The sequence below is a fragment of the Thermobia domestica genome, chromosome 1 (assembly GCF_964235325.1).
Source record: "Thermobia domestica chromosome 1, izTheDome1.hap1.1, whole genome shotgun sequence".
Classification (NCBI taxonomy): Eukaryota; Metazoa; Arthropoda; class Insecta; order Zygentoma; family Lepismatidae; genus Thermobia; species Thermobia domestica.
In genome coordinates this window covers 123786022-124362737 of record NC_137454.1, presented here as the reverse complement: position 1 = coordinate 124362737, position 576716 = coordinate 123786022, and the positions used below count along the sequence as shown (strand labels likewise).

General features: G+C 35.7%; 3 protein-coding genes and 2 pseudogenes across 4 annotated transcripts; all 5 read right to left on the bottom strand.

Moving 5' to 3' along the window:
* Positions 1 to 26492: 26492 nt before the first annotated feature.
* Rpi (Ribose-5-phosphate isomerase) lies at positions 26493 to 62497 on the bottom strand. Its single transcript, XM_081763031.1, has 7 exons — positions 62235 to 62497; positions 59388 to 59448; positions 56428 to 56543; positions 45406 to 45539; positions 43127 to 43268; positions 37767 to 37866; positions 26493 to 30663 (listed from the first exon to the last, which is right to left on the bottom strand). The coding sequence occupies exons 1-7, from the start codon at positions 62469 to 62471 to the stop codon at positions 30575 to 30577; spliced, it is 879 nt and encodes a 292-aa protein (XP_081619157.1). The 5' UTR covers positions 62472 to 62497; the 3' UTR covers positions 26493 to 30574.
* A 30914-nt stretch (positions 62498 to 93411) lies between these two features.
* LOC145688851 (proteasome activator complex subunit 4A pseudogene) lies at positions 93412 to 99269 on the bottom strand (annotated as a pseudogene).
* Positions 99270 to 163184: 63915 nt separating this feature from the next.
* On the bottom strand, positions 163185 to 168722 carry LOC145661847 (proteasome activator complex subunit 4A pseudogene; annotated as a pseudogene).
* A 23758-nt stretch (positions 168723 to 192480) lies between these two features.
* LOC145688841 (MAP kinase-interacting serine/threonine-protein kinase 1-like) lies at positions 192481 to 202107 on the bottom strand. Its single transcript, XM_081763011.1, has 4 exons — positions 202048 to 202107; positions 198627 to 198829; positions 194243 to 195032; positions 192481 to 192945 (listed from the first exon to the last, which is right to left on the bottom strand). Exons 1-4 carry the CDS (start codon positions 202050 to 202052, stop codon positions 192510 to 192512), a joined length of 1434 nt encoding a protein of 477 aa, XP_081619137.1. The 5' UTR covers positions 202053 to 202107; the 3' UTR covers positions 192481 to 192509.
* A 1757-nt stretch (positions 202108 to 203864) lies between these two features.
* LOC145688825 (uncharacterized) lies at positions 203865 to 450123 on the bottom strand. 2 transcript variants are annotated; one of them, XM_081762997.1, is made up of 14 exons: positions 448975 to 450123; positions 268258 to 268513; positions 249814 to 250694; positions 241460 to 241635; positions 237295 to 237516; positions 236616 to 236820; positions 230237 to 230290; positions 228962 to 229087; positions 226321 to 226532; positions 222815 to 222937; positions 221211 to 221351; positions 216011 to 216143; positions 209099 to 209274; positions 203865 to 208806 (listed from the first exon to the last, which is right to left on the bottom strand). In XM_081762997.1, exons 1-14 carry the CDS (start codon positions 449882 to 449884, stop codon positions 208588 to 208590), a joined length of 3834 nt encoding a protein of 1277 aa, XP_081619123.1. In that variant the 5' UTR covers positions 449885 to 450123; the 3' UTR covers positions 203865 to 208587. The 2 variants fall into 2 exon arrangements, with proteins under 2 accessions (XP_081619123.1, XP_081619131.1); XM_081763005.1 differs by lacking the exon at positions 230237 to 230290.
* Between the last annotated feature and the right edge of the window lie 126593 nt (positions 450124 to 576716).

Below are 576716 nucleotides of genomic sequence, written 5' to 3'. Positions count from 1 at the left end.
CCCTTAAGAAGTTTTCAAGATTATTGTGTAACAATTCATGAATAAATAGAACGCCACTGAATGTTCTACGTTTTTTTTTTTTTTTTTTTAATGATTACACTCTATAGATAGCTAATAGAGTGGAAAAGGGTTCAAATTTTGATACAAAAATGTTCGTCTTTATGTCAGAAATTTATTTTGAAATCGTTCTCAAGTTCTTAATTTTTTGAGTATGCGGAATTGAACGAGTGAGTTGAAAAAGGTACACATTCCAAAAAATAGGCAAGCTAAACTGGGATGGTTATATTCATTTTATATGTACCTACACCACTTGAGAGGAACAAGGAACCCATTCATTAATTTTAGGTCATCTTTACTGAAGTCTACGGGAACGTATGTGTGAAAAATCGAAGATATTTCTGGAATTTTTTCATGTTTCCACCCAGTGTTTGGAAGTTGAGGTTTTTGGAATATGTTCCTTTTTCAACTCACCCATTCAATTCACACCGTTGAACCATATTCTAATTTTGTCCTGATAAATGAAAAATATATCTTAAAGGTATGAACCGTGTTAAAATTCTTTCTTTTAATACTAATAAATCCTAGTGCTTAGTAATTTTCTCTTACTATTTGTTCGAAGTGGTGATCAAAATGTAGTTAGCAGTCAAGAACAACGCCGAAATTTTGCACTCTTTCTGTTCTATGTATAATACCTCCGCTTATGGAATAAATATTATTTATATCTGGTCAAGTTCATCGATTTATATTTTTTGAGGTTAATGTCAAGTTTGTTTGCTTGGCATCAGTTTAGTACGTTACGTAAATATTCTTTGCAGTAAATTGCAATTTGAAAATGGAGTACAGTAATTCTTTTATGTAGCTTAAGACCACTCACATAAAGTACCTTCTGAGAGTTAATGACGTTTGAGAGATCATTGATGAACAGATTAAACAATAAAGACCCAAGATTAGATCCTTGCGGGATTCCATAAGTCATGATATAACTATTTGAAATACAAGGAAATATATGAACAAACAATAATAGCAATGGGGAAAAGAAATCCAGGAGAGTCGGTCAGATCTATTTATTTATGTATTCATTTATGCGTATTGTTCCAGATACAACACGTTGGCTATTTTACACTGAAACAAATAACAACAATTCGAGAAAAAAAAAAAGAATCCAACAAAAAAAATAACGACAGTAATAATAATAATAAAAAAGAATAATAGTATATCAAGAAAAAAGGTTGACAAACATTTACAAATTAATTTTGCTCAAAGCGCATTAGAAATTTCTTTCAGAGTTAAGGATATATAAGGTAGGTGGGAAGGCTGTTGAAATCAGTAGGAACTTGCAAATAAGCGACCTTTGGACTATTGCAAGTCTAGATTTCTGGACATAGAATAGATTCGTATTCCATATTGTGCAAATAGGTACTCTAAAATTATGTCTGGGATATAGAGATCGACAGTTTAATTTTCCATTTAGTGTTTTATGTAGAAAGAGAATATGAGCTTTTTTATGACGAAAAATGAAATGAAATCTTTGAGTTTTACGTCCCACAGTTATGCCGGTTAGGCTTAAGGAGACGGTGATTATGAGAGATGAGTGAAATGGTGGAATGAAGAAAGTGTGAGGAAACGGGAGAACCCCGAGAAAACCCACGAGCACGGTGTTTGTCCATCACAAAGTTCACTTGGCGGGGGCTGGGATCGAACCCGGGACCCCAAGCACCAGAGGCAAACGCTCTACCACTGAGCCACCGCGCCTCCTTTTTATGACGAGTAATGTACGATGCAATATTTAGTGTTCTCATGGTATCATTCCTTCACCTACGTAACTCTGACACTCTGGGACGAAAAATGGCTAAAGAAATGAGAAAAGGGTTTAGCTTAAAAATAAGTGTAGGACAAGCCATAGACCAAACAGGAGAACTGTATTCTACTATAGGAGAAATCAAAACCTTGTTATAAGTAGTTAGTACCATCAAATTTAGAAAATCTGTAAATCTGAACAGCATTCCTTACATTCGAATATTTATTAGTACTATCCCAGAATTCGTCTGTGAAACTGTACGGAAAAAATCCTGGGAAACACTCAATGTCATATCCTTTCAGGACAATAATGACTTCTGAATTTGTATCTTAATATAGTAAATACTTATTTTCCCATAATCTCTCAAACTACAAAGCACTCCCTTTGCGTACGCCACTAAAGTACAGTATACTCTCTCGCTTATCCAGACTTCAAAATGGATTGTTTTCTTTCTTTTCATTTCTGTTTTACACAAGGGTGCCCATCAGGGGGGGGGGGGCAAGGTGGGGCGCTCGCCCCCCCCTAGAGGAAATTATACTTCAGACGATCGAACACCCAATAGAATTTTTAGAATAGTTACCGCAAAATTTGAAACTATATTTGAAATGTCGCTTATACTTGCCCCCCTCTGGAAATCACAACATGGGCGCCCTTGCTGCCGTTACCACTAAAACAGTGTTGTGACTTCCCGCTAAAACTATGGCAAATTTTAAATAAATTTAAGATTTTGAAGCTCAGAAAAGAAAAACAGCACAGATTGTTGGGAATTGGTGTTTAGTTTGTTCAAAAAAATCTTGAATAATTAAAAAGGATTACTCAGAAATCCATTCACACTGAGTACAACATACGATGTAATGCATATATGAAGCGTTCTCAGCAATCCGACACTTCGGCCAATTCGGCATGCCTCTGTGCAAGAAATGGTCGGATTAGCAAGAGTGTAGTGCGGATTTTATAATAATCAATTATGCTTCTTGTGCAGATGATATTTCTGATAAAATCTTCTTTTATTAACCTTCATACGCTTATCTTACGATTCTCGATTCAGAAATGTTCATCTACAGTAGAGCTTAAAAAAAATCACGATAGATTAAAACACTTTCGACATTAAAAGTGAAAATGCTTTAACAAACACTGCTAACTTAAATTACTGTAAATAACTATCATAGATTTAACATTCAGGGGCGTCGTTAAGGGGAGGTAAAGGGGGGAAGCCTCCCCCTCCAAAGTTACCAATTTCTTGACAAGTTGGCAAATTAAAACACATAGTTGGAAATTTGAAGAATGACGTTGTGTTCAATTGACTTATTCGGTTTAACATTTTCTTAGCTACCCAGTTACTGCAAAGTATTATCAGTTCTTCTATACACTTGGCATAAATTGTGTGTAGTTTCCTATCTTGAAATAAATTGATATATTCGTTTAAAGTTTCTTTAGTTGTTGCAAGTGATCACACTTCACTTTTGTTCATTTGATATTCCTAAGGATTTTGAAGAATCTTTAATGAAAAATCGGGAATTGTACTACTGACAAAAGCAGAATAGAGTTGGCATGAAAGCATTTGACACAGGAGCGTATAGAAGGCAACAAGTAGTAACTGGCAGAATTGATATAATTAAACAAGAACAAGGATGTGACTGGTTAGTATTAAGCCTGCCATACGTCCCGTAAAAAACGGGACAGTCCCGATTTTGGGCCCGAGTGTCCCGCGTCCCCGTAAATTTAGTTGGGACAGGAAAATATTCCATATTTTAATTCCATCCCATTTCTGCTATCAATATAAGCTTATTCGACAAGTGAAAAAAAAAAATCCTGACATTGGCTGGGATAATGTGAATGAACAATAAAGTGTAGCATGTAACAGTTTTGAGCAAGTTATCACAATACCCTGCCCGACTTGATAGCGAGCGAAATTTGCAATGCTACTTTTTCCATTGTACCTGATGGAAACTCGGACACTCTCCAACTTAAAAAAAAAAAAAAAAAAAAAAAAAAAAGTAATGGCTTTGAGTGTTTCTACATGTACTGTACAAGCACAGGAAAGATAAGTGACTTTTTTTCAGAGAGACATTAAATAAAGTAACAAGAATTATAATATTTTTGAGAGGCTATGGGCACAGAATTGTGCTTGGTCCAGGGCTTATAAATATGTAAATCTGCTCCTGACAATTATATACGACACAAAGAGAAAAATCACCTTTTCATCAGATTAAACTGACAAACGTAATTTTGGCAAATACTACCATGTAAATAAATATTGCTAAACTCGCGAAGAATATTTAATGTAGATTGTATCACTGATTTAAACCATTTGCATATTGTTTTTCTGTAAAGCATTTTTATAAGACATTATCTAAAGTTTTTAAGATGAATCTTTGGTAGTTGGATTGTAAACATCTTCAGTCTGTAAAGTTAATTGCAGGGAAAGACAAGATAAAAGTAGCTGCAACTTAGGGAACTTCTGCCTATTATATTGTTGAAAAAATAAATGTCGGCTAGGCTAAAGGAGACGGTGATGATGAGAAATGAATGAAATGGTGGAATGATGAAAGTGGGAGGAAACGGAAGAACCCCGAGAAAACCCACGCACACGGTGTTTTCCCACTACAAAGCTCACTTGAAGAGAGCTGGGATCGAACCAAGGACCCCATATACCAGAAGTGAACGTTATACCACTGAGCCACCGCGGCCTATTATACTGTTGTTCATAACCAGAGGTACAGTTTATTTATTGGATTGTGTTCGAAAGTTTGCGGGGGAAGGGGATCTAAGGTGCCATGTATTATCATGAAGAAAATATGGCATGTTTACTGAACAAAAGTGTCTTTTGGGAATGGTATCACCAGTGCCTTGCATAACGGGGGGCGATAGCCCCGGGAGCTGAAGAAAGGGGGCGAAAAATTGAGGAGAAAAATTAAAAGACAATGAAAGAAAAAGAGAGAAAGGAAAAATTACTTTGAATATTGCTAGTATGTACTTACATCCTCTTTCTGCTTTAGGAAGTGGTCCTATAATGTTACTCATGTTAAGAAAATATATGTGCACATATATAAAATGGAAGGACAAAAGTAATAAAAGGTGTTCAAAATAAAGGAAAAGCAGGGTTTATTTTTGAAAATTTTCTTACGCTTCGCGCCAACCATGGTGGCGTTTCGCGCCTGATCTGTCGCCCTAACTCATATGTACGAAGCTACCGTCGTATACTCTCGCCCCGGGTGCTGATTTTCCACGGCACGACACAGGAGGGCACAGTAGGTTTCTGGGAATGTTGTTCGATGGAGGAAAGCTACAATGGATGTCAAGTCATTCTGTCACTTCCGCTATGAACCTAAGTACATGATTCCAAAAGTCATATTTTTTTGGGGGTGGGGGGGCAAACAATACGTCTGCTGGGTGAAAGCATAGACCGGTGTGTGTTTCACTTCATTTTCATACACATGTGATGCCTTTGCTACTTTAATTTTAATCCCGTAGTTGCTTCTTTCGGAAAGTAAAACTAAAATTGCAATTCTTCCTTTCTTTATAGTATTTATTAATCAAAGCATTACGTAACCATTGTATGTTATTTATGTAGCTCATGGGGGAGAAATCGAGGTACGTGCCCCGGGCTTGTGGTTGGAGGGGCGAATAAAATGGAGTTTATATATTAGTAATTTTTTGACCGGTATTTAATACTTTTCATCAGAGTGCGAAATTATGAAATCGAAGTGGGAGGAGACTGGAGGACAGAAGAGAAAGAAAAAACTCTGCGCACTTCTGATGAGGATTGGCTGGCGGGGATTACCTAAACTAGCCATAAGTTGTCAAATTAACAGTTGTGCATCGTGGGAGATGATAATGATTCTGAGTTGAGGTGTGAAATTTTACTTGAAACCGGGGCTGTTCGTATTCGTATCTCAGACGGGGCACGGAATGGGACGAATATGAAAATAAGGTTGGTGTAAAGTTTTCCGCAGGGTTGGTAAAAGTGAGACTAAGATTTTCGAAACACTTGGTAATTTTTTATCAAGACTTGGCATTTTTTAAATCAAGACTTGGCAATTTCAAGTTTCATCCCCCCCAATCTTGTAATGCTCGCTACGCCGCTGTTAACATTCCTTGGTGCCAACTGCAAAACGGGGCGGAGAAGCTCAACTCCATTTACAAGCGGCGAACTTCTTGAGCTCCATATTCTTCAATGAATAAGGTCCAGAACAAATTAAATAAAAGGAAAATTCCCTTGCTTCAAAGCCGTACAGTAGAACTGCACTAATTCCACCACTAAACAGATCTTTCTGTTTTTCGTTTCCATGAGATAAATCAGTTATGCTATATGCTATATGCTTAATGTAATCTATAATACGAATGTGCTAACGTTCTAGCCCCACTTGAACACCGCTTCTAGAGAGATTAGCGAAGCCAATTATTGCTGTATCTGATCAGAGGAAAGATGGAGGACCGTTCATATTTGCCAAATAGTTATTTGCATTGGGGTGTCCATACCCAGTGTCGTGAGGCCCATTGGGGGGCTACTTGAAAGAGTATCGAACTTGGGTCTAGAAACCCAGTATTAATTATGAATGGGTGTCGATGCACTGAACACGCGTCATCCCAAAAGCACGAGGGCCTCCCTCAAGCTGGCTAGTAGGTCCTCATCACCTACAGGCTGTTGCGACAGGAGTTTATTTTATATATGTGTCTAATACTAACCTTCGACTAGTTGGGGACTTCGATCCCAGACCCCCGTATTTGCTCGGCCTCCCGCCTCGCACCTCTTATTTCAGCTTGTGTAAAGTCTAAATACCAAAATTCGAAACTAACTTTAAAGAATTTCAAGATATCTTATTTTAGCAATTGCAACTTCCACTCTTTATCTTCCCTTCTAGGGAAAATATCTAAAAACGCGGGAACACGTCTTTTATTAGGTCTATTTTAAATGAAAAGTCTAAATATCAAATTTCATGTCTCTAAATCTTCAGAGTGCACTGGCATTCCGGTGCAATCGTCGTATCTTTGACCTTTATGAACTAAGCGTTCTTATATTATCGACAGAAATCACGGATCATATGCACGTAACAACAACAATATACACAAGCACATTTTAGATTTTGAACTTGAACCTTAAACGATACAAACGAGTAAAATCACGTTATCTTTTAACGCGTCTTCACTGTTTGCCTTTTCCCGTTTTGCCTTATGATTGTTATTCCAGGAAATGTCAATCAAAAATTGGTCTTAATGATTTGTTATCGTTTTGCCTTACAACAATTTTCATATATTGGTTTTGCTTTACAATTTTCATGTATTGGCAGCCCTGCTTGAGCAAATATAAATGTAATAAAAATGTTCAACAGAAGGATACTGATAAACTGAAAACAGGTTCCACTGTAAAAAGAAGGTGACAATGTAATGAATTGGAATTCAGGACTTAGAATTAATGACCAGAAAGCAGGGGTGAATTGGTGAACTTTGGCCCACCATCAAAATTTTGAGCTACGAATCCGACCATCATGGCTCACGAATCCAAATTTTCGACGCCCTACTGCAATTCACGCAGGGCCGGATTTAGCATTTTGGCGCCCCTAGGCCCAATAATTTTTTCCGCCCCCTAGTCTGGTTAAAGTTACTTTCCTAAAAACCTTTATTAAAAATTATATCAATCCTATATGTTAAGTTATGGCTATTTATTTTTATTTCTAGATATTTTTAATTTTTTCTCTCGGCCGTGCGCCCCCTGGGAGCTTGCGCCCATAGGCCCGGGCCTACCGGGCCTATTGGGAAGTCCGGCCCTGAACTCACGGGAACAAAGTTATACCTAATCACTAGAAAGGAAAGAAAAGGAGAAAGAAAGAAACGGCATAATCATAATCCTACAAGTTCTGGTGTGCGTAAGAGTCTGTTTCTCTACGTATAATTTACATGCAGATAATTATAGCATGAAATTTTCCTGCTTTGACAAAATCTTTATTCAGAATCATATTTTGGTCGATCGGCGACGACATGAGGCACAGATATTCCCTTCTTGCTTCGACTTGCAGGGTCAAGCAAACGTGTTTGCTTCGAATCTGCTGCCACTCTTTCAAAATCACGTTGTCATTCATTTCTCTTTATCGGTTTTTTCTTTCATTATATATAAAACAGTAGAATCACTTTCAACACTATCCTCTTTTTTAATCTTAATTGGTAAAGTTAACATTTAAAAAATGGAAGTAACAAGAAACTTACAACAGGCGTAATAAAATTTTTAAAAGTAAACTCTGGTTTTCCTTGATTTTGAGCACTTTTTCTCGAATTTTGCGCCCCCTTACTTCGGCGCCCGGAACCGCTCCCCCAAAGCATGGTATAGCACAAAAAATACATTGACGTAGTTGCCGGCTTACCGGGCTAACTTGTTTACTAGTGACGTCATATTGACGAATATAAAAATACCCCAACATTTCTGCGTTTTAGAGATCTATATCGACGCGTTGTAACAAGCTTTATGTATAGGCCTAAAGTTAGCTGAGGGATGATCATACGTGGGCAAAAATATTTTACTTTTTGACAAAAAATGAATTCAGCCCTTTTTGTTTAAATTTGGTACTATTTTTCAGCCCACTCCAGAGCTAGGACTGTGGCAACACTGATTCATTATGGAGTTAGAGGTTGAAGAGTGCGCTCGTGTGTTGGACCACCGTCACAACAATGGAAGCACGTAATATTGAGCAGCGCTACGCAATCTCCTTCTGTATGAAACTTGGTGAGGCTGCCGCAGTAACGTACCGGAAGCTTCAGCAGGCCTTTGGAAATGAAGTAGGGATAGCCAATTCTGGAATTTTTACTTTCCGGAATCCGGAAAGTAAAATCGGAAAAATTCCGGGTTTCGGGAAAAAAATCCTTTTTGTATCCTAAGAATTTTGTTCTAATACAAACGAACAAATTTTCTTTTTGTAATCCTAAGAATGTATGATGCAAGTTAAGCTGAAACTTACATCCTAAAGTATACACTACTCAATCTTTCCATGGTAAATAAGATGCAGCCAAAAAAAAAAAAAACTTTGAGTTTTACGTCCCACGATTATACCGGTTAGGCTAAAGGAGACGGTGATGATGAGTAATGAATGAAATGGTGGAATGAAGAACGTGGGAGGAAACGGGAGAACCCCTTGAAAACCCACGCACACGGTGTTTGTTCACCACAAGGTTTACTTGGCGGGGGCTGAGATCGAACCCGCGACTCCAAGCACCAGAGGTGAACGCTCTACCACTGAGCCACCGCAGCCCCTAAGATGTAGCCCAAAGTATGATATACTCCTAATATTTAATTTTTATTTTACTGTGATATTATCCAGAGATAAGACATATATATCACACCGAGATAAACAAAATGACACAAATAAGGTAAGTTATCATGCGTAGTTTACGAGAAAATCGTGAGAAACGATAAAACGAATTTTTATGAAGTTAAAATATGCGTCGCTTGTTGCCAATGTGACGCAATTGATAACTTTTATGCTGGATTATTATTATTATTATTATTATTATTATTATTATTATTATTAGTAGTAGTAGTAGTAGTAGTTTATGTACTGTAAAATAAAAATATGAACCGTTAAGTAGCAAGTTTTATCTATAGTTTTTTTTTATATATATATATTCTAACGGTAATGCACATACTACTTGTAAATACGCAATGACTATCAAGGGCAAGGGCATATTAATGTAAGGAATACTTTGCAGACTAGCAATAAATAACAGATAAACAATAGTTGCAACAAAGTAACTAACTTGGGCATGTCAGGCAGCACATCCACATTGCGCATTATGTTCGCGAAAATTGAGGGACGCATTGAGACTCTAACAAAGAGCGTGGTGTTATCATGTTCGTTTGGCTAATTTTAATAAGGTGAGCCTGATGTATAAAGTTGTTAAAGTCATATTATTACTCCAAGAGCTGTACGATGGAGGCATTAACGTTAATATTAATGGCACTAATGAGCACCTACATTGTTCTAATGGTTAACCTCATTTTTGAGAAGATTCTTAGATGTGGGCCTATTGGCATGCAGTTACAAGACCCATACTCATAATTTAAAAGGTACACGTTATCTGTGGAGTACTAACGATTTGCGTCACTCATGAAAACTAACGTAGCATAGCGACGTGTAAAGTCGAAATTGGGGTCTAACGTAAGTGGCTTGTCAACTTCATGGTCATTATATTTTCCTTATTCATAGGTTTATGTCACCGGGGCAAACATGAAATTCGGCGCCTCCTAACCTATTTATTGCCCTTTTAGGCGACCCTCCAACCACACGTCCAGGGCACGTTCCTTCCTCCTTAGTAGCAACCTGTATTCATATATATCTCTATATTTGAAAGAAGTCCTGACTGAGTGAGTGTCTGACTGACTGATCAACGTTCATGCCAAACAGCTTAAGCTAGAAACTTGAAATTTGGACAAGGCATACAGTAGGTACAGTGGCGTATTTACGATTTTGTTTCGGGAGGGGCTTTGCTAACTTTCGGGGGGGGGGCTTTGCCTGAAAATGTGAAAATTCTGCAAGATATTTCATATACTTTACTACAGTAAGTAAGATTTCGGGGGGGGGGCTTAAGCCCGGAAGCCCCCCCCTTAAATACGCCACTGAGTAGGTACCACTACAGTGGGTAGGAAAGGATTTTTGGAGATTCGATGGGGCAGTAGCAGAAGAGGGATGGCAATTACTTTCTTAAAATGCCCATATTAGTGTTACCCACGAAACGAGACGAGACGAGACAAGTATTATTGTCTCGTCTTTTTTTTTTTTAAGTATCGCCTCGATTCCCAAACGGTTCTCTCTCGTCTTAAATCGATTCTAGGCAAGTCTTTTTCGTCTCCGAAAATTTCTCATCTCGTGTGTCGTAAATACAGTAGACTACCAACTATCCAGTCTAATGTTGCAGAAGGGCAAGTCGGATAACAAAAGTGACGGGTACATTGAAGTACTATGATCGTAGCTTCACACATACCATTAAAGACACACTTTCTACATCACATTCCGTCTTATTAATATTACATGAATACTTAGTACAGATAAGTAATTTATAAATATTTGTTAATATTGTAACATAAGTTTAAGCGATATTACACGAAAAGAAAGTCAAAAGGGCAGAATAAATTTAATATCTAATTTAGTTGCAAGAAACTTGAAAAAAAAAAAAAAGTAAATCAGGAGTTCTCAACTTTTGCACGGACGTACTGCCGTAAGTAGTACGGATCACCCTTAGCGCCTCGCGATCAAAGTTAACTAGGCCTAAAAGAGTCAAAATATATACTTGTTAATATATTTTATATACTTGTCAAAATATATGTATAATAGTTTTTGAAAATGTCCTTGATCGATTACTGTATCTTCTTGGCACAGTCGCGTTTTTATGAAAGCGTTACAAGTTTAATAGATCATTTACAAAACATTTCTCATTTTATTACGAGTTTTCTCTCTTCCTTTCTTTGGGGGCCGCGGTGGCTCAGTGGTAGAGCGTTCACCTCTGGTGCTTGGGGTCCCGGGTTCGATCCCAGCCCCCGCCAAGTGAACTTTGTGGTGGACAAACACCGTGTGCGTGGGTTTTCTCGGGGTTTTCCCGTTTCCTCCCACTTTCTTCATTCCACCATTTCATTCATTACTCATCATCACCGTCTCCTTTAGCCTGACCGGCATAACCGTGGGACGTAAAACTCAAAGATTTCATTTCATTTCTCTTCCTTTCTTTTTCTGTCTCTTAACTAGGCCGGATAGTGCTGAGTCTACTGTACTTGCCTTTTGGAAATAACGCAAACAGTAGTCTTTGTGGAATTATTTATTAATAGGACCAGTGTCGGCTCATTTCTGAACCCAGCATGATATGCGCAAAATGAAGTAGCAATTTGCTTTGAAGTTATCTGGATACAATATTCTGATGGACTGTAGGATTTCTCTGTGTCCTATTCGCTTGGTTTGCACAAAATTAACGTAAGAATTCGGGAACTTTTATTCTGACAGATATTAGTAATAATAAAATATGCTTTGGTCCCGTGTGGCGTAGTCGCTGACACTCTCGTCTTTGGTGCGAGCGGTCCCGGGTTCGATTCCCGGTGGGGACACTCGATGGAAAATGTATAACGGCTTTTTCAGGCCAGTCATTTTGAGTGAGGTTTTTCCTGTTTCCCTCATTCACACTAGGGAAATGCCGGGATGGTTCCTAACATACAGGTCCCAGGCCGCTTCCTTGTTTCCCTTTCCTCGGATAGTGTGCTCGCCGAAGGACATCATCCTCATACGTAACGGGCTAAATGGCCATAGATACCGACAGCTCAGAAATTTAATCCCTAATAAAATATACTGGTTGTATTCCTTGTTAATATAGTCTGAAAGTTCATGTTTAGCAGATTGTAGAAATATATGTCATAGGAAATTATTTTCTATTCATCTATTTTCATGCCTGAGACGATAGGAAGCCAAAATATTATATAATTTTCCAAACTCTAATGCAGCCTAACTTTAAATTCGGTCGCAGAGGACCCAAAACAATTTGAAACATTAATGAAAGCGAGATATAAACTATGGTAATGTAAGTGAACATACAATAGAAGGTTGGTTCTAGAAATTCTGTCGTTGTGATTTACTCTTGGAGGATAAGGAAGATCACTAACGTCGTTCGGTTGTTGGACACTACGAATTGAAGCTGGTCCCCGAAGCAGTTCTGCGGAAAACAACACGAGAAGTTGCAAAGAAACTAGGCGTTGATCATTCGATTGCAGTATGGCATTTTGAGAAACTAGGAAAGGTGAAAAGATTAATGAATTGACCAAGAACCAAAGAGATCGATGATTTACATCTGCTTTACGTTGCTGCTACTTATGAGCGACGAAAGCGATACATTTTCCGAACATATTCACAAAGGCAAGGAAACCTAAATATTGTACGGTAAACAACATCTCCTAGTCAACCTTCACCTGGGCGTTGTTAAAATTCAGCATATATCAATAGTTAAAATAAGTCACAGCTAGGCTTAAACAATACATACACATCAAACCTACTTGACTCACAACAGGTCAAGTAATCAAACCTATACTACTTGACTCGTGTTTTAATACTATCCATCAACTGTAGCCTCTTTCGCCGCTCCCTGTTTCTCCTGCCACCATATGTACTAGCACGTTCTTCATGACTCAGTTCTTTCAAGGTAATTTTCCAACCAGTTTCTCTTCCTCGTTTTTATTACACCTAAAATTGTTCTTTTCTTTCCTACTATTTCTAACACTTTCTCATTTGTTTCCCGCTTGATCCAGCTAATTCTCTACATTCTTTAAAAAGCACATATTTTTTAAAGCGGAAAATGCTCCCTAAATACCTAGGCTCATGTAAACCATCAAATAGTTCTTGAGACTGTTTCCCTGTCGGACAGAATGAATATAGGGCTATAGTTTTGGTAAATTAAATTCATTAATGAGTGATGATAGAAGAAATACAAGAAAGGGAACCAAGAAAACCACAGGAAAATTTACAAACAATATTACCCATCGAAAACCTACATGACCTGGGTTAGAATACCATAGATAGAAACTCTACCACTGAGCCATCAATCACCCGGTTATTAGTTTTATGAATTATTATATAAATTAATGAATGCCTGCTTATGTTAATTATTGAACAATTACATTGTATACTTCGTAAAGTCAAAAATTATAAATTTGTATCTACTGTACATAGATATGTTGACAACAAGCGAATGTAATCAGAACGGTTGTTGAGATTTCTTTTCCTTCATTGCCTTTCGTCTGGTTAAAAAGTAGTTTGCAGTGTTTTGGAGCAGCTGCAGGTGGGAACACGATAATGTTTGAGACATACTGGCGACTTTTTTGTGTGTGAAAATAACACCTTCCTCATAAAGCAGTAAATAACTGCAGTAGCAATTCTCTACTTAAGTGATAAGACGACATCAACTTTAAGAAACTAATACAAGTTACAGTATAAATTCATTATAGTGTATTTTTTAAATTATTATTTTAACAGCTACTAGCTAGGGATGGCCAATTCCAGAATTTTTACCTTCCAGAATCCGGAAAGTAAAATCGGAAAAATTCTGATTTCGGGAAAATTCCGGAATTCGGAAATAATCCGAATTTCGGAAAAAATCCGTATTTTTTTCCGAATTTCGTAATTTTTCCGAAATCCGGAAAGTAAAATTTCCGATTCCGGAAAATTTTGGCCAACCCTAAAATGAAGTGTGATCAATGGCACAGTTGTATCGTTGGCACAAAATGTTTGAGGAAGGCAGAACAAAAATCGAACACCGCAGTGTGCGACCCACAATACGAACAGAAAAAAGAACAGACACGGTGAGGGAATTTGTGTGAGCGGATAGACGATTAACCGTGAAAATGATTGCGAATGAACTGAACATGAATCGAGAGATAGTGAGTCCGATATTAACTGAAAATTTGGGAATGCGAAAAGTGTGTGCCAAACTGGTTCCGAAAAATCTCACACAGCAAGAAAAAGATGACCGGAGGACTGTGGCGGCTGATTTGTTGGACCAAGTGGAATCTAATCTGGATTTATCGAACAGAATTATCGCTGGTGATGAACATTGGTGTTTTCAATATGACCCCGAAATGAAACGTCAAAGTGTGCAATGGTGTTCGAAAGATTCGCCACTCCCAAAGAAAACCCACATGTCGAAGTCCAAGGTGAAATGCATGTTTCTTGTGTGCTTTTTTTTTGACTCCAGGGGAATTGTCCATAAATAGTGGGTACCTCCAGGGCAGACAGTAAATCAACATTTCTACATAGAAATTCTCGAAAGACTTCGAAAACGTACCCTTCGTGTTCGTCCAGATTGCTGACACCTGGATCCTCCATCACGATAATGCACCAGCCCATTCTGCATTGTCCGTTCGGCAGTATTTGGCATGAAAATCCATTACAGTGCTACCCCATCCTCCTTATTCACCGGACATCGCCCCGTGAGATTTTTTATGTTCCCAAAATGAAAGCAGTCCTTAAAGGACACCATTTTGAAGAAACAGACATTCAAACAGCTGTAACACGGGCTTTGGCAGGCATCCCAAATGATGACTTCCAGAGATGCTACCAACAATGGAAACGCCGATGGAGCAGTGTTGGGCAAATTTCAATTGAATTAACAATTAACAATTAATCTGTAAATTTAATTTAGATAAAAAAATTTACTTCTCTGCCCTATAAAGTATTTTATGCTTTACCCTATAAAGTATAAAGTATTTACATAAGTTACACTTATCAAAGTAACCAATCAAATATGCATTTTCATTTAGTTTGTCTAGACTCATTAATAATAGACTCATTAATAGACTCATTAGAAATAAGTAATGGTTAATTGTTAATTGCAGTTGGCCATTAAAAAAGGAGAATCAATTGCAATTGATCAATTGATTGAAAGTAATTGCAGTGGAAAGTAATTGCAATTGAATTCTGTAATTCAATTGCAATCGAAATTAATTGGCAATTGATTCAGTTGCAATTGATTTCCACAGCAATTACTTTCAATTGATTGATCAATTGCAATTGATTTTCACTGATTAATTTTCAACACTGTAGTTCAGAGAGGGTGTGGGGCAATGAAAACTTTAGCCACGACCAATTGACTCACCACCCGTCGTGACCCACGACCCACCGTGACCCACTCTGACCCACCACCCACCATAAATCACTCTTACCCACTGTGACCCACAGACCCGCCAAAACCCATTGTCATCAACTCTGACCCATGATTCACGCCCTCTTCTCTACTGACTAAAGAGTTTAAACTTGTAATAAAACAAGCCTATAAAATTATCACTAATCGGAGTTTTATCACTAATTATCACTAATCGCAATCGCTCAAGAATCGCACTAATACAATAACGGCGGATCTGACCTTTCTAATATAAATAAAATAGTTTGTTCGTGTGTCCGTGTGTCTATCTTTGTGCGGCCTGTGGACGAGACGAGTGGACCGAAACTTTTCAAAATTTGGTCACGGGTAGCTTGGTCTACGCCCCAGACCAAGACGAAGAGTTTTTTTTTTTAATTCCTTACTAGGGGGTCTCCAGGAGACGTTTACCGGGACCGGCCTGGGGACCAGACAAGTCGACCGAGAGTTACCAAATTTTGGTCAAACATACCTTGGTCCAGGTCCCACACCAAGGCAAAGCTTTTTCGAAAAAATTCGAACCAGGGGGTCTCAGGGGGGCGTTTACCGGGACATGTAAAAGTAGTAGAAAATGACCGATATCAGTGTCGATTTCATAGTTTTTGCGGTCACTGAGATCAATGGTGAAACTCCGATCGCATTAACTTCCAAATTCACCGTATTCTGCTACGGGCCGTGGGTCAATGGGGGGGGGGGGATACCGAAACGTACAAGTAATCCAAAATGACCGATATTAGTGTCAAATCCATAGTTTTCGCGGTTGCTGATATCAATGGTGACACTACCATTAGCGGACTTTCAAATTCATCCATCGTTGTATGCGGGCCTTGGGTCACCAGAGGGGGGAATTCCGAGACATGTAAAAAAATAATCGAAAATGACCGATATTAATGTCAAATTCATAGTTTTCGGGGTAGCTGAGCTCATTGGTGAAACTCAAGACCGCGTTTACTTTCACATTTAGCCCCCATCAGATAAGAAACGGGGGCATTATGAAGGGGATCACGAGACATGTAAAAATAATCCACAGTGACCGATGTCAAATCCGTAGTTTTCGCGGTGGCTGAGATCAATGGTGATACTTTCATTAGCGATGATTTTCAAATTTAGCCACCATTGTATGCGGCCCGGGAGTCACCGGGGGTGGGGAATTGCGAGACATGTAAAACTAATGGAAAGTGACCGATATTAGTGTCAAATCCATAGTTTTCGCTGTCGCTGAGATGAATGGTGATACTTCCACAGGCGTTGACTTCCAAATACAGCCCCCATCGGCTGCGGACCAGAGGCATTGTTTTTTTCAAAATTGGAACCAGAGGATTATAGGGATTTTTACCGCCATATGTAAAAAGTAGTAGAAAATGGCAGATGTTAGTGTCACATTCATAGTTTCCGTGGTATTAGTTGGGGGTTGGTGGGGGCCAGAGGAGATTGTTTCACAATACGAACCAAGGGGGTCTGAGGGGGCGTTCACCGGGACATGTAAAAGTAGTAGAATTTGTGTCGAATCCATATTTATCGGGGTTGCTCAGACGTATAGTGACACCCCCGATCTGCCGTGTCGTGACAAAACGCTGTAACTTTGGCGGAGCAGTTTTGCGAAAAAGGGCCGTAAAGTTTTCATCAGAAAATGTGATCTGTATCGTGTAGATCCAGTGTATCTTGACTTTGGAAACACGTGGTTACATGTAATGTTAAGTAAATGCATGTTGTGTGATTAAATTTGGTGAAAATTGATTGGTTGACCATTATTGCCTAGGTACACTGGTTCTACACGATACAGATCACATTTTCGGATGAAAACTTTACGGCTCATTTTCGCATAACTTCTCCGCCAAAGTTACAGCGTTTTGTCACGACACGGCAGCGATAGTGTTTACGTTCAAATTCAGCCCCATCGGCCTTCCCAATGAAAACACATGTACGTTGTTGGATATATATTCACACAAAATATATCCAATGTTAGAAATGTTTCTTAATTGTTCTCCCGTTGTTCAGTTTGTTTACATTGATATTTTATCTGATCCGTGCGAAGAACGGGCATAACAGCTAGTACGAAATGGTAAAGTGTTTGTTATGGACCAAATTACAATGAATTCAATTATATAGATAATTATTATAATTATAACTAATAAATATTTCCTTGTTGAATCATAGAGCTCATCCGTGGCTAAGCGGTTAGCGTACGCGCCTTTGGCGTGGGAAACCCGGGTTCGATTCCCGGCGGGAGCTCATGTGGTTCGGATTCCACGTTAATCAGTAGGTCCATGTCTCATATAGCCTCGCTGCTGACCGGGACGTTAAACCCCAAAAGCAAATCAAATCAACTTGTTGAATTATACATATTTTTCAGTGGAAAAATGAATACAATTTAAAAGTCCCAAATCAACGTAAAGTAGACCAACGTAAAGGAAAAATGTATATAATTTTCCATATAATTAAGCTTACAAACTTAAAATTTCCTTGTAATTAAGCTAAATTTCCATTTTTGTGTCGTTTTGTGCGCCTATTTCCTCGTTTTCTGCGTCACCGGGAATGGGTCAATGTTATCCTACAAATATGGCGGAACAAGTTAATGCTGTTCCGTCAGGAACGATTTTGAGGTCGTTTCCTTCACATCGTCTTGTGCGTGTTTTCTACCGTTTTGTAAGCCTATTTCCACGTTTTGTGAATCAATGGTAGTGGGTCAAAATGGGCATTCAATGTGGGAAGAAAACTGATCCACTCTCCCACCAGTATCGAATTTCAAGGTCGCTTTTTTCGCATTGTTTAGTGCATATTTATACCGTTTCTGCGCATACTTTTCACGTTTTGTAGGCCAACGAAAGTGGGTCAAAGGTGACCTACAAATATGGCAGAAAAAGACATATTCATTCCACTTTCAAGATCCATTTTGACCCTCTTTCACTGATGCACAAAGCGACACAAATCATGTATAAAAAGTGTGAAGGAAACGACCTCATTTGATGGTGACGAAACAGCATTAAGTTATTCCGCTATACTTGTAGGCCATTTTGACCCATTTTTGTTGTCGCACTAAAGTGGAAATAGAAGCACTAAAGTGGAAATAGGAGCACAAAACGGTACAAACGGTACTATACGATGCGAAAGAAACGACCCCCCAAATTCGATAGTGGCGGAACAATGGCTCTATTTTCTCACACATTGATGGACCATTTTGGCGCATTTCTGGTGATGCTCAAAACGTGGAAGTAGGCGAACAGAACGGTACAAAATACACACTAAACGATGCGAAAGAACCAACCCCGAAATTCGATAGTGGCGGAATAGTGAGCCATTTAACTCCCACTTTAAAGACCCGTTTAACTCACTTCCGGTGACGCACAAGACGAGGAAGTAGGCACAGAAAACTTTTTAAAAAATAATCACTAAACGATGCGAAAGAAACGACCTAGAAATACGATAGTGTCGGAACAATGGATCATTTTGGTCACACTTTGGACGTCCATTTTCACACACTTCTGGTGACGCGCAAAACGTGAAAATAAGAGCACGAAACGGCACGAAATTCACTACTTGACGCGAAAGGAAGGACCACGAAATTCGGTAGGTATAGTGGCGGAGCAGTGGGTCATTTTCGTCCCACCTTCGAGGCCCATTTTGACCGTCTTCCAGTGACGCACAAAACGTCGAAATACGCGCACAAAAGGGTATGCAATGTGAAATTAACGACCTCGAAATTCGATAGTAGCGGAACTCTCGGTCATTTTCGTCCCATCTTGGAAGCCCATTTTGACCCATTTACGGTGACGCACAAAACGTGGAAATAAGGGCACGAAACGGCACGAAAATCCACTAGTTGATGCAAAAGGAAGGATATCGAAATTCAGTAGTGGCGGAACTCTCGGTCATTTTCATCCCACCTTCGAGGCCCATTTTGACCATCTTCCAGTGACGTACAAAACGTCGAAATAGGCGCACAAAAGGGTACGCGATGTGAAATTAACGACCTCGAAATTCGATAGTGGCGGAACAGTGTGTCATTTTCGTCCTACCTTGGAAGCCCATTTTGACCCATTTCTGGTGACGCACGAAACGTGGAAATGGGGGCACGAAACAGCACGAAAATTCAGTAGTAGATGCGAAAGGAAGGATATCGAAATTCGGTAGTGGAGGAGCAGTGGGTCATTTTCGTCCCACCTTCGAGGCCCATTTTGACCGTCTTCCAGTGACGCACAAAACGTCGAAATAGACGTACAAAAGGGTCCACCTTGGGGACTCATTTTAACCCACTTCCCACGACGTACAAAACGGAAGTAGACGCACAAAACGATGTGAAGGAAACAATCTCATTGGTGGCGGAAGAGCAATAACTTGTTCCGCCATATTTGTAGGTCCATTTTGACCCACTTCCGGTGATGCACAAAATGTGGGAATAGGCGCATAAAGCGACACAAAACACGCACAAAAGTTGCAAAACAAAGTACCTTGAAATTCGTTGGTGGCGGAACAAGTTAATGACGCCGTGAACACCAATATAAGTATATACTGTAGTTCTTACCAGTTGGCGCGGTGGGTCAGTGGTAGAGCGTTCACCTCCGGTGCTTGAGGTCCCTGGTTCGATCCCAGCTCGCGCAGTTTGTACGTTGTGGTGGACAAACACCGTGCTCGTGGATTTTCTCGGGGTTCTCCCGTTTCCTCCCACTTTCTTCATTTCATTCATTTCCTATCATCACCGTCTCCTTTAGCCTATCCGGCATAAGCGTGAGACGTAAAACTAAAGATTTCTTATCATTTTTTGTAGTTCTTACCATCAAGGCTGAGAACTGCACGGTCCAATTTTTTAGCCAAAGTAGAAGCCCAACCGGAATAGTGATGTCAACCGACTCGGCTTGGTTCAACTGAGCGTACAGCTTGAGCTGACTTGGTTGGGATTACCCATCGACTGGGCTCAATTGAGCCAATGGCTTGAACCGGCTCGGTAAAGACGAGTCATCGGCTCGGCTCGATTGGAGCCAATGGCTCGAACCAGCTCCGTTGAAACGAATCCATAGGCTGGGTTCGAGTCAGCTCAACTGAGCCGATGGCTAGAACGGGCTCGGTTGGGGTAAGCAATCAGCTCAATTCGGCTCGGCTCGTGTGAGCCATCGGCTGGAGCTGGCTCGGTTGGATGAGCTGTTGGCTCGGCTCACTTCTCGGTTCGGCTCGATAAGTGAATAAGCTGTGAGCGAGCCGCTTGAGCTATTGACAACCCTAAACCTGGGTCGGGCAGTTTTGAACATGTTTGGCTGAAGTCCCATAACTTCTAACAATTTTTGGCTCGAGCCCGAATACTTGCTCCTCCTGAACTCAAACCAAGAACCTCGTGACCGATGTCCTTGCTTCCTGAAGATTTCTTGACGACCGAGATCGACAGTCAACTAATTTTTAGTATTCAGATACAAACCGCCTATATTCCATGTTTATACAGGTACACGGTGTTATAATGATAATTAATTATAGTAGTAGTAGTAGTATCATTGATTATTATATTGTCTATGTAGGATACTTGAAGATAGTAGTACTTGGAACTGCACAAAGGATTTAGCTCGAATTGGCTCGACTCGACTGGAAACTCGATCCGAATTCGAGTCGAGTTGGGGGAAATTTTTCGAGCCGAGATCTCAAGTCGAGCTCAAAGATGTGTGCTTCGAGTCGAGTCGAGTTTTAAAGAAAACTCGCTCGAACTCGCTGGTGCCCATTCCTATTGTATTCATGACGGGCATATAGAGTTCTTTCGAGGGGGATAGAACCATAAACATATTTTAAAAAATACTTAGTTTCCTGGCTTTCTTCCCAGGGGGGGGGGAAGGGATGGTAGGTATCCAGCATTTCTTATAAGTACCTTATTTGAAATATGTAAAACAGTAACAAGTGGACAACACAATACACACACATCTTCTTATCTTCAGTTTTAATTGCTGATTTCAATTGCAATTAACAATTACAATTAACAATTACAATTAACAATTACAAGTTTCAATTGTCAATTGCAATTAACAATTAAATGTTTCAATTGCACCCTTTGCAATTGACAATTAACAATTAAAAGTTTCAATTGCCTGGTGACCAATTAACAATTAACAATTGAAGAAAATTTAATTGCAAATTTTATGATTGAATTCAATTGCAATTGAAATTAATTGTCAATTACAAATTGAAATCAATTGCAATTGATTTTCAGAGCAATTACTTTCAATTGATTGATCAATTGCAATTGATTTCAATTGATTTTGCCCAACACTGCGATGGAGTAAGTGTGTGCAGGCACAAGGGGAGTACTTGGAAGGTGATCACATTGTGGTTGGTTAAAAATGGAAGTTTTTTTTCAACAATTTTCATTACTTTATTGTCAGACTTTATTACAATTATTCTATAGCAAAAGAACAATTTAACTATGAAAACACACAAATAGACTTTAAAACTTTTAGGCCTCTATTTATTTAAAACGTTTACAGTCCCTGCATATTTTGGAAGTGTATATAGCTTATATTGTCAACTGTATTAAGAGATTTGCTATAGGCACATGTAATAGCTGGCGACTTTTCAGTCAATATCTGAGGTCCTGTTCTATTGAGAAAAGTTAAACCTTTATATCCAGAAACCCATTTGTACATTTTTCCTGCCATTGCACAGTTTTCTTTTATAAATAGTTTATGTCCATTTAGGATAAGAAGACGAAAAACATTCTATTTTACATCAACATCGAAGTAGTTTTTCAGCTGTAATGTAGGTATCTACATAGGTATGTCATAAATGTTCACAGAGACATCCAATTTAGTAGACCTTAAACAGAGTTCCAATAAGCACTGGTTTGATATGTTTTCTTCTTCAAATTTTATATTCTTGCTAAAAGAGAACCCTGTCAGAATTGTTCTTTTTTTTTCTATTGCTATAACTGCCCACCATAGTATAACAAAATGGGGCGATTATAGAAGCCTTGGTAAATCATGTTTATTGCACCAACTAAAGTGATTTTTTTAAAAAGAATACTTTGGAACATGGTAAAACTACTTACATTACTAACAAGGGACGTATCGTGACAGCTAGATATTTATGAAAATTGGTACCTTGACTAAGTGTGGATCGCTAGGAAATGCCTTGTTTACCCGCTACGCATATAATATATACACCACGCAGTGACCGAGTGAGGCTGTGACGAGTTACCCTAAAAACGCCAGAAAATTGAAAATGTCTGCAGGTAACCTGAAACCTATGGGAGAGGGACACATTCCCAATAACATGGCAGTAGTGTCACACAAGCAGTGCTGCCACCCCAATACAAACTTATAGTTCTTTAAGTAGAGCGTATACAGTTTTATGGCATTAACACAATTGGCATAAAATGTGAAAGAAAATAAGCACACGAAGAGTTATCAGTGTTCTCAAATAAAGGAGATACGAGGCTCCTAAATTTTAGTTGAGAAATTATGGGACCCGTACGGAGAAACGAACAAATGTACAACAACAAGACCGCGTAAGGAACAAATGTACAGTAGGGAGTAAACCATAACATCCAGTGACTAACGGGCTTAGTGCTTCATATCGAGTGTGCGGCTAGGGCGAGAAATATACGTATTTTACGATACTATCTATAGTTTTTATGTCGTGTGTATTGGTGTATTATGTTAAAATATTTTACGCCTGTATATTACTATTAGCCTGAATGCAGTGTGTGTTGTCTTCATCATTGTCTCACATGTTAACGTTTCCTATACTCTTCACTAACACCTATCACAGGTCATTAATCTTTGCGAATCGATTCTGAATTACTTTCCTGTCACAAGTTTGTTACCTTTCGTGCCACAGCTTTTCTGTAATATTTCCAGGCGCTAAGCCGTAGTTTCTATGTTTTGGAAGGCACGCAGGATTTTATGTAGTGTTGCAATCCCAAGACAGTTCGTTTTATAGCTTTAGGAAACGGCTTGAGATATCGATTCCTCATAGACGCCATTGGAATTCCTGCACTACAGGAAGGAAGACTTCCTATTTACATTTCCGCATTCTGTCACATGGAACTTCTTTCTGCGGCTACTCTAACACGCACCCTTTTCTAGGTGAATCCTGTATCAAGCATGTTAGTCACTGGACGCTGTGGTTTACTCCTTACTGTACAGTTGTTCTTTCTGCAGTCTTCTTGTACGTTTGTTCGTTTCACTGTATTGGTCCCATAATTTCTCAACTTTAGAGCATCATATCTCCCTTATTTGACAACACTGATAGCCTACCGTTTGCTTTTCACGTTTTATGTCAATTGTTTTAATGCCTCAAAATTGTATATGTTCTATTTGAAAAACTATAAGTTTGTGTTGGGGTGGCAACACTGCTTGTGCGACACTATTGCCGTGTTATTGGACACGTGTCCCCCTCCCGTATGTATCACGTTAGTTGTAAACATTTTTCATTTTATGCCTTTTTAGGTTATAATTTGGCACGACTTCACCCGGTCACTGGGTGATATATTTTTTATATGTAGTGGGTAAACAAGGTATTTCCGCACAGAGTGACTATCACCACGATGATTAGCGATCCACAATTAGTAAGGGTACCAATTTTCATAAATATCTAGCTGTCACGATTTGCATACGTCCCTTGTAAGAACTTTTAAAATGGTTTGCTTAAAATTAATGCCAGGCAAAATTTTATCAAATTTCTGTGCGGCTGATGCAATGTTTTATTGCTTACGCGTGTAACAGCTACAATTATGCCTGCCTTGTGTAAGTGTTATGCAAAATATGTATTATACTGAATTGAGCCATAAAACTGAAATACATAGAAGTTATAAGTCCTTGTCATTATTGTCTCACGTCACACGTCACCATATATATATATATATATATATATATATATATATATATATATCGCATGTCCTGATATTTAGTGCTTGAATCCCCACCACCACCGATCCTGTTTAATTCTAACCATTTTGAATCATCTACTGTAACCTTTTTGAACTTAAGTTTTAAGATAAATTATTTGAACAATTTGTTCCTTAAGAAGTGGTTTGATGAGATTGAGACAACAATATACTGTACCTGTGATAAGAACGCTATGGAATTACTTTCTCTTTTGATTCAAACTAACAGTGTCAAGTGACGACTCACACATCAATAGCGCCAATCGAATGAAATATGTTTGAGAAATGATTTTTACACAAGGAAGTCAATCTGTAGGTTTGATAGTAAAAATTAACGTTCCACTCTTATTTCCTTTAGGCTAAAAGAAAAGGACGATTAATGAATGCGATCATGAAAAAATGGAATGAAAATGTGGAAAGAAACAGTCAAATCAGCAAAAAATAGACGCGATGTTGTTCACTACAAACTCACAGAGCTTAGAATTGAACCGTACTAATATCAGAAGTAAGCGCTTTACCACTGAGCTACTGCTTAGACTAAAATTTGATAAGACATTAAAAGCATTTCACAAATATAAATCTCGAAATACTTTCCCCTATATGTAATGGACCACTTGTTAATCGCTGTTTCTCAGTTCTCGTTCTTTCTTCTTAGGTTTTTCTTGTCCTTCTAGATCTAAGATGATTATGTATGTATTGTGCAGTATATGAAAGTCTATTGTACAATCCTTTATATTTGGAATATCCACATATTGTTAGAATAGAATATTCAGTGTGATCGAAAAAAAAAAAAAAAAAAAAAACTTTGTTAAATGAATAATGGTCTGTGTAGATGCACAAATGCATCATTTCGGAGGTACAGCCCACCGAAAACAGCTCAAGAGTCGTAAGTTCAGCAATGAAATGTCGATTGAAGGTCGAGTAAAGAACAGTAATTTTACGTCTAGATTCCATTAATAAGCCAATATATATTGAAAGTATGGTTTTCAGTTCCTTCTCATCCATACAAGACTTTATAAATTTACTTTTACTAACAACCTTCGTCACCCCTGTTTCACATCCACTAGTGGATAAATTGAATCTAGATTCAAAATAATTACTGTTCTTTCATTCGACCTTGATCTGCCATCGTTCTCGAGTTATTGCCCTTTATTTTATAGTTCCTTTTAATTTTCTGCAGGCTATAGCTCCGAGATGACGCATTTTCGCACCAAGGTTGACGTAATACTTTTTCATGTTTTGGTGTAAGCATTCATTATTTAAAGTCATTTGTTGTTTTTGCATTTCTCTATGGATAAATATGGCGAACATACTCAAATTTCTATATTGTAAGCTGTAATAAAGCATACTCTGTCGACTTTAAACAATTATCGATTAAAAAAATATATAGATGAATATCAAGATAGGACATTTGTACTAGTTTTAAAGATATGTGAATATCAGAAATATGAACATATATTTTGCGTGGCAACCAAGAAATTACGAAATAACACTTGCAAAATCTTAGTGAAATTTTATTCCACAGGTATTATAGATAATGTGCGTTTATTAATGCTGATACCTAGTGACAGAGTTATTTTTATTTCTGTCAACTAAGATCTCTTGCAGCTTAAGTTCGTAATTAATAGTTTGATCTAATATTAATAGTTGACATATATTTTGCTCAATGTTGTACCGACATTAAGTCTTCCTATGCACACAAGATTTTAACTGACCGCAGCACGGATCTAGAGCGATGTTGGGCCTTATGCTGTAGCAGGCATGTCAACATCCAGATGAAGTCTTTTACAACATATTTTTACGAGAAATTAGCACATAAAATTACTTTTTCTCTTAGTTCTGTTTAATATAATATTATTCAGCCATTTGTAAGAAACACTTAGAATTTGTAAGTTTTGTGGAACGAACACTTGTACTGGAGGTAAGGTTACATATTGACTGCAAACTGATAAATACAGACATGCAGAGATAAAGCGTTGAATGAAATAACATTAAAAAGGTGGTATCATATGTCAGTAGTTTTGTGAGAGCGTTCCTTTTATTCAACTGAAAAAACAGTACCTAATAAATAAATTAATTAAAATTTCTTGTCCTCTAGGTATCCAGTATAAAATGGCCTCTGAGCTCCATCTGGTGATTGTTAAATAAATAAATGATATTCATCTTATGAATAAATCCTTGAAATGTTTTCTCCACACCGATTTATTTTCCTCTTTGACAAAAATATACATATCTACATATTTCTCTTTAATAAAATGCATAAAAATAATAAATGATATGGCAATCAATTGAAAATATTCAAATAACCTTTTCCTGTACACCATGTCAAACAATATTGAGTATCTTCCGTTCAACAACATCGGATACATATTTCCTAACATTCCACATTTCGAGCTGGCGCGGCAGAGGATGATACTGAAGTTTAGTAACATTATTGAGACTGACAAGTCATAGGTGAATCGCTAAAGATATGGCCAGGACAGCATTGCTAATAAGAAAAGTTCCGATGTTTCTGAATAGAGATTACTCAAACAACACACACATAAACTGCTACCGCAAAGAAAAAAATTCATTCATGATTACAATAATCAACATGATTTTTTAAAAAAATCACATTTTTGACAAGTTCCTTATTATGTGTATATAACTAAAAATACAGTTACACAAAAATAGGTTAATACAAAATACATACGAGTAACTTGCGGTGGGATATATATAAACAAGAAACTAGTAATAAGATTTTGATCTGAAAATTTAATTTTGTTCTTAAGGGTACTCAACTATTGGACTTTCTGAAAAATATATTTAACCATATCAACAAGAACTTCGTCGGCACTATGAGGGGAGGTCAGAAAGATCTTACCCTAACCATGATAGTAATGTAAAAACCTGCACATTGATAGGTTGGCATTTTACTAATGTGTGTCCTAATGATTGATGTATAACAGCCAGAAAACTAGGCAGCAGCAGCAGCACGTTGAACAAAACCGAATACTGAGATGTGATTAGGTTTCTCAATCTTCAAAGAAAATCGGCACGAACGATACAAGAGAGAGCGAATGCACACAGTAAGGGATGCAAATCTTACGACACAATGTAACATTGGAAGATAGGACTCAAAAATGATCGTACAAATTTACATGATGTTCATGACCCACGAGAAGGTCGTCCCTCAACGGCTACAGACAAGCATGATAGCAAAAGTTGAGCAGTTAGTGCTTGAAGGTAGACGTGTAACTATTAGTTTTTCAGCTAGGGAGAGAACATTATAGGACACATTATATTACGACACATTCTGCAAACGACCAAAATGGCACCAAGGGTTCCCCGATCATTGATATCTAAAAAAAAAAAAAAAAAAAAAGCAACAAAATTTCTGTATTAAATGAAAGAAGTTTAAGACTACTTGTTTCTAAATTACATCCATTGTGAAAGTTTATCACTACTGCCTGCAATTTCACGACTTTTTCTCTCACCTCTTTTCCTCTCTGTTTGTGAATACTAAAATAAATGAGTACTTTGATACCAAGAAATACCATGCATCACGTGGATTTCAACATGGATTTTACTCTTACGCGGCATTTATTATTAACACATATTTACAAATTGGGAATATAATTGCAAATTCAAATTTTTAAAAATAATCACAGCAGTAACTAGGACATATGTGAGTTCTTATAATGCTAGTTTCCTAATCTGGAAATGTTTAAGCCAACTGAGTAGTTGAAATAAGTCAAGCTTGTTAGAATAAAAGTATATTTGAGCATAATATCTGAGCTTATACTTGAGTATATTTAAGTAAACAGAGTGATTGGTATTACTAACGTTCATTGCATGGAATTTCACAGCGAGGAGTATTCTATTTAACCATTTTTATTTAAATACCAATGGGGCTACTTACTTACACAGTTAGCACCTACAAATCACACCGAAGTATTCTGTATTCTCTACATATTCTTCCATTTCCTCCAACATTCTCATTCTATCAATTGCTTTCATAAATCATTCGTCTCCTTTAGAGAGAATAACAGTGGGAGGTAAACTGAAATATTTTACTTTTCATTTATTTATTTATTTATTTTTTCAACTTGTATATGATTAAAAGAGTTTTCTACATTATTTATTTACATATTAATTTTAAAACTTGTTATCCTACATTTTCATAACGGACAAATTCAACTTCAATTCATTGGAAAACCACATTGTTCGAGGTATATCTAAATAGTGCAAACGCTTTTTAGAACCAATTAACCACATTATGACAGGTATTTCTGTATTAAAGTAACAATAAAAGAACACGAACACATTTTCAGGTTAATCAAAACACCAACTTAAGAGTACGCCTGAAGTTAGCACAGTGAACATCTACGTCTGAAAATCAGGAAGTAATACCTAAGAAACAAGAAAGCCGAAACTCAATTCGGATCCTGACAATCTCAACAAACCTTGGCCTAATGCTATTGAATCACAATAAAAAGGAATCAAATTTTTAAATTAAACAATTAATTATAATTTTCACACATATGACAGCAACACTGATAAAGCAAGAGTGACATAAGCTTCAATTAAAAACACGAATTAAAAAGGACATTTTAACATTGGTATTAATGAGATTTTATTTGAGATGGGTAAATTATACTTTTTTTTTTCTTTACTGACTACCAATTTAACCATAACTCACATACGTCGCAAAAAACGAACTCTGTTGACCGGCACACCAGCAGCTCACGATACAAACACTTCGGAAGAAGTTTATTGATACAATATATATAAGTACAATCTTAACATATTCTTGCCCTTATATATCGATAAGTAAATAAATAAGAGCATTATTACCGCCAGTATTACTCGCATGGGTATTTTTATTTAATACCAATTTATATATTCGTTGTACATTTTACCCTACAATCACTTATTAAGTATCAATAATGAGGCAAATATGTAATAAAAAAAATAAAAAACGAGTAAATAACATCTCAAATTCTAACAGTGTAAACTTGCCTTTAAATTCATAGGAAAGCTATTTATATTATCTCATGTATGCATACATTACTTTCAGTAGAGTTAAAAGATCATTTCTGACGTCATGGTTGAATAAGGAAAAAAAATAACGGAAATCCTATTTACATTTACATCCTTAATTGAATTCATAAAATATGCTTAAAAGAAATGGTACGTTCACACAAAAGACACAAATTGGAATAACCAACGTTTAAGTACAGTTAACTGACGAAACAACTTCTGGTATTTCAACAACGCACACCAACAATATTAAATACGTCACAAAAAATATTCTCGTACTTAGCTTTATTTTAAATTTAACAACTGCAGTCTTAAACAGAGATGAATCAACTACCACCTTAAGTCATGAGAGTACAGAAAACTCTTAACAAATCATTTATTACATAATGTACATTGATCTTAAAAGTATGTACTTTTTATAGTAAGAGGTAACTACAAAAAATACTGCGTATAATGGCAATTATGAAAACGCTGAACAAAATATAGGGAATCCTCGTGGGTAAAGATAAAAGCAAATCAGTGATTATATATATGAAAGCACTGACTTCGGGCGTGTTAAAGGATCAGATTAATACCTTGCTGTTGACACTGGTGAGAGACGATGATATACGAGATTTTGTATCGCCAAAATGCAAAGGTGTAATAAGGCCTGAATAACACAGAAAAAACATCCAACAACTCTTCTACGCAGGATTTAGAGCAATTTTGAACTTTACTCCAAGTAATTTTATCATATAGCAAACTGCTGTATACCACTTACGAGTCATTTTGTGCGGACTGGAAACCCAATCTTCCGCTTGTCACAGAGCAACTGCCCGGCTACAAATGGGGAATTGATGTTTCGAGTTCATATAGCTACCTGAATCTAGTTTGCAGTTTTTCGACCCTTCTATTATGATTCCCGAATTCGAAATGAACTACTGATGATAAAATCCGTACATTGAAATCCATCCTTTATATCAGTGACTTATGCATAATTTCCTTGCTTTTATCTCTACGCAGTTGGAGCACTCTATCAAGTACCGATAACTACCAACTATTGTTCTCACGGCAAAAACATATACCAAAAATATAACTTGCGTATAAAACTCTACAAACCACCGTACGATCACTATTTTACTCTAGCATATACTACATAAAAATCTTATTAAACCTATGTCAATCATATCATATTGTGTAAAAACAGTCTTATAAAAAATAATTATCACCATTAGATTCCACTATTCATTAGCATTATTAATACTTCAAGGTGTCCTCTCTCTTACACTTCCATCTTCCATACCAAAGTAAGCTTTTGTTACCATATTGACGAACAGACCGGTTTCCACTACACCTACACAAAGTAAATATAACTGTTATATTCAAGGAAGTGTTTACTGTGTCATTTCAGTCATCATATGTACATGAAATCCGTACCAAAACATAATGGAAATATATACATTAAAAAAATATATACCAAGGGTTTTCAAACTGTGCGGCGCAAGAACTTTTGAAAAAAGATCCTACAAAGGAAAATATTTATAGTGCAACAGTAATACTTAAGTCTGCACCCTTTTTTAGTAATACATAGTGGACTAGCCTTCGTATCAAATCTTTTCCACATACGATCAGGGATGACCCTTTTACCTTTGGTTGAAACGTTTATAATGCTTGTTAGATGGCCACCAACGATCTACTTTATCTCTGTAGAATAGTATGTCTTCTTAAGTGTCTTTGGAATTTCGCGTGAAACCATGTTAGTGGTTGTTCGAAACTGTGGACAAGTTCATGAAAGAAAACAACCTGGACTGGAGAAAATGTATGGAAATCCACAGATGGTGCTCGCTCTATGTCAGGACTTTATCAAGGATTACAAGCTTTCATACGTAAGAAAGCCCCTAATGTATCTGGACTCACTGCAATCTATACAGTGTATCCCTTATTTCCAAGAATCTCACTAGTGACTTAAACTCAGTAGTGTCATTAGTAATAGAAGTTGTGAACTATGTGAAAAGTCGCCCCAAAAAAAGCTTTTTTTTTTTTTTTTTTTTTTAATGTGTGAGATATGGGAGTTGTGCATACTTCTCTCCTGTATTATTGCAACTCACGTTGGTTGTCCCGTGCAATTAATTTTCGTGTTTTTGAACTGAAACAAGAACTGTACTTATATCTTGTGGATGAAAATCATCCCAGTGCTGAAAATTTCATCGATTCTCTCTTTCTTCAGAAACTAGCATACCTTTGTGATATTTCTGAGAAACTAAATGTTTTGAATGTGTATTTATAAGGGGACGATACACACTTTTGCAGTTGTCAATCAAGGTGTCAGGCTTCAAAAGGAAGTTGTTGCTTTGGAAGAGAAGCATTGAAGACGGGAACATTAGTAACTGCTTTCCTACACTAAGCAAGTTGTTAGAAGAAATCGGGGACCAGCTAAATGAAGAAATCAAATCAGTGTTTGAGGAATACTTAACACAACTATATGTCCAATTCGAGAAGTACTTTCCAGAGGACACACAGCACAACTGGGTCGTGAATTCATTCAACGCAGAGAATCCACCAAATTTCACCACCCGAGAAGAGGAGCAGCTTATTGATCTCTCTTCAGATAGCACATTGAAGACCAAGTTTCTCTGCATCGTTGCCTGAATTTTGGAGCTCAGTGAAGAATGAGTATCCGGAATTAAGTAAGAAGGCCTTGCGAGTGCTACTTCCTTTTGCAACTTCCTATATCTGCGAAACCGGATTTTCAGCCATGGCGGTGATCAAATCCAAATATAGATCAAATATAAATCTCCAGAAAGAGATGCGTCATGTCATTTCGAAATATGTGCGAGACTTAATAAATTGTGTGACTCTAAACAAACTCATACATCCCATTGACTTTGCTCAAAATTTAAATGTGCCAGTTTTTATTATTCAAATTCCCCCTCTGCTCGTATTTTTCAATTTTAACATAAATAACTGACATACCACAATTTATAATTATTAACACCGGCTAATAGCATTAAAAGGTGTAAGTCGGTGTGTACAACGTAGATCACCTGTGTTAGTGAGATATTTCCATTAATGATTAATAAATGAAACAGTTTATCATAGTGATAGTCTTTCTTTTAAGGACACATGTATTTATGTTGTTGATACATTTCATTTTTAACAGGGGAAGCGCGTTCAGATTTTGGTGGTTGAGGGAAGCCTCAACTGCAAAAAGTTTGAAAATGAAATGAAATTTTTGAGTTTTACGTCCCACGGTTATGCCGGTTAGGCTAAAGGAGACGGTGATTATGAGAAATGAATGAAATGGTGGAATGAAGAAAGTGGGAGAACCCCGAGGAAACCCACGCACACGGTGTTTGTCCACCACAAAGTTCACTTGGCGAGAGCAGGGTTTGAATCCGGAACTCCATGCACCAGAGGTGAACACTCTACCACTGAGCCACCGTAGTCCCCTCTAAAAAGTTTGAAAACCCCTGATATATACTACACCTTCTTAATGCTAAACGCTTCATCGGATAGGGAGGGAAGAAAAGAGAAAAATTACAGAAAAAAAAGATAAGGAATGCTCAGCAGGATGGGGCAAACTTGGAATGCTGGGATTCTGAATAACATAGGCCAGGGTTTCTCAACCTGGAGTCGCGAGAGGGTTTCATGAGGATCGCGAAGATAAGCGGAAGAGATAAATATAATTAGAATCTAATACTGGAAAATATTTTTAAATATTATTTTGAATTTTTTTTTGATAGGCATATTTTTTATACATACTGTTAAGAACAACTAAATAACGTCTACTAAATATTTTCAACAGGTTTCTTTTTTTCTATTTTATTTTATTTTTTATTATTATTGTATAACCCAAAATTAAGGGAGTTATGAAGTTTTAAAAATTTTCAAACGGCCTTCATTCTGAAACAGTATGTAATATAAATGTACTGACCCAATTTGGTTTTAATTCATTCGCTTTTAAGGAAGTTAGTGTATTCACTGTATACAAGAAATGGATTCTACTATTATAGAAATAGATGGATATCGTAAGATTTCCGCAATAGGTATATTAAAAATCCCACACAAGCTTATTACAAACAAGAAATTATAAGGAAGTCACTGGCAAGAGTATATGATAAAATGGGGGTCGTGATAGGAATTAGGTTGAGAACCACTGTCCTAAGCACTTCATATCTGCCTTTTCTGATCTTCATTTTTCCCCATTACTTCTTTTTGTCTTTTTATCTGATGATGAAGTATTTAACGAAAGAACTTACAAAGTATATTCTTTTCAGTATGTGATTAAGTTTTCACCATTTACTGGTAAAGAATTTATTTTCCGTGCTTCGGAAAGCTTTTGTTCCAATGATAACTTTTAAACTTAATACTTATATAATGAATTACCTGCAGGAAATAATGAAAACAATCATACAGGATCGAAAGCAGATTAAGTTTAATAGAGATAAAATTAATGGAACGGGTAGGTAAGGAAGAGTCCAGCAGAATAAACGAATTATATTTTTTTAATGTATAAATATAGGGAAAGCCAAGTGAAAAATAAAAACTAATGACAAAATTAACAAATTATATTATGCCAGGGGCTGCCCTAAGGCATTAAATAAAAGGAAAATTGCAATTAAATAAATACTTCTAAATATAATCTCCCTCGAGTGCAGGGCCTAAAATTCAACGAAATCACAGCTCCACACTGGTAAAAATTTTATACAGTATAGAAAAACTAGTTTAGTCAGCATTTGTTTTGACATAATCAAGTGTTCTGTCCAGTACATCATGTTTACCTGCGACAAAAAAATATTATTATTATTGTTATTATTATGTAGGAACATTTTGGCATATTTAATTGTATTGTATTAAACCACAAAATACAGGAAACAAACTGATAAGAAAAATAGTCACACTGGAAGAAAAAAGTCACTTTTTCTTACATAAGAATTTCACTGTCATTTTTCCGTGATCATCACGCTGTCTGTCTGTTTTCTGCCGAGGCAAATACACCGTTATACCAGGGCTGTTCCTTTGACTTCCTACCAACTTTAAAACGCCTTTCCTTTCTGGCCAGCCATTTCATAACAGCAGAGGTTGGGCTAAAATCTTCCAACGGACTCATATTTATATTAACGTGAAGGTAATTTTTCACAGTAGTGGGAGCCAAAGGGAGTATGTTATCTATTTTCAATATGTTGTAGTCACTTATAAGTCTTTCAAAATCGGAAGAAAATGGTTTCGAAGCAACAACTCGGGCTAGACTTGTTGACAGAGCATGAAATGACTGATTTCCACAGATTTTCATGAGAAGGCTTTTAGCGTCCAGACCTTTCAACATACTGCACGATGATGCCTCTCTATATTGCATTGCAAACTGCAAAAGATCTGTATCAGGACAAATAACTTTGTGGCGACTTAGGAATGGGTTTTCAGATTTGACAGGCATTATACTGTTTGCGATTGTATGTTGTAGTCAAAAATTCAGATTTGTAACTGTTTATCATATAGATTTTAGTAATTTTGCACTTAGTGTTTTTGCACTCACATTGACATATGTTGTTTTTAGCCTGTAAAAACACAGTAAGTGGCATTTCTTGAAGTAAAACCATTAAAAAACACGTAACAATATTTAACAACACTTGTAAACTATACATGGGCCTATAATTTTGAAAAAAAATTAAAAATAAAAAAAAAAAAAAATAAAAATAAAAATAAAAAAAATGAAATATATAAAATAGGTTTATAAAAGCGATACGGGGAGGTCTAGTCTACAGCATTCTACTTACTCCCCATTATCACTGTAGCATACACAAAACGATGGAAAGTAATGACGAAGAAACAGAAACAGATGTTACGTTTCTTATATTAGTAGGCGTACCTATTTTCAGGGATCCCTCCACGTGGGGCGTCGTTTTCCGCACTTAACATCGCCGGGACGCCGCCCCGCACCTTACCCACACTTAAAATTTCCGCGTTAATACGTGAAAAGAATAAAAAATACTCCGAGTTGGTGAAGTACTTCTCCACTGACAAGACCATGTACTCTTTTCCCCAACATGCCCAACTTGGCTCAAATTTACTGCGTTATAGGCTACTGCCTTCTGTACCTGTTCATACTGCTAACTGTGAGCGCGATTTCTCAAAACCGGGTAATATTTAGTCAGTAGTGGGTGCCCACACTAAGAAATTCCTGGAGGGATCCCTGTATAATTTTACTGAGGCTTTGAATTTCAATGTTCCATATAAACATAAATAGACCTAATGTCCAACGCCCAGCAACATGGAAAATTGAATACCCTATGCTGCTCGTAGGCACAAAGTACCGGTAAATCAACTAGATGAGAACCATGTGTCAGGTGTCGTGTCTGCAGGCATAAAGACGAGGAACATTGGCTTACTTTTTGTTTCTTTATTCCCTTCCTCTGTTCCATTTTCGTTATTGTTTCTAAAGTAATGAAATTACTTTACCGAAGACAATAATGCATCGTCACCAAACAGCGAACACTGATCTATAGACAAAAGAATTAACCCGGGCCGGCTAGCGAGATTATTTCCCCATGCAACTTACGAACGGATAATATTTCCTGTGTTATGATTGGTTGTTGAGAGTCTACGGTGCTTCGGCTAAATTTTTGGCGGTTATTGATGTATGTTATCTCTGGTAGTGCATATTTCTATAACGGATTCAAAGGATCGTGTAATTTTTATCTACAAAACAACATATTTCATTATATCGGAAAAGTGTAATGTCCTATTGAAACAACAGATAAACGTGCAGTTAGTTGCATATTTTAAAACTATATGAATGTAACCGAAAACGTTTGAAAACTAAATATAGTTAAAAAGTTCCTTCAACTCAAAATTGGCAATGGTTTTCCCTGCCATCTAGGAGACACCTATACGTATTAACTCTGGGTTAATGTCATATACTAGCAGTTATATGGAATTGAGTAACCCATTGCATAATGAATGTATTGAATCAGTAAGACTTAGTTTGACACACTAAACGCGTTTAAAAACATAATCCAAGAAAAGTAAGGTACTCACATTAATACCACTCCACACTTTAAGAATTATAGTTCCACACTCCTTTCCTACAGTTCCATAAAGTGTGGAGTACTCCACTCAATTTTTGGCCCTGCTCGAGTGAAATGCATTTTTCACGTTGAGCATACAGTGCTTTAATACTACCGAAAATAAATAAATAAGTAAATATATATATATATATATATATATATATATATATATATATATATATATATATATATAAAACTTTTCTTTCGCTTTCAAAATGGTCTCATATGACCGCCTTAATTTCATTATCTTCAAATCTCTGGTCTTTTTTTTTTCAGATTGAAAAAAAGAAAGTAATTGCTCGGGCCAAGTTTGGGCTGTAGAGTGAGTGGTCTATCTGTAAAATCTGTATCTTTTAAGGTCTGTCTCGAAACTCGAGCCGTGTTAACATTGCACTTCGCACGTGAGTTTCTCACGACGCTTTTTTAAGTCTGCCACACGAACCTGAGCCAATAAATCTGCGTAATACTGACCATTCATCGTAGTGTCCTTTGGCGGATAATCGACCACCAAAACACCTTCACAGTCCCAGAAAACAGTCGCCATATAACTTTCAAAGCCGACTTTTCCACCCTGAATTTCTTTGGCCACCTTTTTCCTTTTCCAATCCGCTGCTTAAGACTCCTGTCTATTCTGGATCATATTGGAGAATCCAAGTCTCATCTACAGTTACGATTTGGGCGCAAATTTCGTCGAGATTGTCTCCGGCTCATTCAAAAAAATCTTTACAACTGTCCTGTTGTCCTTGCTTGTCATGCGGCAAGAGTATTTTCAGTACCCAGTCAAATGCTCGTGCAAAATTTCTCCGACCCGTTGTTTTACTAATCATCAACTCTTCCACTATCTGCCACAATTTTATTCTTCGGTCAGCCAGAACTAATTTTTCGACTTTTGCGATGTTTTCTTCAGTGATTACTACCACAAAACGCTATGCGGGGGGTCATCTTCACAGCATTCTAGCCATCCAAGTAAGCGATCTTAGATAAAGCTAAATTTCTAATGTTTCAATCTATTTGTTTAACGAATACTTAGATACATCATTCACAATTAACAAATTTACTACAGCCTGTCTATAATAGGGTAAATTCGATTACAGATCAAACTATGTACGCATCCTTCGATATTTCTAGTTCCCTGACCGAAAAAGGGAATTATTTTTCTTGGAATTCAATGTTTCTTTTCACAGAGTCACAACTTCCTTAGGACACGAACATGTGCTCCAGATATGGATCAAACATAGTACACACGTTACCTATTTTCTTCCAGAAATAAAGTCTACATGACTTAAATGTCCCGTCGTGAGTGTAACAGTTATAACAAAATAAATAAAAGTACTTAATTGCCACTCTACAAGGACTACCAATAATCTTACTAGGGAATCTAATATACATTTACCTGGAATCATTTTTATGTCTGCATTCACTACACTCCAGTCCATCGGTGTCGGAAACCTCCAATCAAGAATGAAATTTCCATTATCAGTGATCAAGGGTCCCTGAAATGGCACGCAATATTAATATGGCTAAAAGTAACAATCTTTTTGTTTCTTTGCCGAAAATATGAGGGTTGTTACAAAAGTTCGAAGTCTAACAAAGAAATATACATACACATGTAATATTTTAGGGCATATTTATTGAATCTTCAGAGGATGTATACCAAATTTTATGTTAATATCTTTGTGGTTTTGCGGTGAAGGAAACCAAAGGTGAGCGAATTTTAATTAAATGGAGAACCTGAAGTTTAGAGTGTTATTGAATATCTCCGTAAAAAGTGTAACGCAGCGCGAGAGCCACGGACACATTGTTTCTACATTACGCGGTAGTGCCACAGTGAAGAACTGAGCAGTTGAATTTAGGAAGGGGAAAATTAGCATTGAAGATGACCTCAGCCAGGAAGGCCCTCTGAAACACTATCTCAAAAAACATTGTCAAAGTCCATGAAAATGCCATAAATGATCGTCAACTAACGATCAGACAGATTGCTGAGACAGTGAGTTACTGCAAGCGTTGACAGAATTATCATCCAGCATTTGGAAATGAGAAGTTTCAGCACGATGGGTATCCAAACTATTAGTCCCTGACCGAAAGATAAACAGGTGTACATTTTAAGGGATAATCTTCAGCTTTTCTGGGCAAATAGAAATTCCTTTCTGACTCGGTTCGTTAACAGTAGATGGAAAGTGGGACCACCATTACAATCCGTGTTAAAACAAAATTCCAAGTGAAAACACCCATCTCTACCTCCAAAAAAGACCAAGTTAGTGATCTTTACGGGAAAAATTATGGCTATTTCTGGGATTCGGGTTATGATGATATTATTTTTCAAAGGGGCGAAAAGTAACCGGGAATAACTATGTAAGTTTCCAACGAAAGCTACGTGTTCGACAGGATAATCGTGCGAAATTGACAAAAGGCGTCCTTTTCAATCACAATATTGCTACCAGATACAATCAGTTCTCGCCATGGCATCAATTAAGGATTATGAATTCGAATTGGTACCTCATCTACCTAATTCGCGAGATCTGGCACTTCTAACTCATTTCTTCCAAAATTTCAAAATAAAACTGGAAATTATTCATTTTTGACATCAATGATGGTACCATGCATCTAGTAGATGACATACTCTACGACTTCGACTAAATCTTTATTACTAGCGGTATAAGTGCATTTGAGCATCGGTAGATAACGTGCTTGGAGTTTCCAGATGCTCCTTCCATAATTAGGCTTAGAAATTTTGTAACAACTCACTTAGCTCTTGTTCTGCAACAAAATCATAAAGGCTACTTTGTCAATGATATGGAATATGAAATCTAATCATACTGATTTTATTACGGAATATATATATATATATATATATATATATATATATATATATATATATATATATATATATATATATATATATATATATATATATAGTCTAAGTATTGAGCCTTTTGCGCACGAGATGGTCAGATGATAACTAGACGTAAAGTATTGCGCCGCAATGAATGAACTTTCCGCAAAACTGTGCTATATTTTAGTTTTATGTCGCAAATGCTGTGTAAATCCGTGACGAAATTTGTGCTGCTTATGGGCAAAATACATTATAAACAGCAACAAACAGTCAATGTGGTTCAATCACATTTGTTCTGGAAATTTCGATGTCTAAAATGCTCCTCGCAGTGGGTGACTAATGACAGCAAAAGTGGATGATATTCTGTCAAAAGTCGAGCAAGACATGAAGCAAACAGTCATGTCATCGCCTATGACTTCACCGTCCATCACTAAACAGTGTTAACCCATTTGGAGAACGCTGACTACAAAAAGAATTTTGATATTTCAATAAATAGCTAGAGCGATATCTCGGCAAAAATCCTTAACGAAGTCAATGGTGACTTTACAACTTGACTGGAAATGGTGACTTTAAGGGTGAATATATATGGAAATGTGCTGAGGTTAATTTTTTGAGGTTGCAACCTTACATATTTAAGGTATGAGTGAGTATATGAAGTTTAGTGTATTGTTGCTATTTACTAAATTACACAGAAGAATTATTACTAACTGCTTCAACCACCAGTATAAACCCATTTATAAATGCAGGTTTTAGCGTGATCCTCTTTGTAGTCTTTACCAGAGTTAGTTTCTTTTTTTCACCTCGAAACGACAGGTGTAGGAAGAAAGTGCAGTGTCATCTTTATAAAATAAACTATATAATAAAAAGCTTCTATGACAATAGCGAGGTATTCAATAGTTTTCTTTCCTGGACTTCGTTACATGAACACACAATGAATTACTGACATTCTATATAGTCACTTTATAAAAATAACTTCCCATCTTTAATAATCACCCCCATGAGATACGATGAAACCACCGATATTTCGGAAACTAAAATATCAGAACGGATAACTTACAATGTTTTAGATCTATTGGACAATGTTTCAGGTCTACTGGAAAGGTTTAGCAACAGAATTGGTAGTATTTTACTAATTTAAGTCAAGCTTACTCTTCTGAAACGAAGTGTTTTCACAGTTGATTACATAAAAAGGAATTAATATAATGCACTTTCAAATCAGGAATAACTACAAGTGTTAGAATATACAATCAAGCAATAAATGAAGTCAGTTACTTACAGACACATTTTCAGTGCTTATATAAAGCTCAAAATGCATCCAACTAAATTCCAAACGCAAACAGTATGAACTTGCATATAAATAAGTTATTCTACACTAAATGGACGTACACTTCACATAGATTTTCTTTTCAGAAAATAGTTCTTGTCCTTTAAACAAACACCTAAAGGCTATGAAATGGAGGAAATAAAGGATTTCATCCCACACCATATTCTCTATAGGCACGCATTCAATTCCATTCAATTAAATTCAAAGAGAGAAAAATGTGTGACTGGTCAAGGAATCGAACTCTACCTAATATTGCCCGTGCTCACACCATTATGCTATCCGGTCCGTTTCCTAACCTCCCACATATCCTTATTCTTGAAGTTGGTGTTCAGACATTCCTTTTTCATATAAAGGAATTATGCTTTTAAATGTAGCTTATTGTTCGTTTGTTGAAGTTTAGTGTACCTTTTATCACCGAAGTCATCTGGGACGTGGACCGATTAATTTAACGTGGAATTCAAACCACCGTAATGCATTCAAATTTTAATATTCTCTCCATCGGGGACTGAACCCAGGATTCAATACAAAAGGTACTTGCGCTAGCCACTACACCAGCAGACAACTTTTAAAAACCAGATATGTATCTATCTATCTATTATATATATATATTATAATTTGTAAGGTTTACTTCCATTTATATAATTACTGAAGTTATAACTGAAGTGAAGATATAGCTAGCTACGACTTTCGTTATATATATTAAAAAAAAAAAAAAAAAAAAAGTTTGCTTTGGTTAACAATGTAAATCTACTAGTCACTCATCTGTAATATTCTTCATCAACTTTTGCTCCGATATTTTGAGTGAGACCTTTGATCACTCTTGTGCATATTTCATTGACACAACGCAATATTCATAATTATCACTGTTGAGACAAAAACAATGCGAAGATCGTGCTAAAAAAAACATTGTGTAACCCTGAAGAAGGCTGACCGACGGTTTCGCTCGAAATATCGGAGGAAATATTAATGAGAAACATTACAGGTGAGTGATCTAAAAGTATTACAATGTATCTCATACGCTCGACAAGTAACTACTTGAATGAATTTGACGAAACATACTGTTTTTTTTTTCTTTCTTCTGAAATAGTTAACACAGTTAACCCTTGCATTTGTACTGTATCTTGTTTGCTAAGAACACAATATCTTATTCCTCCCACTTCCTCTGACGAAAGTGACTGCTAGCGAATTGCTGAAATATATAGAACGTTCAAGTTAAGAAGCATCTGAACATTTGTAAATTTTATACATATGAGGAGCAGTCAAATGAGAACCGAACACGCTCCATAAAACACATTCCTCGCAAAACTTGGCAACACTGCTATTACTTATCGATATTGCCATCTCTCGGAAGGAGAAATGCGTAGTGACAACTCACAGGTTTACACAGTTGTTCGTTTATTGTTCTATAGGTGAGCGTAGTGAAAAGTGTGTTCGTACAGCATTAGAAATGGAAGCAAGCAAAAAAGCGGAAAGGTAATTAAGGATGTTTGAACACGCAAAACTTATCGTGGCATAAGAGATTCCGAGAAAGACGATTCGCGCCCAGGACAAGCCTACTGAGCTATTACCCCTGATGTGATTGCGCGGATCAATATTCTTATCCGGGAAAAACGACGTATCACAGAGGAAGAAATTCGTGTTCAGGTCGGAATTAGCCATGACTCCGCGCATGCCATTATCAAAGAACACCTGCAGTTGTGAAAAATTTGCGCGAACAGGGTTCCGCATCAATTGACGGAGGAACAAAAGATTGACAGAGTGGCTTTACGTCTGATGCATCTGCAGCGATACCACGACGAAAAGTATGCGTTTCGTTCCGTATCGTTACCATTTTGAATCCAAGAGCAAACGGCAAAATCAACCATGGAAACACCTCAATTCTTCCCCGCCAAAGAAATCCAAAGCTTGTTCACACACGTTCCGGTAAAGTCATGATAAACTTCTTCGACTGCAGGGGCCCTCTGCTTGTTGACTTCCTTGCGCGTGGGGTCACAATAAATGCAAAGCGCTATGAAGACTCTTTGCAGATGTGAGACGCGTCATAAAGTCAAAGCGATGTGAGATGCGTCAGACGGAATCATTCTTTTGCATGATAATGCCCGTTTCCATACTGCCAATTTGATGAGGAATACGCTTCAGAGCTTTGCTTGGGGAACACTTCAACATCATCTACAGCCCAGATCTTTCCCCTTTTGATTTTAATATTTTTGGCGACCTGAAGGAAGACATTCATGGACGTCGGTTTCAGTCGGACGCGGAAGTGCAAGAGTGGGTGAGGTTATGGATCCGTCAGCGACTCAACTTCTACAAGACTAGAATTGATCGTCTCGTCTCCCAGTAGGATAAATGTGTTAACGCGAATGGCAATTACTTTTGAATAAAAAACATTTCATGGGTATTTTTTCGCTTTCGGTTTTCATTTGATCGCCTCTCATACTTATATGTGTCATTCATGTATTATAACCAATTACAACTAATTTACCTTCAGTGTAGTGAACTGTCATACAGACTTTATAGATAAAGGGAATATTTAGTCTTCAAATTCATACAAATCATGTCAACGTGAAACATCTATGAGACAGCTCAATATACTTACAGCTTTCATCTTGCCCATTCGAAGCTCCGCCTCCCCTCCGAACAAAGATTCAATTTTCTTCTTAATAGGAACATATGCCATAGGAATAACTTCAATAGGAATTCCTTTCTTGTACTTTTCTCCTAGAACACTGGAATCTTTCCTACAATTGACAATAATAATAATAATTAATATTACATAAATAGCTTTTTATTTCTAACATGTTTAAATTATTTTAACTACAGTTTCTCAATCTAATCACTGCTTTACGAAAGAAAGAAAAACTAGTATACCACTAAAGTTATATTTTTACAGGAAAATTGCAAATTCAACAATGCGGACTTTATATTTAAACTTTATTACAAATTCCTAGTCATTAGTCCTGGTAGTTTTAACTTTTCATTTAATACAAATACTATACCAGATTCGCAAAAGAAGTAAATGATTAAATTAAATTTGATGCTAGTGTATAATTCTCCGAAAGTAATTGTAATTAGCACTTCCTACATTTCGAATAATGAACTGCTCGAAATATAGGAAGTATTAATTATGACCACTTCCCAGGGTCATGTCAAATTTCATTTTTAGTATGTCCCATTTGCTTGATTTTAAGTCAAACTTTAAAACTACCTCTTGGGAAAGAGGAAAGGCATAGAAGGTGAAATTTCCAATAGTGTACTTATTAAATAAAGTACTAGTTACTTTATTTATTTTTCTTCACGTACTTGTATATTAATGCATAATAATAAAGTAAACTAAAAACTTTACTTTTAGTACATCTACTTTTTTGTTTTACTCGAGTCTTTGGCAACTCTTACCTGTTATTTTTGACTAAAGACGAAAAATTTGACTAAAAATGAGATTCCACTTTGCTACATTCCTATTGTTCATATTGTTTCCCGAATTTCTTCATTTCTTATTTTTTCTTTCAAAGATTTTTCAATTGGGTGCACATCCGACTTCTTTCCTATAATACGACACAAATAATGAAAAACAAGCTAAAAATAGCTCAAGTTTATAATATATTTTTAGCTTTTTTAAAATTATTTGTGTCATATATAGAAAACAACTTGAAGAACTCAGAGGTATATCTAAGAAAAAATCTAAAAGAACAAGATAACAAACCAAGATAATCTCGTTTTGCGACTAAATTTTTCATCCCTAGTATAAAGCAATATGCAAGAGTTACCGGGAATTTGAGCAAAAACAAAAAAGATTAGGTACTAAGGTAGTTTTTATTTTGCTATACTATTACACATCAGTTATTGGTTAGTTACATACTAAATTTCGAACAGCGGGGTAGTATTAAAAATATTTCAATAAATAGTACTTCAGTTTTCTTAAAATCATTTGGATTAAGATTTAGATTTCTGGTCTTTCGGCATCTAAGGCAATTTAGCTCGTCAAGTATGAGGAATGACGTCCCTCGGCGAGCAGACTATCCGGGGAAAGGGAAGGAAGGAAGCGGCCTGGGACTTGTAAGTTAGGTACCACCCCGGCATTTGCCTGGTGTGAATGAGGAAAACCCAGGAAAACCTAATTCAAGATGGCTGGTTTGAAAAAGATTTTTAGACTTTTTCGACCGAGTGCCCCTACCGGGAATCGAACCCGGGATCGCTCGCACCGAAAGCGAGCGCATTAGCGACTACGCTACGCGGGGCCACTAAAATTATTTGGAGTGTATATTGGGTGTAGATCTATGCTATACTTAAAACTAGTTACTGTTTTTAAGAAGTTCATTATTTGAGCAATATTTCTGAAAGCTTTTGTAATCTCAAACGCTTTGCTGACGCCCTATACAACAATGAACTCACGAGAATAACTGAATCACTTCGTAAATAAGGAAGTTGTTATTATTATTTCAGTACTTTGGATAACATTAAAATACAGTTGTAAAAAGGAAAGGAAATTATAAAATAATAATAATAATAATAATAATAATAATAATAATAATAAGACATTAAAAACAAAAACTAGTACCAAATTTAACTTCAAATTTCAGATAAACTTAGCGATAAAAAAGGCAAGAAAAATAAATAACTCTACAAATTTAAGTGGTACAAAATGCTAGATTAACGGTATTTAAGCACTCATCTATGGTCTACGAAACCAACTGCTTCATTCATAAATACATGAACTGAAACATTGCTAAACAGAATAGTAGCAAAGTTTGTCCATTTTGTTGCAGGCAACAGAAAAGCACACAAGAGCTGATATATTCTTAGCCAGTTAGGCGATAAACGTACCGCAGAATTTTTTTTCTAACAAAATCTTTCTGAAACTATTTAAAAGAAACTTACGTGTAGTCTGCTATCACAATAAATTCTTTGGCACACGACGCGACAATCTTTTCCTGAGTAAGGCACGCACCTCCTCCCTTGATGAGGGTGAGATTGGCATCTGCTTCGTCAGCACCATCAATCGCACAGTCTAACTAGAAAAATAAAATATAACCTCAATAAGATATTAATGACCTAAACTTAGGGCAGTAAATAATTAACCCTGAACTACAAACAAAAATTTTATACCTGTAAATACCAACTGGGTCCAATGGACTCATAGGGGTGCTTTTTTTTTCCTAGCCAATAATGTACACTTTTTGAAGAGACGAGCAATTAAACAGTACATTACTACCTTCTCACTTATAATTAACTAGAACATCAATGAAATATACTTACGCTTAATGTTTTCTCTTTTTCAAGGAAAATAAAATATCATTTTACTCATGAAGTAACAAATATTAAGATACATAATATTGAAATGTAGACGTCAGTAATGTATTCCTATGTAACATAAACTGAAATTATATATAATTTCCCAAAGAGTTTTCACAAACTCACGGTGGTTCTTTCATTTTATTTTAGTGTGACAAATGAAAGTCACAAGGACTCATGTTCGGTGTGTGCTCCAAAACCTCCCACCACCATCGTGCAAACAGGTTCCTCACAGGAAGTGCATTGTAACAACGGGTGTTGTCATGCAAAACAATGGGTGGATCCCTTATGAAGTTGGGTCGTTTTCTGCGCAGTGCAGGATGATGATGATGTTCCACATACCTGCGGTAGTACACTGTATTTACGGTCTGGTTCGGACGCACTGCATGCCGTAATATGACACCACGTATATCGTATGCCACTGTCACCATCACCTTTATATTACCTTGAGGTTACACTTACTTTCATGCTGATGCAGATTCTTGAGTCTGGGAGATGATGAGTGGCACAACTCATTGAATTGGTGCTAAAGTTCTGGCTCATAGGAATGCGCCCATATTTCGTCAACTGCGATAATCCTGTCCCGGAACACGCTACCTTCCCGTCTGTAAGGTGGTACGGTACCCACCAGAATGCAATTTTTCGATAACTAAGGAAATTGTGCAACACATTCAATACTGTAGTGTGGGATGTCACTACCTCGTTAGCCAATTCTCTGAGAGTCCACCTCCTGCCCACATGCAGCAGAGATTGAATCAATTCAATGACTGTTTCCGAGTCCATGTGAACCTCTACCTGGTACCTGTTGCACACTATCACGTCCTGCACGAAAAAATGCAACCCAAAGTATCACAGTCCGATACCGCAATGCGTCATTATCGCATTTTTCACGTAGTCCAGAGTGACATTTTGTGACGTTTTTTCCACGGGCCACTTCGATCTTTATCCGTGCACGTTGTTCTAACTGGAAAACATTGCCTTTACAGCCGTGTGATTTGACAAACTACATTCAACACACTCCACTACTATCACTACAGCACCTACACTAGCGCCGCCACCCGCGTTGTATAGCTCCACACACCCTCTACATGTGTTACAAACAGTGGTACGAACAAAACTCCTTACGCGGGGATAAAACAATGTTGCTATATATTTCTTTCCAGCCCTCGCGTTTATTTCTAGCTTCACCATGATAGCTAGAAGAACATTAAAATGCTAATGCTGGCATCTACAATGTAAAATTTCAACCGAAGCTGAAGTTTGACAAATATGTTTGCACTCAATAAGGTCAGGGTTCACTGGACCCGCTTGGGACTTAATGTTATAAATTTGTAAAACTACCACATGATTTACAAAAATAAAATAAAACATAAGTAATTTAAAACAAGAATACAAACAGGAAAAAGTCAAAGAATATCAATGCCTGGAAACGCACAGTATCATTGTAATTACTGACAAAAGAATCCGTATGGGACCAATGGACCCACCTCTTAATTGTAGGGTTACATATGCATAGTAACGCAATGACAAGATAAATATGCATAAAAATACTTAAGTAACCACATAAAGGGAATTAACTTCACGACTGAACACATCAGAGAGTTGATACTAGATTAAATAGGACGCATATTAAATATTTATTAAAACTGACTTCCTAAAAACGCCCTATAATTTATTTAACTGTTTATGTTACGAAGAGGAAGTTGTATATAGGACTCAAACGTTCAGAGTAATTAGTAAAGATGCCGAACGATCGAAACAAAGACCCAAGGATACAGAAATATAAGCTGGGACCCAGATCGAAAAAAAAAAGTTTTGTTAAAGGATACAATAAAGTAGTTGTTCAGTAATCAAAAGTCTGGTAAAGCTCCACCAGCTTCATCGATACTTAGTATAAATTTCATAGATCCATTCGTTGTCTACAACCTAAAAAATACAACCTTTATCCAACACAGGAAGAGTTTGGATAAAGGAGAAAGTGCAGGATTTTCAACAAAAATTAATTTCCTTGGCTTATTACGTATACATTATCCAACGAGGGAAGTAATCAACGAGAACTAGAACTTTTGTAAATTTGTATTTCAGAAAACTAAAATCAGATCCAAACAGTATAATACTGATATGATGACAAGTAGTTATAGCACATGTGTATTTTTGTTGTAAGGAAAGAATAAACCTCAATGGTGATATGGTAATGTTTGGTATATGGTGATACATTTGCAAAAAATTATATCGTGAAAGTATTGAGTTTTGTATTCCGAGGTTCACAAGTAAATAAGTAAGTGATTAAGTATAAAAAACTGAAGAGTTCAGCCTTTTGTTAAGTTTTGTTCATGTAGATTGATTTGTTTTATATTGCTTCACTCACTGGAACAGAACATTTGTGTTTATTATTCGTCATGACATATCACATTCATTATCAAAGGATACAGCGCTCACTTCTAGTGTGAGGCGTCCCCAGCCATATGAGTCTGTGGTGGACAGCATTGTGTCTAAGTTTTCTCGCGATTCTGATGTTTCCTCACACATGACCATTCCACCGATTCTTTATTGATCATTCACTCTCATTAGTCATCCGTTTGCCTACAGGGTATATTCGTGGAACATAAAAGTAGTAATTTTATTTTATTTTATTGAGTAACAAGCCAAGTGTAACTAGTTAGTTATCATTACTTTGTTTTGTATCTTTTTTTATTATTAATTTAAATGTTAACGCGTGTGTTCAAAACACTTCAGTCGATCTGTAAATGTTCACATGGACTAATATAAACAATTTACGAGTATGGTCCATGGGATAAAGAAAACGACAATACGACGAAAATATTATGATGAAATAATATTGCTAATGTGTAAAGTAGTTCGATAATAGCACTGGTGAATTCTCAGAATGCTTATGAACATGATTATAATTTTCAGTTTGTGCGTCGTTGTGTTGAACTCAGTAAAGAATTTACGTTGTTTTCACTTGGGAAATGTTTTTTCATGTATTAATTTCCTTGGGCATCCTCCTGAACGCATACTATCGAATCCACGACGAACTTGCATACAAGAAATTAACACTACTATCAAATAACTATGCTCTTATATTATTGATTTTTTTCTTAAGAATGAATAAAATTCACTTCGTAAGGTCGGTCGGTGATCCAAACATATCAGTACACTAAAACTTTGTCCTACGATATTCACATATATTCAAGTAATAAATAAATAGCTTTTTCGTTTTTAAAAGCGCCTTAAATGCTGTTACTTTTCTTATTCTTTGTGTTATTAGCAACGTCATACACATTTGAAAAACATGCATCGTATCTTTTACTAGTGAGCGGAGAGCCACTTTTTCCTTGTACCGACGTATGACGTACAAACATGGTGGTCGTTGTTTTAAGCACACGAGCGAAAGGAAGTGTTCTCCGTAATCAGCTGGCTCTGAATTTTTTTTTTTATAGTATTAAAAAAATGGAAATTCCCACTCTGTCCGGGGAGGAGGGGACTGCATTGACACACTAGTTGCTAAAGAACGTATCCTACACAAGAGTCACATGTAATCAGTTGTATTTACCTTAGCTCCGGCAGAAGGAGAGTATATAAAGGGGGTCATTTCAGATTTCGCTTGTGAGTGTGTGTGTGTGTAAGGGGGGGGGGGGCGACAGCACCACCGACATAACTCACGTTTTGTGCTAGTATATTAGTATACAATCGATTATACCTTGGCCGGTGAATGATGATTTCTGACAGCTCGGCACAAGGCCACGGCGAGTGAGCAGAAGACAGCAGGTCAACCAACCTTAGGCTCAGAACCTGTCGCGTCTCCATGGTAACCACTGCACATTGCCAAACTTTCACTCACCCCCTCTCACCTTCAACGAGGAAGCAGACGATTCTCCCCTTGTGCGAGAAGCACATGGCAACCACACTACTCAGTCGTCCTCGTGAGCTGAGCTGTCAGAAATCATCATTCGCCGGCCAGGGTATAAAGTATAAGTATTCCTCAAACTCTTGGGGGGGGGGCAATTGACCCCTCCTACCCTCCCTAAATAACGCCCCTCAGTATATATTGTATGGAATCGATCGAACTCATCTTGTTTTGACCAAAATAGGAATAGTGATAGAACTTCACGAGCTTAGTACACATATGAAGTATTTTGGTGTGCAGCCCTTTCAGATCCTGAGTTAAGGCCATCAAATCCGGAGTTCGACTTAGTGAAAAGTTATTATATTTGATATGCTATTGATGATACCAATCTGATCCTGACAAAATTTGGTATGATTGTAGATCTCTTGTAGCTTAGTATGTGTGTGTGAAATATCATGGTGTATAGATCGTTGGTTCTGGAGTTATTGACCAAGGAATTTGGGTCTGGACTGTGAAATGAAATTTCACTAAATCACGACCGAAAAAACCCATCTGATCTTTATCAAACTTGATATGCTGATAAAGGTTGACAAGCTTTGTATACATTCCAGCATAGTATGAATATTACTGAAACGTAAATGATGGAAACTCTTTTTATATATATATATATATATATATATATATATATATATATATATATATATATATATATACAGGGTGAGTCAAAAGTTCTTGGACACCTGCATAAGTTTGAAAATCGACGGAAAAAGTAAAAAGTGATTATGGGAACAGAGGTTTGATGAGGGGCCGCAACTTTCGGAGTGTATGTCATTCATGGCCGTCATCTTGAAATCCGCCATTTTGGATTCAAGTCTTTTTTTTTAAAATGGGAAGGGGGTGTATGATACATCAAATAACACTAGCTTGAGCTTAGGAATTTAATGATGTATTTTTTTTCTATCTTGTACAGTTTAGAATTTATTAATGTTCAAAGGTGGGAAATTAACCTTGATACTGACCCAGTTCTCTCTTTGTTCCAGGTGTTCTAAAATAGGTCTGACACGTAAATAGAAGATCGAAATCATCCTTATATAAGGGGAACGCAGCTGACTACAAAAGACGACAACCAGACAGAGAACCGGTATCGCACAGCACGGTGGCTCACGTGATCATCAATTTCCGGGAGACGGGCTCTGTTCAAGATAGGGCATGTAGTGGGCGACCAAAGACTGCCAACGATGAGGAAACTGCAACGGCTGTTGTTGCGTCGTTTGTGAAAAGTCCTAAACGAAGTACCCGTCGTGTGTCCCTAGCATGTGCAATAAGCCAATCCTCCGTTGGCCGGATATTGCACGCCAATGAGTGGCATCATTACAAGCTGCACTGCAACATAAACTGAACGAGGATGACCCTGATCGCCGGTTGGAGTTCTGCATGTGGGCTACTGAACAACACGAACTGGATCCTGCGTTTGCCAAGTGCATACTGTTCAGCGACGAGGCGTATTTCACTTTGAACGGGGAGGTTAATCGACATAATTGTCGATACTGGTATGACGCAAATCCGAACTGGGTTGACCCGAGTCGAGAACATAGTCCAGCGAAGGTGATGGTGTGGCATATGGAACACCCGCATCAGTGGGCCATTTTTCATTTACAACACCTTAACTGCACCACAGTATCTGATGCTGCTGCAGGACCTTGTGTTCCCTGCCACACTAAAGCTGACGGCATTTTCCCATCTTATTTTCAGCACGATGGAACCCCTCCATACTATGGACTTGGTGTCCGTGAATGGTTGGATGAACAACTGCCAGGGAAGTGGATTGGTCGCCGTGGTCCCGTGGAGTGGCCGCCCAGATCCCCTGACTTAACGCCCCTTGATTTTTATCTATGGGGACATCTTAAGCAGATAAGTGTATGCTGAGACAATCCGTGATTTGATACACCTGGAGGAACGCATCCAACAAGCCTGTGACCAAATTTCAGGAGGCATTCTCCTCTGAGAGCAGTCAGAGTGGTTGCGGCGACTACAGTTGTGCATTGCACGGGATGGACAACACGTAGAACATGTATTGTAGCATTCAGTATCAAGGTAATTTCCCACCTTTGAACATTAATAACTTCTAAACTGTACAAGATAGAAAAAAAATAAATAAATACACCATTCAATTCCTAAGCTCAAGCTAGTGTTATTTGATGTGTCATATACCTCATTCCCATTAAAAAAAAAATGACTTGAATCCAAAATGGGGGCCATGAATGACATACACTCCAAAAGTTGCGGCACCTCATCAAACCTTTGTTCCCATCATCACTTTTTACTTTCCCCGTCGATTTTCAAACTTATGCAGGCGTCCAAGGACTTTTGACTCACCGTATGTGTATATATATATGTATATGTATATGTATATAAAGAGTTCCTATCAATATATATATAAAAATAACGCTCAAGAATAAACTTTTTGTTCATGTAAGTGAAACAACCCTTCATATACATTATAAACTTTAAACATAATAATATAAATAATAAAAATATATGTGTCTACATATCACGCTAAGAACACGAGATTGGGACAAATATTAATTCCAGAAATTCCTTAATGTTTCTTGACTTGTATGTCCTAACTTGGCATTAGTATCACTCTAAAGAGTATTTATTTAAAAACAAACTTAAATTATACGCGTTATTAAACTGACAGTTGTTCTTAAAGTGACTCAGATTTAAAAAATAAAAGTCATTATTCGATAATTTTAATCGAAAACTTTTCCAAACAGATAAATTTCCTAATGTGGTACCAGCATCTTACCTCTTCACACATATACACACACAAAAGAAAAATAAAATAAATAAATAAAAATAAAAAAATATAAAATTTTAAAAAATTACAAGAACAACTTGGTATTAGATTAAGATTTTGGATATAAATTTATGAACACTGAGTTTCAAATGCAGGATTCCTTAATGAACCCCTTCTACTACAAATACGATACTGCTGAATGTAGAACATAAACTTTTTATAAAAACATTAACAATCTTTAAATAGGCACTAAAATGTTACTATTAACAATAAAAAATGTAGTCGGTACCAACCAAAACAAATTATAGTTTTAATAGTCGGGCTGCGGTTATAACAATACGTTTTCAGGGTATTGAAAAAAAAATCAAGGTTATATTAGATTTAATGTTCAGGTTGCATTAGCTTTAGCAAAAGAAAAGGAAAACACAACGATAAAGCTATTATTTATCATCAGAAGTTTCGGATTCTTGTTTTGTGGCCAACCAAGAATAAGAGTCAACATTGTTCAGCTTAATTAGTACTTTTAAGAAAAAAAAAACTTCATAAATTCTAATTGTATAGATTATATTTGAAATTATAGAGCTAAATTTTTATGACTATTTATTCGTGCCAATTTATTAACAATTTACATCATAACAGATTGAAAGAGAAAAAAAAAAAAAAAAAAATTAAACATTTGCCTCCATTGTGGTATCTCTAAGATACTTTATCAACATTTTATAAAATGATATTGTTATATTGTTTTAACATATCCAGTCTCCAACATGATTCTCAAACATATCTCATTAATACATATAAAACTCATTATCAATCAAAGAATTGGCGATCCATCCCCTCTACTTATGTAGTTACAGAAGATTCTTTTACTTGGGCGTTCATTGCTTATAATGTCCCTGTCATTCATCAAACAATATGCAAGTTATGCAGACATAGGCAGTATCATCGCTACTACAATTCAATTCCATTTTTCAATTAAATAAAAAAAAAATACGAGTAGCATCATGTATTACTTTACGTTAGCCTATGCATCATTCGCATAATACATCTACTATGAAAGCACTACTATTAATGAAAATGATATATATATACAAATGTCTAGCGAGAACGAAAGAAAAGAAAGAAAAAAAAAAATCTACATATGCTCGACAGGGTCCAATTACTGAAACGCCTCTTTAAAGAATTATTATTATTTTTAACTTATTATCTCTGTTTACAACTAATTAAACTTATAGAGGGATGGATACGCTCTACTGGAGAATAGCAAGTTGAAAAACATTCCAACGTTATTGGTTTCCAACGAGGCAAATATCAATGTAGGCACGAACATTTAATTCCGCACTGTAATTATGGCACGTTCAAAGTAAATATTTACCTAACTGAAAATAAACATAGCACGAAATAGTATTTTGTAAATAGTAATGAACTCCGGAGGTATGTCCAGAGTAAAGTTCTCCCACATCGGCACAGATCTATTACTCGCACTCATCAAGATACGATATTAACATCGGAGGATATGTTATATTCAATTTTTCCTAACCTACAAAACTAAATATATGGTGCAACGAAATGAGATCATACATACGAAATAAGATTTTAAACCACTAATGTATTAAGAGATACTATAAAAGGGCACACGACAAAATAATAATAATAGACACGTTTGAAATGCAATTTTATCAACATTACACGTCTTGAATATGCACATGACAAAATATGGCAAACACGGATACAAAAATACATTACAAATTAATATCAAAGGGACACACGACAAAATATAGGAAAGCACGCTCAAATCACAATTGTTACCGGTTCTACACGTAAGAAATGGAAATTTTATCTAATCTACATGCATGTATTACAAATACGATTAAAAGACACGTTAATATATATATCAGAACACTCTCAAAGAAATTTCATCTTAATGTTTACGACTGACATACATCATGAAGCAATATTGAAGCGAATGAAATGAATTAAGAAATACTTAAATTTCTCAGACACGGAATATTCGTATGTGCGTTCATGATAAAGATTTCCCAACAAAATAGCATATATCACATTGCAATATATAAAAGACACGTATTAAATTTGGAAACACGGGTAAAAGCGAATCTAACCTAACCTACATAGATATTATGGATCACACATTTGCAAAATTAGACCTAACCTAACCTACAGCAAATATTTCACAAAATAAGGCATTATCACGGGACATAATTCAGTAATGTATTTAACATAACCGATCTAATCTAAATATTCAAAATTTTCAAGGTACATTGCCATCGAAAGGTACGTACAAAGTAAAATATTACCCTAATATCAACATACATATTTTTCAAATTTACGTAGAGGCACACATAAGATTTAATAATTCAATTATACATGCTTGTAGCATAAGTGGATAATGACGATTGACAAGTTCAGAGACGCGTAACGCCCGTTTACTTAGTTACACATCCTGTTTCTTAAAGACGCCATTTGCTGAACTGCTATATTGTTTATAAGAAAAATAAGAAAAGATGTTACCAGATTATCCGCAGGTTTCACAGAATAAGAGTCCTCAGATTGAGCTGGGCGATCAAACTTCGCAAAGTAGGTTTCATCTACTTGCTTATTTAAAATCGAGAGATGACTCCTTCGGTACACCGGCTACACACTCCACGAACGTAGAATATCTTTCCGGTCCGCCGCAGCAATCAGCTTCGATAAATTACATCTCCCATTCCATTACTGCATATGTCTAGTAATGGCGGAGATGACATTCGATGGCTTGTGGCCGAAAAAGGTTTCACTAAATTTTGACTTTTGTTAGACTCCTCCGTATCTATTTCTTCCTAAATAACATCTTAGGTTAGTCTAAACCACGATTTTTACTAGATTACAGGCCGAATTACACTTTTGGTTACAGAATTTCTAAATTTTTGGAGGAGCTAACAAGCCATCGTTTTTCCACACTGATATCTATTAATCCACTACGTCATCTTACACTCGTAGCCAGGCCTCTATAAACGCGGTTTCTACTATTATATCTTTGATTATAATTCGCATAATTTTACCATAAATACATATCAACACAAGAATCTAACTGTAAAAATCATGAATTTCTATATCTATTTTAATATCTAACTTACCGAAAACTCTATTCAATAAATAAATACTTAAAAGATTATTCTCTCCCGGCAATTATTTAGAAATTGCCATAGTAACGGAGAACTTCCTTTCACCGCCGAGCCGCCATCTTTTACACTGTTATTTCCACGTATAGCGATTCGAACGCCCTCTTGCGGCAATAACCAAAGAAATCGCCATGTTAGCAGTAATATAGTGTAACAAGTGACCGTCGAGCTAATTCACAAACGAATGAAATCTAATAATAAGACTATATCAAAATATTCGGTAAGCTTTAGTTGTATCTAGTCTTACTTATACTAATTGTTCTAAAATACTATATCAACTGTAAAGAAGCAGTCACCGGTAAGAGTTAGATTTAGAAGATTTCCGAATGTGTTTATATACGTATATCATATCAAAAATTGAGTGCGTGTATTCTTTTGGTGCCATTCCTTGCACTAACAATACAAAACAAATTAACATTAAATTAGTGTAAACTTACACGTAACGAAACTGGGCACAGTAATATTATGCGGGAACCAACTTCGACTTCAACCGGTACACATAACAATACGGATCCAATGTAAACAAACCGGTAAACATTAAAATACGGGAACCAACTTAAACAGAAATGTAACCGGTAATCGGTCGGTTACACGGTTGCTACCTGTGTGCTGCCAACCGGAAGAGTTTGTTTCCAACTATAGCTGTTTCCATTAAATTAATAAGTATACAGTATATATAAACAAACTGAATTGAGAACGTACTTTTTTTGTTTGATTAAGTAGCTAATACTATATATAGGAAATGTAGTGCTTGAGAAAAAAAAAAAAAAAAAATCTGTTACCTGGGGCGTGGTTTCCAAATCTCCTAAAGGTAACTTGTGCTCTAGAATCAGCTGCCGGGCCTGGAAGGACGTTGGGATGCAAACAACATTTAAACGCTCTTCTTTTACCCTCTCAGCTACGAAAGAAGAATATATTTCAAACCATCAAGCTTACAAATCTGCTACTCCATTAAATAAAAAGGCAAATTTTTACTTTGACTCCAACTGTGACTTCAACCGATTCATGTGATCCGGTTCCCGGAGCAGTTTAGGAATCATTCCTAAACTGCTCCCGGAACCGGATCACATGAATCGATTACAATTACTAACACAGTGAAAGTAATGTACGATGTTAAGAATTATACTATAAGTACAAGGGCCACAATGTTACTATACGATGTTAAGAATTATACTATAAGTACAAGGGCCACAATGTTACTATACGAAGTTAAGAATTATACTATAAGTACAAGGGCCACAATGTTACTAAACATCAATTCAGGTGAAGCGGTGACTATGAATTTTGAGACCTAAATGGGGGGCTACCGCCCCCCAAACCCCCCGCCCAAGTACCATAAAAACATCCAAAATAATAATAAATAATCACACCACTACTATAAAGCTAAGATAATTAGGGAAAAATTAAAAAAAAAACACTCGTCTCTAATCATAAATCAGTGCATGACAAAAAAAAATTACATCTCAACAAGACAATAGGACAAGCAGCAGCAAACCAAATACTTTGCCTAATACTCAAATGCAAAACAAATCAAGAATAAAAATAAGGGTTAAATTACAAAGTTGGGCGTCCGTTTCCAGCGATTTTTTTAAAATTTACAGGAAATATATGGATAATTTGATCGTTTGTGTGCTTGATAATATATAAGAGTCTCGAAAAATATGTTTATTTGTTATATATAAGCGGTTATAAACATGGGACTATATGGCGAGCGGAGGGAACTACTTGGCGCAAGGTAACCGAACAGTTGCATTGTGGGAAAGAAACTAGCATTTATGTTACCAACATGGCGAATGTGCAAGGGCAATGAACTAGCAATTTTAACATTTGTGAAGGAATACATTGATAACGAGCAAAATCTTTTAAAAGTTTGTGAAGAGCACGGATTAATGAACCTAATAACAAATTGCAGAAAGTGTGGAAAGGAGATAACAGTGAAAAAACTTGACGAAGGCGGACGCCCAACTTCGGAATATATGCCAAAAATAATATGAATTAAAAAAAGAAAACACTCACCATTTCGCCATAGCAGAACACTCATAAATAATGAACTCATAACTGCTGATTCCACACACGAAAAAATAAGATACCAAGAACACATGCACAATACTCAACATTACTGAAAAATGTTCCTTTCCGCACACACGTCGTTTTATTAAACCGAGCACACTTGCTATTATTACAAACAAGAAACCAATAAACGTCCACTTTTACAATACGTCGAAAATATCTTCACTTTAGACCACAACTATGATAGGTTTTCTCTAACTCAATTCAACCAATTCAATTACGCGCTTCTCGCATGCCACAAACAACAGCACACACATACATGCACACAGAACATGTGACTACTAACCAACTACCATATGACTACACAGACACCTAGTGGGAAAAATATGAACTAAGACGTCACCAAAGGCACACAACATTCTAACAAGTGATTCACGCACAAACAGTTCCAGGAAGTAACTGAACCTATAAGAACCGATTAAAGTCACAGTTGGAGTCAAAGTAAAGACTTACCAATAAAAATAAAGCGGACCTTACACAAGAAAATACAGTTATGTATTGATCAATCATCTTACTTTATACTCTTTTAATGGAAGTAATTTGCTTTTCTTTGCGACATAAAATTAATAAAAGACAATCACACTAAACTTTCTCACTTGAATTTCTTAAACTAAATCACGTTGTGCTGCAGTTATACATCGAGGCTACGGGAGACAGTGATAATGAGATGCATAATAATAGTGGAATCAAATAAGGGGACTCCAGCGGCCTAAACCTGGAATTGTAACAGATTCCTACAACTACCGTCTTAGTAGAGAAATCACAGTGAAGATGGAGTATATACTCGGACGTTTAACTGATTGGAGAAAACGGCTTCTTGCTATCTACTATAGATTTTATTCTATAGAATCAACGTTAAAACCGGAAATGGTTGATTTCTGCAACTTCCGATTTGAACAGAAGGTTAGAAGAGGAGTACTTATTTTACAGTGCTTATTGTTTTTGCTCTATGTAGAAGCAGGAAGTTCTGGTGGATTTCTATCTCTACCAGATTTAACAGAGTTAAGTATGGAGATGAAATGTATTCTTGGGACCTTAATCGATCGCAGGACATGGCTTCTTGTTATCTGTCATTGTTTTCGCCCTATAGTTGTCAACGTTAAACCGGAAATGGTTGACTTCTACCACTTTCAGTTTCAACATTATCTCCAGCCACGAACCCGAATCTTAAATTTTGACCCTGTACACCCTGGCCAAAATTGATGGTGATCCATCAAGTAGTTTTTAAGATTTTTTTCCCCTGTCCCGGACGGACGAACACACACGAAGAGAAAGGGGAAATATATAAAGGAGGTTTGGTAAACCACTTTCCTTAAAAACGAAAACTCTTGAAGAAGTCTTTACCAACAGAAAACTGTTGTAAATTCCAATATCTTTATTAATAAATCACACAGACTTTTGCCCCAAATGAACTTAAGAATTCAGAAAAAAAAAGGACCCACATGAGTTGGGTTTTTCAAATAAACCCGGTATTTTTCAAACCCAGGCCCTAAAACGTACGAATTTGTTGAAATCTTGAATTAGATTTTTTTGCACGGTCGCCATACTTTATTCTCTCCTAACGTCGCTCGGAAGCAAGAATGGATAAATTTAGATAATAATGAGAGAGAGAGAAATACTTAGCAATAAATTAAATCAGATAAAATTAACTACTAATTCAATTGACACTTACCTAACTTTTCCACTGCATATACTATAGTCGAACCGCTACCAATACCAACAACAGCGTTGTCCTATAAAAATAAAGTAAAATACAATCAGCAACATGTAATGGAATATTTGAATAAACGAACAGGTAATACGATAAGTACTTACTGCTAGGACTAATACGTTGAAATAATAATAAGGAGTACAAGAGACCTATATAATATCCAAGCTTTAAAACACCTCTTTATAGCCATTATTAGAAGTAAGTTGGAATACTGTTGTGCTCTTTGGGACCCTATTCACAAATTACAAGCAAATAACATAGAACGAGTCCAATTTGAATTTTTGAAACATCTTTATTTCAAATTGTATCATATATCAGCAACTAAAAATAAGATCTCTTATTCTTCTCTTTTACTTAAATTTGATATGCATTCTCTTTACAGTAGACGTTTCCTTATTCAGCAAACATATTTGTACAAGACAGTAAACTCAGTAACAGATAATTGTAATTTGCTCCAATATACTAATTTCAATATACCAAAACGACCATTGCGTAAGAATTTAATATTTAACATAACGAGATCTCATATTACAATTCACCAGGACTCATTCATCGTTAGAGCTTGTAAGAATTTTGATCAGCTGGTTTCATCAGATTTGGATCTTGACTTCTCTTATTCTACCGCTGTATATTTGCGTATACTCAAAAATAATATTTTGAATAGACATTATGTATGGATTAATTAAATAATTAAGAAGTGTTATCTCTATGAGTTGAACCTATGCTGAAGACTTTTTTATTTTTCATATTATTCATTTTTTTTTCATATTTTTCATTTTCTTACATTTATACTATTAATATTTTAATTTGTTTTTAGTATTTAACTTGTATTTTTCCTTGTTTACATGTATTTTTTTTATTTCTTTCAGTATATAGATATATATATTTCATATGTAATTATGTGTGTATACGTATGTTCCTCTGTAAATGGAGTTTGGCTCTGTAGAGGACTATTATAAATAAATAAATATTATATTTATGTTGAAATTAATGTGTAGATAGCTCTAAAATGGGTGGACCTTCTTAGAATCTCATATGTGCTCCTCATAGAAATTTGGTGTTGCATTTCATCATGTCAAGGTACGAGCAATTAAATTTACGCCCGAATAAGAGTCATGATTAATATTGTATGTAAATTCAGTTAATTTTCTTTCTTCCAGTATTAAATTTACCAATAGATGCCACTTTCGGTCAATGTTCCGTTAAGGGGGTCCAGTAATTTCTTCCACATGAAATTTGCAATTTCTGCACTTCTTTCCATTGATTTTTCGTTTGATTACATAATATAACGTTATATTAGGTTAGGTTAGATTAGTTTTGGACACCCTTAACGGAACATGGACCATAATTTCTACTATACACTTAAATATGATTGTATTATTTTGTAAGCAGTTACATTTTAAAACATTATACACCAACGTTATGCAAAATATATTAATATTTACGCGCTGCTATTACTAACTTGTTATGTAGAAGATTGAGATGTGAGAATATCCTTAAGTAGCAATAGAATACGATCTTTGGTTCTAAATGAAGATTCACTTTTTGACACATTCATGGCCATTATATATGTCTCACTATTTATTAATCTGCACATAGCATTGCATATCACAGCCGAAATTTTCTAAATTTGAGACGAACAATCAGCCTTGCACTTTACACATCAATCTCAATCACGATCCTACTTCCTGGGGATTGACTTAGCAATCATAATACTTATCCCAATCTGTAAACATCGATTACTTTGTTTTGTTTAGAATTTCATTACCGTCAAGTAATATTCTATGCCATTCCGCATTTTCTATGTTCTACAGTGTTATTTTCTAGGCACATGGAATAATAGCTATGTACAGACTGATAATATGCCGACAAACTAATATGCCATGAAAACTGTTGTTCATGCAAAAATATAACCGTAATTTATTCCGTTAACTTCGCCAGTTTTTCAGGATAAATTAAAAAGGATTGAGTATAGCCCGCTCCCCCCAGTGATTTTTAACGAATCATAGTGATTATAACGATTCATATTAGTTCATAAGTAGTAGTAGTAGTAGCGATAGTAGTAGTAGTAGTAGTAGCAGTAGCAGTGGTAGTTAGTAGCAATAGTAGTAGTAGTACTAGTAGTAGGAACGGGTTAGAAGCCCCGCAGGGGTTGGTTGGGTTCTGTTCTCGATATAAGTAGTAGTAGTAGTAGTAAAGTAGTAGTAGTAGTGACTCTTCCAGTTCCGGTGACAAAGAACTGGGGGGAGCGGGCTATACACAAGCCATTAAAAATAAGCAAAAGCAAACCAACTTGTGCTAGGTTGCCACTAAAAGGCACGAGCGCTATTAGTTCGAAAGGTGATACGTTATTATATGTTAAGTCACTATTACTCCACAGATATTAAGTAGTTCTTCAGGTTAGGACAACTAGTTAAACACTTAATAAAAATAGTTTTGTTAAAATAAATCATGTATAAATAACATACTAGAGTTAATAATATTACTAAATACGTAAGTTGTATGCTTTGTTTACTACTACAATATCACGATGACAGAGCTAACTTCACAATGTTCTTTTACTGTTAATTTTTGTCTTAGAGGTTGGTCACTTACATATACGAATTCCTTAAATATAATTCCTCTTTTGTGAACTAACACATTTTAACTGTAAAATTTTCAAAAAGCGGCTCTCATATTCTCCATTTGCTTCGCTGTTTAAAGCACGAGTATCTTGTATCATACAGTACATAGTCTACATATTTACTCTAGTGTTGTACCTTACTTCTAAATGAATTCCATGCAATTTGTATTCAAAAGTTCACCAACCTTGACATAATTATTCACTGCACAATGTGCGGCTCCCTTCTTTGCTATATCAATACAACTCATGACTTTTTGATGAACCTGTCTTGTCGGGCACAAATTATTTATCTTTGGTCGTGGTAACTTCACCGAACAAAACTCAAATGTTGGAAGCCAACAGCCCCGAAATATTTCTGCATGACGACCAGACACTTTCCACTTTTTAACCCTCCACATGCACCATGACGACACCGCTGACATTCCGTCCTGCCCCCTGGTGTACACCATTGAAATCAAAAATAAATTGTTTCAAATGACTAGCACACAGCGTTAAACAATGAAGTAAACTACAGAAATAACATTGAGAGAGCTTCTTGAAAATTAACTCGATGCACTAGGTATAATTTTCTTTGTTCTTTACAGCAGCTTCAATTCTTCGAATTCAACCACTTAACGAATCTTTGCTCGTAGCTATAGTCTTACTCATTTCGATGTGTTATTACTGACCCGTTCTCTCGCTCTGTTACGTGATGTTCATCAAAATTCAACAAGACACCTTTATTGCCGTACCTCACCTGCATAATCGCTGAAGCAGCTCTTCTTCCAGGTGATCCATAACGATACAAGAGCATAGTGTATGAAACAACTCAGTTTGTAGTGTAATTTTGTAGTAAACATATTTACGTCCAAGAAGTAATAAATTTAGCCAGCGAATGTTTACTTTCAAGTTGAGTGATTTTTCGTATCAAAGGGATCATCGGCGCTTCTCTCGTAGGCATTTAATACACATACAAAATACAGGGTAATATTATTGTGATGCTTAAAGTAAATAAAATTATTTGGTTAAACTTGATTGGAATATAGGCTAAAGGAGACGGTGTTGTATTTCATTCAAATTATTTATATTTCTTTATAACAGTGGATTGAAGAGAACGACTCGAAGGTCGTGGTATTACCTTTCTCCTTTGTAAATAGGTAACTGGGTGATCTCAAAAGCCACGAACATTCTAATCTTATTTTTCCTATTTTTTTTCTAGTTACACCAAATAATTTACTAGGTTTAACTTATACAAACCAAGAAAGAAATTAACGTTATCACGTACAATATTTGTGCGTCACTCTCATCTGCCTCTTATGCAATGAATTATGAAGTGAATAATGCGACAAAAACCTCCGTATATCAATTGTAGTAGTGGAAATTCATTACATTCATTTTTTTTTTCTCTACATGTGGTATGAAATATGCAAATTAATGTGTGCGTAGACGTCGCTACTGGTCTAGTGGCAAGCGTACACAGCTGTGGTGTACATAGCCTCAGTCCGACTCCCAGTAGGATATCAATGAAATTTAAACGCATTACGGTAATTAGGATTCCACTTTGAACTGCAGGTCTAAGCTGAAAAGGAATGCTAAACTTCAACAATCAAACTAAAAATTTGTGCAGGAACATAGTGACTTATTGATACAGCCATGCAGACACGTACGCAGCAATTTATTTCGGGGGGGGGGGGGATAGAGCTTTTGGGTGATCCAAATTCAATATGAGGACAGATTACATTAAAATTTATAAAATTAGACCACTAAAATTAGACAAAATTTACAGAAAAGTTGAAATTATAGGGGGTCCGAACCCTCAGGACTTACCCCTTGCGTAGACTATGCCCTTCTGTAGAATGTTACCTTCTGGTATGAGGAAGTCTCTGGTTCGACCCTAGGCTATGAGATTTTGCACTGGACAACATCGTGTCTGAGTTTTTCCGAGTTTCTCTTGTTTCCTCCCACGTTCTCATCCTATCAATTCATTTCATAATCATTCACTTTCGTTATTCATCTGTTCCTTTTAGAATAAAAGGCATAACCGTCGGATGTAAAATTAGATTATTTCATTTTCAAATTTCGTGTCTGTCTGCCCAACAATTCAGAAGAAGCATTCAATAAGGGTGAAATCTTAATTTCCCCTCACCTCGTCGAGGTTATCATCATTATCATTAACATAACTATTTTGCCATCATTGACAGTTCGTTGCAGCAAATTGAGGCTCGATTCCCGGCGGAAGCTCATGTGGTTTGGGTCCCACATGAAGCTGTAGGATCACGTCTTAAACAGCCTCGCTGCTGAAAGGGACGCTAAACACAAAATCAAATTAAATAAACCTTGCTGCAATTTGCAAATTTTCTATAAACTATTGCAAAAGAAGTTGTTTGGCCACTCTCCAGTCTAATATTATTCGTTACACATTTTTGTTTATTCCCCTTCTATATTTTTTCTTAATAAATTCATACTGGGTCCCCTTATATCCAAAGTTCCTAAAAATATGATCGCTCTTTACCTTTGTATCAGCTGTGCTAAATTCGCCTCTCATTTCCTTTGAAGTGGAATTTCTTAATTCATATGAGCTAACGTAGTATTCGTATATCCAGAGGCGGCTCGTGAGGGAAGTCCCACCGGTAAAATTTGAATTATTGTTCCCTTAGTTTGAAGTTATAAAAGTTAATTTTTAAAAGCCTTCACAAGTCACTTCTGGATATTCTGGAAAACCATCGTATACCACATTTCTTCCATGTTTTTAAAAATCTTTCTGCGTTCTCCATAAATAATTTGTCTAGGCTGGAAATACCAACATTAGATGAAGTGAATAAGAAATAGTATATTCTGTGCGTATATGTTACCAAATTGCCCTGGGCACAAAATGGCTAGTTTCGTTACTGGTTGTGCTACCATATTTTTAGAGCGTGAAATTGGGACATTTTTTCTGAAATATTAAGAATAAAGACAATTATTGGCAATTTACTTTAAGGTGAAACTTAAGCTTCAAGAGAAAGGATTAAAATTTAAAGTGAGCTGGGACGGTAAATCAGTGTTCTATTAGAGTCCAGTTCCTGTTTTTGTGCGCCTTTGTCTCTTAAGAACATTTGTCCTTGCCCATCACTTTTTACATTATTATTATTATTATTATTATTATTATTATTATTATTATTATTATTATTATTATTATTATTATTATTATTATTATTATTATTATTTATAGTTTATCTACCAAACAACTACTTTTATTATTATGCGGTATTAAACCAAATCTGGAACTTGTGATATTTATTTACTTCTATAATTCCATCTGGCAAATTAGTGTGATCTGTACAAGAGGAAATATTTTCGGGTTGGTTAAATTTGAGATGACTGCTGCCATGCTATAACTTTGAGCTTCGTCTTATCTCAAGTAGATGCAGACATGTCGGAAGATTTGTTTCTAATAGATTTACTAGTTCAAAAGCTGTTGAGGATGAGATCTGGAGAATATGACTCTCAACGAACTACATTCGAACAAATTTATCAAGAATGTTTGAAGATGTGTCAAGAAAATGGTCTTGAAATTTCCGGAGCCGGAAACAGATATACAGTGAAACCTCTGTAAAGCGGACAGCCGTGGGGAATCAAAAATTGTCCGCTATAGAGAGGTGTCCGCCTTAAAGAGGTTTCAATATTTTCTTATGTAAATTAGTAATCAAGGTGATATGTAATTAGAAAATAAAATATTTTTGTATGAATCGTGTATTTACGAATATTACTAAAATGTTACGATACCTGCATTATCTTCCGCCATCCAATGTTCGAGGCACAACATTGAAATAAGATGCTACAGTTCTCTGCACTTTACACTTATCACTACTTACTACGTTTTCAGTATGTCGCTTTAATTTGTGGGTTAATTGCAGTCCAGAAGTGTCTTTTTTGAAACAATATGCCTACCCGCGGGCAAAAAATACCAAACTTGTCTTCTGCTTGGTCAGAGATTCCAGAGGGACAGTAGCATAACATGTCATCCCAAACGTCGGGCAACTGTCAATCACTTTTGTGTCTAAAATAGCTTGGGTGGGAGTGGGATGCATGCAAAGACATGAAACTGTTACTAAACAGAGACACTTCATTTGGGTTGCTGAGCAGACAGTTGGGGAAACTAAATGTCACATTGCTTCCTTGGTGACACATATATGAAAACATGAATTTCTACTATACTTTTAAACTTGTTTCTAGAGAAAGTGTCCGTAATACGGAGGTAAATAATACCTATAAAAGACAGAAAAGACTGTCCGTGTCCGTACTAGAGAGTGTCCGCTTTAGAGAGGTTTGCCAATATGTTTTTTCCTATTGCAGTGTTTGGGGATTACAAAATATGTCCGTTACGGGAGGTGTCCGCTTTATAGAGGTGTCCGTTAGTAGAGGTTTCACTGTGTATATATATATATATATATATATATATATATATATATATATATATATATATATATATATATATATATATATATATACAGTACTATAGAGATTCCTCGCGGAAACGAACTAGACATTCGCCATCGAAATAACACAAATTCATTTTGGATGAATCTCTTCCTTCATTGGAGGCAGAAAACGAATTTTCTAAAGGTAATATACTAATAGACATTTTTCTGCCTACTATTGATAAGGCAATCACTGAGATGGAAAACCGCTCTGGATCATGTAGCAAAATCATTACAGCAATCACTGCTCTCCATCCAAAAAGTGAAAACTTTCTAAATTCAATATTATTGAGCCTATGGCTCAGTATTTTGGAAGTAATCTGGAAATATTCAAATGTGTACTCAAAATCCTCCCAAACACAATTAAGTTATATGAAGACGAGAGAAAATCAAAGTTGATTTCTTAAAGTGAATTTCATTGATCTTTTTTGTGTCTACAAAAACGCATTCCTAGAAACCTACAAGATAGATATAATCTCTGTGACTATACCAGTTTCTAGTGCTACATGTGAAAGGTCATTCTCATATTTAAAAGGATTAAAGACAAATACACAATACGCAATTCAATGACTGATAATAGGTTGAAAAACTTAGTATTACTTTATATTGAAGAAAATTGCTAAATCGTTAGATCTCGAAGTTGATAAGTTTGCTGCTGCCCACAAGAATAGAAAGATCCTCTTTTAAGCGGGGATGTGCATGTTTTGAGTCAAAATTGTCGATTTTTGAAAAGTATTATTTTCAGAATCTACGGTCTTTGAAGTTTCATGTTCGTACGATATCAGGTTTACTTCGAGAAATGCAAATTATTGTGTACTTCCATTAAATTTTCAGCTTAAATATTTCCAGGTTGTTTGATCATCCCACTATTCTGTAATGATGTAGTCAGTGGCGTATTTAGGGGGACTTCCGGGCTTAAGCCCTGCCAAAATCTTACTTACTATAGTAAAGTATATGAACTATCTTGCAGAATTTTCACATTTTCAGGCAAAGCCCCCCGAAATTTAGCAAATCCCCTCCCCAAAACAAAATCGTAAATACGCCACTGGATGTAGTAAATATATTTTTGCTTTGTTGTTTCGAAAAGAATACACACACGAGTTTGCTTACTGTTATTTACTGTTCTGCTTTCACAGTTCTTTGTTTCCCTTACTAGTCTGTTAGTAAACTTAGCGCGCGAGAGAATTGTTGAATACGCACCAGAATTGAGTGGAAGGAAACAGCCAAATAAGTAAGAACGGTTTTATGTCAACAATATATTTTTTAATGGGAAGATGCAAAGGTGTTTTCAAAAAGCGTACGTTCCATGGCAATAGATATTAAAGTTTGACAACTGATAATGTCCTAAGGAAAAACAGGTTGCGTATGAAACTTCAGTGGGATGTGAGTGCTGGTAACATAAGCATTCTTTGCCTGCTGCAGTGATGGATGTTATCATACCTCGACACAGCCGAAGACGAAGAATATAGTCATGATGCTTCCTGAATGTTGTGATCCGCCTTATTGATGAAAATCCATTGTAAATTTTAAACTTTTAATTCCTCAAAATTGCATTTTTTGGCATTCATGTAGAGGAAAGGATGCAAATGTGGAAACGTGAGGGTAATGTGGAAACGTAACTTATGTTGACTGCAGAGAGTTTTATCTTAGCGGCGATTGCCGTAAACAATCACCCTCGTCCCCATTCGTCACATCACAACGCTATGAAGCAGTCGGCCAGTGCAGTTAATGGTGGTGCGTTGATTGTTGTTTACACATTTTCGTAAAGTTTTTGGAGGTAAGTGTGTAGTATTATTAAGTCTAAAGTATCATGGATGTAGTGTAATACATATCAAAGTATTGTGAAAGGGAGTTATTGGAATGGTATTGGTGACTTTCAATCAATCACAAGCAAACGTGTTTTGAACTTAACTCGTACAATCCAGTTTAACTACAGTGCGGGTAACTTGGAAACATGTGGATGAGGGAAATGTGGAAACGTTTCCACATTTCCCTCATCCTAAAGTCCATTGCATTGCTTTATTATTACTAAATAATTTATTGAAGATAACACACATTTGAATCATACAAGTATATGTTAGATACTTTTTATTCATGGTCTAAGTGAGGGATAGGGCAGAGGGGTAAAGCTTAGGAGTAAAGCAAAGTGGAAACTGACAAAGAGGTGGGAAAAGGCAAATAATTGTCACTATTTTTATTACAGGGTTCCAGCGTACCGAGTACCTCTTCAGAGGATCCCAGCGTACCGAGCTCCTCTTCAGAGGATTCCAACGTTCCGAGCACCTCTTCAAAAGTTTGTGTGTCACCATATGAAATCATGAAAATGCCCCTTTGAAGAGGAAGACTTCGAATAGAGGTCATAAGCCGAGTTCTTGCGCTGTTTTCACATAGTCTCCGCCCAAAACCAGCTCGAACAATCCTTATCTAAGAGTACGACTAGACCTAAACAGAAGCCGCCTGCAGGCGGTAAGAAAACTAGAAAAATGCCCAAAGTTCTCCTCCAGAAAAAAATGTAGTCTCTCTTCCAGTTGGAGTAGAAGAGCCCACCGAAAAAGACGCCCTGTGTATATTTTATGGGAATCCATTTTCGAAAGATATGTGTGGTGAACTATGGATTAATTGACAATTATGTTAGAAATGGAGTCACTCTGAATGTACCGGTGTGGAAACAGACATTTGTATTTGTGATTTCTGAAAATAAAACTTACGTACAGAACATCTTTGTCTGTTGACAACAAAACCTTGAATGAAATTTGTTTACTTTGCAACTTTCAGCTTTTTAAACTTTGTAATTATTTCAAATCTTTTGTTGTCTTTGTTTCGTCTACAGCAGCGTTTCCCAACCTTCTTTAACTTGCGGCACACTACGGGTATAACTTGAATGTTCGCGGCACACTTACAGATATTATTATTTGTAAACATAAAACACAGTTGTATTTTTTTCTGTGATTACTGATCTTCTCACAGAGAAGAAAGCTCGACCACTAGTTTCCCCCAGTGTAAATCGTTATGCTTATTCTTCATTCTAATTTAAAAATAGAAAACCATTGCAATGAAATAATGGACTCAGGTTTTTTAAAAATACGCTTTCTTTTTCGAAAACTGTATCCAACCTTTCACTAAGAAGGAAGATCACTAAATAACGAACGAAAAAACAAATCTCTTTTACTTTTAAAACACAAATGTACGTAATTTGTATGCATGTTTGCTTTGTCGAAGAGATTGAATGATATTTTAAATTTTCAAGTTACGAAATAGTCTGCAACAGTAAGGAAACAATAATGGTCATAACAATGATAAATACTTTTTTCAACATTAAAAATGTACGAAAAGTAACACGGTATGAAATTTAAAATTGTAGATTCATAGTAGTGTGAAATAGAAATGTATATTTTTCCTACGTTTTGTAATTTGATTGCTATAGAATTAATAATTATGTTTCGATTTCCTCGCGGCACACCAGCGGTCCATTCACGGCACACCAGTGTGCCGCGGCACACCGGTTGGGAAACGTTGGTCTACAGGTTAAAAACATACTGGGCCTTATGCAGAGTCGTTTTGAAGCGCGATTAGTGTCATACTAAAGAGTTCGACTAACATAAGTCTCCTGCAGTAGTCAGTAGTTTAGTATGACGCTAATCACACGTCGAAACGACTCTGCATAAGGCGGACTATGATTAGAAAACCTACTATGATCCAACAATTTTATGTGTTTACACATTGATTTACTGTAATTTTAGCGTGTTTCCACATTACCCTCAGTTTTTTTTAAAAAATCGAAATATGCTAGTACATGTGCCAAACATTTTTTTATTTTTTACACACATGGTTTTTGCACTTGCGAATTATGGTCTCATATTTCTAACATTCTAAGGCATTTTGAGGCAATTTTCCACGTTAAATTAACGATTCATTGCTTTTTTACAAATTAAATACAAACTGGGTTTCCACATTTGCACCCTCTCCTTTACCATTGTCCCAGAAACTATTCACGCTAAAGTAGTCAAATTTCGCACAAATCTTACTTACATCTACCTCTATTTATTAAACTAGACCTATAGCATAGATCCTTTATTTCTCTCAATTAGTCTTTGGTGAACATAAAAAAATGACATTATTAAAATTCTTCGAATTAAAAAAAATAATTATTGGCTTTGTATGTAACCTAGAAAAATAATCCTAGTTCAGTACCATTACCAGCTAGTGTAGAGTGCGTCGTATGAAAGTTAAACGAATCTCTTCAGTAGTTTCCAAGAAAAAGGTACAAACACTTCTAGAGCTGTGCTAAAAATTTAAGCCCATGACATATGCGTGAAAGGCGAGATAGAGGGTACAAAATTAACACAGAGATGCTGAACTTCTATACACATCTACCGACCAAAAATTAAACTTCTGCAAGCAACCGCAAACCGTGGGTTGGAAAATTTCTTGTAAGTGGCCAAAACACGGATATCCCTCCTTAAGTAGAGTCATGAACCTGTACGTTATTTTCTTTACCTGTATACGTGTATTTCTCTGCTTCCACTTAAATCAACCAGCCACACATATTTTAAAAACCGTGATTAACCCTTTCCGGATCCTGGCTTTTTAGGCTATTTTTTAGACTTTCAGTCAAGCAGGTACTGTATCGTCACTCTTTATCCTAGGATCATGGTTCATACCTCATTCTCTTCAGAATGGAGCTGGCTTTCAAATGGTACCACTTGCATGCTCATACCATATACCAGAAGCGGGGAAAAATGTCAAAGTGAAAATTTTGGAGGGAAAATTTTTTTCTCGAAATTTGGCCCCCTCTGGATCCCCCCCTGTGTGATCGTAGCCATCTAAAAGAAAATCTGAGAAATAGTACTTGGTATACTGAATGTGTGTGCCAAATTTCAAGTTTCTATCTTGAATAGTAAGGGCGGGAGAATTTTTATCAAAAATTCCCACAATGCCCCAAATTACCATAAAACACTATGATCTCAGGGAAAAAAAATTCTGAGACATCCCTAATTACCCTAGGACTATAATCCGCCAATCATTCTCTTCAGAATAGATCTGTCTTTCAGGCGGTACCATTCACATGTCTCCATCATGTATCTAAGGCGGGAAATTCTTGAAAAAGGGATTTTTTGGTGCTAAATTTCCCTTTTTTCAACTTTTAGCCCCTCTGGACCCCCCCTGTTTTAACGCAGAAATCTGAAAAAAAATCTGTTAAATACTACTCGGTGGACTGAATGTTTGTGCACAATTTCAATCTTCTAGGTGCAAAAATAAGCCCGCCAAAAAATCAGAAAATTCCCCCATGTTACCCTATACAGAAGTATATTTTGAAACAAATTCACTGAGACGTCCCTAATTACCCTAGAATAATAATTCAACCGTCATTCTCTTCAGAATGGAACTGCCTTTCAGACGGTATGACTCACGTGTCCCCATCATGTATGTAAGGTGGGAAAATGACGAAAAACGGGATTTTGGGGGTAAAAAATCCCTCTTTTACCCCTTTGCCCCTCTGGTTCCCCCCCTGTTTTAGCACTGACATCGGAACAAAAAATCTGGTAAATACTACTCGGTGGACTGAATGTTTGTGCATAATTTCAATCTTCTAGGTGCAAAAGTAAGCCCGCCAAAAAAAAATATACCCATCATGTCCCATTTTTCCCTATATAGAAGTATATTTTTCAAAAAATCCCTGAGACGTCCCTAATTACCCTAGAATAATAATTCAACCGCCATTCTCTTCAGAATGGAACTGCCTTTCAGACGGAATGACTCACGTGTCTCCATCATGTATGTAAGGCGGGAAAATGACGAAAAACGGGATTTTGGGGGTAAAAAATCCCTTTTTTTTTTTTACCCCTTTGCCCCTCTGGTTCCCCCCTGTTTTAGCACTGACATCGGAACAAAAAATCTGGTAAATACTACTCGGTGGATTGAATGTTTGTGCAAAATTTCAATCTTCTATGTAGAAAAATAAGCCCGCCAAAAAATATTGAACATAGGCTTAGAAAATGAGAAAAGAAATTTTTGACTTATGACGTCATCACGTCCTATGTCTGGACGCAGGACGGTCTGAAACCATACGTAATGTCTTCTACAAGGCCTCTGGACTTGAAAAAAAAACCGGACGAAAAAGCTCAAATAGAAGAGAAATAACGCAATGTACCATGAAAAACGCGTATGGTACAAAATTGTACCATGGGATCCTAAAGGGTTAAATAACTACTTACTTATATTAGAAATCAATTGTATTAATGTATCCTAGTTGTTTGAGGTAGTATATTCTTACATTTTCAACGTAAAAGAGTAAAATCATGACAACAAGGATGAAAAAATTAAAGAAAAACAGACACACACACACATTATATATATGGTGTCTCAAAAGTCCCCTGACATAGGATCAAAGTTATAGCCAAATGTAAAGTCTCCAAATATAATGTTTTCGATCTAAAGTGAAGGAATTTTTTTTTAATCGGACGAGCCATTTGGGCTGTACACTCTTCATGCGCCCAATGTTAAATGAAAATGCAACGTTGCCAATTACCTGAACCACAACATAAGTGAATGAAGTTACTGTTTTTTACGCTAAGATATCAATGGCCAGCCCTCATTTCAATGAATAACTTCATTCATCTGTGTTCTGGAGCCACGTAAATGGCAACGTTACATTTTCATTTAACATTGGGCGCATAGGAGTCTAAAGAGTGTACAGTCCAAACGGCTCGTCCGATTTAAAAACATTCCTTCACTTTAGATTGAAAAAATCATATTTGTAGACGGTTTCTCCTCTTACATTTTGTTGTAACTCTGCGAATAACAGAGTTACCCTATATCAGGGCACTTTTAAGACACTATATATATATATATATATATATATAATATGTATGTATGTATGTGAATAAAATTTGTCATTCATTGGAGATGGCCCCCTCAAAATTTTCTTGGACTCTTCATTGCCCTTCCCCCCTGAAAAAATTCTAGCTACGCTACTGGCAACGACTCAACAAAGGCGTCGACTTTCCAAAATTTATCTGGGTGTATATCAATGGCGGGACGTGTTATATGTTTTCAGGGAAGTCTCGATATTTGATTATTTATTTTAAGTTAAAATCTTCTATGAACACTGGCATAAAGGGATACTTACCAACCTTAGGATCTTATCCATAGAGCGTAAGTTAGCTTCAAAGCTACTTTTTTTTTTTTTTTTTTTTTTTTTAGGACATTGTAAAAATCTTTGCAGCCAAAAGAGACCACAGAGCTAAGAATTAATTCCAGCTCTTTGTGTTTTCATTTAATTTACATCAATTAAAGAGATTTGCAAAATGTCCGAGTATAATACTCGAGACAACAGCTTCACTATTTGTCATAATTAAATATTCTATTCTAAACAGACACCGCCTTATGCAGAGTCGTTTTGAGGTCGTGATTAGCGTCATACTAAAGGCCTGACTACTACAGGAACCTTATGTTAGTCGAACTCTTTAGTATGGCACTAATCACACGTCAAAATGACTGCATACGGCCCACAGACTCTAGGTTGATTCTACATATATGCACATCTACATATAATTCCAAAAACATTGTGATTTGCAGTTATTATGATAAGACTATAAGAAAATGTCAAGTATTGTACTTTCAGATTATTTGGCAAGTAAATACTAATTAGTTTGTTTTTTTATCTTGTAGTAAAACTTAAATTATGTACTGCAATTTTGAAATCAAACTTTACCACTTGAAGAAAAAATGAAATAGAAGAATTATTGTGTGATGCCAATATTACTGTGTAATAGCAGGGGTAGTCGGGGAGCGTTTTGGTTTGGTCGGTCACGGGGAGGGAGGGGGACGAGTTCTTGCTCCGGGCGACAACTGGTCTTGTTGCATCTCTGAGAATATGGAGAGATTGCCACTACTTTAAGAATCAGAATACGTTTCGTTTAATGAAAATTTATTCATACTTACAAAAGTAATTAGCAATATTCAATAGCTTCTTAATTCCACTGACCCTGTACGTTGTTGTTTCTTCAGCAGGGCCGGATTAAGGGGGGGGGCTTAGGAGAACAATAGCCCCGGGCCTCCAGGTGGACAGGGGCGTCCACTCTGATCAAAATCTTAACTGGCTATCTAAAAAGAATTAAGAAGATACAATCATCTTAAAATAAAATACGACCAAAAATATGAAACATATTCCCTTAACTTTCCTAATGTACTTTCACAAAAATGTATTAGGTGAAGCAGGGACGTACGCAGCGGGTGGGTCCTGGGGGTCCGTACCCCCCGAAATTTCGACTTTTGTGTAAATTTAGCCTAATTTTAGGGGCATTATAGGAAATTTAATATAAAATACCCTCATATTGAGTTTGGACCCGCCGAAATAAATTCCTGCGTACGTCCCTGAGGTGAAGTCAGCAGGGGCTACATATTTTTTCTAGCCTCAGGTCTCTAGATGGGTTAATCCAGCCCTGTTCTTCAGTCCCTCTTTAATGTGAGTACAAATATCAATTTCTTGCTCCAATACATCCACATATGCTAAATCAAATCTTTACTTTCGACTTATTAAAATTTATTTTCATTTAACATTTTTTCTATTAACGTATCAATCCTATTATTTTAAAAATTTTTACACGCTCATCTATTCGAGAAACAATTTTTCACTTAAACTATTCTGTTTCTTTACAAAGCTTCCCTCATGTACTGTAGATTGAGTAAACAACATGACTTCTTGGAAGACACGTTAGCTCATTGGTAGAGCGTTTACCTTTGGTGTGAGAGGTTTCTGATTCGATCCTAGACATATACATGTGTGGTGGACAACATCGTGTTTGTGGATTTTTTCGACTTTCTCCCTTTCCCTCCCACATTATCATTCCACCAATTTTATATAATCATTTATTTTCATTAATCGTTCTTCTCTTTTAGCCTATGGGGGATGATCGTAGAACATTAAATTAAAGATTAAACTCTTTACTATCAATTCTGAACATCTACAGTATATAATCTCTCTCCTTGCAATACTTCCCTGATTATCTATTTTCAATTCCATCTTCATTAAATTGCCCTTTCGATTCCGAAAACTTCAATCTGCTATTCAGTATAAGATCTTTAAAATTTACTGCCATCACTGTCATCTTACCCCAATAATAATGAAGTGTCCTCTCAAAACAACAAAAATTGGTTTACAATATTTATTTATTTGTCATCAACACAACAGGCATAAGCCCAATTATAGTGTTTGTGTATTACAAAATAAATTTACAATAGTTTTCTTTATAGGTGTCAATTTCTTTGTGTTCGAAATATAATTTGTTATAAGAAGAGCATATTCTTCAGATGGGTGACTTCAATAATATATTGGTCCTTGCCTTTTTGCAATAGAGTTATCAGCAAGAGGTTTAAGTATCGGGCCATGAAAATTTATTGTCGATATCAGATCCCAGTTCTCTTGTATGCCAAGTATTTGATAAATTTAAATTGGAATTTTTCCAGTTGATGTCGGTATTGATGTTGCGATGATGAGTTCTAGATCACAGTAGCATAGTCCAGTTTTGATCGGAATAATACATTTTTGTTAGTGGTATAATATTGTTAAACTCTTTTCCAGCTCTAATTATAAACCCTAACATTTTGAGAGATTCATTAACCATGTTCACTATATGGTTATTAAATGTTAGTTTTGTATCAAATGTAAGTTTGAAATTTTTGAAGTTAATTTATTTAGTAAGGCCTGATAATTCAACAATTCAACTCTATTTGATTTTTGATTCTAGTAAACGAAAGCCTGGGCGCCATCTACGCGGTTGCTCCGGGGCTCCAGCACCCACAAGATTTTTAGTTTGATAGAAACAAAATAAAATAAATATTTCTAACTTACCATTATCAAAAAATAATAAGCAATTAAAAATTGGGATGGAAGTCAAAATTTCTAACCTCTAAAACACAATATTTTGTTTCAAATGTGTCTATGAAAAGGCAACCAAGCAACATCTTGCCCTTTTCTTTGCCTGTCTCTGGCCTAGTCAGAGGCAGCCCCCACAATAATAATAATAATAATAATAATAATAATAATAATAATAATAATAATAATAATAATAATAATAATAATAATAATAATAATAATAATAATAATAATAAACTATATTGTGAATATAATCGAGTACAGCTCTTTATGACAGTGTTCATAAAAGATTTTAACTAAAAGGAAAACAATCAAAAAATATCGATACTCCCCTGAAAGCATATAACATGCCCCACCATTGATATGTACCCACATAAATTTTTGAAAGTCGGCGGCGTTCAACGATAGAGTGTGTGTTATTAGGCGGAAGGGATTGAGCCATAGAATACTTACATCTAAGTAAGCACTCTTTACCACATAGAGCAAAGACGTATTTATTTATTCACTATATACAAACGCTATTTTGAATAGTTATAAATATCAGATCTGTATTCGTACAACTAAAATAACAGTAATAATAATATAAAATGTTTCAGAGTATTTACAGTGTATTGGACAGGTGCTATGGCAGATGGACCTGTTCATTGAATATGCAAATCTAGGCTATAACAGCTGGTAATTTCAGAAGGCATAACAAAGATTTCCCATTATATTTCACGAACAAAAAAGGAATGTAGTAAGACAGATGATACAAAGGAAGCTATTGTATGTTACATTTTCTCGTATATTATGCATCGTTATAGAGTTACGGCCATTGAGCCGCTTGACGGTGTAAAATAGTTACATTTTGGTCACCCCTTACAGTGCTTCAATTTAAACCTCAATAACTCAGCCCATAATTAAGCTAGGAAAATAATTTTGGTATCAATGTGTTTCTGAAGGATGAAGCTTTCGGCCGATATGTATTTGATATATGTAGGGGTACCACGGCGGACGGGGGAAGGTAACTACGTGTTTTCTTTCTTTCTTTCTTCTTCTTTCTTTCTTTTCTTTTTTCTTTTTTTGCATCAGGGTTTTGCGAATGGCATTCCTTTCCCCTTTGCACTCATAACAATTGGTATGTGAAGCAATGAAGTAGTCCAGGTAATACTCTGTATGTGTGCTTCTTGCTTATATGGGGAGGATGGGAAGGGCAATGTTGTTCAAGTTTTTGAGTCTCAGTTTTTGATATAAATTACTTTTTTTTTTCAGGGCGGCTCCATACAGGGACGTAGCTAAGGGGGGCACGGAGGGCACCGGCTCCCCAAATCTTGGCTTGCCCCCCAAATATTTATTTTAAATTATATGTTACATTTTTTATTCGACAATAAATGAAAAAACAAAATCCAAAGTAAACTGAAATTATTCATACTTCTAAGAAAAGGAATTCTTTAAAATCCATTTAGAGGCTATTTCTTAAACGTTAAGTGAACGGTAATAAGAGTATAAGATCAGTTCGTTAACATTACAAGATTCTTCCAGCTTTAGAGTTATCCCAGCCTTATAGTCGCTTTGAGGTACTAAGGGCTAAAAATCTATGCGAATGCACTTTTTATAACCGACTACCCCTACTCCTCTTCCCTAAAAAAAAAAACTATTAATTAAATAATACACTGAATATCTTTTGAGCCAAAATTCTGCACATCGATTCCATTTAAAGTTAATAAATTTGTAATGAAGAAAGGGTGTTCGCAATTCAAGGTTATAATTCTCTATTGGTCATTAAATGTTTGGTTTTATAGTCCAAATTAAATTGATTTAAATACAGTGAATTCCACTCCTGATTAGGGCTGTTAAGATAATCGAGTAATCGATAACAATTCGATAAAATTTCAAAACCGTTTCATCGATAAAGACTTTTAATTTTATCGAATTATCGAACTTTCGAGACTCCCGAAATGTTCGAGACACTCGAAATGATCGAGACTCCCGAAATGTTCGAGATTCCCGAAATGTTTGAGACTCTCGAAATGTTCGAGACTCCCGAAATGTTCGGGACTCTCGAAGTGTTCGAGGTACTCGAAATGTAAGAAACATTAGACAACTTCGAGACACTCGAACTGTTCGAGAGTCTCGAATTGTTTGAAAGCAGCAAATACAGAAATATATCAATATGATCGCATTTGTCGAGTCGCTTGAAAATTTTGAAAAGTTCGGGATTATCGGAGTGTTCGGAAGAAACAATGTATTCGAAGTCATCATAGTTGTATATAATATGTATACATATATGCAGGGTGTTCATTTTAAAACTTCTCTCCTTAGCAATGAAGTGAAGGAAAAGTTTTTCCCCACAGATCTCTACAAGGTTTAAGTAGTCTGTCAGAAGAGAGAAAAAGGAAGAGAAAACATGCATCACCTAAATGGAATTGGAATCCAAGACACCATTAGTCTACTAATAGTCACTTTGCCGATTGCGCCAATAACGGGACAGGCAGAAAAATAATTTTACATATGATTTCGAGAGTTTAATTTAAAGTTCTGTATATAGAGAGCTACTGATATAGGTAGAGGTAAGGAAATTCGATAAGTCTGAAGACTTATCAAACTGCCGTTTCGAAAATTTACTATCCGGCGCTTGGATGCCTTCGAGTATTTGAGATTCTCGTGAAACTAACCTTGAGAATTTTGGGTACAAAGCTCCCTATTACAGGCCGTCCTGTCTGTCTGTCTGTCTGTCTGTTTGTATGTGGCATCCGACGATAACTTTGGGTTGCCATATTTAGAAATTAGAAAAGTGGGGGATTCTAAACCGTAAGTACTGATGTGAACTTGTGTATTACAAATACTGACGATCCTTCTGACAATTTTTTTAGTCATTTCTTTGTTAAGTGACACTTCCAATGTACTTTTCTAACAAAACTAAAGTAAAGTAAATTTAGTTTTTGCCTTTAATGTTTTATTAAGTTTAACAAATGTGAGTCTCGAATTGTAAAGTAAGTATCTTTAATAATAAGGATAAGTAAGTAATAAGGATATCTTTAAGACAAGTTGTTTTTCAAAAAAAAAAAAAAAAAAACCAAGCGATATATATATATAAGCGGTATATCATACGGTTTTCTCTCTAAGAAATACAAAATAATTTCTAAACTTTTATCGTAAGAAAACTAAAACATATTTAGAAGTCTTGGTCCATCTCTTATAGAATTTCTAATCATTTTCAAAGATTGCTACTTGAAATCATACTAACATACGAAATTACCACAGTTTCACAATATATGAAATACAGTATAAACATTTTAAAAGAAAAAAATACTAATAATGAATCTAATCTAAACAAAATGCTAAGGATACCGTAGTTCAATTTGCAATCATTTCTGAATATATAGACTAGTTGAACATATAGATTACGTAACAACATAGACTTGTTCAGTTGAACTGGACAGAATATCATCAAAGAAATACGCACCCATGAGATCATATATGGGTTGAACCAAAATGTGTATGATTATGCCAAATGTTTTTACATTTTTCATTCCCTTTAACTTTAAAAAAAATCGATTGCATAAAATCTTATCATAAAATTCTACGCATGATACGTCTTTCATATTGTACAAAACCAGTAGTAATAATTTGGCAGTTTCTACGTTCATCTTGTTTCTGTCATCTGTCCATTCGCGATTGAGATAGACAAAGAAATGTAGCAGTTTACGTTGAATATAACAACACTTTATCAACAAAGTCGTCTTAGATTTTTCTCCAATCCAAAAAAGCGGTTGTTTTACGTGATTAAGAGATAATTAAGCGGGAGACGAACATAAGACCTGAAAATCTGGTGGTATCCGCTAAAATCAGGTAATATGGTAACCCTATGTCAGGAATCGCCTCCCAAACGTTGACGGTGTTGTTTTGAAACACTCTGTATAAAATAATGCACCACGTTATTCTGAATTGATGCAAAACTCTTACGTTTTTAAAATCTACATTATTCGTCCAGGAAGTAATCTGCCTCCACCAAACGACGCTTCTGGATCCGTTAGTGTGTGGATTCATCATAATGTATATACAAACCGACTGTATAGAACATATGCTACACTGTATATTCACTGTCGAGGAAATATTAAATTTATTTTCGTTTTTCATCTTCATTAAATTTAGTGATGATTTTAAGGTTTCCCCCGGTAGGCTTACCATACGTCCTAGATTCAAGTCTGTGTCCGGAAAATTGTCTGAGAATAACTAATGCCCGAAATTTTAGGGAAAATGGAAGACTGGGAAATTTCGCTGTCTTTGGTCAAGTGCTTGGCTTGCAACTCTGTCTTGTGTTGATGTTTATGAAAAAATCAATAGCGATAAGGTGTTCTTCGCAAGAATACTTTACTCAGGGAAATAATTAAGACAATAATATAAAAATATATTTTAAGTATAGAAAACGAGCAGAAGCATTTTTGGAATTTAAGATTAGACTTTTCTTAACTTCTCAATAAACACACACCATTCTTAAAAATATCCAGAAATTATGGTAATTCTACCCCGGGGGATTTTGAATACACGGAGAGTGAAAGTAGCAAAAATACTGGTAAGCCACGGTTAACATGATCAGAGATATGTTTGTGGGGGGAATATTCCTCCTGAACAACCCCCTGAAATCGCCACTGATTTGACTAACATTTATTTTACTGAAAGGCTAAAGGGGGAGTTTGCGCCCGAATCATCATCATATATGATTGCGGCAATGTGTGAACTAGTGGCCATTAACGGAAAGCAAACACGACAGAAATAACACATTTGGCTTAAAAATAAAATTTTGCTACAACATTTTAGCAACACCGTACGCGATTAATATGGTTGAGGTGTTGGGCGTATACTATATCGTATGAAGAGCAAATTACCCTATTTGTACGTTTAAGACGTATGTCTGACAACACTGATACAATATCTGTCAGCAAATAAACAAGAGATAAAATTCAGGAAGAAATTTAATTTCCTGTGTGTGTGTGTGTGTGTGTGTGTGTGTGTGTGTGTGTGTGTGTGTGTGTGTGTGTGTGTGTTGGACGAAAACGCAATCCCTTTTTGTACGCGGATAGGTGCTGACTGCCACGGGTGCTGACTGCCACAGCCAATTATTGGTGCTGACTGCCACGACTGTCGCTGATTGCAGATATGAAGGTGCTGACTGCCACGACAGCGTGCTGACTGCCACGAGCCTGGGAGGAACTGTATTTGGAAAGAGAGGAATTAATCCCTCATACTAAATTTATGATTATTAATTAATTTAGTAGGGATTAATTTAGTAATCATCACAGCAAATCTATGTGGCATCCTATAAATTACAAAGTTGCTCACTAAGTGGAACGACATACACTTGGATGTTTATAAAGGGATTGTCTTTTCTGTTATATATACAATTTGTACATTTCATTGTTTATATTAATTGTTTTATTGTATTATTTAATGGATATGATGGTCTGAAGCCAGCTGACAAGGGAACTTGGGGAGAAGCACTCGCCTGCAGAGAAATAAGCATGTCATTTGAAGGACCAATTCATGCTGATTACAACAGGTAATAAAACTCCTGTACGTTGAGAACTGTTCGAGATATTCAGCTTGGAAATTTATATGAGAAAATGAGTGGATGCACGTTTCAATACGTTAAGTATTCTCACCCATGGCGAAGCCTGGTGGTTTGAAATTGCTATTGCTTGATCACTGGGGTCCATTCACAGACAAATTGTCCATTACAAGTTGCATGACGGATGGCAAAGACCTAATGGTTGAAAAGATACCAAAAAATTGCACACGATTTGTGCAACCATTTGATGTGTTTTGATTCCGATCAATCAAAGATTATAGCAGGAGATTTGTACATAATATGAATCTTCTTCATCTGGACGTTATAATGTACCAACGAAACAATCAAATAAAGTTCGTGTCCATACGAATCACTTCCGATCACCGCGATACATAGGATTGTTTCAGTTTGCGTTCTGCAAGGCAGGTTACGAACAAATTATAGGCCTATAACTTTTGAATCACTTGTCGAATTTGCTTTTTGCTTTAGTTCTGCGAACTGTTCTCTTGCCGGATGCAACACAATTGCACATATAAAATGTTCATGGTGCAAGGGAGTATTTTGCCTGCGTCATTTATTCATAAAACAGAAGAACAACAGTGATCAATTTTCATCTCTAACCTATGATTATTGTGAACAATGTAATGACTAATTGTATCTAACAAACCCGTTAGTTATTGCGAAACACTTTTTTTCTGTTACTTCCGATAGCTTTCAATTCGTATGTCAATATTCGTTACTAATTATGTTGTACTTAACGCGTATAAATGCGTATATCCTCATTTTCTCATATAAACTTCCAAGTTGAATATCTCGAACCGTTCTCAACCGTACAGGAATTTTATTAGCTTGTTATAATCAGCATAAATTGGGACTTCAAATGGCATGCTTAGTTTCTCTGCAGGCGAGTGCTTTCTCCTGAACTTCCCTTGTGAGGTACAGCCAGCAGTGCTTTCTTGATAGAACTTTCAAGAGCTGCTCGAAACAACTTGCGCAGCTGTACACAGTTCATTCTGACATAGGGAGTTCAAGTGAGAATACATAAATCGTACCAATTTTGTACGCACCGCTCCCTGACAAAACTGAAAGTACACTCATGTCCAAAATTATTGTCGCATATCTATAACTATCTTCTTGTAAGAATATAATTTGATAATTTTGCAGAGTACTTTTAAAACATATTATGTGTATAATCAGGAAATTTATATTTGTGATAAATTTCATAGGAAAAGAATTATAAATACGAAAATCATAATGAGTAAAATAAAATGTAACTAAATGGACAAGAAAATTTTATTTTCGTTTTATTGTTCTTATTTACTGCTCTTTTGACATGAAATTTACCACATACATGTCTTTGCTGATTATACACATACTAACATTATAAGAAATACCGGGCGAATTCGTTATCAAATTATATTACTAGAACAACATATTTATAATCGTGTGACAATAATTTTGGACATGAGTGTACATACAGAGACCTGTTTACCTTTGTTAGGTGTTGGTCTGAACAACACGATCCTAAGGATCTGGTTTCTTTCACGCTTCTTGGCGTCCGGTAATGTTACGCCTAGCAACTTTCTCTCGGGCTCGTGGCAGTCAGCACGCCATCGTGACAGTCAGCACCTTGATATTGGCAATTAGCGCCAGTCGTGGCAATCAGCACCAATAATTGGCTGTGGCAGTCAGCACCCGTGGCAGTCAGCACCCCACCCTGTACGCTTTCCTCCTCATAAATACAACTTTGCAATAACTTATCAGGTGAAAAAAAAAAGTTGTTTGACTAGTTTGGCTGCAAGAAGGAATCAATGGAAAGGTGAAGAAACCGAACTGCCATCACTACTTTTGATAATACCCGAAACTTCGATAATACTCAAAATTTCGATACTACCCGAAACTTCGATAATACTCGAACTTTCGATACTACCCGAAACTTTGATAATACTCGAAATGTCGATAATACCCGAACTTTCGATAATACCCATACTTCGATAATACTCGAAATTTCGATAATACCCGAAACTCTCGACATTTCGATAATACTCGAAATTTCGATAATTTCAAATACTCGAACGGTTTCGAGTAACCGATGACAATTCGATAAATTTTCTCTCTCGAAGTTCGATAGGTCCTCAGCCTTATCGAACACCCCTACTCCTGATACTATATAAAAGCGTTGAAAGAACAGTAATTGTTAGCTATTGTTATTGTTTGTCTATTGTATATTTAATTGTATATTGTACCTTAAATCTAAAATTTTTTCAAGCTAAATAAAACTGTCCCAAAAATTTAATTTATCTGTTTAATTGCTATGTTTCGTGCATTCATCAACTAGTTTCTTTTTTTTTAATTGTATGAACGAGAGAGAGTGGAGTGCTATAAGATTAAATATTTGCCTTTCATTTTTTTTGGGGGGGGGGAGGCTTTCAGGTACGCTGCTGCTGTAAATTTTCACTGGTTCAGAGTCACTGGCGATTACTTTTGTTTTTTTTTATTATTATTTTTCTCAAGCCATATAGTGTTTGCGAGATTTTTTTTTTTTAATTGAGATGCTATTTCAATTCCGAACCAGCGGTTATATGGGATTATAAATTGGATCATTCGAGATATTTATTAATGTTTCAGTGAAGTACTCAATGCTACACTGTGTATAAAGCTGAAATTGTTCCATAAGAGAACTGCAATACTGCGTCGTGGGATTCCGTTGAAGTTAGATTTTACTGTATTTCATGACTTGCTTAAGTATTAAAATCTCTTTGTTACAGTAAAAAGAGAAGGACGTTCTGAAACAACCATATTGGTAATTTTGTGGTTGATAACCCACGAAATCGCCTTCAACCACATGAACAAATCTTTTCTTTGCAGTGGAACTGAGAACCCATATTAACCAATGTCCTAGAAGGCAAATTATATGCGAATTTTACGGCTGAGCGGCGCTACTATATGGAAAGTGAAAGTATTGTGGGTCTACGTGTATTTATTCTGAAATGCTGCACTAAATGTTCTCTTCAAACGACCACTTACAAACGCAAGAAACGGTGATTATGTATCGTATACTGCTGAAATTAATAACAGACTTCTCGTACTAGTACTTTAATCGGTACTTCCAGTGATGCCAACCCGAATATTAGAAAATTCCACCTCGTCAAGCAAAAAATCCTATTTTGCAGTTGAATTTCCCACGTTATAGTGATTTAAAAATTTATAAAACATAAAATCTGAAAAATGAAACTACTGTGTGTCAATCAGTTCCCTTGATATAAGAGTGAATTGTCCATAAATCTCAATCGTCTACGTTCACTACAAATAGCTTATGAACAATTATTTTCCCTAATTGAGAGTCAATTGAAAGTTTTGACGAAAACAAATACATTTTGCTGTCAGGATGTACTATTTTCATCGCCTTTGTGCCATTATCTTCTACTAAACTTAACGATTCCAGACAAACTTCAGTCATTTTACGAGGAACGTTTCGAAAGTTGGTTGTTTTCGGTTTGGTATTTTACTTGTTTCCGTTAATTATTTTCTTTTTCTTTTCCTAAATACCATAGCACAGTTTAAATTCCTTGATGCTTATTTTTTTGGCAATCATAATATGATTTTTTTAGAAAGTTTGTCCCTTGCGGTAGCGAGATTATGTGAGATGTGGACCTACAGCTTAACGTGAGATCCGAAGCACAAGAACTCCTGCCGGGAATCGAGCCCAAATCTTCCACGCCAAAAGTGCATACGCTAACTATTTAGCCACAAGAAAGTTCGAGAATCATATATCAGTTCCGTATTTACATCCACTTTCCGATCACAACAACAAATAATAATAATTGACAATTAACTGATTTCACCGGTCTCATTAGTTTGCTTCTCTTCCCGCGCTTAAAGTTCTTCTTTTTTTTTTTCAGAGATAAAATATGCATATGAAAAATTCTATATATGATGTCGATTTCGAGGAAAATTCCCTTTATTCTTATTTGGAGTAATTAATGTTGAAACAAATGGGATTTTTCACGTGAGTTGGAATTACTGGGTACTTCATCAACAGACCACATAGTTTAGATGCATTGAAAAAAAAAGAGGAAAATGCAGACAAAGATGTGCATCAGACGCAACAAACACAGAAGAAACGCAACATCTTATAGCTATTCATGTTCGTCTTCTTTCAAAAATGTAATTTGTCCATTTTGTTTCCACTGGAGGGAGAGCCTATAAAGACACAAAGCTGAGGAACTGTTCACTTTAGGCCTATATGTTACATTGCCTATAGTCTATTCTCTCGGTCAAGTTATTAATAAAATTAAGAACATATTTAGCACCTTATTAAAGAATTGATAGTTTCACCAACGGTTGTTACTATTGATCATAATGGGATTTTAGCTTAATGAGTCTTTAACGGTGTTCAATAGCTACCTGTTTTAGCCCATTGATTTCTATGAGAAATCATTTTTCTGTTTCGTTTGAAATTTTAGGCCTAATGGTGTGATTTTACTGACTTCTTCAAAATCGTTTAAATTTTCCTCTCTTCGTGAAAATTAAACTTGGTTATCTACAATTTTAGTATTTAAGAAGTAGAAGTGAACCGAATTCAATCACAAGCTTCCAGCGTGCAAAGCAGTTGAACCAGACACGTAGCCAGGATTTCGTAATGGTGGGGGTCCGTGACATGAAGTACTATGGTTTCACACCAGGGGCTCGATCATTCTAAACTATTTTACTGGCAACATTTATATTGGTTCGTTTAGCCAGCATATTGTAATGCGCGGGGGGATGCAATATTGTGGTTATCATCTAGGGGCTCAATCAATCTAAACTATTTTACTGGCAACATTTATATTGGTTTGTTAGGAGAATAAAATGAGGATAAGTTAGTAAGTATTTTAATAACAAACTATGAAGAAATCTCGAGTAAAAGAATATAAAAAAGTATTGAAAAAGATTTTACAATATCTACGTTCCTTCCTCTGTTCATTCGGATATAACAATTTTCTTTTCATTATAAAAAGTACATATCCAATGATGTCTTGTAAAATCTTTTACAATATTTACGTGCCTTTCTCTGTTGAATCAAATGTTAAGACAACTTTCTTTACGCACAACTTTTTGTTTTTATTATTCCGTCAACTACTGTCTGTTCCAAATGACAAGTTAAAGGAGCAGTAGAAAATTGTTTCTGAAATAACATGTTTGATACTGCAGAGAAGTGATGACTAAAAGTTATAGTAAAATATGGTCACACTATTACAGAACAGCATTATGTTTTCAAAAGCTTCAAGTTTCCCTGACAAGTAGCAGAAATTCTGAGAATTCCGTAACTTTTCTAGAAATTTCAAATTCCCTGACTTTTCCAGGATACCCCGCTCATTCGCCACCATGTATTGCAAGTAATTCGGTTAATGCGTTCCTCGTAAGGCTGGAGTGGATAGGACACAATAAAGAGGGCATATACAAACAACGCTGTGCTCAAGTTTGCGTATCGTTGGCTACTGCTTATTTAACTTGTTATTTGGAACAGACAGCAAAACACACGCTAATAACTTTCTCATTCTGTCTCTAACAAATATTTACAAAAGCAACACTCCACCCACCGTTTCCTCCACACAAAGCTTCTCATAAGAAAGAGTAACAAAACGCTTGTTGTATCTTTTCATTTTTAACGTTGATTCTTATTTTTCTCATTTCTTTTTGTTTCATCCTTCGTTAATATTTTTTACTTCTGGTTTTGAAGAGGGGGGGGGGGTCCGGATCGCTCCCTTGGCCACTCGCCTAAGTTGAACACATCCTTTGGCTTCGGTCATGGGACTACCCTGTTCTTGCCAGAAGTCCGTCACCAAATACAGCGATCTTTTTTTCTTAAATCATGGACTATTTGGTCATCAAATTTAATTGAAATCCATCAGTAGTTACCACACACAGACACATACACTTTCACTGAAACTATAAGCTCCTATATGCTTACAACGGCAGCTAACAATCAAATTTAATTAAAATAATATTTAATGCTAATTTACTTTGAAAAAGCAAGAGACATGTAACTAGAGTTGTTAAAGAAACCAGTAACATCAAACACATTAACATTCCAGCTCGTTTCAAAGAAAAAATATTTTCTTTACCAATCAATGGACCAAAAAGCAAATATGTCTCAGGAATTCAGCAACATTAAAGACTCGTTAAGCTAAATTAGTTACCCTATTATGATTATAACAAACGTTGATAAAACTATCAATTCTTTAATTGGCACTTAATACTCTTTAACAACGTTAAGCAATAATGTAAAAAAAAAAAAAAAAAAAAAAACTTACAGTTATTTAACGATTTTTGATGAGACATATTTTTAATAGACCCATAAGGTATTTCCAAAATCTAGTGTTAGTTTCATTCAAAACTATGACATTTGAACAGAAATTCGAACTCCGACTAAGTCTCTTCTAAACTAACTAACTAACTCTATGGCCTATGGAACCCGGAGGTTCAATGCCGCGTTCACAAAAGCTCTCCACTGACTTCTATCCTTAGCTAATTGGACCCAGTTCCTACCTTGTATTCCTATCTCTGCGAGATCCATCTTAATATTGTCCTCCCATCTGCGCCTAGGTCTTCCTAATGGTCGTTTTCCGATTGGTCTTCCGGTCAAGACTTTGAAAGCGTTTCTACTTTCTTCCATTCTAGCTACATGACCCGCCCATCTGAGCCTCCTAGACTTGACGACCCTAACAATGTTGGGTAAACCGTATAAACTATGTAGTTCCTCGTTATGAAGTCTCTTCTTACGTGACAAAATGTAACTGTAAACGCAACCTCAAACTCAGACTTCAAACCCTCAACGCCGATTCTTAAAGGTGGAAATGAGTCTTTAACGACTGAAATGCAGCTTGAAACAGATGGAAAGAATATATTGAGTTATATGACAGAAACGATAAACTGTGTATTTTGGAGGGAAAAAGTAAACAAGGATGGGAAAGAAAATTCTATAACTTGCTAACGGATAAGTTCAAGAAAGAAAAAAGCAATATGAAAAATAAAAAGATAGATAATATACCTATTGCTTTATTTTTATAAAAAATACAGAAGAGAGTAGGAAAGGGGATTTTGTAATTTGTAATCTAATGAGAAGGGAATCGTTATAAGACTTCTTACAAAGAGATTAAAATTTCAATATCCGAAAACTCAAAAACGCATTTGGGAACACACAATAGGAATTCACGAATTGGCCCAAAGTTGGTTCACAATCAAAAGGCAATGGTAAAATGTGTTTTACCAAACGTGCCATCATGACACATTCTGAACTTCTTATAAAACATACCTACAGTACTTGTTTTAATAGAATGTATTAACTACTTCAGGAAGGCACACAACTACTCGCACGTAGTAGAAACTGTAGGCAATGTTTGTCTGGGAGATAATCGTTGTCGAAACCGGCTGGTGGTTAGATGTCGTCTCACCATGCTCCATATGTGTTAGAAAAGACAGGTTCGGATACTTACGTAGGCTGGAGTGGAAGAGATATACCGGTTAGAGCACACTGAATTCACCTTGTAGAGATGTATGATATTCTGCTAAAAGATAGGGTCCCGGAAAGTTTGTTGGTTGCTTAGATTAGAGATTAACCACATGAGCCCCTACCGGGAAATGAACCCAGGTTTCCCGCACCAAAGGCACGTAAGCTAACTATATAGCTAGAAGGGTGCCCAGCAAAGAAAAACCGCGCAAAAGGGATCAAACTTTTTCTAACTTCTAAATTTCTTGTGTAAATAATATAAGAAAGAAACCATTTTTCGCGTTAACTTGGATTAATGACTCAATTATGATGTAATGTGGCGTATCTATCTATCTATCTATCTATCTATCTATCTATCTATCTATCTATCTATCTATCTATCTATCTATCTATCTATCTATCTATCTATCTATCTATATCATTGCATGAAGTTTAAATCAGTAAAGAACGAAAGGTTGAATAACTCACGCTTTGATATTCTAAAAAGGAATTTCGTGAGTTTTTCTTCAAGCTTCATTCATTAAAAAAAAAAAAAAAAAATGATGTATATATTGTATGATATTTGCATCTTATCCATAACTTAACTTCTTGGGATTAAAATCAATTAGGTTAAATACTTGGGGTTAAAATCCCTCTCGATTAAAAAAAAAAATGTCTCTTTCCAAATAAAGAATGTTCAACTACATTACTTCTTAGTCCATATCTACCTTATTTAAGAATAAAGATTTGAAGCTAAGACACTGGTTGAAAAACATTTTAGATCACTTAGCAGTGTTCGAAGTGAAAAAAAGCAGAGACGGCATGTTTTATTACGATTTTGACAACATACTACCTATCTAAATGTTAAAATACAGTGAGGGTATGTTGCCTAAAAAATTGCATTTCTATTTACATGACTGAAAACCATTGGAGAGCTTCTCTGTAGTTACGGGGGAGGAGGATATGCAGAGACGTTGACCCCCCCGCCAACAAGTTTTTGAAAAAATCTCCGTATGTTGTATTATAGAGAATTATACACGAAAATTCTTAAAAATCGAGTTTTTATATCAACAAATTCCTGCGGGAAAACTCCCGGATCCCCTCCACTCGACTAAGCGATATTCCAAGCCCCCGATTGTCCCCACAGCAGACAACCCTAAATCCGCCCATACTTAAAACACCATATTTATATGTATTAAGGCAAAAATACACATACACTAATAAGAAAGAAACAATTCAATATGGCACATCAAAATATAAATTAGATGAACTTCTTTGAGGAAACCTAATTTTAAAAACAAAAGGTAGAAATAAGATAACAAAACGTCGGTGTTGTCAACTTAGAAATTATTTTTACATTAGAAATAAAATCTTTTTACGTGCAAAGCTATTCGTAAATTACTGTGTACAAAAATGGATTTATTAAATGTATTTAGGATCTACTCTCCAGTGATGGTATGTCATGATCACTGAAAAACCAGAGGCGGTGTGCTTTCATCACTGAAAAGCCACAGGCGATATGGCATACCATCGCATATTGTCTCACTTTGACCACTATCACTTAGTATACGTACACTAATGTCCAGAACTGTTGTCACATGTCTATAAATATGTTGTTGTAGGAATATAATTTCATAACAAATTCGCCCGGTATTTCTTATAATATTAATATGTGTATAATCGGCAAAGACATGTATGTGGTAAATTTCATGTCAAAAGAACAGTAAATAAGAACAATAAAATGAAAATAAAACTTTCTTGTCCATTTAGCAACATTTTGTTTTACTCATTCTAATTTTCGCATTTATAATTCTTTTCCTATGAAATTTACCACAAATATACATTTCCCGAATATACACATAGTATCAGTATTAAAAGTACCCCGAAAAAATCATTATCAAGTTTTATTCTTACAAGAAGAAAGTTATAGATATGCGACAATCATTTTGGACATGAGTGTACATTACCTGATTTGAAAGAAATTCGTGCCACAGAATGTCCCTATAGATTTCATGCTGCTACTAGCATGAAGGTTGTGAAACAACAGAACGAGTGTAGTTAAGTGTTGATCACATTGTGTATACAATCGCAGGACGACGCCAGCGAATGTCGTGTACAATTGTCTTCAAGCTTTGCGTACCGAGAGGTCGGATGATCATTCCGTTGAATTGCAGCTCGCGTGTTACGTCGTGACAGCGATCCATTAGTGGTATACATGATGTGAAGCAGAGGATTCACATACTCAACCTCTCTTCTTTATGATTTATTGAAGTGGTCGTGGAAAGAAGGACCATTCGGGTCGCCTTAACAGCAGGTCGGTGATGGCAATGCGATGAAACCCGACATGGATCACCAAGTATCGAACTCAGTGAACTAACGAACAATAAACAATCGATTGATGATTATTGATCTACCATCCTGTATTCATTTTGCAATACTACTCCCATCACCTGCTCATTGCTAAGAACATTTTTGGTGGTATCGGGAGGAACTGGGTGGCTACGTGAATAGAGAGATATGATATTCAGCGACGAGAGTAGTTTCTGCATTGCACAGTGACGGCCATTTGCATGTATGTAAACTTACAAATGAGAGGAAAAGTGTAACAAGTTCTCATTCGTAATATACGATACACACTTGACTTTCTGGTTTGACAAGAAAAGGGGAAAAAGCTATATATCACGCTCGGTTCTGGTCTTCATTTAGGTGAGTATGAGTAATGCGTCGTGTATTCGTGATCTCGTAAGTTCTGTCCTCCGACCTTATCTGAATAGTTTCCGGGACAAGAGCTCCCTCTTGGCTCGTATCTGAGCCGTAGTTACCGTATATGCGTGTGGCGCGGGAAAGGCGGGTTCAGTTCCCAGTGGGAGCTCGTGTGGTTTGCACGGACGTTAAGCTATATGTCCACGTCTCGCATAGCCTTGCTGATGAAAGGGACGCTAACCTCTAATCCAACCAATCACAAGCTTTCTGGGACCCCATCTTTCAGTAGAATATCACGAATCTCTACCAAGTGAATGCAGCTCGCTCTTCCCGGTGTATGCCTTCTACTTTTGGCTAGTAGGCATCCGAACCTGAGCCTATTCCGACACGTATGGAGCATTGTGGGAAGACACCTGATCACTTGTTCATCTGTAGCCTTTCTTCATTCCTTTTGTTTTTTTCCACCATACCATGACACTTAGAAAGAAGTTTCATGCAAGAAAATACACAATGTAATACTACTACTAAACTACAGCCATAACACTCATTTGTCTTCCTATTTCTATACTTGTTCTACATAAACGTCCAGCTTTCACCCATTTTCTCTTCTACATAAAATTTGGGGGTGTTGTGTCCCTCTGTTCTCTCTCTACAAATGCCCGTGAAACTGCCTATCATTAGTACATACCCTTCTCACATTTCTTTCCACACGCATGCTGACAGGAATGCCAATTTGATGCGAATCTAACACACTCACGATTTCATAAAACTTTCTAACTATTTGATACTCATTCACATTTTGTTGTTTCTGTTTGAATTTTCTTGTAAACAATCTTTGATAGTGATTTGCGATTTAAATTATGCAATATAACACACACACTATGTTACGCCTAAACACCATTTTCTAGTCTGACGTAAGATGGTGTGAGAGTACGATCGTCCGTAAATTGATCACAGGACAGGAGAGTCACACCGAGGGTCGGTACTGTGAGGTATGCAACACAACCTCGTACCACATACCCACTCGAGTACCTCTTTGACAAAGGCCACTCAAAATTGAACTAAAAACTCATCAATGCGTTCAGGCCTGCCTTTTCATACCCTCTCCTGCCTCCTTCTGCGTCGACTTGGTTGGCGTTCCTCTACTCAATATGCACCCAGACTAATGTATGTAGGTATTGTTATAGGCATAAAGCTAAGAGCCTTAAATATTCTTTCAACTGTTTTGATCAAAGTTTTTGTGCTACAGCCAGTTGAAATCAGAAAAGACCTCACGAACAATATATTAACCTATTTACTGTTAAACTAGTCATTTACAGGTTGATATATGTTTCTATTAACATTAGGTTCAAAAAATTTTCAATATGCAAAAAATAGTTTGACAGATACAAATAATTATTAAACTATGTACGAAGGAGGAACAACAAAATTAGTGAAAACAGCTAACTGGTCCTCGGTAAATTTTTCTTTTTGTTCTTCCCAGCCACTATGATGTGTACGTTTGAAGTCACCTATAGTCTTCCTTATCGTTGAAAAGATTGGTTGAGGATCATTAAGGTGACTTTCAAGATCTAAGAAAATGTCCGGTAAAAAATCTGGAACATCATATGGATACGCATTTATAAAAGCGCACAAACCTAGAACTCCTGAATGTCGCTTAATTAAAGTTCTAATACTAGCAGCATCTGATCGGACGTTTCCTAACAACATCGTCTTACATTTTGTTTTAAATATTTGTAGTAATTCCATTGGGGTTGGTATAAAATCACAATGTAGCAACCCGGATAATACTTCTGCTGCCTTTTCTCGAACTTCCACCCTTTCATCTTCTAATAATTTAAGAACAATATCTGTGACTTGCTTCGTCCATTTGTCATCATTTAAAATGGAGGGCATGTTATAGAAAACGAAGACTTGAAGAAAGCTTAGACTCGTCGCTCTGGCCAACCAGGATTCGTTATTGACCACTGTATCAATTGATGATAAAACATCAGGAATAAATTTGGGCAGAGTGAAGGCTTGTGCCAGCTTCCCTAGCATTAGTTTACAGTTTTGACCAACTTCCTCATCTCCTTTGTAACTTTCAAGTTTACAAGCAATTAAGAAGAATTTATAGAAGTCAGGAACTGTACCGTAAGGTGCTCTATCAATATTTTCAGAAATCCAATTACAAATAGTTTTTAGTAATCTCAAAGCCACTTCTAGCTGATCCGTAGAGAATTGCTCGTTTTCTTGTTTGTTTGTGTCATTTTCTGGCATTTTTTCGTCTTCTTCTGGAAGAACTACTGTAGATGTGACTTCACTACTAACTTGATACAATACTTCTAGCCTAGGGGAAATCTGAGATACAAAATCTGATATATGAGGAGACTTTGCATGAATACTGTCAGCAAATGAAAAATCTGAAAGAAAAGTTGTTGCAAGTGTACTTCCTACGTATTTTCTTATATTTTGGAATGCATGTGTCAAATACGGTATTAGATAATTCAATAATCTATGCAAAAGTTCTGTAACCTTCCATTGTTGCTCCCTCAAAGTAGATTGAAGTGATAGCAACCGTCCACAATCTATGAAAGAAGCTTCGTTTCTTAATGGATCCTCCATTAGAATTTCCAACAACCAGTGATTGCGTTTCGGATCTCTGTTATTAGAAGCAGAAGCAAAACATAAGGACCAATCAGGTATCGTTTCGACTGTCATGTTGCTCAATGCTGTCCTAATTATCGGTCCCAAAAATTCCCACAGAGAATGGACTTTGTCAAATGGCCAAAGCTTGGATCCATGAATTAATCCTGCAATTAACTCAGCTGCACATCTTTGTCCACTTTCTTCTTTCTCAGAAACCAATCTTTCTATGTGAGGTTTCAAGTATATGAGATAACTATCTCCATAATTGCGAAACAAATATTTAAATAGTAGAAATTTGAAAACGTTGAATTTATCGACTCCTTTGTTTTCCTCTAAAGAAAAATATTCAATAAGTTTATTCACTTTTTGCTGATTAGTAAAGAAATAATTTATTTCCTTTTCTACATCGTTTAGTTCTTCAAAAGTACGATCAAGGTTTGGTTGTTCGCTGGAAGGAGCATAAACTTCTAACTCTTGAGGCCAACAATAGTAACCGTAAAAACTTTTATGTACGTAATTTGTATTATCCCATTCTTCCGGAGTTTTGGGACAACAATTACTGTCATATTGTATCCAGGCGTTATCTGATCGATCTCCAGAATGCATTGTTTCAGTTGTTTCTTGGAAGGGGGTTATTTTAATCTTCTTACGACGTCTCTTTTGCTGTTTTAAAATAAAAATTATAACGAGTATAGCGATTTTTCTCAGCTCTAAACTATCATCAATCAGTGTATTTAGAAAATACCTTGCAATATTTGAAGGATAGTAAACCTCGGGACGGACAAGATTCCGTATGAAATATATAGCTATTTCACGTTGACGCCAATGTAAGTTTCCATTTTCAATTATGTATAGCAATGAATCTAATATCGTGAAATAATAATTTTTGTTTCTATTGTTTCTCTGTTGAAGTTTGCTGAATGCAGCTTCAATATCCGATTCAGGTACCATTGGCAAACATGGATAAGGAGAGGAATTCTCATTCCACAACACTTTAGCAGCCTCCAAACATTTTTCAGGTATCCCAACCTCTATAGTTATAGTTAAAAAATTGATATAAACAATAATTTGTACATTCCGCAATAAATTAATTACAGATAATTTGTCTGAGGGTTTGGTTTGAACTATTGCTGGCCACAACGTTGCAATTGTTTCCCAATCAGATGTAGCTATCGGGTTTTGTCGTGGTCCCAATAAAATATATAGGGCACCTTTACGTTCATGATGTTCGGACCCCTGTTCCAAACTTTTAATTATATTTGGTATAAACATCCGATATGAATATGGAAAATAACAGAAGGACATGAACAAAACTTTCTGAGCCGCTGCTCTTACTTCACTGTAACGACTTGTTCCAAGTTTATAAAGATTCAAGATTATTTGCCTGTGAGTTGGAGTAAAGTTTATATTGCAAATTTGTCCTAATCTGATTATATGTTGTATCATAACTCTATGTATATATAATGATCTTAAACTTCTTTTCTTACCAATTAGTTTGTCTTCTATAAATTGTTTCCTAAAATAGTATGCTTGTATATATAAGGATTTTATGTTTATTTTTGTATCAATTATATTTTCCTCTATAGATTTTTTGTTCCAATAATATTCATCCTTATCACCATCAAGACATCCAATATAATTACGAAATAATATCTCTTCATAGACGTGGATTACTTTGCAGAGAACTTTTGTGTCATCCTCCCTACAAGTAAGTAACTTATTCAGGAGCCTGTCCATACAATTCGACAGTTCTTTACGAATATTGTTCCCATTTGGCATTGTTATGGATTTACTCTCGGCTTCTGCACTATAGTAAACACATCCTACGGATACACAACTGTCTATTAAAGTTATAGGTTCTTCTTCCCAAAATGGAAGTATATTTTCACATCCAAATAAGTTCCATATTAAAAATAAACTTTGCTGAAGTTCTTCGCTTGATAAACTTTCTTCGTCACGCACGAATTTCAAGATGCGATCAATTTCAGGAACAAGATATCGGTTTACAATATCTTGCACGCACACTATTTCTTCATTGTTAGGAACATGCCATTCAATTTTCAAATCACTAAATTTAATGAAATGTCCCCACTCTCTAATAGGCAAGTATTCACTTATTGGTCTATTGAAACCATTACAAAAAGAACGATCTTCAATAGGGCTAATTGCTGTAAGAGCGCTCAGCAAATTGTATAAAACTTTTCCTGCTAGTTCGTATCCTCTTTTACATTTTAACCGCAGAGCACGATCAAGTATTTCAACAATTTGAGGTACATATCTTATTAAATACTTTCCGTGACCGGTTACACATTTTGATAATATAAGTAAGTTGAAAAGCAACTCTTTACTCAAATTGTCTTCACTTAATATTTCTTCAGGTTCCAGCAGAGAGCGAATAGTTCTACATATTTGGGGAAGTAGAAGTTGAAAGGCTTCTTCTGGGTTTACTTGTACGAAACATCCACACAGAGAAGCTAGTAGACTAGCAGCACAGTTTTGTTCTAAAATAGAACGAGTGATAAACGACTGGAATTTTCTCAGCGCTGACTGATATATTGAGGGAGAGGATTGGAAAAGAATAGTTAAACCTATGCTTAAAATCGAAGCTTCGAATTCGCATTTATTATTTTCGTCAGCACCTAATGCTATATCTTCTATATTGATGATGTCAATTACGACGAAAATGCGATCGAAGAACTCTAAGACAAATTCTTCAAAGTTTTCTGTTTGCAAGCATAAAGTCTGTTCTTCTTCAGTTAAATCAAACCAGTAATCACTTGCATTTGAAGAGTCTACAATAGGAATCATGCTAGTTAATATGTAAATAAGCAGGCAAGTAAACTTCAATTTTTGAGGGTCGTTGGGGTCAATTCCTGGTAGTATTCTCATAAGTAACGGTATAACTTGTGTTCGTCCTCCTTCGAAATTAACCAGTGGTCTCGCAACCGCTACGATGCACTGTATAGTAGCTGTTAATTTTAGAGGCTCTGTTAATGATTCAAGACTAGAATCTATCTTCTCCAGAACTGATGGAATGATCACCTGAGGTCGTAAAGTGGCAAGATGTAGCAGTGCTTGGTTTGTTCCAACACAACCCATATGAGAAAGCAAATTTTGAATCGCCACAAATTTTACACTTTCAACAAATCTTGTGATATCATCCTCTGTTAGTTTATGGGTTTCAGGAATCGATGTGGTCCACGATGATGTCTCATATCGTTCCCTGTGTACTCTATTAATGAAAAACAAAGGCAATTTTTCCACCAGTCTGTCTAGTTTGCTCATCCATGACCCAGAATTTGCAGGGTAAAAGTACGATTCTAAGGATTTCAATAATTTGTCTAAATACGTTTGAGTAGAGCTCTGTCCTCCTAGAGCGGACACTATCCACAATGCAACAGATGACACATCAAGACAGCATTGTGAAGATCTTCCGATTTCTTTGTACGTTACTGGCAGATCAAGGCTACGAAGGAACCTTGTAAACATAATAGGAACATAGGGTTCCCAATCAATGTAACCAATATTATAATGTGCCAATCGGGCCATCAACCACATTAATTCTTTCTCCCAGCTAGCATTATTGTGAAATACTTCCCATATTTTCATCATTTCATCAAACCACAGCTTATAGCCAGCACGGCTTTTCTCTGGTGGAAGGGAAACAGGTAAGAATAATTCAAAGTTCTTCATTATAGTACGCATTGAATTTGAAAACGGGCACATCATAGGCCTCCATTCATCAAGCATTTCTTTTGTCGCCGACAAGGGAAAGTAATGTCGTGCTGTGCGAATCAAATCGTTAAGAACGCTATACAATGTTTTATCTACAGCATGCATCAAACCATCATAAAAATGATGTGCTGGAGATTGTGATTCAAGAAATAATAAATTTAGGATGTAGAATGGTAAATATTTGATCATTCCTAGTTTCACATACGACGAATTTGTAAACCTTTCGTATAAATCGAACAAAGGTCTCCAAGGTAGAGTTAAATCATTTGGAGACAGGACATCCTTTTTCTCTAAGAGCAACACTAAAACGTACCCAAATTCCTGTACCAACTTTGGTTCCAGGTCCGGTATTGTCACGAGCTCAAACATCAAATGAATAAATTTAATATGATCATCTTTAGAAAACTTCAATCCATAAAGTTTGATATAACTCACTAATCTATAAGCCCAGAGTTCACATCCTGGCACCAGTTCTCTCATTAGGACTGCTTTCCCTAGATTTGCTTTGATTGAAGCAAGGAATCTCATCGACTCATCGTCCAATTTATCAGCATACGGCAACAAAGAGTTGTAAGGATTTTCTTTCTGTGGTTTAAAACCAAGCATTTCGATGCGGCTTCTGGCAGCATCTTCGTTTTCTTCGTCCATTGATTACTTTAAATGCGGTTAAGTAATGAGATGATTATAATATGACGTAGTAAATTTTCATAGATTGTGCTGGAATCATTATCGTAGTGACTGCATGACATAAGTAAGTTGTATTTTCACAGGAAATTTTAAAATAAATAAATAAGTAAATAATACCACAAAATTACCTTTGCTTTGTTGTTGTCACTAGGAATTGTCAATTTTTAACAATGACTGATCACTTTCCTGATGTTTTACGAAAAGTAATTAAGAAAATTCTCGCGGAAATATTACTAAAATAAGAATAGTTTATTGTGTCTATTCGCTATATGACACATAATAGAGGTTTTATTATCTTATTTTTGTTATTGACTAGCATATATTACCCGCTTCGCTGGGTTGAAATGAAAATTTAAATGCACAACTCCATATCTCATGTGTTTAATACCCGTGAAATATGCTTGCAGTAAATGTTAATATTATATCGCCTGTCATTTATGTTAACCCGCCGAGTGACACGGTCATGCGGGTTGCATATAAATACGTTTATTTTTACCTATGATGAACTAACAAAGGATTTGTACGTTATGGACACTTGAATGGTCAATTATCTCAAGACACTGGTAATTAAAAATTAAAGTGATATGATAAAAACCATCTAGGGTCCAAATCCTAATAACCCCCCAAAAATGAAAGAAATTGGTTCAGCCGTATTAGCGTGATGAGGGAACAAAGGATTTGTACGTTCTCTTTTATATATAAGATAGAAGTAAATGGATACATGAGACAAACATGGTTGTTTGTTTGCTATTTAATGCACTCTACCCTGTAGACTGTAGCTGAAATAAATAAATAAAGTTTGAAGGATGTTTTTAGGAGAAGATATAACGTGAAAGATTTTTATTATATTGTTGTTGTTGTTATGTGTATACAGAGCCGTAGAGAGAAATTTCGGCGCCCGGGGCGAAGTAGAATTTGGCGCTCTCTACACTTACCATATCAAGCTATTTCTTCCTTTTTCTTTCTTTTTTTTGCATATAATAGAAGCAGCATTTGCTGTTATGCTAGAAAAAAAAAACCCTTAGACCAACCAAAATTGTTATACCCCCATAATAGAAATGCAACACTTCCTCGAAGGAAGGGCACAATCCTTTAAACGGGTAGACCATAAAAAAAGAAAATGTTATGCTATGTTGATTTTTTTTTTATCATGCTGCTTGGACAGACCATTGTAAGGCTAGTTTTAGACGAAAGCATTTATCGTAGCATTTCTCGTAGCAGATATGCTGCCAAATATCTCATATAATATTCTATGGCATCAAAAGTATATTGTGCTTTTACACGGTAGCATTTTGTCGTGACGTAGCAAACAAATCACTGGAGAAGAGCGCAATTATGGCTCAAAAACTAAAAGCAGATATTTCAGTCACTATTTCTTCTAAAGCCCTTTTTCGCATATGTTTATTATGATACAAAGGACTTTTAACGGTGCAGTTATAGTATACAGATCCATATATTTTAAAAGTTACAGAATAAATTTCTAATATTTTAATAGAGTAGTGTATAAGTAATGGAAATAAGGTGTGCACTTACATCTGAAATGCGTATTTACGTGGAAATATAGAAATTAAAGTCGATCCTGAAATGCACGTAATCTTCAATAAGCTGCCATAAAATTTTGCAAATCTGTAATTTCCACATTTTCTATCGAGAACAGAACCCAACCAACCCCTTCGGGGCTTCTAACCCGTTCCCACTACTGCTGCTACTACTACTACTACCCGTTCCTACTCCTACTCCTATTCCTATTACTACTACTACTCCTCCTCTTACTACAATTACTGCTACTGTTACTATTACTAAGTACTCCTACTTCTACTCTTACTACTACTTACTCCTCCTACTCCTACTTACTTCTACTGCTGTTACTCTTACTACTATTATTACTTCTCCTCCTCCTCCTCCTCCTCCTACTACTACTACTACTTATACTATGGATCCGTATAGTAAAACTACACGTTGCCACCTGTTAAAGTGAACCTGCACCGGAGAATGCAATAGCACACCTCAGAAATGATTGCTGAAGGTACAATAAATAAAACGAGAATTTTTAAATGAATTTCTGTGTGGATCCGTATAGTGAAACTGCACGCTTTTAACTTTGTACAAACAAGGATGTTTCTCATATTTTTTAATCATCATAATAATAGTATCCCTACTCCAACTCATTTTTCTTTACTACAATTCAATTTCCCACACAAAACAAAGAGCATGGATATTTGACAAAAAGTCTTTCGCTTCCTTTTAACACACCACGGCGCTGCAATCGGAGCAGAAATGCTGGGGAAAATGCTACGAAATAGAGCAGGTTCTATCGACAAGAAATGCCATAGGATATGCCATGGCATGGGAAATGCTATAGCATTTGCTACTTTACACGGTAGGATATCGATGATACGATTTTTGCTACGAGAAATGCTACGATAAATGTTTCCGTCTAAAACTAGCCTAACAGCTAAAAGCGATCATTACGTATTCTTCTACAAATAAGAACTGTTTTCAAGAGGCGTATTTTGGACTTTCACTTAAACTTGACAAAACTAAATTTGGTTGGTATACAAATCCACTTGGAGATCAGTTATGGAAATTTACAGTACAACTATTTGTAACGTTTCATACTATCGATAAGAAATGAAAGTGCAAAACATTAGAAACTATTCCAAATGGATGACAGCATTAATTTCCAGTAATAAGTGTAAACTTTTGTAATTTTATTTTCTATGTGACCACACAAATAGCATTTTAATTTCGATTCTTTTAATATCAGCAATTAAACGGATTGAATTTGTTAATGATAGATTTATTACTCTTATGTGTCGGTGGTGTGATATTTTTGTTTTAAATGTACACCTAACTACAAAAGTATCTCCCCCCTAAGCGATCTAATTCCATTACTTGGGGTCCAGGTCATTTGTAGTTGTGAGAACGCCTAGACAGATGCAACCCAACTTACACGTAACTTTTCTCGGCTCTGACAGCAGTTGGTAGACCTGATCCAGATATTTATGCAGGTAAAATTGTAAAATAGGTGACTAACGAAACAGTTCTCCATTCTAAGATGAATTTCTATGGTTCGGATCGTTTTTTCCAAAGAACACTATATATTAATATCAATATTACTAGGTATGTAAAGTATTATACTGTATGTTTAGAGAAATAAATATACTGACCACGCATTTATCAGGAAATGCTTGAAAGTAGCTGAAAATATCAAATCTAGAACTGCTGGATGTAAGTTTGCAAATTATTGCCTCCATTGAGACACCTTCTTCAATTCTCCTCATTCCAACATCTTTTTCTTTCTGGAGGTGAGATCTTTCTTGTCACACTGAGTATGTATTGAAATTGAAATTGAAACATTCGAAAAAGTTTCAACCTGGCAGAGGATTCGAACCCGGGCCCGCCTAACAGAAGTTAAATACGCTAACCACTTACCTACTAGTTTTTATTGTTCATGTGATTATCTTTATACAAATAGTGTACAAGAACCGGACTTACGCCTAGTGTAATACAATACAATAGTTCTTACATACAAGAAAAGGAAAAATGTAATGTACAACAATAATTGCTAAAAATAAAAGAAAAACGAAACAATAAACCTACATCAAGAGTTGTTACTATTTTTTTACGAGAAGGAAGGAGCTTACTGCAATCACCACTTCTAAAAACCCACTAAAATACAGCCTGTCCAATTCGGGGGAAAAGAGCTTTCAGCGAGTCCGTTTTGAAAAATCCAAGTAGGGCGAGCATCCAGCAAAGGCATATGGCGATTGATATAAACAAGTGTACACGCAACAAGAAAAAGCACAGCTTGGTGTTTGGTCTGTGGAAATAACGAAAATCCGGAAACAGAACATATGATACTGTGAACTGGTGTGGGGGTCGTTGACAAATTCGTCCTAATAAGGACGTGAGACAGCTCCAGATAGCTGGAGCACCCACACACTGATCGAACCGATGGGATAGTGTATCCTAATTGGCGCATCGAGAAGACAGTGGGTCAGGAACACGTTTCAGCTCAAATAAACGAGCACGCGTTGGGACCAACTGATGCACCACTTGAAACCAGTCAACCTTAGATATGAAGGTAATACCGGGGTGGAGATATTAGCCCATACCTGTGACCACATAGTCTGAGGATATCGGTGAGGAATTCGGAGAATAATCTGATCGTTGGGCAACGAAAGAAGCAAGTTATACAGTGTACGAGAATTGTGTCCCGTAGGGCAGAGAACCACACCGGCGTATGTTCAATAACGTATTAGTGAAGTAATGTACGCCGGACAACAATAAGCAAACTTAATAAACGGGAGCCCACGCACGGGGAATTCATAACTAGGCCAAAAACATCGTATCCATTGCTGTGTGAAGGATTCGTTAATAGCAACTCCAGTACAGAAATCGAGCATAAATAGAGTTTGAGATTTCAATCTGAGATTTACGAGACCCAACCATCCCTGTGAACGGAGAAGATAGAATCCTGCACGTAGAATACGAAAATAGAAGCCACGCCAAATATTCTATTGGAATAAAGAGTCAAACCGCTTAGCGAACAATTCCGGTTATAGGAAAATTCGAATCCGGTACCATAGTTTGGGTGCAATGTAAATATTGATAAAGTGGATACGATGAATTAAATGAAGGCAACGGAAACGCTGGGAAAACATAAGCAGGCGAATTTGTAACAACAACGTGGACCAAATCTTCTCGAAAAGGGGAGTAGGTTGAGACGTAAACGGCATACCTAGGATCTTCAATGAAGTGACGTGAGGTACACACGGCACCCTAGGCTTGTTATCAGGTAAATGGGAACCATTGAACTGTAATAAGTTAGTTCTCTGTACATTATACTGTAATCCGGAACAAAGTGCGAAACATTGCAACACTGGTAAAACCCGCGCCATAAGAACAGGATCCACTCCGGTGATCGTGACGTCATCCGCATACCCAAATATATTTTGAGTCAAGAATCGGGAGGGTCCAGGGGGATGCAGGGTTGTCAACTGGACAAGTAAAGGATCTGAGTAAAGGATCTAATGCGAGTGCAAAAAGTGTCGTCGACAGAGAACATCCTTGCCTTAATCCACGTTTCAGCGGAATAAGAGGGGACAGGTGTCCGTTAATCTGGATGCGGAAATTGGCCGTGTTATATAAATTGTTAATTGTGCGGAAGGCTAAAGGAAACCTCCAGGCTTCCAGCACCTGCAACAAAAACCGTGATCTAAACTGTCGTACGCTTTTCCTAAATCTACAGCTAATGCACCCGCGGGCACCTGCCGAATATGAAAATAAGGAAAAATATCGCTCAAAGAGTATATGAAAGATTATCCATAGCATGGAGTGCTGCCTGATCAGGAATGATGTAGTGACGGATGATTGATCAAAGTTGGGCTGTAAACTTAAGATCGACAGGCAATAAAGAAATAGGTCGATAGTCCTGAACCTAATGCGTGGCGCGGGATTTCGGAATGAGGACTATGATGGCGTAATTACGACCCACTGCTTCGCCTCGTAACAAAGCATTGAATAAAGCGGTAAGAGAGGGACTGAGGTGAAACCAATACTGTTTATGAAACTGGATATTTAATCCATCTTCTCCGGGGGCACTCAGGCCCTTTGTCCGCCTGAGGACTGCGAAAATTTTCTCCTCACTAATGTGATTGATCAATGTCTGACACTCCTTATCTGTGAGATGGTGAGATAACGTGGACAAAAACTCCGGAGCATATGTGTAGTCTATGGGAACTCGTGTACAATCTGCGAACAATTAGTAGTGGTAGTGCCACCTCCCAGAATGAGAGAGTGAATGGCTGTGGAACGCCGTTGTCGCAAAATTCAATCTACATGATAAATAGTTATAGTCTCCGCCGGAAAACGATGATAAAAGTCTTCCGACAAATACGCACTAATCGAAGTATGGGAGTAAATAGTTTTCAATCGGTGTTTGATATCGTTAATGCAAGCCAGGTTCTGCAAAGAAGGCGGAGTATTCCAAAATTCACAGAGAACTTGATATAAAAATTCATGTAAATGGTGGTCGTCTTCCCTCGCGGCCCACCCTTGCCATTGAAAAAACTGCGTAATTTAGGATTACAATAGAAATTATACCAGGAAATCACAGAGGGTAGTACCGCTGCATGCTGCACCAATAAAGTAATCGACGCGAGAATTCCGCTACAACCTGCGGGCGAGACATGATTTCATTATTAATCTTTCAACGGTAAAAAATTCCAAATATGTAAGGAGAGAACTGTTAACATTATAAAAGCACTCAAAAATAAAACAAAAAGAAAAAGAAAGTACTTACAAAGATGAAAGGGATTCTTTCTTATGAACACTAGTAAAGTGACGCATTTTGAAACTAATATAAAACAAACTGTGTGAACTCTCCTTTATGAACACAAAACAAACACTGCCATATACAACATCATAACATACAATGTGGACGACACCCTGGAAAGCAGGTGTGAAGATCAATAGCGAAGAGTAAACACACCACACATCAGGGCAGTTCTGAGTCTGATATAGTCCGATGTTGTGATCATAATTCGCGTGTTTCAGCTTGGTCTATCCCTCGTGTAACCTCAAGGGCACACTGTTCCTTCTTTCTTGTAGACGTCCGAGTGTCTTTCCTTCTTTTTTGTTGGGAAGAAAAATCAGCTTGCACAGAAGTAACAGTATGTTCAGCTGAAGACGGGGCATTATTGTCCTGTACTTCAGACGAAGTACCAGGCAGCACTGTTAACACTTCCTGCTCCGACGAACGAGACGAGTCAAGATCCATGACATCCACAGGCGTATCCTGTAAAGGCTGGGATCTCAGTTTCACTTCAGAATCTTCCATAACTAGGGCATTATTTGTTAGAGATGAATTCACTTGGGGGGTTCGTACTAACACTGAAAACTCGTTGTTATCAGTCAATGAAGGCAAGCCTGAGGAACTCTGAACGGTGATCCAGGGGGCAGTGACAAAGAGCGAAGGCAAGCCAGAAGAGGGAAAAGAGCGATGCACTTTGCCAATCTCCGTCATGCGTAGAGGTGGCTGTTCAGGGGCGGTCGTAGCTTGATTTGCGTTCTTCAACGGGCACGTGGCAATCGTGTGAAAATTGTTTTGATATCTAAAACAAGTAATAGGCTGCCCTTCATAAGACACACTCACCTTAGTACTAAATTTGACCTAACCCTCAGAAACATTTTCCAAACTTTGGTTCACAACCTGACGCTTGCCTCCCGAATGGTACCATTGCCTCCTAGAACTTTGTCATCGAGACAACAAAAACTCCATTCCTTGTAACAAAAATCTAACCTTATTGATTTTTAGCATAAAGTGAAGATGGCAATATTGTTTAGGGACAGGCAAAACATTCCCACCCCTTCTTTTTATATTTTGAGTTCAGTCAAGATCAAGGCCATAGCTCAATTTACCGCATAATGCCTGCAATTCTCTATAGTGAAAGTGGAGCCGCTAAGCAAGCATTAAGTGTAAATAGCTATTGCATTCTTTGTAACATTTTTCACGGACACACTTCTTCAACGTTTGGCTTTATTCCAATTATCGTTTAACGAAAGTCAATAATTATTAAAGAATTGCAATTGATCGGCCCCAGCCGGTCCCGACCTCAAGAGAAATCAGTGTCGGCCAGCCCAAGCCCGGCCCGGCCCAAAGAAATAACAGTGTCGCCCCGCCCAAGCCCGGCCCGGCCCAAAGAAATAACAGTCGGCCCGCCCAAGCCCGGCCCGTGCAGGTCTCTAAGTACGCCACTGCCTATGCCAGGGGAAAAAGGGGCACTCCATAGTTGTAGTTCTACTTTGCGCACTTTACCATAAGTTTTGAAATGTTCTTCTAGTAATGATAACGGTAATTCAAGACGAAAGTCATATATACGCACCAACCGAATGGGGTCATCAGCGGGGACTATCCGGACTGTGCTTTTTATCCCAGACAAATGCGTGAATTCTACAGACGAAGGAGCTTTTGCTGCGAAATGTTCATAGGATTGTAAATCTTTAAACTTAATATATATGCTGTATGATTCCGTATGTAACTGGAGCGCACAAATGTTGGCGAAGATACGAGGAAACTTATTTTCCAACCAGTGATATACTTGGCTGGCATTAGGTTTGACATTTCTATATCTTCGGTCAAATATAAATTGAAATTGCAAGTCCTTGTTATACTCCATAGTAGTATAAACTATTAAACCGCAAAACACTGTACACACAGGGCTCTATTCACCAAGCACACAAAAGCACTAAACTTGGGAAACAAGCACGAGTCTTGCCAACTAACGAATGAGTAGTGATATCAGATACTCTAATGGGACCAACACTACTCACGATGTGAACATCTCGAGACCACGAGCTCAACTGAACCTACCGTGTCACTTAACCTTTTATCTAAACTTTTAGCTAGTTAAAATCGTTGCATGTAAGACTATATAAAAAACTAATGCTCGTATGAGAAGACGTTCCTTATGAGTGTAACAATGACTTACTCGAGATTTCCTTCTTTAACTCAAAAGCAAGTTATATAGACCTTCGTCAATGAGAAAAATAACACGAAACGTTCTTCAAGTTGAGGCTACCTCATCGTTTATAACTGCTCCCGATTTACATTACTACTATTCTTCCTCATTGTAACTTCCAATTTCCAAAGAAGAAGAGCCGGCAGCATTTACGCCGATCCCAGGAGTTTCAGTATTCGCGCGCTACCCTTGCCAGCTGTTTGAAGTTGATCATGTAAAATGTACAGAAAAATATGGGCAAGAGAACAGAACCTAACCAACCCCTGCGGGGCTTCTAACCCGTTCCTACTACTACTACTACTACCACTACTACTACTACTACTACTACAACTGCTATTATTATTATTATTATTATTATTATTATTATTATTATTATTATTATTATTATTATTATTATTACTTTTACTATGGATCTGTATAGTAAAACTGCAAGTTTATTTTAATGAAAAAAAAAAGTTATGAAAATTTAAAAAATTCTTCGACAAGGTTCGTTGCCCTAGAACGCTCGGCCACGAGGGTCGACAGCAGTTGGCCTTAATTTCCGCTATATGTAGGTCATGATACTTGATGTCCTATCTGTATCGGCCAATAAGATCAGAGGATATCTTAAATTCTTGGAATCTCCCGCACACCAAGGTCTGCGGGGTCGTTAGTTACGCCTCTGGGCCCGTTCCATACACGACAAATTAATTAAGGGGACAATATTGATAAATCTGACAATAATATACGAATATATATTATTTCTAGGGCCCGTAATATTAAACATTTTTTACTGAAATGGGCCCACGAATCATTATTGTTTTATTTACCTTTCGTGCGCTGTCCTATTTACGTAGTGTAGAGAACCTGTTTGATGCTTCACTTATAATTTCATTTTCGTATCGTATATGGCATAAGACAATTTTGTCTTAACATGGGAACCCTTCGAAGGCGGGGAGCTTCCCTGGGAGGCAGTGCCCCCCTGCATCCACAACTTACGGCCCTGCGTCGTGGCAATCATTTTCTTAATTGGAAGGTATTGTTTAAGTAATTGATTTTGCAATTCTGTTATTCCTTTATTATTATTATTATTATTATTATTATTATTATTATTATTATTATTATTATTATTATTATTATTATTATTATTATTGCAAAGTCGAGACTTGGCTATATATTTTACATTTTATGAATTTTCTGATGGGATTTCAAGTCTTTTTGTTGAATAATCAACACACTCCACTTTAGGAGGTTTGGGGGAGGGAAATATTATGCTGTTGCTTTTCATTTGTTTACTTGCACGCTACAGGAAGCCTGGATACTACATTTCATCTTTCTATATCTACGGGAAGCACCCTAAAGGTTGTGATGATCATAAAAGAAAAGGCGAATAAGTGATGAGATCAATGAACTTTGAGTATTAACAACATTTAAAGTATCAGGTTGTCAGAAAAGTCATGACGTATTTCGGTAAAATAAAACAAATGTTGGTTTGTGGATATATTAGAGTTATTCGGATCATGCAATAGTTTGTCATGAATAGATAAGATGTAGAGCGTTTTGTGTATTAATATTGCTGTTTGTTTGGTTTGGTTTTACAGATTTGATCAGAGATGGCGTGGGTCAATGAAAACTTGCTCCACTCTAACCCATGATCCACCACCCATTTTGGCCCACTCTGACTCACTACCCACCATGACCCACTCCGACATGATCTACGGCCTCTTTTCTACAGACTAAATAGTTTATACTTGTAATAAAGCCAGGATGTCAAATTCTAACTAATCATAGTGTGAATTTCTACGGTCAATCGCTCAAGCACCGCCCTGTTACAATAATGATGGATCTTAAATGCTTAAATTGGAGAATTTCCAAAATTTAAGGGGTGGACCAAGGTACCCTTCCCAAAATTTTAAAGAGGTGCATCAATATACCTATGTTTTATGATAGGGAATGGACGCTTATACATGACCATATAACTATATAAGGTAATAGGACCTCATCAAAGGGGATAAGTTGGGCCAAAAACCAAACACGTGGTTGTACTAAAATTTGGCAATTTTGTACCCCTAAAAGGAACAAGGTGGACCACCCAAATTAATAGTGATTTATAATAGGGTCCTATACTATAATACCAAATGTTTAGATTGGGCAATTTCCAAAATTAAAGGGGTGGGCCGAGGTACCTCTCCCAAAAATTTAAAGGGGTGCACCAATGTACCTATGTCTTATGATAGGGAATGGACATCTATACATGACCATATAACCATATAAGGTAATAGGACCTCATCCAAGGGGATAAAATGGGCAAAAAACCAAACACGTGGTACAACGTATTGCTTACGTTTATATTTTTGGCAATTTTGTACCCCTAAAAGGGAACGAGGTGGACCACCCAAATTTATAGTGATCTATATTAGGGTTCTATACTACTATACCAAATGTTTAATTTTGACAATTTCCAAAATTAAAGGGGTGGGTCAAGGCACCCCTCCCAAAGTTTTAAAGGGGTGCATCAATATATCCATGTCTTATGAAAGGGAATGGACCCCTGTATACGCCCATATAACTATATAAGACAATAACATCTCACCAAAGGGGATAAATTAGGTCAAAAAACCCCAAAATTTAACTTTTTGGCAATTTTTTACCCATGAAAGGGAATGAGGTGGACCCCCAATACTGATAGAGATACATACTATGGTCCTAGGCTACCATAGCCAATTTTTAGATTTGGCAATTTCCAAAATTTAAGTGGGGTGGTCCTATGTACCCCTGCCAAAATTTAGGAGGTGGGCTAAGGTACCCCTGCGAAAATCTAGAGGGGGTGGTCTTAATAACCTCTAGGTCATTGACCCTCGGCGAAGGTAATTGACCTTTGACCTATGACGTTACTAAGAATTTTGCTGACTAGGCGAGATATAGAGAGAGGGACCACTACTACTTTCACATATAAGAAGCAATGCTTATCGCCTTTTCTGTACAGGATCTACAGGTAGTTTCATAGTTTTTTGGTAATTATCGGTAATTATTCTTCCTATCTTGAGTCAGTGGCGCAAATTTTACAAGGAATCCAATTGAACTTAATGGCAGCAAAGTCTCATACCAATGAGTTGATTGGTATATTTAGAAATCACAGAGTAAACGCAGAAGAAATTTTTCAAACGATTTTCCAAAAGCGCAATAATGTATCGAAAGAACTTGATATTCATTTAACAGTTCCAAGAAATTCGTCTCGACAAGTTCATCTTGCTAATCCCCGTTCTACTTGCACAGAAGAATATATCGCAGAGCAATTTTTGTCCCATACATCGATTCTCTTTTACAGTCACTAAATAACAGTTTTTTTTGAGGATAATAGTCCAGGTTTCTCTCTGTTTGCATTACATCCATCCGAGATGAGAAATCTTTCTAAGTCTCAGTTCTTGCAGAAGATGGAAGAAGTAAGCCGAACGTACAAGATAGAAAATTTCATTTCTCAGGCAGAATGCTGGTTTGATTTGTGGAGACATAGAAATCTGGATTCTGCCAATTTAGAAAAACACACTTTTCAACTTGATGGACCAATCTACATTTTACTCAGCAATAAAAGAGGCAATTCAAATTTCTATTACACTTCCTGTTACAACTTGTACCGTTGAAAGAAGTTTTAGTATGTTAAGGCGTGTTAAAACTTGATTAAGATCTACCATATCTGAAGAACGATTAACAGGATTATGCATGATAAGTCTCCATCGAGAAACTGTACAAAAGAATAAAACAGAATGTATATCTACTGTGTTGGATGCCTTCGGAAAAGAGCCAAAACGTGTACAATTTTTGTTCAAAAAGTAACACATATAAAGTATTGATTGGTTATTATTCGTGTGCTATGTGAATCTTATTTTAATATTAATTAGAGTAATTTAGATGAAGCAAATTTAGTGTTTTTTAATTAGCCACGTGACTTTGAAAAGAGCCATTATCAAACAAACTTCCCAGATACAGGCACGTAGCCAGGATTGCGTGAAGAGGGGGGGGGGTCCGTAACATGAAATGCTGTTGTCATCACACCAGGGGCTCGATCATTCTAAACAATTTTACTGGAACATATATTGGTTCGTTTAGCAAGGATTTCGTAACGGGGGGGGAGGGGTGACATGAAATTCTGAAGGCTCAGGAGCTCGATCAATCTAAACTATTATACTATCAACATATATTGGTTTGTGAAGATATAGTGGGAAATATTTTAATAAACTATGAAGAAATCTCGAGTAAAAAAAAAAAGTATTGAAAAAGATTATACAATATTTACATCCTTCCTCTGTTTATTCAAATATAACAATTTTCCTTTCATTATGATCTCAACTATTATAAAATACATATTCACTATTAGAAAAAGTACATACTCAATAATGTCTTGTAAAATATTTTGCAATATCTGCGTTCCTTTTTCTGTTGAATCAAATGTTAAGAGAACTTTCTTTCCACATAAATTTTTGTTTTTATTATTCTGTCAACTACTGTCTGTTTCAAATGACAGGTTAAAGGAGCAGTAGAAAATTGTTTTGAAATAACATGTTTGATATTGTTAGGATGCGATGACGAAAAATTATGATAAAAAATGTATACGCTCTTATACAACAGCACTATGCTTTCAGAAGCTTGAAATCTCCCTGACTAGTAGCAGAAATTCTGAGAATTCCGCTACTTTTCTAGAAATTTCAAATTCCCTGCCTCTTCCAGGATATATCGCTCAGCTCGCAACCATGTATTGCAAGTAATACAAATTTCCTCATAAGAAAGAGTAACGAAAAGCTTCCTGTAGTTAATTTTTAACGCTGATCCTTCTTTTTCTCATTTCATATTGTTTCATCCTTCCTTATTTTTTTTTTCAATTTCTGGTCTCGAAGGGGGGGGGGGCGGACCCCCATTGGCTACGTACCTACCAGATATGCAACATTTCGGCATTAGTAGTACTTCATTAACTGCGATTCGTATAATGAATAATAAAGGATAGAAATTCGTACTTCAAATCAAACTTAGTAAACAATTTAGTTGTGTGAGTGAAATCTGAAATGGCTTTAGTTAATAGAAACTGGTTAATAGAATGGCAGACTGATAGTGATCTTTATTGTGATAATCCTGAATGTGGTCTCTCCTGCTATTGGTAAGTAAGGGTCTACTTTTTTCTTTTAAATTTTCTGTTCAGCGTTGATAAAAGTTCATGTTGAATAAAACGTATTTCCATTTGACTCGAAGTGCATATGTCATATTGACTTGTTAAATAAACAGAGAAAGAAATATATATTTTAAAAGAGGACTCTGGGAAAGGTTGTGCTACAAAAATTTTGAAGTAGTCTGTACAATCTTGATGTGCAATGTATATAGATTAATTTTATGAATTCCATTTTGTCATCTAATTTCATTTCGTATTTCTTAGTTTTACAATAATAATAGTATCATCAAAATAAATAATATTTTCATGTTTTGTAGTAATAGAAAAGGGATAATACTACTAAAAAGAAGCAGAGGTGTCATTTTAGATCATTTCAGATTTGGCTTGGGGAAAGGGGAAGGCCCCCACCGACATAAGATTTTTACGGGTTTTACTAGTATATTAGTAGAGAGTTGAGTAAAGTATATTGTTTCTCAAACTCAGGGAGGGGAAATTGCCCTCTGCCCCCTAAACGACGCCCCTGAAAAGAGGTCGTGACTTCTTTTTTCGAAAATACGGGAGCGCATTAAATGGTTAAATATCTTTCTCAATCCTCCAGACCACAATTACTTCGATTTTTATCTTTCTCATAATCAGTGGCGGCGGTTGGACGTTAAAAGTGGGGGGCAAAACATGATCTGAATATTTAATATCAATGTTAGTTTTCCTGGTTGCTTGTAACACTTTGTTTGACGAAAGGTTGTATAACTATCAGGATACTGTCTGTTTCACTTATACCGTATATCTTGTTTCATATTTCATTAAGTAAACTGACAAGAGAAACGTAAGTAGACATTAGCCCTTTGTACTCTTAAACAACGAAGGTGTAAGAAGAGATTTGATTCCTTGCTCATGAATATCTGTCTGGAAAATTGTGTGATCAAATTAGGGACCTATTTAATAACAAATTTGCAAAACAAATAAACAGAAAGGATAATATTAATCAAATAATCATAGTAATGAATAATGAGGCTTGTTTTGCAAAAGTTATATTGAAACTGGAAATTAATTAACAACTTATATTTTTAATTCCACGAATGCTATGATAATATATGTGTTATTACTCTTAGAATGACAGTGATTACTATAAGCATATGCTACGACATTTAAAGAAATACTTTTGCAGCTTCCCGAAACATGTTCGCTGCCATTAAGTAGTTTTCACTTTTTTGAAATATATCAAAACTCAGCAATACTTAGAGTCACTCCACGTTTCAGTTATACAAAATAATCCTAAAACCTAGAATTATGCTGAATTCACTAAATTTAATTGTATATACAAAACTGTATATGTATACCCCTAAACTCGTATATTGCACTGCAAAATTAATATTCCTTACTGAACTACTTCGTGGCTAAGCGGTTAGCGTACGCGCCTTAGATGGGAGACCCGAGCTCGATTCCTGGGGGGAGCTCACGTGGTTCGGACTCCACGTTGATCATTAAGTCCACGTCTCATATAACTTCGCTGCTGAACAGGATGTTAAACTGAAAAAATCAAATCAAAATATTATTATTAGAAAGAAGAAAATACATTTTAGGAACTTTCGACTTTTGTACTATTAAAGAATAACTTGTAAAGGACTTCTTTTCTTGCGAAATGTTATCTCAATTAGTTCCAGAGCGGCTGACTAACATATCGAGCCCTTGGAAGAAGAAATGAAAGTACGCTGGAATTGTGGCGCTCCAATAGGTTAATTTTTAGGCTATTTTTAGTGGCAGTTCAAACGCAATTCCTGTAGCTTTCTTAATTCCACGGGAAGACAACCAATACGTACAAATATTTTATGGCACCATTTTTATTCTATGAACCAATAATACCTACAAAACTTTATATTTCCAAATGAAACTATATACATTAATGGATAATTTCAAAAAAGTGGGGGGCAACTGCCCCCCTTTGCCCCCCCCGAATCGCCGCCCATGCTCATAATACTAATACTAATACTAATACTCTACTACTACTACTACTAATAATAATAATAATAATAATTCTATTAGGGAATTTCAATGCGAAGGTAGGACGAGAGGATATTTTCAAACCCGATTATAGGGAACGAGAGTCTGCATAAGGAAAGTAATGAGAACGGTGTTAGACTCGTGAATTTTGCAACATCCAAAAACCTAATCGTGAAGAGTACAAAATTCCCACATCGCGACGTTCATAAATACACTTGGACATCACCAGACGGAAAAACACATAATAAAATTGATCACATTTTAGTAGATAGAAGAAGACAATCTAGCATAATTGATGTCCGGTCATTTAGAGGGGCTGATTGTGACACTGATCACTACCTGGTAGCAGCGATAATACAAGAGAGATTATTGTTGAATAAAGGTAATATTCAATGTCCGAAAACTGAGAGATTCAATTTAAAGAAATTAGAAGAGAGCCAGGTAAGAGAGGAATACCAGATTCAAGTTTCGAATACATTCTCGGCTTTAGAAGATTCGGAGTGCACTAGTGTTGAGGATACCTGGATTGAAATTAGAGATAACATTAAAATTTCAGCAAAAGTACAATTGGGACACGCGGAAATACGTAGGAACAAACCATGGTTCGACCAGGAATGTATAAAACTAGCAGAGAAGAGAAAACAGGCAAAATTATGCTGGCTACAAAATCCGAATGAAATAACTACACAAAATTTCGCAGATATCAGGCGGGAAACTTCCAAAACTTTTAGAACAAAGAAATGCGATTTTCTGAAAGTTAAAATTAAGGAACTTGAAGATAATTGTAAAAATAAAAAACATACGGGACATGTATAAGGGAATCAACAAATTAAGAAAGGCTATCAACCTCGTGCTTATATATTAAAGAAATCTAACGGTACAGTTCTTACTGATACGGATAGCATCTAAAATAGATGGAAAGATTTCTTTGACGACTTGCTTAGCACGCAACCAAAAACTAGTATGTGTGCAGAAAAGGAGATACACACCGCAGAACCGTATATTCCAGAACCCAACCGAATAGAAGTAGAAACCGCTATAAAGAAATTAAAGAAACACAAATCTCCGGGTGTAGATGAAATTCCGGCTGAGTTAATTTTAGCTGGAGGCTAAAAATTGTGGAACAAAATACACAAACTCATTCTCCTTATCTGGAACAAGGAAGAGTTGCCTCAACAGTGGAAAGAATCAATCATTGTTCCAATTCACAAGAAAGGCGACAAAACTGACTGTAATAATTATCGAGGCATTTCTCTTCTGTCAACATCCTATAAAATCCTTTCAAATATTCTATTAGCAAGATTGATCCCGTACGCAGATGAAATTATTTTAGATTATTAGTGCGGAATTAGACGAAATCGATCAACTATCGACCAAATATTTACCATTTGCCAAATACTCGAAAAAAAGTGGGAATACAATACCCCGGTACATCAACTATTTATTGATTTTAGAAAGGCGTACGACTCTGTTAGGAGAGACACATTATACAACGTTCTTACAGAACTTGGAATACCGAGAAAGCTAATTAGATTAATTAAGATATGTTTAAATGAATCCCAAAGTAAAGTCCGGGTAGGAAAATTTTTGTCCACGAGCTTTCACGTCGAAAATTGCCTGAAACAAGGAGATGCGTTGTCACCATTATTATTTAACTTTGTTGTAGAACACGCTATAAGGAAAATCAAAGATAGCAACTAGGGCCTAGAGTTGAACCGTGTTCATCAGGTAATGGCGTACGCTGATGATGTAAATTTAACAGGGAATGATAGGAGAACAGTAGAAAGAAATGCAGAGATCTTATTAAATGCTTGCAGGGACATGGGTTTAGAAGTAAATGTAGAGAAAACTAAATACATCGAAGTGCGTCAGGACCGTAATACAGCAAATTATGGATGCGTTAAAATATTAAATAATACTTTTGATAAAGTGGATAGTTTCAAATATCTAGGATCAATATTAACAGAGGAAAATCATATTCACGAAGAAATTAAATGTCGACTAAAAGCAGGAAATTCGTGTTACTATTCGGTTCAAACTCTCTTGTCGTCGCGAATTCTATCGAGGAATTTGAAGCTTAAAATATACAAAACGATAATCATGCCTGTTGTTCTGTATGGTTGCGAAACATGGTCGCTTACTCTGAGGGAAGAACATAGACTGAAAGTATTTGAGAACAAGATCCTGAGATGAATATTCGGACTCAAGAGAAACGGGAATGGGGAATGGCGGAAACTTCATAACGAGGAACTACATAATTTATACGGTTTACCCAACATTGTTAGGGTCGTCAAGTCTAGGAGGCTTAGGTGGGCAGATCATGTAGTTAGAATGGAAAAAAATAGAAACGCTTTCAAAGTCTTGACTGGAGTCGGAAAACGGAAAACAATCGGAAAACGACCATTAGGAAGACCTAGGCGCAGATGGGAGGATAATATTAAGACTGATCTCGCAGAGACTGGAATACAAAGTAGAAACTAGATTCAGTTAGCTAAGGATAGAAGTTAGTGGAGAGCTTTTGTGAACGCGGCATTGAACCTCTGGGTTCCATAGGCCATAGAGTTAGTTAGTTTAGTTTAATAATAATAATAATAATAATAATAATAATAATAATAATAATAATAATAATAATAATAATAATCATCTCCTGGAATGTATGCAACATATTAATCTTTATAGGACTTGGAGTTTGTGTAATCTGAATTCCAACAAGACAAAAAAATCATATACTAGCAAGCTAATCTTTTTGACCCCCCTGCGAAATTTTCTACGGACGCCTCTGATTGCATTTATTGTTGGCACAAGCAAGTGGTTGAAGAAAGAAGCTACCTTCACTTGGTTAGTGGTTATGTGCATAAAAACAACAGCACGTTTTCCATACCTTCGTAATTATTCCTTGAAGCAGCAAACAGTTTTTCTCCACCTTGTGCGAATGAAAGGAACATTCCTTTTTGTAACACAAGAGAATTTTTGGAAGCATTAAGTTCATCTATGTTTGTCTTCCTCTCTTTGCTTTAATGTCTTGTTACAGTATGCATTTGTATAACGTATCGTAGTCCTGACTTATGGAAGAAGCTATATAAGTTTTACCATAAGGTTTATTTAGTCTAAAAATGATCTTTCTAAATCTTTGATTGGATTGTTCCTTTTGCTGTAAATAATCTTACAAAATTCTTATTTTGTTAATTGTAGTATACTAGTTAGAGTGTTATATCATTTACGTGCATTACTGTTATTATTAATAATATTCTAGATTTTGTGTATTTCGCCGTAAATATTAGGATATTGTGCTAGACATGTGCGCCGACTATGTGGGTGCTCCGGAACCCCGGCACCCACGAGATTTTAAGTTTTGACCCGGGTTCGCATTCGTTTCTCTTGCGTTTAAGTCAGCCGTGTAACCGACTGAGCAACTGCAGCCCCAACTTATCCTTATAGTACCGGTATATTTTACTTTATCCAGCACAGCCCTTTATGACAGTGTTCATAAAAGATTTTAACTAAAAATAAATCGATCAAACATCGAGACTTCCATGAAAAGATATAGGCTAACACGTCTGTCCATTGATATGCACCCACATAAATTTTGGAAAGTTGGCGCCGTTGCTGCTAGATAAGAGTGTATTTCGTAATTTTCTATTGTTTCTGTGCTGCTTTTGTGTTAATTTTGATGTAGAAAGTTTTCCTAAGAAAACTGAAGATTTATTTTCGAAATTTCTTCTACAATTTAATTTTCAAAAATTCAGCCATGTCATCTTAATGGTCAAACTCCTTTGTTTCGGCAAAATTATTGTGATTGAGGGATAAAAATCACAGTTAAGTCGAGATTCATCCTAGATTGTATAATTGAATCGCCATCTTTTCATCTTACGAGATTTGGGAGCATCTGCTCATTGTGACGTCAGAGATGAGCCAATTAGGGATTTTCTCTTACCCAGTCTTTGTATTTTACCATCGAAAAAATGAAATGAAATTTTTGAGTTTTTGTCCCACGCATATGCCGGTTAGGCTAAAGGAGACGGTGATTATGAGAAATGAATGAAATTGTGGAATGAAGAAAGTGGGAGGAAACGGGAGAACCCCGAGAAAACCCACGCACATGGTGTTTGTCCACCACAAAGTTCACTTGGCGGGAGCAGGGTTTGAACCCGGGACCCCATGCACCAGAGGTGAACGCTCAACCACTGAGCCACCGCGGCCCCTTTTACCATCGAAACTTGCTTGGTTGTGGATGGTGTTTTATTTGTGCTCGTCCAAAGAAATTATTATACAGTTAATTATTGCTAAAAAGTAATTAAATAATTGTGGTGAACTGCAATGGAATGTGGAATCCGGTGTAGAAATTGGAAACAAGCGTTGTCTAATGCACAACGGTGGTTTAAACAAATCATTCGGACAAAAAGGAATGTAGAGACGGAGAGTGAGTTGTTGGTAGTCATCTGGATGAAGAATGTGCTGTTCCTTTTTTATTATTTTTAAGTACCTACATGTATCTCAGGTATAGTAATTTTGAGACAAATTCTAATATCTATGTTTGGCCTGGAAACCTCGGAGGCTCTGAAGATACCTTTATTTCTGCCGTTAGGTAAGTAACAATCTTAAAGTCTGCAGAGAGATATGCTTTTTGGCCAGTTGCAAAGGAAGGGAACTTAGCAGTTACTATAGTGAGTGAAGATCAGTCTTTTTGTTTGAATCTGTTTTCGTGAATATGTGGTTTTGTGATTGGTGTATGTTTGGAGATATAACAATAAAATTTTAAAACACCAGTTTTTCTTAGGAACAGCTTTCATATTTAAACAACATGTGACCTGAGCATGCATACTCCGAATGGAGACCAGCTCCGTAGCCAGACCAAAAATGTTGGAGAGGGGCGATAGAAGTTAGGGGAGCCCGACCCAACCATATCATACTTCATCACTATGTTATAGTTCATTTGCTAGCCTATCTTGAAAATTTTAGGGGGCCAATAACAATTTAGGGGTAGCCGGCCCTCCTAGACCCCCGGTGGATACGGGCCTGATGAGACAGAAATTGGTTGTCACAATACATAAACTTACGAGCCTCGTGTACCTAAGTTTCCAAAAAAATAAGTGATCATGTAAACTGTAGAGAATTTTCTCGTCAGTGATTTACCTTTTTTCTGAACAAAAGGGGTACTGCTCCTACCTTGCACACAAAACTTTCAGTTTGGATTTATTTTATATTTGACTAACCTATACAAATTTTTTATCATGATTCCCACTAGTTAAGGTAGTTTGATTTAAGGCAGCATAAGTATAAAATATTGGTTCATAATATATCACTGGAAACAAAGAACGTTTCTAATTCTAATTAACATTTATTTGGCTCTGGTAAAGTCGATAGTATTTTATCTCATTTTATTTTATAGTTTAGAAAATATACAGTAAAGAAAGACCAGACTTACTTTGAAAATATAAATGATATGTCAGATTCCAATTAGTAAGCATTATGCGGTAGCAGCCGTTTGCACTTTGTACACGTCTCTACAGTAAAGACAGACTGTGTGTGTGGGCTAAGTAGTTGTGTGTATAAAGAAATGTCATTCTCTTATTAGATTAGATAGATTAGTTTAGGTTAAGTGTAGGTTAAGATATTGTTTTTATTTTACATGTGCCTGTAAAAATTATGAGTGAATGTTTCTATCAGTGTTGGGTAAGTTACTTGTAAGAATGTAAAGTGTTACAAGTTACTTTACTTTCTCTTAAAATGTAACGCGTTACTTGCCTCCAAAAGTAACTGTTACCCTACTTCGAAAGTAACGCGTTACTTTTAGGTCCGAAACTTTGATGGGCACGAGCGAGTTTTCTTTGAAACTCGACTCAACTCGAAACAAACATCTTTGAGCTCGACTTGAGAACTCAGCTCAAAAAATTTTCTCCAACTCGACTCGAGTTCGGGTCGGGTTTCGAGTGGAGCCAAGCTAAATCGAGCCAAATCCTGTGTGTAGTTTCAAGTAATCTCTTCAAGTATCCTACTACTACTACTACTACTACTACTACTACTACTACTTATTATTATTATTATCATTATTATTATTATTATTATTATTATTATTATTATTATTATTATTATTATTATTATTATTATTATTATTATTATTATTATTATTATTCTTTATAACAACACTGTGTATAAACATGAAAGACAGACGGTTTGTGCCTGAATACTAAAAAACTAGTTGATTGCCAACCTCGGTAGTCGTGAAGTTTAGGAGTCAATGACATTGTTTATATGAGTTTCTGAGGGACTAGGTTGTTGAGTATTCGGGCTCGAGCTAAACATGGTTAAAAGTTATAAGGCGCTGGTTAAGTATTTTCAAAACTGCTCGGCCCGGGTTTAGAATTGTTAACGACTCGAGCAGCTCGACTCGCAGCTCATTCACTATCGAGCCGAACCAAGAAGTAAGCCGAGCCAACGGCTCACCTAACCGAGCCGGCTAGAGCCCTCGGCTTAGTTGAGCCGAACCGAGCAGATGGCTCATCCTAACCAAGCCTGTTAGAACCGATGGTTCGCCCCAAGGGAGCTGGCTCGAGCCATCGGATCAGTTGAGCCGAGCCGAACTGACCTCGTTATAAAAATATCTTGTGGTCTCGTTATCGAGACGAGACGAGATGCGAGCAGTGTCCCCTCCCCTCCCCGTGAGCAACACTAAAACTATTCCATATTACTGCTTATATTTCTCATGGCTTTCGCTTTCTAGTGTAATCAGACTATGATTTCAACACGAGTTAAAACGATCTGAACGAACGAGCCATTTATCGAACTCGACTCTACTCGAAACTGGACGTCAAAAACAGTGAATCGGCTTGGAACTCGACTCGGGAAAATCACCTTTGACTCGGGTCGAAACCAGTGGCGGATTACCAAATAGGTTCACTAGGCACGTGCCTAGGGACAGCAACTCTTGGGAGCGGCAAATCTTTTGTCCAGAATATTAAAAAAAAAATGTCTTACGTACACAGTAACAATTTAGACATTCGAAACCAATGTTTCAAATTAATGGTTTGCAATACTTTTGCTTCCTACAAACGAAACCTTGGTGTATCGTATTTATGTGTTATCGAGAAATGTTTCGTCTGCTCTGCCTGCTTCAGATTCGGATTGAGGCGTCAATCACTTTTTTTTAACCCTTGCTGTGACATCGCGTACAATGGCAATAATGCAAGCCACCCACCCAACCTTGCTGGTTTGTTTTTGTAAATAAACCGTCGATCTCTCACCACCCTTTCGAAACCAATAGTCAGGCGACAAAGAAGACTGATTGACACTCGCATAGTTATATTGCCAGTACAATGTCAGTTAAAAAAAAAAGACAAATCGAAAGAAAATACAGTCGGTCATTTTTTAGACTGCTGCTAAGTGATTCAGTGCATCTTTCGCATGGGCCGCAAAAGTGATTGTTTTTGAACCTATTATTAATCTACTCGGAGCTACTTCTGTTATACACAGATGAGTATTTGCACTTTGCAATAAATAATTACGCAGACATCTAGTTCGATGCAAGTAGTTTTCGTCTTACTGTATTGTCTGTTGCATTTAGTTGGTTGCTGGTGCGTTTGCGATTTTTTTTTTTTATCCAGCAGCATGAAGCGAACAAAATTAAGTGGGGCGGCTTATCGTAAACTTGCAAACGAAAAGCGTGAAAAAGAAGCAACCTTACAGAAAAAGCTTAGTACAATTCATACATTTTTAGGCGAAAGGAACAAGTGATTTCCAAGAGCAATTCAGTAGCGGAAGTGGGAACGGTTACATCGGGTGAACTCGGTGACAGGCCCGTAGCCAGCCCGAAAATGTAGGGGGGCCCGGTGGAAGTTAGGGGGGCCCGATCCAAAAATATTAGTTCATTCCATATTATAGTTCATTTGCAAACCTACCGTGAAAATTTTAGAGGGGGCCAGTAAAAATTTAGGGGGGGCCCTAGATCTCCCCTGGAAACGGGCCTGCTCGGTGAAATGAAAAATGCTGACAATATTGTGGGTTTAGTGGACGAAGAAAGTGCATTTAGTGTCTCCTTAGTTCGTAGGAGTTAGTGACTGTGACAGTGCAAATTTCGTTAGAGACGATCGTGCCGAGTGGTGCCTGAATGAGTCTACAATAGACATTCTTCTAAGACGTGGAATTAATCAGAATACTGAAAACGATTTTTCTAAATCGCAAAGATTCATAACAGGTAAGACAAGATTTTTAAATAGGGAGTACATTTTTTTTCCGTAAACTTGTAAATGGCGAATCGATTTTGCGGAATTATTTGGTATATTAGTGTAGCACTGGCGCTGTTTATTGTGCATCATGTAGGTTGTTCTAAGGCAAGACAAAGATTGCAACTCATGGCATTTCAGACTGGAAAAAACATTTCAAATATTCTAACATCACAAGAAAATCCTGAAGAACACAAAAACTGCGAGTTGGCACTCTTAACAAGAGAGAAATCTGTTGGGACCTTGGAGAGCCATTTTCAATCACATATTCTGACAGAACATACGTATTGGGCCACTGTCTTAAGAAGAGTTTTTCTGTCGTAAAGAAGTTGACAAGTCGCGGGCTTCCCTTACGTGGTCACGAAGAAAAATTCAATTCTCTGCACAACGGGCAATACATGATGTCTTTAAAGTTTATTGCCGAGTTTGAGCCATTTCTTGTGGAACACATTGAACGGTATGTAAATCCGGGGAAAAGTCATACAAACTACTAGTCTTCTACAATTTGTGACGAAGTTATTGAACTACTTGCTGACAGAGGAGAAAAGAAATTATTAATGGCATAAAACAAAGCAAATATTTCTCCATAATAGTTGACTCAGTTCCAGATATTTCGCATACTGATCAGTTAGCTTTTGTGTTAAGATATGTGAATGAAGAGGGTAAACCTGTTGAAAGGTTTCTTTCGGTTCTGTCAAATCCAGTCCACAAGTCTGAAAATCAAGCCGAAGCTGTAATAGATATTTTAACCAGACATTCTATTGACCTTACTAATTGCAGTGGTCAGTTGTACGACAATGCCAGCAATATGTCGGGGGCATATACAGGTTTACAGGCTCGAATTAAAAGAATAAATTCTAAAACGTATTATGTGCCCTGCGCAGCTCATTCTTTGAATTTGGTCGGAAGCAGTGCAGCAAGCTGTTGTAGGGAAGCATGTTCTTTTTTCACTATGCTTCAAAATATTTACAATTTTTTCCATCTCAACAAAACGCTGGAACTTACTTGTTTCTTTCATGTATCCAGAAACGAAAAAACTAAAATCTTTATCACAGACACGTTGGTCAGCACGAGAGAAGGCTTGTAAATGTATATATGAAAACTGGGATAGTGTAATTCAGACCCTTCTCATGTAAGCGATGATTCTTTTGAGGAACCTCTAGTTCGAAATGAGGCCTTATCCCTCTAAACAGGCTGGAAACAGCTTTCATGATCACATTTTGGAATGATATACTGTAGAGATTTCAGAGTGTCACCGTGAAATTATAGTGTCAACATAGATTTATCAATAGTAGATGATTTAGTTGAATCACTTGTGAATTTTATAACTTCTCTTCGTGACATGTTCGACTCTTGTGAGCAAAAATCCATGGAGAAAACTGACATGGATTACGAGTGTAGTTATAAAAGGTTTAGAAAACGCAGCATTCAAGTAGGGGTGTTCGATAAGGCTGAGGACCTATCGAACTTCGGGACTGAAAATTTATCGAGTTGTCATCGGTTACTCGAAACCTTTCGAGTATTTGAAATTATCGAAGTTTCGGGTATTATCGATATTTCGAGTATTATCGAAGTTTCGGGTATTATCGGAATTTCGAGTATTATCGAAGTTTCGGGTATTATCGACATTTCGAGTATTATCGAAGTTTCGGGTATTATCGAAATTTTGAATATTATCGAAGTTTCGGGTATTATCGAAATTTCGAGTATTATCGAAGTTTCGGGTATTATCGAAATTTCGAGTATTATCGAAGTTTCGGGTATTATCGAAATTTCGAGTATTGTCGAAGTTTCGGGTATTATCGAAATTTCGAGTATTATCGAAGTTTCGGGTATTATCAAAAGTAGTGATGGACAGTTCGGTTCCTTCACCTCTCCAATGATTCCTTCTTGCAGCCAAACTAATCAAACAACTTTTTTTATCTGATAAGTTATTGCAAAGTTGTACTTGTGAGGAGAAAGGAAAGCGTGCACAAAGGGATTACTTTTTTCGTCCCCTCTCCCTCCCCACACACAGAAAGCGTTCATTTTTCACTGAATTTTATCTCTTGTTTGTTATTTGCTAACAGCTAGTGTAGTAGTGTTGACAGAGATACGGTCTTAAACGTACAAATAGGGTAATTTGCTCTTCATACGATATAGTATACTCCCAACACCTCAACCATATTAATCACGCACGGTGTTGCTAAAATGTTATAGCAAAATTTTATTTTAAAGCCAAATGTATTATCTTCTGTCGTGTTTGCTTTCTCTTAATGGCCACTAGTTCACACATTGCCGCAATCAGATATGATGATGTTTTGGGCGCAAACTCCCCCTTTAGCCTTTCAGTAAAATAAATGTTAGTCAAATCAGCGGTGATTTCAGAGGTTGTTTAGGAGGAATATTTCTCCACAAACATGATCTCTGATCATGTTTACCGTGGTTTACCAGTATTTTTCCTACTTTCACTCTCCGTGTATTCAAAATCTCCCGGGGTAGGATTACCATAATTTCTGGATATTTTTAAGAATGGTGTGTGTGTTTATTGAGAAGTTAAGAAAAGTCTAATCTTAACTTCCTAAAATGCTTATGCTCATTTTCTATACTTAAAATATATTTTTTATATTATTGTCTTAATTATTTTCCTGAGTAAAGTATTCTTGCGAAGAACACCTTATCGTTATTGATTTTTTTCATAAATATCAGCACAAGACAGAATTGCAAGCCAAGCACTTGACCAAACACAGCGAAATTTCCCAGTCTTCCATTTTCCCTAAAATTTCGGGCATTAGTTAATCCCAGACAATTTTCCGGATTCCAGATTGAATCTAGGACGTATGATAAGACTACGCGGGGGAAACCTTGAAATCATCACTAAGTCTAATGAAGGTGAAAAACGGAAATAAATCTATTTCCTCGACAGTGAATATACAGTGTAGCATATGTTCTATACAGTTGGTTTGTATATACATTATGATGAATCCACACACTAGCGGATCCAGAAGCGTCGTTTGGTGGAGGCAGATTGCTTCCTGGACGAATAATGTAGGTTTTAAAAACGTAAGAGTTTTGCATCAATTTAGAATAACGTGGTGCATTATTTTATATAGAGTGTTTCAAAACAACACCGCCAACGTTTGGGTTACCACATTACCTAATTTTAGCGGATACCACCAGATTTTCAGGTCTTATATTCGTCCCCCGCTTAATCATCTCTTAATCACGAAAAACCACCCGCTTTTTCGGATTGGAGAAAAATCTAAAACGACTTTGTTGATAAAGTGTTGTTATATTCAACTTAAACCGCTACATTTCTGTGTCAATCTCAATCGCGAATGGACAGATGACAGAAACAAGATGAACGCAAAAACTGTCAAATTATTTCTACTGGTTTTGTACAATATGAAAGATGTATCATGCGTAGAATTTTATGATAAGATTTTATGCCATCGAGATTTTTTAAGGGAAGTTAAAGGGAATGAAAAATGTAAAAAATTTGGCATAATCATAAACATTTTGGTTCAACGCATGAATACTAATGTATGATCTCATGGGTGCGAATTTCTTTGATAACATTCTGTCCAGTTCAACTGAACACGTCTATGTTGTTACGTAATCTATATGTTCAACTAGTCTTTATATATTCAGAAATGATTGCAAATTGAACCTACGGATCCTTAGCATATTGTTTAGATTAGATTCATTATTAGTATTTTTTCTTTTAAAATGTTTACCGGTATACTGTATTTCATATATTGTGAAACTGTGGTATTTTCGTATGATTTCAAGTAGAAATCTTTGAAAATGATCAAAAATTTTATAAGAGATGGACCTAGACTCCTAAATATGTTTTAGCTTTCTTACGATAAAAGTTTAGAAATTATTTTGTATTCCTTAAAGAGAAAACCGTATGAACATCTGCCATATATCGCTTGCTTTTTTTTTTTTTTTTTTTTTGAAAACTTGTCTTAGAGAAATCCTTATTAGAGATATTTTACTGTAATACTTATTTAATACTTACTTTACAATTCGAGACTCACATTTGTTGAACTTAATAAAACATTAAAGGCAAAAACTAAATTTTCTTTACTTTAGTTTTGTTAGAAAAGTACACTGGAAGTGTCAGAAGGATCGTCAGTATTTCTAATACACAAATTCACATCAGTACTTACGGTTTAGAATCCCCCGCTTTTCTAATTTCAAAATATGGCAACCCTATTCTGAGACCAAGATAAAACAAAAAAAATATAGACCAACCTGGGTGCACAAATGCTTCCTTTTGGAGTTATAGGATGCCGAAAACATGAATAAATGAACTTTATAGGTCCATAGCTCCAATACTTTAGGATCTACCGTAGTCCGGTCAAGATTTTATTTAGGAACTAGTATGTGCCCTATCCAAATATCCAAGTTTCAGAATGATCCAAATATCCCATATGATCTTTTCGCTGACATTTTCACTTCAGTAACTTGAACACACTTTCCAGTACCGTTTCAGCTTGAATTAGCAGTATAACCTTGTTTCCCATAGAAAAATCTGATTACAACCGAAGTGCAATGTAATCGCAATCGATTTCAAAGACATTGGCTTCTTGTTTCGGAAAAGAAAGAAATATTGATAAGCAGTCTATTGTATGCAGAACACAACAGGAGAGATAGGGTCTAATCTTTCTTTCAACAACTGCAAAGCAAGTAACTGCACGACCATCTTTCTTTGAAAGTCTGTATGCAACAATATACGAAGCAGCTAAAAGAACTCTTGAGGAAATAATGTTTTCTATTTTTCCTTAAGAAGTGATCGGAAGTTATTTTAATTTGATATGGAAATTGAATCAGAGTCATTGAAATGTAAGTCAGAGGATGTGTGTTTTTCTCCTTTCCCCTTCATCCCTTTTGTCCCTCCCTGGTTCGATCCCCGACCAAGTAAGTTTTTGGTGGACAACATCGTGTCCGTGGGTTTTCTCGGTGTACTCCCGTTTCCTTCCACAGTCCCATTCCACCAATTATTCCATCATCATTCATTCACTTGCCTTAATCATACTTCTCCCTTAGCCTAACAGACATAATAGTAGGTCATTAAACTGGAAGATTTCACTTCATTTCATTTTCCTTTAGTCTTCGTTCTGTCATATGTAAAGTTCTCCCTTGTGCATAGCACCATGACATGAGGGCATGTAGGGAGTGTGCCCTCAGTCGTAGATGAATGTGGTGTTGTCGGCACCACGCTTTGGCCGCATCCCCCCTCCCAGGTACGCATTGAATCTGAGGTTGGTAATGCCCAGAGCCGCACGGCATCTTATACACAAAACCAAATATCGTAAAGTAACCAAGAGCAACAGATACCTGCCATATGCATTTAGACCAATCCTCTTTAAAATCAGATAATTCATTCGAAAGTTATCGTAGCTTTCACACGCCTACGCCCAAAGTAAGAACAAATACTTCAATTCGGAAAAAATCCCCTTGTGGTATGGCCAAATCCCCTAACCAAAACAATAGGTGTCTGGTAAAAGCAAAAGAGAGCATTTTAAAATGAGTTCCATCAAAATCGGACAATCCGTTCGAAAGTTATCGTCGGACGCCACATGCAAACAGACAGACAGGACGCCCTTTAAATGGTGAGCTTCGCACCCAAAATTGTCAAGGTTTGTTTCACGACAATCTCAAATACTCGAAGGCATTCGAGCGCCGGAGAGTAAATTTTCGAAACGGAAGTTTGATAAGTCTTCAATCGACTTTCCTTACTCTACCTATCTCTATACAGAACTTTAAATTAAACCCTCGAAATCATATTAAAATTATTTTTCTGCCTGCCCCGTTATTGGCGCAATCGGCAAAAGACTATTAGTAGACTAATGGTGTCTTGGATTCCAATTCGATTCAGGTGATGCATGTTTTCTCTTCCTCTTTCTCTCTTCTGACAGACTGCTTAAATCTTATACAGATCTGTGGGGAAAAAACTTTTCCTTCACTTCATTGCTAAAGAGAGAAGTTTTAAAATAAACACTCTGCATATATGTAATACATATTATATACAACTACGATAATCTCAAATTCATTGTTTCTTCCGAACACTCCGATAATCCCGAACTTTTCAAAATATTCGAAATTTCTCGACAAATGCGATCATATTGATATATTTCTGTATTTGCTGCTTTCAAACAATTCGAGACTCTCGAAGAGTTCGAGTGTCTCGAAGTTGTCTAATGTTTCTTACATTTCGAGTGCCTCGAACACTTCGAGAGTCTCGAACATTTTGGGAGTCCCGAACATTTCAGGAGTGTTGAACATTTCAAGAGTCTCGAACATTTTGGGAGTCCCGAACATTTCGGGAGTCTCGATCATTTCGAGAGTCTCGAACATTTCGAGAGTCTCGAACATTTCGGGAGTCTCGAACATTTCGGGAGTCTCGATCATTTCGAGAGTCTCGAACATTTCGGGAGTCTCGAAAGTTCGATAATTCGATAAAATTAAAATTCTTTATCGATGAAACGGTTTTGAAATTTTATCGAATTGTTATCGATTACTCGATTATCGGAACAGCCCTACATTCAAGCCGAAGTAAGAGACAAGAGGTTGTTCCAACACCAAGAGAAAAGTTTAAAGTTGAGATGTTTCTTCCTATTCTTGATAAATTGCACGTTGTATTATTTAAAAGTAGTCTTGGGAAGTAACGTAACGCAAGTAACGCGTTACATTTTTCCCAAAGTAACTGTAACGGTAACGCGTTACACATTTTTAAGTAACGTACCTAGTTTGCGTTTCTTTTTCGCGTTACATTTCGGATGAATAACTACAATACATATATACTTTTTTCGGAAACAAATTTTTCTTTCCTGTAAGTGAATTTCTCAGATTGGAACAATGGAGCATGAACTACGTATGTCAGTGACCAATAGTCGGTCACTGACACACACAAAAACAGATAAGATCATAATGCCACTTGCTGTTTTTGGAAGATGAGGACAGCCTCAGGGAAATCATGTGTACTGATTGCAAGCACCTGGGAGATTTTGTCGTAGATTTTGACAGCTCCAAATCAATACAATCAGTGAGTGAACTACGAGTGCAATGGTACCGGTAGTCTATTTTACTTTGATTGGTGTTGTTTTTATAAAGATGGAGAACGAAAATATTTTATCGTTCGAACATTTGAAAGAACACTTTTTCTTAAAAGCTGAAGATGATGGTGGACAGAATTTAAAAGTAAAGTGGTGTCCCGGTGGGAAATATGTATCAACAACTAGGGTGCCATAATTAACAATATACAGTAAGGGGTTAACCCTATATTGCGCAGCGTTAATCCAAATTAACAAACCATGTTGAGTGTGATACTTTGAAAGTCATACCGTAGATGGTGCCACTTCTGTTTCAGATGGTATCCTTTATGCCGTGCCATCTGTTATGAACACTCATAATTGCATCTCTTTCGGAAGGAGAGGTTTTCCAGCAGTTTCTATTGCGAGGGCGGATACAGCGTGGGTGAAATGCATTGCTTTGTTTATTTTTGAAGCAAGAGGAGTCGAAAACAGGGAAATTTTTCTTTGAAAAAATATTTTTCTAGAAGGTATGTGTCTGTTGTTTATTTTAAGTGCTTGTAACTTATCACACTAATTTCGTTTTGTATTTGATCGTCCAAAATATGTTTGTATATTCTGATTAACATTGAGCAACTACGAACCTCTTTTACTAAGAATCAAACATTTCTTTGATAGGCCTAATGGAAAGTTTTAAAGGTTGGTTTCTTACCTTCTTTTCTTTGACTTTTGTTGGAATTTTTATTGGCTCATGGAAAGCATTGTTGCGTAATAGTGTATGCTTTCAGTGTTACCAACTTATGAATAACAATAATATGAAGTTGAACACGAAAAAAAAATACTAAACGTAACGTCATTTCAGACATCTTTCTCTATTTTTTTTTCGATTTTGTGTTACTTTGAAAACCTCAGTTACTCTTTCTCTTTCTTTCCTTTCTGTTACTCTTTAGTATTATTTACAGATTTATTGCCCGATAAAGATTCTTGTAGACTGTAAAAGCTTATATTACTTTAACAGATGAGCAAGAATATATTTCGGAAAAACGACTCGTTCAGCCATACATACCTTCTGACATCAGTGAGGATGAGCAGCTCCAGGTAAGCAATAGAGTTAGGAGTTCTAGATTCAGACGATGAAGAATGGCGTCATAAATTTGAAACTTCAAATGGATCAGAAGATATGTTCAAAACTATTGTACTCTAGTATTTTACATTGATTTCATTGAAATAGATACTTTTAGATTAGTAAATTGAAAGAATCATTTGCTTTTTTTTCTTTCTTCAGATGAAATAGTAAATGCCAATTCCAGTCAGGCTACAACTGCTGCCAATCGTCAGCCCCAATGGAAAAGAATAACAAGAAATTATCCACCTCTTCAGTCACCACAATAGAAATCGCGTTTGTCTTCTCCAAATAAAATCAGATCTCCAATTGAATATTTCCAAATGTTTTTAGTGCTGATATTCTGGATTTAATCGTTCGTGAAAGTATTTTATATTCTAACCAGAAGGATCCCAATAAACCTTTGGAACTAACTAAGTTAGAATTAGAAATATTTAGGAACCGTAATGTTCATGTCCATTTTCGCATACCAAGGACAAGATTGTATTGGAGTTCGTCCTATAGAATTCGCCAAGTTGCTAATAACATGTCTTACGGCATTGTGTTTCACTTCAAAGAAAAATTATTTACTGTTATTCTATACATAATAGGTGTGATCCATGAAAGATATGTTAGTAATTTCAGATTAAAGATACTATGTTTCAGCATACCTTAGAATACATATTATTTACTAAAGCATGTTATGAAAATCTGCGCAATACTATGTGTAAAGAAAGTCTGTAACGTCTAAAAAAAATCTGTATTGGATATCAATGAAAAATTAAACAAATAAGGTTCATAATTGCGCAATGTTAATTCAAATACACAATTCTCCTGACGTCATATGGTAAATGTGAAAGTCAAAATTTATTATTAGTTCGGTTTAGATACGCGAATGCAGTAAGAAAAAACATCTAAATATTTTTTTCTCGAAACAATTAATAAATTGCGCAATATAGGGTTAATATGAATAAACTTTGTTCTGATGATCAGGTCTACTTTATTGATGTAATGTTAATAGTATGTAATATTAGAGTTCTTTTAGATCAGTTTGCGTATCCTCAAATCCCGTTGATTATAGAGTTTGGAACAACTAGCTTTAAAAAGTATGTGTCGATTTTAGAGTTACTGGCAAGTTTTGATTCACCCCCAGTTCATATGTTCTCATTTCATTAATTGTAATGTAATGTTTCTCTATATTTTGTATTTTAAATTTTTCATAACAACATTGTTATTATTATATAATTAGTTTAGCAGAATAATAATAAGCAATAATTTTTTCTAACGCACGAGTCAAGTTAAAAATCGACTCGAATTCAAGTTGAGTTTCAAGTCGAGTCAAAGGTTATATTCTCAAGTCGAGTTCCGAGCCGATTCACTGTTTTTGGCGTCGAGTTTCGAGTCGATTTCTCTCTCCTCTTCTCCTCCCATACTAAAATTAACTAACACCATGAGCGCAATTCTAATTTCAAACTACACATGTATTAGTTTCGATAAAATGAAATGACAAAACCGAGACGAAACAAGATTCATAAGTTGGTGTACTGAGAAACTGAAACACACAAAATGAAAAATTGAAACCAATGGATGTCTATTACACAGAGACTCAGAAATGAGGCAGAGATAGATAGATAGAGAGATAGAGAGAGAGAGAGGGAGAAAGTGGAGGAGGAGAGAAGAAGGAAATGACGATGGAGAACAGATAAAAGTGTGGAATTCAAACGTAGTAAAAAAAAAAAAAAAAAAAGAACCTAACATTATAAAGTTCCGTTTCCAGAAATCCAACACTAATATAGAAATAACGTTTGCTTTTACATATTTTTCTTTCAGAAATATTCGAATATAATTATAGAGGATGCTTTAAACATTCATTAAGTCACTTTCATAGAGGATAACATACTCAATTTCCAGTAGAACTGTAGATCTTCGAGCTACATCTAGGATAATATCAAAAGTTTAACACGTGCTTTGTTTCCGCATGGTTCGGTTGCAAATTCGGTAGGTAGCGTAGGTCATTCACTCCCTTTCAGACTGAACGAAAACAGAAACGAGAGGAAAGGAAAAAGAAAGGAAAAGAGAAAATTGAATGAACATCCTATTTTACTGCTAAATTTATATCAGAAATATCCTATATGAAAAGTCCAAACTGTATCGTAATGAAAACTTACAAATGTTCCAAAGGAAAATTGGATGTTCCTTATAGATGTAATATGTTTCAAATTTCAACGTGAATGAAACACGTTGAATTGTAGGAAAGAAAAAAAATTGTCGAACTAGTATAAATAAAATTTTGTTTTCAAATAATCAGAGTTTACTATTTTCTAGTCTTCTCCAAAGTTTTATCTGTTCTGAACATCCACCATAGATTTAATCTCTAGCGGATATAACGTAATTTGCACAGATAGAATTAACACGCTAGAGCTCAAACGGGTCATCGCGTGTCGAGGATTTAAACCCGTAGTGACCCGGTAATTCGACTGAGTCTCGGTAACCCAGAGGATAAACAACAAATTTCACTTATTCCCTTGCATTAAACAGTATTTCTGTCAGATGTGACCAGGACTGGAGATGTTACCTCCAGAGCACTACAAACACGACTCCTAAGTCCCCAGTTAGATTTTCTTGCTCCGTTTTAACTTTGAAACACGCACATAAGTGCGTGTGTGTGGGGGTGAGAGAGGAGAGAAGTGGAAGATGCAAAGACGATAGGGAAACGTCAAGAAAGAGAGAGAGGGGGGAACAAATATAAATATGAAACATACTTATCATTACAGTGTATGATATAGAACGCACACAATGTTTACTCAAACTATCGCGTGATGCCTTGTAAGTTCTTCAACAGAAGATAAATCTCTGTTTGCAGCCATTATTTTATGCGAAAAAATCACACTACCTGATGGGGTATCGAACCAATATTTTCCATTTGGAAGTCTAGCACTTTACCACTACACCACCGATTGCTTTAACCAAACTTTGTTTAACAAATTGTGTAGTGTTTCTTTCTGAGAGCGATAACACAAAAAGTGTATATCATAGATCAATGATGTGTTTGGAATGTCCTGGTAATTCTCTTGCCCTTTCCCAACTAACATTGGAAATCGTCTCTACCATGAACACAGACGATTGTTTCCACATTCTTACGTATTGCTCATCCAGTATGATAAGTCGATTCTTTACAATCACTTTGTAAAAAAATCAAGTTTGGTATGAACAGAATTTGAAGCTATGTTAGATAGTTGTTTTTTTTCTAATTAGGCCATTACATTACCCCTACACCATCATGCCATCTGAAATTACAAACCAGATATTACTTACTTTAGCCCTGATCTTTGGAACGAACCGGCTTCTTCCTGTAAGGTTATTTGCACCAAAGTGCGCAACGAAATTCATTTATTCGACGACCTAGAGATAATTTAGTGCCCACAAATAAAGGAAAACATACAATCCAAAAAAAAGTACAGAAATAAAACATATTTTGCAGTAATTTCGCAGTGCAAGTTCAAAAGTACGCAAATAATAATAATAATAATAATAATAATAATAATAATAATAATAATAATAATAATAATAATAATAATAATAATAATAATAATAAAAATAATAATAATAATAATAAATGTTCACATTCACAATGTAGTTGTGGATTATTATTATTATTATTATTATTATTATTATTATTATTATTATTATTATTATTATTATTATTATTATTTTGGAAGAATCTTCTACGTAGAATTATATATGTTGCGTGGCCACAACATACATAATTCGGAGACTTTTTTTGAAAGGAGAATCACTTAGTTAACACGGAAATGCAAGTTTACTTTCACTCAGTGCTCAATGTAGTAAACTGATACTTTCCATACATTTTCGAAAAAAATTCCATTCAATTTAAATATATAACCTTAAAGTGAATATAGTCCTTTCTTTTTTTTAAGTGAATACCAAAATTGTGGGAAAGAATCTAAACTACCTTGCTCTGAAATGCTAAATCCCAAAATTCCCAGGCAGTTAACAATTTATTATAACGAAATGGATCTCGCAGCGATAGGAATACAAAGTGGAAACTGGATGCAGTTAGCTAAGGATAGAAGTCAGTGGAGAGCTTTTGTGAACGCGGCATTGAACTATAACCATCTAGAGGTCGTGGTCCATGTTCGGGCAGCTATTTGTAACCGGCGTGGTTCTGTTCGCTGTCCTTGGCTCGTGGTATTACCAATAAGTATACTCCTGATACTTTCACTTACCTGGACAGGACGACGAAGACCTCTCCAAAGATGATTACAAACTGTTTCCCAAAAAGCTCGTCGGTCTCAATAATGAGATGAGCATTAGGCGCCGAGAGGTTCGGGTGTCTCGTCTCGAAAACCTCACGGACGATCAGACGGTCATCCAGACCATAACGCACACAAATATCACTCATACAAACAACGAAAACACACTGGATTAATTGACACTATACTTATTTATTAGAACACTATTTTGAAAAAAAAATAACGAAGAGAAATGAATACAACACTGGACACTAATAAATTTTGCCGCTGAAATTATGCTTTGCCCTTTTCGGGAAATATAGCCCTTTATATATATATGATTATAATTCAGATATCACTATAAATACTTTGCTCACACCATTAACACACTTGGGGGATTCGCACTGGGGAAAAGTTGTCTGGATCGTCCCACGATGAACCCAATTGTTACGCTGAACAGTCCTGCAGCGTAAAAGTAAATCTTGAGTAAATAAACGAAAAGAAGGTCTTCACAGTTGAATTCTGATATTGGAGGGCGCGAATATAACTTTTGAAACGCACAAGGTCTGCGGACCTGGGATTTCACTGATTGGGGCTAGCCGTAAGAAATCGTCCTTCACCGGCTAAATAGCTTGTGCCCCTTAACACAACTTATGTTTGAAGTTCAACGCGAGATGCGTGGTTGCATCTTCCAGACCTGGAGTCAAACTCCTCGAGCGTCCAAGCTCAAGCTACGGGTTGCAATGGTCAACAGAAAAGTGTTGGCAGTTCATTTCAAAAATTACTCAGTTACTCACCTGTATGCACATACAAACAGAATACGGAAAACAATTTATGTTAATTTTAGTCAACTGCCCATAATGCACTAGACACGGCGATAACACTGGCGTGAGAAAGTACAGATAACGGGCTACGAAACAACACAGTTGGTGCCACTTTGGTTACTGAAACATCTGGTCAGTCCGTATTTCTCCAATCTATTATAATGTTTCCATAAGCGATTAAAGAAAACACTTAATTCAGTTCCCATTAACTATAGAATATATACTATGCATATAATGAGTCAGGGAGAAACACTGAAATGGTTAGTCACTAACTGAAATGTTCTCAGCAAAAGCAATGTTTTAAATATATATATGAAAAAACGATGAAAGACTTCTTTGTCCAATTGTGTGGGAAAGAAGCAATTCCCACCAAAGAAAGAACTTATGTGCGTTGCAGAATAAAGTATAAATCGAAAATAATAATCACAGTCTTTACGAAATATACAGAGTGTCCACAAAAATACTTCTATAACCTGGTAGCGGTTATATATGGCGTCTGAAACGTGGAACGACCTGTCAAGTGCACACGTAGACAGGTTGAGAACCCTTGGCCGTCTGACGAAGTATGAATAAAATTAGGTTTTTCACCTGAAAATTTAAAATAAGTTAGTTGGCAACACTGTCATATGGTGTGAGACTTACGTGCATAAACGATGAATGGTTTTTCACCTGAAAAGGGCTATTTAAAATAAGTAACTTGTTCACTCACTACAACATGATGAGGTTCCTGCATGAGCAATGTCCAATCCAAATGTTCCATAAAGTAATAAGATCCTCTTGAACAATTGGTGCAGTTGGGTTTCCTTATCTTCCGTTTCCTCACATGTTGAAACCATGCTGTCTTCCTGTGTGAGTATCCTCCATGATTCTCCAACGATGAGTTGATGAGGGGAGAAGGTTTTTTTTTTTTTTTTTTTTTTTTTACACTGGTGTGAGAAACGAAGTACGGTTACAACACCTGTATGATAACCTTTTTTTTTTTTTTTTTTTAAGTTCGCAGAAAGCGTTTATAGGGCTATTAAAATTCTTATTTAAAAAAAAAACACAAATACTTTTTGTAAAATGTTTAAGTGTTCCGTTTCGATCACTTTATTTGATATAATATGAAGTAAATACGTTATAGGGCTATTTAAATTTTTTTTTTTTTTTTTTTTTTAACACTAATAAATTCTTTTCGTAAAATGTTGAAGTGTTCCGTTTCGATCACTTTATTTGATATAATATGAAGTAAATATACACACACGATAACTATTCATGAAAACATCGACTTAAAGAATTATCTAATATCTCAATAAAATTAGTAAATATACTGATATCTGTATTTAAAATATAATAATATGAATGAATAAGCAAATAGCAAAACATGTTAAAGGTACTAAAATATTAAAATTATTGTTAAAGTTTCGATATCACTCTAATATATTTGAAAAATATGAAAATCATTGAAAAAGTAAAATGAATGGAAATGTAAACACATGATAAACTGACAATATGTAAACAAAACAAGATTTTCACCTGTATGTCCCTTTTTTTTTTTTTTTTTTTTTTAACTGTGCCTCGTGTTGTTTGGCAGAAAAGAACGAAAAATCGTTTTTCAAAATAAAAAAAATAAACTTAAGTGTCAAAATTGACGTTTATAGTAATTCCAAGAAATAAGCATGATTCTGCATATCAAAGAAAAAGATCGTGATTTCGTTGACATGTATGAAGGAAATTCGGCACGCCATAAGATCAAATGCCATCTGCTCGTCGAGACTTTAGTTCGATAATGCTCAATACAACAAATGATTTTATTCTGAAACAAAGTTATTATTAGCTTAGGTCTAGAATAATGGTTGTTGTTCACTTCCAAAAACGTAAACATTGTAGGGTTACCAGAACATATGGGTATTATCTGCAAGAGAACTTATTAATGCAGCGTTGAAAACTATACGGTGTTGATCCAAGTTTCTCAAAGGTCTGAATCAAGGAAGTTGACTCACTAGTCCAAACATTCCTGAAAATAAATGGTCATTACACCATGAATTGACCAAAATCATAGGTGGGAAAAATGTGTAATACTACACGTACTTACACACAAAATATGCCATCGACACCTGCGAGGCAAAAAAACTAGAAACGAGGAAGGCCTGCAACCATAGGCACTTACAAAATATTTCTATACATAACTGAAATATCAACACTAATATTCAGTAAAATACACGTATGTTCCCTGGAACATAACGTACATCATCCACCTGGAAAAAGATGTGTAAACACACGAAATACGAATGCTCTCCTAGCATCGTAAAATATGTCTCCGCAAGACAAGATACATGAGACCTATTACAAGAAAAACATGGGATACAAACAAAAATATAGTCAACGACATTACAACTTTCTGGTCAGTCTGAAACATCAAGATTAAATTCCCTACAAAACAGCTGTAATAAGCTTCCTTAGGCATCTTCGCTACAAAATATTTAAAATGGTATTATTAATGCATTAAAATTCAGTCATCGAGCATACGAAATAATTGACAAAGTAATTTTTCATAAAACATTATGGCTTCATGCTGTTGGAAATAAATAAAATAAGTTTATTTTTCAAGATCTATTTCAATATTTCTGAGACGGCTGAAACCCCATAAATAATGGGCCATGTCGATTTTTGAAGAAAATCATCCGTCGTTGGTAGTATGGCTGAAACCTAAAGGTTTGTATTCCAAAACCTTTGGCCATGTTGATTTCTGAAGGAAATACTCCATAACAAAACAATTTTACTGATAAATTCCAAATAGTTTTGGGACATACTGTGGCTAAAATATAACTTTCTCAGAATTAACATGTAAAATAAACATTACAACTCATTAGCATACAAGTACACAATATAGTTACGATTCATAAACATTAAAATATTCACTAGAATATTACTAGACAATAAAATATACTCAAAATATTTAACCTAAGAATACGCATACTTAGTTATGGGTTACTATAAAAGTAGAAGAGAAATGAAAAACTATATTTTGCGATTGATGGCGAAAACACAGTTAGCTATGGAATATCCAATGGATTAGCCACATCCATTTTTGCAATAGATCTGCAATTCCAGGAAAAATTGCCTCCCTGAAAAAAAAATATTTATCCCCATAAAATATCCTACCCGAAGAAGTTCCCCTACGGTCGTTCAGTGGTCTAGAGAAGACGAAAAAAAAATGTTAATTAGAAATTACAAGAAAATATAGAAGTTAAACATATTTCCGCATACATATTAATATGAGGGGAAAAACGACCGTTCACCATTAGAATATCTGTTCATATAGTTCCTTCTACAATAAAAAGATTACTGCTTTCGTTCGGAGAATTATACTATTCACACGACATTCCTGCACACCCTATTAGCTAACAAGGAAATGTCTGTTTCACTCGTTTAAGGCTTAGCCTACTTTCCGTTCTAAACTTTTCTCTTCGAACAAAATATATCATGTCACATCCTGGAAATTCAAATAAGTCAAAATCGGGTAAATGACGTAAATGAGGTTCAATCAAATTACAGTAAACACTTCAAAATGAAAACGAAAATCTAAGATTAACACTGAAAAGAAATTTGAGATTGATTATAAATGTAAAGTTTCATATTCTACGCATGAGATTACGTACTAAATTTTAATTATAAACATACACTAATGTATCTGTAATTAACAACTAAAATTTTTCTTATCCTTGGCATCTCGATACATTCCTTTTTTAATAAATTCTAAAAGAAAATCAAACATTAATTCTAAATAACATGTAATAACATATTTAAGAATTTCGAAAGTGGGAAAGGATCCTAAAAAGGGATTTAAAATTTAAAACATTTAATAAAAATATGTTATAAGGCCAAAATATCTTCCCACTAGCTGAGGGTACGGAAATCTCGCCAAGATTTCAAATTGCTTTTAAAATGCAATTCCCCTACGTATGTGATTACGTTAATTATTTACTAAAAGATCTAAATTCAAACATCTGGAATGAAAACAAGAAAAAATTAATAACATTAAACTAATAGTAAGTCAGTGATAAGGTTTGCAACACTCATACACAGCTGACTGAGGTGTGAAGTGCTACACGGAGCAAAGACAGAAAAAAGAAAAGAATTAATCAGCTGTATATCACCCGTTATTCGTAACCATAAACACAAGTGGTTCTACAGTCTGGCGACTGCCTTATCGAAACAAGAAAAAGAAAGAAAAACATGTTATCTACTCTTTGCCGAACAGTTAAAAGCTGGAAGCAAAAATGAGTTTAAAAGAAATGCGTAGTTCTTCTTTTCGTGTCCAGGTGTTTTATCCACAACTAAAAGCAAAAAAGAAGAAAATGAATGAATGTCTATCACCTAACAGTTAAAAGAAAAATTGAAAGAAATGCGTTGCTTTCCTAAAAGAAAATTCGTATCAGTGTAAAAAGTTTTTTTTTTTTTTTTTTTTTTTTTTTTTTTATGAAGTTAACCTCACTTAACATCTGTTTTAATTTCTGCTCTCTGTATAACTTCTACGTAATTGTAGTCCACCTGTAAGGTTAGGGGCGATTAATGGGATACACGTAGGCGCCCAATATGTTGAATTGAAGTAATAATGTAACCAAGGATCTCCTAAATAAAGAGATAACAAACGGGTGGTTGATAAGTTATTAACCTGTAAAGGAGTTGAATTATTCTCATCGGACTTGTTTTCGGAATTTGACAAGTTGACTTCTCCACTAGGGGAAAAAGAGATTGGTTCTTGAGTTTCATTAACAGGTGACAAATTAAGGTCATGCAAAAGATCTTCTGGTAGTTGGCGACGTGCCAAGGCCATCCAAATTTCACGGGTTTCAGGGGTAGGTTCCCATAACTTAGTCCTGTCTATCGAATGAAGTCCTAAATATTCACCTGTGGAAGGGTCAACAAGTTCAACAACACGGTCATTAATGACCTTAACACATAAAAGGGGTCCTCGGTACAAATCAAAAAATTTTGATATTTCACCTTTCAATAGACTACTGATATTACGTTGCTTGAGAAAAATCAAACTTCCTTGTTTTAAACGTCGTCGCTGTTGCTGACTGTCGTTCCATCGTGCGTTCCTTTTTTCAATGATGGCTTTTCGTCGGTGGTCTGCCATAAGTAATTTATTCGACCAACTAATCCCGTCTTCCTTATCAAAATCTTCAGATACCTGTAAACCAAAATGCTTAAAAATGGGACGAGAAAAATGAATATTAAGATACAAACTTGCTGGTGAAACACCAAGACTTTCAACGATGGAGTAATTATGTAACAGAACTGCTTGCGTCAGGTTCTCGGCCCATTTATTATGTGACTGACAACATAATAACCTAAGAGTAGATACAAGAATTTTATTAGAGTGTTCTGTGATGTTACTCATTGGGTGATACGGTGTTGTATGATGGACTTTAATATTGTACTCTTGCATTTTAGATAGAAACTTTTTGCTATGAAACACTGCAGCGTTATCTGTCAGCACCGCCTGAACGATACCTAAATGTAGCATGTATATATCAAATAAACACTTGATGACTGAAGTAGCAGTGGCGTTCTTCAAGGGGTAAGCTGTACAATATTGAGTAAATACATCAACAGTAACTAGTGCGAAACGCGCACCATTTTTGCCTGATGGGTATGGGCCTAAAAAATCAAGGGCTAATAAAGCTCTAGGTTCTGAATAAGGATTAGTGGACAAGAAACGAGCTGGTGGGTGGTGATCGGATTTAAATTGCATACATTTCACGCAATCCTTTAAATGTTTCTTCACATCTGATCTCATTTTGCTCCAATAAAATGATTTTGAAATGATCCGAAGCGTTCTGTCTACTCCTGGGTGATCTAAATCGTCATGGTAAGCTGTAAGAACGTTATTCACTAATGACCTGGGAATGCAAATTTTATATGAGTCTGGGAAATGAAAATCTCTGTACAAAAGAATACCATTATCGAGTTTGAAAAATTTTTCCCAATTGCGTGAATTCCTTGGGAGCTCTTCTATCTTCTCGCCTGCTAAGAAGGAAATAATGGGGAGATAATCAGGATCTTCCTTTTGTGCGTTCTGTAACTCATCAACTGAAATATTTTTGATTTTGTCTTGAATAGCCTGTAAAAGATGAACACGTTTAGTTGGTAATTCTTTGGAAGGGAAGAGACGTGAAAGCGCATCTGCACAAAGGTTCTCGGAACCTTTCTGGAAACGTATTTCGTACTCCAGCTGTTGTAATTCCAGGGACCATCTAAGAAGACGAGTGTTCCAAGGCTTGGCCTTATCTAACCAACTGAGATTTTTATGATCTGTAATAAAAATAACATGGTGACCAATTAGCAATTGACGCCATTTTCGGACCGCAAATACGATTGCAAGACATTCGATCTCACTCACACTATAGCGAGACTCAGCAGGCGTTAAAGTCCGGCTAGCGAACTGGATTACCTTTTTCTGTCCATCACTGTACTGATATAGGACTGCACTGACTCCCAAGCGGGATGCATCCGATTCTAAGTAATAAGGTAAATTCAAGTCAGGGTGCGACAAGAGAACATCTTTACAAATATCGTCTTTAACTTGTTGAAAAGATTGTTCATGTTCTTCAAGCCATTGCCACCGTTTTCCCTTTTTGAGAAGCTGAAAAAGAGGTTGCATTTTTTCTGAGAAATGAGGAATAAAATTTCGTGACCAATTAAAAAGACCAATTACAGATTGTAAAGATTTAATATTGGTGGGTCTGGGTAAGTTACGAACCGCTTCTATGGTTTTTGGATCTTTTTTGATGCCTTCGGGAGTAATCACGAAACCTAAAAAAGATATGGAATTAGTGCAAAACGAACATTTTTCAATGTTAAGAGTAAGATTGTATTCTCTAAACTTTTCAAAGATTTGTCTCAGCAATGCAAGATGTTCTTCGAAACTATCTGTAAAGCAAGCCAAATCGTCAATGTATCGTAAGATTTTAGCATGTAACTCTGGTCCCAATACTTTTTGGAGCATACTGTTTAAAACACTGCTACCATTTTTGTAACCGAAACATGTGACTCGATATTGGTAATGCTGGCCTTCAAAATTGAATGCTGTATATTCCTGGGACTTAGGAGTAAGCAAAGCTTGATTATAGCTACTTACAAGATCCAGGGAGCTAAGGAAAGGTTTACATTTTACTTTTAATAATAAGTCCTGTATGCCCTCAGATTTTGTTTGGCGAAGTTCCACAAACCGGTTCGGCAAGCGAAGATCAACACATATTCTTGGTTTCCCGTTTTTCTTGGGAACTACAAGGATAGGATTGCTGTGAACAGAATTTGAATGACAAATTAATCCTAATTCTAATAACTTATGAATCTCATCTCGTACGTCTTGGAGATACTTATGAGGGATGGGATATTGTTTACGTACTAGTGGCTTGTCAGTTTTCACCTCCATCTCATAAACGAAGTCTTTACAGAGACCTGGAAAATTCGTAAAAATATCCCTATATTGTGACAAAAGAGAGTATAATTGCTTTTTCTGTTGGTTGTTTAAATTAAAAGTGCGGTTAACAGCATCTCTAATCTGTTCGTCTGTAGCGCATTGTTTTACGAAAGTGGCAGCTGAAATAGAAAAATTGTTGTCTATCGTATCTCTCTCTTCATCTTCGGAGATTTCCTGAAAGTCAAAATTTTCTGGTAAAAGATTAATAATGGTTTTCAAATTATTATATTCCATGGAAATCGTACCATCCGAAAGATTAATTTGGCTTCTCAAAGCAGTAAGTGCATCAAGTCCTAAAATAAGATCTTGATTAAGAGATTCTGTAACATAAACTTTTACATAAACAGAAATGTTATCAATTTGAATAGTGACTAATGTGTAACCTCTTACTTTTCTTCTGGTTGACCCACTGAAATCCACTAAAAGTACATCATCAGCTGGAGTGAGTTTGGGTGACGTCACATCTGCGCTAATGCGTTTCCAAAGCGCTAAAGACATGAGGCATGTATCGGAGCCTGTATCCGCCAGACATTCAACTTCAGTATTACAAACTAAAACTTTAAGTTTAGCAGAGATAGGGTTGGGTTGCGCATTAATATAATGGTCTAGACAATCTGTGTCCGATTCGCAATCACTTCTAGCTAAATCAGGATTATTTACACTACAAATGTGAGTATGCAATACCAGAAAATGCTTAGTTGGACCTACAGTGGGATAGTATGTATTGGCCGGTACCCGGTCCTCAGTACCGCCTTTTAATTGTTTTCCGAGTGGCCAGAATTCCATTCATTACGTCGGTTTGACCGGTTTGAGTTGTTCCTATTGTTATGATTTTGCCTATTGTTGTTATTTCTACTATTATTATTCCTCCTTTCATTATTGGTACTATTGTTTCGCCGATCCCTAGAATTATTGTTCTTTCGTTCAGGTCTAGTCTTAGAATTATCGCGCGAGTTGCGATTCCTGTTCCGTTCCTCACTATTTCTCTGATCACGTGATCTCGAGGATCGGTTTCTATTATTTCTACTATGGTCACGTCGCGTACGACCTCGGTTCTGATTCCTATCAATTCTCATATTATTTACACGCTGATCCTGGTACCTTTGATTATTATTCTTATCATACGAAAAATTTCGTTGGTTACTTTGGAAACCGAAATTTTGATTACCATTATAATTATTACCCTGCTTGTATCTTTCTTCTCTACGACTTTGCTGAGCCTGTAAAGTTTCTAATTTTTGAATTGCGGCCAAAAACTCCCTAATATTATTACATGAATGGAGAAAGAGTTCAGTTTTAAATCTATTAGGCAAAGTCTGTATTACATCTGTAAGTATGAGAAATTCAGGCAATTGCGGTGTCAATTCACGAAGTTTATTGAATTGATCTAGCGCGAAATCATGTACGGAACTATGTACCTTGGGATCGAACCTAGTACTCTTACAGGTTGATAGCCTGTGTTGTACTGTGGCTTTTCCCGCGAAAGCTTCAATAAGTGCTTGTTTGATTTGCTCATAGTTAGTAAAATCGTCTTTCCTGATATTGTACCAACTTAACGAAACTCCTTGCAACAAATGTGGAATGAGTTTAAACAGAGCTTTATCAGAAAGGTTGGCTAATTGAGCTGTAAGCTCTAGCTTTTGCAAATAATTGTGAATTGATTCACTGGAAGGATCACCCTGAAATTTAGGGAAACACTGAATTTCCTTAAGCATGACATCGTCTTTTAATTTCGTATTTTTTCTCTGGCGATTAGTGAAAGTAACATTTTTGTCGCGCTTGCGCCTTCGGTCACATACAACCTTGATTTCTGAATCATCACTTGTACTATCACTACTACTGGTGTTCTTACACTCCGAATAAGCCGAATCACTATAATGCCTAACTTGTCTAGGAGTATCTGTTTCTACTCGGGGTTCGAATTCTGACGCTCTATTTTCGGTACTTTCTACTCTCTGGGCGAGCTCTACCATATCACGTCTAATTTCTTTTATGTTCTTATCTATTGCCCGTATTTCGGCGCGACATTCTGCGTTAGATTCATTTTTTACCTTCATATTGTAATCTATCAGTTTCGCCTCTTCATATACCATTTTAATGTCTTTACCTTGCCTTTCTACGCGTTCAGAAATTTCCTCAATACGGTCATGCATCTCATCTAATTTATCGATTGTGTCTATATGTAAACTAACGCAGCGTTCCTTATTAGCCTGACACACATCTCGGGCTGATTCCAACTGCCCTTGGAGGGATTGTGTGTAATCGTGCAAGCCTCCTAAATGATTCTGAATTTTACAAACTTTTGTTTCTATTTGTTCTACACGATGGCATGTTTCTTCAGTCTGTTGCCTAACTTCGACGCTGGTCTGTGTGGCGAGTTCGATTGCCTGTTTAGTACTATGACTGACTTCGTGAAGCTGGTCATGAATCTTCAGTGTTATGCCATCGTATTTTTGTTCGAGGATTTCGTTCCTACGTTTACTTTCAGCCTCTACAGTCCTAATACTTTGTTCTAATCTTTGGTTATTTTCGCGACATTCCCTTTGTACAGCGTCTAACTTCTGACCTAACTCACTCTTTAGTTCTTTTTCTAATCTAGCTAGGTTTTCTTTATTTTCCTTTTTTAAATCTTCAATATTCTCTTTATTGTCCTTTTTTAAATCTTCGAAAAGTGAATTCATCCTAGTAATCATATCTACTTCCTGGTGTTCCATTATGGACAAGAATAAAACTTAAAACGTAGGATTAGAATAAAATATACTATCACAAAACGATATGATTAGGATCACCTGAAAGAGATTTTTTTTTTTTTTTAAAGTTCCTGGTGCTAAGCTGAAAGAGAAATGGTATATTAAAATATTGATTTTATATGTATTCGAGCACCAACGGTCTCGATTCGGGTCCCTGTTCGGGCGCCATTTATTTATAACCATCTAGAGGTCGTGGTCCATGTTCGGGCAGCTATTTGTAACCGGCGTGGTTCTGTTCGCTGTCCTTGGCTCGTGGTATTACCAATAAGTATACTCCTGATACTTTCACTTACCTGGACAGGACGACGAAGACCTCTCCAAAGATGATTACAAACTGTTTCCCAAAAAGCTCGTCGGTCTCAATAATGAGATGAGCATTAGGCGCCGAGAGGTTCGGGTGTCTCGTCTCGAAAACCTCACGGACGATCAGACGGTCATCCAGACCATAACGCACACAAATATCACTCATACAAACAACGAAAACACACTGGATTAATTGACACTATACTTATTTATTAGAACACTATTTTGAAAAAAAAATAACGAAGAGAAATGAATACAACACTGGACACTAATAAATTTTGCCGCTGAAATTATGCTTTGCCCTTTTCGGGAAATATAGCCCTTTATATATATATGATTATAATTCAGATATCACTATAAATACTTTGCTCACACCATTAACACACTTGGGGGATTCGCACTGGGGAAAAGTTGTCTGGATCGTCCCACGATGAACCCAATTGTTACGCTGAACAGTCCTGCAGCGTAAAAGTAAATCTTGAGTAAATAAACGAAAAGAAGGTCTTCACAGTTGAATTCTGATATTGGAGGGCGCGAATATAACTTTTGAAACGCACAAGGTCTGCGGACCTGGGATTTCACTGATTGGGGCTAGCCGTAAGAAATCGTCCTTCACCGGCTAAATAGCTTGTGCCCCTTAACACAACTTATGTTTGAAGTTCAACGCGAGATGCGTGGTTGCATCTTCCAGACCTGGAGTCAAACTCCTCGAGCGTCCAAGCTCAAGCTACGGGTTGCAATGGTCAACAGAAAAGTGTTGGCAGTTCATTTCAAAAATTACTCAGTTACTCACCTGTATGCACATACAAACAGAATACGGAAAACAATTTATGTTAATTTTAGTCAACTGCCCATAATGCACTAGACACGGCGATAACACTGGCGTGAGAAAGTACAGATAACGGGCTACGAAACAACACAGTTGGTGCCACTTTGGTTACTGAAACATCTGGTCAGTCCGTATTTCTCCAATCTATTATAATGTTTCCATAAGCGATTAAAGAAAACACTTAATTCAGTTCCCATTAACTATAGAATATATACTATGCATATAATGAGTCAGGGAGAAACACTGAAATGGTTAGTCACTAACTGAAATGTTCTCAGCAAAAGCAATGTTTTAAATATATATATGAAAAAACGATGAAAGACTTCTTTGTCCAATTGTGTGGGAAAGAAGCAATTCCCACCAAAGAAAGAACTTATGTGCGTTGCAGAATAAAGTATAAATCGAAAATAATAATCACAGTCTTTACGAAATATACAGAGTGTCCACAAAAATACTTCTATAACCTGGTAGCGGTTATAGAACCTCCGGGTTCCATAGGAAATAGAGTTAGTAGTTATGTATATATATACAGTAAACCCACGTTAACACGAATTCCAAGGGACTGAAAAATGAGGAGTTCGTGTTAAAAAAATTCGTGTTAACAGGGGACCCAAATTTTATTGTTCGAATACGTTTTCTCCATACATACGCACTACAGTATACAGACTATACATACCACTACAGAACATTATGTATGTCATAGAAAACACTAGAGAGGGGGCGCGGTGGCTCAGTGGTAGAGTGTTCACCTCCGGTGCTTGGGGTCCCTGGTTCGATCCCAGCTCGCGCCGTGTGGACTTTGAGGTGGACAAACACCGTGCTCGTGGGTTTTCTCGGGGTTCTTCCACTTTCCTCATTCCACCATTTCACTCATTTCTCATAATCACCGTCTCCTTTAGCCTAACCGGCATAACCGTGGGACGTAAAACCCAAAGATTTCATTTCATTTTTTTCAAAACACTAGAGATGGTATCGAGACGAAACTGAGTAGTCTCGGTCTCGTCTCGGTTCCAAATTCGAGACGAGACCAAGACTATTCTCCGCCTTGATACCATCCACAGAATTGTATCGAGGCGAGACAGAAATTCGGTCTCGTCTCGATTTCGAAAAGCACGGCTCGGTCTCAAATTCGAGTTAAGATCGAGATCGAGACTAGTTTCGGTCTCGGTACCGTCCTCTGAAAAGTGAAAACACTACAGTAAGGTTATCCTATCTTCGAAAATAAAAAAAAAAAAAAAGTTTCCACGCAGAAAATCCAGGTCAAGTTATAAAATTGATAACCGCTAGCATTTTGGGTACCGCTAGTAACGGAAAGGTATTTATAACTGCTGTCACCAGTTTGGAGTTACAGGGGAGAGAAGAGGTTTTGTCTCGAGCTGTCGCCAGCAGCTCGTCTGCCAAGCACCTGCATATTCAGCGCTTGACGGAGGACAGAATCAACACCTCATAAGGGAGGAAAGATACCTGTTTCTGGTTTCTCTCTTATTTACAAGGCAATTTCCGTCTGTATAAATACTGTATGGCAAAAACTGATCTGGAGGCAAATCTGAAATAAGAAAAATGATCTGAAAAAAAACAACAACAAAGGATTGAAAGTTCATGTTAAATGAAAACCTTTACTGACTCAAGGGACTAAAAATTAGTTCGTAATTCGTGCTAACCGAAATTCGTGTTAACCGATAAAACTTCCTATAAGATAACGTACAGCGATGCCGGGACCGAAATTTTGTTCGTCCTAACCGAGTGTTCGGCTTAAGCGAGTTCGTGTTAACGGGGTTATACTGTATAACAATAAACATATCTTTTCACAAAAGTAATAATGATTTAAGGAGAAAATTTTTTTGAACATGAAAAGAAACCTTTTAAATACTTCAAAACACTCGAAGACATTCTTGATACGGAACCTGTTTTTTCCTTCAACCAAACATGGATTATGTCTAATATTTTTTTCACAAGAATTTTTGACAGAAATCTTTCAATATGAAATCCCCATTCAAGTTCCCAATGGGAAGGTTTAGGACAGGACTTAAAGTGAGATTACTTCCTTTACTCTTATTTTCACTTTTTTCTTCTTTTACTAAATTTAATGAGGACCCCAAATAAGAGAGGACTAGCTCAGGAGAGTAATGCTCCCGGAAGTAGGAACGAAAAACACAGTTCTGATTGGTTGGCGTTATCTATGTCTTGCACACGTTGCATTCAAATAGCAAAATTCAGATCAGAATTCAGATTATTCTGGTGGGCTAGCGCTATATGCTAGTAACGAAAGTCTCTTTTGGCGTGAGTTCAAACCCGGCCCGAGGAATTTTTTTTACATTTTTATAACACTTTTTAAATTAAAATAATACGAAAATAATACTCAAAAATGTGATTTACTTACTTTTGTGCAGATAAGTAGTGGTAGTAGTAGGAACGGGTTAGAAGCCCCTCAGGGCTCGTTTTGTTGCCCTTGTACTCCATGATATAAGGCTTGGTTTGTTCCCCTTGTACTAAATGATATAGATTTTGTGACCAACTTAAAACAACTGACTAGGATAGTGCGTAAAACAGCTGGCTAGTGTAGCGCGCGAAAAAACGTACTTCCGGGAGTATTACTCTCCCGAGCGGATCGTAATAAGAGCGGGTTTTCCCAAGGGAAAAGTAAACCTTTATTAATGACTGGTTTCTCTACGACTTTAGAAACCAAAAATTCCAAGAGACGTTTATAGAGAAAACTTTCATTAAATATAGCTCACTTCAAAACCTTGGATCACACACACACAATGTTGAATGTTAAGCAACCCCTCCAGAACACAGCTAATTACGCTTATTTTTACACCTAAATACCTGTTATCACAATATTACTTATATTCACATCCATTTGCTTTCAATCCCTCTTCAAAAGCCAAGAATTCTCACTAAATTAATCTCAGACTGGACTTTCCATTAGAATATATGCACTATCGGCGGGCGTCCCATATTCCTTATCAAGGTCCGCAATTTTCCCCTACATTGCACTTCTTCCAGCAAACCAGTGTTGCCAGACGAGTCAGTTGGAAAATCTGGAGATTCGAAGATAAAAAAAAAAAAAAACAGGAGAAAGCAGTAGACACATACAGTGGTGGCATTTGAATGTAAATCCGGGGGAGCAATAAAATTTGCCATTATTAAGGGGGTAGTAGTCAAAACAAGCAGTCCAGAATTCATTGCCGATGGACTACGTTGAGCAAATGAAAGGGAAAAGTCCCGATTTATATTAATATTATTTCATACACACGTGTGTGAAGTAAAACATAGTGAAAGAGCAAAGTGGAGTGGGAAAATGTCTTTTCAAGCACGTAGCGATAACGTAGCTATGTGGTACAGTCACACGTGATCGTGGCGTAAGACGGTAGGGGATATTAGGAGTAACTACTTTTATTTGTTTTTTTTAAAAAAAAAACCTGAAAAATATTATAGATGTGGAAAACCTGAAGAAAGCTGAAATTTAAAAACATCTAGTTAGACACCCTGCACGGGCACATAAAAGAGAGAAATACAGAATGAATAACTAGTAGCTGTATTTCCAATAAACAAGTAGAAGCTATAGATCCTAAAAATGCTATTTCTTTCAGCATATTGGAAATCTGATTTTTTATATTTTTTATAGTGTTTTATTATTTTATACATACATACAAGGTGGACAATTTATCTTGATCATCCACTATAATGGACAAATCAAAAGAGACAGAAAAGCGAAAATTTGCACGAAGCAACTATAAGGAGGTGGACATCTTTGTATGTATTAAACAGAGACCCAACAGTGTTGCCAACTCAATATAAAGTTATATTTTTCAAATGGCACTACGTACGATTATTACATATTTCAAATCAACGTGTCAAACGTAAACTTAAAATACCACTTTTATTATTCAGTGCTGCAAACTAAGGATGTTATAGTACCACAAACATCCAAAGTTCGGAAGCCTCTAACACATATACAGCACAACGGAGATGCACAGAATAACGTACAGCGAAAACACTTTAGTGTTGGATACCATGGTCATGATATGACTTGTTTCGAATGAATAGGAACGAATTTACTAGGGCTTGAAACTTTTAATTTTTTAAAAGCGTTTGTTTTTCGGAAAAAATCTCGAGATAAGTATCATATCTAGTTACTTTTATGGTTTGGAATGAATGTGTAAATTATTTTTGCCGTTTACGTACTTCGATATCTCTAACCGTTTCGGAGATATGATAAACATTGATGAAGTTCGCAATACTGCTGAGATGACGTATTTGTGGAAAGTATTTAAAATGATTGTTGTTTCCCTTCCCTTTTCAATACAACAATAGCTTTTAGTAGCTGTAATTACAAGCTCTCGCAATTACATCATTAAAGCAGTGTTGCAAACTTCAGCAATATATATGTCTGTTCAATTGTGTTATTTTGTAGATGATTCTCGTAATTTGTTGCTTTGAGTACGTTGTTTAAGTGTTTTATGTTAACATATCTTTTTATATTACTTTTTAAAGTATATATATATATATATATATATATATATATATATATATATATATATATATAGATAGATAGATAGATAGATAGATAGATAGATAGATAGATAGATAGCGTGGGATATTTAAACCTTTAATGATAGTAGCAAGAAGGACTAATATATCAACTGAAAGATAGTATCTTAGGAAGGAATCTTTTGTACGGGAACAAGCAGTCATACGTTGAATATACAAATTTTATCTCATTTGGTAACGACCAAAAAATTGCTACTATTTTTCTGCAAAACTAACATTTCATTTGATTTGGTTTTTGTCTTTTGATTCAAGTTTCAGCAGCGAGGTCACATAGATGTGATGCTATAGTTTTACGGTGAGTCCGAAGTATATGAGCTTGCGGCAGAAATCAAATTATAAATCTTCCGCGCCATAAGGGGTGTGCCTCATACGTTGGGTACTTAATGTATATAATTAAAAGGTTGTTATGAATTCCTTTTTTATTTTCAATTTTCTCACGCGTCAAAATAAATGATCATAACAATATAATCCGATTATTCAATTATGAGCAGATTACGTATTGTAAAGTTTGGGATTGTTCTTTTGAGAAATACTATTTAATGTTGATAAATAGTTGCCATAATCCGTTAATGTCGCACAATTTATTTGGGCCGTAACGAAAAATATATGCTGAAGAAATACATATGTCGTATTGCAAGCATAAGTGTGGGAGATCGGACTTACCGAAACAAGTTTATTTCTTAATGTAAAGTTGCGTATAGCTGCAATTCTAATGAATGAAAGAACAGTTTTTTTTACTGGTGTTCAATAAAAGAATTTTACACTTAAACCTTCACTGCGAAGACTGCGCAAAGGTAATCGGGGATGTTTCATATTATAGGGATCTCAGTATAATTATTATTTGTTAATAACGTATTCATGACAATAAGATTAGTCGTATTTTGGATTAAGATAATTATTGTAAAATTCAACGGAAATCATTACACAATTTCGTATCATATCGAAATTTAAGAGTAACTAGAATGCAAGTAAAAAAAAAAAAAAATAAATTTTAATAATCAAAGCATTTGCTTCTGCTGTCCAAGTGAATGCACTAAAAAGTGACTTTTTGATTGGGTCAAGGGCCTTGAAATTCCTCACGATGTTTAATGAACAAATCGAAAAGTAACTCTTTTTGTTCCCCAGACAAGGTTTCCGTAGAACGAACCTTTTCACGAATTTCCTGCTCTGAAGCGTAGTGACTTTTATTAGTGAAGCTGTTTTCCACCTGTATGTGCCTAACTGGAGTTTCTTTTACTTTAATTTTACAATGGGAACGAGATATTTCAACATCAATTTCATTTAGTTGCATACCATAAAAGTCAAATAGAAATTGTTCCTCACCAGCTTGTTTTAAATTTAGATTTTCTAATGTATGTTGCGCAAAATTTAACTGGTATGCTTCTGTTCTCAAATTGTCAAACATATCTTCCATAATTGAAAGTTCTTTTAACCATTCGCGTTGCAGAGAATTACGTTCACGAACTAAGTTATTAATGATGGGACATACTCTATCTGAACATGAAACCTCTGATAAATAAACATCATCACCTTCAAAATTTTCAATAACAGGATTAGGTACCACCGAAACTTTACATACATTTTGTTTTTCATGTACAGCTTCTCTACGTGACATAATTTTTACAGGCTTGCTAGCATTAGAACCAGAATTATCCTCATTAGAACCTAACATTGGGAGTACAACAACTTTTTCATTTTCTCCACGTTTACGGTACCATGACGAAAATCTAATTTTGCGTCAGCAAGAGACAAAAAGTTTCTCCCTAAAAGGCATTCTGTGCTAAGGTCTGGAACCACTAAGACCCTCACATCAAATAATAGCTCACCCAATTCAATGCATAAATTAATTTCGCCTTTAACCTGCCTTTTACGCTTGCCTGAGCAATTGCGGTGCGGGTTTCAACTGTGGGTCCGGAGTTTCATCATTTTCTACTCCATCAAATTTTCCAAACTTATCGAGGTCGGCTAACGTAACCTTAATTCTCACCTTATTTTGTTGCTTTCTGTACGTAGAACGTTCGTTACCTAAATATTTCTTTAATTTCGTCTCTCTCTCACTATCAATACTTTCAGATGTGTTACTATGTGAATAAAGCTTATGGCCCCTATTATCTTTATCTGAACCGTAAAGATTCAGTCTACTACCGTCGGGTTCTTGTGTACTTACTACACCTGTTTGATCATTCTTAATCTGTGCAGTAGACTCATTTATTTCTTTAATTTCATTTTTTGTTTGTTGAAGTTCTCTTTCAAAATACTCATTTACCCTATGTATAACACATGTATTTTCATAACTCTTATTAATAGATTTTCTAGTTTCGTCTTGAACTTCCATTAACTTACCGTTAATTTGATCGCACTTTTGATCTGCTTTACTTACATTATCCGTATTTACTTAAACTCTATTGGCTAAAATAGTGGCACTTAAATTCATTCTGTCAATTTCTTATGTTAAAGTCTGTATTTGCACTATTTGTTTCAGCCACTTTGTTTACTTCATTAATTTCGTCGCAGCAGCTACGAACCTGTTCGGTAATAATACCTATCTTACCTTCAGTATCACTTATTTTATTACCAATTACCTCTATTTTAGCTTGCATATTACCTAGCTATTCACACACCTTTTCTTGTGCTTGTTTACATTAAGAATTAGTTTCAGCAATTTCAGTTTTTAAATCTTCGTTATATTTATCAATTTTGCTATTTACTTCGTTTTTGGTTTCTTCAATATTTTGATTACACTTGTTTATTGCTTCTTACAATTGCTCCATTGTCACGTTACCTTCTGCCATGATTATTAATTTCTTTTAGAACACTTAAGGCACTTTGTGATTAAAAATATGTTGCACAATTGTCCGTGCACTACAATACCTACACCACGGTTCCTGTATCGAGTGCCAGATTTGATTGGGTCAAGGGTTGTGCGAAGCTGGGTGCTGTAGGAATGTTTGGAAGATGGATGACTAATGCAGTATGGTATGAAAATCATAGGCAAAGTCGGTATTTGGTTAGTGAGCTCCACTCACGTTTTTAAGAGAAACGCGTCGTCTCTAAACCGTAGTGTAGTACCATATTGCAACGTTTTGAGAAAACAGATAATATTTAATTATATTAATGATTCCGGTCGTCCACAATACAATTGTGTGCTTAATAATTACCTGTAGTTTTATCCGTGATATTGTGCAATTCAGAATACAAAGATGCATTGACAGTAACAACTCAATTTATTACATTACGTATACGTACATAAAAAAAGACAAAATAAATACAGACAACCTATATTTGTATAACCCTTATATCAGTGCACTTTTCTTTTCTTTGTTTGTTTTAATATATATATATATATATATATATATATATATATATATATATATATATATATATATATATATATATATATATATATATATATATATATATATATATATATATATATATTATGCCCTTGCCGTAAATATATTAAATAAAGTAATTTTTATGGTTATGGCACCGAAGTTTGGAATACTGCGCACTTCTATATACTAATCCACTTTGGCATTTATTCCGAAGTTGGGCGTCCGCTTTCGCCACGTTTTTTCGCTGTTATCTCCTTTCCACACTTTCTGCAATTTGTTATTAGGTTCATTAATCCGTGCTCTTCAAAAACCTTTAAAAGATTTTGCTCGTTATCAACGTATTGCTTCACAAATGTTAAAACTGTTAGTTCATTGCCCTTGTACATTCGCCATGTTGATAACATAAATGCTCGTTTCTTCCCCACACTGCAACTGTTCGGTTAATTTGCGCCAAGTAGTTCCCTCCGCTCGCCGTATAGTCCCATGTTTATAACCGCTTACATATAACAAATAAACAGATTTTTCGAGACTCTTATACATTATCAAGCACACAAACGATCAAATTATCCATATCTTTCCTGTAAATTTTAAAAATTTTGCTGGAAACGGACGCCAAACTTTGGAATTTAACCCATCACTTTTTACTTTAGTAATACAAGTGCATTCCTGTGGCTGACTAATTGTGTTATGATTTTTTTTATATCTCTGAGACCTTTATTTTCAGATATTTATGAGTTTTGTACTGCAACTAATAATTCTGAAGCATCTCGAACTGAATACAGAAGTTTTGTCGCCATTCCTTCCACTTTCCGCCGGTACCCTCTTGTTCCTTCTTCTTCTTCTTCAATAATGATCCGAAAGTTTCTGTCCTCTTGCTGTTCGGATAGACAAATAACAGGGGACAAAATACGGCTATTTGGATCGGTCATAACATAATAGGCTTTTTTCTTCAATGAAGGTGTATATGTGAAATGTAAGATGAGTAAATATATAGAAAATAAAGAGAACTTGCAACTATTCAAATGAAATTATATCTTTCAGTTTCATGTCTCACGATTATGCACCGAGGCTAAGATATACAGTAGAGCGTCGATTATCTGAAGTAATTGGGGGACATGGGTGTTCGGAAAACTGGTTTGTTCGGATAATCGAACTGTACATGTTTATTTGCCAAAAAGAAGTACTATACAGTAAATTTATTCATAAAAACAGGCATCTCTTTAAGTATTACAAAGTAACGTACAAAGGCAACTTTAGTAGGAATATATAGTATGTGGTACAATTTATTAAACAAAAATATGTACATATTACATACGCATTTTGCATGAACAATACAGACAGTACACAAAATTAACGTTTAAAAATCCTTAAGCGAGCGAGTACACAGTTCGGTTAAGCGGTCGTTCGGTTGACCGACGTTCGGATAATCGACGCTCTACCGTACGTAATGATGATGCTAGTGATGTGAATGATATTGATAGAATGAAAATGTGCAAAGAATACCCCGAAAAAGTCACATGCTCTCAAACATACTACTCGACCGGAGAGTTACCCCAACGCAGCAGATGTAGCCGCTCTACAACTGAGTCACCTTGCTCCTACATTGGGAAAGGTGAAATCACATAGATCAGAGTATAATTAAACTTTCGTTAAGAATGAGGAGAGAGCTTCAAATTAACACGGGACATTAATGCTTGTCATTGTCTGGGTATCCAAGTTCTTATTCTCACTAAGGCTAGAGGGACTCGTGCCCATGGTGTAATATTCGAAAATCGAGCTTGAAATAGGCGTGTGGTAAGTGGAAAAATACACGCTATTCATGAGAGAGAATTTTAAGGGACTTATATACTGAAATCAATGTTAGTCCACAGCGTGACCGAGTTATCTACTTACGACGCTACCTGCGGTAGAATGAGCTCAGACTATTGTTCGCCAACGTAAAAACTATAATGTTTCGTCTTCTGCCAGTTTTTATGTGATGCGATTTTCAGTTTAACGTACCTCTCTCAAGGTTATATCAGACGTAGACCTACAGCTTAACGTGTGATCGCAAGAAATTGTCTTCCATTGGGAATCAATGTGTGAAAGGCACAACCGATAACCGACTACCGACGAGGTCCGTTGAAATATTTTGTTGATGAAATAATGTTACAACAAATGCTTAAATGTTTCGGGATGAGATATTCTTTGCAAAGAATTTAAATGAGAAGCGATAAGATATAAATGTATACATTCTATTTACTTGATATCAATTTCTATGGAATTCGTATTATTCCCAATATAAAAATATCTATTTAGATTGCTGCATAAATAATTCTCATCCAATGATTGATTTTACTTCTTGTCCTGATTAACACCAACGGTATATGTATCGGAGACCGTCAATTTAATACTTTATGCTAAAATGGCGAAGCATATAAACATTGACGCTGCTTTCGCATTGGAAAGACGACACTCTATTTATTTAGTCAGAAACTTAATTTCACGTTTGCATAATGTACGGTTGCACTTTCGTTTGAAGTATCTTGAAATTATCTATGATGTGTTGTTGCTTTTATTATTATTCCCTCTACAGTGTGTTGTCCTCAAACAAAAAGGAAGTACCAAATAATTTTGGAAAATAATTTTGTATATTTTAAACATCAAAATTATCAACTTGTGGAATATAAATTGCGATTATTTATTTTTCCTGTGTTCTTAGTTGGTGAAATTGATTCGTTGCAAGTAGGTGTTAAAAGGAAAATGATGTATAAGTAAAATAACATTATCTCGAAATCCTACAGGTAGCATTAGTTGTATGAAAATACATTGGATGTAAGATTTATTCACATCTAAGAATTCATGTTTCCTTTTTGTTGGTATTTAGTACAACGTAACCATGTGTACAGTATTTATCAGATTTGTCAATTACATGCAATTAGTCATTTTCTTCCAAGGGTCACACCGTTTTAGTTCCGAACCTTGAATCTCAATATAGTCCTGTATTTAAAGAAATTTTATTGTTGAAAAACCGATCAGGACTAATTAACAAAATTAACTACTCCCTCTGGCCTTCGTATATGTGAGAGAAAGGGGGAGGATGTACCACAATTGTTATTTTTTTATATTTGTGTACGATATCTTCTATTTATAGGTGATCATCTTTTACTTTTGAATATTACTATACAAAGTTTAGCGGTCCTCTATTACTCATAGCTTATACTTCTTTAGGTTTATAACTAACGCAACGTAGATCTCAGTAGTATTGTTTACTAGAACGTAAAACGAACCTATAATACACTAAATTATATTATTTTTGTATATATGTATGTACGTTTAAGCATGCATACAATACAGATTGTATGTGTTTCTTTCGATAACCTTGCAAATTGTCATCTGAAAGTAAAATTAATTACTTCTCTGTATATGAATGTGTTCCTTTGGTTTAATATCGCTTTGTATATTTTTACATTAAAATGTTTAGCTGACTACACTGTATATAAATTGTGACTAATATATTTATTAACTATGTATAATATAGATATGTATTTAAATAGTACAGTATGTCTTGAACTTCCCATAATTAACATCTAAGACTGTTAGTAAACATATTCTTCAAAGGTACTAGTTTACCTTGTTTAGGATGTATTATGAGCAACGGTTATGATTTTTTATATCATGATGAGGGATGAAAAATAGTACCTTGTGTTGACTGCTATTACTAAACAATGTTCACCTTCATTTCACCGAGTATAGTATATTTTCATTAAACATGATTTTCACATTTAAAGATTTTAAACTTAATTAAATAATTTTAAAATTTATCTTCCGACCGAGGTAAAAGCACGGCATTAACTAACTTTCTAATCTATTGAATAGCAAAGTTTATCATTGCAATCACAAATGTTCTTCAATGATTTCACTTGTCCTTATTCAACAGTATTACATGTTTACAATGTATGACTAAGTATACATCTTCGTCAGAAATGTGTATTTAATTTAAGAAAATATTGTTTCTTTCATAATATTTGTGTTGTGGTTTCACAATATGTACTTTATACGCCTTTTATCGTAATACTTAACACTTCTAGTACTTTCCTATCATTTGAATATTTTCTTTAATGTATGGTCTTCACATTTATATCTTGTATTTCCCATTGCGGAATTTTGTCTTACGAAATTTAATTTTCGTGTAATCTATAAATGTAACCTAATCTCTGCCAATGTTTTTCGATATACTCGTTTATCCATGATTCTTAACTAATGTATGTAATACATTATGTATTTCAAATATTTATTTACGAAATTTCATTGTTCTCATACTGTAAACTGTTGTGTATAGTGTTTCATTCCTACTTTCTGTTATCGTACAGTATTCTAATATGCGTAAATCGTCATACTTATATCACTACTAATACTAATAGTAATACTATTATTAGTTGTACTCTTACTGAGCCTACTTTAAATACTTAATTGGACCTCCTTCGTAGCTAAGCTGTTAGCGTACGCGCCTGTGACATTGGAGACCCGGGTTCGATTCCCGGACGGAGCTCATGCGGTTCGTATTCCACGTTAATCAGAGGGACGTTAAAATCAAATATTTAATTTTATCCATTTGAACTTTTTAACGTGTTCATAGACGGAGACTATTCTCCAGAGTTTGCAAAGCAATATTAATATATTCACAGTAACACTGTTATGCACAGTTTAAAGTTTGTCTTTATATGACTGATTTATTAGCAGTTTTAAAGATATTATAAATACAGTTTCTCCATTTGACCTATTTAACGTGCTCACAGTTAAAGATTGTTCTTATGAGTTTGCATAACATACGTCGAATAAAATAATCACAGCATAGTTGTTTTAGAGCATGAAAAATTAAAAACGATATTCTTATTTTTTCTTTGTGTCGCTATTCTAGCCTTCTTCTTCTTGTTCCTCTTCTTCAAATTGTTTCTAGTAGAATTATACCTATTGTTATTATAAATTATTTTTAAAAAATCCTTCTGTGAATATATGCTTCATATGCTAGCACAGTTACTTTCTTTGCTACTAGTATTACTCTTTTTCCTTCTGTTATTATCCACTTTTCTTCAATACTTTGTTGGGTAATGAATTATTCAATTTTTTTTATGAATATTAGGCGAAGTTATTATCATTTTGTAGTGTACAATATATGACCTCTCCTTTTTCATTACCGTAATAAATAATAGTAGTTTAATAATAATAATAACAATCAATAATATTATTAACAATAATATAAATAATAATAATAGTATAAATAGTAATAGCAATTTATTTATGGCATACTTGAAGCATGCAATGGAGAAGCTCATTTTGTATGATTTTTGACGTATCCTTAAAAATTGTTATGATTTCTAAATGGTTAGGTTTTTTTGTTATGCTTTTTATTGTTATTGAGAGCACTGTGAAGTTCAGCACTGAAATTAATTAATAAGCCTGGATTTGAAGAAGAGTCTCTTTCACCATGTACTTTTAAAGCCAGTTCGAAGGTGCCACAAACCAGAATGCAATTGATGATTAAATTGAGAACGTATTTGTTTTGCGTCACTTTTTGATTGTGATTCTCAATTGGCCGCCTATCAACAGCATCTACTTGAGCAGCAATATTCACATTTCCCAACACAATGAGATTAAGAACGTGTTTTATATGAGCTGACGAATTTTCATGTGTTTTGATTTTGTCGTGCAGATGCTGCACACCCACAACTCTTTTTTTTTTTTTACCCCATCCATCTACCTCCGCCCCGAACAACAAACACGGAAAACAAAACAAAGCATTTTTAATTTCACATCCTCATAACCACTTATACTGTCCATACAAGTTGAGATTAAACTTCTTTGTAAATGTTCGTTTCTAACTTCTAATTACTTGCGTTATATTGGGATTCGGAATTGGCTTTCCAATGTTCCTCACAAGTAATAGTGGAGATTGTGAATAATAATTCGATCGTGAATATATTCTCGTCCGACTTCAAATACATGTTTTTTTACGATGTGATTTATTTTGCGCCAAAAGAAACCATCCAAATACTCCTCTTCAAGGACCTTTTAGTAAGAGAGGTGTTAGCCCCTATTTAAGTACCCAAAGGTATGAGTGATAGTAGGCGGAAGAGGAAAGGAAGGAAGACAAGTGTTTCGTCCCGTATGTTCTCCTACATTGCCTTTGCGAGGACATTGGTCAGTCGGGTTGAGAACAGGACTTGCAGTCTGTTTTGAAATCTCATCTCTTCCCCAATTAACGCTCTTTTTTAAGAAGTGCTCTCCAATTCTCTCACTCACCCATACACATATGGAAAAGAAGACATTCTATCTATGCTGCCAAATTTCTACTCATTCAGACACTAGCATATATAATATTGACACCCTCAATCTGTCTTCACTCTTAACGGGATCACCTTTACTGTCTCCATAGCTGTCTTGACCTTACTTGATTGACAGAACCAATTGTTATGACCATTTGGCAATCTCACATTTAGGTAAGGCGCAAGGATTTTCTTTTCCTCTGTGTGCGATTTGGTTACGGTACGCAACATTGTCACAAAGGAGCAGACTATTCCCCTTTAGGCGAGACCAGTGTCAACGAATACTGCAGTGGGATGTATGGTGGAGGATTTCCAGTTCCAAAGCGTTTTTTTTTTGGGGGGGGGAGTTGTTTTTGTTTGGTAGACTTGCTTGCAAAAGATCTGTAGACATATGGATCCTTATGAGGCAGTGATAATCCCCGCACCACGCAAACTTCCGCAGTGACCCAGAAGCTGTTAAGCTGGGGAATAAGTCAAACTCCCAGGCAAATAGCAACTAGCCAGCCTCGTTTCAAACTCACTTAATTAAAAAAAATATGGTGTTGCAATAAAACGAAAATTGATTTAGCACAAAAATTTAAAATATTGAAAGGAGGTTTGCACAAACAAGGGAACACCAGGAGAAACCGCCACTGCTATCCATTAATTGTAGCCTTTCTCTATCCCTTTTCTTTTACTTTCATCATACCATGGCATTTAGAAGACAAGTTTCACATAAGAAAACTTGCAATGTACTACTACTACTACTACTACTAAACAATAGCTATAACACTCACTTGTTCTTCCTATTTCTTTACTTCCTTTCGTATAAGCTACTAGCCTTCAACCATTTCCTCTCCTACATAAAATTTGGGATTCGCGTTCCCCTGTCCTCTCACGAGAGGCGCCCATTACTAATATAGGCCATTCCCACACTCATGCTGACAGGCCTGCATCCAGCATAATGTATACAAGTATTTCAAGAAATGAAATATAATTTTTGAGTTTTACGTCCCGCGGTTATGACGGCTAGGCTAAAGGAGATTGTGATGATGCGTAATGAATGAAATGGTGGAATGAAGAAAGTGGGAGAACTCCGAGGAAACTCACGCACACGGTGCTTGTCCACTACAAAGTTCACTTGGCGGGAGCAGGGTTTGAACCCGGGACCATATGCACTAGAGGTGAACGCTCTACCACTGAGCTACCGCGGCCCCAACTATTTCAACAGGCAGAAAGCTAAGGAGCTTAGATATTCTTTCAAGTGCTTTGATTTAAGTTTTGATGCAACAGGTGTTTGAAATCAGGGAAGATTTCAGGAACAAATATTAATCTATTTATAAACTATTCATTTACAGATTGATATATATGTATTTTATTAACATTCGTTTTTAAATATATTTTAATGTAAAAAACTAGTTTTAATAGATACAAATAATTATTAAACTACGTACGAAGGAGGAACAACAAAATTAGTGAAAACAGCTAACTGGTCCTCGGTAAACTTTTCTTTTTGTTCTTCCCAGCCACTATGATGTGTACGTTTGAAGTCACCTAAAGTTTTTCTTATCGTTGAAGGGATTGGTTGAGGATCATTAAGGTGACTTTCAAGATCTAAGAAAATGTCCGGTAAAAAATCTGGAACATCATATGGATACGCATTTATAAAAGCGCACAAACCTAGAACTCCTGAATGTCGCTTAATTAAAGTTCTAATACTAGCAGCATCTGATCGGACGTTTCCTAACAACATCGTCTTACATTTTGTTTTAAATTTTTGTAGTAGTTCCATTGGGGTTGGTATAAAATCACAATGTAGTAACCCGGATAATACTTCTGCTGCCTTTTCTCGAACTTCCACCCTTTCATCTTCTAATAATTTAAGAACAATATCTGTGACTTGCTTCGTCCATTTATCATCATTTAAAATGGAGGGCATGTTATAGAAAACGAAGACTTGAAGAAAGCTTAAACTCGTCGCTCTGGCCAACCAGGATTCGTTATTGACCACTGTATCAATTGATGATAAAACATCAGGAATAAATTTGGGCAGAGTGAAGGCTTGTGCCAGCTTCCCTAGCATTAGTTTACAGTTTTGACCAACTTCCTCATCTCCTTTGTAACCTTCCAGTATACAAGCAATTAAGAAGAATTTATAGAAGTCAGGAACTGTACCGTAAAGTGCTCTATCAATATTTTCAGAAATCCAATTACAAATAGTTTTCAGTAATTTCAAAGCCACTTCTAGCTGATCCGTAGAGAATTGCTCGTTTTCTTGTTTGTTTGTGTCATTTTCTGGCATTTTTTCGTCTTCTTCTGGAAGAACTACTGTAGACGTGACAACTTCACTACTAACTTGATACAATACTTCTAGCCTAGGGGAAATTTGAGATACAAAATCTGATATATGAGGAGACTTTGAATGAATACTGTCAGCAAATGAAAAATCTGAAAGAAAAGTTGTTGCAAATGTACTTCCTACGTATTTTCTTATATTTTGGAATGCATGTGTTAAATACGGTGTTAGATAATTGAACAATCTATGCAAAAGTTCTGCAACCCTCCATTGTTGCTCCCTCAAAGCATATTGAAGTAACCGCAACCGTCCACAGTCCATGAAAGAAGCATCGTCTCTTAATGGATCTTCCATTAGAATTTCCAACAACCAGTGATTACGTTTTGGATCTCTGTTATATGAAGCAGAAGCAAAACATAAGGACCAATCAGGTATCGTTTCGACTGTCATGTTGCTCAATGCTGTCCTAATTATCGGTCCCAAAAATTCCCACAGAGAATGGACTTTGTCAAATGGCCAAAGCTTGGATCCATGAATTAATCCTGCAATTAACTCAGCTGCACATCTTTGTCCACTTTCTTCTTTCTCAGAAACCAATCTTTCTATGTGAGGTTTCAAGTATATGAGATAACTATCTCCATAATTGCGAAATAAATATTTAAATAGTAGAAATTTGAAAACGTTGAATTTATCGACTCCTTTGTTTTCCTCTAAAGAAAAATATTCAATAAGTTTATTCACTTTTTGCTGATTAGTAAAGAAATAATTTATTTCCTTTTCTACATCATTTAGTTCTTCAAAAGTACGGTCAAGGTTTGGTTGTTCGCTGGAAGGAGCATAAACTTCTAACTCTTGAGGCCAACAATAGTAACCGTAAAAACTTTTATGTACGTAATTTGTATTATCCCATTCTTCCGGAGTTTTGGGACAACAATTACTATCATATTGTAACCAGGCGTTATCTGATCGATCTCCAGGATGCATTGTTTCGGTTGTTTCTTGGTAGGGAGTTATTTTGATCTTCTTATGAGATCTCTTTTGCTGTTTTAAAATAAAAATTATAACACGTATAGCGATTTTTCTCAGCTCTAAACTATCATCAATCAGTGTATTTAGAAAATACCTTGCAATATTTGAAGGATAGTATACCTCGGGACGGACAAGATTCCGTATGAAACTTATAGCTATTTTACGATGACGCCAATGTAAATTTCCATTTTCAATTATGTATAGCAATGAATCTAATATGGTAAAATAAGAATTTTTGTTTCTACTGTTTCTCTGTTGAAGTTTGCTGAACCCAGCTTCAATGTCTGACTCAGGTAGCATTGGCAAACATGGATAAGGAGTGGAATTGTCATTCCACAACACTTTAGCAGCCTCCAAGCATTTTTCAGGGATACCAACCTCGATAGTTATAGTTGAAAAGTGGGTATAAACAATATGTTGTACATTATGTAATAAATTAATTACAGATAATTTGTCTGAAGGTTCGGTTTGAATTACTGCTGGCCACAACGTTGCAATTGTTTCCCAATCAGACGTAGCTATCGGGTCTTGTCGCGGTCCCAATAATATATAGAGGGCACCTTTACGTTCATGATGTTCGGACCCCTGTTCCAAACTTTTAACTATATTTGGTATAAGTATTCGGTACGAATATGGGAAATAACAGAACGACATGAACAAAACTTTCTGAGCCACTGCTCTTACTTCACTGTAATGACTTGTTCCAAGTTTATAAAGATTCAAGATTATTTTTCTATGGGTTGGAGTGAAATTTGTATTGGAAATTTCTCCTAATCTGATTCTATGTTGTAAAAGAACTCTATGTATATATAATGATCTTAGACTTCTTTTCTTACCAATTAGTTTGTCCTCTATAAATTGTTTGTTCCAATAGTATTCATCCTTGTCACCATCAAGATATCCAATATAATTACGAAATAATATCTCTTCATAGACGTGGATTACTTTGCAGAGAACTTTTGTGTCATCCTCTCTACAAGTAAGTAACTTATTCAGGAGCATGTCCATACAATTCGACAATGCTTTACGGATGTTGTTTCCATTTCGCATTGTTATGGATTTACTTTCGACTTCTACAGTGTGATAAACAGATCCTACGGATACACAACTGTCTATTAAAGTTATAGGTTCTTCTTCCCAAAATGGAAGTATCGTTTCACATCCAAATAAGTTCCATATTAAAAATAAACTTTGCTGAAGTTCTTCGCTTGATAAACTTTCTTCGTCACGCACGAATTTCAAGATGCGATCAATTTCAGGAACGAGATATCGGTTTACAATATCTTGCACACACACTATTTCTTCATCGCCAGGAACATGCCATTCAATTTCCAAATCACTAAATTTAATGAAATGTCCCCACTCTCTAATAGGCAAGTATTCACTTATTGGTCTATTAAAACCATTACAAAAAGAACGATCTTCAATAGGCCTAGTTGCTGTAAGAGCGCTCAGCAAATTGTATAAAACTTTTCCTGCTAGTTCGTATCCTCTTTTACATTTTAACCGCAGAGCACGATCAAGTATTTCAACAATTTGAGGTACATATCTTATTAAATACTTTCCGTGACCGGTTACACATTTTGATAATATAAGTAAGTTGAAAAGCAACTCTTTACTCAAATTGTCTTCACTTAATATTTCTTCAGGTTCCAGCAGAGAGTGAATAGTTCTACATATTTGTGGAAGTAGAAGTTGAAAGGCTTCTTCTGGGTTTACTTGTACGAAACATCCACACAGAGAAGCTAGTAGACTAGCAGCACAGTTTTGTTCTAAAATAGAACGAGCGATAAACGACTGGAATTTTGTCAGTGCCGATTGATATATTGAGGGAGATGATTGGAAAAGAATAGTTAAACTTATGTCTAGAATCATATCTTCGAATTCGCATTTGTTATTTTCGTCAGCACCTAACGCTATATCTTCTGTATTGATGCTGTCAATTACGGCGAAAATGCGATCGAAAAACTCTAACACAAATTCTTCAAAGTTTTCTGTTTGCAAGCATAAAGTCTGTTCTTCATCAGTTAAATCAAACCAGTAATCACTTGCATTTGAAGAGTCTACAATAGGAATCATGCTAGTTAATATGTAAATAAGCAGGCAAGTAAAAATTAATTTTTCAGAGTCATTGGGGTCAATTCCTGGTAGTATTCTCGTAAGTAACGGTATAACTTGCGTTCGTCCTCCTTTGAAATTAACCAGGGGCCTTGCAACCGCTACGATGCACTGTATAGTAGCTGTTAATTTTAGAGGCTCTGTTAATGATTCAAGACTAGAATCTATCTTCTCCAGAACTGATGGAATGATCACCTGAGGTCGTAAAGTAGCAAGATGTAGCAGTGCTTGGTTTGTTCCAACACAACCCATATGAGAAAGCAAATTTTGAATTGCCACAAATTTTACACTTTCAACAAATCTTGTGATATCATCCTCTGTTAGTTTATGGGTTTCAGGAATCGATGTGGTCCACGATGATGTCTCATATCGTTCCCTGTGTACTCTATTAATGAAAAACAAAGGCAATTTTTCCACCAGTCTGTCTAGTTTGATCATCCAAAACCCAGAATTTGCAGGGTAAAAGTACGATTCTAAAGATTTCAATAATTTGTCTAAATACGTTTGAGTACAGCTCTGTCCTCCTAGAGCGGACACTATCCACAATGCAACAGATGACACATCAAGACAGCATTGTGAAGATCTTCCGATTTCTTTGTACGTTACTGGCAGATCAAGGCTACGAAGGAACCTTGTAAACATAATAGGAACATAGGGTTCCCAATCAATGTAACCAATATTATAATGTGCCAATCGGGCCATCAACCACATTAATTCTTTCTCCCAGCTAGCATCATTGTGAAATACTTCCCATATTTTCATCATTTCATCAAACCACAGCTTATAGCCAGCATGGCTTTTCTCTGGCGGAAGGGAAACAGGTAAGAATAATTCAAAGTTCTTCATTATAGTACGCATTGAATTTGAGAACGGGCACATCATAGGCCTCCATTCATCAAGCATTTCTTTTGTCGCCGACAAGGGAAAGTAATGTCGTGCTGTGCGAATCAAATCGTTAAGAACACTGTGCAATGTTTTATCTACAGCATGCATCAAACCGTCGTAAAAATGATGTGCTGGAGATTGTAATTCAAGAAGTAATGAGTCTACTATGTAGAATGGGAAATATCTTAACATTCCTAGTTTCACATACGACGAATTTGTAAACCTTTCGTATAAATCGAACAAAGGTCTCCAAGGTAGAGTTAAATCGTTTGGAGAAAGCACATCCTTTTTCTCTAAGAGCAACACTAAAACGTAACCGAATTCGTGTACCAACTCTGGCTCCAGATCCGGTATTGTCACGAGCTCAAACATCAAATGAATAAATTTAATATGATCATCTTTAGAAAACTTCAATCCATAAAGTTTGATATAACTCACTAATCTATAAGCCCAGAGTTCACATCCTGGCACCAGTTCTCTCATTAGGACTGCTTTCCCTAGATTTGCTTTGATTGAAGCAAGGAATCTCATCGACTCATCGTCCAATTTATCTGCATACGGCAACAAAGAGTTGTAAGGATTTTCTTTCTGTGGTTTAAAACCAAGCATTTCGATGCGACATCTGGCAGCATCTTCGTTTTCCTCGTCCATTAATTACTTTATATATGCCGTTAAGTTGTGAGGTGATTAGAATATCAACTAGGAAATCTAGGTTGTGCTATAGAATCAGAAGCGTAGTGACTGTATGACACAAGTTAGTTGTAGTTTGAAAATAAATTTAAAAATAAATAAATAATACAATAAAAAATAACTTTGCTTTGTTATTGTCACCAGGCACCGTTAATCTTAAACAATGACTGATCACTTTCATGATTTTTCAAGAAGACTAATCAGAAGAGGCCCGGGGAAATTTTACTGGAAACTAATGGAGATGCAAAACACTATCCTACAGAAAAAAACGTAAAAAAACAAGGGAAATCTTAAACTATTGCCTTATTCAGATTACAACTTAATAGAGCTCCGATAATGTTAAACATTATTTTAAAGAATGAAGAAATTGGATCTAATTAAATCATATTATTTCCCAGAGAAACTATTTCGACAGAAACACTCAGAATTTTTATAACTGTTATCAGTAAATCTAGGGCCTCCAGATTTTCAGAGTGAAAATCTAGGTCTCCTTATAAAAGTTTAAGTAAAACCCGGAGCACGTTATGAAAATGTACAGTAAGTTCAAAGTTATGTACTTGATTTTGCAGAAACATCAATATTATTTAAATAATAGGTCAATACTTATTAACAGTGAGTGGTAGAGAGTACATTATTCATGTTAGTTAAGTATCAATATTTTTTAAATATCGCGCGAATGTTATCAACTTAGGTTTTGGAGGAAAACTGGAACACTTGAAGTTTTAATGAGCACTTTTTCTGGGTGAATGGATAATGTAAATCCAGGACTGTTCCAGCAAACCGGAGGTCTGGGAACCCTAGGTATACTTTGGTTTTGGATTATTGTCTATAAACCAAATATTGGATATGATTACACAATTAATTGATGACACACACAAACATTGTATTCTACTTTTTAAAAAAGCTAACAAGAATCGCACATCAAAATGATTATATAATACTTATTATTTCAAAGATAGTAATAACTTCCAACTCAATGAATTTTAATCTTCAGATTTCGTGTTAACAATATTTAAACCTTTACCTGAAAACCATATTGGAGGCGCCTTGTATGAAAAGCCGCCAAATCCACTTTTTACCGAAATTGAGTTATATATCGCTTGTTATATGTTTGATCTAAAGGAAATCCATGGAAACAGATTTTTGTTTAAAACTTTAATATTTCATACTAAAAAGCCGGTTCAAATATGGGACTTTGTACACGTGTATATGGAGCTTCAATGCAAGTTTTGCGAGATTACTCGAGACTAAGCGAAATGGATATGGCGTACTTTGATACTAGGCGCCTCATTTAACACATAGTTTCCGTCACCTTCTTTCATTAATAATAATCGACATCAATACTAACAATTTAGGAGATGATTGACTAACGTTTCCGCTTTATTTATTAAATATTTTACGTACTATTTACTGGAGGTTTCAGAAGAAGAATTTAAGGTTCAGAATTTAGGTAATGGTTGTAGACTATGTTATGTTTTCAAGAGCTTTAACATTGGATGTATAACTTGTATTGTACGAAGTATATATGTTGATAAAATAAAATTAAGAATGTAGATTAATGTTCCACAGATATGCCTATTAGCATGACTAGAATATTTTGCTAAGGGGTACCATGATCCCTTAGTTGGAGCAGACCTTTAGTTCAGAATTGAATGAACGTAAACAACCACATGGCATTCCAATCGCATTCTAGAAGCCAATTGTGTTATGGAAGGGAGTGGCTCCTCTAGTTTCACCTACAGATATACCTTAAAAAGACTTTTGTGTAGACCAAAAAAAAAAAAAAAAAAGATAATGTAAAGCACAGTCTTGATGAGGTAAGGAACAACAAACCTGACTGGTTTGGTTTGGTATGGAATAGACTTCAATGAAAAGTTCTGTTTCTGCAACAAAGAATTTCCAGGTCTCTTAAACCTTAGGTATATATAGTTATATGTATTGATTGAGGACTATCTACACGTTTTATTATTGAATATTTTATACACAAGGCGAGATTATTTCGTAATTATATCACAAGAAATGTTTTGGAGAAGTCACTAATGATTGGCGTTATTTCAATTACAGTTGGGGTAGTAGATGGCCATCTGTGACAACATCAGTATAGTAGCAGTCTATATCAGTGCCGTGTTGTCTTCCTCAAGACAATTCGAACAATAGTTTTTGATTTGGTTTGGTTTGAGTTTAATGTCTCCTTTCAGCTTTGCTTGAGCTTGTATGGGATTCGAACCACACGATCTCCTACCGGAAATCGAATCCTAGTCTCCAGTATGTCTAATTCCACACAAAAATAACCTGATATTTAGTACGATTTTATTCTATTATACAGATTTCCTGTTGCACTATACGTTTATTCATTATTTTGGAAAATCATAATCGTTTTATGAGTCTGTTCATCATATTGTGTGTGCTTCCTGTTTTACTTAATATTGTCATTATCCATTTGAGTTTATCACCCCATTATCATTTTGCTATCTATAAGCATGCAGCTTTAAATGAAGAATTTATTTTATTTATTATAAAAGTATGGTTTATATACAAGCGTACGCAAGCTCGTGAAATAACTTTACCCCTTTTAGCATAACACTAAAATAGAGATAAGTTAGCCCAGGAAGAAATTCACACTTTACTAAATATACCCAGACCAAGAATATACTATTAGCTCTTCCGAAAAATGCTAAAATTTTACATTGATTCGAGAATATTTTTGTGATAATTCCAACAACAACAACGACAACAAAAATTAGAATAGTGTGTATTTGGCACTTGTTTACGAGTGTTACAATCTTCAGAAAGTTCCCGATAATAAAATGACTTTAAAATCAACTTCTGAGTTTTACTTCTTTTTATGAAACTGAAGAGCTCCCACTCTTGAATTCAACTCTATTTCCCTCTTCGTAAGGTCTATTTTAAAGTGGAAGCAGGGATGGTAACTACAATCCTAAGAAAAATTATGAAAGGGAAGAAAGTCACTCTTGACAAAAGAAGGTCGTGTAAAAGTAACAGAGATGTTATCAGTAATCATGCTTTGTAGAAGAGATTTTTGAGTGGGACTGTGGAAGTTAAAAGGGTCTGAATAATGAGAAAGTTTCACTCGACATTCTATCGGTACGGTACGTATTCATGAAATCTTTTGATTCTACCTCCTGCCTTTCGGAAAAAGTATCGTTATTCACTTCAATGTTGTTTATGAGATAGCATTACTTACGAATTATCTGATATCCACTATCATACTTTCTTAAAATAAAGTACTTCAAACAGCGCCGTAATTTAGATTTTTTTCTGGGAGGTAAGCATTAATACGTGTATTTGGGCCCTCTAGAAAAAGTTGATTTTCTAATTCTTGGGCCCACTTGGGCTCAAGCCCACTTGGCAGAAGCTAGGAGCAAACCAGGAACTCCACACACTAGGGGTTACCGCTCTACCACTAAGCTAGCGCAAACTTGCATAAATTAGTTTCGTTTCACATTCTGAAACCGTACTAGACTTCCATACTATGTACAGTCAGCGACAAAAATTATTTCCGTTTGATGAAATTAATTTCGTACATAACTTTAGAATGGAAGGACAATTTGGGTACAGTTTTCACTATATTAAAAATTATGTAATTTTCTGTACGTTTTCACTATTAAAAAGTATGTAATTTTCTATACTACCGTTATTCCCTAAATAAATTTTACCAAACGGAAAGAACTTTTGTCGCTGACATTCAATACTGAAACCAGAAGTAATAGACCTATATAACTTCCGGTTACAATAAAGAGATCATAGATGGAATCTCTTTCTCGGACATTCAATCAATATCTAAAACAGTTTCTCGTTAACTCTTACAATTATTACTAACCAAGTTTTCACTACTCCTGGTTTCATTAAATAATATGAGCTGAGGGAAATCTATCCCAGTTCCTCCTATTACCGTTTACGCTCTATGCGAATCAATATTGAAATGGTAGTTGATTTCTATCATTTCTCGTTGCAATAGACGAATAAAGTCAGATATAGTTGTCGAAACCGGAAATGGTAGATTTTTAGGATTCTGCAATTGGAATAGAGAATAAAGATTGAGACAAAACTTATTCATGACTGTTGGATTGCTGAAACATATCAATAAGCCATTTCTTGCTATGTCTTATCGTTTTTGCTCTATGGATATTAATGCTGAAAGAGGATGTAGAACTAAGTTTCTACAGCTTACGAGTTTAGTAGAGAGATAAGGGTGAAATAGACACGCAGAATAGATTCCATAAAAATTCTACTCATCTATTGCAATGCTCTACTCAACTCGTGTTTGATTTCCTTCAAGCATTACATTTCATTTTAATTATTTCATATTTATTTCTGTTTGCTGACCATGTCATCTCTTATATATATATCTTGTGTATGATTAATCGAAGTGGCAGCTACTGTATACCACATTCTTTTGGTGGAAAGGAAAACAAATTGAAGACCGTAACAAACGAATAGATTTTGAACATGAAAAAGACTTGCTGTAAGAAGTAATTTATCAATTTTTCAGGAAACCTTTAGGAACACTCATCCTACTAGAAGTTCGGATTTGTAAAACACGGTCCATAATTATGGGTAAAAATATACCCATATAATAAGATAAGAATTGGGGAAAATAAACACTTATACTAGGGAAGTACTAAAAATGGTACGCGGGGATCTGCACGTGTTATATATCGTTGGAAAGATCACACCGAGTATACCTCACATGTGAAATATCTCTCTTGAATGGGGCCTATAGGGGGCGTCGCGACCAATTGAAGTTCAGAACAAGGCACGCTCCGAAACATCAGAAAACTTGGACAAAATAACAAGCTATGACGTAATTGTTTTGATACCTGGTATATATAGGTTTGAAAGGTACCTGAATACAAATTTGACATGAAATGTTTACAAATCAAAATGGCGCATCCAACATGGCGGACACAAATTACAAAGAAACATGCTATGGATCTGAAATTAGGTACATAGAGATATTCGATGTCGCTATGTATGAATAGGATACCAAAAGTGTAAAATTCAAAATGGCGTATCCAATATGGCAGACGAAGTGCAAAACTCTGCTATGGAACTGAAAGCGGGTAGGTAGAGGTTTTCGTTTTCGCTGAATACGAATTCAATGTTAAAAATACAAAACGTAATATGATGAATCCAATGTGACGGACGAAAAATAAGAAAAATATGTAAGGAACGGGCATATGTTATTGTTACGTATGTAGTAGAAAAATACCTATAGTGCATAAGGGGGCAAGTAGGGGCATGTGATGTTTTACAATAAACAGGGAACGTGTTTTGCTGTACAATTATGCCAAAATTATGGCATAGAATGCAGGACAGGTTTTGTAGCGCACATGAAAATTTTAAGATACGAACAGATTGCAATCATCGACAATAATTATTTTGCTATCAACTCCCTACCCCACCTCCAAAGAGATACGCGGAGATCGGCATATGTCATATATCTTTGAAAAGCTGCATTGACTACACTTTACATCTGTAGCATCTTGCTTGAATGGCGTCTGTACGGTACGTTGCGGTTATTTGTGAATACTATCTGGAGATCCGAACAATAACAATGAAAAGTGCGCGTTTAAAACGTCGTTATGCGTGCATAATTGTCTTTCGAGTTTCACATTATGTCATATACACTTATGAGCAATATATATGACAAATGTCCACTCTCCGTAGTAGGGATGGTACTGACACCGAGAGTAGTTTCGATCTTGTCTCGGTCTCGTCTCTAATATGCTTTTCCAAATCGAGACGAGAATGAAACGGAGCCCAGGCTCATCTCGATACGAATACGTCCATTCTATACTTTTGTACATTTTGTCTACCATGTTGGATGCGTCATATTGCATTTTGCACTTTTGACATTGAATTCATACACCGCGACCACGAAAACCTGTACCTACCTGCTTTCAGTTCCAGTAGTGTTTTGCATTTTGTCCGCCATATTGGATTCGCTATTTTGAATTTTAAATTTTGGTATCCTATTCATACATAGCGAGTCGAGTGTCTTTATATATCCAATTTCAGATCCATAGCTTATTTTTTTTTGTAATTTGTGTCCGCCATGTTGGATGCGCCATTTTGATTTGTAAACATTTGATGTCAGCGTAATAATATTCTAATGTCTGTTTAGTCTCGCGCTTAATTTCCTTTTCGTGCCATTGGAAAAAACGTTTTATGTTGGGTTTAACGTAAGAAGTCCATTATCGAGAGATATTCGAAAAATAACGTCGTTGATGTACCCAAAATTGCCAACCCGTTGACGAAAATCATTCCTAATCGTAGCTGGATGCAGAAGTTGAACATTTAATTTCCAGTAACTTCTACCATGCGTATGCGAGACACCTGTCGGAATTTTAAGAACACAAAAAACTGCTGCATGGTCGCTAAATGAAACTGGATGTATGTCCGTTTCAACTATATTTGAACACTGAGAAGACGTTATGTAAAATCTATCTAACCTGGACATCATATGACTATTCTTAAAACTAAATTTAGGGACCGTCCAAAGTTGCCACCACACATCCCTGAGCCGCAACTGTTGGATAAGGCGGATAAAAGTGACACTAGGGTGTAAGATGCCAGTGGTATAGATTTGTCGTTCAAATACATTAAATCACCAGCCATAATAATAGGAGCACAATTATCTGGTAAAATCTGCACCATTTTCTTGTTATAAATGACCACGAGAACGCCTGTTAACTGTTCCAGAAATACCATAAACGTTCACAATATTAAATTAATCACAAAATAAACTGATGCCACGGCCAGAGGGAAGCCGCTTAATGCTTTTTACGACAATACCCTTTCTGATTAAGATAGCAGTACCCTGATTGTTGGTCCGATATTCACAATTTCATTGTACATAGGCAGAAATTCAAAAAATTCAAATTGGACCTCTTGCAGAAGAATGATGTCGTAACTACTTTGCATAACAAAAGTTTAAAACTACTTCGTTTCGCTGGATAGTGAATGCCAGCGATATTGATTGTACATAGCGGCGCACGTTAGGTCTAGTAGGAGACGGAGAACCTGCCATCAAGTAAATAAATAAATAAAATAAGAAAACAATGTGAAAAAATAACACCAAAAACTGGATAATTTGTGCAATACACCTCACTACAGAGGGGGGAGGGGAAAAAATTGCTTCCATCTGGAACACAATTTCCACCAATCTTCCTGAAGTTTGAAAATTAGAAAAAAAAAAAACGTAACTAGAAACAGTCCGGTAAACATCACGTGAGAACTGCACGGCAGGAAAAGTAGAAAATAAAGCATAGGGCATAACAAACCGAAGGCTCGTGAACTGGGCCATCGCCGGCTACGATCTCTTAGCGCCTTACCATATCTCGCTCATAACATGAGATTTAGCGTACAGGGGATAGTTGACCTTTCGGCCGTTGTGGCGCTACTAACGTGCACTAAACAGAAGGACAGGTTGTCTGTCACATAAGTCTGAGTGGATTTAGACAAGTGTTGTGTGGTCAGGATTGCCAAATAAAGATAGTCTAAAAAGAGATGGGTTGACTAGTTTCAATGAGTATTAACGGGAAGGGTTTTAATAAACATAATCTAGTGGTAGAAAATAAGCTAGGCATCAAATAAAAAAGTAATCATTTTAGATTGAAAGGAATACAAAAGTATGAACTAACACAAAGAGCTAATATAGATCTAAGAAAAAATAGGCAAATCTTACTTTTAAAACATTGAATTTACGTAATCTAAACTATTTCAAAAATCCTACTTCACGTTTGACTTAACTGTACTGATAAAATTTTTCAAGTTTGGATTTTTCTTTAGGCTGTTGAAAAACTCAGCTGTCATCAACTGGGCAGAAACACATATTTTTGTGTCAGTCCATTTCAAATTCATATATGAGAAAACTCTTTTCACAAATGAATTTGACGGTGGGATCCTTAGGCAAAAGGGGACGACTTTAAATAAATTTGGCAACTCGGAGCTTTTCTGAAATAGCATTTGCCATTTACTTGCCAGGCTCATGACGATTCATTAAAATTTGCGGGCTTTAAAGTCGTTGTCTGAAGTAAATTTGTTATTTGGGCAAAATACGGGACTTTCGCTGCCCCGTATCGAAGCTCCCTGTGATGCAGGACAAAATCATAAAATAAGGGACTGTCCCTTAAAATCCGGGACATATGGGAACCCTGAGTGTTGTGTTTTACGTAATTTTTCTCCTTGCTGAAAAAAAAAGTTGGGTGGCGTATGTAGGCACTATAGTTGCATAATACTTGCAGTAACTTTATGTACTAAAATTAACAGCACAAAAAGTATTCTTTTATTGTTTTAACTATAGTATATTGTTGTGTATCATTTTGTCTGGGAGCAATGATATGTAGGTTAGCAGAGCCATTGTGTACAATAAATCGAATTTTAAAAACTTGATTACTATCTCCGCCTTCCACCGCAAATTCTACTAATATTTCTAAGGAAAATACATATTCCTAGTCACTTTCCTGATTCTGAAGCATATATTCCCATACCAGATACAGTTACAGAATTGTTGACTGGTCTTCATATTGATCCTAGTAAGTGTTGTTTCTTGCTTGTGTAATTAATTTTATTTATTTATGTTTCTGAGTAGTAATGGAATCTATGCGTAGGTTGGTTCTTTTCTAAAGAAAAAATAGATCTAAAACCTTTAGCTTATGGGCAAGAGTGCCGATTTCTGTGTAACTTTGGGGGAGCCCTATGGCAGATACGCTTTAGTAGAACAGGAAAACGAATTACCATGTACTGTAGAAATTGAAGAACCTACTTCAACTTAGCATTCCTCCCCCCTTAATTAGGGGAGCCAATTTGAACTTCGGGGGGCCCGGCCTCCAAAGCTTCCCAAGATTGATGCCCTTGCTAATGGAATACAAGAACCCAGAGCCTTTATTTCAGATACTATCCCAGTATTTGGTGTGCCAGTGGTAATCCAAAATTTCCGTAATATTTATCTAGATAAAATGATTTTATTTACTTTTGTGAAATATCGTAGTAATATATTAGTAGACTCCTATTTACATCTTACTAAAACAGATAATATACAAAGATCCCATGTTGTAGAAATATATTTATGTATTTCTGTCAATCTACCATATGAAACCTACTAATACGATAATGTCAGGGAAAAAAAATATAACCATTTTGCACTAGGAGAAAAATAGACACATTCATTAAAGTGTAAACTAAAAGTGAAATTCAGTTAAATCATAACGCAAATGAAATCCAATCCTTAACAATTCAGTCTGTATACACTGTATGCACAATAAGAAATTAGTCAACTCATAACATTTTTAAGAAATTAGTCAATTCATAACATTTTAGCCTATTGTTCACTACTATTGTCACAATTTGTATAATTCTTTAATGTTCCCATTTATGGTTTTCTTTTCAGACATTTTATCAGGAACAGTGAAATTAGCTTCTACTGCTTTCTTACGAAGTTTTGTAGATCGGAAAATTATTCAAAGTATAGATTGTGCCTCATGTCACAAACTTATGTCAGAACAAATATATTCTAATTCCACGCTTATGAATTTGATATATAAACAAGACGATAGAAACGTAATGTGCTATCCTACAAAAGAACTAGTGTGGATGATTCACGTTGTTGAAAAGGCCCATCGGTTTGTGAATACTCGAATTTCGGAAACTCTTTCCGCCTATATTGTTTCCTTTCTGCAACACTTTAGTGCTTACAGTGCCTCTTTTCGGACAATCATTCATTCAAATTAAGTGTAAAAATTTGCGATGTAGTAGTTCCAGTGTTGCTGAAGAACATAGCAGATGTTGAAACAGGATATTTTGAACATACAAAATTTCTAAATGCCAAGCCATTATCTGGGAAAGTGCCTCGTTTGTAATTTGTAAAGGATTTCTTGCCGGTGTGTTTGTATTATCTTTTATTCTTAATTATTCGATACTAATTGTATTCGATTTTAAAAACAGTTTAGTTTTTGTGATACTATATGGGGGGGGGGGGCTTAATAATTCTTTTCCTGTTATAGCTAGCCGTTTCATTTGCCTGCTACACACAGAAAAATGGTGCACGTAACTAGCGCCACAGCGGCTCCTAAAGGAACTAGGCCGTGTTCGCTTGTCCCTGCTATTTGGGAAGGCGCTAAGGGATCGTAGCCGGCGATGACTGGGCAGACAAGAAGCTATAGACACAGTAACTTACGAAGCAGCAGGTTCTATATCACCACCCTTCTCACGAGACTCGACTGGAGCAGAGAAGTTCGTACAAACCATGTCAGAGTCAAAGTCACCACCGCCGAAATGTGTTTACGGGTCACTCACACTATCTTGAATTCCTTGGCTAACACTGACTATTTTATTTAAGAGCACTTTCCGTTTTTACGTAACGATCGCCGTAGTTGATTTCCGTCATTACTAAATTCACACGGTAATTCAAAAATACAGACTTTAGTATAGTTAGTAGTAGCATCCAAAATATTTACCACAGAGGAAACACCAGTCTAATGACGGAAGGGAACAGAGTCTGGCAGTGTACGTAAAGCTTGTTCAAAATTCAGAGCTGTATCCAGTATAACATATACACAGAAGTCTTCGTTGTGTAATTGAATTACAATCATTTTGTTCATCAGATCAGAAAAATGTTCACTTAACCATATGTGTATTTCAGCCGGTGACGGTCATAATTGTCTGAAATTTTTGTCAAACTCAAATTTTAACGTGTTTTGTCGAATTGTATTCATAACGTCGTACCACTTCACACAATTTCCAGTAATTAAGACCACTACACAGTCCTAAGCACAGGACAAAAAAGAAATAGACTACAGAAAATACAAATGAAACTCAGGACATGCTTGCACGAAGCGCGCAAAATCACCTCCACACACCATCAGAACTCACGGTGAACTGCCCGCTCGGCCACGCAGAACGACAGTAGTAGGTGGTTCATTTCTGTTATATTTATGGTACGTGGCGAGAAACGGATAACTTCAACTAATCAGAACGGCGTCCCTAGCTCCTATTACTAGGGTCGAGCGTCCTTTAAAATATGCTCCTGAACACTGGTGAATTTGTCCATTTTTTACTTTCAAGGCCTCCATTACCATTCCTTTTTCATTTGTTTCTGTTTACTTACCTGAGATGAGTATCTCTAAGTGAAAAAAGAACTTCAGGCATTTTTGGATATTGATATTTGTAATTGCAATAATAGCAAAAGGACTTATACTACTACTTGCCTTTCAAGACACACAGCCTATGAGTTTTTAGACGAGCTAACTACTGGAAACAATACATTCTTGAATCACTATAATATATAAAAATCTATGTAATTTTGTGTGCCTGATCATCACGGCAAAATTGCAAAGTCAAATGAAATGACTTTTGGTATATAGTAAGGCCTTAATTCAAAATGGGACGTTATCATATCACTTTAATTATAATAATATCTTAAGAGGGTAGTTTGGATCCGAATTTTTGCGAAAAAATTGAGTATCTCACAAGCTGTTAAACTTACCGAGCTGAAATTCACTATATTAACTGTCAGTTGAAAATGAACAGAACGTCTTATAGCATTTTTTAAAATTCTTCTTTATGAGAGGAGCGGCCCTTTCTATATATGCGAAGTTGGTAGTGGATTGGTTTGTAAAAATAATCGAAAACGATCGATATTAGTTGAGAAACGAATTCACAAACAAATTGAGAAACAGAAACCATGCACTTTCTACTATAATAATTCCTGAAGCTTATCTTTATTATATGGAGTGCTTAGGGCACAGGACAATCAAGCAATCAAGTTGTGAGAAAAATAGACAAAATTTGTAATGTACGCTTAATTACAAGGAAATTTTAAGTTTGGACTGTACGTTGGTCTACTTTCCTTGATTTGGGGCTTTCAAATTTCATGCGTTTTTCCACTAAAAATTCAACATGGAAATAATTATATCATGATAATTTAATTGAAATTCATCGAAATTTGGCCCATGACAAAGAACACTTTAAAATTTTATATCTTAAACTCAGATCCACCGTTATTGTAACAGACTGGTGTTGGAGCGAGTGACCGTAAAAATTCAAACTTCGATTAGTTAGAATTTCACAACCTGGTTTTATTACAAGTATAAACTTTAGTCAATGGAGAAGAGGCTGTATATCATGTGTCAGAGTTGATAACGATATTTTGGTAGGTGGTAGGTGGGTGCGGATCGGTGGGTGGTGGGTCCGAGTGGGTCACGGTGGGTGGTGGGTCAGTTCTCCCAGTCCCGTGTTCAATTCCCGGTAGGAGATGTTTTGAAATTGTGTCCTCGATGTATCTGTGTTCGTGTCCCTGTCATTCAAGGTTACTGGAAATGACTATAAAACGAGTATTACTAAGTATAATAAAGACAAGTTACTTAGTTTCAGTGAAGCAAAAAAGAAAGTTGTCTGAGGCACTATATGTCTATTTTGTTTTCTAATTTAAATTTGCAGTTTCTCGACTATAGTATTTTATCATGACCGAAATCAGTGTGTTTCGTCGTTACCGTAAACGTGTGCAATTTGCTATATACAAGAATGTTTTTTGACTCTTACTTAACAGGCAGTCTTAGCGTAGTAAGGTGAGAATTCGTTTCGTAATTCAGGGGTCCTGTGTTCGATTCTCGCTGTGGTAAGTTGTTTTTATCAACTACAATATTCATACTTCTGATGTGTAATAAAATGAAAAATACTCAATTTCTTTTGGTCTTACAGGTTAGAGTGGGGACGGCTTTCTTCACAGGAAAATTACTAGCAAAATGACGTCACATGTCTGTCTACAACCTTGATTCGTGCTGTGTGAAAACGTAAGATGTTTAGCAAACAATTCATGAATACGACCCCTAAGGGCCATGCTTAGGGCCTAGTAAGAGTCATAAATGTGTCTGAAACGATATTGTTTCCGAGCAATTATTCCGAACGTTTTCCACTATTACTCGTACTGCTAGAAATAATAATATTTTCGTTCGCAATTTCCAACACGTTTCACATATCTGTTCAGCCAAAATTTCTAACTAGGAACTATTCTTTTTTATATTGGTATGTATATTTTGTTAAAATATCGATATAACGCATACATACTCCAAAGTCTTTTATCCAAAGAAAGCGTGTTTTATGTATCGTGATGAAGGCAGATCCTACTTAGTTTCTATTTAGGCATCCGAAGTTTCGATATTAATACTGTCCAGGAGCTAACACCTTCTTTCTCCCCTCTCGTTTCGTTTCAACACTAATCCCTCGAAAGTATCTCTTATCCTTTTCCTATCAACTTCAGTATGCTTATTTACATTGCAATAGGACGTAATGTTGAGGTCTTAAATTTTCAGTAATAATAATAATAATAATAATAATAATAATAATAATAATAATAATAATAATAATAATAATAATAATAATAATAATAATAAGAAGAAGAAGAAGAAGAAGAAGAAGAATATTGGTATTAACATTTTAAAAGTTGCCCTAGAATTAGGCAAAACTTACAGATATATCGGGGTTTCGGGAGGGTGTCTGGACCTCCAAGACACATCTCTGCAACTACCAAAATTTTAAACGAAAGAGTTCCACTGAAGTTTAATGTAGAAAATATTCTACTGTAGTAAATAATTGTAATAACTGTAATAAAAATAACTGAATATCACTGAACAGTAAGGCATATAATAAACTAACTTTTAGGATATGCAGAATTAATTATAAAAGCTTTGCTACAAAAAACCTACACAGACCACAATAAATTCAATAAGCCTCGAAATAGCGTATAAGATTCAGTCTCCAAAGCAATTGTTACTTAAGGAATGGACATACACTATTTCGAGAATCGAGATAAAACGAGAAATGTTTACGATACTTTTCGTCTCGTCTCGATTTCCATAGAGATACGCAGTAATTGATTCGTCTTTAGTTTGTTTACGAGTATAATACCCGTGCCGTATTTGATTCAAAATAAAGGAGTTTTGTATTTTGTTTTTAAAAATCTGTAATGTTAATAATTTAGTGAATACATTGATATAATGCCCTTCGAGTCCTCAATTACATATTCATGTGTTTTGCCAATCAATCTATTAACAAGCTACTGTTTTGAGCGAACAGAAAAGGCTCTTTATTTAGGCGAACCGGAAGAAGTAACGCTTTCAATGAGTGGTTAGCGTTGTAGTTTCGTAATCCGGCGTTCCGTGTCCGATTCTCCCCTTCGCCGTTTACATTTTTAAAAAGTTTCATTTACAAGGCTGAGCTCCAGTTGGATGCTGCTAATGAAACAATCTTCAGTGGAGAAATTCAGCGATGATTTAATCCTGAAAATAAAGGAAGAAAATGAATGGAGAAAACCAGCTACAGAGTTATTTCTGTTAATGGTTCTATATTTGATATTAACCGTTAATTTCGTACATTTTTAAATTGTTGTTTATTGACACTATATTCACCTCTTTTCTCCTGGTGTCTCAATTAGTGATGAGCAAATACAAGACCAAGACCAAGACCCGGGTGGTCTTGGTCTTGGTCTTGCACATGCGGTCTTGGTCTTGGTCTTGCACTGGAACCCTCGGTCTTGGTCTTGGTCTTGGTCTTGCACACCCAGTCTTGGTCTTGCTTGCAAGAGTCTTGCAAGTTTTGCTTTTAAGAAATCTATGATTTTCATAAGTAAATTTTACTCTGGATATAAGGGATAATAAATCCTACATTGCGTCAATAGTGAGGGAAATACAATGTATGTTTCTAAATGTAATATATTTTACCTTCGTGTAAGTGTGATGATACTGTACAACATAAGCGATGATCTTTACTTTTTTTTCAATGGGTGATCACGCTTCACTACTTATAAGATAAATCACAACATTTCGTAATATTTTTATATGTTTTAACAGATCCAATACTCCACTGGTTCCTAAACTGGGGAGGCTACCCCTGACAGTGAGACGCATGAAAGAAAACCAAGACGGCACAGATTACTGAAATACCATAAATTGCAAAATTATTTTTACACTCTAAAGGCGTCAGATTTTTTTTCTTTCTAACCACGATTAGCTCATCTTTGTATTGAACAAACTCCCAATTAAATATTGAAATTTAGTTTTACTGATTCTAATATGTACTGTATGGGGCAGAAACAAGGACATTACGCAAAAACGATGAAACAGTTTACAGCGATACATTCCTATTATAATTAATCTGTACCCATTTTACCAACACTGATCAGAGGCGCAATAATTAAGCATATAGCTTAGATGTAATTAAAAAGAAAGAACGCTGTTATTGACAGGACATGTTGTCATGGGAAAAGACTATGACAAAAACTATCAGTTTGTTATTGACAAGATTATTAGTTGTTATGGGAAAGATCATTACTGAGTTATACACACGAAATTGGAAGATATGTACAAAAGCTATGGTTGCTGTTGATATTTCATGTACGTATAAAACAGAAGAATAAATCGACGATATCTGGACACAATTCATGTTTATGGTTAGTAATTAGTAGTAGATATATTTATTATAATAACGTAGTGATTTAAAGGTACATAAACGAATCAGGGCTAAAGCGAAGTGTTTTTATAATATATTTCGTTTTATCTGGTGCCGAAGACACGGGACTATACTATACTATTTAGTTCCGAAGAATAGTAAGAACTGAGTTTATGTGTATACGTATTTTATGAGTTTCACTACTTTGAGAAGTGGGAAGAGAATCCAAAGAATTAGCAATATGCAGGATTCCGAGATTGAAGAAGTACCCAGTATTTCAAATGAAACCATATCTGGAAATGCCGTAACTGTGTCTGAACATTTCTATTCTAATCTTGTTGATACGATTAGTCAATTACTAGATGCTAAATTTGATCAACAACAAAAATTGTACGAAGAAAAGCTAGATAAAAAGCTAGAACAGATACTAGATGCTAAATTCGAACAATACAATAAAAAGCTAGAACAGATACTAGATGCTAAATTCGAACAACACAATGAAAAGCTAAAACAGAAATTTGATCGACAACAAAAATTGTACGATGAAAAGCTAGATGAAAAGCTAGATGAAGATGGACGAAACGAAAATAGTGAAGAACAAGATGGTAATGAAACCATAGAACCTGTGACGAATGATGATACGGAAGATGCTACAATTGAAGAAGAACCGTCATCTCCGGTCAAGAAAACCTCCACTACTACTACAGGCGTATTCAAAATTGAAGTGAAAGGTCTGCCGAGATTATACCGGTTAGGGAAATTGAAGAAATTGTTGACTGATAATTTGAAGTTGGGAAGCCATACTATTAAGTCGCCGAAAAGAGCGAGTTCTTGGATTTATTTGATCTTCAAAACTGAAGAAGACCAACAGATGGCAGTAAAGATTTTGAATGGATACAGTTGGAAGAAGCGAGTTCTTTCAGCCGAAGTTGTCGAAGCTGATCAACGTAAGCGAAAATTGGAAAACTCTGTTGATAAGGATTATAAAAAGGCGAAAGTTCAGTTATCCGTAGAAGACAGAATAAAACAGGCTACAATACCTTTGTGGGATGTTAATTATAGAGAACAGTTGAAGAAGAATACTGAAGAAATAAAATCTTCACTCACGCGACTAATGGATTTGTTGCCGAGAAGGAATTTAGATTTAACAAATTGGGCAGAAGAAAGAAAAGAGAAGAATGAAGGACTTGCTGACTTTCTGAAGCATTCGTCTATAGAGAAGATTACGGATGATTTGAAAGATTATGTCCAAAACAGAGAAAGAAACTGCTTGAACGTAACATCGCTCTATTTCCAGATCTTCAATGAAAAGGAAGAAGGTGAGAAACCTCCACCACTACAGCTGTTGTTCAAGAAAGAATATGTGAAAGAAACTATATGTGACATGAATTTTCGAGTATCTCCAGATTATTATTTTCAAGTGAATACTTTGATGCTGTATACTTCCATCGCAGAAATGGTTGAAGTTGACGAAGAAACTTCCTTGGTAGATGTGTGTTGTGCCATTGGAGGAATTGGATTTATTTTTGCTAAGAGTTGTGCTCAAATTCTTAGCATAGATGTAGTTGAAGATGGCTGTATTCCCGTTTGTGACTTATCGTTTAGCTTGATTGAATCTTTTGGCCATGTAACTTAGATTTGAGTTACGGATGGATAACAATTCCTAATTTATTCTCTCAGATGTTATGAGTTGTGTTATGTATACTTCATTTGGACTTTATATTTGAGCAACATGTTATGATGTGATTAATTTATCTTATCTTTGTATTAACTTTGAATGTTATGTTTACCTTTATTTTACTTTACATGTTCAAAAGAGATTTGATTGTGTTAACTTGAAATCCATGACAGTGAACTTAAATTGAAGCTTTTAAATGTAATTATTACCTTCTGATCTTGTTGTTGACGTGTGATATGATGGCAATCTTAATTGTAAATAATGTTGTTTGTATATGAATGTTATCGCTCAATGTAAAAGAGGAACAATTAACTAGTAACTCTGTGTAAGTCATCAGTTACTTATAATTTTGAATAGACCCACAAATAATATTTTTTAATGAATCGACGCTTTATGATATGTGATTAGTAATAAAAGAAAAATGTTGTTATAAATGAATTGATATATATATGGAGAAAGAAGAGAAGAGAAAACTACTTATATTGATGTAATAATAATAATTAATAGGAGAGTTGATTTAGTAATAATTAGTACGAGGGCTATTCAAAAAGTGAATGTTTTGAAAATATACAGGGTTCTTTCCTTCACTATAATACTGTTACGGAATTCCCGTTCTGGGCGACATTCATACAGCGATACATTCCTATTATAATTAATCTGTACCCATTTTACCAACACTGATCAGAGGCGCAATAATTAAGCATATAGCTTAGATGTAATTAAAAAGAAAGAACGCTGTTATTGACAGGACATGTTGTCATGGGAAAAGACTATGACAAAAACTATCAGTTTGTTATTGACAAGATTATTAGTTGTTATGGGAAAGATCATTACTGAGTTATACACACGAAATTGGAAGATATGTACAAAAGCTATGGTTGCTGTTGATATTTCATGTACGTATAAAACAGAAGAATAAATCGACGATATCTGGACACAATTCATGTTTATGGTTAGTAATTAGTAGTAGATATATTTATTATAATAACGTAGTGATTTAAAGGTACATAAACGAATCAGGGCTAAAGCGAAGTGTTTTTATAATATATTTCGTTTTAAGTTAGACTTTCGAAATGTGTGCACGGAGAAAAAAAGGAGAGAATCAGCTGGGTTGAACGGAAAACGAATGCGAAGGTTTTAGAAATAGTAGCAGTAAGGGAGAAAAGAAGAATTTTAGATGTAATAAAGAGGAGGACATTGGCTGAGGAGGAACTGTATTATGAGGGACGTGCTAGAGGGAGAGGGCGAAGGAGATTGTAGTTGAAGAAAGATATTAAGACAGAAAATTGCTACGTTAAGACGAAGAGACTAGCTGAGGACCACAGTCATCGAAGCTTCTCAGCTGCAGCAAGTGACCTGCCAATAATGGCAGAATAGCTATTATTATGACGATGATGATATGTTTTGCAATATTGACCAAAATAGAGAGAAAAAATTAAAATAATAATAATTAAACCTCTTAATATTTTAGAATATGGAATGAAATTAAATTTGTGAGTTTTACGTCCCACGGTTATGCCGGTTAGGCTAAAGGAGACGGTGATAATGAAAATGAATGAAAATGGTGGAAAGAAGAAAGTGGGAGGAAACGGGAGAACCCCGAGGAAACCCACGCACACGGTGTTTGTCCACCACAAAGTTCACTTGGCGGGGGCTGGAATCGAACGCGGGAGCCCAAACACCAAAGCTGAACGCTCTACCATTGAGCCACCGCGGCCCCAATATTTTAAAATAATTTGAGTGAAAACTGAAAACGACTCAACTGTCTATGTCTTTTGTGTAAACTCAATTTATATCAATACTTTTGACCTACATTAAAAATACATAATAACGGCATCAAACTTAAAGTTATTTGAAACTAGCAGCGTTCACCCCGCTTCGCTGCGGTCACCCCGGAACGCAATAAACTTTGTTACTTAGATAATTTTTACTTTTTCGCTTTCAAGTGATATGATAAAAACCATAGAAGATTGCAGTAAATGTTAACATTATATCGCCTGTCATTTATGTTAACCCGCCCCGCTTCGCTGCGGTCACCCCCGAACGCAATAAACTTTGTTACTTAGATAATTTTTACTTTTTCGCTTTCAAGTGATATGATAAAAACCATTATAACGCCTGTCATGTATGTTAACCCGCCGAGTGACACGGTCATGCGGGTTGCATATAAATACGTTTATTTTTATACTTATGATGAACTAACAAAGGATTTGTACGTAATGGACACCTGAATGGTCAATTATCTCAAGACACTGGTAATTGAAAATTAAAGTGATATGATAAAAACCATCTAGGGTCCAAATCCTAATAACCCCCCAAAAATAAAAGAAATTGGTTCAGCCGTATTAGCGTGATGAGCGGACAAAGGATTTGTACGTTCTCTTTTATATATATAGATAAGTACGAAATCACTCTCAGTTGTGAATATAGATTATTTATTGTTGTATAATGTTATATCGTTGAATCCTAGATATGCCGTATACCTAAGGGGGCTATAAGTTATATTGATAAACAATTATTCAACGTATAAGCATCCACCTATGAAATCAAACTTGCGGTCACATGCGCTAAGTTTTTGTCAATGTCATGAAAATGTTATTTCAATATTAATTTTATAAGTACACATTAAAAATTTCCAACGGATGCTTGAACCTCAGAGCCAATGCCATACCCATGTAGTCGACATCTATGGTGTACGGAATTGCCGATGTTCAATACTACATTTCTTTAGTTTTGGAAGAAGAACACCATTAATATGTTTTGAAATGAAATGAAATATTACTTTAACGTCCCACGATTATTACACTGAGGCTAAGGGAAACAGTGATGATGAGAGATGGTGGAATGAGGAAAGCAGTGGCAGCGATTGGACGTTAAAAGTGGGGGGGGGCAAGACATGATCTGAATATTTCTATATCAATCTTAGTTTTCCTGGTTGTTTCTAACACTTTGTTTCACTAAAGGTTGTATAACTAATAGGATACTATATTTTTAAGTTAAAATACTGTATATCGTATTTCATATTTTAAGTAAATTGACAAAACCAACGCAAGTAAGTACTAGACCTTTGTACTCTGAAATAACGAAAATGTAAGAAGGGATTTGATCCCTTGCTCATGAACACCTTAAAATTCTGTCTGGAAAATTGTGTAATCAGATTATTTAATAACAAATTTGAAAACCAAATAAATAGAAATAATAATCATAGTAATGAATAAGGAATCTTGCTTTGTAGATGCTATACTGAAACTGGGGATAATTGAACAACTTAATTTTTAATTCCACACATGCTATTAAATGCATGTTATTACTCTTAGAAAATGAAAGACAGTAAATACTACAAGCCATTAAAAGCAATATTTGCTTCTGCAGCTTCCCGAAACATGTTCGTTGCCACTAGGTGCAGTTTTCACTTTCTTGGAACACATCAAAAGACAACAATACTTAGAATCACTCTACACTCCAGCTATACAAAATAATTCTAAAACGTAGAATTATGTTGAATTCACTAAATTTAACTGTATATACAGTTACACTCCTAAACACACACCACTTCACTCGTATATTACATTACAAAACAATGGAAAAGATAGAAGCTGTTTCTTATAACCCTCTTTTTAATCAATATTCCTTACTTTAGAAAGAAGATAAGACATTTTGGGAATTGTCAATTTTTGTGCAATTAAAGAATAACTTGTGAAATACTTTTTTTTTTTTTTTTTTTTTTTTGCGAAATGTTCTCTCAATTAGTTTCAAAGCGGCTGACTAACATATCGAGCCCTTGTAAGAAGGGGGTATAGAAGCAAAACCTGCTAAATCCATTTTTGAATTTTGTCTGGGAACCAAGAAAAAGTGACGCCCTCATGTTTTCAGAATTGTTGAACAACTTATTTTGTTTAATGGTTGATTTCACTCATTTGTATTAAGTAGGGACCTCTAAACAAGAAAATTGTTAAACAATTCTGAAACATAAGGACATCACTTCTTCGTTTCCTGACAAAACTGAAAATGGATTTAGCAGGTTTGGCTTCTATACCTCTGGATTGAAAGTATGCTCGAATTGTTGTGCTCCAATAGGTTAATTTTTGGGTTGTTCTCCGTCGCACTTAAAACGCAATTCCTGTAGCTTTCTTAACTTCAAGGGAAGACAACCAATACGTACTCACTCAACGGCAAATGTTACATAACACCATTTTCCTTATGAAACAGTAATACATACATAAACTTTATATTTCCAAATGAAACTACGGTATATACATTATTTGGTTGCTGCAAAAAAGTGGGGGGCAACCGCACCCCTTTGCCCCCCCTCCTAATCGCCGCCCATGGAAGAAAGTACGAGGAAACGGGAAAACCTACGCACAGGGTGTTTGTTCACCAAAGAAGCTCACATAGCGCAAGCTGCGATCGAACCAGGGCCCCATGTACCAGAGGTGCACGCTCTGCCACTGAGCTACCGTGTCCATAACATGCTCTAGTTTATTTTTGCTTATCCACTTCTTATGGACACAACTATTCTTCGTATGATTTCCCAAAATCCAATCATGGGCCGTCGTGAATGATCAAATGATGACCAAAGTAAATCAGACACTGAAGTTATTATAGCTTGTAACAATTCATAGAATTATGCTATCGGTCGTCTCGTGAACAACCGATTCAAAAAAACGACATACTGTAGCTATATGTTACAGGAGCAGATCGACTCACACGGATTGCATAAACTACTGGGAATACATTCACTCCGGCGGTATTTTTACTGGAGCCAAGAAGTTCACGTGAAAGATGTAATGATTTTTCCCCTTCCTTTTTACATTCTATGAAAAATCAAGTAGTACCATACTTGTGCAAGACTCTTGCGCAAGAGTCTTGGTCTTGGTCTTGGTCTTGCAGGTATGGTCTTGGTCTTGGTCTTGGTTTTGCAGGTATGGTCTTGGTCTTGGTCTTGCTCGGGATTCCTGGTCTTGGTCTTGGTCTTGGTCTTGCATGCAAGACTCTTGCAAAAACTGCAAGACCAAGACTCTTGCGCTCATCACTAGTCTCAATATGTAAATGTACACAAATATTAAACAAATCACGAACCCGCTGTTATATTTGCAACCTAAGGAGAAATACGCTTAGTACGGGTAAGTTCTCCAACTCGTTTAAGTGTTATCGAATTTTATAATTTTAATATTTACAAATAAATTACTGCATGCCAATATTTAGTATTTTCAAAAGTCATTTAACGAATAATGAAATCAGACAAGTTCTTTCAAAATAACATTGCGCATCAATCAGTGGCGCCGGAACCTAGGAGTTCAGGCCCTGTGTGACCCCCAAAATTTTCATTATGTGCTGGTTCTTCCCCTGAATGATCCATCCATACTTTAATTGATTTGCAGGGCCGCGGTGGCTCAGTGGTAGAGCGTTCACCTCTGGTGCTTGGGGTCCCGGGGTCGATCCCAGCCTTCGCCATGTGAACTTTATGGTGGACAAACACCGTGTGCGTAGGTTTTCTCGTGGTTCTCCCGTTTCCTCCCACTTTCTTCATTCCACCATTTCATTCATTACTCATCATCACCGTTTCCTTTAGCCTAACCGGCATAATCGTGGAACGTAAAACTCAAAGATTTCATTTCGTTTTTTAAAAAATTGATTTGCAGGTAGAACTACTGTTAATAGTTTTGAACTCAGCGCAAGGCTGGGTTTTTGCTTTAAAAAAATAAACTAATACATGTACCGCATAATCTATCCGTATATTATTTGATTCCCCCGGCTGTTATCTTCTCTTCGACGCCTCTGGTGTCCGTATATTTTTTTTTTCTGGTACTGTGCTGTGTACTGTGAGTACAAGTATGCAAATACTCCCTTTTGTCATTTCATCAGCCAGCGTTTTTCCTCACTCCTCCACAAAACACTCCTTACGATTTGTTCTTTTAATAGGTGGGAGCAACTTCATGCTGCTCTTCTAGCTGCTCTATCAGGCGTAATTAATCTTGGAGCGGGCGTTAGTTGGGTTGCCTAACTCACGGATTTTATACCTCAAGAATTTATGTAGTCCACTGTACACATTAAATGTTTTAGTTATTCAGTACTTAAAGAGTTTAAAGTATTTGAGGACCGGACTTCGTACCCACCCTGTGCGGTCAAATGGTATTTATTCTGGATATACTAAGTCAAGACCCTAGTTGAACAATCCCTCCAAAGGTGACAGCTTAAAGAAACATGTCAATTTATTTGCAGAACGATTATGACAAATTGAGTTAATATGCAGAGAACAATAAGATAAAGATTTGAGATTTGAAAATATTCACTTGTACAAGTTTAGCTTCGCCACTGGGATAGATACTTCTGGAAACCTCACAATAAATTAGTAACGGCCCTCCAGAGGAAGGAACAATCAAATTGGAACATAATTAGTTAAATAACGTACCCTGCATAAGAATCGGCGCCAAGATATGTAAACGCAGTTTATCTTGGCTCTGGGGTGGTGATCCCGCAACTTCTGGGAGACAAATACTTCGCTGAAGTATGCCTGAAAAAAACACTGTGCAGACCAAAAATCTAGTAAAATTAATATATAAAACCAAATCATTTTATGCAAATATTTTATTTTTTATTTTTTATTTGAAGCTAGTGTTAGCACTTTTCTGTCGAAGCAAATATGAAACAAAATTAGAATCTACAGAAATGAATTCTCTTAAGGTCTCAGGGCAGGTATAACGAGTTGTCACTGATTCTTTATTTCTTGCAGACGGTTTCAACCAAGGATGTGTGATAGCGTCTCTCGAGGTTAGTCGTATGGAAGGATCTCTCTGCAGCAAGCATTTCACAAATTCTCTGAGTTCCCACGATACCTCATTCCATTGTGGCTCAGATAGACAGATAGGCTTTTTCTCAATTGCTTTACACAGCTCTTCGATGCAGGCTTCACAGTTGCCATCAGCGTCTACTTCACATATTTCATTACCACAGTCGGCTACAAAGAGGGGTTCTCCAGTGATCATTCCGTATACCATTACTCCGAGACTCCACATGTCTGTCCTATGGTCATAATATCTGCAACATTAGTAATGAAATAAAAATTTTACTTCATTCCCAATTCCTATAGTGAAAATGAGCAAATTTGAATATTTTATCATCATGGTTAAAGTTTTATACTATTTTGTTGTTGTTGTTGGTCTCACTAGAAAAAATCTAGATTATGCGCTTAAATAGAAGTTCTGACCTATATGATTATTTGCATTTTTAAAACGTCTATTTCCAATACTGAAACTTACTGAATGTGCACATAAGCATAATGTGGGAATTAGACCACATGCATTGCCACCGACAATGATTCTTCTAGGTACTACCTATTTAGGCTTGTTTCTTCATCTGAAAGCTCTGTTCTGGGACTCTAGATTAGGATTCAGATTTCTGGGCTAAAGAATATTCGAAAAGGATATTGCAAAATGGCAACTACTAACTGAATAGGGGAACTGATTGAGAATTAGGAATACCACATACACAAAACCGCATAATTATGGATTCATTATACAAGCAGTCAACCACGTGTATATGTCAATTAATATTCCTCCGATATAAAGCACTCTGACTTCCTACCCGTGTCAAGGAGCCAGAATCTCCTAAGAGGGTTGTGTTTAAGTCATAAGATATAAGGAAGAAATCGATAGGAAAACTTCGTTGTACTAGTAGTCTTACCTCTAAGTTGCACAGATTTAATAGTACAAGTTCTTAATGAAACAGATCTAGAAATCGTAAAGTCACGAATTAAAATATCCGAATCCTTTATTGTCGACGTAAGCAATACTTAAACGTAAATATGGTTCTGTGTGATCAGTGATAGAATTTGACCGGTATGAGCCGATATGGCATATTGGTAGTAAACTAAAATACAAAAAGAAAAAAAGAAAGAAAAAAGAAAGAAAGAAAGAAAGAAAGAAAAGAAAAGAAAAAAGAAAAAAAGATCACACTAACTGGAAAATCTAAAAATAAGCTGTACTATATTGAAGCATACTTAAATATGAAACACATATGAGCATACCAGCAGTAATTTATTTCCAATTCGACCACTGTATGCTACCGATTTTCCTTAGGGGAAATCGATATACGAAACGAAGCTGCTATATGAAACGTGGACCTGCAGACTAATGTGGGATCCGAACCACACGTGCACCCACCAGAACAAATTGAGAAAGAAATCAGATCTGATTGATACAGCGATACATCTGCTATCATCGAAGATACTGAGGCAGGCTATATCGACAAACATAACTGCAAAAATTTTATGCAAAAGGCAATTTAAAATATAAAGAATAGAATAATGTGTAGAATAAAATGATTTTTAGTATACCTGTATCGGTGTCGATTAGCGACGACTTCAGGTGACATAAAAGGGTAAGTCCCAATGACACGATCTCCTCGAGGTTTTGGATTCCAAAAGTGGAATTCGCGCCACTGCCTCGTCATCGCCAGTCCAAAGTCACACAGTTGAATTCTTCTAGTTTCACTATCAAAAAGAACATTTTCATATTTGATATCACGATGTATAACATTTTTACTGTGGATGAAATGCAATGCTTTACAGATCTCTCGTGTAATCTTCCTTGTTTCATCTTCAGGAAGTCGACCGCATTCATTCATATGGTTTAACAAGCAACCACCAGATATCTTTTCCAGCATTATGTAGTAGACGTTTTTAACGCGCGTGTACTGAAGTAACTTGATAATATTTTCATGACCTTGGCACCGTTTTAAGAGACAAATTTCATTTTCTGCACCTGCTGCTTTTTCTTTGTTGGTAGCTTCAACGATCTTTATTGCGTATTCTTGACCATTATTAATATTTTTGCACACCCTCACTATTCCTTCAGAGCCTGAGCCCAGTTCTTCGTCTGTCCATTTGTAACAATTACCAAAAGGCACTTGTGCAGGTAGTTGGTAGGTGGATTCTCTCTCATCGCCCTGTCCTTTTTTTACACAGTGTGTTGTTACTATTGCTATGGGTGATGAAAGAAGTGGTGAGAATGATACTTCCTTGTTTAATTTTGCTTCGACAGTGTATGCTTTGTTTTCCGTTTTGTTCTCTACAGTGCTTTTAGATGTTTTGTCAGCACAATTTAGCAAGCTATCTCTGGAGAGGTCTGAAAAGTAAATGTTACATGATTAACATAGATTTTTTTCCTCAGACAGCTATTGATATAAAACTGTAAACACTGTAGGCTAATATTTAGCAGAAGGGGTCCAGCAATTGTTTCTTAAAAATGTTACAATTTCGGTCATTTCTGTTCACATTAGGTTAGTTTGGTTAGGTTAGGTTAGTTTAGTTTCGGTTACATTACGTTAGTGTAGGTGAGCATAATTTTCCAAAAAAAAAGATACAATTTCGCATATTTCTACTAATATTAGGTTAGGTTAGATTTTTTTTACGTTATGTTAGGTCTAAGTACTTGCATCACCCATTTCTCCTGTTAAATTTTGTGTTATTTTACGTGCTTCTGGAACCCTTCTGCTAAACATAAGCCAAACCTTATTTCATTTTTCAGCAGTCACACTGCCTGAGTCCAGAAAGCACATTAAGCCAAAATTTAATAACTAACGTGTGTAAAAAAAAAAAAAAAAAAAAAAATCTTGCGGAATCTGAAAACAAGATTAATAAAATAGAAAACTTAAGGAAGGGCTGTTAATAATATGGGATGAAAATAAAAAAAACCGAGGTGATTCGAACGAAGCGGTTGGTATCAAATATAGAAATAGGAGGGGAGAAAATACAATAGGTGACTAGTTTTCGACACCTAGGTAGTGCTGAGATGATGTGCAAACTGAAATAAAAGCTAGGATAGTAATAACGAAAAGTCTATTTTCTGTATCCTTGAATAATGAGTTGAGAAACTGACTCATAAAATGCTTCGTGTGGAATATTGTATTCAATGGGACAGAAATATGGACATTACGCAAAAGCGATGAAAGGGTTTCGAAACGTAGGTGTGAAAAAGAATGGAGAGAAAAAGCTGTGTCAAATGGAAAACGATTGAAAGGGTGCGAGAGAAAGGAACAATCTTAGATGTAATTGAAAAGAGATAAGCTGATAGAGGTTGGCTGAAAAGAAACTGTACCATAAAGGACGTCTTAGAGAGTACGATGGCAGAAAAAAATAAGAGGGAAAGAGTAAAAGAGGCTACAGTTCATGGACGGTGTTAAAACAGTGAAATCGTACGTGTAGTCGAAGAAGTTAACAGAAAACTGTGGTGCATGGAAACTTTTCATTTGCAGCAAGTGACCGGCCAATATGGCAAAACGTTATACGATAAAGGTATTTTTTTATTTATTAAAATAGTATACGTGTTACTATCAGGAGCAATAGTGGTGTACGCAGAGTTTCGTCAAGGTGGTAGGTTCAAGCACTGAACCTCATATTTTTTCTGGAGTGTGATTTTTGTGTGACTAAGAGGTTAGCGTATGCGCCTTTGGTGTGGAATACCCAGGTTCGATTTTCGCCATGAGCTCATGTGGTTCGGATCCTACGTTAAGCTGTAGGCCCACGTCCCATATAGCTTCGCTGCTGAAAGGAACGCTAAACTAAAATCGAAGAAATCATTTTTTTGTATATACACACCAGTCCAGTTTAACTGAATTCTGATTTCTGGGTTATAAGATGAAAACAAAGAAATCTACTCGTGCGTTATCGGTACTTTATTTAGTTATGTAATGAAATATTCCAGTTTAACATCACACAGTTATGCCCTTTACACTAAGGAAGACGATGAATAAAGCAAGTGAATGATGATGGAAGAATTGAAGGAATGAGAAAGTGGGAGGAAAAGGAGTACTCTGATAAAATCCACGGACACGATGTTGTCCACCACATACTTACTTGGCCTGGGATGGAACCAGTGATCCCATGCGCTAGAGGTAAGCGCTCTACCACTGAGCCTCCGTACAGTCCACGACTCTTATTAAAAAGCACCAACAATGAGTCAATTCTTTACCAAAAAAAAAGTTGATTGTTGCGATGTGTTAGCTGTACTCAGCCATTTTTCTTACCCTGTCTATTTTTGGCATACCAGTTTAACCGAATTCTCGTTGAACCGAAGCACCGAAAGTCCCATCAAATTTGGTTAAACGTGATTCTAGAGTATATCTTAATAGATCTATAGTATTTTTAAAAAAAAATATTTTTCCATAAGATCTTGCTCAAGGAGGGAGATTAAAACTACAAACACCCTTGCATACGTTACTGGTTAGAGTATGTATGTTACCGTTAGGAGCAGATAAACAATAGACACATATTTTTATACATATGCAGTGCATAAATAAGCAAGCAATTTGTTCCAGTAGAATAAAAGCTATGAGTTTCATGTGCAGCAAACGACAGACTTTTTAACACCATAAAAATTCATTGTTATCGATTTTGTAAATATATATGTGGCGGGTTGGCCGGCAGCAAGGGCGCCGATCCTAGGGGGTCGGGGGGCCCGGGCTCCCCAGAGCTCATGTAGACCCCCCTATTGTATTTATGAATATACATTATTTGGCATAATTTGAATGCAATTTGTCTCAAAATCCTCATATATGTACCTTCTGCATCTGAATGGACCCCCTTAATTTACAGAGAAATCGGCGCCCTTGGCCCGCAGTGCCTTAGAGATCCTGAGCTACCATAATAACTGTAGTTGTAGCCAGATTTTTGATGTGTTTGTCCACAATATGGGAGTATCATATCATGACAATTCAAGTTATGGGAGGAGCATTTGTAAGTCTGAAAATTCCACGCTGCGCAGATTGTCGGCCGAGATAGGTTAATGCTACATGCAAAGGAAACTTACCGAGTTCATGAAAGTCAACAAGCAATGCCGATTCATACCCTTAAGTTGAGCCAGGCACATGCGCAAAAACAGGTTGATGCATGTCATCATCTGTTCAAACAGACCTTTGTTAACCAAGACATCAAACTAATTGTTACGTATGATCTGCAATCCTAACTGCAGAAATCAATAGTTAACAAATCCCAAGAAGCCTTCAGAGCCGGTGGTCAAACAGATGTTTCAACGCAATGTGATATTGTGTGTATGGTGGAACTTTCAAACTGTCATCCGCTTTGAATTAGTTATAGATGGTCGGATCATCAACGTCGACCTCAATTCGCAACAACTCGGTCGAATGTACCTATGAAATTCTAGCCCGAAACTACCAGGGTAAGTGAACTGAAGTCAGTCCTCCTTGAGTTGTGCTGAGCCGGAATCGAGAATTTAGCTTTAGATGGCTAAATATCATAGAACAGAATAAACTGTACTTTTAAATTAAATCTACGTATTTCTCTTGATTTAATCTGAGTGGTTTCATTTTCGTTTATTAAGAAGTCACGATCATATGTAACAGCCTTGTAATACTAAGTACAAAACCCATAATCATTGTAACTTTCTTACGTTGCACAGTCATTGGTAAATATATACAAATATGTATATACACACAAGTTTCGGAATAAATGCGTAATGCGAGGATATTATTATATTTTGTCTCACATTATGCATTTATTCTGAAACTACGTTGCCAATAGATCCAGCAGTGGACATGTCAAGGCGGATACTACTCGAAGTAGAAATTATTTGAAGTACGAGGTAGTGAGTAGTATTGACTGAGTTGGACAGTTGTTGTAACTGGAATTATTAAAACGAGATATACTCGTAGAACAGCTACTATTATTTGAAGTTACTGCACTACAGTTAACTAGTATTTACCTGCATAGAGTTTTAGCAGTTCGAATGTTCTTACGATGGACTCCTTGGCAGATGCTATTAGAGGCCTGTTCTTCAGCATCTGCCTTTGAGAGTCTGTGCTGCTGGTGATTTCGGAGAGGAGCCATTTGGTACGTGTTATCACCTCCTCATTAAGCTTCTCCTTGCAGCTCACAACTCTCCAGAGAACTTGGCCTAGGCCTCTTCTAAAAAACGAAACATAAAAACAATAATACGTATTTCTCTCCTGCTTATTCCAAAGATTGCTGTTGATATTTAACACTAACAAACAATATGATCTATAGAGCCGAAGGTTCAACGCTGCACTCACAAAAGCTCTCCATTGACTTCTGTCTTTAGCCAACTAGATCCAATTTCTTTAGTTTTCTATTCCTGCGACATCCATCTTAATATTCTTTTCCCATTACTCCTTTGTCTTCCTAATGGTGCTTTTGGACTGAGTTTCCACGTATAATTTTGAAAGCGTTCCTATTTCTTTCTTTGTGGCTATATGAACTGTTCACCTGAATCCCCTAGACTTAATAACCCTAACAATGTTACGTAAACGATATAAATTACGCAGTTCCTCGTTATAAAGTTTCCGCCATTCCCAGTTCTCGTTCATCTTGAATTGGAAAATTTCAATCTTATTTTCTTATAAAGTTATTAACTATAGTTTGCAATCATACAGCACGACGTGCGTAGATATCGTTTTATGTATTTGAAGCCTCAAATTCTTCGACAAAATCCGCGACAGCAAAAGAATTTGCACTGAAAAATAACACGAATTCCCTAATTTCAGTCAACATCTATGGTAATTCGTGGATGTGCTTTTGATTTGTTAATGTTAAACATAGATATTTCAAAGTCTTCACTTTATCAAAAGTATTATTTAATATTTTAACGTACTTATAGTTTGAGGTATTACGGTCACGGCAGAAGTTCCATGTATTTAGTTTTCTCTGCATTTACTTCTAAACTTATGTCCCTACAAGCGTTAACATAAGCCATAACCTAGTGAGCTTCATCCAGCTCTAAACCTTGGTTTCTATCTAATTTTTCTTATAGAGTATTAAAGAAAACTGAATAATAATGACGATCACGCATCTCTTTGTTTCAGGCCATTTTTTAGTTGAAAGCTTCCCCTACTCGGACTTTACTTTGGCTTTTATTTAAACGCATCTTTGTTAATCTAACTAGGTGTGTTGGTATACCAAATTGAGAACAGATGTACAATGTTTCCTCTCCTAACGGAGTCGTAAGCCTTCTTGAAATAAATAAATAAATAATTGATGTATCGAAGTGTTGTGTTCTGACTTCTTTTCGAGTACTTGACGAATGGCAAATATCTGGTCGATAGTTGATTGATTTTGCTTAAATTCGCGCCAATAAATCTCCAGCAATTTCATTTGCGCATGGTATCAACCTTTGCTAACAAAGTTTGAGAGAACTTTATAGGAGGTTGACGGAAGACGGATACCTCGTTGCAATTTGCTTTGTCACCGTTCTTGTGAATTGGAATAATGATTGTTTTTTACTACCTTTGTGACAATACTTCTTTGTTCCAGATGAGAAGAATGAGTTAATATATCTCGTTTCACAATTTTACCCCATTCATCTACACTCGGAGATTTGTGTTTCTTTAACTTCTTGACAACAATTTGTATTTCTGTTTGGTTAGATTTTGAAATTTCTGTTTGGTTCTGCTGTATACATTTCACTTTCTCCACGAACATATTTAGTAGTTCCACGGTAGTTAACAGAGATAGTTAACACTGAAATACCTACAACTAAATATCATTAACAAAAACAACAACGGGGATAAAGTAGAAAATCGGACAAGGCATGTGTTCACACGTAACATTTACTTGATGGAACTGAAATAAACAGAATGAGGTGTTAAGGAATCGAACTAAGAACCTCCTGATTGCGAAGCAAAAACATCTACCACTTTTTAAAATGTAAAACTGAAGTTATTAATTTTATTTTCTGTTTTTTAATCCTATGTCTTACATTATATTTTTCTTATTACTTTAGTTTCTTTTCTCTTTTAGTCATCTTTGATCTAAATTTGACCCAAAACCAGTCTGACAGAGCAAAAGACACAGAAACTTCGAGGATAGTTAAAATCAACCATTTTCGAACCCGCGGTGTGCTTCATCTTGCAATTGTTAGGCTAATGCTTCAGTTTGTATTATTCCTTTTTCTTATATTCTTTTTTTTTTTTTTTTTTTCAATTCGCCGCATCAGGACATTTGCCTCCGTGGTCTTCTAACGATTCGTAATCATATTTTTACTTAATCCAATACAATAGGGACACAAACAGAAATTTTGAGGATAAAAATGCTTATACCCTTCAGGACTTGAAGCCACGGTGGATTCAGCCTTAGATCCTCAACTGCACCATACCGGAAGAAATATTTTTTAAAAAAAAATACAATTACATAACCTTACCGACTACACCCACAAAGGGGGCCGCGGTGGCTCAGTGGTAGAGTGTTCACCTCTGGTGCATGGAGTTCTTGGTTCGATCTCAGCTCGCACCAAGTGAGCTTTGTGGTGAACAAACACCGTGTGCGTAGGTTTTCTCGGGGCTCTCCCGTTTCTTCCCACTTTCTTCATTCTACTCATAATCACTGTCTCCTTTAGTTTAACCGGCATAGCCGTGGGATGTAAAACTTAAAGATTTCATTTCATTTTCGATTGTAAGATATAAACAAGAAATAGATTATTTTAAAGCTATTGCAGTCTATTTCTATTGTGATGTTAAGTACATCTATACGTAATTCTCATCTAATATAACTACACCATACATTACAATACATATTACAAAAATGACACTAAAGAGTTCGCCATTCACTGCAGAGCCCATACTTTACAAGTTGGAAAAGAAGCGGATATTATTCTGCCTTTTAAAAAAATAACCTAAGTTTGCATCAAATATAAATTTATTCAGTAAGATAATATCTTCGGAATATATATTTGTCCCTTTTTGACTAGAATTTAAATACTAGTAGAAAAGAACTACCGAAAAGGATAAACTGAAACTTCTTTTCGATTTAGGTGCTATTGCTCAGAAAAAATAATAGATAAAACCCTAAATAGTGTTTGATTTAAGGTCTAAAATCAAATCAATCAAATCTTTACCCGCATGTTTTTTAACTATTTTTTAGTCATCAGCTTTTAAAAAACTATGTTCTTGTATAATCTTATAAGGATTTATAAACTCACAAGTGAAAAGAAACTATTAATACTGTAGAAAGTTCGTGAGTTAAGAAGTTGCTCTCTAAAAGCATTGTGACAGTTGTAAAGGAAACGTAACTGAGTTAATTATAACTCACATACAGTAGATGTAAGACAAGCCTAAAATAATTATATTATTCATAACACAATTACTATGTAATTTATAAATAAATATACTTACATCATGGTAGAGCGGAAAACACCTAGCCCGGCGCCATAGATAAGCGTTGCTAGGCATGTTTGTAATTTATATTAGTTCATGTTAAGAGAAAAAATATGGGCATTGTTGAAGTAGTACCATAAAAATCTATTTCTTCTTAATGATATGTAATAGTTCGAGTAATTATACCTCACCATTTGATCGGAATATTTTCAGTTTATGATAAGTACTCTAGATTTTGTGAGTTATGCCCGTAAAAATATTTCTTTAGTTGTAATACAATTTCAGTTAATTTAATTTAAAAGGATTTCAATAATGAATAAGAAAAATTAAAGATAATAATGATGATTGCATATTCAAAATTTTAGACATATGGTTCTAGTTTGTGAAAATCAAGAGATCGTCATCATATCATGGCCAATGTGTTACTTTACTCGTGTCTGTAAGTTAAGGGATTTGCTTTTTCTTTCTTCAAAACCTCGAGATACCATGGCACATAATACTCGAAAATACGACGTCAGTATCATACAAATGATGTAAACGTCAACCACATGAGCGACACAAATGCTCGCTCTCTATGATTCTGATTAATCATCGGGTTGGTACATGCAACATTAGGTTGGTAGTGAAGTGTTACCTTCGGCTTGTTTCAATGAGTGTCTTCTATACAATGGCAGAAAAAGCATCTGATTCATATTGTGCGTGACTGTATCATCGGAATATTATAAATGCGGCGAAGTCAACAGATATGGGTACAGTAGTGTGATTTTGCGACTGTGGGCAAAGCTCCGGAAGAGCGAAAACATTCAAAGGTAATTAAGGAAAGCTGCCCCGCATCACAATCCAAAACGAGGACTGTTATCTGATGTTAAATGCCCTACGACGTTAAACCATCATTTCCAGCAAGCTCTAAAGCCCATGTTCCCCGGCAAGCTGTTACCATAGCTATACGGTGTCCCTTTATGCAAGGTGTTCTGCTCATACCACGACATCAGGACCACTAAACATGATGTCTAACTCACCGTGAGCAGACCTAAGAGCAGTGGAGTGGAGTACTTTTCACCGATGAGTCCCAATTCAGTCTGTAGATTCATTCTCGAGGTCCATACATCTGGCTGAAATGGGGACTCGTCATGACTGCCAATTTTGTGGAGTGAGGTAGATATGGAGGTTCCGAAGTTATCATTTGAGGTGACATCATGTTAGGGTCAGGGACGTTCCTGTATGTATTCCAGTAGAGTTTTGTGGCAGGTTTAATCCACAAGGATCTTTTCCTACAACAATATGTGCAGCTGTTCCATGGTGCATATAATTTCGTCTAATAGAAGATAAGCCCGTCAACACAGAGGCGGAGGATTACCTGGAACACAAAGGTATCACGCGTTTGAAGTAGTCGCTACTTCTCTTGGATTTTAATCCTATGGAACATACCTGGAACACCCTTGGACGACGGATTGCAACTCGAAATCTACCACCCTGGACTCTGGATGATGACCGAAGGGTGCTTGTGAAAAGTTGGATGAATTACCACAGTAGCTGCTGGATAGTATGAAAATAAACTGTGCAACATGTATAGCCGTCCAGGATGATACTGAACGTTGCTGGCAATGTTAAAACGGGACCGAAGGTAGATGATTTATGGTCTCCATTTCTTGTGTTTCTACATCAGTTGACCTTAAGTGTGGTCCCTGGGTGTCCTTCCTACGCATCCAATTTAGCAGATCGCATCAGTACCCTGTCTTTATTCGTGTCTTACTCTCCCATAATGTCCCTTAACTTCTGGATATGGCTGTGCAAAAGAATATGTCAAATGAACAAGAAAAGAAATCAAGTACGTTATAACACTTCTTTATTTACAATAATAATTGACACATTTACAAACTACTTCGTTCATTTTATATGGTCTATGTATGCATGTTATTCAGAATACATCACAAAATGGCTTTATGTTAATGTCACTCTATTATATAACTATTCCGCAAATGTATTTGTATATGGATGTAAGTAAACAAAAAGAAAAGTTTTACGACATTATTATGAACAGTAACGGTTCATAGAAATATGCTATTAGCTACTGTATACAACAAAAGGAACAAAATGTATACTGCGTTTATGATTTGTTTATAAATATATATTTATATTATGAAATGTACATATATAAAGTTCTAATGGCACTTCCAGTTAAATAGTGTATTGTTTGAGGAATAAAAAAAAGAACTTTCTTGATAATATTATATACAGGATATTCTACGACTTATTCAACAAGCTTTACGGATGGATTTGTCACATCAAAATGATAAAAAAAAAAAAAAAATGTAGATTCTGACTAGGAGCTAAAATAAAAATTTCTCCAATAAAAAATCCGTAAATTATACATTAACAAGTCTGCAAATTTAGTGCACAAGATTTCTGCCAAATTCCTCACTTTTAAATGTTACTCTTACAGTACACTTACAAATATGATGTTTTTAAACAGTTGATCATTCAGTGCTTGTAAAATGTTATTGGAAATATAGTGTCAGTTCTATTGAAGATATTTTACATAGTCCAGAACTTTGAAAACGTTGTAATTATACCTAAGCAGTGGCGTATTTAGGGGGTTCTTCCGGGCTTAAGCTCCCCCGAAATCTTACTTACTATAGTAAAGTATATGAAATATCTTTCAGAATTTTCACATTTTCAGGCAAAGCCCCCTCCCGAAAGTTAGCAGAGCCTTCCCCGAAACAAAATCGTAAATACGCCACTGTACCTAAGTAACATAATAAACTTTGCCTCACATTTGTAGATTGTGAGAAAACACTTGGAACTATTAGGTTACTTAACTCATAGATAGCAAACTGAATTCTGTAGATAGGCAATTGTTTAATTTCAAAATTTACGACATGTCTCGTTATCTTTGCGTTTTATTGTTCCTTATGAAGTGTCACCTATAAGAATTATTTTAAAAAGTCTGAACCTATCAAATGCTTGACAACGCTGTACATTATCATTAGTACATTTAACCAATCAAAGAAAATTATTATTTTAATCAAGAAGATGGATCATAGCTACTTTTAAGGACCAACTTCTATGATTTTTTAAATTAAACTTCTGAATGTTTACACAGAGACATGTATTGGAGATCATTTGGTGGCAACATCGGGTATGAATCTTTGGTAGTTTTATCTGTCAGTTATAAAAGCCTACTATGTAGTGGAAGATCGTAGATCTCGCCCGAACGAACTTCTTCTTCTTTTTTTGATCACTATAGGACATTACGAAAAAAAATATTTCAATTACAAATATTTATATCAATATCATGCGCAGAAATGGAAGTTTTAACGAGCAACTTTTTGAAAGAAAAATTATTCCACATGCTGAAGTAAAATGTGAATTTCTTGTTCGATAAATGACCCCAACAATAACATCAATTTTTCAAGTATTGGAAGAGCCTAAGTTGCTCTTCAGGATAGAGGATTCCCCTATAATAATACCATGATTCAATGTAGCTTCAAGCATCAGTTATGAGCTAGATGTCTTATCAGAAGATATGGCAGGGGTCATCATTACATTTAAGATTTCAGGTTATAATTGTTGCACAAGGTGATTGTATGTCTGTTCTGCACAAATAATGTTAATATTTGCACCAAATAATCGAAAGTTTATTATCTATATTTGTTTGTTAAATTGATTGATTCATCACATGTTTAATGAAAACTTTAGTGTTATTTGTGCCTATCATTGCTTGTTAAAAGTAATTTTAGTTTTGATTTAGTTAGAGCACAGCATACTATATTTATTGATGAGGGCTGTAATATCTACTTCCGTCTATTTGGCTTTTAAAATCATTTTGGGTAGTTTGTTTCTCTATTTAGATTTTAACATCTTCAACGTCGAAAAAACACTCACAACTGTAGATATCAAAGTCCTTTGTTTCAAGCAAAACAATGAAACATGTATCAGGCACCAAAATTGTTCACAATTTAATTTGTAATTTTGTTAATTTTGCTTGTTAAAAATGAAATGATAATAATTGGAGAACAGCATTTTATCTTCAGTCCAATCTTATTTCCTCGCGCACTCTTTGAAATATGTTATCTTAGCATTGGTGGACCAAAATTTTATAATAACATTCGTGTATTCTTAGAACAATGTAATACGTTATTCACAAATAAAAGCTGGAAACTTAAAACAGAGGATTGGCGTCCGACAATTGGACTGTATTTCCGTAACCAATCATCACTGAGGAGATTACAAAACATTTTTAGTTCATTCTGATATGAAGATCTTACTGCAAAGCTTTTTGAAAGCCTGGAAGACTCTTTTATTTGAAGATGAAAATTACATATATTGTACTATTTCAAAGTTCCATTTACACATTATATAATAATCATATGTTATTTACTCGTATGTAAGTAAATTATAATATTAACTTTGCATTCTAGTCAGATAAAAATAAAATGCAATATACATTTGCAATATACAAGTGCTTTTAATCACGGAATGAAATACAGTAGAACCTCTCTCGTCCACCCTCGGCTGGTCCGCCACTTCGGATGATCCGACCGTGCTCGGGACGAATTTGTCTCGAGTCGTCGATCACTCATTAGGCCCATTGTCGTTTACTGTTGCAGACAAACTCAGAGATATCTTGCCCCAACCACTACTCATTCTCCCCCACACAACTCTCGGTGATCTTAGGCAGCAAGTGCACTGTCATTCTCTTCAATGTTGCCGTACTTCCGCAACACTTGTATAGACCCTATCGAAATTCAGCATTTAAAAAAAAAAAGCAATGAATGGAATATAAAAGGAAAGAACAATAGAAGGATGTGGAAACGTTGGTTTTTAGGTAACAGGGGTCATAAATCTTTAACAAATATCGTCAAGAACAGCAGGGAGAATTTTGAGAACTTTCCAGATTTCAGGAAAAAAAGTATCTCTAATCGTGTCTGCTAGTATACTGCCGTCGCGGCATTATTGTTTACTTGCTGTTACCGCATATCTGCTTTAGTGCTCCGTCATCTCTTATAACGTTTCTTTCATTGTGCGTGTTTTCTGTACTGTACTGTGCAATTTTTAGTGCTTCCTGTTCGTTTGTTTCTACTGTAGAGAACAATACAGTCATTTTTGAGTCTAGAGATTGTTTATTTTTACTGTAAATCCGTATTTTTTCTGTATTTTCTGATAATCCAACCTTTTTTGCGTTCCGACCATATACCCAGTCCCAAAGGTAGGGATTACAGAGGTTCTACTGTACTTTCAATGTAACGAAATAATTTCTGTAGCTTTACAGTTTCTTTAAATAAAAAAAATGATTATGACAAAAAGCAAGCGAAAATTTTGTTTGTGTGTTTCTCGTAATTTTCTGGATTATGGATTATTTCCTACATCAATCATTAATTTATAAAGAAATAAAATTGTCTTTTCTTAAGTATGTAAGTCTTTAAAATATATAAGTAAAACGAACTTATTCTAATTTACAACAACTAAAGTTTTAAAGAGATATAAATTTCCTATTTTAAATATTGTGACGTATACAGTATACACAATACTGAAAAGGAGCATACATATGGCATCTGCAGAAGTGATTCTTGTATGTACGAATGAAACCTTTTAAAAGCAACATATAAACATATTTAGCAACAGAATATATACATGTGTACATGTTAATACGAGAATTTGAAAACGTTAGTTCGTATACTAAATATCTGAAAATATTAGTTCACATTTCAGCCTTATTTTTAGGAGGATGGTTGGTACGTATCGTATGGCTCTTAATTGGCTCTTAACTATATTAAACTTCATTCTAATCTCAATAGAAACGCAACTTCAAAGAAGAGAAGATTCTGTGTAACAAAGTTCGAAATTTTCACCTCAAAGTGCGCAGTAATGCTGTTAAAAATTGGAACTTCTTGATATTCAATTTTCGAACAAATTGTTTGGAACCTTCCTCCAAAAAATATTTTTTGAAACATCGTTTTGGATAACTTATTCAAATAAACATTTCTTCAATTAATCACTCCAATAACAAATATTTGCATAATTTTAAAACAACTTTAAAAGCAATAGTGTACAAGAAAGTTATGCATACGAAAGAAATGAAATTATAATCAGTCCATAAAAATAAAATTTCAAAGCAAGTTACGACGCATAGAATAAAGTAAACCTCAGATGATGAGAAAATGGCGATGCTGGTTAATATCCGGAAGAGACTGGTATTTTGTCTTTCTACAATCTAATTAAAATGCCGAACTTGACGCAAACGAATTATTTCTATTTTTGATACATTATATAAAACAACGTATTTAATGTTTTTTTTTGTTACGTAACGCTTGTTACAACATATTTAATTCTAGTATCTTATTCTACCAAGGACTAAGTCATCAAGTTGACTATATCTGCTTACATGTTTATACATCAGCTTTGAACATGACTGTGGGCATTAAAGGAATATTGACTTGGTGTAGTCTGTGTGCTGAATGCATTCCATTCGTCGTAGAGGAATTACCTTATATACGAATTTAATAATAATAATAATAATAAAAGAAAGATTCTTTGCCACTTTGTGGTTTGAAATTTCTATTGATTTAAGAAGTCTATATCAACTCGAACACACTTTCCTGAAGCGACATCTAGTGCACTGGCCTTGATCTCCGTATCACCGAAAACCATTCGTGTTTGAATCTCTCTTCGTGTTGATGAAACAGGATTCTCATGTGATGACTGTGTGTGACTTTCATCATCTGTCAAATCCAAATGTAAGGTTCCACATTGAGATACTCCAGGATCAGTGACAAACTGAAAAAAAAAAGAATGCGTATTTATCATTACATCAGAGTATAATGATGTTACTTCTCCTATTACAGTTCGATTAGCAAAGTTGTATGCAAGGCAAGGAAAAGACCTGGGAATACTATGGAACTTATTTATCATTAGAAATCTTTTATAAAATAAATAAATAATTAGGAAACTCTTAAAAATAAAAAAAAAAACTACAGAAGGAAGCAAAATAATTTTTCACATTTTAAGAATGTTTTATGACTCTTATAAACCAAACTATTTATTAATAAGCATATAATAATAAAATTACCTGAGCCTCATCATTGTCACTGCTGTAAATATTGATAACAATAGATGTCTGAGATGTGTGAGTAGGCGTATAGCTTCGGACTACTGCTTCTCCTAAACCAACAGATTGGTCAGCCAATACGAATTTGTCAAATACATCAGCACACCATTCCATGCCATCCTTTTCAATTCGTTTCTCTGTTTGGAAAAGATAAAATAAGTAGCATAATTACCACAGGAACAACTTTGGTGGTATATAGACGAATAAGATAACTCCGTAGTAAAGAAGAATAAGTACCTTGTCTTACGAAGTTATATAATCTTATCTAACCATTTCTTATATTTTTAATTCGCTTATCAGTTATAGAGCTTACGGAATACATTTTTGAATACTAAGGATTTTTCCTCTATAAGCGTCTTCTACATCGTTGTAATTTTCAGCAACTAGAGAAACTACTTTCATCTCAACTTTTGCTATTATGGATTTAGAAATCTGGACGTCTACAACAAGAAAGCTAAAATAATTTGTTACTGAATATGAAAGTTACTAAATCTGTTCTGTTGTGTGACGTACTTCTTCTCTTCTTACGACCATTATTACAAGTCATGCAGTGTCGCCACATCATGAAGGTTTACATACTGTGAATCTAATCTCACTGTATGGTCTATGTGTTGAATTTGGTTAACAAGTAAAAATACTTATATTTTTCTCCATAAATTCATATTTACTCGTCTGAAATATATGAATTGGTTGGATGTTATTGGTTAAACGATAAATTCCCCCTCTATGATCCGTCCTCCCCGATAAACACCACCTTTACGAAGACACTTATGTGTCGGGTGGGGAGGATTGCGTGCTACAGTGAAATTTAGAGCTGTGTCGGTGGTAGTTCACTACCAGAAGGGCCACCCCTGCCGAATTGGTCTAAATGGAGTAGCCAGACAAAGAGTGTTCTGGGAGAAGGCAGCAGTTCTCCAGTAGCCAAGTTGGCGGAAATCATAGTGATTGGTACGGCAACTTGGACATTAGTCCCAGGCGTGGTCAAAGTGACTTTAACGGCTGGGATACTGCGGGGTGGAAGGCAACGGGAAACCACCACTCTATTTTCCCTAGTTTGCTGGCAGCAAAAATATAGCATATGAACAATGGTCTTTCGCAGGTCAAAATGTAGTTCAGGAGGTAAAATATCCCCCCATTCGGATCTCTGGGAGGGGGATGGCTTGGGAAGGACTATTGGACGAGAAAATAATAATGGGGGGAAGACAGACAGAGAAAGAATGACAAGGAAGAGCAAAAGGTTTAGGATAAGGATATGGAACGTACGTACTATGTTACAGGGAGGAAAATTAGAAAATCTTAAAAAAGAAATGAAACAAAATAATTTAGATTTGATAGGCGTTTGTGAAGTTAGATGGGAAGATAATGGGGTATTGAACTGCGAAGGATATAGAATGTTTTACTCAGGTAATGAAAAGGGCGGGCACAATGGCGTAGGAATAATTCTTGGAAAGTGCTTAAAGGAGAAGGTAGTGAAAGTAGAATTTATTGATGATAAAGTTATGATGTTAAGACTTAAAGCGAAAACGAAGGATCTAGTGGTGATACAGACATATGCACCGACGACTTCGCATGCAACTGAAGAAGTAGAGGAAAATTATGAGAAAATAGAAGAAATTATAGATAGGGAGAAGAAGGGTGCATGCATAATTCTAATGGATGATTTCAATGCAGTTGTGGGAGAAAAACAGGAAGGTAGTATCGTAGGCAAATATGGTTTAGGCGAAAGAAATGAAAGGGGAGAGGGACTGGTGAATTTCTGTAGACAGAATTCACTAGTAAATGGGAACACTTGGTTCAATCAGCACAAGAGAAGAAGATATACATGGAAATCACCAATAGACGGCGGAAGATATCAGATAGACTATGTTATGATTCAGGACAGGTATCGGAATAGCTTAAAGAACGCGTAGACCCTTCCCGGGGCTGATATTTTCTCTGATCATAATCTTGTGCTGGCCGAAGTAGATATTCAACTGAAAAATGTAGGCAGAAGAAATGTAGGTAACAAAGTGTTGAATACTGAAAAGTTGAAAAACGAAGAAATAAGAAATCTTTTCGTTGAAAAATTCGAAGAAAAATGTTCAAACGAGGAAAGGATAGCCGCAGGTAGTAACGCACGGTGGGAACATATTAAACGTTGCTAATAGCAGGCTGCAGAAGAAGCAGTAGGTTACCGCGAACACAAACTGCTAAAAAAAAAAAAAAAAAAAAAGGTTACAGAGCACATGTTGCAGAAAATGAGGGAGAGGAAGATGTGGAAACAGGTTGATACAGAAGAGGGCAAAAAGATGTACACAAAGTTAAATAATGAATTACGAAGAGAAACGGACAGAGCGAGGGAAGAGTTTTACAAAAGAAAATGCGAGGACATAAAAGAATTAGAAAAAGTTGGGAAATATGAGGAAATGTACAAGGAGGTGAAGTCTAAGGAATTTCGGAGGAAACAATGGGGTATTATGATGGCAGTAGAAAATAAGAATGGGAAAGTAGTCAGCGAGAGAAATGAGGTCATAGGAAGGTGGAAAGAATACGTTGAATACTTATATGAGAGTAGGGATAGACCGTGTAGCCTAAATGTTGAAGTAGAAAATGAAGTAGGCGAGGATGATAAAGGATTTAGTATTCTTCGGGATGAGTTTGAAAAGGCTATATCTGAGATTAGGAATGGAAAGGCAACCGGAATAGATAACATACCAATCGAATTCATTAAAAATATAGGAGACAAGGGAAAGAAAGAATTGTTCCGACTATGCAATGGAATATATGAAACATGAGAATGGCCAAAAGACTTTCTGAAAACGATCATAATACCGATGGTTAAGAAATCGAACCCAAAGAGATGTGAGGATTATAGAACTTCACATATCTCATGCAGCTAAAATTCTGCTCCGAATACTCAACAGAAGGTTATATGGAAGAACAAATAAAGATGTTGAGGAAGAGCAGTTCGGGTTCAGAACAGGCAAGGGCACAAGAGATTCTATTGGATTATTAAGGGTGACCGGTGAAAGATTTATAGAAAAAGGGAAAGAGGTGTATGTTGTATTTATTGATCTAGAAAAGGCTTTTGACCGCGTGAATTGGGAATTGTTGTTGGGAGTTCTAACAAAGATAGGGTTGGAATGGAAAGATAGAAGACTCATAAGAAACTTATACATGTAAGTGTTAGGATAGGGGAAGAACTGACGGAAGAGAGTGCAATTGGAAGGGGAGTTTGACAAGGATGCTGTCTCTCGCCAACACTATTTAATGTCTATCTAGAAGATATAGTGAAAAAGAGCCAACATGATGATGATGGCATTTAGGTAGAATGATTAGATGCATAAGATTTGCAGACGATATGGCGCTTCTTGCAGAATCTGAAAAGAAAATCAATAAAATGTTAGAAAAAATGAGAAAGGGTTTTGAAGAATATGGGATGAAAATAAATGTTAGAAAGACAAAAGCCATGGTGATTGGAACGAAGGGGTCTGTGTCAAATATAAAAGTAGGAGGGGAGAAAATAGAGCAAGTGAATAGTTTTCGATACCTGGGTAGTATTCTTAGTAATGACATGAAGTACGAACGTAAAATAAAAGCAAGGATAGGAATGGCGAAAGGAGCCTTTAGGAGGAAGAAAAGTCTGTTTTGTGGGACCTTGAATAATAAAGAGTTGAGAAAAAGACTCATAAAATGCTTCGTATCGAGTGTTATACTGCATGGGGCGGAAACGTGGACATTACGTAAAGGTGACGAAAATCGACTGGAAGCCTTCGAAATGTGGGTGTGGAGAAGAATTGAAAGAATTAGTTGGGTAGAGCGGAAAACGAATGAGAGAGTGTTAGAAATGGTGGATGCGAAAAGAACACTTTTAGATATTATTAGGAAGAGGAACAGAAACTGGTTGGGATATTGCCTAAGAAGAAATTGTATCATGAGGGACGTCCTAGAGGGTATGGTGGCGGGAAAGAGAGGGAGGGGGCGAAGGAGACTACAATTAATGAATGGTATTAAAACAGAAAGATCATACGCGAAGACGAAAAGGTTAGCGGAGGACCGTGGAGCATGGAAGCTTCTCAGCTGCGGCAAGTGACCTGCCAATAAAGGCAGAATACCTATGATGATGATGATGATGACTATGATCCGTGATTCTACTTTTTAAAATTCTTTTCGTTATACGAACCAATAAAATGCTTTTACATATACATCTAACTTGAGAAACTGCGGATTGTATTCTGCTAATGACTTCTTCACATTTATTATTGTTTTCAAGTTTAAGTAAAAATTAAATCTGACTTAAATTAACGCTTATTATCACTATTCTGTGTCACAGTTTCGACAATATATCGTTTGGCTTCATCATATACATTGATATCAAATGATAATGTGTCTCGTGAAGGAAATGATATGTTGCCGAAAGTATAGTACAGATTAGTAATAATAAGTTTTTACCCTGATCAAATTTCGTTTTTATTTAAATTATACGCATTTCTAAGACTAAAATGTGCATGTTTCAAATTGTATTTTAAAACAATCGTTTTTAATCTATAATACTTTTTTTTTTAATTTGACGGAGTATGTTTACTGAAAACTATTTGGTTGTAGTCTTGAATATGGTAAAAATTTATTTGTTTTTACCACAATGTTAGTATGATATCCATTGGGGTATCCCATGTAATAAGAATTAAATATTTTCATATTTAGATGTAAATGGTAAAATTACATATTATCAAAACGATTCACAAGTACAACATAGTTCCTTTTACACAAATTAAATAATATTTCGTAAAAAATTTAAAAATGTTAAAAAATCACGATTGAGAAAACAATGATTGACAGTCTAAATTACTTAAATTCGCCACCAAATTTTGCCTTATTTCATCAGCTAACAGTCCATACTATCATAAGGAAAATGATTTTTTTTTTCGGTTTAACGTCCTATTTGTTATTTAGACTATAGGAGACGGATGATTAAGGGAAGTTAATGATGATAGAAGAATTGGTGGAATGTGAATATGTGAGAGAACCGGAGTACCCCAAGAAAACTCACGAACACGATGTTCTCCAACACAAATTTACTTGGCCGAAGATCGAACCAGGGACCCCGTGCGCCGGAGGTAAACGCTCTACCACTGAGCCACTGTGCACCCCGTACACAATGTAATAAGATTTGGACACACTTCTATGTAACTTAAACTTATGTATGAAAAAGAAATAAGAGCCAGTATACTAACTACTCTCGAAGAGAATTTCAAAATAAACGTAAAGAGATGACATTATGATAGGAAACAGTTACATATACATTTCATTCGAATCAATATTGCTTTTCTTTTCTTTTCTTATCTTTTTTAGCTGAGACAAAGATGTACCAATAAATGTAATTATCTTATTAACCATATTTACAGATGATGATCATAAAAATGGAAACACCTGTAGTTGGCAACACGTCAGATGTATGGGTTGGCAGTGGTGTCATGGCGCCTGCAGCGCCGGACCACTAGTGGTGGTGTGTTAGGTCGGACTCCATACTACGTCAGGCGCAGTGGAACAGCAGTGTCCAGTGGCTGCAGCAGACGGAGGTAGTGTAAAATGGGAGACCTCTCAGATTTTCAAAGAGGGCAAATTGTTGGTGCGCGGTTATGTGGAGTGAGTGTGACGGCAATGGCTACTGTGTTAGTTGTCGCGTGGGACAGTGTCGAAGGTGATGACGGCCTACACAACACACGGGAAAACCACATCGGGGAAGCGGAACAGTGGGCGGAAGAAAATCATGAGTGACAGGTCACGCCGGGTATTAAACCGCATTGTCACGCAGAACCGTCGTGCCACTGCGGAGCAAGTGACGGAGGAACTCAAACAGCACCTCCCCCACCCTGTTTCGACAATCACAGTCCGTCCGGAATTACATGACATAAACTTACGGGGTCGTGTTGCACGGGCCAAACCGCTCATCAGGGATCATAACGCTTTCGCACGCCGCAAATGGTGTCGCGACCATGCAACTTGGACCGTTGACGACTGGAAACGTGTGATATGGTCGGATGAGTCATCCTTCACCCTATTCCCAACCACGGGCCGTGTTTGTGTGTGGAGAACGCCCAAAGAAGCTTATGATCTGCAGTGTCTCCACCCAACTGTGAAACATGGCGGCGGCACGGTGATGCTGTAGGCCGCCATATCATGGTTTTCATTGGGTCCTGTGGTCACACTTAGCGGACGAATCACTGCCAATGATTATGTCGCAATTTTCAGAGACCGCTTGCATCCTATGGTCCGGATGTTGTTCCCGGACAATAACGCCATCTTCCAGAATGATAATGCACCCATTCACACAGCTGGCGTTGTTGCAACGTGGTTTGAGGATCATCGGGATGAAGTTCAATACCTCCCCTGGCCCGCCCAATACCCAGATCTCAACATAATTGAACATCTGTGGTCCGTCTTGGAAATACGACTCCAGCGACGATTTCCACCTCCATCCTCTCTCACAGAACTGGCCGACGCCCTGCACAAGGAATGGTGTAAAATTCCACTTGCTACCATTCACGACCTCTATGCCTCCATCCCACGTCGTATCAAGGCGTTCTGAAGGCGAAAGGTGGCCCGACAACATATTAATCTGGTAAGTTGCAATTTCGTTTAGGTGTTTCCATTTTTTTGATCACCATCTGTATATTCATGATTAATATAATTATCATTCTCAAAAATGACTATACCTCTTACACATGGAAGCGCAATTATCTATTTAGAAGATAGAAATAAATATATAAAAGTACAAATAATATATAAAATATATAAAATATAAAATGTATATTTAATATTTTTAAGTTCTAAAGTCGGTAAGTTGCTTTTTTTAAAGTCTACTGTGAAACTTATAATTAAAGAAACACTAACCTGCCGGATGTACTCCTTTCATGAACCGCTTGAGAACACCAACACCATACGTATACTTCGTTCGTCGTACGTTGATGACACTGGGATCTAATCCGAAAAGGACAGCACCTCTGAGAATAGTCAAACTCACTCCCTATTGACACAAAAGGCAAACAAACATTAGAGTCAGTAGAATTGCTGATTTTCTCCACTATTTACAGTTTCAAAACAAGTTTTCATTCTAAACAAAGAAAGAATTGTTACTAGTAGAGTTCGCAAAATTTATTTATTTATTTATAATGTTCGATTTGCAATTAGAAGGTCATTTGCACTGAAATCTTTGCCAGTAAAAGAAAACAAATTTTTGAAAGATATATAGTAAGGGTCTATATAGTGAAAGTACCATCTCAAAATTCCCTAAAGAAAGTAAACAGATCACTTGTGAAATTTCAGTGAGGATACTAGTCGCGTGATTCAAATCCGAAATCACCATGTTAACAATGACTCTATAACTGTTCATCTACGCTCTCTACAATTTGTTCTGACCAAATTATGCGCAAAATACAAAGCTGTTTATAATATGTCGTAATCTAAGTACTGTGCAAGAGGGATTGCCAATGGACAAGACGTTTCATCCATGTTGTCGTCCAGTGATCATTAAGCTGATTGATTTGATTGTTGGATGTTTAATAGGGATGTCAGTAGCGAGGCTATTTGTTCCCGTCACGCGCTAAGCTAGTGTTTAACACATTGCATTAGAAAACTAACAAGTACTTGCATAATAAGTAGCAGTAAATTTACTTAAATATTCAATATTTTGGGTGTGAAACCGAACTTGTTTAAAAGAAAGAGAATACCTCTAGGTCAAATCATGTTTGTTGCGTGTAATTAAACTTCAATGTGTAAAAGCTGAAACACCATGGTTTTCCAAAGCATAGGATGATTCTAAGCTGATTTCTAAATTGTAATAATTACTTAATAACTTATGCTTCTAATAGTTTTTAAAAATTATCTTAAATTCGATTTAAACTACTCGGTGGGCAAAACAACACGTTTATTGTACGAGCAATTATTCACGTAACAATTCTCGTAACAATTATTCACGTGTAACAGTTTCGCGAACTATCCACTTGACTTCATCAGACAATATCTCTCTGATGAAGCCAAAGTGAAAGTGTTACATCTTACACGTTAATAATTTTTTACAATAAACGAATTGTTTTGCTCACCAAGTAGTTTAAATCAATTTTAAGTCAACTAAAAGCAAAGCTTATATAATAGAAAATATTAAAATTTATACAGATAATGAAAATATATGTAACACAACGTTCATATTGAATGAATAATGTGACGTAATATTCATGAATCAGTTTGCATTACTAAATTAAATAGTCTCATTTGAAGCTTAACTAACGTAGATGGAAGTCGTAATAGTCTTGGTATATAATGGTATATAATATATTACGTGTTATATTCTGGATATCAGTTACATAAATAATTACTTAACTTTCCTTTACAACCATACAGTATATCTGATTTATTACTTTGGTTTAAGAACCTGTCCATCCCAACCTTTTCGGTTGTCTTTTGCATTATAACTATGAATGAAACAATAATAACAAAATTCATTAACTTATTTGGTTGATGGTCTCAATTTAGTAGTTATATAAGATACACTCAACGAATTTCAATTTTTTAACCTCCAAATTATTTAAAACCTAGAGGTAAACATTACTTAACAGATCTTGGACATTACTGTACAATATTACAGCAATATATATTAAATGGTAAATTTATTTAGAATTGATATTATTTCTATATTGCTACAATTAAGAATGTAGATTATGTATCGTATGTGTATTAGAATTATCTATTGTATAGGATCCGACAGGAAAACCTAAGGGTTAAAAAGTTTGATAAACACATAAGTTTTGAAAAGTCCAATTTTTACTTTATAAATATACTAAACAAAGTCATGTGTAAATGAAATGAAATGAAATTTCTAGCTTTAAATCTCACGTTGATGCCCTTTAGACTAAAGAAGATAGACGATTAATTAAAATGAATGATTATGAAATAACTGGTGGAATGAGCATGTGGAAAAATCCTGAGATAACCGAGGGACACAATGTCCGACACACGATGTCCATCATAAACTCGCGTGGTCGTGGATCGAACCAAGAATTCCTTGCATATGAAGTGATCTTTCTCTAGTCATTTGTAAAATTCACAATAAACTTTAATTCACAATAATTCACTTAGTTGTAAATGGGATGTCATCTAAATACCTCTCATTTGTTTGCAAGCATTTCTGAAGGGTCACATGGAAGTTCTATATTATGTGTTATATCATGCCTAGTGATGGGTGGTGGGAATATTCCCGGTGGGAAGGAAAATAAAAAGTTCGAGTATTCCCGGTTTTTCCCTTGCATATAAATTCCCGGGAATGAATTTATTTCCATTTCTTAACTTTATTTTCTAAATTATAAGAACCACATGACTAATCATAAATACCTAGGAAATTATTTTCACTTATTATCATTTACCTCTAGGTTTTAAATAATTGAAATTCGTTGAGTGTATCTTATATAACTACTAAATAAAATGATTATTTTTTAATTTCCTTTTCCATTTGCACTAGAAAGTAGCAAAATACTAATTTATAAATGATAAAAAGAAACCAGTTTGTAAAGTAATTCTGTAGAGGTAGAGGGGAAGTACTATCAATAGACCCCGAACCACCGTCAGTAATAGATGTCGGTCTGTCTGTTGTCTCTGATTCGAATTTTGCTCTCTGAGAAAGAATCATATATTGAATAAAGAAGTCTCTGTACTCGTAAATACATATACTTTTAAAATGTAATGTTTACATATCAAAATTAGGGTTGCTTCTCAGGATGTTTCATTAGTATCGCTGTTTCCGAACCTGTGTTAGGATTTGTTTGCTTCCTTTTACGTGTGTATTCATGTACCAAGATTTGTTGGCGAATTTTTGTAACACCATATATATTGTTCGACATAGCCTATATTATTAGAGATTTAATAGTACACAGTAAGAACACAGTAACAAAGCACAGTGTACCTCAAATCAACTTTCTGTACATGTGCCATCCCATACACTGGCAACTTTACGAATTTTCCGAGAAATTGCGTATGTTTTCTGGTAGTTACCAACCTAATTTGTTTATAACATTTAAAAATTTAATATGATTATAATATTAGTAGTAGGGTCAAGATCCACTTACACATAAATTTAAACTGATTAGCCGTGTAAAGGTATGTGGACTTTCTATAACAAATGTTTTTCCTACATATTTACTCGCATAAAACATATTGCAAGTAAACATACATACATGCGTAGTCTCTAAATACAACAAAATAATAACATAACATAATACCGTACAGAATATACATTTTAAAGAATCCTGTGGAGACAACAGTAATAAGTATACTGTGATAAAGACGAATTTTATTATGAAATCATAGTATAGCGATAGAACGCAATTTTCTTTCTGTTTGTACATAAATTCCCGGAATATTTCCATTTTGGGGAATCTTCCAGGGAATATTCCCGAAAAATATTTTCCCGGGAATTTACCCATCACTAATCATGCCTCAATCTACTGCCGAAAGCAACTTGTAGTTATTCACCCGAGCGCAAGTTGTTGGCGAAAACTTTTCGTTTAAGGTACTTTAGAAGAAATTATCGAAGACGAAGATCAGGTCAAGACGAGTCACCAAGTTAGGAAGTGACACATCGAGGAAAACATCTTTAACAACGTTTAGGCCCTATAGAGGCTCTACACAATAGGCTATTGCACCGTCTTGTTAGAGCCACCATGACATACATCAATACCAAATGTATTCACTTCTGGTACAAGGAAGTTGTGTAATATGAACATATATCATTTAGAGTTCACTGTTAGTGAATCCCTGTCCTCTTGAAAGAAAAATGACCTTATTACGTCAATGTGTACTACTTACATTACATAAAAATAATACAATCAGAGTGGCGTTGACGTGGATTGTGGACGGCCAATATCATTTACGCAACCATTCACATATTACTTATGCCTTATCACTCATTAGGAAAACCACAGCATTTGTGAAAGTTGCAAGCATGCTTTCTACAAAAATGCACAATTTCTTTTCAAGTATATTGGTTTGATTCTTGACATAATCTTATAGTGATATAAATTCAATCCAAGTGTGATATCTTTGAATACTGCGATCTGGAATGACTAGTAATATTATGTGGTGTGACAAGGACTGCTTACCACTGTCACCCAACAGCCTTAATATTCTGTGGAATTTGAACAGTTCGCCAACATACATTTGGTGTTCTTTTCATGAATATCAAACTTTCCCACCACAGGAATATTGAATTCCAACAATCATTATTCATCATAACTTCCCCCTTTTTTTCTGTGTTTGAGTACAGCAAAATGTAAAACATTTCACTGCTCCATTCTACTAAAAGTGGCACTACTATAAGAACCATCTTCATAATAAAGATGGTCTTGATAATGCTGTTCATGATGTCAAGAGCGTGATCATCTAATGATAATTGTTAGTCACTGCCAGGACCGTATTTTTGTATGGGTTAACGTGAACCATGGTCCAGGTCATTAAGTTTTGAGAGACAGCAAATTTTTTCAGATCATTTTTTTCATACTTCAGTTCTGGAATTTAAAAGAAAATATATTATGCATGTAAATACCCAAGTAACAAAAATACCTTTGGCTAGAAAGAAGTAATTAACAATTTAGTTATGAATTTATATTCATTATCTCTTTTCTTCCATTGCTGACACCTGACTATTTTACCACAATTTTAAATTTTGTTTTCTGTTGTTGATTAACTACCAAAATTACCTATAGTTTTGCGAGCTTATCAATCCAGTCGCAGCGAAAGAAATTTAAGAGTATTTTATTGTTGTGACAAACTTGTAACTGTTATTATCCTTAAACTTGGGTAATCTCATCAGCTTAGTACCATAATAATCCACTTTCTCAAATTTTCTATACTGGTATTTATTAATATTAAAGAGATACTAGTTTTATAATGGGCCGGGGCAGCAATAATGTTAAATACGCCCCTAGCGAAAGTGCAACTAAAACAAATCTGCCAAGTCTCCCACAAAATCCTATATTGAGGAAAATTCTAAATTTTAAACTAGTGAGTAAGTAGTGATAGATAGCTATTATTCAATGGTACGTACCTGCGGAATTATAACTTTTACTTTGCTGCTAAATTCTTTTCTGATTTCGTGTTGAAGAATTTGTGATTCTGCGAATCCTCCAACTAGGAACAAATACTTTACTCCACTCACAGCGGGACTGTTCAGAACTTCTGCGATGTGCTACAAATTTTAAGAACGATACATTGTAATTGATCACACTGAAATACATAATATATCATAATAACTATCGGTAAACTTTTTCTAAGGGCGCACAATGGCCTGAGTACATTTTTCAATAAACATATCAAAAAATATATACTGCAAGAGTAACATATACAATATACTATCTATCTCCAGTGTAAGTTACACTTAATCAAGATTTATACAAGGTAATATAATATAAATATATCCTGCATCTATCTCCTGTGTAAGTTACATTTAATCAAGATTTATACAAGGTAATATAATATAAATATACAATTCGTTTACGTTTTGGCACCTCACTAGTGCTATAGAGAAGGATAAACAGTCTAAGTGAAATTATTTTGCAGTGCAGAAAGGTAACAAGATTGATTATCATCACTATATCTACCTTACAGAAGAATTGATTTATGGAATCTTACACGGAAATGACATAATAATATTCTAATTTAGAAGCATGCATTTTTGCAATGTACTGAATCAATGCAATCATAATTGACATGAATCATATTCTTAAAGATTGATAATAATAAAAATAATGTTTAAAATATTGAGTTATATCGAATAGCCGTTTCAAAGCAGTAATAAAATGCATAACGGAATTTATGATTATATATTCATCTCTCTCTCTCTCTCTCTCTCTCTCTATATATATATATATATATATATATATATATATATATATATATATATATATATATATATATATATATATATTTCTGAAAATAAGGTATATTCAAAATGTAAAAAGCTAGAGAGAGGCCTGTAACATCACTAATAAAACACATAAATATGGTCAGAAATACAGTCATCATAATCTTATCTATTTGTTTACGTGGATTCTACTATAGATTTGTTTTTATTACAGGCGATAAATCAATATATTAGTATCTTATAACATGAAATTAGCAAAGGAAAATAATTTACTTACTAAATGTTTGACTGATCTGAATTCTACTCACCACTATCTTATCGGATTTCTACTATAGATTTGTTTTTATTACAGGCGATAAATCAATATATTAGTATCTTATAACATGAAATTAGCAAAGGAAGATAATTTACTTACTAAATGTGTTGACTGATTTGAATCTTACTGTCTGTTTTGTCGAACTAAAAAATAATCACAACATATACAAATAACTCTAATGATCATACTAGAACTGGAATAACAATTTACATGTATAATACACAAAAATTACAAATATACCATGAAAGTAAAAAAATACATTAAATTTGACATTATATTGAACGAAAATATATAACTTCCAAAGAAATTTTCAAATATTGATTTTTTAAAGTTATGAATCATGACTTGTTATTTCAAGATTGTCGAACATTTATCATCATTTGTCATCATTTTGATTCATAATTTGGACGACTTATGCTTATGAAAGTTCGTTTTGATACTCTTAATGAGCTAATACTGTGCAATACTCAACCTGTTTTATTTTGTTAATAGTCGGCCTGAAGAGTTCCAACATAACTTCTGGTTGCAGTCTAAGCATTCCTTGAGTTGACCAAGAAATATCTTTACGACTTAATTTTTTCACAGCGTATTCCACCTGCAAATATTAATAAGAAAACATACAGAATTTATCCATTGCTGCCGTTGCATTTTACAGTATATTGTTATTAATTTTTCAATTTATCAAGTAAAAGATAATTTTTATTTATTTTCAATGTGTAGTAGCATGGCAATTACAAAATGCTATAATTTAAAATAATCAATGTTTTCAAGAGGTTCTTGGTTCTTAAACAGCAGTTTCTCTGTAAGTATATTGTGACTTTATACGTTGTAAAATGGACTACTTGGAAACTACGATTTTCTCATTTCGTAGAACGAAATTATTTATATACTTATTATAAGTTAACAATCAAATGAAAATACTATCACTGAAAACTATCTGTCGAAGTGCACGGAGTTTCTTGCATGAAATATAGAAAGTTATATAGCTATTTAATAGGGTAGTTCATATCTTAGTTTCGTTCAATGGAACGTTTTTGAAATTACCACCAGTTCGATTTGTTAAAATCGTTTAATTAATCTTCATTTAGGGTGGATCACCACTCGGAAATCAGTACATATTTTAGCTCATTAACTTAACTACTGAAACGTTACATATTAATGAAACGTTACATATTATTAATATTGTACTAGAAGATAGAGTTATGTTTCAGCTACAACACAAGACACTGATTCATTTGGTTATGTCTTCAGATATCGAAAAAGGTATCAAATAAAAGAAAATATTTGATGTTTTTACAATGAGCACACAAGATGGCACTTGCTGTTAGATTTTACTAGAAGTGCTCAGTTTTATGAAATGTTTGTGCGGGTAAAGTATTTTAAGGTAACGACCTTATTACGAAATAGATATATCGTTTGACAGTTTTTCGTGTTAAGTTTCACATTTTATTTAAATATTAATTTACATTTAAGGAAGTAGATTTTGAGAAGAAACTTGCGCAGAACGCCATAATGCGTTGTTGCCAAATTTGTACGTTTCCTGTGGTAGTCACAATAACAAAATTCCTGGATTCTAGCGTTGCAGCTCGAGAAGCGGAACTGAATTGCGGTAAGGGTCGAAAACTAATTTCTCCAGTAAGCATCGAAGCACAATTTCATGATTACTTCCTTGATGATTTATCTTGCATCAGTAAACACTTGACACTATCTGGCAACACCGCACTATTTATCATAGCACCGAGAACACCTAATGATCCACCTTAAAAAAATTAAATACACTAGTATAAATTGCTTAAATTCACTCTATTTTTCAATAATTAGCAATTTTACATTACAATGATGCATTACGCATCAACATGATACGGGACCTGTTGTGTTATATATATATAAACAATTACCTAGTAACCGTACTTGTGACCTTAGCGATGAGATTGTTAAATAAACATTCCCAAAATCAACATTATTCACGACATTAATTTTCTTCTTCTTCTTCTCACACAAAGCTAGTCCATACGTTAAAGTACTACTCTGAATACAAAAAAAATAAATAAATAAATAAAATAAAATAAAATAAAATAAAATAAATAAAAAAAATAAAAAAATAAAAAATAAACGATGCAAATACATATTATCGTTACAGTTGGGACTGTCACCAATCAGCTTAGTGATCCTAAAAACTATGGATTCGGTACCAATATCAGTCATTTTGGAGATCTTATTTCTCATGGCATCCAACCTCCATGACGATGGGGGCTAAGGTGGACTTGAATGGTGTCGGGAGTGTTATTATTCATCTCAGCGACCCCAGAAAACTATACATTTTGCACTAATATCCGGTGTCCAGGGTATTTATCATCTTCATTTATGCATATATTTGACCCTCGTAATTTCCTTTTTCCCGTGCAGAAATTCGATAAAATGGATTGATATGCATTTAGATCTGGTAAAGATCCGTCCATGTACGGAATTTAGTACCTCTAGAATACTCATTTCTAGGCAAAAAGGTGATGGAAGACAGATTCTTTTATTATTATTAAAGATGAACATTTCATGAACCGAGTTTTATCTTCTTAACTTGAAAGACTCTTATGATGTACTATTTTTTACATTGAGTTTGAAGCTTCTCCTCTTTAGGAGATAAATTTTAACCGAAATGATAATTAAAACCCAGTTCAAGGCACGCACTATGTTTTAAAATTTATTATAAACTATTCAACGGTGTGTTTGTACAGCGGGCAAACAATGAACATTCAGCTTCTTCTTTAAAAGCGGGACTTTAGAAAGTCGTGGACAATTCTGAGGCACCGTGCATGAAACCCGTAATCCAGACAAAAAAGTTCACAGAAAATAAAGACTAAATGCATGGAAATTTCTTTATTAAAGATTTCTAGACTATGCTACTATCTCTGTTGTTTTTATAAGGGTGTTTGAAAAAGAACTCCCAAGTTTTAAGTATAAATTTAATTGGGAAATGAATGAAAACTTACATCAATGAGTACATATCATGAAAGAGAATTCCTTCAAGTTTTGTTTAATGTTGGTAGACTTCAATGTGGGATCCATTTGTGGCCCTGCACACGTCGAGACGATATTCCACTTCTCGCCACGTATTCACTAACATTTCAGAAGATTTTAGCCAATGATGGATAGTTTTTGATGTAGGTGGTTCACCACCATACTGACGTCTAAAATTACGTTGCACTGTTATAACTGACTCAGTTTTCACAAGCCAAATAACACACTACGGAGTGCCATTGTTGCTGAGTTGATCTGCACTGCACGCTTGCCTGGACTGAACTGAGGAAACAGAGGAAGAAAACAGCACTTGTGCCGTCTCAAGGTCAAGCAGACCTACCAACTGCAGGGGAGCCAAACTTGGAGAGTTGATGAATCAAACACCACAAACTAGAATAGTGTATATCACTTTGTACAGATTCTAGGACACATTAAAACTAGGGAGTTCTTTTTCAAACACACTGCATATGCAGCATTAACGATTGGAGGGATGGTGTGTTAAAGGTCTAGCACTGTAGGGGTACCATAATCTCTATGTTCAAAATTTTGTGGGTTATGGGTTTCATGCTAGGTGTCATAGAATTGTTTTTTTAAAAATAAGTTTATATATCGAGTTTCGTCTCAATAACTTGAGGGGCTCCTTTGATACTAATTTGAGGAACTTCTAAGATACTATATTTTTGGCATAAATTTTGAATCCCTTTAGGAGACATTTTTAATCAGTGTTATAATACAAAAAAAAACTGTTCGAAATAGGTACTAACTATGTTGCAAAATTAAGAAAAACAAACATATAAAATAACATATTCTAAAGGAGTAAGCAATTAATGAAAAGAGGATATTTACACACCAATTCCATGTATCCATCTAAACTACATTACTTAATGCTGATTGGATATTTACATAGGGAAAGTGTAAATAAATGAATATACAGTATTCACAATTGAAAATCCACGTGTTTACCTCTTTTCCTTTGAACTTTCTGTAGTAGTCAATGAATGCGAATGGAGGGAAAATGTTTAGAGGATTGTCTTTGAAAGGACTGGCACTTCTTTTGCGACCCTCGAAGCTTATCATAAGTTCTACATACGCTGCTGGTCGCTTTTGTTTAAATTGAGTAAGAAAATCAGCACCAAATATTTCCTCCAGTAGTTTCTCGAACTCTCTGTCCACGCCTGAAATGATATAAAAAAGAAAGGTTAGTCTTTGTAGTTAAAATAGTTGAAAACCGAATCATTCACACGAAAACAATTACTTCAAATTTGAAATGTTCAATACTGTCTGAGTACTTAAACTGTTTAAGACTGACGGTATATATGAAGAATAATTCTACCCGGTCCGATTTCTTTAAGAAATGTTCCAAAACGAAAAAACAAACACCATAAGTAGTAAAACGTGCCCAAAGGGTAAGTACACATACGTACGTCGTAAAAATTGCCTGTCAGAAACGAATATATTACCGAATTTTCTCAAGTTGTTGAAAAATACCCGTCATTTAATGCGCTTGCACCATATATCTACAAGACAGACATATGAAATATGAGCCTAACCCATATACAATATATATATGTATATAAGCTGAATCTAACCAGATGTCTTAATATTGTCTTCTGCTCGGTATGTTGATTTCAATTGTACCATAATATTCTTCGTGATTTGGATATCTAACTCTAACGCATATTATATTTCTGCTTTTAGAGCCACCCTGCTGAGAACAATTACCATTACAGAATCAAACTGAAAAAGATTGAGATTTAGAATGTGGTTTGTTACGTATAATAATATACATGCAATGCTGATTTTCTGTACTAGTAATCTAGCACGGTCAATAAATCAAACCTTTACATAAACCTTTGTGCAAATGAAATACTATCTTTTATTTAACATCGCCTTCAAAGTAATGGCTTTGAGCAGTAACACATTTCTTTCATCATTCGTACCGTTTGTTAAAACGTTTTGAAGTAGTCCATCTTTCGGTTACCTCCTTCAGAGTACCACTGTGGGAGCAAATCTTGAGCAAATGTTTTATCTTCGAAAAAAAAAGGCACTAAACATGTATCACCTGACTTCTTAATTAATTCTGGCGATCATTTCAGTTCTTGCCAATCTGGTATTTGATGGGGTTTCACTGAAAACAGCCAGGAATGAATCATTTGATTTACTCATAAGTTTGAAATCGTAATATTGCTTCCTTCTCGTACTTTCGCGTAGAATAGTGCATAGCTCAGTAAATGTCTCATCTAGTTTAGCACAAAATTTGACGATCACTAGTTGCTCTAGCATCATCTGACTAGTCCGACAAACTGCCTTCACAGCTCCGAAACATCTTGACTGTGAAGTCTTCATTTGAGAGCTGCGGTTAATTAATGTTATCTAATGTGCAAAAACTCACATGAACTATTATCTGTACTATATACCAACATGAAGTAGAATCTCTCTCCCTCTACCTTAGTGGCAGGGTTGAGGGATGTCAGATTGGGAAAAAATATCACTACAAGCTAAAGAAAGAAAGGTAACGTGATATATTGTTTCTTGTACTGAAACTATATGAAGATTTCCCTCCTTAGTTTTAAGCGATAAAGTTTAATGTTTCTTTTATGCAACTTCCCTCTACCTTATAATTGTTAAGCGAATGCTGCTTCCTATACTAACTATACACCATTAGCCACTCAGTCTCAGGGTAATCATTACAAATACAACAGATGCAGCACCAACAAAAGTTCAAACTTTACATTGATCAGAACTGCTTACGCTAACTAGTAATGGCGTAGCATGACCATACACCTTTAGGACAGTGTTTCTATGTAAATGATCATCCGAAACTCCCCCACAGTTTTCGAACAATGTTTGTCTAATGAAAAACATGAAGAACATCTTCAGTTTAAAGTTGCACAATTATATTCTTGAGCTTAAAAGAGACGAATGGTTAATGAAAGAAATAAGTATGGAAAATAGGCGAAATGACAATGTGTTATGAAATGGGATAACCCACGAATACAGTATTGTTCACCACAAATTTATATGTATCTGGATCGAACCAGGGATCTGCTCAATAGAGGTGAGCGCTTTAATACTAGGTCATTGTGCCTCCCATTGTCCAAAGGAATTCGCCATGAAACGTTGAAGAAGCATGTGTTCCCTAATGCTTCTTCTCCAATGTGACATCTTTCTTACTATAAGAAACCTAATTCCAACTGAAGTGCTGTCTTCTCCTATAAGACTTCCTACCGTCTCATTCTGTGTCCACATAGATCAATTAAAGTGATTTTGTTCAATTTGCTGTTATGAATATCTCTGAAGTTTATCAATAACCTTTTGTAACATCTAAAGTTATTATGTTTCAAACCATCGTTAAAATTTCACTTGTTATTTATACTAATCTTGAATTCTTAGAAGCAACATCTAATAAATCAAAACTTCAATTAACATAAAATAAACAAAATAACGTACCTAGAAATTTATCTCTCTTTTTAAAGTTCGCGTTATTTGGACAATATACTACAAAAATATAAGGAACAATATATAATCACAAAGTTCTTTGGTCTTACGATTTCATAAAATTATTAATTACAAAAGAATTAAAGTATTTCTTTAGATTATTTACCGACAGATCCGTAAGGTCCACCAGTGGCTTTATGAAGTTCTCGTAGTGAACCATTCCTGTCACTCAATTCATGAACTGTTATATCGACAGTGCCACCTCCGCAATCTACTACAACATACCTCGTTCCTGTAAAGAAATGGAAGGATTTAATTTTGAACTATTACATCCGCTACACACTTAAAAATTCATCATTGGAATAAAAGCTACCTAAAACTCTTATACTTATGATATACTCTAGTATTTAACCACCTAACATAATTCATACATAACTTACATAGTTCTAATATGTACAGTATATATAATCCATAGATAGCTTAACACCTTTTAAATTGACACTTTTGTAGGAAAAGCCCTTTGAATGACAATGACTTATATGTGCGGTGACATTATTTTCCAAGTAAGGTGAATGCAATATTTAATGCAGTATAAATGTTGTATAAGAATTTCGTATGTGAAATTATCATTTAAAGTGCAAAAATAAGTATGAACTATGTATACTGTATTTGGTCTATATACAACAAGAAGTAAAATTTGTCTTTACATTTAATTGTTGTGCGAATGCAGGATCACTGAGCTAATGCGAAACCCTACAGAGATATACGTATTTATTTTCCGTACATATTATTTGAAAGCTCAAGTAGAAAGTTAACTCTTAGAGTGGCTCCATCGTTTTATGGAGATTGGTGAGTCAACTATTCTCTTCTAAATGTGCACTTTCTAACGAATTGCCAATTAAAAGAATTTTTCGAAATTTACATTGTATTCAAAGACGATATTCATTTTTTCATTTTTATCATTACATATAGTTGAAAAATACATAACTCAAAAGTATATTACTTATCTAAATGTACTACGAAAATCAAGCTTAATGAACTTGTGATTTCTAACAAATTATGTATCTATTCCTGGTGTTCGTTATTTAAGGACTAAAGTAATTATGCTAGAATAATTTACATTACAACATAGTTGCATATTATGGAAAAATACATTAAAACAATTACTGTGGAGCCTCGAAGTCGCCATTATAATGACATGTGATTGGGATTTTAGTCACTACCATTTGAAGTGTTTGAAATTAATCATAAAACTCCAGACTCCAGAAAAAGAAACAGTCGAAGTCGCCAAGAAATCACGAACGTAGAATGGTTAGTCTGAATTGATCACTTCCAGTTCTCATTATAAAACAAGTGTAAGATGTTACTGACTAGGAGGCTCACAAAAGTTAAATATAAATGGTAAAGAACATAATTAATTCCTTTAAATATTTGTTTTTACCTTCACAGAAATTTTCATCCACACAATCATTGACATAGGAACTTTGTGAAGCATCTGTAAGACATAACAATGCAAACACATGAACATACACACAGGAACATTGCAAATAAATACAAGATTACGAACAAAAGATTTATTTTATACAACAATAAGTATAACGTGCATAACAAACAATATAGATACATACAAGAAGATATGGATACCTACAAAGGGGAAGCGGGACAATCCAAGGTGAATTTCTTTCCATACATTTTACGGAATGGATTTGAATGAAGTACAAATTATAATTGTTCTATTACTTACAGTGCATGTATTTATTACTTGTCATTTTGTGTAAGATAATGATTTCTAGTTCTGTTATTGTCAACATTAACACACAAGTGAAGGGAAATTAGTTTATATTTGAATTTGTTTCAAATCAATTACAAAGCAATGAGGTGTGAGATTAATAAAACTAATTGAAGATTCAATTCTTTCAAAATGCAGTTGTTACAATAAGAAAAGTTCTATTGTTTACGGTAGTGATCCAGTGCTCAACCTTCTTATTAGCTTTTTTCTACTCATGCTTTTATTTTAGATAATTTATTTGTTTTTACAAAATGATTGTTATTTCAGAGGTTTGATATTAAGTTTATACATATATACGACCTGTCTATATATATGACGTTTATACCTACATATAAGTATATAGGTATTCATTTCCTAGAATAAAAAAGTATAAAAATAACGATAGCCATTTCATAGTGCTCTCTCTCTCTCTTTCTTTTCTTTTTCTTTTTCTTTTCTTTTTGTACCTGTTAAATAACGATCAATTTGATATTTGTTTTAATATATTTCTTTGAAGTTTATCACCAAAGTGATCTGTAGTTCCAAAGCGAGTTTTCTTTGAGGAAAAAATTCCATGGGCATATATGCAAGAAGAAATCCACAATATTTACTTTGGCTTTAAAGAAATACTAAATTTTATTTGCATTTTATTTTATTTTATTTGTATTTGGTGCTTGTTTGTTTTGACACAAAATCGTACAAAGAGTTGAGTCATGGAATGAAAAGATATATATCACCCTGAAATACCTGTGGGAAGCACAACAAAACTCTAAAGCGAATAAATGAAAGGTCACTCACAAAACACTTAACACATTTAGAAATTATTTAGTACATTGATGATAATCTTACGCGCACATTTTGTACGTGGAATACTATTATCTTTAAGAGTGTGGTAAAAAGCTCATGCAAAACAAATCTCTAGATAAAATGTTTTATTTTATGTGTCTCCAGCATTAATACAATAAACTCATTTAGCGTGCATATTAATTGATTAATTAGAGTTGGTTAGATTTATCTTGACTGAATTCCTACAAATGATTTGCTTGGCCTAGTAAACCGTTTTCCCTGGAACACTAGTAAATGCTGATTCAATAACCTTGTGACAACTGAATAGTTAGATGATACCGATTGATGATCGCAAATCAAATGGAAGTATTGTCATTTAGTGGAAATTTTCAGTGAGTTTGCTTTGATAGAAATTAAAGAATTTGCAACACTTTAAACTGAGTCAGGGTAAATCTTGGAAACCTTACTATAAAAGTGCTTTACATACTACTGTTATATAATTTACATAAGCATAACACCGAAGTCATATTTCTTGCCTCGTGTTTTGAGAGGTAAAGTGAAATAGATCTATATAGAAATAATTTTAAATGATGTACTGAGAATTTTACTTAAAAGACATATACGAAAGAAAAAAACGAATGTAATAAAATACAATGTTAAAATATTATATATATATATAAAGTGTCACAGCATTACAAAATCCATCTTAAGCGAACTTCTGAACTTCACATCTATAAATGTATACAAATGCGAAATACCACTAAATTCCGATTGATCAATATATTTTTAGATTATTTTCTGGTGACCTGAAATTCGAAAGAATTGTTTCTAATCCCAAGATGGTCTCTAACAAAAAAATTTAGAAACTTCATTTGCTGTAGAGTTGAATGAGAGTTAAGTTTTAGGAAGTAATATGATGGATTCTCTCATATACAGACTTACTAGGGAGGCAATATTAGGCACGTTTGTTGCCCAGAAGAACATATGGAAACCTATGTAGGAACTATTTCGAGTAGTAATTCAAAGGTTGTTAAATAGCGACTATTTCGCATAACAACCCAAAATAATGTTATAGAGTTTAACTCCTACATGCTTCTAGTAATGGGTTTTAAAAACTTAATCGCTAAGACGTTCAAAATAGGTTAAACTAAAATTAATATCCTAAGCAGACCTAAGCAGAAATTGTTTTGCGTATGACCTCACAAGGGTATTTAAATGTTTCAATCATAAACTTACAAGTTCTAATCCTTCTACTTTCCTGTTTTCAATTGATGGAGCAACACACACTAACTGCTTGATTAATTACAAAAACTTTTAGCTTGCTGATAGGACTATACTAATGGACATTATTATTATTATTATTATTATTATTATTATTATTATTATTATTATTATTATTATTATTATTATTATTATTATTATTATTATTATTATAGTGGATGTAAGAACTTCATTGTCAAGTGAAAGTTTTAATAAGGGTACATGTTTCCTTTCAATTGAAGAATATAGCTAAAGACACGATATAGATGGTGAATAGGTCGAGGGTGTGCAGAATATTGACCGCACTGCAATATGGATGCATTAGCTAGATTATAATATAAAGTTGATAGATGAAGTAAAATATAGTAAATTGTGTTGTACGGTCCATTAACGCAATAATTTAAATTAATGACATATATGTAAAATGTATAGTATAATTTGAATGATGTAACTTTATTAATTGATTAATTTTCTTGAATATCATAAGATAGATAACTGAGTTGATAATTAAATTATGAATAAAGTATGAATGTGTGCCGTCCATTTCTCTTTTGTGTTCCTGATCACTTGCTATTCACAAAATCTACGTGTTTATATACATCGCTATACATTCATTACATTATGTTTATTTTATTGTTATTACTAGAAACCAGATGTTAGGCAAAATGTCTATACTTTAATATTAGAGATATGACCAAAAATAATGTTTCAAAGTTTATATGGGGGATTATAGTTTCAATTTAACCCAGTTTATTTTGCCTATTTTGCCCATTTCTGCCTAAATAATTGCTTTAGTGCCTAATGTTGCCTATTCTATGTATTTTCCTCAAAAATAAGATGTCGTAAAACTTTCGACTATCATGTGCTGATAAAGTGCTGTAAAACTTTGGATTGCTGTGTGTACTGATAAGTGATAAAATTTGAACTGTTTTGTATAAAAAGTGATAAAGTGCTGTAGAGAATGTATTTATCAAATATACATGGGGTCGTTTCGTTTATATATATATATATATATATATATATATATATATATATATATATATATATATATATATATATATATATATATATATACAGTAAAAGAAGATATTAACAAACAGGTATGTTTCTATATTCTTTGAACATTATCTATGACTTGAATTTATTTTTTAATTGTATTGAGTATTGATCTTCATTATTTCGAGTTACATTTTAGTGCCTATTTTACTGCCTATTTTTTAAAAATTTTAAGTGCCTATTTGCCTGCCTATTTTTCCAGGTTTTTAATCCTTAAACATTCATTCTCTAGTCACTACCTTTTCATGATGTAGTTATCATATAAATAGATAAATACTTTTTTTCTTTACAGAAGATATTAATTTATGTCAAAGGAAATACATCTTTCTTCGTTGGAGATAAATCAAGAAGTTAATGAAGTAATCAATTACGTAATAATAAGTTAGTGTACAGACTGTAAGTAATTCCACAGTATTATTGACGTTTAAAGGAAAATACTGTTCAAGTACGATATATATATATATATCAATAGATCTCGTTAAGTTGAATAAAATGAGGTGGGCGAGTATAAAATCTCATGCGCAATTTTCGAGAAAATAAAGAAAAACTGATTTGTTTTTAACTCTAAAAATGCATGCTATACAAGACTTGTGCAGAAGCATACTATCATCAAGTTTCAAACTTTTCATTTTGACCCAAGCAAGACGGCAGTAGATGGTAGACCTACAGCTAATGAGATATAACCCAAAATTATTACTAACTCTTAAATTTTACTTAATTTCTGTTTAACTAAAATAGTGCCCAAGGTTGATAAATATATCGATCGATAAATGATATCAGGCTAAAGAAAATTACATGTTTGTGATTAATATCCCGTGAATATTTTTCATGAAAACCTAAAAATATATTGTTCGTTGCCAGTATTAATTTGTCCGTTATTCACAATCATGTAGAAAATATAGCTTACGTTCATCCCGACTAACGATTATTACGGCCTTGTACTTTTTTTTATACTGGTGACTATTGAATACTATGGTAGAATGTGATAATTGTAGCATAGTAGTTGACTCATGAATTGAAAACCTATGTGCGAAAAGAGTACTCTTAAAAAGACTAAACCATGAAATTAACAATTTTCTGCTGAAGTTAGTAATTTATTTTATTTTTTAGATCCTCTAATTTTGTTTTTAATCACCTTTGGTATTAGAAACAAGTTTCACTCAGATCTTGAATGAATATATAAAAACAAAATGTTTATAGCGAAACGGTGTTTGCGAAAATTTAATTATTTCTACTTAACTGACAATGATGTTTCATTTTAATTTGATTGGTTACAAGATTGATGTGTGATAGACGGCATATCTAAGCAGATAAAGGTTAGAATTAGGAATTCGATTTCTGGGCTTTCGGCATCTATGGTGAGGTTAGCCCATCACGTATGAGAAGTGACGTCCTTGGACTATTACACTGATCGGGGAATTAGGGACAAAGAAAGGAAGGAAGGAAGTGGTCTTGGACCATTATGTGAGGTAAAATCCCAGCATTTGCCTGGTGTGACTGAGACAAACCGAGGAAAATTTCAATCAGGATGGCTGGCTTGATTTTTTTTTTTTTTTTTTTTTTTTACACTTTTTCGATCGAGTGTACTCACCGGAAATCTAACATCTCATAGCAATGAATCGCCTCTTTAGAGTGCTTGCGAGTAAAGTATGATAATTTTTAAAAGCGCTCTTATATGTTAGTAGCATTTAAAGGAAATTTAGAGTTGCCTTCAAATATACCCTTCAAGATAGTATCGAAGTTAAGATATTATTTAGGGATGGCCATATCAAGATTATTGTTTAAGTGGATATTTGGATAACAAAATCGGATATCTGATAATATTCTGGCAGCTTATTATATCTGAATACTTTCTGTCATTTTGATAGCATCCATCATTCCATATTCATATTAAAAGAAATTATTAGTTTAACATCCCAAGATGTGTCCCATATGCAAGAGATAACGAATGACAAATTGCAAATGAACGATTACGGAAAAATTGGTGGAAGGACAATTTATTTATTTATTAAGTTTTTCGTTTCACGGTTGACGGGAGAAAGTTAGAAATTAATGATGAAATGATAATGAAAAGACAATACATACGGTTCATGCTAAGAGCGGAACTTGATTCGACGACAGATAATTTTTTTCCAATCACCAGCCTAATATTTTAGATTAGGAGTTCTCAACCTTTCCACTGGCGTATCAATATATGTCGTACATACCAGCCAGCAGTGGCTCATGCACCATCAGTAGTTCGCGTACCATGCGTTGAGAGCGCCTGCCGTAGACTGTTCGGTCATACTTGCTGCCGTGTGACCGAACAGCTAACTGCAAGAAGATCCAGGGTTACAATATATAGAACGACCATATTCTCAAATGCCAAAATGCAGTCATACGTATTTCTGTCTGGCTAAATCATTATATAAAAATTAACTTTCGGGAAAACGATGGAAAGTTTTATCTTTTACGTTCAAATTTGCTTTTAAAACATTATGAGAAAATACATTGAATTGTAGATAACTACTATATCAGGCCTTCTTTCCGTGACAACGCACTGAGCAAGACTATGTGATAAAAAATATATAAAAATACAAACACGTAACAGTTTCAACACACTAACTATGTCTTCATCAGACTTTCACTCCTCTAAATTTGAGCTTGGTAAATGCGAACAAATCCGCGAGTTTCTATATACGTATGCAGACAAAAACTTCTACACTCAGAATGCGGACATGCGTAGGATCAAACTGAACTGTTTGCGCCAGATGTGACTCCTCTACTATTGAATCAAATATCCGTTACCGATGTATTGACTGTCATCAGGATATCATCGCCTTCCCATAACCATTCATATTATATTTTGGTCATTCTTAACGTAATTTGTAACCCTTCTTTAAAAAAGAAATTGTCACACCAATTTTGTAGCTTTTAAAAAATGTATAGAAAAAGCCCTAGGAATTCTTACCCGCTTCAGTTTCGTTCAAAACCATTTGACCATTCTCACCAGATGACGCTTCTTCACTATACAAGGAACACACGGATGCTCGACCGTCTATTGGCCGTTCTGGAACTAATTGATTTAGTCTCAACTTCCGGCAATATATAGAAGCTGCTTCAGGTTCTAACGCTATAAGCAGCTGATCTGGGTTTTCTGAAGAACCAATTCCAGCCTTTGAAGAAAGAGAAATAACAAAACGATTAAGTCTTACTATGTAAATTACTAGTACTACTATTATTAAAAATAACAAAATGGGGAAGATATATTACTAGAATCAACTATGGTCGTGTTAGCATGTCCGTAGATTCAATCATCCATGATTCATTTTCTCTATCCTTTGTTATGTACAGTATCTTCATTATTTTATCATTTCTTGAAGATTATACTAAAAGGTCAAAATTCATTTCCTTACGTACAGTATATAACAAAGAGGTAAGTATTATTGATATCAGGAATAGAATCCGAGGTAACTTTTATATAAAAGCTTTGTATTTTTAAACGTGGCGGAGTTCGACAAATATATTCTGAATTACGGACATGTAGCACTTCATCACATGTCTAAAGAATAGTTGGTTCGGACACCTACGCATTCAATCTCTCTCTCAGCTAAAGATTTATACCTATATTATATTTTATTAAAACTTACCTCGTAAGCGGCTTCTCTCATAAATTGCTTAGCTGGTTGGCGCCAAATGGCAGGAACTGTAATCACCCAACGGACATCTTCATTCAATATCCTAGTCCCTGACTGGTCTGACAGCTCCCGAAGTGCGTGGTCCTTAAAGTATCGTAACGAATGGGCAAATATTGTCAGTGCAGGAAGAGTCTTTCCATTAGACGCTTGCAACAGAGATTCACGGCTTAAGTTCTAGAAGTACCAAAAAGATAATAAATGTTAAATATATGGACAAATTTAGTATATCTCACAGTCTTAAGATTATTCAGAATCTTTTTGATTTATATTTCGTGCTCTTTCTGAACTAGCTTTAAAAAGTACCACGAGGAAGCATAACAGAACAAATTTTACAGTATGTTAGTTAAGTAAAATTAGTACTAGTTAGATAAAATTAGGGTGTTTCAATTCGGATACCCTGTATAAGCTAAATATTAATAAGCATAGTTAAATATTAAATATTAAGCATAATTATATGTTCAATAATTAAGCATACAATTAAAATGCACAACTAATATATACAATTAGTAGTACCTTAAAACTAAGCTCTAAAATGAAGTCTGAATTTAGTTTCTACGCAGGTAATCTGCGCATGTATGTGTTTGTTATAAATATTTTTCTTAATATGACAAGAAAATTTTGCTGTTACACACTAAGACAAGCCCTTCTATAGCTTAATAATAATAATAATAATAATAATAATAATAATAATAATAATAATAATAATAATAATAATAATAATAATAATAATAATAATAATAATAATGTTTAAATACAAACAAAACAATTATAAATTTTATTTATGTGATTTTCTCTCAGAAATGTCAGAAGTAAATAATCTCTATGACTTACGGAATCCGAATTTTCAATACCGTATCGATGAGAGCTTTCCATTGACTTCTGCTCTTAGCAAACTGGATCCAGTTTCTACTTTGGACTCCTATTTCTGCTAGGTTCATCTTAATATTATCCTCCCACCTACGTCTAGGTCTTACTAATGGTCTTTTTCCGACTGGATTTTCAGTTAAAATTTTCAAGAGTTCATATTTTCTACCATTCTGACTACATGACTTTCCTACCTGAGCCTCCTACAGTTAATAGCCGAACAATATGAGATAAAGGGTACAAACTATGCAGTTTCTCGTTACAGAGTTTCCACCAATCCGCATCCTTGTCCCTCTTGAGTCCGAATATTAGCCTCAGGATTTTATCCTCAAATACTTTCAGTTCGCGTTCTTCCCTCAAACAGGTGAGGGTGTTTCGCAACAATAAAACACAATAGGTATAATTATCATTTTATATATTTTAAGCTCCAAATTCTTCGACAAAATTCGCTAAGACAAATAAGTTTGGAGTCAATAATAATACGAATTCCCAGCTTTCAGTCGACACTTACCTTTCTTTTCCTGGATATGATTTTGGTCTGTTAACATATTGATTTTACGGTTAGACATTGAAAATGCCCACTTTCGACCGAAAGTACCACCTGATATTTTAACTATACATAGTTTGCAATATTGTGAACACAGCGAATTTCTGTGTATTTTTTTTTTCGCATTTACTTTTAAATCTATGTTCCTTGAAGAGTTTGATAAAGCCTCTGCATTTCTTTCTATTGTCCTCATATCATCTCCTATCAGAATGACATCATTAGCATAAGTCATAATCTGGAGAATGTCATTCAGCTTTAGGCTTCTTGGTTGTTATCTTTCTGTCAGCGTATTCCAGAACAAAATTGATTAATAACGGCGACAATGCATCTCCTTTTCAGGCCACTTTCGACTTCAATGTTCGTGAACAAGTATTTCTCTGCTTGAACTTTGCTGTGGGTTTCATTTAAACGCACCTTTGTTAATCTAACTAGCTTGTTATATGCCAAATTCGGAAAGAATTTTGTACAATATTTCCTTCCTAACAGAGTCGTACGCCTTTCTGAAATAATAAATAATTGATATACTGGGGCATTGTATTTCCATTTCTTTTAGAGTATTTGGCGAATGGTAAATAGGCCCTATATGGTTCATATTTGATCAACTTATAGATCCGCACTGATAATTTCCAATAATTTCATTTGCGTATGGAGTGAATTTTGCTAAGAGAATCATCAAGAATATTTTATAGGATGTTGACAAAGAGATGTACCTCGATAATTATTCATGATGCACGATACCCTTAGAATCGTAAAATACCACCAACATTGTCTTCACATTCGACCGACTTTGTCGTGTTTTATTTGGTCTTGGTGAATCTGGGCTGTTCCACTGAGAAGATTAGGCCTTTGTTTCTGGGTCATACCCATAAACCCATGATTCATCACCTGAGTCTGTGTTGTTTCTGCTCGCGTGACAACACTTTTGAAGTGAATTTCGATGCATGTTCAAATCATCAGTTAAAATTTACTGAACATTCATACATCTCCCTAATTATAAGTCTACGGTTCGAGCGCACTAAATCGCCAAGTTTCGCAATGTTTTTGTTAGTTTTTGATGTTCAAGGCCGGCCAGACCAGGATCATCCTCTACTGACTCGCGGCCATCTTTGAATCTGTGAAACCAGATAAACAAGTTTGACCGGCTCAGACATATGTCTCCAAAAGCTGTTTTTAAAAGTTCGTAAGTCTCCAAAGCAGATTTCCCAGTTTTAAAACAAAATTTCACACAAACGCGTTGTTCCAATTTTTCATCCATTTTGCGCACTTAAAAATTCGCCAACACACACACACACGCCCGCACTCAACTGGTTGCTACGCCGTACTGAATAAAGATATCTCGGTCAGCGTTGCCAGACTACAGAAACAAATTTATTGTCACAATAACTAAAAATTATCGAATATCGGAAGATATTATCGTATTTCTGGTACACAGACAAAATGTATAATATATAATGAGAGGGAAAATTGGAAAAGCAGTTAGGATCGTCGATTTGCAATATTTGATGTACCGCTATTCGGTTAGATTTGCTGGAAAACACCTGTTCTCTGTTTCTTGTGTAGAGGTACAGACAGGGAAGAACAATGCTACACTTGTTCCCTTCACCCACCAAAAAGAGAACCAAGTTCCATTGTGATTTTATGGTCATCCGGGGCCGCGGTGGCTCAGTGGTAGAGCGTTCACCTCTGGTGCTTGGGGTTACGGGTTCAATCCCAGCCCCCGCCAAGTGAACTTTGTGGTGGACAAACACCGTGTACGTGGGTTTTCTCGAGGTTCTCCCGTTTCCTCCCACTTTCTTCATTCCGCCATTTCATTCATTACTCATCATCACCGTCTCCTTTAGCCTAACCGGCATAACCGAGGAACGTAAAACAAAGATTTTTTTTTCATTTTTATGGTCATCTTCTTGACCTGAGTTTTGTCCGCTGAAGCTGTTAGGGATTTAAAAAGAAAAGTGTCATTTTGTTTGCTCTTTCGTTCTACAGGTTTTTTTTTCCTGACTATTTTGTTTGCTCTTTCGTTCTACAGGTTTTTTTTTTCCTGACTATCTCCGCACAAAGAGCTGTTGTTCCTTATGCACAAAGGAAATACCAGTGGAAAATGTACATTCTATCTAATCCTAAAATTATCGTATGTTTTATAATTATTATTTTCTATCAACCGGAGCACAAAATTATCGTATGTTTTGATAATTATCGTACACTCTGGCAACGCTGATCTCGGTGCATGTTTCAACATGTCTCAAGGACACACCAAGCCACCGCTTCCATGCTAACGGGCGTTTAGATCTACTCCTCTTGAACAGTGTTGCCAACTGTCTTGAAACTTTCCAATCACACCACGTATTAACCTCTACCTTATCTCCAGCTGTGATTGAGAGTGTATTCATAATACATTAACAACCAGTTGAAGTTGCCTAGAAATAAAAAAGTGACGCAAAAAAATTCTAAATAGTCTACAGTATCTTCTCTACAGTTACCTAGTACGTCAAACCAACGGTATGGATTTGTTTAGCAGCTAAACACAAGGGACCCTTGAGAGAATCACATCGGTAAAAGTTATAGCTAAGGGAAAAAAAGCTTACCTAATGTTCTAATTCTGAATATATTTTTGAAGCTCCTTTCCTTAACGTCCATCACAAGCCGCCACTGGTAAGATTAGATGTAATGTCTTTTTATCTTTTCAATAAAATATATATCTGTACTTACTTTGTCATGGTGTAATGCCATCTTAAATTTGTCGAAGTAAAGCCATTTCTTAGCCTCTTGTGGTTCCAAATCATGAAAATAATCTCTGGCTGAAAACCCGAAAGAATGGAAGTCCCCACTAGGTGTCAGAAGTAAAGTTGTCGGGGTTTTCTGATTGTTGATACCAGGATCTCCGCCTTAAAAGACATTAAAACAACAGTGAATACGAATGAAGATTTATAATTTTTAAAATTTTGAAAGCAGAAAAAAATAACTGTTGTTTAAAGTAGTGCATAAATCTAGATTCATAAACAGTTTATAATGGAACAAGTGAAAACGCAAACATGGATACATGATTCCAGTAAATTTTGATGAAGTGATATTGTACACAGTGCAAACGTCATTTTCTGTTATAGTTTATCTTCCTTTACTTCCTTCAAGTTAACAATAATTCTACGATTCTAGAAACAAGCTTTGTGCTTGATTTATACAATACTAGCAGCGTTCACCCCGCTTCGCTGCGGTCACCCCGGAACGCAATAAACTTTGTTACTTAGATAATTTTTACTTTTTCGCTTTCAAGTGATATGATAAAAACCATAGAAGATTGCAGTAAATGTTAACATTATATCGCCTGTCATTTATGTTAACCCGCCGAGTGACACGGTCATGCGGGTTGCATATAAATACGTTTATTTTTACCTATGATGAACTAACAAAGGATTTGTACGTTATGGACACTTGAATGGTCAATTATCTCAAGACACTGGTAATTAAAAATTAAAGTGATATGATAAAAACCATCTAGGGTCCAAATCCTAATAACCCCCCAAAAATGAAAGAAATTGGTTCAGCCGTATTAGCGTGATGAGGGAACAAAGGATTTGTGCGTTCTCTTTTATATATAAGACTAGCAGCGTTCACCCCGCTTCGCTGCGGTCACCCCGGAACGCAATAAACGTTGTTACTTAGATAATTTTTACTTTTTCGCTTTCAAGTGATATGATAAAAACCATAGAAGATTGCAGTAAATGTTAACATTATATCGCCTGTCATTTATGTTAACCCGCCCCGCTTCGCTGCGGTCACCCCGGAACGCAATAAACTTTGTTACTTAGATAATTTTTACTTTTTCGCTTTCAAATTGCAGTAAATGTTAACATTATAGCGCCTGTCATTTATGTTAACCCGCCGAGTGACACGGTCATGCGGGTTGCATATAAATACGTTTATTTTTACCTATGATGAACTAATAACAAAGGATTTGTACGTTATGGACACTTGAATGGTCAATTATCTCAAGACACTGGTAATTAAAAATTAAAGTGATATGATAAAAACCATCTAGGGTCCAAATCCTAATAACCCCCCAAAAATAAAAGAAATTGGTTCAGCCGTATTAGCGTGATGAGGGAACAAAGGATTTGTACGTTCTCTTTTATAATATAGATTAATAGGTATTTATATCTGTCCTTATCAAGGATCTTATAAAATAGAGGATCTACCCTTACAACAAAATCTTGAAGCCATACGTCACAGTTTCGCCACCCCTCTCTGCCCACTCCGCCCAATAGGATCGTAATGTTTTGAGCCAACAATCATGGCGGAAACGAAAGTAGCCAATCAGACGATGGCAGAAACGAGAGTGGCCAATCAAACGTGCTGATGCTCGGTTGTTTTTTGGCTTCATCGATTTAATACAATGAAGATGCATATGGGCGGATCCTCTATTTATAACATCCTTGGTCCTTATGAAATCGTCCTTTTTCTCTTATATCATTCAACGACCAAATAGTTAAATTATAAAATTAATTTAAGGTTGTTCATAACAAAAATATCAGAGGTTCAGATTTTTGCACTATTCCTATATTTGTTATGGACTATTGTACAGTATGTTTACATAGTAAATCACTTTTCAATTAACACGCATATCTACGTGTAAGCCAACAAACATCATCAGTTGTATCTTTACTATTCTCCTATTTACTGTTTATATTTAATCTCTTAAATACTATCCTAACTATGGCCCCATTTACTGTCCCCCCAAACTGATTATTCCTACAACATTTAATTGATTTTTGATAACACACATTCCACTATAAGTTTCCGTCAAAACACTATATCAGGACTGACCCCTTTTGCAGCTCCTAGGCCCAAGACAGCTTCCACCATACTGCTTTAAAATACTAAATTACTATTTTTACTGCAATTTTAGCGTGGTAATAGCTCATTCTATTAGCGGCATATTGTATAATTAAGGATAAAAAAAATAAACAAAAATGAGTTCAAAACGATGTATCATTTATTGCTCTGCAATTATTGTTATATAAAGAAGGAGTTTCGTAAAAACACGCAACTATTTGAGAAAAACCATACTTATCTTGTAATAGTTAACATATATCTTTAAAAAGAAGGTAACTGAGCACAATAAATATTATTTGAATTGATGGAAAGTGTAACGAATAAAATGCTTCTTCAGAAGTCCCACCTTATACCTAGATTTATGGGCTTTTTTGGAGAATCAGGAGCTGTACAGTCAGTGACAAAAGTTCTTTCCATTTGGTAAAATTTATTTTAGGAATAACGGTGGTATGTTTGGAACATACAACGGTGATATGGCTAAAACGTACAGATAATTAAATTTTTTAAAAGAATTACTCAAATTGTCCTTCTATTCTGAAGATATTTACGGAACTAATTTCATCAAATGGAAATAACTTTTGTCGCTGATCGTACAATACTACGTACGTATGTTGATATACCTTGCGTTGTCAATAAAATCGTACAAGTTTTGACATAGTGAGAATGGTATCAAGGAGAGATACTGTACTCACATCAACAACAAACTTGAGCTTCAAACTTAAGGTTACCATACGGAGAAAATATTCGTTCTTTTAGATGGAACAAACAATTTAGTATTTGGAAAGAAAAAACAAATTAAATTGTGATTTAGTACTCTAACTCGAATTACTAAACCCTAAAAATTGTACTAGAAACAGTCATCATATTTACATTTGAAGTCATTTACAAAAAAATTATTTACATTGAAACAGCATACGATATTTGAAATGCTGTGGTTATGTGAAAAGGACCTTTGATTAGTTGCAGAAACACAAATCATATTTAGAAATACTTTTACCACTGGAAAAGCGATGTAAATAAACGAATTATTCTATTTAACTTTTGTCTGTTGTGAGAATTAGGAGTTGCTTGGGTAGAAAAGAATGATTAAAAAAATGAAAGATTTGTAAAAATTAATAAAAACTATTGGATGCACTTTAATTATTGATATATGTTGTTTGTTGATTCCATAATATATTTGGGATCAGCCATTTGTAGTACTATGTTTTGTATGTAATTTTATAGAAGATTCGATGACCAGTGTGTGATAGTCAGAGCTCTGGATATGACATTAACTAACGTAAGTTAATACTAAGAGAGAGTTTCAAGAACAATCCTTAATTAAGAGTGGCATAGTCAAAATCATGACTACATGGATTATATGAAGATGTAATACGTATCGTAAAGTTGTGAGTAGAATCCAGTAATGGACACCAGAGGTTTATTTTGTAGAATGAAAAAGACAGCAAACCCGTTGAGTAGTCGGCACTTTAGAATTGACATAAGTAAAGTAAAGTTTCTGAGAGATCGATCATGGCTCATTTATATACTAATGCAGTGACTATAGGTTTCTTGAAAACATAGAAACTCATGTTATATCTTATCTCAACCATATATAAAACTATATGAGCTGACATAAAGGGGAACTTCCAGTTGACGTGGAAAGTTGAAATTTGGCATGATTGTAGCTTTCCGAGACTAACCGACAGGAAAATTGCCAAAAGTGAATATTTTTAATTTTTAGGGGGTCTAAAGGAGGGATGAAGACTTTCTCCATGTTATTTAAATGGGTGTTTCTTTGACCTATAATCTCATGTTTTGGTACTTGGAATTTGAATAAAAACTTGAAATTCGGTATGCTTGTTTGTTTTCGTTAGCGTTAACTAAGTAAATAAGTAAAAGTAAAAATTTCTAACCGTAGAGTAGTTTTATGGAGAACTGAAAATCTTCCCTATGTTATTTATATGGAGCACCTTTTACACCCCCAAAGTATTGGGCACTTCCTGTAGGGCAACAAGATTAAATCTGACAAGATTGTAGCTTTTTGTTATTAACCGACAGAAAAATTGCCAAAAGTGAATATTTTAATTTTTAGGGGGTCTAAAGGGGAGATGAAGAAATTCCCCATGTTATTTAAATGGGCCTTTTTTCGAGCTATAATCTAATATTTTAGGTACTTGGAATTGGAATAAAAACTTGAAATTCTGTATTCTTATACGTTTTCGTTAGTGTTAAATAATTAAATCGCTAAAAATAAAAATTTTCAAGTGTAGACTGGTTTTATGGGGAGCTGAAAAATCTTTCCCATGTTATTTACATGGGACATGTTCTACATCCCAAAATGTTTAGGCACTTCCGGCAGAATTAGAATGATGAAATTTCGCATTATGGTAGCCTTCCGGGCCTAACTTACAGAAAAATTGCCAAAAGTGAATATTTTTAGTTTTTAAGGTGTCTAAAGGGGGATGAAGAAATTTCCATGTTATTTAAATAGGCGTTTCCTTGGGATACAAAATCTTATCTTTTAGATAGTTGAAATAGGAAAAAAACTTAAAATTTGGTAGAATTATGGATCTAAGAGGTGCAAGGCCGTAGGCCGAGTAGACGTGAGGGTCAGGGGGCGAAGGCTCCAGCTGTGCCAAATTCAGAAAATGTAATTAAAGAGCAAATGCATAAAATTCACTCTTGATGCAAAGGATGATACCTAAGAGATGCGAGGCTGTAGGCCGAGCAAACGAGGGGTCTGGGGGCAGAGGCCCCAGCTAGCCAAAGGCTAGTCTCTTCATATAGCACGTTCAAAAAGTAACGTAAACTTACTAGGAATATCATGAATTGTTTGCGTTTCGTTATATGTGCTGAATAATTAAGCATCCATCCATGGGCAACAGCGAATATTCATTATGATATACTAGTACATCCGCACTAGGAGTTATGGATAGACCCAAAGGACCTACACCAAACAAATCCTCCGTCAAGAGACTGTGCAAGAAGTTCCAGGAGACAGGTAATGTAGTGGACGCATCGAGAAATGGTCGACCAAGATTGTTAACAGAAGAACAGTTGATCAATGTGTAAGTTGCATATGTTACGTCAAAAATAAAAAAAAAGAAAAAGAAAGAAAGAGAAAAGAAAAAAGAAAGAAATCAATGCGACGAATTGCGTGACGGTTCGGGTTCTCCATTGTCAGTGCATCTACGGCCTTACGCAAATGTTTGAAATTGTATCCCTATAAAGTTAGGGTGCTCCAGCAACTGCTGCCTGGAGACATGAATGCCTGAAAAGACTATTGTCGTTGTTTAATGGAATATATAACTCCAGAAGGAAAGGAACTTGATAATACCCAAAATTGTCGATGGATACATTAATGCCCAAAATTCTTGGGCATGAGCCAATGACCACCCACATATGCTGAAGGAGTTGTCTTTTCATTTACAGAAAATTGTTTTTTTGATATACTATAACACTTAATCGCGTGTAGAACAAAATGTCAGTCACTTCCAGGACATAATATAGAAAATTTAAACAGTAATAAGAAAAAAGGTTTATCCATAAGGTTGCTGAATTTTTTGATCACTCTATAGTATGATTCTATTTTATAATATGGAATAATTCTAAATTGTCTATAATATGTTGCTGGCTACAACATTTTATAATATCAATTAGAGCCCTTTTGAGTACTACATTATATCGTGACACAAAGATAAGGCATGGAAGTCAAGAAGTATTTTTAAGAAGAAACATCTGTAAAGATGATTTAATCATGACATGATGTTCCTATTGCTAATTTAATACATAACGTGAAATATTTTAAATCTCTTAACCCCTTTTCGCTTTGGAGAAAATGAAAAGAAACCTACATCAAGAGCTTAACAATTAACATGTAATTAAATTAAACAATATATTATTAATACATAGTGCGTTCCACGAATAACACTAAGGCCCATCTCCTGAAGAAACCAAGGCAGATAGAAACATGAAAATTTTTGTAACCTTTAAGGGACATAAAAGGCAACATTATGCCGATAAGGAGAATCCCCCATGAGGGGGCTGAAGTGGGTTACAGGGGAATAACTCCAAAATTTTAAATAGCAACCGCTTCATGTTGTACCTCGTTTGAGAGATAATCACGTGTAGAGACCAATTCTGGAAACTGCATGCCGCTAGCGTGTCCCTAGCCAAGATGGCCATCCGTAAAGTATGGTCGAAGAAACATTGCAAAGCTGTAATCAGAGAGAAACATAATACCTATTATTTGGGACATACCAATTAATGCAGGAGATGTTCGAAGTGTGCACCGCCCCCCTCTTGGCAGTAATGTAAACGTTGGACGAACTCCTCTCGAACACGAGCAAAAGTCATTACCGGTATGGAATGACAGGCACCAACTACCATTGGCGCAACTCCGCAATGCTGTTGGGCTGTGTACGAACACCATAGTCTTCAAATTGCCCCATAGAAAGAAGTCGGATGGAGCAGGATCTGCCGAACGTGCTGGCTATTCAATGGTGTCACGACGACCGATCCATCGTCGCGGAAACACACAGTCTGAATAGTCACGTACAAGGCAGTGAAAATGGGCAAGACAGTCGTCATGCTGAAAAACAGGCAGAATCTCTCAAAATTCTTGCGGATTCTCTTCCACTGCCTCCACAATCAAAGGTACAATCAAGTCTTGCAGGATCGCCCCGTACTTCTTACCTGTTAATATTCCATCCATGAAGAGGGGCCCGATTATGTGATTACTGATGATACCCGCTAAGACATTCAGCGACTGTGAGTATTGCGTGTTGCCCTCACGAAATACATGAGGATTTGTGTCATACCAATATAAGCAGTTATGTTTGTTGACCTTGCCATTCAAGTCAAACGTACTCTCATCGCTGAAACAAACGTTTGCCAGCACAATGGTCCCACGCGTCAATTCCTCACATATCTGCTCAAAAATCTAAATACGCATATAAAATTTATATTCACTTAACTCCTGAACCATGCGTAGTTTGTATGGATGGAAGGTATGCTTTTTAAAGATTCTGTGTGTCGTTATGCGTGACACACCGCACGTTTCAGAGACCGTTGTTATGGACAGTTGAGGATGCACAGTCAGCTCCAACAACGCTTGTATATCTGTCTCCTCCGCCAACACTAGGGTTTTGAGGCTTTGGGGCATTGGTCACACAGCCTGTCGTAAAGAATTTGATTAATAAATGGCGTACAGAAGAAATACTAATTGGGTTGCGCACATTTTTTTCATTGAACAACCGTGCTGTTGCACTTACGAACGATTCGTAGCACCAAAGAGTAACACAATTTCAGTTCTCTGTTCAAGAGACCACATTATTTCTGCAATGTAGGAGGGTCAAACGCGCCAGCACAAACACATGTGTACGACCTTCAGACCTACTGCTACGGGTTCTATTGTAGCGCACTGTTGGTCGGAAAATCACATCTGATAGTGGTGCACGAGTAAACAGAGTAACTCTTGGGTTCAAACCCTGCTCACGCCAAGTGAACTTTGTGATGGACAAACAATGTGTGCGTGGGTTTCCTCGGGGTTCTCCAGTTTCCTCCCACTTTTTCATTCCACAATTTCATTCATTTCTCATCATCACCGTCTCATTTAGCCTAGCTGCCATTACCGTGGGACGTAAAACTCAAAATTTCATTTCATATCATTTTAAATAGAGTAACTTTGCTCAAATACTTATGTCCAACAACAAAGCGTCACCACGGGCAACTCATCCTCATGAACTACATCTCGCCCGCAATAGTAGCAGTTCGACAGTAGCGCAGTGGTAACGTATGCGTTCAGTACACGTGCGGTTCGGGCCTCGAGCCTCGGAGGGTTCGTTTTTTGTTAATATATTATGGTACTTCCTTTTTTATCCATTTCTGTTCAATTTACTTATTTTGTATTTGCAATACTGTTACAGTACTAAACGTGTGGTACGTGTATTTTGCATTCGTTCTGAACTAGGCCTACGTTAGATTTTAGAGTTAGTTGGAACGTGGTCTGGTCTCTACACGTGATTACCATTTAAACGAGATACAACACGATGGGGGTTGCTTTTTAAAATTTTGGAGTTGCTCCCCGTAACACCCTTAAGCCCCCCTTATGAGGGATTCTCCTTATTAGCATAATGTTGTCTTTTATGTCCCTTGAAGGTTACAAAAGGTTTCATGTCTCTATCTGCCTTGGTTTCTTCAGGAGACGAGTCTTAGTGTTATTCATGGAACGCACTGTATATATGACCTACCTTCCCATTTCCTCATCATGTGAATACTTTCCGGATCACGAATAAAGCAGAATGCATAGCCGCTATAAGTCGTTCCAAAATCAATAGCAACAACTACAAAATGTTGACTTTGTTGCTGAGAATCTACACCAGAGTCCGCTGAACCTGTGCTCATAGATGTCAATCTAAGCGTGTTAGAAGTGGCCACTTCAGTATCTGACAATACGTCATGCTGTTGCGGTTGATGATTTTGAACATGATTATGATTATGATGATCATTATCGCTGCCCGTTATCGGCCTATCCGGAAGTGAGTCTAATGAAGGTGGTGTGAATGAGACGTACGTATTGTCTGTTTTACCATCAGTAATACACTGCGGCAACACTGGGGTGTTTCTTGGACTCGCATTACCACTATCAGCACCACTGTCATGGAGATCCTCTTTCGAATTCGAGTCACTGACAAATTTTACACTAGAAACATTTACAAGCACACTAGATTCCGCTTTGGTTTTTCGCAACTTTTCGGGTTGTTTTTTAGTCTTTTTCACTTTAGTACTTCCTTGCTTTTTACCACTGGCACGAATAATATTAAATCCATTGACAAGTTGGCCACCAATTCCACATCCTCCACCACCACTTCCGGCAGCAGAATCGCCATCCACCATTTTGCACCCTTTTACATACACTTCCTCTATCAAGTTGAAGCACTCTGACACCATACTGCCTCGATGTCCTGGTTTTAGCAGCGTTGATGAAGTTGAAGATCTTCCTCGGTCTTCTATGGCGCTGGAGGGAACATAATGCTGATTAACCGCTTCTTCCAAAGACTTGTCCAAATCTTCTATTACCTCCATGACTTCAGTCTCGGCGTAACAGTCCCGAGAGGGAAATCCTGGTAACCTATTAAGGAGAAAAAGATTTATTTTGCATTTCAATAAAATTTCGACTTATAACTGTTCCAAGGCAAAAGCGGTGTTTCTAATTGCTTATATGGGAAGTAAATGACAAAGAGATAATCTACTTTTTGTCAAACTTGGTTCTGTGACTTTAGTAATTAGATTTTCATATATTGTATACATTACATGGATAAGTGAATACAGGTAAATGAATACCATATATTGATCTATCAGGAGTATCAAATGATGTCACCATGCAAGTGCAAACACTCTTAGATGCTAGTAGAGACTCTTAACCGTAGTGTACTAACATGTTTTAATACTCTATAGATACAGGTGAATTTTCACCCACATAATTTTTTGGTCCATAATTTTAAAGTAAGCTAAGATTTTCAACATGTGACAAATTTGTAAGACAATATAGTTCTTACGACATATTTTTATCGTGAAAAGTAAATTTTGCATTAAACATTTTCTTGACAAAATAAGATTTTTTTCTTTTGATGCGTTCCAATGTCAATTTTTTGAAAAAAAAATTTCTAAATAAGTACTTTAATCCAAAACTGCATACAATACTATTGAAAATATAATAAAGATACTAAAGATACTATATAAAAGTTTTTAGCATAATAAGTGTACAATAATATATAAAAATTATATGTGAGATGTGAGAGATTGTAAAAAGTAAATTTTACATTCAATGTTTTCTTGGCAAAATAAGATTTTTATTTTGATGCGGTCCAATGTAAATGTTTTTGATTTTTTTTAAAAAAAAATCTAAATAAATACTTTAATACAAAATTGCATACCATACCAAGATAGAAAATTCACTTAACGCACTAGTTAACTAATCACATTTAGAACTTCGGTCAATACTAAGACGGTGCATTTTCACCCACATCGCTTATATACACAGAATAGCAGGTGCATAGAACGCGGCCGGTACGCATGTCAACACAAATCACACTAAATCAGGGGAGCATACCTGAAGTTCAGACACCAGCGACGCTTACGCCATATACTGACAATGATTTGAAATTTTCCATAGATGAATTTTCATCCATGTTAGTAATCTACGGTTAATATTGAGTGTTTATTAAACATGCTAAAGAAGTTTTACATATTTGACAAATTGAAATGTCTCTTTCTTTGTATTCTGAAAATAAAAAGGAATACAATTTATTAAAAAATCTGTGGATTGAAACAAAAATAAGTTTTTCAATGACTCATGCATCATCAATGCAACAAAATAATAGGCATTTTAAAGATGCAAATTAACAAAGAAACTGCATAAAATATTAATGTTGATCTTGGCTGCATAAAAATACTTCTGTTAATTTGTATTTTATAAAACACCTGATGTTTTGATGCATATCTGTGGAACCGTATGAACGTGCGTTTATCGTAATTTTGTTTCAACCTACATATTTCATTAAGTGAAATTACGGTGTGTTCAGTGCACAAGGGAATCAAGTCAATTTTTAAAAGCCATTTTGGACACATTACATTTTCATAATCTCTATCTTAAGATCCTTCCAGAGCTTAAAAAATCAACAGGGTGGCTCAAAAGTAGGTATACACTCCTGCATTGATCAAGTATAACATTCCAGTTTATTGGTTTATTTGCTTCGGCTCTTCCAAGCTTAAGATGTAAGTAACAACACATTACGAAAAAATCATAAAGAAATGAAATCTACCTGATGGATAACAATAGGAAATGATATAAAATGTAATGAGCTGATCAGTACGGTTCTGTATACCTACTTTTGGGCCACCCTGTATATCCAGATATTGTAAATATCTCTTATAATGTTAAAAAAAATAACTTCTCTATACTTTGCCCTTTTTTTTAACAACTTTGGTAATTGCAATAGATTCCCTCGTGCTCTAAACATATTTCCCTCATCTATCTTGTTTATCTATAACTTATATCTTTTTTTAGCATTTCAACATCACATTAAATACTTGTGAATGCTACTGAATAAAGCCGTCGAAACAGAGGCCTCCTGATCAACAATCCAGCATATTTTTTTCACTGTATGCAATGTGAGACTAATAGTTCTGCAGTCTATCATCTTTCTGATATCTTAACCGATGGTATCGTTGTCATCGTCAAGAAATATTTTGGCTATTATTCCATTTCATATATATATATAGTCAGAGCAATTCCTTCTTATCCCTTTTCCAGATATCCTTTTCTATTACCGTATTATCTATGCCGGTTGTCATACCACTTTTAACCTCGGATATTACTTTTCTAAATGTCTGGAAATACATTAAGCCTTTTGTCATCCTTGCTTACTCTGTTTTCTCCTTCAAGATCTTTATTACGCAATCTATCCTTTCTCTAACTATATTTCTTCTTTCTTCCCAAGACTTCATTTTGTTCACTAACTAATTTCCTGTTCTTAGTTTAAACTGACATCGTAATACCCCCTTGTTTCCTCCAAATGTCAATAGATTTGAAGTTGTACATTTTTTATCTTACTTTTTCTATTTTGTTCTATGTCCAAACACTTTTCTTTTTTTTAATTCTCCTTTCTCTGTCTGTTTTCCTCTTTAATTCGTTACTCCGATTCCTGCGCATTATTTTGCCGATCTCTATATTATTCTGTCCGAAAGACTTCTTTTCTCCCTTTTTCTAAACAAATTGTTCGATATTACATGCTTTTTTTTTTTTTTGCAGTACCCTATTATGTCTTCTGAAGTTTAAAGCATGCAAAATTTAATGTTTTTATCACCCATTAGTCAGTGGACGTATCCTTCCCATGTTATGTTACTTTGTGTATGAAGTAATTTCTGAATTCTTTACATTTAAACTTTTATGTATCAAACTTCTTGTTCCCTACTTTCTTTTGACTACATTTTTCATTTGGATATCCACTTCGGTCTAAACAAAATTATGATTAGAGATCACTTTTCGGGAGGATCTTAGCTTTCTTTCAGTTATTCCAATACCTTCTTTCAATCATATCATAAACTAATTTTTTATCTCTGGCCATCTGTTGACGATTTTCATCTATATATTCTCCTCTCATGCTGATTGATCAAAATATTTTCGACTAGCAGTGATTGCTATCTTTAGAAATCGACCAGTTCATCTTCTCCTTGATTTCATTTCGCTAAACCATATTCACCTACGGCACTACCTTCTTATTCTTTTCCACAATAAAACCACAATAAAATCTTTCAATACAATTACCCTCTTTTCCCTGTATACAATTTTGTCATAATTTTTCTCTATTCCTTCAAGTGTTTGCGTACTGGTCGATATGTCTGTATCACTACTAGATCTTTCACTTTTAAGCATTAACATCATATTCCTATCATCAAAAAATCTACTCACTTTGACTACTTTTCTTTCAGGCGTTTATTCAGAATTGCTCAAATGTCATTACGAGGTTCTTCTCATTACCTGGATAGAAAATTCTATATCCTTTGTTTCTAAATTCCCCAATTCCTTCTCAAAAAGAATCTTCACATACTCCTATCAAATCTAGATCAATTTATTTCATTTCTTACTTAAGATATTTTCGTTTTCCTCCCTGAAATGTACGTACGTTCTACATCCTTATCCTTTCACTCTTGATTGTACTTTTCCCTCCAGCCATTTCTCTTATATTGCTACTCTCTCATCTAATAGTTTTTCCCAAGACATTACAGTGAACACCACCTTTACGAAGACACTTATGTGTCGGGTGGGTAGGATTGCGTGCTACAATGAAATTTAGGGCTGTGTCGGTGGTAGTTCACTACCAGAAGGGCCACCCCTACCGAATTGGTCTAAATGGAGTAGCCAGACGAAGAGTGTTCTGGGAGAAGGCAGCAGTTCTCCAGTAGCCAAGTTGGCGGAAATCATAGTGATTGGTACGGCAACTTGGACATTAGTCCCAGGCGTGGTCAGAGTGACTTTAACGGCTGGGATACTGCGGGGTGGAAGGCAACGGGAAACCACCACTCTATTTTCCCTAGTTTGCTGGCAGCAAAAAGAGAACATATGAACAATGGTCTTTCGCAGGTCAAAATGTAGTTCCGGAGGTAAAATATCCCCCATTCGGATCTCCGGGAGGGGGATGGCTTGGGAAGGACTATTGGACGAGAAAGTAATAATGGGGAGAAGACAGACAAAGAAAGAAAGACAAGGAAGAGCAAAAGGTTTAGGATAGGGACATAGAACTACGTACTATGTTACAGGGAGGAAAATTAGAAAATCTTAAAGAAGAAATGAAACAAAGTAATTTAGATTTGGTAGGCGTTTGTGAAGTTAGATGGGAGGGTAATGGGGTATTGAACAGCGAATAATATAGAATGTTTTATTCAGGTAATGAAAAGGGTGGTCATAATGGCGTAGGAATAATTCTTGGAAAGCGCTTAAAAGAGAAGGTAGTGAAAGTAGAATTTATTGATGATAGAGTTATGATGTTAGGACTTAAAGGAAAAACGAAGGATCTAGTGGTGATACAGACATATACACCGACGACTTCACATGCAAATGAAGAAGTAGAGGAAAATTATGAGAAAATAGAAGAAATTATAGATAGGAAGAAGAAAGGTGCATGCATAATTCTAATGGGAGATTTCAATACAGTTGTGGGAGAAAAACAGGAAGGTAGTATCGTAGGCAAATATGGTTTAGGCGAAAGAAATGAAAGGGGAGAGGGACTGGTGAATTTCTGTAGACAGAATTCACTAGTAATTGGGAACATTTGGTTCAATCAGCACAAGAGAAGAAGATATACATGGAAATCACCAATAGACGGCGGAAGATATCAGATAGACTATGTTATGATTCAGGGCAGGTATCGGAATAGATTAAAGAACGCGAAGACCCTTCCCGGGGCTGATATTTTCTCTGATCATAATCTTGTGCTGGCCGAAGTAGATATTCAACTGAAAAATGTAGGCAGAAGAAAAGTATGTAACAAAGTGTTGAATACTGAAAAGTTGAAAAATGAGGAAATAAGAAATCTTTTCGTTAAAAAATTCGAAGAAAAATGTTCAAACGAGGAAAGAATAGGTGTAGGTAGTAACGCACGGTGGGAACATATTAAACGTTGCTTACAGCAAACCGCAGAAGAAGCAGTAGGTTACCGCGAACACAAAACGGCTAAGAAACCATGGGTTACAGAGCAGATGTTACAAAAAATGAGGGACAGGAAGATGTGGAAACAGGTTGATACAGAAGAGGTCAGAAAGATGTACAGAAAGTTAAATAATGAATTACGAAGAGAAACAGACAGAGCGAGGGAAGAGTTTTACAAAAGAAAATGCGAGGACATAGAACAATTAGAAAGAGTTGGGAAATATAAGGAAATGTACAAGGAGGTGAAATCTATGGAATTTCGAAGGAAACAAGGGGGTATTATGATGGCAGTAGAAAATAAGAATGGGAAGGTAGTCAGCGAGAGAAATGAGGTCATAGGAAGGTGGAAAGAATAAATTGAAGACTTATATGAGAGTAGGGATAGACCGTGTAGCCTAAATGTTGAAGTAGAAAATGAAGTAGGCGAGGATGATGAAGGATTTAGTATTCTTAGGGATGAGTTTGAAAAGGCTATATCCGAGATTAGGAATGGAAAGGCAACCGGAATAGATAACATACCAATCGAATTCATTAAAAATATAGGAGACAAGGGAAAGAAAGAATTGTTGCGACTATGCAATGAAATATATGAAACAGGAGAATGGCCAAAAGACTTTCTGAAAACGATCATGATACCGATGGCTAAGAAATCGAACCAAAAAAGATGTGAGGATTATAGAACTATTAGCCTCATATCTCATTCAGCTAAAATTCTGCTCCGAATACTGAACAGAAGGTTATATGGAAGAACAAATAAAGAAGTTGAGGAGGAGCAGTTCGGGTTCAGAAGAGGCAAGGGCACAAGAGATGCAATTGGATTATTAAGGGCGATCGGTGAAAGATTTATAGAAAAAGGGAAAGAGGTGTATGTTATATTTATTGATCTAGAAAAGGCTTTTGACCGCGTGAATTGGGAATTGTTGTTGGGAGTTCTAACGAAGATAGGGTTGGGATGGAAAGATAGAAGACTTATAAGAAACTTATACATGAACCAACAAGTAAGTGTTAGGATAGGGGAAGAACTGACGGAAGAGAGTGAGTGCAATTGGAAGGGGAGCTCGACAAGGATGCTTCCTCTCTCCAACACTATTTAACGTCTATCTAGAAGAGATAATGAAAAAGAGTTTACATGATGATGATGGTATTTCGGTAGGAGGTAGAATGATTAGATGCATAAGATCTGCAGATGATATGGCGCTTGTTGCAGAATCTGAAAAGAAAATCAATAAAATGTTAGAAAAAATGAGAAAGGGCTTTGAAGAATATGGGATGAAAATAAATGTTAGAAAGACAAAAGCCATGGTGATTGGAACGAAGGGGTCTGTTTCAAATATAAAAGTAGGAGGGGAGAAAATAGAACAAGTGAATAGTTTTCGATATCTGGGTAGTATTCTTAGTAATAACATGAAGTGCGAACGTGAAATAAAAGCAAGGATAGGAATGGCGAAAGAAGCATTTAGGAGGAAGAAAAGTCTGTTTTGTGGGACCTTGAATAAAGAGTTGAGAAAAAGACTCATAAAATGTTTCGTGTGGAGTGTTGTACTGTATGGGGCAGAAACGTGGACATTACGTAAAGGTGATGAAAATCGACTGGAAGCCTTCGAATGTGGGTGTGGAGAAGAATGGAAAGAATTCGTTGGGTCGAGCGCAAAACGAATGAGAGAGTGTTAGAAATGGTGGGTGAGAAAATAACACTTTTAGATATTATTAGGAAGAGGAAGAGAAACTGGTTGGGACATTGCCTAAGAAGAAATTGTATCATGAGGGACGTCCTAGAGGGTATGGTGTCGGGAAAGAGAAGGAGGGGGCGTAGGAGACTACAATTAATGGATGATATAAAAACAGAAAGATCATACGCGAAGACGAAGAAGTTAGCGGAGGATCGTGGAGCATGGAAGCTTCTCAGCTGCGGCAAGTGACCTGCCAATAAAGGCAGAATACCTATGATGATGATGAGTTTCCAATGTTTACGCCCTCAGTATTCTAGCCATTAAAGTCACTCTGACCACATTTGGGACTAATGACAAAGTTGGCGTACTAATCACTACGATTGCCGTCAATTTTGACTATTGAAGAACTCCCAATACACTGTTCGTCTGGTTACTTTAGACTAATTCAAAGGGATACCCCTCTGGTAGTGAATTACCGACGACATAGATCTAAATTCCACTGTAGCACGCAATTCTACACAACCAATACATAAGTGTGTAACGAGGAGGGTCATTTTATAGTTTTTTTAAAATCTATTTTCATTTTATTTTAAAAGTTATAGCTTTTGTGTTATCCATATAACGGAGCCATAATTCATTTAAGTATCAAGTACTTATAACTTCGGAAGGATAATGGCTCAATATAATTTTGCTAACAACAATAATGCTCAACATTCAATTTATTACACTCAAATAAAAAAGACAAAAACAGCATTCTACAATATTGACTGCAGTTCATCTTGAGAAATTATACCGTCCTATAAAACAGATCTTTTACTAATATTTAGGGCTGTTTGTTAGTACTGATTAATCTTCTAATGATTATAAGTTTTGGAGAACGATTGATTTAATGCTCAATTACAATACCTAAAAGCCAAACATGTCCTAAAACCTCACCCATGGTAGAGAGCGAAACCCTCACAAGGAAGTTGGCAAAAAATAGAGCTGTAACAATCTGCGGTCTAAGTGGTGCAAAGTACCTGGTACCTGTTTGAAGAAGCTCCATACTGGCTGTTTAAAATTCATATTACTTGTTACCGAATACTTAAATAACCCTATCATACATTTTGTCTACACGATTTGTATTTCAGATTAGTGTAAACTTCTGTTGACCTCTCCCCCTCCTTACTTGCTAAAACACAAGTAAAATGTTCAGAAAGTAAAAAGTCATTTAAATATGAAAACTATTAAAACAGTTTGCATTGCACAATGCACAAAATCTTGCAGATAGACAGCTTGGGTTCGGCCTTGAATTCAGAATAGTAAGAGTCATTAAAATGACTCATAAATATATATTTTTTATGATAATTATCAAAACATTATACGTAACATGCCTTTGTTGAGATCGAAAGATCTAAAATGTTGACCTGATTTGTTTTAATTGTGTTAGCCATCCTGGCTTCCAGAAGGACAGGTTTAGCCATTGGTACAGTAAGGGGCCCCGAGAAGAGAAAATTCCACAAATCCTGCAGGGGGATCATACATATATAAATCAATTGAAGCAGGGTGTTGTTATGGCTTCTAGCTTAAACTGTTACGTCTTCAAAATAACTCGCTGGTTGGAGGGCCTCACAAGTAGTTCCTGGATCGGGGCCCCGCAGAAATTTCTTAAGGCACTGTTCTTTAAATCAGACTATTTTAATTATACTTGTACTAAATAATATGTTACCTTGTTAATTTTTAATATTATTATTATTATTTTTGCAATATTTTGAAAAATCTGAAATACAGCATAAAATTCAGCTAAGCCTTAACTTCTATAAAGTTATTTCTTTCAGTTTTAAAGTGAATGACTTACTAGAACTAGTCCAACAGTTTAGAATTTTGTTTAAGTATATATGTAAATTGCATCCTATATTTATAAATATGGAATCAATATATTACTGAAAATCAACTCATATTTATATTTATCATAATTACAGTTACACTTATTTAATAAGAACACACCACTTTTACAAAACTTTCTTCAGAGAAATTCTAAGCTTAAACTTGTACTATTTTATAACCTAGTAAGTCATTTTAATGATGAAAAAGTTTTTGCAATAACGGTCAATTTGCATTTGCAACGTTTATATAAAGGGCAGAAAAGAAGATAAATGTAAAATGATACATAACACCTACGCAATAACGTTACGTTGTGAAGAAAAAGAAGAAAGGAGAAACAGGTTCATTTTGCGTTGTGAAAGAAACGTGATGCAACGGTCATATTGTCAGATTATCTTTACATTCTAAAATATTAATTTCTCTCTGTGTTGTCATTATAAATATTACTTTATCTTGCCAAATGCTTACATCTGTTTATGAGAAAAAAAATTACAATAGCTGATAACGTTATCAAGTAAATCTCAGAAGTTCAGAGAAAGGAATCAAGTGAAGTAACACACGAGTACATAATATGTCGGTACTATATTACGAAGAAATAATGAGGGTTGAATTACTTCTTATACTTAAATCTTACTTCTAAACCAATCTGGAATCTAATTCCCTTAGATATAATATTAATATGGCATAAGAAAAATTCAATTCATATTACAATGGAGAATTGTTGAACATCAAGTTTTCCCACTCAATAACAATGTAATTCTCTTGTTACGATATTATGTTTTTTTTTCTTCGTTTTGGTCCTTCTTACTTAAGAGCATGTACGTATTGTATATACAATGTATGGTGTAGGGCATAAAGAACTAAATATTTTAATCTAATCAATGGAAAGATTGCTGATCGATGTGTACAGTTCAGCTGCAGAGCAAAATGGATTCTGGGAGAAAAAGGACAATTTTTAAAAATAGCAACAGTACAAAGATAAGAGTGGGAACATGATACTACGCGCCATGTTATAGAATGGGAAAAGGCTACGTTTGGAGGTGCCTCTCTAGTTTCAAACCTACAATAAAGCATTTATAACATTAAAAATTGTCAGGTTAGGTTAGTTTAGGTTAGGTTTGGTTAGTTTAGGTTTCCCAGTACGGCTTTAGTTACACTAGAACAGTGACTGAAGCCGGTTCTCATAGAAGCTTCAATTATCACTTAAATTCAGTAATCCGTGGTTCTCACAAAAATGTAATAGATTCCCTTCATTATGCTCCTAGTGTTAAAGCTCAAATTCGGAAATATCAAATTCAACGCACCGATTCGCCATCCTTTAGACTACAATGCTGCTGAATCATCGAAACCTTCCGCGTCTTGAAAATAATACTCACTTCTACATATCTTTTCTCGTATTAAATATAAAATATTATTGTCGAATTTATATACCTAAACATCACATAATAGCTCCAAATCATCACTCCTTATCTCATTTCTCCTGTAAATCTTCCTAATTTCTATATATAAAAAAACGAAGGTACAATTCTAAACAACCCGGGGAAATTAAAAAAAATAAAGAAGGAATAAGATCAAATAACCTAATTTGGTAGGATGGGAAAGCTAATGGTACAGGAAGTTAGTCTATAAAGAAAGGAACTAATTTTTTTTATATATAACGAAATAAAAGATACGGGCCAGCAGACTGAACTTTCTGGCTCTAACTTCTTACACTAAATCATGTTATGATGTAATTATTCCTGAAACATTTATTTATAAAATACAAACAAAAATTACGTTTTCGAGCAAATTCGTTCTAAGAAAAATCAGCCCCAAAAGTAACCTACTCCTGATTTCTTTCATAAGAAATTACTTATGCCATATATTAGGGTCATTAATGAAATATTAGATAAAAACAAATATTTCAAAATCACATGAATTTGAGGAAATTGTAAAAAAAAAAAAAAAAATCGGGTCAACGCACTAAACTTTTTCGCTCCAATTCTTTAAACTAAATCACGTTGTGCTGCACTTACCAACGAAACATTTTCCTATGAAGTACGAATAAAATTAGCTTACCCCCCCCAAAAAAAAACTCCCCCACAAAAGTAAACTCCCTTTTGTAGATTTTTCCATACGTAAATGGTTTATGCAATATGTTAGGGTTATAATGAAATATTTGTATATAAAATAGCAAAGGATGCATTGTGGCTCACTGGTAGAGTGCTTATCTCTGGTGCGTGTGGTCTTGATTTGATTCCCGATCAAGTGAATTTGTGGTGGACCACATCGTATCCATGGGTTTTCTTGAGGTACTTTCGTTTCCTCCCACATTCTCATCCCACCAATTCTTCCATCATCATTCACTTGCCTTAATATTCATCTTTTTTAGCCTGAAGAACATATTCAGGGGACGTTAAACTGAAAGATTTCATTTTTAAAATAACAAAATTGCAGATGTCGTATTTCACAAAACTTTTTTTTTAAATCTCACTTCATGAATAAATTAACCCTTGTGAATATTTTCATAGAAGTTATTTAGGCAACATTATAGGAATATTAATGAAATCGTTATTTATGAAATACTAACAAAATCGCCTGAGATAATTTCAAGAAACTCACCTCAAGGGTAGACTACCCATATTGTAAACAAAATTGCCTGAATTGTTATTGAGAAAATTGTCCAAAAATAACTAACAAGCCCTAAGAATAGACTACCGCTCGCAGATTTTTCAGGACAAATGAGTTATTTCATATTGTTTATTGGGTCATTAATGGTCATGTATGTGATATCGTTATCACAAATCGTCTATCTGCTTTCGATTTTCAACTGTAGATAGATTGCGCATTTTTGGGGGGGGGGGGTAGTCTGTAAATAGCGGCATACCAAAAGCAGATAGGTAAATTGCGGTAAAGGTATCATATGCAAAATCGTATTGTCTAGTTCAGTACGTTTCTGCTTTTCGAATATTTTTATTTGTTTTGAAGATATTACAGAAAAAACTCTAAAATAAGCAGTAGTTTAATTTCGCTGTAGTGAAGACCCTTATGAAATATGAACAAAATCACCAGAGTCATTTTTAAGAAAATTTTTCGAAACCTCACCCCAAAAGTAAACTACCCCTTCTCAGTTTTTTCAAGAAACATGGCTTAAATCACAGTATAGAGTTGTTATTGAAAAATCGATTTACGAAATATAAACAAAATCGTTAGAGAAATTTTTGAGAAATCTTTCGAAGATTAACTACACCATTTTCAATTTCTAACCAATTGATTTTATGAGGAATTTCTTTTCTTTGAAATGACCTGGAATTTTAATGATGTGGTTTCACCTATTTCTTCAAATTTAGTTAAATATTCCTTGCCTTTTGCTTTCGACCGACGATAGGAGGGGGAGAAAATGTGGTGATCGTGAAAAGGTAAGCGTTGGTTTCACATCCCGATGGTCGTAAGTTCGATACCCATCGGGTAATTAAAGGAAATTTTTATCATTTGTAATATTGAAATTTCAATGTAAGATAACATGGAAAATATTCAATGTCTCTGTCTTAGTGTTGAGACAACTTTCTTTAGTGCACTCGCAATAGGAAAGTGAACTACCAAAGATGACGTCGATCGTATCAACCTTGATTCGTACTGTCTGGGAATGTGACGTGTTTAGTGAACAATTGTTGAATTCGTAAGGCATATCGTTAGTATGGGTCAACCATACGAATGATCAAACACAAACATTTCCCACCAATTGCTTATAAGTTTCTACCACGAGTACTTCTACTGCTGCTACTGCTAGAAATATTAATGTTTAAAGCAATTCACCATTTCAGATACGTTCCATATGAACAAAATTACTCGAAACTCAATCAAAAGCTTCATAAAATATAAAACATGTAGCCAAGTCTCGACTTTCCAATAATAATAATAATAAAGAAATAACAGAATTACAATACCAATTACGTAAACAATATCTTCCAATAAAGATGTTAAACCCCATCTTTCCTTTCTCTGTAGAAGGGTTGTTACAATTCATAGTTTGTCATATTTTAGGTTCTGGTGTTGGTTGAGACTCGCACAGTATAGAATACTATATCAGAAGCATACACTCATCACATTATATTATATTGTTTATATCTACTATATATTCATTTTAAATATTTCACTATTATTTTCTTTTGAAGACTGATTTAGTAAGAAGGCACTAAGATCCTCTCATCAATATATACATATATGAATCATTATCAGTTAATTATCCCTTTACTCTGCGTTATGACAACTAATCATTTTACTATTCGGTAGATTTTAATTTTACAATATTATATATGAATTGAGGAGTTCTATGTAATAAGGGCCCATAACGGGAAACAATGTTTTGAGAAAGTTGCGTGTGAACATTTCAAACATAGATATATATATACTTTTTATTTAACGTTTGTACATGTGCACCCTACAAGAGAAACATAGATTTATTCTTTTTATTCCACAAAATACAAAGAAACTAACAATTTATTTCATTATAACACAAATATGAATGTTTTTAAAAAGGCATTTATAGGTCCTTTTTTTAGGGAGAACGACTTTGTAGGATTCTCGTGTATAAGTATCACAGCAGTCCAATGATAAACTTTGTGAAAATGAATAAAGAAATGTAATTACAAAGTAACGAACACAGATAAAGTAAACACAACAATATGTGTTTAACAATAATACATTGAAGTAGTCAACATATTATGTAGAAACTGGACACTGGAAAGAAGTCTATGCATTATGTACAGCTGGTAAATTCTACTCGTGAAGATTATCCTTTGCATCCCTGATGTCTGGCTTGACGGAACACTTCCTCATACAGCATCTAGATCTAGAAAGTAGACAAACTCAGTACGTCTCGTTCTTTAGCTGGGTTCGGCTGCGCTGGTTGACTTCCAAACATAGTATCTACAAGATTTACGTCACGGTCCGATCGAGTAAAGTACTTAATCGGCATGTATGCAGCAGTATATCCGCAGCTAGAATACCACCTGATGGTTTGAAACAAAGTTGTACACAGGACTGAATTTTGAAAGGATGTCGAGTTGCTGATGCTTTACTTTTCATTATAGTTGTGAATCCATCATTTCTGTTTGGTAACTGATGCCCCATGTTTTATCATAACAGTACTGGGATGTTTCCGAATTGCTTTCAGCACTTCTACATACTTGTCAAAGGTAAACATATTTTCATCCTTGGCCATTTTCAGGCGGCACAAACCAACATTCCCATCACACTAGTTGAAAGAATGATCTCTGACAAGAAATATGTGTTTCACTGTAACAGCGAATTCATGGTAACCCAGGGCAAAATGTTACCATAAGCATATTTAACTCTCTTCTGTTTCTTGGAAATATATTAAAGTCGTACTAGCACATTGTGACATGTTCAACGCTGTTCAAACAACTACCTCACCAACATAACTGCAGCAGATATTCGCTTTCGTCTCATGACGATCTCAATTCCTTCACTGTAGCAACATAAAACAACATAAAACTTACGATATCGGAATGAAATTTGCAGGTATATAGAATTGATACCAAAGAATTTAAAAATGCAATCTCCCTTTTAAAAAAGTCTATTCCGGTATGGGCCCCTATTACATATTACTCCCCAATTACTGTTGGTATAGCTTTGATGTTTGATCCAAGGCACACATATTTCAACGACACATTTTACTATAATCCATATTAACTCACTCAAAATGTCTTCTTTGCTATATAATTTATATAAGTTGGTTTATCCAGTAATGATTCGAAAAAATAAATTTCATGTATATTTTAATTTTAGTATCTGAGGGTACAGACCAATGTCCAAAATGCCAATTGTCCAAATATTAAGTAATGCGCTGAGGTGTAACTATACAATAGCGCGCATTACAAAGAAAAAATAATTGCCACGACGGGATTCGAAGCCATGTCTCTGCCATACGCGTTTTATGCTTTACCACTCTGCTAGCAATTCCTCATACAAAGATAAGAAAATAAACTATTAGTTATGGAAGAGAAACATACAACTATCTTTTTCTACACGTGTTGATACAATTTAAAGAATGCGAAAATAATATCCACCGTCTTTTCGTCTTTGGAAATTAAGGTGAGGAAGTATAGTAGTAATGTAGATCGTGACCATCATTAAAAGCTATGAGATAGCCTCAACTTGAAGAACGTTTCGTGTTATTTTCCACATTGACGAAGGTCTATATAACTTGTTTTTGAATTAAAGAAGGAAACCTCGAGTAAGTCATTGTGACACTCACATAAGGAACGTCTCCTTATACGAGCATTAATATCTTGTGTATGGTCTTACATTCAACGATTTTAACTAGCTGTTAGTTTAGGTGGAAGATGAAGTGACGCGGTTGCTAAGCGGTTAGCGCATTGAAGTTCTATTCGGCGAACCCGGGTTCAAATCCCGGCCAGGTTCAAACTTTTTCGAATGTTTCAATATCAATTTCAATGCATATTCAGTGTGACAAGCAAGATCTCCTCTCCAGAAAGAAAAATATGTTGGAATGAGGAGAATTGGAGAAGGTCTGTCAATAGAGGCAATCATTTACATAGTTATTTCCAGCAGTTGTTCTAGATTTGATATTTCCATCTATTTTCAAGCACTTTCTGAATCATGCGAGGTCAGTATTTTTATTTCTCTGAACATACAGTATATAACGAAGTACATTACATACACAACAATATTGAGAATAATATGTGGTGTTCATTGGATAACACGCTCTGAACCATAGAGATTCATCTTAGAATAGAGAGCTGTTTCGTTTGTCACCTGCTTTACAATTTTACGGCATAAACACGTTGCTCAGTGCTACCAACTGCTGTCAGTGCCGAGGAAAGTTAGGTGTAAGTTGGGTTACATCTGTCCAGGCGTACTCACAACTGCAAATTATCTGAATCCCAAGTAATGGAATTAGAGCACTTAGAGGGGAGATACTTCTGCTGGTGGCTGTGCAATGGAAAATATTTCATAAGGGGTAGCTTATTCTTAGGGGTGAGTGTTCTTCGGACAATTTTCTCAAAAGCAACTCAGGCAATTATATTAATACTTCGTAAATAAATATTTCATTAATAATCTCATAAAGTGTCATTACTTATACTCGTGGGATAGTTCACTCTTGAGGGTGAATTTTTCGGACGATTTTCTCAAAAACGTCCCTGTCAATTATGTTCATATTTCCTAAATGAATGTATCATTAATAATTTCACAATGTCGTTTATTATTTTTTTTTAAATGAAGTATCCAACAAGGGGTGGTTTACTCTTCGGGGTGAGTTCCTTTTCGGACTTGTTTTCCAGAACGACTCAGACGATTTTCTTCGTATTTGGATCAGATAATACAAAAAGGACTTCAGTCCAAAAAAACTTAGTTTTGAGAAAGGTACAAAAAACATTGCAGTTTTGAAACTATAAAATCAAGATGAACCATTTTTTCATGTATATGAAAATTACATTAATCGAATGTTGTATAGGAAAGCTATCTTTTGCTCATTGCCTTGGTAACAAAATTGTTTTTTGCTGTGAACTGAAGCCCTTCCTACACGTAAATTACAGGCGAAGCCCTGTATGCACGTAAGTTTATTCTTATATTATTTTGTTGCTCTTTTTTGACACAAAACTGTGTTAGGACGGTTTTTGCTCAGTTGAAAATCTATAGTAGGTATAAAAAACGTAACTCTAAATGGGAACAAACATATGTTAACTGACTACTGGTTTCCTCGGGGTTCTCCCATTTCCTCCCACTTTCTTCATTCCACCATTTCATTCATTACTCATCATCACCGTCTCCGTTAGCCCAACCGGCATAACCGTGGGATGTAAAACTCAAATTCATTTCATTTTTTAAATTTATTAAACATTATATATTGAACATTATGTTAAGGTTTGTTCTTCTCAAATAAATAATAAAAAATCAGTATCAATCGTCTTGGGGTCTGGGTCAATCTGCTCAACTGTAGGCCAATTCATGATCAACTCATAGAAGTGTTTGTGCTCATCGGGAACATAGGGCAGAAGTTTTCTGACGTCATTTATTTTGGCACTCTTGAAGGGAACTTTACTGGCAATATAAATTGTAGGTGCTGACAATGTTGGTTTTTGTTGTTCATCTGTGCACATTTGGAATAAGAGTGCCACTACACTGTCAATGGTTTGACTTGCAAAGATTATACCAAAGTTCTCTCTATAACAAGACAACTCCAGTTAATTTTAGGTTAGATAAGTTAGTTGAGATACAGTTAGGTCAGGAATCTGAGAACATTATAATATATTAGGCAGGGCGCAAAATTTCAAAATCAGAAGCACTCGCCAATCCAAAAATGATGGTCGCCAGTATCTCTCCTGTACAGATTATGAGAGGTCCCCTACCTCTCACGGCCATTGGTTTGACAAAGAAATACTTCACGTTCCGGGTTTTCTCTCACTCAGTGACAATTATTTTCGTGCGAAACAAAGTGTGCAGGCCTGTGAGTTTAGGCAGAAACCATTATTACTAAACACTGGTAGCCAGCTCTAAATTGTGTAGTCACCATTGGCGATCTGGCAACCGGAAATTTTGCGCCCTGATGTTACGGCTACCATACGTCGTAGTTTTCCCAGTCATGTCCTCTTTTCGAAGCCTATAATTTGAGTCTGGGCGGGTACAATTTTGCATTTTTTTCGGCCCACCCTAACACCTAACCGTTATAGCGCAACTGGTTTATCATTATTTCTAAGACGGATTCTTTCGAAAAGGAAATGTGAAGTAATTATGACATTAAGCTTTATATTAAATCATGTTGTAACACGCAGACAACAGAAAATTGAAAATTTATCAAAACATGTGGTAAAAAGTTGTAGATATTGATGTAGGTTATATAATTCATTGGATGAATTGTGAAGAATGGACTCTTGTATGAATTTTAATTATGACACAATTGAATATGACACCAGTAATATTATTACCTCGGCATTTCGGATTTACAATGTTCAAGTTGTATTCCAGAATCAAGTGACAAGTCCTTCCTATGTATGGGACCAGAATTTAATTCCAGACTAGGTTCGTCTGTGCTGCTGTCCAGGGTCACTCCACCGAGGTTTATAGTGGTGCTCCCGGGGTCCCAGCAGTGGGGCCATTGGGAGATTTCTCTCCTTGAATGTCCTTGCTGGAAGCGTGATGTTGGAACGATGCAAATCTCTCTCGAATCATGATTGGCAGGTTCTGGAAAGAAACAGAAAAATCTCTTTTATTTTTAATGGCAGTAAAATTCAATTGAGCTATACCAGGAAATTAAGAATAATTCTCTAGTTTCCAGTGTGTCCCGATATAATATCGCCCAGCATACCGTAGTTCATCAAATTTGCACAAAATGCAGATTTTGTAATTTAGCTTTAAAAAGTTGGGTTTCTGAAAATTTTACCTCCTGTTATTTGAGCGCATTATTATGCAATCAGATAAAACAAATTATACAAAATCATGGAAATTGATACATTGTATAGGTATATTCAGTATTACGCTTGTTTATATTGTATGTTGGCCTGCTTTGGAATTATTTCTAGTATTTATAAAGGTATCCAAATATACGTACAATTTCACCGGCTTTCACAGCCCACGGCAAAAGAAAACAACATATATTATGTACGATCTTCTACTTTTTAGTTTAACGTTCCACTTTTATGCACCGAAACCAAGAGATACAGTGAAATTGTGGAATCAAGAAACTGGGAGAATCGCGAGAAAAACCACATACATGGTATTTGCCCGCCACAAAACGACTTTACGCGAGCTCGGCTCGACCAGAGACCCCATGTACCAATTCTATTTTCATTTCGAAGACTATATACTACATACTATTCTTAAGTCTAATTTCAAAACCAAAAGTGAATTACGCTATTGCCCATTGTTTTAATATTTAAAAAAAAAATCAGGCTAAATTTTTATTTATTAAAAATTATGAAAATGTGGAAATAATAATAGCGAAATTTTAGTTTCAAACCAAGGGAGCCGATCCTGGGGGACCAGGGAGGCCCGAGCCCACGAAGCTCATGTGGGCCCCCGCATTGTATTTATGAATATACAATATTTGACATAATTTGAATTCAATTTATCTTATATCCTTACAGTCAAATTACTAAAAAGTAAGGAACAAATTAGTAACAAGCTGAAAATTGATACAGAAGTTGGGAATGATATTCTAAACAATATGCAAAAAGTCCCCTCAAATTCCACTTGACCTTCGCCGCCATATTGGAAAATGGCCGCTGGAAGTGTCAAATGAACAATGGTTGAATATAAAGAGATAAACTTAGTGTCGTTTTATAGAACATATATAACACAATATTTTTTAAACAGAAACAATTTTTCATAAAATGCATATTTTTAGAAATATTTAGCTCAAAATTCTAAAATTCCGAAAACTACCGTCAAACCGATTTAAAATTTTATTGAATTTAGGAAGTAATTATCAACAAGTTAAAATTTGACGTAGACGTTAGTAAATATTATTTAAATGACTTACTAAAATCCCAATTCTTCGCTCGCCATATTGAAAAATGTCCAAATGTCCGAAGTGATTAAGTGAAATACTTAATCTGAACAGGGCTAAATATTTGAGAAACTATCAATGCAGTCGATCCAAAATCAATTGGGATCAATGGTAGTGCGAGGGGGGACACATTAGGACGTGTTTAAGTTTGTCGTTCGCCATCTTGGAATCAACTTCTTTACTTTAAATGACAACATGGTCGTGTGACATATTAAACAACAACCTCGTTCGAAGAGAAACCCAATGGTAAGGTTATTTTTCTAAAACCTGCAACAGTTATGAAGTTGTGAATAGATTTACGATATGTTATATGTAAAATGCTGTGAAATGTGTTGTGCGAAGTTCCAAATTGAAGGGTAAAGATAAGGTAAAAAACAAGCTTTGTAACATCTCACATATTACGTATTCTTTAATAACCAGGAAAAGAGAGAGCTAACACACGAGACAATTACAATCACATGACATGTTCAGCATACCCACCGTTCTGTTCTATGCATATCCTTAACCGTGAGACCAAGTGCTTGTGCACTCTGCGAAACATAATTGGTGATATTTGTTGACAGGCCGTAATGATTCTCATTTTAAGGTAGCCAATGCCAATAATTTTACACTGGTAGACAATAGCTTTAAGGTGCCTCAAAAGATAGAAATCCAACGGAGTTAGGACGGGGGACCTTGCTGGCCACTCAACTGGACCATGTCGACCTATCCAGAACCGGAGAAGTGTTCATTAAGCCATCGATTACATTACGACCATAATGCGGCGGTGCCCCATCTTGTTACCAATATTGATGAAATCACCCTTCTTCATTCAACAAAAGTTGCATAACATTGTTTGGCATAACATAGACAGCTTTTTACTAATTTGTTCCTTTCTTCATTAAAATTTGAGCTTCATTTACTGCACTATATATGCATTCTGCAACTAAACACACATCTGGATGCCCCCCCCCCAAAGTTTCAGAGAAATTGGCGCCCTTCTCCAAACTTATTTATGCTCTTTCAGAACCTTTCTTAAAAGTATTCACTATACTCTTCAGCAGTTTTGTTTTGAATGTTACTAAGAACTTAGAGACAATAAAGACATAACAAAAGTTGAAAGTAAACTGCGTACTATGATATTTACAAAACGATAATAAATCAACTAATAACTTCTTCTAAATCTTCTCTTCTATGCCGGAAAGCTGTACTTGCAATTTGTGAAACCATAATTACTGGTCACTCAACTTTCTGGATTGTCTGCATACGAATCTCTGTCTCTTCAGAGGATCAATTAGACATTAAACAAGATGTTACAGTATTACTTGGCGTAATATCCAAAAGTATCATACTGCTTAACAGTATTTAATTACTTACTACTACTACTACTACTACTACTACTACTACTACCACTACTACTGCTACGCTGAGAAATAAAATGTAGGTGGCGTACTTAAAAAGATAGGTTACATGCGTAATTCCTGTAGTTTTTTTGACAACGTGCAGCAGATGTATAACTGAAAACGCATGTTTTATATTACTTTCTGTATAAGTGTTCCATCTATACGTACTTTCCGTATGAAACAATGTAGGCGGTCATGATCTCACATCCAAACGGACGTATATAACATATAGCTGACGAAGGTAACATAAGTACAGATGTTGTACAGAAAACTGTTAGATGTCAGACATCCTGCAACGGCATGATGTAACATCTAAGGGCAGTGCCTATGTAGCATACGAATAACGTATGCTCCGTACTGATTTCTATAGTGAGCAAGAGGATACCGTATATTTGTAGAATATACCGCTGTCCGGAGAATAGATTTTTCTCTTGTGTACTAATACTACCATTATTATTAATAAACTTTGCTAAAGACAGTAAACAGAACCGAGCGAAGTTTAAATTTCGTCCGATTGATTTTAACCGCATGTAACGGTGCGATGTGGAATTTCTACCATTCTACAATTATACACCTTTGTTTCAATAGTAATAAATGGGATATATATATATATATATATATATATATATATATATATATATATATATATATATATATATATATATATATATATATATACAACCACCATTAAAGCCATCATTACCAGGGGAGATATTAACGGATAGGCTGACAAAAACAAAATTCAAAATTTGCTTTATTTGAAGTGTTATTGTGCGGAGTAACGGACAGACGGACGTGCTAACATTACAATCCTATAAGACCCATTTGCGTGCTCCTAATAATAGTAAGAGTTGCGTTGGTTCATTGGTAGAGCGCTCACTTATGGCGAGTGGAGTTCATGATTCGATCCCATCTTGCGTCAAGACGGCTTTGTGTGTGGCCAATTCTCGTATGCTTGAGTTTTATTGTGCTTCTTCCGTTTCCCATCCCCCTTTCTTCATTCCACAATTATCATATGTTTCATTGTCACTGTCTTTCTTTGGATCGGACGTTAAACTCAAAATGATAGTAACTTATAATAATAATAATAATAATAATAATAATAATAATAATAATAATAATAATAATAATAATAATAATAATAATAATAATAATAAGAAGAAGAAGAAGAAGAAGAAGAAGAAGAAGAGGGGGAAGAAAAGCGGCGACAAGCGAAATGAAGATCGGAAATTCACGAGCATGATTTAAACTAAAAATACAAATCACTCAGCAAAGCAACGTTTATGCATAAATAATAAATGTATAGGAATTTCGCAAACTGACTGAATAAATTGGTTTCATCAGACACTGTCATATCATTGTGACAGTGTCTGATGGAGCCAGTATGTTCAGTTAGTTGGTAAAACTGTTCTACATTTACTATTTTTTTTAAAAAAATAAACGTTGTTTGCTCAGCCATTTGTATTTTTGGATCAAGAGATCCAATTTCAATCAAAAATTTTCTTGTACACCTTGTATCTGTAGAACTACATGTAGTATAGCTAAAGCCAAACCATCACTTAACTCAGTATGATACGCTTGTTCTGTATAAAATACGAAAACTCGATTTGGGGGCGTTCAAAACTTTTGTAGCTCTTGATTCAAAAACTAATTATTGGCCAGTTTTGATCTTTTTTTTTTTTTTTTTTTTTGAATCATTCCTAAAATTCTTGTTAGTTTAAAGCTAGTATGAAGCAGTTCAAGCTTGATTTTATTAACGATAACTTCAAATCAAACAAAAAATATCACTTTCATATGGCGCTGCCATCTATACAGAGAAAAAATCACCCCATCAAACGCCATAAGAAGTTGAAAGCGGGGAAATGCACTACATAATCATGATACTTGTCGATATGAACGTGTGAGAAAATACACATAATTATAAATTGATGAGAACTTTTTTTTCTTAGTGCACTAATCAGCTGAGTCATATATCAAAACCTCGTTACAAATTATTATTATTGCTTATTAGTACATTATATATACTGATCGTCTGCTGGATGCCGTAACATCTAATAATGTGACGTGAGCACCGTGTTTTAAAGTGTAATAACTTTTTTTTATTCTTAAAAAGTCATCTAAAAATCTTTCTGCTTTTTTCTTTTCTGTTTAATCTTAACAAATGGGTGAGAAATGCTCCATCTTTAATTAATGTGAGAAACAAAGCATACTGTGTATCGTAACAGGCACAGTATATAATACTATTTTTTTCTCCTCCTTAAGGTGTTTCAACATCCATTTTCGTTGATCCATATCTCTCCATATCACTATTCTCTGTCGACCAAATTTCGGAACAATATATTGGATACACATATCATTGAGAAATTACCGAAAAAAATTGATGAAATAAATTCAGGTGGAAATTTGTATTTCTTGCCCCGATGTTTTATATCCTCATTCCTCTATATATTATCTTCTATTTATTTTAAGTATTTTCTTGCATCATTTTTCCAGCATCTGGTGTCCTATTACTGAGGTTGCGATATTTGCATATATTTCCTCCTAAACATTAATTTCCATGGCTATTTATTATAGTGAAACGATCTTAGGGTACGGTTATAGCGAAAATTTCCTGTTTTATCTTTTACTTTCCTTCTTCCAAAGGGACGGAAAAGCAAAATAGACACATCGTTTCAAATAGAATTTACAAGTTGTCACAAACAAATCAATAACGACAAGAATTTACAAGTTCTCACAAACAACATGAATAACAAAATTTATATCCGATCACTTGTGACACAGTTGCAACAAAGTTGAGTATTACTTGGATATATTACTGATGAGTAATCTAACTTATCACCTTTGGATAAACCTATAAACATTAAAATATTCTTCTCTTTTGTGTTTATTATAACCACGATAACCAATAATGAATATTATTTCCTTTTCTTTAAAAAAGTGTTATCTACAGCAGACAGACAGACAGACAGAGAGAGAGAGAGAGAGAGAGAGAGAGAGAGAGAGAGAAGAGACTAACATGTCTCACTGGAGGAAGTCAGTCGACTTGTGTAACCTCTACATATATCCGTTTGGAGGGATGACCAGACGAAAGAATAAAACAAATGTTTAAGCTGAACAAAAATAAATAAATAAATAAAGCAAAGAAGGGACTGAATGTGGTTGAGATAGGGATGTCTGTATCCAATACACTCTTTAATGTATTTTCCTATTTTACAAATAAAGTCTAATGTTATCCAACGCAATTAGCGAAGATAATTGTCGTGAAGTAAGAAAATTAGTGAATCGAGGCAAAAATTTTCCGAAAATTTAACATGGAGGTATTTCCCACGCTACAATTCCAAGTTAATCTACGACGTTTCTACGTAGTGAAATTTTTGGTTTCCCATTGCGGCTGAAGGAGGACCTTGAGGATATAAAGTTATATAGCATTTTCGCTTTATTTTGACGTAAATTGTCCATGGGCGCCATTTTTAGAATGCCCGATATGATCTACTCGAATTTTAACGCCTTTACAAAAACGCATCTTTGCCAAGAAGAAGCAGTCATTTATCAAGGACTTTTTCAAAGACTAAAATCTCTAAGTTTCAACTCTTGTATCTTACGCCTACCATTTCACGTAATCATTTGTCAATGGTCAGTAAGATAAGCTTTAAATCATTTTCGTAAGAACTATGACTGCGTTTTGCTTTATTGTTTTGTTTAAAATTGTATGTATTCATACTGTACAGTGTACATCATTTTATGTTTCCTCAAATTAAATTAACATTATAAAATTTATCTTAAAATGTGGACAATATTTTTTCTTGGACTTCCTTTTTCTGTAATTAACTTATAAAACGTACAATTCAGGGCCGACCCTAGGCAATTTGCCGCCCCATGCAATGGCATCATTTCCCGCCCGCCCCCTTTTTTCAGAAAGAACAAATCTTAAAAGCCACGATTTTAAGTATGCTACTCCATCATGAACAATTTTGGGGAGAGAAAGTGCGCTCACACTCAGAAAGGCCTAAACACTACAAATACAATCTCGTTATGTCTGTTTTCTTTATTATAATTTAAATAATAATCTATTATGTTAGTGAAAGATAAAGCAAACGCACCTGCAGAGGAAAGATGGTAATCCTTTTTATAGAATTCAATTTCAATAGGCTATATGTTTGCAATTCCAGTGCAACTAGATCTTTTATCTTTATTTCTTGATTTTCCTTCTACATCTGTTAAAAAAAATATTTTTTTAAAAAAACTTGTTTTCACAATAAGCAACTTGTTTCTGACAAAACAAGACTAATTTTCATATGAAAACTGTAATAACCAGGGCCTGGATCTTGTTGACCTAAAATTTTCTAAAAAGTGACCTATAAAATGACACTAAAATTCTTATAAAATGACCCTAAAATTCACAAAAATTCAACTTAAAACTTGCGTTTTTTTAAATCTTTATTTCGTTAAATATTAACATTTTTTGAATATCTATTGGATTTTAATTAGCATTTCTCACTCATTTTCAAAGGATTTGTTTCAGTTAGTTGCAGTCCATAGATCAGTCCGTTGTACGGCGTTACATACTGAAAGTACATACTGAAAGTGACAATTCACTCCAACTTCACTTCAACTAGGAAGCACACTTAAAGAATAGCGTAGAAGTTCGCAAGTGTAGACTGTATACACGAAAATAATAGATAAAAACCTTGTTTAAAATCTTTGTACGCCTTCTAATCCAGTTTTAGTTATTCACGTGATCACATCCTTTGTGGTCAACAACCCAAAATCATCTGTTTGGCCACCTACCAACCCCTACACCTCGTCAACCAGCTATAAGCTTAGCGTTGTTCATTAGCTTTTTAGAAATCCAGTTTTCCACCCCAATAGTCAGGAAGCAGGAAAAGAGATAATATAACTTGGTAATTTTCAAATCCGTAAACAGTGTTCATTTTAAGATTTCCTTATGTAGAATAAAAAAACTAAAAAGACCATAAGTGACCTAAAAGTTACCTTAAAATATTAAAAAATGACATGAAACTTTAAAACGGCTAAAAGTGACCAAAAGTTGACCCTAAAAATAGAGATGCAAGGGCTCGGAAAAAAACCGGCTTTTTTGGAAAAAAACTCGGTTTTTTCTGCTTTGCTTTTTTGCTTGGGAAATTTTGGGCTTTTTTCAAAATTCTGCTTTAAATCGATAAAGCAGACTTTGTTTCGCTTCTCTATAACACAGAAAGTCATTTAATTAGTGGTTGATGCCGATAATAATATAAAACCTCGAAAGTAAACCATGAATTTCGAAAAGATATTTTAAACAATTTTACTTCAACATTTTTACATTATGAATTCCAAAGGATTAACCAATGTATATAATAAACACATTTTAACCTCCTATATACAAAAGTAAGCAGAGCTGGCAAGAACCATGGTTGTTTCTGAAAATGCCAAAAACCCGTTTTGGGGGGGCAGTTTAAACCAGGCTTTTTTAGGGTTTAAACCAGGTTTTTTGATTTAGATATTTTGCTTTATGTATTTATATTACATATTCACAGAAATAAGTTTGTTTCGCCTTGGTGTTATTATTCAACAACGGGGTTATGCTGGAAGAGGTCCCATAAGCTTAAAGAAGTCCGGTCAGTAAATTTCTTAAATTGAGAAACTCCCGCCCTAGCCATCGGGAAAATCCCGTCATTCTTTTAAATGTAAAACAATAACGGGAAAATCCTGTAAAATTTAATTTGCATGTAAAATTTAAAGGTCAACGCATTAAAATCAGTACGCTAAAACTGAGTGACACACAATCATAGTCAACGTCTTACGAATAAAATCAGAAAAATAAACACACTGCTGAACAAGACTGCACTTATTTAATATAAAAACACATTTACACGTGACGTTTCGATCTTCTATCCAAGATCCTCATCAGACGTACACTCACGTCTGATGAGGATCTTGGATAGAAGATCGAAACGTCACGTGTAAATGTGTTTTTATATTAAATAAGTGCAGTCTTGTTCAGCAGTGTGTTTATTTTTCTAAAACTAAGGTATTAAATTACAAATTTAGTATGTAGGTATCATTGAAAGTCCAATCCAAGCTAATGTTGGAAGCTAAGTAGGCAATCGATAAATTTTACCAATTTTAATCAATATATTTAAGCAACCTTCGCTTCTTTATAAAACAACAGGCATGCAGAAATATATAATTTGGTTTCGTTTTGTATATTTAGGCTTAACATCCTTACGTAATACCGAGGTTATCAAGGAGAAGACTTTCGCTTAAAGTGACATCCGAAAGAGTACTTGGTTTACACATGAAAGAAGGGTTGTGGTTCGACCGAGAATTGAACATGGGACACCTTGATTAAAAGGTGAAAAGGAAATAAGACTAATGCAGATGGTTTGACATGTGAAACGTCACCATGAAGTTCACACGATTCGCATTTTTGTTCTTTTAATTTTTTTTTAGTTTAAACCAGTTATTTAAAAAAAAACAGCTGGTGTAAACGAGCCAACCCTAAAAGTAAAACTTCTTTCAAAAAATACACAAATAACTAGCAAAATTGTATGTAGTATTTATACTTCAAAATATTCCATACCCTCTTTTTGAAACAAAATAAAATTAAAATAAAACATAAGAGAAATACTTAGATTTGTATGATACAATTAAAGGCTGCACATGGTTCTGTATATTCTTGAAATTCTACAGTCAAGTTTTTTATAACCACCATCAAGGGCGCCCATCAGGGGGGTTAAGGGGGGCGCTTGCCTCCCCTAGAGGAAAATGTACTTCAGAATATTGAAAATCCAATAGGATTTTTACATTAGTTACAGCAAAATTTGAAACTATTTTTGAAACGTCGCTTATACTTGCCCCTCCTTGGAAAGGACAACATGGGCGCCCTTGACCACAATCACGGTTTACCCAGTCCTCAAGTTTTCTGAATTTTTAACAAGAGGGATTCAACATATCATTACGGAACAAAAAAAAAAAAAGACTACGGAATATATTTAAGTTAAGCTAAATACAACTGCACAACAAACGTGACTGAGTGGTTGGCTTTTGCGCTTCTATCGGGAAGTCCGGGATTCAACCCAGCATTCGACCATTCTGACAAAGCCTTCCTTCATTCCATCTGAGAATGTAGAAATAGTGCGTGTACTGGCCGACTAGGAGTGTAGGAGTTGGCCGACTTCCTTTCTTATTGTTTTTAAATCGTTATTATTACTAATTACCAGCAGTGACGGTTTTGCGAAGGTTAGAGGATCGGTCTTTCGGACTGAAGCCTGTTCTCCAAAGTTGTGGAATGTCTAAAACGAACGAAATATCTATTAGTTATGCTTTTACTCATAAACTTTAAGCTCCCGTCAAATAAATATTACGGATGTTTAGAAAAACTAAACATTAGTAGTAAGAAAACCCCTCCCAAAACACTTTTTTAAATTCGCCACTGATTCTCAGTATAAAATGATCTTCAAGGTTGTATCCGGAAGATTATTGCTAAACATATAAACGAAACGAAATATTAGTTATGCCTGTACTCATAAACTTCAAGCTGCTCCCAAATAAAATTAGGACTTTTTAGAAAACGAAACAATCAGAGAAACCCCTCCCAAAGTACTTTTCTAAATCCGCTATTGATTATTTGTATAAATTGGTATTCAAGGTTGTATCTGGAAAATTATTGCTAAATCATTGCACAACTACAGTATAACAGAAATGTGGAAATACGGTTTGACGGACATATTGAAAAACATATGCTTTGACGGATATATAGAAAAACGTAAGTTTAACTTTCGTGCTAGAAGCTGGAGTACTAAGCTTTAAGAAATGAAACACGGATGACAAACTAAAATGATCTAGAGAAGGAAAAAAATGTCGATAACTCAAAAGTTAAAATAAAGTTAAATAACCTGTAAAATTGCCCTCAAATACTACATTCTTCATGTTAGCTTTAATTCGTAAAACATGTGCTCCATCCATCTTGATGGTGAATTACAGAGCTAAATATGGCATTCAGGTCGTGGAAATCTTATCTAACTATAGAATATACTATAAGAAAGCTATTTGGATAGAAAAATCATGAAAATGAAAAAAGCCAAAATTTCCAAAATTCTCGGTTTTTTTCCAAAAAAGCCGGCTTTTTATGTGAAAAAAACTATCGATTCAAAAAAGCCGGCTGTTTTGCATCTCTACCTAAAAATATACTTTTAGGACCTTGAGTTGACGGATAACGTTTTTATTTCAACTTGCTTTGTCCTATGCGTAACAGAAAAAAGTTGACTTGTCAACAAGATCCGGGCCCTGGTAATAACTAACTAAACGGAACAGGTGTTCGCTACTGTTCGAAAACTGACTTCTTGTATTAGATAACAATCAAGTAATTCATGCTGGGATTTGCTTTAGCATTGTCTACATGACCTTAAACAAATGTGATTTAAACATGAGTTATGAATGCAGTATTCAGATAGAAGGTCAACTTAGTAAATTTAACTATCATCATCATAAAATCTGTTTTCAACAAGAAAAACTTCTTTTAAATAATATAGTTATGACAGATTTTGCCGCCCCTTGAAACTTCTCGCCTTGTGCAAATACACGTGTTGCACATATGGTAGAGCCGGTCCTGGTACATTGCAATACATAACGAACATTTATAAAGTACTGGCTTGTATTAGAGGGTCGGAAAATACGAATGAGAGTGAGTTTTGGTACAAAAAGTATCTTCTTCATGCTATAGGTGGGGCAGGAAATTACCAGTAGTAATTACAGGACTCCGGCCTATTCGGTTTCTTGTGTTATCCAATCTCACCAGGGGCGGATCCAGGACGGACTTCTGGGGGGCGGTGGGTTGTAATACTGCTACTTAGAGCTACTTTTAAGAGCTCCAAAATCTGGAATGGGTTTATTTATATGTAAAAATAAGAAATTTTTTTCTTCTGGGGGGGAAGGTTATTACCCCGATCGCCTCTCCCTAGATCCGCCCCTAGATCTGACTTTCCGCCACATTAAGCCAAATAAATACACGGGAGTCTACTGTGCGTATTATTAAAAAGGATTTGCTTTTAAAAAATCTATGAGAGACAATTCTTGTATACATTAGGGAAACTTGCTAGTTCAAGAATAAACCGGAAAAGAAAAATGTTGGGAAAGTGTGTTTATCTTTATAGCCTTAATGAAGTTATGCATTAATTGATATTGCTGTTGGTTTCATCTGACATAATTACACACGAAAAAAGAAAACTGTAACAGAAGAACACTGTGAGGACCATCCCCTTCCCCTTCCACTATTCAATGGAATATATTTCATTTCACTGACGAAACAAAAGAGTAAAGAACATATTAAATGTGACAGTACCGTAATCACGTGATTGTATTTAACAATATGAAACGATTCCCTGAAGAGGTCAACCTCTATATTCTCCCTGGTTTGCACCTCTTCATGTGAATTTCCTTTGAAACATTTCTAACCAGGCTCTTAAATTTTCTTTCTTTCTTTTTTTTTATTATTCGTACGTAAGAATAACACGACAGCCGGAAACAATGAATGCCCTTTAAGCGTTTGTGCACCCAAGCGTGTCAACACAAAAAATTTTAGAAGTACGTACATATTTTTTTTCCACTGTTACTTAGGAAAGTTTTTTTTTTTTAACGAAAAAGGTTACTCAATTTCTAACGGACTACTATACGCATATCATTATCATGTTAAGGTATTTAAACTTTTTTGTGAATGTTAAGCAAAATAACGAATTAACTAACAATATTGTGTAAAAGATAAATTGAGTAGTGTAATGTGGGAAAATATTATTGATTAACGCTAGCTTACCCGGAAAAGGAGCTACTGCCTGGTTAGCATATCAAAGTCTATCTGAATTCTGTTAAAATCTCGGTGGCATCTGGCCCGTGTTTTAGAAAGGAGCTCATGCGTGTAATAGACCTACATTTACAACAAACTATAGTTAGTTAAGGATAAGAAAGAAACGTTGTGTCTGCTAGATCAATTGACATATTAGGTCTACTTAGAGTTTTTTTTTTTTCTGCCGGTGTTTAACGGTAAGCAGTACAGGCACCATTTTCAGTTTTATAAAAATGTGATTTCTCCTGCTGTTTTTCATTATATAAGTTATCAATTTACATAGTTTCAAGAACTAAAACAGCATATTATAGGTCTATGCATTTAGAGGGTGGCTAACCGATCAATAGTTTGCAGCACTTGCTAATTTCTTTCGATGCTTGGTTTCGCAACCGCTAAAATTCCACCTAATTGAAAGAGAAGCAGTTCGTAGTTTCTGGGAGGATCCCTTTCGGAGAATAAATTCCCGGACATACCGTTTGCTTCAAAGCACACTTTAGCCACAGTTGCGATCTTACAGCGAATGCAGGCTTATACTCTGACGCCCTAGACTATATTCTCGGACCCCTCCTCCCCAAAATAGTAATATGATATAATTTCATATTATATATAATTTGAAACTGAATTTGAAGGTGGTGTTGTCCATTCTGTTTTAGCACATAAAGAAAATTTTATATTTTGATCGAACTTAAGTTTCAATATATTAAAAAGAAAAAAAAACGGAATAGATAATATGATTACAGGAGTGATGGGAATAAGCATAAAGGGAAAAGTGTACAGTATTAAGAGACAGAAGAACATCAGATAACATTTCTCGTTTTCTGTTGTACAGATCTATCAATTAAGTATTCCACCCCTAGGCTGCATGCCGACCCCTGCTTCACCTTGCTCAGTCAAGGAGCTAATCTGGTCCTGTCCTGAGCGAATGTGAAAAGGAGGTTCTCTCAAATGAACCTTATAATAATTTTATCTAAGGCCATCTCTGCCTGTAAGAATACATTTTGTATTGATATCCATCAGGACAGCTTCTCTTAAATGTTCAACTCTAGCAAACACGTGGAGAAGTCCCTCGTGGCTATACGGTTAGTGTACGCGTCTTCGGCGCGGGAGACTTGGGTTTGGTTTCCGGTGGGGGTTAATGTAATAAAAATCCCAAGTTAAGCTGTAGGTCCATGTCTCAAATAGTCTAGGTGTTGAACGAAACGCTAAACTCCAAATCAACAAATCAAATATGAGGATTCACGGGTGCTTCCAGGTCGCCATTCTGCAGGTGATATCAAGAGGGCACACAGAAATGTTTGCTGGGTGGGGTTCAAAGTATTGGAGGGATCCAATACGTCTATGTAATATTGAACCTATCTTATTCTGCATCCGATATTTATTTTTTAAATGATAGAACTAGATTATTTTTATAAGAAAAGAAACAGTAGGCCTACAGGTGAGGAGTAAAATCAAATCTTTAGCCTACATCAATCATTTCTCTGTTAAACAAATATAGTTGTGTTAAGAAAGTCTACAAATTTAGTCGAATTACGAAATTTAGGACGTTCTCCTTGGATGCCCCATGGCTGATAACGAAATCGAAGCGAGTCGGACGATATGTTAAAAAGTGTGAATGTTGCTGTAACAACATGTTCGTTGTGAGTACTGAGACTTTGAGAACACAAAGCAATGGCCCTATTTCATAGCTTGCAGTTTACCGTCTGATAGCATCGATGGTATATGAGACGAAGATCTACAGCTCAATGTGGGTTAGCTCAGCTTAATCTGAATATGAATGTACTGGTCATGTGTTCGTTATTAAACAATTGTTTTGGGGCCGCGGTGGCTCAGTGGTAGAGCGTTCACCTCTGGTGCATGGGGTTTCGGGTTCAAACCCTGCTCCCGCCAAGTGAACTTTGTGGTGGACAAACACCGTGTGCGTGGGTTTTCTCGGGGTTCTCCCGTTTCCTCCCACTTTCTTCATTCCACCATTTCATTCATTTCTCATAATCACCGTCTCCTTTAGCCTAACCGGCATAACCGTGGGACGTAAAACTCAAAGATTTCATTTCATTTTAAACAATTGTTTTGAGCAGGAATATTGTTTTTCTCCTTAAACTATTAAAAGAAATTATATGCAATTATATGATGCAAGCAACAGAATCAGAGAATGCCAAATGTCGTATTTACAGTTAGTTCGCTAATAAATCCGCTGGTATGATACATAAATTACAATCAATTGATATTGTAAACTTTCCATATAAACGAATTCCCGTCTGATGCAACAAAATTACTTCCTTGAGAGCATGCCTACAATGTAATATACCGGTACCGCACTATCTGTATCGGTTTCGTGATTTCAAATATAATGCCCACAATGCAATATAACATCAGTATACACATTTCATGACTTAAAGTACAGAAGAGAAAGTCTGTAGTCGGATTCTTTCTTATTTCGGGTTCCATACGAGCTTAGAACATTTTGTGTATGTCCACTGTTTTCTAAATCTAAATTATCGATATCTTATGGATTTATATTGGGAACAATTTTCTCTGTTTTCAAAGACGTAAATTGCATTCTTATAAAAACAGAATTTTGTTGTTGGTTATTCTGCTTCAATACATGAAGAAAATTTTATATTTTGATAGAACTGTTTTGATTTCGAAAGGAAAAAGTCATGCACAAATAAACCTATATAATGTAAATAGAAGCGCTCACATGGGAAATTTCTAGTACATGAGAAATAAATACATTTATTCTGTAATATATAAGGGGGGGAAGAGGGAACCAAATATGCCACTCCTAGCCTGCATACCATCCAAAACTCCACCCTATTTAGCCTAGGAGCTAATTCGGGTATACCCTTATATTTCTAAATTCAGTTCTATGTACGTAATCATTTTGTCGTAGTATAAACGAACACAAAAATGCATATTTAAAAGTTAAAAAAAAACAAGTAGTTATAGTAGACAATAAGATGTTAGGAAACATGCCTACTTTTATAAGTTGTTGCATCCGCACATACCAATACCCACTACCTAAATCACAACTGGCAGGTAAAGTATGTTTTGTTGTGCAGCAAAATTGTTGATAATTGTTTTATTGGACAACTGACTACTAATTTATAGAGGAAACAGCCACTTTGTCTTCATTTTTGTTCCTTCTCATCTCGACGTAGTTCCGCCCTGATTTATCGGCTAATGAGTGTTGTTTACATGGTTAAGATGTGGGTCACGTATCACCACCTAGTGAGTGATCTCTATGTGATGAACGAGGTGAAGCTGATTTTACGGATGGTTCTGGTCAGCCAGAAGTGAAACAACAGATACAGTCAATGTCTCTTCCATTGAAAAATCTCTTGTTTAGGTTGTACTAACTTCTTATAATTCTTTTCATTCAAATATTCTACTATTGCATTACACATTATTACTCTTCTGCTTTCTCGATTTTGACCAGATAAGGAACACATGAAATAACCCCTGAAAACCTTTTCTTCTCCTTTCTTTTCTTCTAATATTATCTCATTCTTCCATTGTGTTGCTTTCTTCTTTCTTTTGTGTCCACATTGCATCTGTTTTCTTCTTGCGTTTCCGTTGAAACCCTTAATCAGGTGCTTTCCAGTTACTTTAGAGTTGCGGACTCTCTTTTTATTTTTAACACAAGGAACAGAGCCTATACTTTTAACTTTGAAATCTGTGTAGTCATAGTAGTTGAGAAGTAGGTAGCAATATTAACAACAACTAAATTACGAACTATAAGCATACAACAGAGCCACCAATTACAATGGTGTTCAGCACTCACACAAAAAACCAAGAAGAAAGATAAGTAAAGAGAAAACAAAGTAAGAGGGGAAAATTCTAAACTTTCGTCGAATTTCTTAAATGATAGTAAGACCCGATGTTATCGCAGAAGGAGGGTATGAAATTTGGGTAGAGACTTTTCCAGGAACGAAACTAACGTAAAATTTCGAAATTATAGCAGTGAGGATCAATCGAAAGTAAGAAAATCCTTTTTACTGTATTTTTTTTCTCGACGAGTCGACGATTCCTTTTTAAACAAGTTATTGAACGAGCTCTTCTTCGTGCAACTTTTAGTTAAAAGATTTTCACACTTCTTACTTGCATAATACCATGGCCAAGGGCGCCCATCAGGGGGGGGGGCACGGTGGGGCGCTCGCCCCCTAAGAGAAAATCGTATGTGGGAATATTGAAAGCCCAATAAAATGTTAACATTAGTTATAGCAAAATTTGAAACTATACTTGAAACCTCGCTTATATTTGCCCCCCTCTCCTTGGAAACCACAACATGGGCGCCCTTGACCATGGCGCAAGGAAATTGAACGATAACGTAATCATGCTGTCCACAAGGATGAAGCAAAATATAAATTAAACTTCGAAACTGTGAGAAATATTTTCATCAAACGATCGACTGCCCGACTGAACTCTTTCTTTTATGAGTGAAAGTTAGGAATTGCAGACTTTAATTTTTTAACTATACAGAAGCCTTTCATTTCATTTTGCTGCATTCTATACATTATCATTATTCAAAAATATACACTTATGTAGCTTAATTCGCTTTCTTTCCTTTTAAAATCTGTCAATTCTAAGATTAGTCATGTATTACCAATCACGTAATTGTGACCACCCCAAATATAGGGTCTATTGGATTCATCTTATTGCCACGTGGGTTTCAACATGAAGCAGCGCCCACTCTGTTAGTGCCTAGCTACAGGTCTAGGTACTTAGTAATAGGAATTCAAGTGTCTGATGGGTAAATAAGATTTATGAAATGTTTGATAAAAGTCAGCTTGTGGAGTTGCAAAAGACTAGCACCTCGACCGTGCAACAGTTGCGGTAGTGGGAATCTTTGATAGCAACCGAATGAAGGTGTATAAAGACTGATATCAACAGGGATCAAATGAAGAGGCGTCGGCAAATTGCAGAGGAGAGCGCAGATTGATTCTCGAGGAAAGCATCGCATTCAGCGGCAGACACAGACTCGCTAGAAATGCGCAGCGGAGCAACTGACTATCAAATAATGTTGTTCTAGTCCAGTTGTGGTTGTACACGAACGCGTAGCTCATACTCGATATGCCAATTTCCTTTCAACTTGAATACATACTAAAATATCGCACATTTCCCTCACTCAAAAGGCGATGAAATGTGCTAAGAGCATAGCACATTTAATCATAGTGTACGTTCTGTGCAGGAATGGTCCGAGGGACACAGTGGAACTTCTAGCATCCCTCATGCTCCCCAAACTCCCTGGATCTAATTTCCATTGAGCATTTGTGAAAATGTATGGGATGGCACAGATGACTTTATCTTTACGTTCATCTCGAGGAGTTGAAGGCCGCAGTACACGCAATTTTATTGACCATATGGGCAGACGATTACCAATATGTCATTACATCTCTATCATGTCAGATCGCTACTATAAGGAAGGTAAAAGAGGAATCTACGTGCTATTAAGAAAACATTTCCTATTTTTAGCATTAGTGTCCATGAAGGCGAGGGACGGCACATCGTAAATGGATTCATTGGAATTTTGGAAGTTTCAGGGAAAGAAAATAGCTGAAACATTTAAAGCAGCTAGCAAAACATACATAAACATAACCGTTCTACATTTTATATTATTAGCGTTTAACGAAAAAGAAAAATCGTCCAAAGATGAGCCATATACGCAGGGCCGAATTTAATGTTTTACCGCTGTTAGGCTGAAAGGTGTTTGCTGCTCCTAGGTCGAATGGTATTTGTCTACTCTCACTCTTCGACGTTCAAAATTTAAACTCCATAGAAATATATATATATACTAATTTGTATGAATACCTTTGTTTGCATAACTCAACATATTTGTACAAATTTTTATGAATTTTTGTGTGACGATAGCGTGTTATGAGGGTCACACGCGCAAAAGCGTTAAGCGGGGACACCCTGAGAACGAGCATAACAGCGTTACGCGCCCGCTCCTACGCAACTGTCTACTGGAAAATTCTACTCAACTTCTACCACCAATACTTAAACTCAAAGAAAGTATTACTTAAGTAGCATTTACTTTAACTTTGATCATGTTATTATTATTATTATTATTATTATTATTATTATTATTATTATTATTATTATTATTATTATTATTATTATTATTATTATTATTATTATTATTATTATTATTCAATTCTTCGCATTTTTTGTCTTCCTTCTTAAGTTTCCGTACAACGTGCCCCCATAGATCCTGGGCTAGGGCTAGTGTTAAATCCGGCCCTTCCTATACCAATTGACAGATGTTATTGCGCTGTATAAATTGATGTAAATGGGTATAAGTGCACACGTCATGTATGTATGAGAACCATGCCACTTATTGAGATGAAACTGATACTGGAATACACACTCATTAAGTTCGCCATTACAGTACTAGATAATAACCATACATAGTATTGTTAATGAGATGTAACCTAAAATTATCATTAACTTTTAAATTTTAATTTCTGTTTACGTACGTACGAGAGAATTCAAAAGAAAAAAAAAAGAACTTTTGTGGCGCTAAAACTGATGTCGTTTGCTGTCAACAGTAACTGATAGTTATTACGGGTATTTTGCTGGTAGTGTACATACTGTATATGTGACAAAATACCTGTTAACTACCAGACTGTAGTTTGTGTTTTCCTAGTGCTGAGATACAGAATTTTTGGCCATACAACTTGTAATGTTACAAGAATAAGAGATGCCTACGCAGGGAAAGAGTAGGTCTATTGGAGATCAGAATTATTATGTAATTGAAAAGCACGATTATTTTTGTGGTCCAGATGGTGCACCTCTCAGAAGAATTTAGAGGTTGTGTCATGTAGCATTGGAATATGGCCATCCTCAACAACTTGACAACGTTTGCAAATACAAAAATTTAAATTGTGGGCTTTAAAAAAATCATGAAAAACTTTTTTTTTATTTTCATGGGAAGAAAATGATTAGTTAATTTGGAGTTTAACGTTTCTTTGTTGAGTACCAAAAATATATGAAACATAGAGCAACAACTTAATGTGGGATTCGAGCTACAGGAACTCTCACTAGAGATGGAATCCGTGTCTGTGGATCGAAAATGTGCATGTTAATTATAAAGCTGCGAGAAAAGCCTATGAAACAAAATGATTTCGTGAAACTTCGACATTCGTTTTATTCTACAGTACAGTCAATCACAAAAGAATAGCACCACTCAGAGCAACGACAAGGGTTTCATTATATTTACTATTTAACTATTCTATCAGGCCTTGTTTCCATTTTGTACTAATACACAATAACACACTGAGCAAGGCTATGTGATAATATATAAAAAACACTATCACGCAACAGTTTCAACACAATAACTGTGTCTTCATCAGACTTCCACTCCTTCTGGCATCTTGGGAGTTGGCCATCACTTATATATTCTCTGGAAATCAACTTTTAATTAGTCTCCGCCCCTTCATTAAAGAGTAACACTTGTGTGGCTTTCACTTTCACTTTTTAGCAGCACACGTGTCCAATTAAAAGTTTACTTTTTTCGTTGGATACATTCTGTCCTCTAATTATCCTTATTTTCCTTATTAATTTTTTCTCTTTCTTTCTTCTTCCTTTTCATTTCTTCTTCTTTAAGCAGAATCTTCTCCCACTCTTTATTTATCGAGAATCCTGCGTTCCAATTCATCGCCTTGTCTCCTGCCTTCATAATCTCCCTGGCTTCCTTCCATTTTCTCACCAAAGTTCTGTTCTCTACTTCTATGATCTCTGCTCCTTGCCACCCTATCCTGTGGTTTGTCTCTTTCTGATGCTTGTATATCGCATTGTTGTCCATTTTCAATCTTACATCATCCTGGTGCTGTTTAATCCTTTCTTGCATTTTCTTTTTTGTTTCTCCTACGTAAATTTTGTTACACTCCGCGCATCCTACTCTATATATTACTCCCCTTTGATCTTTGTCCCCTATTGCTCTTCTCTTGGTTCTTCTGACTAGTTCAATTATTCTGTTTCCTCCTTTCCTGTACGTCCTAATTCCTGCTTTCCGAAGCATTCTCTTTATCTTCTCTGTTTCTTTGCCTAGGCTTTCTATTCCAAATCATTTTTTGTTCTTGTCCTCTTCCTCTTTCTTTCTTTCTCCTGCTATGTTTCTTGTGACCCTATCCTCTTCATTGTATCCATTTCTAATTAGTTGTATCCATAACTTCTTTAAATCTGTTTTCCTCTGTTCTTCATTTGTGTTTAGGTCTCCTACTCTACTTCCAAGCAGCCACAAGGAGTGGAGATCTGATGAAGACAGTTATTTTGTTAAAACTGTTACGTGATAGTGTTTTTTTCCTACATATTATCACATAGCCTTGCTCAGTGTGTTATTGTGTATTTTTACTATTTAAATAAGCCATTACGTGACATACTGGTATCTACTCTGTATTTCCAACAACCTTTAAGTTTGGGGAAGATGAGAACAGTATCTTGCGTTACAGTAGTTCAGATGCTCTCCATTTGGTGTCTCTGTAGTCAATATGAGTGTGGTTGAGACTTAAAATGCTCGTTTTATTTGCTTTTCTGGAGCGGTGTAAAGTGCAAATTTTAATGAATATTATGTATTATTAAATGTTCGTTTTGTTTACATTCTAAACGGAAGTGCTTCACGTATATTATAAGACGCTGAAGAATCTCATAATTCCCTAGAAACTCAAAATATGAGAAAAGTATGTGAAACAAGCCTTTGTAAACAAAAGCGGACTCTGACGCTGCGAAGGCTACTCAAACAGACAAATCGCAAAAATTCTAGGTATACATCATACTATCTTTGGTAGAATAACACAGAAGCAAGGAGAGCATGGTAGTCTTGTGAATGAGAACGGTGTGGTAGAAAATGGAAACATCTGCGAGATTGGATCGAGAGGTTTTTCGCTTGACTTTATTAGACAGAGCTTCCAGGATTATGAAATGCAGCGATTATTTATTCTAATGCAGGTTGCAACATAAGCTGGATGACTGTTGTTAGACGATTTAATGAAAAATGGCTACATAAGAAAACCCTAAGAAAGAACGCACTTTTAACTAATAGACATGAGAGAGTTCGTGAGTAGACGACGGTGCATGGAGTGATGAACAGTGGTGGCACGTGATTTTCTTGGATGAGAAGAAGTTTATGATTGTTGGAAATAACAGTGGAATGAAATTTTGGATGAGAAAAGAAGAAAATGTGAAGCCAAAGTACGTTTCCAAAAGAAGGAAATTTGAGGAAAGTGCCATGTTGTGCGGATGCTTTACTTCAAATGGAATGGGATGAATTAAAATCTGGAATAAACAAGAATGCGGCATATTACATTGACATCCTGAACCAAAAGTTACTACAACCATCTGTTGACTATTTCTCAGATTCTAATTCGAGTTGGTTTATTTTCGAAGATGACAATGCGCCGTGTCACAGAGCACGAAGTGTAGAAGCCTGGTTTTAAAGTTTGAATTTCCACAGATTATGGTGGCCATCAAATTCTCCGGATATGAACCCTACATAGATTCTGTGACATATTATGTCACAAAAGGGACATGGGAAGATATGTCAGTCTAGGAAACAAATCACTGAGGAACTGGTTCGAATCTGGCATCTCGAACTGAATATTACATTAACTGAAACACTTGTGAACATCATATCCCGTTGATTTGCAACATTAAGAGCTGCCCGTTTCGTTGTAACAAAAGACTGAAGTGTCATAAAGATTGTGGTGTAAACAATTTTCTTTTTTCATTTACTTTCAATGATTTACCTACCGTTTAGCGATAAACTTTGCACAAAGAGTGTAATAATAAGAAAATATGCATTAAATTTAGCCTCTGGATTATAAGGTCCCTTGATGTATAAAACTCAGTGTTTTCAAGTAATGTTCATATATGTACTATAGTAGCACAACGTAAATATTAGAGAACTATTAAAAGATCAGTTGATCAGTGTGTGACCAACGAGGTGTATAAAATAGGGCTGGAACTAACAATATAACAGTTTTTTTCCAAAGTGGTACTATTTTTTGTGACAGACTGTATATTTCGATTTAAAAAAAAACTGTTCTCAACTAACGATTAATTTCGAATGTCAGTGTTGGAGGTGTCTCAACCAAATATTATCTTAAAAACAAGAGCGTGACTTAAAACATGTAATCCTTTCCTATATTGGTCTTGATGTATTAAATATTAAATGAGGGGAGGGACAAAGAGAAGAAAGGAACCAATACCAACTACATTACATCTCATAGGTGTATAATATTGTTAGAAATATTACCACAAAATACAAATATTAAACTCCTAACCTCTGCTAAGCATAAATATCGAGAGTCTTGAAATTAAATGAAATCTTTGAGTTTTACGTCCCATGGTTATGCCGGTTAGGCTAAAGGAGACGGTGATGATGAGTAATGAATGAAATGGTGGAATGAAGAAAGTGGGAGGAAACGGGAGAACCCCGAGAAAACCCAACGCACACGGTATTTGTCCACCACAAAGTTCACTTGGCGGGGGCTGGGATTATCGAGAGTCTTATATAACGACATGTCCGTTCGTCCGCCCGTCTATGTGTCAGCAAGTATCAGATCAAAAACGGTAAGAGATATCAAGAAACAATTTCTTGAAATCGATTGAGAGTCCAGAAAATAGGTTCCGTTTCACCCATTAACTTTCTACTCAAACCGGACATGGTAGAAATTAAACCATCTTCGGTTTAAACTTGGCCCGCAATAGAAGAAAAACAGTAAGAAATAGGAGAAGCGGTCTTTTGGAATCGACTCAGCATCCCAATAGTAAGTTCCGCCTCATCTATTCAAACCGGAAGTGATAGAAATAAATCATTCCCGGTTTGAACGTTATTCGTGATAGAACAAAAGGCGTTTTAGCAAAAGGTGGACAAAAGGAGCTTTCCTGAAATAGATTCTTCGTCTCAAGAGTACATTACCATTTATACCCTCTTTTTTCTATTGAAACCAGAAGTGCTAAAACGTTTTTAATTTACCCTAATAACTAGGTTATAGATAACTGAGCTAGAATCTGCTTTCAAACTGAAACTTAGAGATGTCTTCAAAGTAATGCGGTTGTTTTGTATTTCCATATAGTATTTTATTTCATTTTATTTAATTCCATTTTTGATCTATTCAATATCACCCACTTTCGGCCACTAAAAGATTCAATCCTTTATTTTGCAGAGCTGCAACAAGAATAATTGAATTTAACTTATTCTCATGGATAACATTCATGAGTTCATATAGGGAATGTTGCAAAGACTTAGGTTTTATGCAGATAGTTACACCGTCTCTACTACGGTGAAATTTTTCATATTTTGTATTTTTCTATATTTTAGGTGGTTATGCGAGTATTATAATATGTTGTTTGGTTGTTAATCAAACTAGTTGTTTCCCTGAAGCCTTGGACTCGCTGAACTATATGTTAAAACATGCTTTGTCCTATTCTGGAATAACAAATTGAAAATATATAGGTTTCAAGTTGCAATTAAATCTGCAAATTGCCTGCACGCTAGAGCCACGCAGACAGACAGTGTAGGTAGAGACATTATTAAGTCTTTCAACTATTAGGAGCGTTACACACAGAGTGCGACGTTTTGTATTGTAATAAGGATATATTTTTTATGAAATCAGAACAAAATTGTTAGGGCTGCAAAATCATAAATTTTCCATTTTCATTCCGAATTATAAGTTTAGGGAAATTTAAACCCTTCTTAGAGAATTATTATTATTATTATTATTATTATTATTATTATTATTATTATTATTATTATTATTATTATTATTATTATTAATAATATTATTATATTCTCTGTTGGCAGTTCCTAAAACTAATGAGTTTTTTCTTCCTTTGTAAGGTTTGGTCTGGAAATGTTTCTTCCACGTTTCTCGATCTACAGCTTCCTCTTTCAACTCCTAATATGTTCCTCTATTTTACAAATCATCAATCAGTTGCGTTCTTCTTCTTCCTTCTCCTCGCTTTCTTTCCATCTTTCCCTGTATGGTGGTATAAAGAAGACAATTTCTACGTAAGATGTGTCCAATCTAATTGGCCTTCCTACGAAGGATGCTGGCTAAAACGTCCTCTTTTCTCCTACCCGTTTTAAAACGTCTTCGTTTGTTACTCTCGTCGTCCATTTTATCTCCTCCATCTTCCTCCAACATCACATGAAGCTCTCTACATATTTCTTCTCTAACTTTTGTAATGTCTAAGTCTCTGAAGCATACAGTCCATACATAGCACTTGACTAGCTTTGTTTTTAGTCCAATATTAAGACTGATAGTTTGGAGAGATCTTCTCTTGTTGAATGCCTCTTTGGCTACCACAATTCTTGATCTTATTTCTGTTGCAGTAACCGTCTCTCGTCAAAATACTTCTCAGATATTTGAAATGATCTACCTCTTCAATTTCTCTTTGTTCTAGTTTGACCTATAAGGACGTGTTTCCACGGGATATTCTTATGACTTTCGATTTTTCGATATCGTTTTCCATTCCATATTGTTTACCAGTGTCAACTGTTTTGTCTATTATCTTCTGTAGCCCTTCAGTTCTACCTAGAATAGCCTCATCATCTTCATATCTGACCTTGTTAATAATCTCCCCTCCATAAAGAGTATATCATTTTTTAAAAAATTAAAATGTTATCATGATGCTTCGTATAGCAGTTTCTAAGCTTATGTAGTCTTGTTTCTAAAGGAGCACGGTCATTCATCTCTTTAAAACGGCGTACCCTCACAATTATCAAAAGGAATTTTTAGTACTATGGCTGAAATGAAAAGGTCAACTAAAAAAAAGATATCTCAAGGTTCATGTTTGTTTCATGGACAAGAATACGTAACTTTTGAGTTGGTCAGATTTCTTGAGTAAGAATATACAGTCTTTATTGGCCACCCACTTCGCCGCAGGAGGCGATACCCTGGCAACCATACATAAAAAAAAAATCTAATATTTTATCTCCAAATAAAGATCTCAATTGCCCAAGTACAATACACATTTGATCGATTTCATTTCAACTATACGTAAGAGTGCGGGTTTTCGAAGAAAACTGGGTATCCGGTTATTATTATTATTATTATTATTATTATTATTATTATTATTATTATTATTATTATTATTATTATTATTATTTAACAAGACTTACGTACACACATATTGATGGACTAATGGGTAAACACATGGACGGAAATTCAAAAATACTATTTTGGGCATGGAATGTGTAAATTCGTTGAACTCTTGAATTTTATTTATTTTTTTTTTTCCACTCAGAATTTTGTATTGTCACTCGAGAGTTAAAAGAAGAAAAATGCTTAAGTGTGCGAGGCTAAGTACACATGAATTTACCTTGGTAGAAATGACCTGTAGACACTTCAGGTTATCCATGCTGGAAAACCACACTTAACACAAATCCTTTCTCTGGGAGGAGTCCACTTCCGGTGATTGGAAGCAAGAAGAAAGGAGATCTGAAGGTATAATTTTTCTTAAAGCGAGAAAGATAGTCCATCCAGTGAGTATCCGATTTCACTTATTTCGAAAGTCTTTCAAAGGAAAGAGAATGGCAAAACTCCAAGCCATGTTATGGACAATTACTTTTTCATAATATTACTTCTTGTGATTTTTTTTCTTTCTTACGGCGTTCAGGAACTGGCAGCCAAAACGAATTAAAGCTTTGCCAAAGGATATAATTATGTCTGAAGAAAGAACAATGACCAGGCAACAATAACTGTGAGAAGAAGCTACTGGAATGAAAGAATATAATCGGAAAGAAACAAAAGAAAAAAGGAACGAATTAAATAAAGGGAACAACTAAATGACAATAAGATTATGATGTCAAGAAAATGAGAACATTAAACCATGTTGCTTGGTGCTTGGGGTTTCTGTCTGATAAACCATCAATCTCTTGGAGGTGGTAGAATGCGTTGGCAAATTTATTTGTTTCGTCGTTTCTCGACATTATAGCAAACACCATTTTCTTGGAGAAAATGTATTTAACGAATCCTTAGGAATAAGAGATGCAATTTAAGGCTTTCCGTTATGTTCACCCGTACTTCATTGACTTTTGCTGATTAATTGAGGCACTGAAGAATATAAAAAAAAAAGTAAGCCAGATAATGCAAAATGCTATTAAAAAATTAAAATTGCTTGCCTTATAGAAAAAATAATAGAATAAGGTTGCCATATTTCAAAAATTAAAATCCGGGATGCTACTAAATTACGAGAATCTTTGTAATGCTTAAAATGAAATGTTAATTTATTTTCTTCCATTAGATAGAGTTGTTCAAGTATTACGTATTCACACTTTTAGTCATTTTAGTAGATCTTCTCCCTAGTTAAGCAAACGTAAGCAGATGATTTACACCCTTCCCAGATAAGCATTTTTATTTAATTTCTCAGGATCTGTCAACTTTCGTGGCTTGTTGCGTAAAAAGAAGGAAAAAGAAAGCTACCAAAAATAATCAAAAAAATACGTTTTCCCCCACCTCATAAGCTTATATTTAAAAAAAATACTCCAACATTTTCCCATTATTGTCCGCTCAGTTTTATTAATTAGAACAATACATTTTTCTTCTTGAATGGTGAACGGAAAGAATCGGTAAGGGATTACTGATTAAAATATTTCATAAGCAAGATGCAGGTTGAAACAGAGTACTAAAGATAACAATAAGATTGAACAGTAAAATCTTTTGTCCCTGTCCCAATGAAACGAATGTTTCATTCAATGTCAAAGTAGTTAAATCGTAAACTTAATTAAATCCATGTTTCATGTATTCGTTATTATTTTTTGTTTCAACTTTTGAATTGCCATACTCAGAAGTTAAAGAGAATAATTATATACCTAATCCTGTGGGGGAAAAAATATTATATTCCCTTCCTTTCTTCTTCGCTGAAATCTAAGCGAAGATATTTAAGCGTCCCGAGAAATATTTTCGGGATGCTGGGACGCAGATCTCAATTCCGTGACGATCCCGGATTTTCCGGGACCAATGGCAACCCTATAATAGAATAAAAGAAATGCAAGTTTTGACGTCATGATTCTTGAGCACACAAATTTATACATTATACGGAAGGTCTTGAAAACAATTACTCAGTATTAGCTCATGTAATAACACTTGCCTTACTTTCTAAATGCTTGATGTTCTATATTGCCTTCAAGGTATTAAGTAAAATTTTTAAACTTTGGTGTGAGCTTAGGGAAGAGACTTAAATATCGAAAACAATATGGTATAGTGAGTAGGTGTGATTTACCTCAATGACTAATACTCCATTTATCTTCAGGAACAATGCATATGTTCCTGAGTCTTCACAACTAGTATTTGGAGACTGAAGAAATTTGATTCAATCATTCCTTATGAGCACGCCCATCCGCCATTTATGATATGCTTTCGTTAAAAGACTTTTAACACATTGCAATAAGACAAATAAAATTGGTAATTTCCTTGTTACTATAATCAAGTTCAATAGCCAACAAGAGAGTTCGCATTTAAGTGATGCATGCACAGTACACCAGTTCGCAATGCTATTGTCTGGATTTCTAGACTGGAACTTGCTATCTCTTAATGCAAACAGCTCTTTAAATATTTCACGATGTGTGGTTTGTCAAGGAAAGTTAGTGTTTCATCGAATTTTTAAATGTTTTAACTCAGGGGTGTACCCAGCAACTTTTTCTTGCGAGGTCCAAAACTTTTTCGGGGGAGTTCAGACTTTTACACCCTAAAATCGAAATGGAAGTACTATTTCAGAATGTAAAAGCGTTAATAATTCACTATGAATAAACTACATTTTTAGCTATTATTAGGTTCTTCATAAAATATTTCTGGCTAGTATTAGTCATTTGTCAGTATTGCAGTATTGCAGTATTCAGTATTGCAGTATTCAGTATTGCACTAATCATTGTTTTTTGGAAGTTCGTAATTATCGTGATATCTGACATGGTTTAGAGTTTTTACCTTTTGTACCTATACCTTATATAAAAGTGACTCAGTAATCAACACAAAAGCCATGCTACTATAGCTAGAAACATAACATTTGGACAGGAAATTCCTTTACCATAGAAACAAGTGAGAAGAAAGAATTTTTTAAACACGTATCCTAAGGGAGTTTAAATGGAGTTTAAATCTCATTTCCAAGAATGAAGTATCTCACATGAGGAAGATAAAACTTTTGCATATGAATTTCCAATTAAAAATAATTGGACATACGTTTCAACACTTTAAAAAAAAAATCCGCTCTTAAATAGGGAAAAGAGGGCAAACTATATCTCATGAATTTTGACTCTTTATTGTGAAACTGTAAAATATGAGGATTCACTCAAGTTAGAAGTGTGAAATTCGGTATTTAAACAGTTAATTAGAAACAAAAGAATAAATGTTAAGACAATTCTGCTTCTAATTGGAAAAGGGAACAATTTCTATTATACAGGGTGGCCCAAAAGTAGATATACACCCCTGCATTGATCAGTATAACATTCTAGCTTATAGGTTTATTTGCTTCGGCTGTTCCGAACTTAAGGTATAAGTAAAAGAACATTAAAAACAAATATTAAAGAAACTAAGTCTACCTGATGGATAACAATATTATATAAAAAGCAATAAGTTGACAAGTACAGGACTGTATACCTACTTTTGGAACATCTTGTATATAGATTTCCGATCTTTATACAGAAAAAACTTAATATAAGTATTTGTTTAAATTGAAGGTAAGAAATCTGGTACTAAAATTTCTGATTGAAATTAATCGAAAACGTATTTCAATCTTTTCAAAACTTTGGTTTCGAAAGGGTACAACTTCCAATATTAAAATTTTGCCTTATGTGACAATTTCCAGAAGATGCTTAACGTAAATATTCGCTAAACTGAGTACATATATAAACTCACAATCAAAATTGCATAAGCATGTGTTGTAGCATTTACGACAATTCTGCTTCTAAAAGGGAAAAGAGGATCAATTTTTATCATATTTGAATTTCCGATTTTATATTCATTATACATTATTTTCACCGCATGAACAATAGCCACTTCTATTTATTCTATCATAACGATTCGTCGTTTTCTTTAATAAACATGTTTAAATAAACACCTATCAGTCGAACTCTATTTAGGGGATCATGAAGTCGTTTGGGGCCCAGGCCCCCATTTATCCCCCGTAGACAGATTACAAGTATTAAAAATAGAAAAGTAAATAAATATTAAGTTATACTCTTTAAAAGGTAGCTTAGCCATAGCTAATAATTGGTAACTACCTATACTCAATGTATGTAAAAGGAAGGTGTTGGATCCATAACTCAATTTCTGGAAGGAAATTCTAGGTACAAACTTGCCTTTCACCAACACAAACGACTCAATGGGCAATTTACAGTATAAGTAGTTCCGGAAATGGGAATTATATTTCGTTCACAAACAGAGATAAGGTTCATCGAATTTTAGCAAATCGTCAATAAATTTATTCACTCAAAATTCACTAAAATATTTTGATATGATTTCCCACTTTCAGCGGCTTGTTTGACCTATCTTACTGTTTTATTCAAAGTGTTGTTAGAATAATGAAAATAAGAAGAATAACTAGTACACACTCCTGGGATTTAGCAACACATACAAATACGAGTACTGCTACGAAAAGACTTAAGTGTTGCAGATCGCAGAATATAATTACTACAAAGGAGCCATAATTTCTATATCATGATTTCAATCTGCCTACAATGTAAGCTAATCGGCGAGTTCCACTCCTTGTCAGAACCTTCTAAATAGAACAGTGCAACGAAGTGCAAACAACAAAGGTCATTGCTCCGTTTAGGCTTAGGAAGGGTGATGGGCACATTTTTTTAAATTGATTTTATCTATGTAAATATTCTGGTAGATTTCAGTTCTAATATCTCTTTTCCTTTCGTATATCTTGAGTTTAATATCTCGAAATTACAAACGGTCAAATAATGCTTCCGTGCATTCAATTGTGAAGGTACTTTTACACCACGATAGATATTTATCTATTAGGTTTAGACACTGGTAGATCATGAAAATTCCGCACTTTCTAATCTTATATATAAAACTTAATGTTTGTTTTTGGTCATTTATGGAAATCCACACCGTTGGCTTGGAATACTTTCAGTTACTCGTAGACTATTTAGAATTTTTCATCGGTATGCGGTTACTCGATGCATACTAAAAATAAATGTTCCAAAATAAAAATCATTACATACAACCAGCATTTTGCATAATACTGGCCAAACTTCGAGAGACCTTAAATTACGTGGGTAGTTCAATATATAAGTTTCCTAAGATGTAATTTTTTTTAAGGTACATTCATAAACTAAAACATACATGTGTAGGTAGGTCCTTTCGCACTTCTCCACATAATTCCATCGAGATTCAGGCATTTGTCTCACCGTTGCACCAATTTCTCAAAAACCCTTAGCAAAAAATCAGAGCTCTGGCTATTTAGCATTCTCTTTACACACCGCTTCACTTCTTCATCTGTTTCGAAACGTTCATCTTGCAATGCAGACTTTAACACCGGAAAAAGATGGAAGTAACTCGGTGCTAAAGTGAGGCAACCGTTCCCGCTCTAATTCTTCAATTTTGTGTCTTGTTTGCGGGCTTAGTGGGGCTGGGCGTTATCCTTAAGAAGAGACCAGGTCTCTTATGTCGAATTGCGTTTGCCTGAAGAAGAGTTCAGGTTCAACATAAGGAGAATGTGAGGAGAATGCTATATAGACAGAGCAATAATTTTTTGCAAAGGGTTTGGACGAATTGGTGCAACGGTGAGACAAATGCCTGAATCTCAATCGGGGTGATATGGAGAAGTGAGAAAGGACCCACCTATACATGTATGTATAGTTTGCAAATATATATATACATATATTTTTGACAGCTTAGGGAAACATATATTGAACGACCTAAGTATTTAGAATTTTACCCGGGCAAAGCCGTGTGTTCAGCTGCTAGTATTTGCTATAGCAGATAATAATAATAATAATAATAATAATAATAATAATAATAATAATAATAATAATAATAATAATAATAATAATAATAATAATAATAATAATAATACACTAATAATGACTTAATATTACCAGATCTAGTTGTTAATTAGCTGCTTATCATTGATCATACTGATTCAATAAAACTACTTTTATTATTATTAGGGTCGGTTACATACATAGGAAACACCAAAAGGAAGACCAAACAATAAGAAAATTTCCAACGCAGTATATCATAAAAAGAACGGTAATCTCTCAGACAGACAGGATGTCTGTCATATAATAACATGACAGTGAGTGAACATGACATGCAACTTACACTTTGTTTTCGTTTCTCACAAACTAATCTTATAATGTTAGGAGTTTGTTGTTTACTTTCGCGCTTGCTGTGTATTACTTGTGTGACTCAAGATGAGAGACGAGCTCAGTGTTCTTAGGAAATAAAGCATGAAAACATGTATTAGTCAAGTTATATATGAGCACGTGAGGTTTCAATGCACGGAAAAGCAAACTGGGGCGTCTAAATAACGCAGTTCCATGAGAAATAAAGTCACCAAAACTATTTCTCATCAGAGTTTCAAGATATTCTCTCTTTTCGGATGCGTGTTCTCCGAATGTTCGATATGCGGATAGGAAAATTGCCTACTTCTCATGCACACCTTACTGGTAATTTTTATTAACGACATTTCAGTTGTACTATATCCTTTTTAAAATAAACACACACAGATAAGCAAAGCGTACGTCTCTTTCACCAGAAGCGAAATCTAGGAATTGTATGAATACTGGAGATCAATCAGTACCCTCTCCCTCATCAGATTAACCGAAACAAGAATGACTTGATTTGATTGGTTCAAGTCTGGTTTCGGTGTCCTCCCACTTGCGTACATTCCCATTTGCGTAGATGTAAAAATCCTTCCCAGTTACGTACAAGTGCCAGATGTAATGAAATGTAATAATTTAAAAGCGAGATGAGAATTACCATTTGCGTACAGGTTCAATAGCTGGTACTATTTCTGTGATTTTTTGTTAGTTTTTGAGGAGAGGGGGATATGGAATCTAAAGGTTTTGTTTCGACTAACAGCCACAGCGAATAAGAGTCAATGAATAGTTTCATTCTGCAGGCCAGCACGACCTTCTTTATTGACTTCACATTTACGAGCTACAACAAACTTTTCTCCCAAATTTTTGTAATTCATGCAGATATTGGAAGTTTAATAGAGGAAATTAATGTGATTCCAGTTATTGTTAGTATTCTTTCGAACAAGAGAAAGCATATATATGAATGGTTGAAGTCCTGAATTGGAATCCTTAAGTTGTAATGGTAGACTTCAAGGAAGCAATAATAAATTCTTTCAGGACAATATTTTCTTCAGCTTCCATAAGTGGGTGCAATTTTCACTTTAACCAGTGTCTTTAGATAAAGTTACAGAATTTGGTCTTGGTTACAGACTACAAAAACAATGACTTCAGGTTCGAATGTTTGCGTCATTAGCTTTTCTTCCATTAGAAATAGTCGACAGTGGTTGACTGTCTATTCAAGAAGACATCCCCTAAGCTTGAGCAGTTCTATGGCTAGAAAATTCCAAAATCCTAATAAGCATGTGGGACTGTCATGAAAAACGCCATAGAACAAATAATCCCGCAGAGGATTCGGATAATAGATTAAATACTCTATTAAACAAGCAAAATCCTCATGTCATCGAATTAGTCCGTTTTCTCAAGTTAGAAGCCAGGAGAAGTGACCATGCTTACGACAGAAAGTATCTCAGCTTGCAAGGTAAAAGAAGAAAATATATATGCAGCTTGACTTAAAAAAAAAAAAAAAAGGTTTTAGGTAGTTTTGATGTTTCAAAAGAAGATAGATGATATTTGGTTGCACTTTCATATATTCATAAGTTGTCATAAACTGTAAATCGTATATATATATATATATATATATATATATATATATATATATATATATATATATATATATATATATTGATAAGCATTACTTCTAGGTGGTGGTAACAACGGTAAACGGCCTACTGCACATGGACCAAAATCATAGAAGATCCAGATCAAAGGCGGTTTGGGCAGGTCGGCAATCGCCGAGGGCCTCGGAGCTGTTGGGCCCCCAAGAACAAAACAATAAATTTTTGGTTGGTATTAAAAACATTTACATACATTTAAATACTACTCCATCAAGCATAGGATGTGTGAAAATTAATTCAAAGCTGTAGGACTATGCCTCGTTCGCACTAACTCATGTTTGCAATAAGCATTAATATAAACTTACCTTGCAGTACACAAATTTGGTTGAAATTCTGAAAGAAAGCAAACCTGCTGGGCTGCTGAAATTTAGACCTAAAATATGAAATTTGTATAACTTAGTGGTACTCAATAAAGAATAACGAGAGTGCAAGCATTGGAACGCATCGGGGCCACGTGTAACCCGTTTATTATCCCGTACTTAATATTTATATTGTTATTCGTTTCTTATGTGTGAGAAAGAATTATTGTGAAATTTTAGATTACTAGCAATTTTGGTATCAATTTTTCTGTTTTGGGGGCCTCCTTTGAATTATCAAAATACAAGTGACGTTGGAAATTAAAAATATTTTTGCTGATTAGTATTGTGTTTAGCTAAATAGTTAGCGCACGTGCCTATGATGTTCATGGTCTCGAGTTCAATTTCCGATGGAGACACTCAAAAATTTCAATGTTGGTCATCGTAAGAACAATTGGAGAGCTACCTGAATTAAGAGGTAACGAACTCCGGTCTAGAAAGCCAACATTACGGACTTCGGGTGTCGTTGCACTGATTTCGCATCCTCGTGGTAATGGCAGCTTTCGAAAGCCAAAACGGACATGATATTTCAACATTATTAGCTTAAAATCACATAAAAAGAAGAGAGAGAGAGAAGCAGAAATTCAGACCAGAAGATTGGTTATACAGCGTTTAATCGATATTTGTTATTTATAGGAAGATAAGGAATTGTTTACAGAGGGGGAGTCAGAAGGGGCTCGTTCATTAGATTCTGTCAAAAAAAAAAAATGGGAATTTCCTTGAATTGGTCATGTTAGTTGCAAATTATGATGTGATTTTGCAAATTCATGTTACAAAGTGTATTGAAGACACCAAAACTCAAACTGAAAATAAAGAAAAAAGGGAAGTAGAAGGAAAGTCGACAAAAGAACAAACTGGACGAGGATCTCTCTTGACTTTTTTTTGCTAAAAAGATTCATCAAAAAGTTAATCAAGATAATAAATTTGAACAAAATATTATTTTGAAAGACCTTCAAGATAGTGTTGTTTATAACTTGATGGTGGATTGTACACAAGGTATGGCTTTTATGGACCAGTTGTCAATCTGTGTCTGCTACGTAGTCCAAGGAAAAATGTATGAAAGACTTAAATTTAACAGTTATTGATGATTTAACTGGACTTGCTTTGTACGAATGTATAAAGTAAGACTTAGTTGAATGTGACATTAAAATTTCGAATATAATTGCGTGTTCTTTTGATGGGGCGAGTAACATGAGCAGCTGTTACAACGGTCTTCAAGCGCATTTCAAAAGGGAGAATCCGTGTTTAATTTACACTGCATGGGACAAGTACTAAATTTGGTTGTAGCTGATTCTACAGTAAATTTGCTCCAAGTAGAAAATTTATTTGGTTTAGTAGAGGAACTGGCTGTTTTCTTAAGTTCTTATTACAAGAAAATGGCTGTCTGGGAGAAAGAGACTAAAAAGAAACAATGCCAGGACCAAACTATGCAGACTCCAAAAATTGGTGCTACAAGATGGTGGAGTAAGCATACGGCACTTTCATCAATTATTGACGTACAGTTTTTGATAAATGATACCAACTCAGGAAAGTTGACTCATTTGTTGAATGTTTTAAATAAAATATTGAATGGAAGCTTGGATTGCAAATCAAAGTTCGCAGCCATAAATATGATAAAGCAATAGTCCAAATTCGAATATATTCTCATACCTTTCGTCATGATCGATATTTTTCTAATCACAACTCCTGTTTCAAAATACTTAAAGAAATGGATTAGTGTACAGCTTGGAAATTGGTGCAAACTTTGTTACAACAAATCACTGCTAAAATTAGTTCAGAGCACTTTGAATTTCTCACTTGACAAATCAAAATAGTGTGCAAATTGCCATGAATAGTATTTTAGAGGATGTGGATGATGTAGAAGTTTCACTGGACTTCGATGAGAAGAGAATTTCGAAGAAAAATACCTAGTGAAAGAGCAAAAGATGAAGTTTTAGAAGTTACTCCAGTTCAGAAATTTAAATAAATCTATTTCCGTATTATCGATTGTGCTACTTCAAGTATTGAAAAAAGATTTAATCCAAATATATATTTTGAAAGATTGTTCATGGCTCCATAGCAAATAAATTCCTGAAATAGCAGACATTGACGAATTTCCAACAGAAGTCTTACGCACCATTTGTCACCTAACCTAAGTTGATCTTAGACCCAGTGGGATCAAAGTGATGAAATTGATGTGAATAACTTAAATGAAGACGAATGACGGTTCAGTCAGAAGAAGGAGAAGAGAACTATGTTAACTGCTCAGTGAAGAAGAAATGATCTAGATGCATAGCATGAACCTTTAACATTGTTTTCGTGCTGTCACAATCTGGAATTTTTACCAATCTATATACAGCTTACAAGCTTATATTAATTCTGCTTCGTAGTGAGAAACTTAGGAAAAAGTTATTAGTTTAATGGAGCATTTAGACATTAGACCTATAGACCTGATCTAGGTAAAAGGAGACTTATTTTCTCTGTTAGTAAATATTCTATTCATAATATGTCAACATTCTTCATCATCCGTGTGCGTGGATTTCCTAGGGGTTCTCCCGTTTCCTCCCAATTTCATCATCCCACCATTTCATTCATTTCTCATAATCACCGTCTCCTTTAGCCTACCCGGCATACCCGTGGGACGTAAAACTCAAAAATTTCATTTCATTCTTCATCATCAACAGAATCCAGTATTAGATATTCAAATATAATTTTACAGGTTGATAGTTTGACATTTTCTTTTTATGAGTAAATTTAAGTACAATACGTACACAATTTGTATATATTTCTTTGATTTTATAGGATTTTTTATGTAGGTTGTTATACGCTTATGCAAAATCACTATTTTGAAGTTTAAAGTTACCTAAGTATTGTAAGTTTCATGTAATAAAGTATGAAAAGTATAAAGTATTCCTGGTAGTATTTATTAGTTACTTACCTTATATCATTGATCAAAGTATTGAAAATTTGTTTTTAAAGAATATTATGGTAAAATTTATGTAATTAGAACATGTAAGCATATTGTAGAGATTTGCTATTAAAATAAAGCTCCTATAAAACAATGCGGTAGGTAACTTTACTTAAATGGGCCAATAATAATAGAATTTAGTAACATACGCAAGTGGACATTATTTTAAAGGGGCACCTGTAGCTTCCTGCAGCCGAGGGCCACCCGAGATGCCAGACCGCTCCTGATCCAGATATTAGTTTGACGAAGATTCTTTATAAAAGCCGACTTGTGTATCCCTTTGATGTGATTTGTGAATTCATATCACACACATTTCGAGGATACATTGATCGAATTTGAATTCAACGTGAAGAGTTGAGTCGAAAAAAAAAAACTTACAACAGTATGGAAAGCATGTACGTATCCTTTCGTATTTCCTTGAGCATGCAATTCCATATCCTCCTCTGCTCAAACTTTCTTAAAAATGCACAGAAACAGTGTCAGTTATTAAACATATACAGAAGTGGGAAAACTCTTATCAATATCAAAATATGTTATGTCATCGCCCATGGCACTTTTAGGCATCTGGGAAGGATTTTGACATGTACGCATCTGGGAAGTAATCCTGCTTTTCTCATTTCCGATTGAGACTATAGAAAACTGAAATTATTGCTCAAATTGGAATTCGAGCCTCTACTCAGGTCTATATTCAAGGCAAACAAGTTTACCGACGATCGCATCCTGCACTATAAGCAAAGTACTCGCACTAAATAAGAGGCAAGAAGTAAGAAAGAAAGAATCCTAATCAAATTCAAGAGAAACAATTTTAAAAATTCTGAATTCAGTGACGAATCTTATGCACTGTCAACATTTGGAATTTCTAGGTTTGGCCTAGGCGTTGATCACTTAGTCACTTTGGAGTTCTTTTTTATGTCTAGACATATTTCCGGATCGAATTGAAAGTCTCTTTTTGAAGTCGGTTAAAAATAAGAAAAAGTGATGGCCATCGTGGTGAATATTCTAAGTGAAAGCAAGTGAACATTTTACAGAAGCGAAATATATCAATGCTGCAGGCGATTCATGTTCTTTCAAAATTTCAATATTCTACAAGCAGGCTGGCATGATTCGGTTAAAATTTCAGAAAAAAAAAAAAACAGCAGTGAAAATGGATACAAGAGTTGGACCAACTCCAACTGTCAGTTTCTTCTTGATGTTTCAGAGAGTTGTAGAATATTTTGAATTGAATTCAACTGGTAATGTATTTATTGATAAGACGAGGTTCAGTCCTACAGCACTAATGAAATTCTAGTTTAATTTCCAATAGAAGTACAATGTTTCGGAACGCACTTCAAACTTTACTTTCTTGCCTCGTATACACATCAGACGAAAGAAACTAAAAGACTAGTGCTGCAGGAATTTCCAGTCTTGAAAACAAAAAATACACTCCAGTAGTTATACAATTTGCCAAGGTGATAAGAAGAAAATAAAAGTTTTTGAAAGTTTATTAAAGGATGAAATTAATTTACAATGTCGCCTAAGGTGTATCAGCTTCAGGAAAGGAAAGAAAGTCAATGATCTGGAAAACGTTGATCCTCTCTCTCTCTCTCTCTCTCAATTTCTAGACAGTGTAAACAGAAAGGTATCAGGTAACAGTACACAACATTCATGTTGGTAAAAGGTTGGCAAACGAAGAAGCGTTCTCTTTTAAGGTCAGTGAATGATCGTTAGAAATATCTTTTGATAATATTGATGAAAATGAAAGCAGAACCGATATGTAATGGTCATAGTGAAAACTGTTTGTATAGTATTTGAAATCATTTTCTGAAAGTATTTTCTTTTGACACATTAAGATCCCTATGTAGACATTGAGTATCTTGGATTACCCACAAAGTCGACATACAAAAAGGATTTCATAGAAGCAAAAAATTTAACACTTCCCACCTTACACATTTATAATTCTACAGAAAATAATTCTGTATTACTTTTTACTGTGAAAAATATGCATCTTTGTTATCTTTAACAAAAATGTACATAGCCATAATACAAGACAAGGTAGTGACATATTTGTGATGCATCAAAAATATGTTAATATATGCAAAACCGTGTATATGAATAATTGTGTTACCTAGGTAGATTGTATAATAAACTTTCTATATACTTGAAGAAGAATATGACTAATGTTACCGTTCTCCATAAGAAGTTATTTAACCTACTTGCTGTAAAATGCTATTACACTATTAATGAATATTTGAATAATCCATTATAATCCATTAAATGAAGAACTGATAACAGATACTTACTCCTGAGTACATGCCAAGTGTGGTACAAAAGGTTACCTAATTACGATGTAAGCGATCATGTTTACATATTTGATATCTCTTTTTTTATGGTTTTGTATTTAGAAAGATGCATAGGTACCATATTATGTATAACTTTTGCTACCAGATAATACTGTACTGATAACTGTAATGCTTACATGAGAATTTCTCGTGCTTTGTAAGCTAATGAAACAAGCAAATAAATGAAATGAGATCCCATTATTTTCTTGGTTTATTTGTTCGCTTAGTTCGATTGTGAGTAGAATTCGATCTTTAATATGTGTCTGTTATACTAATATCATCCGGTTCAGTCTGTCTCTATGAGGCATAACTGCATGATGTAGAAAATCTAAATTAACAAAATAAAATACGAATAGGTTAGTAATCAAACTTTTCTACCACTTTAGTTAACAACGAATATAGCATTATCCTTCCTATGAATGAGCCCAATATATCATGGGGGAAATACATATTCGTCGCAGACAAGTCCATGACCAACGGAACCACATCAAACGTAGAACATCTATTCTTGGGAAACTGATTATATATAAGAAATCATTACTTGATATCTCTTATTAGTTTTGGTGTAGGCAATTAATATTAAAACCACCATTGATAGTAGATTTCTATAACTTTGGTTTCTGTAAAGAGATAAAGGTTGACGTAAAACGTATAATCTACTTCCGGAGAAATCAGCCTAAATTTTCATTTTAAGCTATTTATCACAATTTATGTTATATAGTGATAATGTTTGAGATTGAAAATGATGATGGTGTGAACACACGTCCCGATTAATCAGGATTATTCCGTTTTGAGAACTCAAAATATTGTCTTTTTCTTGTTTTTTATGTTTATTCACTTGGTAGAATTTTAGGGAATATAGTTATGGTGATTTTTAAAATTTGAAAATCTGACAATTATACAAATGTGATAATTTTATTTATTTAATTAAGTTTCCGCCTTATGAATTCTCTTGAGTTAGTAGTGAGATACAAAATCTTTTTTAAAAATATTTTTTTAAATACTGTATATTCAAATAAAGATACAAGACTACTTTTAGAGTAGTACTAAACCAGCAACGTAATTTTTAAACTTCAAATGCCGTTTGTAACATATAATTGACACAAAAAAATTAATATTTATTTTCAAAGATTTGATTGAAGGTTTTCCTCTGTGGTATAGAATAGGTGATTATGCAACAATAATTTAAGATGTCTTTCAAATTGTAAATTTGGAGCTAGTTTCACAGGATTTGATAATTTATTACATAATTTTATTTCCATGTGGTGTAAGAAGTAGTGGGTTTTTGTTAACCGTAAATCTTGCATATGAAAATAATTGATAATTCTAGTGTTGTACCGATATTAGTGTACACTCCGAATTTTCTTTATTCATATGTATGAGTGATAATAGTTCGATATATGCACAGTAATAATAATATTCTTAGCTTTTGATACACTGGTCAACTAGCTATTAAGAAAAAGGATTGATAGTGTAATTTTCAGTATCTAATCAACATATGACAGTAAATAATTCTAAAAGAACTTCACTTACCCAAAGAAACATTAGATCGAATGTAGTAAATACATCTCCTTTACTTCTATTTCAAATCAAACAAGATCAGTGAAGACTTAAAGAAGAAATTTTTAAAAGCAGCAATCATTGTGATGTAAAGGTAACTGACCTTTGATAAGGTATTAATTACATTTTTTTCTTAGATTTGGTGAAAGTTTCACAATGACATCAGTTTGCTTTTGTGACTTCCTTCCGCGGGGTGTTCCTTTAGAGTTGTCTCTACCAGTCTCCATCGTCAAAGGATAAGCCATCACGTTTCGCTTCATTTCAGTGTCTTCTCTTATTTCTTCGTTTGAGCAAAGAGAGATTTCTCCCAACCCAACCACACCTTCTGCACTCCTACGCATTCCTATTTCAAGAACGTGACAGCAGTTCACGCAAGATTCATTATAACTTTGGAGAGGAAGAGGAAAATTCATCTTAAAAGAGAAACTAAATATTTTATAAAGCCTACAGTATCAATTTGCTACGAGGTTAGGGACCTCTCTTGTTTAAAAGAAATAACATCCATAACTACAAAATTATGCACGTCTTAACAAATGATTGAATGCACGTGCTGCTGCACTTTTGTGGTTTAAAGAAACAAGGAATCAAGTTACCGTTACACTCTGTGTTTGCAATGTAAGGAAAACATTCTATCACAACCAGCAAACTGAGAAAATCAACGTTCTTTTAGTTTGCTTTTGGTTAAAATTCTTCTTTTATACCACTAATCGGAAGTCGATGCTCATGTCTTCAGTGTGTTTTTATTGATCAAATTTCAAGTAATGTATTCTTTTGTAAACCAAAGAAATTCTGGAAAAATCCCTTAAACCAATACTCTGAACACTTCGTAACTGCAGTATAGAACATTAAAAAAATCCTGCTGTGAATCAAGCACAAATCTTCCAAATCAAAAGTAGAAATGTTGTTTGTTGGCTTCATTTTGAAAAATTTCGACGAAAAGAAAGGACATTCGTTTAAAATAGTTCTGTTTCTCACTGTGCTGTAAGATTATGCAGGAGACAAATACAAGAAAATCACCATACGAGTATTTGGAATGAGACATATATGGAATGAAGCTAGTGTTTGGAATGAGGCTATAAGGACACGGACTCGATATGTTACGGAATTGTGGCACATGCATTTGTTTGAAGTTTGTTGCTAGGTTATATTCTGTGCAATCAAAACAGTTTAAATTAGTATTTGGATTAAGATGGATAAGAAAATTTGGAATCTTAGTGTTCTTTTTTTGGATTGAAACCTGTATCTTAAATTAAGTTGATTTGTTATGTAAGGATTAGTTTGGAGTACTATCGGGAACAGAAACTCTTTTATGGAATTTGGAAGTAGAATGCAATAAATATCTAAGAAGTACAGTAATATGTGTGATTATATTTGGTTCAGTTTGATACTTAAGCCTAAAGAGCAATACACGTACACGTACGTTGATACAAGTTAAGGATGGTTCTGGCACAAATTTAGATTAGACGTACCACTCCATACTTACTTACGTGAAAGAAATCTCCCTATTATAATATTTTCTTACATATCACATCATCCTGGATGTGAAGTTGAATTGGTTAAATGATTCTATCCACTTCTTAGGTAAATATTTATTGCCAAACGGTGTATTTCTTTAGAACGCAAAGGAAATATTTATTGACTCTTTGGTCTCTCAATGGAGAGCACAACAGCTGAATGGCAGATCGTTCACCTCTGTTGAGAAGAGTAAATTTAAATATTAGTGATGGGCATTTCTTCTAAGCACACACTCATCCTCATCTTCACCCTCACTCAACTCTTCCACACTCATACTCGCTCGCCTTCACTCTCAAATAATATTGATAACCTAACATTCTCACTCAAATACTATTGATGCCCTCACCCTTTCTTAAGTCCCTCACCCTAACATCCATTCATCATCATCTTCAGGTAACAGTAATGTCCTCACCCTCGTCTTCAAATAATAGTGATACCTTTAGCACTATGTACCGAAATGAGGAGGAGAGCGATCCATATGAGGGTAAAATTTGTGAGGGTTTCAAGGTGTGTGAAAATGAGGATAACATCAGATAATGGTATTTCTTGACCTTGGATTTTCTCAGGAAGTTTTTGTTTTCTTCCAGTTAATCATTTCACCAATTCTTACACTGCTATAGAGCTCCCTGTACCATTCACCTCTTTAGGCTACGTGACATGAACGAGAGATGGTAAAACTTATTCATTCCATTTCTTGTTCTCATGACATGAACAGGATTATTTCTATAAATTTCGTCTTCAGAATATTTTTAATACTCTATCCTTAATATGATTCAAGAGACATCCTTTCGCGTACGAACTTAACAACGCACTGCTACTTTTCAGGAAATCTGTCGGCCTAGTTTTGCTTAGTCATCTTAAGGCAAAACTTTAATACACGTGCCTCTAAATTGTAAGCCCGTATTACATTCTACTTTTTCAGGAGGTAAAAGCAGAGGAAAGTCCCCAAAAACCTGAGAACAACGCAAATACACGTATAACTCATATATAATAAATAACAATAATAATGGATATTTGGCTTTCCTGTTCTTAAGAATTCTCTATGGAAATGGTTAATTATTATTCTTGAAAGTGTGTAATCAGGAACATTTGTAGCACGTATTCTTGGACCACACACATATACACAACGCAATCCACTAGTTTCGTTGTATACTATACTATAGTAAACGTGCACACAAACCCTCATATATTCGCACAAGCAAGCACGCACACACATGCACGACAATAATGACAAGACATACATTATGTGTGTGTGTGTGTGTGTGTGTGTGTGTGTGTGTGTGTGTGTGTGTGTAAAAACTAAGGAAGATACATTTTACCAGAGAATACAATACAACATGGTGAGAGACTTGTGTCTTTGTTACGGAAAAATGGAAATTGTCGTATAGTTAGTGTAGCAAGGTGGAGAGGAAGGAGAAGGGACTTGTGGAGGAAGGAAAGGAAGATGAGCTGCAAGAAATATATTCTCTAGTATGTTGGCAAAAAAAGAAGTATTTTTTCTTCCTTTCTTAGGATAAGAACAAAACACAAAAGAACAATGGCGGATATGAGGGGGCGATGACAGAAGACCGCATACAACTACTTTTTTCTGATTTTGGTGTGACAATCAGTAAAGCAACGGAATATGAATGTCTTCATTCTCTCTTGTTTTATTTTATCAATATAACATTTATGTGCCGGAAGCCACATTGATACATACCGTATAAAGTTAGCGATTGTGTAATGATTTTCGATTAGGTTACTAGCCTAATGGCTAATGATTAGATACTAGCCTTCAACTTTTTATATATTGAAAAAAATAGAAATTACGCCCTTCTCTTGTTAAAAAATACAGAATTTCCGAAATGTTATGGCATATATACATTTGTTTTAAATAAGGATGTTATACACCAAGTTTCGTATCTCTATTATGACACTAACATAAAAGCTCAAAGGGGTATTCCCAGAGCTGGTAAAAATTTAAGTATCTTAGAGACCACTTTGACTCCCTCTTATCTTTAATCAGTTTTAAAAACCAGTACATTTAGACGAACACACATTATATATACACAAACAATAGTAAAATATATCGGTACTTAGTAACATAAATCTGTATAGTGACAAGTTTCTGTACAACTCCATTTAGGGAGTTCGAGATATGACTATCTTTTTTATAACAATTGTAACCCCCACTCGTTTTCTTCCCACCTTTTTCTCCCTTTCTAAGGAAAATATAAAGAAAACGTTGAAACACATCTTTAATTATTTTAAATTAAAAGCCTGATTAGCAATTTTCATGTCTCTAACTCTGAAGGATTTCGAGATATGGTCATCCTGTTATAACAATTGCGTTATAATCCCCAATCTGTTTCCTCCCGCCTTTTTGTGTTCCCTTTTAGAGGATATATATAAAACTAAAATAATCAATCTCTGTCATTGTTTGACCTGTCATCATTCACGACCCCTTTTGGTATATCGATATGGAATGAACGTTACTAGTTGTTGTTTCTTACGAGCTTTCGAATGCAATCCAATTTAACATAATATTAAACTTCAAATTTTTGAGTTGACCCCAGACCCGGTCCCCAGGGGTCATTCACTTATCCCAAGAACTTCAAACAGTGGGATACCACTGTACAAGCACTACGTGTTAACAAAAAATCTCCAACTCAACCCGTTTTTTTTTAATGACCTTGAGTAAGACTTTGTGGACACCCTGTATATAGAGATGATATCGGAAGTCCTAGGAAGACATTATAAGCGTTTTTTTCAATGGAAAATAAAACTTTCAACTATCATCTCATCATTACAGTCATCATAAGTGTTCTACTGTCATCGGTAAGTCACTTGCTGATTCCGATGCCCTGTACAATTCTCCACTAAACGTGGAAAATAACCAGTAATGCCATCTTTCAAATATTGTCGTCTTTATTCTCTCCTTCTTTATTCCATCTACATTGTGGCCATGAGTTTTCTCAGAATTCTCCCTTTCCTCCCACATCTTCATTCCTCCCTTTCATAATTCATGCACTTCTATGATTTATCCATCCTGTTTAGTCTGAAGGGAGGGCATAATCGTACGTTCGTTTCCTGTATTCCTTTTTAATATAATGACCTTAGAAATATAACTTCTTAAACACTGACCTAACCGATTTCTGTTTCTCGTTTTCAATTGTCTGCAAAATTATCGCCCTATCCTCTATCTCGCTTCTTTATCGATTTTTTCATTCCCATCAGCATTTTCTTCTTTCTTCCTCATACCCACATTTTTAATGCTTCTCATATTTATTTATTTGCTTACTAAGTTGTTAACTTTTGTTTCGATCCATATTTACGCATCTTCAACCGATTTCAATAGTGAGTTACATGTAAACTTTTTGAGTTCTAAATCTTGATCTCTCCAGCTATTGTTTCTTTTTCGTTGTGTTTCTCTTAAAATCATTCTTCCTATATATTGCCGTTAATTTTTCCTTTCAAATTTTGTCTTTGAACCTACTTTTCGTTCATCGATTCTTTTGCGAAAAGAAAGATCCACGCTCGGACTATGTGTTACAGCAAGAATTTAATTAAGCTTACAGTATACATTTTTCTTCGTGTAATCAGTTCAAAACAAAATTTAAGATCTATGACAGTTGATGGGGTTTTCTTCTAATAGTGATTTGTATTAGGTACTATGTTGGAATTCCTAGAAAGATATGATAATCATTTATTCAATGGAAAATGAAACTTTCAACGATTATATCTGATTACCATTGTCATCGTAAGTGTTCTACAATGACAAGTAGTGTTATTCCAATTTTTTAACAACTGGTTCTCTGACCAAGCGAACTTTTTACTGGACACCAGAAGTGACAAGTGACCTACATAACATCCTAATATTACAAGGTAGTATGACGAAATTAGGAAGCACTAAGAATATCTTGGAATTACTTGATTAAAGTCTATCCAAGGTAGATGGTTGTCAAAAAGTATTGGAAAGACTTTAATCCAGCAACGGATCAACGATGATTATAAAGGTATGTATCCGTTTCAAATATAAATAACCCTCACCACTACACTCATTTGATCCCAGTTCTCATTTTTGATATCTGAGCATTTGATATTAAGAAGAATAAATAAACGCTTATATTTTGTTCTGAGAGATCGTACGTTTAACCTGTAAGAATTTCTATAAACAAAGATGATTAAACTAAAATTTACTGTTCCTCGGTATAACTGGGTAAAATTTACTGTTATGTCTGGGTATAACAAAAAGTTCTACGAACTTGAAATATTTTAACAACCGGTTCTAGCGCCGGCTGAACAGCACCACTGCTGGTAATTCATTTGCCGCTTTCCGCTACTGATATCCTTGAGATTTTCACAAGTTAAAGCCCTTTCTAATTGATCTTCGTTTTAATCATAAAAACTCCTCTAAAAATTTGCTAGAAATTCTGAAGGTAATCCTTGTAAATTAGAAAATTCAGCTTCAGTGAACAGTAAAACTGGTTTCTTACAACAAAGGCGGAGATCCATACCTAAAATCTAAGAGCGAAACACGGATCTTACAGCATCTTTCACGAATCAAATGGCTTTGGTACGTAGCCTTCGATTTACCGTGGCAAATGAATCCATACAATTCTCATGCAACAAGTGAAGAAACAGTTGATTCAGAATATGTGACACATTACCTTTCTATGCACCCGACGACAGCCCAATTAACTCAGATTCCTTACTAAATTCATCTCTTACTAGCGATTTTGGTGAGAAGGAACATTAAGATCAAAAACAAAAACACACAGCATGATACTCCATATGAACATTTGAAGAGTGTTTCTCCTAACTCACAAATTTTCTTAGTTTGCGTGGACGGAATTACGCTTCAAGTAGTTACTTATGTATTGTTAAAACACTTCAAACTTTAAATTTTTTATATATACGTAATTTAGGTTGCTAAAAAAGCAAATTATGATTGAGGTGTTTTTCGTGTACAAGAGAGTAAAGTCCAATTATCGAAGTTGTGAGGAAAAGAGACATATAATTTATATGATACACTTAAATACATGGAAAAGTTCACATTTTGGATATATATTATACAAGCAGGGACGTAATGAGGCATATACTGCGTACACCAACCTAATATGTTAGAATCTAGTATATAATACTGACATTAAATTTCCAAAAGAACGAAGGTATGGGGCTGAACATACACCATATTTTTGAAAACGATCAAGTGTATATCTATCAAAAATTCTAGGATTAAATCGCTGATTATAATAGTGATCTATAATATCTGGGGACACTGCAGTCTAACGCCTTTCCCATTTGTCTAGTGACTAGCACGTGTGCCTTTGGTGTACGGGGTCCCGGATTCGACTCACGGTGGGAGAGCCTTTGGAATTTTAACTATCCTCGGTGTTTCTACGTTCATGTTACTGTCATTCTAGATTACTGGAAAAACTAGTTAAGCGAGTAAAATTAAGTAGAAACCTACTAATAAGTAGTTAAGCAAGTTAATGAGGCACGTTCGGTGAATCAGTTACCTTAAGAAAAAGAAAATAGTGGTTAGAGCGTTGGACTCATGTCCGTGTGGTCTCGGGTTAAATTTCCGGATGGTGTTTCCCAATTTGTTGAGTCCACTAAGCGTCACGTGAATAAGATATGTGACGGACACTAGTTTTACAAAGTTCCTGATACGACTATTAGAGATAGAGCGACGCAGAGCACTCAATACGTATTTGTCGCTAGGATGGACGTAGTTCAGCCGGAAAATGAAAAAAAAAAAATCAAATGAAATTTTTGAGTTTTACGTCCCACGTTTATGCCGGCTAGGCTAAAGAAGACGGTGATGATGAGTCATGAATGAAATGGTGGAATGAAGAAAGTAGGAGGAAACGGAAGAACCTCGAGAAAACCCACGCACACGGTGTTTATCCACTACAAAGTTCACTTGGCGGCGGCTGGGATCGAACCCGGGACCCCAAGCACCAGAGGTGAACGCTCTACCACTGAGCCACCGTGGTCCCCGGTAGTTCATCCGGGCACAGGTGGCTAAGAGATGGCTTTGAAGAGGTTCAGATCCACAGAAAGGGATGTTACTCCAAGTGGGTTACTTTATCCACAATATCTGAACATGAATCTTTTAAGCTCTGAATAGAGCTTCAGATAGAGATCTAAAGATAAAATATGTCCAAAATGACTAAAAAAAAGTGGATTTGATTCCCTTGTACACTCAACGTTCCAATTTTTACCTTACGAAAAAAAAAATCATTCTTATTAATCAGTTTTCCATTTGAAAGATGTTTCTTTTTTCTCATTTCCTTTAATTATTATTTCAAATACAAATTTTCACAAGCACAGAGAGTATTTCCTCAAATTCCAGCCTCGATATGCCCACAAGAGAAGAATCGAGCCTTTCTCATCTCGGGATGATGTCATGAAATGGTGTCTCGTCTCGGAAAGTATGTCTGTTTCTATTCGAAGAGCTCTGTCTCGTCTCATGGGCAACTTATCCCAGCCGCATACGGAGGACAGCACGTTCGAGAAAATTTTAGTTTGGGAAATAAATATAAAAATAACCAAGAAAGTTCTGTTCCTTTTTGTGGAGGTCTGTATTCCAGTGGCCCTCACACCGTGAGGAAAAACAGATTTTTCCTCAATCGTGTAGTTCCTTCTTTGTAATTTACTTCGTTTTCTATTTTTTTTAAATGTTCTATTGATTGAAGAATTATTCATTTCAGCAGAAGCCGATTATCGATTTTTACATTTGAAGTAAGTAGTGTAAGAGAACGTGATTTCGTCATTTCCGGAATGGCATTTCAATTCAATTCACACATTTATGAGGATAAACAAGCAACTATCTCACGAGTAAACCACGTGAAGGAATTTGCCCGGGTCACATGCCTTGTGGTGGCCCGGCACCCTTCAGGGGGAGATAGGGCGACACTGGTGCCCGGACTCACTACCGGTACTTTAACTGCCATATGGTAGTGGGTGTACACGCGGTGTCTACAACCTACCGGCAGAGGTGAGCCTTCGGGGGGCATCCTCTGAAATGGGCGACTAACTCTGCGATTGGATCTGGGAGAGTACGTGTGACCCCATCACGTCCTCAGTGGGGTAAGTAACTTCGGCTGCAGCACCTACCGGCGGGGGTGAGCCCTCGGGTATCCCCCGAAATGGGCAACTAAGCCGTGCCCTTGGGTCCGGGAGATAAGACTGCGTGGTACCCCAACACGCCAAAAAGAGTGGGTAGCTGGTGTGTCCAAGAGTGTGGGCGGATCCAGCGCCCTACCGGGAGAGTTGTAGCTGCTCTCAAAGAGAGTGTAACGCGTTCTCTTGGGTCCGGGATGGGATACTTGGTATCCTAACGCATACTCGTACCTCAGGAGTGCTGAGGAAGTGGGTCCCTCCTTCGTCCCAGTAGTGTGAGCTGGGTGCAGGAGCCACGACCCTACCAGGGGAGCCGCCGCTCCCAAATGGCCATTGTCTTTAAAGGTAGACAGTCTACATCAGCCATTGGGTCTGGTAATGTACGGTTCACCTCTCTCGTAAGAAGAGGTAGTCCCGTATTGTTCGGACGACCCTACTGGGAGGGGAGTGTCGGCTCCTGCCTGCAGTGGGACCAAACGGAGGTGGGGGAGGGGCCAATCCCGAAATCTGGGTAACGGTTCTGATCCTGCCAAAGGGAGAAAAATCTGTGGGATATGGGCCGGCACCAAACTCAAATGGTGACTCAACACCTACCATTGGGTCCGGGATGAGATACGGGAGTATCTCGACATGTGCGTGGTACCTCTACACGACAAGGCGGTTGCAGTTGAACGATAGAGGTAGGCAGGGCCGGGATTGAACAAGCCCCCTCGGGCATTGCCTGGGGCCCCGGAATTGGGTTGGACTCTGCCGGGCTGTGGTCATACCGTGGGATTCGGTAGCTTGTGGGAGCCAATCCCAGGAATCTGGGTAACGGTGAATACGGGCGGGAGATGAGCTTGCCTTATAACGCTCGGGCGCCATGCCTGCAGAGCATGGTAGGACTGACTCGCTAGCAGTCTGCCTCAACCAGTAGGTTAACTAGTAGACACTCAGGACTTGGTCTGGCCGCGCAGTGGGCGTATCCCACTCCCTCAGAGAATGGGGGTTACACACTTAGGTGTCAAGGTTAAGGGACAAACCTTGACGGTGCACTTTGTGCACGAGCAATAATATCGTATATTGTGCAACTACGGGTGGGGTGCCTCGTTTGGCGGAACCCGTCCATTAAATAGACCGAACGGTCGCGGGCATGCTCTCCATGCATGCAATTAAGCGTGGCATAGTAGACCACTAGCTCACAATGTAAGGAGTGATATTTTCTCCGGAAGTGTTAGAAATCTACTACTTTTACTACCTCTACTAGTAGATTATCACTTTCGGCTTTAGTAGAGAGAGATTAGAGTGGAGATGGAATATATTCTTGGGACGCTTAATCAATTACAGAAAACCACATCTCGCTATCTACTACCAATTTTACTCTATGCTGATCAACATTAACCCTCGCACTACCTAAGTAGTTTTTGTAACGTGGACTATCAAGAGGGGGGGTCATTTTGTACCCATCTGTTAAGGTTAAGGTTAAATATATCTCGAAAAAGAAACAAATTATAAACTCTCACAAAAGGCTACAGTGACTGAAGTGAACACTACACGGCATAAGAATAAAAGCTATTTATTACAGTGCCATCTAAGAGAGACATTTCTAGATGTCAGTCCCATCCAGGCCGGTAGCCAGCCCAAAAATGTAGGCGGGGACGGTAGAACTTAGGGGGGCAATCCAACCATATTGTAGTTAATCACCATATTATAGTTCATTTGCAACCCTACTGTGAAAATTTTAAGGGAGAAGGTAAAAATTTAGGTGGGGGCTCGACTCCCCTAGACCCCCCTTGGATACGGGCCTGGTCCATCTTCTACCAACGAAGGGGGGTATAATTTGTGCCCACTAACTTAAAATAGCAAATTTATGAAACATGTTAAAGTTCTATTTGTATCACTGGAAAGTATACGCTTTAGCTAAACATGTTAAGCAAATAACACATTTCTTTTGCAATTTTAAAGAAAGGATTAGAAGAATAATTACAAAAAACATACTATGGTGGGTACAAAGTATCCCCCCCAATATTGGTAGTGCGAGGGTTAAAAGCAGAAGTAGTTGATTTCTAGTACTTTCAGTTTTAATAGTACCTTCATTAACTAATTTGATCCCTATCTTTTGCCCCTCTACATTCTGGTTAAAATTGATGGCGATCTATCAAGTATTTCGTTATTTCTTTGGGCCCCTGAACGGATACACACACAGACGACAAATATATAAAGGAGTTTTCGTCGACCAAGTTTCTAAAAAATCAGTGCATATGCATTAAATTATAACATCTCCTATAAAAAAAATTCAATACATGTGCATTTTTACTGTAGCTTGTGAAGAGTAACATTAGTAAGAATAACACGTTTTGTTGAATCATCTTCTACCTATTTCAATAACAGTGATCTACTCGCTTCTTTATCCAGTACAAAGAAAGATATTAAAGTGATACAGGTGACAACAACAAAGTAATTTCGTATGATAAATCCCCTTGACCTTGCATGAGTCAAAAGGAAATTAACAAAATTGTCTTGAGACAGGTGCCTGAGTATTAGAAGGGGAACGCTTGACCAGCGGAGTAGAAAACCTGAAATGCGTACGTATGTATGCGTTATGTTCATCTTCATACAGTACCGTTTCGTTGTCACCAGAGATATTACTTTTACCTTCATTTTAGCATCCGTTGTATCTTTGCATACAGGAAATACATGTACTTAGTATACAAGGTGGTAATATATTAGTTATACAAAAGTAACAGTTAATAGTGGAAAAAGTGTATTACTTACTGAAGTGATTTATACACCAGCATATCTTCAAGTTTTCTATTTTTATTTATTTATTTATTTTATAATGTTCACTACACGGTAACTTCACCACACGGCATATGTCCCATTGGTAATTGATTTCCTGCCAAACCCGTTGAATCATACCTGCATTGATGGTGGCAACTGTTTGTTTTTCATGTTTTTCATCAGTTAGTATACATTTTATTTAAAAAATAAAATAAAACGTGTCAAACTCAGGGAGAGCAAGTGTCCCCTTGTACACTCTCCAAATGCATGACACTCCTGCCATTTTCACACTTACCTATGCTCGTCCTGGCGTTTGGGTTTAGTAAAATTTGAAGTTATTCAATTTGAAATTTCAAGAATTTGAATATTCCAGAATTTGAAATTTCTTAGTAAAATTAGTAAGAAATAAAAATAAAACTTCAAAACTGTGAGAATGAAGGCCCACTAACGCCTAGAAAACTTAAACTAATTTGAAGCATTAGAAGTGTGCTTCCATCAGACCAAAAACTCTGTAGTTTATGGCAATCATTGATTCCTAAATTGATTAGTACCAACCAGTGTTTCTTTCAGAAACAATATTCCGTTGGGCACGCTTAGTATTCGGAGGGGTACATACTATTTTTACACGGTACTATTCTATTTATTATTGTATTATAGACGTATTATTTTGGTCTCCTCCGGAGGTTACTCTCAGAGTTTTGGAGGAGAAGTGCCCCAAAAAACATATCTGGAAGAAACTCTGCTACCGATTTTTGAAAGACCCAAGAAACTACGAATTTTTTAACTTCTATACTTCTATTTCTTCATTCATTCATTTCATTTCATGTGAGATCTTAGATAACATTCATGCAAAGAAAATTTATATTGCAAACAAGAAATGGAATAGTCTATTTCCTTCAGAATTTAGATCTAAACTCGCTAAAGCTCGCTGGGGGCTCCGTCCCCAGACCCCGGTCATGACTTTGCCATGAACTGTGATGGCTTGTAAAAGAAGTAGTGTAGATGAATTTTCTTCCTTTCACTACAGGGACCTCTCACCTAACACACTTCAATTCAAACGACATTATTTCCTGCATATCATCTTCAATTGCATGTAAACTATGTATTAATAAACCATTACAACCTTTAACAATGATTTAGCACAGATGAGCAACACAGAACTAGGACATGCTCAAGAAACCTCGTATATAGAGAATAAGTAGGTGGAAAACTTTTATTAGTTTATACATTATTGAAGTATCCTCTTTGTTATTTTCATTTTTAGTTGTTATTGCTTAAACCTATTTATAATATTTAATTATATATTTTTTTTTAAAAAATAAACGCATATATAAAATCATGTAATATCAAAAATACTTGGCTCGCGCAATACAAACAAAAACTTCTTTCCTAATGCAAAACAATCATGATAGGAAAAAAGAGAGAAAAAGAATTTTTTTCCAAGATCGAAACCGGAAGTTCTACTAGTAAGCGGACGTCTTACTTCTTGCTCATACTACTACGTCCAATAATGACCATTCTCTTTTTTCCACATGGTACATAACGCACAGTCGATTCACAGGCATGCGAACTACCTTAAAAACAAGCGTTTGGAAACTATGAACAATTTCCACACTTCATTTGCAACGAAAATTGCGCCCTTCCCATGATATCCGAATTATCCCGTTACTCACACGACATGCTGAACACGTCGAGAAATATTCTGTTTTTATGTTTTCGGGAAATATGAGAACAATTAACTATGTTCAGACATTACAGATATATAACAATAATAATTCCCTAAAATTAGACATTTTACTCATTAACAAATAGTAAAAGAAAACCTAGAATTCCACTATTCCTCGCATTTAAATACTTCGTTTGAAAACAAATACGAATAGTCAAACGCATCTCACAAATAAAATTTCACCTATCACACCAAACCGTATTGAAACATCATGTACTACCCCAATTTAATAATCTTTCATTTAAAGAAAGAGAGAATAATTAAACTGAAAGTACTTACATATTTAACCTAAGGAAACAAAAACAATACAAAAAACTCTCATTCAAACACTATGATATCCAACAGACATACACTCTTGGAAACAGTAAGAAAGCTACAAACAAACATATTCACACATTTAAAAAAATGAATCAAACAGTGCAGCGATTCTCCCCATTACTAAATTACACATAAATGAATAAATAATAACATAACCAATTTCTCAAAATCCCATTCATTAATATAAAGAATTATCAAGACATTTTATTCATTACGATACTCTTTAAAAGAGCACATATATAAGTTCATTAGTATTTCGACTTCAGAGGTGTAATTTCATCTACAACTTGCCCCATATGTACTATGTGAGCAGTAAGTAGAAAAAAAAAGTTAAAAATGCAAGAAATTGAGTAGTCCAGCGGAAACATAAGAGGTTACGAAGTAGGAGACCCGAGTTCAATTCTTACCAACTTCTCTTACTTTTTTTCTTTCTTGGAACGTTTAATTTTATATTGATTGCTAAAAAGCTTGAGTCTATTATGCATAGAATTTGATTTCCACCTTGCCCAACAGACAAACTATTGAATAGAAAGGGGCACTTTCCCACGTATCTCATATATTATAACTATGCAAGTTGCCTACAAGACAATTGCCAAAAGGTGTTTATGTGTGTGTCTGAGTCTGCTTAAAATTTATAATCACGCTTTTTCGGCATCTATTATGACTATTTTCCAAACCGTTGTTCAGATATTGACGTACTTTCCGTTTGGAGGCTAGAGTTGTGCCATAGACTTCAAAATTGGTATACGCATGTATTTTAACGAGAATCCACAAGAGACATAAAAGGGAGATTTTTTTGCAATTTCTCGCATCGTTTCCGGTTTGAGGCACACACTGTTGCCGCGAGGCAAACTGTATTGTCTGGTCTGGACACTATATCGCGGAAGTGATGCCCAGTCTTTCTTCCAGACCTGTATATTTTTGGGGGGCACTGCCTCCCAAGCTCTGTGAATGCTCCCGAAGAAGACCAAAATAATACGTCTATAATACCATAATAAATAGGATATTATTAGCAGTGCCCGTCCGGAATACCAAATATGCCCCCGGAACATTGTTTCTGAAAGAAACACTGGTGATGCCCGATTTACAAAGCTACATATGTTTGTATTTAAAGACTTTTGTGACGTCTCGAAGCTTTACATGAACATAGTACCTCCTCTCCAGACCATCTGAACAGTTGCCGTATAAATATATGCTTTCGCTCTACGTATGTAATAACGAAAATATTTTGTTCGCGCAATACAAACAGAAACTACTTTCCTAATACGAAGCAATGGTGATAAGAAAACAAACTCAAGTGAAAACAAAGTTTCGCTGGGAATCGAACCCAGACCTGCTACTTAGAAAGCAGAAGCGATACCTCAGAGTCAAATTACTACGTTGATTCATGTTTGTTCTATTACCCTTAACTTAGCACATGACAAGGAAGATCAAGCCAATTCAACAACATGGCAACTTTACATTCAAGATGGCGGCTTCTCCCATGATTTGTTTCTTCACTTAAACTACACTTCATCCTTAATAATATAGCAAAACGTGACTTACCTACCGTGAGCTCAACTTACAATTTTCATGGTTACAAATTTTTGAGCCGCCATATTGAATCGAAGATGACGACTTTTCCAACATGTCCGATTTTTCCCCTTACTTACGCTGCAATCTACACATTCTAACGCAATTTCGTGTTTCCACCATATCTACAAGTTGACTAAAATTAGACGCCCCCTTAAAACATTCCTAGCACTTTCTTACCCCGAAGATGACTATTTTTTCAAGTTTAAGCACGCATTCGGAAACTACGCATCAGAATAAACATCAGCTCGAAATTTCGACATTCTAGCAACAGCCATTACAAATTTCACATTTCCTCGATTTACAACGCCAAACAAACACGAATTTTAATGCTCTTTTTTCTAACACAAACTATGTTTCTAGCTTCACTGTTTGACAAAATATGGCGTTTCTATGATGTGTGCAACTACTATAAAAACCAACATTTCGAAACGACGAAAAATTTCGACCCTTCATTTACATGGAAAATGTCGCCTTTTTCAAGATATCAGAATTTTCCTGTTATTCACATCACATGATGAACATGTGTGCGAAATTTCCTGATTGTATGTTTTGTGGAAGTATGCAAACAATTAAGTGTGATTGCGACATTAGAGGTGTATAATATTATATTTTGTACGAACATAATCATACACAATAGTGTTTATGTGTTATAGGAAATTACAGCCATATTTAACTATTTGTATAGTGAAAAAAATTAGCTACAGTTTCACTTATCGTTCAGTGTTTAATATCCATTTTCAGCAACGAGGCTATTTCCAATGGTAATGAGTTACCAGTTACATTATTAGCTTAATTTAATAATAATATTGTAGATGTAAGCTTAATAGACCGATGAGAACGTAACCTCGAAATAAATCATAATTATTATATAAAATAACTGGATGAGATCATTCTACAAGTAGTTTTTAAAAACGGGAATTACACATGTGGACAGAATAAAAAGGATTATTGAATATTAAATACAAACATATGAGTTCATACATCGTAAACTCTCCGACGAACTTCTGTTTTACATATCATAAAGGTAATGAGAGCACACACATTTCCTCGTATATTGGTCAGTGGAATATCAGGCTGGATAAACTAGCAATTAAATTACATATTTTATTCTTTTTAAAGTAAGTACAGGTACGTAATACTAATTTTATCTACTTTATAGTAACAAATAACCAGGCTGAAACGTATAATAATAATAATAATAATAATAATAATAATAATAATAATAATAATAATAATAATAATAATAATAATAATAATAATAATAATAATAATAATAAATTCGAAGAAGTTTATTAAAGCTTAATGGTAACCTTAGACATGCATACATTAAAAAGTTGATAGAGGAAAAAATTCCATGTTACTGTCCTAGCAAAACCTTTTGAATCTAATGTTGAAAAAATCAAGTGTTAGATTGAAATGTTGATCGCTAATTTGCAGAAAACATACGCTGCGTGGTTCGAGGAAGATTTTTTTGTGCAAAAAGAGACGATCGAACGTTTGAAGTGAGAAAGTTACACAATACGTTACTTCACAATAACTATAGATTACCGAATATAATCTAAGACCAATCTGTCCAAGATGAGCGTAAAATGCTGCTTACATGAGATACTAACGTGCTGAAAGGTTCTAATGCTAATTTGAAGATTTGTTTGAAGTATATACAGCAGTATGGAGTACCTTTATCTGTCTCCCTTTTTCAATGATTTGTCTCATTAGATTTTCCTTTTCCTAAATCCATTAAACAATGCTGACATATTTCCTTTATTTGTCACTGCATTATCAAAGGTTAGAAATTCATTTTAGACTAAGAAAAGCATACTTTGATCTCTCACTAAGGAAGGCACATGTAAAGTTTGTTTTTTAAGCATGTTATATTTGGAAGTCCCTTTAAAGACTATACATAGTCTACAGTAAAGAAGTATTAGAAATAAAAGTAACATTGTAAATAACGAAAAAATGGAAGTTATTTTTTAAACTTATTTTTCTTTAGAGCAAACTCAAGGTTATCGAATTACAGGCGTTTCATTAATTATATGGTCTATAGAATAGTTGAGGAGGTAAGCGTAATCTGTAGAACCACCTTAAAAATGTGTAATCTGTAAATGATGTAATAATTGAATAAATCAAGTGGACTTCATAATTCTAATTCAATCTAGGAGTTAGTATAAAGCATCAGCCAGATGCAAACCAAGAATTCATCCTACAACTATTTATTTAAAGAAGATAATTGAACTCCCTAAAATTACAAAAATACACTGTATTTCTTTAAAACATGCCTCGTTAAATTATATTAATTCATAGAATATAAAGAAAGAAGTAATGTCACGTGTACACCACGTGAAGGAGTTTGGTTAGAACTTGAAGTTTAGGTACAGTTGGGTTGCATACTGCAAAGGGACAATTTTTACTATATATGGGGAACTGTTTTTTATTGGACGTATCTTGGGTCAACTAGATAGAGCATCTCCATCAACGTAACTCGACACCTAACTTTTGCACGTCCAGTGTCATACTGTGAAAAATTAGTGCCCGGGGCGAGAGTATACGACAGTAGTAGTCCCCGACGTATGGCTTAATGGCTCAAAGGTCAAAGGTCAATGACCTTGGCCCGGGGTCAATGACCTAAGGGTACCTAGGACCACCCCCTCTAAATTTTGGCAGGGGTACCTTGGCCCACCCCTTAAATTTTGGCAGGGGTACATAGGACCACCCCCCTTAAATTTTGGAAATTGCCAAATCTAAAAATTTGGTGTGGTAGCCTAGGACCATAGTATGTACCTCTAACAGTATTGGGTGTCTATGTCGTTCCCTTTCATGGGTAAAAAATTGCCAAAAATTGAAATTTCGGGGTTTTTTGACCTAATTTATCCCCTTTGATGAGGTGTTATTACCTTATATAGTTATATGGGCGTATACAGGGGTTCATTACCTTTCATAAGACATGGGTATATTTGTGCACCCCTTGAGAAATTTGGGAGGGGTACCTTGGCCCACCCCTTCAATTTTGGAAATTGCCCAATTTCAACATTTGGTATTATAGTACAGGACCCTAATATGTATTATGATAAATTTGGATGGTCCACCTCGTTTCCTTTTAGGGGTACCAAATTGCCAAAATATAAACGTAAGCAATACGTTGTACCACGTGTTTGGTTTTTGGCTCAATTTATCCCCTTTGATGAGATGTTATTACCTTATATGGTTATATGGTCATGTATAGGGGTCCATTACCTTTCATAAGACATGGGTATATTAATGCACCCCTTGAAAAATTTGGGAAGGGTACCATGGCCCACCCCTTAAATTTTGGAAATTGCCCAATTTCAACATTGGGTATTATAGTATTGGACCCTAACATGTATTATGATAAATTTGGGTGGTCCACCTTGTTCCCTTTTAGGGGTACAAAATTGCCAAATTTTAGTACAACCACATGTTTGGTTTTTTGGCTCATTTTATTCCCTTGGATGAGGTCCTATTACCTTATATGATTATATGGTCATGTATAGGGGTCCATTATCTATTATAAGACATGGGTACATTGGTGCACCCCGGGAGGGGTACCTTGGTCCACCCCTTAAATTTTGGAAATTGCCCAATTTCAACATTTGGTATTATAGTACAGGACCTCAATATGTATCATGATAAATTTGGATGGTCCACATCGTTCCCTTTTAGGGGTACAAAAATTGCCAAAATATAAACGTTGTACCACGTGTTTGTTTTTTTGGTCCATTTTATCCCCTTTGATGAGATTCTATGATTACAGGGGTTCATTTCTTATCATAAGACATGGGCACCCTTCTTAAATTTTGGCAATGGGGGTCCACTGAAATTGTCCAATTGAAGCATAGTACAGGACCTCAATATGTTTCGGTGGTCCTATTATCAAATTTGTTTAGTACAACCACGTGTTCGGTTACTGACTCAATTAAGGTTATAAGGTATGGATGGGTATCCCCTTTCAATTTGGTAGGACCCTTCGGGTGTATTACAGTCACGTGATCGATGATTTGATTTTGATGCGCGACGAGGTCCCTGGTCAATATTCTCTAGGAATTAGGTGGAAACTTTGAACAAGATTCTTGGCATTTAAAACTTTTTTTTCAACTTTTCAAACTAAAAAAAATCAAAACAAAAATTGAAACGAAAACTTTTAAACAAAATCTTGAAACTAAAAATTTTTCAAAACAAAAATTTGAAACGAAAAATTTAAAACAAAAATTTCGAAACAAAAATTTTCAACAAAAAATTTGAAACGAAAAATTTTCAAACAAAAAATTTTGAAACAATAAATTTACAAACAAAAAAAAATTTTGAAACGAAAAAATTTTTAAACAAAATTTGAAAAAAAATTTGAAACAAAAAAAATTTTTAAACAAAATTTTTGAAACAAAAATTACAAAACAAATTTCAAACGAAAAATTTTCAAATAGAATTTAAATCAAACAGTGATCAGCTTTCACGGTTAACCGTTAAACTTTATCCGGTTTTTAACTATTCGATTAACAAATAAACGGTTTTCAACTATTCGATTAACAAATAAACGGTTTTCAACTATTCGATAAACACATGAACGGATTTTTCCTTTTCACACCAGTGAGTGCAAGAATTGTTGTACTCGCTTTAAATACGCATCATTTTTGAAACAAGGTGTTAGTGTTCATCATGGATACACAGTGGAAACATCCATTTACCTGTATTCTCGCAGGGCCTAGTGGGTGTGGAAAAACGTATTTTGTGAAGCGATTACTGTCACATCTCCCAACCATGATCAATGCAAAATTTCGTAAGATATATTGGTATTATGCAGAATGGCAAGACGTGTATGCAACAATGCCAGTTCCAGTAGAATTTCACGAAGGACTTCCACGAATGAAAGATTTTCAGCCTCAAGATGGACCACATTTGATTATTATTGATGACCATATGCGAGAAGTGAATAGTGATATTGTTGATATGTTCACAAAAGGATCACATCATCGAAATATTAGTGTGATTTTTATAACACAAAATGTATTTCATCAAAGTAAAGCAAATAGAAATATGAGTTTAAATTGTTCGTATTTGGTGTTGTTTAAAAATCCACGTGACAAGTCACAAATCAAGCATATGAGTTATCAAATCATGCCTGAGCATCCACTGTTTCTACAAGAAAGTTATGCAGACGCAACAAGAAATCCACATGGCTATTTACTGCTGGATCTTAAACAAGATACACCCGATGAAATGCGATTTCGTACAAATATTTTTCCCGACGATTTGCATCATTATGTTTACGTACCAACAAAACATGTTTAAATTATTGTGCATGTGAAAAGAATGACTTAGTCTGTCACGATGTCTCCTACAGTGAAACACGCTGATCTGCTACGTGCTCTGCACAAAGCTAAACCAAGATTGCGTAAAGCTATTATTGCCAATGCAGACGCTTCATTAATTCATAGTATTTGTGAATGTTGTTATAATGTCTTAAAAGGCAATGTTCCACTGACAAGTGCGCAGAAGTCAAGATTAAAGCGTTACAAGAACACGCTCCGCTATCTCGTAGACAATACAAAATCATTGGATAAAAAGAAGAAACATTTAGCCGTACAACAAGGAGGATTCTTACCTGCATTACTTGCACCTATTGTAGGAAGTGTGTTATCCAGTATTTTGTTTAAACAATAAACATCATGGAACATAGCAAGAAGATGGTTTTAGTCCCACCAGAAATGCTTCAACGAATGCATGCATCTTCATCCCATGTGAGTGAAAATCGAGAATCTAATCTCGATCGTGAAATGCAATCCATATTGAATACATCGTATCCAAGTGATGAAGAAAAATGGAATCAGTACAATAGAATATTACAGAAATATCTTTATGTGATACGTAAACAAGAAGAACCAATACCACTTACAATTACATCAATGAAACCTAATGGTGACGTCCCGAATGTTGACGATAGCACGAAACAAGAAATTTTAGCCGCAATACCACAAATGTATCGTAAGAAAGCCGAACTACTATTCCGTCGTTTAAAACAAGATGACGCAATTACGTGGGATCATAAAGGAACAGTGTACATCAACGATAATAAACTACATGGATCCAATATTGTAGATTTAATGTGCGATGTGACTCGACCGAGGAAACATTCTAATCCTCAAGGCTGGGAATTGTTTTGCAACTACCTTGCATCGTCAAACACACCTCAAGAATTGATTGGTAATCCACGAAGATTAAACTATATTGTCAAGCATAATAGTACATCAGCATCTGAAGGATCTGCACCACCAAAACCGGCACCTGAATTATTTTCTTCCGGAGAAGAAGAAGAAGAAGAAGATGATGATGATGTTTTAGAAGTCCGACCAAAAAGAAAACGTATCATTCCACAATGGTCAACGTACAAACCATGAACAAAAAGTTGAAATCCATTTATTACAATCCAGCACATCCTGCATCGTTTTCTACTGCAAAGAAATTATGGCAAGCCACAGGAAAATCTATACCTCTAACCAAAATAAAACTTTGGTTAAACAAACAACCTACCTACACGTTACATCGTCCTGTACGTCGTCGTTTCCGTAGAGATTTTTATCTTGTCAACAATATTGATGATCAATGGGAATGTGATTTAAATGATTTACAATCACTTCAAAACTATAATGACAATTACCGCTATATTCTTACAGTGATTGATGTGTTTAGTCGGTACGGATGGGCTGTACCACTAAAATCATAAAGTGCCGAGGATATAGTGAATGCATTTGAAATGATTTTCCAGGAGAGGAAACCAATTGTACTACGTAGTGATCAAGGAACTGAATTTACCAACAAGACAGTACAAAAGTTTCTCAGGAAACACAACGTGCAACATGTTACAACAAAGGATCCAGATATTAAAGCCAGCATCGCAGAAAGATTTAATCAGACATTGAAACATCGTATGTGGAAATACTTTACCAAATATCAAACATACAATTACATCAAAGTATTGCCTTTACTTGTAAAAGCATACAATGAAACTCGGCATTCCAGTATTAAAATGGCACCTGCAAACGTTTCTCAGGACAATTTACTGGAGGTGTGGCATAACTTATACGACAAAAAGCTACAACGTTCAAAACAAGATACGGATTTATCTGTTGGTGATACTGTTCGTATAAGTAAAACAAAACGTATCTTTGACAAGGGTTACCTCGAGAACTGGACTTGGGAAATATTCAGAGTAAAAGCCATTGTAGCAAGAAACCCACCAGTGTATCGACTAGAGGATTTAAATCATCAACTTATCGATGGTGTTTTCTACAGAGAAGAATTACAACCAGTACCGCTCCCTTCGACGTTCCTCATCGATAAAATATTACGTACAAGAACAAAAGGTCGCAGAAAGGAGTATCTCGTCCAGTGGAAAGGATATCCTTCCTCATTCAATTCGTGGATCCCTGCAACTTCATTGAAGAAGAAGAAGAAGAATGGAACCTGATCAAGATTTTTACGTTACACTTCCCAGTAATAGTTCCATGGATTATTTTCCAGAAAATACATTGACTTCATATATTACGAAATTACAACGACGTGTAGAGTTTCGCCAGAAATGGGATGTGGCAATTGTAGAGATTCATTATCCACATTCTTTGCTGAACATGAACAGTAAAAACAATAAAATATATTACAAATCATCAAGTAGTAATGATCAAGAACCGTGGAAGGTTGTAACGATCCCTGTACGCTATTATAACAATATACGGGATCTTATTCATGCAATTAATATACATCATAAAGAAACCAATTTATTTATATCTCATGACGCAACTAATAATATATGCCTCATAAGACATCCCAAAAAGGAAATCCATACTTCTGTACAATTGTCACCAAGTGTTAGTTTAATGCTTGGATTTGACCCGAAAAGTGATTTAAAAGATATGGAAAAGGGACAATATACACCGGATGTACGATTAGGCTTACCATCACAAATGTACGTCTATTGTGACATTATTGAATCTGTCATTGTTGGAGATACAATGGTACCCTTGCTACGAATTGTCAACATGGATCCTGTGAATCATACTTTTGGAAGTCATGCAGTACAAATCTTTAATCCTGCACATTATGTTCCGGTGGAAAAAATGAATTTTGAGCAAATACAAATCGATATAAGGGATAGCACAGGTCATCGGATGCCATTCACCTTTGGAACGGTGTGTACAAAACTACATTTCCGTCGTCGTCGTCATGACTGATCCGTATTTGCAATACTACCAAAAACAAGCGTTATCCGGTATCGGCAACGTCTATGTGGGAAGTCCCTATCAAGCAGGACATGGCATTGGAAGTTTCCTTGGTGGCTTATTTCGTTCAGTGTTACCACTTGTGAAGCAAGGAGCTAAAACTGTGGGAAAAGAATTATTAAAATCAGGTGCCAATATGATTAATGACGTTGTGATCTCGAATCAACCGCTGGAAGAATCGTTTCATCAACGTATGCAAGAGGCAAAAACAAATTTACAAGAAAAAGCTAAAAACAAGTTGAAAACTATGCTGGGAAGTGGATATCATAAACGAAAATGGGATGACTGCTCTCAGTTTGAGGTTGACCTTCCAACGATCAACAACACCATCAATCCTACAAAGAGACGTAAATTATCACATAAGAAGAAGAAGAGATCATTGGCATCGTCACCAGATATTTTTGATTAATTCAACGATGGCTTTCTTACATCATCAATCCTGTGAATGTGTAAAAAGTGAATTGGACATTTTTTCAACGTTGCCCACGCAAACCAGTGTTCTGGACAATCGTATTATTGGCTACAAACCAATTAGTTCAATAGCTGAAAATTCACCAATAGAATTTGTAGTGAGTGGTAGCAGTGATGAATATATTGATTTGCCACAAACCTTATTATACATCCAAGCACAAATTGTGAAACCAGATGGTTCCTCCTTCATCAATACGGATAAAGCAATTGCACCTGTCAATGATTTTCTAAATGCTATGTTTAGTGAAGTACAAATCTACTTGAACAATAAACTGATTTCATTTCCGTCACATAATCATCCATATCGTTCGTACCTGGAAAAACTGCTCAATTATAGTGATGGAGCTAAAAATACACATTTACAAACAGCAATGTGGTATCAAGATACGGCTGGTCATATGAACGCAACCACAAGTGAGAACAAAGGATTTCAACAACGCTATGAACTGACAAAACAAAGTATGAAATTCGATATGATTGGACATCTTCATTGTGACATTTTTAATCAAGATAAATTTTTAATTCATGGAGTGGAATTACGTGTGAAACTTATTCCTGCAAAACCAAACTTTTGTCTCATGGCCGGTGAAAGTGGTGTCAATGCAAAAATCAATATTCTAGATGCATCGTTGCAGGTGAAAAAAGTCAGCATCAGCCCTAGTGTCAAATTGGCACACAATAAAATTTTATAATCTACACCGGCAAAGTATCCTCTGACAAGGGTTCAAATGAAATCATTTACCATCCCGAAGGATATACAATCCAAAACTATTGATAACCTGTTTATGGGAACATTGCCAAATCGTATTATTGTAGGATTTACATCGAATGAAGCATCCAGTGGAACTATTACCACCAATCCATTTGAATTTCAACATCTAAACATTAATTTCTTTACATTGTACGTGGATGGAAAAGCTGTACCTTCAAAACCATTGCAACCCAACTTTGAAGAAAATCTCTACATTTCAACGTACCACACATTGTTCTCAGGCTCTGGCATACATTTTACCAATACTGGAAATACAATTTCAAGAGCCGACTACAAGAATGGATATACACTGTTTGTATTTGACCTAACTCCCGATTCTTCTGCTGGAGATTGTCACTATTGGAATTTACAACGACATGGCGCCATCCGATTGGAAGTTCATTTCCAAGAGAAATTAGCAGCACCTGCAAACTGTATTGTGTATGGAGAGTTTTCCTCACTCCTAGAGATAGACCACCAGCGCAACATTATCCTGGACTTTTAAATTACAAGGTACGTATACGTTATGTATCATTTCCATTCACGATGTTGAATACATTACAATTAGCTAGTGCTTTAAACGGTAGTCCATTATTCAGAAATCATTTTACCGGGGTATTTGCAAGCGATGAGTTGCCCTCACGGATTTCTCTTCCTCTGGCAATCATTGTAAATACAGATCCATCCACAAAACTAGGAAGTCATTGGATTGCAATTTATATTGATCATCGCGGTGTTGGAGAATATTTTGACAGCTATGGCCTTCCTCCTTATGTACCACAACATGTTGCATTCTTAAAACTTCATTGTATATACTATAAATATAATAATAGCCAAATGCAAAGTCTTGGTTCATCCGTATGTGGCTATTATGCTTATTTTTATTTGTGCTGTAAAGCCCAAGGAAAATCTCTGCGTGAAATTCAATATTTGTTCACAACAGTACCCACGGTTAATGATCGTAGACTGCTGCAATATACCTTCCAGGTAATTTTATCATATTTATCATTGTAAGTGTATTTGTTTAATCATCATCTATTTCTATACTAATCATCTTTTTCCTCGTTCTTTTTTACAGAATTCACAATACGAAGCTTTGCAAACGGGTGCTATGCTGCAAAACATGGAAACAAATCATCGCAATCAAGAAGAGGAGGCGGTCTAATGAAGAAACCCAGCTCAATATACAAACATTGTCAATAAGAAAGAAAAAGAAGAAACCAGAAAAATGAATAAAATACAATTTATGCTTATTTATGTGTTTTTATTGTCCATTCCATATACAACGTTATCAGATTCTCCTAAAGAACTGTGCGATATAAGACGAGAACCCTGTAGACGAGTTTCCACCTAATTCCTAGAGAACATTGACCAGGGACCTCGTCGCGCATTAAAACCAAATCATCGATCACGTGACTGTAATACACCCGAAGGGTCCTACCAAATTGAAAGGGGATACCCATCCATACCTTATAACCTTAATTGAGTCAGTAACCGAACACGTGGTTGTACTAAACAAATTTGATAATAGGACCACCGAAACATATTGAGGTCCTGTACTATGCTTCAATTGGACAATTTCAGTGGACCCCCATTGCCAAAATTTAAGAAGGGTGCCCATGTCTTATGATAAGAAATGAACCCCTGTAATCATAGAATCTCATCAAAGGGGATAAAATGGACCAAAAAAACAAACACGTGGTACAACGTTTATATTTTGGCAATTTTTGTACCCCTAAAAGGGAACGATGTGGACCATCCAAATTTATCATGATACATATTGAGGTCCTGTACTATAATACCAAATGTTGAAATTGGGCAATTTCCAAAATTTAAGGGGTGGACCAAGGTACCCCTCCCGGGGTGCACCAATGTACCCATGTCTTATAATAGATAATGGACCCCTATACATGACCATATAATCATATAAGGTAATAGGACCTCATCCAAGGGAATAAAATGAGCCAAAAAACCAAACATGTGGTTGTACTAAAATTTGGCAATTTTGTACCCCTAAAAGGGAACAAGGTGGACCACCCAAATTTATCATAATACATGTTAGGGTCCAATACTATAATACCCAATGTTGAAATTGGGCAATTTCCAAAATTTAAGGGGTGGGCCATGGTACCCTTCCCAAATTTTTCAAGGGGTGCATTAATATACCCATGTCTTATGAAAGGTAATGGACCCCTATACATGACCATATAACCATATAAGGTAATAACATCTCATCAAAGGGGATAAATTGAGCCAAAAACCAAACACGTGGTACAACGTATTGCTTACGTTTATATTTTGGCAATTTGGTACCCCTAAAAGGAAACGAGGTGGACCATCCAAATTTATCATAATACATATTAGGGTCCTGTACTATAATACCAAATGTTGAAATTGGGCAATTTCCAAAATTGAAGGGGTGGGCCAAGGTACCCCTCCCAAATTTCTCAAGGGGTGCACAAATATACCCATGTCTTATGAAAGGTAATGAACCCCTGTATACGCCCATATAACTATATAAGGTAATAACACCTCATCAAAGGGGATAAATTAGGTCAAAAAACCCCGAAATTTCAATTTTTGGCAATTTTTTACCCATGAAAGGGAACGACATAGACACCCAATACTGTTAGAGGTACATACTATGGTCCTAGGCTACCATACCAAATTTTTAGATTTGGCAATTTCCAAAATTTAAGGGGGGTGGTCCTATGTACCCCTGCCAAAATTTAAGGGGTGGGCCAAGGTACCCCTGCCAAAATTTAGAGGGGGTGGTCCTAGGTACCCTTAGGTCATTGACCCCGGGCCAAGGTCATTGACCTTTGACCTTTGAGCCATTAAGCCATACGTCGGGGACTACTACTACGACGGCACCCCGGTACATATGAGTGAGGTCGATAGACCAGCCGCGAAGCACCACCATGGTTCGTGCGAAGCGTAGGAAAATTTTCAAAAATAAACTCTGCTTTTCCTTGATATTGAGCACTTTTTAATACTTTTTCCTTCCATCTTATATATATCATTTCTTTTTTTCCCGAATTTTGCGCCCCCTTACTTCGGTGCCCGGAGTCTTCGCCCCGCTCGCCCTCTCCCCCATGGCACGGTACTGTGACCGTCAATGTGCTGGCCCAAATTGATGGTGGTCCATCAAGTAGTTCTTAAAATGTATTTGTGTCCCGGACGGATGGGCACACGAACAAATGGGGTAAATATATAAGGGAGTTTTGGTACGTCAAACGCCTTAAAAATATTAAGTTCCAATAGCGTTCATTCAAACATTTGGATTTTCAAATTATGGTAAATGAATAATGAATTATTTTCACTAGCAGACATATTTACGCTTCCCGCGTTCCCGCTCATCCATTGTCCTTACAAAATAGCTTCATTTTTTAAAAATTTTATTTTTAACTGGTTTATTTTGACCAACGACTTCTGTATTCATAACATGAGTATTTAAATTTCAGTCTGTCAACGATACGTATAGTGCCAGAGATGCTCATTATTGTGAGGAAGAATAAGCCTTTTGCTAAATTTTAAAAATAAATCATTAAAAATTAATGGACTAGTGCAAGTAATTATTTCAATGTTTTCACAACTTTTTATTCGTACAGATCAGGTTTATTTTAATCTTCCTAGATTCTGTGACAATGGGCGATACGTCATTGGGAAAACATGTGTAAAGGGGAAATTTTCAGAACGAATACAAAACGAAACGCAAACCTGAGGCAATTCACTTACAGTAAGTTCACGCACCTCCAAATTATGTATACGATAATTACAACACACAGAATATATCGGGAAAGTTCACATCCCACTCTATAATATTTTCTCCATTATCAATATCAATATTATAAAATTTTCACAAATTTCATCGTTTGATTTCCCGTTTCACTGCCAGCACTCACTTGGACAGAAATAATATGGCAACACTGTACTGCATTTAAATCCTTGGAAAGTCTTTAGCCACAAATTTTGTGGGAGAGAAAGCATCAATCAGACCAAGAGACAGGTAAGAAGAAACCTGACTAAATTGATTCGGTACAAGATATAATTCAATACTAAACTCTGTATCTGTGACGTTAAACCTTACGTTTCTCAATCCATAAAATAATAATAATAATAATAATAATAATAATAATAATAATAATAATAATAATAATAATAAGAAGAAGAAGAAGAAGAAGAAGAAGAAGAAGAAGAAGAAGATAAGTACTGTACACGAGTGGTTACTCAAATTGGATGTCCAACGCACCCATTTCGAATCTCAAATATCGAATGATACGAAGTTATAGCAAAGAACAACGAATGTCTGGTGCGGCCAGGAAAAATTTTCAGACTCAGCCCTTCGAACTCACTATGCGATAATTGAGAACTTCACGGTACTTACTTCTATTTTGACACACGCATTGAGAGAGAGAGAGAAAAGCTGATTTTTAGTCTAGAAAACGAGGGAAAGTGAAATTTAATAGGATTCTATATCACACAAGATTTTCTGTCAGAAACTGAACCCTGAATATCACAAACTTAAACCGGAAAATCTTTTCGTAACCAAGGGGGAAAAGAATTGAGTAGGCCACAGCATCAAGAAAATCTGTACGGAATATACGCACGAAGAAAAGAAGTACGTATGAACCAATCTACCTGGCTCCAACGCACTACAAAATACCCACACCTCAACACAGATTGCAGTTCCCCTGGCGTGGCAGGAGCAGCTCCAGGAAAGCCGCCTGTAGCCGGAATCTACGAATTTTCCTTCTAAATATGCTAGATTTTTCTCTCCGTGTGAATGCCGAGGTTAAGTTTCAATAAAAACCGCGGTTATTTTCGTCGCCTCCTATTTCTTTACCTATTCCCAGAGCTGGATTACCCACCTGGAGGCCCGGGGCTACAAAAAATATGTGGCCCCTGCTAACTTCATCTAATACATTTCTGTGAAAGTAAAGTAGGAAAGTTAAGGGAATGTGTTTCATATTTTTGGTCGTATTTTATTTTATGACGATGGTTATATCTTCATGATTCTTTTTAGATAGCTAGTTGAGATGTTGATGAGAGTGGAGGCTCCTGTCCACCTGGAGGCCCGGGGCTATAGGCCCCCTAAGCCCCTCTCTTAATTCGACCCTGCCTATTCTTCATAATCTGTACATTACTGGAAATAAAATTAATTTTGCTCATTTGTGCTAACAGTAAAGATAATTGGGAAGGTGAAATGCTGTTTTGCTTCCAGCTCAGTGCCAAGTATTTAACTCAAGAAAAATCTCAAACAATGTTTAAACTTTTTACAACATCATAGTCTCTGAGGAAGATATGATTCCTCAAATCTAAGCACGGGGGGGGGGGGGTCCAGGAGGGAGTAAACTTTTTACTCCCCCAGAAGAGTAAACTTTTTTATTTTATATATAAATAAAATATATAGTTTATTTTTTGACGCTCTTAAAAGTTGCTCTAAGTAGCAGTATTACAACCCACCGCCCCCCGCAGAAGTCCGTCCTGGATCCGCCCCTGAATCTACGAGAGATTATTCATGGAAGATGATAATAACATCTATCAGAAGAACAACAAAGTTTATCAAACGAAGATTTGAAGCATCGATACGAGTCAGCATAAACATCTTGTTGTATAAAGTAGCTTCCTTAATTTTTTCAGCTTGATCTGGAAAATTTAAGACATAACACAAAGAAATACCCAATTAACTGAATCATTTCCCTTACATAAGGTAGTGATATGATGAATACGGTTACTTAACATATTTTAAATTATCAGAAATAGTATACAGTGTACTAGCACATTGTCAAATGTATCATGCAAGGTTGATTTGAAAATAAATTATCAGCGGTATGCTCGGACATGTTTTAGGTATACTTCAATATGGTAGAGCTTATTTTTAAATGTTTACTACTTGTATAATTTTTTTTGGCATTCTAATTTATTTCGGTATGTATACAGGCTCATACCGGGCCAACTTAATCACTGGTATTATGTAACATTTTTACAGCACACATTCTTTTTTGTTTCTTTCCTTTTTTTAAAAAAAAAAAAGCTGTTTAATATATCGCCCGAGTTTAAGTTTGCATGTGTGTTATATGATATTTATTCTATTCAAACATAAAATAATAGTAGAAAGTGACCTATTGATTCGTTTTACGTCCTAAACTTGTGTCTATAACCAAACAAATAATGGAGCCTGAGCTCACAACTAAAATTACACACACGGCAAAACGCTACGCACCCAGCTCCTTGGTATCAGAAGAAATGATAGAAACAGCCATAGTATCATTCAGAGGTGTCATCCACAGATCTGTGTTAGCTAGCAGGCGCTTGGGGCACACGCCAACAAAGGTAGAATTTAGAGGTCCTTAAGTGTATAAGACAAAAACATTTTTCTTGTATAGATTTATTTCCAGTTATTTAAAAGTCATTCACAATGATGACGAAGTGGCATTCAGTTATTCATAGGCAATTCTCACCAACTGTTGCTATTAGTCAACATTGTTCTGAAGGGTTTCTATTTTCTAAGGGGAGTGGAAGAGTGGAAGAGGAATTTTGAGGCCGAAACGGGGCACAAGTGAAGTTCTGATTATCCAATTGGTGGTTGATTATTTTAGAGTTTAGAGTACCAAGGATATATGAAGTGTGGCTTAACGTGGAATGCAAATCACATGCTCTCCCACTGGGAATCGAGCCAAGCCTCCAACCTCAAAGACTGTAACCAGAAGCGTCATTCCAGATTTTCCTTGAGGGGTGGAGAAGACTCTTCACCGACATACGAATATCCCGTTTTTTATTAGTATATTAGTATACAGTTAATTTTAAAAATATATATGCATTTCTGAAACTCGGGGAGGAAATTCTCCCTTGATAAACCCAAATGACGCCCTTGGCTGTGACGCTAACCACCTGATAATCACCAAACATTAACCGACTTGGTAAGCAGAAAACAGCAATCATGGTTACCTGCTCCTTCACTCCCCGTGTATTGTTGAAAGTCCCCGCCGAGAGAAATTTGAAAACACCTTGCCTAGTTGCCTACACACAGGGGCATATGCAGGGTGGGTTTGGGGGATCTTCCCCCTCTCCAGAAATCCCGAATTTTGTGTACATTTAGGGGAGATTTTACAAATATTAATACAATTTTTCCATATATTGAATTCCCCAAAATTTTGATAAAATTCCGAAAAAATCACTGTTTACGTGCCTTTCTAGACCAGTTTGCCCTCGACGCTAAAGGAAATGGACAATTAAAGTAAAAAACTGTGAAATAAAATTTTTGTGCCTTCCCACAGGGATCATCTGCACTAAAGGCACACGCGTGAGTCACTTTAAGACCGCCGGGAAAGGTTAGATTACTTGTAACATCATAAAGAATTTTTAAGATTTCGGCTTGTTGTACTAAAGTTAAAATAAATTGAACATACACTTAAAAATAATTTCAAACTTACCAACGAAGTGAATCCTTCCCTCGACTAAAGTATTTAATTAGTAAGTTTCTAATAAACTCATGTCTCGGATTAGTCAGAAATTTCTTTCAAAAAAATGCTGGACATTTAATTTTCAAATCTTTCTTTTCATGTTGCACCACAAACAGTCGCCGGCGTTGTTCTTTTTATATTTTACATTTCTCGTCAGTCACATAACTACAATACTAAATGAATTAAAGAATGTTTAAGCCGTTCTCTATTGCACTTGTGAAGACACTACACTTACACATACACAAATGGACATAATGCACTCACACACATACACTCAAGAAGACACGGGAGAGCATGTACTCTCATGGACCGTCACGCAGTGGACAATGGTGAACACAAAAGACAGCAATTGCGGGAGAAATTACGGTTTGTCGTACTTCCCCTCACGCTCACAAACACTGTACAACAACCTGCTTTACGTTGGGAGTCACTCACACAACACAACACTTCTGAGATAAAAAGCAGCAATCTCGTTTTCTCAGCGACTCTCTTCGCTCGTACACCTATCTCTTTCCTTCCTACTTAGCTTAGCCGGCTACGAAACAAACAGCACTGCCATCTCATGGAGGCCAAAACGTTACCAGGAAATTGAACACTAATTTCCCTTTGTTAAGATATGATCCACAGATAGGTATTTATTTCCTCAAAACGTCTCAATTAACAGAAATGACGTCTAGGTTCCTCTACACTTGGAGGATAAAATAAACAAAGAAATTGTAGTTATATTTTAATAAGATTTTTCTTCTATTGGACTATAAGTAGTCTCACTTAATTGAGATGACGAAAAAAAAGATTGACAAAAAGCAATTGCCACTGGTGATTTCAAAAGATTTCCATCAGGGACTTTCCATCACTGTAAAAAATAAAACATCTTTTAAACACTTTTAGAATAGTTTTTGAGGAGCGTGTCCAAAAAGCATTAATTCTTAAAAATTGTGTCTAGTGTGATATATTTAAAACACTTCATCTCGGCAAACACTTCGAAAACAAAGTTATGTCACATTCTGCAAACACATTTGGGACATACTTGGAAAAAATAGTATCTAAAAGGGGGGTGAATATGAGTCATCCGGGGGTGTTCAAAGAGAGTCGGTAATGTGTAAAGTGTCCTACCTAAAAGCGTATAAAAGTCGTTTCCAAACATTTTGTAGTGTACACAGGGGTGAAAAGTGTATTGCAAAAATAACACTGGTAGTACACTGGGCATGGAAGGTACAGTAACTTCCTGATAGAGCACACACTTCTGATGTGAGGGTCCCCTGGTTGGATGTGAGTTTATGACGAACAACATGAGAGCTCTCTCGAGGTTCTCCCATTTCCTCCCAGATTCTTGTTTCACTAATTCTTTCATAATAATTCTCTTTCACTATCCGTCACTCGTGAGTCCAGAAAGGTCATTTGAAAGGGGCTGATCGTCCCCTGAACGATTATATAGCCTTGAAATATGGAAGGTATACATCAAAACAGAATAAAGTAATGCAATATTTTATATATAGGCTTATAAAAAGGTAGCCTTTGGGGCGGGTTTCCCCCACCGCTTTTTTCTTGAATCCTTCAGTGCTTCTTTAGTATACAGGACATATAGATCTAAATGTTAAACGTAAAATTAGAAATGTTGAACGAAGATTGGCGCTGAGACAAATGTTCTAGATCCGGGACGGATTATTCACAGCCCCTTTCCCCTGAAAAAATAACTTGTTGAGACTTTATAATTATAACGTTATTATTATTACTAGACCTTTATTATTATTATTATTATTATTATTATTATTATTATTATTATTATTATTATTATTATTATTATTATTATTATTATTATTAAATTTGTTATATCTATCTCCAGTATATTTTAACCAATATGATAAAGTGGTGGCCATGAAAAATTAGAAATTTTTCGATTAACTTCTTTTAAATGAAACTAGCTACATTCTTTGGAAAATAGTATTTTAGAACATTAGCTACTTTTATTTTATTTTATATTGATTTAAAACCATTTTAAATTTGAGAATTTCCATATCTTTAGGCCTACTTTCTGACAAGGACCTTAACCTGCTAACTCATAACTCATGACTCATAACTCATTCATTCATAACTCATTATTATCATTCTACTTATAGCCTCCTATTGTATAAGGATCTACGGTGTATGTATACTGTATTATGTAGCATTTTACAAGAGCTGTATTTTTGGTTATAAGCTGTTGACAGCACTCAAAATAAAGTTATTAAATTAAATAAACCCATGAAGTATTAGGAAACGGGTTCGGGACGGAAACAACCTTGTGTTACTCCAATATACAATATATTTATTTTCCAATATACAAAAATAAATAAATAAGTAAAAAAAAAAAAGAAAAGAAAAGAAAGAAAGAAAAAATAAAGTTATTTTAATTAACCTTCTCAATTACAATTTATGAAACTACTGTAATGTACCGGTAATTTATCACCTAGTAATTCGATAAATTCCTCTCTCCAAAAAATAGTAAAGAAGAAAAACGTATCATACATAAAAGTTATTACTAACAAGAAACTTAGCCATCGGCTAATTAGGAAGAGGAGTTTTTTTTTTTTTTTGTCTAATGAGAGCTCTTTTCTTAATATAATACACTGGAAGACTTCCCAGTAAAATTAATGTTCCGTGAGAGACATAATGAATATAATAGTAATAATGGTCAATACTTAAGTAATGATCAATAATAATAATATGTGTTTCTAATTCAAGAATGCTATTATGACATTATATTTGTCAGCCTCTAGATATAGAGGTTAGCTGCGAATATACTGAATAAGCAGTTGCGGACAGACGACTAGGAGTGGTCCTCCAGCTTGGGGGTTTGGGTAAGGCTAATAACCTAATCCTGTAAAAAAAAAAAAAAAAAAAAATCTTGTTCAGAAATATTCAAAAAAGCCTGGGATAGGGACTGATAACTTGACACGACCTCAGCAAAAGAAAATGGACATGAGATTTGGAACTTGGAATATTAGAAGTCTTTATAGGGCAGGCGCATTAAAATCCGTAACGAGTGAGTTAGAGAAATACAGGATGGACCTAGTAGGAGTTCAGGAAGTTAGGTGGGATGGAAATGGAGCTGTGAATTCCGGAAATTTTACGTTCTTTTACGGGCAAGGAAATAAAAATCACCAGTTAGGAACAGGGTTTTTCGTCCACAAACGAATATTACCAGCAATTAAACGGGTTGAATTTGTTACTGACAGACTTTCTTTTATTACTCTTAAGAGACGGTGGTGTAATATTATTGTTTTAAATGTACATGCCCCAACTGAAGATAAGGATGACGATATAAAAGACAGTTTTTACGAAGAAGTGGAACAGATATTTGACCAACTCCCGGGATACCATATAGAAATTCTATTAGGGGATTTCAATGCGAAGATAGGACGAGAGGATATTTTCAAACCGATTATAGGGAACGAAAGTCTGCATAAGGAAAGTAATGACAACGGTGTTAGACTCGTGAACTTTGCAACACCCAAAAATCTAATCGTGAAGAGTACAAAATTCCCACATCGCGACGTTCATAAATACACTTGGACATCACCAGATGGAAAAACAATCAAATTGATCACGTTTTAGTAGATAGAAGAAGGCAATCTAGCATAATTGATGTCCGGTCGTTTAGAGGGGCTGATTGTGACACTGATCACTACCTGGTAGCAGCGATAATACGAGAGAGATTATCGTTGAATAAAGGTAATATTCATTGTCCGAAAACGGAGAGATTCAATTTAAAGAAATTAGAAGAGAGCCAGGTAAGAGAGGAATATCAGATTGAAGTTTCGAATAGATTCTCGGTTTTAGAAGATTCAGAGTGCACTAGTGTTGAGGATACCTGGATTAAAATTAAAGATAACATTAAAATTTCAGCAAAAGAAAAATTGGGACACGCGGAAATACGTAGGAACAAACCATGGTTCGACCAGGAATGCATTAAACTAGCAGAGAAGACAAAACAGGCAAAATTACGCTGGCTACAAAATCCGAATGAAATAACTACACAAAATTTCTCAGATATCAGGCGGGAAACTTCCAAAACTTTTAGAACAAAGAAATGCGATTTTTTTGAAAGCTAAAATTAAGGAACTTGAAGATCATAGTAAAAATAAAAACATCCGGGACATGTATAAGGGAATCAGTGAATTTAAGAAAGGCTCTCAACCTCGTGCTTATATATTAAAGAAATCGGACGGTACAGTTCTCACTGATACGGATAGCATCTTAAATAGATGGAAAGATCTCTTTGACGATTTGCTTAACAAGCAACCAAAAACTAGTGTGCGTGGAGAAAAGGAGATACACACCGCAGAACCGTATATTCCAGAACCCAACTGAGTAGAAGTAGAAACCGCTATAAAGAAATTAAAGAAACACAAATCTCCGGATGTAGATGAAATTCCAGCCGAGTTAATTTTAGCTGCAGGCGAAAAATTGTGGAACAAGATACACAAACTCATCCTCCTTATCTGGAACAAGGAAGAATTGCCACAAGAGTGGAAAGAATCAATCATTGTTCCAATTCACAAGAAAGGCGACAAAACTGACTGTAATAATTATCGAGGCATTTCTCTTTTGTCAACATCCTATAAAATCCTTTCAAATATTCTATTAGCAAGATTGACTCCATACGCAGATGAAATTATTGGAGATTATCAGTGCGGATTTAGACGAAATCGATCAACTATCGACCAAATATTTACCATTCGCCAAATTCTCGAAAAAAAAAGTGGGAATACAATACCGCGGTACATCAACTATTTATTGATTTTAGAAAGGCGTATGACTCGGTTAGGAGAGAAACATTATACAACGTTCTTACAGAACTTGGAATACCGAGAAAGCTAATTAGATTAATTAAGATTTGTTTAAATGAATCCCAAAGTAAAGTCCGGGTAGGAAAATTTCTGGCCACGAGCTTTCACGTCGAAAATGGCCTGAAACAAGGAGATGCGTTGTCGCCATTATTATTTAACTTTGTTCTGGAATACGCTATAAGGAAAATCAAAGATAGCAACCAGGGCCTAGGGTTGAACGGTATTCACCAGGTTATGGCATATGCTGATGATGTAAATTTAATAGGAGATGATAGGAGAACAATAGAAAGAAATGCAGAGATCTTATTAAATGCTTGCAGGCACATGGGTTTAGAAGTAAATGCAGAGAAAACTAAATACATGGAAGTGCGTCGGGACCGTAATACAGGAAATTATAGATGGGTTAAAATATTAAATAATACTTTTGATAAAGTGGATAGATCCAAATATCTAGGATCAATATTAACAGAGGAAAATCATGTTCACGAAGAAATTAAATGTCGACTAAAAGCAGGGAATTCGTGTTACTATTCGGTTCAAAGTCTCTTGTCGTCGCGGATTCTGGCGAGGAATTTGAAGCTTAAAATATATAAATCGATAATCATGACTGTTGTTCTATATGGATGCGAAACATGGTCGCTTACTCTGAGGGAAGAACATAAACTGAAAGTATTTGAGAACAAAATCCTGAGGCGAATATTCGGACCCAAGAGGAACGGGAATGGGGAATGGGGGAAACTTCATAACGAGGAACTACATAATTTATACGGTTTACCCAACATTGTTAGGGTCGTCAAGTCTAGGTGGGCAGGTCATGTAGCTAGAATGGAAGAAAGTAGTAGCGCTTTCAAAGTCTTAACTGGAAGACCAATCGGAAAAGACCATTAGGAAGACCTAGGCGCAGATGGGAGGACAATATTAAGATGGATCTTGCAGAGATGGGAATGCAAAGTAGAAACTGGCTGCAATTAGCTAAGGAGTCAGTGGAGAACTTTTGTGAACACGGCGTTGAACCTTCGGGTTCCATAGGCCATAGAGTTAGTTAGTTAGTTATTTCTTTGTATTTTAATGAAACATTAAATTGTAGACAATACTTTTAGGTTTATTGTTTAGCATTATTTTCCCTCCTGAAGTAAAGGAATGATATGCAAGATTGCTTTTATATTTACACATGTGGCCTCAGGTTCGATTTCTTTTCATAATGCTCAAGAATAAATCGAAAGATGAAATGATTGGTTGTTAAATGCGAAAAGGAGATTAAACTTTCCCCTCTTCTGTTATAAAATGTTATTTTGTTTGTATTGGCTATATTTAAGACTTGCTTGAATTTCCAAAGAAGATTTTCATGCAATTTATTTTACCCTTTAAAATTATACCTTTTAACATCCTTACATGCAATTAAGCAACTACTGGATGTGTAACATTAATCAACACACTACTCAAAATAAAACTACAGCCCGTTAGCACACTACTAAAAAACAAAAATTAAAATACAGAAATCATAAACAAATTTTATTTGCTTATTATTATTAGAACAAAAATTGTTTTTAAAAACAAAATTTTCATTTTTCAAAAATGTAATGATGAGTTTAATCAATGTTAGTCACACATAAACGTAATAGGAAGGACTTTCTTCCAAGTATCCAATTGTATCAAGTACTGGCTCCTAGCATAATTAGGCATCATAATTTATTACAGACGGAGAAACGGAATTGTGGAGCACAAATATATTTTTGAAATTTTATTAAATTATTTTTTCTTTAGTCGAATAGTCAACACTAATCTATTTTAGATGTGTGGTACGAGGTTTGATTCTCAATAAAGGCAGAAAATTTGCTGTGTTGACCCTCCACCGTAAGGCAACTGAGAAGCTACTTAAATGGTTTAATAAATTGTCGAAGAAACAACACGACAACAAACAACTACTTTATCAAAACCATTATCATGATAATGGGTCTGATGGAGAATCTTAAATGCAGCTTAGAGTACAAATAAAACTGAAATACGAATTATTATCAATACATTTATTACTGAATTTAGCACATACACTCCGAGACAAAATTGACTTCTATATGTTAGAAAAAGTAAGACAACCTAAAACCATTGCCGAACAGAAAGATAACTAAGTAATTAAGGGCCGCGACGGCTCAGTGGTAGAGCATTCACCTCTGGTGCATGGGGTCTTTCGTTCGATTCCAGCTAGCGTGAAGTGAACTTTGTGGTGGACAAACATCGTGTGCGTGGGTTTTCTCGCGGTTCTCCCGTTCCATCCCACTTTATTCATTCCATTATTTCATTCATTTCTCATCATGACCGTCTCCTTGAGCCTAGTCGATATAAAAAGCGTGGGACGTAAAACTTAAAGATTTCATTTCCTTTCGTAGCTAACCAAACCACCCCGTATAAAATCATTGTTCTCAGTGTTGTGCGAGAAGTACGCGTACATATTCGGATTTATCAGGTGGGAAAATCCACAAAGAACTGAAATGCGAATGAATTCAAGTAAAAATAAATACATTTGAATACCCGTCGAAATAACTCACTTGGGCACCCATTAACAATAGAAAATTTTCCACGCTATCTTACTGTGTTCTTACAGTATAGTAATCTTTTCAATGATAATTTAGCGTTGCTCAGATAGTACAGCATACAGATAAAATGTTATTCCGCGTCCAATTCAATGCTGCTACACTCAAACCTTCCTCAAATCTCTTGAACCAGAAGACTAAAACAGTATTTTGATGGCAGGGACTATGCAAATCAAGACATTCGATTCCTTCTAAAGTACCAAAACTGTTTCTCAACGACTACTTACAGAAGAACATATTCACATTTTGTATTGAAACAGGAAACATAACGTCTAAAATATTACCATACTTATCTCCATATATTATTAGATTGGAGCTGTTGAAATGTTCAGCCCACGTGTCATTGTTAAAGGCCAAAATAATGAAAGCTACAACAATTTGGTCATTCAAAGTACCAGTAGTCTTCGGTTGCAGCCCCATACCGTTGCCGTCAGGCAGCCAACGATTGACAAAAGGAGTCTGAGCTCGCGGAGCGAACAAAATTCTCAATCACATATTGTGTCACCAGGTAGGGATGGCCGGATCCGGATCTGGCAGGATCCGGATCTGATTGGGTCCGGATACTTTGGATCCGGATCTCGGATTTCGGAACTGGATCCGGACCTCGAATCTCGGATCTGGGTCCGGATCTCGGATTTCGGATCTGGATTCGCACTTATCCAAACCCACATCCCAACCAAATTGTGATAAACTTGAATATCAAAAATTCGCCGAAAATAATTTCACAAAATCCTAACAGTGAAGAAGAAAACAGAAAATTGAGACGAATATTGACAAGTCTATTTGTCTCCTTCATTCTACCCTAAAAATCAAATGCTTGCCTTACTAAAAAATAATCTGATTTGATCCGGATGAAAGTTCGAATGTCGAATCTAGATCCACCCGGTTGCAGGACCGAGGTGAAATACACACATATTTATATTTGAAACCGGAATACAAAACTCGAATATTTAAAATTCCTCAATACACCTATGTCATTGACAGTTAAGAAAACATAAACAGTTAAGACAAGTATTGACTAGTTTTTACGTATATTTATTTTGCTCAGTCTGCTCAAAATATCAAATGTATACCTTACAATTAGATTTAATAATTGTTTAGTAAATCACAATATGAGCACCGAGAATAAACCATGAATTTTGGTTCCCCTTATCTAGATTTTAATTTCGGATTCATACATAGAATCAAGCTGGAAGATATATATTTGAGGTCTGGAAACCGAAACAAGTGCTAGTACCAAGATCTTAGCCGTTTGTACCTAGGTAATGCGAGCGGAAGGCACTTGCACTAATTCCGCATGTATTGTACTTTGGGGAACACGAGAATTTAAAAACAGATAAATATTCAGGGGCAAGTCGCGCTTTAACATGACTTTTCATGAGTGTTGTGTTCAAATACGAAAACTGTAATAGCGACTTGTTTGAAATAAATGCCTTTTCTTTTTTAGCAATAAAGTTAAGTACTTTCATATTGAATAAAAATTAGCAAAACACATTTCACTGATTAGAGTGCTGGTTCTTATGGAAACTTTCACACTGAACTGAAGATTCCCTCATGTGGGTATCGGCTTGCTGAAAGACGTGGTTTATCAGGAGGTCGGCCAAGATTCTTTTGGACTTAGCCTGTAGACTGCATCTGGTCTCAATTATTCCCATATAACAAGACTAACTATATATAAAGTTGGTTCGAAATAATTTAAAATATCACTAATTGACCTTAACGGGATAATCGCGATTTAAATATTCCTAAATCACAAGAGATGTAAAAGTTAAGCGTTAAAATAAACCCGATAATTACTAATGCAACCTAATGATAGCAATAAAACTCATTATGTAACATTTTCAAAGCTAAGATTAACAGTTATGTTCTTGAAGAGGGTTTATGGCAATATAGAATATTATAAATCCAATTATCATAAGTAGTACCTCTGACTGTCCCGCATTTCACATCACCATCGCCCTTCATCCTGACAAATGGGGAATTCTTTACCCACAATGAGTTTTTAGGCGTTCCAGTGACATCAATATCTCAGTTTGGGTTTGGGATCATGCTTCGGTGAACCTTGACTATCACCATCAGCAGCTATTAGAGAATCAGAACTTATTTCTGTATTAGATAATGTGAGTAACTATAGCTTTTCGTCTATAGAAGACGGAGAGCGTGCCTTCGGTGCGCGTGGTCATGGGCTCAATTTCGGGAGAGGCACTCAACAATTTCGATGTTGACCCAGCATCGTGAGGACAATTGGGGAGTTATCTTAAGTAAGAGGTAACGGACTCCAGTCCAGAAAGCCGGCATTAGGGACTTCAGGTGTCGATGCGTTGACTACACATCCCCACTTTGAACGTAAGCCCGCTGGTAATAACCGAAGGACTGTCGTGCCAAGAACTTAGTTTCTTTTCAACTAGTTTGCGAAACTCAGAGCTAGCTACTTGTTTTCTTTTTAAATGATGTTCATAATTAGCACAACTAATCACTAAGGAAAAACAATCTTTTGAATAAAATTCGCCTCGCGTCTTTCGTAGCTCTAAGTTTAGTTATTTTTAGTTTTTTTTTTTTTTAAGTTGAAGGGAGGTTTATCATTTTCCCCTCGTTTTCCCTATTTTTTTTCTAGTTTTACCTATGTTTCTTTGCACGGACATTGCGGCTATATGCACGTGCTTAGTGTGTTCGTTTATAAAAGCGGGCCATTTTCCTGCCACTATAGAAAGTAAGAGTGCACTGTATCAGACAAATATTAATTGACGTATGTAAGTGAATATATCTGTGGCGGTCATAATTACTGTTTTTGCATCGTACATAGTTTCCTCATCCTCATTAATCTCTTCACCCCGCTTCCTGAATTCCAGTTCTAGTATTCTTTCTTGATGGGGGACTGATGTCTCATGTAGGCTTATTAACTATAACATCAGTAATAAAGAAAGTAAGGTTTAATTTGAACTAATTCTAAAACATTACGTTAATTAAATAATAATAATAATAATACGGAGCGAGCTCAGGCTACTTGTTAGGATTTTTGCTTCGCAATTGGATAACACCGGGTTCGAATTCGGAGACCAGCCATCCTGACTGAGGATTTTCCAGGGTTGTTCCTCAGTTATACTGGGCAAATGCTAGGTTAGTACCTTGATCTAAGGCTCTGGAGACCTTCCTTCCATTCCTTTTCCAATGTTTTCATTTGTTGATTACTACAGTGTAAAGTGGCCTCTGAGGATGTATCTGGTAGCTTATGGTAAATAAACAATAACGACGTAATATATCTTCACGAAACGTGTGGGTTAATTTAACTACAGCCTTACAGTCCCAATAGATACCTGAAGTTTTAATACCAATTTCCTGACTTTTAAATACTATTTTCATATTATTTCAGCTTTCAATTTTCTCATGTATGTTCCCACCGAGAATTGAACCTGAGATCACATGAACAAATGCGAATATGTTAAATATTTTTGAACACTTTAATATACAAAACACAAAACGCTTGAATGATACAATGCATGGATATGTTTTGGTTACGTCCTGCAATGTATGATTAAAGAAACCTGGAGGGTGAAGGAAAAATAACAGAAATCTCTTTCATATTTACTCCTTCAACAAACTCCCGACCTCAGAAGGGCAAGCCATAAGTTAGGTAATAAAGTCATGCAACGAACACAACCATATCACTCTCCTGAAATTCTCGTGTGCACGTTTAAAAATCTACTGTTGTTCCACGTCAACCAGTCTATATTTTTTGTGGTACCTTCGAAGTGAAAGATATTCATTATTACATTTGTTGATGGATGGACTCTAGTGAGTCAGAAACTACTATTAATAAAGAGTTTGTTTTGTCTAGTATTCCTGCGATTAGAAGGGCCTTATATAAAAGATATTTCATTTATATATGAGAAAAAAAGTTTATTTTCTAAGAATAAAATAAATATTTTGAATGTGAAGCTAACATTAAGTTTCGAAGAGGAGCTGAACAGAAGAATTTGTTACCGTTTACATCAGTTTTCAGACAGTTCACTATACTCTGAAATGGGAAGAAATCAAACTTGGAAACATTTTACTAAAGAGACTTCGACAGAAAGTGCAACATGTAAATATTTCAAGGTTAAAATAAAATAAAGAACAAAGGTAGCACAAACGTGTTATGGAAACATTTAAAAGCACAGCAACCTACTATATCAGTGAATCCGAAAAAAGTTTTAACAAAATTTAGATATTAAATTTTATCATCACAATTTCAGATGTAGGATCTGAGGTTCGCATCCGAGATCCGGATTTGAGATTCGGATCCGAGATCCGGATCTAGGTCCGGATCCGGCAAGATCCGGATCCGGATCTCACTGGATCCGGGATATCCGGATTCGAAAATTTTTGGCCATCCCTATCGCCAGGTCACCAAAGTTCTTCCCCCCAGAGAAGTGCTCGAAGTGCTGATAATCGATGGAAGAGATGTCAAGTGAATACAGTGAGTGAAGAAGAAACAAATATTAACAATCAAAAAACTTATCCTGTACTTTTGAGTGACATTTCAAGTGTTTGAATTTTCACACTGTTATCGGCGAAAGTTCAAAACGGATTTATTTTATTATTACACTAGAACATATTGTAAAAATAAAACTGATCATTCTCGGTAAAAAAAAAAAAAAAAAAAAAAAAAAAAACAATTTGTATTACTTCCAAATCTTTCTTTGCCACAGATTCGAAATGAAAATTCATTAAAATTTAGACAAAAAAGAACGTTGAAATAAAAGCATAAGTAAGTTTTTTTTTTTTAATGTTCTGTTGTTAAAGTTTTGTACTTCGGGGTGAGAGGCAGCTAACGTTTTTCGGACTAGAAACGGCGAAACATTAAAGCCAGCCCTAATGATGTTTCCATGTAGCTTCATAGGCAGTATTCGTGGTTTCGGATTCCATTCGCGGTGCAGCCACATAATTTTAGTTTGAAATAAAAAAGTAACTAACTAACTTGTTGAAAACAGACTGTTTGCCATACCTAACACTCCCGGTTTCAATATTGAATCTCACTCTTTTAAAGTAGTGGTGCTCTCGAGATGAGAAATACGATTTCGTAAACTTTGTAGAAATCTTGTCTCGATCCTCAAAGGATTCTTTCTCATCTCGTCTCTATTGTCAAAGAATCTTTTCTCATCTAGATTCTCGGAAAGCTCTTCTCGTCTCGCGTTGTAAATTTATGTACAAAATTTAAGCCCTATTTTTCTTTCTTAATTTCAGCTAGGAGCTATCAGAATCTTCCACGTCATAAGAAGTCCACAAAGGATGTGATATAATATTTAAACCATATCCATTATTTTACTATATTTTGTAATAACTTGCGTATCTTTAAATATTGATAAATGCTTTCATTATATTTACAATCACTTTGGCAATTTATAGTTTTTAATAATATGAATCACTTAATACTTAAAAGAGTGTTGTATATTTTGGCTTGGGTGAACTAGTGTCGCCGACAAGGTTCGAGAAACTTCTGGTCTCGTCTCGATTCTTCTATCGAAAACGAGATGAGATCGGTCATGCTTCTCGTTTCATCTCGAATTTGAAAATACTTCTTGTCTGTCAACGCTTTCCAGACGAAAAATTTCTTGTTTAGTTGGTGGGCAACGCTATTTGGAAGTCTTACGCAGTATCATAGCATGAAAGGAAACTCATTTGTAATTAAAACATAAATATTAATATTAGAACAACTACACAAAAATCTTTTGTTGTTTCTCAGATACAAGCAGGGTTCATAAAACACTGAAAATTGCCAATTTTTTTATGACCCGCTGTAATATATGCTGCCAGTACTTCAGTCTATTACCGATGCATATATATACTGATACATATCGCAGATAAAATAAGGAAATACTCTTTTGTAATACATTGTAAAGCATGAAGCCAATTCCATGCCTAGTTAGACGAAACAAGAGAAAGTTGTAAAAATATAAGAAATTACAGCAGGAAAAAAATACTTTGTGATTTTCTCATCAGATAGCCATCATGAAGAATAAGAAAGAAGAGATTTCCAAGATTTCTTTTCTTGGCATCGCCGTTGAGGCTCATTAAGTGGAAAATGACGTCAGGGAACAATTGAGAAACGAACTGCACAAAATGCAACTTGTTTTGTTGAGAATTTCAATGTTTTGTCTTTATTTAAAAGTTTTCCATGTTTCTTTTTTCCAAAAGAAAACAAGGTTGTTAAATGAGTTTACAAGAACAGAAATCTAACTCACAAAAAATACTCCTTTGTCTACTGAGCAAGATTATATATTTAGTTCTCCGTAGGACAATACGGTAATATTGTGTATTTCCAATTAGTGTGCTACTTCTCCGACTACTAAAACCATCCTACGCATTATTAATATGTAAATAGGGTTAAGATTATTAGTTGTACACAGCTTTCTTTTAGAGTAAACACCAGCTGTCTGAAAATACCCGACGTATCAAAGTTGCTTTCGGGAATATAGATAATTTTCCAGCGCCTTTTCCCACTTTTTTCTTTATAAAGGTGCATTTCGTATATTCTCATTTCTTATCCTGACAGGAAATAGTAACATTTAGCAGTCTGAACCACTTTAAACAACTGCGGTACTATAACCTCGTCTCTTCTTCGCATCTGGCTAAATATTCTTAAAAAGTGACCAAGTTAAATTGTGTCTAAGCGAACAAAATATTATCCTTTTTGTCTTTACAGATAAGAGTTTAATAAGTGTAAAACTAAAAGCAATGAAATGTTGGAAATATTATCTATATGGTTAAGGCACAACGGGTACAATGGGTCTTGAAATTAAAAAAAAAAAAACATTAAAGCATCATATTCTACGCATTATACATTCCAACACAACACTGTTGTATATAGGGGTTACATATGTATCAGGCGTTTGTTTCATGGTCAAGTAATGAAAAAGGAAGGGTAGCCATTTCTCCAGTCTAAGATGAGTTTATTTTTGCAGTGTTTTGCTGAATGACATCATTATAACTTACATTATAATTAGTTGTGTATGTAATGTATTTGCTTATTACATACTGCATACAAGAAGAAAGAAAATAGTGGTCACATGAATTAGAAACTCCAACCGGAAGTAGTCTCAAATCTTGCAAACGATGCGAGATATTGAGAAAAAATAAACGAAAAAATATCCCCTTTATGATAATCCTTGCCGATTTTTTTTTTTAATCAAGACGTCTTTCACTTGTGTCTGTAAAGGGACATGTACAGATGTTATGAGGAATGAGAAGGAGATTTATGCTCATATGCGAATGATGCGTTGTGTAGAGAGCGCAGATTCAGCTAGTCTTCTATCTATCTATTAAAATGCTACAATAGCAATTAAAAGCGCTTTTTTATTTTAAATGCTAGCCAAAGCTAGCTACCTTTTAAAGGGTTACGCCCTGTTTTAGGGAAGTGCTGTGAGGAGACTGAGGTTTAAAGGTCGGGAGGTGGCCTAAGTGCTTTATTACATCTTTATTCGTTGAATTGCTGGACTTAAGGAACTTCGCGTTCCTTAACATTTGGCTTGGAGAAGGAACGTTTATAGTTGACATATATTGATACAGTGGTGAATACATTCTATGAATGAAAGACATACATTCGTTAGGTGTTAGGAATTACAAAAATGACAATAAAATAATAATAATAATAATAATAATAATAATAATAATAATAATAATAATAATAATAATAATAATAATAATAATAATAATAATAATGAAACGGAAAAGTGAGTTTTTCAATACTGAGAAAGTGATGGAAATAGTATACATAATAAGAAAAAACTATAACATGTAGGAAAAGAGGCATATTGTGAAATAAGGAAATATAGAAACGATATGTAGTTTAAGATACAATTCTGTAGTTAGTTAATGTGGAGATGAAGAATGTAGTGAGGTGCAATGCACAAGATAACACAACGGGTTAAATGTTAACAGATACATGAGGTTATCTTCTTCCTAGGGGGACTCTAGGCTATGATGTAAGACGGTGGAAACCCAAGTTAGTATACAAAAGAAATCACTGTGCGTGAAATGATGGGAAAATGAGGGGAAGATGAGTATGAGTGGTGTAATCATCTAGAAGCAAAAGCGCGGGATCATCGGGTGGAAATGTGTAATGATATAGCGTGAAAAGAAGGGGTAATGGAGTGTGTACATATCGTGAAGGCGTGGGATGTAGTGCTAAGTAATACATTGTGTCAAACAGAAGAGGATGGTGAGCTTTGAAACGGCTACGGATGTAGGAGAGTCGGAGGATATCGAGGTGATATTGCAACGTTGGAAAAGAGATACGGGTGTATAGGTCACATGTTGGGCTAGGCAATTTTATACGAAAGGCTATGCAGCAAGCGTAGCGTTCAAGGACAAGTAGCTTATGGTAGAATTTGTCCGAAGCGGCTATCCAAGCTGTAAGAACATATCTTAAAGTAGGGCGAAGAAAGACCTTGTAAGTGTTTAGAATAGTATGCGATGATAGACCCCAAATTGTACCGGCGAGACGTTTAAGTAAATTAAGTCTATTATAAGGCTTTGTCGTAATTGCTTTAAGAGGTTGCATCCATGTAAGATGAGTATCAAAAGTGATGCCTAAGTAAGTTACTGTCCTGGTAGCTTGCAACGGAACCTGATCCACATGGAGAGAGAGACAAAGTCTATTTCTGCGTACTTTAGATGTTTTCCTCTTCGGGAGAAATATGATGGCCTGTGTCTTGGTAGCATTAATTGTAAGTTTCCAGTGTCTACACCAGCGGCAGAAGTCATCTATGGCGAGTTGCAAGATACGGTTGATAAGTTGAATAGATGTGCCAAGAGCAAGAAAAGCAGTGTCGTCTGCGTACTGAAAGGCGTGGACCTTATCTGGGAGGCGTGGCATGTGAGCTACAAATAGAATGTATAGGAGAGGTGAAAAGGTGGAACCTTGCGGGACTGCTGATAATAAAATCGGATGAGACAGGCTATTGCGAATGCCAACATACGTAAGGCGGCCAGAGAGAAAGTTAATGATGAGACGTATGTATTCAGTTGGTAGCTGAAGTCAAACATGATGGATTCACTGAATTATAGTATGTGCTGATTAGGCTGGTGAGGCGTAAAACCTGATCACTTATAGAAAACGAAGGGCGGAATCCTGCTTGGGTGAGAGGTAGGACGTTTCTGCAAGTGAGGTAACTATGGAGACGTTTTACGAGAATACGTTCAAGTATCTTGCTGAATGTTGTTAGTTGAATTGGTCTGTAGGAAGAAATTTCGTGAGGTGGTTTATGCGGCTTTGGGAACATAAGAGTTTCTGAAGTCTTCCAAGACATAGGAAAGTATCCAGTACGCAGGATGAAGGTGAAAATATTTACAAGAAGTAGCAAGGTAGAAGGACACTCTCGGATTTGGCGATATGTGATGTTACCTAACCCTGGTGCTGTATTTCGTTTGTACAGTATGGTATCGCTGAGCTCTGTGACTGTTATGGGTGCGGTGATGGGTTGATTTTGGTTGAGTACATGTAGATGACTAGGTTGTAAAAAGGGGGTAGATGGGTTTATTCGATCAGGTATGTGTGGCCGGCCCTCAGAGGGTGGGGGTGTGAAGATTGCCTGGAGGTGATTGGCAAAAGCATTTGCTGTGTCTGTATCTGTGGCAGTAGCGGAGTTCCCAATCAGTATGGGGTATGGAGTGTTGCTGGACTTGCCGCATAAAGCGTTGAATCTTTTCCAGTATCTTGTTGGATGACTGGTGTTCGCTAGGTTATTGCAGGTTTTGACCCAGCATCGTAATTTATATGCTTTAATGTAATTGTTCACTGTGCGCTGCAATTGTTTATGATTATGTAAGTATTCGGGGTTTCTGATGCAAAGGTAATCTCTGAAAAGTTGACGTGAACGGGTTATCATATTCAGATATTGTAGTGGTAGGCGTGGCTGATATGGAGTGCATTTACTAGTTGGAATATAAAGTTTACTGGCTTCCTGGATGGAAGTGGTAATAGAATCAATAGTAGTATATAGTTCCTCTTCGGTAGTGGGTGATGTAAGATGTGCTGCATGGTGTATCAAGTAACTGTGATAATGGGTCTAGTTTGCTTTATCGAAGCGAAAACAAGTACGGGAAGGCATCTGCGATCGAGGTGATGCAGTAGCTTGTAGTTGAAGTGTAAATTGGACAGGAGCGTGATCGCTACTTATTGTATCAAGAACATGAAGGAGGCTATGGGCGGAGGGATTTGCGGAGGTGATGACAATGTCAGGCGTTGTGTTGGAGATGGGTCGAGTAGGTTTTGGGAGAGGATGTATGATTCCAGTTGTACTTGTGGTTTAAAAGCTTCGAAAGTGACACGATCCAGATGTGAGCGATTATGGAGATTGAAATCGGCCATTATGATATAGTGACGGTGTGTGTTTGAGTTGGAAGAGAGTGACTAGGACTACGTAAATGGTTGCAAACGTGATGCTGAGAGATTTGAAATATACAGTGGTGATGAGATGTTCAAGTAACATGTTAATGGCACAATGATGCTGACGATAGGGGAGATGCGGAGAGAAACCAATTGCTACGCCCCCATTTGCTCGTTGTGCTGGGATCTGACTATCTGCCTTGAGTATAGTGTAGCCTGGTATGCGACATGGAGTTGCTTTTGTCAAGAATGTTTCATTTAGCAGGAAGACTGTGATACGTTCCTCCAGAAGGAGAGTTTCAAACAGGAGTTTGTTTGTGGAAAATGATCTGATATTCAAATACAGAAAGTTCAAAGCCATGATGTAAGAGTGATTAACTGGTGTGAGTGGTTGGAGCTGCATGAAAATGTACTGTATTACCAGAATATGTAGCTGTGAAATTGATATGAAATGTGGTTTTGGCTGCAAGAGTAATTTGCTGTAAAATGTCTCGCCGTATGAAGGGGTGAATACTGTATTCTGGAGTACCAGAGTGAAAAAGGTTAGCAATTGATGGCAATGGTTAGCAATGTGACTGGGATGTCAGTGGTAGGCGGAGTGGGAGGGGCAATGGATGCCGTACGTAGTGGTACAACAAGTTCGGGATGAGCTGCTGTTGATTCCGGCTTGGCTTTACACTTGTAACTATAAGTGGGATGATTGTCAGGACACGTCGAGCACTTCGCTGGCTGGTGTAAATTGGTGCAAAGCCGTGTTGAGTGGGGTCCGGCACAGTAGCCACACTTGTAGTTGTTTTTACATTCAGATGTGGTATGGGTATTGTATTCCTGACAGAGCTCGCAGCGTATGTTCAATGGTGCTAGTGAACACGATGCTTCAACTCTGTGGTTTCGATTATAAATATATGCCCCATGAGCGAGTAGATCGTCAATCGTCTCCTGATGGGGAGTAAGAATACGGACCATGTAGGTGGGTCCACAGTCGTTACGGATCCTAAGTACTTTACTAATAGAGTAGCCATCAAGTTGTAATTCCTCATAGATTTCATCGTCTGTATATGATGGATTTACCCCGCGGATAAACACAGAGAAAAGTGAAGGCCGCCGTGGTGGAGGTGGTTGTTTGTGTGATGTATTTGACAGACGAGTGATTTCGGCGTTTGTCCCGAAAGTATCCATTGGGACTTTGTTGTGAATTGTGATATAAAGATCAGGGTCTGCTGTTTTGAGAATGTACCCATTCCGGGTATGAAATATTTATTTGAGAACAGCATGTGGTAGATATTTTCGAAGTTGGAGTGAGACAAACTTCTCATTGGAAAACTTGCTGTCGTAATTACGGAGTAATATAGAAAAAGTTGGAACAGGTGAAGTTGACGTTTCGGAAGCTCCTATTTCCATAGTGACAGTACCAGAGTCTTTGTGATTATGTTTTTTCTTTGGTGGTGAATCCTGCACATGTGCAGCATAGCTGTCTTTAGACTGAGGTGATCTGGGTCGAACGGAGGTCGTGGAATCTATAGATGCAACGGAAGTATGAGAATCTCTGCGTGTGCGAGAAGGTGTGGCACTTGTCTGCGCCTTTGACTTCTGTATCCCTTCCGTGGCCTCACCTTCGTGGGACACACAGAAGGTACGTCAATGACAGAAGGAAGAGAAGTATGCCGATTGCTCGTGCGTTTGCCAGAGGTGGTGTGTGAATCCGCCATCTTTAAAGGCCATCCGTAGGGCGACTGCCCAGATACAAAAAAAAACTAGTGAGACTAGTGTATATGTGATGAGATGTGTGAGTGATCTCAAGGTGGGACTACCCGTTTGGATAGTAGTCCAGGTAAGACAGTTCCTCTATTAATGCAGTGACACTGTACACCCTTGGCTGAGATAAGTCTGATGAACAGTGTCCTGTAAAAAGGAGAAAAGTCCAGGATCAGGAGTAGGAAGGTTTCTGCAAAAATCGTCACCGTTCTAGGTAGGTTGCGCTTCAGAGGCAGAACCTCTGGAAAAGTATCTCGTTTAAAAGCGCTCGAGCTCCAACCTATAACTTTGGCTTTCAAATCTTTCATTTACGGTTATGTGTGATTTCCCGTTTAACAGAGACAAACATTTTAAGTATGTGTACTTTAAATAAATTAGTTAACTAGATATTTTACATAAAGTTTACTTTTTAAAATTATTGTTCAAAGCCTTTGTATTTTAATAAGCCTTCTCTAAAATCAATGCACGTGAATTGCGCTTCCATCTTCCGAGTTCTTTTAAACTATATGTTGTGGACGTTTATATGTTTGTTGTCAATCCCTTCGACAATGACATCTCGGAAACTACAGGCTCTAGAAAGATGACGTTTTCACTGATCGATTGGAAGTTTTGCGTAGATTGTCCAGTTCTAATTGAATATTTAAAAAAACGTGGCCATTATTTTTTATTACATTTTTAGGGTACACTGGAAGCATTGAAATTTAAAAAAAAAACTAAAGCACCATATCCTACGCGTTATACATTCCAACACCACAATGTTGTATATAGGAGTTGCATATGTCTCAGGCGTTTGTTTCATGGCCAAATAATAATGAAAAAGGAAGGATACCATTTTTGAGTGTTTTGCTCAATGAACACCATATATAACTGACATTATAATTAATTGTATATGTAATGTATTTGCTTATTACATATTGCATGCAAGAAGAAAGAAAACACTGATCATACATGAATTAAAAAATTCAACCGGAAGTAGGCTCAAATCTTGCAAACGGTGCGAGATATTGAAAAAGTAATGAAAAAAATCTCCCCTTTACGGTATCTCTTGTCGATTTTTAGGAAGACGTCTTTCACTTGTGTCTGTAAAGAGACATGTACAGATGTGAGGAATAGCGAGGAGATATTTCTGGAATCATATGTGAATGATGCGCTGTGTAGAGAGCGCAGGTTTAGCTAGTATATTAAAATGCTAGGTTTATATGTTTGTCTCCAATCCTTTCGACAATGAGATCTCGAAAACCACAAGAAACGTGCCGTTTTCACTGGTCGATTCTAAATTTTGTGTAGATTGTCCAGTTTTCATTCAAATTTTCAAAAACCGTGTCGTTATTGGTCTATTTAACATTTTAGGGGCCGTTTCGAGCCCACAAGATTAACATTGTTGCATGCCGAAACCACGGCATTAGGCAACCAGTAGAAAAGTTACATATGGTGGGTTTACGGACATTGCAGGCGCTTTGTTTAAATCTGAACGGCAAAACCTACTGTATGCTGGAAACCTCAAAGGCCTCAAGAGATGCAATGGGGCGTACTCGGACGGATATGGATTTATTAGAAAAAATATTTCCACTTGATATCGTGTTATTTCTACATATTTACTAAAAAGTGCACTCCAACATTACATAGCAATTCACTTCCTTTGTGAAATGAAATGAAATGAAATTTTTGAGTTTTACGTCCCACGATTATGCCGGTTAGGCTAAGGAGACGGTGATGATGAGAGATGAGCGAAATGGTGGAATGAATAAAGTGGGAGGAAACGGGAGAACCCCGAGAAAATCCACGCACACGGTGTTTGTCCACCACAAAGTTCACTTGGCAGGAGCAGGGTTTGAACCCGAGACCCCAAGCACCAGAGGTGAACGCTCTACCACTGAGCCACCGCGGCCCCCACTTCCTTTGTGAGTCTCCTATCCTTTACTTGTGTGAGTAAGGAGACATGCACAATGGGAAGGAGATTCATAGTCATTAACAGAACGATGCTGTTTACTCAGCGCAGGTTGAGCTAGTTAAAATCTAATATTTCTGGAATCACCTCAGGTTCAGGCTCAGTGGACAGCGTAACTTGCGAGCTGACTCTTAGCCCAAGGTCGCTGTACACAAGGGGGCACGGTGGCCCGTTGAGCTCGTCGTCTCGAGCTGTTCACATCGTGAGTAGTGTTGGTCCCATTAGCGTGCCTGATATCGCTACTCATACGTTAGTTGAAAAGACTCGTGCTTCTTCCACAAGTTTGTGCTTTAGTGTGCTCGGTGAATTCTCACCCTGTGTGTACAGTGTTTTGCAGTTTAATAGCTTGTAGTAGTATGGAATATAAGAAGGACTTACAATTTCAATTAATATTTGACCGAAGATATAGAAATGTAAAACCTAATGCTAGTCAAGTATATCAGTGGTTGGAAAATAAGTTTCCTCGTATCTTCGACAACATTTGTGCGCTCCAGTTACATGCGGAATCATATAGCATATATATTAAGTTTAAAGATTTACAAGCCTATGAACATTTCGCAGCAACCGCTCCTTCGTCTGTAGAATTCACGCATGTGTCTGGGGAAACAAGCACAGTAAGGATCGTCCCCGCTGATGACCCCATTCGGTTGGTGCGTATATACGACTTTCCTCTGGAATTACCATTATCATTCCTAAAAGATCATTTCAAAAGTTATGGTAAAGTGCGCAAAGTGGAACGACAATTATGGAGTGCCCCTTTTCCCCCTGGCATAGACAGTGGCGTACGTATTGTTCATATGGAAATACATAAGCATATACCATCCCGTATCATAGTGCACGGTTGTAAGGTGAGTGTGTCTTATGAAGGGCAGCCTATTACTTGTTTCAGATGTCAGAGCAATTTTCACACGATAGCCACGTGTCCTTTGAAGAATGCAAAACCAACTACGGCCGCCCCTGAATAGACGTCTCTACACATGACGGAGATTGGCAAAGTGCATCGTTCTTTTCCCTCTTCTGGCTCGCCTTCGCTCTCTGTCCCTGCCCCCCGGGCCCCTGCTCAGAGTTCCTCAGGCTTGCCTTCATTCACTGATACCACCGAGTTTCCAGTGTTAGTACGAACCCCCCAAGTGAATTCATCTCTAACAAATAATGTCCTAGTTATGGAAGATTCTGAAGTGAAACTGCGACCCCCGCCTTTACAGAATACGCCTGTGGATGTCATGGAGCTTGACTCGACTCGTCCGTCGGAGCAGGAAGTGTTAACAGTTCAGTCTGGTTCTTCGTCTGAAGTGCAAGACAATAATGTCCCGTCTTCAGCTGAACATACTGTTACTTCTGTGCAAGCTGATTTTTCTTCACAACAAAAAAGAAGGAAAGTTACTCGAACGTCTACACGAAAGAAAGAACAGTGTGCCCTTGATGTTACACGAGGGATAGACCAAGCTGAGCCACGCGAATTACGATCACAACATCGGGCAATATCTGACTCAGAATTGCCCTGAGGCGTGGTGTGTTTACTCTTTGCTATTGACCTTCACACCTGCTTTCCAGGGCTTCGTCCGCATTGTCTGTTATGAGGTATTTGGCAGTGTTAGTTTTTGTGTTCGTACAGGAAAGTTCACTCGGTTTGTTTTCTATTCGTCTCAAAATGCGTCACTTTACTAGTGTTCATGGGAAAGAATTCCTTTCACCTTTGTAAGTACTTTTTTCTTTTTGTTATAGTTTTCTTTTTGAGTGCTTTTATAATGTTACCAGTAAATTCATTTAAGTTAATATCACTCAATATTCATAGAATCAGTTCCGATCATAATAAGGCCCTTCTAAAACAGTTCATCGAAAGCCGCCGACCAGACGTGTGTTTTCTACAAGAAATAAGTTCTCTGCTTACATCTTTGGATTTTCTTACCAATTATCAAGTTATTATTAACCGCGACCAAGAGACTGGGGTTGCGATTTTGGTGCGAAAGGGTCTGAGTTATGATCGTGTTGTGTTAGCCCCCGAAGGAAGGGCTATACGTTGTTATTTTCAGAACATTTGTTTTATAGCATTATATGGTCATTCTGGCTTTACACGTACAAAAGAGAGGAACGAGTTTTATGCAACTACCATTCCTTCTTTACTTCCTCCGGGAATTCCTCATTGTATAATTGCCGGAGATTTCAATGCAATTGTAGATCCCCGAGATTCTCTGACGCCTACCACGCCTTGTCCTACTTTGTCAGAGCTTATTCGTGTCCTAAAGTTAAAAGACGCTTTAGTTGTGTCAAACTCTCAGCATGTTTTCATCCACTGCACTACTACGACGAAGAGTAGAATCGACCGCGCTTACATTTCAGAGAGTTTATGCACTGCGGTGATACAACAAAATACAATTCCTGTGGCGCTGTCCGATCATGCCTCGATTGAAGTAGCCTTTAAAATGCCTTTCTTGCTACCACCGGCCCGGGGCCCTTCCTATTGGAAGATTAATAATGACATCATGTCTCGCCCGCAGGTTGTAGAGGAATTATCGAGTCGCTTACCTTATTGGTGCAGCATGCAGCGGTACTACCCCTCTGATAATTTCTTGGTGGAATTTATATTGTAAACCTAAATTACGCAGTTTTTTCAATGGCAAGGGCGGGTCGCGAGGGAAGACGAACACCATTTACATGAATTTTTATATCAAGCTCTCTGTGAATTTTGGAATGCTCCGCCTTCTCTGGAGAACCTGGCTTGTATTAACGGTATCAAACACCGATTGAAAACTATTTACTCCCACACGTCGATTAGTGCGTATGTGTCGGAAGACTTTTATCATCGCTTTCCGGAGGAGACTATAACTATTTATCATGTTGATTGGATTTTGCGACAACGGCGTTCCACCGCCATTCATTCTCTCATTCTGGGAGATGGCACTACTACTACTAATTGTTCGCAGATTTTAAAAGAGTTCACGCGCTACTGTACAGACTTTGCACGTGCGCGTCCCATAGACTACTCATATGCCCCGGGGTTTTTGTCCACGTTATCTCACCATCTCACGGATGACGAGTGTCAGACATTGATCAATCCCATTAGTGCGGAGGAAATTTTCGCAGTCCTCAGGCGGGCAAAGGGCAGTAGTGCCCCCGGAGAAGACGGATTAAATATCCAGTTTTATAAACAGTATTGGTCTCACCTCAGTCCCTCTATTACCGCTTTATTCAATGCTTGGTTACAAGGCGAAGCAGTGGGTCGTAATACCGCTATCTTAGTCCTCATTCCGAAATCCCGCACAGCGCATTATGTTCAGGACTATCGACCTATTTCTTTATTGCCCGTCGATCTTAAGTTGTTCACTAAAGTGCTTACAGCCCGACTTCGACCAATCATCCGTCACTACATTAGTCCTTATCAGGCAGCACTCCATGCTACGCATAACCTTTCATATACTCTTCGTTCTTTGCGCGATATTTTCGCTTATTTTCATTTTCGGCAGGTGCCTGCGGGTGCATTAGCTGTAGATTTAGAAAAAGCGTACGACAGTTTGGATCACAGTTTTTTGTTGCAGGTGCTGGAAGCCTGGAGGTTTCCTTTAGCCTTCCGCACCGTCATTAACAATTTATATACCACGGCCAATTTCCGTATACAGATTAACGGACACCTGTCCCCTCTTATTCCGCTGAAACGTGGATTAAGGCAAGGATGTTCTTTGTCAACGATACTTTTTGCACTCGCATTAGATCCTTTACTTCGACAGTTGGCCACCCTGCACCCCCTGGACCCTCCCGTTTCTTGAGTCAAAATATATTCGGGTATGCGGATGACGTCACCATCACCGGAGTGGATCCTGTTCTTATGGCGCGGGTTTTTGCAGTGTTGCAACGTTTTGCACTTTGTTCCGGATTACAGTATAATGTACAGAAAACTAACCTATTACAGTTCAATGGTTTTCATTTACCTGCTAACGAGCCCGGGGTGCCGTGTGTACCTCACGTCACTTCCTTGAAGATCTTAGGTATCCCGTTTACGTCACAACCTACTCCCCTTTTCGAGGAGATTTGGTCCCCGTTGTTGTTACAAATTCGGCAGCTTTTGTTTTCACAGCGTTTCCGTTGCCTTCATTTAATTCATCGTGTTCACTTTATCAATATTTACATTGCACCCAAGCTGTGGTACCGGGCTCGAATTTTCCCCTTACCGGAATTGTTCGCTAAGCGGTTTGACTCCTTATTCCTATGGAATATATGGCGTGGCTTCTATTTTCGTATTCCACGTGCAGGACTCTATCTTCCCCGTTCACAGGGAGGGTTGGGTCTAGTACATCTCAGATTGAAATGTCAAACTCTGTTTATGCTCGATTTCTACTCTGCAGTTGCCATTAACGAATCCTTCACACAGCAATGGATACGATGTTTTTGGCCTAGTTATGAATTCCCTGTGAGCCCCCCGTTTATTAACTTTGCTGATTGTTGTCCGACGTACATTACTTCACTAATACGTTATTGGACATACAGTGGTGTGGTTCTCTGCCCTATGGGATACAATTCTCGTACTTTGTATAACTTCCTTCTCTCGTTGCCTAACGATCAGATTATTCTCCGAATTCCTCACCGATATCCTCAGACTACGTGGTCACAGGTATGGGCTAATATCTTTGCTCCGGTATTACCTTCATACCTACAGGTTGAATGGTTTCAAGTGGTGCATCAGTTGGTGCCTACGCGCTCTCGTTTATTTGAGCTGAAACGTGTTCCTGACCCACTGTGTTCTCGATGCGCCAAAGAAGATACACTATCCCACCGGTACGATCAGTGTGTGGGTGCTCCAGCTATCTGGAACTGTCTCACGTCCTTCTTAGGACGAATTTGTCGTCGACCTCCACACCAGTTCACAGTATCCTATGTTTTGTTTCCGGATTTTCGTTATTTTCCACAGACCAAACACCACGCTGTGCTTTTTCTACTGGCGTGTACAATTGTGTATCTCCATCGCCATGTGCCTTTGCTGGATGCTCGCACCTACTTGGATTTTTTAAAACGCACTCGCCGAAAGCTCTTTTCCCCCGAGTTGGACAGGCAGTATTTTAGTAGGTTTTTAGAAGTGGTGTTGCAGTAATCTCCTTCCTTCTCGTAAAAAAAAAAAAAAAAGCTACAACTCATGATGTAGGTTTATCTTTTCGTTTTTATTTTTTTATTTTTTTTTTCGTGATTATTGTTATACTTTACATTTTCCTTTTCTTGTATGTAAGATATATTGTATTGTATTACCCTAGGAGTCAGTCTGGTTCTTGTACACTTTTTGTATAAAGACAAGCATATGAACAATAAAACTAGTGGCTCAGTGGTAGAGCGTTTACCTCCGGTGCTTGGGGTCCCTGGTTCGATCCCAGCTCGTGCCGTGTGGACATTGTGGTGTAAAAGTTATCCAATTTTAATAGTTCCTCTGACGTTTCGAAATAACTCTATTGTTTGGAGTTGCAATCCATCAAGAATAAGGGGCTAAAATCCCTGTTGCAAGTTTACACATACACATACAAAACAATTTTCTGGTATAAACTAAGTAACATTATACACTTTAAATAAACATGGTATACCTCTACAGCAGAGTAACTCGATCACCCTCATGGGTTGACCTCAAATCAGTTAATGATAAGCAGGTAAAAATTTGTAAGTTCCTCCAAATTTGGAAGTTTCCTTATTTAAATAAAACACTTTCAAAAAATGTTCTCTCATTACTTTCACTAAAATGAATTGATTTTGATGTAATATGGCGTTTCTTTTTCTTTAAGGCTTTCCGATCACCTCACCGCTTGCTTAATCTCTGAAGAATATAAAGTTGAATTTACCCGGCACCCCCTTCAATTAGAAAACATGTTTCAATATATATATATATATATATATATATATATATATATATATATATATATATATATATATATATATATATATATATATATTACATTTTAAAAATTATTTGTAATATCTGGATGTGAAAGTTTCAAGCTCTGAGAGGAGCTTCAGATAGAGATCTTAAAAAGATGAAATATGTACAAAATGACCAACATTGAAGATAAAGCACTACGTAACCTTCATATTTTTCATACAATGACCCATTAGCACTGGAGGTATCTCTTTGAACTAGTCTTATACATATATTTTGAAATATATATAACAAATGTAATGGGAGTGACCTCAAATATTAAAGAAATCCACTGTGTTTTTCAATATCGGAAGTATTGAATAAAATCTTTTAACATCTTTTTTAAATAATTTCAAACACTTAGATTGTTTATATATGGGTTAAATGTTTGGAAAGTTTTGTTTATTAGTTTTTTTTCTTTTTTAAAAAAAAAGACTGACAAAAGGTAATATGACTTTAAAACTCATTATCATCATCATCATAAGTATCCTGCCCTTACTGGTAGATCACTTGCAGCAGCTGAGAAGCTTCCATGCTCCACGGTCCACCGCTAACCTCTTCGTCTTCACGTATGGTCTTCCCGCTTTTATATCATCCATTAATTGTAGTCTTCTTCGCCCCCTCCCTCTCTTTCCCGCCACCATACCCTCTAGGACGTACCTCATGATACAATTTCTTCTTAAGCAATGTCTAAACCAGTTTCTCTTCCTCTTCTTAACAATATCTAAAAGTGTTCTTTTCTCCCGCCCCCCCCCCCATTTCTAACACCCTCTCATTCGTTTTCCGCTCGACCCAACAAACTCTTTCCATTCTTCTCCACACTCACATTTCGAAGGCTTCCAGTCGATTTTCATCACTTTTACGTAATGTCCACGTTTCCGCCCCATACAGTACAACACTCCGCACGAAGTATTTTATAAGCTCTGCTAACTTATTATTTATTGATTCGGGAGAAGAAAACGTTATTTGATTAAAGTCAAATCGCTCAGTAGAAGGGTTAAGAGAACTAATATTCACTTTCAACAGTTTTCGTAAACTGTAAACATTTCAGGACCATGATTAGGATATCATAATCTGTCCACTCATGTTTCTCAATTGAAAGAGGAATACCCAAAATTTAATTTAGTAGCATATTATAAATACTAGACATCTTTGAAAATTTATCAAAATTGTTCCGTATTTTTGAAATCTATATAGAAGTATATGTAAAAATGAAAGTGACTATGTTTATGACTTAATAGCTCTTGAACCACCTTACCGATCTCGTTCAAATTTTCAACATAAATAAGGTTCGAGCCTGGGATGTTTTTTCCATTATTTCATTTTGATGTGCAATTTAGGGGAGAGGAGGGTGAGATATTAAAAATTATCGAAAATGACCGATATTAGTGTCGAATCCATAGTTTTCGGAATTACTGAGATGAATAGTGATACTTCCGATGCCGTTTCAGTCCAAATTCAGCTTCGCAACATGGGGGAGAGGGAAGATACATAAAAATGATCGAAAATGAACGATATTAGTGTCGAATCCATAGTTTTCGGAATCACCGAGATGAATAGTGATACTTCCGATGCCGTTTCAGTCCAAATTCAGCTTCTCAACATGGGGGAGAGGGAAGATACATAAAAATGATCGAAAATGAACGATATTAGTGTCGAATCCATAGTTTTCGGAATCACTGAGATGAATAGTGATACTTCCGATGCCGTTTCAGTTCAAATTCAGCTTCGCAACATGGGGGAGAGGGAAAATGAACGATATTAGTGTCGAATCCATAGCTTTCGGGGTCGCTGAGATGAACAGTGACACTTTTGATGTCATTTATATTCAAAATCAGCCCCGTAACTTGTATTTTCTAAAAATTTTAAAATACGTAAATACATAAATGGTTGGTGAAACTTAAGAAGAACCTTAACAAATAGCGATTTATCAAGGGGTTCTAAGAAGAAAGCAATATTTTTTTTTTTAAGTTTTCATCTGTAATGTGATACTGAGAGTCAGTAAACCAATGTTTCTTATACTTACATATAATTTATGCAATAATTATATATGTATATCGGGACACGTATGTTAGAATCTTCGTTTTAAAAGTTTACTTTAGAACAAAATGCTTTGTTAAATGTATCAACGTATAATTTTTCACGCCTTTCTTGTTTGTCTTTCTTTCTAATTTCGTGGTGCCCTAGGGAAAATAGCGCGGAGCGCAATGTCTTTCAGTAAACAAATCCCACACCTCATTAATAACCGTAATTTTCTAACTTAACTAATAATCATGATCGAAAACACACTGTAATCAACTGGTTATGAATTCTTCTTTTAATGGAACATTCTAGGTAAAATGTTTTGTGTATTGTTTGAAGACGTGTTGGAGAGTTAATAAGTAATCACCTCCAACAACTAGGTGTTGTATATACTGATATACTAAATGTGGCTGACTACTTCAATGCAGAAGTTTACGTTGTGAAATGTCTTATTTAGTATTTTTTATCATTGTTAGCTTCCTATAGCTTTACAACTTCTTATCATTTTAATGACAATGACAGACAGCTAACTATAAATCTTGTAGTTACACGTTAATAGAAAGGTAACTGAGTGAATGTTTCAAGGCACATAAATCAATCCCAGGGAAGATAAATCATTTCACAGCACAAAAAGAGTTCAATCCCAGTTATTTAATAATAATTGTAGAGTTTACTTTATTTTCGAATATTCCATACGCAAGAAACTATTGGTTTATTTTCGTAAGAAGTGCGTTTGTTTGGTTTATACAGTGCGTTTAAAAAATTCGAGCAAAAGTATGTTTGAAAGCGTTAATCAGAAAATACATGGGAAGAAAATAAACTCTTTTTGTGATTAAATTAAGTCTTATAGTCGTACGTATATTGAGAAAACTTTGCAACATTAAAGTGCTGATAATCATTTATTATTTAGCAACAATTGTTAAAAATGTTTCTAGGGCTGCAAAATTACGTTTTCCAATGTGAATGTAAGAACCCCGGACAAAATACTACAAAATGCAGAATTCTAGGGGCCTTGTGAAAAGTGGCCTGACAAAGCAATATGCTTGTACCTACCCCGAACGTGAGTATTCTAAGTTATTTGTGACAGTTTGTGGCTGGTAAGATGTGTATGCTGATGCAATATCATTTCATTGCAGGTTGAACCATGGTCTGAAGAAGGGATGTGACCGAGTGGCAACGGGAGACATTGCCTTTGGGAGTGAACATTGGCAAACTGTGCGGGAGGTGGCGCAGTTCATTGGCGTGAACGAATCCACGGTCACAACTGTCAATACAAAGTGGAGGTCGTGTGGCAGAAACCAATCCTCTCGGAGCAACAGTGACCCGAAACCCTTCATGTCCGAGCGCGACCGTAGACATCTTAGGAGATTAGCGAAATCTAAACGGTTCCAAATCTGACAGAAACTGCTGCAGGAGTACGATGCAGGACCAAGTCGTCAAGCTCTGAGAGGACTCTTCGACAAGAACTGCATGATGTAGTCATATTTAGTCGCGTTGTTAAGGTACGACTGAGGCTGACAGTCATACAGAAGAAAAATCGCCTGTCATGGGTGAGGGAACACGGCGACTCATCTTCTGCTCAGACGAATTCCAGTTCTGCCTCTATTCCAACGATGGTCGCTTCAGGATGATGAGCCGAGCGGGAGAAGCCCACAAAGCTGAATGAGTGCAAAGAACAGAAGGAATGTGTTATGTTGTGGGGGTGTATTTCGAGTAGGGGTGTGAGTCTCTTGATAGAGGTGCCCAACCGTTCACCGAGCTAGAATTGTGCGGGAATGATTTGCTGAACATGAGGTGGACATCCCACATCTCACCTAGCTTGCAAATTCGCCGGATCTCAACGTTATCGAGAAAGTTTGGGACATTTTGGAACGGGCCGTGAAGAGGAGACATCAACATTCCCCCACGAGGAAACACAGGGAGTTGTTCAAGCAATGGGTCAAACTGTACCTTAACGTCATCTTCTCCCACATTCACAGCACGCCATAGAAAATCAAAGCTGTAATCCGAGCCCGTGGTAATGTAACGCCTTATTGACCAATAAAGTACGTACATCGTAATTTTCTTTTGTTCGAGGTACTTATTTTCTAAAATGAAGGCATATACATGTAATTGATAGAAACATTTCTCAATATTATTGACAGGCTGCATGATAGCCAGTTAAATAAAGAAAAACATTTCTAGTTGAAAAGTTTTAGAAAAATGTACATGAGTATAAATTATGTACGAAAATCTGTTTTTCAATAATAAAAACACACCTGTGCAGTTTTATATCTGGCAACATTGTGAAAAGTTTAAAAAACATTTGACTGTAATGACCCGTAGCAGTTCTGCAGAAGGTAAAGAAAAGGGGAAGTCATTGTACCGGTGATATTTGTAATTTTGAAGACATTCAGTCAATTTGTATGGTTTTATTCTTGTTTGTAAAATTATGTAGTAATGTGTGACGTTTAATGAAAAATAGACAAAAGATAGAAACTTGTGTTTTGATTTTTAAACACAAATTGCTTTTATAGACTGTTACAACACCAACTGTACTATTGTTAAGTTTCGCGGACAAGTGCGTTAATTTCTTGGTAGCTACTTACAGTAAAAGTAATTTAGAACATCTAAATTTTGAAGATCCTAAGTAAGTTGTTAGCTCTGCGAAATGTGACTGCACTCAGACAGAATACGGCTACGTTACTGCTGAAAGATATTTTAATACCCCCTGGAATGGCCGCCCTCAGAGTACAGCAAGGAATAAGAATTGTCGACCCCTGGATTTTCGAGGGGAGCTCAGTTCTTCAAAACACATGTCAAAACATATATTCCTTACTCATACACTACAGCGCAGGGCACGAAATGTAAGATTAGAATCTAGCAGCCAGACTAAAGAATTTGGTCGCCATTTTTCACAGATTCTAAGAAAAGGAGGAAGTTCCCAATTGGACCCATTTATATATAGTGTATTTGGAGTGAAATCTATAACAGGACTTTAACGCAGCTCCTGGTGCACATATATCTTTGACAAAAATATTAATACCAAAGCGCATGTCCCGAATCACGTGGTGATACTTCTGAACTTAGCGGCATCTCGGGATTACCACTACGGAGGGGCAACTTCAAAATTTTAAATAAAAAACATGGGTTCATTTCGCTCCCGTTGAAACAATTTCCAACTTTTGAACAACTTTAAAAGGAAACACTTTGCCATATCTCTCACCGTTTGACAGCTACTCGAACTCATTAATAGGTCAATACGAGGGTTTCTGCATGCTGCAACTCAAAGGGAATAGCAAATAATTGTTTCAGACCAAAGCGAAGTGCAAAAGTGTATATGCGGAAACAAACGGTGCAATTTGCGAAGACAGGGACGTTTTGGGGATACCTCTATTGGGAACGGCCAACTTCAAACTATCAACACAAGAAACAGGGGTGGATGTTGCTTGAGTTAAAAGAGGCGCTAAATATTGAACCTATTTATAGGCAATAGTTCGTGACAGTTCGTACCGTATGGCTGTTACAGAAGCTGAGTTCTTGGGTAGAAAAGTTGAGGTGTGTTGGGCCCAAAGGAACAAACAACTGCTGTGGTATGCATCAGCAGCTCATATTGACGTCGAGATATATGGTAAGTAGAACTTAAGTAAATGCATGACAAAGGAAATTTCGGAGACAGAGTCGGCTGCTATATGTTGGCACGATGTAATAAAATAGAAGGGAAATGCACAGAATGAAGCGTTTGTGAATGACTTCAAAAGAGAACTGTGAAATGAAGCAGAGAACTTCAGGATGAGAGACGGAAGCGTCCAGGACCTAAATTTCGAAGCTATCATCTCAATATTTGCTTGGTCTCAGTGAAAGAAAACCTTGGAAAAGTCCAGAAAAGTGATCTCGTCGCGTTCAGGTGGCCCTGGGATCGATCCCAGAGGGTGACTATCCCGTGTGATATTTGCCCGGGGGTTTCCGCGGTCATATGCGAATGCCGGGAGAGTACCTTGAAACCATGCTCTGGTGAACACCTTCCGACTTCTTATATCACGTTCAGAATGGCATGACAAAACTTAAATCAGTTGTTAGAATCTTAGAACCTGCTTGGTTAAGCCGCCGTCGTCTCAATCAAGAATACAGATTTTCCACTGTGGAAAAAAGAAGAAGAAGAAGAAGAAAGGAAAACAACACGAGAAAAAATGCATTTTCATTCAGGAAAATCGAAAATTGCATTTTCAGGAGGGCTAATTTTCAAACTTTTCCGGGGAAGGACCTTCTGCTCTCCGCTAAGCTTGAGTGGTTTTCCAACCTCGAAATTCCCTGGTCGTGAACTGTGAGAGCACTCCATTGATTTTTCAAAACCCGGCGTCCCTTTCTATTGCGTTTCTAGTATGGGGCACGAGCGCTGAGCATTATTTAGCAACAACTAAATGTAGATGGAGACCCTGTTTTCGTCAAAGGAAGTCATGGCCCGCTGAACATAGTTGCTTGAAAGAAACAATGGCCAAAGAGAAAGAAAATACAAACCTTCCTTCTCCTCTCCATCTTGTTCACTGCTTTTCCTGTCAGACACCAGAAGCTTTAACACAAAAATGTTTTTAAACAAGTAGTAATGTCTGTGTCATTTTCTTTTTTTGAAAGAAAGGGGGAAGAATGTAACTGTATTGACATGATACCTTCTCTTTAACACATTTAAACTACTATCAAAAGCTATGAAAACAAAACGCAAGCACTAAAAACAAAAAGAAATCACAATTTAATAAAGGAGTGAACAAAACGATTGATTTATTTCTTCTTTTAAAAGAAAACAAGCAAAGAAGTAGAAGAAAGGCATAAATGGGTTAAGAAACTGGTCCCACTGGAAATTATTTTATTTCATATTTTTCTTCTTTTTTTCAATCATCCATCAATTTACTTCTTCTTCCAATTCTCTTTTTGTTATTTATTAAAAGAGCGTACTTTTTACCTTCCGGTTCATCAGTTGCATTCGAAGGTCAAGTGAAAGAAGGTAATTAAGAAGCGAAAATAAATATACTTTTTCCCACGGTTCCAAATACCAACCATCTTCTTACCATTCTGCACGTGGAATATCAAGTAGCTCGCAAGTCATAAGGTGCTGTATAGTAGTAGTAAATTAAATAAGATTGTGTGTTTTCGTTTCTTTCGCATGTATAAAAATGTAGGTCAATTCGGACACGTACGGGTAATAAAAATACAGCGTGTTGTTTGTTGTTTGTATCCACTTATGTAGAGAGCAACACAAGTTGGCAACATTACATTATGACCTCGAAAGTACAAATTGCAAATAAAAATTGCAAATACGCTCCGGATATAGTACAAGCCACGAAGCAGCGAAGAAATATTGATACATGGGAGGAAAATTATCAGTTTAGTGGTTTGTATATCGAAAGCCATTCAATTTGAGGTTGAAAGTAACAACATGTACATCCGCTAGAATATATACATTCGTGGACTTTCCTATATGAGATCATCTTTATCATCATATGTAGTTTGCTATCGCCGGCAAGTCACTAGCACGAAATTGAGAAATTACCATGCAGTATTGAGATTTACATACCGACTTTTGATATGTTTGGGATATCGAACACTATCAATATCCCGAAAAATCGAAAAGATCGAACGATAATGAAATACCGAGATTTCGATATTTAAAAATACCTTTACTGTTTTCATTATTTTAAATACCAGTAATACTACCGTACAGTATAGTCTTGAGCTAAGATCTTTGTCTGATCATAGGAATCATCTGCTCCAGTATTTCTATTAAGAACTTACTTGAAGTTTTCTCGCCTCCATTCTTTTCCTTCTACTTTACCTTCCAGCATGTTGCTCAGAATATATTTTTTTTTCTTTAATTCGGTAACACTTCCCAATTAAATAAATAATTTTGTATATTTTTCTAGCTTTAGCTAAGTATCATTATAAACAAAATATTTTTTCCATTAACTCAATATCCATTATGTTTTTCATACCGACACTTTTTTTAATAGCCGTAAATTGGAAAATAACTTTACAACTTACTAACGATGGCTACTTATTTCACACCGGAATTATTCTGACTTATCACTATGTAAATGTTGTATCAGATTAGATCGTTTCCTTTGCACATTTTAGGAAGAAGTAAACTTGAAAACAAACTTTGTTAGACCTCGTATATACTGTAATTATTATCTTACTTAGTTGTAGATTTAGATTTACTCCAGTTCACCATCTACCATTTTACTTATGACTGCTTCATCTTAATGGGGCAGTGGTGGCTCAGTGGTAGAGCGTTCACCTGTGGTGCATGGGATCCTGGGTTCGATTCCAGCTCGCGCTAAGTAAACTTTGAGGAGGACAAACACCGTGTGCGTGGGTTTTCTCGGGGTCCTCCCGTTTCCTCCCACTTTCTTCATTCCACTATTTCATTCATTTCTCATCTTCACTGTCTCCTTTAGCCTAGCCAGCATAACTATGGGACGTAAAACTTAAAGATTTCATTTTTGCTTCATCTTAAATACAACTCCGACTTTTTCAAAATACTCTTTATTTAACTTATTAATCTTAACACCTTAGATCATCAGTAACTTAATGTCCTTTTAACCGAAACACAATCAACTTCCACTACATTATCTGTACGAAAATTCGTTCAACATTATCTTAGTCTATGCTTACAAAATCCAACATCAATACACAACAAATCTGCATACTAACGCTCTTCTTTTTCTTTTTACCGGCATGTTAATAACTTTCAACAATTTCCATTCTAAACTATTATTCATGCTCCCAACAAGTAAATCAAATCACGTGTACATACCTTAATTCCATCTCGTGTACAATTTTCATCTTACATTAGGAGGGATGAATTTTTAAACTTTTGTTTTAGACCTGAGGCAACGGGTTTCACGTCAGAGATTTATAAAAAATTTAAAATTGCAAACTTAGCTTCTGCCACTCCGTGCTCATTCATGCTCAGTAAATGACATGTAACGGAACCCGCCTTCGATAACTTTGCTAACCTTTCGTCTTGTATTTCGTTGCAACTGGGAGGAACCCACACGAAAGTCAATGTAATTGTATACTTTTCCGGTTGTTGAGCGTGTTTCATGTTTTCTATGCAAGTGGACAGGGTGGTGGAAACGATGCCTTACAGGCAAGACCTTTGAACTCGAATAGTATGGAAAGAAATGAAGCAAGAGAGAGGTGAACATGAAACAGACAAGGAAAAAAATACTTCTTCAGACAGGCAACTTCAAGTAATTCTTTAACAGAGTATTGTTATGTTGCTCATTCGGTAACGATCTTTAAAATCGAAGTTTTCTTCTTTCGTATGAGTTGGTGACCTAGGATAAGTGAACGAGAATTACTGACAAGTACGTGCTAAAGAATAATAATTTACCTGTAAGTCTGAGCGAGTATACAGGCAGGTTTACGCCTAGCAATTTATTCTATCGAAGACATTCCTTCGTCTCAAATTTAGACATCTTTAAACTCATTCAACGTAGAAAAAGATTTTAAAACACATGCACACAAGAGAGAGTGTAACAGACGCAGCTACCAAATCCTTATAGTAATAATGCCCAGTGTCTCACTCAAAGGCAACCTCAGAAATGTTTCTTTTTAAAGAAAAACGCCCAATAAAAAATAAAATAGAACATGTGAATGTATAAGAAATGAAATGAAATGTATTTTTTAAGGAGAATATGGAAATGTTCTCCCTAAGTGCTCCTTCTAACCAAAAAGAAAAAATTGAACATGACGTTGCATATCTCTAAAAGTGGCTCCCAGGGGCCCTGGTGTCATTGACTTGAACGTGTCCCGTGGCTCCATCTTGTTGGAATTAATAACAGAGGTGTGAGTTCCTGATCATCTAACTGACTGACAATCTCGCGAAAATGTAAACGAAATCCTTCAAATATTTACAACAGCAAATTAATATTATCTAGTGCTGCCTTCGTAATGGGATTCCCATTAGTAATAATGCAACTGTTTTATACTTGGACTATTTTGTCGTGGCTCAGCCTATATATATCTACATGGCTTTTAAAAATATATCGATGATTACGATAGCTGTTGTTTTGCCTGAGGCTCAAAATGATGAACCCAGATTTCGTGCCCTGTAAAAATTCTGGACAAGAAGGTTAGTAGCTTGTACCCTTCTGTGCCACTGTTTCTGTTTCTCTACTCACATGTGCTGCATCTAATGACAGCTCATATTCCTGAGATCCAAATACCTACTAAAATTTTCTCTTAGGAAAACCTTTTATTAATTGCTGATAGTAGTTAATGCTGTTAGTGCCAAATTTATCCGTTTAAGGGTAAGATTTAAAAAAAATAAGTTGAAAACACACATATACTAAACGAATTACAATTAGGTATGATAATACACTAAAATCTGTGTCATATATCGAAACGTGTTAAATGTGCTTTTCTTCTTCTTTTTCAAAAATAAATATAAATTTTAGGCAGTAGAAGCGTTTCAGTTGATTGATATATGCATCCATATACGAAACGATAGCGTTTATACATATTTCTTTTTTTCGTACAAAAATTTTTAAGTGCACTTTCTGTTACGTGTGTACTTAACCTTGATAAGTGACCAATGTATTTTCGTACAATCATTTTTGCTCGAAGAAATGGACAGATCTGTATGAACAATATATTCTATTCATATGGTCACGGAGTACAAGCAAAAGTAGAAACACTTTCACTGTCCTTTTTACAATGTAAGTACAGAGAAGGCCTTGTCTTTAAATTGCTGAAGACAATTGAAAACAGGAGAAAGAGAGCTTATGAATAATGTGCAACCGGATATTCTTGAATATATTACTATAATCACGCATTGTATAATTATGTTTGTGTGCGTATGTTTGTGTATATAGTATATACACATATATTCGTAAAAAAAAATATGCGTATGACAAGTGCGTTTCTTTAAAGTAATTGAAAATAATGTGGTCTTCCGGGCATTGTGCCTCGCAAGTGACCGAAACACTGCAACAAACCCTATTCTTGACTACAAAATAGGTATGCGACGTCCAAACAAAGAGGTGTTGTAAATGACCAGAGTCACGCCTTCATCTTTTGTCCATTGCGACTCTCTTTTCTTAATATGTCGATATAGGCAGTTCGTTCACATTCTCATTCCGAAATTTGTATCAAAGAGTGTATATGACACTTTAAGGCGGATATTTTAAATTTGCAGCGAATTCTCATATATTTTTTTCAAAATATTATCAATGTAAATAAAGTCGATTTCAAAATATAAAGCCCTTGTTATATATACACCTTTTCTTGAAGGAAGCTATATTTCTGTTGGGAATATAGACGTAAGATGTTAATAAATCTTCAACCAAGGGTCGCCCTTCGAATGTTCGTACTTCATTCAATGTTAAGGAAATGCCGGCAAGTGAGTACTATGAATGTGTCCTGGTGCTGAGAGCGTCATGCTCACAAATGAACTGTAATTACTTCATATTGTTTTAACATGTCAATCCGCGTGATGAAGCGAGCTATCCTCCTTTTACCCTCTCATTAATTTCAATTTCGAATTATACATGCAAGTCACTTATGTCAAGCAAAATACACATTATGTTTTACAAAAACTGAATCATTATTACAAACTCTAACTGAAATACTTTATTTGCAAAAAGAGTTAGGGAAGATTCACTCTCTCATTATTGATCTATTTCAGCTTTACTAGTAAAGAGACTGGTTGTTTATTCCTGATAGTCATTCCTGACTGGAAGCACTGATGACTGTGAGAAATCCTCAAAGAAAATTTTATAATATTCTATCAAAAGCAAATAACTTTCACGAAAGTTACCATGTAACTTTTCTTTAAAAGTCGGGAGTGAAGGGAGGGTAGTTACAGTATTTGCTCTTCACTGATCTTAGGTCTACTCAGAGGAAAGCCTTAAAAAAAAAAAAAAAAAAAAAAAAAAAAATCGCCATATTACACGAAAGTCAAATATTCAAAAAATACAACTATCGTAGAAGGTATTTCTTCAATTAGGGGTTTAATTCATTCTTTTACAACTGACAGATATTAACTTCAATATTCTTCTCCAAAATCGTCTCTATCATATGTTCAAACTTGTAACATGGGGTTGCTTTTACCCCTTTTGATCTCTTATTGTTTGTGGATTGCAACCCCAAACAACAAGTTTATTTTTGTATGTTGAATAAGGGCACATACCAAGATTCGTTAAAATGGGGTGACTTTTACGAGAATAATATCGTGGAGTAGACGGATAGACTACAAATGACAAGCGAATCGAATGGTGGATAGAAGCTTCGCTAGCGCTCGCTTCAATAATAATAATAATAATAATAATAATAATAATAATAATAATAATAATAATAATAATAAACTAATGTCTTAGTCTTTGAGTCACGCTAATTTCTAATAATAAAGTCACGCTGATAGGTGCCGCAACCTGCGCTATCGGGTGTTAAAACTCTGCAGGCAATTTATAGTTAAAATACTACTACTAGTAGTACTACTATTACTACTGCTATTACTACTACTACTCCTGCTATTATTACTACTATTACTACTACAAATAATAATAATAAAATTATTATTATTATTAATAATAATAATAATAATAATAATAATAATAATAATAATAATAATAATAATAATAATAATGCAAGTTATGATTGTCTATGATAAAGTTGATATGTGTAGTGTATTTAAGGGCGTGGCCATGTGGGTTTCCCACAAGGAAAGTGACATGGATTAATTATAGTATCATCAGTATTAATAAACGCATACATCAAAATGTCTTTTTTTGATGTTATTCAAAATAATAAAATCTTTATTATTGTCATAAACTTCAAATCCCGTTCTATTGAATTTTCTTTCTTTCTTTCTAACCGGAAGTTTATTCTGGTAATAATAATTTATATAGCATCAAGCAAAGTGACGAATGCTTTCCCGTCGTAATACATACATAATATTATTATAAGAATCCTTCCGGAAAATGAATACATTATGTGGGAATAATCTCATTATTAAGACCTATGAAAGATTAAGAAAAATGATTATACCCTTTTTATAATTATTTCATTAAAAACGCCAAGTAAAGAGGGATCATTTTAATTTCCTTCTGTTTTGGACATGTTTTCTTCATGTTTATCTGGTTATTCAATCTGGAAATTGTACTGTATATGAATCTTTTTTTGCAGTTTCGTGAAATCAGCACTTCGTGTTTTTGTTCAAGATGTTTTTCACGGAAGATGTTATTCTTTTATGACTCATAATGTATTCATTGTAGTTGTTTTTTTTTTTTTCAAACGCCAAGCCAAGTATAGTAAGAGCAATACAATACAAGCGTTTCCTTCTCTTTCTTTTTTTAATATACAACATTTTTAGGTTCCTAACTTTGATATTAATACTATTATATTTCCTAACATATACATTATAATTATGTGAAGAAGTTCAGTAAAAGGACATAGGACATATTAGCGTTTGGGTTGCTCAGAGTTCAGTCTGTCTTGCCTTAAAAAAAGAGAAAAAAAGTCGTGAAAGGAATATCTCGAATCGGAAAGTGTATCTGATTGTATTTGAAGAGCTGTGTCTCGTCACAAAATTACTGTATCGTCTCGTATCATGAATATCTCAAATTACCATTAAACTAAAATTTTACTATTAATTCTTACTGATTTTCCTTTCTTTAAAATTCTTTTTAAACTCTAAATTATGCTCTGTAGAAATGTAGGAGGTCAAACAGGATTATAATTAGTAATTACGTTTACTGGCTTTAAGCATCTATGGCCACATTAGCCCGTCACGCTTGAGGAATGACGTCCCTCAGCGATCACACTATCCGAGCAAAGGGAAGGAAGGAAGTTGACTGGGATCAGTATGTTAGATACCATCCCGGCGCTCACTTGGTATGAATGAGGAAGACCCAGGAAAACCTCACTTGAGGATAACTGGTCTGAAAAAACTTTTAAACTTTTCGACCAACTGTCCCCACCGGGAATCGAGTCCGGGACCTCTCGCAGAACCAAAAAAAGAGATCGTTAGCAACTATGCTACACGGGGCTACAGGAAGATCAGACGGAACATCCATGTCCGTCCATACGACCGTCTCTCGAGACCATCTGTTAGCCTTATTTCCAACTTTTTTCAGGAGAGCAAAAAAACAACCTCTAACTTCCATTTACATCCATGCAAGACACAAGTATAAAAGGTGGTTTATTTGGCTTAATAATACACACAAGCTTACAATATTTTTCTTACATATGGCCTGACCTATAGTGAGCTGAATAAGATAAAAATCTACATCATAATTTTTTTAGGATTACGACCTTTTACCTTAACATCGCCGATAACATGCCTACGAGACAAGAATCGAGATAAGATTAGAAAGGACCCCGCTCAGAGCTTATGGAAATCCGGTTTCCGTTAAACTAGCTGGTACTGCAGTATGTTGTATATTATGATCCCCTGATGAAAAGCCTCTATGGGCACGAAGCCCGAAAACCCCACGTTTTTGAGATATCCGCTGATTATTATCGTCAATTGGTACGGATGCGGACGAATCGAGACACACTTTGTAAAATTCGAGACGAGTCGAGACAAACGTATTTCTCGTCTCGAATTTTCGAGTCGAGACTGCTCGTAAATATCACGACTCGACTCGAAAGTCTCGAAAATATTTCTATAATTTTTAATATTATTTTGAACAAAGTATTCACTCAGAAACAGCCTTGAAACTAATTCCAGCATTTATTACTTTAGAAAGGTACAGAACGCATAAACTTAATAGTTAATATATGTGGGTGTTGGTGTGTGTATGTATATATGTATATATGCATGTCTATGTTATCTATTTATCCCCTTTTTTCCCTTTGTCGGAAGCATCAAGTAGTTCCTTACTTCATTGTTGGTGCCTTAATATATAATATGGTTGTGCTTTATTGATGTATAAAATGGAAAAGACTGGATAAGATTGTACAATTGGCACAGCAAATTCGAGACAGTAACGATGATGATAATGCCAAGCAGGCTAGAGTAGAAGCAGAGAATTTGGCAAGGCGAAATGCGATGTGGCAAAACATCACTCAAGCTGATATCCCAGAATTCCCTCAATTTGATTTTGCGATTCTTAATCGAATTACGTTTGGTGTTTATCAGATCGAACTAGCATCTTCGTATTTACAAAATTATTTAGAGCATGAAAGTACTGATATTTTTCAATTTGATAGAAATAGGTTTGAGACAGAATTGTTACGTTTTAGAACCCTTTAAAGATATAGAAAAGGTTCTTGATATCATCTTTGGATACGCTTTGCAGTGAATGATGACGAATTGCCCGCCATGGAAGTAAAAGATGGTCCGATATTAGGGTATTATTTCACTTGTAAGTCCGGTGCTAGGACATTAGGATGTGCACATGTAGCCAGTGTCCTGTGGTTTTTTAGGATGGGCTCAGCATCAACAACAAAGCAAATACTCTGGTCGAGCTCTACTACAATACATACAGTATGCTGGGAATCGTAATGTGAACAATAATGAAAATGAAGATGACATACTGGAAATTGAAGTTCAAGTATGATGAGATGTGAGATGCAGAACAAATCTTTATTGGAGAAGAAGACACTAGAAATGACTGATGGAAAACTAAATGGACAATGATAATGTTAAATTCGATTAACACCGCTCTCGGATTCGGAATCAGCTACCTAAAAAACAATCATTTCTTTTAGATTTTTCCGCCTTTTTTCAAGTTTGACCTTGAAATGACCCTGCAATGACCTCGAAATGATCTTGTCGGGCCAACAGAATGACATAATAGGATTCAGCGACTCAAAAAAAAACAAAAAAAAAACATTTATGCAAATTTTGTTCAGATTTTTGAAAAGTTCTCTCGATTTGACCTTCAAATGACCTTGAACCTGACGTGATGGAAGTTAACCGACCTCAGATTCGGAATCAGCGACCCCGAAAACCCTCGTATACCCTAGTAAGACTTGTTCATACTTTATAGATAAACTGTCGATCTAATTATTATTTTCAGTTTACGAGGGAGTGTATGCCTGTAAGTGACGATAATAATCAGCGGATATCTCAAAAACGTGGGGTTTTCGGGATTCACGTCCATTGAGACTTCTCATCAGGGGACCAAAATACTCAACATACTGCAATACCAGGCCAATTTAACGGAAACTGGATTTTCATAAACTCTGAGCGGGGTCCTATCACGAGTTCTGGTCTCATATATTTAATAGTCTCGCTGCTAAAAGGGACGTTAAACTCAAAATCAACTCAACTCAATCTTTCACGAGTTTCGTGGGCAACATTAATTCACTCGAGTTATACATCTCTAGTACTGTTTTCTTGTTACTGATTCACAATGTAAAACTTATAAATTGATAAAGTTATTATATGAGCACAATGAGAAGCATTTATAACGCTTCAAGATACACAAGTTATTACATTCCAGTAATAAATAAATGGTTTAAATGTTGTTGTATCACACACTTTGTAGAACTCTCATGACGGGGAAGGATTCTGACAACTTCAAGATGTAATTAAGAAAACAATCAAAGTATAAATTTTATACATAAATATGAAAATCGAAACGTGTAAAGCTTTTTCAAGAATCGAAACGAGTCGAGAAAGAATTTTTCGAGAATCAAGACGAGGCGAGATTTGTACAAAATGTACGAGATGAGACGAGAAAACCTCCATTGCTCGTCTCGTCTCGTCTCGAGGATAACATTACTTCCACAATCCGATTTTAATATTGATCGCCAGGACAGGAACAGTAATAAATAAAGATAAACGTTCCTTTAAAATAATATATGGACTCGGCGTCACAAGGACAGATCCCATCTCCGTCCTTACCCCACTATTGAAACCGGAAATGCTAGAAGTTTACTACCACTTCAGGTTTTAATATTTGTCCCCATTCAGCAAAAATAGTAGAAAATAGCATGAAACTGTCTCCGATATGGATTCAGATTAATGGACTCCGTTTCAGTTGTTACTTCCGTACTGAAACTAGAATAAATAGACTATTTCTTTCGGTATTAATGTTAAACTCATATAGTTTAGTAACGTTCTGTAGGTTCAGTTGTTTCTTATATTGCTACAAATAATACCTAGTGTGATCTGATATGGTTATTGAGTTCTTGTGTACGTGATATGAACTCACGCTAGTTCTCATGATTATGCGCACCGACTACGTGGGTGCTCCGGGGCTTCAGCATCCACACAAATAATCTTATGGGTGCGGCGCACCCACAAGATTTTTAGTTTGATAGAAACAAAATAAAATAAATATTTCTCACTTGCCATTATCAAAATAATAATAATAATAATAATAATAATAATAATAATAATAATAATAATAATAATAATAATAATAATAATAAGCATTGAAATATTGAGATGGAAGTTAAAACTTCTAACCTCTAAAGCATAATTGTTTGTTTCAGATGAGTCATTGCAAAGGCAACCAAGCAACACGCGTAAGTTAGTCATTTTGTAGTTTATGTTCACAACAATATCCTTGCACAGTTCTTCTTGCACTACCATTAAAATTATTTGTCTTTATGAAGAATTTTCATTTTAATTTGTATGAATGTGGTATTTTCTTTCAATGACGTGTTGATAATTTGCCTCTTGCAATCATTGTTCATCATTTAAGTTATTTAAAGTACACACTTAATGTTACGATCACATATGGTGAGAATATTGATTACAGTAACTTCTCCTTGAAAGAATACGTTAAAAAAAAACGAAGATAAAAGAGCTAATGTAGAGGTTGGAGAGGAGTCGCTAAAATTAATTTTCTTTAACGAGGACGATTACGAAAGATCACTTACTGATTGAAATCCAGATTATTTTCCAATAGAGTAACTTCCAATAAACCTTTTGTTATTGTTAATTATTCCATATCGGACTCCCGAAGAAAACTCATCGAAACAACTTATTGACCGTGCCAATAGCGACTACTCTCAATCATGACTCCGTTTTCTTTCATTTAGAAATAGGAAAGAAAGAGAAGAAAGTAGAAGGGTAAAAGAAGGAGGTAGGTAAAGAAGAAAGAAAAGAAATAGGGTATTTTAATGAGAAACAGATTACTGGATAATTCCGGAAATATAGTAAAAGGTCGGGAAAGTCGTTGAAAGATGAATCATTCTAAATGTTATTAACAACTAATCAATTTTGGAATGCTTCGGAATAGACACATGTTCCATCATACCACCCAGACCTAGCTCCAGGCACCACGATCATGGGGTTGCCCAGACCTAGACCTGGAAATGAGAAAAGTGAAATTTAATTCTTTGTAATGTTATTCCGACCGGTGACTGATAACTATCCAGCATCTGAACTCTGTCCTCTAGGATCGACCACACATATGAATTAGCCAAGAGGGGAAAAAAAAAAAACAAACTTATTAACTCAATATAAATTTATGTGTCGTATCAATCGAAGTCTCAACTTCCTGGAAGAAAGATGTCGTATTTAGGCTTATCCTGCTATTTTTGCTTCACTCCTCGAGCCGATTTAAACCGTTAGTGACGGTCCTTCATGACCTAGGTTATTTACCTTAACACATATATTAAAACATGACACATATATTACAGATGTTAATATGACAAATGATATCACTAGAATTGCTTATATTAAATCTATCATGCATTCACACGCTCACTCACTCAGGACAGTGTATATATGTTTAAAGGAAACCAACTAACTACAAGGGTACAAATAGTTTATTACATTCATAGTGAAAAAAAAAGACAAACATATAATTATGAAGAAAATATTAAAAGCACAAGTTCTTGGTTATATATTAATAGAGTACATAGTATTATATTTTAGTAATTTTTTATATATTCAATCATATTGACAAATGAAAAAGAAAGAAAAAAAATAATTACATGTATCATATCTTAGGCATGCTAAAGCAAAATGATGATTTGCGACATACGCAAAAAAAAAAACACTTATTTCACTTAAAAAAAAATTGGACAAAGAGGAAAGAAAAAAAACTTTTTGGTGTATTAGAACTTATATGAGTCTCTACCTCACATCGGGTAATAAAATATTAATAATTTCGAGCGTCCAAATCACAACTCACGCACTAGTCGTAGTGTCCAAAACGTTTCGCTCCATTTAACTTAGTTTGTGGTCATTTATATATATCTCTATATGTATATATATATATCTATTGGTTTACAAAACCATTCGTCGTCTATATTTGGTTTGTAACTGGTAACAGTTTATATCTGCAATCGCACACTGCTACGTCTATACCCATCTAGGGATTTCGAGAAAATAACTTTCACTAGAGGAGGTTTCTCCTCTTAGACGGTCTATTTCCAAATTTATTAATCGAATAATTTCAAGTTATTTATCCAACACTGGGACACTTCACGAGACCTTTCATTAGGATCACTTTCGTATATGTTTATACATGGTTCGGATTTAAAAAAAAAATGATCTTCCACAGGTGTACGGAGTATGATGGTTCAAATTGAGGATAAAAAAAAAACTGGTCAAATCACAGGATACATATGAAGGTGAGACGGATTCAAGGTACACTTTCCACAATGGTTTTAGGTTAATTGTTCAGGGATAATATTTGTTATGATGTGGGTTACGTTTAGACCTGCCGATATTTTTTCAATGCATGCCATTATATAATTACAGAGGTTATCACTTACATTGATTCAGAAGAAAAGGAAAATTACTTAAGTGCACGGCGGTATTCTTAACAAAATCTACATTCTTAAATTCGTCGGAAGACTTCTGGTAAACTATAGCAACCAATACACGTCTAGGGGGACAGACACGAGCGCTCTTACATATATTCATAATACATTTAATATCAAACTTTTACTTTAACATCATATTCACATACTAATTACACATACATTTCGAAGTATTTATTTCTCTCTCTCTCTATATATATATTTATAATAAATGCGCACACATTTAAATTAATCATCCCCAACAATAAAATTTTACAAGGTTGCAACATTGTCCAAGAAAACAAATGACTTCCAACATTACATTTGGAAACAAATTAAATTTTATCTGATACCGCGCGTCTATAAATTTTTAACTTTTATATAATCAATTCGTGTTTAACTCATGAAGGAGAAAAAAAAAACTTTGTGAGGCAGGCACGTAACACAGAGCATTTCTAGATATAACTAGGTAAATCAAAATACAATTTCTGGGCCCAGATTAACTACAAAGTAATCGAAAACCAAAACAGAAAGGAAAGTGACCAACGGATTAAAAAAAAACTTAAGAGGGACGACGGTGAGAGAACGTAATCGAAGTGTCGTCAACTACGAAGTCTTTGTTCATTTCGGCGATAGGTCAAAATGTGATGGAGGACCCAATCACTATCTACTTTATCCATGAATCGTGTCTTGCAATGTCTCAGCTGGTAATTTCAGATCAGAGTTGTACGTTAAATAAATCGTAAGTAACAAGTTCAAAATCTTGGGGGGGGGAAGGTTGAAAAAATTAAAAAAAACTTGAAGAAATGAAGACAGAGAGAGAGATAGAGAAGAAGGAAGACGAAGAATAGGGGCGCCAAAGACTTAAGTGAGAAATAACTAACGCTACAAAGTTAGAAGTCGAATTTCGCTCTCAACAAAATCCATAGCCAAAATATTCTTAACATGCCAAAAAGGGTTCGGCTTACCAAATAAATAGCCGATAAAACTGTCTGCGAAGATGAGACAAGTCTGTGTCCACAATGGGATTTTCGGAAAGACAAAGGCTTTAGGGAAATCCCACCACTCACCGTATCCGGTCAACACCCTTGCAGACCCCGAAATCCTCCGGAAGGTTAGAGACGGCGTTAATTTAGGATTTCAAAAGGGAGAAAAAAAATCATCCGACCTCTTGGAAACTAGAAGATTCCAGGATAGTAATGAAATTAGAGTAATAGTTAAGATATCCCTAATTAGTGATTTGCCAAAATAAAGAAAAATTAAATAAACTGAATTTTGGATCGGTGATTTCTATGGCCAAACCTCACCGATAGCTACCCTGCGCAGACACGCCACAGTCTGGGATGTCGTTAATTTCCCTCGTCTAATTAAACTAAGAAAAGAAATAAAAATACTTAAAGGGACTAGGGGTCGACATCCGGGTACGCGAAATAAATTTCAATAACTAATTGTTTTGATACAGAGCTGTCGCCTCCATGAACATTGTAAGCTAGCTCGAGTAGGTAACGTGGAGGAAAAAAAAATCTCACGGAGTGGTACATTCTATTTTTAAAACCGACCAGAAAATATAATTCACTACAGCCCCGTTCTATAACTGCTATTGTCTTTTCATAATTTATTATTCAATATGTCTAGTCAGCGATTATATGATGCTACCCATTCTATCAGATGGTATTACTATGGTTGATTATTATTATAACACATTAAACTACAAAGTATTACCATAGTCCGACTATATATCGCCCTCCGGTCCGCGTGATATTATGGTGCAGGGGTCAGAACCTGAGATGTTTGTAGTTACACGTATCTATTCAATATCTATATATCAACACACGGCGAAGTATTCACTGGGCTACTATATATATTTAACTATATGGGTGTCCTATATTCTATATTCATTTATTACAATATTCATACACTTTATATTCATATTCACATTAATATTCATTTGCCACGACGCTATATTCTACAAACACCCTGTTTCCTCTATCTCCGCCCAGCCTATTTACACATTTCATCATAATACTTTAAAATCTATAATCACTACAAACATTTCCCATTCCGATCACCGCACGACAACCTCACTCGAACCCAAGACTCTTTCATCCCACACACAATACTATGTAATACTCGGTAGCTTTATTAAGAAGAAAGAAAAAAAAATCCTACGTATGTTCACTGAAAATAGAATTATCCGCGATAATATTTAATGTTTACGAAATTTCTGCAGCAACAATTGACTTCTGCAGCCACGAAGAAAAATGAACATCTAATATAATTCCAAAGCGAAGAACTAGCATCATATCGCCCGACTTCTGTTAAAAATTTACGTATTGTTTATTTACTTAAATATCTCGATTTCTAGACTATGCAGAATGTTGAAACTTTCAGAATATATTAATTTTGGGTCACTTGACCTAACTGTACATTCATATGGGCTGTGAATTATACCTTCTAGGTTTTATTTCGGAAAGAAAGGTCAATTTCATGAAAACTAAATCACTAAGCACCTCGACGGAAGAATGGCGGTTAGTACTGACTTTTGACACTAGGGCTAGCGACGATATAATCAACCCTTGAACAACGGAATGTGACCTTGTACACGGAATTATTATACTATATTACGTTCACTTAATGACGGAGTAATAAAAATTTATCGCATAGTAAATACTACACTGTCCGTATTTAATTATCTCACACACTCTTTCATCACTTAACTACCACTACCACTGATACTACATTACAAATATACACATACTACTTAAACTACAAGACACATCATGCCAATACACACCAATTATCACTATCATTAATACATGTTGTACTGATAAATACACACAGAAAACATTCATATTTTACCATTTTAAATCGGCTCGAAAGGAAAAGGAAAGAAAGGGACAGGGCCAACTGGCCCTTGTTTCACTGAATCACATTATTAAGTGTTTAATCAACGCCCCCGAGGGGACGTATCGAAGTATTAGCTAACAATAGGACCCCCGCCCTGAAGGGGCAGGAACCCGGAAACAAACTAAATGTTCAACTCATCCCGCTGGAAGCCGTACTCCCAATTTGGGAGTCAGATAGGAGCCCTTACTGATAATTCACACGTGCATTGTGATCACTATCCTAGCTACAAAGAAATTAAATACCGCCATGTTATTACTAAATAAGTACAAAAGAAATCACATTTACTACATACACGAACACAATCGGCAGTGGGGCAGGCCTAACGTAACTCTAAAAGGAGTAATTTTCAGGATGAGAATATTTTAAGGGAGAAACACTACTCTTCCGAAACTGTTTATAGATTTTTTCTTTCTAAGAACAACTAGCAAACTGATGCACTTCACAGAACCTGTCCACCACTAATTATATTAGCAAAACATGGCGTTACCGAGTTGACTTCCTATTTCTGCTCTACAGTCCGGTTTTTTACTATAAAAATTGGCAAATTATGGCTCCATAGCTTCCAGTGATTTTTTATACGTTAATAACGTCACAATATTACCTTTATTTTTAGTTTCTCTCAGTCCTTTCGACTTTTAAGTTAGACGAACAAAAACCAGTGTCTTCAGTAGCACTTTCCGGCGTGGAATGGAATAATTGCGCCCTAATATCATAGCGTGGGTTTATCAGCCAATCAAAACTAAGCATTTTGGCGGTGGGGCTTTGAAACGAATAAAATTTGGTAGAATCTGGATTAAACTAGATTTTAGAAGGACCTAGGTATCTAAAAGAGAGGTGAAGGGTGGTCCTGAAAATTCTGTCGAATTTTAGATTGGTTATTTGATCTGGAAAGTTCCGTCCAATAGTGGATCTATATTTTCGGATAGCACTGACACCGTAAGAATTGTAATAATCCATTTACATATACATATGCAAGACTTATAACTAATTTAAAATATAAATAAAGATATTGATTCCCAAAACTATCATTCGCAATGAATTTTTTTTTTTTTTTACAGTTTTCCATGTTAATTTGAAATAGAATAATGAACAATATTACGAATTATATGAACAGCCAGAAATTTTTTGTTAAACGTCAGGTACAGTCGGTGCAAAAAATTTCGGGCACCCTCCTATTAAAACATAATCTCATTAGACTGTAATGGCATATTACAGTTCCCCGGCGTCGTTAAAAAAAATTTTGTTTGAATAACAAAATTTTGTTGAATAGAATTAACATGTATTAATACCAATAAACTAACTACTCACTCATACTCTCATGCACTCGAATGAGACAGTGTAACATTCACTTTGGGTATTGAGATAGAAGTTCCCGTTTTTTGTCCTCAGTACAGTTGAAAAGCTTAAGATCTTGAAAATTGCGAGTTCACCTTTTAGGTAGCAGGAAAACACGAGGTAACCAGTTCGCAATGTTCCCATCGAAAGTGGGAAAATGTTCAATATCCCGGAGGGACACTTTAGAGCTCATACTAACATAAGCAGGGGAATTGTTGGTGGGAATTAACATATTATCCTGTACAATCGGAGTCGTCACCGGATTTACCACCGACGACGTAGTAGCGGTGTTATAATTACCCATGTAAGTGAAAGGGATTTTGTTGGTCGTATTGAATATGTTGGGCTCCATCCCCGGACCAATCGCACCCGTGAACAACGACTCAGAATGGCACCCATCTCCTTTTCCCGGCAACACGCTATGTGATTGTATACCTCCATGTAAGGAGGGAGCACTCACGCTAGTGACCGTAGTCGTCACAACACTCGACTGATTCGGCACACTATTAGAATTGAACCACGACTTTGGTTCTGACCGATGCATGGGGTAGTGCGTCGCAATATCCCGTGCATCAACTGACACTAAATTTTCTCTTCCTGCGCCACGGGAAGTTGTTATAGCAGGTAATATTTCTGAGAAATCGCTACCGGGGAAAGGATAGGTTACCTCTGATTTTTCGCGACTAGTTTTCGTCATTTCTTTTTGAATATTTGCTATCTCATTTTGAATTTTCGAAATTTTCTGGTCAGTTACTTCCAGTTCGGTTTTCAATGATAAGTCTGACAAGGTTGACTTTAAACTATCAATTTCGGCCTGCTGTGTTTCTAGTTTATTGTCGATTTTATGTAATTTGGTATCCATTTGTTCGATTTCAGAATGTACATGATCTAATTTACCCTCAGTCTCCTGCTGAAATTGCTTTAGGGACTGTTGAGCCTCGCATCTGACCAAATCGATGTCAGTAGACGTTTGCTCTCTCAATTTGTTTATTGAGGAAGCGAAGTCTACACATATATTGTCTATTTTGTGAGTTAATACTTCGAATCGAGATTCGGTTTCTCGGTTCGAGGCATCTATTTTTTCATTCATTTCCCGGCTATTCTTATTCATTTCGCGTCTCATTTCCAGGCTATTTTCATTCATTTCGCGTCTCATTTCCAGGCTATTTTCATTCATTTCGCGTCTCATCTCTCGGCTATTATTATCTATTTTTTCATCTATTTTTTGTAGCATTTGTTGCAATGAAAGGAGGAGAGCGTCATTATTAGATGACCCAGTCTTCCTTTGCTTTTCTTTGGGTTTATCACCAATTGGATCCCCATCTCTTTCATCATCATCGAGGTCAGATATCTCCACTGGAGATATTTGGCCTCGGTTCTTCGGGGTACTATACCCTCGCTCACCGTCCGAATCGGGATGTTCATTTTCTTTTTCAGAGGATAAACTCATGGGTTCACGCGACTGGTGGAGCTTCCCCTCACATTCTTTACAATATTTGACTATCTCACCAGCCCGGACCTTTTCTGCATTTTCCGCAGTATCCTCTAAATTAATACAACTGAAATGGATCCATTTCAGCCCACATTCGTGACACCTCACTAGCCTACGAGAGACGCGAGCTCTTTTCTCACTACTTTCTAAAGTACATTGTGTACATGAGACTTCCGCGTTCTCGTGTGATACTACTTCCCTATTGGTTGCCATAGTTTCCATATAAAAAGACACAATATAAACACATGCAATTATATCCTTATAAACTAACAATACTTATTAATCAGGTACTATTCATAAATTAAGGGACTCCTATCTAATTCCCTCCTTGGGTCAACTTCCAGCATTTTCAAATTTTAGAAGTCACTTTAGCAAATTCCTTCATTTCCCCCTTTCTACAGAGAGAGACAAAGATAGCAGAACAGCCATTGACTATGACTATTTAATCTCACTATAACTTTTTAATTATGCACCTTTTGTGGCCAAGTCAATATGTGTTCGATCCTAAACAATGTTTAATAAATAATTTCAGATTCGTTACCAGGGAAAACAATTGTTTCCATGGTAACTGTCCGATGTCAACGGTCGCCAAAATTGAAAGAAAACGTTTTGTCCGTTGCCATAGAAACCGCCGTTTCCAGGGCAACAGGTCCTGTCACGGTTAGCCAATATTGAAAGAATACGTTAAAAAAAACGAAGATAAAAGAGCTAATGTAGAGGTTGGAGAGGAGTCGCTAAAATTAATTTTCTTTAACGAGGACGATTACGAAAGATCACTTACTGATTGAAATCCAGATTATTTTCCAATAGAGTAACTTCCAATAAACCTTTTGTTATTGTTAATTATTCCATATCGGACTCCCGAAGAAAACTCATCGAAACAACTTATTGACCGTGCCAATAGCGACTACTCTCAATCATGACTCCGTTTTCTTTCATTTAGAAATAGGAAAGAAAGAGAAGAAAGTAGAAGGGTAAAAGAAGGAGGTAGGTAAAGAAGAAAGAAAAGAAATAGGGTATTTTAATGAGAAACAGATTACTGGATAATTCCGGAAATATAGTAAAAGGTCGGGAAAGTCGTTGAAAGATGAATCATTCTAAATGTTATTAACAACTAATCAATTTTGGAATGCTTCGGAATAGACACATGTTCCATCATACCACCCAGACCTAGCTCCAGGCACCACGATCATGGGGTTGCCCAGACCTAGACCTGGAAATGAGAAAAGTGAAATTTAATTCTTTGTAATGTTATTCCGACCGGTGACTGATAACTATCCAGCATCTGAACTCTGTCCTCTAGGATCGACCACACATATGAATTAGCCAAGAGGGAAAAAAAAAACAAACTTATTAACTCAATATAAATTTATGTGTCGTATCAATCGAAGTCTCAACTTCCTGGAAGAAAGATGTCGTATTTAGGCTTATCCTGCTATTTTTGCTTCACTCCTCGAGCCGATTTAAACCGTTAGTGACGGTCCTTCATGACCTAGGTTATTTACCTTAATACATATATTAAAACATGACACATATTTTACAGATGTTAATATGACAAATGATATCACTAGAATTGCTTATATTAAATCTATCATGCATTCACACGCTCACTCACTCAGGACAGTGTATATATGTTTAAAGGAAACCAACTAACTACAAGGGTACAAATAGTTTATTACATTCATAGTGAAAAAAAAAGACAAACATATAATTATGAAGAAAATATTAAAAGCACAAGTTCTTGGTTATATATTAATAGAGTACATAGTATTATATTTTAGTAATTTTTTATATATTCAATCATATTGACAAATGAAAAAGAAAGAAAAAAAATAATTACATGTATCATATCTTAGGCATGCTAAAGCAAAATGATGATTTGCGACATACGCAAAAAAAAACACTTATTTCACTTAAAAAAAATTGGACAAAGAGGAAAGAAAAAAAACTTTTTGGTGTATTAGAACTTATATGAGTCTCTACCTCACATCGGGTAATAAAATATTAATAATTTCGAGCGTCCAAATCACAACTCACGCACTAGTCGTAGTGTCCAAAACGTTTCGCTCCATTTAACTTAGTTTGTGGTCATTTATATATATCTCTATATGTATATATATATATCTATTGGTTTACAAAACCATTCGTCGTCTATATTTGGTTTGTAACTGGTAACAGTTTATATCTGCAATCGCACACTGCTACGTCTATACCCATCTAGGGATTTCGAGAAAATAACTTTCACTAGAGGAGGTTTCTCCTCTTAGACGGTCTATTTCCAAATTTATTAATCGAATAATTTCAAGTTATTTATCCAACACTGGGACACTTCACGAGACCTTTCATTAGGATCACTTTCGTATATGTTTATACATGGTTCGGATTTAAAAAAAAATGATCTTCCACAGGTGTACGGAGTATGATGGTTCAAATTGAGGATAAAAAAAAAACTGGTCAAATCACAGGATACATATGAAGGTGAGACGGATTCAAGGTACACTTTCCACAATGGTTTTAGGTTAATTGTTCAGGGATAATATTTGTTATGATGTGGGTTACGTTTAGACCTGCCGATATTTTTTCAATGCATGCCATTATATAATTACAGAGGTTATCACTTACATTGATTCAGAAGAAAAGGAAAATTACTTAAGTGCACGGCGGTATTCTTAACAAAATCTACATTCTTAAATTCGTCGGAAGACTTCTGGTAAACTATAGCAACCAATACACGTCTAGGGGGACAGACACGAGCGCTCTTACATATATTCATAATACATTTAATATCAAACTTTTACTTTAACATCATATTCACATACTAATTACACATACATTTCGAAGTATTTATTTCTCTCTCTCTATATATATATATTTATAATAAATGCGCACACATTTAAATTAATCATCCCCAACAATAAAATTTTACAAGGTTGCAACATTGTCCAAGAAAACAAATGACTTCCAACATTACATTTGGAAACAAATTAAATTTTATCTGATACCGCGCGTCTATAAATTTTTAACTTTTATAAAATCAATTCGTGTTTAAATCATGAAGGAGAAAAAAAAACTTTGTGAGGCAGGCACGTAACACAGAGCATTTCTAGATATAACTAGGTAAATCAAAATACAATTTCTGGGCCCAGATTAACTACAAAGTAATCGAAAACCAAAACAGAAAGGAAAGTGACCAACGGATTAAAAAAAAACTTAAGAGGGACGACGGTGAGAGAACGTAATCGAAGTGTCGTCAACTACGAAGTCTTTGTTCATTTCGGCGATAGGTCAAAATGTGATGGAGGACCCAATCACTATCTACTTTATCCATGAATCGTGTCTTGCAACGTCTCAGCTGGTAATTTCAGATCAGAGTTGTACGTTAAATAAATCGTAAGTAACAAGTTCAAAATCTTGGGGGGGGGGAAGGTTGAAAAAATTAAAAAAAACTTGAAGAAATGAAGACAGAGAGAGAGATAGAGAAGAAGGAAGACGAAGAATAGGGGCGCCAAAGACTTAAGTGAGAAATAACTAACGCTACAAAGTTAGAAGTCGAATTTCGCTCTCAACAAAATCCATAGCCAAAATATTCTTAACATGCCAAAAAGGGTTCGGCTTACCAAATAAATAGCCGATAAAACTGTCTGCGAAGATGAGACAAGTCTGTGTCCACAATGGGATTTTGGAAAGACAAAGGCTTTAGGGAAATCCCACCACTCACCGTATCCGGTCAACACCCTTGCAGACCCCGAAATCCTCCGGAAGGTTAGAGACGGCGTTAATTTAGGATTTCAAAAGGGAGAAAAAAAAAATCATCCGACCTCTTGGAAACTAGAAGATTCCAGGATAGTAATGAAATTAGAGTAATAGTTAAGATATCCCTAATTAGTGATTTGCCAAAATAAAGAAAAATTAAATAAACTGAATTTTGGATCGGTGATTTCTATGGCCAAACCTCACCGATAGCTACCCTGCGCAGACACGCCACAGTCTGGGATGTCGTTAATTTCCCTCGTCTAATTAAACTAAGAAAAGAAATAAAAATACTTAAAGGGACTAGGGGTCGACATCCGGGTACGCGAAATAAATTTCAATAACTAATTGTTTTGATACAGAGCTGTCGCCTCCATGAACATTGTAAGCTAGCTCGAGTAGGTAACGTGGAGGAAAAAAAAATCTCACGGAGTGGTACATTCTATTTTTAAAACCGACCAGAAAATATAATTCACTACAGCCCCGTTCTATAACTGCTATTGTCTTTTCATAATTTATTATTCAATATGTCTAGTCAGCGATTATATGATGCTACCCATTCTATCAGATGGTATTACTATGGTTGATTATTATTATAACACATTAAACTACAAAGTATTACCATAGTCCGACTATATATCGCCCTCCGGTCCGCGTGATATTATGGTGCAGGGGTCAGAACCTGAGATGTTTGTAGTTACACGTATCTATTCAATATCTATATATCAACACACGGCGAAGTATTCACTGGGCTACTATATATATTTAACTATATGGGTGTCCTATATTCTATATTCATTTATTACAATATTCATACACTTTATATTCATATTCACATTAATATTCATTTGCCACGACGCTATATTCTACAAACACCCTGTTTCCTCTATCTCCGCCCAGCCTATTTACACATTTCATCATAATACTTTAAAATCTATAATCACTACAAACATTTCCCATTCCGATCACCGCACGACAACCTCACTCGAACCCAAGACTCTTTCATCCCACACACAATACTATGTAATACTCGGTAGCTTTATTAAGAAGAAAGAAAAAAAATCCTACGTATGTTCACTGAAAATAGAATTATCCGCGATAATATTTAATGTTTACGAAATTTCTGCAGCAACAATTGACTTCTGCAGCCACGAAGAAAAATGAACATCTAATATAATTCCAAAGCGAAGAACTAGCATCATATCGCCCGACTTCTGTTAAAAATTTACGTATTGTTTATTTACTTAAATATCTCGATTTCTAGACTATGCAGAATGTTGAAACTTTCAGAATATATTAATTTTGGGTCACTTGACCTAACTGTACATTCATATGGGCTGTGAATTATACCTTCTAGGTTTTATTTCGGAAAGAAAGGTCAATTTCATGAAAACTAAATCACTAAGCACCTCGACGGAAGAATGGCGGTTAGTACTGACTTTTGACACTAGGGCTAGCGACGATATAATCAACCCTTGAACAACGGAATGTGACCTTGTACACGGAATTATTATACTATATTACGTTCACTTAATGACGGAGTAATAAAAATTTATCGCATAGTAAATACTACACTGTCCGTATTTAATTATCTCACACACTCTTTCATCACTTAACTACCACTACCACTGATACTACATTACAAATATACACATACTACTTAAACTACAAGACACATCATGCCAATACACACCAATTATCACTATCATTAATACATGTTGTACTGATAAATACACACAGAAAACATTCATATTTTACCATTTTAAATCGGCTCGAAAGGAAAAGGAAAGAAAGGGACAGGGCCAACTGGCCCTTGTTTCACTGAATCACATTATTAAGTGTTTAATCAACGCCCCCGAGGGGACGTATCGAAGTATTAGCTAACAATAGGACCCCCGCCCTGAAGGGGCAGGAACCCGGAAACAAACTAAATGTTCAACTCATCCCGCTGGAAGCCGTACTCCCAATTTGGGAGTCAGATAGGAGCCCTTACTGATAATTCACACGTGCATTGTGATCACTATCCTAGCTACAAAGAAATTAAATACCGCCATGTTATTACTAAACAAGTACAAAAGAAATCACATTTACTACATACACGAACACAATCGGCAGTGGGGCAGGCCTAACGTAACTCTAAAAGGAGTAATTTTCAGGATGAGAATATTTTAAGGGAGAAACACTACTCTTCCGAAACTGTTTATAGATTTTTTCTTTCTAAGAACAACTAGCAAACTGATGCACTTCACAGAACCTGTCCACCACTAATTATATTAGCAAAACATGGCGTTACCGAGTTGACTTCCTATTTCTGCTCTACAGTCCGGTTTTTTACTATAAAAATTGGCAAATTATGGCTCCATAGCTTCCAGTGATTTTTTATACGTTAATAACGTCACAATATTACCTTTATTTTTAGTTTCTCTCAGTCCTTTCGACTTTTAAGTTAGACGAACAAAAACCAGTGTCTTCAGTAGCACTTTCCGGCGTGGAATGGAATAATTGCGCCCTAATATCATAGCGTGGGTTTATCAGCCAATCAAAACTAAGCATTTTGGCGGTGGGGCTTTGAAACGAATAAAATTTGGTAGAATCTGGATTAAACTAGATTTTAGAAGGACCTAGGTATCTAAAAGAGAGGTGAAGGGTGGTCCTGAAAATTCTGTCGAATTTTAGATTGGTTATTTGATCTGGAAAGTTCCGTCCAATAGTGGATCTATATTTTCGGATAGCACTGACACCGTAAGAATTGTAATAATCCATTTACATATACATATGCAAGACTTATAACTAATTTAAAATATAAATAAAGATATTGATTCCCAAAACTATCATTCGCAATGAATTTTTTTTTTTTTACAGTTTTCCATGTTAATTTGAAATAGAATAATGAACAATATTACGAATTATATGAACAGCCAGAAATTTTTTGTTAAACGTCAGGTACAGTCGGTGCAAAAAATTTCGGGCACCCTCCTATTAAAACATAATCTCATTAGACTGTAATGGCATATTACAGTTCCCCGGCGTCGTTAAAAAAAATTTTGTTTGAATAACAAAATTTTGTTGAATAGAATTAACATGTATTAATACCAATAAACTAACTACTCACTCATACTCTCATGCACTCGAATGAGACAGTGTAACATTCACTTTGGGTATTGAGATAGAAGTTCCCGTTTTTTGTCCTCAGTACAGTTGAAAAGCTTAAGATCTTGAAAATTGCGAGTTCACCTTTTAGGTAGCAGGAAAACACGAGGTAACCAGTTCGCAATGTTCCCATCGAAAGTGGGAAAATGTTCAATATCCCGGAGGGACACTTTAGAGCTCATACTAACATAAGCAGGGGAATTGTTGGTGGGAATTAACATATTATCCTGTACAATCGGAGTCGTCACCGGATTTACCACCGACGACGTAGTAGCGGTGTTATAATTACCCATGTAAGTGAAAGGGATTTTGTTGGTCGTATTGAATATGTTGGGCTCCATCCCCGGACCAATCGCACCCGTGAACAACGACTCAGAATGGCACCCATCTCCTTTTCCCGGCAACACGCTATGTGATTGTATACCTCCATGTAAGGAGGGAGCACTCACGCTAGTGACCGTAGTCGTCACAACACTCGACTGATTCGGCACACTATTAGAATTGAACCACGACTTTGGTTCTGACCGATGCATGGGGTAGTGCGTCGCAATATCCCGTGCATCAACTGACACTAAATTTTCTCTTCCTGCGCCACGGGAAGTTGTTATAGCAGGTAATATTTCTGAGAAATCGCTACCGGGGAAAGGATAGGTTACCTCTGATTTTTCGCGACTAGTTTTCGTCATTTCTTTTTGAATATTTGCTATCTCATTTTGAATTTTCGAAATTTTCTGGTCAGTTACTTCCAGTTCGGTTTTCAATGATAAGTCTGACAAGGTTGACTTTAAACTATCAATTTCGGCCTGCTGTGTTTCTAGTTTATTGTCGATTTTATGTAATTTGGTATCCATTTGTTCGATTTCAGAATGTACATGATCTAATTTACCCTCAGTCTCCTGCTGAAATTGCTTTAGGGACTGTTGAGCCTCGCATCTGACCAAATCGATGTCAGTAGACGTTTGCTCTCTCAATTTGTTTATTGAGGAAGCGAAGTCTACACATATATTGTCTATTTTGTGAGTTAATACTTCGAATCGAGATTCGGTTTCTCGGTTCGAGGCATCTATTTTTTCATTCATTTCCCGGCTATTCTTATTCATTTCGCGTCTCATTTCCAGGCTATTTTCATTCATTTCGCGTCTCATTTCCAGGCTATTTTCATTCATTTCGCGTCTCATCTCTCGGCTATTATTATCTATTTTTTCATCTATTTTTTGTAGCATTTGTTGCAATGAAAGGAGGAGAGCGTCATTATTAGATGACCCAGTCTTCCTTTGCTTTTCTTTGGGTTTATCACCAATTGGATCCCCATCTCTTTCATCATCATCGAGGTCAGATATCTCCACTGGAGATATTTGGCCTCGGTTCTTCGGGGTACTATACCCTCGCTCACCGTCCGAATCGGGATGTTCATTTTCTTTTTCAGAGGATAAACTCATGGGTTCACGCGACTGGTGGAGCTTCCCCTCACATTCTTTACAATATTTGACTATCTCACCAGCCCGGACCTTTTCTGCATTTTCCGCAGTATCCTCTAAATTAATACAACTGAAATGGATCCATTTCAGCCCACATTCGTGACACCTCACTAGCCTACGAGAGACGCGAGCTCTTTTCTCACTACTTTCTAAAGTACATTGTGTACATGAGACTTCCGCGTTCTCGTGTGATACTACTTCCCTATTGGTTGCCATAGTTTCCATATAAAAAGACACAATATAAACACATGCAATTATATCCTTATAAACTAACAATACTTATTAATCAGGTACTATTCATAAATTAAGGGACTCCTATCTAATTCCCTCCTTGGGTCAACTTCCAGCATTTTCAAATTTTAGAAGTCACTTTAGCAAATTCCTTCATTTCCCCCTTTCTACAGAGAGAGACAAAGATAGCAGAACAGCCATTGACTATGACTATTTAATCTCACTATAACTTTTTAATTATGCACCTTTTGTGGCCAAGTCAATATGTGTTCGATCCTAAACAATGTTTAATAAATAATTTCAGATTCGTTACCAGGGAAAACAATTGTTTCCATGGTAACTGTCCGATGTCAACGGTCGCCAAAATTGAAAGAAAACGTTTTGTCCGTTGCCATAGAAACCGCCGTTTCCAGGGCAACAGGTCCTGTCACGGTTAGCCAATATTGAAAGAATACGTTAAAAAAAACGAAGATAAAAGAGCTAATGTAGAGGTTGGAGAGGAGTCGCTAAAATTAATTTTCTTTAACGAGGACGATTACGAAAGATCACTTACTGATTGAAATCCAGATTATTTTCCAATAGAGTAACTTCCAATAAACCTTTTGTTATTGTTAATTATTCCATATCGGACTCCCGAAGAAAACTCATCGAAACAACTTATTGACCGTGCCAATAGCGACTACTCTCAATCATGACTCCGTTTTCTTTCATTTAGAAATAGGAAAGAAAGAGAAGAAAGTAGAAGGGTAAAAGAAGGAGGTAGGTAAAGAAGAAAGAAAAGAAATAGGGTATTTTAATGAGAAACAGATTACTGGATAATTCCGGAAATATAGTAAAAGGTCGGGAAAGTCGTTGAAAGATGAATCATTCTAAATGTTATTAACAACTAATCAATTTTGGAATGCTTCGGAATAGACACATGTTCCATCATACCACCCAGACCTAGCTCCAGGCACCACGATCATGGGGTTGCCCAGACCTAGACCTGGAAATGAGAAAAGTGAAATTTAATTCTTTGTAATGTTATTCCGACCGGTGACTGATAACTATCCAGCATCTGAACTCTGTCCTCTAGGATCGACCACACATATGAATTAGCCAAGAGGGGAAAAAAAAAACAAACTTATTAACTCAATATAAATTTATGTGTCGTATCAATCGAAGTCTCAACTTCCTGGAAGAAAGATGTCGTATTTAGGCTTATCCTGCTATTTTTGCTTCACTCCTCGAGCCGATTTAAACCGTTAGTGACGGTCCTTCATGACCTAGGTTATTTACCTTAACACATATATTAAAACATGACACATATATTACAGATGTTAATATGACAAATGATATCACTAGAATTGCTTATATTAAATCTATCATGCATTCACACGCTCACTCACTCAGGACAGTGTATATATGTTTAAAGGAAACCAACTAACTACAAGGGTACAAATAGTTTATTACATTCATAGTGAAAAAAAAAAGACAAACATATAATTATGAAGAAAATATTAAAAGCACAAGTTCTTGGTTATATATTAATAGAGTACATAGTATTATATTTTAGTAATTTTTTATATATTCAATCATATTGACAAATGAAAAAGAAAGAAAAAAAATAATTACATGTATCATATCTTAGGCATGCTAAAGCAAAATGATGATTTGCGACATACGCAAAAAAAAAAAAAAACACTTATTTCACTTAAAAAAAATTGGACAAAGAGGAAAGAAAAAAAACTTTTTGGTGTATTAGAACTTATATGAGTCTCTACCTCACATCGGGTAATAAAATATTAATAATTTCGAGCGTCCAAATCACAACTCACGCACTAGTCGTAGTGTCCAAAACGTTTCGCTCCATTTAACTTAGTTTGTGGTCATTTATATATATCTCTATATGTATATATATATATCTATTGGTTTACAAAACCATTCGTCGTCTATATTTGGTTTGTAACTGGTAACAGTTTATATCTGCAATCGCACACTGCTACGTCTATACCCATCTAGGGATTTCGAGAAAATAACTTTCACTAGAGGAGGTTTCTCCTCTTAGACGGTCTATTTCCAAATTTATTAATCGAATAATTTCAAGTTATTTATCCAACACTGGGACACTTCACGAGACCTTTCATTAGGATCACTTTCGTATATGTTTATACATGGTTCGGATTTAAAAAAAAATGATCTTCCACAGGTGTACGGAGTATGATGGTTCAAATTGAGGATAAAAAAAAAACTGGTCAAATCACAGGATACATATGAAGGTGAGACGGATTCAAGGTACACTTTCCACAATGGTTTTAGGTTAATTGTTCAGGGATAATATTTGTTATGATGTGGGTTACGTTTAGACCTGCCGATATTTTTTCAATGCATGCCATTATATAATTACAGAGGTTATCACTTACATTGATTCAGAAGAAAAGGAAAATTACTTAAGTGCACGGCGGTATTCTTAACAAAATCTACATTCTTAAATTCGTCGGAAGACTTCTGGTAAACTATAGCAACCAATACACGTCTAGGGGGACAGACACGAGCGCTCTTACATATATTCATAATACATTTAATATCAAACTTTTACTTTAACATCATATTCACATACTAATTACACATACATTTCGAAGTATTTATTTCTCTCTCTATATATATATATATTTATAATAAATGCGCACACATTTAAATTAATCATCCCCAACAATAAAATTTTACAAGGTTGCAACATTGTCCAAGAAAACAAATGACTTCCAACATTACATTTGGAAACAAATTAAATTTTATCTGATACCGCGCGTCTATAAATTTTTAACTTTTATAAAATCAATTCGTGTTTAAATCATGAAGGAGAAAAAAAAACTTTGTGAGGCAGGCACGTAACACAGAGCATTTCTAGATATAACTAGGTAAATCAAAATACAATTTCTGGGCCCAGATTAACTACAAAGTAATCGAAAACCAAAACAGAAAGGAAAGTGACCAACGGATTAAAAAAAAACTTAAGAGGGACGACGGTGAGAGAACGTAATCGAAGTGTCGTCAACTACGAAGTCTTTGTTCATTTCGGCGATAGGTCAAAATGTGATGGAGGACCCAATCACTATCTACTTTATCCATGAATCGTGTCTTGCAACGTCTCAGCTGGTAATTTCAGATCAGAGTTGTACGTTAAATAAATCGTAAGTAACAAGTTCAAAATCTTGGGGGGGGGGAAGGTTGAAAAAATTAAAAAAAACTTGAAGAAATGAAGACAGAGAGAGAGATAGAGAAGAAGGAAGACGAAGAATAGGGGCGCCAAAGACTTAAGTGAGAAATAACTAACGCTACAAAGTTAGAAGTCGAATTTCGCTCTCAACAAAATCCATAGCCAAAATATTCTTAACATGCCAAAAAGGGTTCGGCTTACCAAATAAATAGCCGATAAAACTGTCTGCGAAGATGAGACAAGTCTGTGTCCACAATGGGATTTTGGAAAGACAAAGGCTTTAGGGAAATCCCACCACTCACCGTATCCGGTCAACACCCTTGCAGACCCCGAAATCCTCCGGAAGGTTAGAGACGGCGTTAATTTAGGATTTCAAAAGGGAGAAAAAAAAATCATCCGACCTCTTGGAAACTAGAAGATTCCAGGATAGTAATGAAATTAGAGTAATAGTTAAGATATCCCTAATTAGTGATTTGCCAAAATAAAGAAAAATTAAATAAACTGAATTTTGGATCGGTGATTTCTATGGCCAAACCTCACCGATAGCTACCCTGCGCAGACACGCCACAGTCTGGGATGTCGTTAATTTCCCTCGTCTAATTAAACTAAGAAAAGAAATAAAAATACTTAAAGGGACTAGGGGTCGACATCCGGGTACGCGAAATAAATTTCAATAACTAATTGTTTTGATACAGAGCTGTCGCCTCCATGAACATTGTAAGCTAGCTCGAGTAGGTAACGTGGAGGAAAAAAAAAATCTCACGGAGTGGTACATTCTATTTTTAAAACCGACCAGAAAATATAATTCACTACAGCCCCGTTCTATAACTGCTATTGTCTTTTCATAATTTATTATTCAATATGTCTAGTCAGCGATTATATGATGCTACCCATTCTATCAGATGGTATTACTATGGTTGATTATTATTATAACACATTAAACTACAAAGTATTACCATAGTCCGACTATATATCGCCCTCCGGTCCGCGTGATATTATGGTGCAGGGGTCAGAACCTGAGATGTTTGTAGTTACACGTATCTATTCAATATCTATATATCAACACACGGCGAAGTATTCACTGGGCTACTATATATATTTAACTATATGGGTGTCCTATATTCTATATTCATTTATTACAATATTCATACACTTTATATTCATATTCACATTAATATTCATTTGCCACGACGCTATATTCTACAAACACCCTGTTTCCTCTATCTCCGCCCAGCCTATTTACACATTTCATCATAATACTTTAAAATCTATAATCACTACAAACATTTCCCATTCCGATCACCGCACGACAACCTCACTCGAACCCAAGACTCTTTCATCCCACACACAATACTATGTAATACTCGGTAGCTTTATTAAGAAGAAAGAAAAAAAAATCCTACGTATGTTCACTGAAAATAGAATTATCCGCGATAATATTTAATGTTTACGAAATTTCTGCAGCAACAATTGACTTCTGCAGCCACGAAGAAAAATGAACATCTAATATAATTCCAAAGCGAAGAACTAGCATCATATCGCCCGACTTCTGTTAAAAATTTACGTATTGTTTATTTACTTAAATATCTCGATTTCTAGACTATGCAGAATGTTGAAACTTTCAGAATATATTAATTTTGGGTCACTTGACCTAACTGTACATTCATATGGGCTGTGAATTATACCTTCTAGGTTTTATTTCGGAAAGAAAGGTCAATTTCATGAAAACTAAATCACTAAGCACCTCGACGGAAGAATGGCGGTTAGTACTGACTTTTGACACTAGGGCTAGCGACGATATAATCAACCCTTGAACAACGGAATGTGACCTTGTACACGGAATTATTATACTATATTACGTTCACTTAATGACGGAGTAATAAAAATTTATCGCATAGTAAATACTACACTGTCCGTATTTAATTATCTCACACACTCTTTCATCACTTAACTACCACTACCACTGATACTACATTACAAATATACACATACTACTTAAACTACAAGACACATCATGCCAATACACACCAATTATCACTATCATTAATACATGTTGTACTGATAAATACACACAGAAAACATTCATATTTTACCATTTTAAATCGGCTCGAAAGGAAAAGGAAAGAAAGGGACAGGGCCAACTGGCCCTTGTTTCACTGAATCACATTATTAAGTGTTTAATCAACGCCCCCGAGGGGACGTATCGAAGTATTAGCTAACAATAGGACCCCCGCCCTGAAGGGGCAGGAACCCGGAAACAAACTAAATGTTCAACTCATCCCGCTGGAAGCCGTACTCCCAATTTGGGAGTCAGATAGGAGCCCTTACTGATAATTCACACGTGCATTGTGATCACTATCCTAGCTACAAAGAAATTAAATACCGCCATGTTATTACTAAACAAGTACAAAAGAAATCACATTTACTACATACACGAACACAATCGGCAGTGGGGCAGGCCTAACGTAACTCTAAAAGGAGTAATTTTCAGGATGAGAATATTTTAAGGGAGAAACACTACTCTTCCGAAACTGTTTATAGATTTTTTCTTTCTAAGAACAACTAGCAAACTGATGCACTTCACAGAACCTGTCCACCACTAATTATATTAGCAAAACATGGCGTTACCGAGTTGACTTCCTATTTCTGCTCTACAGTCCGGTTTTTTACTATAAAAATTGGCAAATTATGGCTCCATAGCTTCCAGTGATTTTTTATACGTTAATAACGTCACAATATTACCTTTATTTTTAGTTTCTCTCAGTCCTTTCGACTTTTAAGTTAGACGAACAAAAACCAGTGTCTTCAGTAGCACTTTCCGGCGTGGAATGGAATAATTGCGCCCTAATATCATAGCGTGGGTTTATCAGCCAATCAAAACTAAGCATTTTGGCGGTGGGGCTTTGAAACGAATAAAATTTGGTAGAATCTGGATTAAACTAGATTTTAGAAGGACCTAGGTATCTAAAAGAGAGGTGAAGGGTGGTCCTGAAAATTCTGTCGAATTTTAGATTGGTTATTTGATCTGGAAAGTTCCGTCCAATAGTGGATCTATATTTTCGGATAGCACTGACACCGTAAGAATTGTAATAATCCATTTACATATACATATGCAAGACTTATAACTAATTTAAAATATAAATAAAGATATTGATTCCCAAAACTATCATTCGCAATGAATTTTTTTTTTTTTTTACAGTTTTCCATGTTAATTTGAAATAGAATAATGAACAATATTACGAATTATATGAACAGCCAGAAATTTTTTGTTAAACGTCAGGTACAGTCGGTGCAAAAAATTTCGGGCACCCTCCTATTAAAACATAATCTCATTAGACTGTAATGGCATATTACATCCTTAACCTTGGATCCGGGTTTGAACCCGCTTCTCTTGCGTTTAAGTCAGCCGTGTTACCGACTGAGCTAGGGTACCTCAACCTATTCTTACAGTACTTGTATATTTTATTTTATCACAGCACAGCTATTTATGACAGTGTTAATAAGATATTTTAACTAAAAGGAAATCAATCAAAAAATATCGAAACTCCCCCTGAAAACATATAACACATCCCGCCATTGATAAGAACCCACATAAATTTTGAAAAGTCTGCGCCGTTGCTCATGATCTGTTCCTACTTTCTAATCAGAAGTATCATGTAGGGGGCTGTTTGTAATTGTACCCCTCTGACTGTGTAAACGTAGCCTATATACTATAGTTAATCAATACTATAGAAATATTCTAATAAAAAAGATTAAGCTCTATTCAGATAGTGAAAAATGACCTGGTAGAAGGGAGAATGATTAGGTCTATACTGTTTGCTGATAATATGGCGCTTGTTGTGGAGTCTGAAAAGAAAATCAGTAAAATGTTAGAAAACTTGAGGAAGGGCTGTGAAGAATATGAGATAAAAATAAATGTTATTTGCGGTTCGTACGGTGCGGTTGGTACGCACACATTGAAGCTGTAGTACAAACACAAAATACATAAATACCTTAAGAAAAATATTGTCCATCGCTAGCCACCACTTTCGCCCATCTATCAGGCAATGTACGGATTCCGTGGCGAAAGAAGTCCTCATCCTTGGAAGCGATCCAGTCAGAGACCCATGTTTCGATATCTTCTGAAGAAGTAAACCGCTGTCCAATCAAATCGTTGTTCATGCAATCGAACAAGTAGTAGTCCGAAGGAGCAACGTCTGGTGAATACGGCGGGTGGGGTAAAACTTCCCATCCGACATTTTCTAAATAGGTTTTGCGACATGTGGGCGAGCGTTATCATGTTGAACAATAAGTTTATCATGTCTGTTCTCCCATTCTGGTCGTGTTCTGGCCAGAGCTTGCTTCAAACGCATTAATTGTCGTCGATAACGTTCTCCATTCATAGTTTCACCCGGTTGCAGCAGCTCATAGTACACCACACCTTTCATATCCCACCATATGCACAGCATAACCTTTGCACAGTGAATATCTCGTTTTGGTTGTGATGGACCTGGTTCACCTGGTTTCACCCAGGCCTTTTTTCGTTTAGAGTTCTCGTAATGGATCCACTTCTCATCACCCGTAATAATTCGATGCAGAAACCCCTTTCTGCTCTGTCGTTGAAGCAGCAATTCGCAAATGGTTTTTCGTCTTTCAACGTCTCTGTCTTTCAATTCATGTGGAACTCAATGTGACATCTTTTGAATCATTCCCATGGCTTTCAAGCGTTTGGAGACTGTTGTTTGATCAACGCCTAATGCTGCTGCAAGTTGTTCCTGCGTTTGACACGAATCCTGCTCGAGCAATGCTGTCAATTCTTCGTCTTGAAATTTTTTTGGGCTGTCCAGCTCGCTCTTGGTCTGCCAAGCCGAAATCACCACTTCTAAACCGTGCAAACCACTTCTGACACGTTCGCTCAGCTAGAGCATGGTCACCATACACTTCCACCAAAATACGATGACTTTCAGTCGCAGTTTTCTGCATGTTAAAGTAATGCAGCAGGACACCCCGCAAAAACACTTTATCAGGCACAAATTGCGCCATGTTCACTTAACTACTAACTGGTGTTGTTGACGCTTTAATCCACTGCCCTATACTACGAACGATACGCGATGACAGGGGTTTGCAACACATGTGTGGATACACGGAACTGTGGGACGCTCCGTTCGTTGCGTCATCTCTTGTCCACCCGCACGAATTAATTCCTAGACCAAATAGAAAGACAAAAGTCATGGTGATTGGAACGAAGCGGTCGGTGTCAAATATAGAAGTAAGAGGGGGTAAAATAGAACAGGTGACTAGTTTTCGATACCTGAGTAATATTATTAGTGATTATATGAAATGCAAACATGAAATAAAAGCAAGAATAGGAATGGCAGAAGAAGTCATTGCGATCAAGAAAAGGCTACTTTGTGAGACCTTGAATAAAGAATTGAGAAAATTACATAAATGCTTCATGTGAACCATTGTACTGTATGTGGTGGACACATGAACATTACGCAAGTGATGAAAAACGACTGTAAGCTTTCGAAATGTGGGTGTGGAGGAGAATTGAGAGAATTAGCTGGGTCGAGGGTAGACAAATGAGAAGATGTAGAAATGATGGGGGAGAAAAGGAAAATTTTAAATATTATTGAAAAGAGAAAGAGAAACTGGTTAGACATTGATTAAGAAGGAACTATATAATGAAGAACGTGCTAGGTGGTATGGTGGCAGGAAAGAGAGGGAAGAAACGAAGGAGCCTACAATTAATGGACGTTATCAAAATTCGCATATGAAAACGGAAAGGTTAGCTGAAGGTCGTGCAGTATGGAAGCTTTTCAGCTCCAACCAATGACCTGCCAATAATTTCAGAGATTCTACATGTTTGATGATGATATCACTTCCCCTTCCCTCCTCCCAAAGCAAAATCTGAAGTATGCCCCTGTTTCTAACTCCTCTTTTCCATGTACTCTCTTGAACCGGAGTGAAAGGGACTAGCTATTCAACCTCTGGTCTACTAGCTTAATCCTTGTCATGTTAGGTAAATTTGATTAACTTACTATCGGGCAAGACACTCAGAGTAAAAGAGATCACAAAAGCAATGCATTTAATTTCTAAATTTCTATCATCAGCTTCAAGATAAATTGCATGGTTATTTTAAAATTTACGTTATCAAAATAATATCATGAATAAATTCTCATTCATCAAACACTCATTGAATTACTTATAAAAAACATCCAGTATTGTATACATTAGCTCAACTACGTTTATTTACTTTTATTTCTCTAGCAGACGTACTTTTATTTCTTTAGCAGATTCTCTTAGGTTGCATCAAAGTGCTAAATATTGCAAGCAGAATTCTGTTTCAAGCAGAACATTTTTAGTACTTATTTATAGCTCAAAAGAGACTTGGAGTGCAATAGTTTCCCAATGTATCATTACCATACTAACATAATTTTATATTAGGTTCAGATATTGTAGAAAATATAAACAACTTACCTTGAAAACCAAAAAGAAGGTACAACAAAACACTGTTAATTTGCACAAAACGCACACACAAATACGAGTATAATTAAGTCCTTTCATTTCTTAGTGCAAGACATAAATATGACAATGATGTTATTTAAAAATTACTGTAAAACTGTTTCAAACAGACCGGAAATAATAAGGTTTGCATGTGCATATATACATAAAATGTTTCTTTAAAAAAAAAATCTTATCTCCGTAATATCGACTGGTCAAGGATATTTGAAAACAACAGAATATAATATAAAGTAGCTTATTTGCTTAGTGGTAGTTAAATTAGAACATTCTTTGTATGTCGACGGTAGTGTGTTATCCAGACTTTCTATCATATGCTCAAGAAGGATATTATCAGTTTAATAAATGGACAATTGCATGGATCAGCACTCAAGAAATACAAGAAAGGCTTTTCTTTCGTCCATAGATGCAAAGGATTCGAATTGTTTCTCAGAAGGGCGGTGGTAGAGTCCCTGACAGCCTATACAGAAATCCACCGAAAGATATTTCGTTTATTGAGACAAAATTTAAGTAGAATATTGGGTGATTTTAAGAATTAAATTAAGCTGCAATCGCTAATGAAAGTGCCTACTGATCCCATCCTATAAAATAATACAGGGTTATTATAAATAATTGAAGCGATTTTATAAATTCACTGTAGCTCTAGTAATTGAGATATTGTAACAAAATTCAACAGTAAGGTAGAAAAACTCAAAAAGTTTTGTTTGTTGCAGGTGTACTTCAGATTTCACCTACGAGACTGCAACAGTGAGCAGTGAGGCAAGATGGCGAAGGCGTCGAGAAAGCATTTCATGTCATGGCCTCCACGCTCTCCTGACGTAACCCTATGCGTAGACCTTTGTTTTATGTGTGGGATTATGTGAAAGTTTCAATGTTCACACCTCCTCTACCAGCAAACCTGCCAGAACTGCGAGTTCGCATCAACAATGCTTTGAACTCATTGATAGGGACTTGCTGTGCCAAGTGTGGGAAGAATTTGATTTTCGGCTTGTCTGTCGAATCACTAAGAGGGCACATATCGAACATTTGTAATTGTTAACAAAAACTTTTTGAGTTTTACTATGCGTGTGAAAAAAATATCGCAATATATATATATACAGTAATACAGTTATTATAGAGCTAGAAATCGCTGCAATCATTTATAATAACCCTGTATTTCAAAAAATTATTTCGGGAAAAATGGATCCTGTTAGAAATGGTTGTCACCATCTCTTGATCCCGAGGATGGATATGTTACTTTACCGGTACCGTTAAATAAGTAAGCACACCAAAGAATAACTTAATACTTACATAATACCAGAAAGCATGGTAATTCATGATTGCAAAATAAAATAATCAATTTTGATATGTAGACTACTGAAAATGAAGCTCTACACTTCACTATAACCTCAATTAGCAAAGAAATACACGTAGCATGAGGTGCTTCTCCTATTCTGCACGCGCAACGAAGATTCTTCAACCTGATTTTGCAATGCCTGGTCTTTGTATTTTGGCCCGTCCTAGTCGCCCTTTCAAGTGGACAAAATTCAAGTTGTTTTAAACTTCAGGTCCCCCGACACGGCAAAGGTGGTGTTTCCCGATAGAAACTCACTCAGGGTATCATGCATTCGGAAAGACAAGAAGATTTGAAGTTGGTATACGTTCAATAATGGAATGAACTAAGCGCTCACATGTTCAAATATATGTCCGACGAAAGGCATTTCCAAACATTATCAGATACTATCTAATATTAATTAGAGGGGCACAGTGACTCAGCAGTAGAGAGCTTACCTCTGGGGTGTGGAGCCGCTGGTTCGACCTCCGACCAAGTAAGTTTGTAGTGAACAACATCGTTTCCGTAGTTTTTCTCAGGGCTCTCCCGTTTCCTCCCACTTTTCATTCCACCAATTATTCCACCATCATACACTTGCTTTCATCACCGTCTCCCTTAGCTGAAAGGGCACAATCGTGGGACATTAAACTGATCATTCCACGAGAAGAAGACAACCACAGAAGTTATTCCATGGGGGCGTCCAATCATACGTGTGGTCTTCATCCAAAAAGTAAGTCAATGACATTTTCCTTTAAATTTCCTGTACTATTAGTTTTTAGATATTGTGTAGAAACGCCTGTAGGGAAGTAACCTTGGTTATAGCGTAGAAATGTTTCTGCTTAAATGTAATATATAAGGTTTTATGCATAAAAATATTACAAAATGTTTTTAAACATTGATTGTATTTAATTTAAATTTGGAAGTAGAGTAGAAAAACATAGAAGAAATCCGCATCAGTAGAAATTGAATGATAATAATTGTAGTAAAGCTTGAAGGCAGTGTTCCTGTAGCAGTAGTAGTGGGATGTTTAGTACACTGCTCCACAAAACTTAAGCAACTCAAGAGAACTTGGTATAAGTGACGTGTAAGGCCCATTCAACACTGGTTAGTGGCATGCACATACACAGAGACACACAGGCAAGGAGAGCACCCACTCTATCGCATAAGCAGCACCGTTGCAAGCGCGGTGAACAACTTATGCCATGAGGCGTACACCACAGCCCAGTAGTGTCCGAGGCTTCAAGCATTGAGTTAGTGATTCTTGTGTGGGGTACACACCTTGCAATGGCTGGTAGACGACATTTGAGTGACTTTGACCGCGGGCGAATAATTGGACGGTTGGAATTGGGCCGATCGCAAGTGGAAGTGGCGCAGGAATTCAACGTGAACAAAAAGTGTTGTGTCGAGGCTGTGGAGTCGCTTCCAAAATGGAGGTGAAGTCAGTAGACGTCATGGAGGAGGCCGTCCGAAGAAGATGTCGGCCGTCGAGGACCAATTTCTTACAATTTTTGCCAAACGTAACCGTCAAGCTTCATGCTCTGAACTGGCCAATGAGTTGTTTCAGGCTACAGGACAACGCGTGAGTCGTGAAACTGTTCGTCGACGGCTCAATAGAGCAGGACTGTATGCAAGAAGGCCTGTGCTGTGTGTGCCATTGAAACTGGAGCACAAACGTGCGCGTTACACATGGTGTCAGGAACATGTTGCATGGGGGGAACACCAGTGGGCGCGTGTCATGTTCACCGATGAGTCGAGATTCAGCCTATCGTCTGATTCTGGTCGGACTTTAGTGTGGAGAGAGCCAGGAACACGCTATCATCCGAACTTCATTGCTGAACGGCCGTCCTATGGCGGTGGTTCCATTATGGTGTGGGGTGGTGCTGGATGGGAAAACGGACCTCCATATTGTGCAACATGGCACTTTGACAGCACAACGGTACCGGGATGAAATTCTCAATACATATGAGCGCAATTTCCGCGGAGCATTTGGCCCAGACTTCCTGTTCATGGATGATAATGCCCGCCCACACCGTGCACATCTTGTGTCCGAGTACCTGGAGAGCGAAGACATTACGCGTATTGCATGGCCTGCATATTCGCCGGACTTTAATCCCATCGAGCATGTGTGGGATGCTCTTGGGCGGCGAATAGTGCAGCGCAGTCCACCAGCACGCACTCTGCCTGACCTGCAAACAGATCTCCTCGAGGAGTGGCGCCATCTGCCGCAAGACTTGACCAACACTCTGATTTGCAGCATGGAGGCCAGATGTCGTGCCTGTATAGCTGTTCGTGGTGGTCACACGCCATATTGACTGCCTATGCTCTCGCACAATCCAGCTTCACCTGTTGAGGTATCGTTGTGCTAAACTTTTTGGTCACTCTGTACATCCTAACTGTATTGTTCGTCTTCATTTCTGTTGCATTGTGCATCTGGATCGTCTGATTGTTTATTATACTTGGTGCAGTAATCGTGTCGTTTTATTTTCTGCCACTTTCTTCGAGTTGCTTAAGTTTTGTGGAGCAGTGTAGATTACGAGTACATTCGTATTAGTAGCAGTAAACTATATAGATTTTAAGATAACTGAGATAGTAGTATAGTACCTATTGCTTGAAAAAAGTTGAATTTACAAATAATTATACTGAATGCTGTTTAACATAGAGTTTTTGTAAAGCCTCGAAGTTCATGTAGTTCTCTTTTACTTCTTGAATAGGAATGTTAAAGAAATAGTTTCGGAGTATGCCTATTCCTAGATTATTATTATTATTATTATTATTATTATTATTATTATTATTATTATTATTATTATTATTATTATTATTATTATTATTATTATTATTAAACACCTTTTACTCTTCATTACAGAACAACATATTTACTTATTTTCCATCGTAGCATCAAACTATATTATAATAAATTATATCATATAACATCGTACTTCATCGTATCATTTAGACTATATTTTAACAATTAAATTAGTTTCATTAGTTTCTCGTTATCAACTACATTTTCCAAGACATTCGAACTCCAAATAGCAGCTAAATATGATACTAAAATCTCATCAGATTATAACTATCCGACTCAGTAAAGCTCCATCATATTGTATTGTACTCCAAGATAATACCAAAATATCCATTGCTGCCAGAATAGTATATTACAGCTGGTTAGTTCCTTCTATTATTAGTATTTGAATTACCTTAAACATAATATTTCATAATTGATTGCACACGAAGAATTTGGATTTTGTCTGTCGAAAGTTTACATGTACGTTACAACTACGTATCCAATCGGTTGTATTCCCACTAACTAGGGATGATTCCATATCAGGATCAAGTACCTGGGGAAAAAATATATATCGTCTGAAAGCTATTCCTATGAGAAGTACGAAACCGTTTTTAAATTATGGGCAAACTCGCAACTTGACCCTATTGGGGGCCGGTTTGTTGGTGTTTGTGACGCTATGTACAGCATATTTGACAGAATAAAAATGAATGTTACACATAAGCGCCTGAGGCCATCATGTTCCTTTTTGGCTTATTGCTAGAACATGACTCGAAAAAGTGTTTGATAATATCACTTTGCACCCAGACATACCCATTTGACCAGTGTTGCCAACGAACTATAAATACAATGTGGAAGATGCTTTCTGTACCATTGGATGTATATCCATGAAACGTGGGATAAACATCATTTGTCGTTAGAGAAAATATACTGTGGACATATTCCTTCCCAAGTACCCCAGTTTGCCAGTGTTGCCAACCAATTGTAAAATGAGAAGTTGTAAAGCAGGTTCCATACGATGAGACGTTTGTACACCAAGCGTGCCAGAAATCTCAGACGACACTATAGCAAAAAGGCGTTGAGTGTCCCAACCATTCTAGGTTGTCAGTGTTATATACATCTAGTGGTACAGAAACCATCTACCACATTGTATTTATAGTTCGTTGTCAACACTGACCAAATAGGTATTTCTGGGTGCAAAGTGATATTATCAAACCCTTGCTCGAGTCACGTTCTAGCAATGAGCCAAAAAGGAACATCCTGACATCAGGCGCTTACGCGTAACATTCATTTTTATTCTGTCGAATATGCCATACATAAGGTCAAAAACACCAACAAACCGCTCCCTTATAGGGTCAAGTTGCGGATTTGCCCGTGATTTGAGAACGGTTTCGTACTTCTCATAGCAAGAGCTTTCAGCCGATATATAGGTTTTCCCCAGGTACTTGATCCCGATATGGAATCATCCCTACTAAGTTGACTTCAATCAACTAATTACTCTATGGAATATGAATAATAACATGTAACTTACGTATGTAAATTCAAATAATAAAGCTTTCAGTTAAATTTTTTGCCTAACTTTAATATTTGAATTTTAGGCGCTGAGCGCGTAGTGGCGCGCCACAAGTGTGACGAAGGGAGAGGAGGAGTAAGTAAAATTCTAATATATAATAGTTAAAAATCGTCACTAGAACTACACCTAAGAAGAAAAAACATTACTAAAGGATTTCCAGAGCTCTCTAACTAGTTGTTTACACAAACGAGTAGATTCCGGGTTTTAACCTCCTTTCAACAAGATATTATGAAAAATAAACATATATATTGATTTGGTAAATGTTTATTTTTAATATCTTGTTGAAAGGAGAGTTAAAACCTAGAATCTACTCGTTTGTGTAAACCACTAGTTACAGAGCTATGGAAATCCTTCAGTAATATATAATTACAAAAATATGAACTGGGATCTTGAACTCCCCTTGGTGAAATGTTGTGTATGCCACTGACTCGAACACAATTCGTATGTTGTCATAAAAATTTTTCTAATTGTTTTCTTCAATTTGCTGTTGAAGTATAATAAATCTTGCTCTCTTTATAAAATAACCCTCCAGAAACGGGAGTAATGGCGAAAGCAGATCGTTTATTTTGAATTTTTTAATACCTATATAAAGAAAAAAATGATACTTCACAAAACTAATTAAAAATATAGTAGAATATTTTATGTTCATACATACGTCACTGGAATTGTATCATACATCTGCAATGGGAGAAGAATTTTTCAAAATGTTTTACGCAACTGAAACCTTTAAATGTTAATATCATGAGAACACGAATTATGAATACTATATGACGAAATAAGCTATTTGCGACAGAAAGAAAAATAAAAAGATTTAACAGTTTACATGAATGAGTACTATTACAACTTCTCCGACGTCCTTCAAAACATTAAATTAAAAGAAAAGAAATAGTAATACATTTTATTTATGTAGTCTACGTACAAAATTATTAAGCCGTTTGTTTTCATGCAATGTGAATGCTTGTCCTATATTCATGGCAGAAAAGAAGACAGATGAAAACCGAAACGTTACCACAAGAGGTCTATTCCAAGTAACGAACACACCCCTTTCATTGCGTATTATATGACGGGAAGTAAACATATCGAGGACAAAAGAGAGTCACAGTGCGTAACGAAGTGGAGAGTGAAAAATTGCTGTAACAAAATACTACCTTCCTCTAAAACATTTTGTATTTGACTGTATGTGTGTGTGTGTGTGTTTGTGCATGTCGATTTCTTCAATTTCCTTTCCTTTTTCTGACCGTCACGTCTTACGATCTTCATGTGATACGCTTTTCTTTTATTTTATGGGTATAGGTCAAGGCAATGGAAGCATAATCAAAACAGAGCACCGTCACTAACATTGCTTGTGATATCAACATTGTATGGTAATTTTCGTATTTCAGTTTACATAAACTTCTATAATGTTGAATATATATATATATAATTTCGTATATAGCTATTATATGATTTTCTCTTTTAAAATAGTCATTTTAAATTTACTTTAATTCGTAAATGAAATGAAATTTATGTTTTACGTCCCACGTTTATGTGACGTAAAGCTAAAAACAGAGAAATGAATGATGAATGAAAATGAATAAGTGTAAAATAATTTCTGGAATGAGGATGTAGAAGGAAATGGGAGAACACCGAAAAAAAATGACGATGACATGATGTTGTCTAGCACAAATTTATATGGTTTGTGAACGAACCAGAGAGTACTCGCACCAAAGGTGAGCACTCGAAAACTGAGCCACCGTGACTGCTATTTCAATTCTTATCCATAGACATAGACTGTTGCAGCATCCAAACAGTTTCGTCCAGAGGTAAAAGTGCTGGGGGACGCGGGAGACGCCGTCCCCCCACCTCGAATAAATATATACGGCGTCCCCCCAGTTCCTAAAATAATACAATGGTCGAAGATAGGCAGGGGGAACGGCGTGGCATCATGCAACTACCTACCATCCCCCACCTTTTCAGATCCACTTTTATCCCTGGTTTTGTCACGTCTTTGGGTAGAAATGTAGATTGTGCTAGGTTTCTAAGTAAAATTAGTACGAAAATAACTTTATATCTACTGTTAACTTTTTATGTCAAAGTTTTATTTCAATTCCAATAATAATAATAATAATAATAATAATAATAATAATAATAATAATAATAATAATAATAATAATAATAATAATAATAATAATAATAATAATAATGTGTCATAGACTCTATTCAACTCAATTATTAAACTTATGTCCGTGATTGTATTTTTAGTTCATTACTCTTTAATTAACTTTCAAAATACAGTTAAAAAATAGATACTTCAAAACTTAATTGCCATTAATTAATGAATTTCTTTATCAGTAAAAAAGTGCTATCTTCAAGTACTTAAACCATTTACTTTACACAAGTCAGCGTATAAGTTCATGCATTGGCAAATATGATGAGAGTAATATATTCATAGGTACACAGAGTTATGAATTCACCACCAGTACAAAAAGTACATGACCTCAGCGCGAGTCAAAAAAAAAAAAAAAAAAAAAAGATAACTACTTTGCTTTCCTAAGTCGGGAATAGTTGCGACAATAATCTCTAGAACATAGTATCAACATTTTAGAGCCAATCTCACAATTAAAAGAACACAAAAGAATATCATCTACTTGGCTTCTAGTTAACCATCATATATAAATCTAATTTGTGTACTCGTTTCATATTTGTCAATGCCTAGTCATGAGTCAGTACTTGGGAAGTTTCAACGAACATAAATAAATAGAAAATTACACGCATTAAAATCATTGCCCCGAAACTTAATTCTTTCATTTCACCATAAACAAAATGTTCATAAATAATGGTGTACAAATTATAAATGTCTAGATTTCTACGAAAAAAGAAAGAAGAGAGAAAAAGAAAAGAAAGAAAGAAAGAAAGAAAAGAAAAGTTATTGCAATGAATATAATACCTCTCGCGAACGTCCCGTTCTATATTACACATAAATAACACAGTATAACCGCATGGGTGGATCATCCCACATAAACCATCAATCACAACCACAAACAGAACACACAATTGTTTTTGAACTCAATACCGGAGCTTCTGTTTGGCAATCTCCATAGATTTAGACAAAACAAGTGAAGCACACATATTCACCATCAATTTATATTCAGACCCACATTTCAGGCCACTACATATCAGATGCCGTTTTCCTAATTGTCTATCACACAAATACATTTATTAAAAAATTAACCTCTGAGGAAAGTAGCTGAAGCTAGACACCCTTCCACACACCCCACCCTGTGAGAGAGTGGAAATTGACTTAAATTGAATTGAAATTGCATGGGTGGATGCTTTAAAACTTCTTTAAAAAAAACTGCAAATTTAGTTTTTATTTTATTCAATTATGTTAATGTGGCCACCATGATAATGATACAACTGTGATAAATAATTTGTAAACACTTAAACTTTTCCCCTGATTTTAAAAAGTTTGCTAAAAATCTCTAAAGGCAAGCATAATTCAACAGCACTATCACTTTTTCAATAATTAAAAATTAATGATAGAATTGCAGAAATGCTGCACGATACTTCTTTTACTACGTTTATGCTCGCTTCCCGGGATTACTAGACGATTGACCATGAAGAATGTTAGAATGTTTCTCTTCTAAAACAGATAAATATATATTACAGGTTACTACAGACGATTTCCTAGCAAACGAAAGCATACACAACACAGTAACCTAAATACATATATATGTTTATTATTATTATTATTATTATTATTATTATTATTATTATTATTATTATTATTATTATTATTATTATTATTATTATTATTATTATTTGTTTCACATGTGTAAAACGCCTACCCAGTCGGAAAACAAAAAAAAAAAAAAAAAGAATCGATTGTGAATAATGTCAAAAGTTTATGCATTTCTTCACGTAAATAAGAATAAAAAGAAAAGAAAATCTCTACTATTCATGAATTCGATATTCATTATGTCTAATCCGGTATATTGTTCGTGGTCACTGGGAAAATATCACGGGAAAGTCAGGAGACTAAAAGAACATCCTCGTGTTTTGTAAAGGTTAAGGTAATTTGGATCATCGGACACGCTTCATGTCAAAATGCCTCCACAGAAAGAAGACGAAAAGAAGAACTAATTCTATTCAGCGTCACAATTCGTCCTTCAATACAACATTACAATATTGTTTCGTAATTGTTTACCAAAAAAGAAAAAAGAAAGAAAGAAAGAAAAAGAAAAGAGAAATCTAAATTATGCATGGTACTGCGTTTATTACAAAATGGTCTAATTTTCTTAAATTTTCTAACTTAAGCAACGTATAAATTCAACTTATGTTTCAATGAAGGGTCAGAAACTACGTCTCTTTATAGAGTATTGCTTGTTTGGGGTTTAACATCCCATTGTTTGGGATTTAACGTCCCATTTAAACACCGAGGCTATATGAGGTGTTTTAACCTGAAACCATAACCATTGCTCTCATTGAGAATCATCAAAGGAGGGAAATTAAACACGTACCTGGTCATGATATACTGTATGTATGTCTATTAATTCCAATTTACATTCGACAAACTTAGACCTGCAGCAATCAAATCGCACATACATGCGATACAGTTGTGGTTAAGAATATAAAATACACACACACCCTTTGTCTCCTTTTGAGGCACCTATATGTGCAACTAACACTTGTACAGTATTGCTCAAATATTCTTGACCTTCCACTTTGCTTTAGAAGGCGATATTCTGGCAGCCGTATGTAGAAGATTCTAATACTTTGGCTCTAAATTAAAATCTCAAATAGGTCGAAAAATTCACTTTTCTTCCATTCAATTCCAACTATGAGTAAGGGTTTAAGTATTTTCAAAGAGAGAAGGATGACAATTTTTTAACAAAATTGTACATCATTAGTGCACACTCATATTTAGAAACATACCAGGTAACTGTACATTTTTGCTTATAACCTAATCCTTCACATTTGAAAAGGAAGCAAGAAGCTTTCTTTGAGAGTTGATATAAAAACAAGATAACTTTATTATTATTATTATTATTATTATTATTAGTAGTAGTAGTAGTAGTAGTAGTAGTAGTAGTAGTAGTAGTAGTAGTAGTAGTAGTAGTAGTAGTAATATTATTATTAAACTTTGTTCCAATCTACTTTAGTGAAAACATAAGAAAAATATTAACTAACTTACATGAAGGTTTATTATTATTCCTTTTTCATTTTGACATTTTTTAAAGGAATCTCGACTAAGTAAAATCACATGCAGAGATGATTTCTAGCTTCACTGATACATGAAAATTAAAATATTTAAATATTTTGTTTGCACATATAGTTTATATTGCACGTGTAGTTGGAGTTTATAGTTTGTATTCATATATTTTATACACTGTACTACAATGATGTTTAAATGAAGCATATGTAACAAAAAATCAAAATACTTAGAAAGATATTCGTACTTTTACTTAAAGCAAAAATGGTATTCAAACTCGAAAACAGGACGTACATAAATAGAAAGGCAGCGATATATTTTAAGTTTATATATTTTATTAAGAGTGTATGCTTATATACTTCTAATACAATAACATAGTCGAGGTACATAATACCAAATAATAGCACAGTGGCTCAGCGGTAGAGCGATCACTCTACTGTGACAGATGCCTAGTTCGATCTCGGGCCATATGAGTTTTTGGTGAACATAGTGTATGCGGACTTCTCTAGTTTCCTCCCACATTCTCATTCCAATTTTTTTTTTTTTTTTGATAATCATTCACTTGTCATGTAGTTTGTCCCTACAGTCAAGGATTTAACCAAGTACAGCACTGCTTGACTTAAGTAATATCACGGATGTCAGTAGCAAGGGCGTCATTTAAGGAGGACAGGAAGTGCAATTGCCCCCCCCCCCAAGTGTTTGAGGAATACGTATACTTTAATCGATTGTCTACTAATATACTTGTACAAAACGTGCAAGTCTTATGTCGGTGGTGCTCTTGCCCCCTCAAGCGGTCTGAAATGACGCGCCTGGTCAGTAGACTAGGGAAAGTGAGATACATTTTACATATTAAAATAATAATTGATCGGTAAATATTATTAATACAGTTGCTTACGAGACGAAAATTAAGATTTTCTCGTCTCGAAATTGTTCTCATTTCGTTTTATAAATTTGTGTTCAAAATCTATGCCCTGATTTTCCTCCAAATTTCACATAGAAATTATCATAATTCTTCCGCGTCACCAGAGGTCTCATATAACAACATTTAACTATATTTATTATTGCAGTTATTGTGTAATGACTTATGAATCTTTAAACCTTGATAACTCATCCTTGGGTTCGCACAATCTCTTTATCAATGTATAGTTTTTAAGCTATGAATTATGTAACGTTAACACAGTGTTTGAGATCTAAGACTTTGGTGGAATAGTGTAGCGTACGACGTTCATGAAATCCCTCGTCTCGTCTCGAAACGAGACGACAATTAACATATCTATAGTCTCGTCTCGAATTTAAAATTGTATGTCTCGTCTCGTGAACAACGCTAATTATTAACGATTATTATTTTAATGTTAATCATATTATTTCTGTCACGCTATATTGAAAATAATATATTGTTGATTGGCTGGCTTGTAACGGCACATTTTGCAATCAGTTTACCAGCAGAATCGGTAAAATAATTACTCGAAGCGAAACCTATCCAAAAAAGATTGTTTCAAAATGACTGATATAAACAACAGCATCTAATGTTATTAATAACCCTTTCAACACGGCGACAGTCATGGCTTCGTTGAGAACGCTTTTTCTTTCTTCTTGTACGAGCCAAAAATGACCAATCACAAACCAAAAACCAACTGCAAATCGTTGAACGAAACTTACACAATCACTGCACGCCGTTTCGATGCACAAAAGTAATAGGGGGCACTTCTACATCGATTTTAACCAACCCGCACAATTGTGTTTCTCCGTGCTGAAAGCGATATGGGAATACGAAAGAGTTAGCTCTTACCTTTTATATGTATAGTTGTCTTGAACATATCATAGACTATTTCGAATAATAAATCTTTACACGAAAATGTTCACTAATATTGCACAAACACTATAATATAGTTCCGTCTTTAGTAATTATAACTAAACTGCCTTATAGAAAATGAATTCATAAATTATTTTGCTGCACATTTAAGCCCAAACACTACTAAGTAAGCCCAAACACTACTATTTCTTAGCAGCGACAAACGATAAACTGACGAAGACGAAACAAACTAAATATTATTAACAAACGTACAAGTCTATAATTATTTAGAAGAAAATAATTTCACAGAATTAAATATTTAAAAACAATAATATCTTCATAGTTATTGCTACATACTGTTTTCCTTGTAACATTATCAACATAATAAACAACGCAAATTTGTTTACGTCAGCGAAATCAACATTATCTGGAGAATAAATTCCTTTCAGAGCTTCAAATTGAACATATGTTATATATATATATATATATATATATATATATATATATATATATATATATATATATATATATATATATATATATATATTTATTTATTTATTTATTTATTTTAGCCCCACTGTTGTGTGACAAGAACTAATGTAGTTTCAGACATATCACAATACACACTCGATATACAGGATAATTTTCTCACAAAATCTTGAGAACAATTGAAGAAACTTGAATACAGACATAAACTTAAATTAAAAATGAAATCTTTAAGTTTTACGTCCCACGCATATGGCGCTTAGGCTAAAGGAGACGGTGATGATGAGAGATGACTGAAATGAAGAAAGTGGGAGGAAACGAGAGAACCCCGAGAAAACCCACGAACACAGTGTTTGTCCACCACAAAGTCCACACGGCGCGAGCTGGGATCGAACCAGGGACCCCAAGCACCGGAGGTGAACGCTCTACCACTGAGCCACCGCGTCCCCAGAACTTAAATTAACTTGGAAGGAATTATATTCTTTGTTCTCTGTTATCTACCGAAAATTGATCTCAAATTGTCACAGTTCTTTAAAACACTTGTCGACAAAACATGTAGTGTTGAATTTTTGAAGTGCAGTCACCAAGCAGTCTTATGGAGACTACATTAATTTTCGTATGGGTCTACCTAATATTAATTTCATATTCGTGTTTGCAGTTTGAGAATTTGTTTCTTCATAAAAGAACCCAGAAAAGACAATTTACTGTTGAAAGTGAGTGGTTACTATTTTTGCAAATATCTGCACTGGCGTCTCTGGCATGTAAAATTTGGGAGGGACATCAAAGAAAGTGATTTAAATGGTACTACCTAGCCCAACCTGTTTATTAACTTCGATTCTATTTGTTACCTTTCTGCTTACCTTCACGGACCCACTAAGGTATATCAAGAGCTTGATTACAATCGTTTCACAGCCTTAATATTATATTCCAAATAAATATAATTACTATTATTTATATGATATTCTGTCGCTAGTAAATAAATTAGAATAAAATATTGAATACTTCAAAATATTGGGGGGGACGCGTCCCCCTCGTCCCCCCCCCACCAGAGACGCCCGTGAATATCTGTAACAATTTCGCTCTCATTTTATAAACGAACACTTCATTAAAACTTCTACAGTATGGTTTATTTCATTCATGATTAAGTTTTTTACGAAATGAAAGGGGGAAAACTAATGTGATGATTCGCTCCTCTCTTTTAGAAGTCCTCTTGTAATATTGTTAAGTTCAATTTGTTTTTCCTAATCATCCTTGTAAATCGTGTACAACAATAACGTAACAAACAAATTCACGTTAATAATAATAATAATAATAATAATAATAATAATAATAATAATAATAATAATAATAATAATAATAATAATAATAATAATAATAATAATAATAGTAGTAGTAGTAGTAGTAGTAGTAGTAGTAGTAGTAGTAAATGGGCATAATCTTATATCTGACAACTGCAATTAAAAATCAATGAGAGCATAATATTTCTCACAATATTCTTTCCACGCGAAAGTTAATTTTTAACACGACGGGATTAGCAGAAGGGTCGGGAATTTTCACCCTTCAGGGGAATTTTCGGAGCGGAAAGGAATGAAGAAACCAGAGAACGAAGTTACAAAACTGCACAACATACACGTACCACCGGATATTAGGTCCTACACGACTTATAACATCAAGACGCTTAATAAGAGTGGGATAAGACGCTTATATGGGAAATTCACTCGGTTCGTAGAGACTTCTGAGTATGCCTAGAAGACGGGAAGATAACAGCATCTTGGGGAAGAAAGATGTTCTGTACCAATCGCAATTGATTGAATCTGGATAAGGATACAATTCACTTAGGTTCTCCTCTTTCTGTAGCGATGAACGCTCTAGTTCCTTAAACTCTCTAGTTTCTCAAACTTTGGTCAGCAGTTTACAAATGTTGTTCGTGTTGTTCGAGATCTGCATTGAATCTTACCCAAAGAAAACAGGAAAAATACAAGTGAATGGTATATCATATACACAATAGTTAAGAGTATCAAATAGAGTTTGGAAATTATAAGGGTTATTCATTTTCTCTGCCAGGATTGACATTTTATGAAATTTACTATCCCAATTACTCTATAAAATATTCCTTCAATTATTAAATTAATTTAATTATCTCTTTTCTACTATTGGTAATATCAATATAAAATTAGCGGAATTTAAATTGATACTTCTTTATATAAGGATATGGTAGAAAGTTTTTTTTTAATGATAAATTTGCTTCTGAAGAGGACAACAGTATTGAGGTTCATAGAATAAATACTCTGACTAATGAAAGTTATCATCACTTGAAAAAAGTTTGATAAATTCTGCCCTAGACCATAGAGTTAATTACTTAATAACTCTTTTTTTTTTTAGAACCATTAAATTGCAGGTGGTAAATAATTATGATCATCTGCTAGCAATGCGAATTCATGTTCTTTCTACCATTCTGGCTTAAAAATTGAATTGACCGTATCAGATCTGAATAACGTGATTAAAACCTTTAAGCAACACCATTATCAAAAGCGATGAGTGAGGGAGCACGGTAACTGAATGGCGGAAAGCTCACCTCTGGTGACAGGGATCACTGGTTCGATCCTGGCTATGTGAGCGTGTGGTGGAAAGCATTATGTTCATAGTTTTTCTAGAAGTTCGTCCATTTTTCTCCACATTCTCATTCCACCAATTTTTCCATAACCATTCACTTTCAATAATAATTCATCTCCTTTAGCCTAAAGAGCATAATCTTGAGGCATATCATGATCAAAAGGCGCCTAAGAAAGCATGCACATCGTAAACCTAATGGTACGGGAGTGATGGTCAAATGGTTCGCTGTGCATATTATGAATGTATTTAAAATTCAGAATCACATTGTCTATAAATTTAGCTTAGAAAGTATGACGATAAACTTATATATAGTACAAAATTATTTACAAAATTAAAAACCATAACTAATATATTAGATTTCTATGCAAATATACACACAAAAAGAGTCTTTCACACGAACACGCCTAATTTGCCCAAATAATGAGGCTTTTGTTTTAAGAGTTTGCACTCAATTCATGTAACATTTCAACGCATGACATCACGCACAGAAACACCAAGTATGTTTCGTTTAAATGAAAGGAAAAACAATTATTTCTCCCTCCCTCTGTATGTGTGTGGTCCTCAGCATGTCCTTTCGGTTTCTCAGTTATTAGTTTCCACTCTTTCTAGAATCCAAGGAATCGTAAAATTTAGGTCATCTACATACATACAACAATTGCTGTTACACGAAAATAAAACGGTTTTAGAATTAAAGAAATTAAATCCTAATAAGATCAATTGTCCCTGTAGAAAGTAAAATTTACATTTTAGCTAAATATACTTAAACACGTGACTGTTGGGACTTTTAAGTCCCATTTTCTTTGCTTATACATTATTTCCCCTGTGTGCATTATAATGTCGAAAACTATCCGATTCACGAGACACCTGAATCCCCTTTGCCTCAGCATTGTTGAGCAACAATAGAAGCAAAATGTATTTTTATATAGTGTAATGTATCCTTAATTTACTATATCAAATTAGAATAAGAAAAATATAATTCAGTCGGAAAACGGTTAAGTTGTTTGAAAAACTACACTATGCTCTTAGTGGTAGCTCTATTTTCAACCGACTTAATATATATATATATATATATATATATATATATATATATATATATATATATATATATATATATATATATATAAAGATCCTCAATTCGATCCGTTAATATGTAAGTTGTATATAAGTTCGCTCAGAACTTCCACGTAGGTGAACCGATTTCAATGATTCATTTTTTGTTTGTTCCCAGATATTCTCATATACATTTCATTGAGATACAATTATAGTCTTCGGTATTTCATGCATTACCTCATCTAGTGCAGTGTGAAAAATTAACCGATTTCAATCAAGTGCGTATGTTCACGCATTAACTTCGACATAGGTAGGCCAATTTTAATGATTCTGTCTTTATTTGAAAGAGTATATTTCTCTGGTGGTTTCTCGTAAATTTTGTTAAGTCCGTTAATACCGTTTTTGTTGCTTGACTGAAAAGTAATACGTAAAATATCCTCAAATGCCAAGGTTCAAAATTATATCTCTACAGCAGGAGTCCACCGAGCTACACCCACCCCAAAACTTCCTAACCCATCATACATTTGTACACTTTTTCAATAAAACTATATTTGTTTAACAGTGAAATAATTGATGTAGCATCAAAATTTGATTTTACACTTCACATGTAGTGTTTCTTTTATATATATAAAAAAACAAAAAACAATCTAGTTCTATTGATTTTCCCTTTTCTGAAAATACAAGTGGAAGTATTTTACAATTACTTATCGTCTTTTCGAGTGCATAATCATTAATAGAATCTCAATACTACATAGGCGTAGTGGATTGTAGTATTGGACTTCCTACCCAAAGCTTGGATACCTTTCAACAACATTTTATGTGTGCGCGCCTGTTTTACAGTATCATTAGCGTTTAACAGAAAGGAAAAGGGAGAAATTATTCTAAGATGAGACATATATCAAACGATATGAGGAAGTGTTAAACCTCAAGCATAGTTCTCGATAAAAATCGAGAGAACGAAATTAATTTGTGAGCAAAGAAAATGATACTATACGAGAGACATACTACTTATTGATCTGAAGCTGAATATATGTTTCTTAGGCTTTTCATTATCATACTATCAAGATAACAGTAGAGGAAGTTCGGGTATTATGGAATAGTCGGATAATATGGAATACCTCATTATCTTGCCTGTGATGTGTTGCTTCCAAGCGAAGAGGAAAGAAACTATTAACTCACGTCCCCATGATGCTCTACAGTCAGTCTCCTTGTGACTGTGACATTCGTTATGTTGGTAGACGTGAAAATCTGATTTCTTATTTAATGAAACTTTTATAGGTGTTTTACAACCTGTATTTTCCTATTGAAATGTAATAGAACAACAACTCTTTGTTTATTATGACGTTGGATATACAGAGTGGTAGTTTGATAAGCGCCATTATCATATACACCTTTGAATGCGTTTAACAGCTCTTTCGTTTCCAAGGTGGCGTGGAGGGCAATATGGAATACCCGCAAGAAAAACATGGTATTCCCTATTCCGTATGGTATTCTGATTACAAAAATATCTATCTGTATTGGGCAATGAAAATACATTTACGATTATAACAATGCTAAGTGTATTTTTTGTTACAGCAAATTTTCTGATGGTACAAGGGGTGAGCTTGGGTCCAGCGTTCATCATATTTAATGTGAGTTCACAATGACTGTGACGTCCTGAAGCAGACTATTATATTTGTGACTTTTGCAAGTAATCACATTCAGTTATGGCTTGGCATTCAGAATTTTCATATATTGTCACTGTATCCATTGTATGTTCAACAGAAAACTTAGTTCTTTTCTATATAGCATTTGTATTCCATATTACCTGACTATTTCATATTACCCTCCAAAGTGGTTTCATTACAAATTACAAATTTTGCCCACCCCTGTAACGAAACTTCTTTATACGAAAGATACGCATAAATAAAGCCAAATATGTAAGGCGTATACTTGTTTTCCTTTTCGTTTCAATGTGCAATTATTAACTGAGTTACAAGCGAAACAAAAATGGTATTCCATAATACCCGAACTTCCTCTACATATCGGTACAGTAACGGTTAACTCTTTATTTCGGATTGTTGCTTACAAGCAACACCGCATTCTATTGTGTTATCCGCACGAATTATAACTTCAGTAATCATTTAATTGACATTATTGCTTTCATACAAGATTTATATATATATATATATATATATATATATATACTAGCAGCGTTCACCCCGCTTCGCTGCGGTCACCCCGGAACGCAATAAACTTTGTTACTTAGATAATTTTTACTTTTTCGCTTTCAAGTGATATGATAAAAACCATAGAAGATTGCAGTAAATCTTAACATTATATCGCCTGTCATTTATGTTAACCCGCCCCGCTTCGCTGCGGTCATCCCGGTGCTGGCATATTGTAAAAGTGTCTGTAAAAATAAGCAAATCAATTAAAAAAATTTAAACAGAAGATTCAAGCTATTTTCCGCTGTATATCGCCTGTCATTTATGTTAACCCGCCGAGTGACACGGTCATGCGGGTTGCATATAAATACGTTTATTTTTACCTATGATGAACTAATAACAAAGGATTTGTGGACACCTGAATGGTCAATTATCTCAAGACACTGGTAATTGAAAATTAAAGTGATATGATAAAAACCATCTAGGGTCCAAATCCTAATAACCCCCCAAAAATGAAAGAAATTGGTTCAGCCGTATTAGCGTGATGAGCGGACAAAGGATTTTGTATGTTCTCTTTTATATATATACTAGCAGCGTTCACCCCGCTTCGCTGCGGTCACCCCGGAACGCAATAAACGTTGTTACTTAGATAATTTTTACTTTTTCGCTTTCAAGTGATATGATAAAAACCATAGAAGATTGCATTAAATGTTAACATTATATCGCCTGTCATTTATGTTAACCCGCCCCGCTTCGCTGCGGTCACCCCGGAACGCAATAAACTTTGTTACTTAGATAATTGTTACTTTTTCGCTTTCAAGTGATTGCAGTAAATGTTAACATTATAGCGCCTGTCATTTATGTTAACCCGCCGAGTGACACGGTCATGCGGGTTGCATATAAATACGTTTATTTTTACCTATGATGATCTAACAAAGGATTTGTGGACACCTGAATGGTCAATTATCTCAAGACACTGGTAATTGAAAATTAAAGTGATATGATAAAAACCATCTAGGGTCCAAATCCTAATAACCCCCCAAAAATGAAAGAAATTGGTTCAGCCGTATTAGCGTGATGAGCGGACAAAGGATTTTGTACGTTCTCTTTTATATATATATATATATATATATATATATATATATATATATATATATATATATATATATGTGTGTGTGTGTGTGTGTGTGTGTGTGTGTGTGTGCGGGTGGCTTGTTTAGATATTTCTAATCTTCGAATCAACAGGGTGAAGTCTAATTTAGTATTGTAGAAACTTTATCTCCTACGCTCTTTGAAAGTTCTCTTTTTTTATTTGTGGTTTCTTGCTCTGTAGGAAGATATTTCAACGAAATTGCTGCTAATTACTGAAAAATATTCTTATGATATTTGACCATAATAGGGCAATGTTGCTCAGTAGCAACAAATAAGACCTATTTTATGTCTATGTTGCTTTGAAATAAACACCCTGTATTTTGTAACCAAAGTACAAAAATGCTTTAAAAATTATAAAATTATGACCAGGAAGACATGGTTCAACAATAAAAGCCAACTAAATATTTTAATGGTAATGCTATCGATGCTTGCTAATTAAACGGTTAAAATGAGATACAGCCTAGAATTATTGTTAAATTTCTGTTTAACTTCAACATGTTTATCAAATACAAGATGTATATCAGTCGATGGATCACATCGAAGTGAGCAAGATAACTTACTTTGAGACTCAATTCTCATGTGTAGTTTTCGAGAATGACGAACAAACTTCTATAGCGCTAGTCATATGTTCCAAATAATAATTGACCAAATAATAATTGACAGTTTTTATTTTGCTGGAAGAAATTTGTATTTATTTATTTATGTACTGTATATATTTTCCTAACCGTTACATGCAACTTCACTTGCTAAAATATTGAGGCTATTTGTGATGTATTTGTTAGGATATGAAGGGTTGTTATTCGTGTTGAGAGGAAAAGTATCTTTTATGAGTTGGCACAGTGGTTCTCAACATTTTCTGACTGACGCCACACTAAACTGAACGTTCAGGACATCGAGACACATATTTGTTTGAATTTTATAATAATAATAATAATAATAATAATAATAATAATAATAATAATAATAATAATAATAATAATAATAATAATAATAATAATAATAATAATAATAGTATCTATTATTATAGTGAAACCAATTAGTTTTTATAATGACTCTATATAGCACTAAGCATTATGCTACTGCTGAAGGTATTGACTGGTACAGTCTGTCTCGATTTTACCTATTTATTATTAAATCTTCATGATTTTTAAATTCTAAAATTTCGCAACACACCAGTGTGTCGTGACACATCGGTTGAGAATCACTGTTTGTATTGTATGATGTAAACAAGTTCTGTGAATACATTTGAATATGTTTTATTGAATAATGTATTGCTCAGCATTTTATGAAACAATGTGTTGTGTAGCCTTAGATGGATTATTTGAGATGATACGGTCCTTGGTGGATTTTTTGTAGTAGGTCAAAAGGAGTTTAAGATTGACGTAGTAGTTGAGTAAAGACTGATCAAGAGAATGAAGTACATGATAATTTGAGATTCGATTCGAGTTGAGTTGAGTTGAGTTGATTTTGAGTTTAACGTTCCGTTCAGCAGCGAGGCTATATGAGAGGTGGAGATTTGATTCAAGTATTGCTGTCTATTCTTAATAGTTTATCTGCTACGATCTTTACATTAATTATGCCTAATTGCTCTCAATAACCCGTTACAAGAGCACGACATAACACCATTAACGTATAATTTTCTTTCTAGATGTTCGTTTCTATGATTGTTGGTATAAAAAAAATAATAAATGCAGAGGTGCTAATCATTCCGTCGATATTAGCGGGTTCTTCTAAGTTATCCAGCTAACATATTCCACTTAAAAATAATAACATAAAAATAACAGTCCCATTTTTAAGGAGTTTCATTTAACAAAAATTCCTTATATATTTACTCTGTCCGTCTGTCTGTGTGTCCGTCTGGGAGTCAAAAAATCTCAAAAACTTATAGATGGATCACCTTCAGTTTTCGCCACGATGTAAATGCTCAAACGTTAGGAGTAAAGTTCGTTGATGGAGGTAATTAATCAAACCGGACGTGGTAGAAATCAATTATTTCCGGTTTTTATATTGATCATTATAGAGCAAAAACAATGATACATATTGAGAAGGGTTTCCTGCAATTGATTAAGCGATCCAATAATACATTTCATCTCCGTCCTTAGCTCTCTACTAAAACCGGAAGTCGTATATATCCACTACCACTTCCAGTTTCAATATTGATCAACATAAAGTAAAAACAGTAAAAGATGGGAAGAATTGGTTTTTGAGAATCGATTTGGTTTTCTGAGAATAGGTGTCAAGATTCCTCTTAACTGTCTATTCAAACAGAAATGGCAGAAATCAACTACTTCCGGTTTTACCGTTCGTTGATATAGAGTAAAAAAAGGTAATAGATAGTGAGAAGTAGTATTCTGCAATCAATTAAGTGTATCTCCATCCTAGTATCTCTACTACAAAGTAAAACTAGTAGTAGCAAAAATCAACCACTTCCGGTTTTAACGTCCGTCGCTATACAGTATACATGGTAATAGTGAGAAGCGGTTTTCTGCAGTCAATTAAGCAGCCCAAAAACATACTCCATCTCAACTCGAGTTCTTCTACTACAATCTCTAATAAAATATTGTGATAATGCTCAGTGTGGATATGGCAATAATAATAATAATAATAATAATAATAATAATAATAATAATAATAATAATAATAATAATAATAATAATAATAATAATAATAATAATAATAAGCAATTCTTGTATAAATTTTACAATTTTTACTTAGCTACATATCTTCAATTACCAGTAGCTAAATTTAAATGCCTCAGATATTTTTTCTCTACCCCTTAAAATTTCAATGAGACACTTTGTGTCACGACCCTTTATCTTGTGGTTGAATACACCTGACAAACATATATTTGACAAACCTGAACAATGCAAATAATTGGTTAACATTCTGTACGTTGTTGTAGTTATTAAGTGGAAAGTATGACTAATAAATCACATCATTAATGTTATTATGCAATAAAATAAAGGGTTCCGTAACAGTTATTACCCTCAAACGGTAAGTTTTGCAGAAAAACGTGATAATGTTTAACTACTCTAGTAAAGAAACATTGCTGTTACGTAAAAACTAAAATATATCTTCAATAATTAGGTTTTGAGTTTGAGTTGGGTTCTGATTCCTTATGTAATACCGAGGTTATGAAGAACGGGACCTCTTATTAACGTAGAATTCTAACCGCAAACTAACGGTTGAATCCGATTCAGTTGGTGGATGCGCATACCTATCCTCACAGGCCATTTCCCACCAAAATATCTCACCTCCGAGAGAGATGGATTATAGGACCACTTTTCTGACCCTATCTCTCTTAATAATCTAATTAAATGGAACATTGTTCAATGTTGACAGACATTCATCCAATAGGCGAAACTTGTAAGGAAGTGCAACTGAAATAAAAACTAAAGTGTATGAAAACTTTGCCATGTGATGAAAATCATATTTTGACATCGTTATATGCATGACGTAAAGGCAGTTTGAAGACAGAAGATACAAAATATTACGAACGTAATTGCGTCCAAATTAATTTGTTTCCTAATCAGCGTTACTTAACTCAGATTGCTACTCTTGATCTCTTCTGTTATTCTTGAATGTTCTCGAAACGATCACGGAGATATCTCATATACAGAAGGTCGATCCACGTATATGTGTCCAATTTTGAAATAGCACTAACCTTATGAAAATCCATGGGACCACCATCGGTTGGCCTCAATGTGATGTCCGTGTGTTCTGGCAATAGCTCTGCACCGTAACTTCCACTGTAGAAGACTACGACGAAGTACAGGAAGTGGAATCTTCTCCCATTCCTCCCGGCAGGCTTTCCACAGGCACCCGAGAGTAGTGACACGACGAGGAGAAAGTGCCCTTTTCAGTAGACCAAACCCGCAGAAAACCATGGGACTGGCATCTGGTGATTTCACTGGTATATCATAAAATGGAATAGCACGAATACCGGTGTCTGTCTCCATCTGCTTCAGAAAGTTCTGGGTAGAACGAGATGTATGTGAGGAGGCCTTATCCATATGCACAGACACTTGCTTTATGGCATGTCCATACAAACGAGGCAGATCTTCTGTATAAATTGGGGTCAGTATATGTTGCTGAAAGAATGCAGAATTGATTTGACAGTTTTTAGGGACCTTACGAATTGTTAACTTGCCCTGATAAGAGTAACCGGCGACAACCATAAATCCTATCAAGAAAGTTGCTTTGCAATGACGGATGAACGCAGGGCGGCTTTTTGCATCTCACGAAGTGTAAGTTATCGAGCAAAATTTGCCGCAATCTGATGGATACTCCCATGCTTCATCTAGTGTGGCCACAAACTTCCATTTTTTCCCAGATCGATGGCGTTCATAGAGGCGCCTGCTGTTGGTCTTTCTCTCGCGGCGATGGGCCGCACTTAGGTAATGTCCATGACTTTTAAAGACCCTCCGGAGGTTTAATTTCCCACTCAGGGCGCGGTTAACAGTTGACTGTGGTATGTGGAGTCGAGCTGCCATCACACGTTGCGGAGGGGGATTTTCTTGTAAGGCCATTCGCCGCAACTTCTGAGCTACTTGTGGAGTCAGTGTGGTACACGCTCGCTTCCTCGACCCTTAGTGGGTGAATGCTTACGTGGTATGTCTTCTTTTTTATACTGCTTGATTATGTTCTTGATAGTCGTCGAACCCAATGCACAACCATTTTCTTTGTACTGCTTTTGAATTTTAGAAACCGAATATTTGGCGTGGAAAAGTCCAATTACGTAGCCTTTCCAAAAACCTTTGGAGCCATAATGCACACGATACACAGTTTCGCTTGGCAGACGATAGAATGGACCTCCAGGTATAGCACACGCGTTTAACCACTTAGTTCGGTCGCTTCTGTGGTCAGGGGTACGGGTTTAAAATTGGACACATATACGCGGATCGACCTTCTGTATAAAAGAGTTTGGCGTTTCTCATCCTTTAAAATACCATTTGCAAAATTTTGAATATCTTTAAGTTTGGAAAGAAAAATAGTGGTTGAATCAAAAGTGCAAGTTTTATCTCATTACGTGCAATGATTTAGTTTCTACTGAAAATACAGGGAAAAAAAGGAAATATAGGGTGTGGCAGAAATAGTTATATATATATATTTTTTTTTGCATATTAAATATTTTAATGACCTTTTATGAAAAAAAGTTTTACATGTCTAGAATGTACATACAAAAGCATTACATATGGTAACTACGTCTTGAAAATTATGTCAGTGAGGTGTGCACCATGGTTATTCAAACAGATCTTTGCACGTCCCCTCACAGCACTCACAGCTCGTTGAACCATGTCTAGCGGGGTTTGGTGGATTGCATGTTGAATGGATTCACGCAAATCCTGTAATGTTGCAGGTTTTGTTGCATACACTTGTTGCTTTAAGTAACCCCATAGGTAGAAGTCACATGTCGATAGGTCGGGCGAGCGTGCAGGCCAAGGAACATTGCCGCGACGAGAGACAACCCGTGCTGGAAATATCCTCCCAAGAATTTTGATCGATGCAATTGCTGTGTGTGACGTGGCCCCGTCTTGTTGGAACCACATCTGTCTAAGGCGGTCCCGTCGCAGTTCTGGAAGTAAAAAGTTTTCGAGCATGTCCACATATCGAGCACACGCGACCGTTACAGTGTTACCATCCTCGTCGTTGAAAAATTATCGTCCAATAATCCCATCAAAATAAACACCACACTATATTGTTACTTTAGGGCTATGAAGGGGCACTTCATGCAAAAACCTTGGATTTTTGGGTGCCCAGTAACGAAAATTCTGCTTATTTACACACCCATCAATGTGAAAATGAGCCTCGTCGGACATGATTAACCTCTGTAGAAAGTTTGGGTTCTCATTAATCATTTGCAACAGCGTATTGGAGAATTGTACGCGAGCATTAAAATCCTCAGGGAGCAACTTGTAAATCACGTGCATTTTGAATGGGTGGAAGTGTAGGTCCTGGTGTAATATTCGACGCACACTCCTATCTGACATGCCAAGTGACACAGCATGCCGATCACTGCTGTATTAATCACTTTTAAATTCTTACATAAAATCGTTTAACTACTCCAGGTCTGCCAGACTTCAGTGCGTACTTTGTAATAAAAACAATTAGTGAGTATTTGCAGGGTTAAGTTACAATTCTATACTTTTGCTGTAGTGATGTTTAATCTTTAATTATCTCAAACCATTTTTTTAGTAAAATGGAATGAATAACTATTTTTAATGTTAAATCTAATATATAACAAGGGAAACACAATCGGTGAACCGAACTCAGAAGTTTCCAGTGTGGAAAGCTGTGGAACAGCTTCTGTTACCGAGCTGATCCTGTCCTGACCGAGCTCGGCTCCAAATATAACGAACTTTATTCCTTAGACCAGTGGTTCTCAATCTTTTTTGACTGACGACACACTTTTCTGAAATTCAGGACATCGTGACACACTTGTTTAATATTTTTATTATAAATAATAATAATAATAATAATAATAATAATAATAATAATAATAATAATAATAATAATATCTATTATAATAGGGAAACCAATTAGTTTTTATAATAACATACTGTATATAACCACTGTCAATTATTATTGCTACCGCTGGAGGTATTGACTGGTACAGTCTTTCTCAATTTTTATGGAAATATGTTTTTCAGTTATCCAAATATAGAACTACGTGACTTTTAACAACATTTCCATAAAATGATTTCAACTACTTTGAATGGATATTCTAAACAAACGCACACCGATAATTAGCAGGTAAGAATGTTCGAAACAGGTAAGAATTGTTTTAAAAAAATAATATGTAGTAAAGTGCAGGTTCGTCTTTATGTATATTACGACTTTTCTCTACATCTATAGGCCAAACTATGGTTTCGGGAAAAAAGAATTATGGAAAATAAATATATGTAAAATATCAAAAGTAGAAGTGAGTAAACTGTGAGCAGTCATTAATATTATAACCTTCATGGCTAAGTTGAATTAGTATTTGAAATGGAATTTGAGCCATAACGTAAAATGGTTCAGTCCTTGGTCTCTGAAGCTCTGATTAGCAAATTTGATTTCCATCGAGCAACATTGAGTTTGATTTTAATTTTTGTGGTTTGCGACCCCTTGTGCAATACAAAGGTTATAAAGGTTATTGTCGTGGAATCCGAATCACGACCAAGGCTTGAAACTGATTCAGTTGGTGCACAGATCATTATCACCCCTAGTGCTGCCTGCCCATGAGATACCATTTGAGGGTAGTCTCGTCTCGGAAAGGTGTCGTCAAACTGCATTCTTGTCTCGAAAAGTGTATCCATTTCTATTAGAAAACCTCTTTCTCGTCTTATATCTCATCAAGGAGATCATGTCTCGTTTTGTCTCATGGGCAACACTAACCTTGGCAAATATAGGCTGTTTAACACCATACTATACTAAACGCAATGTTAACTTGAGAGCCGCATCACAAGCGCATTAATACATGTCGGCGCGCGAACGTTTTCACAGGGAAGCCTTTGTATGTGTGTGTGTGTGTGTTTTGGTTTGGCTCTCAATCGCCAGGGTTTGAACTGGCGCTGTTCTGAGTTTCAGCTGATATGCACGGAGCGATGATTTCTCGTCCTTTTCGCTTTTCCTGCCGCTTACGAAAAATATGTTTCTTGGTCTATTTGTTTTAATAATTCATGAAGACACGACAATAGTAATAAATGTATTGGAAATTCGCACGTCATGTATTTGCAATCCTCATAATTAAAACCCGAGAGCATTAAAACTATTTTGCTTATTCATTTCAATTGATTAAGGTAAGAAAGGATAAGAAATGAAGTTATTCTCATATATCTACTTGGAAAAGGTCAATCATAAACAGAAACATACGAGCAGCCACCCTCCCACACAATAAATTAAAAATACGATTTTTTTTTTCTAAAAGCACAGCAACTCTACATTGACACTGAGTAAACCACAGCGAACCGGCAACAATCATATTAACAATTTCTTCAATAGTTTTGTCTGCATATTTTTCTCTTAGTCGAGCGTACAAATTGTTGGCAATTTACTTTGCTTGACTTTAAAGAGGTTTCCCTTCCTCGTGTTTGCGATAATACTGAGAAGATGATAATTCGGATTCATTCATATTTTCAACTTCGCGCTTAACACTCTCCATGGTTTCAGTTTCAGTACACCCACGTACCCACTCTAACGCACGCGCGAAGACGATATTTGGCAGAGCAGTGTTACTCTCTGCACAAAAATTGCAGAAGTTACATGTGAGTTCCGTTATTTCTTTTGTTTCATTTATCAGCAGGCAATGAAGTTTCTTACGGGGTAGTTACTCTATTTAATTTATATATCATATAAAAATATTAAGCCATTTCCTATCGTGGACGGTTTCTAACATTGACCAATTAAGTAATTTTACTGGTCCTCTGCTTTTGTTATAAGATTTTTCAAGTTTATAATCTTGCAACACTTGCAAGAGACTCGCATCTTAGCTGCCGGCTTTTCACTCCTTTCTTTCCTTCTCTCTTTCCGATTCTGTGTCGTGACGTCATTTTCATAACCCTTTACTAATAAATGTAGTATCATTTATTTTAAATATTGTTTCTGTATTGACATTTTTATATACTTGAACTCAATTAGCTCTTTGAATTGATCTCCTAAGTAATGTTTTACTTGTGTAACGGGAGGAACTATGTAATGTGCGCGGAGTCGCCTGAATTGAAGCTGCGTATCTCGGCTATCAGGATAAGGTCGCGGCAAGTATAGTTCCCTCCAAGAGAGCTGGGTCATGAGAGTACACCACTGGTCTAGGCTTAAGTAATAATCGTTTGGTAGTTTATCAGTCATTGTAATACATCACACCAGAAGCGCACCCACTACGATCCACCGGGTCCGGACCTACCCCCGGAAAAATCTTCCTAACAACATACATTTATACACTTTCTCAATAAATCTATAATTGTTTGACAGAGAAATTATTGATGTAGCATGAAAATTTCATCTTACACTTAATCTGTATTCTTTCCCTTATGAAAACAATCTATCATTTTTTCCTGAAAATATACGTGGGGGTATTTTACAGTTGCTTTATTGTCTTTTCGGGTGCAGGATAATAGACGTAGTGGCTTGTAGTAATTGACTCCTCTAAAGCTTGGACCCCTCCCAAGAAAAGTTGCCGGGTGCGCACCTGCATCACATATAGTGTTGTCACTTGTTGGTAAGCCTCACGCGGTACACAGTTATCGTAGATGTGCATATCAACGATTACTCATTCCCAAATTGTGCATAGAATAAGTTAATAAGAATAATTGAAAGAAATGCACATAAAATGAAATTAAATCTTTGAGTTTTGAGCCACTCGATTATGCGTAGGCTAAAAGAGCCGGTGATGGTGAGTAATGAATGAAATGATGGAATGAAGAAGTGAGAGAGAACGGAAGAACCCGAGAAAACCCACGCACACGGTGTTTGTCCACCACAAAGTTCACTTGGTGAGAGCTGAGATCGAACCAGGGACCTCATGCACCAGAGGTGAACGCTCTACCACTGAACCACCGTGGCCCCGAAATGCATATTTTCATGAATGAAAATTTATACCCAAAACACACGAAACAGAAAACTCATAGCATCAGCTAATTAGCAGTTAGTTGAACAGAAGTCATGAACCATTGAACTGATGAAAAGCATTACATCATCCGCTGTAATTTCACTGCTCCCAATACCAAATGATTTAGAGCTAGAACTATATAGATACCAATAATCATACGTACACGTCGTGGTTCAATATTTACAAATGTCATTCACCAGGGGTGGACTGGCTATGTAAAAAGGGCGCGGTCACATACTCTGGGAGGGCGCCGTCCATCTGAGGCTTTCGCTTGTATGGAATACTCCCTTCTAATAAAAGAAAGTCCCGGGGGCTTCCCTCGGAAAATTAGTACACAGAAAACAACAAAAGATTAAGTAGCTATTGCAGTTAATCATGATAGAATTATACAAATTCAATATTTTCATAAACAAACAAAGAGACTTTGAGTACTAAATACGAGGCGTGTTTTTTAAGTAAGGTCCGTTTTGTTGTAGACACTAGTAGTTCGCGCCATACCGCAACTAGCGTGTGCGTCGTGTACCGGCATGCCTCAGGAACAACTGTGCTCAGTTTCAACTCTGTAGCTGACTTGTACGGTTGTGTTCTGTGCTTTCACAATGTTTAAGACTATCAAGTCGCCTGCCGCGTGTGAGGTTCGCTCAGTGATACGGTTTTTGTCAGCAAGTAACCTGTCTGGGGCAGAATTCATCGACAGATTTGCGAAGTGTACGGTGATACTGTTACGAGAATTAAAAATGGCCGTGACAACGTCCTTGATGAGGACCGCTTCGGTCGCCCTTCTTCGATTACAGACGATTTAGTGGCTTCAGTTGAAGCGAGAGTTCGTGAGAACAGGCGCTTCACAATAACAGGTCTCTCAAACGAATTTCCTGACGTGTCGAGATCAGTGCTTTACAAAATTGTTTCTGAACACCTAAAGTTTAGGAAACTGTGCTCCCGTTGGGCCCCGAAACTCCTAAAGAGGACCACAAAAACCAAAGATTTGAGTGTGCCATGAAGTTCTTGACTCGTTATCACGAAGAAGGTGACGGCTTCTTGAGTCAGATCGTAACTGGAGACGAAACATGGGTTTCGCATATCACGCCCGAATCGAAGCAACAGAGCATGGAATGGAGACACACACACTCGCCCGTAAAGGTAAAGGTAAAGGCCAAACAGACTCTGTCCCAGCGCAAAATCATGGCGTCGGTGTTTTGGAATAGGCATGGTGTTTTGTTGGTCGACTTCGTGCAGCGAGGAACCACTATCAATGCAGAAGCATACTGCCAAACACTGTGAAAGCTAAGCAGAGAGATTCAAAACAAACGACGCGGCATGCTGACAAAGGGCATTGCTCTTTCCCATGACAATGCAAGACCTCACACTGCAGGTCAGACCCGCGATTTGTTGAACAGTTTTGGCTGGGAAGTTTTAGACCACCCACCCTACAGTCCTGATCTTGCGCCGAGCGATTACCATCTGTTCCTCCACCTCAAACAACACCTCAGTGGCAACCGTTACAATGATGACGACGATGTGAAAACGGCAGTGAACTCTTGGTTATCGGAGCAGGCGGCAAGTTTTTATGAAGAGGGTATTTTGAAATTGGTTGAGAGGTATGATAAGTGTTTGAACATTCTTGGCAACTATGTCGAAAAATAGAGTAAAGTATGTACTTTCTGAAAATACATTTACTTTTTTTGAAATAACCTTTCGTTGTGTACTTATGTTCAAACGGCCTTACTTAAAAAACACGCCTCGTATATTAGGCCTATATAAATCTGCATACTTTAACTGAGACTACAAAAATCACACCAGTTCTTTAAATTCTTCGACTACATTTGTTAACAGCTTAATTATAACTGAAGATTCGAGTTAAGTTTGGGGCTTATGCTATTTTTCATACTTCTGTCCTTTTAAAGCTATGTTCATCATAACATTAACTTATTTTTCATCTATTTTTAAAACCGTTAATAAAAAGTATACATGAAACATTTACTACAAACTAACAAAAGTATATTTAGAATTATATACCTACCTAGTGAAAAAAGAAATTCAAAAAGAAAACTGGAAAATGAAAGTAAAATCACTGCTTTATGCTTGCTTCGCACTGCACTGCTTCGCATCTCCTTGCTTTTATCACACATTTTGTCAATAATAATATTGTCTTTTTTGGTCAGAATGTCTCTTTCTGAGTTCATCAAGAACAATGATTCCAGATGTTCATCTGTAAGTCTTGAACGGAGTCTTGTTTTTATGTAACGGCACTAGTGCCTCTAACGGCGGGAGTGGGAGGGAGAGACATGTAAAAATGATCCAAACTGACCGAGATTAGAGTCAAATCAATATATTTCGAAGTCGCTGAGATCATTAATGGTACCACTAAAGCCTAAAACAGAAAGGGCAAGGCCGTAGGCCGAGTAAAGACGGGATCTGGGGGCGGAGCAGTGGGGGTGGGAGGGTTGATATATAAAATTCATGCAAAATGACCGATATTAGAGTCAAATCTATAAATTTCAGGGTCCCTAAGATCATTATAATGACATTCCCAAAGCCAAAAACAGAAAGAGCGAGGCCGCAGGGCGAGCAAATACTGGTATTTGGGGCGGAGCGTGGGGTTGGTAAGGGTGATATGTAAAAATCGTCCAAAATGACCGATATTAGAGTCAAATCTATATATTTAGGGGTAAATCTAATATCATTAATAGCATTTCCACGCCGAAAACAGAAAGAGCGAGGCCGCAGGCCGAGCAAATACCGGGGTCTGGGGTAAAGCCCTAGCTGGCCAAAGGCTAGCAAATTTATAAAATAATTATGTAGCTTTTTTTTTTTTTTTTTAATGTGTTCAGAAAGGAAACTGCGCCTTCCCGAGACTAAGACGAGTCTTAGCCCCTCGGGCGCAAAGACACTGATATGAGGAGGGCGCAGCGGCCATCGGGCCGGTACTTGATTATGGCCAGTCCACCCCTGTCATTCACATATTTTCTAAATGTCAAATAGTTTTATGTCCTTCCAAATAATGAGTACCTCTTGGACGTGAATCGGAACATTAGAGATATTTCTTTAAAAAAAAAATCGGGATGCCCTGTCTAATTCTGGACAGGAGGCAACCCTAATCACACATAAGACGAAAAAATAAATGTTGACTTAATTTAGAAGTGGTCAGATTACCATGTAAAGTAATAATAGTAGTTATTGCAGTAGGTAAAAACAGTTTTATATATATACACTCCAAATTAATTTGCAGTTAATTAGAAAACAATGCCAATGACTCAAGTTATCAAAACCATCAAAAATTATTTTATAGCCTTGCGTGTTAAGACAAGATAGATTATGAGACCAAAGAGCAACGAAAAATACAAACAAGGAAATTATCAAGCAGCTAAAACAATATAATTACACACAAAACAAACAAACAAACAATCGTAAATAAAGGTTTTTCTCAAAGGTCAAACAATGATACGCTCTTTATACAAATGGTATTAAAATATTTGTAAGGCAATTTTATATATTTTTCATTTTCTTTTCTCACCAACAGATGAAAAGAAGGCTATAATTATGAGAAGATAATTTTCATCTGTGATTATTATGGTTCCTTTTTACTATTTGTGATATATATATATATATATATATATATATATATATATATATATATATATGTGTGTGTGTGTGTGTGTGTGTGTGTGTGTGTGTGTGTGTAAGAAGATGTCCTGACTCACTAACACACTGACAGATGAATCAACGCTCAGGTGAAACCGCTTAAGCAAAAAACTTGATATTTAGAGAAGTCATAGAATTTGTGATATATGGTCCCAATGAAAAAGGATTTCTGTAAATTCGACGGAGAAGGGAAATAGCAGTTATTATCTTAAAATGCTGATATTTCACAATTTCTGAAGCTTAATGTTATAAAATTCGGTATTTGAACTTCTCATTTAAAACAATTAGACATATAGTTCACGGTTTTGTTTGTTTGTTTGTTTCAAATTTACCCTAGAAGAGAAGATAATAGGGAGAAGAAAAATGGGAAGTGTTGCAATTTTTTATAATTGGATGCCATATTCCGAATTTCGTTAAGGTTAGAGACATGAAAGTTTAGAATATTTAGATTTTTGATTTACAATAATGAAAGCCGTGTTTTAGTGTTTATTTTATATTTCTCAAAGGTGGAAAAGGCAGGTAGCAAAAGATAGGGGTTATACATGTTAAAATAAGATAGTCATATTTCGAAATTGTTTAAAGTTAGAGACATGAAAATTGGTATTTAGGCTATTAATTTAAAATAATAATTAGTGATGTGTTACAGCGTTTTTTAATATTTAGCCTATAAGGAAAGGGAAAAGGCGGAAAAGGAAAAGAATGGGTGTTGCAACTGTTATAATTGGATGGTCATATCTCGATATTCGTTAAAGTTTCAGCGTACTTTAAATTTTCATTTAAAATAATGAAAGATGTGTTTCAGCGTTTTTATGAGTTTGTATTAAAAAGGATTAAAAAACGCGTAAAGAAGAAAACGTGAGAGTTGTGATTGTTAAAATAACATGGCAATATCTCGAAATTCCTTAAGAGTACATATATGCTAATTAAAGATGTGTTTAAGTGTTTTTTGATATTTTTGTTATACGGGAAAAAGGATAAGGATTGCAATAGTTGTAATATGATGGCCCTATCTCGAAATCATTTAAGATTAGAGATATGAGAGGTGGGAGGCCGTAACGTATGAGCCCTTATCATAAAATATATGTAATGCATCCTTTTTGAATATGGATACTACCTGATCATGAAACAACTCCTTAACATGAGAACCAAATGGCGCGAGACCTCATCAGGAATGGAATACATCTCCCTCAACGAAGACAGTAACTCTACAAGAGAAAACTCTTGATCTCTCATTTAAAATTGAATGACGGGACTTTTTGTACTTTCTCAGCATCCAGACTACAAAGTGAGGATCTACTTCTGAAAGCAGAATCCAAACCACTAGGGTTCTTATCTGAGGCAATCGCTGCAGAAAGGGATTTTAAAACCCCAATCCAATCTATCAGAGGCAGGTGCTTTCCACCAGGGATATAACCCAAGACCACACAGAAAATATTCCACTTGGCTATGGAAACATGTTGCCAATGCATATATACACCAGTTACAAGTGGTCCAGACTAAGGCCGCGAGAGTCATAAATGGGATATTTCATAGACACGGTGATTGGCCAATGGCATGAAGATCAATCAATATACTACTGCTCACAAACCTTTACAAATCAACGATAAACAGTCTCCTGAAACCCAAACTCGCAAGATTACTACATCAATACATTGTATCGCTTGGAACACAGGAACATCGTCAACTTAGCAAGATGCCAAGACCACCATAGGCGATACCCATCCAGCCATGGGAACTGCGAGGACCTTTGCCAGATTTTTCAGAGAGAGAGAGTAAAGGAAGACTTGTAGCAGTATATGTTATTTATATATGATTTTACACAGTAAAACGCGCCAGAAAAATGCAAAACTTACGGGGAAAAACGTCTGGCAAATTCTATTTGTGCCAATATCAGTCCTCAATTGACATAATAAATTTCAGTCCAAACTTCAAAACACACTAAACCGACATGTCTGCCTTCCTGTCAACTAAACAATATGCTTTCTGTAGATATGGACATTCGTTTTCTATTTTTTTTTAATGGGGAGGGCGTAAATAAACAGATGGGGAGTGCGTTCAGTTGAAATTAAACTAACATACTGAGACAACACAAAACGAAATAACAATAAAATTAACTATGATAGAATTACATTTGAAATTTTAGGTCCAAAATATTGATGATGAAACGAGGAATAGCAATAACTGAAAACACGAATTCGGTATATGCCCAGTGCATGGAGGATAAGAACCTCTTATTGTAGGATAATATGTATATTTAGCCAAGAAGTAAACATGTTTCACACAAGTGAAGAACATTTTTAAAATCACATTTGCAGATATTTATAGCTCAACACTGTCAGTTGTTATTATTATTATTATTATTATTATTATTATTATTATTATTATTATTTATTACCATTTCTTGGTTTAAACCAATCTTAACTTAATAACTTGACGGCCATCTCTAGCAAATGCAGATTATTGCAAGCGTTTTTCTCCAAAGAACTTCTTTACCATTTATGATAAGTGTTCAAAATTACTGATTATTGGATGTTTCATTAACGATGTTTTGCATTTATCTATTCCAATTTCGTTACAATGCTTTTGGGGATAATAACTGCAGCAGAGATAATGATTGATCTTTCTGTAACTTTCTGATATTTCTATACCTTATTTAGTTCGTCTGCCACGTCTTTATTCTTGCTTATTTTTGCACTCGAAGCATGTTGTGAGTAAAGGATCATCAACACATCTACATATGGGAGTTAATTCTTGATCGAGTTTATTGATGAAATGTCGGATCTGTTTGCAGGTACCTTTACAACTGTTCTGATTTTTCCATCCCAGCATACTCAATATTTCTCCGTGTAGTTATGATTCTTACTATTATTTCATTTTAACTTGTGCATTTTATTACTTCTTAGCTAAATACTGTAAGTAGGTTGAAATTCTGCAGTATGAAGTAAAAATAAAATAAAATAAAAATACGGTAATAATAATTTACTAAAAGCCCTAATATTATAGACTAAGAAGGGCTATGACCAATTAGACAGGTTTTAGTTTTCTAATAGTCAACAAATTAGCTGAAATCATTATTACTTCTGATTTAAGATTAGAGTTCCTTTTATTTGTTTCTAAATATGTTCGTTTCTTCTATATTAGCGTCCGTCGTACGCCAAGAGGTAAGCAGACAACCTTGCGGAAATTGCTTATTTATAAACTATTGTCCTTTTGTTTATTCTATGTCCAATATAGTATCACACAAAAATTGTTTATAAAACAGGGATTTCGTGAACCTGCTATGCTATCGTGATAAATGAAAATAAAGATTCAAATTTTAAAACTCAAATTGTCAATAAGTAATAAACATGAAAGATAAATAATAAATAATATTTTTACAACTTACCGAATTCTTGTGTTTTTCCCCAATCCGTTGATGTTGAAGAATTTGCTGCATTCTGATCTGGAGGGTCAACCACACGAATAATCACATTATCCGCGGTAAGCGCACCGGATGATAGCGTTTGGTTTACTTCAGTGTTTGGAGAAAGTTGCACATCTTTTGTGACAACACTGCATATTCTTGGAGACGATAGCGCTGAAGATTTATGATTATTATTAGCACTGACTTCTTCTGGTAACGTCATGCTAGAAGAAGAAGAAGATAATTGTTGTCGCCGTTTATGTTCTTCATCTGTATCGACACTGCTCTCTGGTAAAGCGTCCAGTAAATCTGGAGGAATTTGTCGAATTCGCGGTAATGGGGCAACTGGTAATCCCGCCTTCTCTTTTGCTATATTTTTCTTCTGTTCGCTTGACGGACTTTCTTTAGCCGCCGCTACGTCACGATCGGAGCCAACAGCCTTGCATGGTCGATCATCGATGACGGCACCACTACATCCAATAATACCACAAGTACTCACAGGACGAAGGCGATTTGCTGTTATAAACAATCGTCTCGGCTTTGGTGGAGGAGCTGTCGGTTGTGCTTGTTGCGATATTGTTGTAGAAGACGCGTCAAGACGGGCTTCCCAACGAGCTTTACGTCCCCATGAATGTGTAATCCACTCATCACCTCCCAAAATTGACTTCTTCGGAATAGTGTCTGCAATGTCCTTTCCAAGTGTCTTGTATTTACTAACTGTCGTCGTGACCCCAGAAGCACTTGATCCGTAAGATTTTCTTTTAGACGCACTGACAGTTGAGGCACCATTGTCAAAAACTGCAATTGTATGACGATGCTCCCGATTGCGTGGTTGTGGTCTCGGGGTACTTTTTATCTTCGTTCCCTCAACCTCTTGTAGAGTTCCCCTCATTGCATGGGAAGCACCACACAAACACTACTCTATTCTTCCGCTTCAGAGACTAACAAAAACAGAAGTTTTCAACCCCCGTGTAGCTATAACCAACCCTTCCCTTCTTCCTTACCGGATATTCAGTGACTGAGCAACACGCAACAGGTGATTTTGGAGTCGCAAAAGTCCAACTCCCTCGTGGAAGGAGAGGTTCAATTTAGTCAGTCAAGTTGATTTGTACTTCTCGCACGGCTAGCTTTCCACCTTCGATATCACTCAGAGTCAGTTTTCTTCCCAATCAACTGGAAAAATAATACAAGGAAAAAGTATAAATAAATGGAAGAAGTAGAGAGCCAATTTGAGAGAATGGAGATTCAGTACATCTTTACCACACCATTACCTCAGCAAGGAAATAAAACAGTAACACCCAGAGCAGAACAATATTATTTCTTTTCCTAACTATAACATTTGGAGTTCAGATTCCATATTAACCTGTACTGTCTTGTCTTTGTTATGATTTAACACATTTATTTCCTACACGAAGGTAATATGAAACGAGGATTTATAGTTTAATTTCTAATAACAGAACTTAATTTCTAATGATAACAGTAGTTAATTTTGTGATTTTCGAAAATAATGAATTCCTATAACTTTATCTTTACAACTGAATTGCTCAAAGTTCATGAACACAGGTTTCAATGATTCTGAATTACATTGAAATTACATGATTGAACAATTGTCATTTAATTATTTATTAACAAAGTTTCCGCCGTAGAGTTCAAGTAAATGCAAGTGAAGATGGAAAGGAGATTGGAAGAAATTTGATCAGGATATATTTAAGAATATCATCTTGCCATTTCAGTAATAGCACTGGGAAAACATTCATCCCAGATATCCGATAGTCTGATATCCGATAGTCTGATTCAAATCTGGAAACTCTCGATTGCAAATCGCGAACATTCTACGATAATCTTTGTCAGTTATCATCTAATACAACTAGTTCTAATATTTATTTCCTACTTTCTTACTCTATTGTTAACTATGTTTGACAGTGCCTTCCAATTTCAAATAATTATTTTTACAAATTTCCTAGATTACCTGATGAAGCTGGAACCGAATCGGGAATCAAAGCAAATTCGATTCATGAATTCAACTCTCATTTTCATTTTCGATTCGGTTAAAAAAAATCACCGCATAATCTAAAGGAGAGTAAAAATTAGCATTGTATATACCCATAAAATCTGAAAGCATGTCAAACATGGTTGGAGATAGACTTTTATTTATTTATTTATTTTATTTATTTAGTCTTATTTTACATGGCGAAGTTAAGGCTCCTGCCTTATCTCCCACTTGACCATGCAATACAATAGTATCATAATTAGTAATACAATAAAAATAATAAAATATATAAAACACTCCAATCAAACGTACACACACACACACACAAACACGCTTTGACAACAGAAACAGAAAATAAATATTAAAACTAGTGATGTAATATCATTTAGCTGTTCAAACACTTTCCTGAATTTCCAAATGCTTTCACAGTAAAAAGTTTGAGTTGATTTTTAGTTTAGCGTCCCTTTCAGCAGCGAGGTTATATGAGACGTAGACCTACTGATTATCGTGGAATCCGAACGACATGAGCTCCGCCGGAAATCGAACGCGAGTCTCCCACACCAAAGGCGCGTACGCTAACCGCTTAGCCACGAGGAGCTCAGTAAAAAGTTGAAATTCGACATCTTGGCCATGGCATTTACATAATGGCAGTTGTGAATTAATTATACAATACGCAAACAAGAAGAAAGAAAGAAAGAAAGAAAAGAGTGACAGCGTATTAACATTAAATTTGCATGACAGATATTTACGCTATTTTCATTAAAAAAAAAGGCTCTTGGCAAGAAAGCCTGAAATATTAGCACGTTGCTATAGTGATGTCAACCCTTGTCAAGGAGATGTTCTATAATTGTTGAGAGAATCACCATGGCAGTAAAAGGTCCGATTTTGAACTGTGATGTAAAATAAGTCAATTTTCATCAAATATAGTGATTTAGAGTTAGAGATTGGTGTATGTTTGACTGTAATTATTGTTAAATTACTAATAATTAAAATACTTAAATACGAACTGAGGTGTAATAAGTGGTTATAGTACCCTGATAGTAATACAGGGTGTCCGGAGTGGGACTGATGGTTTTTAAAAGTGTATAGTTTTAACATGGTCAGAGATACAGAAGAAAAAAACATACATTTTAAAGGAGAACTCAAAAAGTTTATTTGGTCTTTCTTATAAGTCATTCTAACTCAGTGTAACTCCACGTGAGCTCCATTTGTAACTCTTACAATATCTAGTCTGAACTCAATCTCTCTCCACGCATTCTGGAACATCTGAAGTGTTACACAAGCAATCGCATTGATAATGCGGTTCTTCAGTTCATCAAGGTTATGCACCTTTTCACCAGAATACACAAGGTCTTTCAAACACACCCATAGGAAGAAGTCCAAGGGGATAACATCAGGAGAGCGTGGAAGCACACGCATTGCGTCTTTTCGACTGCAGTTCGAATACAGTTACTGTTTACATAAATTATAGATACGATTTTGTGAACATTTCCATATATTTCTTGACACCTTACCCAACAAAATAAAGAAGGGAGAAGGAGGAGATCTTAACTTGTAAAAATTATGTAGATTTGTGAAGAGAGAAACTTCAAAATTGAGTTTAACAATACTACTTTATTCGTTGGAAACATTTTGGAGGTATGTTCTTTAGGATTACCTATGGAGCAAGATTTGAGGCTGTGTCGTCTCTAAAAGTTGTTGTAAACGTGATGCCTCGTCTCGGAAAGTGTATCTGTTTCTGTTGAAAGAGCTCTGTCTTGTCTCTTATCTCATCATGAAAATTCTGCCTCGTGGGCAACCTTAGTATTGTTACCTCCATTTAGTCTTTTTGCTACAACCTTGCTTTCTATTAGTAGTAACTAGTTGTTCTCCTTGACGCTTTGGCACAATGTAAACTATTAGTTAAAATTGTTGTTAATTATAAGTTCTAATTCTTTACGTTTAAAAATTTTATTTTTGTATTATTAACATTGAATTTAACCACCAACCAATCCAAACTACATACCTTATTGGATCAAAAGATCCAGTATATTTCAACCAAAAATTTTGTTGTACGCCTTATATCTGGAGAACTACATATAGTGTAGCCAAACCCAAACTATCACTTAACTCAGTATGATGTGCTTATTCCGAAGAAAATATGAAAGCTCGATTTAGAGGCCGTTCAAAAATTTTGTGGGCCCCTGATCCAAAAACTAATTAATTATTGGCCAAGATCGCAATCTTTTGATGCATTCTTTGATCATTCCTAAAATTCTTGTTTTTGTAATTATTCAAGTACGTTGTTTTACACAATATTGTATTGGTTTAAATCATTAAGCAGCAAGCAATATCGCTGGCAGTGATATCTATTGGTGTGAGTATTTATTATTAGAAATTAGCGTGACGAACAAATTGACAAGGGGCACGGCGCTTCAGTGTTAGAGCGATTATTTCTGGTGTGTGGGATCCTAGTTCGATCTCCGGCCAAATAAGTTTGTGGTGGACAGCGTCGTGTCCATTGATTTTCTCGGGGTACTCCCGTTTTCTTCCACATCATCATTCCACCAATTCTTCAGTCATCATTCACTTGCCTTAATCATTCGTCTCTCTTAGCTTAAAGGGCATAATCGTAGGACGTTAAACTCAAAGAAAAGAACGAACTGACACACAGAGACGTTTGGCTTTCATTATTATTGTTTTGGTAGACTCTAATTGTGATTGATAAGTAGCTGCAATGCAATCTGGAAAAGTTTCTACAAGATGTAAATTTAGCAGGACTTGTTTTTTTTCTCAAATTAGCACATTAGTGGTACTCACTTTTACTAGATTGTAAGGTTAGGAATTCAGTATGGCTCAAATGGTATGTTGCTGCACAAATATGGGCATTACAATTTCAAATCATGTGCGAACATGATCATTAACCCAAAAAAATTAATGAGATTTTCAAAGTGGAATATAGTACATTATATACATTCAATATACGAAACAAATATAGACATTTCTAGGAGTAATATGTGCTCAGTATGATCTCAAAACAACCTTGTTTCAAGTTTCACCTTGTCCTCCTGGTTAGTATCGCTCACGAGAAACATGACAATGCTCATTCCGATTCTCAAAACGTTTTATGTTCATTTTTTAAATCAAAAATTGGTCAGTAGTCTAGCAGATAACACAAAAATACTACTTTGTATTTCGAAGCTAATCGAATATCCAAGGAAAAGAAGATGTAGCTGTTTGGCTGTTATCTACGTACACGGAGCTTTTTCTCCTCCCTAGTATGATTGAATATAGTACATATTCTGCCTGATATAAATAATTGCTTCATCAGTTCTGCAATATGATTGTAGTCGTTAGGTGTGCTACTCTTCCTCTGTACCACGAGTGTGTATGTGAATTTTTAGTAGGACTAGAATGAGATTTAGTAGCTTGTATATTAACAAATTATTCTTAGTGTTTATGTTGGAATATTAAGGTTATACGTGACCAGAGCTCGAAACATTCTGTGTCAGATCACCATGGCGAGAGGAAATACGAGTCTGGATCTTGCTAATTTGCAGCAAAAACTATGTAGGCCAATGTATCAAATTAGATTGGTATTATTATGATCTTGGTCTTCAGAACTAGCGCCTAGATTCGAAGAAACTTTTTTCGAGTATTGGTTATAACTATTCATGAATAGTACGTGTAAGTTCAAAAAACTTATAGAATCGAATTAAATGTTCAGTGGACAGACAAGGGAAATAACTAGAATAATAACAGTGTAATATTGATGTAAATATGTTTGTAACAGTGTAATATTGATAACTTGAATCATATAACAAATACGGATTATTATAGTAGTATCGTATCTAAGAAAGTTAAAGGTTGTGGAAAATACTTCACAAAAATAATTTGTTCAAAATTCTCCCGTTTTCGGCCTTTCAAACTATGCTATGCATAAATTTCGGAAGTGTCACAGAACGGCTGTTTTCGTCCGTCTGCCTGTCTGTTCTCTGTTGACAGGTATCAGAGCAAAAATGGTAAAGGTTATCCAGCAGTGCTTTATGCAATTGAGTGAACGTCTCAAGAATAGGTTCTATCTCATCTGTTAACCCTATATTCAAACCGGAAGTGGCAAATATCAACTTTTTCCTGTTTCAAGGTTTATCATCGTACAACCAAAATATTAATAGATAGTGATAAGCAGTTTTCAGCAGTGGATTCTGCTTCTGGAGTGAACATATCGCCATCCGCACCACTACTAAAAACAGAAGTGGTTGAAATTTACTTTTTTTCTCGTTTCAATATTGATTTCTATACAGCAAAAAACGGTACGAGATATCAAGAAGTTGATTTTTCAATAGATTCAGTATCTCAAGAAAATATTTCATTTTCTCCGCTAACCCTCTATTCAAGCGGAAAGCGGTAGAAGTCAATAATCTCCGGTTTCAACGTTGGTCGTATAGATCAAAAATGAGTTGATTTTAGTTTAGCGTCCCTTTCAGCAGCGAGGCTAGATGAGACGTGGACCTACTGATTAACGTGGAATCCGAACCACATGAGCTCCCGCCGGGAATCGAACCCGGGTAGATCAAAAATGTAAATATATCCCTTTGGGGATCCTATGGTACAATTTGTACCATACACGTTTTTCATGGTACATTGCGTTATTTCTCTTCTATTTGAGCTTTTTCGTCCGTTTTTTTTTTGTTTTGTTTTCCAAGTCCAGAGGCCTTGTAGAAGACATTACGTATGGTTTCAGACCGTCCTGCGTCCAGACATAGGAGGTAATGACGTCATAAGTCAAAAATTTCTTTTCTCATTTTCTAAGCCTATGTTCAATATTTTTTGGCGGGCTTATTTTTCTACGTAGAAGATTGAAATTTTGCACAAACATTCAGTCCACCGAGTAGTATTTACCAGATTTTTTCTTCCGATGACAGTGCTAAAACAGGGGGGGAACCAGAGGGGCAAAGGGTTAAAAAAAGGGATTTTTTACCCCAAAAATCCCGTTTTTCGTCATTTTCCCGCCTCACATACATGATAGGACCACGTGAGTCATACCGTCTGAAAGGCAGTTCCATTCTGAAGAGAACGACGGTCGAATTATTATTCTAGGGTAATTAAGGCCATCTCAGTGAATTTTTATCCAAATATACTTCTGTATAGGGTAAAAGTGGGGCATTTTAGGGAAATTTTTTCTGGCGGGCCTATTTTTTCACGTAGAAGATTCAAATTTTGCACAAACATTCAGTCCACCGATTAGTATTTACCAGATTTTTTGTTCCGATGTCAGTGTTAAAACAGGGGGGAACCAGAGAGGCAAAGGGTTAAAAAAGGGATTTTTTACCCCAAAAATCCCGTTTTTCGTCATTTTCCCGCCTCACATACATGATAGGACCACGTGAGTCATACCGTCTGAAAGGCAGTTCCATTCTGAAGAGAACGACGGTCGAATTATTATTCTAGGGTAATTAAGGCCGTCTCAGTGAATTTTTATCCAAATATACTTCTGTATAGGGTAAAAGTGGGGCATGGTAGGGAATTTTTTTCTGGCGGGCCTATTTTTTCACGTAGAAGATTGAAATTTTACACAAACATTCAGTCCAGCGAGTAGTATTTACCAGAAGTTTTTTTTTTCGATTTCTGCGTAAAAACAGGGGAAGTCCAGAGGGGCAAAAGTTGAAAAAAGGGAAATTTTGCCCCAAAAAATCTCTTTTTTCAGGAATTTCCCGCCTTAGATACATGATGGAGACATGTGAATGGTACCGCCTGAAAGACAGTTCTATTCTGAAGAGAATGATTGGCGGATTATAGTCCTAGGGTAATTAGGGATGTCTCAGGATTTTTATTCCCTGAGATCATAGTGTTTTATGTTAATTTGGGGCATTGTGGGAATTTTTGATAAAAATTCTTCCGCCCTTACTATTCAAGATAGAAACTTGAAATTTGGCACACACATTCAGTATACCAAGTACTATTTATCAGATTTTTTTAGATGACTACGATCACACAGGGGGGGTCCAGGGGGTTCCAAAGTTCGAGAAAAAATTTTCCCTCCGAAATTTTCATTTTGACATTTTTTCCCGCTTCTGGTATATGGTATGAGCATGCAAGTGGTACCATTTGAAAGCCAGCTCTATTCTGAAGAGAATGAGGTATGAACCATGATCCTAGGATAAATAGTGACGATACAGTAGCTGCTTGACTGAAAGTCTAAAAAATAGCCCAAAAAGCCAGGATCCTTTAAGGGATATACAATAGTAATAAGTGGCTCTTTTGCAATTGACTCAGTGTGGCAAGAGAACGTACATTAAGACCTCCAATACTCTACTAAAACCAGAAGTGATTGACATTTACTAGTACTTTCGGTTTTGATACAGATTTCCATAGAGCAAAACAGATAATAGATGTCGAAAAGTGGCTTTTTGACACCGATTCATCCTTCCGAGAATGAGTTTAGTCTCGACTTTTATGTATCTGTTCAAATCTGCGATTTCCAGTTACAATGCTGATCGCATAATGGATAAAGCGGAAATCGACAAGCAGTTCTTTTATATATAGATTCAGTACCACCGTATGTTTAACCTCTGATTTAATTTCGTTATTGCAGCTGGAAGTGATACACATCAATTAGCTCATCCGGTTTCAATATTAATCTACGTAGAGTAAAAACAGTAAGAGACACCGAGTAATGACATTTTGATATGGATTGAGAGTCTAAGGAACAGGTTCTATCTTTGATTTTTTTCAATCAGTAGTTCTAGATGCACTACTTCCAGTTTGAGTATTGAATTTTCATAGTTTGGAAGTCTACCGTAGGTTCACACTGTAAGATAAAACTCATCTTTTCGTATTTACTTTCGAGCAGCGCTAAGAAAAAAGAAAATGCGACCCTGAGAAAAAAATGAATTCGAGATATCAACGGATTTACGTTTCATGACCCTTACATACTAAATTTTTCGATGTCTCTTTACCTGTTCGTCCGATGTACACTCACTACAGGTAATAAGGTTTAACATATCTTCACCAAAATTTAAACTTAAGTTCTTTCTTAAGTTCTTCCAGATGTTTTACTTAAATTAAATTTCCTTTCTACCCTCAAAAATAAGGATGGATTTTTTTTTAGTTATTTTCTCGAAAACGGCTCTAACGATTTTGTTCATTTTTCATAAATCAAAATTTCATTAAAACTCTATAATATAGTATAATTCGTTATTGTGGGAAAAATCTAGACGGATTCTTGGAGGTCAGCTTTTTTCCAGACGATTTTCTCGAAAACGAAAATTTTGTTCTGGCAATTTGTTCGTATTTCATAAATAAATGATTAAGAAACCTACAATGTTATATAAATAATTTTTGATTTAAAAATTCAGAAGGGTGATGATTTTGCTCTTATGATGGGTGATTTCTTTCTCGGACGATTTTCTCGAAAATGACTCAAGAAATTTTGTTCATATTTCATAAATAAATCTCAATATGATTTATATATTTATTCATTCTAAAAAAAATAATGAGGAGTAGTTTACTGTGATCCAGTTTTCTGTAAATGCCTATTATGTTTCTGTTTATATTTCGTTAATGAAAACTTTCGTAGTAATTTAAGAAGTGAGAATGAGAAAGTTTAGTGCAATGTTCCGTATCTTTTATTGAAAATGCGGTAACTCTGCACGAAAATCATATAGGACTTCATCCAAACATTGATAGAATGTCGGTTGCCGTACAAGATTTACTTTTCCTTGTTTATGTCAATATGTTCGAATGGATTCGAATTGCTTTCGTAGCACAGAAGCAGCAGCAGTGTAGAATAGATTCAAGATGTCGATTTCTTTTATTCTTGGTTAATTTGTGTCTAGTTTTTTAAATAACATATTACAGCCGATTGATCAACGATTTGTTTATCTGCAACATCTCGAGTCGTTTTCCCGCATATTTGATTCGGAGATCAGCTTCAATTCGTAGTCTTCAACAAACCGAACGACGTTAGTGATCTTTCTTATCCTCCAAGCATAAGTCACAACGACAGAATTTTCAGAACCAATCTTCTACTGTATATTCACTCACATTTGCGTTAATTTAACCCCAACTTCCATTAATATTTGAATTGTCTGGGATTCTTTGCTAAAGAATTTAAATGCGATGTAGTAGATTTTGCAAAAGTCGTGTTTTGGCTTCCCGTCCTCCGAGATATATTTTTTATGATGTACTGTATATATCTATAAGATACTGAATTATATCAAAGCATACAACCAAGCGTGTTGTATGGACACTGCTATGTGTCGAAGTAAAAGTTCTCGAATTCCTACATTAATTTTGCGTAACCCAACCAAATACAACAGCAGAATATCCTGCAGTTTATCAGAACATTATATCCCTGGAAGCTTCAGGAAAATGGTCATTACATTTTACGCCGCGTGAGTCACGTTGAATTTAGTCAGGAGCCATCACTGGTCCTATTACTAAATTCGTCTACAAATAATATTGTTTGCAGTATTTCCAAGAGTCAAATACATACATTTACGGGACGAAACAAGGAAACCTTCGAAACGAGACTAGAAGTTTGCCGAGAATAGAGACTTCTACAAAAGTTTACGATCGAGACGAACTTCTATAAAAATTGACTAGACGAGACAAGAACACCTTATTTCTCGTTTCGTGGGTAACACTACTTCTGGTCTATATAGTCAAACCTCTCGAAAAAAAAAAAACTCTTATCCAAAAACAAAACCCATTATATCACAAGGTTATCACCTAGCATATACTATATATACTCAGCCCTCTCTCCTTCCTTCCAAATTTGAGAAACACTGTTTTCTGGGCCATAGAAAACAAATTTTCAATAGTTTCTATAGTTTAGCAAGTATAGAACAAAAATACCTAGAACAAACCCTTTTATTGGTATGCTCTTGGTGTGAGGAGGTAGGCAAAGTTGCTGAAATTTACTAATCTACATAAGTACATAGCCAAATAATGCATTCTATGAAGTTCCTTTCCAAATACCGTATCATTGTAGTTACATGTAAATACCGGCAAGTACACAAATAACGAATAAATAGAGCTACTTACTTCGTCTTGTAATTTAGCTGAGGTGTTGAACTGGAAGTTAAGATCGTTCTTATGATACATTTCAATTCAAAATAACTCTGTCTGGTACATTGTGCTATCTAGTCATGTGATTTATGTCGTAACAGACTCTACTTCCATTACAAGCAGTGGGCGTCTATTCAAATCAGATTGTATGACACAACAAGAGTGAGGGGAAAACGTAGAAAACATCCGAAATATTTCCACTGCAATTGAGACTCTGTTATGATAACATACACTCCTTTTCTTGTAGTTTAAGCTAAGCTACCTTTTCCTTTTAGCAAACTACTTTTATTTTTTATTTACCAAAAAAGTTATCATCTGCTACGTTTTCAGAAAAATTAGTTCTTACTTTTTCCTTTTGTCTGTAAATTAGTGCGGGAGGTGTGTGAAATTACTCCCTACAGAACTCTTAACCACTGTGACTTTTTCGAAGAGACAAAAATAAAAATATACAAAAGAATACCTCTATCCGTTGTGTTGGATGGATGTGAAAGTTGGTCGCTAATGCGCAAAAAACAAAGAAGAAAAATAATTAGAAGAATGTTTTCGAAAATTGTTTTGCTGAAAATTTTTGGGACGATAAAAGATGAACAAGCGAATGAATGTACAACTTACAGAAAACTGAATCTCATCACTAATTTGCCTACGGGACAAGAGTGTCCTGTTTCGTCTTTAAAGGAGTCATAAAAGTGATGTCTCCTCTAGGAAAGTGTGTCTGTTTTTATTGGAAGTGGTCTGTCTAGTCTCAAATCTCATCTCCTACGCACCTTATTCACAATAGAAACAGATTATCGACTATCATTCAGATAATAAAGCTGATACACCGAAGGTAGGTTGAACACGTCGTCCACATGGATAAACGCGCAGGTGGCGTAGATTCTTGTTCGGGAAATCAGGGAAATTTCCTTTGAATAGTCCAAGAAGAAAACGGGAGGTTAATACAGCTTGTTCAAAAAGTTATGTAACCCTGTGGGGAATATCATGAATTGATTCTTTATAAGTGCTGGATAACCTAGCAACCATGGGCTACACGTTGCAACAACGTACATTCATAACAACGATTTTAGATCCGGGCTCTTTGTTGGCAATGCACACAGGGTCCTGAGCAAGCATTTTAAATTATGTCCCTACAAAGTTAGAGCGTCCCAACAACTGTTGCCTGATTGGCGTTGATTGATGGAATCTGTAACAACAGAAGGGAAGGAACTCGATGATTGGTACTGGACTGGCGAGGTATAGTTCGATCTGGATGTATGCATTAATGCTCAAAATTCTCGGGTATGGGCCAGTGACAACCTTCGTGTACTGAAGGAGTTGCCTCTGCATTCACAGAAAATTGGCATTTGATGTGCCATATCAAGTAACCGCATGTTTATTACATTTTATTTATTCATTTTGAACAGGCAATGACCTATAAATGGTATGTGACAATAGATAGAAAATTCAGACGTCAGCTGAGAAGTTGGAACAGACATTCCTTATTCAAACAGTATTCTGGAACTGAAAGATAATATTCGTTTCTCTGTTGATAACATCTCACGTGTAACATTGAAATGGGTCTTCAAGAAAATGGTTTGTCATTTTCACTTGAATGAAGAATAAGCCGGCAGTCACTTTTAGCACTTAACGTAGTAATCATATAAAAGAAGTATTTTCCCATAAGACTGCGTAACTTTTGAACATCCTGTGTAAATCAGAATTTTAGGGTGACGGGTAATAATCCAGGAATAACTGGTTTGACAAATCCATGATATCATCTATTGGAGAGATTTAGAGGTTTTGTTCTGCGGCGATGAATTTTTGAGTTCCATGACCCATTAAATCAGTTGCACGTCCAGCAAAATAATGAACAGAAAATTGTATAATAATAATAATAATAATAATAATAATAATAATAATAATAATAATAATAATAATAATAATAATAATAATAATAATAATAATAATAATAATAATAATGATAAATACAAAAGTGAAATTAAATTTGCTAATTATATTCGAAAGTTTTAAATGTTCCAAGTCATTTTCACAGAATTACTAAATTTCTACTTCTTTACACATCCGTCATTTTTCTTGTGTGTGAATTCTTCTTCAAGTCGCACAGCACTTTAACACCATCTTCACTCAAGATCTTCGATGTTTACACTAAAATCTCATTTGACAGTCAGTTACCTTTGGTGCTAAAGTTCCATGGCTCGAATCCAGGTTATGAGAGCTTGAGGTGGACATCATGCATCCATTGATTTACTTGGGAATCTCCTGTTTCCTCCCACATTCTCATTCCATCAATTCATTTACGATCATTCGTTTGCATTAAATGATCCGTCCTCTTTTAGCCTAAAGAGAACAACTATGAGGTATAAAAGTGACAGAATTCGTTTTCATTTCATTTGAGAATTTCATTTGATCTATTAGCACTCTTACTTCTGGAAGTTCTTCCGAAAATCTAATTTGAAGAAAATCCAATCAATCCCTTCATTTGCATCCCATTTTCATCTGTATTTCATCTCATTTTTTTTTAATTTCACTTTATTCTAGGGTTCTTCTCTATGAATGCTTCATAATCGATCTTGGCCTCATGCACTTGTTCAACAGCTAGATTATAAAGAAACGAATATTCTAAAAATTTACATGCCGAGTTTCAGTATGAAGAAGACAGTCTAGAGAAAATCGTGAAAACCACATCTCGCAGAAAGACCCTTTCTCCAATTTACAATACATTAACTACGTATATCCAAGAGAATTGGATTTCAGAACCACTCACATATCTTGGCATAACAATAAGAGTCGTTTTAAATAAATATATTTATTAAGACGTTGTTATGAAACTGTCAGTCGAGGTGCTAATGAACACAAACATTGGCTTAGCAAGTGTGGGAAATGTTATTAAATAATTGATTTGTATTTGTGTTCTCTCTAGTGGCTAGGCTCTATAGAACAAGATCTACAATATGTCGAATCGAACTCGGGATCTTGTGCATTAAAAGCAAAACTTCTTGGTACTAAACTAGTCAGAAGGAATCTGATAGACCCTTATATGTATTATAATGAAATAAAAATTCGTTAACATTTTTACAGCTAAATAGAAACCCTTGTTTCTACAATTAACTATCATTAAACCTGTTTGAAATGCAAATCCTGCATTTAACAGCTATGTTTGATATCATAATCAGACATTTCCTCGGTTGAAAAGGTGTAAGAGCTTATTCAAGCTAGTCATTCTGTGTGAGACTGGGATTCCCTCATTCATACCAGGCAAATGCCGGGATGATACCTAATTTAAAGGTCCAAGACTGCTTCCATCCTTCTCCATTTACCCTTATAGCGTGCTCGCCAAGAACCGTCACACCTCATATGTAACGGATTTAAGGCCATCAATGACTGTAATGGCCAAAATATGTATAAATGAATAAAATAATCAGGCCCTTACCTGATATGTTATTGCCACGTTGTCTAAAACTTATTCCGCTGTGCTTTATCAGAAGTTTATCATAAGATCGTAGAATTTATTCTTATAGACCTTCCAAAATTTCTTGAGACTCCAGTGAAGGTTTTACTTGTTCCTGTTTGCCAAGTAACAGGACAAAAGCACCACTACTTATCGCAAAAATTGATGTGAATGATTTAAAAATCAAATGAAAATGGGAATATTGTTTAGCATTCTTTCCTACACTTTTTGCCACACTGTGGGCTGAGTAAAAGTCAGGGATTATTTTAGCGTGCGACCCCTGCAATTGATTCAATTGCCAGTAAGATATCATAAACATTTGTTTAAACAATCTATCTTAATAATAATAATATCAATAATAATAATAATAATAATAATAATAATAATAATAATAATAATAATAATAATAATAATAATAATAATAATAATAATAATAATAATAGTGTGTGTTATTAACTCTTCACATAGAAAAGAATCACGTACAGCCACCAAATTTTGTACACAGATAAATTTTCACAGATCTAATTGTGTATGAAGCAGTTTTTTTTTTAATTTTTTGCTCGCAAGTGGGATTTGTAACGGGGGGATCAAAATTATACACGTTTCTTGCAGTTTCTAAGAACATCTGTCTTGTATGCAGCAAATAATAACTAATGTTATGCGGGCTTACATCAAAGCAGAAGAAAAATACTCGAGAGTGGAATGGTAGTGGGGAAATTATTTAAGGACATTTTTCTTCTTCCTCTCTTTATATCCACATTCTGAACTAAGACTTAGCAAAGACAAGTGTTTTCAGCTAGTACTAATATAAAAAAAGAACATGTAAGTGTGAGTGGTGTCTGTCATCAGATTTTCCCATACAAAGGAATCTTCTAGAACCACCAAATATAGACTATATAGACTTTCAGCATATATAATCGGGTACAAAGCTGTTTTTCGATTTTTCGACTCGAGGGAAAGATAGAGGAGTTACGTTATGGAGATTCAAAAAGTATAGAGTACCTCATCAGCCCCTTAAATTAGGCAAACCAGACTACTCTATGGTGTCGCAGGTTGCATACTGTCAAACCATTCAAGAAGAGCACTTTTGCATCTAAGTAATAATATTCCACTTAATTGTTTTATGAAATTTACAATACAGCAAATGATTTTTTAAAAAACATTTCCGTTGAATTGATTACTCTTCCAAATGTATTTGTTTGGAGTTTTGAAGCAAGCTTAGGCGAGCTTCTAATATTCGATAACCGACATTTTTTTATGTCTATCCGCTTATCCAATTCTCGTAAAATTTTATACAATTTTAATTAAAGTTAGTGTGCACTATCCTCAAACGTTAGTAAACTAAATATAACTACAATCAGCTAGTAAACTAGCTTGTTATTTAGAGTTAAAACCAGTTAAGAACAAAGGGTAAAATGGATCAAGTTAACCCCATGTTGAAAGTTTACGCATAGCCTATACTTGCTGTGATAACGAGACGATTCCAGTAAACCTACGTAAAAATTATGAAATTGACACAATATAAAAAATATTTTCTTTAGAACTTTGCAATAATCCACATTGCTTCGGGTTGTAATTTGCCGAGAATGAAAAGGTGAATTTACCCAACTCTGCGATTAAAATCAAAAGTTCCACAATAATTTTTATTAAAGTTTATTTGAATTTTACACAGTATAGTATGTATTTTCTTTGATGCTTTACGACAATCCCCGTTGTTAAAATCATTTAAAAAATGAGGACTGAATTTCTCAGAGGAACAATCTTTTAAATGGTGGTCTCTGAAGGATCAAAATATGAAGTCAGTCTGGTCGCTTTTGGATTATAGAAAACCAGTTAAGTTTCTACTTCACTGTTACATCTTAAACAGCTGATCTAGATATGTTTAGGAGAGCTGGAAGCGTCTGTATCGATTCCGTACCGTGATAGAGAATCACCTGACTACTTTGGATCTCTGTGCTGTGAGCTCCATAGAATGGCCCATTCGGTTCTCTCGCAATGTCTCGATACGCCAAAGACACTATAAAGGTGTTTCACCTGGTAAGTGACATAAGTGTGCCTACAACAACAAAAACATTCTTTGTGATAGTTTTAATAAAGATACTTTTAATCATATATCGTATGTCTTACAAGATTATTTCTTCCGTGCAAAACTTTGTACAATTTATGTACACTTTTGCCTTTGCTTGACCATTATTACTACTTTTTACACAACTTCCTCTGGTAGTGTTTTATCACCTTTTCTTACCAGGAAGGGTAGGGAGAATTAAGATTTAAAAAAGGAAACTTGTAGATGTCATTTTTTAGAGTTCATTATGGAATACTCAGAACTATTTCCAAATTTACCCCTTCGATTCTATTCAAATTTTTTGGTTTGCTTTATTTTCCACGTTTTTTCAAACTAAAATGTTTTTGGCAATGTCAAAGACTGGACAATATGTTGCGAAGAATGTGACATTGTTTGATGTACAATTCAACCAAAGTATTCAGGCCTGTTATGGTACTTCCAATACTCATCACTTGTAATAATTCCTTCCAGAAAAGCATGTTCTTCTTCAGGTGGTCCAAACATGTCATCATGGGATTCAAGTCTGTCAAGAATTTAAAGGTATTGTAGGTAAATAATTTGTAATCAGATGTTCAATCGTTGTAATAAGTTACATTTGGGATTATCGTGGTAGGGGTGAATAATCTGTAATAGATGTTCAAACCGTGTAAGAAGTTACGTTTTCTTCGTACGCGCGCATCAAATTCTGTTTCTCAATTGCTCCCAATAATAAAATTCAATTCCTCCTCGTGTTCACTTTCACCTGAAATTTTATATTTAGGCATAGTTAACCATCCTCTAAAGTGTGTCCAAGTTTTGTCAAATTCCCATCAGCTAACCATTTTCTTGTGCGTTCAAAAAATAATGTTAACCGGTTCATTCGCTTGCCCATGATGATCAGACAGACAACCATGATGTCATTTTTATATATTCACGAAGTATTCGGAACGTGTCTCCTTTTATCCTTAAAAGCAGACTTTTTGTTGACATTGGAGGATGTGTTCACGTAATTTAGAATAAGGTGTTTATAAACTCAATTTCACATCTCTAACATAAGGGGTTCGAGAGATACTCTATTATCGGCGTACTTGTTAAATCTCTCTTCCTCTTGTGATATACATGTTAATGAATATAATATGACAAAATCCTGACTGGAGCGTAATGCTAAATACAATATGCTTTTAAACATCACTTTAAGCAGCTCATCCGTTTTGCTGTGATGGCAAGACACATAAAATCAATGTTATCATTCTTAAATATTGTCTTGTGCAAAACTTACAGAAATTGCCAATCTTCAGCACTTAGTACAGAATTTTTTTGAAAACGCTTGGACACGTGCCCTCTCTTTTTAATAAGGATTTTATATACTAAGTTTCATCTTCCCATCAGCTCTAAAGCATTTTATAGGATTAATGATGTTCACTATTCTAGCTCGAATATTCACATGTTTGTTTCCCGGTCTGGCATTTCTTAATCTACCAAGTCTTCACTATTTCAAATATAATTTTAAGTTCATTCGTCTTCTTATACTAAAAATAATGCAGTGATTTTGGACACACGCTACGCAAAGTGACTTAATAAAACACTGTTTTGGTTCAGCGGTATCTCATATTTTACACGATAGGTTTTATGGGCTCACTTGACGCAATTTTGACGATTGCTTTTAGGAAAGAAAATCATACTAGTTATCTTTCTGTAATTCTCACGCGTTTATATTTTTAAAGATCTTGTAGTTAATTTTCAGTGTAACGCTTTGATACATACAGACGCACACATCAAGAAAGAAAGGCAATTATAGATTTAGTTAGAAGAGAGAGCAGAATCGTGTTTGCTAGAATTACATTTAAAAATGAAATGAATGTTAATGAACAATTAGTTCAATGTCTCATGGTTAAGCCTTTTAGGTTAAAGGAGACGGGTGATTCATGAAAGTAAATGCTAGTTAAAGTACTTTTTTGATCTTATAACGATAATCGAACGTCTAACTACATGCACTAAAGGAGCACGCGCTACCCATAAGACTAACAGGAAAGGTTATCTGTCACTACCTGTTACCTGTTACCTGTAACTACCTTAACAATGTCACAAATTCTCCACGTATATGACGATGTTTCGTCGTCTTTAGATCTGTTCAGGCTAAACTGGGTCACGAGTCTGACTGCTTCCAGGTCACGAAATTTGTAACCAGTTTCATCACTGCTTCCCAATACCAAGTATAATACACATTGAATCGAACCCCAACGAGTAACAACTGATTATGGTCTGATACATTTTTTCTGAAAACGAGCTTCAATTACTGACGGGAGCTTATGTGGTTTGAAAACCATGTTAAGCTGTAAATCCATATCTCATGTAGTTTCGCTGCTGAACGGGACGGCAAACTCAGATCAACTACAACTAATATTCTACAAAGAGCACTGCAGACCATTTTTTTTAAATAAAATTTTATTCGTTTCCAACAGAACAAACATGTATGTATAATAGCAAACATTCTGTAAAACCTCAAGAAATAATCAAAAACTTTAAAGAAAAAAGGTTCGATGTCCGGGTTTTCACCAAAAATCGGTTCTAACAACCAAACCAGGCTACTTTTGGCATCACTAAATTTGATTAGTTGTTACATTTGCTAACGAAACGTTCATGTCACGTGTTCTTCCTGAAATATATGCAAATAAAAAAAATATATATATTGGCCTAAAATCCGGCATGTAGTAGTAATGTAATTAGTTATGTTGATATTTAAACAAATCGAGAAACAGGAGCTTGTTCAATGAACCACTGCTGTATTTATCCCTAGTTTAGGCACTTTGTAACAACAATATTATAGCCATGGAACGTCTAATTTGTGTTGAGTTGCTCAAAGTTTAAAGTTTTTAACATATTTTTTAAAATATAGATTCGATTTAGATTCTATGAAGAATCGAATTGAAGATTTATATTTCAAGATGAAATATCCTTATCTATTCAAGAAACTTGTGTTTCAGCATATAAGTACAAAACGTTTTGTGAACTTGCAATACCTTGCACTTCATTACAGTTCATCTTAGAATAAACTATTGCTTAATTTATTATAGAATTGTTCTTAATGTTTGTCACATTATCTTCGACATTTTCAAGTATAAATGCATTATTTTTTTCCCTTGATCTATATAGCGAAATGCAATGGCATAGTGACATTTTGAATTATGCTCTTTGTTTTGTTTAGAACTAAAGATGAGAATTTTACTTCTAAAGAAAAAATAATTTTAGCTACATTTAGTTCCATGAATAAAGATGCTGGAAACCAATGTGCTGAGCACACACAAAATAACTGAAATCCATTTCGTTCAGCACAGTTATTTATGAACTATAATTGAAGATAAGTTAAATTAGTTTTCAGCTGTAAACCTATTCATATTTCTTATTAATAGTAAAATCTGGAACGGTCTTTATGCTTGTAAAATTCTATTTTATTCTCTTCACTTGACAAGAAAAAATAAATAGATTGCAGAATGTCGAATCACACTTAAAATTGTAATCATATTTTTCTTTTCGCTGTTGCCGTACCTGATCAATAAAAAAAAAAAAAAAAAAAAAAAAAAAAAAAAAAAAAAAAAAGCTCAGCGCAGCGAAGATTCGAACACCGATCGTGTGGGTAAAGTCCTGTATGTATACAATGGACTACTTAATAATATGTAACAGAAGTCATATATTCTGTAAATATGTGGCTAAAAGCCTTAAATTTCAGGTTGAGAAATAACATACTTATATTTTATTCTTTTTATTAAGTTCTATGATATTTCCGTAGCATCTTGTGTGAACTGGAAAACGAAAGATAATGCATTAACCGCATTTTGTTAGATATTGGGCCTTTAAAACTTTTAAAACATTTAATTAAATCCCGGAATGGTAGAAAGGTACGCATACCTGTTTCATTCTCATAGTAAGGAGGCATATCCCATTTGAAACATGCATTTTCTTTTATGACAGACAATACTTACATAGAATATGTCTATTTTCTATTATTATTATTTCATAAATGAAATTCGTATTGATATCGATGGGACGTATACTACATATGCGTAAAATTTTGTAATTACCCTGTAGATAAATATGTCGCTAAGACAATGAGAGAATGAGGTTACAGGTAGCCTGAGAACATAAGAAGCAGCTACTGTTTATCTACTAATTAACATTTAATTTACTTTGTCTCATTATGGTCAAAATCATACAAGGGAAGAGAAAAAAGAATACAATTGTCTCCTAACAAAATTATCTTCTTCTAATGATGATAAACATCTCTCTTTTTTTCTTTATGTTTTCTTCTTTTTTTACTATGTCCACGGTACTCAAAGGAAACCACATTCATTTATGTTGTTTTTTTTTCGCAGGGGAAATTAACAAAATATTCTGTACAATACAATATCCTAAATAAAATTTAGGGTACAGTAGCTAATTAATATGTGAAACAAGAATACATTTGGAACGTGAAACTGGCGTAACTTTCCTATCGCTGTCAACAAATACACTGGTACGATATAACTTAAGCAAAGTTTGTTCTGATTTGAATACTGGCTTTATTTATATGGTAAAAGGTATAGACTATCTACAATATACATGAACCTGAAACAGTACAAGAAGTTAACCTCATTTATTTATAAAATCTTCTTCTATACCATTGAAGGTATTCAAAATATTATATAATAGTAACAAAATTAGCTTTGAAAGGAAAACGAAAGATAACTTGTTGTCTTCAAGTAGACCTAATTCCACAAAATTAAACTATTCCTGAAGAAGTGTGTCATGGAGGAAAACATAGAATATAAAATATAGAATACAAAGTACACAGCGCAAGATATGGACTATGTACAGGATTCATAAGATTATTAAGCCTGTACCGGATCATTTAAGTCCTGATTTTTTTTTTTTTTTTGACCAGCCACGCATCCCAAATGTTTATCATGTAAAATTTTCAGAAATTTTAAACCTTTTGTAAATAAATTTCATAAGCTTTGTCAGACTACTAGACTTCTTGATAGAGGTGTGTGCCCATTACTTCTTGGCACTGACAAGTTCAGTTTCAATATTTTTAGTATTCCAATACTGTTTTAATATCCAGCCTGTTGCTTAAATTCCATGACTATATATATATATATATATATATATATATATATATATATATATATATATATATATATATATATACAAGGGAAAAATGACAGGGAATGCTGGGACGCCGTCCCCCACCTCAAAAAAATATGTATGGTGTCCCCCCAGTTCCTGAATAATACAATGGGCAAAGATAGGCAGGGGAACGGCGTGACGTTATGCCGCTACCAGGAGCGGACTGGGATGAAAATTTCACTGTGGAACAATTCCACCAACCAGCCTCTATAAAAAAAAAAAAGTAGCCCCTAATTTTTTATTAAATAATAATTTTTATAATTTTATATTTTTAGATTGGCCCTTTGTAAATTAAGGGTTATACGCTCTTGTAAATGAAACTGTATTCAAGTCGAGACAGTGCTGCTTTTTGTTTAGTGTCTGGTGGCATTAGACTGTAGTTTTCGATTGTGTCAAGTGTTACAAACAAGAGTAACAAAGAGAGATGATTCCTTGTTGCCCTTTGATTCGAAAACTTTCTTCAGAGCGCTATCCTTTGCCCATCATCTTGTTTCTCCAATGAGATTCAGTCGTTTTCGATGCTTAACCCCCTTCATTTACGTTTTCCCATACATCCATTCGTGAGTAAGAATCTCGTAAATAAACTGTAACATCATTTAAAAGTCCAAATAGAGTTGCACATTGGAGAATGGCACTGGTAGTTTCTGCCATCACAAGATTCAGGATGTGTGCATAACACCACATGTGCTTCTGTTCTGGAGACTCCTTGCCTAACCATGATGTGAATCCATTATAAGTGCTTTCCAATGTTTGCAGCACCATCAGTTGAAGTACCTACCTAGCATTTTTTAAAATTATTATCGATTTGATAATTTGTAAGGTGTTCCACAAGAAGAGCTTCAAGTGCTTTGCCGGTTGTTGAGTGCCATTCCAACATACCAAACAATCTTTCAACAATTCTCTTATTGTCTTATTGATGACATATCGAATTATTACAGAACACTGCTCTTTGCATGTTACATCTTGAGTTGTATCAATCTGAATGGAAAATACACCTGCTTCGCAGACTTCGTTTCCATCCCACGTTTACCTTCTTTCCACTGACTCGAGATAAAATATTGGTATAGACACATGATTCTTTTTTTCTTTCCTTTTTACATTACAGCCCTTGCCTGAGTGTTACGCAAAATAAAGAACATTGTTGTATTTCGAAAGTGGAGGCCTATTACCTCAGGAAAGGAATCAATTTTTGATTTGGAAATTAAGAAATTAATTATTTTGACTGTTCAATAGGCCTACATTTTAAAAATGTTTTACAGATATACCTTACATCTTTTGATTTGATCATACTGTACTGTCTGAAGTCTTTTAGATCTACCGGCCACTTGAAATTGTAATGGACCGGCCCCTGTGGAAATAACTGTGAGTCCTCTATTTCTTGCACAGAGTCTGGCTAATGGGCTACATCACAGCCATTTATTCTTCTTACATACTTATATTTCAGTTACTTTACTTTTGCCTATGAATCAGGTAATACCAAGTTATTTTGTCTTTAAATTCTAATACTTGTTTTTCGTCCTTCTACGCACTGTATAATATTTAATCCACATTTATTATTATTCAATTTATTGTAGGCCTGCAATTTGCTGGTTTCTTGAAGCACATTTTTCCACTATTGTCTTACTCAAGGTTAAGTTTAATTTTAAGATCTCTAATACCTGAGACAACTGCCCTTACGTATGTCTTTTGTATAATGTTTTACAGTTTAAAATTTCTTACGGATTAAGTTTTCAGTTTTCTGAGCTTTCTTTGTTGCCCTTTTGAAATACATTATTTTGGTTGAAGTTAAGATTTACTGTATTTTCTATTTAAAATAGTTGGGACAACCGACCCTGTTCGGTGAGACAACCAACCCAGAGACTGGGCATGCTGTCACACGTGGAAGACATTTTTCAAAGTTTAAAAATGCCTCTTTCGTATAACCATTTATCAATAAAAACCATGGTATTGTGTGAAAGAGATACCAAAGTTAACACAAAACAATCTATACTTTCATAACTTTCTTTCCTACGAAATTACATTTCAAGAACCAAAAACTGTGACAACCAGCTTCAGTCCCCCCTACCCGTTCAACAATTCGTAGATGTATTGGTTCCAAACTTTGGATCCCTTCCTCTTCCCTCCCCCCAAAACATTCTAGATGCGCACCTGCTACTGATATTGTATATATGGGCTCCGAACGGATTTCATTTAATCTCCCTTTATAGAATTTAACAAACTGAGCGATTGATTTATCGTAAATCAATACTAAAAATAATTTAGGGTTTATTAATAACTAGTTTGAATAAAAGCATGTTTTGAGATTTAAATTAAGAAATCATAGAAAATTATAATTCAAAATGTGAATCTAAACTCTATATTTAAACTAAACTTAAAGCTAAATTAAAAACTCATTATGTTTGGGAGGGGGAGTGACAGAATGTTAATTCACACAGAGTTACAATCGACTTCACTCGTACATAAACGAGAAACCGGAGTTCAGGAAAAATTAATGGTCTATTTTGTGTATTTTTAATTCTTGTCACGAGATGGCAGCAGTATTTTACGAGCAGAAAAGTAAAAGGCGACGCCTGTGTGCAAATTCTGAACTACTTTATAAAGTTCATTGCATATTCCAGAAATATTTAGAAAAGTAAAATGTCCATTTTCATAGAACAATAATTTTTCTTTGAGAATTTTTTAATCGAACATTATTTTCCCTAATTTAAAAGAACTAATTTAGTAAAATGCATTGAAGAAACCATTCAATGTTAATCATTTAACGCCAATTAAGATACATGAAATTTTGTACCATGCTAACATTTGCAGGGGACTTTTTTGACATATCCTATGATGCCACCAGGTTAACAGTGTCGCCAACCTAACATAATGATTTATTTTTTTCAAATGACACTACGTCAGATTGTCACACATTTCAAATCTACATGGCAAACAAAAAATTATAGCAACACATATTATTCAGTGTTGCAAACTAATGACACTACAATGATACAAACGTCCAAATTTTGGTGGATTCTACAGTAGTAATAACGCAAGTGAGACGGACGAGACAATGTACATCCAAAGTACGTAAGTATCTAATACTATGATCATGATATGACGGATTTCGAATGAATAGAAGGAAAGTTACAAAAGATTAAAAATTTGACTTTTCCAAAACATTTATTTCGAAAAACTGCTTAGATAAAGTACCTAATCCAATTGCATACATTATTTTCCATAGGTATAAGTGCGTAGCTAGAATTTCATTTCGGGGACGGACAAGGACATGAAAATCTTTTGATGTCTATGCTTCAGGAACTTTTTTTATAGTCTATAGGATGATGTGGGGCAATGGGCGACACTTAAGAATTTAGAAAAGTACTATAAAAATATCCATTAGATACACTGAACTGAAACTTTACTCAAAACTTATACATACCTTTGGCAACATAATAAAAACATCTATATATATAAAAGAGAACGCACAAATCCTTTGTGAACTCATCACGCTAATACGGCTGAACCAATTTCTTTCATTTTTGGGGGGTTGTTAGGATTTGGACCCTAGATGGTTTTTATCATATCACTTTAATTTTTAATTACCAGTGTCTTGAGATAATTGACCATTCAAGTGTCCATACGTACAAATCCTTTGTTATTAGTTCATCATAGGTAAAAATAAACGTATTTATATGCAACCCGCATGACCATGTGACTCGGCGGGTTAACATAAATGACAGGCGCTATAATTTTAACATTTACTGCAATTTGAAAGCGAAAAAGTAAAAATTATCTAAGTAACAAAGTTTATTGCGTTCCGGGGTGACCGCAGCGAAGCGGGGTGAACGCTGCTAGTTAACTTATAAAAAATTTTAGTACATGATATGCCCACGAAAGAAATTCATACCTTTATAGCGATGAAACGCCAATATACTTATGAATACCTGATTCCAAATACCAAAACATGACATGGAAACATCCGTCGTCACCGCGGCCAAGAAATTCAAGACCACAACATCTGCCAAAGAAACACGACTACTGTGTTTTGAGACCGTCAGGATGTTATTCATATTGAATTCCCGGCAAAAGATACGAGCATTACTGCGAACATGTACTAATAAACCATAGACAAACTGAAAGCAGCCATACGTCAGAAACGAAATGGGATACTAAGAGAAGGTGTATTGTTACTGAAAAATAACGCACGCCCACATGCAGTCCAACGGACTCGTACACACATCATGAATTTCAACTGGAGAATTCTTTACCATTCTCCGTATAACTCTGACTTAGCCTCTTACGACTACCATTTGTTTGGAGCCGTAAAGAAATACCTTCGGAATAAGAACTGGAAGAGACACAATAGAATACGGTTATCTTGTTAGGGAACCTGTAGCAACATTTCCTTGTAAAGAGCATGGTCGATTTGGTGTCATGTTGGAACGTATGTTTACGCTCAATGGAATGCATGTTTGGAATACATGTCGAATATTAGTGTGATTCTATGTATCAAACATTATATAGTTTCAGATATTTTTCTCTGTGCATTTTTTCAGTAAATTGAAAATTCACCTTACTTTCTGATACACCTTTGAATTTATTGGTAAAAAAAAATGAACCTCTAATTTCTGTTTAAACTATAGGAATACACAACACAATGAAAAGAGTTGTGTTACCAAAAACGTTTTAGATAGAGGTAAACTCGTACCACCTGAAAACTAGGCCCTCCCCTTGTTTAGACTGTCGACTCTACGAGCGCACGAAATTCGTATATACTCGCTCGCTTTGTCACTCGCTTAATACAGCACACCGCTTGTCACCAGGTTTCTGAATACCGCTGAAAATGTTTTTTGATCGTATACTTAAATTTGAATCTTCAATATTGAGTGTGAAATCGTGATTTTTTATTTTATTAGTTACTGTATTATTTACTTCTAAATATTGGATCTGGTAATATCTAAGGAGAGGGACCGTTTAGCAGAGCACCTCAGCCTGAAATCGTCCTCATTCTCAGTGTTTAAAACACAAATATGGCCATTTATACAATACTTACCGATCAAATCATTCAACATTGAGTACAACCTCATCTGGTACGGCTTTTAAAAAATTGAGTACAAGTGTTTTCTTAATGTGAGACGCTTTTCTAAGCATTCCTTCTTAATTATTACTATGTTGGGAAGTGAATAACTTAGTAAGAAATAAAAATCAAAGATCATGGACATTAAAGATTCAAACTTAAACTGTGTATAGATCTAATAAAGAATTGTCGAACTATAAATTTTCTGTTATTACATCGAAGTAACATCAAAGAAAACGAGAAATAAATTACATTCCAGAGGAAAATTCTAAATTATTCTCAGTGATGCTGAGTAGGTACAAGTTACTATCTTTATTCAACTGAAAATATATTATAAATTCAGCACCATCGTAATTTTCAAACAAATTTGCTCTTTCTCTGATTAATATTGCTCACCGAATTCCATCATAACCATCATCTTCATTCGTATCATTAGCAAACACTAACTGTCTCAACCTCCCCATAATTGTGTTGTCTTACAGGAATTTATACTTTACTCGTGGATTTTAAATTTATTCGCCCATACTTGGAGTAAATGTTATATCCAAAGCAGTCGATTTACTTATTATATTTTGAAATTTAAATATCCCCTGTGGATTGCTTTCAACCTCTCTATTAAAACTTGCACCTTCCCTGATAAATGGAAATTCCGTTGGTCTATCCAATACCTAAATCTAATAATAAATGTGAAATTATTAATTTAAGACCCATATTAATTTTAAGTTCTTTTGCGAAAGTATTTGAACAGATATTATATAAACGGATTATTGATCATGTTAAACCAGCAATTTCAATCTATCAACCAGTAGCGTCTACTCTGGGTGTGCAAGTCGTGTGTTAACGCCCAACGAAAAATGAAGAAAAGAGTATTTTAATTTAATTAAATGGATCGTCAGAACTTGGGACTTTTTATTTTCAACGAGACAGAATCAACTGTTGAAGTGCAAAAGAACAGTGAAGTGTTGTGCGGTCTCCGTCATGTTTTGAGGAGTCAAATGAGTAAGTCGTTGGCAACGCTTTGGCTGAAGTCTCACTGCTTTAGAAGACTCATATTGCGCATGCGCTTCGTGTTCCTCACCTCGTGCTTGTGTGATCCAAGGCGTTGGTTAGGAAATCAACGTCTTGAGTTTTCTGCTTCTCTCAAGCTCTGCCAAGTCTGTAGATTTATTTGTGGATCTACAGATATTTTATAGCAATATGGAAAACATTTTTTGGAGGCAGAGGGGGTATGATCTATGCACATTTTTTATTGCTAAACATATCATTCAATTCAAAAGTTAATGTGCAATCGACTTCTTCCTAAAATACGTGTAAGGAGTACGGTGAAAAGGAACATAATTTTTTTCTCGATTCAAGTTGTGTTGGAAGTGTCAGTTGATGCAAAAAAAAAGCCTGGACGTTAAGCCACAGAACGTTTTCCATTCTGCCTTTTTATTTCCCTAATTTTCATTTACTTTGTTGTTAGTGAGTCATCCTCAAGACTTACTGTTTCGGGCCCCTGTTACTGTTTCTAAAGTAGTAATCCACAGGACTAGCTCGGGAGAGTAATGTTCCCGGAAGTAGAAACGAGAAACACAGTTCTGATTGCTGCCGTGTCGTGACAAAACGCTGTAACTTTGGCGAAGAAGTTTTGCGAAAATGAGCCTTAAAGTTTTCATCCGATAATGTGATCTGTATCGTGTAGAAATAGTGTATCTTGACTTTGGAAACACGTGGTTACATGTAATGTTACGTAAATGCATGTTGTGTGATTAAATTTGGTGAAAATTGATTGGTTGACCATTATTGCCTAGTTACACTGGTTCTACACGATACAGATCACATTTTCGGATGAAAACTTTAAGGCTCATTTTCGCAAAACTTCGTCGCCAAAATTACAGCGTTTTGTCACGACACGGCAGATTGGTAGGCGTTATCCACTTCTTGCCACTTTGATTTAAAATAGAGAAATCAAACGCTTACCGCTGTCGGCCTTTGTGGCCAAGTGGGCTAGCGCTATATGCTAGTAATAAGTCTCTTTTGGCGCGAGTTCAAACCGGTCCCGAGGAAAGTTTTTTTTTTTTTACATTTTTATAACACTTATTAAATTAAAATAATATGAAAATAATACTTAAAAAAGTGATTTATTTATTTTTGTGCAGATAAGTAGTTGCAGTACTTATGCCCTTGTACTCCATGATATAGGGCTTGTTTTGTTCCCCTTGTACTTCATGATATAAATTTTGTCTCCAACTTAAAACAACTGGCTAGGATAGCGCGTAAAACAGCTGGCTAGAGTCGCGCGCGGAAAAACACTTCCGGGAATATTACTCTCCCGAGCGGGTCGTTAATCCACAGGTTTCTACGCAAAGAAAGACGACTTGAGCTGAAATTCACGTAATTGTAAGTAAATAATTCCTTGTTTTTGATTTTCAGTTTCATATTTTGAGGATATATTTACTTATACAATAATTATTATAATTAAATATATTCCTTACGTAATAGCATCCTCCTTGATTGCTCTTTACAATTTCCAGACTAAATTGTTAGAAGTAAATTGCTATTTATAGGTTGGCGTAAATAGGACATTATGCAGTGACGATCATGGTTCCTTACTTTCGAAAATTGCGAGAACTTCCATGTACAGACTATCTTCAGGAAATCGATGGGTGGGCAAAGTATAGCCACTATTAAATACTCGTATGCTGAATGCGAATGCCACTAAAATAGCTATGCGTAAATTGAGGTAACTTTATCACAATATTTTTGATTAAAAAAATGTGGGTGGCCCATCTTTGCTCCTGGGAAGAGGGGGCTCCCCCTCTAGTATCGTCTATGGTTGTGAGGGTTAATATATTTTTCCTTTCTTGCCAACGCCCTAACATCCAGATCAGGAGACGCTACTGCTATCAACATGGCTTTGTTACTCGCAAATCAACAAGAACTAATCTAGCAATAGTCACTGACTTTATAGTAACTCATTAGATGAAGGATTTCAAGTTAACGTAATATATATTGATTTTAAAAGGCTTTCGACAGAGTAAATCATAAAAAACTGTTAAGCAAATTAAATCATTATAACTTTTCTTCAGCAATCACCATATTTTTTCACCATATTTGAGTGAACTATGATGTTGTCTATGAAGAATTTAAATGGAACAAATATTTCGCGTTATCAGGAGTTCCACAAGGCTCCAACCTAGGTCCTTTACTATTTCTATTATATATCAACGATCATATACTCAACAGTGAAAAATTATTGTTCGCTGATGAACTCAAAATATACGCCAAGGTAAAATCTGTTCATGACTGTCTTAAAGAGTATTGTGGTGTTCAGTAAATAAACTTGGAGTAAACATACGCAAATGTAACGTATTATCATTCAGCAGAAACAAAAATGCCCTTAAATATGATTATAAGCTTAATCGTACTTCTATAAGTAGACCTGATACAGTTAAAAATTTAGGTATTACATTTGATCTCTGTCAATATTTTTTCCAAACTACTAATTTTGATCCAATGTGACTTGAAGTTTCCCGATCATTTCTACTGTTTGAGATTGAAAATCTAATAATAATCATGGTTTCCTTTCATCCTCACCTCCGATCTTGAAGAAATATGGTCAACAGTAAATGTAGTAAAAGTCTTTAGATTTTATAAGGAAACTAGCCTTCGGCTAGCTGAGTTCTCCGCCCCCAGCCCCCCGTCTTTGTTCAGCTTACGGCCTCACATCTCTTAAGTATCAACGGTGAATTTCGTGCACTTGCTCCTCATATTTCCTGAATTTGCCCAGGTGGGGGCTTCGCCCCCAGACCCCCGCCTTTGCTCGGCCTATGGTCTCGTACCTCTTAATCCTACAGAATTTCAAGTTTATTTTCTTATTTCAACTATCTAAAATATAAAGTTTGTATCCCAAGTAACGGCTGTTTAAATAAGCGTTTCTTCATCACCCTTTAGATCCCCTAAAAATTAAAAATATTCACTTTTGGTAATTTTCCTGACGGTTAGTCCTGGAAAGCTACAATCATGCCAAATATCAACTTTTCACGTAAACTGGAAGCACCTCTTTAATTTATGTCAGTTCATGTAGTTTTATATACAGTTAGACTAGGTTTTGGCTAGATGGGGACTCCGTCCCCAGACCTCTCACTCTGTTCGGCCTACGGCCTCGCATTTCTTATTCATCACCCTTTGCATCAACGCTGAATTTCTTGAACTTGCTCTTCATATTTCCTGAATCTGTCCCTCCGGGGGCTTCACCCTCACACTCTGTCTTTGCTCAGGCTACTGCCTTGCACCTCTTGAAGCCATAATTCTATCGTTTCTTTTCTTATTTCAACTATCTAAAAGATAAGATTTTGTATCCCAAGAAAACGCCCATTTAAATAGCATGAGAAGTTCTTCATCCCCCTTTAGACCCCTAAAAAATTAAATATATTCACTTTTGGCAATTTTCCTATCGGTTAGTCCAGGAAGGCTACAATCATGCCGAATTTCATCGCTCTAATCCTGCCAGAAGTGCCTAAACATTTTGGGGTGGTAGAAGACGTCCCATTTAAATAACATGGGAAAGGTTTTTCAGTTCCCCATAAAACCACTCTACATTTGGAAATTTTTATTTCTGATGATTCACTTAGGTAACGCTAACGAAAACGTACAAGCATACCGAATTTCAAGTTTTTATTTCAATTCTAAGTATCTAAAACATGAGATTATAGGTAAAAAAAAAAAAACATTTAAATAACATGGGGAAATTCTTCATCTCCTCTTTAGACCTCTAAAAATTAAAAATTTTCACTTTTGGCAGTTTTCCTGTGGGTTAGTTCCGGAAAGATACAATCAAGCCAAATTTAATCATTATACCTCAATAATTTATGTCAGCTCATGTAGTTTTATATATAGTTAGGATAGATTAGAATAGCGTCTATTTTGTTTGAGACTATCTTTTATTGTTTGAGGTTGAAGTTAATAAAAAGGCAAATAATGAATTCATCCCATCCTATTTTATTTATTTATTTATTTTTACAAACTTACTATAATGTTTGATAAACTTACTATAAATTACTCAATTTTCATTAAACATTCGGGCACTTTCTTTAAAGCATCCGAATGTAACCCATTGATTGCGGCTGAAAGCTTTGAGAAGCAAAGGAGTAAATTCGTAATATCTTAATAGAAACATATTTCAGTACATCACATTAATAGTTTTTTTTTTTTTTTTTTTTTTTTTTTTTTTAACGGTGTGTGCCTTATTTGAGTCTTACTAATGAGGCCTACTGACTATGTTTGGTCAGTCAGAGAAAAGGCAGTGAATTCACCCGAATTTTAAACCATATTTTAGAAATATTGAAGTGCATCTTTTAGAAAGAATTACTGTTGTTGAGGGTGAAAACTGTCAAGGATGAAATTATATATATATATATATATATATATATATATATATATATATATATATATATATATATATATATATATATATATATATATATATATATATAAAATACAAATCATATTGCTACGTTCTATAGTCTTAACCATCACTAGTTGCGTTTCATTGAATAGATTTAGATAAAAAGTCATGTATTTATTTCTTGCTTATAGTACAAGAAGAACCATTTGTAAACCTGCACAAAAATTATACTCTCTTTCTTTTAAGCAAGATAATACTGGCTCAAACACTCCTTCATAAATTGTTTATCTTAGCAGAAAATCTAGCATTTATACAAGAAAGAAAAGTTCCACTCAAAGTTGACAACTTTAACCTTCGTGACACAAGATGAAGATATGCAAAGTATCTGTGCTCTCACGCACAGCCACCAAATCACTTTACAAAGAAACAAGGAAACAAAATATTGAACTTGGAGGTCCTTGACACTAATGTTAAGTTTAAAGCAGTTCTCTCTTTTCGGTGTAATAACAAAATTCAAGACTGCACAAAGATAATTCATGTGAGCTTCTACCATTGGACACGATATGTATTTTCAGTATCTAAATGTATGTTTGTCTGTTGCAAAATAACATCCGTAAAAAAATATGTGATTTCCATAAAACAAATTTCCTTTAAGACTTCAGAAGTGACCATTTTACTTGGATTAAAATTAGTATGAGGCAAAGGGTAAATTTACCCTATCTGAATTTAAAAATAAATAAAAAGGTTAACCTTTACACATTACAGTTCTATATTACCTGGTTTCCGTGTGGCGTTTTAGCTAAGGCTTCCCACTAGAGGCCATTGCTCAGAGACAATGGATATGAATTCCTCTACCTTTTTTCTTAAAGTTCAATCATTACTTTGTAGTATATAACTTATACGTTGTTATACGAGTCACAAAGTAAGGTTCCCTAATGTATATCTTTTGTTCTATTCCAGTTAGAGGTTGCTACTTGGTTGAAATGAAGTTTAGATCTAGACTGCTTTGTAGGAGCAGAATCAAGTTTCAGTGTCTCTCACGTTCTGAATAAGTAGTACACAACATGCCTACTAAACTCTTTGTGTGAACACTAGAAGAGGAGTGGGCAAAAGAGTCAAAGCCAGTTCAAATTCATAAGAAATTGCAAAAAAGTGTATATTGCAAATGTGATGACTGCAGGTGTGCGTAAATCATGGAAATTCAGAGGTGGTCGCGTCAGGCCTGCAGCCAGAACACTACGATAGTGGGATAAAATCATTTTCAGAGGGATTGACGATTTCATCTTACATCAAATCATAGATGCATATAGTACAGTGTAATTAGACGTCAACCTAGACGTAAATAAAAACAAGACAAAACTTGTTTGAAAAAATGTAATGCTACTTGCGAGATATTGCTCACAAAAACTCCCAAGTAATCCTGTTGCGGGTTTAGGAGATATGACGTCATCAATATAGTCGCTAACAGAATTTGCAAGGTAATCTTGAAACTAGTATAACTTCTCACAAAGTAGAGAAAGAAAGGTAATTTTTACGCCAAATGCAAGGGAAGAAATTAAAAATGTATAAAATTGGGTATCTTATTCATTCTGGTCACATGTTTTGAGGAATATTAGCAAGAATGCAGAAAAGACATTTTTATTATGTTTTAAATTTTAAGTGTAAATATCCCAATAAGCGCCTAGTTATAATTAATTAGTACACATTTTAACATTGTGATTGTTAGTTGATTCAAAAACTTTGAAAGGGTACTAACATAATTTCGATATCACTGAATAGAAGCGTGTTGTTAGTTTTTAACTGCAACCTGTTGTTATTCGATTGTGGTTCTACTGCTTCTCACTTTAGTACGTTGTCCTAAGACACCATCACCACTAAGCTCGGCGTTGGGGAGATTGGTTACCGTTGCTATTCAGACATCTGACGTCTTGCCATTAAATTAATAAGTCATATATATATATATATATATATATATATATATATACAGGGTTTTATTTCTAAAAATAAAGGTGCTTGTACGCTAAACCTCAGATTCATTATGGTTAAAAGTTGCATGACTTTCAGGACATTATTATTATTATTATTATTATTATTATTAAATATTATTATTATTATTATTAATAGTGTCCATAGTATATCACTGCAGTCTTGTAACTAAAAACTCTTACGTATATATATTAGGTATAGTATATTACATACGTATATATACTTTAAAAATATCTGATTGTTACATCTTACTTTTATAATACAATAAACGTAATAATAATTAATATTTCTAAGTGATTTATGATTTGTTTCTTGTTTTTTTCTCTTTCTGTAAACGGGCGAAAGTAACAGCTATCGTTTGTTTTCAAAAGGCATCAAGAGTTCCACAAATACTGAATTTCAATAACAAAGCACATACAGTATATTGTCATAAAATGTTCTTCAGAATACTGATCGTGCTACCAAAATGTTCTACAAACGTTTACTAAATTAATGGATAAAGATTGCGAAAAAATCTTTACGTTTTCATTTAATCCTCTTCCTAATAATGAATAAATCAATTAATTGGATACTTTAAAATAGGAATTGAGCAAAGGCTTCTCTGCGGAGAAAGTACAAAGGTGGAGTTCCGACAGAACGTTTGTACAGGCTTTGAGTCGAACTTCAGCGACAGACAAATTGGTTGGGATTATTTCGTTGTAAGAGATCAGTCTTTTCAGAAAAAAAATGGTCAGTTCAGAGCCTTTATGAATTATATTACAGTGCGAGAAAAGAATGAAAGAGAGATAGTGAGACACGAGGACGTGCCAGCGAGCGAGAGACAGAAGGACCCTAATATTGCTAGCCCCTAAATACAATTAACTGACTTCAAGAAGGGACAAAGATTCGCCACTCTTTCTCTAGAAAGAAAAAAGGAAAAGGAAGACAACAAAAACTCTGATTTCAGTAAAACTACTTATTTACAATATTTTATTTTCGAAGTTTCTCCTCAACCCCTTTTTAAGACAGAAAAGGAAATATTCCGTTCTCATTAAAAAGGTACAGGTATGCCGTACCGTTGCGTACCGCCAGAAATAAAACTCTCTCTCTCTCTCTCTCTCTACATACATATATATATATATATATATATATATATATATATATATATATATATATATAACATTGCCAAAAGTTCGAGCGCACTATTGATTTTTCAGAATTTTCCAAATAAAAAACTGTGCCCATACAAAACCATGTTTATTATTCTCTTTTTTGAAAACAAACAACACTGTTCATATAAGGATACGAAAATCCATGATCTTGTTAAAATTGAGACAATTTTATTGAGGGGAGTTGCTTGGCAATAAACACATAACTAATGAACAAACAACTAACGTCGCCTTTGTTTGATGATGCATCGTTTCAATGACACCTAGTAGTTTGTAAATTAAACCCTTGTCAGTGGTTGTCTCTACTTCTACGAACAGTTGTGTAGGCGCTATTTAATCGTGTCGTATTATGGGCAAAATTGGATCCAAGTCTGTGACATGAGATCTTACTATTTCTATTCGCGTGATCCAATTGATTAATCTGAAGAACGTATAAATACCGTAAAATGTGGAAGAGAAACTGTCAACTAAAGATGTAAGCACGTGCTCAAGTGGTTATTTTGTGAGAAGAGAGTCATTCTCTGCGAAAAGTCACTCAGTGATCGGACGGAGTAGTGCGAGGGACTCTTGAAAGATAGACACAAGGTAGTGTCAATATTACACGAAAACGCACTCGTCCAAAAATAACAACTTCTCTTAAGGACAAGTTCACTGGAGACACGACCAAATGGATTAAATGTTAAAACTGCTGTGGAAGAACTAACAGAACTATGGAAGAGCCATTTCCAATCGATATCAAATAGGATGGTGGCCCAGCGCCATTAGATCTATGATTTTGGTGATAGGATTGCGGTAAAGAAACCATTTCTCCAAGCACGAAACATTACAAAAATATACAACTGGGCCAAGAAAATAAAATAAAGACTGAAAAGATGAACAATGGAAGAAGGCACTATAGAACGACGCATCTAAATTCTAAATTTTCGCCTTCCAATGTTATAAGTTTCTGCGTCGTCATCCCCAAGAGTGACGCTTTTATCCCAACCAAATAATACTTACAGCAAGGCATAATGGAATAAATGGAATAATGAAAAAAAAACTGTTTCAAAACGTTTAAATCAGGCATGAAATTCTATCAAGAACATGGATTTGAAGTAGCAACTTGTACTACAACATGATTACCATCCTAAACATTCTTCTGAGCTATGTAACAATTATCTGCAATGCAAAAAAGACGCTTACATCACCAACAAATGGAAATATGAAATAAAATCTTTAACGTCCCACGTTTACCAACAAATGGAATAGTTGCTATAATCACTGAATTTGTTACCCATCGAGCTCCTGTAAGATGAATTTGATACGACAGTAAAATGATGTCGACGAATACTGAAGGTCTTTGAAAGGCTCTTCAGAGCTACTGGAGTATCATAGCTTCGCAAAAGTTGGATAAATTAATCAAACAAATGCCTGTTCTTCTCAAGGCTAAGGGTATGGATTTCATTAAATGCAGACATACCCAATAAATTTGTTCCAGTGGAAAAACGGAACCATACGTTTAAAAGTCTTTATATGAACAATTATTACTATTTTACAGAACAAGTTCAACAAGGACTATATCTATCTATCTATCACTGCTCTCCCCCCATCTTCCGCCGAAAATCTCTGATTAATACGTTACTGATCTGGGGCTTATAATCTTAGATAATATTTCATTAGCTCACTAGTCGCTCTACTAAGATGACGGTCATACAGGTCTGATCACCAAGGTAGTCTTAATAATAAACATGTCTAATATAGTGTAATGATATGTGTACTAATTTTCTTATTTCATTAGAATAATTAACATTTAAAGAAACTAGCCGTAAAAAAAATGATTTAATTCCATTGTTAACATACTTACCGTAGAGAATGACGTGGAAAAGGAGAACCATATTTTACTCATGCAATGGGAGAAAAAAAAATGTATATATTGGGGAAAAACAGAGGGAAGAAAGACCTGTGGATGGTACGGAATAGAGATAATGTCATTGGAGAGCCGCTGCATGGAACAATTTAACGAAAGCAGCACTACCAGCCCCTGTGTGGTTCGGTCGATGCTAGGATGGAGTCATGTGATAACGTAGGCAAACTGTCTGCTAGTCATATGATGTTATTTTTGGGTGTTTGTGTAATCTTCTCAATGACTTTAGTTATCACTTATTGAGATCAACTATCTTGAGATGAAATATCCAAGATTCGTAGGAGGGTAGTAAAAATTAGATAATTTCTTTGTAAGAAGTAATGGACGGATATTTTTGGTCATGGCACAATATATTTTATACTCGCCGCAGGTTGTATCTATTGGTAAGTACAGTAATTTCATTTTAAAATAAGAATCTACCTGTATTACATAACTATAGCTATTGTCAAGGTAACATTTGTTAGATTATATACTTTGCTCATTATCGAGGAAAAAAATCGAAAATTACGAAACTTGTGGTTCTTTATTTTTATATCTACATATTAAAGGGGATTAAGAGATATTTTACATGAATATGACGTATATTACGCTGACACATATTTCATATGCACACTACCAACACTAAGCAATTCCCTGGGAGATAATTCCGATAGGAAACAGCAAAATTTCAGATTGTGGCTTGCAAACTTTTTTGTTGATAACAAAATAAAGTGCATTTTCTGCGAACTTTTATTCGTGTAATTCAGAAAGATGTTCACAAGAATTAAATAAGAAGATTACAAAATTATTGTTAAAATCAGTGGCGTATACAAGATGATCGACAAGAGAGTGGTTCAAGTTCCCAAGTACATATAATTTCAAGTGCTAGAATGTATATCTTAATACGGTAAATGTTTACTTTTGCACAGCATCTGACTGAAGGGCTCTTAAAACCTCGAAACCACCCCTTGAGTGCGCCATTGGTTAAAATAATGCTCATATATATGGTAGATTAATTATAACACCATGCGATGAGTATGTTATATATTTACGTGACTAATGCAATATCTTGTCAAAAAATAATGTTTTATTGTTACTAGTTGTGCCCAAACCTGCCCGCTGTACATTTTAGATTATCCTATTCTGAAATAATTGAATTGAAACAATATAGTTTCTAAGTTGCAATTAAATCGTCACAGTAGTTTGAAATCTGCAAATTGGCTACATGGTAACGACATCTTTGGTATTGGGCAGGCAGCGTAGCTAACGATACTCATTAGTTTGACTGTTACCCATCGAGTTGAGTTGATTTTGAGTTTAACGTCCCTTTTCAGCAGCGAGGCTATATGAGACGTGGGCCTACTGATTAACGTGGAATCCGAACCACATGAGCTCCCGCCGGGAATCGAACCCGGGTCTCCCGCGCCAAAGGTGCGTACGCTAACTGCTTAGCCACGGAGGAGCTCTGTTACCCATCGACTAACATGTTTTGTTATTATAGATAGGATTAATAGAAATAGCTTAGCTCCATTAAATCTAGTTACAAATGTGCTTTAACACCCGTTTGTCCGTTTATGATTGCTAATCTAAGAGATTACTAATGGCTTGATCGTTTTTCATTTAGAGAAATTTAATTCTTGTTGTATGGTGCTAGAAAATATTCCAGGTTTTATATCTCTGATTACGCGTAGTAAACTAGTTGATATGATTAAAAGTAGTAAGAATTTTGTAAAGAAATGATTATCGGTGAAGAAAATATCAACTGGGGACTTGTAAGCCAAATCTGGTAAGGAGTTTGTGGTGTCAAAGCGAGCCTGATATCCAGATGGTCTGGAACTCAAAGCGGAGGAATGATATGTTAAAGCGCTTTTGAAGAATTTAATTGTAGCCTATGTGCTTAGGCAACTAATAATTCTCTTAATCCTAAACTTATTAGTTATTTCTCAGTAAACCAACTGATATACCGATCATTTATATCACTTGATTCCCTTGAGTCACTTATCAATTTTCTATAAGTTGCGTTGTCTTTGCCAATGCTAATGCTTCTATAACAATGTCTATTTGAATCTGTTACTTATTCTCTACCACAGATAATCTCATCGTTAACACATATTACATTATTTTAAACACTATACTCTCTATGCAATCCAACATCAAGACCAATAATAGAGATACGAACATCTTAACATTTCCTTCCCTTAATTTAAGCCCTCCCCTCTTCATTAATTCTACATGAGGAAAAATGTATAATTTTAAAATAATAAACGAAAGAAAGGAGTAAGTACGTATAATACATAATGTAAAACATGTCTTGGGTGACAGCCCTCGGAAACATCAATATTCTTTACTCCATTAGTGAACAATATGCACCCTTCCATGTATTTTATTTCCAATTATATCGCTGCTGCTACTGTAAAATTTATCAATTTGGTATTTTGCTATTATTCTACAATTTTTGACAAAACACTAGTGGAATTTTGCTTTTTGAATTTTAAAATTAAGTAATTAATTTTGTTATATAATCGAATGAGACTTGACCTCATAAATCAACTTCTTACTGGAATTAAAAAAGAAATGTTTTATCATTGTATTACCTTAAAAACTTGTTTAAAGTTGAGAACAGAAATGATAGTTAATTTATTTCTCACAGCTTAACATTCTTTCCCAGATGCAAGATAGTATATATATTATGCTCGATAGATTATGCTTTGAAGAAAAATATTATGTTTAGCAGAAACGTGGTAAGTGATCCTTCCATATATTGTACGTGTTGCAAAAAGCATTATAAAAGCTTAGTGCTATTGCGGTAGCTGTATTAATCGCTCACCAGATACAGTACATTTATCTTATGAATATTGATCAGAAACCTATTTCCAACTACTATTACTTTAAGTCTTTGTATTGTATTCTTGTAGTTTGTTCTTCTGCATCATGACGTAAGGAAATTACTTGTAAAATCCTTGAAATCACGCGTAAGAAGCAAGAGCCTTTTTTTTTTTTTTTTTTACATAGCTTTCTCATTATGTATTCCATTCTTTACGCTTAAGTAAGTTGCTATGGAAACGATAAACGTAAGAAAATAGCAAACCTCTGTTTTAAAGAAATAAGAAAAACATTGCAAAAAGATCTTTGTGCGAAAATCTATAAAAGCAAATGATTACAAATAGACTATGTAGAAGTATATGTGACACTGTTTTAATACAGACAATGCTAAACTCTGGTAAAGACAGTAGAGAAAATCACGCGACATATTTCCGTATAGATTGAGAAAGAAAGGTATGTGACGTACGTAAACCGTAGGTTACATGTGTAAATCCTATAGTTTTGATCTTAACGAATAACCCTAAGTAACATCGTACAACAGACGTATAACTTAACTGAAAACGTGTGTTTTATATGTACTTTCCGTGCAAGTGTTCCGAATTATCTTACTTTCCGTATGAAAGAAAAATTGTATATAGATACTCAGGATCTCACATACAGATGAACGTATATAACATATAGCTGACGTATGAAACATACATATTCGTATGCAATATAAGGAAGACTATTAGATGCCAGACATCCTGCAGCGGCATGATGTAACATCTAACTGGGAAAAGGGCACTATGTGGATAACGTATGTCCCGTACAGATTTCCGTAGTAAACATAAGGATTCCGTATATTTATACAATATACCGCTGTCCGAATAACGAATTTTTCAGTATGGGATATGGATAGCCACCGTTAAAGTCGCCAAAACCCGTTCTTAAAATTTCAATGGATATACTTCATTAGTGAACTCGGCCGAGATAATCGCTAATAACTTTTTATTGTAAAAGAAAAGAATTTAAAAAAAATCTCATTCGTTCAAAAGTTATCGTGCGAAGTAACGGACGGTCGCACTGCGTGATCCTAATAAATACAATCATGAGAGTACGGTGGTTCTGTGGTAGAGCTCTTACCTCTGGTACATGGGGTTTCTGGTTCGTTCCCCGGCAAAGTAAGTTTGTGGTGACAACATCGTGTTTCGTGGGTTTTCTCGGGGTACTCCAGTTCCTCCTACATTCTCATTCCATCAATTCTTCCATCGTCATTCACTTGCTTTAATCATCCGTTTCCTTTAGCCTAAAGGACATAATCGTGGGACGTTCAACTGAAGGAATTCATTTTCATTTTAATTCAATCACGTACTTAACAGTGTATTTTTCTACTTTTACAGTACATAAATAAATAAACAATCTGTTATATAACAGAAAAAAACTATTTATTATATTATTGGCAGCGAATACATTGTTCAGCTCAATGAGATGTAGAGATTAGCATAAGCCTCATCATTGCACAATTATTTTCGTTAGACTCTAATGATAATGTAGAGTTTATTGCACTTGGGAATTCTTCATAGACGAAACTGACAGTTTTTCTTTTTAGCTTAACGTCTCACTGTTATGCAAAGAGAGTAAGGAAGATGGTGATGATGGAATGATTGAGAAAACGGGAAAACTGCAAGTTAACCCACGCATACGGTGTTTGCCCACCACAAAGTTCACTTGGCGCGGACTTAGATTGAAGCAGGAGCTCTACGCGTCAGAGGTGAACGCTCTTCCACTGAGCCACCGTGGCCCAAAAACTGACAGTGAATTACTTTCGAGCAACATTATTTTTTTTTAGTTGCATTCTTCTAGAAATGTGGTTAGAAGATGTTCATAAGAATCTTCTTATATGCAACATGTATTAACGATTACAAAAATAATAAATAATAATCATTAACCCGTTTTATACAATTAAATATATATTGAGGGTTATCAACTTTTCGAAACGCGCGTTGATTCGACATTCCACAAAATGTGCTTGTGTTCTTTCTAAATGACCTTATTTGTCATTCTCATTCCTCTCGGGGGGTGCGGTGGCTCAGTGGTATAGCGTTCACCTCCGGTGCTTCGGGTCCCCGGTTCGATCACAGCTTGCGCCGTGTGGACTTTGTGGTGGACAAACACCGTGCTCGTGGGTTTTCTCGAGGTTCTCCCGTTTCCTCCCACTTTCTTCATTTCACCATTTCATTCATTTCTCATTATCACCGTCTTCTTTAGCCTAACCGGCATACGCGTGGGACGTAAAACGAAGATTTCATTTCATTTCATTTCTCATTCCTCTCTTTTTATTTTTCATTCTTATTTCAGATTAATTCCCTAAGTATGCGACCTGAAATTACTCATTCATTCTAATTAATTTAACTCATTATGATTCATATACGTATAATAGTTCTATTTATTCCATGTAACTGTTACTTTAAAAATTATTTTCAAGAGGTCAAGTGTGTATGTATCTAATATGGATTAAGAACCTCAATTTAAGGTAGGTCATCATAAACACTTTTCGATAGATGTCTTTTTTTTTTTTTTTTTAATGCAGCTGAACCAACGGAAACTTTATGGAAAACATGCAATTTATTATATTAATAATGGAAAACTTCAGAAGGAAATGGATTACTAATTCTATAACAAATTACAACTTCAATATGCGCCACGAAACTTCTATCGCTGCAGTTACATTAGCGTATCTGCCGTTAAGGGTGGATTAACTATTAAGCAAAATAAGCACGTACTTAGGGTGTGAAGAAAAGAGAGCATCAAAGAAATTTGCCGTAGCCGAACTTATCATGGTTTATTTGCCACATGATGCAGTACTACAAATGATGCAACTGAACCAGGATCGACAAAAGGGGACCCCCACACACATTAAATGATTACACACAGATAGATAAACACAATAATAACAAGAGCAATCAGAGAGTGCAGACTCCTCCAAGAAAATTAAATCCAAGGGCAAAACATTTTCTCACATAACCTAAGTAAAATTAGGGGAAACTTTGCATGGATTTTTGTAAAATTTGCATATTCCCTGTATAATATCAGTGGAAAAAAAAACACACATTCTCCTTCAAAAAATAACGTCTTTGCTGCTTATTATATAACTAGACAAAATGCACACACATATAGACATACACACATGTGTACTCTGTATCACAGAAATTACCATTATAGCTATAGTACAAGAACATAATTTAATGTTTCGAGCACTGGACAATTATTAAATGCTTTGGCCACTTCATGATTACATGTAGGCGGCGGTAGACATTTATATATTGTGGTTTGGATCGATTGAAAAGTAGAAAGGAATGAAATATCGTTGCTAGGAGGATTACAATATTATATGTAAGCAATGGTGTAGGCAGATTAAGATCCTAACTTAGGACATAGTCTAATATTGCACAGTTCATGCTTTTATTGAATTTTTGCAATTGTAAGGGAAGATTTCTTTCCAGCCTCTCTCCCCTAGCTATTTTACCTCATTTAAAGCAGTAAAATATATAAATATTACGAACAACAAACGATTAAAGATATCTACTTGAAATAATATCATAGTCATGGCCTCTTGCAGCAAGAGGCCTCAGATCATACTAATTTGCTCTCACATGTCATAGTACTTAACATTTTATATTAAATACTATAATAATAGGCCTACTATAGTTTATTTACTGTAATTAATACGGATATGTGCGTAAATAAGTCTTGCTTTATATCATGTATTAATAGCACGCGTGCACCATCAGAATGTGTGTTTATTTCCAACTATGCTTGTGTGTCTGTCTATAATTTACTGCCTTGAAATAGCTCTTTTGCCCCTGCGGGCTTCCCTAATCATGGGGGTGTGCAGAAGCACTGGTTCCAACAATAAATGCATGTAGGCATGCTCTGGGATGCTTCCTGCTTCTGAGGGTTATGCTACTTAAATATTTAGTAAATATCTCCAGAAAAATACTCTTTTCCTCTATTTTATTGTTGTTCACTTAATATCCATTTACTATTTATTATTAAATATAATGAACAATTATTAATGAACGTAACTTTAAAACTATTTTTAATGCACAATTTACAAACTGGTACTATTAAACATCAGTTAAATGATATACGGTACTGTAAGATATGAACTACTGTATATGATATGTTAATGACTACATATGTTCCATTTCATCTACAGATAGAAAAATAACAGTAGTACTATGTTATTCAGATGAACTGTAATAAATTAGAAAAACAAAACTTCGGACACATTCTAGTCAGTTTCACTTCGCCAATTCCTCTCTGTGCTCGCAAAAATAACGGTAATTGTATATACTACCAAGTTAATTCTTTATTCCTCCTTACTGCAGACCGTGCTTTTTTTTTTTTTTTTTTTTTTGTTAACTATTACTTCGTTACTGAAGCAAGGACTGGTTGAGTCCAACTTTGCTAAGTAAATTTGTAAGTACTACGGAAGTAGTTGTCTAATACCTGCAACAATTTGTCCGCAATACAAGAAAATAATTAGTCGTGATATAGGCATACCAACGCTTTACTGTTAGAGAATAAAACCCCATGCGTTCAATGTATTAGGTCCGGTTGCAGTGCTTCTGCAACTGTAGACGTAAACCGCTCTCTTTCTTACCGTTTTTACATAATAATAATAATAATAATTAAAAGATCTTTCAATAATGTCTTGAAGTGAAGATCGAAAGCACTATTTTCCTCAAATACTATTTTAAGCTGTATAAACCTTTCTCGAGATGGGGATAAAAATAAACAGTTGTGCAATGATGTAATTTAGGCAGCAACTATGCCTGACAATTGAACTCATTACTGAACGGAGGAGAAACATATGCATTACGAAACAAAAACGAAAAAGGCTGGAAACGATCGAAGTGTGAATGTAAAGAAAAATTGGAAAATATGAAGCTGGGTGAAATAATAAATGCAGAAAACATGTTAACAAAATAATTGAGGACAGAAGTAAAGTGATATACTGTAGTTTAAAGGAGGAAAATCCTTAGGATAACATTTGAGAAAGTGTTATTGAGAATAGAACGAAGATACGGTGAAAGGTAAAAGAATTAGTAAATGAAAGATTAGTAAGACTAAAGTAAGAAGTTACCAGGTTAAAATTAAGATATTATTGTCGAACGTAAACGCATAAATCTTCAAAGTTTTCGGAAAGTAGTCTCCCACTGAGGAAAAGATCACTTCCTTGATGTCTTCTGTAGGGTAAAATAAGCTACAATATGCACTCTGCACCCAGCTTCATTCCTAATCGGAAGCGGTAGTTCCTTGTACTGAGATAGGTTTGAAAGGAAACAAAGAACACATGCTAGTTGAATTGTATGTGTTGTGCGGAACATTGTTTCACATATTTATTTCAAACCAGCTAAAATAAGAACGACAGCATACAAAGGTAAGTAAATATTTGTGATGTTTTTCACAACTGATACATTACTCTAAGTTTCTACAATAATAATGTACCTGAATTATGTTTTTAAAAGAAATTAGCCCTTAAGAAAACACAAAATTCTTAATGAATATTTTCAACCTGGTAAAAGTTTCCGATTACCTTATCGTCAGTATTAATACCTCGCAGAAGGCAAATATTTGTAGTTACCGACCCGTGTTACCAGATAATGGGTTAATGAATATCATGTTATTTTAAGATTGCTTCTTGTGTAGAAAATATCACGAAATTACCTTACTGTCTCAAAATTACCTATTCTTGCTAACAATAAAAATAGTCAATATAAGCTATTCACATCAAATAACTGTTTACATTTAAAATGTGTAGGCTATAGAGTTTCAGAAGAAGCAACACTGATACTTAACAGTCAACTTGCATGTCAAAGTATAGGTTGATTTTATAGATTCACTCTTGATTTTATTAGAAGGTACAATTGAAAGATCAAAGTGATGTTTCATCTCAAAGTCAATCCATTGTAAATGATCCAGCATATGCGGCTTCACAATCTCCAAAAAATTCTAATTTTTTCATGAATGTTTATCCTATATCAGAACACTTCAAAACCATGATCATTGGATTTTTAAAACACCCCGTAGCGACGCAGCGATTGCCTCCATTCTGCATTTTTTTTTTTTTCAGTTTGAGGCACTTACGGATTATTCAATATCTCCCACATAAGTTGGTGCTATCGAAATGAAAATTGCTGGGTGTCATCAACTTGTGCAGAGCTAAAACTCTGACAAAACCATTTGTAAGGGGTTAAATCAGGGCCTACAGTTGTAACATGTGTGGAAATTGAAGACATTTTGTGAAGAGAAAGAAACTGACGTAGAGGTCTGAATTTGTGTGTGTATGTAGTCCAGGTCATAAGTTTATACACAACTATTTGCAGACCATGAGCTGCTCTCAAACGCCTAAAAGATCGTAAAGATGGGGAATTATGCCAATTCAGCACGTTTCGCTGTCCAATATCTCCAATCGATCTGGATAAAAAATCTGAAACTTTGGGAATATTTACTCCTTTAGTATACCATAATACAACAACAGCGCATTTTGTGTTTTTGAGCAGAAGGTGGTCGAAGTATTAAGGATCGTCATTACTCTGGAGGAGTTTTGTTCACAAATTCAACTGGAAATTCATTGATGTGAAGTAAAATAAAGTAAGACCAGCTGAACTTGCGCTCTCTACACAGCGCATCATTCACATATGAGCATGAATCTCCTTGTCATTCCTCACATCTCTACATGTCCCTTAAAGACGTCGAAAATCGGCAAAGGATACTATTAAGAGGAGATTTTTTAAATTATTTTTTCAATAGCTCGCACCGTTTGCAAGATTTGAGCCTACTTCCGGTTGGAGTTTTTAATTCGTGTATGATCAGTGTTTTTTCTTCTTGCATGCAGTATGTAATAAGCGAACATATTACACACATAATTAATTATAATGTCAGTGATATATGTTCATTAGGCAAAACACTCCAAAAATAAAGATTCATCTTAGACTTGAGAAATAAATAGTTATCCTTCCTTTTTCATTATTATTTGGACATGAAACAAACGCCTGAGATATATATATACAACCCCTATATACAACAATATGGTGTTGGAATGTATAATGCGTAGGATGTGATGCTTCGTTTTTTTTTTTTTTTTTTTTTTAATCTCAACACTTCCAGTGTATCAGTAAAAATATAACAAAGAAATAATGGCCATGTTTTTTAAATATTAAATTAACTGGACAATCTACTCAAAATTTGCAATCGATGAGTGAAGACGTCATCTTTCTAGGGACTGTAGTTTCCGAGATCTCATTGTCAAAAGGATTGGCCACAAACATATAAACGTCCACAAACTTATAATTTAAAAGAACTCCAAAGATGGCAGCACAATTCATTTGCATTGATTCTGAAGAAGGCTTATTAAAATACAAAGGCTTTGAACAATAGCTTTAAAACATAAACTTTATTAAAGATGTATTTAAATAATACTTTATTTAAAGTACACATTCTTTAAAATATTGTCTTTGTTAAACGTGTAATCACAAATAACCGTAAGTCAAAGGTTTGAAATCCAAAGTTAGAGGTTGGAGTTCAGGCATCCTTATAAGCGCGCCTTTGATACTGTCTGGCATGAGGGATTAATATATAAACTCAAACGTCTCCTCCCACTGCATTATGTCCGTCTGATAGCAAATTTTCTACATCAACGCCGTACCTTCATTCAATTAAACCAGGGACACTCGCATGAATTTTTCTTGAGAGCAGGAGTGCCGCAGGGCTCCGTTCTCTCTCCGCTGCTATATATCCTATATGTAGCCGATATACCCTCTCCGTCACCTCCAATCTATGCCCTACAGTTTGCCGACGATACTGCCTATCTTGCTCTCGGCTCCTCTGTAGACCGCATCAATATTCACCTACAAACAGCAATAGACACTTTAATCTCATGGTGCTTACGTTGGAAACTAAAACTGAACCCACTTAAAACACAAATGACGCTCTTTGCTCGCAGGAAACATAAATACTGCCTCTCCCGAAATCCTGAACGCCTCCATATTACGGTAATCGGCTCAGCGATTCCACTTCAAAACAGCGTTAAATATCTTGGGGTGTATTTTGATAAACATCTAACATGGCGCACACACTTAGCCGCTCTCGAGAAAAACATCCGCCAACGTCTAAACCTATTACGTAACTTGAAAGGAACAACTTGGGGACTAAACGCCAAAGTGTTACTTTACACCTATAAAATATTTGTCCGTCCAGCTATGACATACGGCAATCTAGCGTGGCTTTCAGCACCACCACACTTTTATGACCGCCTTCAACTTCTCGAGCGCAAGGCTTTATGCATCGCCTATTCTCTCTCATACTAAACCCCAAACGCTCACCTCTATCAAAATACCACCATGCCCCCTATTTTGGACCATCTATATACCCTCCGAACCGCTATATTACACATCATATAGCTACATCTCATCTTACAATCGCCGATCTCTTGGACCAGACTCCTGCTCTCCCACGTTCTGGATATCCTCCTCTGGACCACCTCCTCGCCATTTACGAAAGAGCTACAAATTCACCTGACTACAACCACATATACAAACGCAATATATACCAAACGCATCCACATCTCTATCGATAAAGATCCGAGCCCATAGGCCACGACTTTTAGCCTAAGCTTACCACTCCTTTCTCAGGCGCATCAAATTTGACATTTTTACCTTAGGTTCTCCAACATCTTATTGAAACCTGACGATCATCTCTACAGTACTTCACAATTATTAATCTAAACCACTGACCAAAGAGAAGGCGCAACCTTCTACGGCCCGCCCATAGACAGATGGGAATGAAAGTCAGTTTCAAAAAATCGTTCTTATATATATATTTTTCCAGAGCTTTGTCTCTACAAGGCTCTGAAGCGCCACCTGATAAGAGGTGACGAGTTTTGGTTTCCCTTCCTTTACCACATCTTCGGCTTTTTGCTTTGTCATCCAGTGGCGTACCGTTTCGTCAGACTGATCTAGCCAAGGGCGACCGATACAACACGTTTGGCAAGTGGACTGCTGCACCTTGACTACTATCCGAACTAGTAGTCAAACCTTCTAATATATCATCTCATCTCATCTCATCACATCACTTTACATCACATTCACCTACACTGCCGTATAAACACCATTGGGTACCCGCCCACGGACGGATTTTCTCATGGCAGATACAGGCTCAGTCGGACGTCGTAAGATCAAGGGTAAACACCAAGGCTTTCCACAAGTCGTTCATGGACCATCCGAGAGCTCTACCAAGACGAGTCCACGTAAGGACCAATCTTCAGCTCGCCCTCAAAAGCCTACTAAGAATCACCATCAACGGACAGATTCCATAGGATCCATCGAATCAACAACATCTGTAATATCTCATGCCTCCATCCGGTCAAGATCACCGCAATCAGACAAGAGTATCAGCTACGCCGACCGTCTGCAACAATCTCCTCCTGCAAAGAAGCACCACCTCGATTCATACAGAGAATCTGGTTCTGGCGAATGGACATTGGAGACTCAGCATCCCGCACCGACAACCAACAACTAGTTACTACTCATTCCATGCTTCTTACAAACTTCTATTCGAAATTCAGTACTCCAAATATGGTTGCAGTTCAACTTCGGAAGTACCTACCACGAGCATCCATTGCTCACATCATCCACACCAGAAATGGCATTATTCTGAAGACAACAGACCCCGCACTGTACAGCACAATCAAGAACAAGGTGCCGATAGACATTTTTGGCAAGCATGCAAAATTGGACATCCTCAAAACGCCTCGACAGAAACAACCTCCGCCTCCGAGAAGACTAGTACTACTTTCAGTGGTCATACGTGGAGTTGATCCATCATACACCGATGAAGAGACACAAGAAGAACTGACCCTCAAAGGGCATACGATTACCAAAGTAATTAGAATTCGAAATGACCGGGGCACTACTTATATGGTCCGTGTGCTCACTTCATATCAAGACACGATTGATGCACTGTTAGAATCCGGAGCCTCCGTCTATAACCACAAGCACAGTGTAGAGCCTTCACGATCTACTGCTCCTATGACAGTACGACATGAACGTTGCCAGATATATAACTCGCACACACGACACATTGAAAGAATACCAGTAAATGTTGTTACTGTACCGGACCTCACAATACGCGGGCCTGTAATAATCTTACATAACCTCCAAACTGTGCTACGTGTAGTGAGCAACACCCAACGTACAGCTACAGGTGTAAAGCGAAATCAGAACCTGCTCACGAACGTTCTGAGTTGATCGTTCCATTGAGGCTTCCGGCCCAACCGGATAACACACCGCATCCGCTCGATTCTCTTATTAATCTAGATCAGCTACTTACTTTCTTAACACTTGCACTACAAAACATCCACCCATTTATCAGACCTCATATCCTTCAGCAAATTATATTAGCGGCAGAAACTACCTTTCACGTTACTTTCACTGCCACCTATTTTGGCAATACCGTCCACTTTCATAAATCTCATGTTTCATCCATAGATTGAATTCTTCCTTATTATGGATCTAGTCTTTATTTTTCTCAACATTCGATCTCTGCCAAAAACAAACTATTATTTGAGCATGTCCTCCTTGAAAACCACGTCACAGCATTTTTACTTAACGAAACTTTTCTTACTTCATCTCACTCCTGCCGTTTACCACACTATACAATGCTTCATGCTGAAAACCCCGTTCCGGCACTCAGAGCCAATGGGGGAGTCGCCATTGGCTTCTCTCCTTCTTTACCATATCGACAGTATCATTACACTACGACGTCTCTGCCAGAATACCTCCTTATCACAGTCTACTTTAAAACTGTAGTTCTTACCCTGGTTACTATATATATTAGACCCGGTCATGCACTTCCATATCAGTTTGTGCAATATATTTCGAATACATACCGTTCGTATCTCATCATGGAGGACTTTAATATGCACATCCGCTCAAATCAAGATAAAACAACTTTTCAATACTTCCTCACAACTAACACTATGGGCATTATTGTTCATCTTCCGAAAGCTACTCGCCCAATTTCAGACACTACCCCTGACATTGTTATAGCTTCTTTTAATCTCATACCTCATTGTACCATCGAAGTTCTCGATCTCCTCGGTAGTGACCACGCAGTTATTAAATTGACATACCAATCACATGCAATAAATTCTATTCGTTCAGCACTGCCAATACGCACTAGTTTACGATTTGATAAGGTTAATTGGCAACGATACCGTACTCACATTTCCAGTCGCACCATAAATCTTACGGAGCCCAGCACCGAGGATGAGTTACATACTACAGTCGACAAAATCACCATTGCCATTCAAGAAGCAAGTAACTTATACATCCCAACATCTACATCTACTTCATACACACCCCACCTTCCTCCACAATACCTCACACTGATCAAGCGCTCATGTCAGTCATGCAGAGAATTTCTACATACTCGCAATCAAGAGGCATTTCGCCATCACCGACAACTACAGCGTATGGTCCATAACTATATTAAGGCCTATAAACTTCGTCGTTGGATTAAAGTTTGCAATAATTTCTCAGACACTACCCATTCCAGCAAGTATTGGAAACGTTTCGACGCACTTTGTGGCAAGTTCTCCAAACCAAAATACCCTCTCTTACTCGGCGACATATCAGCAAATACTGACACTGACAAAGCAAACGCCTTTGCTGATCATTTACAGACGATATTCACACCTCCCATGATGGGCAACACCCCACATGTGGTCGACAGGCTTAACACTTCATCAATACAATTCCAGCCCAGCAATAACCATATGCTCCACGCCAATACACCATTAACGACACCAATTACAATACAGGATATTACTGTAGTTGTTCACAACAAACGTAATACAGCGCCTGACTTAGACAATATTTCCTATTGCCATATTAAGGAATGTCCTGGCACTCTGTTAATCTTACTTGCTCATATTTACCAGTTCATCTTCCGTACTGGATACTTTCAGACCTCTTGGAGTACTAAATATATTAACTAGTATATATTATAACCTGCCTCTCACCTACATACGATTTATATTCAATTTTATCACTGGACGCATAGCCTAAATCTCCATTAACAACGCATTATCTCATCCAGCCATTTTACATTCAGGCGTTCCATAGGGATCTGCTTTGTCTCCGCTCCTTTACCTTCTCTATGTGGCAGATATTCCGCCTCTTCCAGCAACTATCAGCACTTTTCAATACACGGACGACACTGCATTTCCGGCACTTGGCAAAACCATACAGCACATCAACAAACATCTTCAGGAAGCTATCGATCTATTCACCTCCTGATGTTCCAAATGGCGAGTTAAGATCAACGCTGACAAAACTCAAGCAATTGTTTTTGTGCCTCCTGGCAAACGCACTAGGGTCAACCGCAACCCAACGCTGCTGAATGTTTACGTTTAAGGAACACGAATTCACACTTTCAACACAGCCAAACATCTCACCAGGAGACCTCACTTAAAATCTATTTTGTCCAAAGCCTATAACCGAATTAACCTACTCCGTCGCTTGACTGGCACCAATTGGGATCTCAATGCCTCTACAGTTCTCACTACGTATAAGGTCTTTCTCCGACCAGTACTGACTTACGGATTCACAGCCTGGATACCTGCTACACCCTTCTTTTATATATAAAAAAACTACAAATCTTAGAACGTCATGCCTTCAGAATTGCTTACAGTATATCCTTACCTAGCCCCACTGCTGATCTCTATAGTCGCATTACTTTTCCCACACTTCTTTCCCACATAGAACACCTTCGCTTAAAATATATCACTGATCGACTGACAATGAGCCACCCTCTACTCATGAACACAGTACATACTGCAGCCGATTTCGTTACGCTCCCACAATTACGCCCCCCCCCCTCTCTCTCTGCTTTTTACTCTCTATCGCTACACTGTCCCTCCGAATCATCCCGACATTCCTCTTCTCGATGTATTTCATCTCGATATTCATGCATATTTCATATTTCCATCACATCATCCACAGTAATCCTATTGTACTAACAGGGCACCAACTGTCTTACATCAATGCCCCGCGTTGCCCCGGGGCGAGAAGATAACCTCACTTGTTCTTCTAACCTCACCTATGTGTTGTGATGTGTATTCCACGTACTCATTACTTTCATACCACATAATCATTCCACATCTACCTTATGTTAATGTTTATGATCACAAGATCATAAAATCCAATGAAAAATAAATGTTCATAAATAAATACATACATACATAAATGGACAAATATCACTTATCCCAACAAAAGTAGTCCATATTTCATTTTCCTGATTATCTCTTCCCGAGTCAAGGGCGTAACCCTTGGGTGGGGCTAGCTTTGGGCTAGCAAAAAGAAACGTTTTTACTGCTATTGTAGCATTTTAATAGATGGATGAATGGTTAGTTCAGTCAAGGCTCTCAAGCTCGTTCTTTCCTCTAGTTGTGGCTCACTGTCTTATCACACCCACAGTAACATTGGTGAAGAATGCCGCTATCAGCAGAAGGCGAAAAAAAAATCAAAATGCACAGTTGGCAAAAAGTCTGTAAGTACTGATTGTTCTTGCTGTTTGCTATATCAGTGATATTCGATCCTATTTATACTTGTTTTAACTGCCAACTCATACAGGAGATTGTTGTCCTTTCGTTTAATCTACCAGTGTTATGGTACATGATTGCTATTCTTTAGCATTGAAAGAGAAGTGTTGACTGAGAGAGAATTTCTGTGAGTGAAATATTCAGAAGAGACTTGAACAACGCATAGCCAAATTTTAACACCTCAAGACATGCTCAAGTTTTGTGACAAATATTTTGGGAATAAAATATTATTATGTATCAAGCCAAGAAGTACTTCGAACAGACTGGGAGTTGGAAATATTGTACGAAAACTACGTATCAGTCCCCAAAGCTCGAACCTATCACAAATATGTGTTTGTTGAAGAGTACACCATAATATATTATCAAACACCTACATCAGAAGCTTTCGGAAGTGAGATAGTTGAAGCTAGCTTCTATTACGCTTCGAAAAAAGAGACTGTAGTGCATGTGTGTAAGAAGCGCACTGATACGTCGGGATTATTGAGGAAGATAGTTCTAACAACGACTGTAAAGAACATTGCTACGAACCTCATGGAACTACCACCTATTTTAAGCCAACCACAAAGGACAATACGCAAACGTTTGCGGAAAATAAAACATGTGAAGAAATATCCACAATTATCATGGAACGTAGACTGTAAATAGGGTTGTAAAGGTGACCTTTCAGTTTGTAACTTCCATGACCTTAATTTCGTTCAACCCACAAATTTATTACCTTATTGTCATAAATATTCAAATGTACATGCAGTGTGTTGAAATTCAAACTTGGCATGGATTCAGATTTTTTACCCCCTTCTGCTCACAAACACAAAACGCGATTTTCGGTGTGTTATGGTATATTAACGTATTAAATATCCCCAAAGTTTTAGATTGTTTTGTCCGGGCTCATTGGAGATTTTGGACTCTGAAAAGTGTCGAATTAGTAAAATTCTCTGGCTTTGTTATCTATCTTTAGGGTCCTGGGTATAACTAGAGATCTGAAACCTTTTCTGTGTAAACTTATAACCACGAACTACATGCACATAAAAAAACAGACCTCTACGTTAGTTGTTTCCTCCTCCCAAACATGTCTTCAATATCCAAAAATGTTGCAAATGCAGACTCTAATTTCACCCCTTTCAAGTAGTTTTAGGCAAAAATGTTAAGGGATCAAAGTTTTAGCTCTGCACGACTTAGAGGCGCACAGCAATTTCCAGTTCGGTAGGACAAACACATGCAGAGATATCCAAAACCACGTAAACGTTTGACATCGAGAAAACGCAAAATGGCGGCAGCCGCTGTGTGGCCATGGAATGTTGTAAAACATAAATCATTGTGGTTTTTGAAGTACCTTTATTATCGACTCAACATTTCTAAACATTTTTTAAAGGTCAAGCGGCAATTTTTCTTTTACTCGATCACTTAGCATGAATTGACCCCTCAGATCACGATTAGTGGATATAGCCTCAGCCCCCAAATTTCGAAATAAACTTGTAGGTAACTATACAATTAACGTGTGAGGGTTTAACTGACGCTAGCAGATAAATGTCATGTAGTGCATTTTTGCCGAAGTACACGAAAAAAGTTCAAAACAAAGATAGTTCAAGTAGGTGAAACTTGGGCTACTAGATGATAGATTCAAATTTGAGAACTCTTTCCTTCTGCTGTATCCAACGAATTGTTAAGTGTTAAAGCTCAAGGTTAAACTGGAATATGTATAAAATGCTACAGCAGAAACCTTCATCAGTACTTTGTTCTAAATGTAACAAAAGCAGGATTGTAAGAAAAAGAAAACCAATCCAGTAGGTTTTATTGGGAAAAATTCGGTTCCATTAAATTTTGTACGTAGGCACTCTATTTAACCATATTCCTACCTACCATTTAAGCACTCATGTTATATTGTAGACATGAAACTATGGAATTTCCTTGTCAGACCACAGTGACTCAATGTGGCGTTGGTTCCTGGTTCGATCCAAGTTCCGCCAAGTTGAGATTGTGGTGGCCAAACACCAAGTCTGTGGGTTTTGTTGAGGGTCCCTGGTTCGATCTCAGCTCGCGCCGTGTGGACTTTGTGGTGGACAAACACCGTGCTCGTGGGTTTCCTCGGGGTTCTCCCGTTTCCTCCCACTTTCTTCATTCCACCATTTCACTCATTTCCCATTATCGTCGTCTCCTTTAGCCCAACCGGCATAAGCGTGGGACGTTAAACTTAAAGATTTCATTTCATTTTTTCTCACTGCAATTATCTCGGCCAAGTTTGTTAGTGGTGTTAACCCGTTAACATTTTAATTGATAATGGCGATTTTAATGGTGGCTGTCTGTATCCCGTTTAAAATCTATAACATTCCCTAGTTTCTATACAACCTGCATAGTAGCAAAGAAATGTTGGTTGCCTATACTAAAAGGAAGTATAACTTTTCTCACTGCAAATCTCGGCCAAGTTTGTTAGTGAAGTTAATCCATTAACATTTTTGCGGGTAATAGTGGCTATGCATATCCCATCCTCTACTATTGACACAAAGGTGTATAATTGAAATACTACTATTGAAATAAAGATTTTACCTTTTACATATGCCAGTGTACTACACACACAAGACAATTTTATCTCCATATCAAATTTAGTGAAGATAGAGTAAGTTCTATAGATCGACTACGATGTGTAGAATATTTTGTGATTTTAAAGCAAAAAATGAGATACAAGAAGAAAACAGGAAAACACAAATTAAGGAAGAAAAGAATATGGTTAATTTTTGGAAACCAGGATAGTTAAAATTGGAGGACACAGTTTGAAACACATGTTTCTTTTGTTTAAAACAAACTGAAGATAATTTAATGAGCTGTGATTCATTTGGGTTATTTGACTTGAAGTTATCTTGGCGTGGTGGTGTTGTTTGTTCTGCAACTTGTTTCACTTTATGTATTACATCAGATATGTCTTTGCATTGTGAATAGCAAGTACACTGTACAATATTAGACATAACATAGACAATAACTCAAGATAAGTTGAAACAAAGTGTGAGATTGAAATGAAATACGTACATGTAGATACATAATGGGATAGAGATACGAAAATCCATAAAATAAATATATCACCCGAACCCCGATAAAAATCTCTCATTGAATATATAGAGAGGGGGTCGTTTGTTTGGTCGGAATGAGAGGGAGAAGGAGCTGTATATGACCTTCGAATCCACTTCAATCAACCTCTTCGCAATCCATAATTTCCAAGGAGACAACAAACATTAACACGCATTCGAAGGTAGTAAGTACATTTAATCGATGACAAACCACTATGCTAACACCATCCAGCGGGGAACTTGTAACCTTAATATCATATTCGGGAAGTATGAGTCAGTTCAAGTTGCTTGTTCGACTAGAACACCTCGAGTATAGTGTATCACGAGATTTTTTGACCTACTTTTAGTGGAAGTGGAAAAAGAAAGAAAAAAAGTTGTTTGGACCCTAAAAGGGGGATGAGACGGGGGTGATATATTTTTGTAAGGAAAGAAAAAAAACATTCTTTTCTGAAAAACAAAATGTGGCAAAAAATGTAATAAGCGGTGGCGGAGGTAAGAAATATTATTAAATTATTTTATAGTTTAGCATTCTAAACTTATACCAGAATCAATAATTTAGCTACATCAAAATAATTATGAATTCCAACTGTACGCCACAATTTCTTACCAGGACAATATTTAAGTACATATAATCGAATTTCAAAACACGTTCGTTCATGACAAATTTAATGAATTATAAAAATTGTTTTGAATAATACATTTTCCTCTTCACCTTTATAGACTAATTAATATATATGTAAAGTAGTAGCGTCATTTCAGGGGGCGGGGTTGGGAAAGATGGCCTACCAGCAAGAGTTTCACGTTTTTTTATTAGTATATTAGCATACAATTTATTTAGAAACTTATGTGTTTCTCACACTCAGGAGAAGCAATTGCCCCCTGCCGTTCCAAAATGACCCTGTGATATAAAACCTAATTATGTTGATTTTTATTCATCTACTCTTTTATATGCTCTGTAATTGTACTGTACCATGGCTAGATTAATTCATTGGTACTTAACGTTTCCTTCCAACACCGAGGCTATATGAGACAGCAACTACAGCTTAAAATGGAATTTGAAGGAATCGTACTTAGGGCCACAAGCACGGAAACCACCCCGATTATCCACATAGTCACAAAGAGCGCAGAGGCATATTCAAAGATTTTTGTCCGAGGAAGATAGTAAAACTAAAATTCAAACACTAGTGTATTTGTTAAAAACATTCTACTTGACAGATACAATTTATATTTCTATGCATTGACCACTTATTCAAATTGTTCTCAAGAACTCCTCCGTGGCTAAGCGGTTAGCGCACGCGCCTTTGGCATGGGAGACCCGGGTTCGATTCCTGGCGGGAGCTCATGTGGTTCGGATTCCACGTTAATCAGTAGGTCCGCGTCTCATATAGCCTCGTTGCTGAACGGGGCGTTAAACTCAAAATCAACTCAACTCAAATTGTTCTCAAGTCTTCCGACAGGTCACCTTGAACAAGCTTCTCTAGCAAATCACACAACAATGATATGAAACATTAATTAAAAGAGTCTTAGTTACATGTTTCTTAAGTACGTGTTTTTTTTTTTTAAGTGAATTTATTCCCAAATAACACAGTTCATAATAATGTTCACGAAATCAAGATATTGTAACTTACTCTGACTCGATTCTGTTGGGAGCTCTCGTTGTTTGGATCCCATATTAAGCTGCAAGTCCACATCTCATAAGCCTTGGTGCCGTAAAGTTACACAAAAGTGTGAGAAAGTCAACCAACTTTTAGTGTGTTGGAACCTGATTTTTTTAAATGTAAATATTGTCGAGTTCATGGTTTCAGAGAAAAATAGGGGAGGGAGAGGGGAAGCATCTGAACAGATTTTTCAGTACGTATACAGGGTTAGCCTATGATTTATCGGGTTTCAAAGCACTGTTTAAAGACAAGTATACGACATACAAAGACGGATGATATATGAAAAGATAGATACACTCACCAAGTTTTAAAAACCCGCCTCGTAGCTCGCGTGCACGCTAGAGGGCAGGCCTGTGACGGCACTTTACGAGATGGCGGCAATGCAGGAGAAGAGCTTCTGTATTTTAGAATATGCACTAAATGGGCCTTTTAAACAATTAATTCACGAAAAACAATTTATGAAACTTTTATTACAGAATAGGAAAAATAACATACAATGGCGGACTCTCTTTCGAAAAATAAGATATCTCATTAAATCCTTCGCTTAATTTTCTCTGGACTAGAGGCTACAACAGGATTTCTCAACCTGGGGGTTGCGAGAGGGTTTCATGAGGATCCTGAATATAAGCGGAAGAGATAAATATAATTAGAATCTAATACCAGAAAATATTTTTAAATATTATTTTGAACTTTGTTCTGATAAGCACTTTTTTACTTTTATATATGCTGTTAAGAATATCAAAAAAAAAAAAAAAGCTCTACTAAACATTTTCAACAGGTACATGTTTAAAAATCAATTTAAATGAAAGACGCACGGTATGGAACTATTAAGAATTGCATATTGAAATACTAGAAAAATACAAATGCAACAAAATCTGCATTAAAATAGGAAGCTAATGAGATACTTGAGCATGGTATGATTTTACTAGTACGGCAATGTCCGGTTCAATCTTCGTGAAGCACGTTATCAAGTCATTTAAAATACTCAATAACTTTTAACAACTGTCCAAGATTTTTATAAACCAAAGTTAGAAATCACTTTATTTTTTTAATAATATGATCCAAAATTAAAAGAGTTTTAAAATTTTCTAACTAACTCCATTTTGAAACAGTATGACGGATCGGATTCGATATTTGTAATATGAATGAACTGACCAAATTTGGTTTTATTCCATTCGCTTTTAGGGAAGTTACTGTATTTACTATATACAAGAAATAGATTCTACTATTATAAACATAGATGGATATCTTGAGATATCTCCGCAATAGGTATATTGAAATTCCGGTACAAATTTATTACAAACCAGAAATTGTAAGGGGGTCGCTGGCAAGAGGATATGATAAAACGGGGATCGTGATAGGAATTAGTTTGAGAACCACTGGGCTACAATGTACCAAATATTGATTTTAATTTTGCTTGATTGTTGTGTAAAGGCACAAAGTACAGCAACGAGAACTATTGAAGTTATTCAGCAACAGACTGATGATTGTTCTAACGGTGTGAAAGAATTCACAGCATGAAAATCAGATTTTGAAAATCTTCATATGGTAGAGTTCATGGGGTTGAAATCAGGTGATTATGGTAGCCGTTTCACAAGCTTCTCTTCCCAGTTCAAGCACACGTGCATATGTAGCACACGTGCAAATATGTAGCACAATTTACCTACATAGTCAGTAGAGATCAGGACACCGTGTTCTAGGTATAAAACTGTAGAATGTGTATGTAAATACATACATTATAAATATTTTAAAATATATCGGAAAAGTAGAGAAATATTCGTAGTAAAAGTAAAATGTAGACATGAGATATTTGCTATTATTAAAAACAGTATTTTTAGGTAATATCAATTAGAGTAGAGATATAAATTATATGAGACCAAAATCCCTTTAGCCAAATAATAGTAGAGAATTACTGAAAATATCGTGAAGTTCAATCTGATTTCCCTGAGTTTTGTCTGTTAGATTTTCCTTTAAGTTAAAATAATAGTTAACTTGCTGCTCGCCATAATGCTGACTGGAAAGTCCAGGCCAGATAACATCTTGAACTCAAAACTCTGAGAAGAAATATGTTAAGATGCGACTCTGAAGCAACGACTGATTTGAATTCAACAGGTTCAGTAGTGAGTCATGCTATGAAGCTGAAAAGATGATTGTGATAAACAATAGATTTAATAGAAAAAAATAAATAAATAAAAACGCATAGGAATTCTAAATGTTTTCCTATAAAGAAATATCCGGTATACCGAATACATTGTAGATATTTCCTTATACTATTTAGAGAAAAAATATATTTTCTTTCTATTTGTCTCAAAAATTAGCATCATTTTGCAATGCCATTCTACTTCTTATACTATTCCTTATTCTAACAGCAATACGTAGATAGCTATGCTATAATATAATTGGATCGACTGTAGCGAAGATTCTATTATTCTACTCAGTCCTATGTTCCACAATAGCTCTCACGAATACCTTCCTTCAATTTGCAGAAATAATCGTTCTGCTTTGCAAATCATCCGGAATAAGAAAAAATCCACTCCCGTGTTGGAAGTTTGAAAAGATGCATGCAATATAGTTTTACAGTATAAACTACGTACGTAAAAATTATGTGATTTTAATGAAACCTGGTATATGTCTTTCTTCAGCTGGTAGTAATAACCCTATTAGTAGAGACTGCAATCTATTAAGAATAAAGAAGTAAACTCTGGTAAAATCCATAATGATATTACGAGTTGGAGTACATGCAAGACAATTTTGCAATGTAAACCACACGAAACTACAAGACGAAACAGAACATCGACCACCAGCTGGGAGGTACCCTCCTCCCAACTATGCCAACATCAAATTAGCTTGGAATACAGTTAGACTGCAAGTTCACCTTCCAAGGAGTCACTAAAAAAACCAAGTCAAAGGTTCAGCCCCCATCCTATCCTCATCCTTACCTACACTAAAAGACAAGACAGTATATGTATATAATGAGTATTCGGTCAATAATTCTATACGGCCATCCTGCACGGTAACATGCAGCAAAAAGTCGCCTGTAACAATTACAAACCATCCAGAACAGAACAGCCAAGGCCATCACCGGACACTCCTTCGACACCAGACTACAGTAAATTAATGAAGATGTGGACCTCTCATTTCTAGAGGATGTCGGACCCCGCTCAACCGACTTCTGGAAGAGAGTCAAGCACTCCCTACATATCTACGTCTCCAGCATCCAAACCGCCAATCCCAGGAGACGAATATACAAGATGCCCAATCCAACAGGAGCACAGTGTACCCAACAACCAAATACAATTAAGAAAGGGGTGCGCAACGAGTGCAGCCTCTACCCACCAAACGAGGCTGTAAAACTCAAGTGGAAGGCAAGGGCCACGGTGGCTCAGTGGTAGGTCGTTCATTTCTGGTATCCCTGGTTCGGTCCCCTCGCCAAGTGAGCTTTGTGGTGGACAAACACTGTGTTCGTGAGTTGAAATACTTTGTAGAATTTTGTACAATCGACTGTACAGGTTCAGAATGTGCGTAAACACATAAAATACATGTTTGTTTGCATTTTAGTCTAGATTTATCTTTAGTACAATTCCCACTAAAACTACATATTGATGTTCGATATAATCCGGCAAAATCACCAATCCTGCACGGCCGTGGTCCCGAACGTGCCGGATTAAAGAGCGCCTATTGTTCGATGTACGGCCAGTGACTGTCCTTTTCTGCATATCCATGGCATGAATATGAAAATAATGGTCGTCTATGGCACGTCCGTTGCATGTTCCAAATATTTATAGACAAGAAAGAACGCACTATACATGATGTACGTATTTGGTACCGGTACTACTAACAAGGGAACCTATCCAAGTGTAACTCTGACTTCGAGTCGAGACTATGGCCGTTGGATATCTTATCCCAAAAGAACAGAACACGAAAAGGGATACATCCTCGATCACAACCGTTGCGGAGATATAAGCGTGAAAAGTTAGAAATTGAGCTCCATACTATACATTACAAAGTCAGATTCCGGGTCAGATTTTTCGGAAACGGTCGGGTAAGGAAACTCAGCGAATACATATCAAATTAGTGTGGGGAGCACAGCACCTTTGAATGAAAAATTTGTGTCCCCGGGGCACTCGCAGGGTCCCAGGAGGGGTCCAACTCAAAATTTGCAAATGGAACCGGGGGTCAAGTAGCATATTGTATGAAAGCTATTGTTAAATAAAAGAAGATAGAAAAATCTCAACTCTCTACGATAACCCTATGCAAACGGGCAACTGGTCAAAATGTCAATACAACCTACATCAGAAAATCTATGACCACGCTTCTAAATTCGTTAAGTTGCGACAATAACAAAACAGAAAAACACGTTTAAAATTGCAAGGTATTGGAGGAAAGCAAATTGCTGCAGAGTCTCTCTCTCTCAAAATCACCCTCCAATCTGCACCATTATTCCAGTTTTCTACAAACCCACTCCTCTCCAAGTTGCCTCACAGTTTCAAGGTCACTGTTTCTCGTCTTTACCATCATGTTTCTTGTTCAGCAAATCCCCCAATAGAAATTTCACAGTGCAATCTGTGAATTTGGGGTCCCGATTTGCGAAGTATATACCGTTGCCTTTTGAACAACGATTGCGTTTGACAATGTATTTTTTCTCTTCTAGGACACGAAATCCAATGGACATGGTCATTTGAAGTCACACTTATACTTGTGCCACTCTGCGAGGCACTCTATATGTAACTCGAAGTCAGAGTTATACTTGGATAGGTTCCCTCGTAAGACTATAAGCTTATGGAGAATAGACCGTTAATGATCTTAGTACACACACATATGGGATCACACATATGGGAAGCTGCGGATGCATAACGTGAATCTATGATATTCCATATAGAGTTTGATTTAATCGTATTTCGAGTTCCGAAATAACACTTCATTATTAACTAATTTGCAAGATATTTTTACAATAAACTCAAGTAAAGATAGGCCTATCAAGTAAACACGTACTAAACGAAGTGAAAATATGTTTTATTTAAAACTGACACTTATTGAAAAAATACAGAAAACCATGAATTTTTAAGTTTCAAAATTAAACTCTGATAAAAATGTGACTATTAGCTAGTTTCATAAAAAGTCACTTTCTGGAATAAATAATTCTTAAAGATTATCTGTCATAAATTAACTACACAGATTTTACTGACAAAAAAGTTATCTGCCATTCTGAAAACATGCCTTAATTAAATATCATAAAGCAAACTTAATATTTTAGACATACGGCCTGAACTCCTACGATGTTTCTAGCCTAATTCTTAGTTTCTGCCAAAATGTTTCAAGTACATATGTGATTACTTGAAAATGAGAACAATTTTATCAATTTTTAAAAGACTAGCTAAGTAAGAAACTGTATAGACCTCAACACTTATGCACTTTTTGTGAAACCATACGAAGCATTTTATACATTAAGTCATATCTTCAAGAAATGTCCTTTACACAAAGATCTACTAATTTTGACAATTTTGGAAAGAAAGCCATTTAATACTTACTAAAATGGTACGTCATAAACTACATCCCCAGATTTGGCCAATGAGAAATGGTACGTTATTTTGCTTATTAGATTGTTGTTGATATTATGTCTTACTCTCACTTTGGAGGAGGATTCTTTCTTGTCCTAAACATATGATCTAATTAAAAGAGGTGGGTTATATTATACCATGGAACTATTCGGAATTTCCACGAAGATTGTAAGGCTGTGTCTTAGTAAAACAGGTAGTAAGATGCCAATATTTAAGAAGGTTGTGTGATTCTTTCGAAGCTTATAACGGAGGTATTAGAAGGGTTTGATTTTGAGTTTAGTGTCCTTTCCAACAGCGAGGCTATTGAGACGTAGACCTACAGCTTAACGTGGAATCCGAACCACATGACCTCACGCTGGATGTTTGTAGAAAATGCACTGTTTATTACCCTTATTTTTCAACTTTGATTTAGAATGAACAACAAGGAAAACTTAAGATAGAAACAGAACACTGAACAGTAGAATCGATATTAAATCTGTGCAAGGAAACACGAGTATGTTTTTGACGGCCTATGAAGAAATTGGCATTGAAATCGATGCAAACTAAATTAAATATATGGCAAGTTGGAACAATGATCATGAAAGCATAGCAGTAAATCAATCAATAATGCAGAAAGGAATAGATTAATAAGCAAGTAGCATTATCGCATGTACACCACGTGAAAGAGTTTGATGTAGCTTTCGGCTTTTGTCAAAATTGACAAACTTAGCTGTTTGGGAGTCGGGTACACCCAGAGTATGTTTATTATTGAGTTGAGTTATGTTTATGCCAAGTTTGGTGTATATGTATCCAATGATACAGAAAGTATTAGAAAAATATATTTTGGTTGCCAACATTGACGAAATTGGTACTTGCGGGTTCAAAGTAAAATCAATCAAACTGTTTGGGATAAAGGTCTAACAATGTACCAAAAAACATGATTGGTACAGACGTTCAAGCGTGATGCGCAAACGTCGTACCATTCATTTTTGTTTGTAGGTCTGTATATTTACATGTATGTGACATGTGTGGGTTGTTTTTCGTAAAATAATTCAATGCCCTTGTTCTCCCGAAAATTTTCATTTTCTACTTTGCGTAAAAATCTCCAGTTTCCATTTTCCGAAAAACTTTTCCTTTTTTACTTTTCCGGAAACTATTCCTTCCTCCATTTTCCCGGATATTCTTCCGTCTTTTGTTTACCGGAAAATTTTCCGTCTTCCGTTTCCAATTTTCCGAAAACAAATACTGTATTTTCCGTTTTTCCATAAAATGTGGCCATACCTAATAACAAGTTCTCATTTCAAATAATAAGACACGTGTTTCAGAGTTTTTTGTTGTTTGACCTAAAAGGAAAGAAAATGGGGTGGCCAGGAAAAACGGGTGGGATTACAATTATTGTATTAATATGGTCACACATCGGAATCTCTTAACGTTAGACACATAAATTTGGCACGTTGAACTTTTATTGAAAATAATTTCGTACCTGTTTCAGCGTATTTTTATATTTGTTCTTGTCTCCCCCCCCCCCAAAAAAAAAAGATATGGAGAGAAAGAGGAGTGGAGCTTGTAATTATTATAATAAGATATCCATATCTCGAAATTCCTTAAATTAAGATGCTTTAATTTTTACCAGCTAAGGGAATACCCCTTTGGGCCTTTATGTTAGAGATAGGAAAAATGCAAACTATTGCTCATAGTAACATGTGGCAGAATTTGCTAGTGAATATATATAACGAAGCTCTAAGCAGGATTCGAATCCGCTACAAATAGGTCTTGCGATCGGCAGCATAATACCTTCGAACTTTCGAACACGATATATGTGTTGAGCTAACTCTATCGATATAGATGTGGACCACATGTATCAGCTATACAGAAAATTTTAATTAGAATTTGTAATTTCCAAAATAATAGTAGATGAGTCACTTAGTGTTAAACAAACGTACCACTCTATGGAAAAAACTTAAGTAAGGTTTGATAGTGCAAATAAATTTTTGATTAGTCAAAACAGACAAGATCATGAAAGAATTTTTAGCACGAAACCGTAGTTGTGTCGTAAATAAACCAATACCTAACTCCGTTTCAACATGTATATCCAAGCAATGTAATACGTGGTATATAAAGTATGTCAGATACTGAGGGAGACTAATGGATTTTTTGTCATAGAGCATATATAGAATATCACGTAATACATGCAATTATGACGTTAACTATTGTGTGACGTCATTTATAGTTAACACTTCCTTTCAATTGTTTTGTACTTTTATTATCACGCAAAGAATAAAATATGAAATATTATGGATACACACATACACATTTATATATATCACCAATAACTACCAAAATAACCAATCACACTGAAACTCTTCAAAGTGACATATGACAATATTCTTTACCCCTGACAACACTGATGCATAGAAGAGAGGAAAGTATTTTAAAGAAGGTCGCATGAGATTGCAGGTAAAAGATGTTTTGTCTCTTCCTGGCTTCTGTTTTCTTCCCTACTTGACCAATGTTATATTCTTTTGCTTGGTGAATTCTTTTCCTTTAACCTTTAGAAAATCAACTTAAACCATTCCTTTTCCAAAGCTCTGCTTTCTTTAAGCCCCAAACGGAAACATGAAACGGGGTGTTGCTACCACGCACGCCGAAGTGTTCGCGATGTTATTGCTCTACACACGTTCCGAATATTCTCCTGCAGCTGTTCCACGGTTCTGGGTCTATTTCGATGAACAACGGACTTTAGATACCTCCACAAGTAGAAATCTAATGGCGTGAGGTCAGGTGACCTGGGCGGCCATTCCACGAGACCCCTTCGAGTAATCCATCGGCAAGGAAGCACATCGTTGAACCATTGTCACACTGTGCGGGCGTAATGTGGGGTGCGCCATCGTGCTGAAAATAAAATACACGCTGCGATACCAAAGGCATTTCATCCAGAAACGGCTGTAATGTGGTGTGCAGGTGATGTAGATACTGGTCTGATGTTAACATATCGGTCAAAAAAAAACGGGCCCTAATATGACGTTGCCGTGTATTTCACACTATACATTCACTCGGGGATCGGCTTGATTGTGCGCTTCAACAACTATATGGGGGTTCTTGCTAGACCAATACACAGCGTTGTGTCTGTTGACTGTGCCGTTTAGGTGGAAAGTAGCCTCATCACTGAATAGACTATCAGCCTCTAGCATAGGATATTGTGTTCGTGTCCGTTGCAACCACTCACAGAACTCTGTTCGTATGTTTGTGTTATCACCATGTAACGCTTGTACCAAATGCATCTTGTAAGGATGATACAGTTCACGTGATAAAATTCTGGAGACCGACTTCTAAAATATGGACGCCTCTTGTGCAATCTTCCATGTTGCTCTTTCAGGACAAACAGGACAAACTGCCACCTTTGCAAGCACATCAATAGTCTTGTCGCAGGATGTTGCAGTTCGTGGTCGTCCACTACGGGGAATGTCCGCCACGCTACCTGTGGCTTTAAAGCTTGTCATGAGTATCGAATTGAGTTGGTGGAACGATGCTACCTAATTTGGATGACGCCTGTGATACTCTGCTCATTCCGTCAACTCATTCCAGCTGCATGAAGGATCACCATTTCAGTTCTTTCTTGCATTGAATACATTTCACATCCTCAAAACACACGTGTCACAGGTGAAATTGATAACACAGAACTACTCTCAATTCATTCAGAGTGGTTACTTATACACCCCACGAACAAAAAGCCGCGTGGCACAGGTAGCTCTGATTAATATGTACTAATTCCACCACAGCACACTGGTGATAACGATTAAATTCTCTCAGACAAATGATCTGTGTACGTACATTTTGCGACCCTGCCTACTTTGTTCAAGTATATCACAAACCACCAGCTAATTGGATTTGCTGACCCGTTATTTCTTCTTGAGTAAACAACACCGATATACTGCTCTGACAGAGACATAATCATACTACTACTACTACTATTACTACTACTACTACTACTACTACTACTACTAATAATAATAATAATAATAATAATAATAATAATAATAATAATAATAATAATAATAATAACTTTATTTTCAGTGCCGTGAACAGCTCATTGGCAAAAATACAGCACTATGTTAAGTTCATAATACAATCATTTAAAACAGACCAGAAAATGTGTGATATATAATGAATATTAGCAGGTTAAGACCCTTGTCAGAAGTTTAATATATTCACATTACAAGATTAAAGCTGATTATAAAATAAGATTAAAATAGATACAGTCAATATCATAAAATACTATTAACAGAACTATGAAAATTAAAGTTTCATTTAACTATCGTTAAAATAATGAGTCAACTTTGCTTAAAATTTCGTATCTTCTATGTAAAAGATCCTGGTTACCTATTGTCACATTTCCACATAAAATATTGGTTCTTTGAATAAAATGTTATAACTAAAGATATTCTGAAGATATATAATAATAATAAAATCAAGACCCTTGTCATGAAGTTAAAACAGATTAATCTTTGGAAAAAGACTATAATTAAATAAAATAATTGCTCTATTGTTTCTCCCAACATATGTTCATTTTAAACTGTTATAAGACAGTGTCACTCTTCTCAATATTTCACGTTTTGAATTTAGTGCTACCAATGTTGACTAACTCCTTACACTATAACACGGCACTCTTATTCCTATATTTTCCAAGCAGTAATCGCTACTATATTTATTATCCAATACCATTTGAATAAAGTATTTATCCATAAAATTTCTTCTTTCTGCTAGAGATTGAAGTCCCCAAAAAGTTAACAAATATTCATACTAGTGTGAATAGTAGTCCTTTTTCATTTTATATCATAGTAATCGTATAAAACATTTCTGTACTGCTTCAAGTTATTAACAAAGTATATTAGACAAACTGTTCCAAACGACTAAACCAAATTCAAGTTTGGATCTAACAAGTGTCTTATATAAGTACACATAAGAACTACCATTTAAAAAATCAGGCCATTGATTAAAGATAAAACCTATTGTTTTTCTCGTTGATTGCACTAATTCATTTATGTGATTACTAAATTTCAATTGTCTGTCATAAATAATACCAAGATCTTTAATTTGTTCTACTTTGTTTATTCTTACTCCATGAATTTTATATTTACTGACAAAGTATTGAGTTTTATTAGTAAATGTCATATATCTAGTTTTTCCAGAGTTAATAGTTAATAAATTATTCTCGCACCAATGGTTTACTGCATCTAAGTCTTTCTGCAGGAGATAATTATCATACTCATTATTAACTATTCTAAAGAGTTTTATGTCATCTGCGTATAATAGTATTTTTGAATACCTTACTTTTCCTGGTAGGTCATTGATGAATAGAGAAAAAAGAAGCAGACCCAGGAGAAACCGCCCTTGAGGTATTCCCTTCCCTATTTGACCTTGAGTAGATGTTACCTTGCCAATTTTTACTTTAAAAGTTCTATTTGATAAGTAACTTTCAAACCATTTAATATAAGACAGTGATAGGCCAATGTTTGATAATTTATTCAGAAGTAATTTATGATCAATAGAGTCAAAGGCCTTTGACATATCAATATATATAACATCAACCTGTAAATTACTTTTTAGTGCAAAGTACGTAAAATCTGTAAAATGAATGAGATTTGTTGCAATCGATCTACCTTTATAAAAACCATGTTGCGTATCACTTAAAATATTCTTTACATTAAAATATAAATGTTGGTGTACGATTAATTCAAAAATCTTAGAGAATGCACTTACCAAACTAATAGGCCTATAATTTTTAACATCATATCTATCACCAGATTTGTATATTGGCACAACATATATTTGCTTCCATTTTGAAGGAAATACTCCAGTCTTTAACGATGCGTTACATATAATAGCTAAATTTGACGCTATTTCATTACTACAGGCTTTAATGATATAATATGGAATGTTATCAGGCCCATGTGTAGTGCTTCCCTTAATTTTACTGATTGTTTCAATTATTTCTTTTTGCATGAAAGATGGAGTACAAATGGGTACATAATTATCATTATATTCTGTCAGTTTCAGAACCTTACATTTTTTATTTTGGTTGGAATCAGAATTAAAAGAATTATGAAATACAACTTTAAAACATTCTGCTATATCTAAAATTTCTGACACTGATGTATTATTATATTTTATCTGTTTTGGCATTTGTTTGTTATGTGATTGTTTGAATATTCTCCAGAAGTACAAACTGTCATTACAAATACTGTTCTCCAACGTTAAAAAGTAAAATTTTCTAGCCTCTAGATATTTCTTTTCGACCAACTTTCTTAAATCGGAGTACCTCTGATACCATAATTTATTATTTGATTGTTTGGCCTTTATAAAATATTTTGTTTTCTTATTTATTAATGATTTAAGGTCTCTATTCATCCACGGGTCCTTATATGTCATATTATTATTATACAGTTTCTTTGGTACATGGAAATCGAAAACTTCATATATTTTGTCATACAAATTTTCAGACATTTTATCTACATTGTTGGTAGGATCATTAATTTCATTTATTTTCTTTATTCCATAATAAACCTGCAAGAAATCAGCTTTTTTGAAGTCATAATTACTTCCACGAATATACAAATGGTGGGTGGAAACGATCGATTTTAGTTAATGGTTCAACATTAAAATTTATTGTACTATTTTCTATATTCGTCAGCAACAAGTCAAGTACTCTATCTTTATTTACGGCATCATACGACTTATTTAGCTGGTTTAATTGGAGAAGGTTGCTTAATTCTATTACCTTTTCTGCTTTTTTCTTAGCATAAAAATTGCTAGCAGTTACAGTCTCTGTTTCCCAGTCAATTCCTCCAGCATTAAAATCACCTAATATTATAAAATTACTTTTTATTGTCAATAAGTAGGAACACAACCAATCACAGTAGTCTATAAAATTCTTTAACAGTAGTGTAGGTGGAATAATAATAATAATAATAATAATAATAATAATAATAATAATAATAATAATAATAATAATAATAATAACCATATAGAAAAGAAATGGACTCAAGCAAACATCAATGATAGACAATTACATGGACACAAGGAATGACACGATCCAATCATCCCGACTGCGGTTTTCCATGGTTTTCCGCAGTCCCACCAGGCGAATACCGGGATGCTACCGTCTCTACACTGCCCAGGACTGCTTCTTTCCCCACTCCTCATATTACCTAACAGGGCCGCTGTGACCTCGACGTTTGCGTCCCGAACCATTCCCTTAGTCCTTTCCTTCCACAAATACCTAAATCAATAAATCAAGGGCAGGACCCGGCCATAGAAACAATAGACTTCAGTTGGGATATTAAATTCCGCACGCTTACCGCACACAGCAAACCTGTCATAAAACGACACGACTTATTTGCATTTGTTTGTCCTCCACTGACGTGGCAACGTTACATTTTTCTTTGTTATTGGGTGCTATACCAGAGGCGAGCTTAAACGGTTGGTCCGATTACGAAAATTCCACCATTTTAGTTTGACAACCCACACTTGGTAATCAAAATGTTCTCTTATCATTTTTCCTTATCTTCAATAGTTACCGAGTTGGTCTATGGCAGCGTTTCCCAACCGGTGTGCCGCGGCACACTGGTGTGCCGCGAATGGGCTGCTGGTGTGCCGCGAGGAAATCGAAACATAATTATTAATTCTATTGCAATCAAATTGCAAGACATTGTGTCTCACATTATATTTGTGAGGAAAAATGTATATTTGTGTTTCACATTACTTTGAGCATCTAATATGAATCTATAATTTTAAGTTCCATACTGTGTTACTATTCTGTACATTTTTAATGTTAAAAAGGTATTTGTTATACTTGTTATCACCATTATTGCTTCTTTATTGTTGCAGACTACTTCGTAACTTGAAATTTAAAAATATTATTCAATCATTTCGAGAAAGCAAACCTGCATACAAATAACCCTCATTTGTGTTTTAAAAGTACAAGAGATTTGTTTGTTCGTTCGTTATTTAGTGATCCTCCTTCTTAGTAAAAGGTTGGGTACAATTTTCGAAAGAGAAAGTGTATTTTTATAAACCTGAGTCCTATGTTTCATTGTAATTGTTTTCTATTTTTAAATTAGAATGAAAAATAAGCATAATGATTTACCACGGATTGAAACCACTGATCAAACTTTCTTGTCTGTGAAAAAGATATCAGCAATCACAGAAAAAATTACCAAGGTGTTTTATGTTTACAAATAATAATAATAATAATAATATATATATATATATATATATATATATATATATATATATATATATATATATATATATATATATATATATATATATATATATATATATATATATATATATATATATATATATATATATATATATATATATATATATATATATATATGAGTGTGCCGCGAGAATTCAAGTTACACCTGCAGTGTGCCGCAAGTTCAAAAAGGTTGGGAAACGCTGGTCTATGGCAAGGGACTTGTGACTCGCTCGGTATATATATATATATATATATATATATATATATATATATATATTTGTGTGTGTGTGTGCGTATGAACGATCATATGGCTATTTTTTCTTTGCTGGTACCCGGCTCAATCAAGAGAAACGTTATATTTGGGAGGTGCCGAGATGTAAGTTAATAGTTAGCTTCCTCACTTTGCATGTGAAAGGTCTTGGTTCTAATCCAGCAGCTGGCATCCAGACAGGATTTTCCAATTTTTTCGAATTATTAAATGTAAGGTCTAAAGGTTAATTCCATCTTCTTTCAAAGTGCTTTCTCACGTCTTCTTCTATAACACTAGTTAACAAATTTAAACTTTTTGTTTCTTACATGAGAAAAATCACCTGATCTTAAAGGAACTTTTTGCGCTGAATTCGAATATGCACTCGGTTTCTCTCCATCACGTACAGTTTTCCCGTAACAGAGGGATTTTCGGGAAATTCCGTCAAAAATTTCCCTTTTTCAGATATTTTATTCCCCTAGCTCCTGTCCCCTTACATATAGTAACATAGAAATTATACCTAAGTATACCTTGATTTATATTTAATAAACCCTAAAAGTTTCGTAAAAATCGCTTTGTTCTTTCTAGAGAAATAAATATATTTGTATGTATACTGTGTGCACTGTTTATTGCACCTGATAGTAATGCTTTCAGATCTCCTGAGTTGGGGTAAAAACGATTTGCTTTATTACTACAAACACAGACATAAAAATGAATATTTACAATAGTCAACAACACACTTGTATTGCTCTCTGTAAATTAGAAACGTGTATAAAAATAGAATGTACTTCCAACGTATATTTTTTTAAACGTACAGTATATGTATATCTTAATACATATTTATATACAATTCTCCAAGTTTTTTCGTTTTGTTCATGAAATGATTATCAATATTTATTATCAAATGTAACAGAATGCAAAAGAAAGAAAGAATGGAATACAGACTCATTGTTGACAACAATGAACTAATGCAGTCTGAATTTTCCACTACGGTATCGTTTCCCCCCTCCCCCGCGCATTTCTTTCTTTCTTGTGTTCTTGACACCTGGTGAGGGAGTTTTGTACATTTTTATATTGACGTGTGGTTTAACACTACTTCACTTTCAAAGTTGTCTTTGCTGCTAAGAGTGCTTTCATATTTGATCTTAACGGCATTATACCCAACTAAGACCAGAAGTTTAGTTTGTGATCAGTACAATGGCGTCAAGAGGACGGCGTTCGTGTGTTAACTCACCAAATAGTTTTTGTTATGTGTGTGGCCAGTTTGTAGTTAAAGGACAGTGTAGATCCATTACGCCATCGGTGAAACTAGCATATTATATATATTTCGGATGTCGTGTGGGAGATCAGGACAAAACTTGGGCACCCAACATAATTTGTGCGTCATGCTACGTCACTTTACTTGCATGGGCCAAAGGGAAACGGAGGTTCATGAAATTTGCTGTACCAATGGTGTGGAGAGAACCCACCAACCATCTGGATGATTGTTATTTTTGTCTCACAGTAGTTAAGGGACATTCTTAAAAAAGCAAATACACAATAAGTTATCCCAACGTTAAATCCGCAATTAGACCTATTCCGCACGGGGATGAACTTCCACTTCCCGAGCCCCCTACCAACTGGGAAGAGATATTGCCAAAAAAGACTCTGATGATGATCATGACCTTGATGAACCATCGACATCAACATGTACATCCAAGGATCCAACGTTCATCCCTGACTGTGTTCGCGAGCCACATTTCATCCGGCAATGTGAACTTAATGACCTAGTCCGTGATTTGCACCTGACAAAACAAGAGGCGGAACTTCTGGGATCAAGGCTCCAGCAGTGGAACTTATTGGATGCAGAAACGAACATATCAGTGTACAGGAAAAGGCATGTTCAATTTTCAAGCTATTTCTCAATGCAAGATAATGTGTGCGTATGTACGGATATAAATGGGTTGATGGCGGAGCTAGGAATTCCTTACGTTCCAGAAGAATGGAGGTTATTTATCGACGCGTCAAAGGTCAGCCTTAAAGCTGTCCTTTTACATAATGGAAATAAAAAAACCTTCTATACCACTTGCGCACTCAGTGAAGATTAAGGAATCCTATGACACCATGTCAACTTTGCTAAATCTTATAAATTACAAGGACCATTGTTGGCAAATATGTTGTGATCTCAAGGTAGTTGGTATTTTATTAGGACTGCAGTGCGGTTACACGAAGTACCAATGTTTTTTATGTTTATGGGATAGCCGAGCTGATGACAAACATTATGAAGTGAAGGAATGGGAATCTAGAGTGAATTACGTACCTGGAGAATGCAACGTCAAATACGCTCCTTTGGTAGATCCTAATAAGATATTACTACCGCCACTTCATATCAAGTTAGGACTTATGAAAAACTTTGTCAAAGCCATGGACACATCTGGTGAAGGTTTCAAGTATTTGCGAGATAAGTTCCCTAACCTGAGTGATGCTAAGATTTTAGCGGGAGTGTTTATTGGTCCCCAAATTAGGAAATTAATGCTTGATGATAGCTTTGACAGCAAGTTAAACAGTGCTGAGCTAGCTGCCTGGACAGCATTTAAGTGTGTTGTGCGCAACTTTCTGGACAATAACAAAGCTGAGAGTTACACAGAAATCGTACAGGACATGATACAGAAATACAAAGAGTTGGGTTGTAGGATGTCTTTAAAAATCCACTTTTTGCACTCCCACCTCAGCTTCTTTCCTGCTAACCTAGGTGCTCTCAGCGACGAACAGGGGGAAAGATTCCACCAAGATATAATGGCAATGGAGAAAAGGTACCAGGTACGATGGGATTCTTCAATGATGGGGGACTATTGTTGGGGTCTTGTTAGAGAATGCAACATTTCTTACAAAAGAAGGAAGTAGTGTACGTTTTTGTAACCCAATGGAAGTTTCATATATTGTGATAGTTTTGATTGTCTTTTCATGACCTTTTGGTACATTTGTATTATTGTTTATTGTAAATTGTCACACTTGTAAATTATATTGTATTATATTTTATATATGTGTTTGTGGTAATAAAGCAAAACGTTTTACCTCAACTTAAGAGATCTGAAAGCATTACTATAAGGTGCAGTAAACAGTACACACAGTATACATACAAACATATTTATTTCTCTAGAAAGAATAAAGCGATTATTACGAAACTTGGAGGGTTTGTTAAATATGAATCAAAGTATACTTAGGTATAATTTCTATGTTAGTATATGCAAGGGGACAAGATCTTGGGGTGTAAAATAAACGAAAAGGGAAATTTTTGAGGGATTTTCCCGAAAATCCCTCTGTTACGGGAAAATCGTACGTGATGGAGAAAAACCGAGTGCATATTCGAATTCAGCGCAAAAAGTTCCTTTAAGAACAGGTATTTCCTTTTATGTAACAAAACCTTTGTTAACTAGTGTAATATATAATATCTAAAGAGGTCTGTCTGAAACTGTTATAGATAAATTAATAAGTAAAGTTAATGAATCTATTACATTTTGCATTTTATTTTTAAAAATATGAGATCTAAGCTTGTATTTATTATATTTTTAAAGATAATTAATGTTAATATTTATTCTTCTTGAAAATACTCGATAACTATTTTTCCTTTTTAAATGAAATTGTGTCTTAGAATTTTGGAAGAATAGGGTCTTCCACCGAAAACTGAACTTGCGTCACATGAATTTCTCATTCTGATAGATGATTGAATGCCTGGGTGATAGACAAGTAGTACATAAAAAGTAGAAGGAAGAAAACATTATTATTATTATTATTATTATTATTATTATTATTATTATTATTATTATTATTATTATTATTATTATTATTATTATTATTGATTTAAATCTGAGTTGGGGATGAAGAAGTCTTCTAATCGTTTACTGATTGCAACCCCAATAAGTCCTCAAAGAAAGGTAAGGTCATTCTCAAAGAAAACATCATTGGTAGAGTTTCTTCCTGGCTAAGCGGTTAGCGTACGCACCTTTCGCGTGGGAGATCCTGGTTCGCTTCCCGGCGGGGTATCCGCTCATGTGGTTCGGATAACACGTTAATCAATAAGTCCCGCCTCGTATAGTCTCGTTGCTGATATGGACGTTAAACTCAAAATCCACTCAACATCATTGGTAAATCAAAATTAGATTTAAAAAAATAAATCATGTAACAGATAGACTCTCATATATACCTAAAGTGGATTTTGCACCTACACGGCCAATATGAGTCATTCTACCTAGGTAGAGGGAAAAAGCCGTCGTTCTCAGAAAGTAAAAATTTGACTTACTTATTCTGGAGCAATTTTAACTCCAATTGAGAGATGACTTTTAAGTTTCATATAATGAACGTACTATATATCATCAAAACGGAAACATTTTGCGAAAAGTTATTGTAGAAGTCAGAGATATAATGTATTTCGCTCTTACATATCGAATGCCAGAAGCTGGTTTCACTCGCTTCAAAAAGAGACTGAATTCTTTTCCAAAACCTTTTGCTCGGTGTACCTTTTTGAGAAGTTGAGTCAGGTATATTTAATTTAGAGTTACGAACTACTTTTCAGTTTGTACTTGACATGTATTTAAAATTTATAGTCACCAAATAATGAGGGTTAGGAAAGTTATTTATTATGCTCTTACAACAATATTACAATTTTGGTTTTTAGTCTCATGTCCATAACAATGTGAAAGTGATAATGCATGATTCAGTCTCTTATACATGGTCATAGTTTTTCATCAAAAGTATCAAATTTATCTTTGATAGTCATTTGGTCAGATAAGTTGGATAAAACTTTTACACGCATTATAAACGATAATACAAAACTTAATTTTGTTGTTCATTTGTTTATATTTCTTCATTCAATTGTTTCATTTGTCTTGTAACCGCACGGTGATTTTCGTTTGTTTTCTTTGATACAGTGTTGGATAGGAATAGAACATGTTTTATTTTAGAACAGTTGTATAAAATATTGTAACAACCCAGAAGTTGCATGTAACTTAGTATCGTATACGTTCAAATTCCACTTTGCTGAAACATTTGATATAATATTTTATGGAATATTGATGATGTATAACTGGCTTAAGAGGGACAGTTCTACGATCAGAAGTTTCACTTTCCTCTCTCTCAATTTGGTGTGATATGAGTTTAGTATTCCGTTCAGCAACGAGGCTATATGAGACTGGGACCTACAGCTTAATGTGGGATCTAAACCACCTGATCTCCCACCGTGAATCGAACCCGAGTCTCTCACGCGAGAGGAATATATGTTATCCATATAACCACAAGGGAGCTCACTCCTCAATTTCGAGGTGCAGTAGATCATTAAAATGCTGTACTACTTAACTAAAGTATTTTTTTTTTCGAAATACGCTGCGAGATTTCTATTTTAATTTATTTTGAATTTTATTCTATTTCGATGCTACGATAATCAGTCTGAGCTGATCTCTCTTTGAGCCCACTTTATGCTTTTGTATAGTCTTTTGGCTACTATATACTTTGTAGTAGCGCTTGTTAAATTCTACATTGACTAATGATAATCATGGCTGGGAATGTGAGAAATTGCAAAAGTAAAGTTGAAAGATACCTTGGCTCAACAAAGTTTAACGTATATGTTGGCTGACCATAACCATCAGTTACGCATCGGTTTCCACTTCGCACTCCCGATATGAAATGTACTTCTTTCGCATGGATTATGTTTGGCAAATTGAGTTGCTTAGTAAGTGCCAGCAATGTGGTCAATAACAATGTAGAAGAAAATGTTGGCAGTTGGCTAGGGTACTATTCTCCACGTTTGGGTTTGCTGTCTGTGCTACTACTGTAGGGAATGGAGTATTACTAGTAATAATAATACTCTTAAAAGCAGAAAATAATTCATTAGTACTATATATAAAACAAATTGAAGTCTGTGCCAAGCTAACAAATTAATGTCTCATAAAATTACCAATCAAAGTGATTTTATGTTAGACATTAATTTGTTTGGCTTGGCACAAACTTCAAAGTTCTCCAAAGATAATATTAATGAAATATTTTCTAATTTACCTTTCAGCGATTTATCATTATTATTTTCTGCTCTTAGCGCTTTTGTTGAATAATAATAATAATAATAATAATAATAATAATAATAATAATAATAATAATAATAATAATAATAATAATAATAATAATAATAATAATAATAATAATAATGCAAAATTTTATAATAACAGGCTACAGCACAACTTATTCTACCGTTATATTTCTTTCATCATGGCTACCAGTCGATATTCACATGTTTCAACCATCTATTTAGCTGATATTGTCTGTCTTAGAAGCTCGGGTTGAAAAGAAATGTTTCTTGAGGATAATAATACCACCATTAGAGGCGAATGCTTTAACTGATAGTCAAGTGACAGGTACACGTACAAAGGTGTTGCGATATAAATCACAGGAAGAATAGAAGCAACGTAGATTGAGTATTGATCGATACAGTTGGGTTTTATCATGTTCTCATTCTTGCTTCTTTACTCAAGATTATATAGTACATACTAAATTCCATAGTACTATAGCCCACAGAAGTCTATAACCTGCCATATGGCTCAAATTCAACTGGGCGATGTATGATCAGTGCAGCTTTAGTACCATTTTTCAGCCTTCGTACCTGTGCGTTTTAACTCAAATGTTTACTGACTTAATATAACTCATAATTCTGTGGCCCATCACGAATTGAAACGAACCCGTAATAAATGAGATGAAATCTTTAATTTAGGGACACCTGGTGCTGTTTGTTATTAGAAAGCCTACATTCAGAAGAGACACCAGTGTGTCTAATATTTAGTCTATCATAGAACACCCAACTACTACATCATTAGGGAATGGTTGGTGTTTACCATTCGTAATCGAGAAGTCCTGAGTTTGAATCTCAAGACCAGCCATCCTAAGTAGTGTTTCCAGGATTTTCCTCAGTCCTAGCAGGCAAATGTCGGTATAACACATTTAATCCATAGAACTTGACCAAATTGATTCCAAATGTCCCTTACTTTTGTTGCTAGTGTTGCTAATGCAGAATATTTCCAGTGTAAAACTGAGTTCGGGAGACGTGGATCTACTGATTAACGTGGAATTTGAACCACATGAGCTCCCGCCGGATTTCCCACTCCAAAGGCGCGTACGCTGACCGCTTAGCCACGAGGGAGCTCAAAGTTCGCATTGTGTCTAGAAATTTGTTCATAAAATAGTAAATAAATAAATAAATAGTATTTGGTTAATTCATGGACGTTCTTTGGACAACCACGAATATTTATTGGTAGGGTTGCCACTTTTGGTAAGTCTAAAGTGGGACATACTTATCGAACATGTGCAGATCGTCGGTACCTCAGACCCAAATTTGTACGTGAAACAATTTATTAAGAATAAAAGATAGAAATACATATGGGATCTGACAATTAAGTTCGTGAACATGTTCCATAAAATGTGCTACATATTGGTGTGATCATATTTAAAATACTCCCTTTGGGAAGCTATACACTAATTACAGCATCTACTTCACCCTTTGAAGCATTTTTTGCACTCTATTTCTGAAATGGTCTTCAGAGATATCGTTTTATTTGCCTTAATGCTATCAATGTCTTCAACAATACTTTCTTTTTTATAGTTTTAATTCCTGAGTAAAGAAAAAAGTCATTGGTAGCGAAATCAGATGAGTACGGTGGATGATCTGCCACCCCAGTTATTTATTTTCTGGTCAAAAATTCCTGTGTGGACAAGTGCATTGTCATGATGGAGAAACCATGAGTTATCGCGAAAAGTTCAGGTCGTTTGCGCAGAAATAACACACTTATTAACTGTTTGAGCTTGTGGTATAAATTCATGGTGTACGATCCCATGGATATCAAAACATGTTATCAACATCGTTTTGATTTGTGATTTTGATTGCCAGAACCTTTTAGGTTGTGGGAGGTCAGCTGTCTTCCATTGGGTACTTTCTATTTTTGTTTCAGAGTCATACGAGAAGACCTACTGTATGTTTCAGCACCTGTGATTATTCGCCCGAAAACTTCATCCTGCCTCTCCAACAGATGGGTATGCATACTTCAACCCTTCTTTGCTTTTGTTCATCAAGAAGTCTTTTGGTACTATTTTGGCACACACTTTATACATACCAAGGTCTTCGGTTAAAATTTTCCGTACAGTCTCTCTATCATTGTTCACTTCATTTGCTATGAATCGCACAGTCATTCGCCGATTTGCAAGCACAATTTAACGACTTCGGCAAAGTTTTCGTTTGTTCAACTCGTTACAGTCAGCCTCACTCTCTCGTCATCAGTCTTGTTCCCTCACCCCCCCAAATTGTTTAACCCATTTGTACAATGATTTTTTCTTCATGGCATTTTTGCCATGTACACTCATGTCCAAAATTATTGTCGCATATCTTTCACTGTCTTCTTGTAAGAATATAATTTGATAATGATTTTGCAGGGTACTTTAAATACTGATACTATGTGTATAATCGGGAAATGTATATTTGTGGTAAATTTCACAGGAAAATAATTATAAACACGAAAATTAGAATGAGTGAAGCAAAATGTTGCTAAATGGACAAAAAAGTTTTATTTCCGTTTCATTGTTCTTATTTATTCCTCTTTTGACATGAAATTTTCCATTTACATCTCTTTGCTGATTATTCACGTGCTAACATTATAAGAAATACCGGGCGAATTCGTTATCAAATTATTTTCCTACAACAACATATTTATAGACATGCGACAATAATTTTGGACATGAGTGTACATGCTCTAACATTTTTTGTATTTCCTTCCCTTCTTTCCTAGTTTTTTCCATGCACATTTGTTCATTGCTCCAATTCCAGCTAAGATATTTTCATGGCAAAACTTAAGTGCAAGCTCAAACAGCAATGCGCGCCACTCATTACGGAATCGTTACGTATCAACGCAAACACTACTACGAAACGCTGAAACAATTGGCTTCTGAAAAAAAAAACTGCTTTATAGTGCTGCCCTAAGTCACATATGATGGTGAGTTCGCAAACTTAATTGTTACACCTCGTATATTCATGATTGAAAGATTTAAACCAAAAACATACAAAACAGTAAACTCATAGCGTAGCTTGTTGGTGGTTAGTTGAACAGAATTTATGAACCATTAAACCGTTCAGAGAATTACATCTTTGGCTATGTTTTTGTTGCTGCTATCTACAGATGCAAAGGCTGGGGAAAGAAACGGTCTTTTTGGAAAGAAAGGAAAGTTTTCTTCCGCGGCTTTTTTGATTTTGATTTTTTTTTTTAATATTTCAATTTTACTGCACAGGTAACAGTACATTCCACTTTTGATTTCCCATTACAACCGAAAAGAAAGAAAAACTTTCATGGCTGCACTGTGAAAAGAAAATTCTGAAAAAATCCAAGAATCAAATAAAATCCATTATTTTACAGGAAGGAAAGATTACAAATCGATAGACACAAAATACCTTCTAATTCCAACAAATTTCTTATACAGTTACTAGAAAAACGTTCAGCGACAAATATTTTAGTAGTGATAGCAATAACTGTTCTAACACTGTAGTAGATTTCTATAACAAAATGATCATTTAAACTTTCTGAATAATCTAGAAGTTCATTGTAACTATATATAATATTTATTGAGGTTATTAAATTTGATGGGAAGGGGGCGGTGTTCTAAAACGCTGTCCAAAAGTTTTTTTTTTTTATTTTAAATATCTTGACACGATGTAAGAGTAAAAAAAAAAAAAGAATTTTGTGAGTAATGATGTCAAACTAACATCATACCCAAAATAACAATTTATAACTTTAATTTTGTAAACTGAAGTCTCTAAAGCTCAGAACAAAATGTTTCCTAAACAGGGACAAAGATGTGAGCAAAATTTTATACCGAAATAAAATAGGTTTTGCATCTGTTTCTTTTTTATGGTACCCTGTTTTTTCCTTGCCAGATTCCATTTAGACAACCAGTTAAACACACATATCAAGATGCATAACTTCCAGGTACTTTATAATATGCTTAGGCAACCAAAGCGACACTTGGGATATGCGGGTTGCATAATTTACACTTAAAGATACCGCAATACCAGTTCAGAAACCAATCAATACAGCCAGCCCCGGATTGAACTTAGGACGCGCAAGTACTGGATGTTGTAGACGCACTTTCTTAATTGCAGAATCAACTAGAGAGGGAATAAAAGTAGTACTTGAAGAAGAAAGTCATAAAAAAAATCAAATAAGCGAAAATTTCCGTTTTTTCCCCAAAACCTGGCTTTTTATGAAGAAAAAATAGTCCGTTGACAAAAAGCTGGCTCTACTGCTAACACCAGAAACTTTAGCGATAGAACCATATCGATATCTCGATAATGATAGATACACATCGTAGTAACTTCTGGATAATTTGGAATCCCACTACTTACTGCGTCCCTCTTAGTTTAAGTTGGGACACTGAAAAGTTTTCTTAAATTCCGGTTGTCCCACCTAATTTAGGACAGGTAGCAACCCTATCCACTGAATGTTACATGAACAACTCTGCCTTGACATATATTTATTCAAACCATAATTAACCAAGAAAAAACATATATATACATTATAATACCATTGTCCATACTACTGACACACATTTTTTCATGTACTAAAAGTGATGGGTATGAATAGGATATACTGGTTTTTATGAGGACATGTAGTGAGGTTGACACATATTTGAATTCAGGTTTTGTAGATGAATAAATAATTAATGGCCTGATTTGTTTCGCACTGCAGCAGCAATATTAACAATAATAATAACAAAGAAAGAATCGTAAGGTAGTTGGTATATAATAATCATTCCTCTACCTGCCAGTACCACGATGAGTAAAGGATAACACCTTTAATGCGGTCATCATACCCAGTGGAGACAGCCTTTCTTATTGTACGCAAGTTAAGAAATGAAGTATTGCATTTTTCCTTTCTCTTCTTTGCAACGAAGTCTTACTGTAGGGAGTAAACACAAAAATGGGAACACAAACACACAGGCAGGGTGAAGGGAAAAGAAAGAAAGTAGGTTCGAAGAGCATCCTTCCAGAATTCATTGACCTCTTTCTAGAGAAAATAAGTACTTGGTACCATTGTTAATATCAACAAAAGGAGCAGCTGGGAGAAAATAAGGCTAACAAACTATGTACGAACAACAGGATAGCAAATCGATGAACTGCAACTGAAATTCCTTTGTACTTTACTTTATGTGAAATCCATTGCAACCAAACACATGTTAGGAAAGTTGTATCAGCTGCGGGATATTGTTGCCTTGTATAAGGTGAAATTCTGATATCACTTCTTCGTGTAAAATCATTACTTTTACTAATTTGAACTCTACCCCTGTTTATTTTTTTACTAATTTAAATTACGCACAATAATCGAGAACTCCATAAGTCGATTATTATGCAAGTTGTAATGCCTCTATTTTCATATTTTAATTAACTTACTTATTTTATAATTACGTGTTAATCAGGTAAGTTTATTATTGATGTTCTTGTTGGTAAAAAAATGTATTATGACGTACGAGGTGTGTTCAAAAAGAAATCGAAATTTTGAAATAGCGCGCTAAACGGCAGAGGGACTGCGCTTTCACTACTCAGCGCACCTAGTGGCAGGTTGAAACAGTAAATTGTCATTTGCCTCGTTTTACTATGACCGTTAATTGCCGTGCTACAGACGCTGAAGTGATCACGTACACTAGCTGTTCATCAATTTAATGATACTGTGATAATGAAAGAACCTGAAGAACAAAGTATGTGTGTGTGAAATTTTGCGACTGACTTGGCAAAACATTTCCAGAGACATTTCAATTGCTCTTCAATTCATTCGGGGTCTACTCCTCCCTCCTCCGCAAAAAACACGCATGACACATTCAAAGATCAAAGTGACATTGGTTTTGTTTTTTGATTGGAAAGTCATTGTCTATATTAAATTTATATCACGTAGTCAGGTGGTAAACAAACAGTTGTGCCAGGACATTTTATCGTGTTTGAGGGATTCTCTGCACAGGAAGAGGTCTGAATTGTGGGAAAACCAGATTTGGATGATGCACCGTGCCAATACGCCTACTCACACTTAGCTCCTCATCCGCAGTTATCTGGCAAAACATTACAGTCTGGTTGTGCCCCATGCACTCTATTCTCCGAACCTAGCCCCAAATATTTTCCCTAGCAGACTTTTTTTTTTGTTTCCCAAACTTAAAATCACTTTGAAAGAACGTCGTTTTCAAACCATAGAGGAGATTCAGAACAATGCCAAAAGAGAGAAAGTGCTTTCTAGGAGGCTTTAGAAAAGTGGAACAAACGTTTGGAATAGTGTATTGCTAGTAAAGGGAATCGCTTTGCAGGAGACAATGTTTAAAATGTACGATTGGGCAATAAAAATGATATAGCAAAACTTCGGTTCTTTTCGAACACACCTCGTATATGTTCAGTTTTCAATCATTTGTTAATCCGCAGATGGCATTATATAAAGGTAACCAAGAAAGTTCTGTCGCTTTTTCACCCACTACCTTCGAACATCGATATGTCACCCAGTAAGACATACTGGAAGTTCAAAAATAATTCCCATCAGCATTGACGACCTTCTGCCAACGTTCTGGAAGGCCATGCATTCCATCGCGATAGAACTTGATGGACCGTGACGCAATGGAGATAACCTCTACTCCTTCTACCTCTACGCACCTCTACTAGGGATTTCAATTGGCGTCCTCTAAGGTGATTGTCCAAGCAATGGAACAGATGATAATCGAACGGTGCAATGTCCGGGAAGTATAGCGGATGCAATAGTGTTTCCCATCCAAAGCGTAGAATGGTGTCTCGGGTCATTCTAGCTACGTTGGGCTTAGCGTTGTCCTGTAACAGGAGGACCCCTTTGCGATTCAGAAATGCTGGCGCCAGAGTTCTGAGTTTTTCTTGAACAGGGCTCAACTGCTGACAGTACACAGTTGCATTGATCCTCTGACCAGCTGGTAGCAGTTTCGATGTACTATGCCACGAGCAGTCCACCAAACACACAGGAGGACCTTCTTCTGGTGCAGTGGTGTGTGAAACCGGTTCATGGGATGCTAACCAATGATGACGGCGCTGTGGAGCTTCGTACAGGACCCATTTCTCATCACATCACATGCCACCCTAAGACAACAAACAAACACAGGTGTCTACTCGGTTGTCTTTTGGCCCGGAGTCAAATCCTGTGTGACCCATCGACCTAACTTGTAGTGCTTCCCAAGTTGATGGAGGTGCTGCCGAATGGTTTCTTCACCAACACTCAATTGTAGTCCCAGTTCCACACATATCTGGCCACTGTTCGCCTCAATTGCTGCCTGAAGTTTTTCTTTTTGTACATGTGTTGGACTTCCGGCACGTGGTGAGTCTTCGAATGTTTCGTCACCGTCCTTAAAACGTCTAAACCACCGCTGCACTGTCCGCGTAGTCTCGAAACCCTCACCAAAGGTCTGGCATATCTTCCGCCCCGCTGCAGCAGCGTTTGATCCCAGTTTGAACTCGTACAGCATACACGCCCTCATGATGCTTTGTGGAGGTCCCATGTTCACTCTGTTCTTACACAAATTCACAGTGCAACTGAATTGCTACAACCACATTGTATGTTGGATATACCCACAACAACTAACCTTCGCCTTATCTACATTCGCATTCAATTCACAATGTGAGGGCCAATTGAACAGAGACCTCTACAAAAAGCGACAGAACTTTCTTGGTTACCTTCATATTATAATCAAAATTTAAAAGTTGGGGTAAAGGAACAGAATTCTTAGCCTGAATAAAAGAGGAAAAAGAAATAAGTAAAATGACACATTATCCAAGATAAAAAAATTTATGTATCGTTTTGAATTTTAATTTTACATCATACAAAAATGATTGTGAGCTGATTAAATCTTATTCGAAAGTTTTAAACCTAAAGCAACTTCATTATTTTTTATTTTGATTAATGAAATAGTGAATATAATAATGACAATTTGCTAAGAAGTGTTTCGTTTTGGGGGATTATCTATTCCCTGAACCTTCATTCCAAATGATATCATAATGTTTCACAGTATTTAAATTGCTAAGAATAACGTATCAAAATTCAAATTGCTAAAATTGATTCATTTCTTATGTAGTCAACAATTTTAGGTTCGATTAAAATTACAAAACAGATCTTTTAGCACACACTGTCAAACGTTAACAATGATGATAATCATATTGGATCTGCATTTCTAATCCTAAACACGTTAGTTTAACCTTAAAGTTCATAACATGGTCGTGTTGTTTTACAATACATCGTATGTGTCAATATTATGCGTTACATGTGTTGATAGGAATGGCTTTACAATATGCAGTCGTTGGATTTGGTTGATATTTACCGGTCAGGTTCTTGTTGGTTACCTTTGATATCTAGAAAGAAAGGAATACGTATTATTGTACTATAGGAGTAATGGTCATTATAATTTAATATGCTAAATATGGATATTACGTCGGATGTTACTATTGTAATTGTTAATAACGATGTTTCAAGCTTCTTAAGCTTGACTTAATAAGAGGTTAATATAAAGGAAGAAAAAAACTAAAAGAAATAAACAAGGATCTTACAAAATAGAGGATCTGCCCTTACAACAAAATCTTGAAGCCATACGTCACAGTGTCGCCACCCCTACTCTGTCCACTCCGCCCAATAGGATCGCAATGTTTTGAGCCAACAATCATGGCAGAAACGAAAGCAGTCAATCAGACGATGGCAGAAACGAGAGTAGCCAATCAGACGTGCCGAGCTCGGTTGCTTTTTGGCTTCACCGATTTAATAGGATGAAGATACACATGAGCAGATCCTCTATTTATAACATCCTTGCTATGTTTAGTTAAACTTGGAATGAATGTTCCCTGTTGCGTTAAAGAACGTCAAACAAAAGCAATGGGCCCCATTGGGAAGCCTGAATAAAAGTATACTCAATCACAATCAGTTGTATGCCTTAATTACATGCTTCCGTAGAACTGGGTGAATTCAACTCCTTCTTTCAGACTAATTTCAACTTCAAATAAAAGGCTTATTTCCGAAGCTTGGAAGAAAGTCGTAGCTAGGATTCATTCAAACAGGTAAATTTTACGAAAGTTGTGGAAGACAGACAGACCTACAAATTCTAGCAGCGTCAAATGGTAGAAGTTCGTTATTGTCTGTTCAACAACGAATAATTTTCTTGATGTTAGAAATTAGAAATATGAATTTGGTTGTCATGGTTCATTGTGAAAACAATAATAATACATAATAGTGTGGCACGTTTAATTGTGAAGATGGGCACAATATTATAAGTTGTTCATAGTACACTATTGAACTTTCTTATGATTATCGAATTATTTAGAACTTCCTTTATTCCAAGTGCTTTCAACCCAAACTATTCCAGAGAATTGGTGTCCGATTATATCAATGTTAAAAAAGAGAGAACTTCAAAATTTTCCCCTTGTTTCATGTTTTTCGTTCAATGTTGGCAAAGATCCAATCTTTACTGATATAGTTTCAAACTATTCAAATTCTTGTATTGTATAAAATGACTCACATTGGCATTGTGAATGTCGTGAGTAATAAGCCTAAAACAAATCGTTCAGTGGGCGTGTCCTTGACGAACAAACATCGATTCCTAGTCGTTCTATTCATCGAGTGAAACGAATCTATACGTAGGAAAAAAAAACTATTGAGGTGACCTTTGAATATGCAAGAGAGTCGTGAGGTTGACATTGAAGTTTTTCAACACAAACATTTTAAGAGTTTCTATCTACAAAGAATATATTTTTGTCTAATTTAGTCAATTAATTGGATAAAGACAAAACATATGCACCAAAAATGTGTATGTATCATGTCACTTATTGATAAATTTATAGCGGCATTTTTGATACCTATTTTATCAATTTGTTCACATAGTGTTATTGAAAAAAAAGTTAAAGGATAATTTACTTTCTTTAACGTCTCAGTGTCCATTGTTTGGAAACGTAACTTAATCATTTTGTGTTCGAAATGTTGTAAAATCCTTCAACTGTACGACGTTACATTCTACAGGATTCATAATGTAAACCCAATGGCAACAAAACCAGCTTTGTCCCCTTTCCCCGACTTTAGAGCCTACATACAGTTCCCTAGTGACCATTGTACTAATTTACTTGAAACGGGCATAAAAATAAAAATATAAGGACGGGAAGGTGCTATCGCCTCCACTGTGTTAACAAATTGGCATATAGTTAATTATTACTACGTAAGCTTTAGCTTTTATAGGCAGGGGCGGATTAAGGCTTTAGAGTCTTGGAGCCGGGCCCTATTTCAAGGAGGCCCTATGTTACGAATAATTCCAGAGCAGAAATTTTCTTTGCTGCATTCCACAGCCTCATAGGCTTATTGAAACACCGAGAACTATGTTGTAATATTTTAATGTGCTCCAAGTTTACAAAAATTAGTTTAATTACATTCATTATAAACAGTTAAATGCTCATATACTGCAGTGTAACAGACAAATACCAAATACAAGCCAAGTGGTCAACCTTACAAAATAAACATCCTAACAACGCTGGTAGAAGACTTAACTGTAGCGATACCGCGAACGTAGCGAGCGGGAAAAAATTAGCATGGGTCTGAAGCCTATAATATAATAAGGTGATTGCTATATTTTAGTATTAAAGAGAGGGATTTTGGGGGCTCCCTGAGCTTGGGGGCCCTGGAGTCTGGGCTCCATTGGCTTTGCCCTTGATCCGCTCCTGTTTATAGGTGATTGTCAGTCTCTTGACATCAGTAGAGTATTGTCGAAATCACCAACCTATAAAGTCTGCGTGTTTTGAGAAAATCTATAAATTTTCCCAGATACATCTGTTTAACCCTGAAACACTAGTGTAGGTGAAATTTACGTTTGTTTGCTTTTTTCTCCCCTATCACCTACTCACCCCTTCGTCTAGCAGTGTACAAAGCAGTCAGTTGTCCGTTCGGCTGCAGTGTTATAAGGAAAGTGCAGGAGGTCATTGTTGTTGTTGTTTTTTTTTTCTTTTTAGTTCGTTAAACTGTAACATGTACGTCAGTTTTATGTATGGTTAGTAATACGAGAAAATATCTTGCGCGTAATTTTTACGTGTCCCTAGTAACAGCATCCTGTGTGTCTACGTAAAATTAGCGTGTCTATAGTAACAGCGTGGTGCGTATGCTCGTAACAGTTACGTATCGCTAGCAATAAGTTTGTCAAAAATGTGCAAAAAGCTGATTCGTGATAGAATCAACAAACTGTTGATGCAGTAGTGAAGAAGACCAAGAGGAAGAAGAAAGTGAAGAAGACATTCTAGAAGTTGAGGAAGATGACTTCAGTGATTATGATAGCGATGAGGATACAGAGTTCGTTCCTGATGAATTTGAAATTGAAATTGAAAAAGGCTTTATTCAAGCGGGCGAGGTTCGGCATATTGCTGCTCTACCACCTAATCCTTGTCAAGGAAGTGCATTGAGTTATACAAAAAAGATACAATCAATTGAGAACAAAAGATACGGTCTTATACAACAAAAATACAGGTATACATTAAGATGATAAAAAAAGAAAAGAAAAGAAAAAAGTGGTACTTTTAACAAAACACACGCACAAGTACTACAAGTGAAGAAAAAAAGCATACAAATACCCACATGAAAACAAACACAAACCAATCAATAACATAGAGACAAAATAAATTATGCTTGTGATTCACAATATAGGGGGGAGAGTGATGAAATACTTTTACAATGCATGATTATTTAATAAAGAAAATGTACTAAGTCAAGTCTGATTTCATTTACGTGGTTCAAGTGATAGAATCCAAATCATGGGTACCTGAACTTAATTTTTTTGGCTGAGTAAATAAATTTTCAACATTTTCTTGAAGGAATTAAATGTTTTAGCTTCTTTTACAACATTTGGTAGAGCATTCCATGACCTTGGTGCTAATCCTGAAAATGCCGCAGTGTTTTGCTTGAGTCTATGGTGTGCAATATCAAACGTATTTCTTTTGAGTGTTAAGTGAGTCGAATAGTTAACCTAGCAGTGAGTTTCTTGTATAAATACGCGGGACTGTTGTTTTAAGAATTTTATAAATGAGAGAGCAATAATGCAAATGTCGTCTTCTGGACATTGTCAGTATGCTATTGCTGTTCAGAATAGGCAAAATATGATCGAATTTTCGTACATTGTAACAGAAGCGGATGCATGAATTTTGTATCTTTTGGATCAGGATGGCATTGCTTTTTGTTAGAAGTGAGCCATACACAACATAACAATAATCAAACAAAGACGGTATCAGTGTTTGTGTCAGGAGTAGCTTGGTATCTTTGGACAGACAGTCTCGTATTTAGTACAAGTTTCTTAGTATTCCTAGAGCTTTTGAACACTGAGTAGAGACATTATTATTCATAGAAAGCTTATCATCAATTTGTACTCCAAGACTTTTTATACAAGGTGAATAGCTAATGTTTGACTCCATTATTTGTAATTCTAATTTGTCAGGAACAATTTTATTGAGTTGATTAGCGGAACCTAGAACAGTATAAGTACATTTTAAGAGATTAATAACAAGACTGTTATCAATACACCAGTTACTGATAGCATCAAGATCTTGGTTAAGGAGTCGAACAACTTGTGGTAAGTCCTGAGGCAAGGCTTTTATAAACAATTGAGTGTCGTCTGCGTAACAGTACATCTTTGAATGCTGTACAACAGATACCAGATCTGCAGTGTATAAGGTAAACAATACTGGCCCTAAAATTGAGCCTTGTGGAACACCTCTATCAAAAACAGCAGCTTCAGAAATTTTATAATGAGAGAAACTATGTAAATTAACTTGCTGTTTTCTCTTATTTAGGTAGGATTAGAACCATTTTTTGGTATTTACTGAAAAGTTATAGTATTTCATTTTTGCTAAGAGAACACCTTGCTGAACAAGGTCAAATACCTTTGAGAGGTCTAATAAAACTAGTATGACCACATATTTGTCATTTAGTGCATGAAGCACATTGTCTTTAATACCTAACAATGCGGTAGAAGTGCTGTGAAATTTATGAAACCCAGATTGTTAGCATGAAAGTATGCCAGAGCTATCAATATATGAAATCATTTGCTGAAGCACTAACTTTTCAATTACCTTTGAAAGAACTGGCAATATACTTATTGGCCTAAGGCCACTAGTTGATTTAATAGAAGGCTTCCTTGGTATTGGCAGAATTTTAGCTAGTTTCCAGGGATTAGGGAATTTACCATTCGATAAAGAGTAGTTCACAATATTAGTTAAGGGAGATGTGATAACAGGTAAAGCTATTTTAAGCATATGTAGGGTTATTTCATCAAAGCCCGCGGCATTGGATTTAATGTTAACAATTGCTCTTCTAACTTCATGTTCATGAACAGGTCTTAACATGAAAGGAGTTCCACAAGCAGTGTGTTTCAGTGAACTGTACCGACTTATTTGTTTATCAAATGTATCATCACTTGTTTCTGAGATTTCGGAAACCTTAGCAAAATGACGATTTATGACATCAGGACAATTTAGATCTTCAGGGAGGTTCAACGATGAACTTTCCCCACCTATTCAAAAATTATGTAATGCCCGCCAAGTGTCTTTATTGTTTTTAGCGTTATTTATACGAAAGAAAAAATACGCAATCTTTTCTTGTCGTATAACTGCCGTAGTAAAATTACAAAGCTCTTTGTGCTCATCCCAGTATTGCTGAAACTTAGTGCGTTTGAACCTACGGAGCGCACGATCGCGTATTTCCATTAACAGCTTCGTATTACTAGACACATAAGGCAATTTGTTATTCGAAACTTTAACCGTTTTCACTGGCGCGTGCTGATCGAACAGATGTCTTAAAGAAGTCTGAAGAAAATTAACTTTAGCATCTATAGATTCCTGAGATTCAATTTGTGTCCAGTTCAAGGTTTCAGCATTTTGTAGAAATGCGTCGTAATTAAATATATTAAAGTTGCGATAATGAATAATATCAAATTACTTTCTTGGCGGTTTTTTAATGTTCAGGATAGCATATGTCACCCAGTGATCGGATGATCCAATGGATGGACTAACATCACTTGATGCTACCATGTCAATTTCATCGGTAATAATGAGATCGAGTAATGATTCACCGAACTCTGTTATTCTTGTTGGTTCTTTAATGAGTTGGACAAGACCAAACGTATCCAGGATACGGTTCAAATATTTTGTTTCGGCTTTGTCAGGACAGAGCTGATCATAAGGTCACCTAGTATATAAAGGCAATCAACTTGTGGTTATACATGTGTAATCAGATCCTCAAGAATAGACAATTTGGTGTAGGGGATATTTGGTGGTCTATACATTGATACGATACCTATGCGTAGCGAATTTATTTTCACCATTACCATAAGGCATTCTACATCATCTGAGTTAGGTATTTCAACTAGTTTTACATTCAAATTTTCAAGATAATACATTAAAATTCCTCCAGCATAATGTTTTCTGTCTTGTCGCAGAACGGAGTAGCCAGGTATATTAATGAGTCTTGTATCAGTTGATTTGTCAAGCCACGTTTCACTAACTATAAAAATAGCACACTGTGATTCTAACATTAGTAAACGTATTTCCTCTATTTTAAGTAAAATGGAACGAACATTAGCATGCTAATTAAAAATTGAGACTGTTGTCCTGCCCTACACTCAAACCTTTCCTGAAAGGTTTTGTTGATATCAGTATTTAAATATTCCCTTGAACCATGCCAGTGGTCATGAATGCTCCCTTGTACTATGTCTACGTTACTCATAACTATTGTTAAACAATTTTTTTACAACTACAACATAACGATAATGTACCAACTAGTAAACCGTTTAAAGATAGAGTGGTACCCATCTTTGTCTCAGGCTTTGAAAAACAGTAGCATAAATCTGATCCATCATCTCCATAAAGAATAAGTAACCTACTTTTTGCAAGAACAGAAATTTCACTATAAGTTCACCCCTGAATACTAACATATACAAAAACACAACGGATACTAACAAAAATATCGTAAGACTATTGTACAAAGCATAATGAAGCAGTCACTAAGAGAAGTGTTCAGTAGAGTAATCAACATAACACAAATATTTAAAAAAAAAAAAGATCTATCTACGCTTTCGCAACAGACGAAACTTAACCCACATTTGCTGTTGACAGAGTACATAACGCTGAGTTTAAATGGCTTCTAGCTCACTTGCAGTGGTTATGAATTGCTTTTGCTTCCCTTTCACAACCATTATTTTACTATCTTGAGTAATAACGTCCCTTGTACCAAACTTATGTCGCATTTTTGAGTAGTTGAAGCCGAGTCTTACAAAGATCTTTTCTGATTGTGATACCTGAATTCTTTAACTTCCTTTTGCTTCTAAATACCAATGATCTGATCCTGTAATTTGTAAATGTCACTATGATAGGTCTGTTCTTACCGGAAACCACTGTACCAATTCTGTGTGTTCGACACAGGTCAGAGTTCTGAAGTTTGATTCCAAGACGATCTTCAAACAGAGACGAAGCAATTGCATCCGTATCTTCACCTTCATGTTCTGGTAAACCGAAAATTCGAATGCTATTCCTGTGTTGGTACTGCTCTAGTTCTACAATTTTGTCACTTAGATCGGCAATTATTTTGTCACGTTTTTGAAGTTCACTCTTCATGTTGTGCATATCACTTTACAGATCGCTAACCTCATCATAGTTAAATTTCATAGTTTCCTCCAAACGTTCAATCACCACCTTTATTACAGTTTCAATAATAAGAATCTACTATGACCTTCGTTACCTCTGGAGACTGAACGACCGATTTCACCTCACTACAAATCTGTTTCACAAGTTCATCTTTTACATTTTGGGATAACGACTCCATTTGCATTTGGAGTGCCGGTGATCTCGCTTCGTGTATTCTTCGGAAGATTTCACTTTTTACACAGTAAAACAATATATATTTTACTTTAAAAGCAAGCTTAGTGGTTTATGAACAACAAATACATGCACTCAGCGCCATCTTCATAAAAATCGCTTCATAAACAGCACAAAAGTGGGAGAATTGTTACGCACTCCTACACACTGGCAGCCATCTTAATTCTCTCTTGATGAAACTGAATTACTGGAAGAAATTTGTAAAGAGATCCAAAAAACATAAGAGTAAATAAAAGAATCAAATATAATGTCCATGACACAGGATAAGAGATAGAAGAGGAGACAAATTTCAGAAGATTCTACCCAAGTACCATCGACAGAAAATCCAAAACGAAGGAAAATATCTCCAAATGTGGTAACGCTTAGTGAAGACTCATCGTTGAGGTCTCGTATGCTCATTCCGATGTTGATACCAAATTTTATTTTTGACAATTCACAAATTTAAGGGGTGAGCCAATGTATCCCTCCTAAATTTTGAAAGCGTGCATTAATGTACCCATGTCTTATGAAAAAGGAATGGACATTTATGCCTAACTATATAATTATATAACGTGATAAACCCTTGTCGAAGGGAATAAATTAGGTAAAAAGAATTCGAAAATTCAAATTTTTGGCAATTATATATCCATGAAAGGATACGAGATGGACCACCCAAATTTATATTGGTATATATTATGGTTCCAGAGAATACACATTAATTATTGTTTTTGAAAATTTCCAAATTTAAGGGGTGGCCCAGTGTACCCCTTCCAAACTTTAAGAGGGATGCACTAATATACCCTAATTTCAAGAAGGGAAAATCAATGTACTCGCTTTATGAAAGAGAATGGTCCCTATACGTCCACATAACCACATAAGGTAATAAAGCCTCATGAAAAGGGCAAACACAGCAAAAAATGAGGTGTTGAAACAATACAAAATGACTACAACTTTAGTGTGTTACTTGTGTGTCAATTCAACACCAACCATTTTTTTTTTTTGTCCCGCTAAAGGGTTTTGCCCTTTCTTCGGGTAAGTGCTTCATATAAAAGGTAGATTGCAGTTTAATGTGGTTGGTCTAAGAGATGTACAAATATGCACAGAGAGGTGATTGAAGGGTGACAATAACATCTAATGAAGTACAAGCATAGTATAAGCATGAGGCAGCAATATTGTAGAAAATAATACTTTTATTACCATGTAGTGCTGAGTTAAGACGAATGCAAAATTGGAATGAATATAGTGCAGGAGGCAGTGGGGAGAGAAGAAGATGAAATGCAGTGCTCTGAACGCCACATCACAAGGTATTTGTTAGTACTGACGAATGCAAGTTACCTTCTGTTCCTGGGGCGATTGAGGAAGTGATGAAGACAGAGGAAGTCCATGTTAATAGGTAGTTAATGATGGATATATGAATCCACCGATAACTGGTGGATAAGTGGTGGATAACGAAGCTCACGTGGTTCGTAGATGTGAAAGATTTCGGAATCGTCTAGTTGCATCATCCAGTTGCAAATGATAAAGTCATGAAGTGCTGTCGGGGAGTATCAACGTAAGTTGAGGGTGCGTGGTGATCCCGATCGTACCGTAGGATATCAAGTAATATGAGATGCTGCTGGTCAATTCGCTTGCAAACGTACCGAGTACGAAGCTGTTCGAGATGATGCAATAAAGGTGGAAAATCAATCAACTCGTAAAGTAATCGTGTCGGATGCTATAAGCGGATGCGATGTGTTAGGCGTAGAGCATGGCGCTCTAAGATAGAATTTTGGCGGTGCCGATGTCCTGGCAGTGTGACCGTATGCTAAGGTACTGCGCATAAATGCTTTATATGTATTAAGTACTGTTAACGGTTTTAAACCCCAGGTTGTACCAACTAAGTGCTTGAGGAGGTTGAGCCGATTTTGCGCTTGGCGTATGATCTTGGTGAAGTGTGGGTTCCAAGTAAATTTGAAGTCAAATATAACACCAAGATAAGTAAGAGTATTTGATGCCACGACAGGTGTATGATCTACTTGGAGGTTTTATTGACTTGGATTTCTGTATATTCGTGAACGGCGTCTACGTGGCAGGAAAACAATAGCCTGAGTTTTGGTAGAATTAATACTTAAGCGTCATATATTACACCAGTGAACGAATGCATCAATTGCCGTTTGCAGTGGCGTATTTACGATTTCGTTTCGGCAGTTGCTTTGCTAACTTTCGTGGGGAGCTTTGCCTGAAAACGTGAAAATTCTGCAAGATATTTCATATATTTGACTATAGTAAGTAAGATTTCGGGAGAGGCTTAAGCCCGGAAGCCCCCTAAATACGCCACTGGCCGTTTGTATAGTTTTACTGATGGATTGCACTGTGTGGACTGTCGTGGAAAACGCCGTGTCGTCAGCAAACTGAAATATGCTTATGTTATTTGGAACAACAAGGTCGGCAACATACAAGAGGTATAATAAAAGAGACAGTGACGAGCCTTGAGGAACGCCAGATTGGATTAAGATCGGATGAGAAAGTGTTCCGTTAATAGAGATATATGCTAGTCGCCCTAGTAAGAAAGAAGGGATGAATCTGATATATGAGGATGGTAGAAAATAGTTATGAAGTTTGTATAGTAAACCAGTGTGCCAAATTTTGTCGAAAGCTTTTTCTAGATCAAAGGCTACCAGACAAGAAGGAAAACCTGTGTTGTATTAATCATAAACAGCCGTAGATAGTCGTAATAACTGATCCAGCGTACTAAAATGAGGTCGAAAACCGGCTTGATGAATAGGAAGTAGATTATGAGTTGTAAGATGAGCGTGCATGCGGCGGACTAGAATGCGTTCCAATATTTTGCAAAGGCAACTGGTGAGGTGAATAGGGAGATAAGACTGTACGTCAGATGGAGGTTTGTTAGGTTTGGGAAATAGAAGAAATTTTGAGTATTTCCAGTCGATTGGAAAAATCCAGTTAGGATGAAAGTATATATGGTGCTGAGAAAAAGTAGAAAAGCAGGTGATGCTTACCTGATAAGAACATAGCTAACAGAATCAAAGCCTGGGGCAATGTTTCGTTCATGGAGCAATGTTTGGCGAATAACGTCTGGTTGGATCGGAGTGGTAAGTTGATTATTGGGTTCTAAAGAATGGTTGATAGATGGGCGCAGAGAAGCAGATGTTGGATCTGTACGTCGGTTTATTGAATATTGTAGCCGCTGCGGTGTATGCTAATCGGGGAGAGTTGTAAAAATACCTTGAAAAAATGAAGCAAACGTATTAGCTTTATCCATATCATTGATCACTGCCTGATTATTGTGAACAATGGGGTATGGTGTGCGGGATACTGTCCCGGTGAGTTGATGGAATTTGCGCCAATATTTACCGGGGTGTGATTCACTTGCAAGTGTGTTGTAAGTTTGAATGCAATGGTGTTTCTTATAGGCAACAATATAATTGTGCGTAATTTTAAGGTATTGGCGATGAAGTCTTAGCGCTTCAAGATTACCCGTAGCGAGATACTCACGATGTGCTCGACCAGAAACGGATATGAAAGGTAAATAGTGCGGAGGTAATATTGGTTTATGTAACTGTACTTCTATTGTTGGAGTGGATCGCTGTGCTGCACCTTGAATAGATTCAGTAAGAACAGCTATTGTGTGATCCAGTAGGCATGAGTAGTGTATTAATAGCATTGTCCAAATCAGAGCGATATTGTTCCCAATTAGCACGTTTGTAGCAGAATACTTTCTGAGGAGGTAGCTTAGGTTGAGAGCGAGGAGAGCAGTGAAGTGCAATGATAGGTACATGATCACTACCTATAGAATCGAGCACATCGATATGTATACTCTGCGAGAGAGATGTTGATGTGATGACAACATGAGGAGTAGTATTGCTGACGGGGCGTGTAGGCTTCGGTAAAACATGGAGCTCGGCAACTGTTTCAGTGTGAAGAAACTCAAGAAAATTAGTTTTATCTCGCTGTGACCGGCTATGAATGTTTAGATCCACCATGATAATGTAATGCCTAAAGGTAGAATCGATATATCGAAAGAAGTCATAGTTGATTGCTTTGCCTGGATGAAGATATATGGTGACAAAGGTAACAGTAAGGCCTCGAAAATAAATAGTCATGACGTTATGCTCAGAAAGATGGTGTGTGAGCTGGAGTGGAACAGTAACTGCTCGATAAGGAAGGCGTTGGCTAACACCTATAGCTGAACCTCCGTAGACTCTTGAACCAGATGGAGCATCATGTCGGAGTAGATGATATTTCGGAAAGTAGCAGGGAATATGTGGTGCAAGGTAAGTTTCGTTAAGTGCAAAGGCTGCTGTTTTCTTCTTGGAGAAGTTGTGTGAAGAGCATGTGGTGGGTTAAGACTGATCGAATGTTGAGAAAAAGTAAGTTATGATACGTAGTATACAAGTGTATGTAGAAGTACCCATATTAAACATAGATTTCGATTGGTTGAATTTGAAAGTGAACTGTAGGTCCGGAATAGGTAGCATGAAGTTGTAAGTTAAACAGTAATTTGGCTGCATGCATGATCTGATTCAGGATGTGGTTGCGATCAAAAGGATGAATGTTTTGTAAAGAAATAGTAAGGAAGCGTAATAGGTCTTCAACAGTTATTAGGTGGCATAGCGAATTGGCTGGCGATGTTCGAGTGTCAACAGAACTTATCCGTACAGCAAGTTCTGGCTTAGCTGGATCGGGTTTAGGCTTAGCTTTGCACTTGTAGCTATAAGTAGGATGTCTTTCAGAACATCGGTCACAATGTAGTGATTCCTTAAGATTAGGGCAGCATTTTGTAGGATGTTCCAGTGAACAATAGCCACATTTGATGGTATTCGGACACTCAGATGTCGGATGGAAATTGTATTGTTGACATTTCTCGCATCTAACCGGCAGAAGTGCTGGTGTGCGAGATGGTTCCACTTTGTAGCGACGACGGTATATATATATATATATATATATATATATATATATATATATATATATATATATGCACCGTGGAGAAGAAGTTGATCGATCAACTGTTGTTGATCAGTAAGAAAGCGAACTAAGTATGTTGATTCCTGGTTGATCTTGATACGTATACACCGCTTGACAGGTAGTCCTTCTTGATGTAATTCATAGTAGATTTCCTCATCTGTGAAGTCAGGTTCTTCGCCACGAATGACCACTGATAATATTGGAGGACGCCATGGTGGTGGTGGTGTTTTTCGTTCGCTCGAGCTTACAGTAGATATTTTTGCTTTCAATCCCAAAATTTCGAAAGTAGCCTTGTTGCGGACGTGAGTGGCGAAGTTTGGATTGGTCGATTTCAGATTATACCTCGATGAGTCTTGATGATTTTTCCTATTTCTGGACGAGGAACGTACTTTACAAGTTGCTGAAAGACAGCGCGCACTGTGTCGTATTTCGGATCATAATCAGTTAACAAGAAGGTATAAATGTTTTCCTGGGGAAGCAATATTTGATTTTCAGCAGAAGCGGATGTCCAATCCATATTAGTGATCGTATTATTAGCAACAGTAGGATCTGCGATTGGTGTAAGACGTTGGTTCTTCGAATCCAATGTTTGCTCGCCGTCAGAAAGAGATCTCGAACAAATTCTTTGTCCGTTAGTTACACAGGTTGCATAAGTTGTTGGAACACCGGTGGTACCTTGTACTAGACGTGTAGTGCCGGTAACAATACACGGTTGCGTTTTTTTCCGACCATGTGGCCTGATATTTAATGGAGATGTTGGAAAAAATGAAATCTTTGAGTTTTACGTCCCACGGTTATGCCGGTGAGGCTAAAGGAGACGGTGATAATGAGAGATGAGTGAAATGGTGGAATGAAGAAAGTGGGAGGAAACGGGAGTACCCCGAGAAAACCCACGAGCACGGTGTTTGTCGGAGATGTTGGAATCAGATTCGATTGTCCGGGAGCATTGCCTGAGTCCGCCATAAGGATGAAGAGTACTAGGGCCGAAGCCCAAACAAAGATGAAGAAGATGAAAGGATGATTAGATTAAGTTCAAAAATCAAGGAATCCTTCGAAAGCGATAACTTTCGTCAATCCCCTAAGTGTAGTATTTGTGTTATGCTCACAGATACGTTTTGCAATATCTGGTCCTCGCTGACACAATAACAGACACAAGAGAGGCTAGGTTTCTTGGTAAGGTATGAACACCAACTACATCGCCTTCAGAGCATATCAGAAATACCTCGTTATTGGCAGTGAATATTTGCATTGTTTTTTATTGTTTGGTATGAGCAAAGCTTTGCGAAATGTATTTCGCATTTATGGCAAGTAACTAATAAGATTCTGTTTTCTGCAATGTGTCACAATGATGTTGTTGTAAACCTGTGAATCATCTGACAACAGCTACACAGATAGCAGTGCTTCCATCTATTTTCTTTATCATTTATTCTTGTGTCTTAGCAAGTATGAACAGAAGATGGCAGAACTGTTGCCTATGTAAATGTTGTCAGACGATTCACAGGATTCCATCAATATTATTGTGACCGGTTACAGAAAACATAGAACATTATTTCTTACTTGGCATAAGTGCCAAACATATTTCGCAAAGCTTTGCTTATATTAAACGATAAATACCAATGCAAATTCTCTCAGGTAGTAACGAGTTATTTCTTATATGCTCGGAAGGCGATGTGCTTGGTGCTGACATACTCATCAGCTTGACGTACCATACGTCACAAGCTGTCTTTTGTACCTAGCCTAGCTGGGAAGTGTTAACGTGCCATCGAGGACGTTGTGTTGCATACGCACAATCGAGACCAGCACGCATACGCTCTCATTGGGATTGACAGTGCTTTTCAGTACTGGAGGGTGAAATCTATCATCATCATCATCATCATCATCGTTACTCACCTGTAGACGCAACACATCTTTTCATTCGGGCATTCGCCCAAGGACGGATTTTTCGATGGCGGACTCACGATTAGGCACAGGGAAAACGACAAAAGGCAAACATCAGGGATTACCTCAAGTTCTTGTTGGAACATCCGAGAGTCCTAGGAAGACTCAGCTTCGAAAGGATCTCAGGCAATGCCATTCATCCAGTAAATCACAGCAACGCCGAGGTTCTCAAGCTTCTATTGCTTCTGCTTCGTCCATTGTATCGTCGGATTCCGTCCGCAGCAGATCACCACCAGCTCCAAACACTAGCTATTCCGAACGCCTTCAGCAATCTCCACCATCCAAGAAACAACATGTTGCATCTACATCTGATCTAGATCAGATTCCAATGGACACAGCTGCATCTACAAGAGATAACAACGCGCCTCCTTTATCTTCTAATTATTCCATGCTCCTCACAAATTTCGATACGAAGTTCAGCAACGCGAAGTTCGTCGCAATTCAATTACGTAAATATCTTCCAAGAGCTGCGATTACACAAATCCTGCATACTAGAAATGGCATCATTCTAAAAACATCCGATCCAGCTCTCCTTACTAACATTAAAAACAAGGTGCCTATTGATACCTTTGGTCGGGACGCAAAGATTCAAGCACTGTCATCATCCACTCGCAAGCAGCCTCCACCTCCGAAACGATCACCATTATTATCTGTAGTCATCCGTGGGGTTGACCCATCTTATACAGATGACGAAATACAAGACGAGCTCAAGCTGGAGGGTCATACCATCACTAAAGTCTTGCGAATTCGTAATGACCAAGGACCTACATACATGGTTCGTGTCCTAACCACGCATCAAGACACTATAGATGAGTTATTAACAGCAGGTGCTTACATTTACAATCATAGACATCGTGTTGAACCATCGAGGACACCTGTTCCTATGCCAGTTAGGTGTGAACGCTGTCAAGTATATAATGCTCATCTTACATCTGATTGCAAAAGCTCAAGTAAATGCGGATATTGTGCAGGCCCGCATACCACCCGAACTTGTAGCAACCTACAGTTACCACCTAAATGTGCTACTTGTAACGATCAGCATCCGGCATATAGCTACAAGTGTAAAGCAAAACCGGAACCTATACAAGATCACCCAGAACTCGTAGTTCCACTACGACCACCAGCACAAGCCCATGCCACTCCACATCCGATTGACGCACCTGTTTCGTTAGACCAACTCCTGACCTTCCTGACCTTAGCTCTACAGAATATCCATCCTTTTATCAGGCCTCACATACTCCAGCAAATCATTCTTGCGGCAAAAACCACTTTCCATGTAAATTTCACAGCCACTTACTCAGGAAACACTGTTCATTTTCATAAATCTCAAACAACTACTCTCGACTCGTTTACTTTATAATATGACTGTCACTTTTCTGTTTCTAAATATCCGGTCCTTACCCAAAAACAAACTCTTATTTGAACAGCTCCTTCTTGAGGAACATGTCACAGTGTTCTTACTAAACGAAACTTTTCTGACAAGATCTCGAACATGTCGTTTACCACGATACACTATGTTGCACGCTGAAAATCCTTTACCTGCACTCCGAGCCAATGGGGGAGTGGCCATTGGAATTTCGCCGCATATACCGTTTCGTCAACATCATTATACAACGACACCTCTTCCGGAATATCTCCTCGTCACTGTCTATTTCAAAAACGTCATCATCACATTGGCAACAGTATATATCAGACCCAACCATCCTCTACCAGAGCATTTCGTACAATACATATCTAATACCTATAAGACTTATATTATCATGGCTGATTTCAATATGCATAGCCGCACCGATGGCGAGAGGACAAATTTTGTTAACTTCATTACGACCAATACCACTGGAATCATACTTGATCTTCCACGAGCAACCCGCCCCATTTCCAACTCAAAGCCTGACATAGTCATCATCTCCGCAAACCTCATTTCATATTGCACGGTAGATATTCTTGATCTGTTGGGAAGTGACCATGCCCCAATTAAACTCACCTATCAGCCAAATACCACCACCAGGCATAGCTCATCTGCACCACTCCGCTTAAGCGTTCGTTACGATAAGGCCAACTGGGATAACTATCGCACACATATCTCTCACCTCACAGATCATCTTACTGAACCACATACGGGTGAAGATTTAACTGCTGTCGTTGATACTATTACCTCAGCTATCCAAGAGGCCAGTCATTTATATATTCCAACCTCCAAATCTCGTCCATATCAGCCTAAACTTCCGCCGCAATATCTCACGCTGATCCAACGCTCACGCCAGTTTTATCGAGATTATCTTCGCACTCGCAACCCTGAAGCACTCCGTCATCATCACCAACTACAACGCACAGTTCACAATTACATTAAAGCTTATAAACTTCGAAAATGGGTAAACACATGCAATAATCTATCCGAGACTTCTCATCCAACCAAATTTTGGAACCGTTTCAAAGCATTATGTGGCCAATTTACTAGCACACCCTATCCGATTCTCCAAGGCGACACACCTGTTTCCACCAATAGTGATAAGGCAAACGCTTTTGCAGATCACTTGCAAGAGATTTTCACGCCATCATCCGGCAATACTCCAGTCGCTGCAGATAGGCTTAACACGTCCACACCGCATCTACAACCAAACGCCGCCCATCTCTTACCGCCAGACACACCCATATCTAATCCTATTAGCGTTCACGAGATCTCTCAGGTTCTCCACAATAAACGAAATACTGCCCCTGGTCTCAATAATCTTACATACCGCCATATCAAAGAGTGTCCGGCTTTGTTATTACTCCTCCTCGCTAATATTTATACCTTTATCTTGCGCACAGGCCTCTTTCCTTTAACATGGAAAATCTCTAAGACACTCATGTTTCTAAAACCAAACAAACCACCCCAGAACGTTTCATCATATCGTCCTATTCAGCTAACTTCGACTTTCAGTAAGATCCTAGAACGCATCCTGGTCAAGCGCCTACATATCTACCTAAACGATCGCAGCTTAATTCCTATCACACAAGCCGGCTTCAGACCCTCTTTTTCTATCAACGATCAGCTTTTAAGACTCACATCACTTATTACTCACCATTACAATTCTGCAAAACCATCCTGTCTAGTCCTATTTGACTTAGAGAAGGCGTTTGATAAAGTCTGGCACCACGGGCTCATATACAAACTTCTACAGTTTCGACTTTCCATGTGCTACATCCGCCTCATATACAATTTCATTACCAATCGTCTCGCCTACATATCCATTCATGACTGTTTATCGCATCCGATCTTTCTACTTACTGGAGTGCCACAAGGGTCTGCATTATCTCCTTTACTCTACCTCTTGTACGTCGCTGACATGCCCAGACTACCTGATAACGTTCATCTTTTTCAATATGCTGATGACACGGCTTTCCTTGGACTTGGAAACTCTATCCAACAGATCAATACCATTCTCCAGATTGCTATAGATCGTTTCAGTAACTGGTGTAATCACTGGAGACTTACTATTAACGCAACAAAAACACAGGCCATGGTCTTCTTACCTCCACGACGCACTTCCAGAGTACGCAGAAACCCACGTCGCTTATCTCTCCATGTTGATCAAGTGCCACTTCAGGCCAAAAATACAGTAACGTATCTGGGAATTACCTTTGATCGCCATCTTACATGGTCGCAACATCTGAAAACAGTCACTACTAAAGCCTATAATCGCATCAATCTTTTGAAACGTCTTACAGGTACTACCTGGGGTCTGAAGCCACACACAATCCTCAACACCTACAAAGTTTTCCTCCGACCAGTTTTGACATATGGTTTCACTGCCTGGATAGCCGCCCGACCTCAATACTATCATAAACTTTTCATCTTAGAACGCCACGCTTTCCGTATAGCTTATCACATTAAACTCCCTAGCCCTACGGAGGAACTTTACCGCCATATTACTTTTCCAATTCTGAAATTTCACCTCGAAAAACTGCGGCTAACATATATCTCTAAACGCTTTCAAACTCGCCACCCATTACTTCAAGATACAATGCATTATTTAGCAGTTCATCCCACACCTTACACCTACTATTATCCACCACTCTCTCTACTGTTTACATTATATCAATATACGCTTCAACCACCAGACCCAACTTTGCGATTCATATCAGAATACGTAGTTCACGATCATCTACCTCTCATACATCCATCATTCCCCGCACAGTAACAACCTTTGTTTATTAACTTGGGCTCCCTATGTTCTCATCAGTGCCTAGAGCAGCCCCTAGGCTGAAGAATAAGCTCATTTGTCTCTCTAACATCACCTAAAGTGTTGTATTGTGTATTGCACTTCGCCTCATCTTTCATGCTTACTGTCATATTTTGAAATGTTTTGTATTATTATTTCTATTCTTATATATTACGCACATTTTTCAATGCACGTTTTCACGTTATTTCTAATCATTGTGTTTTTGTTTTTTTGTATATTTACCTTTTGTTCTTTTTCACCTCACCAAATGTTAAGGATCAAAGTTCCTTAAGTCACCATGTTACAATCATTTTGACAATTTAAAGTTAATAAATATTTAATGAACCACTTAGCCCAACAACAGTAACCTTAGCCTATCTTATCACTGCACCTCATTCCTAACACAGGGCATAGCATGAAAAAAAGAAAAAAAACATAAATTGCAATGCCAAAGAGAGGGCGTAACCCTCTAATGGCTGGGAGTAGGAACTTATTTTATAAGGATAAAGCAATTAGATGAATAAAAATTTCAATGTTACCCTATTCCCCTACCAAAAAAAAAAACATAAATTGCAGATCTTCAGGTCAATATTCCTATTGAAAAAACAAACAAACAAACAAACAAAAAAAACTTGGTGCTGAATTAACACACAAGTAACACGCTAAAGTGGTAGTCATTTTGTGTTATTTTAACACCTCATAAAATAGGTTACAAACCTCCGAAATTTATATTTTTGGCAATTTTTTCCCATGAAAGAGAATGAGATATGCCTCCAAAACATACCCGGTTCCTATAAAATTTTTAAATTTCGCAATTTCTAAAAATTAATGGGTGTGGTCCTACTTACTCGTCCAAAAATTTAGGGGAAGAGTCAAGGTATAACAGTCAAAATCAAGAAGGATTGAGCTCTATGATGTCGATCTATGATCAGATGGCGTGATATCCCGCAGCAGATCAGAGAAAAGTTTCCTCAAATCTCCCAAATACTATTGAAGCAGTGTATGCTCAAATTGCTTTCGCAAACTGATCTCGATGAATTTTACGTGGGTCGGACCTGCCTCTGAAGTCATGTGCATCAATACAGTATTTTAATAGAAAAACTTACGTTTGGGAACTTACCTTTAATGTAGTAACTTTCATAAGAAAGAAAACATTTTGCTTTCAAACGATAATTGGTTATTTTCTGAAACCTGCTTTGAAAGCAGTATCAATTCCCAAACAAATTGTTTGAAATTACGAATTATCATTTACAATAGTTTTTTCCTTATAAATTCATTCAACAAGTATATATTACTGTAAAATGGTCTTAGGTATAAGCACGAAGATGAGCTACACTAATTTGGGCACACGATATGCATATCTCAATTTCACACTAACTGTATAATAGCCCGCAAAAGTAGATATCATCTCCACATGTTAATTTGCCAATAATTTCCGAATTGTTTCAATAACAGTTTCAATAACCTAAATTAGTGATGGCAAAATATCCCGCAGGCCAGATCTGAATGTCTTTCCTCCAGCCCGCGAAAATAAAAATGAATAAATGTGTGATTTGTTCCTTTTTGAATTCCACGTAGCAAGAAGAATTAAACTGGTATCACAATTTACCTGAATTGAGACTTTGACTTTTAACTGTGAAAATATTTTCTTTAGCCTGTTGGTTAAGTAAGTCTATTCTGCAAGTTAAGGTCCTTAGTACTGAGCAGATTTCAGGAAGGAAAAATGCTAATTTCATGTAGTTAATTTCAAATGATCGTAATTTACCCGAGACACATGAAACGAAAATCAGGATACTTTAAAAAAAAAACATTCAGAAAAAAAATATGGCCGTCCCTTCAGAGGCCATAAAAAATGGAACACATCTAAGAGTACGGTGCTTATTTTTCTTAGCCTACGTGCATTATGAATTGACCAACACTAATTCTTTATTGCAAGAACTTTCTCTATGATCAGCAACATATTTTAATATCATAGGTCAGAATGCCTTCTATCTATAGACGTGTATAAGTGAATATCTGTAATGAAGCCATAATTGTTAAGTTTAGAAGCTTAATTTCCAATTCCATATCATTCAAATCACAAAGAAAAGGAGCTGTTTATCCAACTCCTGTTGTACAGACTTAGTTTCACGGAATACTAATGTTAGGTTTCGGCTATGCGGACACTGTTAAAGCAGCGTTAACAATGCAGTGCTAACGTCAGCCGGTTGCGACAAGGGCTATACCACTGAATTGGTTATATTAACGCTTTAAACGCGAAGTGAGGATGCGCTAAACGAGAATTAAGCGCAAGGGCGCCGATTTCTCTGTAAATTTGGGGGGCCCATTCAGATGCAGAAGGTATATACGTATATGAGGATTTTAAGACAAATTGCATTCAAATTATGTCAAATATTGTATATTCATAAATAGAATAGGGGGGCTTACATGAGCTTTGGGGATGCCCCCCGGCCCTCCAGGATCAGTGCCCTTGGTTAAGCGTAGTCAATACGTCTGGGAACGCCAACAACGTGGCATTGTTGGTAAGGCTTGACTATATGAGCACTTTCAACATGATACATTTCGTATTCACTATTGACAGTAAGTGTACTGTTCTGTACGGTATCTAGGAACATCGGGGTGTTGTTTGCTTTTGGTTGCATTCAGTGTCGGATTTACGCATGCTAAACAAACTATAGCTTAGGGACCCACTCACTTGGGGGCCTAAAAATTTAAAAAATAAAACTCATTGTAATATAATTTTCAAATAACAAGAAAAAGCAAATAAGATAAAACACATAAAACAATGGTGTTAAGTATTGTTATGTACTAGGCATTTATGAAGCAAGTAATAGGACTCTATTTATCAGCCCCACTTGTAATGAGGCCTCTGTTACCCTGTTCCTCTTATAATTTCGACGCCTAGGGCGAAGTAGAATTTAGCGCCCCCTACACTCACCGCCGATTTTTCCTTCCCCGTTTTTTTTCCTTGCACAGAAGAGAAGCAGCTTTTGTTGTTATGCTACGTTGATTTTTTTTATCAATCTTTCTTGGACAGACACTTACAACAGACAAAAGCGATCATTATGTATTCTTTTACAAGTGTTTTCAAGAGGCGTATTTTGGACTTTTTATTAAACTTAACAAAACTACCTTTGGTTGGTATACAGATACACTTGAAGATCAGTTATGGAAACTTACAGTACAACTACTTGCAACGTTTCATATTATTCATGAGAAATGCTTTTACTGTAAAATTTTTGAAATAGGTGACAGTATTAATTTCCAGTAAAATTACAAAGTTTTGTAATTTTATTCTGTATGTGACCATACAAATAGCATTTTAATTTTGATTCTTTTAATATCAGCAATTAAACGGGTTGAATTTGTTAACGTTAGCCTTTCTTTTATTACTCTTAACGGTCGTTGGTGTGATGTTATTGTTTTAAATGTATCGTGGCGGACAGAAGTCTTTGACCAGGTAATAGCGATTGCTTTGAAACAAATGCAGAATATGAAAATTAAATCTGTAATATCTGTAGTTTGGTGTGGAGAAGAAACAAACTTGTGAGCCAAAGGTTTAAGAATAACTCAAGTTACTGATATAAACTACGCCAAAGATCATTGACTTATATCATGTTAAAAGAAATACGAAAGAAGTTTTGAAACGAAGAAAAATAATGTAGAACTTTGTAAGCGGAGGCAAAGAAACCTAACGTAAACACACTAAAGACGAATCACGTATTGATTCTGGTTCAGTGATCAAGGTGCTCGACCAGTAATCTGGAAGTTCTTGGATGGAATCCGCGTCGGGCAAGTATTTTTTTTTTATGTTAGCATTTTTGGTGGCGATTGCTCAGCGATGACAAACCTTTTATTATTTTCAGATTTTGAATAATTACTCGGATGTTTCAATACGTGAACTACCAAATCTCCAGAAATAATGATAGTAATAATAATTACCACGTAGACGATTAAAATTTAGGAGCTTATTATCGCTCAGGTGCTTATTATCGCCATTACAAACAGAAACGTGACATTTGGCAAGAATATTTCGGTTTTGTTTAATGTTGCCCAAGAGAAGAGGAATTTCTCACCTTGTTTCTAAAACAAAACAAACAAAATCGGGACGAGAATTAACATTTTACATTCGAGACGGGACACAGCTAAATCAAATTATCGTCTCGGGTTGGAGATGAGAATCGAGACGAGACGAAAAGTATCGTAAACATTTCTCGTCTTATCACGATTCTCAAAATAGTGTACGTAGATTCTTTAAGTAACAGTTGCTCTGTAGATTGAATCTTATACGCTATTTTGCATTCAGTAGCCCTACTTTCTACATGAAATTTGCTTGGACACTTTTCGTTTAACAATTGGCTAGTTGTAGTGATGTATGCAGAGGGTATGTCCTTGTGGTTCGGACACTTTCTCGAATCTCGACTATTTTGTAACTTTTGCCTAATGTTAGGGGCGATTTTACATATTTTAATAATATCTGTCTTCATACGGAATTTGTCTTCTATATTATTATTATTATATTATTAATGAAGATTTGAGACCTCAATATTACTCCTATTCCAGTGCAAATAAGCATACTGAAGTTGATAGGAAAAGGAAAAGAAATTGATTTGGACCCTGTCTAAGGATGAATTGGCTTAGAAGAGATACTTTGGAAGAATTGGTGATCGGAAGGAAAAGAGGGAAAAAAGAAGATGTCAGCTCCTGGACAATATGACAATCGAAACTTCGTTTGACTTAACAGAAACTAAGCAGGATTTGTGTTTATCACGATACATAGCGACATTCTTTCTTTGGGTAAAAGTCTTTGGATTACGTATGCGTTATTTTGATATTTTAACAAAACATACGTACATATATAAGAAAAGAATAGTTCCTATTTACAAATTTTGGTAGAACGGATATATGGAAGTGTCGGAAATGGCGACCGAAAATATTATTAATACTTCTAGGAAGAGTGGAAGAAGTTAGAAACAATTCCACAATGAAACAATAACGTTTCAGGTACATTTATGACTCATATTAGGCCCTAAGGATGACCCTTTTGTATTATGAATTATGTGCTATAAATGTTACGTTCTCAGACAGTACGAATGAAGGTTGTAGACATGTGACGTTATGTTGTTAGTATTTTCCCTGTTAAGACAGTCGTTTTGACTCTAATTTGTAAGACTCAGAGAAATTGAATATTTTCAGTTATTATACATCGGAAGTGTCAACATTGTAAATAATAAAAATTTCCTTAAGTACCTCAACGGGAATCGAACCCAGTACCCCTAAATTACGAAACGAATGCTCAAGCCACAACCCTAAGACTGCTCTGTTACGTAAGAGTCAAAAGCACTCGTGTATTTAGCAAATTGCACTCGTTTACGATTCCAATGTTTTATTAACGATTAAACACTCTGATTTTGATCAGATAAAATATTATAGCCCAGAGTTCACATTTAAATTTAAAAAATACATATAAACACTCAAGACATGAAGGAGAAAGTGGTCGTAATAGTAATTCGAACTCTAAACTGAAACCTGGTCCCTCAGACCACTTTTGATTTTTTTTTCTGATTCACCGAAAATATCTCCATAGATTGTTTCTATTATACTCGGCTTTACTCGTTTTACAGTTATTTCCAGTAACCTTGAACGACAGGGACACGAACACAGGTACATCGAAGACATTTAAAATTTCAAAGGCTCTGCCACAAGGAATCGAGCCAGGGAACACGGCCACTGAACTATCTGATGGGTGGGATACATGGTTCGTTCCCAAGAGAAGTAAGCTTGAAATGGACAACATCGTTCTTGTGTTTTCCCGGGACACTCCCTTTTCCTCCTACTTTCACATTCCACCAATTCGTCCATCATACTTTACTTGCTTCAATCATGGTCTTCCTCAACCTAACAGGCATAATCGTGGGACATTAAACGTAAAGATTAAACGTAACCCAAACCAATCCGAACCGAAAAACAGTTGTATTTTCTATTCCTCATTAACGTGTTCTCACAAAAATATATAGAGAAATATACATGGGGTATTGTAATTCCTTTCAAAAGTAAAACAGCAGATTCATAATACCTTAACTTGAAACCATTTACACATCTCTGTAACTTTTCCAATATATGTATGGATATTCTGGAAACTGCCAATATAGTGTCTGTTGTCAAACAAAACTGAACCAAATTACGGTTCGGTTTCTGAAATAAAGAGACACATTCTATTTCAATCTTAAACCGAACCCAAACTAGTTAACCGGATTTTGGAACACGTCTAGTGACTGACTAGATTGTAGCCCGCGGGCTCTGCCCGAGCCAATGCAGACCTCTAGTTTGTGTTCTGTTCGTTATCTTTTGATTTTATTTCTAGCAAGATTCTGTGAATAACACTAGTTAACAAAGGTTTTGTTACATAAAAGGAAATACCTGTTCTTAAAGGAACTTTTTGCGCTGAATTCGAATATGCACTCGGTTTTTCTCCATCACGTACGATTTTCCCGTAACAGAGGGATTTTCGGGAAAATCCCTCAAAAATTTCCCTTTTCGTTTATTTTACACCCCAAGATTTTGTCCTCTTGCATATACTAACATAGAAATTATACCTAAGTATACTTTGATTAATATTTAACAAACCCTCCAAGTTTCGTAATAATCGCTTTATTCTTTCTAGAGAAATAAATATGTTTGTATGTATACTGTGTGTACTGTTTATTGCACCTTATAGTAATGCTTTCAGATCTCTTAAGTTGAGGTAAAACGTTTTGCTTTATTACCACAAACACATATATAAAATATAATACAATATAATTTACAAGTGTGACAATTTACAATAAACAATAATACAAATGTACCAAAAGGTCATGAAAAGACAATCAAAACTATCACAATATATGAAACTTCCATTGGGTTACAAAAACGTACACTACTTCCTTCTTTTGTAAGAAATGTTGCATTCTCTAACAAGACCCCAACAATAGTCCCCCATCATTGAAGGATCCCATCGTCCCTGGTATCTTTTCTCCATTGCCATTATATCTTGGTGGAATCTTTCCCCCTGTTCGTCGCTGAGAGCACCTAGGTTAGCAGGAAAGAAGCTGAGGTGGGAGTGCAAAAAGTGGATTTTTAAAGACATCCTACAACCCAACTCTTTGTATTTCTGTATCATGTCCTGTACGATTTCTATGTAACTCTCAGCTTTGTTATTGCCCAGAAAGTTGCGCACAACACACTTAAATGCTGTCCAGGCAGCTAGCTCAGCACTGTTTACCTTGCTGTCAAAGCTATCATCAAGCATTAATTTCCTAATTTGGGGGCCAATAAACACTCCCGCTGAAATCTTAGCATCACTCAGGTTAGGGAACTTATCTCGCAAATACTTGAAACTTTCACCAGATGTGTCCATGGCTTTGACAAAGTTTTTCATAAGTCCTAACTTGATATGAAGTGGCGGTAGTAATATCTTATTAGGATCTACCAAAGGAGCGTATTTGACGTTGCATTCTCCAGGTACGTAATTCACTCTAGGTTCCCATTCCTTCACTTCATAATGTTTGTCATCAGCTCGGCTATCCCATAAACATAAAAAACATTGGTACTTCGTGTAACCGCACTGCAGTCCTAATAAAATACCAACTACCTTGAGATCACAACATATTTGCCAACAATGGTCCTTGTAATTTATAAGATTTAGCAAAGTTGACATGGTGTCATAGGATTCCTTAATCTTCACTGAGTGCGCAAGTGGTATAGAAGGTTTTTTTATTTCCATTATGTAAAAGGACAGCTTTAAGGCTGACCTTTGACGCGTCGATAAATAACCTCCATTCTTCTGGAACGTAAGGAATTCCTAGCTCCGCCATCAACCCATTTATATCCGTACATACGCACACATTATCTTGCATTGAGACATAGCTTGAAAATTGAACATGCCTTTTCCTGTACACTGATATGTTCGTTTCTGCATCCAATAAGTTCCACTGCTGAAGCCTTGATCCCAGAAGTTCCGCCTCTTGTTTTGTCAGGTGCAAATCACGGACTAGGTCAGGACAAAACGAAAAAACTTGGAGAATTGTATATATATGTATTAAGATATACATATATTGTACGTTAAAAAAATATACGTTGGAAGTACATTCTATTTTTATACACGTTTCTAATTTACAGAGAGCAATACAAGTGTGTTGTTGACTATTGTAAATATTCATTTTTATGTCTGTGTTTGTAGTAATAAAGCAAATCGTTTTTACCCCAACTCAGGAGATCTGAAAGCATTACTATCAGGTGCAATAAACAGTGCACACAGTATACATACAAATATATTTATTTCTCTAGAAAGAACAAAGCGATTTTTACGAAACTTTTAGGGTTTATTAAATATAAATCAAGGTATACTTAGGTATAATGTCTATGTTACTATATGTAAGGGGACAGGAGCTAGGGGAATAAAATATCTGAAAAAGGGAAATTTTTGAGGGAATTTCCCGAAAATCCCTCTGTTACGGGAAAACTGTACGTGATGGAGAGAAACCGAGTGCATATTCGAATTCAGCGCAAAAAGTTCCTTTAAGATCAGGTGATTTTTCTCATGTAACAAACAAAAAGTTTAAATTTGTTGACTAGTGTAATTAATCTGAGATGTATTAGGAGTTCGATTTGCGGTTGAAACTTTAGTATATTATGAGTTTCACAGGATTACAATAAATGTGGCGTTCAGAGCACAAACGAATCAATTCCAATTTCCAATGTTGTGACACGAAGAGACATGTCAGTAAAGTTACTACGATAATATTCTTAATTACATGAAAATGCTAACATTGTTCTTTTACATCTACAATATCTGGACATGAATCTTTTAAGCTATGAGAGGAGCTTCAAGTAGAGATCTTCAAGATGAAATATGTGAAAAAAGACCAAAAGACGACTTGACTATCTTGTGCTCTCAGCATTATACACATAATGAAGAAACTTGTTGGGGCAATTGTGGCCTCTGACGAAAATATGTGGTAGCATTGAAAGAATCCTACGAACAAACCTAGTACGTTCGCCCAGAGCTGAATAACTAATACCTAAATTCACTGTTGTACAGCGAGTTACCCTTTGTAGCTGGTAAAAGGACAAATTATATCTTGGCAATTAATTCCAAATGACCAAATAACTATTGTTATTGTGTATTATGACAACTGATTGCAAATACAGAGCAAAATCCTAAACATACGTCGACACGGCTTTATAAGCCATTTCTGTAGTGTATTTGCATAACAACAAAACACAATATCACACATTTGGCCAAAAAAAAAATGTCATTCAAATTTTGTAATTTTATCTATATATAAAAATGTGTATATACGTTTGTATGTTTCAGCATAGCTCTGGAACGCCTGGAGCAATTTTACCCAAACTTGGTACAAGCGGGAATTACAATCTAAAAAAAAAAGAAAGAAAAAGAAAAGAAAAAAATACTGTGAGATGAGACACTCCTAACACACCCATATAGATGGGGAGAAAAAGTTTACGTTTAACAGCAGCCCCTGACATATCAGGCAACACTCCGTAATTTTAAATAATGTTGGCTATCTATACAACAGGGGCATTTATTCATTGACATGCGTATCCTACGGGAAAAAGGGGTTCAAATGCTTTCCATGAATCTATTCTCCCTGTGCAATGAATGGATATTTCAAACAAGAGAAACGCTAAATGTGTTGATCGTCGTTATTTATTCTAGGCAGTTCTTGATTTTCAAATATCTTGAATAAATATTATTATTCCGGTGCAGAGAGCGAACATTGTACTTAGTATAAAATATTCATTACACGACACTTCACACGATGTTCCATATGATTTTATTACTTCCTTGCATCTCCATATCATTCTTAATTTGTGGAAGCCCGCTGCGAATGAGGAATTATGTGACAAAGATAATGTCGATTATTTCTATCCCTTTCAAAACTTGCAATCGTACGTCCGTGAAACAGAATGTTTTCCTTCTTTAGCGCTATATCTTAGTGGTCAGTAAATATTTTTCCTCCGTCTTTCGGTGATGCAAGAGACTGATTTCCATCTAAACCTCCTGTGTTAAAATTTAGTTAATAGTCTAATCTTAATAAATAAAAGTCCACAACAGCATAAAGAATGAAATTAAATAAATACATTTAATTTTATTGTTACTTCGAACTTCTTTCAAGTAGCCAAAAATGTCAACGTTTCCACATAGCGCTCAATAGTAACCTACACCTGCGATGTTATTGCATTTTAATAATAATAATAATTTGTCTAGCTGAAACAAAGGAGTAGGTAAATGTGGTACGAAAATCTATAACACAAATTATGATTGATTTGAACGCTTCAGTCTGTTAATTATTAATACACTTTATCGGCATTCCTCTCACTGCTCAAGGGCAAGTGACCCAACTACCGCACTAGTTGCTACTTAGTTTGCGATATACAAAAAGTTCTTTACAAATTTTATGTGACATTATAGAGAAAGAAATTAGTGTTGTAAGCGAGTTGCGTGTTTTACTTGCAGCTCTTTTCAGGAAGATTAGAATTAAATTTAACAATATTGTAAAGAATGAAAAATAATTTTAAGAAAATAATCGTCTCTTCGAAACGGTTATCAATATTATATATAGTGATGTGAGGTGGAAAATTTTCCGCGGAAAGTTTTCTATTTCAGAAAATTTTCCGGAAAATTTTCCGCTATATTTTTCCGGAAAATTTTCCGTTCCAAAAAACTATCAGTAATCAAGTAACAATTCCTCAGCAATCATAAAATTGGTTGAATTCATGTACAGAAATGTTAAAAAGTGAAAGATCGTTTAAAGAATCTGAAAATTTTCATGGCTCAGACAATTTTCAGTACTATTTAGGAACAAGTTAAACAATTTTTCATGAATCGAAATATTTTCTGTCTTGTATGGAAAAATTGAAGAACTTTTTGTGAGTCGGAAAATTTTCATCATTTTGAAGAAAAAAGTAAAACAAATTTTTGTGAATCGGAAACTTTTATTGCTCTGTAGAAGCAAAAGAGAGGAATTTTTATGAATCGGAAAATTTTCATCACGATGTAGAAACAAATGAAAACTTTTCATAATCCAGACAATTTTGGATATTATGTATAGTTATGTTTGGTGGAAAATTTTCCACTATATTTAACTGCTCATTCAGCTACAAAATTGAATTTCTGTAGAGGAAAGTTAGTCAGCAACAAATTATAATTTTCCAATTAGTTTTCGGGAACCGGAAAATTTTCTAATATTTCAAGTTGGGAAGTAAAATTTTACACAGTGTTTCTCTCTCTCTCTTCATCTGCGAGCTCCTTCGTTGCTAAGCGCTTAGCAATACGCACCTTTGACATGGAAGACCTGGCTTCGATTCCCAGCGGATGCTCATGTAGTTCGGATTCCACGTTAATCAGTTGGTCTCGTCTTATATAGTCTCGCTGCTGAAAGGGACGTTAAACTCAAAATCAACTCAATTCAACTCCTCTCTCTCTCTCTCTCTCTGTGTGTATGTGTGTGTGTGTGTGTGTGTTTGTGTGTGTGCAAAGTGCAGAGAACACACATTGAGTTCGTAGAGTACAAATATCCCATTCTATTATTTAAAATTTCAATCTATTAAAAGTCATGCTTATTTCCGATTCATAAAAAAAACATACTCCACTTATTCCTATATCGTTGTTTAGCCGTAAAAGTTATTGGTAATAAATATTGTCTTAAAAAGTTTCATGAAGTGAAAATCTAACGATTCTTCATTTCAAGAATGTTTCAAAAACTTCAATGCGTTCTTCCCTCAGAATCCACCTTTGATCTTACAATATTAGATTTCGACAGTTTAATACGCATAAGACGGTTTTCTCATAGCTTTACTACTTTTATAGATTTACATACTGCAACATTTATAAATAAGTAGATATAATATAAAGTTCATACTGTAAATTTTTGACTACCCAAAATTCAAGTTTAAGTAACTCATGAAAGCAAATACTGACCATTTTCTGGAAATAAACATTTATTTATTTAATCCAATGTTCTCGGGATTGCTGCCAGAGTGAGTGTTGCTGTGCTGAGCTTTCGTTACCATACAGCGGCAACATCTTCAGAGCTATCAGAGCTATTAGCTCTGAAGATGTTGCCGCTGTATGGTAACGAAAGCTCAGCACACCAACACTCACTCTGGCAGCAATCCCGAGAACATTGGATTAATAGTAGACGCCAGCAAAGCTTCAAGATCATATTTATTTATTTATTCATATATTCATTCAGAAGAGAAAGTGAAATATAACTAATATGGAAGCTGATTTGTGTAGTTGTTCTTCCAATAAAATAATAAAAGAAACATAAAAAGCAGCACAATTAGCGCTACGTTCTAAAAGCATGTTCCCTGCACTTTACACACACACACACACAGAGAGAGAGAGAGAGAGAGAGAGTATATTTTTACTTCCCAACTTGAAATATTAGAAAATTTTCTGGTTACCGAAAGCTAATTGGAAAATGATAATTTGTTGCTGTTTAACTCTCCTCTACAGGAATTGAATTTTATAGCTGAGTGTGCTGTTAAATATAGTAGAAAATTTTCCACCAAACATAACTATACATAATATCCAAAATTGTCCGGATTATGAAAAGTTTTTTCATTTGTTTCTACATTGTGATGAAAATTTTCTGATTCATAAAAATTCCTTTCATTTGCATCTACAGAGCAATAAAACTTTCCGATTCACAAAAAGTTGTTTTCCTTTTTGCTTTAACATGATGAAAATTTTCCGACTCATAAAAAGTTCTTCAATTTTTCCATACAAGACAGAAAATATTTCGATTCATGAAAAATTGTTTCATTTGTTCCTACATGATACTGAAAATTGTCTGAGCCATGAAAATTTTCAGATTCTTTAAACGATCTTTCACTTTTTAACATTTCTATACATAATTTCAATCAATTTTATGAATACTGAGGAACTGTTACTTGATCACTATTTGTTAAGAACGGAAAATTTTCCGGAAAAATACAGAAGAAAATTTTCCACCTCACATCACGACTAAACAACGATGTAGGAATAAGTGGAGTATGTTTTTGAGTCGGAAAATTTTCCGTTTCAAAATTTTCCGGAAAATTTTCGTCTGTACAGGATAGACAATTTTTCGATTCATGAAAACTTGTTTCACTTGTTCCTACATAGTACTGAAAATTGTCTGAGCCATGAAAATTTTCAGATTCTTTAAACGATCTTTCAATTTTTAACATTTCTATATATGAATTCAATCAATTTTATGAATACTGAGGAATTGTTACTTGATCACTGATATTTGTTAAGAACGGAAAATTTTCCGGAAAAATACAGAAGAAAATTTTCCACCTCACATCACGACTAAACAATGATGTAGGAATAGAATAAGTGGATTATGTTTTTTGAATCGGAAAATTTTCCGGAAAATTTTCTGGAAAATTTTCCGATAAATTTTCCGTCTCAAAATTTTCCGGAAAATTTTCATCACTGATTATATAGCGCAGTGAAAATTAATTTTAAATTTTCAAACCAAATACTTTCTTGACACGATGTAAAAAGCACTGAATTAAATTATTACAAACTATTAAAAAGTTTAATATATTCTACAATGCACAAGACGATGTTCTAACGAAGATGACAAAATGATCCAATTGGTCCTATGATTGATCCTATTTTAATTATTTATTTTGAAAGAATTATTTTCGAAAGCAAATAACTCATTAATATTTACTGTCATAAATCAAACCAATTTTATTTTTAATCAATTAGGATCCATATGGGTTGATCTCAAGTAGAGAAATCACCATTTCACTCATTTCTCATCATCACCGTCTGCTTTAGCCTAACCGGCATAACCGTGGGACATAAAACTTAAAGATTTCATTTTCATTGCAAGTAGAGAAATGAAAGTAAATCTTTAGTTAATCGTCCCACTGTTATGTCTTGTACTTTAAACAATTTAGCTGTAACTAATTGATTATGTAAGAACTGATGGAATAAAGAGTGTCTAAGGAAACGGAAGAACACTATGGAATCGTTGCTCAGAATAACTCTATTTACCCAAGAGTTGAACCAAGGATTTTTTCACTCACAAAGTGAATAATACTTCACTACCAAGTTAACAAGTCTACGAAAAATATTGGGCAGCCAATTTTAAAGAATACCCCAGATTTATACTGATTATTTTTTTTAAATTCTATTAGCTGGTTGAAAATTAATATATATATATATATTATAAAATCATGAAATTCAAGACATACAATTAGGATTACAATATTGTGAAATGCCAAAATGCGGACACACTTTTACCTGCTAATTTGTTATATAAACATTAACTTACGACACAGGAGTGATGAGCTTTACTTTTTACCTTCAAGTTTACTTCTAAAACATATAAAAATATATTGAAACGTACACAAAATCATTAAACAAACTAGTAACACAGCATCAGGTTAATATTGCCTATTTATATTTTTTAGCAGATCTGCTTTTTTCATCTTTTTTTTTCTAAAATTCCTTGTTTGAACACAAATAGCAAAATATGTCTTCAAATGTGAAATTTTAAAAATTGAATTGGCAACACACTTGAACTTTGGAAATGCGGATGCGTAAGGAAATTTGGAAAAAATGCATACAGGCGGTAATTTTTGCCTTTCAAAATGTGAGCGTATCCATATAAATACTGAAGTATGGTAACTTTACACACAATGAACATACGTTATTGATGCAACTTATGTCCTCTGTGTGGTTACCACTTTGTGAAAACTAGAGATGCAAGGGCTCGGAAAAAAACCGGCTTTTTTGAAAAAAAAACTCGGTTTTTTCTGCTTCGCTTTTTTGCTTGGGAAATTTTGGGCTTTTTTCAAAATTCTGCTTTAAATTGATAAAGCAGACTTTGTTTCGCTTCTCTATAACACAAAAAGTCATTGAATTAGTGGTTGATGCCGATAATAATATAAAACCTCGAAAATAAACCGTGAATTTCGAAAAGATATTTTAAACAATTTTACTTCAGCATTTTTACATTATGAATTCCAAAGGATTAACCAATGTATATAATAAAAAAAATTAACCTCCTATATACAAAAGTAAGCAGAGTTGGCAAGAACCATGGTTGTTTCTGAAAATTCCAAAAACCCGTTTTGGGGGGGGGCAGTTTAAACCAGGCTTTTTTGGGGTTTAAACCAGGTTTTTTGATTTAGATATTTTGCTTTATGTATTTATATTACATATTGACAGAAATAAGTTTGTTTCGCCTTGGTGTTAATATGCAATAACGGGGTTATGCTGGAAGAGGTTCCATAAGCTTAAAGAAGTCCGGTCAGTAAATTTCTTAAATTGAGAAACTCCCGCCCTAGCCATCGGGAAAATCCCGTCATTCTTTTAAATGTAAAACAATAACGGGAAAATCCTGTTATTGCTTTCCATGTAAAATTTAAAGGTCAACGTATTATAATCAGTACGCTAAAACTGAGGTATTAAATTACAAATTTAGTATGTAGATATCATTGAAAGTCCAATCCAAGCTAATGTTGGAAGCTACGTAGGCAATTGATAATTTTACCAATTTCAATCAATATATTTAAGCAACCTTGGCTTCTTTATAAAACAACAGGCATGCAGAAATATATAATTTGGTTTCGTTTCGTATGTTTAGGCTTAAATCCTTACGTAATACCGAGGTTATCAAGGAGAAGACTTTCGCTTAAAGTGACATCCGAACCGCTACTTGGTTTACACATGGAAGAAGGGTTGTATTTCGACCGAGAATTGAACATGGGATACCTTGATTAAAAGGTGAAAAGTAAATAAGACTAATGCAGATGGTTTGACATGTGGAAACATCACCATGAAGTTCACACGATTCGCATTTTTGTTCTTTTTATTTTTTTAGTTTAAACCAGTTATTAAAAAAAAAACAGCTGGTGTAAACGAGGCAACCCTAAAAGTAAAAACTTCTTTTAAAAAAATATACAAATAACTAGCAAAATTGTATGTAGTATTTTTACTGCAGAATATTCCATACCCTCTTTTTGAAACAAAATAAAATTAAAATAAAACATAAGAGAAATTCTTAGATTTATATGATACAATTAAAGGCTGCACATCTGGAACTTTTGGTTCTGTATATTCTTGAAATTGTACAGTCAAGTTTTTTGTAACCACCATCAAGGGCGCCCATCAGGAAGGGGGCAAGGAGGAGCTTGCCCGCCTAGAGGAAAATGTACTTCAGAATATTGAAAATCCAATAGAATTTTTACATTAGTTACAGCAAAATTTGAAACTATTTTTCAAACGTCGCTTATAATTGCCCCTCCTTGGAAACCACAACATGGGCGCCCTTGACCACATCACGATTTACCCAGTCCTCAAGTTTTCTGATTTTTTAACAAGAGGGATTCAACATATCATTAGGGAACTCCCCCCTCCCCCCCAAGAAAAGGACTACGGAATATATTTAAGTTAAGCTAAATACAACTGCACAACAAACATGACTGAGTGGTTGGCTTTTGCGCTTCTATCGGGAAGTCCGGGATTCAACCCAGCATTCGACCATTCTGACAAAGCCTTCCTTCATTCCATCTGTGAATGTAGAAATAGTGCGTGTGCTGGCCGACTAGGAGTGTAGGAGTTGGCCGACTTCCTTTCTTATTGTTTTTAAATCGTTATTATTACTAATTACCAGTAGTGACGGTTTTGCGAAGGTTAGGGGATCGGTCTTTCGGACTGAAGCCTGTTCCCCAAAGTTGCGGAATGTCTAAAACGAACGAAATATCTATTAGTTATGCCTTTACTCATAAACTTTAAGCTCCCGTCAAATAAAAATTACGAATGTTTAGAAAAACTAAACATTAGTAGTAAGAAAACCCCTCCCAAAACACTTTTTTAAATTCGTCACTGATTCTCAGTATAAAATGATCTTCAAGGTTGTATCCGGAAGATTATTGCTAAACATATAAACGAAACGAAATATTAGTTATGCCTGTACTCATAAACTTCAAGCACCTTCCAAATAAAATTAGGACTTTTTAGAAAACGAAACAATCAGAGAAACCCCTCCCAAAGTACTCTTCTAAATTCGCTACTGATTATTTGTATAAATTGGTATTCAAGGATGTATCTGGAAAATTATTGCTAAATCATTGCACAACTACAGTATAACAGAAATGTGGAAGTACGGTTTGACGGACATATTTAAAAACGTATACTTTGACGGATATATAGAAAAACGTAGTTTAACTTTTGTGCTAGAAGCTAGAATACTAAGCTCTTAGAAATGAAACACGGATGACAAACTAAAATGATCTAGAAAAAAAAATATCGATAACTCAAAAGTTAAAATAAAGTTAAATAGCCTGTAAAATTGTCCTCAAATACTACATTCTTCATGTTAGCTTTAATTCGTAAAATATGTGCTCCATCCATCTTGATGGTGAATTACACAGCTAAATATGGCATTTAGGTCGTGGAATTCTTATCTAACTATAGAATATATTATAAAAAAGCTATTTGGATAGAAAAATCATGAAAATGAAAAAAGCCAAAATTTCCAAAATTCTCGTTTTTTTCCCAAAAAAGCCGGCTTTTTTACATCTCTAGTGAAAACACCTAATGCGGGGTGATGTGATTGGTGATATCTGTGATAAATTTTGTATTTAAAAGCAGATATTGAAAGCAAAATAGAAAGTGGAAATCCAAAGTGGTGCAGCGGCTAATACGTACTGCTTCCTTTTGCACAACTGAGATCCAAATAATCCTACTCGCTTCTTGACATTAGCTGATTTTGTAAATATCATCTCATAGGTCTAACATGAAAATAATGTCCCCACGGGTTTTGTTGAATTACGAGCTCATAAGAGGGACGAAGACTAATGACGAAGCGAATTTCCGATGACCTATTATCATTATTTGATTAGAAAATGTTAGTTTTCTAATGCTTGCATTGCTATTCTTTGTTTTTATTTTAACATTTCTGTTGCGACAGTCGAAGGAGTACTGAAACATAATTTTAAAGGGATAAAATCTCTGGTTCGATCCCCAGACAAGGAAAGTATATAATAAATCGTGGCCCTAAGCTCTCTTGGAATTCTTAAGTTTCTTTTCCTAATCATTTACTTTAAAGAACACGACATATAGTATGAGTACAGTATCATTTAACACTGCATTTACTTGAATTTATCATCTATTTCTTCATCAAGTATATTAATATTTCATATTATTAGAAATTCCAAAGTATCCAATGCATGAGAAATCTTATAGAACTGCTATGTGCATTTGTCTGTCGACACGTATCAGAGAAAATACGGAAAGAGATATTGAGAGAAGGGTTTTCGGAATTGATTCGGTATCTTAAGAATAAGCTCTATCTCCTTTATTAACCGTCTATTCAACTGTTTTAACGTTTATCACTACGTAATAAAAACAGTAGTAGATAGCTAATATCTATCTTTTTGGAATCGATTCAGCGTTTCAATGAAAGATACCATCTTCGTCCATATATTTATACTTAAACTGGAAGTGGTTGAAATTTACTACTACTATTTCCGATTTTAATATTGATTTCCATAAACAATGAAGTAAGAGTTAGCAATAAATGAATTGTTGATAGAGTTTGAGTATGAGAAGAATAATTCTCATCTCGATCTCTATGTTCCTATGCAAACCGGAAGTGGTAAAAATTACGATTTCCTGTTTCAACGTTAATTACAATAACATAAAATGGTAATATATAGTGAGAAGCATTTTTAAATATAAATTAAATGTCGCAAGAATGATAGGTTCCAATTTCGACTGTACTCTTTTATTGTAACCGAAAGTGGTACAAATTCTACTATTTCTTCCATTTTGAATATTGATATTTATAGAGCAAAAACAGTCAAGTATAGAGAGTAATGGCTTTGTGATATGGATTCGAAGTCCCTAAAATAAGTTTTCTCTTACACTTTTATGCTCCTATTCAAACTGGATGTGTAGAGTTCCTACGTGGCTAAGCGGTTAGCATACGCGCCTTTGGCGTGGGAGACTCAGGTTCGATTCCCGGCGGGAGCTCATGTGGTTCGGATTCCACGTTAATCAGTAGGTCCACGTCTCAAATAGCATCGCTGCTGAACGGAACGTTAAACCCAAAATCAACTCAACTCAACTCAAACTGGATGTGGTGGAAATATACGATTTCATCTTTCATCGCTGATCGTCATAGTGAAAAACGATAATAAAGGGTGTCCATAAAGAATGTAACTGTTGAAATACCCGCTACTTCTGTTCTAGTAAGTTGGCAACACTGAACGTTACACAGTTTTCATCTGTTGTCTTTGTGGTTAGTAGTCAAGCAGCGCCAAATAGCACATGATCGTCATTTGTTTTCAGTACGGGTAGAAATGGAGCACTTCATGACGGAACACAGACCGCAACCAGAGGGGGGTTAGGGGGAGCCCGGTCCCCCTAAACTTTTCGTCGCCACTCCAGACCTCAATACAAAATGATACAAAAACACAATTTTTATATTTGTAAGAGATTTTTTAATGACTTGGCTCCCCTAACATATTATCCCCCCCCCCCCCCCGAAACCTCTGAGGCTGGTTTCGGGCCTGACGGAACATCCCGTTGTAATAATGAAAACTTATTACAGAATGCAGTGTGTGGAGACTGTTCGCAAACGTCTTGGAATGTTTGATCAACGTAATGCACCGAATAAGTCGACTTGATGAGACTGGTTGCTAAATGTGAGAAAACCTGTTGCTTTGAGAACATTAAACCCTCGGGGAACCGTCGTGTTAGAGGTACAAGTATGACGAGAAGTTATGGAAAATTTCATCGAAATAATGAAAGTGTGCCTGCAGAGTCTTGAAGGACAATTGAGTAATATCATACTTCATACATAATCACAGGTAGCATTCGCTGCAAAAATATATAAATATGTAAATTACTTAATTTCGTCAATAAATTTGTTTGTTATTTATGCACTTAAAAGTTGTGTTCTCTATGGGCACCCTTTAGATATCAAGAAGTAAGTTTTTGATACGAATTCATTACGTAAGAATAGGTTCCAACTCCGACTTTACTCTTGTGTTCCAACAGGAAATAGTAGTAATCTCCATTACTTCCAGTTCTAGTATTGATTTCCATAGAGCGAAAAAGGTGATAAGAGGCGACATACGGTTTTTAGTATAAATTCTGAAATCCATGAATAAATTTCACCTCAGATTTTATCCGTCTACTGAATCCAGACCAGATGTGTGCGTCTACGCGTAAAAAACGATAGTTTACGTTTACGTGTCAACTATGCGTAGACAATGTAAACAACGTAGACTATGTAGAATATGTCAACAACACGTAATTTAATATGGTGTCGTGGACAATAAAGAAGCTTTCTTTTGTCGTTACCTTGCGAAATTGCGTACAAAATAAAATGCCTAGACCAGCGAATAGTAACTTTCGAATACTTAGTTTCGTCTTGATGAAGGAAAATGAAAAATATTATGCATTTTGTAAAGTATGCAAGAAAAAATTGGCAAATACAGCAAATTCAAGACTGAAAGCCCACAGGTGAGAATTAGTTTTGTAAATTTCATTATAAAAGCAGTGCTCGAAGTGGAAAATCTAAGAAAGTGGTATGTGCAGAGCAGAGTAAACATACAGATTAGATAATTCCCTCTACTTTTTATATGTTAGTCGTTTCCCTAATCTTTCGCTGCACCGAAGCAAAACAACTGAATGAGGAAACATGAACAAACGAGCAACGAAATTCTTCCTTATATTTGATAGTGGTTGTCTACATAGTATACACGGGAAAAGGTGTAATGTAGTTTACGTATAGATTACAGTAGACAATCGCGTAGACGTAAAATTATAGTTTACGGCACATCACTGATCCAGACGTGATAACAAATAGTAACACTTCCTGTTTCAATATTGATTTGTACATAACAATAATTGTCAGTGAGAAACCATTTCTGATGTGGATTCAGCGTCTGATGAGCAAAGCTCCATCTCTCAATTTAACCCCCTATTGTAGCCGGAAGTTACAGATGAGGTACTTCCGGTTCGAATATTGAATTCACATAGTTTGGAAGTCTACTGTAGTTACACTTTATGAAACGAAACTCACTTGTTTTGTTTAAGCTGAACATTTACTCACATGGAGATTATGAATCAGTACTAAGGGAAACGCCGACTATTTTGAGGAAAATCAATATTTATTTCGAATATCCTTGAATGAGAGGATTTTTTTTCATATTCCATCCTGGCAAAATACACATTCTTCGTACGGGAAAAATACGTTTCATTTTGTACATAAAGGACTGAATTTTGATTTAAACGGCATCGGAAGTGTCACTGTTTGTCTCAGAGATCACGAAAACTATGCATTCGACAATAGAATGGGTCATTTTCGATCATTTTTATATATTCCCACCCCTCCTTAAGTTGCGAAGCTGAATTTGGATTTAAACAGTATCGGAAGTGTAACTGGTCATTTCAGCGACCACAAAACCTATGTATTCGACACTAATATCAGTCATTTTCGATCATTTTCCAAATAGCTTCCTCTCTTCCTTCCCTAAGTTGAACGATCAAACTGAAATGATAAAAAGCATCCCAGACTCCAACCTAATCTATGTTGAAAATTTGATCGAGATCGGTCGGTTGTTTCAAGAGTTATTAAATTACAAATATAGTGTCTTTCATTTTATATATATATATATATATATATATATATATATATATATATATATAGATAGATAGATAGATAGATAGATAGATAGATAGATAGATAGATAGATAGATAGATAGATAGATAGATAGATAGATAGATAGATAGATAGATAGATAGATACGAAAATTAGTATGTCCTATAGCTTTTAAGTTAATAAGACGAGTTGATGTAATTACTAACCACACAGATTCTTAATGTTTTATCCATTACAAGTTAATCTTTTAATGCACTACAAACTAATGTGTCTGTGACTGTTATAAGAAGACACTGACAACTTTAGTTTAAACTCATCTTACAGTATATTCTTCTCGACATTTTTCAGGTACAAAATCATTTGAAAGAATCACATAAAATTTCCTTTATTATTATTAGTAGCACTAGTAATATGAATTTATCCCTCATGGAATGTAGTAACGAAAGTTTTTTTTTTATATATAAAATTGCTATAAAAGGTAATTTTTAAGGTCATTTTATAACTTTTTTTCAATGTAATAATGTTTTTTTCTAAAAAGAAAGTATTAGAAGAGATTAAAAAATAGTTTAAAACAGTGCTTCTGAAGTTACGATTAACAGTATTTAAATAACAAAAAAGGAATAAAAAAGA

What these genes read in the sequence shown, in the direction of transcription:
- LOC145688825 (XM_081762997.1), bottom strand. Translation starts at nt 449,884, where the DNA reads ATGAGGGGAACTCTACAAGAGGTTGAGGGAACGAAGATAAAAAGTACC. An exon ending in CATGATGAGGAAATGGGAAG is followed by an intron (nt 241,636 to 249,813) that starts GTAGGTCATATA and finishes ATGTCTTTTAAG; the next exon opens with GCGGAGATCCTGGTATCAAC. An exon ending in TAAAAGTTATAATTCCGCAG is followed by an intron (nt 216,144 to 221,210) that starts GTACGTACCATT and finishes TTGTGTCAATAG; the next exon opens with GGAGTGAGTTTGACTATTCT.
- Rpi (XM_081763031.1), bottom strand. Translation starts at nt 62,471, where the DNA reads ATGTCAGCGGTGTCGTCATGGTGCATGTGGAGGGTTAAAAAGTGGAAA. An exon ending in CAGTGAATAATTATGTCAAG is followed by an intron (nt 59,449 to 62,234) that starts GTTGGTGAACTT and finishes TTATTTTTATAG; the next exon opens with GACAACGCTGTTGTTGGTAT. An exon ending in ATTTGGAAACCACGCCCCAG is followed by an intron (nt 45,540 to 56,427) that starts GTAACAGATTTT and finishes TTATTTTTCTAG; the next exon opens with TTAGACTGTGCGATTGATGG.
- LOC145688841 (XM_081763011.1), bottom strand. An exon ending in ACTGCTAAAACTCTATGCAG is followed by an intron (nt 195,033 to 198,626) that starts GTAAATACTAGT and finishes TTTACTTTTCAG; the next exon opens with ACCTCTCCAGAGATAGCTTG. An exon ending in GCTAATCGACACCGATACAG is followed by an intron (nt 192,946 to 194,242) that starts GTATACTAAAAA and finishes CTAATGTTGCAG; the next exon opens with ATATTATGACCATAGGACAG.